The 434414-nt window shown below is 44.3% G+C and overlaps 2 protein-coding genes and 3 pseudogenes across 7 annotated transcripts; 1 reads left to right on the top strand and 4 right to left on the bottom strand.

Moving 5' to 3' along the window:
* The first annotated feature begins 2562 nt into the window (after positions 1 to 2562).
* On the top strand, positions 2563 to 12503 carry Zar1l (zygote arrest 1 like). Its single transcript, XM_021164011.3, has 4 exons — positions 2563 to 3132; positions 3655 to 3747; positions 7913 to 7987; positions 12369 to 12503. The coding sequence occupies exons 1-4, from the start codon at positions 2563 to 2565 to the stop codon at positions 12501 to 12503; spliced, it is 873 nt and encodes a 290-aa protein (XP_021019670.1).
* Positions 12504 to 22341: 9838 nt separating this feature from the next.
* Positions 22342 to 404933, bottom strand: Fry (FRY microtubule binding protein). 6 transcript variants are annotated; one of them, XM_085837475.1, is made up of 63 exons: positions 404795 to 404933; positions 325498 to 325670; positions 204824 to 205023; positions 189112 to 189165; positions 174624 to 174763; positions 169480 to 169570; positions 169193 to 169272; positions 168997 to 169077; positions 161912 to 162080; positions 157518 to 157610; positions 157321 to 157419; positions 155187 to 155288; positions 149248 to 149351; positions 148586 to 148694; positions 146213 to 146299; positions 139935 to 140106; positions 138064 to 138196; positions 137285 to 137392; positions 132854 to 133112; positions 129873 to 130055; positions 128062 to 128148; positions 124483 to 124742; positions 123537 to 123726; positions 122846 to 122970; positions 120539 to 120596; positions 119405 to 119496; positions 118988 to 119160; positions 117734 to 117894; positions 116991 to 117101; positions 115116 to 115270; positions 113690 to 113789; positions 113311 to 113482; positions 105844 to 106100; positions 104622 to 104768; positions 102708 to 102876; positions 100348 to 100438; positions 94031 to 94113; positions 90660 to 90810; positions 89882 to 89985; positions 88763 to 88948; positions 87045 to 87243; positions 85159 to 85280; positions 83251 to 83438; positions 82066 to 82160; positions 79654 to 80288; positions 77492 to 77589; positions 76683 to 76853; positions 73115 to 73255; positions 69588 to 69767; positions 67987 to 68148; positions 64603 to 64677; positions 60903 to 61073; positions 52461 to 52658; positions 51937 to 52098; positions 48942 to 49108; positions 47197 to 47386; positions 42621 to 42770; positions 41824 to 41922; positions 38558 to 38641; positions 30898 to 30915; positions 28731 to 28841; positions 24197 to 24399; positions 22343 to 23924 (listed from the first exon to the last, which is right to left on the bottom strand). In XM_085837475.1, exons 3-63 carry the CDS (start codon positions 204941 to 204943, stop codon positions 23666 to 23668), a joined length of 8934 nt encoding a protein of 2977 aa, XP_085693601.1. In that variant the 5' UTR covers positions 204944 to 205023; positions 325498 to 325670; positions 404795 to 404933; the 3' UTR covers positions 22343 to 23665. The 6 variants fall into 6 exon arrangements, with proteins under 6 accessions (XP_085693595.1, XP_085693601.1, XP_085693598.1 ...); XM_085837469.1 differs by lacking the exon at positions 404795 to 404933 and having other exon boundaries at positions 22342 to 23924; positions 325498 to 325800; XM_085837472.1 differs by lacking the exons at positions 325498 to 325670; positions 404795 to 404933 and adding an exon at positions 255377 to 255798.
* LOC115031240 (small nucleolar RNA U13) lies at positions 31629 to 31724 on the bottom strand (annotated as a pseudogene).
* LOC110294099 (ran guanine nucleotide release factor pseudogene) lies at positions 71809 to 72314 on the bottom strand (annotated as a pseudogene).
* On the bottom strand, positions 271450 to 272000 carry LOC147005417 (large ribosomal subunit protein eL31 pseudogene; annotated as a pseudogene).
* Positions 404934 to 434414: the final 29481 nt, after the last annotated feature.

Raw genomic sequence — 434414 nt, 5'->3', positions numbered from 1 at the left:
CCTTAACACATTTCACCTCCTGAAAGATAGCTCAGTATCAAACCCTCCTGGCCTTTAACAGCTCATGACTACGTTTTGTGTTCTTGGTACAAGGAACCTCCCAACCATGTCTGTCTGCTCTAATAGACTTTGTATGATTTGAGCTCAGCTGCTCAGATTGTTTACTACCAAGCATTATTGAGTTCAATCCATTATCTGTTAAATCTATTATTTTCATAAAAATGTATATGATGTGCACTGCACCTTGATGGTCATATATATTATAAATACTGAATAAAAGTCTTACAGTTAGAATATAGTCATACCCTCACAGAGTTGCCTTCTTTCTATGTCTAGGTGTGTGATGGAGAGTATCAAATCTCTTCTAGCAAATCTGTAGGATGCAATTCAGTATTGTGTGGATGAGAATCTCTAGGGGAAAAAAAAGATGTGTCTACAAAGGTTGTTGATTAAAACTCGGTAACTGTGAAGAGTTTGGAATATTGCTGGTTCAGAGCCTAATTACAATGTATTGCCTGCTGTCATTAGGTCCCTAAAAGTGTTTTTTTTTTTTTTTTTCCCGAGACAGGGTTTCTCTGTGTAGCCTTGGCTGTCCTGGAACTCATTCTGTAGACCAGGCTGGGCTCAAACTCAGTAATCTGCCTGCCTCTGCCTCCCGAGTGTTGGGATTAAAGGAGTGCACCACCATGCCCGGTTCACATTTTTTTTTTAAATGCCTGGATTTATGACTTTCTTTGTTCTGTTACTGTAGATACATCATGAAACATTGTCCACACTGGAACATAGAATTTTGGGTAACCTAAATCTGTGGTTTTAGGGCCATGACTGCTCAAATTTGCCTCTGGGTTTGACCCTGACTCCTTTTGAGGTGAGAGCTGTGTTTTACAACAGTTACTATTTATAGTCATCATCCTGTGCATTAGACTCTGGATTTGCTCCTTTATGCCCTTTGACCACCCTCTACTGGTGACTGCGTATTTGAGTTTCTTAGATTTTGCATATGAGGTCATTTAATAAAATCTTTTTTTCTGTATAGCTTATTGCACTTAACATAATGTCTTCCAGGTTCATCCCAAACAAAAACAGACAAGCAAACAAACAAAACAGGTTCTGGCTGTGTAGCTAGGCTGGTCTCAAACTTGTGAGTCTCCTGGCTTCTGGAATGACAAGGCCTATACCACCACACATGCTTTTTCTTTCTTGTTCAATGACTAATTAAAATTCCCATTTATACAGCAGTTTCTTTACTCATCTGTCATCTGATATGTAGGTTGCTTCCAGAGTTTGACTCTTGGATGAGGATGAGGGCAGAATCTCTTAATTGATTTCACTTTCTTTGCATATGCATACAAATAATGGGATTGCTAGGTCGGTGGTTCTATTTAAAAAAAAAAAAAAAAGGATAGGGCTGGAGGGATGGCTCAGCAGTTAAGAGCACTGGCTGTTCTTCCTAGAGGTCCTGAGTTTGATTCCCAGCAACCACATGGTGGCTCACAACCATCTATAATGAGATCTGGACTCTCTTCTGGGACACAGGTATACATTCAGATATATGTTAAATAAGAAAATGTCTTTTGAAAGATATATTTATCTAGTATTAAAAGGTATGTGTGTGGGCTGGAGAGATGGCTCAGTGGTTAAGAGCACTGACCGCTCTTCCAGAGGTCCTGAGTTCAATTCCCAGCAACCCACATGGTGACTCACAACCATCTGTAATGGGTTCTGATGCCCTCTTCTAGTGTGTCTGAAGACAGCTATAGTACATTTATATAAATAAAAATAAATAAATCTTTAAAAAAAAAAAGTATGTGTGAGCCTGTGAATGTGTGTCTATGTACATGAGTGTAGGTTATATCCAGAAGAGGATGTCAGGTACCAGCTGGAGTTACAGGTGTTTGTGAGCCACCCAGTGACTGGGAATCCAAGTTGCTATGAGCACTTTGCAATATGATGCAATATGAACCACTGAGACATCTCTCCTGCCCTCCTATTTTTAAAATCTTTATTTTAATTATTATTATTATTATTATTATTATTATTATTATTATTATTTTGATGGCAAGTGGTTCAAGACAAGGTTTCTCTGTGTAGCCCTGGCAGTCCTGGAACTCACTCTGTAGACCAGGCTGGCCTCCAACTCAGAGATCCACCTGCCTCTGACTCCCAAGTGCTGGGATTAAAGGCTCCACTACAGCGCAGCCAATTGTTAATTCTTGGGGAAACTCCGTGTTAGTTTCCATAATACCTATACTAATTTATATCCTCACCCACCGATACCAGATCAACAAAGTCGTCACCAAGAGAATAAGTGAGTGAAATTACTAGTTAAAGCCTGTGTGAAGAGGTCAGAAATGAAAAACAACCTTGAGAGAAAAAAAAAAAAAATTAGTGAGCGCTGCAGATTGGAAAGGTAGGGAAAACAATTAGTCATCTCCTAGGTGACTTCAATTAGGGAGCTAACTGGCTGCTCCCGCTCTGGAATAAATGAAGAAACCTGGGTGAACCCGAACCAAATCTACAAAGAGGAAGAGGAGGGTGAGGGAGGAAACTCCCCCCACCCCAATGGAGCGTCTTTTCTGTGTTCCCTGTGGCTATGGGACCACAGACCCTTTGACCTACCCTGGCCCCTGGAGACACTGTCAACAGCAAAACTGGCCACATAATATGGGAGCTCCCATTTTCCTAGCCAGGCTTAGGGTACCAGCAAATGTCTCGCAGTCCTGTATGAACCCTTACAACAGGGCTCAGCTTCAGGCCGTTTCCACTCAGATGGACCCCAACCTGAGTCTATGGCTACACAGGGTCCACACCAAGGAGGTGGGCGTACAGGTGAGTCTTCGAGTGGACAAGTCAGTGCAGTGCTCACAGGGGTCACAGACCCTCCACAGCAGCTCCCTCTCGGACAGAACCAGCTCCAGGAAGCCCACCGAAGCTTGGGAAGTAGGGCGGAGAGCCTTGATCCGGCGACCCCAGGATGGGGAAGACGAGGAAAGCCAGGAGCTCACAGGACCTACAGAGGCCAATCAGCTGCTGCTACCTACATGGAGCCGGGATCGTGAGGAGCAGTTCCCACGGCTGAAGGAATTGGGGGAGGAATATGCCCACAGCCCTCAGGACAGGAAGGGAAAGCAGGTATGTGCACGCGCAGAGCAAATTTGGGAAGCTCCGCTTTTAGCTGGCTTCTTTCTCTCTGCTCAGCCCCCACCAGCAGGGTCCTCCCTCCTTCCATTTCCAGATCGGTAAGTGCTATTTCTACCTTTTCTTGGGCGAGGAAGGTGGAGTTCTGGAAGCATGTACTTTGTTTACATGGTCTGAGTGTTTTTCAAGTTTTGGTAAGATAGGCATAGAGCCTAATTTTAAAAAGTCCTGTCATTATTCCTGGTGAGGATGAGGCCGACAGTAAGCTTCGAGTGTGTTAAAGGTGAACCTAGATTTTTATTTTTGGAGATGTTGCTGTTGGTGTTGCGGGAAATGATCAGGAAACATCCTAGGGCTGCGAGCCTAGAAGCTAAATTAACGGCTCTGTAGAGAATAGCTGAAAGCAAGGTCCAGGAAGTAGATGCTGTTGCGTTAAGCCATCAATTACGAAACAAATATCTAGACTCTTCTCCCGACCCCCGTTAATAAAATACTTCCATTTGAATTTCTTTTCAGTTTTTGGAACTAAAATATGGCTATTTTCACTGTAAAGATTGTAAGAGGAGATGGGAGAGTGCCTATGTGTGGTGTATCTCAGGTACCAACAAGGTAAGCAAGCGTGAGAGGCGGGGCATGCGTGTGGGGGGGGGCACGCATTGGGGGGAGGAGCAAGGAGGCCTGGAAGGTGCAGGCACATCAGTGGGAGATCGCCTTTCCACCTCTTTGGCATAGATGCTGACAGGCATCGAGGATGTTTTCTTGTTTTTCTTCCTGAAACAGGGTTTCTCTCTATAGCCCTGGCTGTCCTGGAACTCACTTTGTAGACCAGGCTGGCCTCGAACTCAGAAATCCTCCTGCCTCTGCCTCCCGAATTGGGATTAAAGGCATGTGCCACCATGCCCGGCTTGAGGATGGGTTTTATATCGACACTTCCATTTGAGTGTGAAAGTCAATGATTAAATGAATAAATTACTACCAGCGGTGGTAGTATATAACTCTGCAACTGCAGCACTTTGGAGGGGAAGGATGGGATTTGACCCTGAACCATGTGGGGAGTGGGGAGAGGAAGGAAGAGAGAGAATCTACTACAGCAGACAAAAGACCAAAGAAACAAAAGGAGCAAAGCGGGGAGTGGGAGAGACGCAGGTTGGGAGAGGGGTAGGAGGCATGGGAGGTAGGGGCACCAAACTGTCTGAATTATTTAGGGAGGAGCCTCTTGGGTATAGGAAGCCCAGACCTGGGCTGGAGAGTTCAGGGTGTGCCAGCCTTACCTTGGTTAACAGTTAGGCACTGAGGGATGCTGTGAGAACCTGGAAGCCAGGTCTGTTTTGTTTTATTAAATAGGCACCTCAGGCACTTGTCCCAAGTTTGAAACGGTCTGTTTTGTTTTATTAAATAGGCACCTCAGGCACTTGTCCCAAGTTTGAAACTTAACATTACACATATCTCAAAAAACGAAGAAGCAGTTGGGAGACGTAAACAGCTACATCTGTGAGTTTCAGGTCTACATAGTGAGTTCAAGACATCGGGAGCCACAGAGTGAGACCCCAGCCATCTCAACACAAACAATGAAAACCTCTGCGGTGTCTAGTAAAACATTTAGTTTAATCATGCAGGTCTATAATTAGGCGACAGTTTGTGCCTTAAATATGGGGATACACTTAATTTCCTACTTACTTCCCCCCCCCATGGGTAAATTTGGGTCTCCTCATCTACGCTAGAGATTTCTCCTATTTTATTTTTTTCTACCTACTTGGGCTGTTCTGAGACTAAATCTTGACATTCTTTCTTGCTGATGTTCCTGTTGAGCTTTTACTTCTTGTATAAGTTAAAAGTATAGATTAGGTTTAATTAAACTCTTCTTTAGACTAAATCTTGACATTCTTTCTTGCTGATGTTCTTGCTGAGCTTTTACTTCTTGTATAAGTTAAAAGTATAGATTAGGTTTAATTAAACTCTTCTTTAGACCAGTTTTTTTTTTTTTTTTAATTTGTCTTGTTTTGCTTTTCTTTTTCCGAGACAGAGTCTCCCTAGGTGGCCCTGGCTGGCTTGGAACCCTCAGATCTCTCTTTGCTTCTTCCTCCCAAGTGCTGGCATTAAAGGAACTTGTCATCATACCTAGATATCCTAAGGTTATTTTAAGGGATTCTGCCATCTCTGCAGATGTCAGGGCTTGCATTTCTGTCAAGACATTAAACTCTTTCATAAAAACAACTGATACTGTCTTTTAAAGTTATTATCAGGCTATTTCTGTATAGATACTATCAACTACTTCCAGTATAGCCATCCCCCTTTGGAAATCTAGCCATTTTCCCTTGTTCTTGTTTTTCTTGAGTTAGGGTCTCATGAACCTCATGTTGGTCCCAAAGTTACTGTATAACTGAGGGTGGTCTTGAACTTTTTTGATGTCTGTTTTTGACATGGGGTCTAAGCATGTAGCTCATGCTGGCCTGGAACTTATTATGTGAACCAGGCTGGCCTTGAACTGGAATAGCTCCTCCTTCCTCTGGTTCCTGAGTGCTGGGACACTGTGTCCATCTTATGTTCTTGGAGAGTAATTTCTCTTCTGGAATACAGGCTCGGCTCCACAAAGCAGGCGAAGTTTGTCTTCCATGCCTGTGCCTGTGGCAGTAGGAGAGCCAGCTCTTCACAGTGTGCAGCTATACCTTAGGCCACAGGGCAAGAGGACATACAGCCTGAGGGTAGAGGAGTTGTCTCTTGGGTTTACTCCTCTGTTTATTGCGTTGTTTCTCGTGTTGTTTGAAGCAGCTTTCAGGCAGCACAAGATGCTCTTGCTCTATGAACCTGAAGCTGGCCTTGAGTGTCTGCTTCTCAGCCTTCTGCTGTGATTCTAGGTGTGTGCCACCACATCTGGTTGGAATTGAAAACTAAGTCAAACTAAAGTCCCAACTCTTCCTTGAAGACAAACAATGGGTTCAGACACCCACAAAAGACTAGGGTACAAAGAAAGAGTCTGAGAAATCTGTTTTTTTGTTTGTTTGTTTGGTTGGTTTTTGTTTGTTTGGTGTTTTTTTTTTTTTTTCGAGACAGGGTTTCTCTGTGTAGCCCTGGCTGTCCTGGCACTCACTTTGTAGACCAGGCTGGCCTCGAACTCAGAAATCCGCCTGCCTCTGCCTCCCGAGTGCTGGGATTAAAGGCGTGTGCCACCACGCCCGGCTGGTTGGTTGGTTTTAAGAGATGTGTGTTCTGGAGGTGGGTGTGATGCACAGGCCTGCAGTCCTTGTACTTGGGAAGTACAGGAAGATGAATCTCCAGTGAAAGGCCTATCCTGGGCAAGGTGAGATCCTATCTCACAAAACAAGGGCTGGCCCCTCCTGCTCAACAGGTGCTCTGTAATAAAACTTCTTTCTCAGAACAACAAACAGTATATTCTGATAGGAGCAGAACAGGAAAAATTCAGTGCGTTCTGGAGCCTGTGACTTGGAAGCAGTGAGAAAATGACACAGAAGAGTGTTTGTGTGTGTGTTTTAACCTGCATGACAGACTGCATCCTGCTGTCCAGATAAGTCTTTCAAGCAGTGGTTCTCAACCTGTGGGTCATAAACACAGATAATTACATTACCACACATAACAACAGCAAAATTGCAGTTATTAAGTAGCAACAAAAATAATTTTCTGGTTGGGGGTCACCACAGTGTGAAGAACTGTATGAAAGGGTCAGAGCATTAGGAAGGTTGAGAACCCCTGCTTTTAGGTAGCAGAAAGGCCAGGCACATGCTTTGAATGCCAGTCCATGGAGGCAGAGGCAAGCCCATCGCTGTAAGTTTGAAGCCAGCTTGGACTACATAGCAAGTTCCAGGTCAACCAGAGCTATGTAGTGGGGAACCTTTCTCAAAACAAGAAAGAGAAACAGAGACATTGCCAAGTAAACCAGGGAGAAAATATCCCCTAGACAAAGCCTAGAAAGCAGAAAGCTCATGAGAAGCCACAAATAAAATGGGAAGTCTAGACATTTCAGGGCAAAAAAAGGAGCTGGCCAATACAGTGGAGAAAAGGAATAATAGCTACTTCCTGTCAAGTACTCCTTTGGGTTTTATGTATGCTGTTGATAAGAAATAGAATAGCATAAGAACTATATGAAAAGTAATGCTATCTTAGTTTACAAGTAAGGGAAATGGAACACAGAGTGAGGGCAAGCGACTGAGGGAGCTCTCAACGCTTAAAGCCTCAAGGTACTGGGCTGGAGAATGGGCCCATAGTTGAAGAGGACTGGGATTGAGTCCCTGCACTCACGAGAGCTCACTACTATCTGTAACTGCTGTACAGAGGGATGCAGCGCCCTCTTCTGGTCTCTGCAGGCAATGTGTGTGCATGGTGCCCAGATATACATGCTGGCAAACAAAGAGGGGAAAAAATGGGGGAAAACATTAAAATCCTTTAAGGGTAGAGGTTACATGTAAGATAACCAAAGTGCAAAGCGAAGGAACACATTGTATCACTTAAGAACTTGGGGCTGGGCTAGAGAGATGGCTCACAGTTATGAGCAATCTCTGCTCTCGCAGAGGTCCCCAGCACCACAGGGCAGTTAACAACCTCTTGTAACTCCAGTTCTAAGAGATACAACCCCTCTTCTGACTTCTGTGGGAACTGCATGCACTACGTGCACATGCTTGCATGCAGACAAACACTCCTACCCAGACTTTTAAGTAAAAAAGAGAGAGAGAGAAAAAAAGCAAATTATTAAAAAAAAAATGGGAACCTAGGAAACATATGCATATATCAGCTTGTATTAAAAAGGCTAATTTCTCTTTAGGTTTATTTCAAACAGCTCTGTAACAAGTGCCAAAAGAGTTTTAACCCTTACCGAGTAGAAGAAATCCAGTGTCAGGTAAGCACACGGAATGCTTTGTTTGTCTTGTTTCCATTTGTGTACCTGAAGCCTCTGTCACGAAGTGTTTGGATCTTATAGATCCTGGATCTTGTCATGGGGATACTAGGTTCTCTCTCTCTCTCTCTCTCTCTCTCTCTCTCTCTCTCTCTCTCTCTCTCTCTCTCTCATTTATGTATATGAATACACTGTTGCTATCTTTAGAAACACCAGAACAGGGCATCAGATTCCATTACAGATGGTTGTGAGCCACCATGTGATTGCTGGGAATTGAACTCAGGACCTCTGGAAGAGCAGTCAGTGCTCTTTAACTGCTGAGCCATCTCTCCAGCCCCATAGGTTTTCTGTATGTATGAAAGCTTGGAATTATTTTAGGAAAGGAATACAGGCATAAATTCCACAAATATTTTTGGAGAGAAAGAGGGAGAAGATCCATTATTTTTCCTTGTGTTAGGCATGAACCATCCTGACTATAATCTTGTGAACCGGGAGAAGCAGCAAGTTCAGAGGTTCAAGGCTGGGCTGGGCTTCCTGTTGCCTTGTCTCAAAAACCAAAACAAAGCAGAAAGCAAGCCACCTTCTTCAGGGTGTCTTCAGAATGTCATTGTCCTTTTGATGGTTAACTGTTACATTTTTGCTATGTGGCGAATGCTGGTGTGTTTTGCACGTTGTTTCCAGAGGGCTGGCTTAGCCTTTGTGAAGATGTTGTTCCGGAGATGCTCAGTTCCAGAAAGATGTGCTCAGCTGCCACAGGTCAGATTTATAGGGTAGAATTTGTTGGATTTCATGGTGTCTTCAATGCTTGGAAAGTCTCTGAGTTAGATGAAGTTTTGACTTTCTATTGATTTTTTTTGTTTGTTTGTTTGGTTTTGAGTTTGGGTGTGGGGCCGTGTGGAGTCTGAAACTGTGGAAAGGAAAACTGTCTTTAAACTCGGCTACAAAGATTAACTTAAATGATTTTTGTAGTCAGGAAGATTTTTGTGGGTTGCGAAGATGGCTCGGTGGTTAAAAAACTCTTTTTGCTCTTCCAGAGAAGCAGAGTTTGTTCCCAGCATCCACATTGGGTGCCTTGCAACTACCTGTTACTCCAGAGTAAGGGGATCCCCCAGTTTCTCCTGGCCTACATAAACCCCCCATGTATGTGTATATATACACACAGATTCTATACATAAATAAATACACAGAAATAAAAATTAAATATTTTTTAAAGATTACTCTGAGGGGAGAATACACTAGGGGTCGAATCCAGGGCCTTGTGCAAACCAAACAAGATCTCCACAGAGAGCTATCTCATCTAAATAACTGTTTTTTTTTTTTAATTAATTTATTTTTAGACTTACAATATGTTCTTTTTTGGAAGACCTTAGGGCTGGAGGTGGGTAGATCATATCCAAGGCAATAGCAGTAGTAGTGATAGTTCTCTCTCTCTTCTTTCTCTCTCACTCACACATGCATACGCACACACACACACACACACACACACACACACACACATACACACTATAGTGAGGCTGGTTACCACATCAAAAGTTTTTAATTTGGGGAAAATGAAATGACCTGGTGACAGAATGGTTCCAAGAAATTGATGAAAAAAAGAATCGTTAACAATATGCAATTGAAAATATTGGAAGAAAAACATTCCCCCCCCCTCTGGTTCTTATATTAAGAAGATGTATGAGGGCTGGTGAGATGGCTCAGCAGGTAAGAGCACCCGACTGCTCTTCCAAAGGTCTGGAGTTCAAATCCCAGCAACCACATGGTGGCTCACAACCATCCATAATGAGATCTGACTCCCTCTTCTGGCGTGTCTGAAGACAGCTACAGTGTACTTACATATAATAAATAAATCTAAAAGAAAAAAAAAAGATGTATGAAAGCTACTGATAATGATGTGCCTGTGTGTGTTTTGGAGCAAGACTCATTGATCTAAGTGATTTTTACTTTTAAGGAGAAGTAGAAGGCTTAGAGATCACTCTATCTTGATGGAATAGGGATTGGTAGCACTGCAGACTAGGCCAGAAGATTCAGACCTATGAGAAGACAGTAGGCTTAAATAGTTAGATACGAAGGGCTGGAGAGGTGGTCCTGTGGTTAAGGGTGCTTGCTGTTCTTGCGGAGGACTCAGGTTCAGTTCCTAGCACTCATATTGAGCAGCTCATAACCATCTGTAACCCCAGTTCCAGAGGATCCCATGCTTCTGGTCTCCTCCACATGTTCCTGCACACACATGGTACATATGAACTCACATAGGCACACATACATACACATAAAATAAATATATATATTAACAATGTGAATATTAGATGTGTAATGATTTTGAAACATTTTTGGGGGGTGGGCAGAGTCACTATAGAATGTTGGCTGTCCAGGAACTCACTATATGGACCAGACTGGCTCGCTTTGAACTCTCAGAGACGCTTCCTCTTTTTTTTTCCCCTCTTCCTTTCTCCCTCTTGCTGGCTCTGGCCCCTGCTTGCTCTGTCTCTGCCCCCTGCCCCCGTTTATTATTATTATTATTATTATTGTTATTATGTATGGTTGTGAGCCACCATGTGGTTGCTGGGATTTGAACTTAGAACATCCGGAAGAGCAGTCAGTGCTTTTAACGGCTCAGCCATTTTACCAGCCAGATACTTCCTTTTTTATTATTTTTATATTGTTTTTCTTCATTTTGTTTTGTTTTGGTTAGGGTTGGTTGGTGATTTGCTTGTTTTTTGTTTGTTTTGTTTTGTTTTGTTTTTGTTTTTTGTTTTCTGTGTAACCCTGGTTATGTTGGAACTCACACATAGATCAGGCTGGCCTTAACCTAGAGATCTGCCTGTCTTTGCCTCCCAAGTGTTAGGATTAAAGGCTTGTTGCCCCCACTACCTAGCCTAAGAATTCTTTTGTTGTTGTTGTTTTTTGTTTTTGTTTTTTTGTTTTGTTTTTTTGAGACAGGGTTTCACTGTGTAGCCCTGGCTGTCCTGGAACTCACTCTGTAGACCAGGCTGGCCTGGAACTCAGAAATCTGCCTGCCTCTGCCTCCCAAGTGCTGAGATTAAAGGCGGGAGCATTGCACATGACAATCCATAGTGATAATTTGTGCCTTAGGGCAGTATCTTCTTTCAGAGAGGATTTAGGCTTGCTTACAACAAGCTGATAGATAGACTCAGCAGCAAGCTCATTTGGTTTGCCTTTTTCTTTCTTAGGAAAGAATGGGGGAAGGGCTGGAGAGATGGCTCAGTGGTTAAGAGCACTGACTGCTCTTCCAGAGGTCCTGAGTTCAAATCCCAGCAACCACATGGTGGCTCACAACCATCTGTAATGGTATCTGATGCCCTCTTCTGGTGTGTCTGAAGATAGAGTACAGCTAACGCACATAAATAAAGTAAAGAAATCTTGAAAGAAAGAAAGAAAGAAAGAAAGAAAGAAAGAAAGAAAGAAAGAAAGAAAGAAAGGAAGGAAGGAAGGAAGGAAGGGGGAAACTCAGTGAGTTAATCTACACAAGGTTCTTGGTAGGTGCCAGGCACATAGGACCCCTTCCTGTAATTTGTAAGGAAGAATGCCCATCACTAGGGAAGAGAGGATGTGACTGTTGTGTGATGTTTAGTATATCGAAGATATATATTTCCTGTTCATAAAATCCAAGTGCTAGCTAGCATTCCACAGTCTTCAGAAAGTAGACCTTGCCTTATTCTGTGGGGGCTCCCAGCCATATGTGGATGAAAGGTTGGCCCTGACCAGGAAGGTGTACCGGGATCTATAGGATGGGCTCTTGACCAAAAGGCATGGCTTTAAATCTGGGGAGAAAACAATTTAGCTTCCTGGACCAGTGTCATAGTCATAGCAGACACAGTGCTTGCTGCCAACCTTGATCTAACTGGAGTACCAGGCCCCACATGACAGAGGAAGAACCTAGCTGTCCTCTGACCTCCACAAGTCACACCACAGACTTCTGCACACTTAACAAATACACTCTTGGCTCAGGTACAATGTTGACCTCAGGAGACTTTTCTCCTTCCTAATTGTGACAACCATCTAAACGGGGTCCAGTCTTTGTGAGTATGACCTCTGGCTGAGACCACAGTTCTCCCGTCATTTAGTAAAATGATCCCAATCCCCACTGGCTACAGATACATAAAATTACACACAAACACACTTTAAGAAACCCCTCCCCCATATTTTACTATTGTCTTGGGTGGCATGCTAATATCCTCTTGACCAGCGTCCGAGATCAATCATTCAGGTGGCATTTGAAGTTGTTTTGTGCAACTTGGATATCAGCTTCTTGCAGAACTTGGAGAAAGGCACAGCTATGGGGAGAGGGAAGGAGTATTTTCAGTTGCTGACCAAGCTTGGAATATCAATTGATCCTTGAATGTTCCACCTTTGCCTCCAAAAGACCTGCTTAAGAGTCTGTTGTTCCTGTTCTCCAAAGAAAAGACACATTGATGTCCGGAGGCCACACCGCCAGGAGCTCTGTGGCCACTGCAAAGACAAGAAATTCCCCTGTAGTGTCTTCTTCAGCTTAAAATAAACCTTGTGACAGTGGGTGCCGTTTCTGGTTTGTTTCATTTGAGGGGGTGAAAGTTGGCACTGAATAAATAAAATACATACATATCAACCAGACCATGAGGAACACATTAGTGGACAACTCCTGGGTAACAACATCACACTAGAAATGGTTGCTGATGAGAGGAACAAGAAAGAGAAAAGTCAGGTGTGGTAACTCAGTCCTTGGGGGTCCCAGGCTCCAGAGATGGATCTCTTTAGGTTCAAGGCCAGCCTGCTCAACATAGTGACACTACCCAGTCTCGGAAAGAGAGAGGCTGAGTGGTGGTGGTGCACACCTTTAATCACAGCACTCAGGAGTCAGGCAAGCCTGGCCTACAGAGTAAATTCCAGGATAGCTAAGGCTACCCACAGAAACCCTGTCTTGACCCCCTCTACTTCCAAAAGAAAGGGGGCGGGGAAGAGGGAGGGGGAAAGAAAGGGAGAATTTAAAATTAATTTTAAAAATTAACAAGGGCTGGAGAGATGGCTCAGTGGTTAAGAGCATCGACTGCTCTTCCAGAGGTCCTGAGTTCAGTTCTCAGCAACCACATGGTGGCTCACAACCATCTGTAATGGGATCCAATGCCATCCTATGGTGTGTCTGAAGACAGCAACAGTGTACTCACATACATTAAATACATAAATATTAAAAAAGAAAGTAAAATTATTAAAAACGTGGCCGATTTTTGTTGGGGGGGACGACAAAATTTCTGTCCTGAGACTTGCTGTATAGACTATATAGTGACTTGGAGGCCAGCTGGAGCAATGCAACGTCTTTGGGGCCAGGTTGGCCTCAAACTTACAGTTGTCTGCCTGCCTCTGCATCCCTCCCTAGTGCTGGGATTAACTATGTGACAAATTTTTACAAGTAGTATTATAGTTAGTAGGAATGTAGGGTTACTGGAGGGGGCAAGGACCTTGGTTCCTACAGTCCATAATTATAGCACAGGTGGGACTAACACCTAGCATGTGTCAGATACTGTTGTAACTTAACCACAGCAGTCATTTAAAAATAAGACCTTGTGTTGCTCCAGATGGCCTCCAATTCGCGACAGAGTTGAGGATGACCTCGAATCCACAACTCCTAGTTTTCACCTGAAAACTGAGATTTCAGTCTGCACTCTCACATCTGGCTCCCAGCAGCCATGTTAAATAGGAAATGTTAGGACCTTTTCCCAGGTGGTGAGGTGGAGCAGAGAGGACATGGAACAGAGCGAAGATTAAACTTAACAGAACATGGGCTAGGTCCCTCGTTCTCAGTCCAGTGTTTACATTTTCTCTCACACTAGGATGGCAATCCATGAAGTAGGAAACATAGGACTAAAGTAGAGAAACTCATTTGAATGACTAGGAAGAGATCAGATGGACACCAGCAGTGGACTGGTGCACAGAGATAGACCGGAAGTGGGATGGTACAGGGAGATCAGAGCTACAGTCAGGGTGGGAATAGAGTTGATCCTTTCTCTACAACTTAGTGTTTTAAAAAACAGAGATGCTCTCACTGGCTTCACAACAGCATTTTTGGGAGCAAGGAAGCATCGTGCTCATTAAATTCATTTATATGAACCTGTCTATGTGTAGGAATTACAGGGGTGAGGTAACATGCCCTGGTCTGATCTTTCTCTTACTCAATTAGAGATGATTGAAAGTTACAGTCTTGGGTTTGGAGAGATCCTTCAGTGGTTAGAGCCCATATTGTCCTTGTAGAGGCCCTCAGTTAAATTCATGGCACCTGTGTTAGAAAGTTACAAAAGGGATATGGTCTGGAGAGATGGCTCAGCAGTTAAGAGTAAAAGACCCTGACAGAATGTAAAAGCCCACAGAAGCCCTGAAATTGGCAAAATAGATTTCATTGTTAGTAGAAGTAGCTTCACTGATTTAGAAAAATAGAGGTGCACAATGCTCTGGCCGCTCCTTGAACCCATGTGTTTGCCAATGATCTAATCGTTCCTTGAACCCAGGTGTGTGCCCACTGCTGCACCTCACTGCCAGGTGTTTGTGATATTGGTTGCTGGGATAGAGTCAGAAAATCTCCCCAGCAACCACAGTCGGGGCCAATCCGGAGTTACTGCACCTTCATTAGACTCTTTCCTTGTTTTCCTCCCGTACCCATTTCTTGAGAAATCAATCATTTTAGAATAGACATTGTTTAGATCTGGAAATCCCCTACTCCCTCCTTCTCCTTTCCCTCTTGAGGACCTATAAAAACTGGGACCCCTTTCCCCTCGGGGTTGACTCCTCTACCCTTGCGTGGGATATGAGTTGTCCCCAGAGCTCTGGCTTTCCCCGAATAAAGCCTCATGTGGTTAGCCTCAAGTTTGGTCTCTCCTGAGTTCTTGGGGGGGGGTCGCTATTATCCCGAGACTTGAGTGAGGGTCTCCCTTCGGAGGTCTCTCAAGAGCACTGGCTGCTCTATCAGAGGACCATGGTTTGATTCTTTGCAGCCACATGGTGTTTACAACCAACTCCATGCAGTGATTCAACCCAATCCTTTCTATATGCAGCATACGCCAGTGGGCTTTTGTTGCTTTATATCTGTTCTGAGGCAAGGTCTCCTTGGGTAGCCCAGGCTGGCCTCACTGGGTAGCCTAGGTTAGTCTCAGATTCCTATTGATCCTTCTGCCTCACTCTTCCAAGTGCTGGGATTGCAGGCGTGTACCACCGTACCCAGCACCCTCATTTATACAGATACCGAATCTCTGATAACCAGACCCTCATGACCAAATTTCAGTACTTAACTACATTTGTTTCAAACAGCTGCTGAATATGTCCAGTATCATTGTGGGTAGCTGGGATGTTCTCACAGAAAAAAAACATCACTCAAAATCTTGCCTGCTTGGTCTGAGCTTGTGGCTCAGTGTTAGTGATTACCTCTTATGCAAATGGCCCTGGGTTCAATCTCAGTAGTTCTAAAAAGTGTCTCCTGTTTAACAGGGAAGGGGATAAAAGAAGAGGTAGGGTGCACAGTGAATGATCTTGAGTAGGGTAGAACATGCTTCTAATGCCAAGTGTCAGCTGACAGACACCTGGATAGTATTGTCATGTTTTATAGACATGGTCTTGCTATGTATGTAGACCTGGCCATCCTGGAACTCCCTATGTAGGCCAAGTGCCCTTGGACTCACAGAGATCTGTCTGTCTCTGCCTTGTCTTATGTGTGCTGGGATTAAAGTGTCTTAGGCCATGTTCCACCTCTTCTTTTCTTTGTAAATATACCTCTGAGGAAATTTACTGCATGGAGAGCAGGTGTGGTGGAAAACTTTTAATCCCTGCATGGGGATCTCTGTGAGTCTGATCCGGGCTGGTCTACTAGTTAAGTTCCAGGCCAATCAGGAATACAGTGTAGACATTGTTTCAAAGAACACAACAAAGAAAGAAAAAGAAAAATAGAGTAACAATGTTAGTATGTGTAAGTGAGTTACTAATTTTCATTCTATGTGGTGGGACAGATTTTCAATAGAGCTGACTATATATAATGCCTGTCCCAATGAGGAACACAATCCTAAGCTTTTTTAACTGCTTTACATGTATTACTTTGACTCTTTGTGGTTTAATGTGTGTGTCACAGTATTTCTGTGGAAGGTAGAGCTTTTGGAAGCTGGCTCTTCTCCTTCTACTACCTGGAACCTTGGGATTGAACTCTGGATTTCAGGCTTGGCAGCAAATGCTTTCCCCTGCCGAGCAACATGACAGTCACAAATCCTCAGGTTTTTGCTTAATGTTTAATTTTTCAATTATTGTTTTTGTTTTTTGAGTTTTTGGGGTTTTTTTGTTTGTTTGTTTTGGTTTGGTTTGGTTTTTTTTTTTTTTTTTTTTTTTAGAGACAGGGTTTCTCTGTATAGTCCTGGCTATCCTGGAACTCACTTTGCAAACCAGGCTGGCCTTGAACTCAGAAATCTGCCTGCCTCTGCCTCCCAAGTGCTGGGATTAAAGTCGTGTACCACCACTGCCCGGCGTTTTTTGTTTTTTGTTTTTTGAGAGAGGGTTTTTCTATGTAGACCTGGCTGTCCTGGAACCCACTCTGGAGATCATGCAGGCTTTGAATTCACAGAGATCTGCCTGCTTTGGCCTGCTGAGTCCTGGGGATTGAAGGCGGGTGTAAGTACTGACTGCCAATTTTTTTTATTTTTTTTAAAGACAGGGTCTCTCTGTCCTGTGGGCTTAAAGGTGTGTGCCACCACAGTCTCACCACACGCCCCAGTTTTTTGTTACTGTTTACAGGATGGATGTGTCTGTCTGCAGAGGGGAAAGCCTTTGGATAATAAGATTCAATTAGGCAGGCAAGGTAAGGTGGGGCCTCTGTTTGCCTGGTGGCTTTATAAGAGAGACAGACACAGACTGACACTTACAGACACAGATTGACACAGACAGAGATCGTACCTTCTATACCAGCTCTTGGATTTCCAGCCTTCAAACCGACAAGAGCTAAGTAGACTCCATTTTGACTTTCTCAAGTAAAATGTTCTTCATTTCACGGCTCCTGGCCAGGTGTCAGACCTTTTGGGACTGGTTAAGAGGGAAAGGAAGGAAGAGTCTGGAGCTGCAGGCTACTGTAAGATCAGCCTCCAGTGCAGGCGAGGGCTGCGAGGGCTGCGAGGGCTCCGAGACCCAGAAGGCCACTGGGAACGCGTCCTCTGAAGATCGTGCAGATGAGGTTTGTGATGGAGAGGAGAATTCTCTAGGGAACTGGAGTAGAAGCCATCCTTGCTTCCCTGTGGCAAGGAGTTTGGCTTCCTTGTGTCCCTGTCCAGAGGCATGTTGGAAGTCTGAACTTCCAAGTGATAATCCAGAGTACCTAGCAGAGGAGATCGACAAACAGCAAACTGCCCAGGCTGCTGCTTGGCTGCTCTTAGTGGCTTATGGTCAGATGAGAGAGCAAAGGGATCGTTTGAAGACAAAGCTTATTAAAAAGAAAATGGAGCGGCATAGGCAGAGGAGGAGCCACCGGGATCGAAAGAGGAAAGACTTTCCAGAAGAAGCCCAGGCCAAGGAGATTAAAGCTGATAAACAGAGATTGCCTGTGTTGAATGCTGGCACTGAGAAGGATTTCTCGAGGGAATCCCAGGAAAGATCTGAAAAGCTGCCTGGGGACCCCAGTTTGCTGGTAAAGATATCCTTGAGTTCAATCATGGTTCCGGGGGCTCCAGATGCAGCCTTTCCAAGCAGCATGGATTTGCAGTGTCACAGCTGTGCCTGGGCTTGTGAAGGCACTGAGAACAAAAGTACAGAGTCCCGGCTTTCACCACGGCTGAAGGGGACACCCAGTAAGTCCAGGAAGAAGACTGCCTTCCGGTTGGAGTATCTGTGGAACGGGTCTGAGATGAGAATGTCGAGCCCAAGAAGAAGAGCCCAGACTGAGAAGACTGAAGCAGGGGAGGCATCCAGCAAAGCCCCACAGGAGAGAAGGTAGCTTTGAGGGCTGGGGTTGTTGTTGGCTCCATTGGCTTGGCTCTGCTTCCCCCTTGAGTTCATTAACAATTAGACCATCCCTTCATCTGTCGAACCCTGTATCTTAGAAGAGTGTAACTTGTTTCCATAACCCAGGGTCACCACTAGAAGAGATTGTTGATAACTATCTCAGATGAGCCTTATGAACCTAGGCTGGGATAAATTAAGACTTTAGGATTATTCAATGAGATTTTTGTTTGTGAGAAGGATATGAGTTTAGGAGCCAGTAAGAACTGGGAGTTGGATGCTGGGATTTGTTCCCTGAACTCAATGCAGGCATTTTTTTTTCCCTCTAATCTGCACTAATGGCAGTAAGTCTCTGGTGTCTAGAAAAGGACCTTTGGGAAATGATTTATTCAGATCTTAGACTAGAGACCTAATGACAGAATCCTAGTAGTATTGCTAGAGGGAGGGAGAAGAGACTCTAGACACAGTAATGTAAGTCTTCCCAACAAGGTTATGCACTGCCCAAACCAATGAACTCTGGATTCCTAGCATCTCAAACTGTCAGCTAAATTTACTTACCGTGTGTATAATGGCCAGCTTCCACTCTCTTGTTACATTGATGTTCTCACGTGTATTTTTAGTGAAGTTTGGTATAAGTACTCAAATGGAATTGTTCACATAGGGCCTATTTTCATTTTTGTGTTTTGAGACAGGGTCTAAACAAAGCCATGACTATCCTGGAACCCACTATGTAGACTAGGCTGACCTTGAACTCTCAGAGAGATCCTGTTTGTTTTTCCAAGTACTGAGATTAAAGGTGTACATGACTGCATCCCTGTTGTGGGCCCTTTGTTAACAGTAAAGGATTTCTTCACTATTTTCTGTATGCCACAGAAAAGTCTGAAGATATGCTTTTTTTATTTATTTATTTTTTTTTTTGGTTTGGTTGGTGTTGTTTATTAAGACAGGGTTTCTTTGTGTAGCCCTGGCTTTCCTGGGATGCTCAGTGGACCAAGCTGGCCTTGAACTCAGAGATCTACCTGCTTCTGCCTTCCAAGTACTGAGGCTAAAGGCATGTACCACCCCTGTCCAGCTTGTGTATTTTGGAGATGCCATATATACATAGCAAGACTGAGCCTGTGTGTGGTAATGCCAGCCCTTAATCCCAGCATCAAGGCAGAGGCAGAAGGCTCTTTGAGTTTTAAACCAGCCTAGTCCACATAGCCAGTTCCAGAAAAGCCAGTGCTACACAGAGACCCTGGCTCAACACATAGTCCCTAGACAAACCTGTGCTGGCCATGAACCCATTACATAGTCAAGGGTGGTCTTAAATTTGGACCCTCCCAATTTCTGAGAAATGGGATTCCAGGCATCTTCCAGTCTTAGGCAGTGCTGTGGATTAAGTCTAGAGGGCTAGGCAAGCACCCTGCCAATGGAGCCCCATCCTTTAATCCCTAGATGATACACTGTTAAGATGAAAAAGGATGAAAAACAATAAGGAAATTTGGAATCAATGCTAAGAAAGACTTCTGGGCAATCAGTGGCAGTACTCAGAAAGTCTACTCAGTCTGAATTTTCCTTTGGAGGGTGTGGCTACACCTTCAATTCCTAAGGAACATCATTCACCTTTCTAATGTGTGTACAGTGGCTACATTGTGATGCCATTGTTCTAACTGTATGTGTGGTTCTAGTCATTTAGCTAAGATCCCCTCAAATTGTCCAATGTTGGTTTCCCATCATGGGTTCAACCACAGTTGAACTTAAATTCAAGCTGGCTGAGAACACCTTCTCTAGCTCTTTGTTCTTACCAACTTGTCACCTACTTGATAGAGATAGCAGCTCTCTCTCTGTAGGGAATCTGTGGCCCTCAAAGGACCAGCCTGCATGTGAGGCTATGTTGAATATGTGATTTTATACTTTCAGACTAGCCTTGCATAATATAATTGCCATTTTCTCAGGGTCATTACTGCCTGTAGTAGCCTGATGATCTTTTTTGTTTTTTATTTCCTTGTTTAGCATCAAGATGACCTGATTTCACCACAAGCCTGGATTGCTGTCTATGCATGTATCTGTGGATCTACACATATGCACCCATAATAAAACTGCATATATTTTTTGCCCTTGGTTTCATTCTTTGTGTATTTGAACTTTGTATTAAAAATGCTTTAGTGTTCATCATATATATATATACATGTATATCTGTGTGTGCATGTGGGCATAAGTGTAGAAGTCTGAAGAAGCTAGAAGAGACTTGCAGCCTGCTCCCCTAGCATAGCTGTGGCCATTTTCTTCCATGTGTGCTAGTCATTTCATATTGTTATTGATGCAGGTAAAATAGCTTAACTCAGAGCAGAGTCTAGCTGACCACATACCCTGTTATGTTCTTCTGTGTGTTCTGAGGTTTTGTTAATCTTTTTTTTTTTTTAAAGATTTATTTATTTCTGTATGTGTGTATACTGTAGCTGTACAGATGATTGTGAGTCTTCATGTGGTTGTTGGGAACTGAATTTTTAGAACCTCTGCTCACTCCGATCAACTCCCCTCTCTCAGGTACACTGTAGCTGTCTTCAGAGGTGCCAGAATAGGGTGTCAGATCTCATTACGGGTGGTTGTGGCCACCATGTGGTTGCTGGGATTTGAACTCAGGACCTTTGGAAGAGCAGTCAATGCTCTTACCCACTGAGTCATCTCACCAGCCCGGTTTTGTTAATCTTAAGATATTCCATAACTATAAGTTCTACTTAGGACTCATGAAATCAGAGGTCAGTTTAAAATGTTCTGTCCTAACTGTCAAAATATTTTGAATCAACAACAACTTAACTTAGTACAACAGCCATTTAAAGTGAAGGCCAGCCAGGTGGTATTGGCACACGCCTTTTTACCCAGCACTCAGGAGGCAGAGGCAGGCGGATTTCTGAGTTCGAGGCCAGCCTGGTCTACAGAGTGAGTTCCAGGACAGCCAGAGTTACGCAGAGAAACCCTATTTCAAAAAAAAAGACAAGGCCTTGCATTGCTCCAGCTGGCTTCCAAGTCAGTATATAGTTGAGGATGACCTTGAACTCACGACTCCTAGTTTTCACCTGAAAACTGCTGAGATTTCAGTCTGCCGTCTCACATTTGGATCACAGCAGCTGTGTAAAGTAGGAAATGTTAGGACCTTTTCTCAGGTGAGAATATGGAACTCGACAGTCAAGAGTGAGAAACCCTGTCTTGAAAAGCCAAAAAACAAAACAAACAAAAAAAAAAACCCAAAACAACAAAACCCCAAAAACAAAAAAACAAAACCAAAAACAGAGAAACTTCTTACTGTTTTAGAAGGGCATTTTCGTGGTCAAGGAAGCATCATGGTCATAAAATTCATTTATATGTTTCTGTTTGTGTGTAATAATTACAGGAATGACAGGTTGATTTTTCTCTTTGATCAATAAGACATGATTGAAAGCTACAGTCTTGGGTTTGAAGAGATCCCTCAGGGGTTAGAACCCATATGGTTCTTTTTTTTTTTTTTTTTTTTTTTTGAGACAGGGTTTCTTTGTGTAGCCCTGGCCGTCCTCGAGCTCACTTTGTAGACCAGGCTGGCCTTGAACTCAGAAATCTGCCTGCCTCTGCCTCCCAAGTGCTGGGATTAAAGGCGTGCGCCACCACTGCCCGGCCATATGGTTCTTGTTGAGGCCCTGAGTTAAAGTCATAGTGGCTGCCTCAAGCAGTTCACAAGTGTCTGAAGTCCGGCTCCAGGAGGAGCAGACTCTTGGTTTGTACTCAAGTGTGCATTCCCATGCACAGACATGCACACAGAATTAAAAATCATAAAATTGGGCTGGAGAGCTGTTTCAGCGATTAAGAGTACTGGCTGCTCTTCCGAAGGTCCTGAGTTCAAATCCCAGCAACCACATGGTGGCTCACAACCATCCATAATGTGGTCTGAGTGTCTAAAGTCAGCTCAGTGTACTTACATATAATAAGTCTTTAAAAAAATAACAAAAGGGATCGGGTCTGGGGAGATGGTTCAGCAGTTAAGAGCACTGGCTCGGGTGCGGGGAGGGTATAGGGGACTTCTGGGATAGCATTTTAAATGTAAATGAAGAAAATACCTAATAAAAAATTGGAAAAAAAAAGAGCACTGGCTCTCTCACAGAGGACCATGGTTTGATTTCCAGCATCCATGTGGTGTCCACAGCCACTTATAACTGCAATGCTTTCTTCTTGCCTCCCCAGGCTACAGCATGAACATGGCACACATCCACACACTCAGGTGTACACACATGTAAAGTGATGAGTTTATCTATAAAGGAACATCACGTCCTTCTTTTGGCACCTAATTCCTAGGAGATTATACTTCTCTCTGGATCCAGGGGCCATACACTGCACAACTCCAGTGTGAGTCATTCACAGAATACAAGCACATAGTCTGCCCAAGGTTGTCATAGTGACACTCACATATAAAAATACAAATATCAAAGGCAAATATTTTAATTTCACTAGAAATAGAATCCATGATCAACATGTCTTTTTTTTCTCTTTTTGTAATCTAAAAGCAATTCTGAACAGAATTATCAACTGAGATCACATCACAAAAACTTTAAATGTATTTACACAGTGAATAAGTTACATAGATCAACTCTGAATATGCTTTGGATGTGCAACAGATCACATGCCCACATCTAACACTCGACAGTGTTGGGTTTGAGGAAGGAACTTTTTAGAAAGACCCTTTGCACATATATTACAAATAAAATATGACATCATTCTTAAGGTGGCAACTCATATCTTCCCTTTATGACTCTACTTCCGGCTATCCAAATGGCTATTAAGGGATGCATGCAGACATTGGAAACGACTTGGGACTTTTGTGGAGAATTTGCTTTCCTACAAAATGGCAAAGGTATGCAAACGGACACTCATTCTTCTATAGTATAAATAATGCTTATTAAAGCAACCTTTTTGTAAAAAGCAGCCATGATCCTTAAAAAGAATCCATCTGGATCTCTCCCGGCACAGAGAGATCAGGGGTTTTCAGAAACAGTAGCCTAGCAACTTCAGAAAGGTACTTTCTAGCAGCCTCGGTTTAGATACAGTGTATACTAAATTGTAACTCATTTACAATTCCCTTTTCAAGCACACAGGCTGTCAGCTTTTGACCATCTCACAGGGTTTCAGTGGCCAGCTTCATTCTGCCTGCCCCCTTTTTGCAACTCACTAAACCAAACAAACACATCCCACAAAAAAAAAAAAGGAGGAAGGATGGAAGGAAGAAAGAGAGAGCGAGAAAGAGAGAAAGAAAGAAAGAAAGAAAGAAAAGAAAAGAAAACTCAAAGGAAGCAAAATAGGTGAAAAAAGGGGAATGAATGTACAAGCTTTAGAATATAAATTTTTTTCATGTGAAGAAAAACATTGCACTTTTGTTAATCTAAAACTGTCTCTAGAAAGGACTAAGTCTTTCAGTGTGGTCAGCTTTGGTAATGCAACGGAAGTCATGTCTCCAGGAGTGGGTTGGCTGCATTTGCTTGGTGAAGGGTAGCCACACATCAGGATGGGTAGAGTCTGTCTGTCTCAGGAGGTCCTAGGCTGCCTCGGTTTGGACAGTATTGCTACACATTGGAAGTTGAGTCATCTTCTTTAGAAAAAGTCCTACAGGTAAGAAGAGGGGAATGGTCTGTCCAAGCCTTGCGAAGGCTGAGAAGACACTGAAGGAGGTCGCCCCAGCATGGCAGCACTGCAAGCTTAGAAGCCATGGGGGACGGGAGGCTCCTGTCAGAGACTAGTGCCGGACACACTGGAGTCTGGGAGGAAGGCTGTGAGGACCCGGTAGTTCTGGGCCCTGCGGATCATGTCTCGGATCTCCATGTTCAGCTCCATGAGCTTGGTGCAGATTTCAGTCAGGCTGTGGTTAGACCCCACCAGGGCATAAGTACCCGTCTGTCCCAGAGTCTGGTGACGGAAATAAATATTCAGGAGTGTCTGGACCTCATCGTCAGAACTGCTTCCAAAGATGTCGTTGGGCCACAGGCTTCTGTGGGGGAAGAAAGAACAGCAAAGATTTAGAGGCATGGAGCTGGGAGGATGAGTCTTGGTTAGTCTAAAAAAAATGTGTGCAGTGCTCATAGCGGCCAGCAGGGGGCACTGGATTCCCTGGAACGGGAATCACAGATTGATGGAAGCTGCCATGTGAGTGTTGGGACCTGAACTTGGATCTTATGGAAGAACAGTGGTCCCTAACCACTAAATGGGCAGGATTAAGTCTGTGTTTCCCACAAGCGCCCCTGGGAGGAACAGTGGAGCCACCTGCACTCTTTGATCTGCCTCAGGGCTTTGCCAAGTTCATTGTTCTTCAGGCACTCCAGCATGGACTGGATGGCAGCCTCCGTGGAGGTGAAGGTTGGTTCTGACCACGCCCCCTCGATGTACAGTGGGTCTGTGGCGATGGCTGCAGTGGCCTCTTTCAGGTTCCTCTTCAGATCACTCAGTTCTCTGGACATGTTCAGCAGCTATTTGAAACAAATGTAATATAGTTGGATACAGAAGTTTGGTCATGAGGGTCTGGTTATCAGAGATTCAGTACCTGTATAAATGAGGGTGCTGGGTATGGTGGTACACGCCTGGAATCCCAGCACTTGGAAGAGTGAAGAGTGAGGCAGTAGGATCAATAGGGTTTGAGGCCAGCCTAGGCTACCCAGTGAGGTTAGCCTGGGCTACCAGTGAGACCTTGCCTCAGAACAGACAAAACAACAACAAAACCCCATTGGCAAGTGTGAAAAATATAAAGGCTTGGGTTATAAATTAAATTATATATATATGTATATATATATATATATATATATATATATATATATATATATACACACACATACATATACATACCACTGTCAGGTATACACTCTCCACACTTCCCCAGTGCACATTACCATCCCTTTGCTTTCAGTCCTAGGAAAACTGGAGCCCGTTTAGAAGCAGTGCACTCGAATGATTTTAATTTTACATTCAGGAGCAAAAGCCTGAAGACATTCTTTCTTACCTCACAATAAGCAAGTGTGAAAGGCTACATGCCAAGGACAAAACCCAGCGGGGTGATGTGTAACATCCAGGGTAACTGCAGGGGTAAGGGGGTTTGCCCTCAAAATGTGGGGCTACCTCACTCTCTCTATCTTAGTTGTGGTCCTGTTCTAGAAAACCATTCAGAGTCGAGAGTAGAAATGTATTTCTTTCTCACTTGTGCTTGAACAAAATAATAATTGTATGTGGGGGGCACCCAAAACCAAAAAACCAAACTGTGGAGTTCTGAGTCAGAATCTCCATGAGATGAAAACAGGTCGGCCATTGCCCGCCAGTGTATGGCCGGTTAGACTGCAGGGGCAGAGGCACAAGCATGGGAAGGTGCTGGTTTAATCTTTTTAAATATTTGCTGCAATAGGTGGCAAACCAACGTGTTGGGTAAGAATCCACTAGAAATTTAAGATTATTAGCCTGAGAGTTAGAGTCTCTCTCTCTCTCTCTCTCTCTCTCTCTCTCTCTCTCTTTCTTTCTTTTTTAAAGTGAGTAGCTGGGTAGCTCTGAGAGGAGTCACATGGACTCAAGTGAGGGGAATTGAAACATAGCAGATTCTGAGGTTCCATGCTGTGAGGAATACTGGCTGCTCTCAGTCAGAGAGCTGTAGAATGGAAGTTGCCTACTTCGTGGGGCAGAGACTGATTGAACTGTGAGCTTATAAAGTTGGAATTATTTGCTTTTAGGATAGATTTATATATGGATTTTGTCTGAATCACGTGGAGAATTTCGCCTGTGGTTCAGAATTAGGATAGAGAAAAATTCGTCACTGACTTCAAGTAGAGAGGGCAGTGAACAGGTATTAATAGAATAAATGTCTGTGGCCCCAGGCAGAGAGCTGAACAAGTCAACTACTCTAGGCAGAGAGCCGAACCATACGATGATATAAAACTGCTTTACTTGTCTTGCAGGATACTCACATTCTGTTTAACATGGGCTCCATGGGAATATTGGATTTTATATCCTCTTGGCAACATAGGAAAGGCCTAAGTATAGGCACATACAGTATTTTAGTTTACTTCATTTGTTTTGGATTGTTTTAATTTTAATTAGGATAGGGAATATTAGTCACTGACTCCAGGGTAGAGAGTGCAGTGATGCCTGCTTTGAACAGGTATTAACTATCTATGTCTGTGGCTCCAGGTAGAGAGTTCAACAGAGATTATACAGGTATTAATAAAATATGTCTGTGGCTCTGGGCAGAGGGCCAAACGGAAAGATGATATAATTTAACCAGCCATAGGAAGTTCATATTCTGCTAACATGGGCTCCACAGGAATCTTGAGTGTCTTTTTGTGCTTGGCAAGATAGGAAAGGCCTAGTATAGGCACATACAGTATCTTAGTTTACTTCATCTGTTTTAGATTGTTTTGATTTTCAAAATGGGTGTGATGTTGAGTTTCATGGTTATATTATTCCTCTGGGAGAGAGGTAAAAATAAAGGTTTGTCTGGTTATGGGCTCAAGGATATGCTGATTTGGGAAAAACATTTTGTCTTTGTGTTTTTGGAAAAGGTGATTAAGGTGTTTACACATTCCAGAGTTATATGGATCAGATTTGATAGAGGGAGATCCCCTGAAGTAGATTCCAGAGAATCAAACAAAAAGGTTATCTTGATGATACTAAAATTTTGCTTTGAGATTTGTATATTATAGAATATATAGCCTTGGTGAGTCTCATCATCAGACATGCTGAACTGACCTGCTTGAACTCCTGATGTCTTGGACTTTCAGCCAGATCCAGTCAGGACACAGGCATCAGAGACTAAATCCATCATTGTTGTGGCCTTCTTAAGGCAAACAAGTCCCCTATTTTCCCTAACCCTCCCCACCAATTCAAAATATCTCAATGCCCATATTCAGCTTGAAGAAGTTATGAAGAGTTGTCACCCCAGTTCCCTGGGCTTTGGGGCTAGAGGTGGTTATTATAGATTGTCTTTCTAGGGAATGTAGAAATGGTCATAATTGGAATAGGAAGGAATAGCTAAAATTGATTGCATAGCCATAATCTCATTTGGTAGAAATCTTTTTAATTGTTACTAAGCTGAAATCATACTTTCTTATTTTGGTATAGAATTTATTTTGATGCAAAATCAAGGTTTTCATTGGTACAAAATATATAGAAGCCTGTGAGTTAAGGTCCAAAAAGCAAATTCATGGCTCTGAGTTTATTGTTAGGGTGTTTTCAGAGACTGTAATTAGAAATAGTTGACAGTAGTTAACGGAGAACAGTCCAGATTACTTTATATTGATAGTTGGTTTTCAAAAACGTCAGAAATCCACAGAATGTGACATTTAGTGTTATTTATTCACTTGCTGTTGAGACTAGTCTGCTCCTGACAGCTTTCCCTGTCTTGGATTCAAAGAAGAAACCGAGCATCTGTGAATTACTCCAGTTGTGGTGAGACAGCAATTATGCAAGAATTGCCTCTTTTCATCTACAGACAAAATACTGTCCAAAGAAAGGACGAAATTACAGTTTAGGACAGCTTGATTCTGAGACAGAGTAGGCTAGTCCTTAATATCCTGTTTCTCTGGGTCTGTCAGATGATCCTGGGCCAGAAGGCTGAAGACATACTCCATCTTCCTGACTTCCTGGGATTGTATAGGTAGGCAGCTGTCTCTACAGTTTGTCTCAGTTCTGGAAGCTGTGTTAGGCTTCCTATATATTTTCAGTTAATGTTGGTCATTCTCAGATTTCTGATGGGGTTTAAAAACCACTTATAGTCTCATAGCCAACCCAGGCTATTTATATTGAGAGAACAGATTTGAGAAGATGGTTTTCAGATGGCATATGATCTAAAGCCAGGAAATGAGTCAGGTGTAGAATGATAAGTCTTTTAATTTAGGATAGATGATAATGCTCCATCTTAATGACAAAGTTGATGGACTGAGTGTTAGGTCTATCTTATGCCTTACAAATTACAAAATGGTAATAGTTGTGCTCTATATTGAGAGAAAGGTTTTGCTTTTTATTAGAACAGAAAGGGGGACGTGTTGTGGGTGGCTCTCTGCTGTTTGCTTTCCCAGGAGAGGCTGTCTGGAATGAGGAATGAGTCATGTACTCAGGTGGCTTTTTGTGAACTAATCCCCTAATGAATAAAGGAGCCAATCACTGAGGGAGTAGGCGGGACTTCTGGGTTGGATGGAGGAAGAGAGGAAGCAGGAGAGAGTTAGGTCCTTTTTGCAATGGGGACAGCAGAGGGGTAAGATGTAGCTGCTGGAGTTTCCCAGTATCATGGCGAATCTACAAGGATTCGCCACTGGAGGAATCAGATTTTAATAAGGCTTATAGGATTAGGTTTTAGTTATTGCTCCCAGAGATTAAGTTACCATTGTTTCTGAACTAAGTTCGTGTGGTGTTTTCCTTCACATGGTGGCTCATCTGGGTTCAAGAGCAAAAGGTACTGCGGCAAAGTGTGGGTCTTCCAGATGTGTACCACAAAGGTCGTGGGGGATCTGAAGCCTGGGATTGGCATGGTAGCAACCTGCCCATGGGTGGGAACTTGGCGAGTTGGGTGGAGAGACTGTGGAGTTCTGAGTCAGAGCCTCTACAAGGTAAAAACAGGTCGGCCATTGCCTGCCAGTGCATGTCTGGCCAGATCGCTGGGGCAGAGGCGCAAGCACGGGAACATGCGGGATTTTTTTTTTTTTTTTAATATTTCCAGCAACACCAAACAAAGAGGGACCTGATTTGTACCATTATGAGTAGGGTGGAGGACAGAAAAAACAAAACCAAACCAATAAGGAAACCACTAAGTGGTTCGGGGACTCACCTCAGGCACGGAGCTCACTTCATGCACCTGGCCGATGAGCTTGCAATAGGATTGATAGAGCAGGAGCAGCTGGAAATGCAGTTTGTACAGCCTCTGACACAGCTCCAGTTGCTACGGGGTGGGGGTGGGGGTGGGGGTGGGGGTGGGGAGGGCACACGGGAAGGAGAAACAGCTGTTAAAGCTCAACCTGCAAAGCTGTGAGGAGTGAACCGGCAGATTGCTTCTTTGTTTCCATTCCAAATAAAACGAACCCAAACCCACTCAGTAGTATCAGCGAGATGGTCACAGTACAATACAGAATGTTGTTTTTTTATATGATACTGAATGACTAATTAGGATGGGTTATAAAAAGGAATGGGGGGGAACCACATTTCAGTTGTATATGCAGTATATATATATATATGTATATACCTATAAATTATCCCTGAGTGTTTGTGTTGATTTTCTTTTTATAAGCTACAAGCTGCTTTTAAACAGCCAAGAATCCTTTTCATTAAAGGAAGAGCCAATGGGCAAAATACTAAACTAGCTCTAGGTGTTACTTGGGAAATGACTGTGTAAGTCTGGAATGCATTGAGGGGGCAGCCACTCCTGAGGTCTGCAGAAGTACAAGCCACACAGTCTGAAATAGATGAGAAAGAAATCCCAAGTCATTCCACTACCAAGGTTCACAGCATTCTATGCAGCCTGCCTTATATCAACAGTGGGCTAGCTCTCAGATCCGATGGGGCATAACAGGGAGAGCCTTTGGCACATTGGAGATCAGGGCTCAGTATTCTCCATTGAGAGGAACATCTGCTATAAATCAGATGTGCCAAGACTCCACTGTTAGGTTTGGAAGAGGTTACGGGAAGCCAGGGTAAATGGGACCTGTGCTCAGGGGCTATAGAGAGCTCAGCTCAGAGCTGAACATAGAGGCAAATTAAAATGATTTCCTGGGCCGGTGAGATGACTCAGCGGGTAAGAGCACTGACTGCACTTCCGAAGGTCCTGAGTTCAAATCCCAGCAACCACATGGTGGCTTACAACCACCCATAATGAGATTTGATGCCTCTTCTGGTGTGTCTGAAGACAGCTACAGTGTACTTACTATAATAATAAACCAATCTTTGGGCCAAAGCAAGCAGGGCTTGCTGGGTTGACCGGGGTGAGCAGAGGTCCTAAAAATTCAATTCCCAGCAACCACATGAAGGCTCACAACCATCTGTACAGCAACAGTGTACTCACATACATAAAATAAATAAATACATCTTAACAAACAAACAAAAACAGTTTCCCCTAAATCTGGTGTCAGAATTTTCAGTTTTATGGAGTATATTCTGTTGCTATCACTGATGTCCTTTGATTTTGATTTTTTGTTTTGGCTTTTGTTTTTGAAGACAGGGTTTCTCTGTGTATCTCTGGCTGTCCTGGGATTCACTCTGCAGACCAGGCTGGCCTCGAACTCACAGAGAACCACGGGCCTCTGCCTCCAGAGTGCTGGGATTAAATGCATGTGCTACCACCGCTTGACTCGATACTGATTTTTAAGTTACTAAAATTGATGCTAACTGTATCTATATATCTATATACATATATAAGACTATGCTGAATGAAGCCTCCCCCTTCCCCCAACTCTTCCCTCCTTCTAAGAGAAAACCAATCCTGTTTAGACTTTTTTGTTCCCCCATTCCCCAAATACTGGCAAATAGCTTTAGAGTGAAGAAGTTGAATCTGGCTAGGTCTTTGGTTTAAATGTAAAATTCCTTATGATAAGTTAATCTCTCTCTCTCTCTCTCTGTAAATGGGAACCTTTTAAAATCTGGTATGGAATGTAACTATCTTGCGAATTAACTTTAAAAAGTGTTAAAAAAATGTTTTTCTTCCAAATTTAGGGTGAAACCTCGCCATGAAAACTCTTGACTTTCCTAAATGCCAAATGGTGGTATTTGTTGTTTAAAAATTTCCATTGAGACAATGAGCATTCATAGCAAGGTAGGTTTCTATTTGGGAGAGAAAACAGTTCAGAAGGCTACAGATAAGCTGCCATGTCTCAATCTACCAAAGAAAAGAAAATTAAACCAAAAAGGGAAACCATGCTGAAAGATACAATGGCTAACAGTAAAAATAAGGCTTGTCATGGGTCCGTGCCTCAGTGGACAAAGAATATGAAAGAAAGTTAACTTACTGCAAGAGATTCCATTTGCTACGCAGCAAGCATGGTGCAGGAGACAAAGGAAAGGAAAGAAAGTATAGGGTCAGTGTGGCATGCAACAGAGAGCACAGCCCTCTTCCAGGAGCAGAGCTGTAGTCAGCAGTGTTAGTTTGGCTGGCCCAGACCTGGCCAGCGCTTGCCAGTGTTGTACCCATTCAGCATGCACAGCGGTCTGGGTAAAAACAAGCGTTAGTGGGCAATGCGGCTCTGAACAAACGCGGCTTTCAGTCCTTGGGATTTCCTGAGTCTGTCTGGGAGACTAGAAGTAACCTTGTTGTTGTTGTTGAAGATTTGAGTGCATTAATGTGAGTGCAACTGAGAAATCTAAAGAACTGCCCCCCTGCCCCCCCCCCCCCCCCCGCCAATTGGATTGCCTTTCATATTGGACATGCAAGTGGGTATGTGCACATGAGTGTTAGTACCCTTGGGGACCAGAGGCATTGGAGTCCCACAAGAGCTGGAGTTACAAGCAGCTGAGTCACCCAACATTCATGCTGGGAACTAAACCCAGGTCTTTAGCAAGATCAGAGCACGCTCCCAATCACTGATATTCCCGTCCTCAGACTGAGAGCGTGCAGTAGGAGACTGCTAGATAGCGCTGTCTCAGAGGAATAAACACCTTTGAGCATGCTACTCCCAAACAAGCACACCGCATGGTAAATATTTCCATGCATTTTATTTTTGATTATTTATGAAGATAGTTTTTTCATATGTAATTGCTAATATTGTAACAAGGTCTATGGGAGGGACATGTCCCACAATGTGTGAATCATCATCACACTTATGAACCAAAAATAAATAAATAAAATTTATAATTATTTTTATCTACTAAATAATTCCTAAAAGCAATCCAGAACTAGGTATTAACTTAAGATATTGAAAATTTACCAAGGATATCATGTTCAGCTACAACTACCATTTCGCTAATGTCACCAAATGACACCGTAAGTATAGAATCAGTTCGTGGAAATTTTTGGTAGATGGGAAGGGGGTACTACAATCTAAAGGAAATGTTCAATTTTTTTTTCAAATCATTTTAGAGCAGGTTTTGTGGAGCACATCTGTGGTTCCAGCACTCTGGAGGCAGACACAGGATGACTGAGAATTTGGGGCCAACCTGGGTTTAGAGTAAGACACCATCTTAGCCCCTGCCCTAGACACCAGCTTCATCAATACCAACTATGAGTCCCTATATCTTGGCTCTGAACTTTCAAAATATTTAAGGACCTATCTTACTCCCTTTGTAGTCCTTGGCACAGAAAATTCTTTAAACAACAGAACCAAAAACCAAAAACAAACCCCAAACTTTTGGGCTATCAGTTAATGTAGTGTATTTAAAGACACTGTCCAGTGACTAGTGAGTGTCAACTCATCCCCAGTGGTTACAGATGCTACTGAAGGTGCACCTAGACCCCCACCTTTGATTCCTGGTCTCCTTCCCCCCACCTATCATAAATACCACATGGCTGTGATAGGTATGCAGTGTCTGAAATTTACTGAGATATTTTTGGTTGTTGTTGATTCTGGTCATGAATCTCTCTAAAAGCTTTAAAAGAGAAATACCTTAACGCCTGTGTTGTGGGCTGGAGAGATGGCTCAGCAGTTAAGAGCACCAACTGCTCTTCCAGAGGTCCTGAGTTCAATTCCCAGCAACCTCATGGTGGTTTACAACATCTTTAATGGGGATCCAATGCCCTCTTCTGGTGTGTCTGAAGACAGCTACAGTGTACTCATATAAATAAATAAATAAGTCTTAAAAAAAAAAAGAAATCCTAAACAACTGAGGCAGGAAGTTCTCAAATCGCAGAACAGAAGCAGGCACAGTGGCACTGTGAGCCCATCACTCTGGGAAGCTGAGGCCAGAGGACTGCTGCAAGTTTGAAGATAGCCTTGGACTTGAGATTTTAGTCCCCCTGCCTCTGGATCCTGAGTGATGAAGTTATAGGCATGCACAGGTATACCTGGCTTACTGTATCTTAGCTAATGGTTGAAAGTCACACGTGTGAGCTAAATGGGATTGTACTGGCTGGTTTTGTGTGTCAACTTGACACAGGCTGGAGTTATCACAGAGAAAGGAGCCTCCCTTGAGGAAATGCCTCCATGAGATCCAGCTGTAAGGCATTTTCTCAATTAGTGATCAAGGGTGGGAGGGCCCATGGTGGGTAGTGCCATCCCTGAACTGGTGGTCCTCAGTTCTATAAGAGAGCAAGCTGAGCAAGCCAGGAGAAGCAAGCCAGTAAGTAACATCCCTTCATGGCCTCTGCATCAGCTCCTGCTTCCTGACCTGCTTGAGTTCCAGTCCTGACTTCCTTTGGTGATGAACAGCAGTGTGGAAGTGTAAGCTGAATAAACCCTTTTCTCCTCAACTTGCTTCTTGGTCATGATGTTTGTGCAGGGATAGAAACCCTGACTAAGACAGGGATAAAGTTTAGATTCTATATAGAAATTAACTTAGGCTACTGATGAATTTCTTTGTTTTGGGCAGTGGTGGTGCATGCCTTTAATCTCAGCCCTTGTGAAGCAGAGGCAGGCAGATTTCTGAGTTCCAGGCCAACCTGGTCTACAGAGTGAGTTCCAGAACAGCCAGGGCTACAAAAAAAAAAAACAAAAACAAAAACAAACAAACAAAAAACAAAAAATAATAATAAAAAGATTTTCTTTGTGTCTTAGCATATGAGTGCATGAAATTTAAGCATGCAGGAGTGTTAGTCACTCACCTCTTAATACTAATTGGGCTTGATACAGTGACAAGTACTGCCTACCGTTCATCCCTCCCTCCCTTCCTTCCCTTTTTCCTGATTTTTGTTATTTTTTAATTTTTTGCAGTGCTGGGGATTGAACCCAAGGTTTTACACATGATAAGCAAGCTCTCTGCCAACAATCTACATCTTCAGTTGACAGCCATTTGGTTTGTCCAAAAGAAAAAAAAAATTGTTGGTTTTTTTTTTTCAGTCTTATTCATGAATATATTTCAAAGTCAAAAACCTCAAAGTCGGGGCTGGTGAGATGGCTCAGTGGGTAAGAGCACCCGACTGCTCTTCCGAAGGTCCGAAGTTCAAATCCCAGCAACCACATGGTGGCTCACAACCACCCGTAATGAGATCTGATGCCCTCTTCTGGTGTGTCTGAAGACAGCTACAGTGTACTTACATATAATAAATACATAAGTAAACAAACAAACAAACAAAAAAACACCTCAAAGTCTGTGATACAGACAATACATCTTGAGGTATTTACTATTTTAAAATCCTAGCAGACATAACTTTAGCCAGGCTGGGAGAGAAGATTTGCTTTTGGAAGACAGATAGGTAGACCGTATCTGAAGGCTGAGGTTTAGAGGGTTTCAATCTGACTGGAGAACAGCCTGGCTCAACATTTAACTTGTTCAGCTTGTATAAGGTCATGGGTGGCAGCCCATATTCCTGTGCTGTATTGAGACAAGAAAAATGGCAGACAGAGTGTTTTTTGCAAGAAGATCCTAACAGCTGGAATGATGACTGAGGACAAGATGTGCTGAGTGTAAATTCTTATGCTTGCACCTAGAGTCAGAAATACAGTTTGCACATGAGTATGCCAACTGACATAGATTCTAACAAGCAAGACCTCTTCAGCTCCCATGGGGACACTTCTGCAGAGACAGAGAGATAAGCAGTGTTTGCTACTTTATAGGGTGGAGGCTGAAAATACTGCCAGGAGAGACCACAGCTGGCCAGAGTCTTAGCCTCCTGACCTAAGTTTACGTGAGCTTCAACCACTAGGGGGAGATACTCTAGAACAGAGGGACCAGTGGGAATCTGTTTTTAATTGTTGAGAAATTGCAAATTGTGAAAGGTTTTTCTGTCTTGACTGGTGAAGGCAGGGGGTGGGGGACGACCCCCAAACACCATAAAGTAGGCTGGTATGTGCACGAGAACAGAAATGATCTTGCGAGACAAAAGCAAACTGTTTGCTTGTTCTCCGTGCTATTTAGCATATACTGCATCTCACCCTAGAAGAAGCCTAAGTCAATAACTGGCCTAAGATTCCAGAATGATTACATACATGAGATTAAAAGCATCTTCCCCAGATAACTGATTGTTGCCCCCCAAGTTCCCTGGTGACCACTGTGTCCTCAAAGCAACAGTATATCTGAAACTGCATGCTAGTGCCAGCTGAGGTAGACCTGGTTGTCTTTACTAGCAGGTTAAAGGCACAGCTGAGGCAGATCTGGTTGACTTTACTAGCAGGTTAAAGGCATCAGACTAGATGCTGCTTTCCCCCCATTTTTCTCTAACTCCATAATCAACCTTTTTCCCCCTCCAATGTGTGTGTTCTGCCTCTAAGAGTAGGCTAGAGACAACTTGGAGAGATGGGATATGGCAAGCTGTGAATGCTACTCAGATTCAGCTCATCTCAAATGCACAAAGAAAAATTCCTAATTGAAAAGGGATGTAGATTTGTTGGATAGGTTTTGTTGTTGTTGTTGTTGTTGTTGTTTTTCAACTTGACACCAACCAGAGTCACCTGGTTGTCAGAGGGAATCCTGAGTTGAGGACATGCCTACAACAGACTGGTGGACAAGTCTGTGGGTTATTTTCTTGACTGACGTGGGATGGCCCAGCCCACTGTGGGTGGTGCCATCCCTAGGCTGGTTGTGTGTTCTATAAGAAGGCAGGCTGTGCAAGCCATGGGGAGCAAACCAGTAAGCAGCATTCTGCCATGTTCTCTGCACTGGCTCCTTCCTCCAGGTTCTTGCCTGCCTTCAGTTCCTGCCTTGTAGTCCCTCAGTGATGAGGCTACATGATGTAAGGTAAGATAAACCCTCTCCTCCCAAGTTGTTTTCAGTCATGGTGTTCATCATAGCAAGAGGAGCAAACTGGGGCAGTCGTAAAGGGGCAAATGAGGTCACATGCACACAGTACCTGAAAGTATTACCCCCTCCCATTTTTATTCTCAATCCTTTACTGTATACCTAGAGCTGCCACATCAAACTGAGTGAAATTTACAAGAGATCAGGAGCAACAAGTACGGTAACAAGTACCAGAAGCCACAGGACCATGGTTCAGCTAAGGGAGGTCAGGTGCACAGTGGCTGTCCCCTAACGAGACATCACTTGCAACATTAGAGCATCCTTAGATTGTGTGTGTGTGTGTGTAAACTATGATGTTTCTACGTGTTTGTGTGCGCATGTGCGTGTGTGTGAAGAGAGAGCTGGAAGTGCTGTGGGGAATAGGAGTACAAAAGGTGAATGGAAACCAAGAAGTAGAAATGAAGACCTATGGAGAGCTCGGAGAAGTAAAATAGCGAAGTGAGTATATTTGAAAGTAGGATGATCTAGCTTTAGTTCCCACTTATTTGTAGGGCTAGCACTCAACAAACAGATCGGAGGTTTGGTTTCAACCTATATTCCTGATATAGGTCTGTAATGTACTAATGTATTCTCCCAACTGAATTGTTACTATTGGGTGTTAACAGGATCTGATAACAGAGTCAATGCTTAGATAACTATTTTTATACACTGAGTACAAGCTGTACTATAAACTGGGCTAGGCTTGTGTTAATTGTAAGGTCTAACCTGGTGACTATTTTCTGACCTGACTTTGGCCAGCACGATGGAGTAAAAGGATAAACAAGCTGGAGCCAGGAGCAGGTCCTCTTAGGTGGCCATAAAATGTGAAACCTAGTAATACTGTATTCTTTTAAAGTATCCAAACGGTGGCACATGACTTTACTCCCAATACACAGGATGCAGAGGCAGGCAGATTTCCATGAGTTTGAGGCCAACTGGTCAACATAGCAAGTTTTAGGACAGTCAGGGCTACATAGGGAATCCTACCTGTCCAAAAAAAAAATGGGGGTGTGCGTGTGTGTGATATATTCAGATCATCCGAATCAGGACATCACAGGTGCACACATCGGGACTGATGGAAACCCTAGAGTGTTTCTGAACCCCACTTTTGAGTAAGCATTGTTTCTGAAGGAGTTATATTAACTGTCTTGAAATGTGCAGGGCGTGGTGGCGCATGCCTTTAGTCCCAGCACTTTGGAGGCAGAGGCAGGCAGATCTCTGTGAGTTTGAGGCCAGCTTGGTCTACAGAGTGGGTTCCAGGATAGCCAGGGCTACACAGAGAAGCTGTGTCTTAAAAACAAAACAAAATAAAAGTCTCAGGAAACTACAGACTGAAATAGAAATGTGTTCTCAAAAAGAGCAGAAACTACCTCTAATAATCTAAGATTTCTCAGCCTTACAGATACCTTTTTGGCATCCTTAGTCACTTATCTCGGGGCTAATAGAGGGGTGGGGGAGGTGGGGAACAGGGTGGTGGCAATTGGCCCTCAGCACTCTAAAGTTGTTTGGTGATAGTGACCAAATTGGTATCGGACTACTGGTGTTAGGTGGAAAATTGTCACCCCAAATCTTACTGAGCTCTTTATACACTGATACAGGCTGCTTCTTACGTGGGCGTGTGTGTGATCTGAGAAGCCTTCTCAGTGGTGATGTGATTCCATCGTGACACCTGCTGCATGTGGACTGGGTTGTGGTCTCCTAGCTTCCCTCGTGGGCTCCCTCGCCCCTTCAGTTTGTCTGTGTGGTATGTGTCTGCTCACTTCCCTGCTGCTCGCATTGTGGATCAGATCAGGGTTAGGGTTAGGGTTTACCGTTGCTGTGCAGGGCCCAGCCCTCACAGCCAGGCTTCTGTGATGCTTGTTGGAACTTCTTAGGCCTTGTCTCTCTGTGCTTGTCAGTCCCATGGCTTCTCTTCAGTTCTTAGACCATCACAATCCCTTCTGCCTCAGGACCTTTACAAAGCCTCTCATCCTTACCCTTTCCTACAGCTACCTACCTCTAGTTCACATCTGAGATCTCTTCTGTCTCACACCCCAACCAGGAAGCCTTCCTTCCCAGGGCTACCTGCTGTCTGATGCCTTTGTTCTGCTGTGTGTGCTAACAGCTTGCTTTCCTTACCACAGGCTATGCCTCCTTGATGTCTGGATTGCCATCTGTCTCCCTGACAACAAGAGGAGGGCAGAGCCTCTGGTGGAACCATAAAACCCAAATAGGGGCTCTTAAAACCTAATTGCAGTATGAATAGTTTAATCTCAGTCTTCTTCCCAGTTTCCTGCATCATATAACATATATGTATGTAATCAGCTGCTGGTATATGGTATGCACTTAGGGCTATTCTAAGTGGGAAAATCTTTTTAGCAGTGTTTGGGGACAAGTCAATAGACAACTTTCCTTTACTTCAATGAACCATTTCATTGAGGGAACTAAGCAGTCCAGCAAGGAATGGTGGAATGTGGCTTCATATTCTGGATTAAGAAAGGCTCATTAGGAAATGATTAGCACAATTTAACAGCATCTGGCAAAAAGGTTAGTCTTATGTTCCTCTTTTTCCAGAGAGGAGAAAACAAAAATCCCTCAGTCCCATCAATACACAACCATGCATGGTATGGATGCACACACAACCATTCATAGTTATAGATGCACACACAACCATTCATGGTATGGATGCATTGTCTTTCCCTTTGGTATCATGTGAATGTGGGAGACAACTCCTTCCTCCTCTTCCCTTCTCAAGCTCCATGCTTCTTATGAGGCTCAAAACCACCACAGAGCCAGACCACAGGAGAGACATACGGCATTTGTTACCTTTTCTTCCGAGTCCCCGGGTTGGCAGGTAATCACTCCATCTCTCGAGCCGCCTGCAAACGTTGCCTTACAGTTGGCAAGCCACTGTTGTCAAGAAAAAGAGAGACGGGACATAGGTAGATCCACAGATGTCCTGAGGACATTTAAATCGTGGGGTTTGTTGGGAAGACTTGATCATGCTTCTAACAAGAGTAAATACAAGTTTGCTGGAATGACTTAGGAAAGGAATCTTGAAAGGGTAAAGATTTGCTGAAATTAAAATACCGGCCGGAGGTTCACAGTTTCTTTTAAGATTTACATATATACATACACACACACACACATATATATGTATATATATACATACACACACACACACACATTACATAACATATTGAATATTTCCTGGGTTCAGAGTTACAGATGCTTGTGAGCCATCATGTGGGTGCTAGGAACCAAACCTGGGTCCTCTACAAGAGCAGCCAGTGCTCTAAACTGCTAAGCCATCTCTCCTGTCATTTAAAATAAAATATCATGACCAGATGTGATGGCACATGTCTTTAATCCTGGCACTTGGGAGGCAGAGGCAGGCCAATCTCTTTGAATTTAAGACCAGCCTAGTCTTGAGTTTTTTTTTTTTTTTTTTTTTTTTTTTTTTTTTTTTTTTAACCAGATCATTCCTGATTTAGGTATGAATGAAAATACTTATATGGTTAGAATAATTTCATACATCTGAGATTAGGAGACAGGACCAATAATTCTCACAGGCGAGAATATTCTGGCCTTGCTGCATACCCACTTCTCCACTGTGATCAGAGGCTGCCACAGGGCAGGCTTCTGCCCCTGGAAGAAAGACCATTATAGTCACAGCTCAGCCATTATGGTGGTGGGGGTGGGTCTACATAAGCATGTGAGTAGTACTAACACAGGTGTGAAATGGTCTCTTCAGGCACAACACAGTGAGTCCTGAAATTCCCACCTCACACCAGCAGGTTAATTTGCTTCACCAGCCAGAGAGAGAGGATTGCTCTGACCAGCTGACAGCTCAGAAGCTGGGGAAGATAAGTAGGTGACGAGCCACAGAAATAAGAGACATGGGAGCTATGGTGCAGTCTCAGAATGTTTGCCCTCAGAAAGTTCATGGGAGGTTAGAATAATAACAGCATCCCGGCAGAGGCAGGCAGATCTCAAGTTCGAGGCTAGCCTGGTTTACAAAGTGAGTTCAAGGACAGCCAGGGCTACACAGAGAAACCCTGTCTCAAAAACAAAACAGGTGAACAGAACAACAGCAGCAGCAACAGGGACAACCTGCAACTCAGTAAGCTGTCAGCCATACAGAATGGACTCATGACATGACGGTTTCTATGACTGTCATAACTTCACAGTAAATTTCCAGTGAGATATTATAATCAGATGACCAATAAGAGATGGTAACTGGGGCTGGTGAGATGGCTCAATGGGTAAGAGCACTGACTGCTCTTCCAAAGGTCCTGAGTTCAAATTCCAGCAACCATATGGTAGTTCACAACCACCCATAATGAGATCTGATGCCCCCTTCTGGTGTGTCTGAAGACGGCGTACTGAAGACAGTACGGCTACAGTGTACTTATTTATAATGATAAATAAATCTTAAAAAAAGAGAGAGAGAGATGGTAACTGAGCTTTGATTTGAACTGAAGTCCATCTGACTTCAAAATCCATCTTCTTTCTTACAGTGTTTGGAGAATTTCATTGGAGGACATAGATATAAGTAGGTGTCATACATACCCCTTGTCATAGATACAATAGGTGTTATATATACACCTTGTCATAGATACAAGTTGGTGTCATACATACACCTTGTCACATTTTTTACAGCTGACTCCCTGAGTCTCTGGGCCTCTCCCTGTCAGAAAGCAGGTGTTTTGCATGGAATGACTTCTAGTTCTATCATGGAGCAGGGATAAAAGAGTAAAGAGTAATAGCTAGGACAAAGCGAAGTCAGGAGGACAGGGAAAGAAAGCTGCTCAGAGCGACCAGGAGCTGGAGGATCTGTGTGAAGCTAACATGAGAAGGAGGTGCTCTGGTTAGTTTTTTGGTCAACTTGACACAAACCTAGACATAGCTTGGAGGAGGGAATCTCAGCTGAGAAATCCACTCCATCAGCTCCATCTGCTGGCAAGTCTATGGGGCATTTTCTTAACTAGTAATTGATATTGGAGAGACCGGTCCACTGTGGGCAGTAGCAGTCCTAGGCAGGTGGTCCTGACTGATGTAAGAAAGCAGGCTGAAGGAGCCATGGAAAGCAAGCAAGTAGCACCCCTCTACGGCTTCTGCTTCAGTTCTTGCTTCCAGGTTCCTACCCTGACTTCCCTTCATGATGATTTCTAAGATCAAACAAGGCCTTCTCTAATCTAACTTACTTCTGGTCATGGTCTTTATCACAGACTAGAGACCTAAATTCAAATCCTGGACAAAGGAAACTAGTTCTTTTTTTTTTTTTTTAAGATTTTATTTATTTATTTTACTTATATGAGTAAACTGTTACTCTCTTCTGACACACCAAAAAAGGGCATCAGATCCCATTACAGATGGTTGTGAGCCACCATGTGGTTGCTGGGAATTGAACTCAGGACCTCTGGAAGAGCAGTCGGTGCTTTTAATCACTGAGCCATCTCTCCAGCCCAGGAAACTAGTTCTAATGCATCTCAAGGGACATACTGAGCAGATACAAATGTACGTGCTGGTTTCTCAGTGGGGACTTTAGTGGGGTAATGTTGAGAGCTGAACATTGATCGCTCTTTTCTTGGTTTGATTTGAGCCTCTTGGCCTTTGGACAAAGGTCACATGCATTCATTCGGCTATAACCAGTATTATATGTAGTTCTGTGACTCTGAAGTAGGAACTGGCAATACACACAGACACACACACATAGCCACACACACAGACTCACATACAGACACACACACATAGCCACACACACAGACACACAGACACACACACAGACACACACACATAGCCACACACACAGACACACACACACACACACACCTACACACACAGACACACACACACACACAGTCACACACACAGTCACACACAGACACAGACACACAGTCACACACACATACACACACACACATAGCCACACACAGACACACACACAGACACAGACACACACACAGACACACATACAGTCACACACACACAGTCACACACACAGACACACACACAGAAACCCACACCCACACCCAAGGCTGTGCTTTTTCAGTTGTAACTGACTGCCATGCATGGAGACACAGGCTTACCGAGAGCGTGGCCTCTTTCCTGTTGTTGTACGTGTCCAGATATTCTTGCAGTTCCAGCACACTGAACTTGAGCTTGTCCAGGAGCCCGCAGGAGAGGAGCTAAAGACAGGAAACAGTTTGCTTTAAAAACAGATGGGAATACCAACGGGAAGGTCTAGTATACAAACAGAAAAGAAGGAGATGGAGAAGTAAGGAACGGATTTGGCTTCACTTTGGCTACTGCCGGAGCTGGAAACTAGTTTACAACCCAAGCCTTCCACTGGAAACCAGTGTTAAGATGTGATACCCATTTTATGCATGACTCTGTTTTCAGGATCAGTAATATTTCCTATTTTGTTATGGAAGACAGACTTCCAGAGAGATCTGTAAACTAATTTTGTATTTAATTTGCATTTAAAATAATTTAAGATGAAATTATTTTTCATATTGCATTCCTTGCTGAGGGACCAATCAGGCTGTGGGCAAGACTGACTCTGCTGCCCCTTATAGCTGACCGCCTCTTATAGCTGACAGCAAGCCTGAGAACTTGGGAGGCTGTGTCTAGAAAAGAAAAATTCAAGTCAGAGTTGCAAAGTTTTCTTCCTACAACCATGACCTGATAGTCAGTTAGAGGCTCCCTGGTGACCTCTGTGAGAGTCATACAATCATATGACCCAGAATAACTCAGAATGGGCTGAGGAGATGGAAAGTACACACACACACACACACACACACACACACACACACATACACACACATGCACACACTATAATAACAAATCCATATATGAACGTGCTGAGCAGGGCAGGGATACTCACAGTCTCTGCATCCACGAACAGCGTAGGGCATTCAGAGCAGGAGGTGAGCATCTGGGAAGAGCTGACAAATTTGGATCCGATTCCCCGGAGGTTATCTCCAAGGTAACTGGCTGCATCACAGGTTAGGAAGCAGAACCTCTTTTGAATATTCTGCAAGGCAGAAGAGGGATCATTCACAAAGGCCAAGCTCAACTTGTATAGTAAAAAATAACACTCTCTCTCTCTCTCTGTGTATGCGTGTGTATGGTACAGAAGTTTCAAATAATTTGGGACATGGTGGTGCAAACCTGTAATCAAAGTCTGGGGAGGCAGAGACAGAGGATCAGGAATTCAGGGCCAGCCCGTGTTACACGAGATGCCTCAAAAACAAAAACAAACAAAAAGTGGGCTTAGAGAGATGGCTCAGCAGCTAAGAGAACATGCATGGGGCTCTTGCAGAGGATGCAAGCTTGAGTTCTAGTACACGGCCCCAGGGGATCCCCAGAGAACACACTGCAACATAATAAAAGCTATATACGACAAACCCACAGGCAACACCATCATCAATGGAGAAAAACTCAAGGTCATGCCATTAACATTAGGAAGGAGACAGGGCCCCCACCTGTCCCCAGTCCTTTCAACACAGTGCTTGAAGCACTAGCCAGAGCAATATAACCAAAGAAGAAAATTAAAGAGATATGAAAAGGAGAAGAAATATTCAAACTACCCCTATTTGCAGATGATCTGGGAAGAAATATAAAAAAGATCCCCAAAACCCTCCCAGAAAACTAGAAATGATAATAGTTGTAGCAAAGAAATACTAAAATCCATATGGAAACAGAGAAGAGCTCAGAGAATCAAGGCAATTCTGAGCAGGCCAATGCATAGGGCTCACTGGTCCAGATTTTGAGCTGTATTACAGAGCTGCATATGCCTAAAGGAAATATCAACAAATCCTGCTAGGAGAATTAGATGTCCTCATGCAGGAGAATGAAATTAAACCCCTCTCTACCACCCCACACACAAAATCAACACCAGATGGACCAACGACATTAATGTGAAACCCAGCATGCAGAAAGTGATAGATAGCTGGGCACATAGGCAGTACCCTAGAAGACTAGATCTTTGAGGAAAGGCCTTTCTGGGTAGGACACGATTTGCTCAGGAGCTAACCATTGGCAAATGGGACCTCACAAAACTAAAAAGCTTCTGCACAGCCAAGGAAACCATCAGCCGAGGGGTAAGCCCCAGTCTGGGGGAGAGTCTTTGCCAGCTATACATCTGATAGAGGATCAATATCAACATACATCTGGAAGAGGAATATACAAAGGACTAAAATCAAACAAACCAATGAATCAAGACAAGAAACGATACGATTAAAAAAGAGCCAGGCAACTGAACAGAGCGCTCTTAAAAGAAGAAACGAAAATGGCTAAGGAATATCATTAAGTGTTTCACAGCCTTTAGAATTAGGGAGATACAAATTAAAACTACTTTGATGGTTTCTTACTCTGGCGAGAGTGGCAAAAATCAAGAAAACAATGGACAACAAATGCTGGGAGGGAAAGGGGAACATGCATTTATCGCTAGTGGAATTGCAAACAGGTACAGCCACTTTGGAAATCAATGTGGAGAGTTTTCAATGAGCTAAAAATAGACCCTGCTATACCACCCTGCAGCATATGCCCAAAGGAAATGACATCCTACTCAAGAAAGACTCACTCAGCTGTGCTCATGGCTGATCTAGTCATAATAGCTGTGTGTCTTAGTTAGGGTGCTAGTGCTGTGAACAGACACCATGACCAAGACAACTCTTACAAAGAAAGACATTTACTTGGGCTGGCTTACAGTTTCAGAGGTTTAGTCTATTATCATCATGGTGGGAAGCATGGCAGCGTCCAGGTAGACGTGGTACTGGAAGAGCCGAGAGTTCTACATACTGATCCACAGGCAGCAGGGACTGTGTGCCACAGTGGGCTAGCTTGAACATAGGAGACCTCAAAGCCCAACCCCACAGTGACACACTTCTACCAACAAGGCCACACTGCTAATAGTGCCCTTCCCTGTGGACCAACCATTTAAACACAAGTCTATGGGGGCCATTCCTATTCAAACCACCCATTGGGAAATGGAGACAACCTAAATATCCTTCAACTGACTAATGGATCATGAAAATATGGTATATATACACTATTTGGAGGTGTATGTGTGTGTCTGCGTGTTATTCGGTTGAAAAGAAAAATGAAACTCTAGGGGCTGGAGAGATGGTTTAGCAGTTAAGAGCACTGACTGCTCTTCCAGAGATCTTGAGTTCAATTCCAACTACCACATGGTGGCTAATAACCATTTGTAATGGCAGCTGATGCCCTCTTTTGGTGTGTCTGAAGACAGCGACAGTGTACTCACAAGCATAAAATAAATACATTTTTTAAAAGGAAATAAAAAGAAATTATAAACGGGTAGAACTAGAAAATGTAATACTGTGTGAAGTAATCCAGAGAAGTGGGTATAAAGAACCTTCTCTGCCCAGCGGAAACCATCACAGAAATCCACAGCTGGTTAGAACGGAGCAAACCAATGACACTGGGTACCCACTCACAGTTGATATGTGTACATCACAGCTGCTACACCTGAGGCCCAGGGGACGTCATGGAAAGGGGGAAGGGGCCACAAGAGCCAGAACACGGGTATGTCTGTTATGAGATAGTATCTTCTAGCTATGTCACAGGGAAGCTGCATGCATGACATTTCAACAATATGTTCACCTAAAAAGACCTGCACAGTAAAAAGTATCTTACAAGGACCCACCCCTTGATGAAGACCTACCAGCAATCAATGGCTACTGAGAAAAGGAAAACAGTCTTTCCCAGGGATGGGCCCTGGGATGGTCAGCCTTAAACTCATATACACATGAGCAATCCTCAACGCATTTAGCGGGTTGCATTCCTATGTGCATACACATGTGTGTGCAGAATTAAAGAAGAGGCCATGACATTGTGAGGGAGTGGGAGCACGGGGGACACTGAAATAAATGCAGTCCTTGTGGTGGTTTGAATAGGAATGGGCCCCTACAGGCTCACAGATTTCAATGCTTGGTCACCAGGGAGTGGCACTACTAGGAAGTATGGCCTTGTTGGAGTAGATGGAGGGTGGGCTTTGAGGTCTCAAAGGCTCAAGCCAGGCCCAGGATCTTGGTCTCTTCTTGCTGCCTGCCAATCCAGATGTAGAACTCTCAGCTCCTTCTCCAGAACCATGTCTGTCTATATGCCACCACGCTTCTTGTCATAACAATAATGGACTAGACCTTGGAAACTGTAAGCCAGTCCCAATTAAATGTTGTCCTTTATAGAGAATTGCCATGGTCATGGTATCTCTTCACAGCAATAGTACTAAACTAGTACTCATGTGTGAAATTAAAAAAAAATAATATAGTAAATATTTAAAAGGAAAAAAATAAATGTCTCTGTAGTCCCAGGATAGCCTGGAACTCACTATGTAGCCCAGGCTATCTCCGGTATTGCAACAAACTGCCTGCCTCTGCCTCCCAAAGGTCGAGATTACAGTCATGAGCTACCTTGCCTGGTACTAAAAAAAAAAAAAAAAAAAAAAAAATTTAAACTATTACAAAAATATCAAGTGTGTGTCCTAAGGGATCAAGCCAGTAATGTTCTTCCATAATCTCTGCTTCAGTTCTTGCCCTGGCTTTCTTCAAGGGAGGGCTGCCAGTTAAAAGCCAATTTAACCATCCCTGTCCACCCCACCCCCCCAAGTTGCTTTTGCCCATGGTATTTTATCATAGTAAAAGACACCCTAACTAAGCTACCATGGTTTCTTACCATTGAGAACATCAACAGAAAATGGAGTGGCAGAGATAAAAGTTTCCCTCACGACAGCTGACTTGAGATCACTTGAGTTCGGTGTCTTCATAAGGGTAAGGCAATAAAGGATGAATAAAAGCTGTAGGTAGAGAAACTAGTCTCTGCCTACATACTCCTAGAGGTAGCTGTTCTCATCCTGTGGGTGGCAGGTGACCCCTTTAGGGATCTCACATCAGATAACCTGCATATCAGTTATTTACATTATGATTCACAGCAGTAGAAAAATGACAGTTAGGAAGTAGCAATGAAATAATTTTATGGCTAGTGAGTGGGTCACCACAACATGAGAAACTCTATTAAAGGGTCTCCATGGGGCTGGAGAGATGGTTCAATGGTTAAGAGTACTGACTGCTCTTCCAAAGGTCCTGAGTTCAAATCCCAGCACAACCATCTGTAATGGGATCTGACGCCCTCTTCTGGTGTGTCTGAAGATAGCTACAGTGTACAGTGTACTTAGATATAATAATAAATAAATCCTTGGGTCGGAGGGCGTAGGGCCGACTGGAGCAAGCAGAGGTCCTGCTCACAATTCCCAGCAACCACGTGAAGGCTCACAACCATCTGTACAGCTACAGTGTTATCATATACATAAAATAAATAAATAAATCTTTAAAAGGAAAAGAAAAAGGTTCTTGGCATTAGGAAAGTGGAGAGAGACAACAGCCCCTTGTGAAGCCCACAGCCATCGGCTGTCCTCAGGATGCTCCAGGAGCCCGTACCTTAAACAGAGAGGAGAACACATGAAATGTGTACACAGCACAGGAGCCGTCTGAGTCACACATGAGCTGGTTAATGTGGCTTCGCCAGGCTTCCTCGGCATCATCGCAGGCGGCGGGCTGAAAGGCAGCAAGGATGGCCGAGAAGAAGGGCGAGGGAGGGGGAGACACACCCCTGTCACCTTCTCCGAAGCTGGAAAACATGGACACCGGGACCATCAAAAGATGGCAGACTCTTGTACATAGCTGTACAAGTTCTACACTTGCCTGTCAGCTTGGCGAGATAGCCCTATGGGCCCTTTATTCCTTTCAAGGCCTTCTAGGGTTTAGTTTTTACTAGAGGTTCCTGAGATCTTTTGGTTCCTAGGAAATCTTTTTTTTTTTTTTTTTTTTTTTTTACTTCTGGCATTTCTATGATCCCTCCTTTTTTGGGTTGGAGGTTTAAAACTGGTCTCACTAGATAGCCTTGGTTGGCCTGAAACTCACTATGTAGACCAGGCTAGCCTTAAAGTCACAGACTCACTTGCCTTTGCCTCCTGAATGCTGGCCTCAAAGGGGTTCACCACCTTTGGAAATGCCTGGCATTTCCAGTTCTTTTGCACAGGCTTAGAACATCTCATAGCCCTCAGCAAGCCCTTGCTCTCCCAGGGGCCTCACAGTAAATGTTTGTTCCCAAGTTCAGCACTACCATCCTTCTACACTTTGCATTCATAAAAAAACAAAACAAAACAAAACCATAAAAACAACTCTATTCTAACTTTGGGCTCTTCAAACTTGTCCCTGATGCAGACAGACATGGAATACATGTGTTCAAACTCTGGGAATACCGAGGTATGGGGAGGGCAGGACAGGAATGAAGAATAACAGTGAACAGAACAGACAGGAAGGAAGACAGGAGGATGTGGAAGGTCCCGCTCTTTCCATGCTATCCCTGCAGCTTTTTCCTCTGATGTCCTCTGTGTAGCCCCGGGCTTTGACTTGCTCTCACTTTTCTCAGTGTTCACAAATACAAGTATAACATCTTGACTCTCTCCTAAAGAAGATCCAAACCACACTGTAATCTGTGACTTACGGTAGATGCTGAATCAATGCAAGGTATGATGTTTTTACCTCTCCGTCTTCCCTTTGTGCTTATGTAAGTCACTGCTGTTAGAGGCACTGGCCACCATGCCACCAGAGACTCAGTTAAAGAGCAGGAGTTTAGCTTGTAAAGAGTCTGTTGCTGGGCTAGAGAGATGGCTCAGTGTTTAAAGAGCACTGTCTGCTCTTCCAGAGGTCCTGAGTTCAATTCCCAGCAACCATATGGTGGCTCACAACCATCTGTAATGGGATCTGATGCCCTCTTCTGGTGTGTCTGAAGACAGCAACAGTGTACTCACATACATGAAATAAAAAAAAAAAAAAAAAAGAAAAAAAAAAGCCTGTTGCTTGTGTCTTTAACTCGGGAAGAATTCATTTTCAAGTTTAGCTCATATCTTAACTTCAAAGATTCAGGGCCCTGGAGCCTTTGTGGGGGAGGGGCTTTTCATGTTGCTCTCTCTAGCTCTATAAATTCTTAGCCCTATGGAAAGCCCTCCATGGGGATGGATGATTGCATCTCAGTAAGGTCCTGCCAGGCTCCATGTTAGGAGGTCTCTGCGGTATGAGGATGTGTAGCTAGTGTGTAGTGTGTAGCTAGAGAGGGGCATGCATGCCACACAGCATGCAGTACATACTCATGCCACCCGGTTCCCCACGGGCTCCCTTGCCTGGCAAGAGTGTACTGGTCCAGACCCCGATTGCCTTTCTCCTCCGCCTCCGTCATATCCAGGCTGAAGCTGTCGCTGCATTCAAATGCTGCTGGGAGCTCATTAATGGAGCTTGAGAGATCATCTTCGTGTACGGTGGTGTCCTCCTCTTCGGGGACTGCCTCAGCCTGCAGTCACACAATTTTAAAGAGTTATTTATTTATTTTATGTATATGAGCACACTGTAGCTGTACAGATGGTTGTGAGCCATCATGTGGTTGCTGGAATTGAACTCAGGACCTCTGCTCACTCTGGTTCCGCTCTCTTTGGCCCTGCTTACTCCTGGCCCAAAGATTTATTTATTATTATATGTAAGTTCACACTAACTTCAATTTTGTCAGAGAGGGGCTGGAGAAATGGCTCAGTGGTTAAGAGCACTGACTGCATTTCCAGAGGACCTGAGTTCAATTCCCAGAAACTACATGGTAGCTCACAACCATCTGTAATGGGATCCGATGACCTCTTCTGGTGTGTCTGAAGACAGCTATAGTGTACTCACATACATGAAATAAATAAATCTTTAAAAGAAATATTGTCAGAGAGACACCTCCTCTATCCTGTCTAGCTTCCAAGTTTACAGATTAGCAACCTCTGCTCTGTGTACAAAGTATTTTCTCAGTGTCAGGTTGGCCATCAGAGTTAGAGCTGGAAGAGAAGCTATTTGCTTTTGCATTCATAAGAACTTGGCACCCCCAGAACAGATGTTATGTATGCTGATGCCTGGACCAGTCCCTGGAGGCCCACCTCACAAGACCACTGTCATTTCAAACACCAGAGAAGGCAGACACAGATAAACTCCGATTTTGCAGCCCATGCCTTTAGAGTCAGGCACATCCAGACCTAATCTCCAATAGGAAATTCCTTTTCCAATAAAGGCAGGATTATAAATGCTTTGGTGCATGGCACAACTGACGCTCAGAGGGGAATCTGTAGTGTGCCTTATACTGTGGTGACAGGCTTTCTTATACAGAAAGCACCCCGCCACCCACCTGCATGCAGGGGCACTGTCCCCTCCTAGGACAGCAGCTAAGGTGAGAGTGTAGCTCTCACCTAACCACAGAGCAATAAGCAGTAACAAGTAACTGCTCTAGAGCAGGAAGATCTTGGGTCAGTGAGAGGAAGGGAAGAGATACACACAGTCCAACAGAAAAGAGGCTGGACTTGAGCTAAGGCGGGGTGAGGCGGGGTGGGGTGGGGGAGTCAACTGGAGAACAGGCTGTTCTGTGAGAGGAAGGAAGGAAGGCAACTGGGCTACACATCAGAAAGGCAGAGGAAGGAAACACGCATACTTGCTTCTGTGAGTCATCTTAAAAATCAAGTCAAGGTGAAATAGAAATGTCTGTGACTTAGACCTTTACCACGGGTTAACATCTGACCATGGTTTATACTATTCTGACTTTAGGGTTAATGAGGAAAAGCGAGCCAGAATGTTAAAGCTGTATCAGAGAGCCAGGATAGCTCATGTCTTTAGTGGTGCCAAGTTCTGACGGATGAATCTATGTCTTCTCTAACACCATAACTATATCAAATGCCATAGAATTTAGGTCATGAGAAAATGGAGGTGTCTTTAAAAGTGAGGGCCAATATTTTATTTATTTATCTATCAATCAATCATCTATCTATCTATCTATCTATCTATCTATCTATCTATCTATCTGCATTTAAAAGAAAAATGGAGAGACTTTACTCATGCCGAGAAATAACATGCTCAGCATGTCACATATATTTTATGATGTTTTCCCAAGAAATTTAACTTAAAATGTTTTGATCTTGGGATTAATGTTCTAGTATCTTTCAATCTAGAACAAGAGTTTGTTCAGGGGGAGGGGGCTTTATTTTTTGGCCAAAAACGAATAGTTCCAATGCCAAGAAATCCCAATTACAGTTCTTATTCTTTCCTTTGAGTTGGGGCAATCATAGAAATAATTCTTTTCAGCTCTAATATTATTGGTTTAAAGCTTTCAGGGGTTTCTTTTTTCTTTCTTTCTTTCTTTCTTTCTTTCTTTCTTTCTTTTTTTTCGTAGGGGTTTCTTGATTTCGGCATATTGTAAAATGATATAGAAAGTGTTATAGCTTTCCTTTATCAGTATTTCTCCCCCTCCCTCCCCCAACTCTCTCTCACACACACACACCTCATATTTTTTTTTCTCTTTCAAAGTTGCAAAACTATAGCCAAAATCAGGATCAGGAATGACTAATTCTATTCTAATGGTAATAAACTATTTTGGTATCTCTAATATAAAGAAATAAAATTCTACACTAAAGGTCATATGTGTGGTTACAACATCCAAATGAATGGTTTTATGGGGCAGGATATTTTCTATGAATTTTGATAAACTAAACCTTAAGTAAAATATCCACAAGATTTTTTTTTTTGTCTTAAAGCCAACCTTTTAAAATAGGGAAATTATATATTAGCTAACTCTTTTTCTCAGGGAGTCCAGCTAGGAGAGTTTTATGCAGATTTGGCATAATTCTGTGTGATTGACATTAAATATTTCTATCGTTTGCCAAAAGGCAAGCACTGAATCAATGAGCAAATTGTATAATTGGTTCCTACTCGAGGAAAAATTCCCCCCCAGTGCTCGCGCACTCCTACGCCTCACTTAGTGAACTGTTTTATAAAAGCCACCACACTCCCAACGCCACCACACTCCCAACGCCACGACAGTCTCTCTCTCCACTACTTGCTTTTGCAGTCAGTCAGTGGTCAAGTATTTCATTTTACAAAGGCCTCAGGCCGAATCTCTCAGCTAAAGGGAAGTCTGCTCAAATTTGTGAGCATAAAACATTTAACTTCAAAGCATAGGACTGGGAAGGAGCTTCAGTCATTTCACTAAAACCAGAGGCGTAAAGCCCCTCCACTTTGAACCTCCCTCTACAAACTCGTAATAGGATTTTTTTTTTTGTCTTTTCCCCCATGCCCTTACAATAGAAATTCCACAAATCTCTTCACCTTTGACCCCTCTGAAATCTGCAGATTATTTATATCAGGCAAAGAAGCCTCGAAGTTTGCCATTCTGGTGTTGAAGGAATGAGGGTCTGCGGGGGTAGAGTCACAGGCGCTGGTCAGCAGCTCCATGGGATTGGCCTCCTCGGAGGGGGAGAGGTTCATGATCTGTTTAGAAGGCAAAGCAAAGAAAATGTAAAGGAAGATCCTGTCGGAAGAACACACATCATCGGTCCCCAGTACTTGGTTGACAGGTATCATTTTCCTAAGCTCTCTATGTCACTGATTGTTATTAGCATATTAACGTAGCCGTGGGCAACCCCGTATGTCCTGGCCTCAGGGCACCAAATGCCTACAGTGACCTACAGAGAAGAAGAGGTCAGCAGCTATAAAGAGTTTATTTGGCTGGAAACCAAACTCCTGAGTTAAATCCAAAAAAAAAAAAAAAAACCAAAAGAAAAACCAAAAAAAAAACCAAACCAAACCCAAGGCTTCCTTCCCAACTCTCCAGTGGGAGAGTCCCTACTTACAAGGTCTGAGTGTTCCAGGATCTGGCTGGCTGTGAGGTCCTCCTCAGATGACTCATCGGAATCCTCATGGCTCATCTTGTTTAGGCTGGGAGTACTTCTGGAGAGCTGGCGCTCCTCCAGGATCTGCATATCACACTTGTCCAGGCTGTCCAGGGAGCGCCTGCGCACTCCCCAGTTGAAGTTGTCCATACTCTCCCCCTGAAATCACACCACAAACGACTTTTCATGCCCCGGGTCCTCCGGCACACACATGCACACGCACACACCTCCACACAGTCAGTCCCAGCTTAGAAACAAACGAGGTCACCATCGACTCTCAAGCCCTCATCTGCTTCAATGCTCAGACTTCCGTTTACCGACAAGGAGACAAAGAAGCCAAGCTTTTCTGGAAATGTGTGTTACTTCCCAAGTAGAAGTGAAGACACACTTCTCTTTGATGTGTTAGTTATACATGTATACATATATGTATATATATATATATATTTTTTTTTGAAACAAGGCCTCTTTGTATAGCCTTAGATGACATGGAACTCACTTTGTAGACCAGGCTGCCCTCCAAGTCACAGAGATCCATCTGTCTCTGTCTCTGTCTATGTCTCTGTCCCTCTCTTTCTCTCTCTCCCAAGTGCTGGGATTAAAGGCATGCACCATCACACCCAGAAGGAAATACATATTTCTTTTTCTTTTTTTTTTTTTCTGAGAGAAATACATATTTCTTAAAGTCGATTTTGGTAAACCCTAGAAAATTTTGTGTTTTCAAAAATCTGTCCAGAGAAAAAAAGAGGGAGATTATTAATATTAAAATAACTTTAAAATTAGGGTACACCTCCCCTCCCCCGCCAGCCTCTGTTTAGTTAGAGTTTTCTGGAGGGGAAGCAAGTATGCTCAGAGCAGATTCCGGAATGCCTTGGCTGTTGTTAAGTAGAAGCGCGTTAGGTAAACACCCTAGACAGTTTTGCCACAATGGATTCCACAGAAAAATGCAGAGTTAAAAGTCTGTGAGAGCTGTGCAAAGTTTGAGGGGCCGTGCACTAATCGGAAGCCACAACTTGGCTTTTGCTTAAGACTCAAGTTTAAATTGCCCAAGCTGGGAGGTGGTTAAATTTCTTTCCTTGGCACTGAAGATTTCCTGTAGACTTGCCCATTCTGACTCAGTGAGAACAGGCGTAGTCAGGCAAGGAAGTTTTAACTCCTGGAGTTGTAGCTCATATCTTCTCTACAAAGCGCCAGGTATTAGATAAAATGAATGTGGGGTTTGGTGTCTCTCGAATCAGGACTAAAGGACAATATCTACACTGTACTGGCTGGTCCTGTGTGTCAACTTGACACAAGCTAGAGTCATCAGAGAGGAAGGAGCCTCAGTTGAGAAAATGCTTCTATGAGATCCAGCTGTATGGCTTTTTCTAAATTAGTGATCAATGATGGGGGGCTCAGCCCATTGTGGGTGGAGCCATCCCTGAGATGGTAGTTCTGGGTTCTGTAAGAAAGCAGGCTGGCCTAGCAAACCATGGGGAGCCAGTAAGCAGCACCCTCCATGGCTTCTGCATCAGCTCCTGCCTCCAGGTTCCTGCCCGGTTTAAGCTCCTGTCCTGATTCCTTCAGTGATGAGCAGCCACGTGGAGGTGTAAGCCAAATAAACCTGTCCTCCTCAGTTTGGGTTTTTGGTCATGGTGTTTCACTGCAGCTATAGAAACCCTAACTAAGGCGCACTCCGATGATAAACAAAAAAGTCATCCAAATGACCATCCATCTCATAGAAACCTAATGGCTCCTGAGGTCAAGTTGTGTTTCTTCCGGGAGGTCAGCAAGCAGCGCACTAGTCCAAGAGCCATGGGTGGGCATCACATGCAGAGAGCAGGAGGCTTAGTTCTCCTCCTCTGGCTCCTGGTTTTAGATAAGGCGGGTTTAGCGAACCAGTCCTCGGTGTCACAGACCTCAACTCTAACAGGTGCCGGCAGCCTGTCCAAGTTTTGTTTTGACCATTTGTGGAAGAAAGCAATAGCAAGACTCCTAAATACATCACTGCAGATATAGAAAGTGTTACCATCATTTGTCCTGTTATGGTATTTTCAGGGATTTATTTATTTTTATTTTATGTGTGTGCCCGTGTGCACGTAGGTACACCGTGTCGCAGTGCCCACAGAAGCCAGTGAAGGGAATCGGATCCCCTGAGATTAAAGTTACAGATGGCTGTGCGCTGCTGGGGCACTGGGAACTGAACCTGGGTCTGTCTTCATGCTATGTGGGTTGGGCTTCCCTACTTTGAAGTGTTCTGAAATCCCAACTGTTCTTGAGGGCCATCATGGAGGTCCCAAGTGGAAAATTCCATGGTACAGGTCACAGTCAAAACCCAGGTCCCCTAAAAATGCTGTATGAAATTACCATCAGGCTAAATGCAGAGGAAATAAAAGTCAATTTAGCATTTAGACTCGAGGCTTATCCCCAAGAAACTGTGTGTATATTATGCATATTCAAATATCCCCAAATAAATAAAACCACTCAAATCCGAAACACGTCTAGTCCCAAGCATTCTGCATAAGGAAACTCCACCTGTACCTGTTTCCCGCAGATGGCTGTAAGAACTTACTACTGAAACCTTCCTAGTGGGGACAGTTAATTCTTTAACGTAACCACTGCAGTAGGAATATGGAAAAAAAAAAGTATAAGACCAAAAGATCCTAAAATTTGTAAAAACAAAACAAAACAACAACAACAAAAGGAGGGGAATGGAAATAAGGAAAATAAGGAATGCGAGAAGTCTGTAAACACAGACTGACAACAACAATTTTTCTTGTGCCAAATGAACAGATGAGTTTGGGAAGGGTCCCACAAGCCGCAGCTCTGGAGGTCTCCTCCCTTGATGGAGCCTGCGGCATCCCAGAGGTATGACAGGTCAGAGGCTGCTATACTGGGCACAGATGCTCTTGTCGCTGTGGGGGAAACTGAACCCAGTGGGCGTGAGAACTGGGAGGCACAGGTAATGTCCATCTCCTTTGCCGGTCGATTCCAGGCAAAGCTGTTGAAATTATTTCCCTTGTGGTAGCTGAGGGGTGTAGCCCCCGGTAAGGACTATGGGTAAAGCTAGAACATGAGATTAGGCATTGTTGTTTGTTTGTTTGTTTGTTTTTTTAAAGTATAGAACAGAGTTTATTCAGGGCACGGGGAGGGGAGTTAAGAGGGCAGTAGAGGCAGAGAGAGGCAGAGGGATGGGGGAGAGAGAGCGTAGAGGCCGGCCATGAGCACGTATATGTGTGTGTGTGTGTGAGAGAGAGAGAGAATGGAGAGAGGTGGGAAGGGAAACAGGGAAAGAACAAGAGAGGAACAAGAGAAGCAAAAGCGTGATCAGCATTGCTAACGGTTCTTGGATTCAGATTCTAGCATACACAATAAAGTCTATAGTGTGTAAAAGTCAGTTTAGCTTTTAAAAAAATTATTCTTGTTTTATGTGTATGAATGTTCCGTCTGCATGTGTGCCTGGGCACCATGTGTGTGCTATCCAGGGGAGGTCAGAAGAGGGTGTAAGATCTCCAGGAACTGGAGCTGCCCTGTAGGTGCTGGGAACTGGAGCTGCCCTGTAGGTGCTCTTGGGTCCCCTGCAAGAGCAGCCACTGAGCTATTTTCCAGCTCCAAGCTCAGCTTTCTCAGCATAGCACCAAATACCCTCGGTTGTAGCCACCCATCCCGCCTCTGCACCAGATGCCCACCATGTGCCTTAGGTCACATACAAGGTAAAAAGCCAAAACCCTGTTGATTCATGATGCCAGATTGTGTGTGTGAAAACACAGAGCAGCTATTTCCAGATGGACTATTTACACATATAGCTGTCAAATTTAAACATAACACCCAGAGTTTATCCCGAGATAGCAGAATATTGACAAATACCCTTGAAGTGTCAAAGATAATATTCTTGAAATTATTTAAAATGAAACTGTGTTTAAAAATGTTATTATTAGAGAGCCAGCAATTGAACCAGGTCTTTGTACATGATAAGAAAACAATCTCCTGAGCCAGGTGTGGTGGCGAATGATTTTAATCCCAGCACTCGGGAGGCAGAGGCAGGTGGATTTCTGAGTTCGAGGCCAGCCTGGTCTACAGTGTGAGTTCCAGGACAGCCAGGGCTACACAGAGAAACCCTGTCTCGAAAAACCAAAAAAAAAAAAAAAAAAGAAAACAATCTTCTATTAAGCTCTACCCCTAGCCAAGATTAAATAAATAAATAAATAATCAAATACATTTTTCCAAATAAAGCTACTTAAGTGAGTCCTAAAGTGACAGGGTCATGGGTCAGCTTGCTTACGATGACATACTGCCATAGGCCTGGGCCCAGATACTGTTATCAGCCATTTTTTTTTTCTTGCAGAGCACCTGGCTTGGATGAAAATTAACTTATCTAGTTGCCAGACACAGAAAGATAGCTTTGGGTTTTTAGAAAAGGAAGTGGTTTTTGTTTTGTTTGTTTTTGATTTTTGTTTTTCCAGTAGTACTGGGGCTGGAACTCAGGGCCTCAATTCCTGCTACCTAGACACTGTACCACTTAGGTACATCCTCAGCCTGATTTCATTCACCATTTACAGAGCAACAAAACCCATTCATAGGAGACAGTACGGTGCTTGCCCATAGACCATAGTCAAAGACTTATCTCCTCTCAAGAGATGCAACCATGCAACTTCCAGAACTAAGGATAAGAAAGCATTTTTACATTTTAGAAGATATTTCAATACTAGAGCAGCCAAGGGGGAGGGGCAGGGCAAAACCAAACCAAACCAAAAAACAATGAACAAACAATCCTCCCCCCCCCCCCGCCCCCCCGGGGAAAAAAAAACCCTCATCTATCAAACACTTAAGAAGAAGTCTACACACAGATAGGCAGACGTGCTGGAGGGAAGGTGAAGCGCTCCGGATGTTATAGGACTACACAAAGATACAATGCACCTGCCTGTGCACCAGAATTAAGTAAGAGTAACATCGTCTTACCTGAAGTTCCTGGGGGAGCAGTTTGAATGGACAGAAAAACAAACAAAAGTTCTATTTAAAATGATATAATGTATAAAACACTCCAGTGCATTTTAGTTTCCACACAACAACAGTGCTAGCAACATATTCTTCAGTAGACACAACTTTTACAAAAGAAGGAAAACATGCCTGAACTCCAAGGGAAAAAAGCATCACTATTCGCCCTCAGAGTTCCTGCTTGTCTTCCTGGCAGAAGATGAGGCTGAAGTGATGTCAGGAGCCCACGTGAGGAAGCAGCTTCCTACTTCAGCAACAACATTGTTCTCCTTAACACCTATTTATTTAGAAGTCCGAACCCTTGTTTGTGAGGAAATGTTTAAATATCATGGGAGAGAAAAGAGGGTCAGAGAGGGGCATCCGTTGGTCCTACTTCCAAAGCTAACAGTGCAGTCATGATCTAGCACCTCGGGGATATAGCCCCTTTAAAAGATCCTGCAAACTCCAAGGGCAAGAGCTGTGATGAAGAGCTTACTCAGATGCCCAAATTAACTTGAGACTTTGCTTGTTTCTTTGTTTTTGTTTTGGCAATCATGTTTTGACGAAGAAGCCAGAGTATGTTTACATCACTGGCTTTGTCATGAGCTATTTGCCACTGGTGGGATTGTCTGATGGCTGGCACAGAGAATGTCAGCTGCATGCGCGACACTGCTCCACATGGCCGGCACAGGGCATCTGACCCTTCATGCTAGGTCCATAGGAAGTTTTTTTTTTTTTTAAAGATGTATTTTTTTTTAAATGTATATGAGCACACTGTGGCTGTCTTCAGACACACCAGAAGAGGGCATCGGATCCCATTACAGATGGTTGTGAGCCACCATGTGGGTGTTGGGAATTGAACTCAGGACCCCTGGAAGAGCAGTCAGTGCTCCTAACCGCTGAGCCATCTCTCCACCCCAAAAGTTTTTAATTATACCCACTGGCCCAAGGGGCAGACCTTGAGTCATGAGGACTCAGGCTCAAATGCTTCCATTTTACTGTGCTCTCGACATCTCTGTGTCTTTTATTTTATTTTAGTCCAGAAACCGCAAAGCTTCCTCAAAGGGTTTTTCTTCTTTATTTCTGCAACAAGGGTCATCTGTGCTGACTAGGCTAATTTTGAACTCCTGGGCTCAGGAGACCCTCCTGCCGTCAAGTACCTGGGATTACAAAAGTGTTTACTTTTTTTCTTTCTTATTTTTTTACTACTTTGTTTAGATTAATTTTTCTTATTTTCTTGAGCTCCTTATACAAATATTAATCTTTGAAAATACTGATTTCATTTTCTGTGTATGGAATGGCCTGCACGGATGTACACTATGTACACTATTCACATGCAGTGCCTGCAGAAGCCACAAGAGGGCGTCGGATCCCCTGGACCTGAGAGTTACAGATGGCTGTGAGCCACGGGGTGGGTGCTGGGAACCGAACCCAGGTCTTGTAGAAGAGCAGCTGGTGCCGGTAACTGCTGAGCCTCCTCTCCAGCTCTCTAACATCCTAACAGATGATAAAGTAACCTACGTGATTTTCAGTTGTCAGTTGCTGTTGCTTAGGACAATAATACAGAGATAATGACAGATACGTTCTGGTATTTATCATTTATTGTCCCTGGAAAGCTTCAGTTTTGTTTGTTTGTTTGTTTTGCTTTTCTTGGGACTGAGATAGTCAGGCAGTCAAGCCTGTTAGACTTGTTAGATAAGTATTCTGCCTCTGAACTAGCCGTTCTGGAATTATGTCTAATTGCCTTCCAGGCCACTCTGTGTAATACCATCCTGGGGCTGAGACAGGAGGATGCCACCTTTGATGTCAGTTGAACTTCTGGAAAGCTGCCCTTGAACTCTAACCTAAGACCAGGGTTAGGCCAGCTGCTCGGTCAACGAGCCCTGACCTCAGCAGAGCTCGAAGCACTGGCTCACAGGCATTTCAGAAGGACTCTAGACTGATGTGTTTTGCGTTATCACTTCAAAACTATCTTCGCTGCATTTAGTGAATTCCTTCTTGGTCACTAGTTATGGTTGGCAGAATCCCCTGCAATCCTCTTAATAGGTTTGAGAACAGTTTAAGATGAAGATTAAGCAGGCATTCATTTGAAGTGTGCCTTGGGGGTCAGTTTTTTTGTTTTTTGTTTTTTGATTTTCCTTTTTCTCTTTCTTTTTCGTTTCTTGAGACAGGGTGTCATTATGTAGCTGGTGTCTGCCTCCTCAGGGCTGAGGTTGAAGGTGGGTACCACAATATCCGGAAGTACTTTTTTCTCTTACTATCTTTTGTGGGGGTGGGGCGGGGAGGTAGCAATGAAGATACAACCCAGGGCCTTGAGTATATAGTAGACAAAAGCTCTACACTGACTAACACTGCCAGCCTTAGCCAGAGCTTTGACACTCTTAGGTCTGGGTTTACTCCGCGTGCTATGCACTTGCATCTCTCCTGCTGGGTCAGACATGAGGCAGACCTGGACCTGGGAGGACAACAGAAGTCAGCACCTGGGGCTCAACTACAGATGAGTGAGTGGGTTTTCCAGAAGTCACATTCTTTCTGTCAGCCACTCAGACTCTCATTTTCCCATTAGGTCACAGTTAAGTTAGGAGGCGCCTACCTACCACAGGCTATAATCAACTTTCACTTTGGGCCTTTAACTGTAAGGGGTGCAGTTGGAACAGAGAGTGCATTTAGTTAAGTCAGAATTGACCAATGCAGCATTAGATGACACAATCTTGAATTTTCATTCCCCGGAGGCAAGACACTGCTTCTCCCAGGGAACGTGCCCTGAGCTGTACAATCGAAGGTGTTTCTTCTCCTCCTCCCAGGCCCCCAGATAGCAGCAATGGATCTTATTATTGCCATTCCAAACAGACAGATCTGCACATGCCTGCCAGGACTTGAATTCAGCTGCCCCAGATGTCTGGAATGCCGACCACCAACCAACCCCGAAGCAGGGCTAAGACAGCGGATCTGTCTCATGCTTCATATTTCATTCTAAGCACTAGTGATTTCATTAAACACAGCACAGGAATAGAGGAGCCTGAGGGCTTCGATCTCTAGGGGTGGCAACAGCAGGCTTTGAAGTGACTGGATCACAGCAACTTTACATTAGAAATGGAATTGTTAGCATATTTTGCCCAGGTCCCAGGCTTAGAAATGATGCATTCCTGTGATTTAAAAACAAAACAAAAAAAATTTCTCCCTCAGACTATACACACAGTCTTTGTGTAGTTATTACGATTCAGATCTTTGCCATTTAAAAATAAGTTGGCAACTCTTGCTTCGGGCCCAGACAGGAAGGGCGGGGTGATTTGTGCAACAGTGAAGCAGCTGTTCTTTGCAGAACTTGATGCAAAACGGAGTTCACAACTTTCTAACTAGAGAACTTGCTATAGAGAGTGGTCAGTAGAGAAAGCAACACTGCTTCGTTAGGCAGTCAGCAAGTGTTTGACTGAGACAGAGAATACACCGTACCTCCCCGTCCTCCAGTTCCACGTCCAGGAAATCGAAGTCCCTGAAGACTCTGAATTGCTGTTCGCTGTTGGTGTCATCCATGTTCTCCTGCTCCCGGGGGCCGTCCTCGGATGACACCAGGCTTGTCTGATGCTCCGGAAGATCCAGGTCCCCACACGAGGAAAAAATCACCTACGAATCAAAAGAAGCCTCTTTTGAGAAACTCACCGCCCTCCAGTTGTTTGTGCAGTGAGCGATGGCCATTGGTTCCCTGGACAACTGTGTCTCCAGTACACACCTAATTCCTTAAGTGGGTATTTTTAGAATGTTCTTTTATTATTTATGTTGGACAGGTGCCTTTGGATTAAACTCGCTGCAAACACTCAACTTCATACAACTACAAAAGCACTCTAGAGTTGAACGGCTATCTCTTAGTGGGGATGGTGGGACACTACGTATATGTGTGTGTGTGTGTGTGTGTGTGTGTAAAACAACTAAGCGTGTGTTCCCAGACAAACTGGAACAGCTAAAATTTTCCACTCTTCTTGAACTGACTGAGGTTAGAAATCATTTATCTTCACACGTCAAATGTATATAAATAATTTTCAAAGGATGATGTCAAGATGTATTATTGTAAAATAAACCATGGGAACAAAGGATTTAACCCTTTGAAAGGTAAACCAGGAATCGGGAAGGATTAATAAAGAGAAGCCAAATTTTTATGTTTTGGTTTTTTTTTTATTTAGACATTTTATTTTTAATTTGTTAATTAACTTTTTGAGACAGGGTCTCACTGTGTGTCCTGGTCAGCCTGGAATGCTTTGTGGAGAAGAGGGAGTCCTTAAATTCAGAGATAGGCTTGCCTCTGCCTCCCAAGTGCTGGGATTAACACAGGCTCAAGACCCAGCAAAATCAGAAAAGCAAGCATAAACACCAAGTGCAGAGGTTAAAATTGTGTGCTCCTACACCCGGCTGCTGAGACATTTTAACAGACCTTTTAAAAATGGTTGATTTGGTCTGCTTTTGTTTTCTGAGATAAGGTCTCATTCTGTCTTGCAGGCTGGTCTGGACTCACTATGTAGCTCAGGCTGCCTTTAGAGGTATAAGCCACCATGTCTGACTTAACAGAACTCCGAAGAACTAATAAACAGCAAAGGTTTTGCTAGCCAGTCTCAACTGAATACAGATATGAAACTAAAAGCTTTCTTTTGTGAATTGAAGTCCCCGGGTGTCAGGGGACATATTAGTGGAAGATATTAGAACAATGAATGACCAATCAGAACCTCATTATTGTGGAGGGTTAGAATGCTGCAGATCCAGAGCTAAAATCATCTTGGACTATTTTTAGTCTTTGTTGTTATTGTTTTTCTTGTTTCTGTTTTTTTTGTTTTTTGTTTGGAAGAGGGTTTCTCTATGTAGCCCTGGTTGTCTTGGGACTTGTTCTATAGACCAGGCTGGTTTCAGACTCAGAGATCTGCCTGCCTCTGCCTCCTGAGTGCTGGGATTAAAGGTGTGCACCACCGCCCGACTATTTTTAGTCTTCTTAATGCCTATTCTTTGTTCACCCCTTTGATTAATAAGTCAAAACTTTGAAATGTATTCTTAGCAGGTCTGCCCAAGGTAAGAATGTTATTGACATCCTGTGGCAGGGATTCCCACCTATGGGGTCACATGCCTGCCTTCAGTCTTCTACAGTGCATTTGATAAATGCCGTAAGTTCTAAACCTTCCATGGTGGAACACATCAGTCAGGTCAACCTGAATCTGTGTTCCCAGGCCATGGCCACTAAAATGTGGCCCAAGAGCTTAGGAAGAAACTGTCTTAATTCTTTTGAGGGGAGAGCTATAGTCTGTGTTGACACTTTACATAACCATTATAATGTTCTCTTGTTCCTTTAAAGTGGGCACGATATTATAAGAACAGAAATATTACAAATATCTTTCCAAGGTAAAAAGAATGAATGGGTATGAACATTTTTCTTTTTCTAGTGTATAAAGATAGCTTTGGGGCTGGAGAGATGGCTCAGTGGTTAAAAGCACTGACTGCTCTTCTGAAGGTCCTAAGTTCAAATCCCTGCAACCACATGGTGGCTTACAACCATCCGTAATGGGATCTGATGCCCTCTTCTGGTATGTCTGAAGACAGCTACACTGTACTTACATATAATGATAAATAGAGCTTAAAAAAAAAAGACTTGTTAAAGAGATAGCCTTGTGTTGTGGACGGTAGATTAAGCATCTCAGATCTGAAAGCCCCAAATCTTAAAATGTTTTAAATCTGAAACTTTCATTATTAATTAATTAACTTACTAAGACAGGGGTTGTCTTGGAAGTCACTCTGCAGACCAGGCTGGTCTTGAACTCACAGAGGTCCACCTGCCTTTGCATCCCAAGTGCTGGAGTTAAAGGCATGTGCCACCACACCTGGATTACAGCTGCAATTTTATTTTTTTTTTCCCCTGAGACAGGATTTCTCCTTGTGTAGCCCCTGGCTGTCCTGGAACTCACAGAATCTGCCTTGCTCTGCCTCCTGAGGATTAAAGGCCTGTGCTGCCACCATCACCACCACCACCTGGCAAGCCTGAAACTTTTAAAGATGAGAGTTCCATGTCTGCAGATTCTGAAGAAGTCTAGATTTTGAGGGATGATCACTGGGTCAGTTCTACCCCAAATTCACCCAAATCTAAAATCCACTGCAGCTGGAAGCACCCATTCCCAGGCACTGCAGATAGGGAACACTTCACCTGTTTTCTCTGTGTGTGTGTGTGTGTGTGTGTGTGTGTGTGTATGCAACACGACACACACACAGGGATCACAAAGAGTGTGTGAGACAATCAAATGGAGAGTTGTGGAGCCATCAGCCTGATGTGATTACCTCCAGGGAGGCACCTTTCCTGGTAAGCGCTGCTTTAATGACTAGGGTCCACTATGGGCAAACACAAACATCGTGGCCAGAGAGTATAAGGGCCAGGGTGGATTTAGCTGCCCCAATGGCAGTGAGAGACAGCCCTGGCCAGCCATTCAGAATGGCAGAAATCAGAATGGCTCTGGTTTCTCTCTGCTGTGGGCCATGGTGCACTGAGCAAAGCCACGGGAGCAGCCCTCAGATACTGAAGTCATAGGACAAAGGTGACTTAAACAGAAACCCAGTTTAGATTTCCCAGCTGAAAGGAGTAGCCAGTCGACACGTTGGCAAGTCTTGATGGGTCTCCAATATTTCACCTGTTCACAGAGTAGATTGAGAAGAATGTTTGGCGATGTGACAGGTTCGTGTGTGTGGCATGTTTACATGTAACAAAGAGCCAGGCAGTGGTGGCACACGCCTTTAATCCCAGCACTTGGGAGGCAGAGGCAGGCAGATTTCTGAGTTTCGAGGCCAGCCTGGTCTACAAAGTGAGTTCCAGGACAACCAGGACTACACAGAGAAACCCTGTTTAAAAAAACAAAACAACAAAAAGCAAAACAAAACAAAACACCAACCAACCAAACAAACAAAAAGAGTAACAAAGACACAGCTGTTTCTACAGGCAAACAGCAGTGAGGTCTTCCCTTGTCTCTGAGATCACAATTCATGGTGTGAGAAGGAAGAAGGTGGGGGCTGAATGCGGATGGCGCCTATCAGACCTGTCAGCCATACTAGAGTCTTCAACACCAATGACAGAGAAGTCCAAAGGCAGAAGCAATACGATGCCACAGTAGCCATGGCGCAGGAGGGAACTTACCGACGGGTTTTTGCTTAGTCCGACTTCCTGGCCGCACAGAGAAAGGACGTGCACCAGCTTCTCTTTCGTTCTTTTCTGGAAGACGGAAAACACAGGGGAGGTTTTCATTCTGGGTCCCACGAGCAAATCTGCCGTCATATTCACAGGTTCTGGCCACAGAGAGTGAATGGCGGTTGCTCTAGCTAGGATTTTTTTATTGCTTTGAGGAAACAGCATGACCAAAAAGCAAGTAGGGGAGGAAAGGGTTTGTCTTACATCTCCAGATCAAAGTCCATCACTGGCCGAAGTCGGGACAGGAACTAAAACCGGGCAGGAACCTGGAGGCAGGAGCTGATGCAGAAGCCATGGAGGGTGCTGCTTACTGGCTCCCCATGGTTTGCTTGGCCAGCCTGCTTTCTTATAGAACCCAGGACCACCATCTCCTAATGGCTCCGCCCACAATGGGCTGGGTCCTCCCCCTCCGATCACTAACGAAGAAAATGGCCTCCAGGTTTGTTTGTAGACTGATCTTCCTGAGGCATTCTCTTGATCAGGTTCCTTCCTCTCTGATGACGTAAAACTATACAGTATAGTTACATAAACCCGTATTTGGGCTGACTAGATGGCTCAGCTGGTAAAGATAATCCCTCAAGTAAATAAAGTTTTAAAAAATGAAAAAAAATTTTTTGTGGTACTGAGGAGTAAATCTAGGGTGCAACGCATGCCAGGCAAATGCTCTTAGCACAGAGGAGGACCCTCTTTTTTATTTATTTATTAAACAATTTTTATTTTGTGGGTAAAAGGGTTTTGTCTGCATGTATGTATGTGCACCACATGTGTGCGATGGTTGAAGAGGCCAGCAGAGGGCGCCAGATGGCTCTGAGCTGCCACATGGGTGCATGGGAATCCAGGGCCCCGGTAGCAACTGGTGCTCTTAACTGCTGAGCCATCTCTTCAGCTCACAATAATAAAATAAATATTATTTGTTTATTTTAAAGTGACTGTTACCTAAAACAAGGCCCCCTCCGTATCTGAACCATATAGGGCAGACCTGTTATTCAGGGAGGGTGTGTGCTCTATGAAAATCAAGTTCTAGACCTTTCCATACCCATCCAAGAGTTCCCTTGAGATCCCTTCCTGTGTGGAAGAGCTTTTGGTTTCAGGAAGGCTTGGCTTTCTGTCCATCAGAAATGAATCTATTTTGCTACAGAGCAAGCATTTCCTGGCTCCAGTGAGAGAACTGTCTGTGCGCTGAAAGCTCTCAGTTACTCATAAAGCATGGTAGAGTTAAAACTGAGTAGACTTAAATCCCTTTGGTTTTCTTCAAAAACTTTCTTTTCCTCTTATGTATGGAGTCTCTCCTAGAATCAAGAGATAATGTGAACCTAGAGTTGTTAATGTACTTAAGAACTGGTCACAAAGCAATCATGTGGATCCCCTTTTATCTGATTTTGCTTTGTTAGATGGAAAGTTCTGGAGGGTGCTTTTCAGCCTAAGATCTTCTTCCTCCTCCTTCCCTCCTCTTTGAGGCAGGGCTGTCCTGGAACTCATTATATAGACCAGGCTGGCCTTGAACTCACAGATCTGCCTGCTTCTGCCTCTAGGATTAAAGGCATCCGCCACTACTCCTGGCTTAAGATTTTTCTTTCTTTATGGAACTTGGCTCAATGCATCTTTCATCCCAACTTACAGAATTAATCACTATGGGGTCATTTCAAAGCCAGGCAGGCAGACATTCCTGCTGAAGGATGGCAGATTTCCCAGATATTTCCCTAGCTCTTAGTCTCATTCTCTAATTCTGAAATCAGTGTAACAAGGCACAGGCCGGAACCCTTCTCTTCTCCTTCCTCACCATGACTGTGGTCATCAGCCACTGTGCTGTGTTGTGTCACTAGGTTCTGTGGCGGGCTGGAGATGACGGTGAGCTGTGTGGTGTGCAGACACAGTATTGGACTTGCCCAGTACCCACATGGCCTACTTCTGATAACCTAGGCTTGCTTTCTATTCTGGGAAGGCCTCTTCGTTGCCACTTTCAAACAATGTGCAAGTTTCTCCTCCTGGGCTGGAGAGACAGCTTAGCAGTTAAGAGCACTTGTTACTCTTGCAGAGGACCTGGGTTCAATTCCCAGCACCCACATGGCAGCTCACAACTATCTGTAAGTTCAATTTCAGGGGGCTCTGACGCCCTCTCCTGGCTTCTGTAGGTAATGCATGCACATGGTGCACAGATACACACATGCAGGCACAGCAACTCATACACACAGAATTAAAAAACAAATCAATCTAACCAAAAGCTCCTCTCCTGGGGCTACTGTGGATGTCAGAAGAGGTTGGGTCCCCAGCATGAAATCATCAGAACCCCAAACCATAAAAGTCTGGAATCATTAGAATTTTCTGCAGCTCCCTAGAAAAAGGGTCTCTCTGAGAATAGAGCTATCAAAGTCTCAGCAGGGGTCATGACCTTGAGAAGGGAAGGAGGTGGGGCAATAAGGAGAGGGAATTCAAGGCTCTGGATCCTAACATCTGGGCACTAGGGCACAGCTGTGCTTACAGCCAAGACAAATGCTTTTGCCATCCTGGTCTTTAGTTTTTATCAAAAGCCCGTGTGCTGAGGCTTAGTCAGTAGCCTGCAGTGCTATTGGGAGATGGTGGCTCCGCAGGAGGTGGAGCCTAGCAGGAGGAAGCTAGGTTATTGGGGGTGGGCTCTTGGAGGGGGCAGCACAACTCATGAGCCAATTCAACATTTATTAACCCAACTCCTCAGGTATTTTGAATCTTTTGCACAATACTAACACGGATGGTGTAATAAATTCCTTTTCCACTTAAAATAACTTTCCAGTAAGTGTCTGGCACATGCCACTAAAATACTTCAGAACAATGCAGGCAAGGCATTTTACCTGACAGCCATGGGGCATCAATACTATAGCAGTTACCCTCAGGATGTACCCAGTCCCAGGCTGTGGTAACTAGACACAGAGAATTCTGGTAGTTCCTTCTGCTGTCTTTGCAAAGTTTGGCACATTCATGTCAACTATGCTTAAAGTTTATGCTCTGAGGAGAACTTCTGGGAGGCTCTTTGAGTGTGTGACCCTGGCTTCTCTTTATCGGACATGGTGTTTGGAGGATAAATTTGGACATGGGTTGGGGGCAAGGGTCAGAAGTGCTTTCCACATCTGAAGGCTGCCATGTGAAAGGAAGGCCAGACCAGATTTTGTTCCCAAGCCATAAGAGAGGTAGAGCCAATGAGAGAAGAGGCAAGAGTCAGAACAGCCCATGGCCTGTCCACAGATAAAAGGATTGATTGTCAATGAGTGAGAACCATTGCTGGAAGGGCCGGGGTCTAGTTGGCAACGTTATTGGTGCAATGGAGAATGGCAGAGATTAGTTTCACACATGGAGTGGTACCTGAGAATACTGGGGTCTTTTCCAGCTCACAGGAACAAGGACATTGGAGTTGGAGCCAGAGGAGGTAGAGGATGCACTCCGGGTGACGGCCATGGCCCTAGGCTTCCCATCCCGTCCAGAGGAATTCTGGAGTTCATCGTACCGTCTCCCAATGATTGGAGTCTGGAGAAAGAATGGTGCAGAGACATTACAATCCCATCTCAACACTTCTACAGGACAAGGAACTGCTCAGCCCAGAAATAACTAAAAACTGATCAGGTGGAAGCTGGGTGAGGTGGCACACCTTTAATTCCAGCTCTTGGGAGGCAGAGACAGGTGCATCTCTGTGAGTTCAAGGGCAGCCTGGTTTATAGAGTGAGTTCCAGGACAGCCAGGGCTACACAGAGAAACCCTTTCTTGAAAAAGAAAACAAAACAAAAATCTGATTAGAACCAGATCAGATACAGAAACTCAGTATTAAATGCTGGCTCACTCTCCTGGTGTACAGTACTTGTTCTGAGCCATTTGCTTAATGAATATCTCCTCACTCTCCTTGTCAGCAAGAAACCAATGCAATGACCTCACTATGCTTTAGACTCTAGCGATGAAGACAGAAGCAAAGTGAAGAAGGCGAAGCCAATTTTCAGATGTTTAAGCTTGAAAGAATCATTCTCTTTCCCTCTCCTCCTGCTCTTTTCGCCACCACCCTGAGTCTGTCTGTCTGCCTGTCTCTCTCCATCTCTTTCTCTGTCTGTCTCTGTCTCTCTGTGTCTCTGTCTCCCCCTCCCTCCCTCCCTCTCCCTCTTTCTCTCCTTCTCTCTGTCTCTCTCTAAGCCCGGTATGCCTGCCTTGAACTTGCTCTCTAGACCACACTGGCTTCGGGTTGAAGCCCCTGTTTCCTGTGTGCCAAAATTACAGCCTTCTCTCACCAGACCAAACTTGCAATAATGTCGTATAGTAATAAAAGATTAAAAATTCATTTTCTTTTCTCCAATCTCTGGTCATCAATATGTACTCCCAGTTATTGACAATTTTATCTAAATTATTTCTACCATTTCAACTATTCAAATGGACAAGGTCGGGGCCAAAGTATTCTTTTTGTTTGTTTGTTTGGTTGGTTTTTTGTTTTTTTGTTTTTTTGTTTTTTGAGACAGGGTTTCTCTGTGTAGCCCTGGATGTCCTGGAACTCACTCTGTAGATCAGACTGGCCTCGAACTCACAGAGATCCGCCTGCCTCTGCCTCCCAAGTGCTGGGATTAAAGGCGTGCAACACTACCGCCCGGCCAAAGTATTCTTAATAATACTTGATAATGCTCACTTTCTGAGGCTCCTACAGTATGTGGTCAGGCGGGAGAACACCTTCTACATTCTGCCTCCAACAAGGTCTCAACTAGAGAACCTTGAAGTGGCAGAAACTGACCAGAACCTCCTGTCCCTAGCTCCTAAGGTCCTACTGGTCTGGAGCAGTTCTGGGTCCCTGGGAGCTGAGGAATTCAGATGAACTGGCTAATACTGTCTCTGTGTTTTTAGATCCAAACAAATTCTTCCTCTCTCTAGGCAACTGTTTTTACCCTTCAGCGTCCTATCCTCAGGCTACAGAAAAAGTCACAGCGGGTCAGGACCTCTGAGATGTCGAAGTGGAAGTCCAGGGTCTTGCCCGGCAGTTCCTTCGAGGCGCTGGTCCACACCCGGTGTAGTTCTATCTTGGAGAGGTCGCTGTGTTGGTAGGAAGGCAATACCAGGCTGGCCGATCGAGAGACGACCAGCTTCAAGATATTCAATGCTTCCCTCCAGTGAATGCTCTGTTGGAAAGACACATCCAAGGGTTAATAGTGAATCCAGTGTTTTCAGATCCAATGCTCACTACCTAACAATCTCATGACCAGTCAGAACTCACTGACTTAAAGACATAAAGAAAGTTTGTAGTAAGGAAATGACTAATGGTATGAGTCTATACATGAAATGAACCACACTGAGGGAGTAAGCAGAAAATACAGACCCGCTGTGTCCATACTGACGTCATTTAAATCAGTGGTTTTCAACCTAACGCTGTGGCTCTTTAGCAGCTCCTCATGTGTGGTGACCCCAAAGCCAGGACATTATTTTGGTTGCTATTTCATAACTGCAATTTTGCTACTGTTACGAGTTGTAATGTCAATATATATTTTCTGATGGCCTTAGGTGGCTCCTGTGAAAGGGTTATTCATGCCCTAACGGGAACCCACAATGTTGGGAACAGCCGACTTAGTTAAAAATTGCAAGGCGTTATTGTTTTTTTAAAAAGATTTACTGATTTATTTTATGTACATTGAGTACACAGTAGCTGTCTTCAGACACACACCAGAAGAAGGCATCCGATCCTATGATGGATGGTTGTGAGTCACCATGTGGTTGCTGGGATTTGAACCCAGGACCTCTGGAGGAGCAGTCAGTGCCCTTACCCACTGAGCCACCTCTCCAGCCTGCAAGCTTATGCTGACAAAAGGAGAAAAGCTTCACTTGCACGGGCGAGCACTGATCATTCACGGGCAGAATCCATCGTCTCTGGGTCCTGTCTTCTTGGTCTAGGTTTTCCTGGGTCTTCCTGCTGCTCTCTCTCTTCTTCACTGGGATTACTGATCTCTCTCCACCTCACAGTACATCCTCCTCATGTATGTATGTATGTATGTATGTATATATGTATGTATGTGCATGTACATGCACTTATATTATTTTGTATGTACCATGTACTTGAACCTTTGAAGGCCAGAAACAGGCACTGGATTCCTCTGCAATGGGGTTACAGGCAGGTGTAAGCCACCATGTGGGGGCTGGAACTTGAACTTGGGTTTTCTGCAGGAGTAGCCAGTGCTCTTAATCCCTGAGCCATCTCTCTCCAAAGTGAGCATCTTAATATCCCAAGGAAACAGGCTATGTGCTCTGAACTGCCCCCTCCTCCTGTGAGTACTAACCTGTGACTGAATGCACACCGAGGACACAATTCCCATTAGCTCTTGAAAAATGAGGTGGAGGGGAAAAAAAAAACTTAGAAATTAAATTTTACATTAAATAATTTCTGAAAAGCATTGTCTAAAATGAACACTATATGGTTTTGTCAATGTGATTAACCAGAAGAAAGATCCAGTGTTTGCCCTTGACATCTGGAATGCACTGAGTACATCTCTTAGAAGGAAGGGTTAAGATGCCACAGGACAGAGAAACAGATGCCTCCACCGCTGGGTGTGGCATGCGCTGACCCCAGGGAGGTGGAATCTGGACCCCCTTCCATCTGTGTGGTTGCACAGAACAGATTAGCTTTCAGGTTGCAGGTCTTCATCTGTTTTTCTGATGTAGTCTCAGGACAGGGCTTTAAAGAGGTGGTCTCTGGGAGTTTGCTGATGCTGACCCAGTGCAAGAAGCCCAGTGCCTCTGAGCCAGGTTCAAAGGACATCTCTATGTCTACTAGCTGACATCTTGGTCCAGACACTGGTTAGTTAGTGTGTGTGTGTGTGTGTGTGTAAATTTCTTTTAAAGATTTATTTATTTTATGTATATGAGTACACCATTGCTCTCTTCAGATGCACCAGAAGAGGGTGTCAGATCTCATTATGGGTGGTTGTGAGCCACCATGTGGTTGCTGGGAACTGAACTCAGGACCTCTGGAAGAGCAGTCAATGCTCTTAACCGCTGAGCCATCTCTCCAGCCCCGTGTGTGTATAAATTTTAATTTTTTTCTTCATAAAGCAAGTTTATTTCTGCAGAGGAGGTGTCTTATGTTTACATCCAGGGAAGAAGCAGAAAGAAACTCCCTTTCTCTGAACTGGGTTCCCGAGTCCTCAGTAGCACGTTGTGTTTCAACCATCTTTACTGGGGACCAAAGAGGTTGGGATCATTGAAGAGTCAAACTAGTTACCAACTGTTCAAAGTTACCCAGGCTCCAAGGCGGGCATGACAGATTTCCAGGGCCAAGAGACCTGCTGTGACACGGACACGGGGGCCGACTGAAGGTGAGCAAAAGATCGGTCTGATGCGGCATCCTTTGCTACCTGCTGCTTGCCAGGAAGGACCCAGGCATCCTGACAGCAGCCTCTCGGGGATAAGTTCTCCAAACAGAGAGGCTGCACAGATAGCACGTGCTCAGCCCTAGCCCCCTGCACCCTGCCAATGTCCTCAAAATGGTATTGCGCAGCCGTTTCGCCCTGCACGTGGGCTGCAGCTCCAGAAGTTCTATGATCAGACTCTGGTCGGTCACAGGATGGCAGAAAACTTCTTGGTTTTCTGGCACCGGTCGGAGGTCACTTACATCAATGGCCTCTGTGGGGAGGATGGTGGAGAAGGCGCCCTCCGAACTGTGGACAGTTTCTGGACATTAGCGAGGTTTTAAAGAAACCTACATGCCTTTAAGGCATCATTTCCCTGGTGTTCCCGGAGTAGCCACCATAAATTTTAATTTTAATTGATTAGTTTATTGAGACAGGTTCTGGCCTGGCCTGGAATTCATTATGTAGATTAAGCTGTCCTCAAACTCACAGAGGTCCCTGTGTCTCTCCTTCCATGTCTGTACTTTTTGCATATATATTATATTTGCTTTCTTTTTTTTAAGACAGGGTTTTTCTGTATAGCCCTGGCTGTCTGGGAATTAACTTTGTAGACCAGGCTAGTCATGAATTCACAGAGAGCCACCTGTCTCTGTCCCCCAAGTACTGAGATTAAAGGTGTGTACTGGCCATTTTTATTAATATTTGAAGGGCTGCTTGTTATAGAAATGCTAACATATATACAGATGCAGAAGCTAGCATAACAAGCTATTACACTCTTATCATTTATTCACACTTTGTTATTCTTCATTTATTTCTCTGATTCATTGGTTGTTTTTTGGAGTATTTTCAGCCTTAAGTTTCTAAATTCCGAAGCAGCAAGAAGGCCTGGAACTGGGCATGTGCACATTGTCTTTCTCGAAGGTCTGTCTTTGAAATAAGACACTAACTTTGAAATAAGACACTAACGGTCGTTTTTTCTGTCTTTCTTCTAAAAATGCCACTCAGGGTGTAGCCAACACGCAGCTTGTCTGTTGGTGGTGTGTCAGGGATATGGAGGAAGGACGTGCGCGGTCTCGTGCTGGAAGGCGTTAGCTCGGACTAATGAGTGGATCGACCCAGTGCTCGCTTACCTGTACGTATTTTTCAATGGTCTTCAGGACTTCCATGTTAAACTGCTTGACAGGAACGACAGAGAGGTCCATGTAGCTGAGTAGACTGTAGATGACCTGCAGGAGCGGCTGCTGCATGCTGGGGAGGCCTTTCTCCAGCAACTGCGGGAGGTAAAGAGCAGCCAGTCAGCTCTAGCAACTGTCCAGAAGTCCCCAGGCTTTCCCACACCCCTATCAATCACCACAGTGTGCTTAGGACCGGAAACAGAACCCCTAGCCATTGGAGAAGTACCCAGGCTTTCCCACAGCCCTATGACCGCAGTGTGCTTAGGACAGGAAACAAACTCCCTAGCCATTTCTGTCTTCTCTTGTTTTGTTTTTTGAAAGCTCTGAAGTACTGGCTGGCCTCTAAATCACAGAGATCCTCCTGCCTCTGCCTTCCAAGTGCTGGGATTAAAGGTGCATGTAACCACTCCAGGCCAAAATCATAGTTATTGAATAAATGATAATGAAGGCAGTTCCAGGGAGGTCTGGAATTATAAACATAGAATTCAAATAGTAGGAAAAAATCAGAAAATAAACCTCAAAGGGAAAACCATGGGGCACTATTGAAATTATAAATTTAAAGATATAATTTGCTGCTCATCAACTTGGCAAAGGTTAGGAATTGAGAATATTCAGAATTGGTTAATGAAATAAAGAAATATTTCATATATCATTAAAGATGTCAATTAGATAATTTAGCATTGGAGACCAAGGAAACTAAAAAGGTCTATATTTCTTGTTTGTTTTTGTTTTGAGATATTGTTTCACTATGTTGTTGAGTTTTAGTCTGTTGCTATGTATTATTGTAAAGCTAAAGTCTGAAGGTCTAGGTGAATTCTCATGATAACAGGCCATTGTGTAACCCTTGTTCCATGACTTAAAACTATTGGTTAAGTAAAAAGGGAAGCTATTTAAGAGAGAGCAGTGCAGGGGGCTGGAGAGATGGCTCAGCAGTTAAAAGTACTGGCTGCTCAGCCGGGTTACAGAATAATCCGAATCTCTATTATCCTAGATCCACTAACGAAATATATGGCCTATCCATTTATTCTATCCCTGTGAGGAATAATTATAACAAGCTCAATCTGCTTACACAAAACAGATTTAAAATCATTAATCGCTTATTCCTCAGCCATATACTCAGAAGGCAGAGGCAAGCGGATTTCTGAGTTCGAGGCCAGCCTGGTCTACAAAGTGAGTTCCAGGACAGCCAGGGCTATACAGAGAAACCCTGTCTCAAAAAAAGTACTGGCTGGTCTTCCAGAGGACCTGGGTTCCTTTCCTTGGACCCACATGGTAGCTCACAACTGTCAATTCTAATCAAGAGCACCTGACGCCCTCTTGTGGCCTGTGAAGGTACTACATGCCCAAGTACCTTTAACACATAAAAATAAGGATACTTTTAAAAAGCTTTATTTTAAAAGTTCACTGTTCAGATTTACTGCAAAGAACTGGCAGAAACCATTCAGATAGACGTTGAAATCGCACATCAGAAGAGGTAACCAAGCAGTCCACACACATGAGAAAGCAGAGAGCTACATTAATCTATTGTGTGGGAAAAATGACTACATTGACTGGAAAGGAGATATAAAAATAAAACAAGAGAACACACAAAGAAAACAGTGCGAAAGCGTAAACAGAACATTATGCAAAAGGACACATAGAATAGCAAAATTCAGTGGGCACTGGGGAAAACAGAAATATTTACAGATCACCTTTAGTGTTGTAGATTGAGAAAGCCTTTGTGAAGACCGAGCCCCCAAATGTATAGAGCTAAGAGCACCCACATAGCCACGCCCTTTGATGGGGTACTTCTACTTTAGGAAATGAGATCATACAATACTATTTCATAAAGTTCTTTTTAATACAAAGCCATGTTTGGACTGGAGAGACAGCCCGGTGGTTAAGAGCATACCCTGCTCTTGCAGAGGTGCAGGGTTTAATGCCTGGAACCCATGTTAGATGGCTCACAGCCCCCTGTAACTCCATGTCCAGGGATCTGATCCCCTGCTCTGGCCTCTGCAGGTACAGAACTCACCTGCCTCCCCTCCCCCCACAATTAAAACGAAATAGTAAATCTTGGTAAAAAGTGAGTGATCACTTGACACATCACCAAGTGTCCCTTGATAATGTGGCAACAGGGCCATCTGTCACAAACAAATCACAAATGTAAGCAACGGGACAGAGAAGTGTTAAGTGGAGTGTCACATTCACGCGTAAGGCCTCAAGCACACAAAGTAAATATCAAGCAGGCAGGTTCAGAGGAAGCCTGGGCACAGCAACACAAGTCTGTGTGTGTGCAAGGGCAAGGCCAGGACCTGAATGAAGGAAAATCAAGTCGACAGACTCCACAGGGCAGGAAGCCAGAGAGGTCGTCATAGCAAGGCTGCTGACAGTTTTGGGCTAATGGCTGAACAGAACAAATTATGCATCTATTAAAATTTTTTTAGATTTATTTCCTACATTTGAGTGTTTTGCATGTATGAATGTATGTATGTGCATACATGTCTGTCGCATGTGAGCTCAGACCCCATGCAAGGAGACATCAGATCCCCTGGAACTGGAGTTATAGATGGTTAGAAGCTGCCATGTGGACTCTGGGATTTGAACCCAGGTCCTCTGCAAGAGCAGTCAGTGCTCTTAATCACTGAACCATCTCTCTGGCTTCAGAATTTTTTTCCTTTTGAAGACAGAATATTATTCTACTGTATGTACACACCGCATCCAATTTGTACTTTTAAAATGTTTATGGTAAACATTCTAGACAAAATCTCCTTCATGGTCATCTTACTCATTACCCTCTCAGGATGGGTGCTGTATGTCCCCTGCTTTGGTAGCAGGGTATATGTGGTGGTTTTCCTCATACTGTCTGGGTGCTGAGAGAAGGGTATGTTTGCTTGCAGGAAAAGGTATGACCGGGGGATTATTGGAAGCAAGAGTGCCGTGTAGGAGGGGTGTTTAAAATGCTGGTCACTTGGAGGTGCTATACATGCCATCGTCTGCCTTGGAAAATGCTACAGACATCTCACATCCATGGTACAGAAGCTTAGAGTAAGAGTTTGTAAGGATTGTGCTAGAAACACACATGCTTCTAGTTGTACAGACAAGCGGCAATGATATTCTCTTTCTAGATTGTAATTTGTTAATTCGTTTAGAACAATCAGTTACTAACATGCCTAGCGACATACTAAGTTCTTGATGAGATCTGACTGCCATTCCCCACTCCCACCTCTTACCTCTGGGATTACAGATGTGTGCTCTCATGCCAAGCTAGGATCAAGTTTATCCCAGCCATGCTGATGGGAAGGGCGGCCGATGGATCTAGGGTCAGTTATCTTGAACTTACAGCTCATCAGTTAACAGAGCCCAGCCTTAGCTTCTTCACAGAATACCCCACTCACTGGTGTGTTGTGAGGATTTAAAATGAATCCGTTAGTATTTGGAGACCTTGGTCTCCCAGCACATGGCAAGACACTTACTGTCAAAGCTCTAATCTCAGGTGAACCATGGATGTTAAATTGATGTTATCCTTAGCGTCAACAATTACCTCTGCCAGGTAGGTGACCATGTTCAAGGTGATGTCAGCATAGGCTTCATGAAGGTAGCGACAGACCACGTTGACCCATGTGGCGCAGTCCCTTGTGTAGCTGTGTGTTTTGTAAAGGGTCATGACGTGAGCCAGGTTGGAAAGTTTAGGGTTTTTTTCTTCCAAGCAAACCTTTGAAGAGAAGCAGACCAACTTAGAGCATTTCCAATGGACAGGAAGGGAAGTTAGCAAACATTCTAAGTCCTGACCGTCTGGAGAAGAGCCCATACGCTTTCGGGTAGCGATGGAGGTGCTTCCTCGAGTCATTCACTAGTACACACTTTCCCTCACAAATCTTTCCACTTGCTTCGTGTTCATTAACTTTGCCTAGATGTGGGTTCCAGGATGGATTCTGGTCGGCAGGCTTGGCAGCAAGCACCTTTACCTGCTGAGCCTTCTCAACAACTACCATCTGCCTCTCTCTGCCTCCCCCCCCCCTTTCCTTCCTTTCTTCCTTCCTTCCTTTTCTTTCGAGGTAGGCCTTCTTTGTGTAGCCCTGGAACTCACTCTATAGACCAGACTGACCCTGAACTTAGAGATGCACCTGTCTCTGCCTCCCGAGTGCTGGGATCAACGGTGTGCACTGTACCACCATCCAGCTCCCACTTGCTTTTCTTAATAATGCAAAAAAAAATTTAAAAAGCCAATTTGTAACAGCCCACAGAGAGATGCCCATTATGAGTGATATCAAGTTTTGAGACAACCACTGCCTCCTTCAAACCAGCCACTTCCACCTGGCTCGGAGACTCTCTGACGGTCCTAAGGCATACCTGAGCGATCCTTTCAGCTATATCCTTACAGAACTGATTGGGATTTTCAAAATGCTGGATCAGTTGAGGCAGGAGACATAAGACATTCAGCGGAAATCCTGGATGAGAGAAGACACAGTGGCAATAGCTGAGTATTATGCTGTGACTGGTTAACAGTGGGAAGGAATATACTGATTTTATTTTGTTCGACGGCGATGTGAAATTGGTCTTGTGGTTGTTAGAGTTGTTTGAGGCACGGTTTCACAGAGGCCAGAATCATCGTTAAGGGTGACCTTGAGGTTCTGACCTGCTTGCCTCCACTTCTAGAATGCTGGGTTTATAGGTGCGTACCTCCATACTTGGTCGTATGTGGTACTGAAAATTGAATCTAAGGCTTTGTATAAGCTAAGCAAGCTCTGTCAGCTAAACCATCATGGTCCAGACAGTTTTGTGGAGGAGGGTAAAGATGATCTGATAAAGAAATCTATGAAAAACACAACCAAAAGACACGGACTACAGGAGACACTGGAGTACACTTGAGATTTCAACACAGCATTGTCACCTGTTTGTGAGCAAGGAGGACTCACACAGATCTTACTGACATACACTGACCTGAGCTGAAGCATCCGTTTTAAGATTCTGTAAAAATAAAAATGTCACCATTGCATACACTAGCAAGATTGTGCTGATAGGACCCTGATATAGCTGTCTCTAGTGAGACTACGCTGGGGCCTAGCAAACATATAAGTGGAAGCTCACAGTCAGCTATTGGATGGATCACAGGGCCCCCAATGGAGGAGCTAGAGAAATTACCCAAGGAGCTAAAGGGATCTGCAACCCTATAGGTGGAACAACAATATGAACGAACCAGTACCCCGGAGCTCTTGACTCTAGCTGCATATGTATCAAAAGATGGCCTAGTTGGCCATCACTGGAAAGAGAGGCCCATTGGACTTGCAAACTTTATATGCCCCAGTACAGGGGAACGCCAGGGCCAAAAAGTGGGAGTGGGTGGATAGGGGGGGTGGGGGGAAGGGTATGGGGGACTTTTGGGATAGCATTGGAAATGTAAATGAGGAAAATACCTAATTTAAAAAAATCAAAAAAGAAAAAGAAAATATCTAATAATAAATAAATTAATTAATTAAAAAAATTTTTTTGAACCTTGAGCAAAAAAAAAAAAAAATGTAAGCTGGATGTGGTAGCATATGCCTTTAATTCTAGCAACTTGGGAGGCAAGGGCAGGCAGATCTCTGTGAGTTCAAGACCAGCCTGGTCTACATAGTGAGTTCCAGGACAACCACAGGTATGTAGTGACCCTGTCTCAAAAAACAAACACAAAAACAAAACACAAAAACAAAACAAAGCAAAGAACCCAGTGTGTCTTAAAACTGGTCATGGTGGCACACATCTCAAGTGCCAGCACTCAGGAGGCTGGGGCAAGCAGAACAGTCAGGTGAGATAAAAAACCAAACTATGCCGGGCATGGTGGTGCACGCCTTTAATCCCAGCACTCGGGAGGCACAGGCAGGCGGATTTCTGAGTTCGAGGCCAGCCTGGTCTACAAAGTGAGTTCCAGGACAGCCAGGGCTATACACAGAAACCCTGTCTTGAAAAAACCAAAACAAAAAACAAAAAACAAAAGACAAACAAAACAAAACCAAAAACCAAAAAAAAAAAAAAAAAAACCCAAAAATATATTTAAGCCTTAGTCATGCAACTGGAAAGACCCTTCAAAAATTATTGCTCAGCATGGCTGTTAAAACCTAATTAGTGAAATGCATTCTTAGTCACTTGCCATGGTATTAAAAAGCTGGTGTGTTGATTTTGCTTAATTCAGAACAATAGAAAGCCAATGCAAATTTTTCAAGAGGACAGAGAAGGGAAGAGAAAAACAAGATTTGGGAATTAGGAAAGAAATGTATAAGAGCAAGGGACTCAGTTGACAATGTTTGCAGTTTGACCTGAAATCATGAACACACATATATGCATACACATGCGAGAGCACACACGTGCATACACACGCACACACACACACACACACACACACACACAAATTGCTGTTCCTGTTACTCGATTGCCAGTATTTAATACTGTAGACACAGACATATGGTATTAGCTTGTTTCTCTAAAGCTGAATGCAGCCACCAACAGGGCTACAGGCAGCGTGGCGCTGGCCTTACCTATAGCTTGGGACGAGTCCACCATGGGAACTTTGGACACTGGTGTCAGCAAGCTGAAAAGCTGCAGGGTCAGGTCTGTGGTGGTGAGAGAGGTGAATCCCTTCAGGAGCAGCTGCTGTAGCCCTGGGAAGTCCGCCCACTTGAGCTGCCCCTGGAGTTTCTCCAGCTTTTCTCGGTTCTCAGCTTTCTCCAGCGGCATATGTGCCAGCAGTCGGTTCAAGAGCCGTAAGGCCATCAGGTATTCGAACTCAAAATCAGACTCCATCAGGGCCACCGTGACCCAGAAGATGGTGGCCAGCAGGTTGGTGGGATGGCTTACGTGGGACGGGTCCGTGAGGCTCTCCTTCAGGGAGGAATTGCTTCTGGTTTTTGAGGAAAGGCCTTGTTGGGTACAAGCTTGAATTCTGTCCAGGGTAGCGCTCCGAGGCGGGTCTGAGGATCGGTCAACGACACCGAACTTCTTGGGCACAGAGAAGCTTCTCTGGTGCCGGCTCCGCTCTGCAGTCGTGGTGTTGCCACTGCCGCCGCCGCCTCCTCCCCCGCCACCAGGAGTACCGGGATTGACGTTTAGCTGTCCCGTGCTTTTCCTGCTCGCTGTCAGTTTACTGCTGGAGCTTAGGTCTGGCGACGAAGAACTAGGTACAAACAGAGGTGAAATCAGCGGAATGCCAGTGGGTACCACTGAAGAGCTGGCACTCTTGTGCTCTGAGAAGCAGCTATGGGGAGAATCCCTAGAGAACACCACCCCAATCGGTACTAAGCAGGGCCAGACCTGGTTAGTACTTGGATGGGGCGGGGGTGGGGCATCCACTTCTACCTAAATGTCGTTTAAGTTAAGGCTATGGGAAATAAACCTTAGCAAGAACAATCTCCAGAAACAGACACCCAATACAAACTTTCAATCATGGAAAATCTTAAAACTCCAGAGATGTTGTGAGCTTTCATTTGCATTCTGTTTGAATTTGGATGGGAAGAATTATAAAGTAAGACAGACCAGCAAACACAAAATTTATCTCCTCTTAGAACAGAATGTTGTCAAGAAGGAAGAGGTAAGTACACACAGCAAAGGAAATATTTTTACACTGAGAAATTTTGATTTTCCTGCCCCCCCCCCCCTGCATCTGAGGCAGGGTCTCACTATGCAATCCTTGACAACTCAGAACTGATTATACTGATCAGACTGGCCTGAACTTCCAGAGATCTTTCTTTTAACTCCACTCATACTGAAAACATCAAACTCTTTATCAGCAGTTTGTTTGGCTTCCTCCCTCCCTCCCTCCCTCCCTCCCTCCCTCCCTCCCTCCCTCCCTCCCTCCCTCCCTCCCTCCCTCCCTCCTTCCCCATCCTCTCTGTGCAGCCCAGGCTAGCCTCAGCCTCAGTGCTAGGATTAGAGGTATCAGGCAAAAGACCCAGCTTTACCTATTAAACTTTTACAGATTTAGAGATACGGGTTCATATAGTATTAGTGATCACACTAAATGTATAAAAATTGTTCAACTTAAAGATAATAAAATATGCTGGCAGTGGTGGGGCACACCTTTAATCCCAGAGCTTGGGAAGCAGAGGCAGGTGGATCTCTGTGAGTTCGAGGGCAGCTTGGTCTATAGAGTGAGTTCCAGGACAGCCAGGGCTACACAGAAAAACCATGTCTTGAAAAAACAAACAAACAAACAAACAAACAAAACAACAAATAAACAAGAAAATAAAATAGCCAGGTGTAGTAGCTCATGCATTTACCACTCACCCCCACACCCCTCCCAGGAGGTAGAGGCATGGAGATCTCTGAGTCAGCCTGCTCTACATAGTAAGTTTCAGGCTAGCCCAGAGAAAGAAAATTTCTTTTTAAAATTATTTTTTATTTTTATATGTATGAGAGTTTTGCTTGCATGTATGCATGTGTATTGCATGTGTTCCTGGTGCCTTCAAAAACTAGATGAGTGCATCAGATAGATGTCCTGGGACTGGAATTAAATATGGTTATGAGCTACCATTTAGGTGTTGGGACCATGTTTTAAGATACACATATAATGAGTATATGTGTGTATCTGTGATAACAACCCCTTTACTTGTTTAAATTTAAGAAAATAACAAAGGGTGGCTCAGGGGTTAAGAGTACTACTGCTCTTGCTGAGGCCCTGGGTTCAATTCCCAGAGCTGCCTTCATGGCTCACACCAACCTGTAACTCCCAGTCACTTGGGTGATGCACATTCATACACTAAAAATCTAAAAAATTTAAATCTAAAATTTAAATTAAAAATTTAAATTTAAATCTAAAATTTTTTTTTCTTAATAAAAGAAAATATCGAGTACACTTTTTAGGCCCTAAGTAGATTTAAAAACCTACACCTGTTCTTTCTCCAACACTCAGTACAGTATATCTGATATGCACACACCAGTCGTCTGATTCTCACCGAGATAACACTGTGAAGAGGTCGCTGTTCTTCAAGCAGTCCGACAAGTTATCCACAGCGGCCTCCAGCGTCAGGAGCGCTTCCATCACATATCCCTGTGGAGCACACAGAGACAGCGTTGGGAGCTGCTAACTTCCTGAGGATGAGCTAACCTAAGGCAAACTCTCTTCCTACCAAGACACGATTTCTGAAAGTCAGGCAGTCATGGCGGCATTCGTTTACAAAGTCTCAGATCGGATTATGAATCTTGCTTGGGGAATTACACTGCATAGGAGGTAGCTAGTAACCATAAGGATTAATTTCCCCAAGTTGGGCAACCTCAAGAGGATTAAAAACACAGCAGGGCAGGGGGTGGGGTGTGTGTGTGTGCAAGCACAGGGTGAGTGGCACCCTGATGAAGGGAAGGGCGAGCCACTGAGGGACAATGTGTGAAAGCTAGAGATTAGGAAGCAAGGTGAGGTCAGGGGATCCGTGTCCCTGTGAAACTGACTGGAACTTCTGATGGCCGGAAGGGAGAGAGAGAGCCAGGTGTGCAGAGGGCTGGCCTTAGCCTCACAGCCACGCAGTACCCTTGGGTCTAACCTGCTCAGCCCCCAAGGCTCTGAGCTCCACCTACAGGGTCTTTAGCATGACTCTCTGTCCCCATCCCGTCTCCAGATCAACTTGGAGATAATCCAGACAGGGAAGGGCAGAGCTTGATGGCAGCGGGGATCCCTGCCCTGACTGGACACACTGTGTAACTGAGTCCTCAGCAGAGGGTGCAAAGACCCAAATGTCACAAAACAACCCCATCCAATACAAACCAACCCCTTGCCATCCACCATAGAAAACCCATCATTCCTGCCACCAGACAACACAAACAAGGAGCCGCTGAAAGGATGCCTTTGTCACAAAATGTGATCACCTATGCTGAGTTTGTAGAAACAGTTCCCTGGGGTGACTTTTGTAAATAATAAGGATTAGCTTCTCCTGCCCTTCTTCTCCCCCCCCCCCCACACCCATCCCTCCTGGCGGTGTTTCTCTGACTGTCCCGGAACCTGTTTGACCAGGCTACTGGCTAACTGCTAAAATATTAATTAATTAATTAATTAATTGTGGTTTTGAGGGTTAAAGCACCTTCTATGGACTCCCGGGGAGTGCTACGACGTCACGGAGGGGCACGTAAGTGGTCACTCACTTCCGTACCTGAATCTCATCACCATGCTCTCCGATCACCTCCACCAATCTGGACAGGAGGTCAGACAGGGCATGCGCTGACAGGGGTTGTTTGAGGGCCCGGAAGATCTGGAAAGACCGGCCTGCATAGTGCCTGGAAGAGCTTGCGAGGGCAGTCTGCAGCGCGACCTCACTCAGATGCTGCTCCAGATGGAAACCTGTGGCCAGAAGAGCGAAGGGCAAGCCCTGGTGCTTCACACTGGTGCACCCAAGTCACGAGGAGACGAGGGGAGTTAGAACAAGCTAGCAGTCTCCCATCCCCCCACCCCGCATTTGACTCTGCCTAAGAAACAAACAGGGTGTAGATCTAGCTCAGTAATAGAGGGCTTGCTTGCCTAGCATGTGCCAGGCCTTAGGCACTGTGAAAGTGCCTATAAGTGCCTAATATAAAGCCCTAGAAAGATGCTCATTGGTTAAGAGCACTTGCTACTCTTTCCAGAGGATCTGGGTTCAGTTCCCACACCCACATGGAGGCTCACAACCACTTGTAATTCCAGTTCCAGGAAATCTGCTGCCCTCTTCTGGTCTCCACAGGCACTGCATGCAAGTGGTGCACATACACATGCAGGCAAAACAGCCAGACACACAAAAAATTTAAAGATGAAGGAAAACAATCTACAAACAAGCAGACAAATGAAATAATAGAACATTAAGCCATTTCAAAATAAAAAGAAATGTATGAATCATGGGAAGTGTAGAAGAGGTAGAATCTTTGAGAAAGAATGGTCCTGGCTCTGAATCAGGGGCTTGTGACTCTGGGAAATACAGGCTTTCTAAGAGCCCACATCCCTCTCTTTGAGTCGTAACAGGCCGTCTCTCTCAGGGAGGTTACAAGAATTAAGCAACACCATGTCAGGCACACAGCTGGCCCACACACGCATTATTCTTTAACACTATCCTTCTATCAGCCGTCTATTGTTCTGCTTTCATATGTGTCTGTATGTTGACATATACATGTATGTACAAGTGACACACTTGGAGCCCACATTTTGATGCCAGGTGTCTTCCTCAGTGGCGCTCTCTCCTTACTTTTGGAGACAGTGTCTCTCACTGAACCTGGAGTTGGCCCATTTCAGCCAGACTGGCGGCCCAGTGAGCTTTGGAGAGCTACCTGCCCTGTTCTCTGAGTGCTGGGGTTGCAGGTGCATTCCTGCCGGACACCCAGCCTGCTGGGCACTTTACCGACTGAGCCGTTTCTTCAGCCCTTTTTCTTTTTTTTTATGTAAGTATATATAGAATAGCGGCCTTCCTCTTTTCCTTCCCTTTTGCTGAGAAAGGATCTTACGCATCGTAGTTCAGGGTGGCCTGGGATTCGCTATGTACATGAAACAGTCCTCTTGCCCCAGACTGCTGGATTACAGGACAAGCTGCCATGCCCGGCTTACTTATTTTTGTAGAGAGGTGTTGTTAGAAATACGTTTTTAAGTAGGAGAAAGATAGAGATGCATCTAACTAATTCTAAAGACATCCAAGACCCTGTGCCAAAGTGTTTGCTCTGCCGATGCACAGATCCGGAAACGCAGACACTTCAGGGAAGGCTGTAAATATTACCTGACCGGTCTTGCCAAAGCAAGATCTCAGGAGTCAGAAAACCCCCTGATGAGGTGGGAAAGAAAAGGCAACCTAAAGACACAATTGTTCGGGGCCACTAAGCTGGTTCTTCTCTCTAAGGAGACAGACAAGAATAGAAGACCCAGTGAAAATAGTAATTTTTTTTTTGGTGGGGTACCGGGGGCCTTTTGACATGTTTGGTTGTCACATGAACATGGACAAAAAGCAATAACTCTTATTGCTGTTAGCTGAAGTTTGGCAGGGTATGATGTGTTGTCATAATGGAGTGAGCTCCATGAGAGAACGCTGGAGGGCAAGATGAGGTACCTGATCTGGAATCCTTAAATACAGAGACAACGTGACGCAGGAAATTAGAGAGTTGCTCAGCACTCTTGGAGTTCTGGTTTTTGGGTGTGATGTCTTCGTGGCACCAAAGTGGCCCGAATGCCCTAAAACAAAACATACTGACGTTAAACACATGGCTGCTGTTGTGTGTTAAAAGGCACACAAGGAGGTTCTAACTCACAAGATAAAAGTGTATTCTATTTAAAATTATATTATTATTTTTAATTATGTTTAGGCATGTGTACCTTTGTGTACATATGTACCATAAATGCAGTGCTCACAGAGGCCAGCAGAGGGCGCCAGGTCTTCTGGGAGATGGAGGCACAGAGAGTTGTGAGCCACCTGATTTTGGTGATGAGAATTGAACTTGAGTCTTCCATAAGAGCAGCAGTGCTTTTAACTGCTGAGCCATTTTTCCAGCCATATATATGTATATGTATATATACACATATATACACCATACATATACATATATAATTTATTAATTATATTCAGATATGTTTTATAATATATTATAACATAATATGTTATAATGGCTAATATAATATATAGTAATATAGTATATATAATATATAGTATAATATATAGTAATATATTATATTCCTAAATAAATATTTATATATATATTTAAACTGTAGTAGCTTAGTAATCAACTAGAAGAAGCATATCAAAACTTCTGTATTTACTCAAAAATAACTGATTTGTGGGGATTTGCTTTTGATTTTTTTCAATTAGTTAGAATTAATTAATTATCATGCACGATGATGATGTGAATCCATGGGCGCGCATGCTGCGGCGGTGCACATGTGGAGGTCTGTATACAACTTTGTGGACTCTGCTCTTTCTTTCTTTCTTTCTTTCTTCCTTTATGGGCACCCTGGGGATTCGAACTCGTGTTGTGAGACTTTCTGGGCAAGTCCCTTTACCTGCTGAGTCATGTCACCGGCCCTACTGCCATAATTTTAAACTTCTTTACAACAATCAAAATCTCTTGTTTCAGGCCAGCAAGAGGGCTCAACAGGTAAGGCGTGTGCTGCCAAGCCTGAGGATCTGAGTTCGATCCCTGGGACCTATATGGTGGGAGAAGGGTATTGATTCTGGGTAGCTGGCCTCTACCTGCACCTTCCCCACTGATCGATCACCAATCAATCAATGAGTAAATGTAAAATCTCCTATAAAAGAGGACGGTGCTTGGCATACTGTAGGTGCTATATTTTGTTTGGGAAATGACATAAAATATCTGAAATGACATAAAATATCTGAATTTGCCAATAAGAAAAGTTTATGTTGGTGTTTGGAATCATTACCAAGGTGTAAGATTCCATGGAACAACAGAAAATGGCTTCTATTATCTAAACTTGTGTTTGAACAGTAAGGATGGGCTGGATCGATGGCTCAGTGGTTAAAAGCACTGGCTGCTCTTTCAGAGGACCCAGGTTCAATTCCCAGGACCTACATGATGGCTCACAAACATCTGTAACTCTAGTTCCAGGAGATCTTGAGGTGACTACCACCATGTGGTACTGCCAGACTCTAAGAGGCAGCCGTGCTGTTGACAGATGTGAGCCTAACGTGTAAGACTGAAGTCCTCAGAAAGGACAGCATGACTTCACATCACAGGGCATTACTGTCTGCTGCACCATCTTATCATTATATGCCAAATCTCCCTGCCGACCCATCATTCCATCGATGGGATAGGAGACACCTCTCGCAGCATCTGCCCTTGACTCTGGCCAGTATCAATCAGGAGGAAGTAGGACTTCTTCCAAACAGCAAGATCGATTTCCCAGCTGTGTGGTTTAAAGGGCTGGCGATTTTTCAACAGCAGCCATCTGGAGCAGCAGCCTGATGCTTAGTGCCCCCATTACCTGGTCGTCAGAAACTCGATGAGCTTGCTGGCCTTCTCGTCCGTTTCAGTGGCTGCTTCGACATCTTCCACCTCTTGGGTCATCTGTGGGAGGTTCCCGCTGCTGCCCCCCAGACTGATGCTGGAGGAGGTGGAACTGGAGTTGAGGCCAGAGTCCGGCACTGGGGATGACTGATCCTCTCTCAGGAAGTCAAAGCCGCCTAGTGGGACGAGAAGGCAAAGGAAGAAAGGGCTAAGGTGCCAGCAAGGTTGCAGGGGCTTGGAGGTAGGTATGAATAAGGTGACATTAAAGAACACTTGAGGGTGCTGGAGTCATGGCTCAGTGGTTAAGAGCACTGGCTGCTCTTCCAGAGGTCCTGAGTTCAAATCCCAGCAACCACATGGTGGCTCACAACCATCTGTAATGGGATCCGATGCCCTCTTCTGGTGCATCTGAAGACAGCTACAGTGTACTCACATACATAAAATAAATAAATAAGTCTTTAAAAACAAAACAAAAACCACTTGATTTGGACTGTGGCTATGAGGTAATGTCGTCATGATCAATAGCCATCATTTTTCTTTTTTGCTTTTTTTCAAGACAGGGTTTCTCTGTGTAGCCCTGGCTGGCCTTGAACTCACAGAGATCCGCCAGCCTCTGACTCCTGAGTGCTGGGATTAAAGGCGTGCACCACCACTGCCTGGCATAAACATTTTTCTTTGCTTATGATAGGCCTCAGAGGCACTGCTGCGCACACCAGTGTGTGTCTGGCACCATGGGGTTTGGCTGGCTGTTGTGGCAAAGGGGTGGTACATGTATGTCTTATACATACACTGGCCTGACCAATAAATAGCCGAGCTACCAAAGGTCAGTCATCAACTATACTGTCAGGAAATTAGTCTCAAGTATTGGACAATTTAAACATTTAAAATGACTTCTTTAAGAAATATTACCCAATGGCTGCTTGTAAGTTATATTTAACGTTTTTGAGTAAATGTGGTTATGAGCTTGATTAAGTGTGTATCTAATATGTGTGTGTGTGTGCACATATGAACATGTGACCATACAATGTGTACATACATGCATATATGTATTTGGTGCTTGGGATTAGACCTATGGCCTCATGTGTGCTAAGTGTATATTCTATCACTGATCTATACCCTAACCTTATATTAGCATATTTTAATGAGCTATATCACATGGTATTCAAAGACCTATAAGAGAATACTGTTCTTTTCATTATATATTTAACACTGAATATCTTTAGTTATACTGTGGTTTTAAAATGTATACATACAACTACCTCCCTTTTCTCTATTTTTAAAATTTGTGTTCTGTCCAGATTTCAGTAAAACATAGACTCCATAAAGCAAAAACCCCTTCAGGGTAATAAGAAGGCACAAGAGAGACACTTGCACGCTTGCCCTGTCCTGCTCAGGCGCGGGGGTGGGGGGGGGAAGAGGAGCACAGTCACCTTATTTTACAACTTCATCTTTCCGTGTCAATACATCAATAGGAACATACTCACAGGGCAGTGGACAAAAGATTTATGAAAAATGCACTTTAAGATACTCAGCCATGAAAAGGGGCTTTGGAGGCATGTTACACGCAACATTTTATCATGCAGAAAGTCGAGCATAACATCATGAACTCCACAGCTTCCTGCACTTGCTACACAGCTTCCTTCACTCGCTCGCTCTCTCATTCCCCCCTGGGGATGTGGTCAATTCTCCTCTTACCGGTGTAGAGATACTCGGGCTGGTAAGCTGGCTGCATGGTTAGTGTCTTCACTTCCCCCATCTCGCGGGTCTGCAGGAGTACAGAGGCAATGGCGTGAAAGTTACTGTTGCAAGAGAGGGCGATGAGGAGGTGAAGCAGCAGCTTTTTGCTGTGCTCGAAGACTTCTGGCCGATAATGGTCCAAACCTGGAACAGAGGGCATGATCTCTTAATACAAACAGCTGCTAAAGCTCACTGAGACTCTGTGGATAGTGAAGACTCTGGGATGCTGGGAGAAATGATTTTAGCTGCCTTTGTTAGTCTTGGGTTATCCACATAAAGAAGTTGGGCTTATGGAAAAATAAGATACTCTGTGACTTAAATGAAGTGCTTGAATAAATGTTGACAGGTGACCTTTTCTTGACCTCTCTGTGGGTTTCTTTTATCTCTCCCCCCGATCTGCTATTAAAATGTTGAATTTTGATTTGTTTAATAGAAACATATCTTTGTGAGCTCTGTCTTGCTGGGAAGTGCAGGCTGTTTTTGAGTTTGAGATCCTCGGTCAGCCATTGAGTGGTGGGATCACAGATACACGTGTGTCACCACGCCAGGCTCTCTAACTTAACAGACGTTCTAGATGGTTCCCCTCCACTTCTTGCCTGACACTTGGACATCTCAAGCTAGCTGCTAAGCCTGCCACATTCCCTGTTATGTCTCTTTTTGCTTTGACAAGGCTTCATGGCTTTCCATCTGTTTCCTCAGCCAAAGACCCCTAAATAAGTCCACACTAGTTGGGGTGTCTCGAAAGATGCACCATTAATACGTTTAGATTATGGATATGCCAGTTTTGCACGATACCTGATGGCCTGGAATGTTACATATGATAGAAATGAACACCGAAAGGAACTGAGGAAGGAAAGGGCTCACTTCGGAGTGTAACCTATGTGTAACGAAACACAAGCCTAGGCGACAGGGCCTCTCTGTGTAACTCACTCTGTAGACCAGGCTGGCCTCGAACTCACAGAGCTCTGCCTGCTCTGCCTCCTGAGTGCTGGGATTAAAAGATGTTCACCAGCACTGCCCAGACCTCTGCATGTTTATCATCCTGTTGGTTAGAATCCCCCTTAGAGCCAGTCTTACCCAAAAAGACAGCATGAAGTAACAATGGAAGATGAAGAGCCCAGTCTTCCCTCACGCTGTGATCCACCACCATCTCAGTCATAAAGATCACGGCAATATTACACCTGCCCAACAAAACAGAAAAATGAGTACGAACGTCTACAGAGGATGAAAATACACCAACAGGTCAAGTCACAATTCAATGCCGCAAAGGATCACTAAAAAATGATAGAAATATTTATACAAGGGAGAGAGACTCTTTAAGATTTATTTAATTTTACTCTGCGTGTAAGATTGTCAAAATGTGAACTTCATGCATGCAGTACTCATTGAGGCCAGAAGAGGGCACTGGGTTCCCCCTGGAACAGGACTTAGCGGCAGCTGCCAGGTGGGTGCTGGCCATGAAATCCAGGTCTTCTGTGAAGCCATCTCTCCAGCTCCCCAGAGACAACACAGAGCCCCACTACAGGAAATATCCATAAATCTTATCACAGAACTGTGAATCTTCTAGCAACAAGAACTTAAGAAAAAGGAGACATAGAGGTTGAGCCCACCCGTGTACATTGCGTGGTGCCGTCTAACAAGCAGCATCGAATTAAGTCTCACGTTGTATAAAGTTAAAATTCGGAGGGTCACAGGCTGAGATTTCGCTAAATTGCTAATATTCTAGAAGCTGGTTGGCGAGGTCACACGGATTCAAGAAGGGCCTCCTTTGTGAGACCTGGCAAAAGTCCCTGTCTCACTGATAGAGAAGTCTGGTCAAAGCTTCCGTCTCCCTTTGCTTATGCATGCCGCTCACCTGTGCAGCGGCCCCCGAGGAGTGATGGTCTCTGGGAGGTAGTCAACCAAGGGGGCCCAGCATCCTCCACTGCACGGCATAGGTAAGGGCTGTGGCTGCTTGGCTTCCGTAATACTTAACAACCAGCCGGTGTAGGGAGAGATGGGATCATCTGCAGGGTGAGGAGGACATGGCTGCTTTACTTTCTGGGGAAAAGACATATGCTTACCATAGTCAGTGCTTTTAGGAAAAATCTTGTAAGTGCATGCTTGGCAAAACATTGGCTCAGTACGTGTGGATTGCACCATCCACTGGGTTAGAATTAGTTGATTATGTAATTACTTGATAAATTATTACTTAATGATTTGTAGTTCTTCATTATAGAGCAAAGAAAAATACATTTTAAAATGTTCAATCATGGGGCTGGAGAGATGTCTCAGTGGTTAAGAGCACTGGCTGCTCTTCCAGAGGTCCTGAGTTCAATTCCCAGCATCTACATGGTGGCTCACAACCATCTGTAATGAGATCTGATACCCTCTTCTGGTGTGCATGAAGACAGAGACAGTGTACTCACATATATAAAATAAATAAATAATAATTTATATATAAAAATGTTCAATTATGATTTCCACTGCAGAGAAATGCAATTCTGTATTTCAAGCTAACATAGAGCAAGAGTCCTAGGGTCATTCTGCAACAACACAAGGGACTGACCCAGACAGGTACCACATCAGGCACTGTCCTGTGTACTTTTTACCTCAAGAGTCTAGTCATGGCTGTCTACTACGAGCACCCCCATTTTATACTGAAGAAACTGACATTTCAACACATTTGGAGAGATCTGCCTGTAAACACACCCCTTGCATCCATCTGACCACGTGTCCGAGCTCTGTCACTTTTCTCTGTGTCTGGTCCACTCTCCTGTTACCATGGTTACTGTTCTCTGTGTCTGGTCCACTCTCCTCTGTTACCATGGTTCCTTACTGCCATCTTGCTTCTACTATACACACACCCCGTGTTCTACAGAGAGCCATCTTTGGAAACACTGGCCATGTGTCTTTCCTTGTCCAGTGTCCAGAGGTTCCCTTAAGGAAGCCTGCAGCCCACACAATGACCTGAGGAGTCAAGGCTACCGAGCTCCTCTTTTATGGCTAACTGCCTCCCACGCCCCCACAGTTCCCTCCACCCCAGGCACGATGTCTACCTTGCTGTTCTGTACGTGGCTAGACAAGACTTGGTCTAGTCTCAGGAACTTCTTTTCTACTGTTCCTCTAACTGGAATGTTCTTCTAGTCTCTCTTTTAACCTCACTCAGTGCTCTGTCACAAGAGCATAGTAGAGAATACTTCATATATTTATTTATTTACTTATTTATTTATGGCTGTTTTGAGAAATCAAAAGAAATGATGTGTGGGTGTTGAGGTTCGTCCTTTTGCTATCTATTGGAACGCTAAGTGTGAGCTCCTGACACCTGGTTGTCCCAGAGATGAGAGAGTCCGCAAGTACACCTTCTCCCCAAGTTATTTCAGAGTGGTAAATCAAGATGCCAACAGCCAATAGAAGAGTCATATGTGGGGTTTAGGTTTCCTGGGCTTGGGGGTCAGAGAGGGACCACAAGGGAGATGAAAGTAAGGGAGGAGGAAGGAGAAGCCACCATGGGGTAGGTGAGCCATAAGAACACGGCCCTGAGGGCTGGCTGACTGGAGCTAAGAGCAGCCCAGATGGACACAGTAAGCAATGATTCGGGGTTATCGATAGGAAAGTAGATTCTAACAGCACGGAGGTAGGCAGCAGTCCAGCTTTTGTACTGTTTAAGGGTTGTTGTAAATATAAAGGTTGAGTGTGTGGTTTTAATCTGGGAACTAAATGGTCAAAGGCGGGGTAGAAACCCCAGGTCGGGATTAAATATTTCTACATCTAAGGGTGCTTTGCTCAAACCCTGAGATGCCACCTGCCCATGAGGTGTCATCATGCTTTGGGACTGGGATCCCTAGGACACCCTGCCTCTGGAAAGATAGCAGCATTTAAACCAGCACTGGGCTCCCTAAGCCAACCTCTGCAAGGCAGGGCAGGATTCAAGTCCATACCCTGCACCCTGAGCATAGGGATACACTTCAGAGCAGCTGGCTGGCTGAGGGCTTTCTCTCCTCACCACAGAGAAGTGGGTGTTGCTCCACCACGTTTGCCGCACGGTGGGGCAGTTGTGGGGCAGTTGTCCGTATACCATTTAACCTCTTCAAGACTGAATTAAATTTATACTTATTTTTATTTGTATGTGTGTGGTATGCCTGCCTGCATGTGTGTCTCTGCACCACATGTGTGCAGTTACCCATAAGAAGCCGGAAGACGTCATCAGATCCCCAGGAAGTGGAGTGACAGAGGGTTACCAGCTGCTATGTGAGGCTGCGGATTGAATCCTGTGCTGCTTTTTAGAGGGTCCAGCTTTGATTAGCGTCCACAGGGCAGTTCACAAGCAACTGCAACTTCAGTCCTCAGAAGAATGATACCCTTCAGGCCTCCATGGGTACCGCACACAGGTGGTATAGGCACACAGTTAGACAAAGCACCCGTAATGTAAACAATTAGAAACATAGCAATTCTTTTTTAAAAAATTATATCAGATGTATTTTATTTTTGTTTTATGCACCAATTCTATTTAAAGTCACTGTCTATATTTTTACTATTTATTTTGTATAATTTTTAAAAACAATTCTTTAAGAAAGTTCCACAACACAGACTCGGGTTGTTGGCGTATCCTTTGTTTTTCCAGTTTCCTTAACTCCTAGACAACTTATATTTATACTGATGGTATCTACAGAAGCTATCTGCCCCCCAACCCCAAAAGCTACAAGTGTATTAACATTTCTAGTTTACTCAACTGACTGTGGCTTCATGAAATTCCCATAGGAATCCATCTCCTAGCTTAGCAAGGGTTTCTGAGACTATGACATGGGGGGTTTCAATAGGAGGTCATATCCCACACTCAGACCCTAGATGCACAAGGCTGAAAACTTACTCACTTCTAGGACAGTTCCAAAACTCAACAATTTTAATATATAAAAAATTTATATATATAATTAAATTTATGTATACCCAAGGTAGGCAGAATAGGGGTTGGACCCCTTGGAGCTGGAGTTGCAGGCAGCTGTGAGGCCCCATGTGGGTGCTGGGAACCAAACCTGGGTCCTCTTTACTGCTGAGCCATCTGCCCAGCCCCCAAATTTTTTTCAGCGAGATAACATCTTACCAGGCGTTCTCCAGCTTAGCACCACCTTGGAAAGCAGCGGGATCACAGACTCCCCAGGACCAGTTAGGCTCTCCCGCCTTTAATAATAAAGAACTTTCCCAGTAGCAGCTCTGTGATGCCGGAACCCCACAGCCTCTGGTACTCACTTTTATCCTCATCATACGAGCCTCCCGAGCTGTTGCTGTATCTTGACTCCAGGCGAGTGTGCGCTCGGATCACATTGCTAAACCTTTAAAAACAAAACACAGCTGTGAAGTGGTGTCCTGTGTGAACACGCTGTTGCCCAGGAGCAGATTTGACAGGTTAGGGGTTGGCTTTTTCCCTTTTTGGGGGCGGGGCAGGGACCACTTAGTTCTAATGATGGTGCTTTCTGTTTTCCTTTTTCCACCCCCTCCTCTTTCTTTAGATGGGAGTCACACTATGTAGCCCTGGATGGTTGGAACTTCCCATGTAGACCAGGTTAGCCTTGACCTCACAGAGATCTACTTGCTTCTGCCTCCCAAGTGCTGGGACTACAGGCCAAAGCCACCTGGGTTGCTATGTTTTTCTTAAAGGACTATGACAGCCATTCTACCTGAAACACTTCTCTTTTCAGTCAGGAGGGTCAGAGGTCCTGTCCTGTTCATAGGGAAAAGTCCAAACCTTGAGAGAATACTAATGCTTTAGGATAACTCTGTGCTCCAGCTGCAAAAGCTAACATCTGTTTGGGAATGAAGGTGAGCAGGATTTTAAATGGCCTGGTTCCCTTATCCGAAGACCGTGGGACAGGCTTGGCGGCCAGTCAGACCTGCTCAGTGACAACAAGCGGAGACAGGAAGAGGCAGAGATACACACGGCGGTTTCATAAGCAACCTTATGGGGCTATGGATAAATTAAACTTTCCCTCAAAATACTCAGAGGATTCTCGGAAATGTGATTGTTGGGAGGTTTTGTCTGCCTCTCTTATTTTTTGATTGATTTTGATTTTGAGTGTTTGTTGCTTGATTATGAGAAAAGAGCTGGGCTGCACCAATGTCAGACGCACAGCCTCATTTAATTAATTTGCCTCTCATTTTTAAAAAAGATTTATTTATTTATTTATTTATTTATTATATGTAAGTACACTATAGCTGTCTTCAGACACCCCAGAAGAGGGTATCAGATCTCATTACAGATGGTTGTGAGCCACCATGTGGTTGCTGGGATTTGAACTCGGGACCTGTGGAAGAGCAGCCAATGCTCTTAACCGCTGAGCCACCTCTCCAGCTCCTTGCCTCTCATTTTTGACGTAAGGATTATTTACTTTACAAATAGGGATACAGAGGCTAAAGGAGGTTAAACAGCTTGTCTGGTGTCAACCTTCGGGAGGTGACAGTACACAGAGATTGTCGGTGCCATGATACCTCTGAGTGGGTAAAACCACAATTTAAGACTGAGGGGACATCTGAGGTGACAGACACCCCATGGGTTCTATTCTGACCTGAAATATCAGAATATTGCCATGTGCCTGGTAAATGTGTGTGACTACTGTGGGTCAGTGTGACTATGCCCTTCTTCGCCAGTTCTATGGCTGTGACCAAGATGTTCATCCTGAGAACCCGAAAAGTGTCCTCTTCTGGAATATCTGAAGACAGCTACAGTGTATTTACATATAATAAATAAATAAATTTAAAAAAAAAAGAAGAAATGGCTCAGGAGGACATGGGGAAAAGTATCACGTGCTAGACAGTATGCTTTGCACCTCACTGATGAGACAGATATACAGGGGTCTTATATGATGGTTATGAAGCCAAAATCAAGCAGAAACAAGTCCTCTTGAGATGGGGGAATGTTGGAACTGTAATGCAATCTTTTTTTTTTTAATTGGGTATTTATTTCATTTACATTTTCAATGCTATCCCAAAAGTCCCCCCCCCACTCCCCCTCCCCCACTCCCACTTCTTGGCCCTGTTGTTCCCCTGTACTGAGGCATATAAAGTTTGTACGACCAATGGGCTTCTCTTTCCACTGATGGCCGACTAGGCCATCTTCTGATTCATATGCAGCTAGAGACACGAGTTCCGGGGGGGGGGTACTGGTTAGTTCATATTGTTGTTCCACCTATAGGGTTGCAGATCCCTTTAGCTCCTTGGTTACTTTCTCTAGCTCCTCCATTGGGGGCCCTGTAATCCATCCAATAGCTGACTGTGAGCATCCACTTCTGTGTTTGCTAGACCTCGGCATAGTCTCACAAGAGACAGCTCTATCTGGGTCTTTTCAGCAAAATCTTGCTAGTGTATGCAATGGTGTCAGCGTTTGGAAGCTGATTATGGGATGAATCCCCGGATATGGCAGCCTCTAGATGGTCTATCCTTTCGTCACAGCTCCAAACTTTGTCTCTGTAACTCCTTCCATGGGTGTTTTGTTCCCAATTCTAAGAAGGGGCAAAGTGTCCACACTTTGGTCTTTGTTCTTCTTGAGTTTCATGTGTTTAGTTGTATCTTATATCTTGGGTATCCTAAGTTTCTGGGCTAATATCCACTTATCAGTTTGTACATATTGTGTGAGTTCCTTCGTGATTGGGTTACTTCACTCAGGATGATGCCTTCCAGGTCCATCCATTTGGCTAGGAATTTCATAAATTCATTCTTTTTAATAGCTGAGTAGTACTCCATTGTGTAAATGTACCACATTTTCTGTATCCATTCCTCTGTTGAGGGGCATCTGGGTTCTTTCCAGTTTCTGGCTATTATAAATAAGGCTGCTATGAACATAGTGGAGCATGTGTCCTTCTTACTGGTTGGAACATCTTCTGGATATATGCCCAGGAGAGGTATTGCGGGATCCTCTGGTAGTACCATGTCCAGTTTTCTAAGGAACCGCTAGACTGATTTCCAGAGTGGTTGTACAAGCTTGCAATCCCACCAACAATGGAGGAGTGTTCCTCTTTCTCCACATCCTCGCCAGCATCTGCTGTCACCTGAATTTTTCATCTTAGCCATTCTGACTGGTGTGAGGTGGGATCTCAGGGTTGTTTTGATTTGCATTTCCCTGATGATTAAGGATGTTGAACATTTTTTCAGGTGCTTCTCAGCCATTCGGTATTCCTCAGGTGAGAATTCTTTGTTCAGCTCTGAGCCCCATTTTTTAATGGGGTTATTTGATTTTCTGGAGTCTACCTTCTTGAGTTCTTTATATATATTGAATATTAGTCCCCTATCTGATTTAGGATAGGTAAATATCCTTTCCCAATCTGTTGGTGGTCTTTTTGTCTTATTGACGGTGTCTTTTGCCTTGCAGAAGCTTTGCAACTTTATGAGGTCCCATTTGTTGATTCTCGATCTTACAGCACAGTCATTGCTGTTCTATTCAGGAGCTATTGTGATAAAAACTGCACGGTACTGGTATAGCGACAGACAAGTAGACCAATGGAATAGAATTGAAGACCCAGAGATGAACCTACACACCTATGGTCACTTGATCTTTGACAAGGGAGCTAAAACCATCCAGTGGAAAAAAGACAGCATTTTCAACAAATGGTGCTGGCACAACTGCCAGTTATCATGTAGAAGAATGCGAATCGATCCATTCCTATCTCCTTGTACTAAGGTCAAATCTAAGTGGATTAAGGAACTCCACATAAAACCAGAGACACTGAAACTTATAGAGGAGAAAGTGGGGAAAAGCCTCAAAGATATGGGCACAGGGGAAAAATTCCTGAATAGAACAGCAATGGCTTGTGCTGTAATGCAATCTTAAGCTCATAGCAATCCCCTGCCTCTACTTCCCGAGACTGCGATTACAAGATATTCCAAGGACAATGTCTCTACAGTGCTACTTCATCTTTATCTTACACGGATAACCCGATTCTCGGTGCCAAGGGACATAACAAAAATCTCCACACAGGACCTCCACAACTCTAATGGTACAAAAAAGACCCTGTAACGAGATGTTAAGATACAGAAACAGAGTGGCTTTCTATCCCAAAGAAAAGGAGGATGGGAAACTCAGTCTACAAGATAAATGACTGAGAAATTACAGAGTCGGGTCAGAGGATGGCTCAGTGGTTAGCAGCACCAGCCACTCCTCCAGAGGACCCCAGTTTGACCTTAGCACCCACAGGCAGCTTACAACCATCTACTACTCCAGTTCCAGGAGAATCTGATGCTCTCTTCTGACCTCTGCAGGCACAGAGATGTAATGCACAGACCTATGTGCAGGCCAAACAACATACACATAGAATGAAAAGAAGTAAAACCAACCAACCAACCAACCAACCAACCAACCAACCAACCAACCAACCAAACAAACAAACCAACCCTGAGTCTGTTTATCCCCTTCTCTCTTCACAGTCATTTGCAACACAGAGTCCTTCAGGGCTCCTATGAAAGAATGGGTTCTTGGTGCCCCAGGAAAAGGGTGTTCTTGGCTAATTAAGATGTGCTACAGCAGCTGGGCAGTGATTGCACGTGCCTTTAATCCCAGCACTTGGGAGGCAGAAGCATTGGGGTATCGAGGCCAGCCTGGTCTACAGAGTGAGTTCCAGGACAGCCAGAGCTACAGAGAAACTCTGTCTTGAACAACCAAAAGGTGGGGGGGAGGGGAGAGAAAAGAATGTGATAAAGTACAAGTCCAGTGAGAGTGGGGATTGCTGTGGGTTGAACTGGCTCTCTCCATGGACTCACATAGGGCTTGACTCTCCCTCCTCATTAAGAGGGTGGAAACTTCATCTCAGTGTGGCATTTACAAGGAAGACGCTTAGGAAAAAAGATGGACCCAGCAGTACATTGCTGGGTGTTTTGTATACAAAGAGACGGCGAGTAAAACGTCCGTTCATCTACGTAACATTTAATGTATACCCTGTTCTCTCTACTCTGAGGCAATCCGGCCTCTAAATTATACACATTTGTGTATGAAAAGAAGGGATGATAGCTAGATTATGTAAGAACTAGGATGGAGACCCTGTCATTCTGGTGGCCTTATACAAAGAGCAAGAGCGAGAGCAAAAGCAGGTGAATGAATGATTAAGCAAGCGAGCGAGCGAGGGGGAGAGGGAGAGGGAGAGGGAGAGGGAGAGGGAGAGGGAGAGGGAGAGGGAGAGGGAGAGGGAGAGGGAGAGGGAGAGGGAGAGGGAGAGGGAGAGGGAGAGGGAGAGGGAGAGGGAGAGGGAGAAAGAGAGCGACTGCGCACAAATGCTCTTGCTATGACCTGATGCAGCCAGCGGAGTCTATGCCAAAGCCTAAACTGTGCTGTTTAGAATACACCTACAACTGTGAGCCAAGTCAATTTCTTTCCTTCCGAGTTAGCCTGTCTCCGGCAGTATTGTTGCCACAGAGAACTTCCTCAAGACATTCTAGAAACCACACAATAATTTGAAAGTATAACATGCTTAATCTCTAGTTACAAACGGTTTGTGCCTACTTGCAAAAAATAATTAAAAAAATGTGGTTTTGTTTTTGTTTGCTTTTTTTTTTTTTTCCTGAGACAGGGTTTCTCTGTGTACCTTGGCTGTCCTGGAACTCACTCTGTAGACCAGGCTGGCCTCAAACTCAGAAATTCACCTGCCTCTGCCTCCCAAGTGCTGGGATTAAAGGCGTGGGCCACCATGCCTGGCCAAAAAAAAAAAAAAAAGTGTCTTTTATTCTGCAAAGATTTATTTATTTTTATTGTACGCAGATGAGTGTTTGCCTGCAGGTATTTGTACCATGTGTGCACAGTGTTGGCATTCCTTCTAGGCTCTGTCCAACAGTTACCTAGCAACAGCCAGGTAGGCTTGGCTTACTATAAAAGAGACTGTTTGGCCTCCCCCTCATCCCCCCCTCACCTCTCCCCCAGCTCTCTGCTCCTCTTCTCTCTCTCACCCCATTTTCCCCTTCCCCCTTCCCCATTCCACATGTTCCTGGCCAGTCTCCTCCCCCTGTACCTGTCTCTGTCCCTATCTCCTCTCTTTCTCTGCCTTTATTCCCTTCTCAACTCTCGTTCCCATGCCCCCAAATAAATAAACTCTATTCTATTACTATGCCCATCCTGTCATATGGCTGGTACCTCTGGGGGAGGGATGTCTCAGCAAGGGCCCACTGAAGTATCTTCTCCTGCCACACCATACTAAGGTCTACAAAACATATCCTGGTCTTTATAAAACACATCACACAGTACTTATGGAGCCAGAAGAGGGCACTGGGTCTCCTGGCACTGGAATTACAGATGGTTGTAAGCTGTCATGTGGGTGCTGGTGACAGAACCTGGGTTCATGATCTTAACCACTGAGCCACCTCTCCAGCCTCCAACCAGTGGTTGTTATGAACCCCAAGTCTAAGTAGGATTCAGGCACCAGAAGAATGCCGTACTCTCTGATTTTGTGAAGAAAGTCAGTCTGTGTTCCCAAGCATTACGATGGGCTTCAGTTCCTATGAATTAGGAAGCCTGACTTACTCTCAGGCAGACGCCTTTGCAGAGACTCCTGCTGAACGTTAGAGCGGACATCAAGCCAAATGCACACACTGACCTGTCATCGGATTCTTTCAGTATCTTGCTCTCCTCAGGGTCTGGGAAACTGTCCTGGCCGGCGACGACAGTGTTACTGCTGGAGGTGGTTCCTGCAGAAGGGATTGGGAGACATCAGAGACAGAGTATGCAGAGGGGGAGGCCTCAGAGCAGAAGCAACCCAGGAAAGGATTTCCTGTAAATTCCCTTGCTTGACAGTTTTTTTACATCATTTACAATCGCAGACATTCTAAACAGCTGTTTCAAAGTCCAGGGCACGGAATTCTAGACATCTGTGTTGGCCAAACCAAATTCCTCCTTCCTCATAAAACGAATTGATAACATTCTTAGAGGCTTCTAGCCTCAGGTCGTGACCTTACATGGGGCAGGTCTGCTGCAGCTGTGAACAGACTCTCTTTTACTGTTGACACTGAGACAGGGTCTTGCCATGTAGCCTGGATGTGGCCTTCAGTTTATGCCCCTCCTCCTCTGCATCCCCAACACTGGCAGTAAAGGCAGGCACTGCCATATCTTGTGCTTTCTATGTTTATGGGTCCAGGGATTATCCAACTAATGATATGAAAGGAATTCCAAGTAGAATTCTGATTCCTAGGCTAGTGTCTCACTGAGAAAAACAAAACAAAACAAAACAAAACAACCCACTTCACTAAGAGGTAGGATAAAGCGAGAGCACACGAGAGTAGGAGAAGACAGGTTTGAAGACAGATTCAATATTAAGTGAAGGGCAGCTTCAAGAAACTTGAGAGAAGGAGTTATGTTTGTCATGAAATGAACAGATACAAATTCGTTGAAAGCATTAAAACTCGGTGAGCATCTGAAATCCAGAGTTCATGGGACCAGGATGTGTCAGACTTTAGCTATTTTGGATTTTGGAATATTTGCACAGGTATGATAGAACTATCTTAGGGGCAAGGCTCAAGTTTAAGCATGAAATTCATTTCTGTTTTATGTATCCCATATACACAATACCTAAAGGTAGTTTTATACATTTCTAACTATGAGCAAAGCCAGGGAAGGAGAAATGGCTCAGCAGTTAAAACTATAGTCCGCTTTTGGGGAGGACCTGGGTTTAGAGCTCTATACTCACAAGGCAGGTCATGACCATATGTAATTCCCATTCCAGGATCTGATGCCCTCTTCTGGCCTCTGAGGGTACTGTATGTACACAGTTCACATACACACATGTAGGCAATACACACACAATAAAAATAAATAAATCTCGTAAGCTGGGCGTGGTGGCGCACGCCTTTAATCCCAGCACTCGGGAGGCAGAGGCAGGCGGATTTCTGAGTTCGAGGCCAGCCTGGTCTACAAAGTGAGCTCCAGGACAGCCAGAGCTATAAAGAGAAACCCTGTCTCGAAAAACCAAAAAAAAAAAAAAAAAAAATCTCGTAAAAATAATGATCAAAGTTTGTTTACATTGAGCTCTCATTGGGTTATTATGCCAGTCCTCAAAAAGTCTCAGATTTTTGAGCATTTTGGATTTCACTGAATATTCAAGTCAATCCTGGGAGAATGTTACCAAGGAGATTCCATTAAGGTATACAGCAGGTTCAGAACTGAAATTCCTAAGAGACTGCAGTGTCTAATGTAAAATAATTCCCTGTGGTGAGGAAACCACTGGGCCACTAATTCATGATTATCCTTACGAAGTCATTTGTTAATCCAATTACAATGTGCTTGGAGACCTATTCTTTTTTTGTTTGTTTTTGTTTTTTTTTTGAGACAGGGTTTCTCTGTATAGCCCTGGCTGCCCTGGAACTAACTCTGTAGACCAGGCTGGCCTCGAACTCAGAAATCTGCCTGCCTCTGCCTCCCAAGTGCTGGGATTAAAGGTGTGTGCCACCACTGTCTGGTAGAGACCTATTCTTTTTTTTTTTCTTTTTTTAAAGATTTATTTATGTATTATATGTAAGTACACTGTAGCTGTCTTCAGGCACACCAGAAGAGGGCATCAGATCTCATTATGGATGATTGTGAGCCACCATGTGGTAGTGGGATTTGAACTCAGTACCATCAGAAGAGCAGACAGTGCTCTTAACTGCTGAGCCATCTCTCCACCCCCTCAGAGAGCTATTCTTTTTTGTTTGTTTGTTTGTTTTTTAAGACAGGGTTTCTCTGTGTAGCCCTGGAACTCACTTTGTTTGGCTGGCCTCGAACTCAGAAATCTGCTTGCCTCTGTCTCCCGAGTGCTGGGATCAAAGGCGTGCGCCACTACCGCCCAGCTCAGAGAGCTATTCTTAAGCAATCTCTTAAATGAATGCATTCCCGGGAAAACGCAGAGTAAGAGCCACTCAAACCTGTTCAGTGCACATCAGTGTGTGGCATGACAGGGTGTGTTCCCAGGTGGCCTGTCCCTACCTGAAGCAGCTGCTGAGGCTTTGCTGCTGGCCGTGAATCGATAGAAAGGTGGGTTGTCACAGTGCTGGACGATGGGGTTCACTGGCTCTGTCTGCTGCAGCTCGAAGAGCAGCTCTTCCATAGTCTGGATGGTGTTATTCCGACACAGGTAGGTTGCCACCTTTTTAATCTTGGGAAAAGAGAATAAAGGGAGGGTATACTTTCTATCAGAGCGTTGGGCTGGAACCCCCTCATCGTGGGGCACACTGCCGTCTGATACTGCTCATCCAACAACTGACCTTTGCTATCCTTGGATAACCCAAGTATTGGGGTTAAAGCTACATTATACAGGCACTGTCTTAAGTGACTTAATTAAACAAACAAACAAACAAACAAACATTACTTTTAGGGTGAACTGAGTGAATTTAAGCCAAAAACATCGTAAGATTTTACTGGTGTCCAGAGGCACAAGGTATTTATATGACAAAAACGATTAATTGTATCCGCTCTGGGAAAATAACTGCTATTTTTATTAACAAGGGAAAACAGTCTCCCCTGCAGTGGCTTGAATGAAATAGCCCCCATTGGCTCACAGGTTTGAAATCTTGGTCCCTAGTTGGTGGAACTGTTTGAGAAGGATCAGGGGGTGTGGCATTGTTGGGGGAAGGATGTCACTATGGGTAGGCTTTAAGGATGTAAAAGCATAGGCCCAAGTCTCTCCCTTTCTTCTTGCTGCTGTCTATATGATGGGATGTAAAGCTCTCAGCTAATGCTCCAGCACCAAGCCTGCCTGTTTCCTGCCACGTTGGCCATGGATTCACCCCCTAAAACTGTCAGTGAGCCCCCAATTAAACGTTTTATATGAGTTGCCTTGGTCACGGTGTCTCTTCACAGCACAGAATAGTAACCAAGACACGTCTTCTCCTCTTTGTCATTAGAAACAAATAAGTTTTAGCCCTCTGTAAAGTGTTAGGTTTTAAAAATGGCAATATCTGACTCTAGCTGCATATGTATCAAAAGATGGCCTAGTCGGCCATCAATGGAAAGAGAGGCCCATTGGGACACGCAAACTTTATATGCCCCAGTACAGGGGAACGCCAGGGCCAAAAAATGGGAATGGGTGGGTAGGGAAGTGGGGAGGGTATGTGGGACTTTTGGGATAGCATTGGAAATGTAATTGAGGAAAATATGTAATAAAAATATTTAATAATAAAAAAATGGCAATATCAATGTGTCACATAACTGCAGGTCCTGATGTCTAACCTGCAGCGTGGCTGAAGCAGCTCGGAATAACAGGAAGTCATAAACTCACAAACCACACAGAGAGGCCAAGTGAGTCTGTTAGGAATGGCTGTTATTCTGCTCATCCACCATCCTCAAGTAAAAACAGAATATACCCTATCAATATCTCTGTTTTGCTTTCTCTCTTAACACATTTGGGGGTTGGAGAGATGGCTCTTTGTTTAAGAGCACTGGTTGTTCTTGCAAAAGATCAGAGTTCAATTCCAGGGTGCTCCACATGACAGCTCAGTATTATAACGCCCCTACCAGGGGATCTGTTGCCCTCTTCTGGCCTCTATGAGTACTGCATGCACATGCTGCACATACATACATGCAGGTAAACAGTCATCTACATAAAATCCCAGGTCTGCTGTATTTAATGTCATATGCAAACCAGAAGCATTTTTGTTAGTCCTGACTTTTACATTTGACCTCTTTCCTACTGGTGCTGCTTATAAAGGAGGCTAGTAACTGTCAGGAAAATGACCCTGAATTCCTAGGTGCCTGTATCCTGTAGTTCAATCCAAGGGGCTGACAGGCGTGCCTGACATGGAGCCTGTGCTGGGTGGGGCAGAAGGAGCTTTTATGTAGTACATGGATGATCCCCTGCGGGAATGAGAGAGCATTCCAGGAGCCAACCTGTGTGGCACTTACGTAGGGCAGGAGGATGGTGTCGCTGCTGACCCCGCACAGGCTGATGAGGAACTGCAGCGTGACCCTCAGGTTGTTACTCCACTTCTCGTTGTTGGCCAGAGCGTTCCAAGCGTTCTCCATTTCTGCTCCTGGGACTTCATCTCCATACTAACTCAGACAAGATTAAAAGCAGCCTTCGTGAGTGTGTGAATAAGTTGTTGTAAGGGTTATAATTGTTCAAAATTATTACCAGGGTGGAAATGACTATTTGATAAAAACAACATTTTGGGGTGGATGGCAACTTACAATACATAGATCAGCTACATAAGTACTCATACAAACATTTTTTAAAAATGTAGGCCATGGTTTTCCCCAAAATATGTGATATCTATATTTGTATGTGTGTGTATGTATGTATGTATATATATGTCTATCTATGTATCTATATATATATCTATGCAGCAATGCATGTATGTATGTATGTATCTATGTATCTATGTACCTATGTATGTACGTATCTAGCTATCTATCTATCTCTCTAAAATTTGCATCATAATCCCCCCATTCTTTAATTGCACTGCGGGGCATTTGAACCCTGGGCTCCCTACATTCAACACAAGAATTCTACCCTAAGATACATCCCAAGTCCTTACGAAAACCACTTTTTAAGTGCACCAAACAATTCTTATTTTCTTATTTTTTACAGCAAACGAGGAAGGCCAGGTTTACCCACTCCTTTGAACATAAGCTTACCTGTTTATACAACTATCGTAACTCACAAAGTTATTAGATCATATGGGAAAACTAGAAATCAGGAATAGAGCTCAGATCCTCTGCTAGAGCAACTAAAACAGGAATATATTGCCATGGATACAATGTTATATTTCTTTACCAAATACTGAGGGAAAAAAGGAAGTTTACCCTGGCAACATCATGAACATCGTTTCCTTTTATTGTTTTTTTCTTTTTTCTTTTTTTTTGAAACAGGGTTTCATGCAGCCCAGGCTGGATCTAAGTTCACTATATAGCTGAGGATGGTTTTGAACTTTAGACTCTCTCTCTAGCATTGTACATATTTTTAAGTACAGAATTCAGTGGCACTAAGTGTTCTGCTGTGCACCCACCACCACCACTCAACATCCTCTGGAACCATTTTATGATAAACACTATTTTCTTGGGTTTGTGGCAAAGGTTTGTGAACCCAGGGCTTCCCTGCTGATGGAGCCATGCTATAATGAGGTACCTTGGCTGTCATGTACATGAGGTTATTCAGGACCAGAGAGGTAGCTTCCGGAGAGCCCCAGCCATTCCCTTTTAGTCCATGAGAGGCAGTCACTTCTCCTTCCCGGTCCTTGACCTCATCCTCAGGACTGCTGGGACTGGACCCCGGGAGGAGTAGTCTGCTGTCCACCAGTTCAATGTTGTGTAGCCATGGCAACAGGTAGGTGAGCATGATCTGCCGTCCATTTGGGTGTGTCGTGGGGAATCTCTGGCTCACCTCTGAAGAGACAGGGCAAAGGACGGTTATACACTATTCTCCAAAGCAAACTAAGGAGGAACACAAGTGTACTGCTCCAAAAGTGGTTTGCATTCAGTAAAAAGATTACTGTATATAATAGCTATCCAGGACAAGAGCAAAGAGCAGGGCTCATCCTTGATCCTCTGTGCAGGAAGGGGGCGGGGCAGGCAGCTAAACACAGACTGATATGAAAGCGTCATGAGTTCAAACACACTGTTAGTGGATAAGGAGTAACAGTGTACCGGGCGTCTGCAGGACATGTGTTGAGTCACAACTTCACCATATCTGGCTGCATGCACAGCTGTGTGGCTCAGCCACTTAAATAACCTCCCTGAGCTCCCATCAACTGATCAGGAAAATGAGAGCAACCCCTACGTGGGGTCTCACACTGCACAACGGCAAAGGATAGTGACACCAGCACACTGTTGATCAGTGCCAGCACAGCACCTGTTTCCTAGCAGGATCCTGAGCAGCGATGGGCAATGCCACTCTTTCCAGCCTTGTGACTTACAAAGTGTCTCCTATGTGAATTGGTTGTTATAAATGGAGATGTGGATTCCCACAGCAATAAACCCACTGGTGGTTTCTCTTTGGCCATAGCCAAGCATGTGGGAGGGCTATCATGTGCTACATTTGACTCGAGGAGCTATGATTCTGAAGCTCACAGCTCTGTCACCCTCTTCTGGCATCTAAGAATACTGCATGCACAAGGTACACATACACACACGCAGACAAACACTCATCCACATAAATAAAAATAAACCAATCTTTTTCTTTTTCTTTTTTTTTTTTTAAAGAAAATCCCACATCTGCTGTGGTTTGGTTTTGTTTCAATAATGTTTGCAAACCAGAAATTTTTTTTTGTTAGTACTGATATGATCTTTTACACCTGGCCTCTTTCATACTGGTGCTGAATTTGAAAACCAGACAGGAGCCAAGAGTGTGAAATTCAAATAGCAGGGGGAACCCCAGCAGCAATGAGCTCAACCCTGTCATGGGTTACTTTCTCAATTGTGTTTCTACACTGTTGCACCGGCAACAATGTGGCAGCGTATACTCTGATTAATGCTTTGCAGTCAGAGCTCAGCTGTACAGAGCTCAGCTGTGCAGTCAGAAGCTCAGCTGTGCAGTGAGAAGCTCAGCTGTACAGCCAGAAACTCAGCTGTACAGCCAGAAGCTCAGCTGTACAGTCAGAAGCTCAGCTGTACAGTCAGAAGCTCAGCTTTATGGATATGCTGTGAGTGTCAGTAGCACCTTTTAGCTCTATAAGAGAATTGGCTTTATCCAAAGAGAAATTAGGAAGTATGGTCCCGTGCCTGCACAACTAGCCAGCATAGGTCATGACCTCACTCACGGTGTTCCTAGCAGCTAATACCAGAACAAGGCAGTATCCAGAAATTACTCGGCACAACCCTTTGGATGCCTCCAGCAGAAACTTTAATTGCCTTAGCCCTTCCCCAAAATTATAGTTACAATAGATGGTGCTATGCTGTTCATTGGGCCTTTACATAGGTGGAAAATTAAAAAAAAAAGTGTAATTTTTCTTATTTTAAACAGTGATATTTCTTCTTATATCTTATTAATATCTAGCTTGTATATTTATATGTATGTATGTGTGTGTGTGTGTGTGTGTATGTATATGTATCACATGCATGCTTGGTGCCTACCAAGATTACCACAGAGGTTAGAAGAGGGCATTGTCTTTGAACCAAGATCCTCTGTAAGAGCAGTCAGTGCTTTTAACCACTGAACCATCTTTCTCTGTGTGTAGGAGTCCATGCCCTGGCACGTACGTGCTTGTTAGATGGTAACTTGGAGACATTGATTCTCTCCTTCTACCACACAGGGCTCAGAGATCAAACTTTGGTTGTCAGACTTGTGGCGTGCACCTTTACCCACTGAGCCATCTGGCTGGTCCCTAGAGTATTTGACTTAGAGTTGACACACTATGATATGACACGTATGCTCTGGCTATGACATCAGACACTTGCATCTTACTGCACCAGAGCATCCATTAATCCTGCTGGGAGAGCATTCATTAGTGCAAGCTCCTATAATGGACAGAATGAAAGCAGCCAGAACCTCTCAGGAATGTGGTCAGCCGTATACAAGGGACATTAAGGAACCCAGGATGGGGTCTATAGTCAATAGTATGTGCATGTATACATTAATATATATGTAGTGAGGTCTCGACATTTATAGGAGTTGAGAGGGGACTTGTAGGGGTTGGATGGAGATTATATAGACATGTTATGAAATTCTCAAAATAATATTTTGAAAAAAAAAAGTTCCTGAGCCTGGAGAAGATCCTAGGTGACAAATTACACTGACAAATAATTCAGGGGCAAGGGAGAAAGTGACAGGTAACAGAAAGCACCAAGCTGAGGATCTTGTCAGAGAATGATTCCCACTTACAAAAATACAATTTTATTATGGAAGAGTTGTTTATGCTCCATAGGAAAGACCATGCTTTAGAAAGAGAGAGAAAAAAATCCAATCCCAGAGAAAGAAACATTAAAAACACCTATTTTTAAACAATGCCAAATTCTAACATGGAACACAAGCTCATTTATTACATTTATTGCAATTTGTGTGCCGGACATGAGGACCACCCATCCCCCCAATCGGGGTGCCGGCTAGAGTTGTCAGAGAAGGGCGGATGAACACCTTGGTTTGTGGAGATGTTTTTGAAGAGGAAGGAAGATGCCACAGATACTCTGGAAGATACATAGAGAAATGAAATAAAATGCGGGTGCTCAGGGTATGCTCCTCAGCTTCTTTGGGGGGGACCCAAACATCTTGTCTGGCTGCTTGTAAGTAATTAGGTCACCTTAAGTTACAGGCAATAAAGCCTCACGGCAGGGCCTGAACAGCGCAGGCAGCTTAGGAATTCACTAGGTCATGTTAATGTTTTCAAGTTCTTTTCAAAGCTTCTTCATAAATCAAGAGGGGGGGGTGGCTTAGAAGAATGTCGAAATGGCTCAATTTCCTTCTTGGGGTTCTGCTGCCTGTCGGCCTGGATTTATCTTCCCTCTCCCTAGCTGTCCGCTGCCCCCCACTTTCCCAGCTCCCTATCTCAGCTAATAAGCTGTTTCCCGTCTTACTCTTGCGTAAATGCTCCTCTTGGGCTTGCAGCCACCCTTGCCCCAGCTCTGTCTGCCTCCTCTCCTTGCAGGCTATTGCAACCTGACCTCTGCCCGCACCTCCCCTTAGAACCCTGACATACTGGGATTGCTCGCCTTGGAGGATGAGCATCACCCCTTCCATCCTAATCTTTTCATTTATCTAGGTTTCCATGAAGAAAACTGCCTCCAGGATGACTCCCTCATGACGCCTCCAACCCTCTTCCATCCCTTCCTCCGTATTCAAAAGGCGCTTGTTGAGGGCTTCTTTCCCTCCATGCTCTGCCACTCCTGACCTCCCGTGCCCCGCCTCCTGCATTCTGGTCTGTCTGTCTATTCTGGAGAGGCCCTACCCTAGCATCCCAGGCTCTCTGTGTCGGCCTTGCCCTACACCCCTGCTCTCCCTGCTCTGGGCTGACTGGGTAGGGGTCACCATCAGTCTTCCAGGCAGCACATCTGTCTGTGAACCTCCTCAGCAGCTCTGGCCCCGCCTCCACTTTCCACTCTAAATGGGCTCTTGGGTCAGGCCCTTTGAGTTACAGCCACCCTTCCCAACCAGTGCCCTCTCTAGACTGCATGCTCCATTGTGACTTCTGCTCTTTCCCAAATGCATGGTGGTGTGTCATTTCCTCAGCCTCTTTTAAACTCAGCAGTCTTTGTTTCTTCCTTTCTTTCTGCCTCTTTTAAACTCAGCAGTCTGTTTGTCCTTCCTTCCCTTTATTCAGTGGTGCCCTGTGATAGAAACTTGACCATTCTGAAGCTTATTTTCCAGTTCTCAAACTGAAAACCCTGAAAAGTTACAGCTTTATGTCTGTCAACCAACGCAGCCTTCGTTCTGTGGCTCTAAGTTTTTTCTTTTCTCTCTTATTATTTAAAACAATTTTTTTTAACTAAAAAAATTTTGAGCATATTCTTCTCCTCTAAGTCATCCCAGATCCTCTCCCCCGCTCTATCTATGCAACTTTAAGTTCTCTCTCAAAAAACTGAAAACCCAATGTGGCAACACCACCCCCAAAACAAGATTACCCCTCCCAGCCCAAAAAACAAAACTCTAAACCGTAAGTAAATAAAAGCCTCCCCCAGCCCCCGAAGAGTCCATTATATGCTGATCAACTGCTCCTGAGCACGAGCCCTGTCCTGGAGTTGTTGATACACCCAGTGTCACTCTGTAGGGGAAAACTGATTTCCCCTTTCCCAGCAGAATAAGTAATAGTTCAGTTGTTAACCTTTAACCTAGTGGCTAGGTTTCCATTCATTCATTTCTTCATTCTTCATTCATTCTTCATTAAAAATATAACCAAATAAAACAATAATAATATTATAAAACAAAATCTATCATATCGAATTTTGACAAGACAAACCAAGAGAAGGAAAAGAGCCCAAGAGAGGGCACAAGAATCAGAGACCCATTTGTTTGCCCACTTGGGAATCCCATAAAAATGTGAAGCTCTTATTACAGTAGAAACTTCCTGAAATGCACACATATTATATGAAGGTGATATAAGTAAAATAGTCAGATAGTGGGAGAGACAGAGTCCCAACTGGCCACCTCTCATCACCAAATGAGGCTTCTAGTACTGAGATTGCATTACATCTAACTGGGTTGATGGCCACAGGAGACCCATAGGAATCCCCAAACAACCGAGGCTGTTGCCAAGACTATAGGGTGCTCGCCACAAAGCAAGGCCCCATTGTGTAAGACAACATCTGCAGAATTCACTGCAGTGTCCACAGAAAGCCTTCATCCCTCCGTCCTGGAATCTGATACAGGGACATACTCAGCATGGTATCAAAATAAAAACATAAACACCAAGCCAGTCAGAAACCCTTCATCTACAATGGTGTCCTGCCAGCAAGGTATGCTGGGGCAGTGGTGCCACAAAGCTTGGGGGTGTATACAACCAATAACTGATCTGATTTTAGGCCCATTCCACGAGATGGAGCCAATGCCCAAAACTGCTTGGGTGACCAAGAACCTGAGACTAGATAGCCCAGAGACCTCTGGTAAAATCAAATACCACAGGTCTAAAAAAAAAAAAAAAAGAAAGAAAGAGAACTTGTAGTGATAAACAACCCCCAATGACATTGTGCTATACTCATAGATCAGCACCTGGTTCGGCCATCATCAGATATCAATCAGAGGGAGAGAGAGACCTTGGGACACTGGGCCCTAAATGAGATGTCTCCATCAAATCCCTTTCTTCTGAGCTCAGGGTAGCCCATAGAAGATGAGCCAGAGTGGACAGAGGCCCAGGAGAGCAAGGGCCTCTAGATGAACATGCTCATATGAATTCAGAGAGACAGCAGAAGCAAGCCCGGGGCCCACACCGGTCTGGGGACCACACTGGTCTACACCAGGTCTTCTGACTATACTATGGCTTCCAGTTTAGCGTTTTATGGACTCGTCAGTGACTTTCAAAGCCCTAGCAGCTTTCTGAGAATGCACTTTCCCCACAGGGCTCTGAAGTGGATCAACGAGCACCCACCCAGGGTCATCTCTGACGTCAGTCACACTGTCCTGTATACAACTTCCCAGTGCACTGTGCTGGTCTATGCCTCTGAATCAGCTGTTCTCAACCCGTGGGTCACAACCCCATTGGGGGATCACAAATCAGACATCCGGAATATCAGATATTTACATTATGATTCACAACAGTAGCAGAATGACAGTTATGAAGCAGCAACAAAGTAGTTTTTATGGTTGGGCGTCACCACAACATCCTCATGTATTAAAGTGGCAGCATTAGGAAGGTTGAGAACTGCTGCTCTAAACCAAGTCATGTGTTGTACCCTTGGGCTGGCGATTCCAGGCACCTGCCTGGCTGCCTGGTAAGTTTCCTCTGTCTATCTGCAGCTCAGCCCGTCTGGGAAGCCTTTCTTGGCCTTTCTGGTTCAAAAATTGCAATTTAAGCAATGCACACGAGGGGCCTAGCAGAGAGTCTTGGACACCCTAGGTACCCGCTAATTGCAAGCCCTTATTATTAGCATTCCTTCAGGGTGGCTGAACAGAGATGTGCAGGTGGGAAGCACTGTACAGATGTGGTTGTACAGATGTGAGTTTGTATACTGAAGAACTGCAGTGCAGAGCACATGACCAAAGGCAGGGAAAGCTGAGGGGGAACAGGGCTGAGGTATTGGGGTGCAGGTGGAGAATGAGGTATATCCTGGGCCATAGACTGTCTCTTGGCAAGGTGCTACATAAACTTAGGCAGGAAAGCACCTTTTGAGACCCGATTCTCACAAGTTACTCATGAAGACTGCAGAGGAGGCAAGTTGTATGTATACTACACTATCACTGTAGTATTATAAAATATAAGAAGACTATATATTGGGATGGAGAGATGGCTCAGCAGATAAGAGCACTGACTGCTCTTCCAGAGGTCCTGAGTTCAAATCCCAGCAGCTGCATAGTGGCTCACAACCATCTGTAATGAGACCTGATGCCCTCTTCTGGGGTGTCTGAAGACAGCTACAGTGTACTTACAGAAAATAAATAAATTAATTAAAAAAAAGAAGACTATTTATTTAACATTACCAAATATATAAACAATTAAGGGTTATTTAAAGTATGTTGTTCATATAATAGACCTTTTTTGTATACACACACACACACACATATATTTCTCATGTATATTGCTTAACTAATCACATGTTTTTCTTTTTAACATTTAAAAATATTCTTGAGGGGCTGGAGGGATGGCTCAGTGGTTATGAGCACTGTCGGGCTTCTACAGGACCTGGGTTTAAGTCCCAGGACCCACATGGTGGCTCACAAGTATTTGTAACTCTAGTTCCAGGGCATCTGGCGCCTCATTCTGGCCTCTATCAGCACTACATTCACAGGTGCATAGCTATGTAAGCAGGCAAAACACCCATACATAGAACAAAAAATTTAAAAATATTCTTGAATTTGCTGTCATATGTAACTAGATTTATCCCGTAGCAACTCTGATACACAGATTTATCACCAGTGTCTGGCACAATTTCACTAAGACTGCAACAGACTTAGGAAAGCTCCTCCAGTTGGGGAGGAGACGATGACAGAGTTGGTATGACAACTGGGTGGTACCTGAGAAGAGGGGAAGAGTGAGCTCGGGGTACATCCGGGCCAGCTCACAGGACAGAAGGGCTAGCGACACACTGTAGAGAGGTGGCAGCGGTCCATGTGTTCCGTATAGAATACTGCCAGGTCTTTGTTCCGCAACCTTTTTGGAGTGCACAAAAAGCTTTGCTTCGAGGATCTACGAGGAGTAAAGGAACAGGCTTTAAAGATTGTCATCTGGACCCCTCAGGAATGCTTGTAACAACACGGCCAGCGCGTTCATCTTCACACTGAATAGGTTAACTGCTCTGTCTGGAGAACACTCTGTGCATGTTTCCTCACAGGAACAGATAACTGCATCCTGAGCTCAAGGATGGAAATTTCCACGCGCGTGGATGATACGTGCCTGCATGAGCTGCATGGAGACTTCATAAATCTCTCTGTTGGTGTCAGAGGCCTTGAAGAGAACAAGGTTCAGCAGCGTCACTATGTCGAAGGGATAGTTCCTGGGGAAACAAAGAAAAATACACAGCATGGTTAGAGGACATCCTGGCTAGTAAGCTGGACACGTCTGGGGTGGCACCTCACCAATGATACTGCCCTGTCTTTATTTATGTATCTATTTTGTTTTTTTGAGACAGGGTTTCTCTGTGTAGCCCTGGCTGTCCTGGAGCTCATTCTGTAGACCAGGCTGGTCTTCTGTCAACTTGACACAAGCTGGAGTTATCACAGCAAAGGAGCCTCCCTTGAGGAAATGCCTCCATGAGATCCAATTGTAAGGCATTTTCTCAATTAGTGATCAAGGTGGGAGGGCCCTTTGTGGGTGGTGCCATCCCTGGGCTGGTAGTCTTGGGTTCTATAAGAAAGCAAGCTGAGCAAGCCAGGGGAAGCAAGCCAGTAAGTAACATCCCTCCATGGCCTCTGCATCAGCTCCTGCTTCCTGACCTGCTTCGGTTCCAGTCCTGACTTCCTTTGGTGATGAACAGCAGTATGGAAGTGTAAGCTGAATAAACCCTTCCCACCCCAACTTGCTTCTTTCTTGGACTAGAAACTCTGACTAAGACAACAATACATGCTATCAACTACTGAGGTGTTGTTCCAGTCCCTCTGTGAAGCTTTTAAAACAAAAACCTCTACTGTGTTCTATTCTCTCCATCGTCCTAATCCATATGCTCTCTCTTAGGAGAAGTTTACGCAACTTGGGGAATTTAAACTAATTATGCCAGTACTACACTTATTAAGTTATAGTGCCAAACAGCTTCATGAACTTGCTTGTTATATGATAAGGTCGGTGGCTTTTGAGGCATAATCTCTGGGCTGGGGTGTGACATGTGGTGGAGAACACTTTTAGCATACATGAGACCCTGGGCTCAGATCAGTACATGTTCAAATGAGTGTAATATTCAGCCTCTGAAGCATCGCGCCTCCTTCCCACATGCTTCTTGAAGTTTTGAGCGGAGGGGATTTTCCTGGGTTTGTGGACAGCTGGCTTACGGGCTCAGAGTTAACATGTGTTGGGACACTTGTCCACATAGATGCTTTAATTCCTTCAAGTGCATTGTTTTTATTATTTTCAAATTTTGCTTCCATGCTCCACTGTGATGGTTTAGGCACTTCGAAGGAAAGAGCATATAAGGAATATCTCCTGATCAAATGGAATTATCAATACCATGGAAACTTAAAGCGGCTAGCTTATCTGTGAGGGATACAGAGGCCATTCTGGGCTGTCATACTCTGAAGATAAAGGCTGAGCATCATCTGCTCCGCTCTCACATCACAGAGAGCAAGTGCCGACACCCTTGCCACGGAACACTGATTACGAAAACCTATACCTGTTTCCGCACACGGTTGCTATGGCTTTGAAGCAGCCTGACGCAAGCTGGTAGGATCCCGTGTAACATCGGTCGATGGCCCAATTGAAAAGGTTTATCTGGTCAGGATTAAGTTCCAGTAGCAACATGACGACCTCACAGCCAAGCTGATGAACCTGAGGATGAGGAACAAATCAGCTATTTCTACTTCATCAGAAAATATTCCAGAGAGATCCATATGATCCAACGTAACTAATACAGGTCAGGTGAACAACCTTAAGTGGGGTTAAGTTTGGCTGGACACTTTATTTGAGCTGATCTTTGTGCCTCTCGATCTTCCTCAAGGGGGTGCAATGCAGCCTTGCCTGCAGGATGCAAGCTCCACTGGACTCTGGGAAGGGAAACTCCATTCCCCTCAGAAGGTAATGTTGCCTGCCGCTTTCCTAAGCCATCTACTCTTTTCTGTAGTTGCAATCAGGCCGAAAAGGAAGGGCCTGGCTTATGGATCTGCTGTGTTAATAGTCTGGGTTTGAAATGCCCCCCTGGCTCGTGTTTGAACGCTTGGTTCCCAGCTCGCAGGCTCAGAAGCTCTCAGGAGGTGGGGCCTGGCTGGCAGTCGCTAGGGGGAGTCTTTGAAAGTCATACCTAACCCTGGTCGGCTAGCTTTCTTTGCCTGCTTCCAGGCCCACGACACGTGAACAAACTTAGTCTTACAATCCCACCAGAGTCACCTCTGACAGCCATGTCTTTCCCACAGTGATGGACCGGAATGATTTTCTTCTCCCTTAAATTTTCTCCATAAAATACAATTTAAAAATTTTTAAATTGTAAATACAATTTTTATAATTTTAAAAACTCCCTTAAAAGGTATTTTGTCACAGGAGTGGAAACGTTAGTAATATAATATTCATTGTTATTAAAAATTTCCCCTAGTTAGTTAATCTCTGTACTTTTTTTTTTTCCAGACTTGGTTAAGTTATTTCTTATAGTACTTCTAGTGGTGAACAGGCTGCAAATACTGGCCTCCTGTCCTCTATCTATCTATCTATCTGTCTATCTGTATCTGTCTATATATCTATCTCTATCTATGTCATCTCATTTATTTTTTAAAGATTGATTTTATATATCTGAGTACACTGTGGCTCTCTTCAGACACACCAGAAGAGGGCATCAGATCCCATTACAGATGGTTGTGAGCCATCATGTGGTTGTTGGGAATTGAACTCAGGACCTCTGGAAGAGCAGTCAGTGCTCTTACCCACTGAGGCATCTCTCCAGCCTGTCACTTCATTTTAAGCACAGCTTTATTTACAAACCACAAATGTAATATTTGATCATGTTCCATATAAAGATACTTTCCAGTTGCCACTGTTATTCACTTCAATTTACTAGCTATTTGGAAGCATATATTGTTTTAAAACTTATTTAATTATGTGTATTTGCACGTTCACAAACATACTGTGTGATTGAGTGAGGCCAGAAGAGGGCACTGGATTCCCTGGAACTGGAGTTAGGGTGGTTGTGAGCCGCCCAGTGCGGGTGCTGGGGACTCAAGTCAGGTCCTCTGCAAGAGCAGCACACACTCTTTGGTGCTGCACATTCTCTCTCCAGCTCCAGGGAAGTACATTTTAATGATATTTTAATTACTCATTCCCAGTTTAATTATACAGAGTATAAAGGTTGCTTTCAAATTATGCGAGCTGTTTTGAGCCTCACTTTGTGATTCAGTTTTCGGTCAATTTGGTTAATCGATGCTGTACTTTTGGGCCTGGTACACCCCACTGCAATGTTCCTAAGTACATATCCAAATTTGTGTGACTATGGAGGGAAGGTGGTATGTGCATCATGCTAACCTCAAAAATGTTGAAAAGCAATGCCTTCCTGACCCATACTTACTCGTAAATCTTGACAAGCCAGAATATTGTCAAGCCACTTATACAGATAGCCATCCGGAGAGAGGCCGACGTTGTCAAATACAGGGCCACAGCACAGCACTGCCGACATTGCCTGAAATCAGAAACCGTGAAACCTGGAGATGGAACCAGAGCAGCAGGTTTCCTGCGTTCTCTGCTTCCTGTGTGGGTGGTGGAGACTGGCAGCTCCCTTTGCACTGCTGTGAACCCCAGCCTTCCGACGCTGTACGCAGAAATAAACTCAGTCCTCTAGCCGCTGCTTTCAGCCATGATACTTCATCCCGGTAATGGAGAAGTAAGCGACACAGAGTCCACACTGCTTCAGATGGGAAGGTTTTCACAGTGTGGATGTCCAGGATAGGATTAGATAAACAGAGTGTGGCTGTTGCTTGACCATTTTTTCTCCTCCTTAGACTGGAAATTAAGTAGCAACATAGTAACTTCAGGGATAAATAGGCAAAATAAGAAACACTGGATAAAGGCAGGAACCTGACACAATTTTACATTGTGTAATTGTGGGCCCAGATGGTGTGCTTATGTGTTTACCCACATCTGCAATTATATATTTGGAATTATTGAATTTATATTTACATGTGCATGCATATATCCATTTGAATTTTTATATCCTTCCCTATATTTTTATTGTATTATACTACTTATTGTAACCTTATTTTTAAGGTATGGTTGTTAGCTTAACAAAGGAGACCGCTGATGCGACTAACCAACCTTTAGAGCACAGTACTGGTATCTCGTTATCTGGTGGTTTCGGTCACTGTACCGATCCAGAGGCGTAAACATGATGCTGAAGGGGCCGGCCCACTGGCTGAACAAGATGAAGAGATGGTGCCGTAGGCTTTGCTGGGGGAAGAGGAATCTTCTGTGATGAACTAGAGAGAATAACACAAAACCAGTGTCTGTTATTAGACTGCTGTTAGTCTATATTAGACTGAATACATACTTGTAGCACTACTGAATATTACCCTCAAATTTTGAGGAAAGAAAGAAAATTTCCTAAAGTTTTTATTTTTAATTATGTGTATATGTGTTTTTCTGTATGTGGGTAAGTGCACATGAGTGCTGGTGCCCACACAGGCCAGAAGAAGGCATTGGATCATGGGAAACTGGAGTTACAGGTAGATGTGAGCTGCCCGACACTGGGAAGTAAACTTGGGTCCTGTGCAAGGGCAGAAGCTGATCTAACCTCTCCGTCCCCAAGAACCAACTTTATTTTTCTAAGTCGAATTTTGCTTGGAGCTGGGAATAGAACATGGGGCTTTGTGCATGTTCAATGCACACTCTCCCAGTGAGCTATACCACCACCATCCCAGTAACTCCCGTTTTCTTTAGCTACAGAATCTTGACTTTTTAAATAAATTTCAATACAATTTTTCTTTCTGGATTCTCAAATTTTCTCACACCGAGACCCTCTAACACAGCTCCTCATGTTGTGGTGAGCCCCCAATGATTAAAATTATTGTGTTGCTACTTTGTAACTGTAATTTTGCTCCTGTTATGAATTATAATGTAGATAACTGACATGTAGGATATCTGACATTTGACCCCTGTGAAAGGGTCATCTGACCCCCAAAAGGGGTCATGGTGACCCACAGGTTCAGAACTGCTGGCCTAATTGATCTTTCCACTTAACTTTCTAGTATACAGAATGAATTTTTGTGACTACTGCTCCCTGTTGTTATAGAGCACACAGTGGAATATAATATATGCTATTTCAAAAACATGTGCCTCATATTACCAAAGAAATCAAGCTTAAATTATAGTTTAAGCCCCTAACAGCTGAGGTGGAGCAGTGTGGTTAATAATGTCAAAATAAGAAAATGGCACACGAAACGAGTTGTTTTTATAATTACTCAGAATTAACAAAGAAACTGCCCTAGAGCTCTATTCAGGCCCCTAGGAATCAGGACGAGCATCGGTGGGGGATGGAACTCTTTACCCAACCCAGAGGAAGGGATGGATTACCTGGAACACACTGGATCAAGTTGGCAACCATGGCGCTAAAATGTGCTCGGATGTCTTTAAGAATTTCGACCTCTTTGTCATTTTCAGCTTCTAAGAGCATGCGGGTCAAGTCCACGTATTCCAAGAACAAAGCTCCAAGCGCTAAGGTGTCTCGTTCTAAAGCTCCATTTGTGCTGGAATGGAAGGGAGAGGATGTTAGAACAGAGGAGCAGGTGCTTAACGAGGACCTCATCGATGGTTGGCGTTCACGTGGCAATTTTGGTTTTTATGCATGTTATACGGGGGTATGAAGAAAGGCAAGGGTGGCTTGCCAGAAATCTTTGTCGAAGTAATATATTTAAAAGAACAAGGAGAAGTAGAAAGAGATGCTTCGGCAAGGGGTGGCTGGGTGGGGGGTGCTCAGTCATTTAACCTCACCTGTCACTTATCACGCCAGCATCTGCCAGAAGTTCGAATATCCGAAGCAGCTGAAGCCTCAGCAAATCTCTCCGTTCTCGGCGCTTCTTGTTCTGCGTGGAAAGCCACTTACAGTTATGGATAATACAATGCGAACTTTACGGCCTAATTTAGTATTTTCAAGTTTTCTAAGCGTAAAAGGGAAGCGCTGTCCTTTCTTCCTAAGAGGTGGGGACAATGCCAGTTATTACAGGCTGTAAGGAAAACATTGTCAGTATTTTCAAGTTTTCTAAGCATAAAAGGGAAGCACTGTCCTTTCTTCCTAAGAGGTGGGGACAATGCAGTTATTACAGGCTGTAAGGAAAACATCGTCAGTAAACCCCTCAGAACACATGAGGCGGAAGTGTTGAGTAGCGTGCCAGGTGCCAAGGCACGGGGGTCGGCTGAAAGGCTGAGCATTAGGGAGCGACTGGAGCGGACTCCAGATGCTGACAATTCCCAGACTGCTCAGGGAGTGCATGCTATTTGATCTCCAGACTGCTAAACTTCTGCTGCTTCTTTTTTATAATATTTATTTTATGCATATGGGTGTTTTGCCTACATGTATGTGTACTTTGTGTGTGCAGTGCTCATGGAAGCCAGAAGAGGGCATCTGAGTCCCTAGAACTGAAGTTGGGGATGCTTCGAGCCACCCAGGGCCCTCTGCAAGAGCAGCCAGTGCTCTCAAGAGCTGAGCTCTCCCCAACCCCAGATTGTTTGCTGTTTCTTGTAACATATTTATGGGAAGTTTCTTTTTTAATCTTATTATTTTTCAATCTTGGTACATTGTAAGAGAATTCTGGTCTCCTTGATCCTGGCTTGTTAATAAAGATGGCAACAAAGCCAAGCAAGCTAAAAACCAAAGTTAGATTTTGACTAGACCTTTTGCAAAACTAAAACCATGTGATTACTTGAGTTGTTTTTGCATTTGTGCATTTAGAAAATTCATTAAGACACAAATTATTTGACCATTGGAAATCTAATGTACTATGACAAGGCTCACTGTTAGGAACAGGTTGAGGTGTTTGTACTCTTTAGGGTATGACAAAGCTGACTTAAGATTCACACCACTGTCTAAATGAGACAGGCCCTCATGATGGAGATTCCAAACCTTACCTCTGGTCTTCTCTCTAGAGCCTCCTTCATTAATGGATGGAGTTCTTCAACCAATTCTCTACAGAGGGAAAAGGTCATATTTGAAATATGTTGTTATTGATATAAGACTTGTCACCAACATATCCATTCCAGCCTAAATAACGTAAACCTCCAGTGACATATGCATGGGTGTTGCCCTACACAGACAGTCTGCATTCTGATGCTGTGCATATGTACTGAGCAGAACACTGCATCTGAACAACGACACAGGATTTCCCAAGTGTTTACCAGATGCAGGGAGCTTCGGGACTGGCTTTCAGAAACTGAAAATAATTATAAATTGAGTCTCTAACCTCAAATAAACCTGTCAGTCCAAACAGAAGGAAGGAGAGGATCAATATTGAACTACCTTAGAGAGATACTCAGGAGACTGACACATACGAGATTTAAAACGTGGAACCTGTGTTTCAGAGTAATTACACTTGTGTTATCCGATAGATGCAAATTATAGCAAGGGACAAAATATCACAATTTTTGTTAAAACCTTTCCTATGTAGCAAAAATGTTTTGATAACTTTAATATATATCGTATTACCTCTCTTTGTGTTATATATTGTGTTGGTTTGAATAAGTATAGCCCCCAAAGACTCATGTGTTTGAATGCTTGGCTCACAGGAAGTGGCACTATGAGGAGGTGTGGCTTTGTTGGAGGAAGTGTGTCACTGTGGGGGTGGGCTTTGAGGTCTTAGATACTCAAGTCAGGCCTAGTGTAGCAGTCTCTTTTGGCTGCTTGTCTGTGGATCCAGATGTAGAACTCTCAGCTTCTCCTCCAGCACCATGTCTGCCTGCATGCTGTCTGGCTTCCTGTCATGATGATAATGAACTAAACCTCTGAACTGTAAGCCAGCCCCAGTTAAATGTTTTCCTTTATAAGAGTTGCCATGGTCAAGGTGTCTCTTCACAAAAATAGAAATCCTAACTAAGACATATCTGTATTTTATATATGCATTATATACATACACCTATATATACTATATATATTTTACATGTGTATTATATCTATATCTATCTACCTATATCTCTTGTGTATATGCACTACACACACACACACACACACACACACACACACACACACGGTTCTCATTTGCCCTCCAAGTCTCCAACTATCATTTATACTTGTTATAAGTGATCTTCTTCGGGAAATAATTTCTGAATCGCATGTTTAAGCAGATGTGAGATCTAACTTGCGGCTAGAAAAGTCTGGAACTTCCACAGTACACCTCTATCACTCTCCAGGGAGCCAGGAAGGCTTATGGGAAGCTACTCTGAACTGATAGAGAAAAATCTGAGGTTTTTGTCTTGATTGCTCTAATAATTTATCAAAAAAATCTCATTTAATAACATATCATGTTAATAGCACTAAAACATCACAATATAGCATAATACCAAAGGACATTATATTAATATAATGATATGATAACACTAATGTGTTATTAATATGTAATTGATTGATTTTAAAACTTTTTAAAAATTACTTGTACTTATATGTGTATGTGTTTTATCTGCATGCACAGCTGCACACAACATACATGCAGTACCCACAGAGGCCAGAGAAGGGCAGTGGGAATCGAACCTGGGTCCTCTGCAACAGCAACCAGTGCTCTTAACCACTGAGTTACTGGTGCAGCTGTGCAACCTGAGGCTTGTGGAGATGTTTTAGACTCCTGCTGTTGGTCAGCTGGATGGATGGCAGCATCTACCTCCAGGATCACAGAGAGAGGGTAAGCTATACACGGGGATTTGCATTCTCTTGGAAAGAACGCTGAATTCAGGAACCGTGAGTTATCTTTTAAAAGCAGATCTAAATAATTAATGAATGGCTAAATGTTGGTTAATTGGTACTCTTGTAATGAGAACTTGTAGTTCTTAGTTATTGTCAGGGTGAGATGTTTGGGGAGTCCCCTTTCCTGACTCTTGTTTAATAAGTGTTGCCTCCATCCTCCTCAGATATGTGACTATAAAACCATTTAGAAGTACAAAATGCTTTCACACGTTACCCTTGTTTTGGTATTGAAGCCTTGCAAAAGTCTGGTTAATTGGGGATGGATAGGGAATTATCTTATGTACAGTTACCCAGGACAAAGCTTGCAAATGCAATAAAATTTGAGGGTTAAAAAGGAAGGCTGTTTACCTGCACATCAAACAAAGGCATAAAGAAAACCACGCACAGCCCACTGGTACCCCAGCACCCCCAAGCTTGAGTTAAGAGAAACAGCTATAATTGCAGCAACATGTATGGTTTCGAAGAATGTACTGGGACAGCCATACCTGAAAACAAGGGAATTTGTTCTTCCAAATCCTAAAACAAGAGACTCTGTGATTTCAATGCTTTCCAGCCTCATCAAAGGCACCAACTGTTTCAGCAGGACACCCACTGATGGTGTGCCAATGGCCTGGAACCAGGAGATGTGAAGTGACAAAGAGGTAACGCGGTAACTAAGCAATAACAGGGTGACTGAGTCACATTCCAAAACACTTCCATCATTTCAGGGAAAAATAAAAACTAAAACAAACAAGCAAACAAACAAACGAACATATATCTAACACGGTACAATTATTTTCTACTGGGGATAGAAGTCCTAAAGAAAACCCTGCCCTTTTCTTTTTTAAACTATTTAAGTCAACAAAACTATCATTGGGTAAAGCTGTGGTTCTGAGATATTCAACTGGTGAAGAGGGAAACTGGGCCCGGAGTGGACAAGCCCAGCCTCGAGGCACTGAACACACTGGTGGCAAGCTTCCTTATCTCTCAGTCTTCCATTCCACACTTGCAGGGGAGGGGCAAAAAACTATTCCCAGAAGATGCTCAATGGAATCTGGAAATGTGGTAGATGAGAAGTCAGACTCCAAGCTACTGCAGATGGCAGGCACAGTGTGATTTGCACTGGGAACGAACGCTACGTGAACAAGCTAAAAACCAACCCTTACAGAATAATTCCCCTGAAGCATGTCATGTCACCTTGTTATCGTAGCTCACTGTACCGTCGGGAGTTGTTGCCATTATCTCTGGAGTGGATGCTCGTAAGTGTCCTGGGCTCATAATACTGGGTTTGGCAACTCCGAAACAGAGAATGAGGTAATTTCTCCACAAGGTAACGTAGTTGTCTCCACTGCTCGCTGTGCTGGTTTTCTTGGCATTGACTGGGCTGCTATAGAAGTGGAGGCAAACAAAGGTAAAACTAAATTCCTGATTTTATGGTTTGATTTTTATTTTTAAGTGTGTATGTGTGTGTGTGTGTGTGTGTGTGTATACAGGAATGCATGTGCCTATGATGACCACAAGAGGGCAGCAGATCCATGTGGAGCTGGAGTTATAAGCAGCTGTGAGCCATTTAACCCACTTAGCCTGGGTGCTGGGAACTGAACTTGGGTCCTCTGTGAGAGCCGTGTGTGCAATTGTCTCTCCAATTCTTGATTTTGAATATGAGTTTTAGGGGTTCTGCTTGAGCTAGGATCTCACTATACAGGCCTTTCTGTACATAGCCTGGCTGCCTTGATCCTGTAGCGATCCTTCTATCTCAGTCTCTTGAGTGTTAGAATTGTAAGTATATATTATTATGCAGGGCTGTAAATATCACTTCTTAAATAAAGATCATTAGGAGGTCTCAAGAAATTAGGCAGCTGCCCATCAAGGAGAGGACGCACAGAAGAATTTTAAAGATCTCGGTATTAAGAGCCAAAGCTTCCTATACTGGTATACTTAGTCATATTGATTATTAAAGCAAAAGCAAAAAAAAAACCGCAACCCTGTTCTAGACAGAATATTTTTATCTCTACTATGTACTAAGAATGCTATAGCAGGAAATTTTTAAAAATTAGAGGAGATTATGGTAGCCTAACCTCTTACGTGGAATGAAAATGTTAGAGAACCAATCACAAGCATTGGAAGCACACGGGCACCTTACTTTGGGTCTACCAGCGGCATCACGGACTGCAGCCGGGTGAAGGCGTAAGGCCAGGCATAGCTGAGGGCCGTGGGGCAATGCTTCGGCAAGTTTTCCTGCCGGAGGAAGCTGAAGAGGCACAGGACCCAGGGGTCTTTGACAGATTGCGCGAAGATCCAGACGTGGGAGGGGCTCTTCACATCGTAATGGCTGTTGACCAGTACCGCGTTCCATTCCACCAACCACTGGAGATCTACATTGTGGGTCGGAGGTAGTGTTGCCTGAGGGCAAGAAACGGGCAGTCAAATGTAACCAGGCTTGGCAGACTTTACCAGGGCTCGACCTGCCGCCCCTGTTTCCACGGTGCCTTTCCGAACCTCAGATGCCAGGGACCAGCTTTGGATCTGGGACACCCATCACATTTAACAAACACCTCTCCGAGTCAGCTGCGCCCCTCTGCCAGCCATAGCAGCAGTAAGTGTGACTTTCAACAATTACAATCATTTTCAATGTTGTTGTTGCTTTTTGAGACAAGGAAGCACAATGTAGCTCTTGCAGACCTGTAACTTGTTATGTAAACTAGGTGGGCCTGGTGCGGGAGAGTAAGAGTGTGAACCACCAGGCCTAGCTATAATCATATTTTTAAGTTTTGAAGTCAGAGGATGGTCACCAAACATTTATGTGACGATATATGATATTAATCAATTTAAATGTGACCACAGATTTATGCTTTTCTAAAATCTGTTTTTATTTTATGGATATGAATGTTAGGCCCGCACATATGCCTATGTGCCTGGTGCCTGTGGAGGCCAGAAGAGGGCAATGAATTTCCAGGAGCTAGAGTTACAGTTGGTGTCTTAGTCAGGGTTTCTATTCCTGCAGCAAACATCATGACCAAGGAGCAAGTTGGGGAGGAAAGGGTTTTTTTTAGCTTACACCTCCAAACTGCTGTTCATCATTAAAGGAGTTCAGGACTGAAACTCAAGCAGGTCAGGAAGCAGGAGCTGATGCAGAGGCCATGGAGGGATGTTACTTACTGGCTTGCTCAGCTTGCTCTCTTACAGAACCCAGGACCACCAGCCCAGGGATGGCCCCACCCACAATAGGCTCCACCCCCCACCCCATCACTAATTGAGAAAATGCCTTACAGCTGGATCTCATGGAGGCATTTCCTCAAGGGAAGCTCCTTTCTCTGCAATAACTCCATCTTGTGTCAAGTTGACACACAAAACCAGCCTGCACAGCCACCATGTGGGTGCTGAGAATTCAAACTCTGAACTTCTGGAAGTAAGTGCTCTTCACCATGGAGCAACCTCCCTAACGGGCAATCCACGTGCGGGATCCAGAGATGTGCCTTTGCTCCTGTGATTTGTTTGTGTGATGTGTGCATGGTGTTTTCTGTCTTTACTTGCACTGAAACACCTTGCCGGGGCTTTAGAAACACCTGAACACTTACTTTCCCTTGTATGAAGGGATCCGACCGATGATTTTCAAGAGGAGATACCTAATCTGCCCCTATGATATCAAGCCGATGTACTTCAAAACTTCTTTTTAAATATATATGTATGAATTGATAAGTTCTCTCACTTTGTTGTCTTTTAAGTATCCACATCAATATTTAGGCAATACCAGTTTTCAAGCAGCATATCCATTGTTCCAAAGCAGGGGTGGGCTGGGGGGATGCTTGCCCTTTTGTTAGGTATGTATGTATGTATGTATGTATGTATGTATTTATATTTTTTGAGGCAGGGTTTCTCTGTGTAGCCCTGGCTGTCTTGGAACTCACTCTGTAGACCAGGCTGGCCTCGAATTCAGAGATTCTCCTGCCTCTGACTCCTGAGTGCTGGGATTAAAGACATGTGCCAAGACTGCGAGCCATTAGTTAGGCATTTATTGAGTGTTCTGTTTCACCTGCTAGGGCGATGAACTCCCCTAGGTAAATGTTACAGATCTGTCTGGCCTTCATAAGTCACTGGGCTGGAAGGGGGCAGAACTGGACTTTCAGAGCCAGGGAGATGAGATCCTATCAAGTGGTCTCCCTAAACCTGGGTTCTGGGGAGATCACTGACTCCAGAGACAGACGTCTCCTGCATTCATGACTAAGCAGCTGTAAGTGATCTCTCCTGATATTCTTTGTGAATCAGATGGGGTAATGGGTACTGAAATCCACCGCCTGTGCGTGCTCACCTGCTGAACGGAGTGCAGGATGCTGACCTGCTTAGGATCTGAGTCTAGCAAATACAGAAGAAAATGAGGATATATGAGTCATCTACAGGAAAGGCAGATGTGCATGTGTAAGAACTATAGGAGCCCTTCCACTTCAGGTTCTGACAACTGTAATGTAAGAGAACATATGCGTCTTTATTCTGACTGTGCCTGGCCAATGGCCTTAGTGATTACCATGATTGTGATTGCCAAAAATTAGCATTTTGTGTTCTGTGTCATGAAAGTCTATGGAAAGTTTACAGATTCCACAATGCAGTTATTTGCTTATGTGACAGGCATATGTGCTAGGCACCATCTAAGTGTGTTCTTCAGTGACCCCCCTCCCCGAAGACTTCCCTGCCTGTTTGTGAAGCTGGAATGAATCCAAGTCTGCTCACTGGACTTTTCTGTTCTAAAGGATGGATAGCTAAGCTGGGTAGTGGTGACACGTGCTTTCCCAGCACTGGGGAGGCAGAGGGAGGAGGATGTCTGTGAGCTTATGCAGCTAGAGGCTTACATTTAGCTAGTACTGTGGTAAAAATCTGCCATGTTCTAAATACTTGTCATCTTAGGTTGTAGATCTTTTTCCTTCTTCTTCTTCTTTTTTTTTTTTTTTTTTTTTTTGAGACAAGGCCTCACTATATAGAGCAGGGTGGCCTAGAACTCAGAGATTCACTTGCCTCTGCTTCCCAAGTGCTGAGGTTAAAGGCATTTGTACCACACACCACAGGCTCAAGGTTCCATTCCTGGCTCTAGTTTTAGATTTCTTAAGGGTCCCCGGGGCCTTTGATCCCAGCACGCAGGAGGCAGAGGCAGGGAGATCTCCAAGTTCTAGGCCAGCCTAGTCTACAGAGCAAGTTCCAGGTTAGCTAGGGCTACACAGAGAAACCCATCTTGAAAAACAAAGTGTTGTGCCCTGAGCTAATCTCCAGCTTAATGCTTCTGAGTTTTAATAACTGTGAGGGTCAAAGGTATTAAAAGTAAAACCATCTTGGGAACTATAAAGTAACACATAAGTAGAACTTACGTATCGAGACTGCTGTAATACAAAATATTAAGTACAAAATTAAACAAAGATTATGTATTAAAAATAACAATTTAAGGCTAGTTATTTTCCTTAAGAAATCTGGAGTGATTTTTTTTTTTGAAATTGAAGTTTTCAAAAATATTACCTGTATTTCTAAAGTTCAAATTTTATATGGATTTTTTTTTTCAGACCTGTCCTGTGCTATTTTTTGAAAAGCTAATCTTTCTTTCCTAGGTATCTGGGCCTCAGGTTATTAATCTGCCCTGAGAGGCTTGACACAGAGGGTTTTTATTTGGCTCTGTTTTAAGAGAGAGGCTCAGGACTTATAACTGACATCAGATAGCGTTGGGGACCACACGTCTGCTTACCGAATCTGAAACTGCCACATGAATGAAGCTTTCAAGAATGGAAGAACTCAGCTGATCCATGACATCAATCATTGGCCTGTCGTCGTCCTGTACAAAGGAGGAGCCAGTTACACCCCATGGGAAACGTGTCCTTCCCACCGTCCCCACAACCTTCATCCCAGGACACGAAGCAGAGCAGCCTGCCAGACGGTGATAACAGTTTTCTCACAGAGACAGGAAAGAGAAGGCAGGGACTAAAACAACCCTTTGGTCCCGAGGATAGACAGACTTTTGATTTCCAGCGTAAGATAATTAAAGCTCCAGTTTCATATACTTGCTCGCACTCCAGAATCTAAATGCCAGCACTGTATATTAGTCTCAGAGATGCTCACACCTCTGGGATAAGCTTAAGGGGCAGGAGCCCTGCCTGCAGGAACAAACCTCGCTGGGACACTAAAATGAGCTTATTTGCGGTCACTGGCTCACCGGGATAACTGACAACGTGGCCTGTGATTGAATTTTAGTCCAAAGAAAACACACAGTAGACAAGCCCCGTGCCCCATGCTTCCAGTGTGCAGCGCAGCCTTGCCTCTTATCTTGGGAGGCCACATTTTCTTCTGCCACCATCGAAACCAAGGTGTTTGTTTTGGCGTCGTGATGTTTTAAAGAGGATGTATTACGTTTTCTAGTTTATTCTCTACACGTAGCAGCTTCTTAATTAGATGTATGTCAGATGCTGAGAGGAATGACCCACAATCAAATTAATCTTAAAATTCTTGGTAAAGTGCGGTCATTTAGGAACTCAGAAGTGGTCTCTTCTGTCACTGTCAGAATATAGGATTTGCCTCTACTAGATTAAAGATGCCACTGTGCCGATAAATCTCAACAATATGGTTACACAGTGGCAATACCAGCTGACAGTCCAGTGTGGCTGGGGGAGTCCCACAAGGCCCTACCCCTGGTGGAGAGAGCTACAGGCAGTTAATGGCTGTTGAGAAAGATAATTAGTCTTCTCTATACACAAATCTCCCATAGGTTATCTGATCCTAAGCGGTCAGCCCTAAGCACGTGCATATTAGCAATACTAAATGGACTCAGCAGGCTGGACTTTCACACTATATATATTATATGTGTGTGTGTATCATATGTATGTTTATGTGTGTGTGTATATATATATATATGTGTGTGTGTGTGTGTGTGTGTGTGTGTTTAAAAAGAGGAGATAGTGAAATTGGTGGGGTATGGATCGGAGCCAAGAGAGTGTTGTATGGAAATACAGTATGAAATTTGGAAATAAAGTTAAAAAAAAAAAAAGAAGCAGCAGAAAGGACCCAAAGATCAGTTCCCAGCACCCACACCGCAGCTCACGACTGCCTGCAACTCCAGTGCCAGCAGATTTAACTACTACTTCTGGCTTGCAAGGACCCTGAATGTACATGGTACACGTGCTTGGGTGGAAAATACTGTGCACAGAAAATAACAAGAAATGCAATCTTAAAAGGTGGTTTACTTAAGATTTTAAAAAGAATTCTGTTATAGCCTGGGGATGCATGTCTTTAATCCCAGAATTTAGGAAGCTGAGCCAGACAGAACTCTGTGAGTTCAAGGCCTGCTGGGTCTACAGGCTCCAGACCCTGTCCTCAAAACAAAATAAAGCAAAAACAGATAAACAAACCAAATGAAACAATAGCCACTATCTAATTAAAAACCCAACAATGTATCAACAACAAAGTCCTTGCCCTACACATATTAGGTACCCCCAATAGTGCTGTGTTATTTCTAGTATTTGATCCATAGCTGTTGAAGGGAGACTCCTGGAGAACACCCCGTACCTCAGGCTGACCCAGGGCCAGGAAGAGAGCTCGGATCTCCTTGAGTATCAGCACCGACAGCTTGCGTGTGGCCACCTGGAAGCTGCAGAGCAAGACGAGAGCGAAGCCTTCCACAGCATGGAGGACACTGCAGTGCGGGCCTCGTTCTGACTGCATCCGGTGGCTGGAGCCGTTGGGAATGAGCTGTCATGCAAGAAGAACATTCCAGGGTCAGCAAGATAACAAGGGAGAAATACAGGCTTTCTGCACATTTAGTTTCATAAAATTAAATTGAAACAGCTTAGAGAACAGAGTGTGTGAAATGATTATTATTCATGAGATCTCCGGATTCCCTCTTTGCCTTTCGGATCGATCAATGGGTGCTTTGTGATAAAGCCAGCCGTCTGTTACCTCTGATAGGAAATGACTGTTTAAGGGCTGTTCTTAGAGAGGAGATGGATCTTGCCTCTCCGTCCACACCATTTGGGATTATGCAACAGCTGAGATCAAAGTGGTTTAATTTATTTTCACTGAAGTTTCTACAGACAAAAGACACTATTAAGTTAGATTTTTCAAAATTTTTACTTTCTAATGGATACTAGTGTATGTATGTATGTATGTATGTACTATGAATGTATGTACATTCACATATATTTGGTGGTACTGGTATATATGTGTGTTTGGATTCAGACTCTGGGAAAAGGGACTGAGGTGCATATTTTACATATCAAAGCAGACCTGGCCTTCAGGTCCTCCCAGCATTCCCCAGTCCCTACCTGGCATACCCCACCTCCAGCCCTGAACCTTCTGGCCCAGGGGCTGGGCTGCCCTTCCCCCAGAGGTTTTTCCCTACATGTAATTCAGACATTTTTGCCTTTTCCTTTCTCCCCTTCTCTCTCCTCCTTTCTCTGTGAGTACACCCTTTTTCTTTTTCTCTTCCCTCTCCCCCACCTCCCCATGGTGACTTCCCTGGCCTTGGTCCTTGGGGCCAGTGGACTCGCCCGAGAGCAGCTTCTTAACAAATCTGCATTTAATATACTCTAATCTGGCTTGAATTGGCTCATTCCACCAGGAGAGAAATAACCTATCAATGTGTACTGAGAATATTGAACCTAGGGCATCCTATATGTTAGGCAAGTTCTCTACCCTCCTGTGCCAGCTCAAGCACAAAGCTGGAGTTTTTTTCCCAAGAGAATTTAGTTTTTGTTTTTTAAGGCCAGGAGAGGTCACTGTTGTTAATTTGTATTTTTTAAAAACAACTTTAAAAAGGCTTCTATTAGTTTTTAGTAACTGGCTTGCACCTGCCTCTGCATGTGTGCGCATGAGTGGAGCAAGAGGCCAGAAGAAGGCATCAGTGCCTGTGGAACTGGAGTTAGAGAAAGAGTGAGCTACCTGATCGGGGAACCTTTGGGAGAGTGGCTGGCACACTCAACTGCTGAGCTAGCCCTCAGCCAGCCCCTCTTTCTATATGTTTTTGGGGGCAGGGTCTCACTATGCAGCTCAGACTAACCTAGAATTCCTGATCTTCCTCCCCCTGCCTCCAAGTGCTGGGATTATAAGGATAAGCCAACACTAACTTACATTTTCTCAGGTAGAATCTATTCTAAGTTTTGCATGTTTACATACATGATGGGTTCTGGAAGTTTCCAAACCACAATCACATGACCCTCAAGCAAAGGCAACTGAGAGGCTAGGCAGGTGCCACCTCCGTTCCCTTCTTCAAAGCATTTGGGCTTCCTTTTTTCAGTCAGTTGGTCTTTTGTTCATGTAGCACACAGGAACCTGAACAACACCCTCACTTTTCACTGGGTGCTGCTGTGCTGCCCAGAGTCTCCGCAGGTCTCTGAGCCTCCGATGATACTGTCCCTCCGGAACCAGAGGTCCGCATGGCCACTGCCAGCTCACCATGTGTCTCTGAGACCCTGGTCCCCTTCCATGCACGCTTCAGACTGCTAGCAATCATTTTACCATTCACTAGTGACCAAGAAACTCGAAGACTGCATTGTCATCTGTGCAGATACAGTGTGAAGCAATAAATGTTAACTTGGAAAAAATACTCCGGTGGATAGCTAACTGCTGGATCTCTCCCCGTCTGTCTCCATGACACAATTTCCACCCCTTACATGGCCTTCTTGGAGTTAACAAGTCCAACCTTATGGAATACTGCATCTAGTGTTTCTTGGTCACAACATGGCTGGTGGAAGAACTAAGGATCAGCATCACAGGTAGGCCCGAGGCATCGGGAAGGAAAAACTCTAAAGGTTCCCTAGGCTGCCTCGATATGTGTGTGTGTGTGTGTGTTTGTGTATGTGTGTGTATATGTATATATATATATATATATATATATATATATATATATATATATGTGCATGTGTATATGCATGTATTTGTGTGTATGTTTGTGTGTATTTGTGTGAATATGTGTATGTGTTTGTGAGTATGTGGGTATATGTGTGTATATATATATATGTGTGTGTGTATGTGTATATATGTGTTTGTGTATATTGTGTATATGTATGTTTGTGTATGTATGTGTATATATGTGTGTGTTTATGTGTGTATGTGTTTATGTATATATGTGTTTATGTGTATGTGTGTGTATATGTATATATGTGTGTGTGTGTGTATGCATGTATTTGTGTGTGTGTTTGTGTGAATATGTGTATGTGTTTGTGTGTGAGTATGTGGGTATATGTGTGTATATATATGTGTGTGTATGTGTATATATGTGTTTGTGTATATTGTGTATATGTGTGTGTGTTTATGTATGTGTGTATGTTTGTGTGTATGTGTTTATGTATATATGTGTTTATGTGTATGTGTATATGTGTGTATACATTTGTGTGTGTTTGTATGCATTTGTATATCTGTGTATGTATGTGTGTATATATATGTGTGTGTGTTTATATATGTGTATGTGTGTATATGTTTACGTGTGTATGTTTGTGTGTACATGAGTGTATGTGTGTGTGTGTATTACATAAAAAGGTGCACATAATCACCTCTGAGTTTCTGATCTTGTTGGCTTGTTCGTAGGCTCTTCCCTGTGTCTGTATGACCAGTTTCCACTGGGTGAGCAACTGCAGAAGCAACTTTAGGGAGGAGTCCAGGAGGGTGTGATGCATGTCATTTACTTCCCGGAGCAGGAAGTTCGTGAAGCCGAACAGGACGTCTTCCCTCCAGTCAGAGAAGTCAACCAGCAGTCCCTGAAGAGAGTTCTGTGCAATGTGGCGCAGTTCGTCATCCATATGAATAGAGAGCCTGGGAAAAGAAAGGCACGAGATCGCTGACTTGGTTACATTTTCTTCTAGGTGGAAGAAAGGATATGCCTTGCCCGTGGAGGGTCCTTTTCGGTACCCACAAGGCAAACCAGGCAGGCTCCAGCACTCAGACATGAATGCAGAACTGCTTAGGGATTGACCACGATGCTAAGGCAATCTATCTCCACAGCCCCCAGGAAGCCCGCTGGGTAAGTAAGCCCTCTCAGACTCCGCCATTAGCAATTGGCTGAACAATACATATCAAAGCACACATATAGTAGCTGGCCAGCCTCCTTCCACACTCCACTATCTGTCTGCAGTTTGTGTGTCTGATGTATTTAGCTAATACCAGAAGTGTTGGTGTGGCAGGCCGGCAGCAGCTATGTGGAGACATGTCCTTGAAACCCTTACTGAGGTCTCAGCCAGTAAGGAATGGGAGCCTGAAGCAACACTGGTCTTGCTTTTCAAATTATGAAGAACCCAAGTTTTCTGGTAAAATGCACTATGAAGTAACTGTGAAGTGTGTATCTCCCTCCTCTGGCCAGGCTGTGGATACTGCATTGAGTCAGCTTACCACCTCTTCACTGGACTTTGGGGTGCGGGGTGATGCATTTCCTATTGGAAACTCAATGCCACATTTCATGTACGTGGCTCCCTACCTTCATGTCCTGACCCTCTGGGGGGTGGGGCATCCGAAGAGGCTCATTTTCTCAGGACCCAAAGGACCCAGCATACAGGTCGCAGGCTCCTTACCTCCCTCTGAGACACCCTCTGACTCCCCTTTGAAGTTTATAAAATAGCATTTTTCATGAGCTTCCGATAAAGCCTGGCCATTTTTCTTGAGCTTTCAAGAATATTTATTTGTTCTTTTCCCTTCTCAAAAAGTGCTCCCGGCTTTGGGCTTTGTAAGAATGTACACAATAATAAACAGGATGCTATAAATAGCTCAGACATTCCAAGTATGTCTAACGATTCCCTCCCTGCATGTCTGGCACCAAGGCCTGCAGACTCCAGCATCCTCGGATTAGGCTGTCAAGGTGGTTTCAGAGGTTAAAAGCCTTCTATGCAGACCCACAGCAAAGCAGCATTAGACACTCTCCCAGAATGCTCCCCGTTATCTACAAAGTCTGGCATTTCAAGAGCTTTGGTGTAGGCAATCAGTGGCTAGATCTCAGAGTAAAGCCAACGTCCCTCCCACCCTACACTGATAACTGCCTCTTTCCCACGGACCTTCCTCTGACTAACCAGGGTGTAGATGCCACAGTGCTATTTGGTCCTCAGAGATAGGTGGCACCCTTCCAAGATTGCCAAATTTTTACCAAGGGAGGAAAGGTATGCTGGGGGTTTAAATAATTTGTCTAGATCACAAAGGCAGTAAAATAGCAAGCCGAGATACCAAGGTCAAACTTTCTAGAAAATTCTGCCATCTTTCCCATACCGCTTCCTGTCTCTCAGGCAGCAGCACTGTATCCTCTGGTGGTCACGGTCACATCCTCATCTCCCCATGCCCTGCTTCTCGTTGTCAGCCTGTCTACTGCTGCCCACAGCAACAGTACCTCCTTTGTATTTCAGGGCCATTCTGGAATTTGCCCAGAGATTTCCCCTTATTCTCAGCCTCTGCTCTCGTCCCAGGAGAGTGTTTGAGTGGCTGACCCTCAAGGGATCCCAAACTCTTCCTTCCTTCCACACCGGCTTCTCCTGTAGATCAGTGTGTTCTGTTATTTGCCCTTTGTTCCTTCGTGGGTCTCCTTGGAATTGGACACTCACCTCAATTCAGGTCCATTACCCCTCCCCACCCCCACTCTGCCTCACATTGTCTAAAACTTATACAGTTTTGGAGGGGCTGGGGATTAAACCCGGAGCCTCAAGTTGCTGAGGCAAACTCTTCAGGCTGTGTTCTGTCCCTAGCCCGTGTCCTTCCTTAAGTGTGCTCTGATCATGGACTAGAGGGAAGGATCCATGGACTGAAGGTTGACTGTGAGAGCAGCAGGTAGGTAATGGCTAACATGACGAAGGCTAACAAGTAACAAGTGAGGAGGGAAGGCTTGCTCAGATGACACCAAGACTGAGAAGCATGGTTCTGAAGGTGACAGATTGTCAGCAGCCTTCACAGTCAGAACCATCCCATGCCTGATCTGTGGGAAGAGGGTCAGGATGGTTTTAGGCAATAAATGTCACTGTTCAAAGGCCAGAGAGTGTGCTCTCTGTAGCAGGCTGCTCGTTTGAGACCATCTGTTGATTCCCCTCTGGCTGTCATGCAGTAGATAGCTAAGAAAAAGATGCATGGCCCATAGCCTAGGCTGATCCCCTCGCTAGCCTGTGGGCCTTGTCCCATCGGAAGCTAAATAAATAAACTGAAGCTTGCTGCCATCGGACAGAGCCTCCTCAGGCTTCAGGTATCCCTAGGGGGTTAGGCACTAATATCTTTCTCTCTTCTCTGGGCGTTCTTTTTGTGCCATTGTCATCAGATTAAAACTTACATTTTTGGGGGATGAAACATCTCAGTGGATATGAGTATTAATTTTTTTCCCAGAGAATCTGAGTTTGATTCTGAGCATCCACATGATTGTATATGTATGTATGTTTTGCCTACATGCATGATCATGTGCCATGTGTGAGTGCCTGGGGTGTTCAGATAAGGGTTATCAGATCCCCTGGAATTGGAGTTACAGACGTCGGTGAGCCACCATGTGGGTGCTGGGAACTGAACTGAAGTCCTCTATAAAATAGTACTCTGGTCAGTACTCTCAACCACAGAGCTTAACTCTCCAAGCTAAATAAAATACTATTTAAAATTACGTTTATTGTGTGTGCATGCATGTGTGTTTGGGTGGATACTAATACTATATGGTGTGTATGCTGAGGTCAGAGGTTAGAGGTCAGGAGTCAGTTCTCTTCTTCTACCATGTAGATCCGAGGATTGAATTTAGGTTGTCAGGCACCTTTATACCCCCTGAGGCCATCTCACTAGCCCCTAAAGTGGCTCATTAATGGCATGGCCTGAAGCTAAAATCCTTTCTCTCTCTGGGTGAGTGTCTAAGTCCCCTCTTTGTTGGCTTTGTTAACTCTTTGTTCTCAGTTCCCTCTCCCTCCCATTCCTTATGCCTCCCATCTGATGATTTTGCCTTCTGGGGTTTCTCTTCTGAGTGTTACTGAAAGAGGTGTTGTCGTTGGTTGGAGTTTCAGATTACAGGAGATGAGGAAGTATCTAAACTACAAGAAGAGACTTTCCCTCGGAGGTTACAGTTGGGCTGTGCAGTCATGCGGGTGATGGGAAAATGATAAATGGGATTTTGTTGGTAGCTCTCAGGAGTACTATGGATAGATTTAAGATTGCTGTCTCTTTTGTCCTTATTAGAGAGTTTAGGGACCTCAAACCGAGGGTCATGACCTCTCATAGCTAGGCCATGCACTTCTCTTTACCTTTCTGAACTTGATCCTTCCTTTCCAAGGGCCTCTCCAAATGTACCATTTATTTGCTGGTTTCCATGGTCCACAGCTGACCCCTCCATCCACTGAACTCAAGCATAAAGCTGGTCAGCTGTGCCGATGCATCCTGGGGTTGCTAGGAACCTCGTGGACTTCTGTATATTTATTTTGCAGGGAGTTTTGTTGTGCTTTTGTTTGTTTTCTTTTCTTTTTTTTTTTTTTTTGAGACAGGGTATCTCTGTATAGCCCTGGCATAACCATGCACGTGGAACCCATTCTGTAGACCAGGCTAGCCTTGAGCTCACAGAGTTCTGTCTGCCTTTGGGATTAAAGGTGAGTGCCACCACTGCCTGTTTCTTTTGTAACTATTGTAAACTGGATTTTAAACCCTTGAAGATGGAAGGGCCTGTAATCCCAGTTACTCGAAAAGCTGAGGCAGGCGGGTCATACTTTGAGATCAGCTGGGGACTTAGTGAGACCTTGTCTCAAAATGAGTAAACAGAAGGCTGGCAATAAATCTCTGTGGCAGAGAGCTTACCTGCCTAGCACATGGGGGTTCCTAGGCTCAAGGCCCACAACTAAAAAACCAAAAACCAAAGTTCCTTTTGCCAGTTCACACATAAGACTTAGAATAACACCTTATGAAGTAAATCTCTGTCAGTAGAAAATAATCATATTATTCTGGTTTTCCTAAAGATTAAAACCGATTTTGATGGAGTAACATTTGAGATTGTTCCCACCCACCTGGCTAGCAAGTCAATAAGTTCGAGTTTGGACATCCCATCAGGCAACAGGCGAGGAATCGCGGCAACACAGGTCCTGAAGAGATCTATCTTGGGCTTTCTCTCGCCCCTAGAGTTTGAAGACAAAGTTTAAGCAAGTCAAAAGATTATGAGAAACCATTTAGACTTATGTGTTTATGTATTAGATGTATCTAGGCACAGGCCTTCTAAGTACAGCCTGGTGCTGGCCCCTAGCATTAGCAAATGTTTATCTCCTCAGAGCTTCACTAATGTCAATGGACTTTTAAAAGTCTAGATGCAGGGGCTGGAGAGGTGGCACAGATGTTTACAGCGGGGTGTGCTCTTACAGAGGACCCAGGTTCGATTCCCAGCATCCCCAGGGAGGCTCACAACCATAACCCTAGTTCCAGGGGATCTAATTTCACCTTCTAATATTTACAGGGACAACTGTGCATGTGGTACACACATATACATACATATACATACAATTCACACACAAAATAAAATGAATTATTCTAGTTTTAAAAAGTCAAATAGTGGCATACACGTCTAATTCCAGCATTCAGGAGGCAGAGACAGGTGGATCTCTGTGAGTTTGAGGCTAGCCTGGTCTACAAAGCATGTTCCTGAAAGGTCAGGATACAAAGAGAAACCTTGTCATGAAAAACTAAAAAAAAAAAAAAAGTGGAAGTCAAATCTCATCAACACATCTGTTTAACCACCCTCTGAGACTCTGGCTTGACCCCCTCCAGCACATCCTGCCTTCTTGGCCGCACTCACGTGATCATATCTTCCGGCTCTTTGTTTAGCATCTGGACGTTGGTCAGCATCATGCACCGCCCCACTTCTTTATCAAGGTGTCTTAAGATATTGCCTACGGCCTTCCGGACTTGAGAGTAATATAAGGACATTCCTGGAAAATATGTGTTAGCCATATGGTCAACTAAATACGTCAAAGAGTCATAACCTGGTTTACACAGGGTCTACAGTATTCCTCTGCGTCTGTGCCTGGGATTTCCCTGAGTGCAGAGCTGAGGGTAGTTCCGTCTCTGTTTGCCTGTCTCCTAGTGCACCACCCCACACTTTGGAGATGTTTGCCAAATAATCATTGGGACTTACTTAAGAAGAGCTGTAATACTTTTGAAATGGTTTGATTGGTTGGTTTGTTTGGTTTTTAAAGATTTATTTACTATTATATCCAAGTACGCTGCAACTATCTTCAGACACACCAGAAGAGGGCGTTGGATCTCATTACAGATGGTTGTGAGCCACCTGTGGCTGCTGGGATTTGAACTCAGGACCTTCGGAAGAGCAGTCTTAACCACTGAGCCATCTCTCCAGCCCTTGATTGGTTTTTATTTTATGTATGTGAGTGCTTTGTGTGCACACATGTATGGTGCACCACAGGTGTGCAATACCCTCAGAGGCCAGAAGAGGGTGTTGTGTCCTATGGACTATATTTACAGATAGTTGTGAGCTGCCATTGTGGGTGCTGGGAAAGTACTCGGGGTCCTCTGTGAGAGCAATCAATGCTGTTAACCACCGAGGCAACTCTCCTGCTCCCTATTTCTAAAATCCCAATGAGAAAGACTTCATGAAAGTTAAGTAATTAATTTTGCTGTAGAAATATTATGTTTCTGAAGAACAAGAAAACCTACCAGCATTAGCAATTATATTATAAATAATAATTCTTATTTAGGGCTGTTTAATAGCTGTAGAGTGTACACTGAAATGTGTGTGCAGAGTCTTAGCAAAATAAACTACTGACTTCACTTATAAACTGTAAAATGCTGGAAATGTACTGCTACCATTGCATGTGCTATAAATATCCTTACAGTTAGAAGACAGCAACACACACATACTCACTCACACACACACACACACTCACACATACACACACACACACTCACATACACACACATACACATACTCTCACACACATTCACACACATACTCACACATACACACACAAATCAAACAAGAATTGGTACATATCATATTGTAGCAAAACGAGTGCCAAGAGTCATGCCTTACACATGAAAAGTCTTGAACTCCTGAGCCTAAGGAGACCAATGTTAAAGTGAAGAGTTCTGCATGTGTTCTCTCATATCTCTGGAATTTAGGGACTGTTTATAATAGTTTCTCAATCTGAGTACTTAATGTTTGTTTGAACAAACAAGCATTAAAAAGAATCACCTCTTTGGACTCAGGAAGATATATCAGAAAGAGAAAAATTCTCCTGCAGTGTTTGTGGGACTTGGCATGCTTACAAAAGAAGGGAAGGAATTTTCTTTGAAATATGAATTAATGAAAAATTATAAATAAGATTGTTTGCCAAAATACACAGATACTGTGGAAACTTACTGTACAATGTAGATAACCAATAATGAATATTAGATGTTTACCTGGACCCAGATGAAGGCCAACATCTAAATGGCAAAATATTTACCTGGAAGTGCTAAAGAGTTTGAAGGGCTCTAAGATTGGAACCCACTGGGAATCAGTCAATAGCTGTGCAGGAATGTCTCACCAGAGACTTGCTCATTTCTCTCTTTCTCTTTCTCTGTCTCTGTCTCTCTCTCTTTCATTTTTTTGAATGCAGCTCACTTACAGTAAGGACCTGCTAATGATTTTCAGGGGTTCGTACCCACCTATCATTTTGGCTTCCTCCTCAGTGAGTGTCTTACTCAAGTATGTCTTCTTCACTCTCAGGGTGTTTCCTGAGGGAAGCACAGCTCCCGTCACTGGCATGGGCGGCTCGCCATCCTTTTGTTGTAAGCTATCAGCAATCACCAGGAACGCCCGCAAACCGATGTTCATTCTCTGGAAGAGATGCAAGGAAAGGCTCAGTCATCTAGAAGAATCCGTCAGGGTTTAACTCGAGGATAAACAGGCAGGGAGATGCTCGCCAAACCTAGAGGGGATGTTTGAAATGGGCACACATCTGTTAAAGGGATGCATGTGTGTGTGTTACTTATTTATTTTGAGATAAATAAATCACTGTGTAGCTCTGGCTGTCTTGGAATTCATTATGTAGGTCAGGCTGGCCTCAACTCACAGCGATCAATTTGCCAAACACTAGATGGAGCTCGGGGAGTTTTATGGAAGAGTTGGGGGAAGGTCTGAGGCACCTGAAGAGGACAGGGACTCCACAGGAAATCCAACAGAGTCAACTAACCTGGACCTCCGAGGGCTCCCAGAATCTGAACCACTAGCCAGAGGGTGAGCATGAGTTACACCTAGGTCCCCCACCCTTCACCACACACATGCAGCAGATGTACAGTTTGGTCTTCATGCAGGTCTCTCAACAACTGAAGCAGAGCTGTCCTTGAATCTATTGCCTGACTACTGTGGATCCCATTCCCCTATCTGGGCTGCCTTGTCTGGCCTCAGTGGGAGAGGATGTGTCTAGTCCTGCAATGAGTTGATATCCTGGGGCGAAGGGGGAAGCTACCTATAGCAGGGCTTCCCTTTCTCGGAGGAGAAGGAGGGGGGCTGGGGGAGGGTCTGCATGAGGGGGTTCTGGGAGGAGAGGGGGGCTGATATTGGGATATAAAATAAATAAATAGAAATTTAAAAAGGTGTGCCCCACCATGCCCTGCCAACATTCATTATTGATCTCTGATTATATAATTTTTATTTTTTAATCTATTTTTTAAAGATTTACTTATTTATTATATGTAAGTACACTGTAGCTATCTTCAGACACACCAGAAGGAGGGCATCAGATCTCATTATGGATGGTTGTGAGCCACCATGTGGTTGCTGGGAATTGAACTCAGGACCTCCAGAAGAGCAGTCAGTACTCTTAACTTCTGAGCCATCTCTTCAGCCTTGATCTCTGATTATAAAGGCCAGGAAGTTTGAGAATAAATTTTAAAAACTGGATGTTCTGAAACCCATGAAAACACATGTTCCAGGAGGAGACACACCATTCCTAAGGGCATCAGCTACAGATGCAAATGAGGGCTCAGCACGGCACTTGCTCTCTGAATCACAGTCTCGGGGAATGAAGAAAGATCATAATCTCCAGACCCCACCCTGGTACACCCCACACTCCGTTCTACCTTACATTTCTCCAGGGACCAATGACACCAACCATCTCTTCCTAGGCTTACTGACTGCCTCTAGCTTTTCTTTGACAAAGAGGCTATTGCTTCTGCTCACCTGTCTCGAAAAACCAAAAAAAAAAAAAAAAAAAAAAGTGTGTTGTTTATTTCCTTATTATTGATTATAAGAGTTCTTCATATATTCTGGAAGGAAGTACTTTGTTGGAGGTAGTCAAAAATATTTTGTCCCATGCTATGACTCTCTTTTAAATATCTTGGCAACATGCAAACTTTAAAGCATATATTCAATCTATTAACCTTCTGTGATTTATGATTTTTGTGTTCTAGAAAGTTTGCCCACTCAAGGGCCATAAAGGTTTTTATGTTATTTGTTTTCTGGAAGACATATAGTGTTGGGTTTATATTTAGGTTGCATGACCCAATTTGAGCTTGTCTTTGCTTACAGTAAAAGTCATGACCTGGAAATCATGATTTTACAAGGTGGGTATCCAACTGTTCAGTACCCCCGAGAGCAAAGATTTCTCTGTGCTGGATAAATTCTCATTGTTGAAATCAACGAAGCATTCAAGTGGGTCTATCTCTAGAGTCTCCATCCTCGTGGGACCCTCTTTATGTCCCCCCACCTCTATACTGATTTGGTGATCATATGATTTTTTATAGTCCAACTTTATTCCCCTATTTCTAAGATATGTTGGATATTTTAGTACTTTGATGTTCCATATAAAAATTTAAGAATAGCTCTTTGATTTTTAGTTTAAAAGAAGCTATAGGGACTCTGTCTGATTATTAAGATGATAATTTTATTAAGATAATCTTATTAAGATAAAAACATATGAGCTGGAGAGATGGCTCAGTGGTTAAGAGCACTCCTGCTCTACCAGAGGACCTGAGTTCAATTCCCAGAAACCACACGGTCGCTCACAACCATCTGTAATGTGGTCTAACGTTCTCTTCTAGTATACATGAAGATAGGGCACTCATATACATTAGATAAATACATAAATCTTTTGTAAAAGGTGATAACATTTAAGTTAGTTTGGGGACAACAAAACTCAACAATAGCAAGGCCTTTGAGTACTTATCTCTACTTACTTGGGTCTTTGTCTTCTTTCAAAATTTTTTAATTTTTGCAATAAAAAAGTAGTGTGCATATTTTTTATTGACAGGTATTTTGCTTTTCATCAATACCGTAAATTGTTTAATTTGATTATTCATTATTAGATTATAGAAATATTTATTTTGTATCGTATAAACTTCCTAAAGTCATGCATCAGCTCCAAATCAATTGGTCTTTTTTCTTTCCCTTCCTTTTCCTTTTCCTTTTCCTTTTTTAAATAGTGATATCTTTGTTCTCGCTAACGTTGTTTTCGATGTTACAGGGTCTCACGTTGCTGAGGTTGGCCTTGAACTCCCTATATAATCAAGGATAACCACGGACTCCTGATCCTCCTGCCTCCGTCTCTCAAATGCTGCAGGATTATAAGTGTGTCCCACCAAGCACGGATTTTTTTTGCAGTTTTCTACCATATTTGCTCATGGATAAAAACAGCTTTATCCTTTCATTTCCAATCTGTCAGCACACAGGGTTCTTCCTTTCTTGCCTCTAGCACTGAGTAGGGCCTCTAATTCCATGTTCTTTTAGATCAGGGCAAAAGAGAGAGAAACTGACGGCCTAGAAGTTCATGTCACAGATATGTCACGACTCATGACGATGGACAAGTATGCAGTACATATTCCAGGCCCCAATTCAGTAAGACAGTTATCAAGACACTCCCCAACTGCTGAGTTCATGCTCAACACAGTTGGTGTTAGGATAACCCTTTAGGTCTCTGAGCCTTGCTACACAAACTATTCCAAAAACATTATTTAAGAACCATTATGGAGTCAGGGATGATGACGTTAGCCTATAGTTTCTTTACTTCAGAGGCTGGGACAGGTCATGCTCAGCGATATAGCAAGTTCAAGAACAGTGTGAGACCCTATGGAATCACACAATCAACAGATAAGCAAACCCCGATAGGCCAATCTCTAAGAAACTGTACCTAATAGCAGCATTTTTCATCACTGTTAGGAAACACTAACTTCTGTTTTCTGACTGCTGAATGCCTGTGTCTGAATGGGATCTGTATAGGGAAGTGAGAAACCCAAAGTTATATCCATAGTGAATGTGTGTGTGTGTGTGTGTGTGTGTGTGCGGACATAAGCTGGCCATTTCAAAGACCCCAGAGTCTCAGATCCATGGAGGAATGCAAAACCTTTTCCCCTGGAGTGAGGATCAGAGGGAAATGGCAAAGACTTCCTCAGTGGGCCAAGTGTGAGTACTGCCAGTGTGCACAGAATATGTCTGCTATATATAGTTTTCTCCCCATTGGACGTTTATGGCCTGAAGGCTGCTCCCCTACGGAGGCTGCTCCTACTGAGAGCTAAACCTCTCCCCTTGATCTGGCTACCTCCTTGTTTATCCGTAAGTTAACAACCCTGCTTCCTTTGTCCAGCTGTATGCTATAACTCTGCCTCGCTGTTCAGCTCTGTAATAAACATGCTGAGCTTCCAGAATGTTGTGGCTTCTTCATTAAGAGCCCAGACCACCCAGATCCCAGATTTCTATCCTGGATTCCTCTGTGTCTGTCTTTTCTTCATTACCTCTCTGCCCCACTCAGGCCTTTCCCCGGAGCCAAGCTGGCTGTGTGTAGTCTGATGGCTTCTAACTGTCAGCTGCTAATAGGCAAATGCTTCTATTCCCCCTACAAGAGGAAGAGACATGGAAGGGAGCTGGCAAGCTGATTCAGTGGGCAAAGATGCTTACCGCCAAACCTGGTGATTTAAGTTTGAGCTTCCTGCCCCACGTGGTAGAAGGAGAGAACTGACTTCCCAAGTTGTCCTTTGACCTCCACACTCCACCATGATGCAAGCATGTGTGCGCGGACACCCAATGAATAAATTACACTAGGTGACGTTAATAAAGATAAAGAGATGTAAAAGACCCAAATCTTTTTTTTTTTTTTTCCTACTGGATTCTCCCTTTAAACCACAATTTCGGCTGCTCTTCACAGATGGATCAGCCAACAAGCCATTGACGGGGCGAAGAGTTCACAGACAGACCCAAGGATAAACGTTAGAGGTGGTGGTGACCGTGAGTGCTCTGCTTGTTTGGGACGGGTCTTGCTCTGCAGGCCAGTCTGGGCTTAGACTCACCATCCTGCTGCCTCAGTCTCCAAAGGACTGAGATGACAGGTAAGTGTGACTATACTCAGCATATGGAAGCAGCATCAGAGATGTTCGCTTCAGACAAGTGTGCTGGCTAGTTCTATGTCAACTTAACACAAGCCGGGGGGACTGGAGAGGAGGGAGAGTCAATTAAGAAAATGCCTTCATAGGATCGGTCTGTAGGTATTTTTTTAAATTAGTGATTGATGTGGGAGGGCCTAGCCTGTTGTAGGTGGGGCCACCCTGGGCAGGTGGTCCTGGGTTCTATAAGAAAGCAGGCTGAGCAAGCCATGAAGAGCCAGTATAAAGCACCCTCCATGGCCTCTGCATCAGCTCCTGCATCAGGTTTCTGCGCAGTTTGATCTCCGGTTCTGACTTCCCTCAGTGATGGATTATGATGTGGAGTGTAAGCCAAATAAACCCTTTCCTCCCCAACTTGCTTTTGGTCATGACGTTCCGTCACAGCAACAGTAATCCTGACTGGGACAACAATAATTTGGAGTATTACCGAGTAACCCAGTAATTCTGAGAACTATTAAAATGGTAGATTTATGACTACTGAGAAATGAAAAAGATGTTGAGAATGTCGCCGGCAAGAGAAATCTGCCACTGTCCAGCTCAGGGCCTCCATCTGGCCCTGGATTTGACCTCCTCTTGACCTGCTGACTGTGACAGCAACAACTCACAGAGGCCTGCGAGGTCATCAGCCACCAGACAATACAGGGTATGGTGGGAAGGGGGAGGGGATGCAGGGATGGTTTGGGGGCAGCTAACAAGCTATGCTGGGCCTCGGTCCTTTGGACCAATTTCCTTGGAATGAAGGAGTCAGGATATTACAGATGACAGAGATACGTGTTCAGAGATATGTTCTCTGGCACAGGATATTTTTCTTCCCCTTTGCTTCACTTTCTTTATCCTCCTCCCCATCATGCCCTTTTTGGCCTGCAATGCTTTAGTCCAGACCCACTCTTCTGTGAAGGAACCCAGGAAAGTACTCTGTCCATTTTACCAATGGAATAGCTGAGAGTCAGAAGTAAATGTCACACACCTAGAAAAGGCAGTGGCGCCCCACCACAAGTGGTAGACTTGGTTTCCGGGCTTTGGACCCAGCATTCTTTGAAGTCATTGCACAGAATAAGGGCTGCAGGGAGGCAGCCGGGCTGGCGGGGTTCTATTGGCTGAGGGTGGTTTCTTTTAAGTGTAAGACTGGATTGCCACTCATTTGCAGAGCCAAGGATTCCCTGTGTGTAGGGAACTGGGATATGGTCACAGCACTTGTGTCCTGTTCCCTAATCCCATTGTGTTGAAGCAACCTCGCCACTACCACATTTACTTATCTGTTTCAACACAGTCTTTGAAGTGAGAATGATTCCATTTAAAAGGAGAAAAGCCCCATAGCACACGGGTCCTGGGTCCACCTCAATCAGCTCTCCTCAAATTTTACCTCTGAAAAACTGACCCTCAAATCTGGACACGAGCAGGAACAGACAGAAAAATCTTCAGAGGTGTTCCCCTGCCCTGCCCCCACTGGAGCCCCGCCCCCATCGGAGCCCTGCCACATTGGGCCCCCCCCCCCCCCACACACACACTTTCAGAGCAAAGGTATGGGCTCTATGAACGTGTGCTCTGTTCCCATGGAAAGTTATTCATACCTCTGGGTTGAGACTGAAAGCTTTGGCTGGTTTTCCCACACAGAGAAAGTCAAAAATAATTTCCTTCATTGCAAAGTCCAGACGTTCCTGGAGGGGGTTGGGGGTAGGGGAGAAAAATAGAATAAAATAAAAACATGGGACGCCAAGAATAACAAAAAATGCAAATTAACACCACATGCAGCAAACAGGTGGCTTCTGGAAGGGCTACTGCCTAGTGTTATGGGTCACGGAGAGCTCCCGAAGGAAGATCAGGGCCACCAGAACTGTCCAGGGAGCCACCATGATGCAGCGACACACAGAATTGAGCACAGTAAGGCTGGAGGTACAGATACCAAGTCAACAGGACACCTGGGCATCTGAACCGGAAACAGCCTAGGTTCTTCCAGCTTGTATGATATATGTTGATAGTTTTTTGAAACTCAGCTGAGAAATATATTCTTAATGGCTGTACTGGCTTGTTTTGTGTGTCAACTTGACACAAGCTGGAGTTATCACAGAGAAAGGAGCCTCCCTTGAGGAAATGCCTCTATGAGATACAGCTGTAAAGCATTTTCTCAATTAGTGATCAAGGGGGGAAAGGCCCATTGTGGGTGGTGCCATCCCTGGGCTGTTAGTCCTGGGTTCTATAAGAAATCAGGCTGAGCAAGGCAGGGGAAGCAAGCCAGTAAGGAACATCCCTCCATGGCCTCTGCATCAGCTCCTGCTTCATGACTTGCTTGAGTTCCAGTCCTGACTTCCTTTGGTGATGAACAGAAATGTGGAAGTGTAAGCTGAATAAACCCTTTCCTCCCCAAATTGCGTCTTGGTCATGATGTTTGTGCAGGAATAGAAACCCTGACTAAGACAATGGTATCACTACAAAATGACTGTTTTCCTCTATCCTTTAACATTGAAAAAAAAATCCTCTGGCTTCTTTATAAAAATCAAACTCAAAGGGGAAGAAGAATTAACACTTGAGATAGAACATTTAAGGTGGATCCTGGTCATACACATTATTGACTGCTATTATATGACATGCTCATTTTATACACACTATTCCACAATAGGCAAACCACATATACTTGAGGCTACATTTGAAAATTCATATGAAATTTTCCACTGGCAGAATGAGGAGTGCACTTTCTCTAGGGATACGTATTAAAGAGTTCTCTCATTGGCCACAATAGAGAGATGCTACTTTCCAGTCTCTGCTCTGAACCACTTATCTGTATATTAATATCAATTGCACTTCAGCAGCATTTGCATGCCTATAATTTCCTTCAGCCATATACTATTCTGAGGCATAAATGGGCAAAAACTTCTACCCTTGCTTTACAGATAAAGAAACTGTGACAGAAGATATTTTTTAATTTGAGGTTTGCTTTGTGACAGAGGCCCGGCAAGTGCAGGAGATCCCCAGTGCCTCCATAAGTCACAGAGGTCAAAGTGGGGGTAAAAAATTTACTCACCAAGTATTTGAAAAAGAAAGACATAAGTTCAGTATGGTGGTGCTTGCCTCTGAGCCCAGCATGTGGGAGGCAGAGATAGGTGAGTTAAAGTCATCCTGGTGTACAGAGCTAGTTATAGGCCAGCCAGGGTTAAATAATGAGACATTGTTTCAAATCAGTAAATAAGTAAACACACACACCAGTGAATAAATGAAACAGTAGCCTTGGGGAGCAATTCAGCAGTAGAGTATACCCCTGGTATGAGCAGGGGTCTTGGGCTTAGTCCACCAACCCCTCCCCCACATAAATGATCTAAGTAAAAATCTTAAGTTTGAATAATAGATCCCTGCCAAGCCAGCTTTAATATTACTGGGGTCTGTTTAAAAGTAAATTAATTCATGTGTAAAGTGCTCAGAACAGTTTTGAACAAAGGAATGAAGTGGGTAAATGATAATTTCCCCATGAAATTATTTTCTCCCCATAGAGAAACATTAGAAAATTGCTATTTACTCCTCAACTGCACTACATCATCTTTTCAAATTAGATTAAAAAGTTCCGTCAAATATCAGAGCTTTTGACTCCTCTTTACTTGCGGAATACAGAGCAGAGATCTGTGGAAAGTGGGAAGGGGAGACTTGAGAGAGTCAAAAGAGTTTCCTCTGTTCTGTTGTGATTGGGGCTGATCCAGGCAGGACCTTATCTGTGCTACGGAGGTTTTACCGCTGGGCTTTGTGGCCTTGGAGGAATCAGTTAAACTTCATCTCTCAGTTTACTTCCTAGAGGCCAAAGGCATTCAACATAGCCACAGACTGTTGTTGAAGCAAAAGAATAGGCCGTGTGGAGAAGCAATCCCTTTCTAAGAGGTCAGGGCGTTATGAAGGATCGTTGCGGCCTGTTTACGCGATTACTACGCCTGAGGGGGCCGCTGCAGACAGACGGGCGTTACCTGGGCGATGAACTGGATAATCTTCACAAAGATGTTCAGAGGCATATCCCTGGGCACCACGCCGCGGGACCCTTTGGGGAAAAGCGTGGTGGTGATGGTTATGAGTCGGCTGCAAGATAAGGGTAGGCGAAAAAGAGAAAACAAGCAAGGTTGGCTGAGATCTAGTTGTCAGGGGATGATGCAAATTTCATCTTAGTATCAGAGGATAAAGAACAAACAAACAAACAGAAAACAAACAAAACAACCCCCCCTCCTCAAAAAAAAAAACCCAAACCAAACCAAAATAGAAACCAAACCAACTCAGCCCTTTCCATTGGCACAATTACTCTAGGAAGAGGTTTTCTTTTTTCTTTTGGAAAACCCAGGGCAGCTAGAAAAATAATAGACAGCTATTTCTTTCCTTAAAGTGCTGCGTGCCGCATAGAAGCAGACCCTGTCCCAGAGGAGTCTGATGCTTCGGCAAAGACCTACTGCTAAGGCAGTGGTGAAGTTCTGGCTCTGAGCAGGTTTTAGCCAGGCCAGGTTGAGAAGCCATAAAAGAGAACCCTGGGCGTGGTGTGGTGACTGAGCACGCCTGACTCTAGCGCCCTACAAGGGCGCCCCGCTCACCTTGCGTGCGCCCAGCTCACCCGGCATGCTCACTCACGCCCACCCAGCCTTACCTTTGAGTGGCTGTGTTGCTTTCACATTTGATTCGAATCATGTAAACCCACAGTAATCTGTAGAGAGATTCCAAGGCAACGCGAGCCATTTTGGGGTCTTTATTCTGTAACAGAATGCAAACTGTAAGGTTACTAGTTGAATGTACATGTGGTCTGGGTAGGAGGGTCTTTCCTAAGCGTGGGGAAGGCCAACCGGGTTGGAGGCAGGCACATACAAGGCATATGTCACCATCTGGGTCACCCGAACCATCTGCCTCCTGGTGTTCACTGGATAAATAATCCATGGTTATGATCATGATAGTGAGACAGGGGAATGACACAGGAAGCCCTCGCTCTGTCTTTTGCCAAAATGGAAATTCAGGAGATGCTAGGCAACCAGTATAATCCCATAGCATTTACAGAAGAGTTGGATGGTCTTCCCATGACCATCCAAGTCTTTCATGCAGTTATTGTTCTGATTTTTCTATTCCCCACTGCATCTGAATTACTCTTGAATACTTAGTAAGACTAAGATATACTACATACTATACTAAAACCTAGACACGGAGAAAAAAAATTTTAAGTTTTTTTTTTTTTAATTTAATGTATGAGTATCTTCGAGTACACTTGTGTGCCAGAAGGGGGCCCAAGATCTCATTACAGATGGTTGTGAGCCACCACATGGTTTCTAGGAATTGAACTCAGGACCTCTGGAAGAACAGCCAGTGCTCTTAACCACATGAGCTATCTCTCTAGCCCTAACTCCTGTTTCTTAAGGTAGGATAGGAGAGTATTTGTATCTTTATCTTTTCCCAGTTTGTTTCATTACTAATAACTACGTTATACTATACACTATTGTAATATATAATAAATACAGCAAATATTAATCACAAAATTAACTAATACTGATATGGTAATATCAATTATTGCATATTATTATTTATTACTATGTATTTGTATCTGCTCCTAGCTTATTTTATTTATTTATTCATTGTTCTATTTGTCCACCCAAATGTGAATAGCATATTAATTTAATTAATATAATCATAATACATTTTAATAACTGGCACATCTACTTTCCACTGTCCATGACTTTTTAAGTACTTCCACCATCAGACCCAGCTGTAGAACGCCCAGCTGTAGTATGCCTGTACATTTACGCAGACTCCACACCCTGGTTGACTTAGGCCATAGGACTGGACCTGGTCATATCACAGAGAAGAATGCACATCGATGGTCCCTGCAGCATCCAGCAATGGGAAATAGATAGAGAAAATGCCATAAATAATAGGATTTCTTCTCAGCCATAAAGAGGTGCAAAGCTAAGTTAACTGTAGGCAAATAGGAGCAATTGGAGATAACCAAATTGAGAGGATTAAGCCAGTCCCAGAAAGGCAAATGTTACATGTTCTTGCTCATATTTGTGATCATATGTTTTATGCAGTCACATAAAGCTTGTGAATATTAAAAGTAGAAGTGAAATTACCTGGGAGACAGAGGGGATTGATAAGGAATAAGGGGAAAGGGAAAGGTGGGTAGGGGGAATAGGGTGTGCATGGGAAGTATAACTCAAAATACAATATATACCTGTAAGAAAATTTAAAGAAAAAAAGAAATTGCACAATAGGGGCTATGGGTGTAGCTTGTGGATTAAATGCCAGCCCATAGTGCTCAACGCTTAAATCTAGTACCCAGCACCAGATTTTAAAAAACAATAAACGATATGACTTTATTCTGCTTGGAATTCATCAAGCAATTTTTGAATATCCTTTTCCATTGGGGCATTGGCTTCTAGCAGTTTACCATCCATATAGATAACCTAGCATTTATGTATGAATTTAGAAGCAGGGTCTTGTTATGTATCACAGGCTGGCTTAAAGATATATATATAGCTCAGGCTGTGATATAGAACAAGACCCTGTTATTAAATGAAGTAACAGGGTCTTTTACTTTTATTCATTTTATAAATGAAAGAAGTCAAGATGAGAAGGTGGGAAGCAAGGAGGCTGGGAAGATGGCAATTCTCTTGCTTCAGGCTTCCTAATTCTGGGATCACAGGTGCCCATTCTCATACCTGGATTTCATTACATTTTAAAGATTCATACTTTAAGTGTGTATGTGTGAGCATGGGTGCAGGTGCCCATGCAGGCCAGAAGAGGGTGTCAGATCTCATGAGCTGCAGTTACAGGTGGTTATGGGCTACTCACTGAGCTGTCTCACCAGCCCAATCCTTGCCCTTATCTTGGCTAACAAATTGCTCTTCCATGTTTCCTGGGATACAAGACTGCTACAAAATTCAATCCAGAGCTCTTCACAGATGAAGTCTGTCCAGGGCTCACATTTGACACAGGGTTCTTCCCCTGTGCATCCCACTCCATGACAGCAACAGTGGGCATGGTGCACACCCTGGAGATTGGAACTGGAGTTTGGAACGTGTTCCAGTCTGTGTAGCACTGATCCCACAGGCTCATCCTGATCTTACAGCTTCTAGTTTTAGAACCTTCTAGCATGAAATGCCTGTGTAGGGAAACATTGTCTGAGCCTACACTTGTGTCCTTCCAGGGACAGCTTATAACCCTTTACTTGTTATTTTCTGCCAAGCTTTGACAGGAGCACTAAAGAATATTCTAATTTTGAAATCATTAATTTTCAGAGTAAGCTGCCCTGCTCTGTTTCAAAAGCGACTTGGGTCAACCCCAAAATGGCTCTTTGGGCCACAGCAATAAATCATCGTACAAAATATTTTAATGTTTAACTCCAGATGTATTCAATATATCCAGAGAGCTGTGTTATAAGCATTCTTAATCATCAAACATTATTCTATCCTAGTTGCTTCCCGTTGCATGTGATAGAACATGGACTAAAAGCAACTTGGGGAAAGAAAAGGTTTGGGGCCTATAACTTACAGTCAGTCCATCATTTGGCCAAGGTAGGAACCTGTGGGGTCATGAAAGGCAGCCTATTTTGGTTGAATGAGGCTTGCTCTGGCGACCCAGTAGAAAACTCTACAAGGGACAGAACAGCGAGCCATGTTCCCAGAGACAGGTGCCTGACATCTCAGAGCCCCCAACTCCATAATTCTGTGACTATAAGTCATGCAGACAATGTCCCAAGCTTCTGGCATTCTGGCTAGACTCCACCCCCACAGTTACCTGACTATAGCCAGGTATGCTTCTCCCCACAGTTCCCTGGCAAGAGCAAGATAGCCCAGCCCACTAGAAAAGGGGCTGCTTGGCCCCTCCTCTCCTCTTCTCTCTCCCTTCCCCCTTCTCTCCACGTGGCCATGACTGGTGGTCTCCCTCTCTCTACCTTTTCTACCTTCTCTCCTTTTCCCTGCCTTTCTACAATAAAGCTGTAAAACCACAGACTGCGTAAAACCATAGACTGCCTTTGCTCATCAAGGCCTGCTGTGCTTGAACGATGGGATAGGCTTTCCCCTAATGAGCCACGTCTAACCTCCCGCTGGAAGGCCTTCCTGCTCTCCAGCCACAGACAGGACCAAGGACTCTCAGCGCATGGGAACCACCCATCACCCCCTCTCTCCCTGCGGCCCCAGGGATGACCGAGCGGTGTTTAGCGGTATCTGGGATGCCTGAGACTGAGAACCTAGGGCTGCCCCTTGTGCACCCTCTACTGAGCTGGGGTCCAGTGGCTTCCCCCAGCCACCCACCCGGGGCTGCGTGGAAAGCACGCGTCAGTCCTCCGGCATCTTCCCACCCACAGCACAGGAACTCTGGCGGGAGGCGGGTTTTCTTCTACTCCCTTTATTCCCCCACACCCATTGCCCAAGAGGAACCAGAGGCAGGGAGCAATGCAGTCTGCAGAGGGGTGATGCTTACTGGTTCACTCCCCGAGGCTTGCTCCGCGTGCTTTCTTACATTTTTGGTTGTGAGTCTAACCTTTAGTGCCTGAGCCATTTCTCAGCCCTCAGCCTACTTTCTTATAGGACCTAGGGCCATCTGCCCAGGGGTGGCACTGCCCACCATGGGCTCACCCTCCCCAATCCGTCATTAATCAAGACGATTCCACAGACTTGCCCATAGGCCAACCTGATGAGGTCAATTCCTTAGCTGAAGTTCGCTCTTCCTACACCACTCTCACTTATGTCCTGATGACAAAAGCTAACTATTCTGTGTTAGTTTTGAACAAAATGGCCACTTTACATCTTAAAAGATACACTGTAAATATTAGAATTAGTAACTGAATATACTGGCTGGTTTTGTGTTGAATTGACACAGCTGGAGTTATCACAGAGAAAGGAGCCTCCCTTGAGGAAATGCCTCCATGAGATCCAGCTGTAAAGCATTTTCTCAATTAGTGATCAAGAGGGGAAGGGTCCATTGTGGGTGGTGCCATCCCTGGGCTGGTAGTCCTGGGTTCTATAAGAGAGCAGGCTGAGCAAGCCAGGGCAAGCAAGCCAGTAAGTAACATCCCTCCATGGCTTCTGCATCAGCTCCTGCTTCCTGACCTGCTTGAGTTCTAGTCCTGACTTCCTTTAGTGATGAACAATAATGTGGAGGTGTAAGCTGAATAAACCCTTTCCTCCCTAACTTGCTTTTGGTCATGATGTTTGTGCAGGAATAGAAACCCTGACTGAGACACTGAGTTTCCTCAAATAGGGAAAGTAGTACAGAGGCCTTTAGCTGATGCAGCCCATGCCGGGGAGTGGACACTGTGTAACCACCGCTGACCCTGAAAGGCATTTCAGTTTGCCCGTCCCTGAGAGTGTCATTCTCTACCAGCAACTATTAGATTTCACTGCCAACTTGAAGGAAATGAATGATTGTAATCTTGGATTTCATAATCAGCTCTTAGAGCCAGGACATAGCGCTGAGATCAGGCCCATGTACATTATTATATAATTACAGTAAATAACAAAATAACATAATTAATCTGAACTACTTCTCTAAATTAAAATGTCTTGGGGGGAAACATACATATACACAAAATGAGGCAACATGTATAAGCATATGCAAGAAATTTTAGTTATTATTATTTTTTAATTAAAAGTATCAAACATTGAGCCAGTGATAGAAGCTGAGCCACAGCTTTGGAATTTGTGACAAATTCTCTTGATTTGCACTTTTCTGCTTTATTTTTAAAAATAATTTATAAAGATTCACTTATTTAGATTCACTTATTTTAGTTTATGTGCCTAAGTATCTTGCCTCCATGTGCATCTATGCACCACCTATGTGTCAGGCATCCACAGAGGCCAGAAGAGGGCATCAGATCTCCTGAACCTAGAGTTGTCACAACTGTGACAGACATTTGTGAGTCACCATGGGGATGCTGGGAATTGAACCTGGATCCTAAGAAGAACAGCTAACACTCTCAACTACTGAGCCATCTTTCCAGCCCCTGGTTTCCTTTTTTTGAAAATAAAAAAGGTCTTGCTATCTAGTTCAGTTTAGCCTCAACTTTGTGATCCCCCTGCCTCAGCTTCTCCAGGGTTTGGATTATTGGCAAGCATCAACACACCAGGAGAATCTGTTCTCATGTTATAGAGGGTTCTCATCTAGCTGTCCTGTGTAGTCACTAAAATTGAAAGAATGTTCCTATTTGATTCAAAGTCAATTTCAAAGCCAATTATTATAACTATTTATTATAGCTCCTTGGTCCTAGGGGCTGTGGCTTTACGCATCTTATCTCCCAACACCTGTGCTCTCCACCTGAAGAGCAGTAAGTGTTTAGTACACAGATCACAAGCAAGAATGGCAGGAGGCAATGCCCTCTGCCAGAGCAATTCTTCCACAGAACAGAGCTTCTGTTTCCAAAATATCTACCTCGACCAAAAGGGACAGAGGTGTCACAGGGTATCTGAGATAATTTCACATGTCCAGATCAGCTAAGTAAAATGATCATTTCATTTCCTATCACTTAGGTGCACGAGACGACAATTATATACCAAGATACATACATAAATACGGTGGTTTTAATTCGAGTTGACAAATACTGACCTTAAGGTTGGACAAGCAGTTGTTGAGGAAAACATGCCACCTGTTGAGGAACAGCTGCTTCTGACTGACACAGAGGAGACAGGTCACCAGTGGGTATAAGGCCTGAGGAGACAGGAGCGGAGGCTGCAGGGTGACTGGCAGCTCAACAGACCAGGAAACACACATTCACTGCGCCCAAAGCTTCAGCACGTCCTCTGTGGCCACGTGGCCTCACATAAATGCAATGCACGCTGTACAAACACAAGAACTCATGGGCCCTTCCTGATGATGACTGCATAGAATCATCTAGAACTCTGGCTAGTATTATACATACAGTAAGATGTCTGTTTCAGGTCCAATGATACAGAAAGCTGATTGACTAACTTCGTTTTCACTTACAAACTCTCAAAGCAAACTTAGAAGTTTAGATTATGCTCTCAACCACCACAGAAATAAAACCACTATTATGCCAGTTTTTTTTTTTTCCTGTCAATTTAACACAAACTAGAGTCACTTGGGAAGAGGAAGCTAACCGAGGAACTGCCTCCATCAGACTGGTCTGTGGGTGTGTTCATGGGACATTGTCTTGATCATTAATTAACACAGCCCACTGTGGGCGATGCCATCCCTAGACAGATGGGTCCTGGGCTATATAAAAAAAGCAGTTGCGTGAGCAAGCTCGGGGGAGCAAGTCAGTAAGCAGCATTCCTCCATGGTCTCTGCCTCAGTTAATGCCTCCAGAGCCTGCCTTGACTTCTCTCCATAATGGATTATAACTTGTAAGCTAAATAAATGGTTCTTTCTCCTCTTCTGCTCTTGGTGAGTGTTTTACCACAGGAACAGAGAAGCTAGGACAGCCATGAGGGCACACTCAGTTTGAAAATGTTATTGGCCTTCTCACTCAAAAATACCTAGTAGTCTGTCTTTGTCTTAGCAGCAGGTGTGTGTGTGTGTGTGTGTGTGTGTGTGTACATTTATATGCAGAAGAAAGTAAATATATTTATATATATTTACCTTTTCCTGAAATCTTCCTGTAATTAAGGGGGATTCCAGAAAGAGCGCTTATGGTCCTGCTATAAACACTACCAAGACAAATGTAAGCGCGGCAGGAATTTGTTCATGACAGAATAAACAGAGGTGCTACTGTGCTTTTCCTGTCTAACTAGGCCCCTCTGCCACAGCAACTGGAAAGACGGCAAAGATAGCAACAGGCAGCCATCCAAAGAACACGAACACACAGCTCACCATCATTTTCCTTAGCCAGGTAGCACACACCTCGAGGGCTAGGGGAGATTTAAAGGGAAACACACCTATTCCCTTGAACTAGAAAAAAACAATGACTGATGGATGAGCTCCTGTGGTCCACACTTCAAATTCAGCATCGTTCTTGACATGAACTTAGTCTTAGAGGATTCTGAAGTACTCTGCCCACTCACGGCATCTCTGATGCTAGCCAATAAATGCAAGCGATTTGATCATAGGGTATAGGCAAATGAGCAAAGTTGGCACTACTACCAGCTGAACAACCGGGTGCTGGCTCAGACCCTGACAGGAATGCTCAGGCCTTGGAGACTAACATAGGCCAGGTCTGTAGCTGGCTACTGAACTATCGACTCCATTACATTCTCATGACTATAGCTGGCACACTACTGCCAATTTATCAACCAGATGTTCATTCACCAAGCAGCAACTTGAAAGACTTTAGATTGCCTTCTCAAGAATTAAATACCAGCCTCCAGAGACTCCTGCCTGTGGGTCATCTCTTGCTCCTTCTGAGCTCAGTTTTGATTCTGAGCATCAAGATAGGAATTAGCCAGCACAGGCTCATTCCTGGGACAGAGTCGAGAAACCGTTATTATAAACTTTAGCCTTTAGATTTGAAAAACTTCTCAGAAATTCAAACAGAAACTCAGTTTAGCCAATCTCTAAATAAACAGCTGAATCCACTAGAGTAGAAAATTCCTCTGAGGGGGTGTGGGATAATCTCCATTTATCACAGTTATTCATGGGCCTGTGCTAAACACAAGCTCTGAGGTAGGTGAGGCTGAGACAATTCTCCCATGTGTGGATACTTCTCATTCTCAAGTCGGCTTCTCCCGAGGTGCTCCAGGCTCTCCACTTAGGACAGCAATCAGCTTCTCCCACAGTTACTAACCAAGGAATGCTTTTTCCGAGAGGAGAGTTCCAACGTCGTGTCATACAGGCTCTCCACAAAGTTCCTGAGGCAGGGGACGTTGACTTCATTTTTGACAGCCTACAGTAGAGAGAGACTTGTGAGAATATTCCAGTCAGGAAACTGTTGGGTGTGCCGTCCAGGTTGAAGAAGTTGTTAGAAACAAAAATACAACTCACAGCAGCCACCGGGACAAGGATTTCTACAAAGAGCCCAGCCAAGGCGTGCTTGATGTCTTTGTCTTTGACCTCCAGAAAGTAATGCGCACATTCCTAGAAAGCAGAACGAGAGAGCTCAGGGAGGAAACAGACATTGAAATACATGTGAGCATGCACTTAAATAAACCCAATTATACTGTACACAGACACAGCACATTCTGAGATCTATTAAAAGCCACGATCTTCAAGGATTCATGTGGGGGGGGTCTAACTGCTTGAGAGAATCAGAGGCCCTTTCCAAGACTTGTTTGCTTTTTGTCCTGAAATGACTAACAGTCATACCCAGGTTCAAGTCATGTGTTGGTTGGTTCAGTCATTCATACATTCATTCATTCATTCTGATCACATTTCTATGGCTTCCTTCACCCTCTGTGGGGTCCTGGGCCACTGATCGGGCCAATCAGAAATCCCTAAAGACAGCAGTAAACTCCTGTCAGGTCTAACTTCAGGACAGCCTTTTTCCCACAGAAGTGTTTATGCTCAGAGCCTGACATTCTAGGTGTGTTTATTTCACCCATCATTCCTTAAGCAAGTCTGGAAGGCTTCCCTTCAGGTAAGGAGGCCTCTGGAACACTTAACCACTCTCTCTGCCTACAAAGCTACTGCCTGCTCGAAAGTGTCGTTTTGGTTGCCTGGAGACTAGTTCTGGAGAAAGGTTGGCCTTACATTAGTGACTTCCAGGTGCTGTCTTCAATTATGCTGTTTATGTCTACATCAACTCTTACCCTTCCATTTTCAAGCACTATTAGCAATACTAGCAAAAAGAAAAAAAAATTCCTAAGGTCTTCAGTGTATCATTGTACCAAATCTCATCCTAGGCTGAATGACCCGAGCCTATGAAGTCCCTGAGACCAACTGGCTATAGAATGGAGCCTCTGGCTCTCAGGATCCTGGCCCCCTTTCCTGCGTTATTCTGCACAGGTAGGTAAGTCATTTCCCAAGTGGACATTCACACACATAGATATGTGTATTATTTTTGGATTTGATTTTTTTCCTCCCCCAAGACAGGTTTAGCCCTGGCTGTCCTGGAACTTGCTCTGGAGACCAGGCTGAACTCAGAGGTTCATCCACCTCTGCCTCCCAAGTGCTGGGCCTAAGAGTGTGCACCTGCAGCCTGGTGGATACGTGCATTGTTAACTCAGAGTGGAGTAAGATAATAGTTGACAGGCACCTGAGAGCTGCTCCCTAAGGCTAGTGACATCACCATTTACAGTCAAGGCAACAGAGGCTGGAGTCAGGGAGGTGCTAAAGGAATTCAACCCCAGAAAGATTGAGGCACCACCCCCGCCCCCCGCCCCATGGATCAGCTTTACTGAGATTTGTTTCACGCACCCATGCAACTCCCTTCTTTAAAGTGTTTACTTCCTAGTCTTATTCTATGGTTACAGTTGCGCTCCCATTCTATGACCAACCTCCAGCTTTTTAGTGACACATCTCACTCCTCCTCCCCCGCCCTGGGAACTCTGACAGTTTGGCAGTCTCTCTCAATCTCAGTATCCACTCTGGTCCTCAACCTAGGCAACAGGGTTACTCTAGGATACATTCTTTTTTTTTTTTCGAGACAGGGTTTCTCTGTGTAGCCCTGGCTGTCCTGGCACTCACTTTGTAGACCAGGCTGGCCTCGAACTCAGAAATCCGCCTGCCTCTGCCTCCCGAGTGCTGGGATTAAAGGCGTGTGCCACCACGCCCGGCCTCTAGGATACATTCTGTTGCAGATTTGCTCACTGTGAACACTACATGAAAGGGATTCGGATCTCTTGGCAGCCTTTTGTCTCTAGTGATGAACCAGCCGGTCTCTTTCTTGGCCATGAATGGCTTCTTACATAATGACATGGGTTCATCCTACTTATGATTAAATCTGTTTCTCAAGGATTGGGCTATATCCACCTGTAACCTTAACTACAAACGGTCTGCACTGCCTGTTTGAGGAAACAGTAACCATATCTTTGTTTCAAAAGGTTACTATAACCATCTTGCAACCCTATCTTTGTTATGACTACCTGTGGCAACCACCTTGCCATCATGTCTTCCTTTCAGGAGAGCCTTACAGCTAACTTGTTTTGCTCCTGTAGCCCTTGCCCATCAAATCCCCCATTTGGAAGACCCTTAACCCTGAGCTATAAAAATCTTGTCTTCCTCATGTTCAATGCCGACCTCTTGAATCCCACCTCAGGGCAAGGCAGCCTGGGTACACAAAAGGCTTGCTTTAAGTAATTGCTTGTTTTAATTAATGTGGCCACAATGATTTGGGTCAGCGGTTTTCCCCTCCCATCTTTAGGATTAACACTAGCTTCTTTTATTTGGCATGATGTTTTAAGAGTTATCTATTTTGCAACAGATAGCTGGAACTCATTAAGTGAAATTACTACCATGTTGCATGGAAATACCATTTTTTAAAATCCATTTACAAGTTGAGAGATATTTAAACTTCTTTCAACTTTCGGCTACTATTAAAAATACTTCAAGCCTTTGTGTGGACTGTATTTTCACTTGCTTTGGTGTAAGAAGAGGAGTGGGTCTACTAGAACAATTGGTAATTTCAGGTTTAGCCATTGGAGTGTAATAAATATTCTCTTTTCTATTCTACACTATGAAACTCGTGTTTGCAACAAATTAACATCTCCATCTTGTATGCAAATGCTTCAATACCCACCCCCTCCCCCCATAAACCTTTGTTTACCCACAGGTCCTGCCATACTCTCAGAATGTAAAGGATTGAAGCGGCTGCCCTCTTCCCTCTTCATTTCCTTTGCTGAGTCTTTTAAAACTGTCTAAAAAGACTGTGATGTCAGACCCCAGCCACTGGAGAAAAGACCGAACCACCGTCTGTGTTAGAATAAAAGCCCAGTGCACTTCCTGTCAGTGTGCTTGCTCTTTGGAGCACACCCTCTTGATCAAGTTCTGGACGTGTCTACTGAAGTGGTGGTCTCTTGCAACCCTGAACTTATTTCTGACAGGAAGGCCGGCTGTACTGTGTTCCAACACACTACTTGCTACCCACACTGGCAGTGCGGAAGTCCAGCTTCTCCCTGTCCTCACCCACAGCTGTAGTCCCTTTCTGACTGTGGCCATTGGAATTACGAAGCCATACAGCCTGTATTCCTAGTTCATACTTCTCAACTCTTGAGTAGGATCAAGACCAACCTCAGTTACAGCAGCATTAGAGAAATCCCTTCAGACAGCAATTTCCCTTCAACTCAGTGGAGGCTGAGATCTCAGAGGTCGGTGATGTTAAAACGCCCTTCCATAGTACAGAGCAGACAGATATCTCCCTTTATGGAAGTTCTTATGCTTGTGAATGCCACAATGGCCCACCCTGAGCTGCTGCTGCCTCAATGGCCACTATCAGCTAAGATTTAATCACAAAGTGATATGTGTGTGTGTGTGTGTGCGTATCCATGTGTATGTATATGTATAGTTAAGTTGCAGACACTCTTTGACTTAATGGCCCCAATAAATTCAATCTAAGTAGAAAGTGTCACAAAGGGAACTCTCATTTATGACCCCCAACTTTCCACAACGGCAGGGCACGGAAGAGTCCCTGGTCTCCTTGCTGGCTGTATGGCTGGCCCGGAAGTTACCATTACTGACATGGCCCAGTATCTTAAGCAGCTTAGACTACATCATGCCGGCACAAGACTCAAATACAAAATGTGAGCTGGGGGTCTCACACAGGAGGGTTGCAAGTTTGAGACAAACTTGGTCAACCACGAGAGATGCAGTTACACAATAAAAACTTTATAAAAAGTGTTGGAGCCGGGCGTGGTGGCGTACACCTTTAATCCTAGCACTCGGGAGGCAGAGGCAGACAGATTTCTGAGTTCGAGGCCAGCCTGGTCTACAAAGTGAGTTCCAGGACAGCCAGGGCTATACAGAGAAACCCTGTCTCGAAAAAAACCAAAAAAAAAAAAAAAAAAGTGTTGGGGTGGGGCTGGAGAGATGGCTCAGTGGTTAAGAGCACTGACTGCTCTTCCAGAGGTCCTGAGTTCAGTTCCCAGCAACCCCATGGTAGCTCACAACCATTTGTAATGGGATCCGATGCCCTCTTCTGGTGTGTCTTAAGACAGCTACAGTGTACTAAATCTTTTTTTTTTTTAAGTGTTGGTAGAGTTTTTTTTTTTAGTGTGAACGAGGCTCTAGATCCAACCCTTGGTACTGTGAACATCTTCTATAATGTGAAATAAGCTTTCTATTGAGTGTGTGTTGTGCCACAGCTTTGAAAAGTCTGAGCGCTGGCTGCTGACCCTTCCCATGTTGGGCACTGCCTGTGTGGGTTTTCTACATTCTAGCTGCAGTCTTCTGCTGGAAGGAATGTCATGAGAGAAACATGTGTGACTCCCATGCGGGTGCTTCACCTGCATGAACTGAAGGGATGCCTCGAAGTCCTCCACGGGGTACATCTTAATTCGGAAGAATTTCATCCCCATTATCAAGCTGATGATGCTTTGTACCACATAGGGGCTCTGCTCTTTGTGCCGTAGCTCCTTCAGCTCTGCCATGAACTTCTTCTTGACAGCAGGGAACCTGAGAAAACATAAAAGACTTACTGAGTAAAAACAGGTAAGAAAGTCACTATCATGAGGGTGTTCAGCATCTAAAGGTGGCTGGGCACAGTGACGGTGAAATACAATGGCTGTTGGATCACGAGGACTCAACCCCCGGCTTCTGATGGAGTCCAGCTGGCCCCTTTCCCTCCTTTGTTTAATGGGATGCTCACTATCTTTTTCAGACTGAGCTACGTTTCTGTTTAGATCCTCTCATGATGGTTTAGATCTTAACCTGAGCATGCCAAACAGACAAACACACACCCGTCCATTTTCTCAGGCCACCAAAATACTTGCAGGTCCCTAGGGCCCAGAGTGTCTGACAGCGAGCATCTGGGTGCAGCTCATGGGGTCAGCTATTTCTGACAGTGACCACAAATAATTTTTGGATCTGTATCTCAAATAATGACTAAAATACCCTAATTTCCATTGCTGAAGTTTTCTGTTGTTCTTGTATAATTTTAGGTTAATGATTATGGAAAAATATATATTTTTAAGTGGAAGGAAAAGTCCAGTAATGGGAAAATTGAAATTATATCTGAGAGAAGAAGGTGAAGGGCTGGCACATGCCTGAGACGGCAGAGGGAGAGGGAGAGGCAGAGGCAGAGGCAGAGGGAGAGGAGGCAGAGGCAGAGGGAGAGGAGGCAGAGGCAGAGGCAGAGGCAGAGGCAGAGGCAGAGGAGAGGGACCATTAGCTTGAGTCTAGCTTGGGCTACATATAAAACTAGTTCAAAGAAGAAGCTACTGGGGATGCAACTCAGTCAAACAGCACTGGCTCAGCATGGCAAAGTCCGGCTCCCTGGTACCACAGCAACAACAACAATAATAAATAAATAAATAAGAACGACCTATCTACTATGTGTAGTACGGGCGTCTAGAGTTTGAACTGGTGATTGAACACAGATACAAAAGCTACAGTGCCTACTTTCAACTTCTCTGTATTGTTGAAAAAGCAGACTAATACCAACTACACCTGTAACATCATTTTTTGAAATTTCAATCAAGGATATAAAGCTAATTGCTTGGGCCAGGTATGGTTGTACATGATTTTAATTCCAGCACTTGGGAGGCAGAGGCAGGTTGATGGCTAGTCTGGTCTACATAGTGACTCCTGGGCAGCTGGGGCTACACAGAGAGTCTCTGTCTCAAACAAACATACAAACAAAAAAGCCCTAAAGCTAATTGCTTTTCTAGTTCTAACTCTGTCGTAGATTTTCAGGTTTTGGTGGTAAATAAGTGCAGAAAACATATCTGGAAATATAAGATCCAATGCAAAGTTCCGTAGGGCCACATCGTAAGGAGTTTATTGAGATGCAAAGACTCTGAGTATGGTTAATGTTGGCCCATGGAGTTTTTTATTTGGGGGTTCTTTATAATAAGGTTTTAGTAAATAATAATAAATGATTCAATCTCAAGGCTGGGAGTGTAAAGAGTTGGCTTGATGCTGCTTGTATCCTAATGCTAACGTTGGGCCCCAAGACTGGTGCCCCAGAGATAAGAGAGTCCGCACAGTAAGACACTAAGTGGCCCTGACCCCAAGTTATTTCTGATTGGTAAATAAAGATGCCAACAGCTAATAGCCGGGCAGAAGAGACATAGGTGGGGTTTAGGTTTCATGGGCTTGGGGGCCAGAGAGGGAACACGAGGAAGAAGAAGGTGCAGGAGAAGGAGAATCCACCATGGGTTAGGAATAAAGAAAACATGGTGCTGAGGGCTGGCCAATTGGAGTTAAGAGCAGCCCAGATGAAACATAGTGAGTAATGACTTGGGGTTATCGATAGGGCAGTAGAGTCTAACAGCATGGAGGTAGGTATCAGGCCAGCTCTTGTGCTGCTTAAGGATTATTGTAACTATAAAGGCTGTGTGTGGTTTTTATCCAGGGACTAAATGATCAAAAGCGGGGTAGGAACCCTGGGTCGGAACTAACAATTTCCATAATATAGGAGGCGAGGGAATATAGCAAACTGAACTTAGGAAGGGCAACTGTGATCATGAAAGCTGAATGGGAACTACCCAGATCTGAGGAGTCCAGAGCAACTGTTGCCCTTGAGGTAGAAATCACAGGACAAGTGACAGGACACAGAGGAGGGTGCAGGGACACTCTGCTTGCAGACATAGGATGGGCCTGTACCCCTAGTCACGGCTTACTAAACCTTACATTTTATAGGGTTTCTGATGTGTGCTGCATTCTTTTTAGAAAGACAGCTGAGCAGAGGTGTTAATGTGCGCACGGAAATGTAAATGCATTTGGGTGAGGTATTCTCCAGCGGGCTGGTGACTCGCTAAGGGCTCACTCCTGATTGCAGTGGCATTTCCCACTTCCTGGACAACATTTCAAACTGGCCCATCTTTCTGTCTCTAACATTTCCTGAATACTTGGGAAATAAGGGAGGAAATATTGGTTGTATATCATTTTATATAAATTAACACAGGGATTGTAAAGTTGTGGTTTTGCCTTTCAGATGAAGATACTCGTAAAGATTAAAATGTAAATTGTATTACATTTAGAAAGCTCAATTTGGTGTCAGGTAACGCTCATTTGAGTGGAAACTGAGAATTGTACTCCTGAACGTTTTAAAATTAAATCCTAAATTCCAATGATACCATTCTTTTCTATTTCATATGTGTGCAGTACACTACATATAAATATATATACCACACACACACATATATGTTAAGATGGCAAAGATGACCATAGAGACAACAGATATCTAGGAGGCACTTCAACCACACACAGTAGCTCTTTAATCCTCAGGGCAGTCCCATGAAGGGGCATCCTTCTCAAACATCAAGGCTTCAAAACCTAATAAAACCGGACAGCTGATCAATGATGGAGCTGATGTCTGAAGGCCATGGCTGACTCAGACTTTCATCCTCTTAATCCTATGAGACACACTAAGGCTGAATCCAGGATTGTTTAAATATGTTTGTTCCCTATGTGGGCAAGGTCTGAAAACTCACTGAAAAGATATCTTCTAGCCCCTGCCTAGATTTACTATTTGGGTTGCTAATGCCTCTCCCTCGTACCCCCGAGACATACACAGAGTGAATGTGACTATTCTAGGAAATGGCCCTTGAAGAAGTATGGGAAGACGGGTTGTCTGGCATGGGCCCTCACTCAATATGCCTGGGGATGTTTTAAAGACAAGATAATTGGAACACAGCACAGACAGGTAAAGCTACAATGAAGGGCTACTTCTCCACAGGGGAATCAGCCCTGCTAGCACCTTGAACTTGATGCCTGGACCTCTGAAGAAATAAATGTCTGTCAGTAAAGCTTTCTCAGGTCTGTTGCCTTTGTTACAGCATCCTGACCTATCAAGTGGGCAACTGCCTCACCAGCTAATGCCTACAGCTTGAAAGGGAACTGACCCGACAGACCAAGTCACTTTCCTCAACGACTAAAACAAACATCACGTGGATGAACATACAGTTATCTGTGTGGCATCCTGGCCTGTGGTACAGGTCATTAAGCCCCAGCGACTCGGGAAACTGAGGCAGAATTGGGAGGTTTAAGGCTTGCAGTCTGCCAGGGATACCGAGAGTTCCAGGCCAGCCTGGGAAACCTAGAGTGATCCTGTGTCAAAAGAAATAGCCTGTAAGGAAACATAACAAGAAGATGGATGGGATATGCATCTGCAAAACAGTGTTTCTCAGCATGCTTAAGGACCTAGGTCCAAAGGTGGTCACTGGTCTAACATATGAAAGATCCTGGGGTCAATTTCCACTCCCAAAGGAAAAGAAGCAAGGAAGCAAGCAAGGAAGGAAACAAGGAAGGAAGCAAGCAAAGGAGGTAGGAAAGAGAAAGAGGAAGAGAAACAGGGGCTAGGGAGGGCAGGCAGAAAGATTCTTAACTTGAATGTGTTACAGTTCTCTCCTTTAATGCTTATTGTCTGACACCTCTGAGCTAGGTGCAGGCTCCACAAGAGCAGGCACACAGTAGGTACTCAGTAGCGATGCTGAGCACATTAATTGCTTAGGAGTGGGAAGTCCTGATGTGGAGGTGGTTACGCAGAAGCCCCACACACCCTTGTGCACCCACTCGGAGGACAGCACTGAGAAGCGTCTCAGAGTGAACACGGTCAGAATGTGTAATTAATATCAATTCATTTCTCCCGTTGAATACAGGCACTTCTCATAGAAAAGGCCTGCAGTTAAACATCTATTCTTTTACTCTTAATGCACAGCTAACAAGGAGAGGTAGAAAAAGGTAGGCTGCTTATGTAACTCAGTACGTCAATACAATGAGGCAGTGGCTAAAATTTTACTTTTTCATTTAAAAATAGATGCAACTATTTTTTTTAACTGTGAAAAGTTCCACATGACACAAACATGTTATTTTAGGATACAACCAACCTGCAGATCTATTTCCAGTTAAAGTCTAATTTCTTTTATAATGGTCTCCTTTTTTGTTTTTTTTTTTTTTTAGAGAAAGAAGATTATCTATGGCTTTTCCTCTAATATTTCATTTGGTGCTATATTTAGCATATACAATAATTAAACAATGACTGAATTTGTGGTATTCTATGAAACTCACATAAAGGGGCCTGCAGAAATTACTTAGTGGTTAGGAGCACCGGCTGTTCTTACAGAGAACCTGGGTTCAATTCCTAGCACCCACAGCCACCTGTAACTTCAGTTTTAGGGGATTTGGCACCCTCTTCTGGCCTCCTCATGTACTGCACACACATGGAGCACACACACACACACGAGGGCAAAACATCCATACACATTAGGAAAAAAAGAAAGAAAAGAAAAACATGAATAAAGATGAGAAACCAACCAATCAACAACCAACCAACAGCCTAACCTTGAATGATAGCAATTAAGGAATTTGCTAATGAAATGAACGTCTTATAATTTGAGGTATTTCTTTTTTTTAAAAAAGATTTATTTATTTATCTTATATATATGAATACATTCCAGATACAGCAGAAGAGGGCATCAGATCCCATTACAAATGGCTGTGAGCCACCATGTGGTTGCTGGGAATTGAACTCAGGACCTCTGAAGAGCAGCTAGTGCTCTTAACCTCTGAGCCATCCCTCCAGCCCAAGAGGTATTGCTTTTCTTTTCTTTTCTTTTCTTTTCTTTTCTTTTCTTTCCTTTTTTCTCTTCTCTCTTTTTATTTTCTTCTCTTCTCTCTCTCTCTCTCTCTCTCTCTCTCTCTCTCTCCCTCCCTCCCTCCCTTCGTGACTCCCTCCCTCCTTTTCTTTTGGCTTTTTGAGACAGGGTTTCTCTGTGTCAGGCAGCAATCCTTCTGCTCCAGTAACCTGAGATTTGGGGTGATGGCTTGAGCTAACACACTTGGCATGACATTGTTTCTCAACTTGTTTGGAGCCTGCCTAGCTAAGGACCGCCATTTGACAATATGCAGTAGTATGCATTATTCATAAAAACTAAGAGAAGTACAAACATTTATTTTTTGTTATTTTAACATACCAAACTTTCCATGTGATAACATGAGAGAACTTTACTAGTATAATTACAAATATACTGAGATTTCTCATAGTCTGATGAGTCAGCAAATATACATATTGATCTCTTCTTTTCAAGATCATTTCTAAGTATGCATGAACTAAGGACCAGATAATTGCAGCTTTATTCAGTTTAATGCAAAAATATTCACTACTCAATTAAATGAAACTATTTCTAAAATACATCATTCCTCCTTTCCCTAGTGACTCAGGAACCACAAGATCATAATAGATTTTTTTTTTTTTTAAGTATATTTGAGACCCAAGCACAATGGCCTGCAGTGCCTGAGGTAGCCAGGAGAGGGCGTAAGATCCCCTGGAACTGGAGTTACAAGTGGTTGTGAGCTACCTTGTGCTGGGAACTGAACTCAGCTTCTCTGTACCTCTGACCAGCTCTCCAGCCCCTGTCATTTAGTGTAGCCTTCATCTGGTGCTCCTCTGTGACTTTCTGTCATTCACCTTGATATTTCTCCCTGATGTCAGTACCTTGCCCTCCAGACAGTCCCACTTCCATTTTCTAATGTTGAGGTTTTCCTGTGTGAGAAAGCAGACAACTCCTTTGCTGAAAAGATGGATCAGAGAGAAGGAAAACTCAACGCAAGCCATGTTGGGGGGTGACTCTACTTTCTATGGTCTTATGGTTTTACCTGGCTTAGGTGAAGTTGCTGTATTAGGAAAACGCTCCCTCTTCCTCTCCCTCCCACCCCCACCCCCCGACTGCACTTCACAGGGACTGGGGCATCATTCGCCATAAGCTGTTTCCTTGGCCTGAATTCCCACCATGTCCTTAGTTCCTTGTACCTGATCTAGCCATTCAGGCTCTTGACTGGATTGCCTTTGGGTTGAATGGAATGAAGCCTGGCAGGTAGGGTGTGACCCTGTCTGGAATGAGTTTATCAGTGCTCACAGTCTAACATGGCACTGTTCTAGCCTGCTAAGTATCACAGGGCCAGATAAATTTAGCAAGGAGAATTTCCCCCCTGACTTGTTTCCATGACAATGTCTGGGACATTTTTAGCTCAGTTGAATTAAGCAAGGTCTGTAGTGAAAGGGACATTGTAGAATGGAATTTTCCCACTTACGAGTGAGAGCCTGTAAGTAACTATCTGGTCCTGGCGGATTGAAAAACAAAACAAAACTAAACTAAAAGATGTCTTTGGAATATTTGAGAAGAGAGAAAGTAATTTGGTCACACACATTTTCTTTTTTCTTTCTTAGAAACAGTGGCCTGAAATGAAGGGATATGGTAGGATCTGGCCCAACTGCCAAGATGGAAGAGGCAGTTTGGACCTGTTTTGAGGGAGGTTCTAGTTGGCTTCACACTCTGCACATGCACACACTCTAACATATAAGTTAGAGGCTTCTGTAAGTTAGAGGCTTCTGTAAGTTAGAGGCTCAAGGGCGCCGGCGCTCACTCACTTGGCTTGGGCCAGCACTCCGATGACCTCAGCATACAGATCAGCCACAATGTGCATATTGCCAGTGTTGGGACCCAGGTACCTGAGTGGGACAGAAGCAGACAAGTTAGGGGTCTGGTGCCCGGAAAAGATCAATGAACTAAACTAGAAGTTAGCGTTCAATGTTGTCAATATTCTAAGGAGGAAAATCGCCTTACCCTTCTTTGTATTTAAAGTGCTTGAAAGCCAAGTTAATAATATCGTGTATTAAGCTGTCAATTACAGGATGAAGGGGTATCTGGAAAAAAAAAGATGACATTGAATTTGGAGGAGATTATTAAACAGCCTGTCTATAACAGTCACTCCAACAATGACACATGACCTATTGTAATCAATAAACAGGGTCCACATTGCCCAGTAATTCATAAGCCATACATTCAGACTTTTAAAACGTAGTCAGTCTTACAAAGTGTAAATAGAAAGTGATAGTAAATGAATCACTCACCTGTTTCAAGACTTCTATTAACACTAAAGAAAAGATGAAATCAATGGCAAGGTCCCGTCTCTCCATTAAATAGTCTCGCTGCTGTTCATCACTGTGAAGGTTAAAACAAAGGTACTTTTAGGGTGAAGTGGACCATCTCATCAGAAGACTGCTCCCAGCCCCCACCCTGGACCACCCTGCTCTGACAAGATCATGTGTTACCCTGGACCACCGTGCCATGACCAGATCATGTGTTACCGCACAGGAAGGTTGCTGCTTTCATTATGGCTCAATGGGCAAATACTGCCAGAATATTTGACTTTTAAAAAATGCCAACCATATAGCCATCTGTGGGTGCAGAACCTCATTCTGTGAACTTTCCTATAGTCCCCCTGCAGCCCAGGAATGCGACTGTTGATAAAATAAGATTCATATGTGAGACAGAGCTTCCAGGGTGGGGGTGTGTGTTCAAAGGGTCTTGGGACTTAAGGTAGCGATGTAATTAACAGATTTCACAAGGGATCCTGGGTAACGAGAAGGTGGAAGCATCGACAGAGGAAGTGATATGACAGGAATGGAAGGAAGGAAGGAAGGAAGGAAGGAAGGAAGGAAGGAAGGAAGGAAGGAAGGAAGGGTAAAGTGGAGTAAAGGCATGCCAAAGGAAATGTGCATCTCCATGCCTGCTTTCTGCTGGGTACTGACCTTGACCCTCAGTGGGTGCGATGGCCGTGGTGTGGAAATGTCCTGACTTAAATTATGCCTCTTCTACCTTTCCTAATGATGAGAGCGAAATGCTAATGATACAGATTGAGTGTCTCTTCTCTGAAATGCTGGGGGCCAGCGTGCCGGATGTCTTTTCACTTTGGAGTATTTGTGCACGTAACATCTTGGGGATGAGATCCAAATCTAAGCACGAAATTCCTTATGTCTCGTGAATACTTTCTGATGGTGATTAGCATGGGTCGAGCATACTGCTCGCTGTGTCACCTGCATCTGTGGTGTGAGATCAGCCGTGGGGTCATCTACTTTTGACCTTCCTGTCACATCAGACGTTGATTTATTTATTTATTTTGGAGCATTTCAGTTTGGGGATTTTTTTTTTCAAGAGAGATGGTCAACTTTATTTGAATGAAGGTTTGAAGTGGTCAGGCATCTATAGTACTTAGTGTAATCTCCTAAACATATAGAGGGTCCATACTTGTTGAGACTAACAGGATACACACTCTCTTGGAAGGTATTTTCAGAATAAGCCAAAGGAATTTAAAGCATGAAATGCTTTTGTTTTGTGTCTAGGAATGAGGAGTAAGAGGAAAACAAGATGGGATTTCAGACACGTACACGTACATGTACACAGATATACACATGCATACATACACATGCACACACACACACACACACACACACACACACACACACACACCAAGGCACAGCCCATGCACGCACACACGAACTTCTGGAAGTCCCTGTTATTGTATGAAGTCACATCCGGTAGGTTGGTGAGGTTAAGAAGGGAAGCTTTGGTTTTGCTTTTCCAAGGGAAATCATGTCAGATCATTTCTGAGCAGCAAGGCAGGAGGAAGAGTGTAAACAAATCCATCCAAGGTCATTTGAGACCCACCTGAGCTCGGTGCTAGAAAATGAACAAATCTGTATTCAAAAAGAGAGCCTTCCCAGTCGAGACTCCAGCACGCACCTCACGAGACAGAAAAAGGAGGTTTGAAGCAAGAGCATGAAGGCTCTCAAGACAGCAGCAGTAGCGCCGCTTGGTAAAGGTCCTTTAAAGCAGCCAGAGAAGGCGACACCCCAAGCTCCATTCCTGGAACCCGAGGTGGAGGTGACTCCCCAAAGCTGACCTGTGGCCTCTGAGTAAGACAGTTTACACATACACGCATGCTGGACCACCTCCCTCGCCCCCTCGCCTCTACCCAGTGATGATGATGATGATAATAATAATAATAATAATAATAATAATAAAACTTAGAACTGTTTCCCAAAGTGCCCAGAGAACCGTGAGAAAGGGGTAATTTCTGGCTGGGAAAAATCAAAAAATAAAATTAAACATTTTAAACCCTAATTTTATTTAATATGGCAAATTATAACTTCAGATAAAAGATACATACTTGCCGGGCATGGTGGCGCATGCCTTCAATCTCAGTACTTGGGAGGCAGAGGCAGGCGGATTTCTGAGGTCAGCTTGGTCTACAGAGTGAGTTCCAGGACAGCCAGGGCTACACAGAGAAACCCTGTCTCAAAACAACAACAACAAAAAGGTACATACTTTTCCAATAGTGATTCAATTTGACTGCCTAGTGGAGGTCCAAGTGACAGGAGCCAGAGGCATCTGACAAATACTTTTGACAGGGAAGATGCTGCTACTGTGATCCATGACCCGGGGACAATTCCTCCACTCGACAGTTTTCCCTCGCTTAGGCCTCTCCCTCAAGTTACCATTTCAGTCACAGCCTAGCTATGCCATACTCTTGGGACTCTTCAGACATAGATATTCATATTCTCATTCTCTCTCTCAGGGTTTCTCTGTGTAACCCTGGCTGTCAAGGAACTTGCTCTGTAGATCAGGCTGCCCCCCCCCCCCCCCACCAAGTGCTGAGATTAAAGGCGTGCACCAAAGGTGCCTGGCTACATACTCTTATTTTAAATGTTGACATATAGCTAAAACACTACTGAGATAAATTCTACTGCTCTAATTCTGTGGACATTTGACCTCAAAACTGACCTGCAAAGGACCAACAGTGATTAAAAACCAAACTCAGAAACAAATAAACAAATCCAAATAAAAAACAATAACAAAACAGGAACAACAACAACAACAACCACCACAAACCAACAACAAACCTTGCATTTTCAATTCATCAAGAATCTAGTTTTAGTAACTGAATTCTGACAGGGCAAAGAAAAAAAAAAAGACCAAACTCATTTGGTTCAATTCTTACAAATGGCGGCTGGGTCCCTGTGGAGAGTTATTCCCAGGGGAGTCTCTTCTCCCACTCACGAGCCAATGTGTCTGATGGGAGGAAGTGATTGCACGAATTTACTGCAAACCATTTTCAGACATCCAGTGGAAAAAAATCTGCTGTCAAATTTGAATATATTAAAAAGTTATTCTTGAAGAGAGACTGCTAAAGGGGCTGGAGAGATAGCTCAGCAGTTAGGAGCACTGGCTGCTCTCGCAGAGGACCTGGGTTCCCAGCATCCACATGGTGGCTCACCACCACCTGTAAGTTCAGGTTCAGGGGATCTGTCGCCCTCTTCTGGCCTCCATGGGCACTGCATGCATGTGGTGCACATCCATACATTGCAGGCAAATACATACTTATATATACAAAGTAAAAATTAAAAAAAAAAAAAAAACTAAACAAAGGAAAAGATTAAAGGCAGACTGGTAATGGGAACGGGCTCTCTTTTTGGAGTCAAAAAACAACGGACTTAGGTAGTGGTGACTCTGTACAGCGTTGGGACTCTACTAAGATCAATGAACACATTGTTCAAAGCGACGTCTGTTATAGCATGTATACTGTGTCATCAGGTGTTTCCTGCAAGCCCACGTCTGTAATCCCAATACTTAGGAAGCAGGAAAAGGTCTACCAGGCACACCAGGCTACCCCGGCTAGAGAGTGAGGCTCTGGGTTTTTTGTTTGTTTGTTTGTTTGTTTTTGTTTTTGTTTCTAATTCCTTCAACTACAACGTACTCAGTGTGAAAAAGTTATCTATCACCTTCTCAAACAAAGTGATCGATATGATCGACTGTCGCAGAAACTCAAGCGTTTTAGAAAACTTACACACCCTAAAGAAATGTATTTGATAAAATTACAGGACTTAAATTTCAAAAAGAAAACTTTAAACATAGTATCAGGATTATCAAGAAAAACAAAGGCTAGGCCCCTGGAGAGCAGTGGCAGGTGTCTGATTTTTAGTAGCAAATTTCAGGTTACTCTGCTTAAAGGCATTTAGACAAAAAGTACAATCAATTCCTGTGGAGAAATAGAACTAGTTTCAAGGCAGCCTCTTTTTTTTTTCTTTTTCAAGATTGATCTTATATTTAATTACATGTATGTATGTATGTATTTATGTGTGTGCATCTGAGTGCAGGGACTCAAAGAGGTAAAGCGAAATCTGATACCCAAAGAGCCGGGACATAGGTGGCTATGAGATGCCTGATGTGGGTCTGGGGATGGAGCCCAGGTCCTCTGCAAGAGCAGTATTTAATTTCAAAGCTCAGCCATCCTTCCGGCGTTTCATTTTTTTAAAAGTCATATTAAGCCTTCTTCATATCCATAAGTTGTTTCTTTCTCTGCCTAGCTAGGTACCATACCTTCATTTCAAACTTCCGGACTTCAATGTTTTCCTAATATCTGGGGTCATGCACTAACTTGATCCCGTAAGAATGTAGTCAGCTGCCAAACGGCTCCTGCGGTAGTAAATTCCACTTCTCAAACCCACAGGGAAGACGGACCACAGAGTGCACATCTGGCAGCAGAAGTCACAGACATGAATTTAACCTCTACGTTTGAACCCTCTCTCTGAAATACAGAGAGATAGCCAGCCGCAAGACTCCCTGCCTGCAGCTGAGTGCCCTTCTACCATGGTTTGCTAAGCACTCCAGGTTACCTGGGTAACAGGCTAATATTAAAATATCTGATGGAGTTACTGGGCCTGCAGTGACCTGATCTTGAGTATAGACCTAGGGAGGGGAGACTATAGAGGAAAGAAGAAGCAATATGGTGACCTGGGGCCAGTATAGTCTGTGTTGACAGATATATAAATAAGGCCCCTTGTGTTTCCAAGAGGAGCCAGTCGCCAGGGACAGACAGGATGCTGCAAATGCCCTCTCTGCTGCAGACCAGGGAGCTCCATGGCATTTGCTGGGGCTCTTCCAGGAATGTCAGAGAGCCCAGGGTCTCACACAATTCTCATTTTGATGCATGAGGAAAGACAGGGGTAAGAGTGTAACAGGCATGAGAGAGAAAGAGAGGGAAAGAGAGAGAGAGAGAGGGAGAGAGAGAGAGTGGGAGAGGGAGAGAGAAAGAGAAAGAGAGGGAGAGGGGAAGAGAGAGAGAGAAAGAGAGAGAGAGAGAGAGAGAGAGAGAGAGAGAGAGAGAGAGAGAGAGAGAGAGAGAGAGAGAGAGAGAGAGAAAGAGAGTGAGTACCTTTTGGACTTATTGCTCGTTCGTGGCCTGTATTCATGTGACTCGTCCTCAATGCCGTTTTGCCTTTTGTACCAGTCGAAGAGTGTTCGCAGAATGGAGGGCAGGCAGTACTCAGAGAGGGAGCTCATAGAGCTGATGACCTTAGGGAAAGAGAGACGCAGGCCATCAGAAGGCTTGCTGGCAAGGCCAGTCAGTCCCTCAGACACTGGCTGTTGCATATATTATCAGCCATGCACAATAGGCACCACCGAGTTTTCTACACATGCCCAGACATCTCTTTAGTAAATTAGTGTGCCACATCACTTAGAATGGCAGACACTTTTCACATAATAATATCCTGCAGCTCAAGACACAGCTGACCCCCGACCGCCATTCACTGTAGCAATCTGATGGTCACTGCACCTGAGTTCTTCATGAAACCAGCACCGTCATTGTATCATTGTCTACCATAATAACACTGTGCTATTTCGATCTTCAAAAGTCCTTAGAGAAAATAAAAAGAACTCAAGCATATTAACCATTCAAGTGAAACAGGTAAACCAGCTTCCCAAGTGAATATCCTTCATGACAACAATCATTATACTCTCCCAATAAGCAATCATTGGAACTAATGCCCCCAACCAGGATCCAGGTGCCAATGAGTATAAATAGTTTACTTTTATTGCTTAAATGTTTTGCTATTTTTTAAAAACATATTTGGCGTAGCCTCCTCTTTTTTTTTTTTTTTTTTTTAAAGATTTATTTATTTATTATATGTAAGTACACTGTAGCTGTCTTCAGACACTCCAGAAGAGGGCGCCAGATCTCATTACGGATGGTTGTGAGCCACCATGTGGTTGCTGGGATTTGAACTCTGGACCTTCGGAAGAGCAGTCGGGTGCTCTTACCCACTGAGCCATCTCGCCAGCCCGTAGCCTCCTCTTAAAGTGAAGCGGTCTTGTGAGCAGACCCTCCCACCATCACTTCTAAAACCTTTGGAGCGAGCAAGCAGGACTTTCCCCTCAGAGTGTATTACTCAACACCTTAATCTCTCTCTCCCTCCCATGACAATAGTTGTAAGCACACGCACACGCACACACACACACACACACACATAGCTGTACGTTATCTTTAGCCATGGGTTGGTAGAAGTGAAAAAATAAACAGGATGTTGTATTTGGACCATTCTGTGAATCTGGTTATCAACCTTTCCAAATCGAAATCAATCTGTTCTTCCAACATAAGACAGAATATTTTGGGTCTGGAGAGATGGCTCAGTGGTTTAGAGCACTGGCTGCTCTTGCAGAGGGCCTGGGTTTAGTTCCCAGCACCCACAGGGTAGCTCACAACTATCTGTATATAACTTCAGTTCCAGGGGCTCTGATGCCCTCTTCTGGACCCCATGGGCTCTGCACACATGTGGTGTACATACTCACATGCAAGTAAACACTCATACACAACCTTTTTAAAGTAAGGAAAATTTAGCCAGGCACAGTGGTTACACAGGTACATTCCTTTAACCCCAGAACAAAGGCAGGGGGCAGGGGGCAGGGGGTAGGGGGCAACAGATCTCTGAATTCAAGACCAGCATGGTCTACACAGTGAGTTCCTAAACAGCCAGGACTACGCAGAGAAACTATGTATCAACAAAACAAAAACATACACACACACAAACAAACAAAATAAAAATCTACCCCCCAAAAAGAAAGAAAAGATATATATATAAATAGATGGACATATAATTTAGTGAAAATTTAAAAACAATGATAAGTCAAGATAATCTTGTATGGGATACTACGGTCTGTGCAAACTTGTAAAGGAGATAGACTTACACCTGATCCCTGAACATCTCTGGGCGGAACCTACTGTACTCATATGCTTTATTTAGGGATAACCTGTGCTAGATAGGTTTTTTTTTTAACTGTATGCATTCACTATTATTATTGTTTTTGTTAACTTGACCCAGCAATGGTCATTTGGGATGATGCAACTTCAACTGAGAAACTGCCTCCATTAGATTGGCCCGTGGCTGGTTTGTGAGGCATTTTCTTGACTGGTGATTGGTGTAGGAGGCTCCAGCCCACTGTGGGTGGAGTACCCCCTGGGCTGGTGGTCCTGGGTTTTATAAGAGACCAGGTTGAACAAGCCACAGGGAGAAACCAGTGAGCAGTGTTTCCTCATGGTCTCCGCAAACGTTTCTGCCTCTGAGCTCCTGCCTTGGCTTGCCTCAGTAATGAACTACGGTCTAGAACTGTAAGCCAAACAAGCTTTTCCTCCTTAAGTCGCTTTGATCATGGTCATTATCATAGCAACAAAGAGGCAAGCATTCCACAAATTGCCTATAAAAATTAAGAGAAAATTTCTCTGCTTGTTAAAAAAAAAAAATGACCACGAAGCCTGTCTCACCCGTAGGCACTTTCGTTAGCACAGGTGCTGACAGTACCTCAGAGGGAATGACAGACAGACAGACAGGTCAGCGGGGGTGGGGTTGGGGGTGCGGGAGATATGTGCCTCTTCCATCTCTCTCCCTGCCCTGCAGAAGCCAGGCTTTCGGGGAGGAAGGGCGGGGTCTGCAGAGCCCTGGCCCTCAAAGCCCAGGAAGGGAGGAAGGTCTTGCTGTCTTGGCTTCTGGACTCCTCCCTTTATGGGAACTGAAGCCAAATGGCCACATGAATTCCAGCTCTGTGCTGCTGCTGAAAGCGGGCAGGCCCGGCACAAAGATGGCCTTGTTGCCTTTAAATAATGATGCCCTTCTACCATGGATGGGCAGAGACGGGGCAGCAGGTGGGGATGGAGTATATGGAATCCCAGGCTCATTTCAAAGGGTGTTTTCTTTTGGGGGGTGCATATAACAGTACTAAATGTACTCTGCAAATGTTCTAATATTTGCTTTGGCTTTCTGTGTGTGAGTAGGCTATCAGACACTGCCCGTTAACGCTCCGGCGAAGAGGGTGGCTTTTCTGAACCCTTTCGTTATCCTTGCTGAATACAAAGAGGGAAACTTCACACATAGATATTTGAATACTTACTTCATAAGGTCACGCCATATTTTATAGTCATAAGACAGATTTGTCATGGCACTGAATGGACAATTTAAAATCACCCCAGCGATGGCTAAGGGAGTCAGGGTACCATTGTGTAAATTCTGAAAATACTGACATTGTAACTCTGCACTCATGTTTAAGTGGTAACAGCCTTAAACACTTAATTTGATTTTTTTTTCCTAGAAGATTAGCAACCATTTTGTTGTTGTTTTAACACCTTGGTTTTTAAGGCACGTACCACTCTACTAGAGAATCATTTCAGAAATGCTGAATAACACTAATAATGTATAAATCCAACATTGCTTATTTTTTTTATCCTTAATTTCTTATTCATTTTCACTTAGGCTTTTTTTTTTTGGTTTTTCGAGACAGGGTTTCTCTTTATAGCCCTGGCTGTCCTGGAACTCACTTTGTAGACCAGGCTGGCCTCGAACTCAGAAATCCGCCTGCCTCTGCCTCCCGAGTGCTGGGATTAAAGGCGTGCGCCACCACGCCGGCTCACTTAGGCATTTTTAAAGACTTAGTAATTTTCTTATTTTATGTGTTTGCCTCCATGTATGTATGTACACCATGTGCATACAGTGCCCACAGGGGCCAGAAGAGGGTGTGAGAACTACTGGACTTGGAGTACCAGACAGCTATGAACCACCATGTGGGTGCTGGGAACTGAACCCAGGTCCTCTGTAAGACCCAGTGCTCTAACCACTGAACAACCTATCCAGCCCCACTTAGCCACTTTAAACAGGTGTTCACTGCATTGTGACACTACAGTGACTGCTGAAACACCAGGGGCTATGGTTCCTTTTTGAGACAGTTATAAGTGTTCACGATGCTGTCTCAACTCTAGTACATGGATGTATTTTACCATGAGTTTTCTGCTAACAGGAGGTATTCTTTTTTTTTTTTTTTTAAACATATTAACAACCAAAACAGGCAGCACCTATGAGAAAACCAAAGAAGCTACTCAGGATGTTTGCGTACACTGTGTGGGAATTACAGCAACACCACAGGCAATGAATGCAAGCAATACTCTGAACACACGCTTGCAAGTGACTGTCCTCAGAGCCCAGCATGAGATGCCCGAGCCTTCACCCGGCTTGTTTCCATAACTCCCCAAGGGCACTGAGAAGCTCAGAAGGTCTTGGCTTCACGTTTCAGCTTGACGGGCCTGGCACTGCACCGTCTCTCTGAAGCACTGAGTCGTAAAGTGAGACAGGGAATACTTAAATCTCACTGGGTTTTAAACCGAGGACAAAATGAGACACTGTAAAATTCAGGGCACATAACAACCCTTCTGGTCTCATTCTTCCGCTTCTAAATATTGAAATGAAAATTCAGACATAAAACACATCTGATTTCTGCGCAGCAAAAGAGGGTGGAGAACGGTTGTTAACTACCCTCAGACAAGGGGTTAAGTGTCCAGATTACATTAAGAGCTGTGAAAATTCAACACTCCAAACCCAAAACTTCTGATCAGTAAATAAGCCAACGAATTCGGTTGATAGTTCATGTGAGAAGAAAAAGCAAGTGGCTAATAAATATTTGTAAAAGTGCTCACCTCACAGCAAGAGTGGTTACTGCACTTGGTTCTGTGCCTGCCAACACTGTCATGCGGGGGGAGGGGATGAAGCCACACACCTCCCTGAAGGCTAATGACTGCCGGAGGAGGGGTCCTATTCCTGGGAAGTGTAGTTGCCCTTGCAGGAGTAAATGACACCCCAATCAAGTTCACACATGCAACTCGAAGTAAATGCAGTGGGGCATAGGCAGACAGACAGACAGACAGACAGACAGACCGAGTCAGACATAAACCCTGGAAGGGGACTTGGTGGGAACGGGCTGATAACAGAGACTACAATCAAAATGGATCACATATGTGCATGAAATTGTGAGAGAATTTTTAAAAAAAGTGTTCAACATCCTTGAACACTTGAGGAAACCACCTAGAGCCACCACCGCACTCCAGTGAGGACAGGCGCCATCAGGAAAACTAAGGAGGTGTGTGTGTGGGGGGGAAGAAGAACACCTAGACGTGGCACTGATGTGTGCCTGTGGAAACCAGATGGAGGCTTCTGCTGTGGAAGGGGGGCGATCTCAGAGGCAGAGGAGAAACAGTTTTCTTCAGTGGTCTAACCTTCGGTAAGGTGTCCCTGCTCCTGTAAATACCTCCCCTCCAACACTCCACACTTGTGTAAAAAAACCCTAATGAAAATTCTGACCTTCCTCTCCCTTCTTCTCCTCCTCCTCCATCTTCTCTTCTTCCTCCCTGTTTTCCTCCTTACTTTCTTCCTCGTCTTTCCTCTCCTTCCTCTTTGTCTTCCTCCTCTCCTCCTTTCTTCTCTCCAACCTCTTCTTCCTCTTCCCCCTTCCACCATCCTCTTCTTTTTCTCCCTATCTCTCTCAGACACACACATACACACACACACACACACACACACACACACACACTCTCAATCAAACTTAACACACTCACACACGCTCACATACCTACATGCATACACACACATACTCACGAATATGCTCACACACACACTTTTTAAAAAAAGGATTTATTTAATTATTATATGTAAGTACACTGTAGCTGTCTTCAGACACCCCAGAAGAGGGCATCAGATCTCATTATAGATGGTTGTGAGCCACCATGTGGTTGCTGGGATTTGAACTCAGGGCCTTCGGAAGAGCAGTCGGTCCTCTTAACCGCTGAGTCATCTTTCCAGTCCCACACACTTTCACATACACAACACACACATACACTCGCACACAGACACAAACCTAGACAGTGGTTAGTTGGGAAGAGACAGAGGATTAACAAGTGAGGGAGAGGGACAAGAGGGTGGCTAAATGTGATCAAGATGCACTATGTACATGTATGAGAAGGTTGTTATGAGGGTGATTATTTTATGACACTAATTAAGAAAACATTTTCAGGAACTGAAAATAGGCCCAGCTATACCTCTTTTGGGCATATACCTAATAAGCTCTCTGTCCCACCCCAGAGATACACGTTCATGTCTCGTCACAATAACAAAGACGTGGAAGCAGCTTAGATTCCATCAAAGGATGAATGAATAGATAATGAATACTTGTGGTACATATTGTGGTGGCTTGAATAAGCTTGGCTCATGGGAAATGACACTATTATCAGGTGTGGCCTTATTGGAGGAAGTGTGTCACTGGGTAGGTTGGGTAGGTCTGATGCTCAGGCTCCACTCAGTGAGGAAGAGACCCTTTTCCTAGTGGCCCCTCAGATCAAGATGCAGACCTCTCAGCTCCTCCAGCCCCATTTCTGCCTGCACGCTGCCATGCTTCCTGCCATGATGATAATGGACTGAATCTCTGAACCTGTAAACCACCCCCAATTAAATGTTGTCCTTTATAAGAGTTGCCTTGGTCATGGTGTCTGTTCACAGCAATGGAAATTCTAAGACACATTTAGACGATGGAATTTTATTCATCCATGAACGGGTAAATGGATAGAACTGGAAGATATTATGTTGACTGGGGCAATACAGACTTGGAAAGATCCAGACTGCATGCTCTCTCTCAGATGTGGACCCAGATTTACATTTTTACATTTTTTTAAAAGATTTATTTATTTATCATATATAAGTACACTGTAGTTGTCTTCAGACACACCAGAAGAGGGCATCAGATCCTATTACAGATGGTTGTGAGCTACTATGGGGTTGCTGGGAATTGAACTCAGGACTTCTCTGGAAGAGCAGTCAGTGCTCTCTCAACAGCTGAGCCATCTCTCCAGCCTAGATTTACCTTTTTATCTGTGTGCATTTATGTGCAAGTGAAGGCTGAGAAACTAGAAAGGGCTCCATTAGCCGGCAGTGGGTGTGGACTCTAAGGGGGGGAAGGCTTTGGTATGAGAGGGAACAGGGAACACTGTAGGGGGTTAGTGTAAGTGGTAATGGAAGCCAGGGAGGGAGCAAAGGGTCAATCAATCAAAAATATGCACGTATGAAACTGCTGTAAAAGAGCCTGTTGCTTTATATGCTCATTAATACCATTCAGACGACTCTGACGAGATCATTGGCTGAGTGACCAAAGCCAATAATAGAATTTTATCTACCAGAGCCAGACAAATGCATTTTAAGGGCAACGGCAGTGGGGATAGCCTTAACCACTCCCTCTCCCAGTGCTGACTCTCAGGGCCTCTTCGGGAATTCATGGGGGCTTAGCTTAAGTACCATGCTTCTGTCTGCAGCACAAAGGCACACTTTCAAACACTGGCCAGCTTCCCGAGGCTTGTTACAGAGGAGGCTGATCGAGGTGTGCTTGTCCGTCATTAGACTCTGAGTGAGGGAGGTGGTGAACGACTAATCCCCAAGTTTGCTTTGGGCTATGACTCACTCTTAAGCCAACAAGAAATGACCCTGAGGAACATAGCTGGAGCCGTCCTAGATTCAGAATCTGTCCCTGGATGAAGCCTGCTATTACAGTGCCCATCTTACCCACAAGTCCCAGTTACCTCCATGACAGCAAGTGAAAAATGAACACTGACATTGGTTAGTCACGCACTCAGTCTCGGTGGGTCTGTGAGAATGCGCAGGCCTCACCTGACTCTGCTCTCCTCTGTTCACCCACCCCAACATCTTTGTCCTTTCTTCAAGTATTCTCAGTCTCTCACACATCAGAAACGCCTCCTCTCCCTGCCTCACTTTCTGCTCTCTCCTTAGTCCTCAAAATCCCATGTCTAGTGTGGCCACACTCTGCGGCTTCTTATCTGACCTATCAGCAGGTGCAGAACTCAGAAGCTAAGTGGAAGCCTTGTCTATAGTCTTATCTGTTGAGGATCCTCCCTGAAGGGCTTTCCTCTCTAAGGTTCCATGCCAATGCCCTGACCCAGTTTGGTTCCAGCACGTTCTCTTTAGCTCCTGTGTTTGTCCTTATGCAATGGCCAAAGCACAGTGAGACAATTTACCTCGGACAATTGTTCTGACCTTTGGACTTTCATCTGATATTCCAGCCATAGCTCCTTTGGGGAACAATAAGACAGAGAAAGGAAGTGACCTCCACTCCCCAGCAGGGGCTGGTCCAAAACACTAAGTTTGGGGTGAGAGTGGGAGTGGTCCAGCCAGTGAAACAGGGAGAACACAATATCTGAATTATAAAGTAAATAACTCTAAAGCTCCCAAATCTGAAAATTTAAGGTGCATTTACACCTCAGATGAAAAACTGTACAAATCTGTATCACTAATCTATAAAATTATTTTTAAAAATTTTGCATCAAATCCCCTTTAGGCTACATGTAGAAAGTGCTTAAGCCACAACACCAGTCTCACACTTAGACCTAGGTGCATCCTTCTATATATTTGTAAAAACCAGAATTCTAAACCCATTCTGGCTTTAAGTATTTTATGTGAGGGCCACTTAGCCTGCATTTCAGTCCTGTTTGCCCACTATCAGACAGCACATAGGCTACAGTCTAAAAACTAAGGTCAGAGAATGCATATGTGCACAGCCGGAATGCACATGCGTATGTAAACATCCGGAAGGCTCGTGCAAGGATATTTAGTGCTGACTCGGCAGCTGTCTCTTCTGCGCATGTGTATAGTGTCCATCGTGAATCCACCCTCTGAAAAGAAAGCATCACCATCTTCCCCAGTAAAGGGGCATTTCTGAACATTAGCATGTATTTCTCCTTATCTGCATTTGGCCACTATGTGCCCAGGTCCAGCCTTGACACGTCAGCTGCTGTTTGATTGGAGAGCTAGCTCAGCTGCCACGAGCATGGGCTGCCTTCTAGAAGACCTGAGTTTGGCACACAATGCCCACATCCTGTGGCTCACAGCCACATGCAACTCCAGTTCCATGCCCTCTTCTGGAGTCCCTGGGCACACATAGGGGGTACTCATGTATATACTCGGGCATACACACACACACATAAAATGATTTTTAAAAATCTTTAACAACAAACAAGAAAAAGGATGTCTGTTAAATTTGATAATAGAAAAGAGGTGCTTGAAGGTAAAATAGCTACACTACATCTCATAGCACATTCTCTATGTTCTCTCACGAAAAACCACCCCATCATGGGTACCATGGTCCTGCTCTGGCACGCTGCTCTTTAAGTGTTGTCAGTCATGGAGAGTGACAAAAACTTAGGTGTGAAAGTGACCTTAACATGGATTTATCAGCCATGAAAAACGTATTCAACAGCTGTACACACCTGGAACCCCAGCACTGGGGAGAAAGAGGTGAGCGTTCAGGGGAAGAATCAGAGGTGAGCCAAGGCTTCATAGGAAGACCTGATCTCAAGAATCTAACTTCAATATTCTAACAAATAGCCCTGCAGACAAGAGTTCTGTCACATAAATTCCCTGGAGCTGTTGAGTCCAGTCTACCCCTTTGCCTTTTCTGTTGTGGTCATGTCCCTTACCTGTGCCCTGGACAGCTGCATCTTCCTAGGGTTCTTCCAGATTCTGGCACACTTTGCTCCGGTGGGTTTTTCCTTGAAAGGATTTGCTCTCTAGGACCTTATGATGCTGCCCCACTCCAGTCAGCTCCCGGCACTGTTACCTGAACCCTTTCATGCTTTCCTATAATATTCTTCTATATCTGTTGGTTCTCCCTTTCAGATCTGTTTGTTGAGTGACCCTATAAGTGGATGGTCCTCTCCTATTCCCCCACCTAAAACTAACCCATAGCCTTCCCCATTGTCTGCTGCATAAGCACAGCTTTCCTCTGCTTGATAATCCTAATCTATAGAACACAGTTGGAGCCCTCTGGGGCGGCTCCTGTGACCCACTGAAATGGAACATCCTCCCAACTTCCCACTGCCATGCCTGCCACGATACTCTTCTTGCCTTCAACACCTTTGTCCATGGGCTAGCCTTGGCTCATCTTGTCTATCTGGATGACGAGGTCACTACTCTTCGATGACTCTCCGTGATGCTCATGAGCTGCTCTCATCTCTAAACTTCTTTGTAACCCGATATGTACCTCTAGCTTTCCCATGGTGGAATTCTCAGCATGCCTTCTGGTGCTGAGAATTTCTTGAGGATAGGACCTCTATCGTATCTGTACCCTTACACAGTGCCCCAGGTAGGCTTCTCTTGCTGTCATAAAACACTGACTTAAACCGAGTTGTGGAGGAAAAGGTTTGGTTTATAGCTTACAGCCCATCAATACAGAATGCAAAGGCAGGTGCTCAAGGCACAAACGTGGCAGCACGGACTGATGGAGAGTCCATGGAGCAATGTTACTACTGGCTTGCAATCTTTCTCATTACAGCCCACCTGCCCAGGGGTGGTACCACCCAAAGTGGGCTGGGCTCTCCTGCATCAATTAAGACAAAGCCTCACAGATGTGCCAACATGCCAGTCTGATAGAAGAGACTCTTCATGAGGGTTTCTCTTCCCCAGTGTGTCAAGCTGACCCAGGATTAGCCACCACACACAGCTATTCCAGACACTCTTCGTTGAACTAAGTGGAAATGACCTGAAAAGTCGGTCTGCATTGGGTTTCCTTGTTTCTACTTCTTTCACTAATATTCATTATTCTTAAATAATATTAATACTAACTATCCTTTGTAATGAGTCTCCTTGCCGCTGCTTTATTTAATGTCAAATCTTCATCAGTTCCAGCACCCCCCCCCCCATATTTCTATTCTTCAAAGGACTCCCACGGCCCCTTCATGAGCACAGTCTCCCAGGGTTAACATGAGACTGTCACTTAGGCCACTTTGATACTGGGAGGTGTATGATGAAGTGGCATCCCACTGACAGTGGGGACTTCCACCAGTGCAGGCTGAGTTCTTTGTAAACACACACAGACTGCAGGAAACTTGAAGCATTCCCTTTAAAGGAATTCATAAAACTCTAAATCCAGGAACCTTCCTCAACCTTTTAGGTATCTTTTTTGTTTTGTTTTTGTTTTTGTTTTTTTTGGTTTTCTCGAGACAGGGTTTCTCTGTGTAGCCCTGGCTGTCCTGGAACTCACTTTGTAGACCAGGCTGGCCTCGAACTCAGAAATCCGCCTGCCTCTGCCTCCCGAGTGCTGGGATTAAAGGTGTGCACCACCACGCCCGGCTCCTTTTAGGAGCTGAAGGACCCTTGTGCACAGATGTGAAGAAACTGACCAGAAAAGGTTCAGTTGATGATTGTCTGCTACAAAGAGTCCAGTGTTGCTTTGGGATACAGCTAGATCAGACAGCAACACTGTGTCTTACCGTTTGCTCCCACCAAAGCATCTTTACAGACAGTGATGGTACAGAATGGGCCGTCTCAAGCTTTCAGTGAATGTGTGTAGGGAGCAGAAAGCTATAAGGGCCAGCTTATGCTTAGACAATATGGTGCTGCTATGGATATCTTCTACGAGTTAGCTAAAACATGGCTGACACTAAACATGGTGTGTGTGTGTGTGTGTGTGTGTGTGTGTGTGTGTGTTGGGTTTGGGTTAGCACAAAATGGCAGACACCAGATGTCTGGGGACCCAAATGAACAGTGATGTATCTATTATACAACTACTTTTAGCAAGGGCCACTTTTGTATGGGTTTTATATGAACATGGCCTTGAGGGCAGAGTAGCAGCCAGCCTGCTTGTGTGTGTGTGTGTGTTTCTGTAGCCTCATGTGCCCACTACCATGCAGCCCATGTGTGCCAGCATGTGTCTGGGTGCCTGCTGGTGACTGCCTGGTCAGCAGCCTTCTTCTGGAGTGAAAGAGATATGTCTCATGAGTCTACAACTGAAGAGGTAAAAATCTCTTTAACCTCCCAGCCTTTCGTTAGCCCTCCTCAGATCACGGACCTCACAACATGGGGTTGTGGTTTGGTTGCAGCTCTGGACTGCCAGGTGACGTTCACAACACAAGCCCACGGGTTACGCTAGGTGTCGCAAGGTTAAAAATAACCTAGTGAATTCAGTGCATAAGCTGACATTTAAGCCTAGGTCTGTCTAGCTCCAAACGGTAGTGTGTTTCTACAATGTTGAATGAAAAGCTAAATGCAAGAACAAAGTGTATTTAAGCTGGATGATGTGGGATAAGTACTCCTCACTGCTGTGTTACAAGCTCAATGATGTGGGATAAGAACTCCTCACAGTGCTAATTTAGACAAATTGAGAGAATAAAGAAGGAGATATATTTAGCTAGAGAAACTTGGTTTTCCAAGAAAGGGTAGCCGACAGTAGGATAAAGAGACCAAGAATATGAAATTTAATGAAACATCACGCAAAGTGAATGCTTAATGACAAAGGGAGCAGAAAGAGCCCACACCTGCCACTGACACCAAACACCACGGATACCTCCTCCAAGGTTCTCTCTCTGACCAACTGAGCAATGGTCACAACCACAACTGACAACATAGGGTTGAGGGGTGGGGGTCCACCCTCGCTCTATCACAATCGCCACAGCTGCCAGCCCCAGGGGAAGGCCAGGGCCACAGCAGTTCAGGAAGCAGGGCTGAGCACCACCTCGTGACTGTACGGGAGCACCACAGAACACAAGGAACAGCATCTCTGTGGTGGACGTGGTTGTAACACTCCGGATCCCTGAGACCTGAGGTGTCTCCCTGTGTTTAAACATGAACTACAGCTTCCTTCTGTAGGGTTCCCAGACCATAAAGCCCGAGAGTTCATTAGGCCGTAGGGCACTGAGCAGTACTGGGGCCTCAGACACAGGCATCCACTAAAAGGTTTTGAAGACACACTGTCCAGCTTCCTCAAATGTTCTGCTACACATCATCCCTAGAGTCCCCGAAGCCCCTCTGGAGTGACAGGACCAGGCTCTGTCCCATCCAGTGTCCCATGCTCAGTGCTCCTGGATGTCCTCTCCTAGGCTTGGCTGTCACTGGATGCTTGGCTGTCTTTACTTTTTTTTCTTCTATTTTTTTTTAATTTATTATTTTCTCCATTGGAGCTTAAGGTTCCATGTTTTCAGAATGATTATTTAGGCCATTTTTCTCCTTCAGATTTGTCAATTCAACACTTGTCAATTATATTCTGTCTCTCCTTCTCTCCCTCGCCTCTCTCTCTCCCCCTTCCTCCCAATATTTTTCCATTATTACAAATTAAAACTAAAACATTCTAGGCAAGCATTCTACCACTGACTGTATCAGTATCTCTCTTTCTGTTCTGATGGCATGGTTTTCCTCTGTAGCTCAGGCTTGCCCCCACCATGCAAGGGCTGGGGTTACAGGTGTGGGCCACGAAGCCTGGTGGCCTGGAAGTAAGTGGATGAAACTAAAACCAAGCCCTGGAGTAGAGACCCGGTCATCATAGACTATAACTAATTTAGAGGAAGTTGATTTTTCAGAAGGATTCTGTTGTGGGCTTGGTCTAATGCTACTTGTATTATGTTAATTTGACAGCCCTCCCCCCCCAATTACACAGGAATCTGTACTTCTGCACGTAAGATGCTGAGGGCCGGCAGCCAATGGCTGGGCAGGGAGAAGAGGTGAGGGGGGAGGACGCAAGGGGGGTGGACAGGACTTATAGGATTCCCTGGCAAGGGACCGAGGGAAGAGGAAGGATAGCTGCCAAGCCAGGAAAGGAGTGGCTGCCAAACCTGAGAAGTGCAGGTCAGAGAGACAGCCAACATGGAAGGGCAGCTTCCATCACGGCCCAGGAGGACGGCAGGCAAGATGGAATAGAGGTTTTAGTAAGTGGTGAATTGGGATTATCGGAAAGTCAGCTACATGGAGGTTGGGAAGTGGCCCAGCCATTGAGCTGTTTAATGGATATTAAAATATAAGGCTGCGAGGGTGCAAGGGTGCGTGCATGCGTGTGTGCATATGTGTGTGTCTTTCATTTGGGAACCCAGAATATTGGGGCAAGTAATGAGAAACACATTCTGCAGCCACCGCCAGGGTGATTTTGAGTAGACATTAATCGGCTACTACAACACCTGTAATTTTGTAATCACCTTTTCTTGGTCTCTAATTTTGGCATACAAAGATCAAGGAAAAAATAAAACAAAATCCCGACGGTCTACTTATATTCTTCTTTGGCTTTCCAGTTCTCTCTAGCTCAAACCATAGGGCATCCCCTGAATGTCTCTAATACCCAGCTACAGATGCCGAGGGGGCAATGTTTTTTGAAAGATTTATTTTGCTTTTATTTTATGTGTATGTTTTGCTTGATGCATGTGTGTGCACCATGTGCATACTGTGACTGACAAGGCCAGAAAACATGGTTGGCTCCCCTGGAACTGGTAAGTGCTGGAAACCAGGCATGGGTCCCCTCTTAACCTCTGAACTATCTCTCCTGCCCCAAGGGCGTAACATTAAAACCACACACCTATGGCTTTGAGGGAGCCTCATAGTGGCCATTCCTGCCTCCCTGTCTGTATCTGACATTCCACGTAGCTCCTCCTCACCACCCTAAGCCATGCCAAACACCAGGGCCTTGCTCACACGAGGCAAGCCCTCTGCCACTGTATTACAACCCCAGCTCCTGTTCTGTCTATTTTGATATAAATAGAAAAACACACAACATGCACAGCAACAGCCTCATACCTGATCGAACTGGGGGTCTTCTCCACGCTGCAGAGACTTTGTCAATGGCTTTTCCTACAGGAAAAAAAAATATGAAAGTAATTATGTAGGCTTGAAACACTGTAAGAGAAACATCATTACTATTATAATTTTCTCATTCATTTTTTTCCTACACACAATGAGGGGGTGCTGGTTTTTAACAAAGTTAAAAAGTATTCCTTTGCTGGTCTGACCTTAACCTTTCTTTGAGATCTCCCCTGGGAGACTTAGGAATTAAAGGCCCCCTCTCTTTTGAGGACTATTCTGTGTTCTTATTGGCTAGTGAGCCTTTCTGCAGTTCTTTGTAAACCCAGCTAAAATGCAAACACTAACATCAATCATTTGAAATGAGGTGGCTGTCAGGTCCCACAGACATCCTTGGAGCAACTGTGGGTGAGTATTACTGATTGCAATTTTCTCTCTTCATCCAGGAGTGAGGGCTCACTTTGTGCCCAACCTACAGGCTGGGTGGAGGGCTGGGCACCACGTGGTTCTTGTCACTTGGGGAGAAATTCGGTCAGTGGTCCCCTCTGCGTTATCACTGCCCACAGCTCTGCCATCACTCCCCAGGGAGATCTCTGGAGCCAGCCTCCAACACCAGCTCTGTGTCCCAGCTTCCAAGCCTGCACAACCCCATTATTCTTCCTTTTCACAGCACATCCCATGGTGCAAAGCCACTTTACACTGAGGTGTGTGCATGAATGAATGAAGCTCCTACTTGTCAGAGGTTCCAGACGGGCAGCAACCTCTATCTGTTTCAATAATGAAGTTTCTGGAGTAGAGCAGGACTTGGTGCAGTGTTAGACATGAGACCCTCCACTCTGTGTGTGCAATGTGTGAGCTAAAAATTAAAATGTATGTATTAATATTAATATATGTAGTAGTTTGAATATGCTTGGCCTAGGGGGTGGCAGTATTTGGAGGTGTGGCCTTGTTGGAAGAAGTGTGTTACTGTAGGTTTGGGCTTTAAGATGAGATCTCTTCCTAGCTGCCTGGAAGTCAGTCTAGCTGTCTTCAGAATAATTGATGGAACTCTCAGCTCCTCCAGCACTATGTCTGCCTGGATGCTGCTGTGCTCCTGCCTTGATGATAATGGACTGAACCTCTGAACCTGTAAGCCAGCCCCAATTAAATGTTGTCCTATACGAGTTGCCTTGGTCATGGTGTCTGTTCACAGCAGTATAACCCTAAGACCATATATATACATGTGTATGTATATGTGTGTGTGTATACTTACATACACACATATATATTTACATACATGTATATATGGTCTTAGTATATGTATATACATGTATATATACATGTATATACATGCCTTTGCCAGGTGTGGCAGAGGCAGGCAGATCTCTGTGAGTTTCCAACCAGTCTGGTTTATATTCAAATTCCAGACTGGCCAGGGCTACACACTGAGAGCCCATCTCAATAGGTCAACCCAAAGCAAATGATGTTACATGTCACAGGCCACACCTACAGTGGGATTCCCTTCTCACTCCTCCTCAAAAGAGGATTCAGCTGCTGTGTGTGTGTGTGTGTGTGTGTCCCTAGGCCAAAGTAAATTTTTACTACAAATGTCAGGGAACTCTCTCTCTCTCTCTCTCTCTCACACACACACACACACACAAAGGTGCTCCAAGCTGACACATTTGCATACACACAGGAGGGAGGCAACATTTTGCAAACAGCTCAAGCTGATAAAGTTATTGTCACATACAATAGTCAGGTCTATGAGCTAAGAATGTGGGCTTGAAGCCTCAGAAATTAACATACTGAGTTTCCTTCCTTATCTATATTTACTCAAATATGCTATCTTAATCATTTTCTTTGAAGACTTGGATTAAATATCACTTTCCAAATTATAGTCCCCATCCCCCCTTTTCCCTGTCTGTTGCTGTGATGGCTAACGTTGTGCTTAAGAGATCTTTAAAACAAAAGTATCTCTAACTTGTAAGCTGCTGCTTGTGTGAGGTAACATGCTTCATGATCACACGCCTGTAAACAAGCCTGGCTGCCCCAACTTCACAGGATGCACTTGAGCACATGTAGGTGGGAGGTATATAGGCAGGAAGTATGTCAGGATGTAAGCTTGTCTCTGATTGGATGAAGGTGGGAAGCACATAGCCTTGTGGCTTTTGCCTTTATAAGCCTCTGATTAATGTAATTTGGAGCCATACTCTGGAATCCTAGGTAGGCGGGATTAACATTACCTGTTCTTTCATACAAAGCATTTTGTTGGCACCTGCTTTGGTCAGCAGACCCTCCCTTTCATCACATGTCTGACTTCCCCACCCCTGACACACAGAATTCACTACTGAGGGTGGGGTGCTACAGGAGTGACTATGTCCCTGTGCACCTGGGAGATGGCTTTGGGAAGAGAAATCTACTTGACATTTCAACATTATAGATAGTATCTTTTACGTCAGTATGGATCTATCAGTATCCTGGGGTCCTGGAAGCAGAGGGCATGAAGATGTGTCAAGGGTCTAAGGCATGAGGGCGGATGTGTTTGGGGTTCTTGTAGAATGGAAGGGTGAGTGTTGAGGGGCTTGCGGAATGAGTGGTGGATATGTTTGTTGAGGGGTGGGCCTTGGGGAAATGGAAAGGGATGTGATGGGGGCCTGGGAGAAGTGGAAAGTTGAAACAGGTATGATTAAGATATGTTATACATATATAAATATTAAAGGAAAAAGAGAAATATTCTAAAAAGGAGCAAGAGCCCAAGGCCAAACTGGGTTATGTAGTAGAAGCCTGTCACCAAACAAAATAATAAAAAGTATATGGAAGATCGTGCATCTCCTGTGCCAAAACTACATCATTTACACAAGGGCCTTGGGTATCTGTGGAGTTGGTATTTGCAGGTTTAAAAGGCTCCTGGAGCAAATCTCTGTGAACCTAAGTTCAGAGAGTTGCATCTAAACAGTCGTGTGTGTTTAAAAATGACCATGTGGCCAGAGATGATACCCTGTTCTCATAATGTATGCTTGAATTCTTCATAATTAAACAAACAACTAAAATACAGCGATGACATGACCACTTCTTCTTTTGTTTAATTTAAATCATACACTGCTTCACTTTGGATGGTATCAGCCATTCTCTAAACCCACTTCAGCAGCTGGCCTTCTGATGGAGCTGTTGTAGACCTGCCCAACTCCTGGTTCCTTCCACTAACAGTAGGGTATTGAGGACACTCCCTGCCTGGCGTGCCCTTCCTTATGCACCTTATTAGCTATGTTATGGAATTTTCATCTCCCCCCACCCACCCATTACCCCAGCTTAAACAAAACACACCTATAAAAGCTCAGTGTCCGAAGCTATCTAATAGGGCAGAGTGAAGCCACAGATGTCCATCCTAATTTCAAATAATTTCAGTGTGTTCTGGCTACAACCGTCTTTTCACACCAAGTGCTCTGTAACGCCTAAGAAGGGTGAAGCCGGGCGGTGGTGGTGCACACCTTTAATCCCAGCACTTGGGAGGCAGAGGCAGTCGGATTTCTGAGTTCGAGGCCAGCCTGGTCTACAAAGTGAGTTCCAGGACAGCCAGGGCTATACAGAGAAACCCTGTCTCAAAAAAAAAAAAAAAAAAAAAAAAAACAAGAAGAAGAAGGAGGAGGAGGAGGAGGAGGAGGAGGAGAGGAGGAGGAGGAGGAGGAGAAGGAGGAGGAGAAGGAGACAAACAGGCCAGGTCAAGAGGCCAGATCACAGCTACAAGTCTCTAGAGGCCTATGGCTCAGAGGCAAGCTTATCCTAGGAACTCAAGAAGCACATTAAATACATCACTTCCCACTTTTAGCTTCTTAGTGGGTCCCCCAAATTCCAACTGGGGCCCACACAGGCTAGACTTCAGAAGCTAGAAGACTCAAGTTATAACAATGCCTGTGGAGTCATACCCATCGACATCTTTAAGCCAGCAGAGGCATGGGGCTCATAGGATAGATACTCAGACTGTTGAATGTATCATTCCCCCTGGCTCAGGACCATCCTAGTAGGCCTTGGGTATGACAGTAGTAGATGGAACAATGTGTGAGGACACAGGATGGGGACCCCCAGCCTTCTGGATAGCCTGGGAGCCTCTTATCCTCACTAAAATATGGTTACTATGGAGAGGGAAAGAAATCCAGCCACAGCATTGGGAAGATGCGTGGTGTAGAGCATTGAGTATCATCCTCTTAGTGGCCTGTGAGCGTGGCTGTCACAGTCTTTCAGAAATTTCTTAGGGCTAGAGAGATGGATCAGCGGTTAAGAACACTGACTGCTCTTCCAGAGGCCCTGAGTTCAATTCCCAGCAACCACATGGTGGCTCACAACCATCTGTAATGGAATCTGACGCCCTCTTCTGGTGTGTCTGAAGACAGCTACAGTGCACTCATAAATAAAATAAATAAATAATTTTTAAAGAGAATTTTCTTTAGAGACGTTAGTATTTAAATTATGTTAAGATGGACCCGTGTCCTCCTGGATAATGTCCAGGAGCTAAAACCAAATCCCACATGCTCTCTTGGGATCATACACACTCCTACAGATATTAAGATTTTTAACTTCAACTTCCTATGTTCTATATATGTTCTATATGTAACCAGAAAGTTCTACTATAAAAAAATAGTGTGGAGGTGTATTATAAAGTATAAATGTTTCTTAAGAAAAACAAAAAGCCCACATTACTAGAAAAACTTTAATATTTTTAATATAGATTTACTCATTTTTTACTTTATTAGTGTGAATGTTCGCCTGTGTGTATGTGTGTGCCATGGGGCTGTGTACCATGTGTGTGCAATACCGGTGGAAGCCTGAAGAGGATATTGAATTCCCTGGAACTGGAGTTACAGACAGCTTTGAGCACCATATGGATGCTGAGAACTGAACCCAGGTCCTCTGAACAGCAGAGTGCTTCCTAAATGTGAGCCGTCTCCAGCCCCAAGACATTAATCTTGATGGTTAATTTAGATGAAGCTTTTGGGGATGATTATTAAAACAACCGAAGTAACACTTCAACTAACCGCCAGACTTTGTAAGTCTCAAGACTTGAACGATTGCTTATAAGAACATGTTTTGTGGAAAATTCACATTATATAAACTTATATCACACATTATATGTGAGTTGGCAAAAATGTCAGAGTTCAGATCGGCTTCCCCCCATCTTCACTAGACAGAGGAGGATTGTGAGTGGTGTGATATCCCATCACCATGGCCACAGTATCTTTCAGAGTGGAGGTCTGGGGACCCAATTGTTTGTCAACCTCTGAAGCGTTTAGCCCAGATCATGGGGTTCCCGCAGCAGCAGGAAAGCTCTCTCAGCCTGAACTGAAGAAAGGCGGGCACAAGATAGTTTTCTCTTCCCATCTTACTAGTGGTAGCTCAGACTTGACTTTAAAAACATGCTCTGAATAACAATAACATTTCACCCCAAGCAACTCCTCCTGTGTGTGGGAGGTTGGGGGGGGGGCAGACACCTGACTCTAGGAACTGTCCTGATGAGGCATTGGTGTACAGACTGGCTACTACACAGATCAGCTGCATGCCTGTTTGTCCACGGGTGACAGTGTTGTTCTGGGACACCCTGAGCACGTCCTAGTAGTGACTACCCAGAACTAGTTAGAATCCTCAGATTTATAGGGACTGTGCTTGCAGAGGTGGACGCATCTGAGTTTCTGTAAGTAAAACATACACTGATTTTTACCCAAAGCATTGGGAAAAATAATTCAAGATCAAGACAATGATACTGGCTGTCCCAAAGAAGTCAAAGATACAGGCAGGCAGGTTTCTATCTGGTGGTGGTGGTGGTGGTAGTGGTGGTGGTGGGGTGTGTATGTGCATGTGCACGCACCATGAGACATGATGGGAGACTCAAAGCCCTTAGGTCTATTTGGGTACTCATTTTTTGAAAATGAAACCTCTTGAGGCGATCTGTTCTATTTGTGGCTGGCTCTGCTCATGTCAGCAGAGCCTATTTCTCTGTCAAATTTAACAGTTCCAAGACCAAATCCATTATCTGAACAGTGGGGGGGAGACTTCAATTAAATTTGGCTACAAAGTTAATCTTTGCTTTAATTGAAGAAGAAAATGGCTCCCAGACGCCTTTCTCCTTCTACAATATCCACCTCGAAACGTGAGCTACGACCTTCACTCATTTACTTCTGAATTATAATCTCTTTTGTTGGTGACTGCTACTTTTATTGCTCCAAAACTTACTGCTCTACCACCTCGCTTCGTTTAAGAACCAGGCTTTCAGTTCATCTGGCTGGATCTCTGTGTCTCCCTTCAGGTCCTTGCTCCACACAGCAGCTCTTCACAGCCTCTAGGGTCATCTCCCCAACTTGCCCCGTCCTGACCGGCCGACCAGCACCATACTTGCTCTCTTTCTGGTCACCTCTGCCGCTCTTCTGTTTCCCAGCGAATGGCCTGCACTTCTGTCTTCTCTTCTCTGCTCCCCTGCCTTCTATCTTTGGTTTGATCCAGTGTTTCTCTTTGTATAGCCCTGACTATCTCTTTGTAAACCAGACTGGCCTCAAATTCCCAGAGATCTGCCTGCCTCTGCCTCTGCCCCTCTGCCCCTCTGCCCCTCTGCCTCTGCCTTCCAAGTACTGGCACTAAAGGCATACGCCACCACTGGCAGGCATGTGATCTGGATTTTCTCTTATCACAGAAAAATATCATCCTCAGAGGCCCCGGGAATCTCCAAAATGGTGGCCATTATTTTCAGTACTCTTTCTCTTGACCTCCAGTTTCACTGAGATGTCCTTGTGTTTCTTTCCACGCGAATCACCTCCCACCCCAGCCAGCTCTCATTTTTCTCCATGGACTTCATAGGATAATCTGCTCTAAACTATTCATACTCTGTAGTACTGAAGCATCTTGGGAAAATCTCCTGGCATATCCATGCTTACCTCTATTTGACCTAGGACTTGAGTAGAAAGAAATCCCCAAAGGTATCAGGGACATCATTGAGGAGAGAATAGTGTGGCAAGAGATGTACGTATGAATAGATACCAATAAGATATCTAATAGCAAGAGTCGGATAACTGATCGAGTGACTAGTTGATATCAAGATTTGTGTGCATTAAAGTTGCTACTAAGCCATAGCAAACATCTCTACTGCCCAAACTATACTGATGACCTTAGAAATGTGAAAACTTAAAGTGCTCTGTGGAAACACAGCCATGCTACCTCAAAAGGTGGTCACTCAAGACTCCACTAGTATTGTACATTCACTTATTTGTTTATCTGTTTATTTATTTTGCTGCCGAGGCTAAAACCCAGGGTCCTGTGCGTGCAAGGCAAATTCTCTGCCACCCAATGACACCGCTAATCCCTACAACTGAATGATTGTGAATAGTTTTGTATCATATCCCTCCCTGTCATGGCCTGGAATATCCTAGAAGACAGAAAGACTGTAAGAGTCACAGCGAGAGTTAACATGTTGAAATAGTATTGGCTGAATGGACTAGGGCCATTGAACATATGAACTCACAATGACCGAGACTATGTCTACAAAACATGAACAAGATCAAACCAGTCAAAAATCACAACATGTACGGGGGAGGGCTTATGAGCTCCCACCAGAATCTGAGGAGCTATTGGCTGTTGTCAACCCAGGGAGAGGGCTGGTCAGCTTTCTTCAGGGATGCGAACCTGGCAGGCTGCCCATGCTCCAGTAGTTGGGCTCATACACACATGCATATAGACATCATTAAACAGACTCGGTGGGTATTAGATTGAAAAAAACGAGAAAAGGGCCCCTTGAAGTTGGGAGGGAGAAATGGTGGGGAGAATAGGGGAAGAACTGAAGGGAGGGACCAGAAAGTGGATAAGATCCAAATATTCTATGCATGTGTGAATAGTAAGTAAAACATTTAATAAAATATCTTTTATATTTGTGTGTGTGTGTGTGTGTGTGTGCACGATGTGAGCTCACGCCACGACCTTTGAAGGTCAGATGACACGCTGAGAGAGGTGCTTTTCTCCTTCTATCAGATAGAACCTGGAGACTGGATCCAGTTTCCAGACTTGCTGGCAAGCACCTCTACCTGCTGAGCCATCTTGCGGGCCCTTGAATGGATTCATATTAGTACTTTTTTGTCCCTACAAAATACAAAACACTTTCGTATGATCTCTTACTTGTGTTTTTTAAAAAAAAAAAAATGATGTTCCCGTCAGTTCCCAAAAGAAGGTAGAGGCGGCAAAGACCCAATAGAAATGGGAAAAAAAAATCAAATCAAAAGAACATTGAAATTCCATGTCCTCCCTGGCAGCCTGGTTGTCATCAAGAAGAGAACCTTCTGGTCCCGATGCGGTGGGGACGAGGAGCCCCAGTCCACTGGAGAATAGAGCAGCCACAGAGGAAAAACAGTATGGGGGCTCTTTAAAAGGCTAAAAATAGAATTAGCATGCCTGTGATTCATGTATATTGCTCCCAGGTAGATACTTGAAGGAATCTAGGCCACCATACAGCAGAAACTCCTCCACACATGAGCTGATGTGGCCCTGTTTACAGCAGCCAGGGCATGGGCCAGGATTAAGCACATCAACAGAGGACAATAAAGAAAACCTGGCAGATATAGACAGTGGGGTTTTACTGTTTACATTAATTATAAAGATGCAAGGGGATGTGTTACGTGCACAAAAGTAAACAGAGTTGGATAGCATCACTGCGTATGACTTCTTCCATATGTAGAATAGAGATATCATAGGTGTGTGTGTGTGTACACACATACAGACACACAGATACACGCTCATTTGATGCTTTCTTGGCACAGGGTCAACTGTTTTCTTTGGGAGGAGTGGCCACTGGTAATTGACACAGACACCCATGTGTGTATGCGCAATACTAGTTCAACCCAGTGGATTAGAAAAAAGGATATGAAGTTTGGAGGGGGTAGGGGGTCCTGGTGGAAGCTGGAGAGAGGGGGTGGATATGATAAACATATACTGTACACATGTATGAAAATTTCAAGAAATCAATAAGAATGTTAAAATAAATTATAGCCCCACCCATGCATGAACTGAATACTACTAAATTGGAACACAAAGCCCTTTGATCTTTTTTTTTTCAAGATACTTTTCACATGGTTTATTTGCTATAAGTTTCAATTGGGCCATGGTGGGGGGCATTCCATTCCATTTCACAGATGAGAAGCCTTACTTAGGAGCCACAGAAGAGATGGTTTTCACCTGCTTGATTCCAAGCATGAAAACGCACTTCAGGGTTAGCCACACGCAGAGAAAAGCAACTTTGCGCACTCAGCTGGGAAAGTGTCTCAATCTCAATCTCGGGGCTTCCTCAACTGTAGTCTCTACTGTTAGCCACTGCCAATTCTGTGGTTCTGAGCTATGGCGCGCTACAGAAGTGGTTCTCAATCTTCCTAATGCTGCGGTCTTTTAACACTGATTCTTCAGGTTGTGCGGACCCTCCAACTATAAAATTATTTTCGTTGTTACTTCATAACTGTAAGTTTTGCTACTGTTATGAATCATGGTGTAAATGCCTGATATACAGGACCCCTGATATGAGACACACACACCCTCCCCCAGCATCCCAGCGGCATCACAACTCCACAGGTTGAGAACTGCTGGTTTCCTGGGAATGGCTTGTGAGATTAAGGAAGGCAGTGCCAGCCAAAGCTGCCTCACTACCAAGCAGGTAGTTCAGAAATGACTGGTTTAACTATACCTGAAAAATAAGCCAATTCCTTGTCAAGCATGACGTAAGTATTCCCTGCATATGACTAGCCATCCATCCTCCAGTCTCTTTTCTGAACAGTATGACTCCTGTCTTCATCCCAGCCCTTGGCAGGAAGCTCAATCTATGTTATTCTCTGTGAACTTTTATCAGACACATTAAAGCAGCAGCAGCCTCAGATTAAAGAGGGTTTTGGTCAAAAGGAAGGGAAGTAGATTTGAAAGCACTGTGCAGAGATCTGAAGGCTCCATCTCGCTGTTTACACATCCCCAGCCAACAAACACAAAACGCTTTCCTAGCACAGAAGGATGGCCAGGTACAATGGTACAAGAGAATCGCCCTCCTTCAGCCTTGCCTATCTTGACACCTACCAGGGTCATGAAGCTTTGAATAAAACAGACTGCATTAGGATCTGGCATGTAAAAATCCTGTCCCTCAGGCTGGAGAGATGGCTCAGCAGTTAAGAGCACTGGCTGCTCTTCCTGAGACCCCGAGTTCAATTCCCAGCAACCACACAGTAGCTCACAACCATCTGTAATGGAATCTGGTTTGTCATAAACCCTTCTTCCAGCACCTGGAACTTTAGCAGGCTATAGTGCCATCATTAGCTAACTGCTTGGCCTACAATAAGCCAGCTGGTCGGGACCATAGTTCATACAGGTTTGGTCTTACAGCACGGCATCCTTCGTTGTACACACTGGCTGTTGCAATAGTTTGGCATGCTGGATTCTTCCATGATCTCCTACTTTAAGAAAGCAGTCTGTGTTACTACTAGTTTATGTTCAGTCCTGTTTGTTTCTTTGGAGGTTAGCAAACCAGCTAGGTCTCACTGTGTTTTGTTTTGTTTTGTTTTTTTTAAGCCTCTAATCCAGCTTTATGGTAACACAGTTAACATTTTAATGAATGATTACAGCTCCCACCAGCCCATACCTGAGCTTCCAACTGGGCACAGGACCAGTATCTGAAAGACCCTGCCCAGGTCTGAGCCAGTGTGTATCATGTGGCTCGGGCAAACCCCACCTCCACAAGATCTTTTATCCTGAAATACTTGCAACTTGGCTCTCTCCCTCCATCTTGGTCTTTGCTAAAGGGCAAGATGAAAACTACATGGGCCAGCTGCTTTTGAAATCATGTGGATATTTGCCTTTTCAGAGACTCCAAAGTCTCCAAAAACCAAAACTCAAATTCTTCTGTCAAGTGAGTTGAGATTTCTCCTTCCTGTTGGATGTTCTAGGCTCAGGCATTTGTCTAAGCCCCAAGTCATTCGTTGCACATATTAGGATTATGACTGTGCTTAATAGGACTGTTCTGACCTTACAGTAGACAATGCTGGGATCTGATTACCTGAAGCATGGATCACCTACAGTTTTGTAATAGAAAAGTAAGTTTCTTGAACCTAAGCCAGACTATAGGAGAGGGGTCAGACAAAAGAACCATCCTGGGAAGACAGAAACATTTTTTGAAATTCTGAATGACCCATTCTTTCCCATGGTGGGCTGCCTGGCTTCTCAGTATGGCATGGCAGTATGCTGTTTCTTGCTGTCTCTGCTAGCCTCAGGTCTTTATGACAATTTGTCTCTGAAAACCATCACTGTTGGACTTCGTATCCTGGTTACACTGCCGTGGTCCTCAACATTTGCCTATGCGGTGGTTCAAATGAGAACCGTTCTCCACAGGGTTGTGGGTTTGAACACTTGGTGCCCAGTAGGTGGTGTTGTTTTAGAAGGTTATGAAACCTTTAGGAGTTGCAGCCTTGCTGGAGGAAGTGGGTGGGCTTTGGCAGTTTATAGCCCCGCCCCACCTCCAGTTCACTCCCTCTCAGTTTTATGTTTGTGGTTGATGAGATATGGCCTGCTACCATGCTCTCTCTAGATCCACAAGCCTGAATAGACTCTTTTTTTTTGACAGGATGTTCTCTTACAAACAGAAAGCATCCATGGTAACCTAAGTACTTGTTGGAAACACAGTGAGAGGGTAGCCTGGTCTTCTGTTGTGAACTTTTATTTGTTAACCTCAGTCTTTGTTGGGGTTTCACTACTTTGAAGAGACACCATGACCAAGGCAACTTTTATAAAGGCAACTCTTATGAAGGTTTATAATTGTCGTGGCCCAAAGCATGGCATTGAGCAGAAAGACATGGTATGGAAGTAAGTTCCTGCAGCCAAAAGTCAACCCCCATGAAAATACAGTTCATACTAAGGTCTGATATGAACATACAGAAACAAAAGCCACACAAAACAACTTCCACTCTTAAAAAACTATAATATTCTCTAATCTACTCCACTGAATTATTCTATTTCAGTGAGGACAATATCTTGTCTGAGAGGATAAGATGGTAGTTCTAATAAAGTATATACATGGTGTGTGTGTGTGTGTGTGTGTGTGTGTGTGTGTGCGAGAGAGAGAGAGAGAGAGAGAGAGAGAGAGAGAGAGAGGTGGAGCGAGAAAAAAGAAGAGCAAGAGTGAGAGACAGCTAGAGTCAGTGATGGATGGGCAGGAAGAGAAGCAAAGAATTACATGAGGCAGAACATTCATCACTGCACGTGGCCAGCAAGAAATGGGTTTACACAGGTGCATGGTACAGATAAGATAGATTGTGGCCAAATCAAGAGATAGAAGAATATGAAATGAGGGTTTCAAACAAGATGAAAGAGACAAAGGTACACCTAGGAAGATTCATCAGACAGGATGGGAGGAAAGAGAGAGATATTGTCCCTGTCTCTCTCCACTATGTCCAATTGGGGACATGCCATCCTGCTCTAGGCACCCCTGTTTGTACATGCAGGCATTTACTCTGACTTTCATCAGCCTGGGGAGCAAACTGAAAATTCCACAGATGCCAAAGGCAGAAAACTGGACGAAAAGGACCACAGAGCTCCCGTGCAACATCTGGAAAGGCTGAGTGGAACACATGGATTTCTAAACCTCAGAGCTGATCTGAGGAGACACACAAAGGGCAAGGGATGAGATGGCATCTGGCTGCCTGTGGGAGGGCTCTTTGTTTCAAGATCCTGGCAGCATTTCTGCTGTCTCCAGAAAGATAACAAAGGAAGCCTTGAGCCCCCAGTGGTGGGACACTGGAAAGACAAGACCTTATATAAACTCACCTCCAAAACAGTGAGGACAATTCCTTATTGGCAAAAGTTACCAGGCATAACAAACACAAACACGGTCCTTTGAAAGTTGGTATTACAGCACACTCACTTATAGGAGGACAGAAAACATTCAATTAAGGTGAGTGAATGCATAAAAGAAACCTGGGACTGTAAGGAACAAAATACAGCAAAGCCCCCAGAAACCTTTAAATAGATATTAAAGGAGAAATAAACAGAGCTTCTAAGGATTAAAAATGCAATTGCTGAAATCAAAATTCTGCTTAGGAGGATTAAGTAACATATCAGATAAAGCCCAAGTTCTCTTGAACACTAGTGAACTAAAGTGTAGGTCTGAGGATATTACTCAGTAAGCATTCGAGATGAAGGGTTAGCAATGGAAGAAGAACAGGAAAAGGATGAGTGATATAACACACAGAGACAGTAAAAACATGTGTATAAGGAGCTGGGCAGCGGTGGCACACACCTTTAATCCCAGCACTTGGGAGGCAGAGGCAGGCAGATCTCTAAGGTTGAGGCCAGCCTGTTCTACAGAGTAAGTTTCAGGACAGTCAGGGCTATACAGAGAAACACTGTCTCAAAAAAATTAACTAACTAATTAATTAATTAGTACTGTGAATGAGTAAAAAGGATAAAAGGTGATATTCAGATACTGAATAGTCAAGTATTTTCCAGAGTTGGTGAATGAATGAATGATATAAGTCTGACTTAAAAAGAGTCTCAAACACAAAAATAAAAATAAGTTCACATGCAAATGCAGAGTAATAAAAGCAGAGTTCCAAAGCCAAAGAGAAAACCATAAAAGCAAACAGAGAAAAAGTAAATTTTCTACAAAGGAATAAAACAAGAGAATTTTCAAGAGAAACCAGAGAGGCAACTGGGTGAAACAGAGCTCCAAAGATCTATAGTCTCAAGATCTATAGGACAAATGAGTTACACCCAGAATTCTATACCCAGCTGAACTATCACCAGAGACTGAGTGGGGACACTGAGCCTTCCCTTTGACTTTTATGCTATAAGATAAAAATATAAAAATGACAAAGATGACCTCACTTAGCTTGCTTAGCCCACAAGAAAGACAAACCAACATAACAATGAATAAGAACATAGGCAATTAAATGTCCCCATGAAGCATTAGAAAATAGAATAAAATTATTGACTTTTCCATCCAATATTAATGACTCTGACTTGAGCATCTTTTGGGTACAAATAGAAATACTGCTGAACAACTGAAAGATGTTTATAAAGATATTGATGAAAACTGAAATCTGATTTTTGTAGGACATTCTTACAGTTCATCATATTTCCTCCACTAAGGATAGATCTCTGGGTACTGAAAAGTCATCTATAGAATTTTAAACTTTAATGTGCCATGGTGCAGGTTCTATTGTTCACCATCTATTGAACAGTTACAGTAGCAGCCACACTCTCCCTTGGGTATCATCAGAATTGCTTTTTCCTCCTTCTGTTTCTCCTTCTGCAAGGTTCTCTTCTCTCCCTAAGGCTTTAGATAGGATTATATCCCCTGCCTTTTATCCATCAATCTATATGTGAAATAGAAATAACACCACATTGACCAAGGTATTAAACAGAGCAGGGCATGATGATGCATCATAATGCCAGTACGTGAGCAGAGATGGAGACATGAGTTTAAGGCAGGCTTGCTACAAATCCAGTCTGAGACTCTGTCTCAAAACAACAACAAAACCCAAAGAGAGTGTTAAAGAAAAAAAAAGAAAAAAGAAATCAATGTCAACTGCTAAATAACCTTTATTCAGATTTTAGAACTACAGTGCCTAATGATTTTTAGGACATGAAAGAACTTTCCTTAGTCTTTGGCTCTACACATCAATGAACGGAAGCATGTATGTTTCTGTGAGGGTTAGCCTGAAAGAAAATAATATTCCTGTTTGGGAAAAAAAACCAAACAAACAAGAAATAGCCCCAGGAGGTCAAGTCTGTGACATTCTAACTACAGAAGAAAGTAAAAACAAAACACATGCCCCAGAAGACCCTGCTCAGTGTGTAGCCATATTACCCACAGTGCTTTGCTTTCCATGTCACTAGCTCTTGGCTCTCCTGAGTTTCTCCAGATGTAGCTTTGAGGATACCAGCCCCTTCATTACCTAAAGATATTTGCTTTTGAACAAACATGGGTCCTTCCCACCAACTCTCTTCTGACCTTAAGGGAAGCACCCTGGGTCTTGGTCTCATAAAAGAATGCCACATAGTCTCATTTTTAACAATAAGACCCTCAAATAGAGGGTCACAGTACTCCAAGCAATGAATATTTATCTATGTCTATATCTGTCTATCTATCTTTCTGTCTGTCTGTCTACTGTCTGTCTGTCTGTATATCTACCTACCTACCTACCTACCTATCTAAATGTCTACAGTATGTACATGACTTATACCTATATTTGAAAGCAGGCTGAACAATAAGTATCAATCCTCCATGTCCTCTGCTTCAGTTCCTGTCTCTGTGTTCCTGCTTTTAAGTCCAGTTATAACTTCAACCAACGATGGACTGAGCTGTAAGATGAAATAAATCCTTGCCTTCCCAAGTTGCCTTTGGTCATAGTGTCTATCACAATGGGAAACCAAACCAAGATAACATTGTTTGCATATCATTTATGTATATCCTTCTGAGTAATTTAAAATCATTGCTAGGTGCCTTATAACAACCACTACAGTGTAAATACTGAGGGTTAGTTGCTATGATACCATATTTTTTCGGGACTCACATCCTGTTCAGTATATGCAGTACATCCCCCCGCTACCCCTGCTCTCCATGTTTTGATCTGAGCTTGGTTGGGTGAACAGACCTGGGACCCATGGACCTAGAGTACCAGTCATTTTCGGATCAGAGATGGATTTAAGAGGAGGTCCTTTCATGGTCTGTACTCACCAAAGGCTCTGCCATGATGATTCGAATCTTACGCTCAGCCTGAGTGGTGAAGTTCACAAACAAACTCTTGAGGACATACTCTCCTGGCTTGCTGTCTGGGTCCACATTGATCGGCAACATGGCCGGTGGTCCTTTCTCCCTATGCGTGCCTGAAGCAGGTGGGACTGGAGGCTTGATGTAACCGTTGCCAACTGGAGAAGCTGAAAAACAGAGTGGATTTTAATGGCAGAAAAAAAAAAGTCATAAATATTCAGACGGTATATGTTAGTAAATCATCAATGTAAGACTGAATCATAAAAAGGTCGTGCTTCAAATCATAGCCTGCTCATATTCTCTAGAAATGCTGTTAGAATTTAAATATTTTGATCATGTGGTGTTTTTATTACAATCAAATACACCATTCCAAAAGTCTTTATCACATGGATATAGCAGATTAATTGTATAACATTTAAGATGTTTGGGGCTTCTTTTTAAATAATCTAGGCAAGTAGATTAAGAAGTGTCAGAAAAGTGATTTCTTGTCTAGTTTTTAATGGCAGGCTCCCTGTTTTCTGGTTCATAAGTCAAGAAACTCTTGGCTTGTTACTTCCACAAATCTCTAAGAGCCAATTTAAAAAAACTCAGCTGGTTGCTGCTCTCAAACGGATGTACTGCTAGAAAGAAAGGTCTCAGCAGCCCATGCTTGCAGTCCTGGCTCTGGGAGACTGAGGCGGGAGAATCTCTGTGAGTACAAGACCAGCCTGGGTAATACAGGTGAGTTCAAGGCCAGCTTGGCCTTCAGTAAGAGCAAGAGAAGGAGGTCCTGCCTGTCTTTCTATGCCCCTCTCTGCATACACTTGCCAGAGCCATGCAGCACTCAGCACTCTCCTGGTTGCCTTCAGATCAACATGTAGAACTCTCAGCTCTTCCAGCACCATGTTTGCCTGGATGTTGCCATGCTTCCCACCATGATGATAATGGGCTGAACCTCTGAATCTATAAGCCAGCCCCAATTAATTATTTTCCTTTAGAAGAGTTGCCTTGGTCATGGTGTCTCTTCACAGCAATAAAACCCTAACTAAGACACCGTAGATGGTAGTTAACACAGAGACTCACAACTGGCCATGAGACTACAGAATGCTCAGCTGTAAAGGGACTACCCACCTCCCCACCAAGGCTCAGGGACCGGAGTGTAAGAGCCAGAGGCAGTGCATAGCTACAGGAAAGCAGTGTTTTCTGAAGGCAGCTGGCCATTTTCACGAATAATTCACGGTGGCTCTAACAGCATGCAAGCACAAGACCTGTGCAAGCCCACACTAGACCAAACCCCACTGCGGCGAAGGGGCTCTGGAAAAGAAAAGATCCTGTTTCCTTGAAGAGCACAACCTCTGGCAAGTCAGCCATGCTCCAGTCTAGACCACACATCAAAGAACATTTTGGGCAGCACAAGTTGGTCTTAAAGAGTTTTATTTTGTTTTGGAGGACGAGATACAGAGTTGAGTGGATGGGAAGGAGGGCAATCTGGGAAGAGATGGAAGAGTGAACACGTTCAGGACACACTGCGAGACACTTGGAGTTCTCAAAGAAACCATATCAAAGAGGGAGAGAGGCTGTATGGATGACATCCAAGGTGTGGATTGAATTTTTGATCCTCACCACCACTGAGCCAAGTTACAGTTCCTGTTTTGAGTTTTACAAAATGTAGAGTCATATTTGTACTGATTCCCAGCATGGGTAGCCATCAAGGCTCCTGGAATTGGGGGGCGGGGGGTGGGTAGTCTCCACACAGAACCCAATTTAATGGAAAGGTATTTTAATCAGATAGTTGCCGAAAATAATTTCATATATGAATGCAAATGTATCTGTTTTTAATGGAATTTTGCCATGTAGAATTCTGAGTATAGAATATTTCAGTGTGGTGGTATAATTCTATAGCTCCAGATACTGGCCAGGCAGGAGGCTCATTTGAGTCTAGAGTTCAAGGCCAGCCAGGCCAACAAGATGAGCGCCTATTTCTTTTTGTTTTGCTTTGCTTTACCTCTTTCAAAAAGAGCCTCATTCTATAGACTTGGCCTCTATAGTTTGAGTCTGGCCTCAAACTCAGAGCCAATCCTCCTGTCTTTGCCTCTCTAAAAGCTGGGATTACAGCAATCTGTCACCATGACCGGGTAAGAGAACTGTGATTTTCTAAGAGGAAAAAAAAATTCTAGCATCTACCAGCCAAGTACTAATCAGGTGTCAATTATCCTGTGAAGAAACTAAGATCAGGTGAGCTTAGGACAGGGGTAAAATGTGGACTGAAAGCCCAGCTTATCGAGAGTGCTTATTCTACAGCAAATAATCCAAGTCGGCTGATGGAGGTCACTGTTGCTCATGCCTGCCTGGCCTCCAGTGCTCACAGACATCTTGTGGAAGTAGGGCACTGTCCCAGCTCAGAGGGACATCGTATCTGCACTATCTTCCTCCTGTATCAAGGTCACCACACTTCAGAGCCAGAGAACTGAATGTCAACCTAAAACCTTCCTTGGGAAACAATGTTTTATTATCCTGGTGTCTCGCAGGGCTGAATGCATTTCTAGAGACCAGCGGTAGCTGTGATGACATAAGATCCCGAGATCACAAGATCCTGAGACTGAACCCATAATGATAGTGAGGAGCTGTTCAGGACAATGACCCTTGGCACACCCCTGGCAAGGTCACAGATGGCTGTGATCCAGGCACCAGAATACCTGCCCGCTTTACCAGACTCTCCATTGATAAGCCCAAAGTACCCATCCACAGCTGTCTTTAAAAAGAGCATCCGCCTGTACTTACAATCTGATGTCTCTGTGTGGAGAGTCCACCCACGTATCAAGCTAAGTACCCCTGAGTAGAAGCAGAGAGTGAAGGGGAAGCAGCCTCTGCTTCAACGATGGCTCTGGGTTTGCATAGTCCAGCCTAGAGAGATGGTGGCACAGTAAAGGTCATGGGTGAGGGCCTTTGAGCTGGATCTGTTCCTTGGTTTCAGAAAGCCTTCTTTATCTCACCATCGTCAATTTCCAACAAGTACCAGCCTCGTCGCTATCATTCTCAGGAAGAATCGCCACAAGGCTTTTAGTGAAGCCTTCCCCACAGGGAAGCCACGCATTTGAGGATCAGGAAGTTTGCACAGCTTGGTCATCAAAATCGATGCCAGCTCCTCCCTCATGTGAGCCTGGTGGTACACAACTGTAATCCCAACACTTAGGAAGGGGAAGCAGGAAGAGAAAAAGTTTGAGGCTAGCCCAGGCTATAGAACATCCTATCTCAGACAACAACAAATAAACCGAAACCAAAACACCCTCAAGAATAACAACAGAAAGACCGCCCTTTATCTAATCATACCATAGAAAAAAATCATCAGCCCTTCCTTCCCCTGGGCATTTGCTTGCTTTAAATCCACACATCACTAATTTCATCTGTCCAAAAAGAAAGAAGAAAAGGGAAGTGAAAGAAAAGCTCTGTTGTTGAGTTTCTAACTTCGCTACAATCTTCTCTTGTGCCCTGCCCTGCTCTCCTCTCCTCTCCTCTCCTCTCCTCTCCTCTCCTCTCCTCTCCTCTCCTCTCCTCTCCTCTCCTCTCCTCTCCTCTCCTCTCCTCTCCTCTCCTCTCCTCTCCTCTCCTCGGCTTTTCTAGGCACCATGTGTAGCCCAGGATAGCCTCAAGTTCTCCCTGTAGCTGAGGATGACTTTGGATCTATCTTCCTGCTTGCTTTGCCAGCATTCCTAGGACCAATGCAAGCAACCCTCTACAATCGATCAGTAACTCAGCTACAGCTATGACGATGCTGGGAAGAAGGGAAAGGCAGCCTCGCTGTCCTCCTGTGTGACCTCAAGAAGCTGAGAGCACAGAGGAATGGCGGGCAAACGGCCCAGTCCTTGGTCAGATTTTTCCATAAGTAATTCTGTTTCTCACCTGACACAAGCACTTACTCCTCACTCAATCCTGGACAGTAGGTGCTCAGTGGGCATCCAGGCTTCAGGCTTTGGCCAGACACACAGATACACAAACATACACAGACACACACACACAAAATCAGATCTAGGTACTGGGAACTGCTGGTGAAGAGGGCCACTGTTTCTTCCTTGTTGTACTGCCTACTTTTTGACAAAACAGATTAATCACACACACACAGACAAACAGATACACGAACATACACACAAGCACACACAGAAACACAAACACACACATAGGCACAGATACACACACAGTGACACACACAAACACAGATACACATAAATATACACAGACATACACAAACACAGATATACAGACACACACACAGTCAAACACACACACATACAGACACATACACACTCACAGAAACATAGACCTACACGTAGACACACGTACACACACAGAAACACAGACACACAGCCAGACACACAGGTACACAAACATACACACACACACACACACACACACAAAATCAGATGACAACAAGTTCAAAATAGAAAGAGAAACTGAAGAGAAGCCCCTGTGGCCAGAAGCCTCTTTCTAGGCTTGACAAGAGGCAGCCTGAGATGCTGAGACAGGGGTGGAAGCCAGGCATGTTTGTATGTGTGCCTAAGAAAGTCCAGACACACTTGGCCATCAGGATCTGCTCTTCCATTCCATCCCTGTGCACTGCCCTGAATCTGTGCACCCACTTCAGGGGAAACAGGGCCTGTAGCAGCCTGTGAAGGATAGAAGTTGAATGGCCAACAAGTACAGGGTGCCTCTTCCTTGAGTCACAAAGTAGATGACTCTGAAAAGAGGGCCAGTCCCCCTGGTTTTCCATCCTGTTGCAAGGATGGACAGAACACACGGACAGAGTACACCGCTGCTTTCTTCAGACACACATCAGAAGAGGGAAATCAGATCCCATTACAGATGGTTGTGAGCCACCATGTGGTGGCTCAGAATTGAACTCAGGACCTCTGGAAGAACAGTCAGTGCTCTTAACTATTGAGCCATCTTTCCAGCCCCAAATGTCTTCTTTCTGTTGGTTCTCAGCGCCTTGCTCACTTTCAGGTGCCAGAGATTGTTCCTCAGAACGAAGACTCCCTTCAACCCCAAGTCTTGTTGTTCCCTAAGGCTCACTTTGTTTACTAGCATTGCAGGAACATCACATAAAATACAAGTGGAGAATGTGCCACACGAACGGTGTGAGGGCACTAGTAAGTGGTCCACTGTTGTACTCATGAGGGAGCTTTGGAAACAGACAGTTGAAAGGTACTGCAACTTCTCCAAAGGAGCAGAAGCTTGGGGAGTCAGGTAGAGTAAGAACACTGGCAGTTAGTTCCTGCAGAGGACCCAGGCTTGGTTCCAAGACTTACGGAATCAATACTTTCCTCTACTCTTAGTTTCCCAGCCCTCTAAATACTGTTCCTGCATGCTTAGGGGTCCACAAGAGACCCCTTGGATGCCAGAAATGCTTACTCCTTACTGTGATCCTAGAAGGCAACAGTCTCCTTAGTGCAAATAAGATCAGAAAGGTCCAGAGAGGGAAGTGGACTCGGCTAAGGTCACAGAGCAGAGCCCTCGGGAGCTCTCGGGAGCTGCATGAACATTCTAGAAGCTTCCACATCACTTAACAATTTTCATTCTAGTGTAGTAAGAACACTTAATATAACTTTTGTTTTCTCCTCTTCTCGAAACAATTTCATGTTTATTTTTATGTGTTGCTATGTGTGTGCAGGTGCAGGTGGAAGTCAGAAGAGGACATCGGAGCCCCTAAAACTGAAGTCACAGACAGTTGGGAGCCACCATGTAGGGGGCTGAGAAACTGGAGCCTAGTCTCTGCAAGAGCAGCCCGTGCCCTTAGCTTCTGAGGCATCTCTCCGGCCCCCACAGTGGCCTTATCTGGTCACCAGTCTCAGTCTCTAGCGTAATAGTATTTATTACGTATATGATTAGCAGACAGGATTCTCATCTTGTCTTTTAAAATCAACCCGTATTTATCAGACCAAACCCTAAATTTAGAGATAGCTGGTTGCGTTCTCAGCTATGCCAATTGCTTGCAAAAGCTGAAGTCCAAAGTTGGGTCTGATGATGCATGGCTAGAGTGCTAGCACTTGAGATACTGAGGCAGGAGGATCACAAGCCTACTCTTAGTAATCTTCCTCCTCTTCTTCCCCCTCCTTCACCACACACACATACACAGAGACAGACAGACACACACACCTAGCATACGCAGATATATCAAAATCTATATTTTAATTAATAACCATACACTTCCACCTGCTGACCATCACATTATTATTTTAACTTCCAGGCGGCAGTGTGTTGGGGGAACCTCTAGTCTGGCTCAATCTAATCCAGAATCCATGCTGATGCTCCAGAGGACCTGGGCTCATCATATTCACAACGTATGATTAAGTGTGCCTGTAGACGCTATATATAACAGAGCAACCATTCCTGTGTTAAGGGACATAAGAGGTGGTCCTGGTAAAAACCCAACCCCAGACCAACAGGACCCTCCATAACTTCAGTAACATCTGCTGCTTGTGATGAAAGTGAACACGGCAAGTTTGCTAACATGGGGTCTGCTCTGGCATGAGCAGGGTTGGGACTTCAAAAGATGATAAAATTAAAAAAGAAAAAAAAAGTGATTTGGGGGATGAGGTTTCTTACTGACTTAGGGTGTAAGGCAGTTTCTATAGACAGCCTCATTTGTCTTCTGGCTATGGGGACCGCTTTGCCAGGCTGCATGCCCTCTTGGGCCACTATGCACTGAGAAATAGGTATGCAAGAATCTAGGGGCATCGAAAGTCTGACTAATGGCACACCTCAGAATGTGACAGCAGACATGACACTCCCGAGATACCCTGAGGACACGCAGCTCCTTCCACCCATGTCCTTATAAAACCGCTCCTGCCATCGGTCACTCCGAGAACAAGGGAGAAAGGCAGGGAGTTCAATCCAGGAAAGTCAGCACCAAGCCTCTGCCCCAGTCTCCTCTCTCTGCCGTCCCTCCAGGATCTTATCTGAGGAAAATGACCACAACACCTCTGTGGCTTCTCTTCTAGCTGTCTGTCACCTGCTAAGATGCAATTACACAGACTTCTCCCTGATTTTCAAAGTAGGCACTGTCACCAGAACCTGAAGGAATGTCTGCCAAGACCTGCCAGCAAAGGAAGCTGAGGTTACAGTGACATTTCAAGGTCCCTTCTTGCCCTAAGGAGATCAAATAACCTGTAAGAGGCAGGATAATCCTGATTTTCAACTTCCCCCTTCTCTCCAGGAGAACCGACAAAAGGCTCTTTCAGGTGTTCTTTCCCAATTTGTTCTTGCCGCCCCCTCCCCCCACCACCACATAAGTCACATATAGTCCAGGCTAGCCTCATAGCCCTGGCTGGCCTTGAACCCCTGATTCTCTTGCCTCCACTTCAGATGCTAGGGTTACAGGTGTCTGTCCCTATGCCTGGCTTTTACCTGGGCCAGACTCTGCTGGAAAGGCTGGGGTGGAGAGGCGGCTCATCATTAATAAGACAGCTGATCTTCTAGAAGACTGGGGTTCAATTCCCAGCAAACACATGGCAACTCACAACCATCTGTAATTCCAGTTCCAGGGGATCCAATGCTACCTGCCTGGTCTCCAAGGGCAGGCACACACATGGTACATATTTACACTATATATATATATATATCCAAATATATTATATTAAAGTGGAGTCACTTTTTAAAACTTCCATAATAAAAACTTAGTAATTAACACTCACCTTCTCTTGAACTAACGAGTTAATAAAGATCTCTATCCTATCCTTTCTACAGAGGAAACCTTCACCCAATACCTCAACCTTCCCAGGTACAACTCCGCTCCCTTAAAGTGCCTACAGCCACAGGAGGAAGTCTGGTATTCTTGGCTGTGACCTCAAGACTCATTTTAACATTCAACACTGAAAAAATGCATATCATATGTTAGTGTCTGCGTCTCCCAAACCTTGTGCCAGCATAGTCTCTGCTCTGGGTTACCAGAGGGCAGATGGTGCAGACAGTGGGTGTGTGGCCCAGGTCAGAGGAGACACAGATGGATGGGAAAGGCCCCTCAGGCTGAGAGAACAGCACTAAGGCATGTGTAGGATCTGCAGAGCATCTTCCCTCACCACATCTCCTCACCATCTTCCCACTATCCATCCCTGCATATGCGCAGGCTTTGCCATCACCCAGTGGCCAGAGTGTCCTAACACAGGTCTGTCTTGTCTTCTTTGTTTGTTTATATGTTTGCTTTGTTTTTGTTTTTGTTGTTTTCAAGACAGGGTTTCTCCGTTTAGCCTTGGCTGTCCTGGATCTCACTCTGTAGACCAGGCTGGCCTCTAACTCAGAAATCTGCCTGCCTCTGCCTCCTGAGCAATGGGATAACGGATCCCATGTACCATCTCGTTGTCATTATAAGCGCTCGGCAATGTCCCTCACACCATCAGCTGAAAATTTGTGGTTATTTTCTATTTGTCAATGTGAGGTCATCCAATGTCACAACAAAGGATCTGAGTGGATGAGATCATCAGAGTGTACTGATCAATTTGAACTCTTAAGTTGGTTGCATACAATGGAGGTTTTACATTTTCCCCATTCGAGTTAGGTTTTGCGTGGCAAGCCAACGAATGTAGTCTTGACATACAGGGTGAATGGGAGCCAGTGGGATACAGAGCAAAACCTGATCTGGCGTTGCTGTGTCGAACAGGGCACAAAAGAACTATTTATCTGCTAGGATCTGTATCTGTATCTTAGACTGAAATTCTGCTGTGTTGACTTTGCTTCAAAAAGAGAATCTACGAGTTATATTTTCCTGGCACAGTGACATCGTGATTAAGGTGCTTAAGAAGTCTATTTAGATTACTGTCTCACAGTACTTCCTTAGCACTCTCTACCTTGCCAGGATGCTGGTTAGAATTCTTGTACCCAAACACTGACAACTGCTGGCTCTGTAACCTGGGGAGGACACTCGAGTCTTCAGTTTCTCAGTCAAAGAACAGGCCTGACTCCAACATTACAGCACTGGGGGAACTGTGGATTCGTCAAGACTAGAGATAGTATCCATACACCAGGAGTAACAGGAAGCAGGCACAAGCTCGATGTCATCACAAGAAAGCAAAGAGATCCTACAGAATTAGGGTCATTCTATATGTGTGTGCCAGTCTCTCTAAGTCAACGAATCAAGAAACACAGGAGGGTCACAGGGCACTCAAGGTGTGTAACCAAACGGAAGTGGATTTGATCTAAATTCCTGACTCAACCAAACTAGCTGTGGGAAAATACACACTTCAATGGTAAGGAAAACATGAATATGAAATGCGTTAGGTGACAGCAAAGCATTGTGGGTAACCTCGCTAGATACAATCCTAGCAATATGGGAAGCTAAGAAAATATCTGTGTTTTCTAGAATGGATACTTAAAAGGGCTTCAGCGAAATGATGCTTACATTGGATTCAAAATACTTTAGTAAAGAAAAACAGGTCCTAAATAAACCTATATGACTAAATCTTGATAACTGTCAGACTGGGGTATGACAATATATAGTATATTATATAATCATTTCTCTTTTAAGTTTGTTTAGACATTTCATAATAAGATGGTTTAAAAAACACAACAAATGAAACAAGCAAACAAACCAGAGGAACAGAAGGACATAAGGTGAATTCATGTGATGACAGCATTCAACAGGCTGAGGCAGGAGGATTACAAGTCTGGTATGAGCCATAACTACCGTCAGTCCCAGGCTAGTCTGGGCTACACTGTGAGTCCCACAGCCTCCTGAGCTACACAGCAATAACCTGTTTCAAAAATAAACCCAAAACCAAAATGATAACGAAAATCAAAACAAAATAAAAGCCTGCCAGTGGTGGCGCACGCCTTTAATCCCAGCGCTCGGGAGGCAGAGGCAGGCGTATTTCTGACTTCAAAGGCCAGCCTGGTCTACACAGTGAGTTCCAGGACAGCCAAGGTTACACAGAGAAACTGTTTCAAAAAAACAAAATATAAATAAATAAATAAAATATGACTTTTTAAAAAAAATCTGTCCTGTGTTTTATAATAACAATAACTGAAGGATTCTATGTTAAAGCCAACAAACTGTTAAATAAAAAAAACCTGGACTCTAGAATTCAGATCAGCTCACATTGGCTCACTAAGGGTTCATCTCCTCTAGTGTGGTGCATAACCCAAACTGCACTGCGTAGTGTGGTCTGGGAGCATTTATACAGAAAGACATGTACACGCAAAAAAGGGCAGGGTGTCACTCAGCCATTCTTTGGTCTCCACACTCACGCTCTAAAATGGTTTCCTTATGGAAATATTCTTTGTTTTGGAATACTAGTAAAGTGGTCAATTAACAAATTCATTAGATGACAAACACATTGTCATTAAGGCCCTGGTGTGCACAAGATACTCTGGGAATTTCTATAGAGACTACAAAGGTAAATTTTAAAAGACAGATTCAAAGATGTAAGAATTTATACCTACAAGCATGTGATGCCACAGGACCGCACAGTCGGAACCATCTCTGCAAGAGCACCAGACTTTAGGATCCATTCACTCAAGCGTCCATTCATTCAGTCATCAAATGTTTCCTGAACACCCACTCTACTCCACACGTCACCCTATCCACTGAGGAGCGAGCCATAGCCCAAAGCATGCTGGGAGACAGGCAGTCTACATAAATGCACATAGACATATGGCTACATAGAGCTAAATGCTGGCCAGGCAGCTGTAATGGACTTAATGGGGACAGACACACATCTGTGACCAGGAGTTGTGAGCACCGGCTTCCCTGGACTGGAGACACTGATACTAAGAACCAGGAATAACTGGTGATCAATACCATGAAGGGTGCTTCTGGGTCATAGGAATTATCAGTGTGGCAGGACAGGTTCTGGCGGTTCACTGGTCCTCTGCTGGGCTCACAAAGAGCTGTTCTGGCCAATCGCTCCTTGGTATTCCTTCCTGCCAACTCTGTGTCACCTTTATTGCTGCCACCTGACACAGTAAGCATATTTTTTTTTTCTGTCCTCCTAACTATGCCATGGGGTGAGGAATTTATTTTATTCCCTTCGTGTTGCCACTCCATGGCACAGTCTAAGGCTTTAATGCTCAGCATCCATGGAGATTTGGTGCATTAAGTGCCAAGGAAGCATTAATAGGTACAAGGTCATGAATTACTCCAGCTGGACAGCCTACATTCAACCTTGCAAGGCTCCCCTCAGGACTACGAGGAGAGCTATTTCTGCAGCCGCACGATACTCTTTACACATCAAACATCAGGGTACTCCAGAGTAAAATAACGCATGCACATAATGTACAGCCTGTAATTGCAGCTGAGAGTGAAATTTGTGGTGCATTGGGAATGCCTGACTTACGGAATTCTTGAAGCCATGTTTGTCAAGGTGCAGTCTGTGGCCCATTAACTAGGAACAGGGCCACAGAGACACCTATAGCTCATCTTAACTTTGATGAAATAGAACGGAAAGTTTAAGAGTGACAGATGGTGTTCTGCTTGCTGCTGGTCTTGGCTGTGTCTATAGGCAGGCACGTGTGTGTTCTAGGTCTGTGTAGAATGTGTTTATGCTGCAGGTACTAGTCTAAAAGGCTGCAGATGCTGAGTGACCAGAGCTGTTCACAGACAGTTATCTGAGGGCTGCCAGAATGACCAAGTCGCTTTTGGAGGTATCTACTAGGCACGTAAGTCATCAAGCTTCAAGGGCAAGAGATGAATCATTGGTGGTCCATTATATAAACACACCAAGACTGTGCACATGCTGTCTGTGGATCTACTCTGAATATGTCAGCAGCTGCCACGTTTTGGCAAACAAAGGCTGTAAATCAAAGAGACAGTACTGGCTATATTAATAGAATATGTACTCTGTAAGTATATAACTGTATACAGGTACATCACACATTACAATATGCACTATAGTATATGTTATATAAACACACCTAGGTGTGCAATATGTGTTGGAGAAAGCTATGTTACACGAACATTGTATAATACACAGGATCACAAAATCTACATTCCAAATGTCTATAGCATATGATGTGTTTCCACTGCACTGGATAAAATAGAAGTTCAACAAATTGGGCCGGGGAGATGGCTCAGTGGTTAGTTAGGAGTACTGGCTGCTCTTACAGAGGACCTGGGTTTGTTTCTCAGCATCCGTATGATGGCTTACAACACCTGTAACTCCAGTTCCAGGGGATCCATTACCCATCATTATAGGTTGGTTAGTGTTTTATTTTTATCAACACCGAAATATTTAAGAAATATCTGGTTCATAGGTTTTTTTTTTTTTTTTTCTCTCTGGGTACTGCACACATGCGGTATACACTTATACATGCAGGCAAGACATTCATATATCTATATAAATAAAAATAAGTAATTTTAGGCTCTATTAATTATACATTACTTTTTAAATGTTTCAATGACTGTCAGATTCACTTAATATAGACTAATAGGTGTTTATAATCTAAGATGGACCTAAATCTATCAAGGCACCTAAGTGGATTTGTTGATACTGAGCCCTTCTAAAAGTAGATTTTATGTATTATGACAAGAAAGACAACTGAGCTTGGCATGGTGACACATACATTAAGTCCAGCAATCCAAAAGCTGAGGCAGGAGTTGGAGAGTTTGAGGCCAAGATGAGTTACATAGTGAGATTCTGCTTCCACCAAAAAACCCCAAAATGTTGGGCATGGTACTTCAAGATTGCCATCTTTGAGCTGGGGACACTGAGGCAGGAGGATTGCTACAAGTTTGAATTCGGTTTGGGCTACAGAGTGAGTTCCGGGCTAGCATGGGCTACAGTGTGAAACCTTTATCTCAACAAACCAGGACTACAACCAAAACCACCACCACCACCACCACCACCAACAACAACAACAAAAGGAAGAAAGAAAGAAAGAAAGAAAGAAAGAAAGAAAGAAAGAAAGAATAGAAGGAAGGAAGACAAACAAACAGAAGGAAAGACAGACAGACAGGCATGGCAAGACAAGGAGTGATGAGTAAAGAAGGCAGAAGTCAGGGAGACCATGAAGAAAAGGACTGCCCTGTTAGGAGAGTCTGCAATATGACCAGGAAGTCATACCATAGAAATCTCAAGCATTTCACATGAGCCCTGTCAAGATGTAGGGTTTTAGAGGTTTTTTTTTTTATGTTTAATTAACATACCCCAAATTTTAAGTTTATCCCTTAACTTATGTGCCTATCATATATTGACAAAATTATCAAAGGAGAAACTTCCCAAATCCATACTCCAGAGACCACAAAAATGAAGAGGCCAAGTAATGCCTAGAGGAGACTTTATTCCTAGAAATAGACACACTATCATCACATCCAGGTATCTAAAATTATCAGTAAAGACGGCATTACGGAATAACTACATTCAGTCTCCTGATCTTTCATAAGTCATTTTTAATAAACAAACCATTTCTCCTCTGTTAGAGCAATGTGCTCTAAATGTGTCCCACTTACAAATTAAGCTTTTCCTACCACCATGAGAGAGTTGAACAGGCACCATCCAGGATGCATGGAATTAACATTGTCATGGGAGTTTCATCTCATTAATCTTTTGGAACGGTTATGTGATATTTAAATTTTCAGTCCAGGGAGACTAGGAGATGGCTTATCTTATAAAAGTGCCTGACATCAAGCCTGATGATCTGAGTTCAACTCCTGGGATCCACATCATAGAAGAAAAGAATTATCCCCACATACTGTCCTCTGGCATCTACATAATGAGCACACATGTATGCGCATGTTCTCTCTCTCTCTCTCTCTCTCTCTCTCTCTCACACACACACACACAGACAAATAAAGCAATAAATGTATTTTTTTAAAAAAGGCTCTTAGTGTTGGAGAGATGGCTCGGTGGTTAAGAGTGCTGGCTGCTTTTTCAGAGGACCCAGGTTCAGTTCACAGTACCCTGTGGTGGCTCACAACCCTCTGTAACTCCAGTTCCAGGGGATCTGATGCCGTCTTCTGATCTCCCCAAGTACCAAGCACATGGTGTGGTGCACATATATATTTGTAGAGTAACACTCATAGAAATGTATAAAAAAAGATAAACTTTTAAGATCCAGTCTAGAGAGAACATATCCGACAAAGGGATGGTTGGCAGGCAGTCTGGACCTATTTAATGTTGACCAACACAAACCATGACTTTAAATTCATTAACAAAAAAGAAAAAAGAAAAGTATTTTATGTTTTAAATGCTGGAGAAGGCTAAGTCAGAAAGCACAGGAAACAGGATAAATTTAGGGTGCTTTCCACATTTAGAACAAACCGGGGGGATTTACACAAGTATTTAGAATATATCAAGCTTATACTGAAATAACAAATTCTGTAGCATCAACGATTTTCCAAATGCTTCCAGTGTGTTCCCTTGGGGTCAGCCATTTTCCAGCACAGCCATGTAAAACTCTTTAGTGTCGTTTGTGTGTACAGAAAAATTCCTATCTCATCCCAGCTGCTTGTCCATGGAGCCATATGAAAGTAGAACTCTTACTCCTAAGATGTTACAGACCCAAACAGAAGGCCTGAGAGGCCTTGGATCCTGTCTGAACGGCCATGTTCTAAGTCAGTCCCTGTGCCTGGAGGAAGAGGCTCCCCTCCCCCACTCCTGCTCCCCCCACCCGGCCCCACCCCCACCCCCCCCCCCCCCCCGCAAGACGAAGAGGGGAAGTCTCCTGCTCTCAGTGTGAAAGTTCTCCACCACCCCACAGAATAGCCCTTCAAACCTACCCAGACCTTTGATGAGGCTGATCACACAGGATCTTCTCCAACAAGCCGTTGTAATCTCCATGGGCCTGAAATGAAATCCAACCGGCCCAGACGAGCAACCCGGACTACGTTTCACAGCCAAAAAGCCTAATGATGGGTCCCATGGTCCTGCTGCTCACAGCTATCATAAGGTCCAACGTGTATTTTTTGTCAGATGAGGGAAAACCTACAGTAGAAAAAAACTAAAACAAGCCTTCCCTCCAGGACGGGCTGTTCATACCAGCTGCACAGTGAGCTATAACTCAGAGTGCCCCGTCTGTCTATATTTATCCACGAGAACATACTATACTGACAGATTAGCGAAGCCGCTCGGGCACTCCAGGAACATGAGCCTGACCCACAGTCCACGCAAACCAGATACACGTGCCGCCCCGCAGAGCCTACTGGCACGGCTTGTGTCTCCCCATGCTGGAGAAACCTCCTCAGGGCAGAGATAAGACAGTGTGGATGAGAAGCTGTTGCTCTGGGAACCAGGGCCTCTGGGCTACAAGTACAAACAGCTTTAAACAGCTTGCATTCGTCCAGACAAAACTCAAAGTGGAGAATTCCTGCAGGAAGCCAAGAGTCAGCGAGAAACCACATGCCCTGGAGGGAAAACAGACACCTGTTGATGCAACTTGTAAATTTCAAAGGTGATTGGTTTCAAATATGATGATGATGATAATAATAATAATAATAAAGAAGCTAGTATTTACTAATATTAAGTGTGTGCCTCAAAAGAAACCAGCAACAGGCTAATGAACCAAGGCGTAAAGGAAGCAATTGTTTTTGAGACAGGGTTTCCCTACATAGCACAGGCTGTCGTGGAACTCAATATGTAGACTAGGCTGGCCTCGAACCCACAGAGCCTGTCTGCCTGAGCCTCTTGAATGCTTGGGATTAAAGGCACAAACCACAACACCCCCGGCTGTACAAGTTGATCTTTCAATAGCATTATTCTCAGAAGAATTCTATGAGGTCAATGAAAATCTTCCCCAACACAGACACAGCTGTGAAGAGCCGGAATCCCAAGTCACTTTCTATTCTTGACTGGGACTAATTGAATGTTTTTCTTCAGTAATGGAGGCTGGAATTACAAAGCAGCATGGAAGAAGAGGGGCTGGAGGAAGTGGACACATTCCCCGGGGAGGGGAAGAATGTCCCATTACCAAAACGGACACTTAGAGCAATCTCCAAGAGGCCAATGCCAGCAGAGATGCCCCCATGTCCCCCTGAAGCCTGCACACTTGGGACTCAGAGTTTATTTTTACAGAGCTGACTGTGACGGCAGTGTGGCATCGGTGACACCTGATTAAAGAATCCAAAATAATTCGAAGACAACACTGTGTCTGTGGAGGTGTCCGTGTTTGCCGGTCTGAAGTTTGGGGTTGTTCTTTCAGTTCCTAACTTGAAAATACATTTTCTTTTTTGTTTTTTTAAGTGTTGTTTGTAAGCCTCGAGGCTCTTGTGTTAATAGCCTTACAAGTGATAAGATCTGTAATTCAATTCACAGAACGCTGCTTAAAACAGTGGACATAGAGGAAAAATGACTTGTTTATTAGTTTGCTTGTTAAGGCGGCTCCTGTAGCCACAGATGCCTAGTTGGCCTTGGGCTCATTGTACAGCCTCAGATGGCTTTGAATTGAGGATTCGCCTGAATTTCCTTTTCAAGGGCCAGCTTTTGTTTTTTTGTTTGTTTTGAGACAAAGTATGTAGCTGAGGTTAGGCTTGAACTCTTGATCTTCCTGCCTCCGCTTTCCAAACACTCAAGATTACAGCCATGCACAGACAAGCCTAGATTTTTGTTTTTTGAGACTATCTCACGTTATGTAGGCTGATCTCAAAACCCTGATCCCCTGCTTCTGTCTCCTAAGTGCTGGGTTTACAGGGTGGTACACAATTCTTGGCTTATCTTTCACTCCTTGTACAGATGCCAATTACCCAACAAAATAAACCAAAGAGAGTAGAAAAACAGACTAACCCCCACAATGTGTGTGTGTGTGTGTGTGTATGTGAGTGTGTGCATGTGTAATTTCACACATGCATGTATGCATGTATGAGCTTGAGTGTAGAGACCAGAGTCTACATGAGCTGTCTTCTTTCCTTTTTGAGATAAGATATCCCACTGAACCCGGAGTTCACTGATTAGCTAGTCTGGATGGCTACTGAGCTCCTAGGATGTGACTGTTCCCCCACCCCTCACTCTCTCACGTCACCAGCACAGAAACTCTTGTCTCCATGTCCAGCTTTTTCATTGAGTGCTAGAAATCTGAACTCAGTTTGCTCACCCACCAAGCCCTTTACTGACAGGGTGGAATCCCCTCAGCCAATAGGAAGGAGCTACCTTTTACGGTGAAATTGAACTTGATTCGGACCTCTATGCTTCCCATATAGTAAATGGAAGTCTTTGCTGTTACCTTAAAAGACAGGCAACTGCCACTCCAGAGGGAGCTGATGGGAAAGACTAAAACACCACTGCCTGTGGTCATGATTCAGATTAGCTCGAGTGTCACTACATTCGTTGATTTTTCTATTCTATCACCTTGCTTTCTTCATATGAATTACAACTGCTAAACAACAGCCATCTCAGAGTCCTGCTCTAAACAACAGTCATCTCAGAGGTCCTACTTAAGAATCTGTCTCTAAGAAGTTTTCATTTTTTTAAAGGCAGAAATGTCCCCAAAATGAAACCCAGCCGGCTGACATCCAGAGAGTGACTCCACGTACTTTTTTGAGAGAAGTCTCATTATACAACCCAGACTACCCTTGAACTCGCAATCTTCCTGCCTCAGTTTCAAGAGGGATGGTAGCACAGGTATGTGCTATCATGTCCAGCAAGAACAATCTTTGATGATGTCCTCCGTACCCGACCTATTCCAACTTACCTAACCTCTCCCTCCCTCCCTCCCTCCCTCCCTCCCTCCTTTCCTTACTTCCTTTCTCCTCCAGCACCCCACCCACCCTCCCACCCATCAGCCTCCACCTCACTGTGTAGCTGAGGGTGGATCTTGGGTCTGGGATGTTCCCGCCTGCATGTCTAAGCACTGAGGTCATAGGTGTGACTACCCAGTCTGACTACTGCTGTGGATTGAACCCAGGACTTCATGCAACCCAGACAAGCAGTCTACTACCTGAGCCACATCCAGTGCTCCATATGGCCATTTTCGCCTCTACAGACAGTATTAAGAAGCCCGTCCTCCGGCTGCAGTGTATGTTGAACTAAACAACAAATTACAGGGGAGGGGTGGAGGGAGAAGGTCGCTGACAGGGTGAGGAGACAGCTGTTCGACTGTCAGCAGATGGCCAGCATTGATAATAAAATCAGAAGACAGCATTAAAAAAAAAAGCAGATTTATAGCCCATGAAGAATAGCAACCTAAGTACATTTTAATCATAAGAAAGGCAGACCTTGCCAGTTCAAAAACCCTGGAAATAACAATGCATTAAAAAAATCTTTAATAAAAAATATGTCTAAGACGGGCGTGGTGGCGCACGCCTTTAATCCCAGCACTCGGGAGGCAGAGGCAGGCGGATTTCTGAGTTCGAGGCCAGCCTGGTCTACAAAGTGAGCTCCAGGACAGCCAGAGCTATAAAGAGAAACCCTGTCTCGAAAAACCAAAAAAAAAAAAAAAAAAAAAAAAAATATGTCTAATGTTCCGAATTGTTTGGGTGTAGATGGTTTTCTCTACTACGAATGCATGGGGGAAACAGTGAAGCAATGTAGAAAGAACTCCATTTTAAATCATTATTATACATTGAAATGATTTGACATTTGCTAAGGATATACGTCAGGAGGAGAAGAAACTGGGGTTGGAGAGATGGCTCAGTGGTTAAAAGCACTGGTTGTTCTTGCAAAAGACCTGTGTTTGAATCCCAGCACCCACGTGGTTGCTCACAACCATCTGTAACTCCAGTTCAAAGGAATCCAGCCCCCTCCTCTGCTCCCCGCGAGCACTGAATATCTGTAATGTACACATGGGCAAACGACCATATACATAAAATGAAAATGAACCCATTTTTAAGGCCTAGAGAAATGGCTCAGTGGCTAACAGTCCCTGCAGCTCTCCCAGAGGACCCCAGTTCCATTCCCAACACTCATTCCACAGTTGTCCTCACATATTGGGATGAATGGCTTTAAAGGTTTTTTTTTCTTTAATCCTTAATCTAATTTCATAAAATTTTTCCTTTCCAGTGGCAACACACGCTGGTAATCCTGGCATTAAGGTGATTGAGGCAGAGGAAAGTGAGTTCCAGGCCAGCCTGGGAGGTAAGACCCCCATCTCTAAACACAAACAAAACAAAAGCCAGATAGCAACACGGCAAATACTATTCAGTTTAAAATCAAAGGCCACGCCCCCCAGGACAGGAAGTTCGCACGCCTACAGGAAGGAGTGTGGCCAACAGAGACATTTAGAAGCCCGGAGCCCAAGGAAGCTTATACTGTCGATTCTTGGGTAATTACTTCCACTCCCCTGCTTGCTATAGTTTCCCTGCCCTATTATGTTATGAGAGGCAACAAAAGTAGTTAGACACCAGCCTAAGTACTGCTGGAAGAAATCATATTTAAGAACCACTGAACAATTGGGAGCCTGTGGGTTGGTTCCCTTCTCCCTTGAGGCACTGGGTAGGAGTTAGGCACCAGTAGATGTGAGGTCAAACATGGTTGATACCAATGATAGGATAATACGGTTTTTATTGCTTATTGTTAGCACTCCTGGTATTTATTAACTGATAAATATGCAGAACATTGACTTCCTAATTGATAGCTGTTCACCCTTTCCTGGCGCCCTGGGCTGTCTTAAGTAGAGGCCTGTCACTCAGCCAGCCAGCCAGGCTGCCCTCATGCTGGCACCTGCTGCTTTACAGCCCTGAGGAAGCCATGTTATGTGAAGGCTTCAGTACAAACCCCATTCTCAAAGACCCAGCCCAGGCCAAGATTGGTCAAATAATTTGTAACATACTCACCAGCCTTTCTGCTAAGGAGAAGCCTCACTGAACTCTAGATGACCCGACAGGCTTTTCTGCCCAGCCCCCACCCCTTTGAGAGGGTGACTATAGGGGGAGGGGCGATAGGGGACACCACACTTTGCCTCCTTGCCTTGGGACAGAATACAGTAACTCCTACAAATGGGACAGTGCGGTGACAGTCTACCCCTGAAGGGTATGCATCCTCCCCCTCCAGTCTACATCAACCAGCTGTTCTGGTCACCTCCTGAGAAGGCTAGGCGAACACTCTTTTGGGCTGACTTTTCTGATATTGCAAAATCAGGCCCAATAAAAAAGGCTTATAATCCCAGCACTCAGGAAACTCCTAAGTATGAGGCTAGCCTAGGCTACATAGTAAGTTCCAGGCCAACCATTATATAATGAAACCCTGTCTGAAAAAAAACCCAAAAAACAAAAAGGGTCTTTTCCCAAGTGGTTTTTCTTCTCTCCTCCTTCCCCCACTCTCTCTCCTCTCCCTCTTTCTCTATCTTTCATTTCCTTTCCTTTCCTTTTCTTTTCTTTCCCTCCCTCTCTCTCTCTCTCTCTCTCTCTCTCTCTCTCTCTCTCTCTTTTCTTCTCTCCTCCTTCCCCCACTCTCTCTCCTCTCCCTCTTTCTCTATCTTTCATTTCCTTTCCTTTCCTTTTCTTTTCTTTCCCTCCCTCTCTCTCTCTCTCTCTCTCTCTCTCTCTCTCTCTCTCTCTCTCTCTCTCTTTCTTTCTTTCTTTCTGAACCAGGGTCTCCTCTGTACTTCAAGCTTGTCTTGAGTCCACTTAGCAGGCCGGGCTAGCCTCTTCAGTGTCAGAAGAGCAGGTATGAGTCACCACACCAGGTTTCCCAATGGTCTTTATTTTGCACACAGTAGGCCAAGCTAGTAAAAGCAGAGGAGGCAGGGCCAGGACAGCAGTGGCAGAGGAGACGCAGTAGTGGCTGCTCAGCTGTGGCAGCTGCATGGACAATGTCAGTAAGGACCACAGGTCACAGCATCCTAGGCCCTAGTGCTCCATTGCCAACTGCTACCAAAGGTCAAAGGTCGAGGAATCCCGATCTCCCAGGTCTACACAAAAGGTTGTGAGCATAGGATGCTGAGAGAGCTAGATGTGGGGGTGGATGTTTGTGAGATCTATGCCAATAGAGGGCACCACCTGCCACTGCTTCTGTGCATGGCTACTACCATCTGGTTATCAATAGCGGGGTATGGGGGGGCACAAGCTGCCAAGGGTCTGGCAAGGCGGCTCAGTGGGTAGAGGTGTTGCAGTACAAGCCTGAGCTCCTGAGCTTGATCGTGGTGTAAGGGTAAAGACGACAGCGAGAAGAGGCTCTGTAAAATTGACCTGTGACCTCCAACGCGCAGGCCACAGCATGGGCATGTGCGTCCCCACACCAATAACTTAAAAAACTGCCTCAGACTAACACCTAAGCTTCTCTTCTACCCTGATTTCTACTGAGAAAAGGTGACAGACCGCTGGCCAGTTGTTGGTGCCACAATCCAAATCCTTAAAGTGAGAAGAACGGCAATCAATGGATCTGTCATGGACGCATTCCTCACTGGCCTTAGAAACCCAACGCGTCTCCAAAGTAAGGCTTCGCAGTATAACCTAGGCTGCATTGTAAATGACTCTCCCCTCCTCAACAGCTTCTTTGTGCAGCAGACAGAGACCATTACAGAAAGTCACTGTTCATGGAAATGCAGAAACAGCTAACCAGGGGGCTCCCCGCTCCCCGTGATGCATCTACAGTCCAATCCCTAAACCTAAGCCTCGGGGAACATCTGGAAGATAGGGTGAAAGAGTACAAGAACCCAAGAAGCAGGATGTCTGATTCGAGATAGAGTCTTCTAGACATCACAGGGAACCACAGCCATGAAATCTCAACAATATGGCTGCCTATGGCAGCTCTACACACCCAGGCCAGTTAACAGGCCAGCATTTGAGAATGAGGCAGATCTCCTAAGGCCTCATTCCTAGATGAAGAGCTACAGGCAATTGATGGCTTCTAGACGAGGGCGAATCAGTCTCTGCCTGGAATAAGACCTCTGAATGGTTATCCATTCCCAAGTGGTCATATAGTTATGTATATGTGGTTATGAGCAACACTAAAGGGACTCCGTAGGTTATATTCATTAAAACACACACACACACACACAAACCCAAATATTTTAAAGGTAAAGTTTTAGAACCAATCTTAACCATTAAATAATTACATTTAATTTGTCCAATGATGTATATGTCAGTCTTTCTAAAAATTTAGTAGATACACGTATTAAGATATAGATATAAGGGCCAGGCAGTGGTGGCTCATGCCTTTAATCCCAGCATTTGGGAGGCAGAGGCAGGTGGATTCCTGAGTTCGAGGCCAACCTGGTCTACAGAGTGAGTTCCAGGACAGCCAGGGCTACACAGAGAAACCCTGTTTTGAAAAACCAAAAAAAAAAAAAAAAAAAAAAAAAAAAAAAAAAAATCTGGCAGTTCTTAAGAGATGCCAGTGTTAAGAAGATTGTATCTCTCCATTATTCTTCCGTGACATAGCCTAGTAGAGAATACATTCATTCAGTCAAGGTTTCAGGGCCAAGAGACCTCTGAGGCACGTTAACAAGGCCTTGGAAGACCATTTGAGCAAACATCACCTGCAGCCTTGCCTCAGCCCTGCCTAAACGGCAGCAAGGGCAAGCAACCCTGGGGAAGACAATGTATCATTCATTGTGCCTGGGAAGCGAGTCTTTCAACAGACTGCCAGCCTTGGTCTAAAGACACACTCGGAGAACAAAGGCAAGGAAGAACAGTCAACCAGAAGAGCCTCGTGCAAACACTGGCATGTGTTGTCACAAGGTGTGTGCCCCTGAACCCTAGCCACCAGGAAGGCAGTGTTCTTCCGACCAGGTGCACCTCCCCCACTCACTCATTCACTCAAAATTCTCTGTGGTCTTCCAAGGATCAACCCTTCTCTGGGAAATGACCAGGTCCACCAGCCTCACCTTGGTGAGGAGACTCGGGTGGGAATCTCTGTTAGCAAGAAGGAAAGGGAAATGGGAGCAGAAGCTCCTTTAAAACAAATGTAAAGTATTTTATGCATATGGGTGTCTCGGGGGCACGTACGTCTGTACGCCACAGGCACGCAGCACCCTTGGAGGCCAGAAGAGACTGTTAAATCTCCTGGAACTAGAGTTACAAACAGTTGTGAGCCTCCTCATGAGTGCCTGAGATTGAACCCAGGTTCTCTCTGCAAGAGCAGCCAGTGCTTTTAAGTACTGAGCCGTCTTGCCGGCCCCTGGAAATTGTTTTGCTGAAAGCACTGACTCCTTAAGTGCCCTTCAAGGGTTAAACGGTGACTCTGAGTCATCTGGGAATCCAGGAATAGCAAACCTTCACAGGGCAAAGAGGACAGCTGACCATGAGCTTGAGATGCTCTCTAAAGCAGAAGCACCCATCTCCTAACAGCCACCTTGACCCTCAAGCAATGAGGACTCACAGGACCCCAGCAGAAACAGTACTGGACAGAGTTCCACCTTCATCTGCATCCCTTCACTAAGCATGACCTTGCCCTGTGCCACAATTCTTCCTCCATGGAAGCCTATAGTTCAAGTCATCACCCTAAAGATGGCCTTGGGGCTTGGCGGGAGAGCATCATAGAAGATGGAGCAGGAAGACTGTGAGAGTCGGAGGAAGCAGATGTCTATAGAGCATTTGCCAGACACGGCTTCGGTGCAGCTGGACACAGGAACTCAGAGCTGTTCGGATTTCATGCATAAGACCTGCATGAGATGGAGGCACCTAAACCCCCAGTGTGGGAGGATGGGGGAGAGATGCATGGACTCCCACACCTGAGGAGATACTGGCCACAGATGGCTGCTGGGGAGGAAAACTAAGGTTTCTTTAGAGACGTGGCCTCTGAACCACATCTGTCCCATACCCATGCACATATGGGCAGCACTGAATGGACTTGGTGTATGTGTGCATGTGTGTGCACATGTGCATGTATGTGTGTCCACATGTGTGTGCGTGTGTCTGTCTGTGTGTGTGTACATGTGCACATGTACATGTGTGTGCACATGTGCATTTGTGTGCATGTGTGTACACATGTGCATGTGCAGACTCAGTGTGTGTGCATAGTATGTGTGTCCACATATGCATGTGTGTGTGTGTTCATATTTGTCTGTATGAGTGTGTATGTGTGCACATGTGCATGAGTGTGTGGAGAGAGAGAGAGAGAGAGAGAGAGAGAGAGAGAGAGAGAGAGAGAGAACAAGAGAGAAGAGAATACAGACTCAGTTGGGAGGGATAGGAAATGAATTGGAGAGGAGGGAATGGGGACGTTATTGGATCCAAATCATTATACACATGTATGAATATTAGACATCTTTAAAAGGGGTCACTAGGCTCCTTTATCCCTTCCAAATGTCACCACATTGAACAAATTTCCCTCTCCCTTTTATGATTATCTGTCTGATTAATTTGTCTGTTAGGATGGGAGGCCACACCTGGCTTGTTAGGATTGCTGGAGCCTAGGTTTGTTTTGTTTTGTTTTGTTTTTTACCCTAAAAAAATTCTGTTACAAAATACCACAGTGTTTTTTCTCTCAAACATTTTCTCTGGTGGTTTTCATTCTTTAGCTCACAGATCTCTGTGAGTTCCATGGTGTCTGTGTGACTCCTGATGTGACCTTTCCCGTGCTCCTGTCTTAGGGTCACTATTTTAGCATGACTCTTGCCCTGATTCTTAACTGCTGAGCCATCTCCCTCCAGCTCCAGATGCACCATTTCTAAAGGTTCTGTTAGTGATTATAAGGGGACCCAGGTCTGAAAAGTAGCCCATGGTCACCAAAAATGGTTAATCGAGTTACTAGGTGATTGTCTCCCATTGCCAAGGAATGTGTAAAACAGTCCCCCTTTGAACAGAGCTGTCTACCTGCCAAGTTCTAACACACACACACACACACACACACACACACACACTAAAGAGAAGAACAACAACAAAACCCCGTGAGGTTTGCTCAGACATCCCCTGTTTGGTTCTTCCCTTCAACAAGCCTTGCAGAGTTTGTACCACAAACTGTCACAAAATCCAGGTGCTATACAAAAATATATGTACTATGCATGCATGCATAGATTAAAACATACACTAAGGTAAAGTATCATGGCAGGTATGCCAAACAAGTTTATTTGTTAAACCCTCAGCAAACTGGATACACCAAGTCCAAAGAATAGTTAATCAAGCCCACTGGACAGAAGGCACTCACACACAGATAACAAAAGTCAGCAGTACTGTTGAGTTTAGACGATACTTCCCAGTGTCTCTTAACAGCTAAGGACAGCTCTCAAACAGCAGCAAAAAACATGTGTTCAAAGGACATCCTGCTAATAGTAAAGGGTAAATACATAAAGGTTTCATTTAAAATCTCTAAATACATAAACACTTGACAATGGACAACCAGCCCTGGATGGCCGTTCACTGTCCAGGTCAGCACAGTTAGGGAGAGAACAAATCAACAGCTGACAAATCACCATTTGAACCAGAATTTGCAAATCTAAAATTCTGGCTATAATATTTAACCTTTTTTTAAAGTATAAATTCGGATGAAGTGGTTTTTCTTTGCTGTCAACTTGACACAATCTAGGGTTACCTGGGAAGAGAGTCTTAGTAAGAAATCATTTATATCTAGGTAGCCTGTGGACATGTCTATAGGAAGTTTGTCTTGACTAATTGATGTGGGAAGGCCCAGCCCACTGTGGGCAGCACCATTCCCTAGACAGGGGGGCCTTAACTGTAAAGAAAACAAATACAGTTAGAAAGTAGGCAGGCAGCAAAGGACCCTGCTCACACCATCCAGGATCTTGTGTTACCCACCAGCCTGGCTAAGCGTATTCCTTCCAGTCTGCCCTGGTACACAATGGTGCCTAGATACCCCGAGAGCAGAAGCAGACCCTGGTGAGCACTGAATCTTGTTAACTGTGTTGGTTTGAAATAGAATGGCTCCCACAGGCTTGTACATCTGAATGCTTAGTCCCAGTTGATGGAAGTATTTGGGAAGGATCAGGAGGTGAGGCCTTGTTAGATATGGCATGTCACTGAGAGAAAGCTTTGCGGGAGGGCCCAGGACAGGACCAGTTAGCCCTCTAGAGACTGTTCCTCACCCCTCTATGCCTCTTTCTGCCTCTTGGTTGCTGTCTTACACTCTCAGCTGCTGCTCCAGTACCATGGGCCTGCTTGCTGCCAGGCTTCTCTCTTGAAGGTCACAACTCAATTAACTGGAAGGCCCTCAATAAACTCTTGTTGTATAAGTTGACTTAGTCCTGGTGTCTCTTAACAGCAATAGAAAAAGGATCAAGATGGGAACCACTCATTCCTACGAAGGGTTGTATTCAGTGAGGCTGTAGGTGAAATCTAGGAAACTATAGAACCTCATATGTACCACACTCTTCGTACTCATACATAGGCTAAAATTTAACTTATCTATTAGGCTCACTATAAAGTTAATAACAAGGAATAATGATATAGAATAAAAGCTGTCTGAAGGGGGACTTGATCTCAGTTGTAGTATATACAGTAGGAGCCTGCTAGAAAGGGTGGGTCATGTGATGGAATTTCATCATACTGTTCTGCACAGCAACTTATGGAATTGTGTGTCTATATTTATATTTCCAAACAGCAGCCAACTGGTGACTGGAGCCGGGCGTGGTGGTGCACGCCTTTAATCCCAGCACTTGGAAGGCAGAGGCAGGTGGATTTCTGAGTTTGAGGCCAGCCTGGTCTACAAAGTGAGTTCCAGGACAGCCAGAGCTACAGAGAAACCCTGTCTCGGAAAAAAACAAAAACAAAAACAAAAACAAAAAAAAAAACTCAAAAGCTGGTGACTGGAACTGCAGTATATGAAAGTGTAGCTAGGAACGTTTGCCACGTCTCGCACCATTGAACCCTGCCGCTTACCAGTCTCTTTGTTGGTTTGCTTTAGAAGCAAATCTAAGTGAGAAGTTTACATAGAGAAATGGACTGAGTAAAAAAGAAATCAATATTGTCTCTAACAATATCAGATATCAATTTTTCTGTTAAGTTACATTTTGTCTTTTTGTTTTTCAAGACATCGTCTCATGTGGTTCAGGTTGGTCTTGAATTCCCTATGCAGCCACAGGTTGGCCTGGACTTCCCATCTTCTTATAAGTGTGCCACTATACCTGGCCTTTAAGTCTGTTTTTATTATTTTTCATTATGTATATGTGTGTATGAGTGTGTGTGTGAGTGTGAGTCTGTGTGTGTTTGTATGTATGTATGTGTGTATGTATATGTGTGTGAGTACAAGTGTGTATGAGTGTGTGTGTTTGCATGTATAATTATGTATAAGAGTGTGTATGAATATGAGTGTGTATGAATGAATATGTGTGTTTGCATGTGTGAGTGTGTATAAGGGAGTGTGTGAACATGAGTATGTCTGAGTGTGTGCAAATGTTTACATTGTGAGTATGTGTTAATTGTGAGTATATGTTTGTGTGTGTGTGCTTTTATGTATTTGTGTGCTTGGATGTGTGTGTGTGTGCTTGCATGTGTATGTGTGCTTGGATGTGTGTGCATGCATGTATATGTGTGTCTGCATGTATGTGTGTTTGTTTGCATGTAGATAAATGAATGTGAGTGTATGTCCTGCAGAGGCCAGAGGCGTGTGGGACTTTAGAGCTGAAGTTACAGACTGCTATGAGCCACCACCTGACATGGATACTTGGACCCAGACTTGGGTCCTCTGGCATAGCAGCAATGCCCTTACCCACTGAGCCAGCTCTTCAGCTTCAAGCCTCAGCTTTGTGATTTTGCCTATGAAGACCTAGTAAAAGAACCAGGTATGGTGGCTTGGATTCGTGCATTTGGCCAAAGCAGGAAAAATGCCTCAAGATCAAGGCCAGCCTGGGGTACATAATAAGTACTAGGCCAGCCTAGGCTACATGTAAAAGACCCTATCTCTAACAAAGTCAAACTGCAAAATACATTCAGGAGGGCGAAAAGACACAGAAGCTCACAGCTTTTCATTGCTCTGTGAGCATCCCTCACTCACTATCGCTGTGGCAGTTGATCATGATGGTCCATTTAACAGGATTGAGAATCACCATTAAAAAAAAAAAAACCCACCTCTGGGCATGCTGTGGTAAGGGAGTCTCTCCAAGTTTTAACTAACAAATTATCCATTTTAATTTAATAATCAAATAATCATTAATTTTAACGCTTAATACTAAAATAGTATTAACTGAAATAAGAAGACGCACCCTAATACAGGTGGCACTATTCCTTGTGATCCTGGATGAATTAAAAGGGGGAGGAGAACCAACATCTGCTCTCAGCTTCTGGAATGGAACCCCTGCAGCAGGGTCCCGCAGTCCTGCCTTCCCTGCCTGCGGGCTAAACCTGACCCTTCATCAGTTTGTCAGGTTTTTTTTTTTTTTTTTTTTTTCACAGAGACTACACAAGTAACTAATCCTCAGCCCCACTGAAATATTGGTTCCTTTTCTGTTGCTGGGATAAAAAAAGGTGACCATGGCAACTCGCGGAAGGAAGTTCACTGGGGCTTCCCGGTCCAGAGGGGAATGGCGCCCATCATGGCAGCAAGGCATAGACACAAGCGGCAGGCATCCTTACAGGAACAAGAAGCTGAGAGCTCATGGAAGTACAAGCACCAGAGTGACCTGAAAGTAGGTGGGGCTTTTTACTCTAGAAAGCATCCCCAGGTCTGTACATCTACCAGCAAGGCCAAACCAAAACCTCCCCAAACAGCGCCACCAACTGGGGACTGAAAATTCAAATATCCGAGCCTATGGGAGACATGTCTCATTTAAGCATCTCCCCTGCCCTGCTCTCAAAGGAGGACTGTGTGAATAGATCAGTCTGCTTGCCTTTCCCCCAACTCCACTGTCACAGTTAGTTTTTGTCAACGTGACACGCCTGGGAAGAGAGAGTCTCAACTGAGGAATCGCCTGCATAACACTGGCACCTGGGCATGACTGTGGGGTATTTCATGATTTCGGAGTGCTGAAGGAGGACCCAGTTCACCGTGGGCACTGTCATCCCTGGGCAAGAGGTCCTGAGCTGTTTTGTTTTGTTTTTGTTTTAAAAGCAGGCTGAGCAAGGCAGAGGTGGCAAGCCACTGACCACATTTTTCTGTGATCTCTGCTTCAGTTTCTTCCCTCAGTGATGGACTGTATGTAGCCTATGAGCTAAATAAGCCCCCTCCTTCCCAAGTTACTTTTGGTTTGTTGTGCTTTATCAAAACAACAAAAAGCACACTGGGAAATCCACCTTGTATTTGGGGTTTGCTGATGTATTTTTTAGAACTCAAACAAACAAACAAACAAACAAACCCAAAACCACACCCAGTTTGCAAAAGGGTTCTTCTGGTAAGGCTCCAACTAACAAAAGCAGAATATCAGGAATTCAATTGTACCCAATAAGCAAATTGTGGACCCCACATTGGCATGGTCTTATAAATCCATGGTCAAAGGTAATTTTTGTCACTAATTAGCCACAGGACTCTGAAAACAGCCTAAGACCAGTACTGTTCATGTGCAGAATATGGAAACCAGAAATTGTTCAGCATCATTTAGAAGTAAGAATATACAACTTCAGCTAAAGTAGAAAGCTTTACTCAAAGGAGATCTTGTAAGGTCTAGACAGAGATGCCTTAGCAGTTAAGAGCACTAGCTGCTCTTGCAGAGAACACAGGTTTAATTTCCAGCACTCACATGGCAGCTTACAACCATCTGTAACTCCAGTTCTATGGAATATGGTGCCCTCTTCTGGCCCCCACATGCACTGCATGCACATGGTACACATACCCCATGCAGGCAAACACTCATACACATAATTTTAATTTTTTTTAAATGAGAAAAAGGGAAGTTTTGTAAGAGTCTGGTGGGCAGAATGACGGCTAGAGCATCAGTCATTGGTAAGCATGATCAGGAAAAACCAAGCCCCAAATGAAATCTAGACTATGAAGGTCAGTATCATTAGGAAATGACTCTAATCTCTAAAAGTCTAGAAACTACTTAAAACAACTAGTTGAAAAATCCACCTGCCTGTGGTTCCTCATCACACAACACTTGAAATGTGGCTGGTGAGAGGGAGGAACAGCTCTGTCATAATTAATGTAAATCCTAATTTAAAATTCATATTTGGTTCAGTTATGTAAAAAGCTCAGAACAATTTGCATACATGTTTCAATTGCAAATTCTATGAACTTTAATATAAATGTTTTAGATTCCCTTAAATTTGGCTGTGCTGATAAGAGTAAAATAAGTCTGAAATTCTTTTCATGTTGTTGTTTTGTTTTGGAATTTTGTTTTTGTTTTTGTTTTTTGAGACAGGGTTTCTGCTTGTGTATCCCTGGCTATCCCAGAACTCACTTTGTAAACCAGGCAGGCCTCAAACTCACAGAGATCTGCCTGCTTCTGCCTTCCAAATACTGGGATTAAAAGTGTGTGCCAACCATGTCCAGAAAGTCTGACATTCTTATACGTAAGAAAAAAAATGCAAAATACTTCCTATTCTGATATTATATATGACATGATAATATTTTAGATATTTAATTTCTGTTGGGTAAGATCACTGGAAAGCTTTAACAAGCAGGAAAGGATTTCTGTGGGTGTAGCCGCGAGGCTTTTGTGGGAAAGGTGCTGCATCGTGTATTTACCAGTCAGTATACAGATGGTCATTAGTCCACAAGTGCGTGATTAAAATATTTTTGTACCTTTTCACTTACATGTAAAACATATATGTAAGATGCATATAAGACATAGATATCCATCTCACCTTCTCTGTGTATGCTAGCTGCACATTCTGCCACTCCATCATGGCTTCTACTGCAGTGCTTTATACACAGTGTATCAATGAGGTTCTGTTGGTTTACTTAGAGATTATTTTAAAAAAATAATTTTGATTAGATATAGGTGTGTGTGTGTGTGTGTGTACATGAAGATCACATGTGCATGCATGTGAGTACAGGTACCCATGGAAGCAAGAGGCACTGGCTCCCTGGGAGCTGGGGTTAGATGGTTATGAGCTGCCTGACCAGGGGATGCTAGGAACTGAACCTGGGTCCTCTGCAAGAGCAGCAAGTGCTTGCTCTTCACTGCTGAGCCACCTCTCCTAGTTGATTTGATTAACTCTGTCGACTTTGTTGAGGTTGGGGACTGAGCCATGGCCTTGTACTAAGGACATGGTGTGTGACTCACCTATACCCCTAGTCACTGTCATCTTTAAAATTCACATCTACGTAGGAAGAGGAGCTGGAAAAATTGTACAAACTTTCATTAGCAAAGCAAGTGGTCATGTATGTTGACCACCTCTACGGCAGAATCGCTCACTGTATCGATTATTGGTATCAGAGCAGTGTGAGCGACGAGGGAAACAGGCTTGACATTCAGGGACAAAGCCAAGCTGGAAGGTGCCCATGTGGTTTCCTGTTGGGTCCCTTGTCCCTCCAGCAGCCAGTCCTTTAATTCCCTTCCACCAGCTCTTGCCAGCTACTCTCCTGCACCCTCAGCTGCCTTTGCTCTCGGCTACACAGTCTTGCTTGACACGGCTTTTCCCTCTACCCTGCAAAGCATCTTTCCCTTCAGAGACCATTTAAAACTCTCACACTACAATGAAGCTGCCCCTTCCCAAATGAAAGGCTAACAGTAATTTTCCCCATCTGACCATATCCTGGGATGAAAGAATTTGGGACTCCCAAGTAGAAGGGAGTATGCATCGTTAAATACGGATTTACAGGAGGGGGCTGTAATATTGCCCACCTCACCCCCCACTGCATTCTTCTGCCCTCACCTGGATTGCTCCAAGTCTGTCTACTTGAATGATCCTAATTAAGAAGTGTTCTGAGAGTAGATAGAAAGCTGTAGTGTAAAGTCACGTGGACACAGTGTCCTGAAAGGCTACCATCGATGAACACCTACTTAAAAAGTGAGCCTCTCCAGTTTGCCACGTTCACTCTGATGACTGAGACTATTTGTTCATCACAGCACAGATACAAAGTCTCCAGTCTAGTGCTTACTTTTGGTATCAGCTGCATCTAGGCCTTCCTTCCTCTGTGGTAACTGATCAAGGGCCATTACTTGGTGCCTGTGACCAGAGCACTCTGTGGCCATCTGACATTGACAAGGTTAGGCCTGGCAGACCAAGTTGCTACAGCTTCTAAAGCTTCCTCAAATAAAGGAACAGAGGAGGCCCCAGAAACCTGGCCCGGCAGGATGGCATGTGACCTGCATGAAAAGACAAACAGGCTTTCTGACATTTCCCCAGGAATAACTCCAGCAAGTCCACCTGGCTCTAGGAAGCACAATGCTGCCCATAGAGGGGAAAACACAGTGGAATATGCCCAACTGGGGGACCAAACTGCATCACCCATGAATATAATAATTCATGGTATATACATACATATATATGTATGTATATATATATATATATATATATATATATATATAATTATAGCAGCTGATATTGAGAGTGGTGTCTTAGAGGTCCTTCCTGATGCTGCGCATGCATGCATGGATGCGTGTGTGCGTGTGTGTTGTGTGTGTGTGTCGCACCATACTTCATTTTCCTGGGAGGCTGTCCTAAAGTTATTTGGCCAAGATACATAGATGTCCTCAAATTCTCTTAAGGTAAACCAGAAGGCTAAACAGCATCATTAAATGCTTACTTGACATTTAAACAGTCCAAGGTTCTCTGTCATATACATTTTATGTTACTGAATAACAAAACAAACAAACAAAACCTTTTGTCACTACACATCCTGGAAATAGCCACACATAGTTTAGACATGAGATACTTCTCACTACCCCTGCCCCCAGGCACATGTGTTTGAGTACTTGGTCCTTAGAACCTTTTACCCAGGAGCCCTAGCTAGAAGGAGGAGGCCACTAGGGGCAAGCCTTGAATGTGACACCCCTTTTGGGTCTGAGCTTTCTGCCGTGTGGTTGGTGGTATGTCTGTGGCTGCCAGTGGCTGACCCACTCCATGTCCCTGCCTCCCCCCCCCCCACCCCCGTCCCCCCATCAGTCATCATGTCTTCCTGATGTAGGCTATTCCTTCTCTATGGTAAACTCTCATAAGTAGCTTCTACTAGGTGTATGGTATAATGCAGGAGGTGAGAGAGTTGGGACTGGACACCGCTGATACAAGGTGCATGTTGTTTTAGTTCAGTAATTCAACCTATTATTACCAAGAAATAACACCACTATCATCTTTTTTTCTTCTTTTTTTTTTTTTTTTTTTGAGGCAGAGTCTCTATGTAACTCAAGTCACCCTCAACCTTGTCATCCTCCTGCCTCTGCTTCCTGTGTACTGAGATTACAGGCATATGCCATCATATCCAACTACTCATAGTTTGGTTTTTTTTTGTTTTTGTTTTTTTGGGGGGGAGGGTTTGTTTGTTTGTTTGTTTGTTTTGTTTTTCGAAACAGGGTTTCTCTGTGTAGTCCTGGCTATCCTGGAACTCACTCTGTAGACCATGCTGGCCTCGAATTCAGAAATCCGCCTGTCTCTGCCTCCCAAGTGCTGGGATTAAAGGCATGTGCCACCACGCCCAGCTTGTTTTTTGTTTTTTGTTTTTTTTTTAAATAAGATTGAGCTACTCGGCTTTTTAATTATACTCTTTAATGTGTGTGGTGTGTATGCATGTTTATGTATGTGTGTGTGTGTATGTGTGCATGTGAGTGTATATGGAGACCTAAGGTTGACATTGAATGTCTTCCTCTCCCTCTACCTCATGTGTGAGCCAAGGTCTCTCAGTGAACCCGGAACACACCGTTGCATCTAGTATGTCAAGCCAGTCTTTTACACACTGGGACCATGGGTGGATCACCATATTAAGCGAGCTTTTCCCATGGGTCTGGCCACAAGCATACATTAAAAACAAACAAACAAAAAATCATGTTAATATAAAATATAGGCTGGGCCCAGGGAAAATATAGGCTGCTGCCTCAAACAAGAACCTTGAATCTGCTCTCTTCCCTCCTCTCCCACCATTACCCTGTCTGAGTCCCTGTCATCCTTCTCCTGAGGCATCCTGGCCATCGATTCTCCCCCTCTGTTCTTAGCCAAGACTCAGAAATGGAGTTGGAGTGAGGCCAAGCTGATCTGTGTTTTAAAACCACATGGACTGCCCATGACTACAGGGTGGACTGAATAAAGCAAGACCCTTCGGCAGGATCACGTATGTCCTTGTTACCAGACTGAGCATCACTCCCTCAGGGACTCCCTGTATCAGGTGGCTTCTCCACTCCAATGCCTGGTCATACTCCCACTTGTCACAGCTTTTGTTAAATGTTCCTCAGCCCCCCTCCCTCTTGAGATGATGAGTCACATCTTCCTCTGAACACTCTTCAGGCCAGTGACTCTGGGTCCCAGCAAAAGCCTAACACAGGGAGGATATTTCATTAAGCAGATTATTTTTTCTCTCTACAAATTCCCCATAACTCCTCTTTTATTTATCAAAGCCGCCTGATTGTGAAGCCTACAGAAGGAAGGGAGCTGGGCCTGCTCGCTTATTGCGGATCACAAGTATAAGTGCCAAATGATGGGAAAAGAACGATCACACAGACATGTCCGGCTTACATGGATGCTTGGGACATGTGCACCTTAACCACTGATAAAATCTCTGGGTTCAGAATTTATTTGGTTTTCCTAGGAAGGCAATCAGTTTCTCCAAGCAAAGAGAGCAGACAGCATCCTCCTCACGGGAAAGAGACTTTGATCAGTCAGTAAAGAATTAGATTAGTTCAGTGAGAGCTCTCTCCAAGCCTGGTTTTCTTCCAATTTGGCCAAAGTGGTTGAAAGGTTTGGGAGTAAATTAAATCCGTGGATTATAAATGACATGTAGGAAAAGTTAATATTTTTACAGAGAACAGTTCTTGGTGGTGCCAACTCATTGGAAAACAAACAGAAAGACTGATCCCAGAAACTCTTTCACGTTGGGTGATCGTGAGACGCATAAAGGATTCGCTCCAAGTTCTCGTTGAGTTTCATAGACACACAAAACCAGGATTCTATGAACACAATGGTAAGGTTTAGCTTGTTGAATCCATGCAGAGAAATCAGGTGAGGAGAGACTCCACACCTGAGTTTAGAGGTTGAGTTTCTGCTTAGAGCACGAGACTGAAAGAACCACAGGGATAAAGCCAGGGGTGATGTCATCCAGGGGTGACGTCATCCAGGGGTGACAAGAATGCTAGCTAGCTACATGTCACTATACACCTCTCACACTCATTCACAGGATTGTTCTTCTTTAGCAGACTACTAAGAAGAACAGCCCAAGCTGAGATGTGCTACGGAGCAGAGAAATGATGGTTGTGCTTTGGTGCAGACAAACTTGGGCAAAGCATGATTAAAATCCAGCCACACCACTGTTGCTATAATGGAGGTACATAGAAAAGGTTCATATAAGGGCTAGGGAAGGCAAGAACCTGGAGGTGACATTTGAATTCATGTTTGAGAGAACGGCACGGGCCAGGTCCCAAATGTTCATGTTCCAGGTCTATTGTGCAAGCTCTGGAATCACAGCCCATACTGATGACAGGCTAGATTACCTGTCCTAGCCAAATGGGTGACTTTCGCTGGGGTTGGCAGCACATACCTGTAAATGTAGCACTTGGGAACGTCAGGAGTTTGAGTTCACCTTGGGCTACACGGTGTGGGGCTATCTCAAAACAACAAGGACACAACAACAACAATGGCACCAAAAACAATAACAATGACAACAACAATGACAGTAATAATGGTGACAACAACAGTAACAATAACAACAATGGAGCAACAATGACAATGACAGCAACAACAATGACAACAACATGACAGCAACAGCAATGGAGACAACAACAATGGCAACAACAATAACAATGACAAAAAACAATGGCAGCAACAATAACAACAGCAATGGAGACAACAATGAGACAATAACAATGACTACAAGGACAACAACAATAACAACAACAATGGAGACAATAATAACAATGACAACAACAAGGACAACAACAATAACAATGACAACAATGGAGACAACAACAACAACAGAGCCCCAAACAAACCAGTAAAAAGTCACACCTAAACAACAACCGCATTGAGTTGGAATTTCAAAGACAGGTATGGCTTACTTCCTGAGGTTCTAGAAACATCTCTCTAGAAAAATGTCCTCAATGGAAAGACTATATTTACTTGCTAACAGGTCATGAATTTACTGGGAGGTTAGTGTTAATCCCTGTAAACTAGTATTGATCTAGTAACTAATAATAACAGCTACTGTTCAGCAGTTATAACAAAGACTACCAAACACTTCGTAAACATTGACTCATTTAATTATTATGGCTTATTTTATGTCTAGTTTTTATAATTGTATCAAACATATCAGATGTAAATATCACATATTTATAAGAACATAGGATGCACATTATTATACTTTTTACATTATCGTATTAAATTCTAAAAAAGAGGGCTGGAGAGATGACTCAGTAGTTAAGAGCACTGACTGCTCTTCCAGAGGTCCTGAGTTCAATTCCCAGCAACCACATGGTGACTCACAACAATCTGTAATGGGATCTGATGCCCTCTTCTGTCTGAAGACAGCTATAGTGTAGTCACATACATAAAATAAGTAAATGATTTTTAAAAAATTCTAAAAGATTTAGTTTTATTTTATGTATATGAGGATTTGCCTGTGTTTGTGTGTGTGTGTGTGTGTGTATGTGTGTACATACAATGTGCAGGCAGTGCCATCAGAGTCCAGAAGGAGGCGTCTGATCCCCTGGAACTAAGGTTACAGATAATTGTGAGCTACCATGTAGGTGCTGGGACTCAAACCCTGATCCTCTGGAAGAGCAGCTTGTGCTCTTAGCTGCTGAGCCATCTCTCTAGCCCTTTATATTATTACCTTTCGTCAGAACGAGAACTTTCTTAGAGTCACATGTGGCCGGGGCAAAGCAAATATTTCTAAGTGTTCCAAATCATGCAACAGAATTCTTGTTTAGCCAAAAAAAAAAAAAAAAAAAAAAAAAAGTTAATCTAACAAGCCTAGTAAGTTCTTTCCACGTTTTATATTACAATAAAAATAAATGGCTATAGCTGGGGAGTAGAAGGTTTGCCTGACATGGGTAAAGCCTTGGGTTTGGTCAAAAAGAACAGTCCAGTCGCCAAACATCATAAACACGAGAAGAATGTCAGAAGGAAGGTGGCACGCATAACTTGCCCTTCTAGAGGAAGATAAAAGACTCAGAAGCAGAATGTTGGTGTGGAGATTGAGAGCTCAAAATTGTCCATCCCTGACAGGAAGACAAGCCAGGCCTCTGAGTGGCCCCCAATGTGTTGGATCTCCTCACACCAGAACGCAATGCAAAACCCAGCTTGTGTATCTGGCCTTTCCTGTTCTCACCATGTGACTCCCCTCTGCAGCAGGGCTCCGGGAAGACCCTGATTCACCTCTGTTATTGGCAAGAAAGAGTAAGAGTGAATATCACAAACGGAATGACAGTCCTGGCTGAGACCTCTGCTTACTTGGGGAAGATGGAGGCTCTGCCTCCAGCTTGGCCCTCACAGCAGATCCAGACATGGGGTTGATCTTTTGGCATCGATTGAAGATTGTCCATAAAGAACATTCCTCTCTTCTCTCCCTTGTGTGGACCCACAGCAGAAACCCCAGGAAATGATGAAGCTGGTTGGATTAGCTGGGTGGTCATCTCTTGATATAAAACACAGTCCAATCACAGACTCACGTGGGTGGGCAGGGACATCGAGGAACAAGGTCAGCAGTTCACTGGTCTTGCTCGGACCTATGGGACATTTTTATTCTCCCGTCCCAAGGAGTGACAGTCTCTTAGTTACTCCCTATAGCAAAAGCCTTGTCTGGCAGGACAATATGACATGAGTGAGTTCAGTGGGCCGGTTTGAGGGCTGCTGTTCTGTGTCTGAGGGACGCCTGAGAATGGTTGATTGTGTCCTCCATTGTTAGAGGACACACACTTCCTGAGTTGTTCTCTCTTTGCCCGAGATCATTTGTTAATCAGAATGTCACATCTAGCTTCTCGACTTTGCACACTCACATTCACAGGTGCACACGCATGGCCCACGGATGGAGGTCCAGGACAATCTGTCGAAATATTATTTTTTCTTTTCGTAGGTACTTGGGATCAAACTCAGGTTGTCTGGCAAGATGGCTCTGTTGTTTGACCCACAGCACCATCTTGTCATGATTTCCTTGCAAGTGTGATCATCTTTTCAAAGAAAAAAAAAGAAGCCAGACACAGAAACACGGGTTATCATACTCCCTCTCATCTCTGCCGTCTGCAATTAACATGTGTTAACGTATATCACAGATATGTCTGATGTGGCATGACATGATATGACAAAAGGTAGAAAAAGAACTACTTTGAAATGGGAGGGGATCAGGGGAAGAGGACAGGGAAGGGCAATGGGGGTGACTCTCATTATATACATATGCATATGCATATACATACTCGTAATACTGACCAAAACAACCTGGGGAGGAAAAGGTTTATTTCGTCTCATGCTTCCAGGTTACACTCCATCACCGAGGGAAGCCAGGGCAGGAACCTGGAGGCAGGAACTGCAGCAGAGACCAGGGAGGAACCAGTACTACCTACTGGGCTTTCCTCTACCACCTGCTCAACCTGCTTTCTTATATACCCCAAGAAGACCTACTGCCAAGATAGCACCACCCACAGTGGGCTGGGCCTCGCATATCAATCAGCAACCAAGAAAATGGCCACCAGCCAATCCGATGGAGGCAATTATTTGACTGGGGGTCTTTCTTCTCGAATACGGTCTCGTATTATGTGAGAGTGACAAACACTAACCAGCATGGGGGGTAGGTTGGGGGGGGTAATGCCCATGTACATAATCTACCTAAATGAAAATGCTGTGCAACGAGTATACCGTAATCAGAAAGACTAAATAAGGACCCGATGTGTGTCGTGAGTGCACATTCGTATGCATGTTCACAGCGAGAACAGCCCCGGGGGCCACTGAGCCCACCATGAGGTCAGTAAACCCATACCCTCAGTGTGTGGCTGCTAAAGATGCAGGAAGCTCATTAAAAAAAAATAGCAGGTTAATTTTAGAGGTTCTGAAATAGAAAGGTACTCTGGGTAAGACCATACTGACATTCAGTTTCTAGGCTTCATTCTCAGGGGAGATTTATTTTTAAAAATCTGATCTTCAGAAAATATAATCTGAAAAGTAAACTTGTTACAACACACACACATACACACATATGCATGCGTGTACTTGGCCTCCTATTAGAGGTCCATAGCTGCCTCCAATCCAGGGATCATAGGCTCTATTCACTCAGAACACCCTTTTCTCATTTCCATTGTTTTGAATACTTGCCGTTGGTGTAAAGCATACAGTGCTTCACCCTTTTAACACTCATACACTCATCCCTCTTGCCTTCTGGATACTGACCATGGTTTATGAAACTGAATGGTGACCAAATGCTGGGCCGCACGGTGTATATCTCAAAGTCTCTAGAATTCCAGCAATTTTCTTACTCACCATATTTCAAGTCATTGGGAAGAGAAGGAAAAAAACCCACATCTTCAGACCAAGAAACCAAGGCTGCTGCCACCTCAAGGAGGAGACAACCCATTCAGATTTACTGTTAGGCAATAGTCACTTCATTGTTTATAGAAATATACATAGCATCTATTTACATAGACACATATTATTTCATATGCACATATATACACGGAATATTAATACACATATGTATATAAACAAAATAATCTGATAGCCTGTGCAGAGTGAGTTTTTCTCTTATTCCAGTTACAGAAGAGCCGGCCTTGCCAGGAAGCTGTGCAGGTCCGAGATTCCATCTCCTTTTGATCAGTAAAGTTCAACACCCACACCACTAAACCTCTTGCAGCTTAGCATTCACAGAATTGCAGGAATAGCTGATAAATGCAAGGTGCACCACACAGTGCCATTTTTCAGTGGGAATATTAAAACCACTTCATATTCAAAAGCAGGAGACAAAAGGGCCAGGTTTGCTGTCTTCATAAGGAAGTAAGAAGAAACAGCCACATGGGATCTCTCTCTCTCTCTCTCTCTCTCTCTCTCTCTCTCACACACACACACACACACACACACACACACGCTACACACCATAAATACAAACCACACACACACACACACACAAGAGAAAGACAGACAGACAGACAGAGTTCAAAGACTAGAACTTATCCAGAAATAGAATCATTTGATTGATTTATCTCCTAACCAGCAAACCATTTTATTGATGACCAAGCCCCACCTACATAAATACAATGTTCAAATGGAATTTTACTAAAGTGTCATGCTAGTTAATCTAATACCCTATCCTTCCACCGGCTGCCAAAATACATATTTACCTGTCTGGAACTAAACTCCAAGAGGTCAGGCTAGTGTGTCTGATGCTTCAGCAAGAAGTCTCTCTCAGATGTGGATTTGATCGTGTATTTCCATACTCTCACTGGCTCTTGTGGAGGTGGCTGAGAAATCCTGGGCTTCCAAACTGTGCTAAACTACTTCACACTCTGTCATTGATTAAGAACGACAGAAGCCTTCCGAGTTGTTTATCAAATTAAGGTTGGTCAACAGCACTCGTGAAGCTCTGGACGCCTTCCTGAAAAAGATCTCAGCTCCCTTAAATTGACACGTCAACAAACTCTCACGGCCTCTCGAAAAGCATTCGCCAAAATGGTATGGGTTTGGCTTAAACTTCCATCCTCGGCTCAGCAAATGACGGCACAGTAGAAAGGAATTAAGCCAAATCAGACTCATTACAGAGTTGTGCTGGTAGAATATAAACTTCCCCTGCTTAGCATCTGGAGTTATGGGTGACTAACATTGTAAATGCTTGTGCTAGTGTACTCTGAGAAAGAGAGAGAGGGCGTGATTGTAAGATTATAGGTGAGTGGTGGGATATGAACGTTAACTTACAGAAATATGTAATTTACTTTGTCTCCCGGTGATGAGTGTGCATGTGCACATTGCCCTTTAAGTCCCAAGACACCCCGAGGAGACGCAGAGCCACTCAAAACAAAAAGGTAACTAACTGCCTTTGAATTTGTCCTGTGGGCAAACATTTTCTGAAGCATGGCGGCAGGCTGTGTGTAACCCATGATCCCAGATCTGGGAGAAAGAACTGTGGGACCTGAGAGGACAAGACCAGCTTTGGGGGTGGGGACGAGGGATGGGACACAGAAGCTTGGAACCAACTGGACTCAGAATGCCACCACCCACACAGAGTAAGAAACATGGATGTGGAACTTGATGGTTTCAGGAATCAGAAAGCAGAGGCAGGAGGATTGCCACTAGTTCATGGTCAGCATTGTCTATGTAGTGAGTTGTAAGCCAGTCGGTGAGGTCTATATAGCAACACCCTGATGAAATGAAACAAAGGAAGACAAATGAAAAGAAGGGGGTAGGAACCACAAACGCACAATAAAAAAGGAAGCCAACATGTCTCTTCCCATTGCTGTAGTGTAAAGAGTGCCTATCTGAAGGCTACTTTACCTAGGAAAATCTATGCAAGCGTTCCTTCATGGTCTAAGGCAAAAAAATTAAAAAATTAAAAGAAAATAAAAAAAAAATTAAAAGCCGAGCGTGGTGGCGCATGCCTTTAATCCCAGTACTCAGGAGGCAGAGGCAGGCGGATTTCTGAGTTCGAGGCCAGCCTGGTCTACAAAGTGAGTTCCAGGACAGCCAGGGCTATACAGAGAAACCCTGTCTCGAAAAAAAACAAAAAAACAAAAATAATAATAATAAAAAAATAAATAAATAAAAGAAAAAACCAACGCGTACATTTCTTCTCCTTTAGCTATCCTGCTAGGAGAAGTATTTCAAAATGTTCTTACAAAGCCAGCCCCATAAACACCAGGCTTCCTTCCAAATGTCCTTTGAAGAGAAGAATGTAAAAATATACAAAGCTAGCACCAACAGGCTATCAAACACATTCTCCAAAATGATGTTCCCCAAGGCCTGCATGCCACACTGTCTTTGGGTCATAGGGCGCCTCTCCCTGGGGTTCTGAAAGCCAAAGGGACTTCTGTATGAATATACCTAAATCCACGTGTACCGCATCCATGATGTTCCAGAAATAATGCATGTCTGTACACAGTAGATGATTAATAAAGAGGAATTGAATAGTGTTTGCCATGAATGTCTCACACTATGAGACAGCAAGACACATCAGTGGGGTAGTACCTGTCTTAGTGTTTCCATTGCTGTGAAGAGACACCACGACCGAGGCAACTCTTAAAAAGGACAACATTTAATTGGGGGTGGCTTAAACACAGATTCAGTCTAATACCATCATGGTGGGAAGCATGGCAGTGTCCAGCCAGGCATGGTGCTGGAGGAGCTGAGAGTTCTACATCTTGTTTTGAAGACAAACAGGAGAGACTGTCACCAGGAGGAAGGACTCAAAGCCCACCCCCACAGTGACACACTCCCTCTAACAAGGCCACACCTCCTAATAGAGCCACTCCCTGGGTCAAGCATATTCAAACCACTACAATACCCAAGAAGAACTCATGGTCCAATAGGAAGCATTATGGAACAGTCAAATATGCAAAAGTAGGAAATGGTGTTCCTATAGAAAAGGAGACTCCCATTGTTCTTCCAGTCTTCCTGAGAGATGCAACCTTTCAGCCCAAGTAACGGGGCTTGAGAGGTAGCTCAGTGGTTAAGGCCATGGGCTAGTCTCTCAGCAGACACTGGTGCAATTCTCAGTATCCTCATGGCAGCTCACAAGCATCTGTGACTCCAGTTCAGGTGATCTGATGCCCTCTTCTGGCCTCCTCCAGCACTGCATGCATATGGCATAGACACACACACACACACACACACACATGCCAACACTCATATACACAGAATAAAAATAAGCAATTCTAAGAGAGAAAGGAAGGGGGGAGAAAGAGAGAGAGAGAGAGAGAGAGAGAGAGAGAGAGAGAGAGAGAGAGAGACTATCTTATTTATATAGCCCACCACTCCAGGATAAAGTAATATGTCTTGCTTTCTTTCTTTTTTTTTTTAAGATTTGTTTACTTTATGTATGTGAGTTCAGTGTCATTTTCCTCAGACACACCAGAGAAGGTTATCGGATCCTATAATAGATGGTCGTGAGCTACCACATGGTTGCTGGGAATTGAACTCAGGACCCCTGCAAGAACAGCCAGTGCTCTTGACCGCTGAACCATCTCATCTCTCCAGCACAAATAATATGTTTTAAATGAATAAATACATTTAAACTGCTGAATGGAATCTATGAAGAGAAAACTGAAATTAAGGACTGTCTTGTTCCACCAATATCAGCCACATTCCCAAGAAGTTTTAGACTTCAGGAAAGAAAGCTAATAAATTCAGAAAAAAAAAATTATCACATTTATTAAAAGTCAGACTTACCACCTCTGATCTACTTAAGTGACATATACCAACTTACATTGCAGTTTAAATTTTTTTAATTATTTTTTTATTTCCTGTGTAGGAGTGTTTTGCCTACATATATGTCTATGCACCACTTGTGTGCCCGGAGCCCATAGAGACCAGAAGAGGATGTCAGATCCCCTGTAACAGCAGTTACAGATGTTAAGTCACCAAGAGGTGCTGGGAATGGAACCTGGGTCCGCTGAAAGTGTGGCCAGTTAATTCCCTTAAACACCTAGCCATCTCTCCAGCCCTACACTGCATTTTTAAAGTCTTGGTCAGAGGTAAGTATTTAACTAAGGCTATTATTTATTCATATAAATCTCGCCTGGAATGTTACAAAATGGATCTTCATGATGCCATATCAATATCTCCTAAGAGATATTAACACGGGTAAGGTACCCATAGCTGATGGGCAGGCCACTGGGGGGTTAAGCTGGACAGAGGATAGGACAGAATGGCCCCCACCAAAGCCCCTCACTCCTCAGCAGCTCCAGCTAACACTGAATATTACAGAAGGCTGAAAAATGTAGACACAACTAATATGATGCTTAGGACATAGGTAACCTCTCTGTCATTTAAACTGTGCCCCAAAGTAAATGAATGAGTCTCAGGCGTTCAAATGTCTTGAGACAGAAGTCTCTTCGAGGGTATTTCTTATCATCCGAAGTATCTAAACCCTGGCAACTTTCGAAAATACTCTGGATTGATCCCAACGTGGGAGATTATTCAGGTCACATCTCTTTATTGTCTATTGCTGTTTGCCTGTCAGAAAGGCATTCCGATTCCTTTTTATTTTTTTTTTTAAAGATTTACATATTTTATTTGTATGAGTATTTTTCCCAAATGTATAACTGTGAATTATGTGGGCCCAGTGCCCAGGGCTAGTAGTGGGAACATCCCCTCCTCTAAATTCTAAGGACAATTAGGAGCTTGCTACTAGTTCTAAACAGAAATACAACCTAGCAGGAAAACATCAGTAATGTGGGCCAACAACCATTCTAAAAGAAGTTAAAAGCACACATACATTTACACTTAATCCATTTAATTCAATTTACTTTAACTGGAGATGTATGCATGTATGTATGTATGTTTGTATGTATGTATCTATCTAACTATCATCTAACTATCTATCTACAAACATATCAGTATCAATGCTGAAGCTCAAATCTAGGGTCTCATGAATGCCAGACAAGCATGGTACTGCTGAGCTACACTGCCAGCCCTGGAGCCAGCCAAGTGACATACTTGCATACACCTTTCAGAGTAGGAACAAATCAACACAAAAGAAGTAATCTTGTTAGTTACCCGTGTGCATGTGTTTGGTGTGAAGATGAGAATATGAAAAACACATGGAGAATATTTGTAGATTTCTAGCTTAAGCCCCTCAAAGAGGCTCATCCTAAAGAGAAGGTCCTCTGCAGCAGGAACAGAAAAAATGTGTGTGTGCGAGTGTGTGTGCGTGCATGCATGAAGGAGGGAAGAAGGGAGGGAGGGAGGGAGAGAGAGAGAGAGAGAGAGAGAGAGAGAGAGAGAGAGAGAGAGAGAGAGAGAGAGAGAGAGAGAGATTGTATATACTTAAGCACACAGGGAGGAAAGCAGGGTGTGCCAGAGGCTAAGAACTGGCAGAAAGTATTAAGCAATAAAAATTTAAATAGCTATAAAACACCAAGTTCCCAGCAGTGCCCTTGATCCTTTGGTCCTTTTGGCAAATATGAAAACAGTGCAGGGGCTGGAGAGACCACAAGGCTGCTCTTCCAGAGCTCCAGGCTTGGATTCCCAGCACCCACAGGGCAGTTCCACAATCTTCCTGAGCCCCAGGGGCTTCACCAGCTTCTGCTCTCCACAGGGACCAGGCACAGAAGTAATGCACAGACATTTATGTAGGCAAAACACTCATACAAATTTTTTAAACAAACAAAACACTGTGATCAGCCTTGGGGAATGAGTGAACAGCATCTACTGACCTCCTGGTTTCAACCAACAAATCACTTTCTCCAGTTTCTATGTTTTTTCCAAGTTTACAAAGTCTGGATACTATATATCCCACAGGGTTGTGGGGAGGAACAAAGAAACAATCATTTGGCCTCTTTTGCCCAAGGTAGTCTCAGAAGACAGCATCCCTGCGTCACCATTAACTTTCACTCTCAAAGGTGTCCCAGTTTGGATGAATAATTATGTGACTGCCCTATATATAAGTCACTGAGCATGGCATTCGACACAAAACGGTTGTGTCTGATACTCTAGGGCTGCTCAGGCAATGGCCTGCCTAGATTTTAATGATGTGTGCCTTACATTCAAAACAAGTAACAATAACTTGGTACAAACTAAAGGGCCTCCTCACCAGTGAGAGCATGACTGCTACAAAGTATCATTGAGGGGAAGGATTTTATGGTAAACTCGAGGGAGAGCATGGCCTCTGTACGTGCCCAGAGCAAGGAGAGAAAGTAGGAGACTGATTGTGGCCAGCAGTGTGGAGAAAGCACAGGGAAAGGAAACCAATAAAGAGGAGCAAGTTGGGGGTGTGGGAGTGTGGGGGAAGGGGGCAAGAGATCACACAGCTATAAGGAAGTGAGAAGCTGGGGGGAGATTAGCCTATGGGCTGGAAAGAATTAGGGTGGGGCATGGTAAGAAGAACTGGGAAGAGCCAGGATGCCAGCATGGACTCTGTAGCAGGTATATGTGTATCTGAGAGGGCCTGGAGGCCAGCATGCACTTGGGTACACTAGCAAGCATGACAAGTAGCCATTTGTCCCAAGTTTCTTTTGGACCTGACAACTACCACCTCCACTCCGCCTCAACAACAAAGCCAGCAATGGATCCCTTGCTGCTGGAGAACAGGGATGCTGGCATAGGGTACTGTTCTCATTAGGCTTATTAACCGCTTCAGCAGAAGTGACCCTGTGGCCTCCGAGGGTATGCCACTGCCAAATAGTGATGAGCTACAGGGACGTGCAGCCTCTCCCATGCCCAATAAAGACAACAGTCCTTCGTCATTCCTCCACCAAAAGGACCAAATGTTGGCATGTAGCTTAGTGGTAGAACATATGTTCCACTTGTATGAGTCCCTAAGTTCTAACCTCAGCACACACACACACACACCACAGACACCCCCAAAATTTTTCTGTACTTGAACTGTACCTATTGATAGGTTCAGGCAACTCTATTAATATTAATTTTCCACATCTTTACTCTGATTCTATAAAAGGTCTTTCTCTTGGAGCCTTTGAGGCTCACCTGCCATATATTTACACACCAACACTAAGTACAGCTCATTGTACTGCCCATGATTTCTTTGGCCCAGCAACTAATGTCATCAAGCCAGCATTTCTGTGCTGAATAGATTTTCTCTCTCCCCTGTCCCCTGCCCCTGCCTCTGTCAGTGAAAGGGTCTCACACAGATGAGGGTAACCTTGAACTCCCTATCTATCTGCCTCTACCTCTGAAGTGCTGGGATTACAATCATGAGCCACCAAGCTCAGTGGATATCGTCCTTATCCACAGAACTAACTCACTACTACACCTGGGAATCCTGACTCCGGTTCTGCTGACGCACACAAGTTTCCTTAGAACAACCTTAGCCATGTTGGGGCACACACCAATCTCTACGCAAAGAGGTCATTCAGTTCTTCCAGAGCTGTTCACTGTGTGGGGAGTTCTAAGGCCCTGGAAGATTGAGTGAACATAAAGATGTCCTCAGTGGGCAGCAAAGGCTGGCTAGGTTCCAGGGGAAGGGTGCACATCGCCCTGGAAGGAGCCAGGTGATTCTGAATATGCGCCATGCAGCTCATTGGGCCAGTGTTCCCTGGGCGCCATAGCGCGGTTAGCAGCACAAGGAAGCCATTTAGGCTTTTCAGACTGACGACCAGTGAACCCCACACACTCACTCTCTGTCTATGTAAACTTCCCTCCCCTGCGAGGGAGCTTGAAGCTAGCCATTCCAAACTTCGTCTGGAGTGATGCTAAAGGCCAGAGCAACTTCCTGCCACAGAGACACTCCCAAGCCAGCTCCACAGAGCTCCACATTTAAGGAAGGGGGGGGGGAGGAGTTGATAGTGGTTGAGATAAAAAGGGGGGGGTGAAGGGAGGGGGGCTAAGTTTAAAAGTAAATCCGAATTGCCATCTCTCCTTAGACTTTTCTTGCCCAGGGGTGAAGTAAGTGTTGACTATTCATAAAATAATCCACCGAGGATGCCAAGGCGCACGGAAGAAGACAATCTAGGCCACATTTTAAGTTTAGGTTCAGAAGGCAAAGGAGTGCCAGAACACATCTGTGTTATTTTAGCATTTATCAGACATTCTCGCAGTGTACTAGATGTTGTCCTAAGTGCTGTGCCTGAACACCCCATGCCTATGAGGCACCCACTACTTCTGCTTGCTTTTCACAGACGAGGAAACAGAGTCATTGGCTAATTGATGGCCACCCAAGCACAGGCCCTAGAAGACTGGCGGCAAGCCCCTCTGGCTCTGTGACTCGTGGTGAGGGACTGCCAGATTATGGGGTGGAGATGGGAACAGCCAGGGAAGTGGGAATAAGTCCCCGAACTGCAGAAGACAGAGAGGAAAAGAAGAGAGAAGACAGGAGTGCAGGGGGTAGGGTGGAAGTGGGGGGGGGGGAAGGAAGGAAGATTAGGAGATGATATTAAGAAGACCAAAGAATATTCTCAGTAGGGCTGAGAAGACCGTGGCTGTGGCCACAGACACCAAGGACAGCTAATGGTCAGCCCTGGAAGGAACACCGGGACAGTTGTCCAAGAAAGTTAGGGAAAAAGCTACACGGTGAGTCTGTATAAGAGGAAGTGACATTTCCAGACATCAGGCTACTGCAAGTCCTTGCTTCATTCAAACCGAACGAAGGGAAAGCCTGACAGGATGGGTGTGGTGTGTGTGGTGCCACAGGGGAAAAAAAAAGTGTCTGAAGCCACCAAGTAGAAACTAATTCATCTCACCAGGCAGAGACCAGTTTGCTTAATTAGCTTGTTAATTCTACTGATGAGACAAAGATGTAAGTATATAGTGACATTTTGCCCCACAACGTGCCCTTTCTCTATCAAATGGAAACATTAACCCATCAAAGTTTATGACGTCATCTTTCCCTTTACTACTGCCCAGCAGAAGTAGTCAGCCGTAGCTGCAGAGTTTGTTTCATTGCTTTTTAATTGCCGCGCTTGTGTAAATAAGCACCACCACATAATTAGGGGGCTGGTTCTCCATTCAGGTATGTGGGCGGGCACCCTCGGCTTTCCAACCTGGCAAGCTGGGCATGCGCAAGCACGCGGTGAGCTGCTTGCCCCTTGGTACATCCTTTCAGCCAAGGTTACACTCATAGGCGAAGCCCCGAGGCTCCTGTTTTCCACTTTGGGTTTTGTACAGGCAAATTCCTCTCTCTGTTCGCTACTGGAAAGGTGTAAAACTTAAGAGATGAGAACTGTGCCAACCAGGCTGGGGCGCAGGTAAGAGTTACAACAAGCTCAAAAGGGGATAGGCCGCTAGTGCGACTCCCTTTCCTCTTTTAAGAAAGGGGTATAAACCATCCAGACCTGCCCCACCTCCAAGAACATTTGGATAATTACCACCTTCAGTCTCTCGAAATAAAGGAATTAAGACACCTGCTCGGGGCTCTGTCGTAATTGTCTCTTCCACATACCCCACAGCCTGGCATGTAGCAGGGTATTCAGTAAATCTTTCCTGAATGAACTGGGGGGATTTGAAATTATGTCACAGATACTCTCGAAGTTGAGATGGACAATAATTTTGAATCATTTCTTGGTGTGGGGATGCTGGGAGAAAGTAAGGAGTTTAAAGAAGGTGAAGCAATTACCTGTCCTGTCACTGGGAGACAGACAAGAAGAGAAGATTTTAGAGAAATCCCTCTAGGTATTGTACAACATAAAGCATAATTTCCCATCCCGAGGCACGGCAAAACCGGATAGAAAGAAGCGGGCTGTGGACTAGTCAAACAAGCTTAAAATCCATATCCTGATGTCACACTTGTAAGCGGGGTATTTTGTTGTTTGGTTGTTTGTTTTTCCATTGAGATAAACTGCTCTCTAGAGTGTCCAGTCTGTCAAATTATTTTCATTAATCAGAGGGTCGCCAGACAAAGGAAGATTCGTCTGTGAGTACGGAGTATCCGGAAAATGAACCCAAGTTAAAAGATTTATGGCTTCAACAAAGCAGCAGCACTACTCCCAAATGGCCTCCCGCTTGTACAGAAACACTCCAGACAAGCCCCCTACTGCACAGTGGGGCTCCCTGAGCTGGGGAAAATGGCTTCTGTGGAGATCATCCACAGATGCAACCCCCAAATATCTTTGGGCAGGCGCTTCAGCTTTCTCAAAACAATCTAGCCCAAGTTCTCTTGCCTACGTTTGTTTACATAAAAAGGATTTTGGGCTACAGGTCATTCGGCACCCCTCAGGATTCCAGGCAGGTTAATTAGTATATACCCAATAAAATATAGAAAATAATTTTTAGAAACAAAATTTTAATGCAAAACAGTCGAGAGTGTCTAAAAGAACTGTCAGTCTTTTGGCACAAAATCAGCTCAAAAGCAGATGCATCAATAAGACTCTGTTTTTAAAGTGTGCAGGAAAATGCAAGGTATCCCTGAACATCTGAAAGGCCTCATTCTGATTTCTAACCCAGACCCAGGATGGCTTAGAGGTTGCCTTTTTGAAATAGTGAATTGCTAACAATTTTTATATAGGTCCGAAATGCAACTTCAGAACCATATTTTTATAGCCTTAAGGAACCATCTGGGTCAGAACCATACTTGTTTACATTTCAGAAGCACGCTTGTACTAGAGCAACTGAGATCTCTAGAAGCTGGAATGGATAAACAGCCTTCTGAACACCATCCACAGGTACCAGGGATAGACCAAATGGATCTGCAGACCAGTCTATGCCTAACAAAGATGAGTCTTAGGTTTTGGACTTCCAAGTAGTTTTCCCTCTTCAGACAATACCCTAATAAGACAATTACAAAGTACTCTCTACCTTGCCACACCCCTTCGGTTAAGCTGCACTTCACAAAATATTTAGATGAGGCCTGAACACAGCAAATAAACACCAGGCAGGCAATGCAGCCTGGCATGCCGAACCTGCCCTCCCCAGAGTCGGAGGGGCCGTATCTCTGGAAATTCTAAGGAAAAAAAAAAATCTATAATTCTATTGCAGCCTTCAAAGTTAAGCAGGGATAGTTCAGACACTGACGTTTTTGATTTTCACAGCAGATGGAGAGAGAGAGAGAGAGAGAGAGAGAGAGAGAGAGAGAGAGAAAGTTCCTCAGCTCACAAACGTATGTGTCCAGTTGAGATATGATTTCTCCAACCTTAGCAGCATCCAGAAAACAAAACCAAAAAAAAAAAAAAAAAAGCATATTTTCTATCACTCACCGTTACTCCAGGATTTCAGTAAATATTTGATACTGATTTCAAAGAAGCCGGAATCCTGCTGGCTGGCCATGTCTGCCTCATACAAAGAAGCCCCTAGGACTGGAAGCTGCAGTTGGAGGAGCAGGTACCGGGCGTGGAGATGTGCCTGTCACAGGTTAGTGATGTAAGCGAGGGTCAGAAGCAAACGGCCACGCTCCTCATTTAAAGGACACCGGGAGAGGGATGCTCAACCTCTTCTCCTCTTCCTCCTCCTCCGGGGCCAGGGCTGGCTTCTTATTTGCTGGGTGCTGATCTCCCTTGCAAGCCTTCAGAGGCAGAGGCCTCAGCCGCTTTCATTTCAGAGCTGACATAAGCAGCAATGCCTGCCTACTGCCTGTGGCCGCCCACATGCTCAACCACAGCCAGGTATGGTGGCAGAGTCCCCACCCGCACTGTGAGCTGCTGCTGCACCGGGGTGGACGGATGTCTGGGCCTCCTGGCTGCCCACCCTGCAGCCCCCCGCTGAGGGATGGACTGAAGCCCCGCCCCCCAGCCCCTTCCTTTCTCAACCTGAGCTCCCACCCAGCCTCCACCTCCCAGCTCGCTAGGGGAGGGACGAGGAGGAATTTGCCAGCTGCCTGAGGCTCCTCGGTGCAGAAAGGTTGGCAGGCGGCAGCCCCGGGTGTGCTCGGCTGCGATTTCCCCTTGTGTCTGTCCCTGAAAACACTCAACTGCGGCACTCTGCGGTAAGCCAGCTGCACCCTTGCATTTGGAAGCAGCGGCGTTTGGGGAGGGGTGTGTGAGTGTGTGTGGGTATGGGGGGTGGGGGGGGATCTGTCATCGCTGCAACCGAGAAGCCAGACGCCTGCCTGGCCTTTCCTTCCTTCTCTGGGATGTGCAGACGGGGATCCGCATTTTGTGCAATACAGGCTTTTTGCGGGGCACCCTAGCCCCAAAGCCTGAAGGGAAGGAACACATGCTTAGTCGGCTTGCCTAGCAAACGCCCGAATTCCACCATGGACCCGTTTCTTCATGTTGTCATTTCTAAGACTCACACAGACCAACACACCTTATTTCATAATCATGAAGGAGCTAGGATGCAAAGGCATTAGGCGCCTGCCTTCTCCTTAATTCTTGGTATCATGTGTCCTGATTTCAGTCAGCTTTGTTTCTCACAACTAATAGGCTTAGTGGAGGGATTAAATAAGGGAATTGTATTTTGACAACGATGGGCAGCCTTCTGTCAGGTGAGGTTTGGCCAGCCATTTCGAAAGCCACTGGGCCCTCTTTTCCTCAGCATATTTATGACTGGAAGTTTCCAATAGAATGAATTATAATGTAGTAATTATTTAACGCCCCCCCCCCCCGGCACACAAACATACAAATTCCATCCTCCAGCCAACACATAAACAAGACTTCCTAGTTCCTCTCCTAATTCATTCGAGAAATGAAAGGACAGTATACTTTTTATTTTTTTTCTAGCAAAGAACTTTAAAAACCAACTAAATGCCACTTCTAGAAATGTCCTGGTTTACCTGCAAATGTGGATACACTACAGGATACACTCCTACACTCAGGAAGGGTTTCAGCTTCCTGAAATCCTTCATCAGGCTGAGGTCTCCCTAATTCACTTGCATACTTCAGTGATGAGTTCATTTTTTTTTTTTTATCAGCTGTACTGAGAATGTATGAGCTCTATGTAAAAGATAATTGGAAAGCTTTCCTTCAAAAAATATCCATTAATAACTGGGTTGGCACTCTCCTATCTTACACAGCACTGAAAGAACAGGCCACAGGGGTACTGAGAAAAATGCTACCATTGGCTCTCCCGGGGGCCCCAGTCTCACCTGGCACCAGCTAGCTTCACTTGCACTGAAGCCTAAGGAAAATTATTAACTTTGCTAAACCTTGGACCCTCATTTTTACAGTGGGCATACTCAATGCACCCATTTATACAGTGGGCATAATCAAGGCACCATTTCCTTGCACACAGCACTGTCATATTCCATTACTTACTGAACCAATAGTAATAGTAATTAGTGGGGGAGAGCAGGTTGTGATAAGCCAACAAGCTACTCTATATCGCCACTATAAATATTTATGGTTCCTTTGTTTTTGAGACAGGGTCTCTCTTTGTCTCCCTGGCTGTCCTGGAAATGACTATGTAGACCGCCTGACTCTACCACCTAAGTGCTGAGGTTACCGGTGTGCACCACCACACCCAGCCTTAAATACATAAACTTTTTACATCTTAATTTGGGATTTGAGAAGGGGCTCTGATGTTCTTGAGGAGGACAGTATCCAGCATCCCCAACCATCAGTAACTCTGGTTGGGGGGGTGCAGCGCCTTCTTCTGGCCTCCACAGGTTCTGCATGCATGGTGCACAGATACACATGCGGGCAAAACACTTGTATACATAAAGTAGAAATGAATAAATCCTTTAGAAAACTCCCAACACGGGCTTTTAAAAAAGTTTTCGTTGGTGCTCTGAACCTACTTCCTGGTCACTCCATGCGTTTCAAAGGAAACGATGATAAAGGCTTAAAGCTAGTTAGGAGAAAAAAAATGGCATTTAGTTTTCCCTGTGAAGAGTGAATTGGCTGTTCTGTATCAGGCCCCACGCTTTTATTTTAGTAAGTGGACATACATCCTAAATAAACAGAAGAGGCCTTCTGCTCTGCGCAAAGTCTGGCCCATCAAAGGGAACGAAACCTGCTGCAAGCTGGGACAAGACCAGCTTCCTTTGTCCAGTTTTCTTGGGGAGGGGCACATTAAAAAAAAATACAAAAACAAACTGAAGGCACCTAAACTACTTTGAAGTAGAACAATAAAATCAGAATGTGTCCCTGGCTTGCTCCCTGACTTCCACTGTCATGTAAGACAGCCTATAGCTATCTCAGTTCTCACGTCCCTAAAAGTCCTGAGCCGTCTCTCTGGAGACAGCGAACAGGTGCTGGGGGCTGAACAAAAGATAAGAGGGGGAATGATGGAGAGCAGCCAGAAATGAATGGTTTCAAAGAGTAGTGTGTGTGTGTATGTGTGTGTGTGTGTGTGTGTGTGTGTGTGTGTGTGAGACAGAGACAGACAGACAGAGACAGACAGACAGACAGACAGATAAAAAAAAGTCAGAGGAGAGAGAGACAGAGGCAGAGACAGAGGAGAGAAAGAGGGAGAAAGAGAGACAAAAAGAAAGGCAGAGACAGAGGCACAGAAGAAACAGAGGAGAGAGAGAGAGAGAAAGAAAGATGGAAATAGACAAAGACAGAGGAGGGAGAGAGAGAAAGAGAGACAGAGACAGAAAGTAGCCTGAGACAGGGGCTAGCAACTGATGAGAGCATCTATGTTTATAGAATATAAATTCCTTGCTAAAATGCACATTTTAAAACCATATTTAATCCTCACTTCAAACCTGCAAGATGGGGAGGGACTAAGATTAGATGAGAAAATTGAGGTTTTAAAGAAATATAAGATGAAAGTCACCTAGCTAATAAAATGTATGTCTAGCTCATTTAGTCACTCATTGTTGATAAATCATCGTCACCATCATCTCCACCACCACCACCACCATCATCATCATCACCACCATACTTCCATTATCACCACCACCACCACCACCTCCACCACCACCACCATCATCATCATCATCACCATCACTTTTAATTGTAAACCAGATTGAGGGGCAACTTCCTTAGAGAATGTTCAGGGAAGAGACACCTAGAATCCATGATAGTTGACAGCCTATTCACTGCCCACTTCCCTGTTTTTTCCTGGTTGAAGAATTGTTCCCTGGAGCTTTGCAGTACCCCAAGGAGCCTAGAGAGAGATGCCACTATTCCTCAGAGTAATCTGATCCACTGTACAGGTTGTGTCTCTCCAGGGACCCCTGACCCACAGTGGAGGTTGGACGGCTGTTGAGAAAATTCCAGCCAGACGCTGCTCTCCATGTGAAGGGTGGAAGGCTCTTCCTACCCTGCTGTGGGATGGAGCCAGCTGAGGACGCAGTCCAGGGGCAGCACATGTATTTTATAACCAAGACACGGGTCTGGACAGGTGGGTGTGCTGGGTGGCACGGAAAGAACAAGTTTTCCGAGAAGGGGGTGATCAACATGACCCCAGAATCCCCACTTATGAGGTAACAGTGCAGGATAAGGCTGGTAAAGGGTGCTCAGACTGAGTCTCAGAACTGATGCCACCCTCCCCAATCCCCTGTCACAACTGTCTGCTTCTCTCATCTCCCCCCTCCTATTCATGCCTACTGAGGGTTATCTGCTCGGTATCAGAAGCACAATTGGGGGCCACCAAGATGGCTCTGCTGAAAAAGGTGACTGCCACCAAGCCCGGTGAGTTTGATCCCTGGGACCCACGTGGTGGAAGGGAGAACCAAGTCCCACAAGCTGTCTTCTGACTTTCATATATGTGCCATAGCATACATTTGCACATGGACACACAGACAGACAGACAAATAAATGTGACAAAAGTGCAGCGTGAAGCCGGGCATGGTGGCGCACGCCTTTAATCCCAGCACTCGGGAGGCAGAGGCAGGCGGATTTCTGAGTTCGAGGCCAGCCTGGTCTACAAAGTGAGTTCCAGGACAGCCAGAGCTATACAGAGAAACCCTGTCTCGAAAAACCAAAAAAAAAAAAAAAAAAGTGCAGCGTGTTTACATTTTAATTCATAATTTATTTATGTTTTCCTAGCATTTTTTGAACAATTTCTTGAGGCTAAAATGGTGGTCTTCAGAAGTAAACTAGGACGCCAAAGCTAGGCCGTCTGGATGCTTGCCTACCTCTGAAGCTGTTACTCAGTGGTTTCCAAGCTTGAGATGACAGGGCTGGAGTGGAGTATGCCCCCTTTCCCTGTGGACGGGTGTAGGTGAGGACCATGAGCTGTCACCATCACCGAGTGTACGCTCACATAACAAACGTTAGGCAGAGGAACCCAAAGAGACCAAACCACAAAGGCTACATCAGCAAACCTGAAGCCACCGAGAGCATGGTATAGTCCCATGATGACACATGATCTAAGAGCTGTTTGGAGGGGCCAGTATGGTGGCTTGCCACTAACCCCTCTAACTCAGGATGCAACCCCAGAACCCACAGGGACAGAGGAAAGAACCAACTTGTATAGGTTGACGCCTAACCACCAAATGTGCTATATAGTGTGTACATGTCCACACAGACCAACAAATAAATGCATTAAAAACAAAAAACAAAAAACAAAAACAAAAACAGGGGCTGGAGAGATGGTTCAGTGGTTAAGAGCACTGACTGCTCTTCCAGAGGTCCTGAGTTCAATTCCCAGCAACCACATGGTGGCTCACAACCATTTGTAATGAATCTGACGCCCTCTTCTGGTGTGTCTGAAGACAGCTACAGTGTACTCATAGAAAGAAAGAAAGAAAGAAAGAAAGAAAGAAAGAAAGAAAGAAAGAAAGAAAGAAAGAAAGCAAAATAAATAAACACCGAGGAAAATTAAGTACCTCCTAGACTGAGTTAAAACATTGTGAGCTGATCTTAGTGATGACAATTTCAGGTTTCATTTTGCTGAGCTGGGGAATCAAACTCAGGGCCTCAGAAGTACCAGGCACGAGGTTCCCCAACTGAGACATAGGCCCAAGTCATCATTCTTCTTCACAGAGTGGGATGAAAAAGAAATCTCACCAAGAGAAACCCTAAGAGTCAAGTGTTACAATAAACAATACAATTTTCTCTGACCCATTTTAAACGCAGCGTTTGCTGATCTCTCTCAGACCTTGACTGGGAGGACCCCTGCGAAAACATCCACCAGAGGAACCTGTTCCTTAAGTCCCCACCCCTCAGACACAGAACCGCTGGGAACCCCCACCCCTCAGACACAGATGCGCTGAGAACCCCCACCCCTCAGGCACAGATCCGCTGAGAACCCCCCCACCCCTCAGGCACAGAGCCGCTCAGAACCCCCACCTCTCAAGCACAGAGCCGCTCAGAACCCAATTTGTGAGTGTGGAAAACACTGACCTCATTCCGCTCCACAGCGAATAATTTTCTCCCCCCAGTGGATTGAAATACATTTAACTTTTTTGAATGCAACAGAATTTCATTAAGGCAGAGTTAGTTGTTGAATGGATTCAGACACAAACAAGGAAAAATCATGTTTCCTAAAACAGCTTTCATTTAAAAGATAGCAGTTTTAAATCCCTTTTTACCCAGCTCCTCTGCAAAGGCATTTTAGAAGGAACCAGGCACCGGGACAGATGAACTAGATATGGGTCCCGCACACAGGGAAATCTTCCTAAGCAGAAAGCAACAAGGGACCCTTAGAAATGCCAGCAGAAAACAAGGGAGCGCGAACCACCTCATCCCCTGCTCAGCACAGGGACCAGCCCTCCAGATGCCATTGCCACCCAAGGTGACAGGGGGACAGTTACTGTGCACTTAACAGCATCAGGCCACATCATGTCACAGAAACAAAGCTGAATCAAAGACGCGGCTCCTAGCACCTTAGACTGGCCTGGGACTAGCATTAGAACACACTGGAGTTGTGGTACCAGCTACCTCAGGCTTCTACTCTTAGAAAGGAGAAGCAGGCCTCTCCATAGACTCTGCTCAGATACTGAGCTGTGAGTTTAAGAAAAGATACCCGGGGCTGGTGAGATGGCTCAGTGGGTAAGAGCACCTGACTGCTCTTCCAAAGGTCCGGAGTTCAAATCCCAGCAACCACATGGTGGCTCACAACCATCCTTAACGAGATCTGGTGCCCTCTTCTGGAGTGTCTGAAGACAGCTACAGTGTACTTACATATAATAAATAAATAAATCTTTTTTAAAAAAAAGAAAAGATACCCATAATCTATGAGTTAGAAAGAGGGAGTGAGGCGCCATATGCCAGAGCCAAGTCCGTGCTGTGTACACACAGCAAAGTCCTTACTTATTTCCTCGCCTATTTTCTTGTCTGTCAACAACGTGGATCGCACAGACCTGCCAGCCAGTGAGCATTTAGATAAATGACAAGTTTCAGGTACAAAATGTCCCTGTAAGCCCAGAGTCAGAGAAAGAAAAGCAAGAGGAAGGGGTGCTGCCTGCTGCAGAGGGAGGGGCCCCTGACATGTTCCCCTACCCCGCCACGCCCCCCTGCTGGCTACCAAGGTAACTTTCATGGACCAATCTACACCTGTGTATCTGCAGCTTGTTATTTATTTAAAATTTTATCTCGTATGTATAGGTATTTTACCTGCATATACGGGTGCATGTTCACTATGTATATCCAGGGTCTAAGGAGTCCCGGAGAGGTCACTGGATCCTCTGGAACTATGGCTACAGATTGTTGTGAGCCACCATGCCAGTGCTGGAAACTGAACCTGGATCCTTGGCAAATGCAGCCACTCTTTCCAGCTCAGGTATTTGAACATGTAGTTCAGGTTGGTGGTGCTGTTTAGGATGGTTATGGAATCTTCAGAAGGCACAGCCTTGCTGGAGGAAGTACGTCACTGGAGGCAGGCTTTGCGAGCTTGTAGTTCCGCCCACTTCCGTTTCCTTCTGTTTCCTGTTGTGGTCTCAGATGTGACCAGCTTCCTGCTCCGACGGGTGGTCCCGCCATCATAGTCTCTAACCCTCTGGAACCATAGTGTTATTCTAAATAAGCTTTCTTCCTTAAGATGCTTCCGGTTGTTGGGCGTGGTGGCACACGCCTTTAATCCCAGCACTTGGGAGGCAGAGGCAGGTGGATTTCTGAGTTCGAGGCCAGCCTGGTCTACAAAGTGAGTTCCAGGACAGCCAAGGTTACACAGAGAAACCCTGTCTCGAAAAAACAAAACAAAACAAAACAAAACAAAAAAAATGCTTCCGCTGTCGCATTTTATTATGGCAGCAGAAAAGAAAGCAATACATGCTCACATTACACATACCCAGTGATGCTTTTTTTTCTGCATGTAATCACGCGTTTACAGTGACCTACCAACAAAGGCTGAAAAACCAGGGATTGGGAAGCTTCGCTCTGCTTCTGATTTGGTCCTGGTGCTACACGATCCTGGGCAAATTATTTCTTCAAAATCATCTACCAGTTTCTGTATTTGGGCTGACATTTGATTTTTTTCATATTTGGAGGGAGGAGCCAGAGTTAGAGGAAAACAGAGTAGTGTGTGATGAATGGCATCAACCCACCTTCTCGATGCCTTCCGGATAAGGCAAGTGTTAGAGGTATCTGTGAAGGTTACACACACCGGCGGGAAACGCAAAGCTGGGGGTCGGTGGGGGCGGGGCGCGAGAAAGATAAATCAATATTGAAGCAGGCAGGTGGTTTACCCGCCTTGTGATCAGCTTGGAGGAAGCGATAGAACTAGACACCACGGAACTCCTATTAACCCACTGTAGAGAGAAATAGCTAAAGCCGGGCTATTCTTACTGAGCTTAAGGAGACTGAAAGTGAAGCAGACAGTGTCATTCACCTGGAACCCACACTCTAAAAAGAAGAGCTATGGCCACCTCTCGAACCACTGACTCTACCTTCAGAGTCAGTGACTCTACCTTCAGAGCCTCCCAGTACATAAATGAAGCTTCCTGGTGCTGAACCCCACTTCCCGTCTTTTAGACCGTGATGTTGAGCCTTAGGACAGTGGGTAATAGAAATGCTAGGCAGGGTTTGGACACACTGGGGAGCATATGTTACTGACAGGCCAGCTCTGGAGGACAGAAAGTCTTAGACACATGTTTTTAGAAAGGGTGGGACATCCCCAACCTATGTGAGCAGACAGGCAAGGCTTTGTGTGGGAGGGTGGGGCTGTCAGAAGCTGGACCAGGGAAGGCTGCTGCTCCTGAGAGAGGTTCCAACTGCCAAGCTCAGTGGCAACAGAGTCAGAGGGGGAGAGAGAGAAATGGGCTTTGCAGACAGGCAGGCTGGGTGAGGTCACCCAGAGAGGCCCAAGGAAATGCCAGGGTAGGGCCATGATTCGGTCCCTCAGAGGCATTAGCCAGAAGAAAACACACATTCAGGGGCAGACCTTACCCCCTCAAGCCACGACTATCTACCTACACCTTTGACCTACTCTTTCTCATCCATGAAATGCTCAAAACGCTCTCATTTACGTGAAGCCATTTCATCATCTCAAAGGAGAGTTTGTGGGTGGGAAGGCTTGCACTCCCAGGGTGCTCAGTGCTCCATCAGGAAAAGAACCAGACTTGTAAGAGAGCAGGGGTCAGCAGGACTGCGGTGGTGCGCACTTTTAATCCCAGCCCTTGGGAGGCAGAGGCAGATAGATGTCTGAGTTCAAGACCAACCTGAGTGACAGAATAAGTTCCAGGACAGCCAGGACTACACAGAGAAAACCCCTGTCTCAAAAAACCAGAGAGAGAGAGAGAGAGAGAGAGAGAGAGAGAGAGAGAGAGAGAGAGACCTTCTCTTTGACACCTGGTCACAGGACTTTCAGTGTTCAGTTTAGGGACAGGCTTTGAGTGCCCTGCTCTGTAAATGGCTATCCATCAACTCCAGGAATGTATTAGTGGTTTGCCTGAGTTTTATCCAAATGTCATTCCCACCCCTGGATAAATACAGGATGGGCGGCGACTACAGCCGGAGAAATACTCCACCCTGCTTCAAGACCTATTTTCCACCTTCTTTTTTCTCCAATTAGCTTTTTTCCCCCCCCTGCTTTGAAATTCTGTTTAGATACCAGCCTTGTCTACGAACCCTTCCCTCTGCAGAGCACTTTTTGCATACAGTTTTCATTGTGTTGATTAAGACAGCCAGTAGCTAAAGACTAAGGAAAGGTCAGAGATGTGGCCTCTGATTAGAATTCTCAGGAGGAAGAGCCTATGGCAAGCCTTTCTCATAATGAGGATTTTATTAATTATAAGGTGAGTTTGCAACAAACTCATCAGTCCTCCCTCCGATGTCTTTTAATCTAGTGTTAGTGGTGAGGAAACCAGCATCAAACTTAAGCGGAAATGACTGCCTTCGCTGCCTTGAATACTATTCAAATCAGCCCTCAGCCTTGATGTGACCAGTGATACCCAACATAGCAGCAACTGCCACTCTAAAATCTGAATAATTAGCTAAGCATAAGTGGGAAATTGATTTCGATACCATGTTTTCTTTAACCCAGTATGCTACATTACCACTCCAGTACGCACTAGGTATAAAACTTATTGGCGTGACATTTGATTTCTCTTAGCATTAAATATTTAAATATGCCGTGTGTTTTACAGCACTTCTAAACCACATTCCAAGGGCACGTGTACCAGTGGCTAATGGCTCCCTTCTTTGACAGACCAGTTCTGGAAGGCTCTCAAGTACTTTTGTGCTGCAAATCTCTGTGTGTGTGTGTGTGTGTGTGTGTGTGTGTGTATGACGTGGGTGAGGGTTAGGTGCTCTATGGATGTGTTTGTGTGGTTTCATGCATACATGTGTGTGCACGTGTACAGAGGCATGAGGTTGACCTCAGGTATCTTCCTCTATGGTTCTCCAATTTATTTTCTGAGTGAGGCAGGGTCTGTCATCAAACATGGAGCTCACTGTTGGCTGGCCAGTGATCTCCAGGGATCTGCTGGTCTCTGCTTCTGGAGTGTTGAGGACCCTGGAGTCAGGAGCTGAGGCAGAGACCACAGAAGATCGGTGTTTACTGGTTTGCTTCCTCTGGCTTGCTCAAGTTCCTTCCTTATACAGCCAGGCCTACCTACCCAGAGATACAGTGCTCACAGGGGCTGTTCCACATCAATCAGCAATTAAGAAAATGTCCCATTGACATGCCTACAAGCCAGAGTGACCGAGGTGAGCCCCTCTCTTCCCGAGTACGTCTGGGTTCACACCATGTTGACAAAAACTAACCAGCACAGTCACAGATCTTATAAACTCATTTATAAGAAATAGCTGGGGCTGGAGAGATGGCTCAGCAGTTAAGAGCACTGGCTGCTCTTCCAGAGGTCCTGAGTTCAATTCCCAGCAACCACATGGTGACTCACAGCCATCTGTAATGGTACCTAACGACCTCTTCTGGTGTGTCTTAAGATAGCAACAGTGTTCCCACATACATAAAATAAATACATAATTATTAAAAAAAAAAAAAAAAAGAAAGCCGGGCGTGGTGGCACACGCCTTTAATCCCAGCACTCGGGAGGCAGAGGCAGGCGGATTTCTGAGTTTGAGGCCAGCCTGGTCTACAAAGTGAGTTCCAGGACAGCCAGGGCTATACAGAAAAACCCTGTCTTGAAAAACCAAAAAAAAAAAAAAAAAAAAAAAAAAAAAAGAAATATACAGAGAACCAGGGAAGGATGTAGGGAATCTGGTTTGTAGGTATGGGGGTTTCTTCCCAGAATGATGGAAATGATGGAAATATTTGGGAGCATAGAAAAGTGGCAGTTGTATGGGGTCAGGAACACATAATGAGTGGCTGGCATACCACTTTGACAGGGACAACTGGGCCACTTCACCTCACTAAGGTACTCTCTCTGGGGAAGGCTAGTCACCAGGTGCCTTACCATTTGCATCCTGCCCTGAGGAGCTGCCCTATCTCCACCTAGTGGCAAAAACACCTTGTGCCAGGTTCCAAGACACTGCCTGCCTGCCACACCTGGGAGGAGAACCATTATATAAAGTAGTGGTTCTCACTCAATCTGTGGGCCATGACTCTTTGGGGGGGGGGGTAGGAGGTTGCATATTGCATATCCTGCATATCAAATAGTTACAACACAATTCATAACAGTAGCAAAGTTACAGTTATAAAGTAGCAATGAAAATAATTTTATGCTGGGGGGGGTGTCACTAGAACACAAGGGACCATATTAAAGGGTCACAGCATTAGGGATGGTGAAAACCACTGCTCTAAAGTCAAGCCAAAGCCGACACTGTCAGTGGGATGCCTGTCTCCTAAGAGTCTAGATACTGAATAATGACAGCCAGTGGCTGCTCTGGCAGGACAGAAGTGTGGCATCAGCTGACCTGGCAGGACGGAAGGGCGGCTTCCAGTGCTGCTGCTCACACAGACTCAACCCTCATAGGGGTCTTCTGGGATTGATTTAGCTGCCTGTGCAATGAGCACAAGCTTCCCCATCATGGCACTACCACAAGGCTAATAAAGGACAGACCAAGAATCACAGCTGGAGAGATGGCTGGAGAGATGGCTCAGTAGATAAGAGCACCGACTGCTCTTCCAGAGGTCTGAGTTCAACTCCCATTCCAGCAACCATATGGTGGCTCACAACCATCTGTAATGGGATCTGATGCCCTCTTCTGGTGTGTCTGTGTCTGAAGAGAGGGGCAATGTATTCACATAAAATAAACCTTTAAAAAAAAAAAAAAGAAAGAAAGAAAGCCAGGTGGCCGTGGCGCACGCCTTTAATCCCAGCACTTGGGAGGCAGAGGCAGGTGGATTTCTGAGTTCCAGGACAACCAGGGCTACACACAGAAACTCTGTCTCGAACCCCCCAACCCCCAAAAAGACAAAAAAAGATGGTTTGTTCCTCCAAAAGGGCTCCTCTTGTGCCAGACTGTCGGATAGATGACAAAGATGCTGGGTACTTGAGCAAAGCGGCAGGAGTTCAGGGTTATCATGGGAAGCAGTGGAGGACGGAAGCATCAGGCATGGGGCAGAACTCAGCTTCCATCTCCCCGGTGAACTGTGTGCTGCTCCTCACAAGAGAGCAGAATGCTGCTCCTCGTTTCTGAATTACCACCATCTGGGGTGATACCTGGCACATAATGGATTCTACAACAAGATAGCTGAATAAGTAATCAATATGTAATTATATGATGTAGTCTACACGTGAGCCCCAAAGTAGCAGTTACCGCAGCTACTCTCTCAGGACTCTAAGTGCATAGATTATATCTGTTCTGGGGAACATCTTTCAGATGACCTTCCCAGAGACCTACAGAAACAACAGAAAGGTGAATTGTTTCCTATAAGCCAAGTGCTTAAAATAATTGCACAACAGGAAGGGATGTCTTATCATTAAAATATCGATCCAATGGATACAGGTTTCCAAAGTTAGCTTTAAAATTTAAACTCACCTTAAATGACACATATTTAATGCTTGGAAGTAAGGAGCCCCCAGCATGTTCTCGCAACACTTGTCAGCCCAGGCTTACTGGAACAAATCATTTAGCTGGGCTTTGGTAAAGGAGACGTCTTAAAGGGATGCTTCCCTTTCCGATAATCAGGCAGCTAATTAATACATCACAATGACTTGCATAGATGGAGAATCTGAGGTAGTTAAATAGGATGGCCAGCCACTGTGTGTGTAGTACCCACAGAGGCCAAAAGAGAGCATCAGGTTCCCCCAGAACTGAAATCCCACATGAATCCTGAGAACCAAAAGAGGCTCCCTGTAAGAGCAGCCAGCTGTCTTGACCACTGAGTCATCACGCCAGTCCCTGAATGCTGACTATTTTTTTTAACTACAAGTCTCTGGTGTCCTTTGTGCTGCCTGGCAGGGTGGTGGACAACCTGTGCCATGCTGGGCTGCTACAGGTCAAGCCTATACCCTTTGCTTCCTCTCATCACCCGGTTCCTACCTTGGGATAGCTCCTGAGGAGGGAAATGCAGGTGTGGAGAAATCTGCAAGAGCCCCTACCATGCATGCCGACCCTTATCCACAGTCTATGCTCGCCTTGAGGTAAACAACAGCCCCAGCATCCTCATAACAAGCTGTGCGATAGACTGGGAAGAGAGGGTTGAGCCAAGTGGTCCCAAGCTCTTACACTAAAATATTTGTCTAAATTCCTCTTTGGATTTCATAAAATAAGCCTTGTATACACATGCACACTTGGACAGACACAGAGACGCACACACACACAGAGAAAGAGAGAGACAGAGACACAAAGAATAAGAGGGGACAGACCCAGCCAAGAGACTTTTTTTTTCTCATAAGCTTTTAATTGATGAAAATTTGTTGTCTAGTGAAGAACGATCGGATTTCACAGGGCGACTTCCTGAGCCTCCAGTGCTGATGGGTGGGTGAGCGCTGGCCTCAGGTACTGTAGTTTTCTTGCTTTCCTTAAAGAAGCTGAGCCCAAGAGCTCTAGAGTTATAGGTAGTTGTGAGCCACCAGATATGGGTAAAGATAATGGTTGTTCCTCTGGAATACTATCGCATTAGTATGCAAATTTGTTGTATCCTTTAAAACTGGTAATGTTGTATGTTTATCAAAACACTAGTTTCAAATAAATTCCTTCATGATCTCTTGTCAGCCAACGTTTGACTTATATACAGCTATTTTTATATACCTATACGCCTGAAGTTGTTTAAAAGTGTCTTAGGTGTAAAGGAGCTTTGGGTGGACAAAATTTAAGAAATCCAAGCCAATAATACTAAAAGAAAGGTCAAATTGGACAGTCTCCAAGAGCATTTTGTATCTTCCATGTCTCTCCTGATGTGGCGTCTGCCTGTGACAAGGCTGATGTGACAGTCACGTGATCCATTTACATCCAAGGTTTCTGAATTGGAGGAAACTCCCTTTCTGTGGATTAGAAAGATCGTTTTGTGTGCACACAGTCAGAGATCTGAGGTGCCTTTTGCAAAACACTGGGTAACTAGAAAATGGGTGCGGGTCTGTTTCTGCAGGGCAGACTGAGAGAGGCTGGTGAGTGGAGACTGGTCACTAAAGCAGAGCAGAGGGTAGGGTACCCAAGGTTAGACCAGGTCTATCATTGCAGCCCGGGACCACAAAGAAGGAGCTGCTGGCCCCCCTGGGAACCTTGGCAGTGTGAAAATTGTATGTGTTCTGTTTTGCAAATAGAATTCTATCTGGTTAAGCCTGAAAAGGACTTCCTTTTCCAACCTGATGAAAGAAACACTTGAAACATGTCTGACCTTTTAAGAGTGCAGCAGATGCCCGGAAAGGCTTTTGTAAGAAATGAAGCAGCCAGAGGAGAACTGAGTTCAAAATGTAGTGAGAGACACAGGAAACAGCCATGGGCAGCTTTACTCTGATGATATTTCTAATGAGGGTCCCTTTACACAGGGAGACTAATCCCTTGGCTGTGAGCATGGGAGATATATGAATGCTAGTTTGGCAATAGCGGTGGTGCTGTTCCGACCTGTTATATGTTCCGACGGATAAATTGGATGAAGGCAGAGGTTTCACATCTGTCACAGCTGGGAATGAGGCAAGGGGTAGAAGGCACTAAAAATAGCAAATAACCTTTGGCCTCTCTAATAGACAATTGAATTCTAGAGAAACATAAAGTTAAATTAAAAAAAAAGTTATTTCAGAAGAAATGGGAAACTGTATTTTGGCCATGCCTCCTTGCTTAAAAAACAATGGAGAACCAACAAAACAAAACAAAAACAACCCCAAACCCACACCACTCAAGGTAATTTACCTCTTATATTACTGATAGCAAAGAGAATTGTGTATCTGCTGTTTGCTTGCTTACTGACAGCTTTCATCCATCCATCCATCCATTCATTTATTTATTTTAGTTTTTATTAAAACTTTATTATAAAGGACTTTCAAATAAGAACTATTATGCGGCAAGATTAGTCAGACTTAAAGTCTGTACACCTTAATAAATTTTGGTACAGTTAGAATAGCTGTGGAGGGAATCTGTTATGCACTGTGTGGAAGTTTCACCTGTCAGTAAAAGGCTGTTGGCCAATGGGCTTAGGGAGTAAACTGGGAGGTGGAAATTCTGGTATAGAGAGAGGATTTCTGGGATAGAGTAGTAGGCGGTGCGAGGGAGATTCGTGGCAGACACAGAGGAAGATGGTCTGATGAAACCGAGGACCAGCCAAACAACCATGTGGCATTCACAGAATAAAATATACGTGACATTAAGTTTCAAGAGGCCCAAGGAGTTACTCATATATAAGTCTCAGACTCGTTATTTCGGGAATTTGTGTGTGAGTGGAAAGCTCAAGGTTACAAACAGCTATTCTGAAGCTGGGGACAGTCTTCACACCGGATTCTTCTTCTTCCTCCTCTTCCTCCTCTTCCTCCTCTTCCTCCTCTTCCTCCTCTTCCTCCTCTTCCTCCTCTTCCTCCTCTTCCTCCTTTTCCTCCTCCTCCTCCTCCTCCTCCTCCTCTTCTTCTTCTTCTTCTTCTTCTTCTTCTTCTTCTTCTTCTTCTTCTTCTTCTTCTTCTTCTTCTTCCTCTTCAGTTCTGCAGCTTTATTTGATATTCAGCGGGTTAGTTCTCATCCACATTGACCATCTGTAGACTTTTGAATGTGGTAACAGGCATGTAAGTTACCAGTGCAGAGCTTGTTTGGTGAATTCTCATCCTCATTACGTTTTCTGGACAAATGTACTTGGATGCGATATGGAACATTCCTTATTCCCTTGGCCCAGGCGGCTTTATTGAGCCTGGTGTCAATGCGCACAAACTGGAGTCCCCATTTCCTTCATGGCAAACTTCCGAATTTCTTTGAGTGCTTGAGGAGCACATTTCTTGAAACCCATTCCATGGATGCACTTGTGAATTTTGATGGTGCAGTCTCATGTCACCACCTCGATGGCAGAACACCCCTTCTTCTCACCACCTGTCTTTGTAGGAGCCATTCTGCCGGGCCCAAGTTGGAAATTAAGGGCGCAAGGGATTGTGGGATGGAAAGTTGCCTAGCAACACTTCCCCTTCACACTGGATTTTACACTTTCACTATCAACTCCACTTTTAAGTACTTATCACACACACACACATGAACACATGCAGGCATACATGCACAAATACATGCACATACACATAAGTACGCGCACACACACATACACACACATACTCACATGCACACATGGCACAAATGCACGCACACTCGCTCGCATGCATGCACGCACGTACACGCACAAAATGAAAAATCAGCAACAGTGTTAAAACTAGAAAATAAGCTAGCTTTGTATCATCTTTCATGACTTGTATTTGTGCAACCTGAGAAAGAAAACAGCATGCTCTCCCTCATAAGCAAACTGTAGCCTATAATAGATCTTGTATGCATGTAAGCAAGTGTGCATGTGTGTGTACAGTGTATCAGGTGCAAAGGCAAGCCAGAAAGCATCATCAGTGTTAGCTGATGATGAAGGATGAAGTCCAGGCATCAAACTCCGATTGATTTTAAGCTCCAAGGGAGGCGGGGACAGGCTGGTCCCCTTGCTGAGACCCAATTTGTGCCTGGCAGGAAGCAGATTTCTGGCCACACTTACTGAATGCATGAAACACATAAAGAGAGGGGAAACAGCATTGAGGAACAGAGTGCTTAGAGATTCACGTTTCTCTCTGACTGCAGACTCATGTCAGTCATCGGGGCTGCGCTTCTAAAAGGTAACGTGGCCAGAACACGGGGTTGGGACCATCCCTGCCTGGCTCCTCCCATGATTCCATGTGCTTAAGCGTAGACACTTGTGCTTCCTCCCTGGATTCATATTCTGGCCAAGGTCATAAACTCCATCCTCAGAACGTGACTAGACTGGAGGACAGGGTCTTTAAAGAGCAATTTACGTTAAAAGGGGAAGGAAACTTTTTGACTGAGACAGCTGAAAGCCAGTTGTGCTTATTCAGTGAATTTATTGTTTATTGTCTGGCACCTCAGGCTGGGGGGGGGGGGCAAGATCAAGCACACAGTAGGTCTTTAGTACCTATGCTGACTGGATTAATTTCCTCAGGATAATGAGTCTCTCATCACAAAGGTATTTAAGCTAATGGAGATGCCATTAAGGAATGTTTTACTTCTCAGTAGGCAGTGCTTACTTCAAGGCTGGTCTGTCTCTGTCTGTCTGTCTCTCCCTCACTCTCTCCCCACCCCCATGTCTCTCTGTCTCTCATTGTCTCTCCCTCTCCCTCTCTCTCTTTCTCTATATCTTCTCCCCACCCCACCCCCTCAAGACAGGGTTTCCCTGTGTAGCCTTGGCTGTCCTGGAACTCACTCTGTAGAATAGGCTGGACTTGAACTCAGAAATCCATCCGTCTCTGCCTCCCAAATGCTGGGATTAAAGATGTGTACCACCACCACCTGGCTCAAGGACCTTTTCAAAGTTGAAATGTTTATTAATTGTATTTTACTTTGATGATGAACAACACAGCTATTCCTCATAGGAAAGGTCTGTATTGAAATATTGCTCTTGAAAAAAAAAATCTGTTCTTTTTGAGGATCTGTTTTTGCATTTCCCCAACTGGAAAATCCATTCATTGTATCAAGAGCAAAATTGAATTTTAAGTTATGTCCAATGTTAATTGTTTTCTTTTAAAAAATCACGTATTTAATGTGTGTGTGTGCGGGGTTGCCTGTGGAGGCCAGAAAAAAGACATCAGATTCCCTGGAACTGTAGTTCCAGGCTAATATAAACTTCCATGTGGGTTCTGAGTGCTAGGAATTGAATGGGGCCCTCCAGGAGAGCAGCCAGTGCTGCTGAGCCATTGCTCCAGTCCTGTAAGTTGTTTTCCTAAAAGCCTGTCCTCTCCATTCTTTCATAAGAAGGAGCTCTCCATTCTCTCTGGCTCCAGTGTGGTCTCTGACGTCTGCGGCATGAGCTCTGTCGGAGCGTGGAAGAACACTGTGGAGTGTTAAAAAATGCCTGATGATGAATAATTAATAATATTAGAAATTACCATCACCCCCTTATCCTCGCTCCCAAGAGCAGTGGCAGATGGTGAGACTTGGCTGTGCCTGTGGCTGCCCATAGATCTTAAAAGAAGCCAGCCTTCACGGAACAGCGACTCACAAGAGTCTCATGCATTTTTATGGTTGTTATTTCAAAGGTTCTTTTTGGCACAGACTTCGATGGCAGATGAGCTTGTATCCTTTCTCACAGGAATTTACTTCTAAAACAACAAACAACTACAAAAATCCAACCAAACCAGACAACATTACAAGCCCATCCTTGAATCCAAAGGAAAGGGACTGGGCAGAGCTCCCTCCTATTTCCACTCCTCATAAATGTGATCTCCAGTGTGAATGCATGACTATAACCTCAGGCTAGAAAGATAGCTTGGTTGTTAGGAGCACTAGGGCTACCCAGAGGACCCAGGTTCAATTCCCAGCACCTACATAGTAGTTTACAACCATCTGTAAATCCAGATCTCGGGATCTGATGCCCTCTTCTGGCCTCCACAGGTACTGCATACATGTGGTACACAGATATACATGCAGACAAATACTCATATACATAAAATAAAAACTGATATTAATTTTAAAAGTAAAAATTGCAACATTAAAAGCATAGTCACAAGAAAAGCACCGGGGCAGCTGGGGCGCAGGGTCGGCTGACACTCGCCAGCTACCCACAACACCCGCCACAGGATCTTAAGACTTCTGGTGAGTGGAGCACAGCTTCTGCTCCAATCCAATTGCACGCGGGACAAGAGACTGCATTAGTTAGGGAAGCAGAAAACCGGCCTGAGTAGGGCCACAGGCCTCATCCAGCCGGATCAGCGCCGGGGTAGCTGGAGCGCAGGGTTGCCTGACACCCGCCAGCTACCCACGACCCCCGCCGCAGGATTTTGAGACTGCTGGTGAGTGGAACACAGCTTCTGCTCCAGTCCAATCACGCGGGACCTGAGACTGCTCTGGTTGGGGTGAGAGAAATCCGGTCTACATAGGGCCACAAGCCTCTTCCGGTCAGAAAAGCACCGGGGCAACTGGGGCGCAGGGTCGGCTGACACTCGCCAGCTACCCACAACACCCGCCACAGGATCTTAAGACTTCTGGTGAGTGGAGCACAGCTTCTGCTCCAATCCAATTGCACTCGGGACAAGAGACTGCATTAGTTAGGGAAGCAGAAAACCGGCCTGAGTAGGACCACAGGCCTCTTCCGGCTGGACCAGCACCGGGGTACCGTCAGCTACCCACGACCCCCGCCGCAGGATTTTGAGACTGCTGGTGAGTGGAACACAGCTTCTGCTTCAATCTTTAAACAGTGACAACGATAACAACTAACCCCAGAGATTACCAGATGGCGAAAGGTAAACGTAATAATCTTACTAACAGAAACCAAGACCACTCACCATCATCAGAACCCAGCACCCCCACTTCGCCCAGTCCAGGGCACCCCAACACACCGGAAAAGCTAGACACGGATCTAAAAGCATATCTCCTGATGATGGTAGAGGACTTCAAGAAGGACTTTAATAACACACTTAAAGAAATACAGGAGAACAATGCTAAACAGGCAGAAGACACTAAAGAGGAAGCACAAAAATCCCTTAAAGAATTGCAGGAGAACACTGCTAAAGAGTTACAAATCCTTAAAGAAAAACAGGATAACATAATCAAACAGGTAGAAGTCCTTACAGAAAAACAGGAAAACACATCCAAACAGATGATGGAAATGAACAAAACCATACTAGACCTAAAAAGGGAAGTAGACACAATAAAGAAAACCCAAAATGAGGCAACACTGGAGATAGAAACCCTAGGAAAGAAATCTGGAACCATAGATATGAGCATCAGCAACAGAATACAAGAGATGGAAGAGAGAATCTCAGGTGCAGAAGATTCCATAGAGAACATCGGCACAACAATCAAGGAAAATGTAAAATGCAAAAAGATCCTAACTCAAAACATCCAAGAAATACAGGACACAATGAGAAGACCAAACCTACGGATAATAGGAGTGGATGAGAATGAAGATTTTCAACTCAAAGGACCAGCAAACATCTTCAACAAAATTATAGAAGAAAACTTCCCAAATCTAAAGAAAGAGATGCCCATGAACATACAAGAAGCCTACAGAACTCCAAATAGACTGGACCAGAAAAGAAATACCTCCCGACACATAATAATCAGAACAACAAATGCTCTAAATAAAGATAGAATACTAAAAGCAGTAAGAGAAAAAGGCCAAGTAACATATAAAGGCAAGCCTATCAGAATTACACCAGATTTTTCACCAGAGACTATGAAAGCCAGAAGATCCTGGACGGATGTTATACAGACACTAAAAGAACACAAATTCCAGCCCAGGCTACTATACCCAGCCAAACTCTCAATTAACATAGATGGAGAAACCAAAGTATTCCACGACAAAACCAAATTCACACATTATCTCTCCACGAATCCAGCCCTTCAAAGGATAATAACAGAAAAAAACCAATACAAGGACAGGAACCACGCCCTAGAAACAACAAGAAGGTAATCCCTCAACAAACCTAAAAGAAGACAGCCACAAGAACAAAATGCCAACTTTAACAACAAAAATAACAGGAAACAACAATTACTTTTCCTTAATATCTCTTAATATCAATGGACTCAACTCCCCGATAAAAAGACATAGACTAACAAACTGGCTACACAAACAAGACCCAACATTTTGCTGCTTACAGGAAACTCATCTCAGAGAAAAGGATAGACACTACCTCAGAATGAAAGGCTGGAAAACAATTTTCCAAGCAAATGGCATGAAGAAACAAGCTGGAGTAGCCATTCTAATATCTGATAAGATTGACTTCCAACCCAAAGTCATTAAAAAAGACAGGGAGGGACACTTCATACTCATCAAAGGTAAAATCCTCCAAGAGGAACTATCAATCCTGAATATCTATGCTCCAAATACAAAGGCAGCCACATTCATTAAAGAAACTTTAGTAAATCTCAAAACACACATTGCACCTCATACAATAATAGTGGGAGACTTCAACACACCACTTTCACCAATGGACAGATCATGGAAACAGAAACTAAACAGGGACACAGAGAAACTAAGAGAAATTATGAATCAAATGGATCTGGCAGATATCTACAGAACATTCTATCCTAAAACAAAAGGATATACCTTCTTCTCAGCACCTCATGGTACCTTCTCCAAAATTGACCACATAATTGGTCACAAAACAGGCCTCAACAGATACAAAAATATTGAAATTGTCCCATGCATCCTATCAGATCACCATGGACTAAGGCTGATCTTCCATAACAAAATAAATAATAGAAAGCCAACCTTCACGTGGAAACTGAACAACACTCTTCTCAATGATACCTTGGTCAAGGAAGGAATAAAGAAAGAAATTAAGGACTTTTTAGAGTTCAATGAAAATGAAGCCACAACATACCCAAACTTATGGGACGCAATGAAAGCATTTCTAAGAGGAAAACTCATAGCTCTGAGTGCCTCCAAAAGGAAACTAGAGAGAGCACACATTAGCAGCTTGACAACACACCTAAAAGCACTAGAACAAAAGGAAGCAAATTCACCCAAGAGGAGTAGACGGCAGGAAATAATCAAACTCAGGGGTGAAATCAACCAAGTGGAAACAAGAAAAACTATTCAAAGAATCAACCAATCAAGGAGCTGGTTCTTTGAGAAAATCAACAAGATAGATAAACCCTTAGCCAGACTCACTAGAGGGCACAGGGAAAGCATCCTAATTAACAAAATCAGAAATGAAAAAGGAGACATAACAACAGATCCTGAAGACATCCAAAACACCATCAGATCCTTCTACCAAAGGCTATACTCAACAAAACTGGAGAACCTGGATGAAATGGAGAAGTTCCTAGACAGATACCAGGTACCAAAGTTGAATCAAGATCAGGTTAATGATCTAAACAGCCCTATATCCCCCAAAGAAATAGAAGCAGTCATTAATAGTCTCCCAACTAAAAAAAGCCCAGGACCAGATGGGTTTAGTGCAGAGTTCTATCAGACCTTCAAAGAAGATCTAATCCCAGTTCTTCACAAACTATTCCACAAAATAGAAACAGAAGGTACTCTACCCAACTCATTCTATGAAGCCACAATTACTCTGATACCTAAACCACAAAAAGACCCAACAAAGATAGAAAACTTCAGACCAATATCCCTTATGAATATTGATGCAAAAATCCTCAATAAAGTTCTTGCTAACCGAATCCAAGAACACATCAAAACAATCATCCATCCTGACCAAGTAGGTTTCATCCCAGGGATGCAGGGATGGTTCAATATACGGAAATCCATCAACGTAATCCAGTATATAAACAAACTCAAAGACAAAAACCACATGGTCATCTCGTTAGATGCAGAAAAAGCATTTGACAAGATCCAACACCCATTCATGATAAAAGTCTTGGAAAGATCAGGAATTCAAGGCCCATACCTAAACACGATAAAAACAATCTACAGCAAACCAGTAGCCAACATCAAAGTAAATGGTGAGAAGCTTGAAGCAATCCCTCTAAAATCAGGGACTAGACAAGGCTGTCCACTTTCTCCATACCTATTCAACATTGTACTTGAAGTCCTAGCCAGAGCAATTCGACAACAAAAGGAGATCAAAGGGATACAAATTGGAAAAGATGAAATCAAAATATCACTTTTTGCAGATGATATGATAGTATATATAAGTGACCCTAAAAATTCCACCAGAGAACTCCTAAGCCTGATAAACAGCTTCGGTGAAGTAGCTGGATATAAAATTAACTCAAACAAATCAATGGCCTTTCTCTACACAAAGAATAAACAGGCTGAGAAAGAAATTAGGGAAACAACACCCTTCTCAATAGTCACAAATAATATAAAATATCTTGGCGTGACTCTAACTAAGGAAGTGAAAGATCTGTATAATAAAAACTTCAAGTCTCTGAAGAAAGAAATTATAGATGATCTCAGAAGATGGAAAGATCTCCCATGCTCATGGATTGGCAGGATCAACATTGTAAAAATGGCTATCTTGCCAAAAGCAATCTACAGATTCAATGCAATCCCCATCAAAATTCCAAATCAATTCTTCAACGAATTAGAAAGTGCAATCTGCAAATTCATCTGGAATAACAAAAAACCTAGGATAGCAAAAACTCTTCTCAAGGATAAAAGAACCTCTGGTGGAATCACCATGCCGGACCTAAAGCTCTACTACAGAGCAATTGTGATAAAAACTGCATGGTACTGGTATAGTGACAGACAAATAGACCAATGGAATAGAATTGAAGACCCAGAAATGAACCCACACACCTATGGTCACTTGATCTTCGACAAGGGAGCTAAAAACATCCAGTGGAAGAAAGACAGCATTTTCAACAAATGGTGCTGGCACAACTAGTTGTTAACATGTAGAAGAATGCGAATCGATCCATTCCTATCTCCTTGTACTAAGGTCAAGTCTAAGTGGATCAAGGAACTTCACATAAAACCAGAGACACTGAAACTTATAGAGGAGAAAGTGGGGAAAAGCCTTGAAGATATGGGCACAGGAGAAAAATTCCTGAATAGAACAGTAATGGCTTGTGCTGTAAGATCGAGAATTGACAAGTGGGACCTCATGAAACTACAAAGCTTCTGCAAGGCTAAAGACACCATCAATAAGACAAAAAAACCACCAACAGATTGGGAAAGGATCTTCACCTATCCTAAATCAGATAAGGGACTAATATCCAATATATATAAAGAACTCAAGAAGGTGGACTCCAGAAAGTCAAATAACCCCATTAGAAAATGGGGCTCAGAACTGAACAAAGAATTCTCACCTGAATGGCAGAGAAACACCTGAAAAAATGTTCAACATCCTTAATCATCAGGGAAATGCAAATCAAAACAACCCTGAGATTCCACCTCACACCAGTCAGAATGGCTAAGATCAAAAATTCAGGTGACAGCAGATGCTGGCGAGGATGTGGAGAAAGAGGAACACTCCTCCATTGTTGGTGGGATTGCAAGCTTGTACAACCACTCTGGAAATCAGTCTGGCGGTTCCTCAGAAAATTGGACATAGTACTACCGGAGGATCCAGCAATACCTCTCCTGGGCATATATCCAGAAGATGTCCCAACCGGTAAAAAGGACACATGCTCCACTATGTTCATAGCAGCCCTATTTATAATAGCCAGAAGCTGGAAAGAACCCAGATGTCCCTCAACAGAGGAATGGATACAGAAATTATGGTACATTTACACAATGGAGTACTACTCAGCTATTAAAAAGAATGAATTTATGAAATTCCTAGCCAAATGGATGGACCTGGAGGGCATCATCTTGAGTGAAATAACACAATCACAAAAGAACTCACACAATATGTACTCACTGATAAGTGGATATTAGCCCAAAACTTAGGATACCCAAGATATAAGATACAATTTGATAAACGCATGAAACTCAAGAAGAATGAAGACCAAAGTGTGGACACTGTGCACCTTCTTAGAATTGGGAACAAAACACCCAGGGAAGGAGTTACAGAGACAAAGTTCGTAGCTGTGATGAAAGGATGGACCATTTAGAGACTGCCGTATCCAGGGATCCATCCCATAATCAGCTTCTAAACGCTGACACCATTGCATACACTAGCAAGATTTTGCTGAAAGGACCCAAATATAGCTGTCTCTTGTGAGACGATGCCGGGGCCTAGCAAACACAGGAGTGGATGTTCACAGTCAGCTATTGGATGTATCACAGGGCTCCCAATGGAGAAGCTAGAGAAAGTACCCAAGGAGCTAAAGGGATCTGCAACCCTATTGTTGGAACAACATGATGTACTAACCAGAACCCCGGAGCTCTTGTCTCTAGCTGCATATGTATCGAAAGATGGCTTAGTCGGCCATCAATGGAAAGAGAGGCCCATTGGACTTGCAAACTTTATATGCCCCAATATAGGGGAATGCCAGGGCCAAAAGAATGGGAATGGGTGGGTAGGGAAGTGGGGGGCACTATGGGGGACTTTTGGGATAGCATTGGAAATGTAATTGAGGAAAATATGTAATAAAAATCAAAAAAAAAAAGCATAGTCACGTGTAGGTAATTACACAGCATGGACATTCTCTCTCTTGCTCTCTCTCTCTATATATATATATATATACACACACACATATTCATATATATCATATACTATCTTATATAATATATATTGCCATCATATGTATTATATCTATATATAATATATATTGTCATCATATATATTTATATATAACATATATTGTCATCATATATATCTATGTATGATATAGATTACCATCACATATATAGTATATCTATATATAATAGAGACTGTCATCATATATACACACACACACACACACACACACACATATATATATATATAATATCTACATGTAATATATATTGTCATTATACATGTCTTAGTCAGGGTTTGTATTCCTGAACAAAACATCATGACCAAGAAAGCAAGTTGGGGAGGAAAGGGTTTATTCAGCTTACACTCCCATGTTGCTGTTCATCACCAAAGGAAGTCAGGACTGGAACTCAAGCAGGTCAGGAAGCAGGAACTGATACAGAGGCCATGGACAGATGTTACTTACTGGCTTGCTTTCCCTGGCTTGCTCAGCTTGCTTTCTTATAGAACCCAGGGCTACTAGCCCAGGGATGGTCCCACCCACAGGGGCCTTTCCCCCTTGATCACTAATTGAGAAACTGCCTTACAGCTGTATCTCACGGAGGCATTTCCTCAAGGGAGGCTCCTTTCTCTGTGATGACTGCAGTTTGTGTCAAGTTGACACACAAAACCAGCCAGTACAATATGTATAGTATATCTATATGTAATACAGATGTATATATTGCTCCATCATTCACTTTGGCAGATGTTGAACATGTATCTGCTCCCATAAACTTTTGCTTCTACTTGCTAAAAGTCTGCCACTAGCCAAGAGTAACACTGCACACAGCTTTGACAACCAACATATGCATAGGTTTGTATACAGTACCTTGGATTTCCTTATAGCTGTCTCTACAAAATATGTATCTCCAGGGAGGGCTGTTGACATTCATGGTGGAACCAGAGAGCCTATTAATACTGGGCAGCAGCCAGATTAAAAAGATGGCCCAGAAAAATATATGGTGATGAATCAAACACAGCTATCATTCCAGGAAACACTGAACAGAACTCTTGGGCAGGTTATGTTAAATAAATGCTGTCACGTTCCCACCCAACCCCCACATTTCCGGGTGGGCATGAAGGGATTGGGACACATGTTCGCAGACAGTGGCTCTGCTCTGAGCGTTCAATTCATCATCAAACAGTAAACACCAGGAGGACCAGTATGAAATGCTGTTTCCAAATGGTTGTGCGACTCATTTCATGAAGCAACGTTTGAAAGAAAGGAGTGTCGAGGCGCACTGCAAAGGCCAACCTCTATGCGGTGGAAACCATATCTGATTGGGATTCTGATCCAATCTCATCAACTAACCAGTTGGAAACCTTGAGCCCTGGAGCAAGTGGGTTCCACATGCCTGTATGGCAGGCAGCCCCTGCCTGTGTGAAAATGGAGTGTGAACCACTTCAGACTGAGGCTGAGATGGACACGTGTGGACTTCCACTTCCTCTTCACGTGATCTTGGCACGTTGTCCTTATTATACAGATGGTGCGGGTGAGGTTTGGAATTCTAGGTCACTCGCAATGCATGCTTGCCGGGTGAGGTGCATTTTTTATAAGTGCAATGGTTCCATGACTAAATGTCTTTTTTGAACCCAATTTAAAAAAATGTACCTTTATGTTTTTCTCCATGGTTTCCAGGCTGCCTCTGTCCTTTGCAACAGGCCAAGATAGCCCCTCCCTTTGTCCCTGACATAACGATTCTCAAACAGTTTGGAAACTAGTGAGTATTACCATAAACAGACAAACAAATAAATAAACAAGTGTCATGGTTTGAATATGCCTGGCCCAGGGAGCAGCCCTAGTAAGAGGTGTGACCTTGTTAGAGTAGGCATGTCACTGTGGACATGGGCTTTAAGACTCTTATCCTAGCTGCCTGAAGCCAGTCTTTTCCTAGCAGCCTTCAGATGAAGATGTAGAACTCTCAGCTCCTCCTGCACCATGCCTGCCCAGATGCTGCCATGCTCCTGCCTTGATGATAATGGACTGAATCTCTGAACCTGTAAGCCGGCCCCAATTAAATGTTGTTCTTATAAGAGTTGCCTTGGTTATGGTGTCTGTTCACAGCAGTAAAACCCTAACTAAGACAAGCAAACAAAACCATCAAATAAATCACTTGGGAATTACAGCCTCAATACTCAGCTGCCTGATCAACGGAGCAGATATGTATTAAAGACCATTCATATGCAGCACTGTGGGCATTTACATCTGAGGCTAAGCTCAGGCGACAGACTTGTGTGTCTGTGTTTATGAATAAAGCACTCTGCCCATTTTAAAGATGAGAGAATTTAGCTTCATCAGTCGGGTCACTAATGAAGGCGGCGTGGCTCTTTGTGTGTGATTTATTATTCCAATCCCAATTTGGCTCAGCACCCAGCCTTCCTCTTTGTGTCCTTGTTGGTTCTAGCACATGAACGAAGGCGACAAAAATCACAGTCAGAAACACACGGGCATTTAAAAATAATTTTAAAGTAACATCTTAATAAAAAATTTTAAATTTTGTAAGAGTAGAATGATAGAATAAATATCAAAAGATCATATATTCTCTTACTCAAAACATAATACGTTCTCTTTGAACCCTTTGCTTAAAATAAGTACTTGCTGATAAAAATATATTTAAAACACACAACCTCTGAATAGAATATTTCTTTTAGATGTGGTTATACAACTGACATCTCATCTTGTAAAGTAATTCTGACCAGTTACTTTTCTCCTTTATGCTTATTAAAATTCTCCCCATCAAGTGTTAAAATTCCACAGGCCTTCTGGCTCTCTTGGTGACTTACCATTGCCTCCCAAGTCTCCCTACTGTGTTTAACGACATCATTACTCCAAACAGTACTCGGGGATAGCAGTAACTGCTGAGCTGAAGGATGTGATCACTCCACATGGAACAGAAGTCAGCAATGACTGCTCTTAATGACGTCATCACTCCATGTGGTGCTTGGGGTTAACAATGACTGCTCTAGATGCAGGTCCCATTTCTCCCAGTGGTAACAGCAGCCTTAGAGATGGCAATCCTCTTTATTGATTTTATTTGTGCATAGCTGCACCCAAGATCCCAATAGTGTTATGATATTGGAGGAGAATTTTTAAAGATTTCTTTTTACTTAAGGTGATGGGTGTGCCTGTATGGATGTATACCAAGCATGTGTGGGTGCCCACAGAAGCCAGATGAGAGTATAGGACCCCCTGGAGATGGAGTCATGGGAGTTTGTGAGCTGCCTGGTCTGGATGCTGGGAATCAGACTCAAGTCCTCTGGAACAACCGAACCAGGCGCTCCTAATCACTGAGCCACCAGTCCAGTCCCTGAAGAATTTTTTTTTTTTTAATGAGGAAAATGCCACAGAGTGTAAAATATTGCTGGCATCCTCTTTCTTACATTGAATTAATAATAATAATAATAATAAATAGTGTCAACAAAGAACTGGTTCCAAGTAGACACAAATCATTAGGGTGTTTTGTTTGGTTGGTTTTGGTTTGTACAACTCAGCAACGAATAGTTTGTTATCAACATCTTACCAATGAGGTCTATTAGACATTGCCGTGTGTTATTAATGAAAGTGTTAGCCATTCTTTTGAAAATAAGGTAGGCGTCTAGAAGACTTTTTTTTTTTCACCCAACACACCAGCTTAACTGCCTGACTGTGTGAAACCTTGTGGATCTTGGAGGATGTAGTCTTGGCTTCAGAAGCACATCATCTAGGAGCAAGCTAAATAGTCACTACCAGCATAGCGTACTTACCACGTAGACTCGCGCTCCTTATAAGGCAGAGTCAGGTCTATTAGCACCCTCAATGCACATTCTCACTGGGTGAGCTTCTTCAGATTTAGGTTTGGTCATTCAATGTCGGGCAAGAGCCATGCTGCTGTTTCATAGACAGGTGGCGGAGTTACTTGAGACTCTGCAGGTGTGGAGTTTCCCTGAAACTGGTTTTTGCATAACACTACTATTCCCTACATCTCCTCAGGAAGGCTGGGGCTTGTTTTATTTGGAGTGTTAGCAGGAGTTGGTCCACGATTCAGAAAATTATAATGTTGAGAGCGACGCCCTATCTTCCTGACACTTGGTCTGTACCTGGGTCAGTGTGCACAGTCAAGGCTGCTTGGCAAAGGAGGCCACATCTACTTGTCAGATTGACTTCCTAGGTACAGGGGGGAGAGCAGGAGCAATGCTAGCATTCTGAATATTCACTAGGGATGGCTGTTCTTATCTGTCAGGGGCTGCAGAGATGGATCAGCAGTGAAGAGCACTGGATGCTCTTGCAGAAGACCTGGGTCCAGGTCCCAGTATCCACATGGCCTCTCACAACCATCTGTAACTCCAGTGCAGGAGAATCTACTGCCCTCTTGTGGCTTCTGCTGGTACTAACGCATATGGTGCATAGGCACACACACACACACACACACACACACACACACACATGATGATCACACAAACAAACATTTCAAGATCCTCATTATATAAAATATGAAAGAAGAAACTTTTCTCTTAAGTGAGTATTCTACACATAGATTCTTTCGTGGTGTATAATTTTAGGCTTTAGGGTATACACAGGGAGGATTCGGTAGGAGCTGAGTCACATGGGCATCCATGGAATTTTAAGAAGGTCATGTAAGAACATGATGGCTGGGCGTACAGTTAGAAAAGTTATCTGAATAAAACTTGCAGCTAAAAACAACTTTTATTGGGAAGAAAAGGACAGTGCAAGTCCCCAAACATATGAGCAGCTAAAATAATTTTAACTCTCCTTTCTTTGTCTTCTTAACCCTATCTCTGAAGTAGGAAACACATTGCTTTTGAGAAGCAAATACAATTTTAGGTTTTTTTTTCCCTTAATAGAAAACAAAAAAATTTCACAGGGTTTAAGAAAGACAAGCTGTTCTCATTGGTGGCCCTTTTGAAGACTCAGTGCATGTGAGTTTGGCAGCTCTGAAATGGACAAGATCCTGGCCCGATGTTCGTTTCTGAAGCGACACCTGATCGTCCCTGTGGCTACCAGGTGGAGACACTCAGCAGGCTCTTGCATGTAACTGGGTCACTCTGTCACAGAGCTACTGCCGCTTTTCCTGAGATGTGATATACGGTGTTTTCAAGCCCAACTGTGTAAGCCACATTCTCAGAGGGAAAAGGGAGTCTACAAGGGGATACAGAAATAAAGCAGAATTAAGACCAAGAAGCAAATTTTCCCCTGGACCCTGCTCTGCAAATAATTTATTTTAAAGGATGAAGATTATATCTCAAGGGGCTGGGGAGATAGCTTCACAGTTAAGGGCACTGGCTACTCTTGCAGAAGACCCAGGTTCAATTCCCAGCACCCACATGGCACAGAGTCTACCAATCCCGGGGCAATTTGAGAGAAGCAAAGCAAGGGCCTGTGGAATGGCCTGATGATGGACTGCCCCTCCCCCTCCACAGGAACCAGAACTCAGAAACCTTTTGCCAGGGAGCGAAACACAACAATGTTTCTTTCTTTCTTTTTATTTTTTCTTTTTATTTTTTGGGACAGAGTTTCTCTGTGTAGCTCTGGGTGTCCTGGAACTCACTCTGTAGACCAGGCTGGCCTCGAACTCAGAAATCCGTCTGCCTCTGCCTCCCAAGTGCTGGGATTAAAGGCGTGCACCACCACTGCCCGGCAACATTTCTTTATTAGCGTATTCTTTTTTTTTTTTTTTTAAAGATTTATTTATTTATTATATGTAAGGACACTGTAGCTATATTTCAGACACACCAGAAGAGGGCGCCAGATCTTGTTACGGATGGTTGTGAGCCACCATGTGGTTGCTGGGATTTGAACTCTGGACCTTCGGAAGAGCAGTCGGGTGCTCTTACCCACTGAGCCATCTCACCAGCCCCCGGCAACATTTCTTAAGATTGATCCTTTATCAGAATATGCCTTGGGAACTTGAAGGATAAATAGTGTTTAGGCTTTGTTGATACAGTAAGGAACAAATTTAATTCCATATATATTTATAGACGTAATTATTTCCGTAACAGCATCTGCTAGGGCAGTGGTCCTCCACCTGTGGGTCTCAACCTCTCTGGGATCATATGTCAGACATCCTGCATATCAGATATTTACATTACAATCCATGACAGTAGCAAAGTTACAGTTCTGAAATAGTAAGGAAAATAATTTTCTGGTTGGGGAATCATCACTGTTGACATTCAGACTTGGGAAGAACAGCTGAGGTGCATATTTACGTACCAAAGGGGACCTGGCCTTCAGGTTCTCCCAGTGTCCCTCAGTCCCTACCTGCTTGTTACAGGATATGCTGGCATACTCCACCCTCTGCCCTGAACTTTACAGCCCAGGGGCTGGGCTTCTCCCCACTCCTCAGAGACATTTTGGTGGCTGCCTCTCTCTTCTCCATCTGTGAGCACGCTTTCTCTCTTTCTCTTTTCCTTCCCCTGTCTCCCTCTGCATGGCTTCACTCAGCCCCTCCTGTGTGGTCAGTGAACTTGCCTGAGAGGTGCCCCAAATAAACCTGCCTTTATACTTTAGTCTGGCTTGAATTGGCTCACTTATCAACCACAACAGGAGGAACTGAATTATGGGGTTGCAGCCTTGGAAATGTCGAGAACTGTGCTAGGGCCTGGTACTCAGTGGGTAGGACTACACACGATCTTATCCCTTGTCCACAATATCATGATGGAGCTGCAAACAGGGGTGGGGGGAAGGGACAGGTCCATCGACTAGTTATGAATGCAGAACTTGGAAAAACCAATACTACCTCTGAAATAGGCAGTTGAAAGAAGACTCAGGTAAAAATCACTGACATAAGTGAAGGCTCAGTCGCTTCTCTGAAAGACACCACATCTCACTATGATGTCTTGGCAAACCCTGGCTAGTGCGCTCATCATAAGTCACATTGCCACCATAAAAATATTCTGAGTCTGATGTAATCCACATGAGCCTGACACACAACTGAGTTGGGATAACCAGATTATAAGACAAATACACACACACACACACACACACATATATATATATATTCCTATATAATTATGGGTATATATATATATATTTCTATACATAATTATGGGTATATATATTCTCTTGCATAATAATGGACACACACACATATATATATATATATATATATATACACACACACACACATACATACATACATATGAATTAAAGAGATTATATTTCCCTTCTGTTAGGGAAGAGAATGTACACACCTTTGAATACTTCAGGAGTTTGTGTTCTGGACAGAGTGGAAACTCCCCAGCAGAGAAACAGGTGTTTGCCCGGGACATAGGTCCCTACCAGGGAGTGGTCGGCCAGGCGGGGCTGTGCCGGGCTTCGCGGACACTGCACAGGGCCCAGGCAGTGTTCATCATCCCCTTTCGATTTGCTTTCCTTACTGCAGTATTTGCCCGGGCAGAGTACCGACAAACAGCAAAGGGGTTGCTCTCCTGCTATTTCCTCTTACTTGACTTCCCTTTCTGAGGCTGAAGAACAGTTGGAGGGCGGACCCTTGGTCCTCCATCCCAGTCTCCAGAAGTCCTCTGCCCCACGGGTTGCCAGTTGTATCTACAGTTGTGTAATGAATACAGCCAGGGTCTGAAAGCCAAGTTAACAGTGAGGCCAATAAGCCCCTTCCCCAGGCGACTGCACTGTCTATCTGTGGAGGAGGTCCGCCTTTCTCCTGTGGTCATTCTTAGACTTCTGAGTTCCCCAATGGATGAGGAGCCGAAGGGGAGCCGCTCATTCTGGAAGGGGAGCTGCTCACCTCTCCTTCAAATCATACTCATAGTCTCTGCAGCTGCATATGGTGACACCTAGTGGCGGCAATTAGCACAGAAGGAGAGAGATGCTTGAAGCCATTGACCCACCTAACAGCACCAGCCTGTCTTATTGGATCTTAGTCCACCTTCCCTACGACAGACATCGTCCTCAAAAGGCTGAATGACTACTGTGGGGTTTCTTACTGCCTCTTACATCTGATAACCATTCTGTGATACGGCTGCACAATAAAATTAGATCTTCAAAGAAATCTCCTTGAGTTTAACTTTTTCATTACAAGGGAAGATGCAGTACTCAGAAATCACAGAAATGTCTTCCAAAGATGCCCCACCGCAGCCTCCTAACCTCTGGGAAGCATCACCCCTGGCTGACATCAGTCATCAGAAGTGAACTTCAACCTGGAACCATCCGGGTGGGCAGGAAGTAATCACATGAGCCTCCAAAGACGGACAGTGCCCTCTGCCGGGGAAGGTCATGCAAGGCCCCGGGGCAGCGGGGAGGGGAGGGGAGGGGCGGCGGAGTGGCGGATTTGGTATGCTTCTGTGCTGTCATGGTGAAGGTGCCATGAGAGAAGGAAGAAATGCCTCTCAGATACCAAAACAGTACTTTCTCAAACTAGTTTGTATTGAAGGGGCAACCCCCAGAGTGGTGGTGTTTTGAGATGGGGCCTGTGGCGGGTCATTAGGATTAGATGGCGTCATGGGGTGGAGCCCGGATCTCAGAATTACTGCCCTCAGAAAGAAGAGCCTGCAGGAATCTTCTTCTACATGTTTCTCTCTCTCTCTGTTACCTGACTAGACAGTGACACAGTCGTCATCTACCTTGATAATACCTAACTAGGCTGGCACACTTCAGAGTGGCCAGAAAATAATTGTTTATTGTGTAAGCCACGTAGCCCGCAGTTGATACTTGGTTACAACATCCAAAGTGATAGCTAATAACAGGAACCACCTCTTGTAAGTACTGGCAGTCAGTACTTGGTGTGAGCCAGGAAACAGCCTTCCCAGAGCCTCTAGGGAAGAGTTCAGATTGGTCAAGGCCTTGGTTCTGACCTTGAGCAAAGGGTCAGGCTTCCCACTGTGTGAGTACACAATGTTGCCCAACGGTAGAAAAGCAGTACAGGTGGTTATCAAATTACACACACACACACACACACACACACACACACACACACACACCCCACCTGGTGCTAACCTCAGCTCTCTGTTGCATCCTCTCCTTCCTAGTTATTCCAGGGCCTGCCCACTCACCCACCTCGAGCCTTCCCTGCCTTTCATCTGGACTTCATTCAGTCTCCTCAGTGAAGCCCTGTCCTTTTCTCTAAACATAGGCAATTCTGCCAGACCTTCTCCACACCATAGAAGACAGAGTTCTGTACTCTAGAAAGATATTCCTAGCAAGGACATGCTCACTAGCCCGGGGTACTAGGCATTTTTTTTGTTTGTGTGTTTGTTTAGGTTTTTTTTTTCGTTTTGTTTTATTTATCTTTCTCCATCCTAGCTATATTATTTGAGGAAATTTTATCCTGCTATTTTTGGGTAAGACGCTCTTTCCTCTGTGATACGGCATTTATGGCCAGAGTGGTTGGCAGCACAGATGTCACAACGCATCTCCACTTGCATCTCCATTGCAATATTGACTTACATTACCCTTGTATCAGGAAGAACAACTTACTCATCTATTGGAATCTGAGATTGTCTGAGTGACTTGTTATTGCAGGGCATGGGGACTGTGCCACCAGCGGAACTGGCATGGAACACGTGAGGTTGGGCATGTCCAAACCCCGGAAATCTCCAAAGCTGAGATTAGAATCTCACCCTGAGACCAGCAGGAGTGTGGTAGCTCCCTCCCTGTTCCATGTTTGCCTTGGAGCAAGGAACCAGGCAAGCCTCAACCAGGTGATCACAAGTAATCAGTCAAATCGCGCAGTGCCTGAACTCTTCCACATGCAAATGAGGCATCTCAGTACCCATAGCCTTCAGCCAATGACCTTCTCAGTAGCTGCAGCCTTCAGCCAATGACCTTGTTCCTCCCCGGATAGTCTCACACCTTTCTCCAAACTATATAACCCTTGGTTCACCCTGAATGGAGCATATGTGTTCAAACCTACCCCCATAAAGAAATATGAGCAAGCTAAGACTGTCTTAGAGAGCTGCTTCATTAAAGATCGTCAGAGAAGGCCTTCTCTTTCCTCTCACAGAGAGATGACTTTAGCACCGGGAAGAAGCGATGTGTCCTGGGCACTCATTCCCAACCAGACTGGGATCCTGCTCAACCTAGACTGCCTCCCCTACCAGCCTAGCTGAGAGTGGCATCTGACTTGCTAGAGGCAGAGGGGGACTGCAGACCCCACCCCTTGGGACTTATACAAGCGGCACCATAGCCATAACTAATGGGACGTTAGGGCAGAACAACTTTTTCTCTTGCTTCTGGCAAACTTGGCCACTCCATGGACAAACCAGTTTGGCACCATGAGGTTAGATACCTATGGAGACAGCCCTGCTGCCTTCATTGCATACTGAGGGTCCAAGAATGTGAAAAACAGCTTTATGTCCAAGCCAAGGTCACGGGCGCGCGCGCACACACACACACACACACACTCATACACAATACACACCTACTCAAACACCTACATAACACACACTCATACACATACACAACACACACATTCTCACACACACACACACACACACTCATACAATACACAGACATGCAAGCACTCACATACACAGACACATTCATGCACACATATTTACTCATACACCTATACACAACACGCACTCTTACACAAACAACACACATACACGTACAAACACACACACACACACACACACTCACATACACACACAAGTCTGGGATCGTGGTACTGTGGAGACAGAAGCAATTACTGCCGAGACCTGGGATTCACAAGTCAGACTGCATTTGAACCTGGAGTTCATTTTCACACCACTTAGTCCAAAATACATCAGGCCTTAGATTTGGTTTTGAGTGACTCTTGACTGAGAAGGTCCTCAGGTAGTGTCCTGATAGAGGGACACTGCTTTGTTTTGGCTGCAAAGAATCCCCATAAAAAAATTCTAAAGAATATATTTGATGAAAAAAGTTGAATCTACCCCTAAGGAGTTAACAAGCTAAATATTCAAGGAAATGCAGGATATAAAGAGTAACTTTTAGAGGTGCTAGAAAAGTGATGAAAACTTCATGTTTTGATTTTTGTTTTTCTTTTGTTTTGGTTTGTTTTGGTTTGGTTTTTGAGACAAGGTTTCTCTATGTAGTCCTGACTGTCCTGGAACTCATTCTGTAGACCAAGCTGGCCTTAAACTCACAGAGTTTCTCCTGCCTCTGCCTCCCAGGTCCTGGGATTAAAGGTGTTCTTACAGAGCACCTGTGTTACCCAGCACCCGTGTGACAGCTCACTGAAACTCTAGTTCCAGGAAATCTGCTGCCCTCTTCTGGCCTCCACAGGTACTGCGCACAGGTAATACACATACATACATGAGGGCAAGCAATTTTTAAAACTATAATATGGAGCTGGAGAGATGACTCAGTGATTAATAGCACTGACTGTTCTTCCAGACATCCTGAGTTCAATTCCCAGCAACTAGATGGTGGCTCATAACCATCAGTAATAATATCTGGGTCTCCACTGGTGTGCAGGCATACATGCAGATAAAGCACTCATACATTAAATAAATAAATCTTTTTTTTAAGTATAATATGTAGAAAAAATAGAGCAGAAATAGACTTTCCTCCAAAGGTACTCAATGACAGAATTAAGAAATAGAGACTAGCCGGGCATGGTGGCGCATGCCTTTAATCCCAGCACTCGGGAGGCAGAGGCAGGCGGATTTCTGAGTTCGAGGCCAGCCTGGTCTACAAAGTGAGTTCCAGGACAGCCAGGGCTATACAGAGAAACCCTGTCTCGAAAAACCAAAAAAAATAAAAAATAAAAAATAAAATAAAAGAAAGAAATAGAGACTATAAAATAACCATAACTAGAAGACATGTTTTAAAGGGTATGGCCCAAACCAAAAATATTAGGAATATACAACTACATTAAAGAAAAAGAGAGATAAAAGTTTTATGTAAGGAAAATCTAGTCTTTGAAATCAGAAATAAACAGATGGACTGAAAGGCAAATTCAACAGATCTCAAAGAAAGGATTGGTTGAGCTGAAAGATACTATCTGAAGAAATGACCCTGAATCTAACCTAGAGAGAAGAGAGAAAGAAGTGACCTTGCTAAGAGACAAGGCAGCTAGACCCAGGAAATTCTGACACATCGACTAATTATGGTTCTGGGAGAGCTGGAATGACATTTGAGTTGTTACTTGCGAATTCTCCCAACTGTGCCCATCAATTAAAGTGGATCATGAGCAGAGGAAATCCTTGCTGAGAAAGAAATAGAAAAAGAGACAGATGCGCTGTGTGAGAGCAGGTAAAGGCTTGTTGCTAAGAGAAGATCCAAAGAGACAGTGTTTGAGGGGGACCTGGGCCCTTTTTATTATCTTTTTTTTTTTCTTGGATAAAGAATATTAATGGCCGGAACTAATAAGAGAAAAGACAGAAGAGCTGGGCACAGCAAATGATCTACAGCCTGCTGGCTAAAACCACAGAGATCACTAAGATCTTAAATTTGCTTCAGGAATACAATGGAGCAGGGACCCGACTCAGGTGTGATCCCATGGGATCCAGACTGTTCAAGGAGCAGCTGTCCTATGTGCATGCCCCTAGGACTTGTGTTCTTGTTCAGCTTGTAAACCCCGTCTCAGTCTGAGGTAGGGCTCACAGTCCTGGGGATGGTCCGTTCAAAGTACAGTGGGAGCCCAGGAAGCATGTGAGCGGGTGGGCCCTGGAATAATCAGGAAGGAGAGAATGGGACAGAGAGCTGAGTTTAGCACCAGGAAAAAGTAGCATGTGCGTGCGTGTGTGAGTGTGCGTGCGTGCGTGCGTGCGTGCGTGCGTGCGTGCGTGTGTGTGTGTGTGTGTGTGTGTGTGTGTGTGTGTAATTTGATAACTGCCTGTACTGCTTTTCTACTGTTGGGCAACACTGTGTACAGCTTGGGAAGCCTGACCCTTTGCTCAAGGTCAGAAACGAGGTCTTGACCAACCTGAACTCTTCTTCTCTAGACTGTGTCTCTGGGTTAAGGAGGTTTCCGACTGCCACAGCACCTGCGCCCATACACACTACGGGAACAAAGCTTACACTTCCCCAAACGGAGGAAGAGCACTCAGCATCTGGGTCCTGCCCGGACACGCGGTGGCATTCTGGGGCAGAACCAAGTGTAGAATCCTGGTTTTCTCTGTTCCCCAGTGGATGTCGGAACTCTTCAAAGGGGAGGCACAGTAGCAACTGGAGCTCAACAGGAGACTGGAGCCCCGCCTTTCACACAGGCTCACGCGCTGATTCACTTCCTGAAACCTTCCAGAATCCCCCACCGGGACCATCTTTCAACAGAGCCTTCCTTTCCCAACAGAATCCGTTTCTCTAAGCTTGTTTTCTTCATCTAAGTGGTGTACTGCAAAGTGGCTGTTTTTTTGTTTTTTGTTTTCCAATGAGGAAATAGAAAGTCTCCAGGAAGATTTTAAAATACAGTGTCTCAAGCAGGGGCTGGACAAATGGCTTAGGGACTAAGAGCACTTGTTACTTGGGCAGAGGACCTGGGTTTGGGTCTCAGAACCCACAGGGTGGCTCACAACTGTCTTTAACTCCAGCTGTAGAGGACCCTGTGCCCTCTTCTGACCTCCATACTCTATACATACACAGGACACAGACATACAAGCAGGCAAAAACATTCAATAATATAAAAGAGATAAATCTTTAAAACCAAATCAATTAATTGATTAAGTAAAGAGACTCAGTCATCACTTGAAGTTGCCAGGAATTGGGTCAATGGATGCTTGGTACAGCCAACAGGCTAGGAAGCTCCCCTTATCACTCTCAGAGTAGCAGATCCCAGCCATTTCGCCATTACATCTGTGTGTGTGTGTGTGTGTGTGTGTGTGTGTGTGTGTGTGTGTGTGTGTGATTAGAGTATCAGAGCTTAAGGATATCCAAACTTCATAATGCACACTTAATCAGAAATAATTTTATTCATTTTTATTCTGCATTTTGACTAAAATTCACTCTCCATCTATTGTTATTGTTGTTTTGGTTTCTCTGTGTCGCCCTGGCTGTCTTGGAACTCCCTCTATAGGCCAGACTCATAGAGATCTGCCTGCCTCTTCCTGTACTGGGATTAAAGGTTGATGCCACAGCCACCACCACCAATCAGTTGCTATTGTACATCTTGAGGTTCCTGGCATCGAGGCAAACCAGATTATGTTGTAGCAAACAAGAGGGACACAGGAAAACACAAGTGTTTAACATAGCCCAGGGTACAGAGTCTTGCCTCTGCCTTTAGATTTTTCTAAAAGGCAAAATGATGAAGTGAAGACAGAGGGTTGGGTTGAAGACAGTCAGTACTAACAACCAGAGACTGAGGAGTGACCTCCAGTGACCTTGAGTGACCTCCAGTGACCAGGCAAAAGGCAAATGCTTTCATAAGAAAGAAACACAAAACACCCACTGTAAAGGGAAAGAATATAAATTTGCTAAAATCCACATGTTCCTGTGTCAAGCAAATACTTTGCTTAATGAACATGCGTGTCCTTGTTTCCCGACGTTAGAAAATGTGTAAGTTCAATAAAGCCTCAAAACTTAAAAAGATTTTTTTTTAAGCAAAAGAAGCAAGGAAAGGTATTTCCGTTATAAAATCACTATAAAATATTTTATGCAGTTTAGTTGGTACTATGGTAAAAATCTGCCATGTTCTATTGGTTTTTCCTTTTGTTTGTTTTTTTGAAACAAGGTCTCACTATATAGACTAGGGTGGCCTAGAACTCACAGAGATTCACTCGCCTCTGATTCCTGAGTGCTGTGGTTAAAGGTACTTGCACCACACACCACAGGCTCAGGCTGCCATACCTGGCTCTAGTCTTAGGTTTCTTTTCTTTTTTTTCTTTTTTTCTTTTACCCCAGTGGTTAAGAGCTCTTGTTGCTCTTTTTTATTTATTTATTTATTTATTTATTTATTTATTTATTTATTTATTTATTTATTTGCATACGCTGTAGCTGTACAGATGCTTAGCCTTCGGGTGGTTGTTGGGAACTGAATTTTTAGGACCTCAGCTCTCTCCACTCAACCCTGCTTGCTCCGGTCAACTCCGCTCTCTCAGTCCCCACTTGCTCCAGCCCAAGGATTTATTTATTATTATACATCAGTACACTGTAGCTGAAAAGGGCATCAGATCTCATTACGGATGGTTGTGAGCCACCATGTGGTTGCTAGGTTTTGGATTCAGGACCTTTGGAAGAGCAGTCAACGCTCTTACCCACTGAGCCATCTTGCCAGCCCCCCCCCTTTGTTTTGTTTTATTTTGTTTTCAAGACAGGGTTTCTCTGTGTAGCCCTGGCTGTCCTGTAACTCACTCTGTAGACCAGGCTGGCCTTGAACTCAGAAATCCACCTGCCTCTGCCTCCCAAGTGCTAGGATTAAAGGCGTGTGCCACCACTGCCCCGCTTTAGGTTTCTTAAGAGTCACCAGTGCCTTTGATTCAGTTCTCAGGAGGCAGAGGCAGGCAGATCTCTGAGCTTGAGGCCAGCCTGGTCTATGGAGTGAGTTCCAGGTTAGCTAGGACTACACAAAGAAACCCTTTCTTGAAGAGGAAAAAAAAAAAAGAATGAAAAAGAGTCACCAATATTCTAATATCTGACAGTGTTGTGTTGAAGTATGTAATGAATATATACAGGCCACTATATACACTATTCCTAGAACAAAGGACACATAGGATCCCTGTTAAACTATACTCTCTATTTTGTGTCAGATTAATTTTCAAAAAAAAAAAAAAAAAGGAAAGAAAGAAAGAAAAAAAATTTCCAGAAAGTGCTTTGAACTCATGAGAGACTCTCACATCAAATTTCAGGATCTAGCTGACCTCACTCAGGTAGATTTTAAGATATTAAGATTTGAAGATATTAATGTGGATTTTTCTTTCTAGCTCCATACATTCACCTGCAAATGTCATGGTTTCATTTTTTTTCCCTACAGCTAAATAAAATCCCACTGTGTATATGAACCATATCTTCCTTGCCCATTCATCAGCTGATGGACATTGTCTTAGGTAGGGTTTTACTGCTGTGAACAGGCACCATAACCAAGGCAACTCTTATAAGGACAACATTTAACTGGGACTGGCTGTCAGGTTCAGAGGTTCAGTCCATTATCATCAAGGGCAGGAGCATGGCAGCATCCAGGCAGGCGTGGTGCAGGAGGAGCTGAGAGTTCTACATCTTCACCTGAAGGCTGCTAGCAGAATACTGGCTTCTAGGCAGCTAGGATAAGAGTCTTATAGTCCACATCCACAGTGACACACCTACTCCAACAAGACCACACCTCCAAATAATGAAACATACAGCCGTTACTGTAGTCTAGGCAGTTTCTGTATCTCAGCTATTTATGAATGATCATGGATGCCCATGTGCCTCTGTAGCAGGAAACAGAGTCCTTTGGCTATATGCCCAAGGGTACCATAGTAGGGTAGGTCTCTTCCTAATTCTTTTTTTTTCTCCCCCACCCCAACCCTGCCCTTGAGGAACAAGATCACACCCGTCACACTCTAGCTTGGCACAGGAAGGGACTCATGAGTCCCCACCCACTACATCAGGTGCTATGGACAGACAGTTGATGGCTTCTGGGGAAAGAAGAGGTAGTTAGTTTCCTTTACGGGTGTGTGTGGCTCCTGGTGGGTCAGCTATACTCAGTGGATGGTCCCACACCCAGGAGTATATGGGCCGATGGATAACTGAATGAAAATAGATAAATAGAGGGTAATTCAGAGGGTAGGAAGATGGGAATGCATTTGGAGGAGCTAAGAAGGGATGAATATGATTAAAATGCATTGTGTGAAATATTGCGAAAACTAATTTAAAATACTTAGAGAAGAAATGAAGGCTTACTATGTAGTGTGCTGGCTAGTTTTCAGTGTCAACTTGACACAGGCTAGAGCCACCCAGGAACAAGAACTCTTAATTAGGTAAATGCTCCCACTAGACTTGCCTGTCAGCAGATCTGTGGAGCATTTTCTTGACTAATAATTGATGGGGGAGAACCAAGTCTACTGTGGGCAGGGCCCTCTCTGGGCGGATGGCCTGGGTTCTACAAGAAAGCAGGCTGAGCAAGCCCATTAGCAGCACCCCTCCATGGTGTCTGCATCAGCTCCTGTCTCCAGGTTCCTGCCCTTACTTCCTCCAGTGATAGACTATTACCTGGAAGTGTAAGCTGAAATAATAATAATAAATTTTTATAACTATATATTACAATTTATATAACATATAGAATAGTTATATTATTTTATATATACAAATATATACTTTAGATATATGTATATTATATAATAAATATAAAATAATATATAATTATATATTTGTATACTTACAATTATATATTAAATATATAATTATATGTATTTTGTTATATAATATATAATATATAACACATAACATACAACATATAACAAAATATATAATATTTTATATAATATATACTCATCACAGCAATAAAAACTGCAACTAAGACACTCAGAAAATGCACATACTCTAAAAAAAGGACAGGATCTACTGAAAAACAAAGTGATAATGCAAAATATCAATGTTATAAATGGTTTTTATTCATTAAAAAACTTTATATTCATTAAAAACAAACAAACAAACAAATGAACTAGGAGCCCTAAAAGGAGACAAGAAAGACAAAAACATGTCAGGCCTCCCAGGAAAGAGTGTAGACATTTGCTCTTTCTGCGTCTACAGGCTCCTGCCTCCATTCTGCCCCATGCTTCCAGCTGTTCTCTTTCTCCTGGGTATGGCTACATTCCCAGAACTTTCTCTGATCGTCTTAGCTACTTTATCTCTTACCCCAAAGCCATTCTGCCACAAGCAAACTGATTTCCCTCAAGTCACCGGCCCTCACTGATCTTCACATGTCTGATCGATGTGTAGGTCAAGTAGCTCACCCTGCCCCCTCTCAGTCTAGGATCTCTGCATGGAGTTAGGACTTGTCCTGGAACAGCCAGTCAGCGGGTGATAGATCTAAGTTTCAAAGCCACTTGCCTTTGTTTCTAATGTACCATTCATCTAACAAATGCTAGAAACCTACCACATGGCAAGTGCGGGGCTAAGCATGCCTTATATGGTGCTGAACACAAAACAGAAACAGTCCTTTGTCTCCTCTGTGACACTAGCCGGGGATTTCCAGAGTAAAGTCCCCCAGCACACAACACAATGCAATAGGTCCACACAAACTTGGCCCAACACATAATACCAGATCAACAACTGACTTCTATTTGTGGCCATGTCGGGTATTGGTTCTCACCTGATTTTACCCTGTGTTTGTGCTCTGGGTTGGTGGATCAGGGGCACGCCCCCCCCCCCCCCCAGGATGCCTTACTCAGCTAATAAGGGCCACCCGAAGGACTCTATCATAAGAAGTCTTTTCTCCTACATACAGTGAATGCCTCTGGAACAGTGAGCTGGCCCTGGGACCTTTTGGTTGGTTGATTGGAGGTTTCTCTGTGTAGCCCTGGCTGTAGACCAGGCTGATCTCCAACTCACAGAGATCCTCCTGCCTCCCGAGTGCTGGGACTAAAGGTGTGTGCCACTACCACCCAACTGGCGTTTTGTTTTGTTTCGGTTTGGTTTGGTTTTGGTCCTGAGCCTTTTAATATTAAACCATTCATAGAGCTTTCACTCAGAAGTCCTTCTGAGAAGCTAAGAAAAAGTGATTGAGCGACATAACTCAGTGGGTAAGAGCATTTACTACTGCGGCAGAGGATCTGGATTAGATTCCTAGAATCCACAGAGCAGCTCACAACCATCTGTAACTCTAGGTTAGGGATTCTACACCTTCTTCTGGCTTCCATGACATCGTGCACACTCAGTGCACAGACACGCAGGTAGGCAAAACACACATACATACATACATACACACACAGACACATACACAGACACACACACAGACACACACACATAGACACACACAGACAGACACACACACAGACACACACACACACAGACACACACACAGACACACACACACAGACACACACACAGACACACACACTCACCAGATTCCCTGTACACAAATACATTCATGATAGCATCATCAAAGAATCAGAAACGGCTCCTAGGTATAGGTAATTGGCCAAGTATATCAATTCACAAGGAACAGTCCACTGTCAGCTACAGTGGCTATCATGTTAAATGTCTTTTCCTTTTCAGCATAAATATAATAAAAGGAAGGCGCATATCTACCCTTTCATCATTAAGCATGCTAATATACTCAGGAATCAGCAGCCGTTACAGCTTGGATATAAAGGTCTCGACAAGTCTAAGGTGGAAACCGGATTGGATGGTATAATCCTAGCCATATTTGCCGTTCGGGGCTGTTAGTAGGATCACCAGACCTGGTGCATGGAGGGAGGTTGATAAGAGTCAATTATAATTCCTGTATGGGCATGTCTGTGCCCCATTTACAGACATGATTCAATTATTCATTCACGTCTTTCCTTGTTCATTAACATGTTTATTAGATCCAGTCTGGGTGCCAGGCACGATCTTAAATGGTTTTGGGGGTACATGTGGGGGGCGGGGAGGTTGAGACAGGGTCTCTCAATATAGCCCTTGGTTGTTCTGGAACTCACTATGTAGAACAAGTTGACCTCGGCCACAGAAATCTGCTTGCCTGCGTCTCCCAAGTGCTGGGATTAAAGGCATATGTCACTGTGCCTAGTTTACATGTTGTTAAAAAGGTGGCAAATTAGTAATTTCTCATCCGGCAAAGAAGACAGGGAAGTGGCTAGCAGGTTTAAATCAAAGTCTGTGGAGGCCGCTAGGCCGTGTTTGTTAAAGGATCCAATGCAGCCTGGATGGCAACATGGCTTTCCTGAAGGGCTCACCCGCACAAGGAGTCCTCAAAGAGCCTTGACTTTAGTTCAGACAAGGAGGGCGATGGAGCAGGGAGGGACTAGGTCTATTCCAGCCAATCAGACTGGCGCAGAGGTGAGGAAAGGCACCTGAATGGCTCAGGTGGTTTAAAAAAAAAAAAAACAAAAACATGGTGCCTGCCAAGATTTCAGAATTCCTGAATCCCTCTGTGCTGAGTCCGGGGCCTTTTGAAAAATGGGTCCTCACCAGGTATAATGGTTACCTTTGTCTGCAAATCCACACGTCACTGCTTACAAACGCAACTCTCTGCTGCCCATGAGTCAGGACGTTCAGCAATATGACGTCACACGTCTCCCCAGCCGTCAACACTTTGCCAAACAAAAATATTTTTCTGTACGTAAGACCGAGTTATAATAAGAATTCCATCTGAGTTTCATCCGCTGTTGTGACCAAAAAAAAAAAAAAAAAAAAGTGGATCCTGGTTCTCTGTGGGAGGTGACATTTTGTTGACATATGAGGCAATTTTGTGAGATAAGACATGCAAGATGGGACAAATCACAGCACTGGGGAGGAAGAAATTAGATGCTGCTCCTTCACAGTTCCATAGCTTTTGTTTTTCTTGAAAAGAATTAGACAAATATAACATGGTCAATTCCAGTTATTGGTGGCACAGACCGCGGGGTGTGATTAGAGGAAGGAGCCCAGGGTACACTCTCATCCACCCTTGTTAGAAGCCTGCGCCATTCTAACTTCTGAGATTTCACGTTTTCTAAGGAACTTCCTAACAGATCAGAGCTCTCCACCCACAACACCTTTTAAAGTCTGATACACACATACATCCCGATTGCTAGTTGTCAAGGATGAAGCAAATTATCCTGATATTTTTTGAAACCTTGGGAGAAGAGGATTTTTTTTAAAAGCGATTTCTCATTCTTTGCAAACAACTGCATTAGGATTTGTTCAGCTGGCCACGTCTTCTACAGAAGACAACAGTCACTGAGAAGCCTGCATCCTATTCTACAGACGACGGCGTTTGCATCTTAGCCTGTGGAAACATAATGGCATACAAAGGGTGGGGTCTTAAGGGGTTTGGAGGGAAGGGGATGCTGAAACCCCCTTCTCAATTTTCCTTTCATAAGCACCACACCTAACATTTAAAATCTTGCCACAAAGGCACACGCATTGACAACATGGCTGTAATCTGTACATCAGAGCTGTTCGTAGAAGTTCTTCACAGAATGTTTAAAAGGACTCTTGCTAATGAGCATCAGCTCAAGAGAGGGAAATGACACTTACTTATCATTTCGCTCAGAATGTACTGAATAACTGGAGTCCACCAGCGAGCTGAAAACGGACTGTTACCTTGCTTAATTTAACAAGATCACTGTGCGAAGCTGATGGTAACTTTAAGATACTTAAAACAGTTTGTTTTAGAAAGACATGCAAGAACGACAATAGCTCCTGAGACAGAATTTTCCCAGTATCTATTACTACCAAAATAAAGAAGACAAGCTGATAAGACCCCAGTCTATCTCCGCAGCTCCCCCACTGGCTGCACAGCTGAATATTCCCTAGTCCATCTCAGGGGCGCCCCCAGTGGCTGGATGCAGAGCTGCAGTCAGCCCTGCCTGAGGTAGTTTCAGGAATTAGAACAAGTTAGCTTGCATATCAGGTTGTAGGCTGCTGGAGTTAGAGGCAGGGGCTGTGGGTTGTGAGAGCTGCAGAGAAGTTGTTCCTGTGAGCTCTGAGAACAGACGTTATAGGCAGGGGAATATATCTGTGGTCCTGAAGCAAGACCCGAAAGGAAATTTATGCATTTAAAAACATCTCCACATATAGGGCATTGAGTTAAAATTACAGACATAGACCCAAGGGAGACACATTCCAAGAAAATGTCTGAGAACACCCAATGGCATCATGATGACTGACTGCTTTGCAAGGCCTTGTCCTGAACACGGCCAGGCCTGGGAGGGAGGTCTGTCTTCCCTTCCCCTCACCCTCTTTTTTATGCCTACTTGTGTTGAACCCAGGACGTCACATATCATAGGCAAATGCTTTGCCATTTAGCTGAAGCCCCTAGGTGGGATGGTCCTCTAGAGGGTCTCTCTAAAATGCTCTGGCTGACCTTGAACTTGGAATCCTCCTGACTCAGCCTTCTCAGTAGCTGAGGCTACAGGCAGGCATCGCCACATCCTATCATCAGCAATGAACTCAAGACAAAAACAAACAACCGACTTTAAGAAATAAAAAGGTGAGCCTATTCACAGAAGGAAATCAGTCTTACATCCTGGACTTGGATTTGGCAGGAGTTTCAAGCACTGATTTAAATCTGTTCATCAGGCTGACCAGCTGGCCTAGAAGGCAAAGGCATTTGCTACCCAGTCTGACAACCATGAGTCGTCCGATCCTGAAACCAACGTGGTGGAAGGAAAGAACAGGCTCTCACGAGCCACCCTATGACCTTCACCTGTGTCGCAACAGACATGTGCCTCACATGAAGAAAATAAATGTAGAAAGAAAAACCACTCTGCTCAGCAGGCTGAAGAAAAACAAAGGCAATGACGTAAGTACAATCAAGAAAACGAACATATAGACAAAGAAGTAAGTTATTAAAACGGAGCCAATAGGAAATGACGGAGCTGAAAAACACAGTAGCCGAGTTAAAATGTTTATGACAGCGTCCAGCAGTACACTGAAGCATGAGGAGAAAGAATCAATAAACTTGAAGACAAAGTCATTTGCTATTGTTGAACTGAATGCAAAGAATGAAAATAAATAAATAAAGGAAAAGTGAATAGAATCTAAGAGATTTATAGAGTCCTATCGAGGGGTCTAACTTATTCCACAAGAAAAACTTCTCAATGTTGAGAAGAGACACAAACAGACAAATAAAGGGATTCTAAACAGCTCCCCCCGTCCATTAAACACACACACACACACGCACACATGCACACACACACACACACACACGCACACACACACACACAAACTTCAGAAGGACAAAGAGATTCTAAAAAGCAAGAAAGGAAAATTTGCTTTTTTATATACAAGATGACTGAGGTATCTCAGCAGAAACCATGCAGGCCGAATAGAAGCAGGGATGGGGCACTTAGTGTGATGAAGGAAAATATATGTCAGTAGAGTCTGATATATCCAACAAAAGCCTGCTTCAAAAATAATAGGGTGGGGACTGGAGAGATGGCTCAGTGGTTAAATTCATTGCTTAACTGGCTGCCATTGCAGAAAACCTGAGTTTGATTCCCAGCACCCACATGGTGGCTCACAACCATCTGTAACTTCACTTCCAGAGCATCTGATGCCCTCTTCTGGCCTCTGCAGGCACTGAGGACATGTAGTAACAGACATGCATGCAGGCAAAACACTCATACATATAAAATAAAAAATTGAGAGGGGGAGGTGGGGGTCTGGGCTTGCTGGCATGTGCAGTGATCCCAGTACTTGGGAGGTAGAGACAAAATGCCTTGTGGCTCACTGGTCAGCCAGACCCAAGAGATGGGGACTAAAGAACCACACTTTAAGTTGACGTCTGTTCTCCCCATGCAGACACTAACATCTTAGAATGCTAGCGCAGCTGTTGTGTGCTCGGCCATAGGTAATACATTTATCTCACCCCTACAAAACTCAAGGAACATCACCCGAGAGGGCACAGACAGAATGTAGGAGTCAGAGGAAGAAGAGGAGTCTCGTGGGGGCAGAGTCTTCCAGACATGACATGGCTTTTGCACTTACGAGCTGCAGCTGCTCTGACATCAGACTTGCATCAGACCCAGGCAGGGCTAGGCCCATCTCAAGCGTTCACGGATACAAGATAGACTCACCACACCTCACATCTCCCTGGGGTTAATGGTTGCAGTCAATGGTTGCTGGGGTGAGGTACCTTTAATTCAGGGCTGTAGCCTCTGGTACGTTACTATAAATAACCCCTTACCCATGTGCATTGACTTTGAGTAGCTCTACTCAAAGTCAATGGGTCACCCTCCCCCCCCCCCAAAAAATATCAGTCAATTATTAAATGAAATAAAGGGAACTAACTAGATAGAAAGAAGGTGACAATCATACAGGGTGAGGGGAACAAGAGACAAATGGGGGACTATGATTAAAAAAACTACGCGCGTGTATGACATTTTTGAAATGTCAGAAAATACATAGGAGAAAGTGTAAGGTATTCCAAGATTAAAAACAAAACAAAACAAAACAAAACAACCCAAAACCCCAAAGAACCTGCCCCAAAACATGCTATAGAAAAGGATAAACAAAATGACGTCAGAAATTAACCTGCATGAAAATAGAAAGATCTTTGATAAAGATAAATACATGGTCAAGCTCAAGACTGTACTATTGCTATTTTTGTTTATAATGTCACTATTCTTTTATATGATTTATAAAAGAGTATTATTATTACTGTGGATTCATGTTAATGGGCATACAATATTTAAAGGTATAAAAATTTTAAGTTTTTTTAAAAATGCATTTTATGTGTGTGGGCATTTTGTCGACATGTTTGTATGTGCATCACATGCAAGCAATGCCCACAGAGACCAGAAGAGGGCATTGGGTCCCCCGCAACTGGAGTTACAGATGGTTGCGAGCCACCAAGTGGGTGCTGGGAATTGTATGTAGGTTCGGAGCAAGAGCAGCCAGTGCTCTTAACTGCTGAGCCATCTCTCCCATCAATATCACAAACTGGGTAGGGCAGAGATGTGAAGACTACACCTTTTTCTGTGAGTGCACAGTCAGCTTTAAGTAAATGATTATAACCTGGAGTGTATTACATAATCCCCATGGTAACCATGAGGAAACAGTACACACACAAAAAGAAGCAAGCAAGGAACCCTAACTTGTCACAGTTAAAAACAATAAAACAAACAAACAAACAAGCAAAACCAACAGAAACCCCAAAAAACCCTAAACAGATCAGAGAGCAGGAAGAGAAACAACCTTAAGACTTACAAAAACAAAAACGGCAATAGGAACCCTTTTCCTCGGCAATTGCTTTACATGTAAATGGCTTAAACTCCCCATTCAAAAGACACAGACTGGCCTAATGGATTTTTAAAAACGTACAGGATGCAACTGTATCCTAGAAAAAAAGGAACTCTGTAGACAGGTTGAAAGTGAAAGAATGGAAAAAGATATTTTATGCAAGTAGTTTCTAAGAGGGGAAAGCTACATACAAGCAGACAAAGCCCACTGAATGTTGGGAAAAAAAATCACAATATAAATGTAAAAGGTTCGTCTCACCTAGAAAATGTAACAACGACAAACCAATTCTTGGAGTTCTTAAAAATAAGAGGCAAACTGTTGAAAGGAGGGAGAGACAGAAAGTTCCAGAACAGTAAAGCAGATATCAGTAGTTCTGAGCAAGTTCTAGGCCCCTGCGTGACACTCAGTCGGCACTCAAAAAAGCATTTGCAAATACATACATGAACGATGTAGCATGCATGCATTTGTGAATCATGATCATGGAAAGTGATGTATGATTCACGAGCTCCTTGGTAGATCCATGCCCGCTATACTGCATCAATGATTTAAATGTGGGGTAACACAGTGAGGTACCACTGTGATGGGAAGCACCGCGCTGTGGCGCTGTGGATGGTTTCCATGAAGATATAGTGCGCGCCTCGATTTCAGTGTCCTCAAAGAAAAAGGGAACCAGGCTTCATGCTGAGCGTTGCCTAACTCCAAAGACAACGTGGCAACGGGGAGAAATGATGTCTATGCTGGCCTGGGCCATAGGATCTTCCCAGTTCCCCTGAGTCACCCTTGGAAACCCCAGCATGCATAAACAAACGTTCACAACACTGGGAGCGCCAAGCTAAGGAAGAAGGACTAGTAAAGCAAGACTCCCACAGCCTTTGCAACGGGCCTAAAGACTTCACTGTTCGTAGATAAACCTGGGCCCTGGGAAGAGGCTGTCCACAGAGGAAAAAGGGTAGATTAAATCCTTTCATGGACCCACTAATGTTGCTGTAACAAGAAGTATTTGGGGTTTTTTTTTGCATGTGTTAAAGTAGGAGACTCCGAACACGGGACACAGGACTCTGGCAAAAATCACCAGTGAGGATGGGAGTGGGAACAGATGGGAGGAAGGCAGTGAGAATCCACAGCACCAGGCTGCACCAGTGTCTTTACACAAGGAACTTCCCAAGCCCAGGCCTCATAACCACAGCAAACCTTTATGCCTCTATGTATTTATCTCCTTTCTTGTTCTTCGGCAAACAGAAAGATAAGGTTTTCATTCTAGTGATAAAGAAACCAAGGGACAGAGTTCATGTGGTCAGTAGACTTCTGTCTCTCAGATGCAAGAGATTTTATCCGATTTTAAATCTTGTTGATTTTTCTCACAGTTAAACATGTTTTACTAAATTTATTTTGTCATGTTATATGCATGGGCTGTTCTGATTGTCCTTCCTCTTCCTCCCCCCTCCTCCCCTCCCCCTCCTCAAGTTCATGGCCTCTTTTCCTTTCATTATTACATACCCACTTACGAATGCATTCATAACTACAACCTGCTGAGTCCATTAAATGTTACTCACATGTATATATGGTTTTCAGAGCTGACCACTTGGAACTGGATAATCAATTAGGGGGTTCATGCCCGGGGAACACTAACTCTCCCTTTCTTGACAGTCATTAATTGCCCATAGCTCATAATCTGGAACTGGGGTCCCCATCCACATTGTCTGGTCAACAGGTATCACTAACACTCTGTTCTCATTTACACTCCTGTTGATGTCAAGTGCACAGAATTAAATAACGAGGTCATTCTTTATGTGTGCATTTCGGAATTTCCATGGCATGCCACAACTACTGCCATCCATATGGTGAGCACTGGGTCAATTCCCCTGGAAGAAAAGAGTAAGGTAGCAAATTAAACAGTAGTGTGGCACACATTGTAGTCAAACAGTAGTGTGGCACACATTGTAGTCATCCAAAAAAAAAAAAAAAAAAACTAACAAAGGAACACACTCTGCTGTTCTGAATCCATAAACACAGATATCGCATCTTGGAATGGGCAGTGAGCTAGAGGACTGGGATGAGGCCCGAAGGACTGGTTCAGAGATTAGCAAACTGATTTTCAGGGAGTTAAAGTGAAACACTCATGCTCAGACTACTAGTTATGGACCTTGGATGACAAAGCCAGGTCCTAGAGTCACTTCCCAAACTGTGGCTTGCTTTGAAGGGACATATGTAAAAATGAAAGTATCAGAAAATTACTTTTATCTCTTTTCATGTATGTGAGTATTTTGCCTATGTGCATGTTTGTGCACCACCTGTACAGAAGTCAGAAGAGGGTGTCAGATCCCTTGGAACTGGAATTATAAACAGTTGTGGGCTCCCATGTGGGTCATGGGAACCCAACCCGGGTCCTCTGGGTCACTAGGTAAACAATCCACATTCTACCTCAACAAGTATTCCTAATTGCGGAGCCATCTCTCCAGACCAAGATTTTTTAAAAAGAAAAAAGACCAGTGTGTAATATTTGTTGCTAATTACATACAATCTCATCACCCCCCAGCAGATCCCAGACATACAGAAAATGGTGTGTCCTCACTTGAGCTTAAAAATTACACCACACCTCAAATGATTAATGTACAAATACAGATTTGATGGTAGACATGAAAAATCAGGAAGGTTAGCCTTGCCAGGAACCAGTGTGGGAGGAAGTGTTATTAAATATTTAACAGCACTGATGCACAATAGGTGTGCTTGTGCCAAACATACAAAGTCCTTGCCCCCAAGGAGTTGTGTCAGCTCTAAGGCTGGTTCATCTGGAAATGCGTGTTACGGCGCTTTGTGAGGTAAACAGTCTGTGCCGTACCTCAACAAGTTATTGTTTGCATAAGCTTTCTTAGGACAAAGATGGTACACCTAAATATTTGTGCAAGAGTTTTGTGTACTGCGGCCATATTAACCATTTTCAAAAAGTTTCACTTTTTCTTCTCTCTCCCATCGTTAAGCCTCTTCTGTCTTTCTGCTTTAATTGTCTATCCGACCACACAGCACAGTCCCACAGGGGCGGCACTCATAAGGATGCAAACAGGGAGGTGGCACCCCATCCGGAAAGCTTTGGTTTTGTGATTCTGTAGAATAAAGTGTCAGATGATTTGAGGCAGTCTTGTACCTAGGCACCAGATGAATTAGTGAGGCACACATGTCAAGACCATTAGGTAATTTGATTCAACATGTGATAAGCTGATAGCAGTTCTATACAGGGTGTGGTAGGAGGAGACAGGAAAAACATGAGGCTGCCTTTGATGGAAAAATATTTTACTTAGCTCAGAGGTCCTGAGAAGGATATTACATTTATCACTTACATAAATCTGCCTGGGGCTTGAATTGCCAATGGAAGGTGCTATTCAGCAGAGACACACTAAAACAGTAGCAAAGTGACAAAGGTGAGTTATTATAATAAAAAACAAATGCAAAATTAGTCATTAACATCTCTGTGGACATTGTCAATGAATGGAGACCATTACAGAAAGGCATGACTAGTCAAAAGCAGAGAACATCTGACCGGGGGCGCCTAGCCCCAGCTGATAGATACATCGATTACACATCCCTACACCTAAGCCTCATGGATCATCATGGAAAAGGGGGTAGAAAGAGTTTGAGAGCCAGGGAACCAGGAAGTCTGCAGGAAGACAGTGTCTTCTAGTTACAACAGAAAAGCCACACCCATCAGATCTCAACAATATGGCCACCAAAAGGAGACCAGAGTAATGGCAGTACCTATAACGTGAAATCTCACAAAGCCCTACTCCTAGATGAAGAAATACAGGAAATTAAAAGCCAGTCTTCTCCAGGGAAAAGCCTCTGATGGGGTTATCCAATCCCTACAGGTCAATCCTAAGGATATGGATATACCAGTGATATTAGGTAAGTTCAATAGCTCGCTCGCTCTCTCTCTCTCTCTCTCTCTCTCTGCCCCCCCCCCCCGTGTGTGTGTGTGTGTGTGTAACTAATGATTATAGAATAAGGTTACAAATTTTAGAGAGAATGAGACGTCATGGAAGGAGTTAGAGGAGGAGAGGAAGGTATGAAAATGATGTAAATAAAATACTCTTTTGAAATTCTCAAAAAACTTATTTAAAATTCAATATAAAAGGCCACAGGCAAAACACTCATTCATGCATGCATTCATTCATTCGTGTGATGTATAGATTCTGTGCTCAGAGGCTTGGAATAAAAAATGGCCACACCGACGCATAGGTGCAGAACTGAACGACAGATTTCAAAGCTCGGTGTGTGGAGACCTGTGAGGTAACAGTGGCAATAAACTATCTGGCAGTGTGAGCATGAAGGACAGTGAGCAGCAACAACTTGATATTTGAGATTGGCCTTGACACTGAACATGAACCAGAGGGAACCATGGTGGACAGATGAGGACGTAGTCTTCGTGAAGACAGGACATCAGGGCGGGAGCCGCTGGGACTCAATGGCGCTTGACCAGCCCAGCATTCAAAGAAGGAGCAGGTGTAGGAGCCTTTCCTCTGTGCATGGCCCCACCTGCAAAGGCTCATTTGGGCCTTACTCTGAAAGCAACAGTGAGCACAAGAGAGCTACACTCCACAGAAATCCACCTCAGGCTTCCAAGATATAATCTACAAGCAGCAGATTAGCCGGAGGGGGGGGGGGGGCCGGGGGCGGTCCTTAGTAAAATTCAGGCTTGTGATTGGCTCCTGGGAGGAAGCACTTAAGGCAATGTTTCTCAATCTAAGTGGGTGGAAAGGCCTTTGGGGGTTGAATGACCCTTCCACGGGGTTTGCATATCAGATATCCTGCATATCAGATATTTACATCACTACTCCTAACAGTAGCGAAATTACAGTAGCAACAGCAATCATTTTATGGTTAGGGGTCATCACAGCTCGAGGGATTGTATTAAAGGGCTGCAGTGTTGGGAAGGTTGAGAATCACTGCCTTAAGGAGTGGGAGCAAAAGACTGGCCTCTGTTAACACGCGTGTAGAAAGAGGAGAGAACAGTGCAGCTCTTAGGGGGAAGCATTCCCGAGCACACTGAGAGAAACCTGCAGGGACAGAGATTAAACAATAACTAGTCAGAACAGCTAATGGGCTGGAGAGACGGCTCAGAGCTTAGGAGCATGGACTGCTTTCCAGAGGACCCAGGTTTAATTCCCATCTCCCAGATCAAGCAGCTAACATCCACCTGTAATTGTAGGTTCAGGGGAATCCTCTGCCCTCTGCATTCGTGTGGACATAGCACCCCTGAAATAAACACCATTTAAAATAATAATAAAAAAAAATTTTTAAAAGCTAATACTTAAGGCAGGGAGATAACAAACATAAGCAAAAATTACTAGAAACAATATGTACATATGCATATTTCTTTACATGGTGGAGTTGGTAGGTACACTCTTGAAAATTGCAAGTCATTTTTTAAATAAAATATTTTATTTATACAAGATTTACAAGAGGGTAATACCAACAACCATATACTTAGTAACACCTTTCTAATCAGTTTCTGACTTTTTGGTGATTAAATTTTCCTTCAATAGGAATATAGACATAAATTGAGTTGGATTTTAAGGGTGCGGTCACTACGGCACACTGCCCGTCCTCATATCTCAACTGCTCTGAATCTTGAAAATATGGAACAATATGAAAACCTGCTGGCTCAGGACATTCCACTGGCCTCTAAGACTGTTCTTGGTACAGGTAGCAGGGAGATCACCATTGAAGCTCACTGGCTTTCCCAGAACAAACTTGGTCTCTCGTATGCCCCAGCTCAAAGGGTCACTGAAAAGCCTGTAACAAGAGAATCCTCCTGAGAATGGAGGACTCTGAGTCTCCTCCCTCAGGAAGGAGTGTGCTGAACAGCTTCACTGACAGGGCTTCTAATGTGATGTGACCCCTGTAAGGAGGTCTGGGTGACAGGGATGATGATGGGGCTAGCCTGATCTCCAATTGTGAGGTCATCCTTCCAAGGTTTTGTAGACAGTCAGTTTGTTGTATGTGTAAAGGGAGTTAAATAGTGTTTACATTATACAGGAAAAGTCTCCCCAGACTAGAGTTTCTCTATAGCAGGCTAATCTGAAGTCCCACTCTACTAGAATCAGATTAAACTGTCTATCTATCTATCATCTATTATCTGAAGATCCATTTATATCACCAGTGCACAGGATTTATTCAAATATATATGTATATATAAGTATACATATATGTATATATATATAAGTGTATATATCTATATACATGGATATATAAGTATACATTCACATATGTAAATGTTTTATGTGTGTTTCTCAGCAGCCACAAGCTCCAGTTTCTCATGAATGCTCAGGGTGACCACAGGCCTGATTGATGAGCCTTTGGATTGGCTTTGCGAGATCAGTGACAGGTCTGATAAAAAGAACATGGACAGGCTGGAGAGATGGCTCAGTGGTTAAGAACACTGATTGCTCTTCCAGAGGTCCTGAGTTCAATTCCCAGCAACCACATGGTAGCTCACAACCATCTGTCATGGGATCCAATGCCCTCTTCTAGTGTGTCTGAAGCCAGCAACAGTGTACTCAGAGTGTGATGCAAGCTGTCTGGGCAGCTCTGTGCTTCTTCGTCTGATAAACTGGTGCCTCCAATCCGACCTTCTGTAAGGTTATTTTCATAATTCATTAATTTTTTGACTCTCTGTTATGTTTCCTGCCAAGGGAGTTATTTTCTTGCCAATGTTCTTCAACCCCAAAAACCATCACCCACCTTTTGCAATTAAAGCCATAAGAGGAGAGCAAATCCTGAAGACTCGAAGTCACACTTGTAAGAATAATAAGTAGGAAGACTCAGGGCCCAGAAGCATCATGGGAAAGGTGAACTGAGGCCAGAGGACCTGGGCACATGCTGTGACATAGCATCTTAGACAGACAGGGAAGCTGTACCCAACAGATATGAACGATACGGTCACTAAACCAAGACTCACACAATGTCTGTCTTAGTTAGGGTTTTTCTGCTGTGCACACACACCATGAGTGCTAAGGCAAGTCTTATACGGACAATATTTAAATGGGGCTGGCTTATAGGTTCAAAGGTTCAGTCCATTATCATCAAGGCAGGGAGCATGGCAGCATCTGGGCAGCCATGGTGCAGGAGGAGCTGAGAGTTCTATACCTTGTTCTGAAGGCAAGCAGGAAAAGACTAGGCTTCCAGGAAGCTAGGATGAGGGTCTTAAAGCCCATGCCCGTGGTGACACACTTCCTCCAACAAAGCCACACCTCCTAATAGTGCCACTTCCTGGGCCAAGCACAGCCAAGCCACTTCAGTGCTGACAGCAGCCAACATAAAAACACAGCTGGGGGTGGGGGGGCATGTATCTATTTTCACCAGGGGTGAGTCTTCTGATAGGTCATCTAATCCCAAGTGGTCAGCCTAAACACAGGTACGTATGAGCAAGGTACTAAACGGGATCAGTAGGTTGTATATGTGTGTGATAATAATAAACAGAAAAGGGTCATATATGTGAGAGGGAGTGGAGGGGCATGGGAGGAGTGGAGGAAAGAGTGGGAGGAGTGGAGGGAAGAGTGGGAGGAATGGAGGGAAGAGTGGGAGGAGTGGAGGGAAGAGAGGGAGGAGTGGAGGGAAGAGTGGGAGGAGTGGAGGGAAGAGGGAGGGATAGAAATGATGTAAAGATGGTACCACTGTAGGAGAGCCTCAAAAGGTACATTTAGATAAGAAAATAATGCCTCTCAGAGAGATGCCACAAGTCCCACTGACTTCGAAAACTGACCATGACAAATGGCTAAAACAGCGGTTGGTTTTCCGACTTGGCAAACATCCCAGGTTAAAGATCCCAAGGAGCTTAAAAAAAAAGGTATATCAAATTCTAATAATTTAGAAGTAGAGTATTTCTATAGTTTGTATGTTCATTCCAAAACCCTTGTTGAACTTTAATTTTGAGAGGTGTGGTAATAAAAGAGGGGGCCTTAGCTAACTCCATGGCACCTGCCTGCCATGCCATCCTTTGGAACTGAGTCTGAGGCCACACAGCAAATCCTGTCTCAATAAAAAAAGCAAAATACACAGACAGATAAAGGTTGGCAGAAATAGTGGCCCTGGGAGTGGATTAATGCTATTGTTTTGGAATGGGTCAGTAATAGAGGCTGCTAATAAAAGAGTAAGTCTCTCTCCTCTCCTCTCCCCTCCTTTTCCCTCCTCTCCTCTCCTCCCTTGCCCTCCCTCCCTTACTCCCTCCCTCTCTCTTCTTCCTCCTCCTCCTCTTCCTCCCCCCCCCCCACACACACACACGTTAAGGCAACTACTACTTAATCACATTGCTTAAACACTAACAAGAGAAACAATGTCACTCTGGATAAAATTTATGACATTTCACGTTTATAATTTTATTTAAAACCCCATGATACGTTCCAGCCCTATTACGAAGCATTTAAACAGATGTTACGCACCAGCCCATTCAGCAATGAGTACATGCCTCAGTGTGGTCCTCTGCGATTATAATTACAGTGTAGAGGAGATTAAGGGCTTATAAACATTGTGGTTCAGGGAAGGGACAGAATTCCAGTCGACTGACTAAATGTGGATTTTTGTGTAGCCCTTTTGCACTTTAATGCATTTCATGGTGTTTTAAATCCTGAACTTCCACACCGAAAAAACCAGCTCTAAGCTCCTAAACATGGAACTCAACTTGTGCAGCAGACACAGAAGAGAAGTTGGATTTACGAACACTTTCCCTAGCCCTCGATGCGCTCATTTTCAAAGGCGATGAAAGCAACCTGCGCTTGTAAGCTGCATATGTTAGGGATGCTATAGGGAGATGGGATAAGCAGTAAGGTGCAGATCACACAGGGGCAAAGAGAAGCGCACCAAGGCACCGGCTTGGCTCACAGAACTGTTTAGATCTCTCAGCAACCCTCCCCCACAGACTCACAGTCCCACAGACTCAGGATCCTATGATCCCACAGGGTTTTTTTTTTTTTTTGTTAACCTAGCGCATCTGCAGATTATCTTGTTATGTCAACAAACTTTTCACAGTAAAACACTTCACCTGTACCCTGCTGGGGGGAAGGGGGCAACTGTGAATGTGTCTGGGACAGCCACTTTATCTTATTTCTTCTCTTAAAAACAAACCAACCAAACCAAACCATGTCTCTCCCCCACCTTCAATTCTTCCATGGCTCCCTTGGCCTCCCACCCCCACCCCCGATCCCCCCTGAAATTGCTTTTGACCATTTTCTTTCCTCTCACACACCTGTGTTTGTGTGGTGTGTGGAATAGTCTGGTTTTTGAATCAGGAAGTGATCTATTGCCAATAAAGAGGCTTCTGTCATCACTACAAATATTAACTTAAGCACAAGGATTCTGTCACCTCCTCTGACTGAAGAACTGTTCAGCTATACTCCTAGCAGCAAGGCAATTTCTAATTTAGCAGAAATTAAGCAATGTGTACCCCTGAAACGCTTACATCCTCCAAAACCTTATTTAACTAATCATGTAGACTGCAGCTTCTTTCTTTTTTTCTTTTTGTAATGGAAGCTTTCTATTTAAAGGTTTATTTATTTTTATTTTATGTGTATAAGGTTTACCTGCATGTCAACCGTGTGTGCAGTACCTGTGGAGGCCAGAAGAGGGCGTCAGATGGGTGTGAACTGCATGTGGACGCTGGGAACTAAATGTGGGTTTGTTGGAAGAGCAGCCAGCGCTCATAAACACTGAACCGTTTCTTCAGCCTGAAGAACTGTTCTGAAAAGTAACAGTGCTGGGCAGTGGTGGCGCACGCCTTTGATCACAGCACTTGGGAGGCAGAGGCAGGCAGATTTCTGAGTTCAAGGCCAGTCTGGTCTACAGAATGAATTCCAGGACAGCCAGGGCTACACAGAGAAACTCTGTCTGGAAAAAACAAAAAAAAGAAGAAGAAGAAAAGTAACAACATTCCAGCAACATTTCTTTTGAGAAGTCACAGAGAGCAGTTCATTTGGGATGGATAAGATGAATATGAAAGAGAATATGTCCACTTATTCTTTACTGCATTCCTGAACAATGTGTCATGTGCAGTCCCCCCCACCCCCACCCCCCAGCATCAAGAGCACAGTCCACTAACTTCTGGTCACTGGACCCTTGGTATCTCACTTGTATTGTTAGCTTTTATTTCTAAGGACTTAAGCTTCCACCCACCCAGGTCCATTCGCTGTCTCTGGCAGGATAGAATTCTATCCCTTGAAAAATAAAAACAGGTCTAGAGAGATGGCTCAGTAGTTAAGAGCACTGACTGTTCTTCCAGAGGTCCTGAGTTCAATTCCCAGCAACCACATGGTGGCTCACAACCATCTGTAATGGGATCCGATGCCCTCTTCTGGTGTGTCTAAGGACAGTGTACTCATACATAAAATAAATAGCTAAATCTTTTTTAAAAGATTGGAAGAAGAAAAAAAAAAAAAAGAAAAGCAAAACTGGAAGCTGGAAAAAAAGATGGCTCAGCAGTTAAGAGCACTGGGTGCTTCTGCATAAGACCTGGGCTCAGTTCCCAGCACCCACAATGTGGCTGTCATTCCAGTTCCAGGGAACTGGATGCCTTCATCTGGCCCCTTCACACAGCATGAACATGATGCACAGCCCCCCACCTCCACCTCACACACACACACACACACACACACACACACAAGCAAAACACTCATAGACAAAATAAAACAATGTAAAAGAATTTCAAAACTGTTTATAAACAGTTGTAGAACTCTGTTTTTAGGTATGGAACCTTGCAAAGAGGAGGTGGGGTGTTCCTTTCTCCTCCAGCTCTGACAGAACACTGTAAGTTTGTAAGTGATGGCTCTCAAACCAAGGAATTATTAGGAAACAAACAAACAACAACAAACCAAAAAGACCCCATGAGTCAGTTTCCGTTCTGTCAGAGACGATACTAGGCTTTTTTGGGGAGCAATTCTTGACCAGGAGACTGGACAAGCATCAGGCACAAGTGGAAAGCCATTAACAATGCAGGAGGAAGCTTAGCTCTAGACTAGACTTATAGACTCCAGTCTCCCAGCCCAGGGTCCAGAATTCTGGAAAAGGTCCTCCCAGAATTGTTATTTGAAACATTCACCTTGACAAGTGAATATTCTTTTAGCTTTGTAAGGGTGCAGAGACGTCAAAAGGCAGGAGACCTTTCCGAGGCCCTGCGGGGAGGGACACTAACTTATGACACTTTCCCTGTGACTAGTTTATTGAGACACAGATTGCAAGGAGAATCCTAGCAAAGTACTGATGAGGACTTGTGACCAGTCCTGGGGCTGTCCCATAGGAAAACACTCCCTGGCCAGTTTCAGATTCTGTTCCAGATGACATGATGTCTGTACAGCTATTGGGGGACCCACAGAAACACAGGTTCCAGAGAAATTTGAGCTCCCAAATTCATAATTCCACTCACCTTTGTCCCAGAGCCACAGGGCATCACAATCATATCTTAGACCTAATAAAATGTTTTCTGTAAGATATTCAGGTTTTAGCCAAGCAGTGGTGGAACACGCCTTTGATCCCAGCATTTGGGAAGCAGAGGCAGGCAGATTTCTGAGTTCAAGGCCAGCCTGGTCTACAGCGTGAGTTCCAGGACAGCCAGGGCTACACAGAGAAATCCTGTCTCAAAAAACCAAAAAAAAAAAAAAAAAAAAGAGAGAGAGAGAGAGAAAAGAAAGAAAGAAAGAAAAAGATATTCAGGTTTTATTGAACTGAGCCCCCTCCCTCCTATATCCTTCTATTCACTTTTGAGCATACATTTTTGATACATGAAATCTAAAAATAGTGCTTCAGGAGCTGGAGAAATGGCTCAGTGGCCAAGAGCACTGGTTGTTCTTCCAGAGGACCCTTGATCTGTTCCCAGCACCCACACAGTGGCTCATGATCATCTCTGACACCCTCAGATGGGATCCATGGACCCTGCACGCATGTGTTGCACAGGCGTAGGTGCCAGTACTTATACACACACATAAAATAAAATAAATAAATCTTGGGGGAGAAAGTGTGCATATCTCAAATCTGTAACCACATATATATCTGCAAAGGAACACATGGAATAAGCAGTGTGTAGATCAGACCCAGGTAAGTCAGTGAATGCAGAACACTGAATACAGATTTATGCGGATGTATTTCCAGAGGGCTACATTATGTAGTACAGCTAAGCGTGCATGCACACACATGCGAGCGTGCGCGCGCACACACACACATGCACCACAAGGAAAGAAGCTTCAAGGTGAGCCATGAAGTGGAGGCTTTCTGCTTGTTCTAGTTCCCAGTCAGTGTCTTCACAAGTGTAAAAATATTTCCCTTTGCTTATATGCAAATGAGTGATAAGCAAACAAACCATATTATCGGCAATTTGTTTTTCTTCAAAGAACCGGGTAGAAGAGTATCACTATATATATATATATATATCACTATATATCTGGAGCGACCCATGGTGCCGGCCACACATGTGGCAGAGGATGGGTGTGTTGGACATCAGTGGGAGGAGCAGCCCTTGGGCCTGAGAGTGTTCAATGTCCCAGTGTAGGGGAATGCCAGGGCGGGAGTGGGTGGGTGGGGGCGCACCCTCACAGAGGCGGGGATGGGGGGCGGGATAGGGAGTTTCTGAAGGGGAGACCTAGAAAGGGGAAAACATTTGAAATACAAATAAAGAAAATATTCAATCCAAAATAAATAAATAAATAAATAAATAAATAAAGTAAAAGCACAATACATTAAAAAAATTAAAAATAACAGTAAAAGTCTATATATACACATAAGTAGTTTTCTCACTTAAAAAAATACTTTATTTTTGGGCATAAGAATGACCTTTCATTACTGAATAAGAGAGATATCATGGCAAAACATAAATAAATGAAAATATAAAATAAAGCCAAACCTTTATTCCTTTAAAACTTTGACAATAAACATGTTTATTATTTAAGTAAAGTGGCTTTCTAAGGAAGCCATTGAATCAGACAGGCGGGGTGTGGCTGATGGAGAGGTGGTGGCATGGCATGTGACGCAAGTCACCTGTAGGTTTTTTACCTCGCCTGACAACTCTTACAGCTTGTAGACATATCCATAGGCAAAACTGTGGTGGGCACAGAACAGTGGAGGAGTCATGGCTGCTGTCATCACTGTGTGACCACCGAGCCTCAGATGACAGAGCACAAGCCCAAGAAACACTTTTGTAACAATGCGTGTTTATAGACATGCCAAGCTCTCCGTTGTCCCCACAGATGCCACTGAATGTCACCCAGAGCACCAGTCCATGGGGTTCTGAGATGACAGAAATACAACGGAGAACAAAGCTCAGGCGTTCAAGCACCAACATCGGAAATGGGACAGGAAGTGTTTGAGATGGCACCGTATATGTTTGTATAAACACATTTATGACTCGAATGTACCTTCTCTACAAAGATAGAGGTAAATGTATATAATGTTTTTAGTGTGCCTGCAGTAGGACTTAGGTCATGACTATTACATGAGGCATGTATAGAACTCCCCGTGTGCTGGGTAACTTTAACCACTCAAGACTACTTCACATTCAGCAACATTTCAGATCTGAAGTGTTATACTGAAGATGTTCAACTTGGAGCTGGGTGTGGCAGTGCACACCTTTAATCCTAGGACTTGAGAGGTAGAGGCAGGCAGATCTCTATTAGGTTGAGGCTGGTCTGGTCTACACAGTGAGTTGCAGATGAGCCGGGGCCACATAGTAAGACTCTGGCTAAAAAACAAACCAAACAAAACAGCATTCAGCTCTCCTATCCCCCACAGTGCCCTGAGCAGAGGCTTTGAGGAGAGCCCAGTGGGAATGCCCACCCCTCACAGTCCAGGTTGGGGAGGCGGGAGGGATGTTCACCATAAGAGTGTTCAGAGAGCGTCTCATTGTTCACTTCCCACACCTCTTGTTTCTTTTTTTTTTTTTTTTTTTTTTTTTTTTTTGGTTTTTCGAGACAGGGTTTCTCTGTGTAGCCCTGGCTGTCCTGGCACTCACTTTGTAGACCAGGCTGGCCTCGAACTCAGAAATCCGCCTGCCTCTGCCTCCCGAGTGCTGGGATTAAAGGCGTGCGCCACCACGCCCGGCTTCTCTTGTTTCTTAATACAAATTTCACACAGCAAGAGAAGGAATAAGCAGTTTTACATAAGAAATGCTAAAAAGATATTTGCTTATAACTCTGTGTGTGTGTGTGTGTATGTGTGTGTGTTTTGAATTGTGGATTTGAAGAAAAATAACTTGCTTTGGAACATTTTTTTTTTTTTTTTGAAAACAGGATCCTGTTACATAGTCCAGGCTAGGCTCAAACTTGCAACCCTGCCTCTGCATCTCAAGTCCTGGGATTATAGGCAAGGACTACCACATCTGGAATTGATTTATGACTTTAAAATGGCAAGTGGTATCAGTCAACACGGTGGCTTCCTCGTCCTCCTGTGAGCCATTATGACTTCATCATCACTGGGAAGTCTGGGGCTGACTTGCCCAGGCAGATGCTCTGTGCTTTCAGAACATGCGATTGTAAAATTGGTAGGAGATTTTAACACAGAGCCGATTAACACACAACTCCTTTGATTAAAATTCCTGAATGAGCAGCCCATCACAGTGGCGCTATAGCTGCACCATCTCCAAGGTGGAGGCTTTGAGGTTCATTTTCACCCAAAAGACCTGTGGGCTGGAGTGTTCAGATCAGCCCCCTCCTTCTGTCTTTGATGGAGACATGGTCCCTAGATGCTTTCCTTGCATTCTGTGACCCAAATGCCTGACCGAACATCCTAAAGGGGGGTTAGGTAATCCCTTTCGGCCCACGGTTTCAGAGAATCAGTCCACAGTTGTTGATTGCCACCAAATGTTGAAGGGATGCCTACTGTGTGCAATTATCTCCTCTGTCAAGCCACTGAAGGACATGTGATATAGAACCTGTTTAAGGACATACACAAATCTCTCTCTTAAGTATAGTCTGTTTGCTAAGAGTTTACACACAGACACTAAGTTAACAGTATTGCAGCCAAGGAGGAGACTGGCATCAAGGAAGGGAATGGTGTAAGGGAAGGGGCTCACATAAAGGGGGGGGGGACTGGCGAAAAGGAGGTGAAAAGGTATCAGAGGAAGATTCTAGGTGGTTATGGAAGATGGATGTGTGGACTTGGACCTTCTAGCCCATAAAAAACAAAACAACAACAACAACAACAAAAAAAACCCAAAAAACAAAAAACAAAAACAAAACAGAAGAGTGGGCAAAAGGCCTCTCTCTGTCTGTCTCTCTCTGTGTGTCTCTGTCTCTGTCCCTGTCTGTCTGTCTGTCTCTGTGTGTGTGTGTGTGAAGAGAGAGAGAGAGAGAGAGAGAGAGAGAGAGAGAGAGAGAGAGAGAGAGAGAGAGGAGGAGGAGAGACATCAACAAAAGCAGTCTTATGGATGTCGGTGGGGCAGAGGAAGGATGGCAGGAAGGTTACATAAGTGAGCTACATATCCGGTGCAGGCATGCTATGTGCCAGTCACTGTGACAGATAACTGGTATCCAACAGTCAACAACCCGTGAATCACCAGCTAGTGGAAGACTGACAAGTAAAAGAGACCATTACAACACAGCAAGATAAATGCTATGAGACGAGCAGTCCAAAGACTGGGCCCACCCAGCAGAGGGCTCAGAAGGGAGGCACAGCTGCTCACGCAGGTACTGGTGAGGTAGGGCAGTGCCTATGCTAACCCTGCTAAAGCAAGCTCGGAGGGCTGACGTCTGAAACTGACAAAGCCTGGAAAGACAAGGAGGAGGAAAGGCAAGGAAGGGGCTGGGGACGGGCAAGGCTGGGGTCAGTAGACAGATTTGCTATTTCTTCTACTTCTTGTTGAGTTTGGACTTTATCTAAAGAATGCGTACCTAAGATTGCCCAATGAATCATTAGGAAATAAAAGAAACAGATTTACCTTTTAGATAGGTAATTACCTGCAGGCAAGATGACAGAGAACAAGAAAAGGTAAACTGGAGTTAGACCCTTGAAAGCACGTTTGCCATTCTGATATGAGTTAAATGAAGAGTTTGTGAGTGAACGTATGAATGACTGAATTGGACCAAATTCACCATGAAGCACATATGGAAGACAGAAGACTTTAGGTGGAGGCACAAGTTGTCTTTGAGCACATGGGGAAGAGCAGGAGCACTGACTAGAACACGTGTCCTCAAGTCTTGTTTCTCATAGTACAGATGGCCTCAGCAGTGGGGCATAGTGGTAAAGACTGTAATGCCCCAGTCCAAAGTGCTCAGCCCCAGCCCCAAGTGTGCCGTTTATTAACCATGGAAGACACCTTTGCACTCCAAACCCCATGCCCCTGCCCCTTTATTAAGTCTGTTGTTCCTGTGTATGTGTATAGCAGCAAACACTGGGAACAGATGTCACAACCAGTATGTTCGTCTGTTTGTAGGAACCATGTCAGGACGGACAGCCAACCGTACTTCACAGTCATGCCCTGTGGGGAGCAGTTGGTGCAAGCCACAGGACAGTGGAGCCATAGGTGAACTGAGAGGAGGTAGAACTCCAATAGCCAGGGTTACTCAGACTGTGAGCAGGGTAACTCTAACTTGCCCAGGTAGCAGGGGTGGGCACAGTCCGTCTCCTGCTGCTGTACTCATCGACAGAACTATGGGCAGAAATAGGAAGAACCAAGCTGGGTCCAGTGTCATAGACCTGTCATCCCCACTGCTTGGAAGGCTGAGACAGGAGGATTACAGATTTAAGACTGTCCTGGTTGATAGTGAGATCAAGACCAGAATGAGCAACTTAGTGGACCTTGTCTCAAAATATAACGCAAGAAGGAGGCTAAGGGATGGATCAGCAGTTCAGATTGTCCAGAGGATCCAAATTCAGTCCCTAGCACCTATGTCAGGGGCTTACAACCACCTGTAACCGCAGCTCTAGAGAATATAACACCTTCCTTCCCTCCCTCTCTCCCTCCCTCTCCTCCCTCCCCTTCTCTTGTACATATATGCAGAAGTGCACATTTACTTGCACATGCACAAATACAAACAAATAAAAAATAAAAATCTTTGTTAAAAAGTAAAGAGTTCTGGGGATACTGCCCAGTGGTAGAGCCTTGCCCAGACCACAAGTGAGACCCTAGGTTCAAACCTTAGTACTGAAAACACTTCCAACCCAAAGCACCCAAAACAGACACGCACAGCGTCAGAAACGAAGAATATAGTTGGCCCCAGCAGCCTGTGAGGAGGCTGGGCACACACAGGCAGTCACTCTCAGACACTGGACCCAGCTCCTCAGACTTCAATGTGTCACCCTTCACCTTGCCAAATCAGATCTGTCAACTCAATGTTAGAAAGAAAGATTTCCTTAAAGTCTAGGATAAGAGGCTGTGCCCAGCAGGAGCAAGTGACTGTACAGCAAGGTGGGGAGCATGGCTCAGGACCAAGGTGCTCCAAGCCTTGGGGAAATGGGAGGAGAGGCTATGCTGGAGACAGTGGGAGACATATGTAAATCCAGGTCTGACACAAACCAACAAAAGCAGACAGGAAGAATGTAGATGATTGTAGAAGAAATGAGTGAGGGAACACCCTACACACACACACTCACTCACACATACATACAAACACACATACATGGACATACTCACTCACACACACTCTTAAACACACACAGGCACACACTCACAGACTCATACACACACATATGCAAACACACACATACACAAATACATACATATACATACACATCTACACACACATACACACTCACACACTCATGCACACATGCACATACTCACCCCCCCACACACACACTCATATACATGCACACACACGCATGCCCACAGACACACAACCCATCTGAAAGTGATGAAAATGATTCCTGCCAGCTGTGGGTTTCAGGAAAAAAAAGGCAAGTTTGTGTGTTTGGTACCCATCTTAATCACTATTCTATTGCTGTGAACAGACACCATGATCACAGAACTCTTACAGGGGAAATCACTTGCCTGGGGCTGCCTTGCAGTTTCAAAGGTTTAGTCCATCATCATCATGGCGGCACACAGGCAGACATGGTGCTGGAGAAGTAGCTGAGAGCTTTGCATCTGGATCCAAAGGCAGGAGGAGAGAAGAGCCACTGGGCTGGGCTTGCGTTCTTGAAACCTCAGAGCTCACTCCCAGTGACACCCTTCCTTCCACCAAGTTATGCTTCCCAATGCTTTCAAATAGGGCCACTCCCTAAGGATTCAAATACATGGGCCTATAGGGCCATTCCTATCCAAACCACCGCATTACCAATGGTGCTCTTGGAGATTCCAGGTCCAAAGATGGCTTTACCTTAGACATCCAAAAGCTACCTCGCCCAGTAGCTGCCATCCCACCCCCTCTCTCCTTTCCCAACATATTCAAAGCTCCCATCCTCTGGCCGATTCTAACCCTGGTCTTCTCACCCCCTCCCCACTAAAAGAGCACAAGAACAGAGAAATAACAAGAAACTCAATACAGCAACAGCTCCACAAAAAAAAATGTATCTCTTTGGTGTGTGTGTGTGTGTGTGTGTGTGTGTGTGGCGGGGGAGGGAGGCTTAGTGGTTAAGGGCACTTGTTCCTTTGGAAGATTTGGATTTGATTCCCAGCACCTACACGGTGTCTCACAACTATGTGTAACTCCAGTCCCAGGGCATCTGCTCCCCTCTTCTGTTCTCCATGGTCATCAAGCTTGAAAGCACATACACAACGATAAAACACCCATACGTATAAAATAAAAATAAAAGAACTGTAACTTTAGCTTGTGACCTGGTGCCCCTAGGTCCCCAAATTATTTTCTTCTTAATTCCCTAAAGGAGTATAAGGAGTCAGCGAATGGGGAACTTAATGTAATTTTTATGAAATAATATTGGCGTTATTGTCTCATTTTCTAATACAGCAGAGCCAGCTCTCAGCATTGTCACAAATCTATTCTACATTTTAAAGAACTGCCATAAAGCAGCAAACCACAACCAACTGATATGTTGCCATATCCAGTGTTTCCTAGAAATTCCAAAGCAAATGGTACTGAAATCAAGTCATTTAAATAATTCAAACGGCAGAGGTCACTGGGCACAGTTGGATGAACAGTTAGGGTTCCCGTGGCAGGTGTCTTCTGTTCTCTAACTGTATCCATAATAAACTCCCCAAAGAATGTCGAAGGCTGATGTCACAGATGTCATGGACCCTTCTCAAGAGAGAGATTCATGTTTCTCCAGTCATTTAGTACACACCCATCACCACCCCACCCCCACACCCGGACCACATTGTTGATTTGAGCCCGCGACTACAAATGGTCTCAGGCTCTGATGCAGTGTTGGAATTTGAAGCATGCACCAGAGAACTTACTGCTGTTGATTTCTGGCGCACATAAAAAAAAAAAAACTGTCAGCTTCACTCAACAATCCAACCTTGGGCATGCACAGAATTCTCAGGCTTGCAAGCGAAGCAGTTCCACAAACCCCTGGATGCTAACAATCCACAGCTGCCTATCAACAACAGAGCCTGAAAGGACTCGCAGCCAATCAGATAAAAGGAAAAAGACACAAGGCGCTTTAAAATGCACAGACAGTTCTAACTCTTCAAGGACATATTTGAGAGATGGTTCTAACTCCTTAAGGTCACGCTTACAGTCGCAGTTCCAGCCTTCAAAAAGTACCCGCGTTATTTACAATTTGACTGTATACGTTGCTTTTATTGTTTGATTGTTTCATTTTAACAGGAAAGTACGAATTCAAACAATTCCTACCTGGGAATATGGACGGTCTCTTTTTGGGACGCCTCAGGTGAAAAGGTTCCAGGTTTTTGATGTTTCTTTGAAGTTTTCCTTTAACGTGATTTCCGATGGGAAGTTCAAGTGGCAGGCTGCTCCGTCTCAATGATTTAAATTCATTTTGAGATGAATTTAACTTGTTCTTTGTTCTGGAATATAAATTGCTGTCATCAACGGCCATTGTAACAGATTCATTGGCGACTCTGAACAAAACTCGTCAAAGCCAATCCCAGTGGCGACCAGAAACACCTCCTGCCCCAGCTCCAGAGACTGAAAGTTCTCATGCTTGGTCTAACACTTGTTTGGGAAGCTTAACAAGTTGGTGGGCGGGGACTTGAACAGGTGTAGAATTACTAAGTTAGCTCCTCCCTCTGCTGTTATTAGCACAGGGGTGGGGTTGGGGGGCGGTGTCCAGAATAAATCGTTAGGGGCTGGAGAAGAGGGGAGATAAGACACACAGGCCTTTGCGAATGACAGTAAAAGTGGTATCAAGTGTGAAATTTCTGTTTTATTGGTGTCCATCTGTAAAACAAACACAAGCCGTGTAAGATTGAAAGCCGATGCGAACTGCGAGTCTAATTTCCCAGGATTTCCCACAACCCTTAGAGATTTTTTTTTAAACCCAGTTTGGGGGAAGTATTTTTACACTTTTATCTTTGTGACTCGAGCTGCACATTCGTACACATCCTTCTGGATTCATATTTGGCTGGCGGCCAACTTGAAATTGGCTAGAAGGGACATGAGCGATCACCAGCCGCGACCAGGAAGGAACCGGTTGTGGGCGTGTGCGGTAAGGCAGCAGTGCCGGGAAGCCTGGATCGCCCAGACCCACCCTTCCATCCTGCGCTCCACCTGGCAGATGGCTTCTCCAGAAATTCAGGAAGCCCGGCTGGAGAGCCAGAGGTCTAGAAAACAAGTTTCAACCCCAGCAGCGACGGCGTCCGCCATTCCGCAGATCACAGATAAATGTTGTGTTTGTCGGGCGCTGCCTTGCTTCCCGCTAAAATGGTCACAGGGTTTGGTGGTCTGAGAAAAACCAGCTTCCTGCTTGCCCTGGTCACAGCTTTTTTTTTTTTTTTTTTTTTTTCCTTCTGCTTCTAGATTTTCACACTTTTTGTCCTCTGTTCCTTTTTCCTATTTATGTTGTAAAGTCCTGCATTCTTTTCTTGGTGCAGAAATCAGTCACCAAGTCTTTAATATCCTCCTTAGCCAAGCCCTAGGGCCTTGTCCATCAGCAATCTGTGTGCATGCATGCCTGTTTATGCAAGCACAGACACACAGTCAAACACACACACACACAACCTTTCTACCTCTCATACTTAATACAGTATGAGTCAAAAGATAAGTAATTGATCTGTGTGTGTCTGTGTGTATAGATATGTATAATGTATATGTACATATATGTATATGTCTGTTTCTCTGTATGTGTGTTCCTGTCTCTGTCTGTCTGTCCATCTGTCTGCCCATCGGTCTGTCTGTCTGTCTGTCTCTCTCTCTGTCTGTGTGTGTCCTTTTAAACTGGGCCAGGGATCAGTATACACAAACATCACAGAGGATCTGATGGTTCAGCAATCCCACTTGCTCTGGTTGCTTGGATGCCTAGTAGGTTATGTTGCTAGTTAGAAGCTAGTGAGATGTTTGCTACTCTTCTTTACCTAACCCAGGATGCCCACTACCACTCTGACAGGCCTTCTCTTCCTTTTCCTCCAGTCTCCTTATACCCTTTTTGGAAACAGGTCTTCAAACTCTGGACAGGTTTTCTGAAGAGAAAGACATGTTTCCCCCCCCAAGTCTGTCCAGATTAGAGTTATCATTTTGATCCAGCTACTGGATTTGTGAAATCATTATTTTGCTAACCCAATTCTGAAAATCGCCTGCATGGCATCCTGGATACCCAGGACTCAGAACTATGTTATCAAACTGAAGGACAGAGTACTTGCCTGGCATACTGGAGTCCTAGGCTTGATCACCAGCACTGCTGGGGGAGGGGAGGGAGAGGGGAGCATCTTCAAAGCGTGATGTAATCATTCGATAGGAGAAAACGAAGATCCCACACCCCAAACACCAAGAACAAGGTTTCACTTCTAAATACGCAGTGGAGTCTTAGGGCACAAAAGTGTTGAATATTAACAGAGAAACGTGGTGACAAACAGGCTCGGTATGTAGTGACCGTTCCTTTGCAATTCACAGTATTACTGTGAGGCGAAATGTGAACAGACAGATAAAACCAAGGAATCTAAAGAAAAAGATCTAAAGAGTCTATTGCTTCCGGGCAGTGGTGGCGCACGCCTTTAATCGCAGCACTTGGGAGGCAGAGACAGAGTTGTGAGTTCGAGGCCAGCCTGGTCTACAGAGTGAGTTCCAGGACAGCCGGGGCTATACAGAGAAACCCTGTCTCCAAAAACAAACAAGCAAAAAAAGAATCTATTGCATGAGTATCAGGCAAGGCTGCATGTGCGTATATATAACTTGCTTTTGTCTTTAAGATGAGGATGGTGGGGATACAGGCATTTGAACGACATTATAAGAGCCTCTGTGTGCTCAGTTCTTAACTCTAGCCATGCCCTGTACTAAACCTGTGGCATGCACCGGCATCTCACTAATTCCTCCCAGTACTTGTTTTATAGATGCACATCTTGAGACAGTGTCTAACATCCCAGAGCTACAGGGAGAAATGTAGATATCAACATATCAACTATGCTCACACAGCACTGAATGCTTTCCACAGTTTCCTAGGACAACCCTTGGTTCACAGCTGCAACTGCACATCTGGGGCAGGACTTTCTCAGGTCACTAAGTTGCTCCCTCTTACAGGCTCTCAGAGGCGCTGAAGCCAAGTGAAAGAACCAAGGTGGAATTCAGATTTTTTTACCGGTATTTGTTGGGAAATATTTTCCACAATAGCAAGTTCTGGGAAAAGGCTTCTCCCATTAAAATGCATTTTAAAGTAGAATTAGATGTCTCCCCAAGACTGATATTATTACACACAATAATAATTGAAAAATAAATTAATTGCTGAGAGATGGCTCAACAGAGGCAGGATGGAGAGATGGCTCTGTGGTTAAGAGCACTTGTTGAGGTCCCAGCAGCCACATAGAAGCTCACAACTCCTGTTCCAAAGGCTCTGATGCCATCTTCTGAACTCCATGGGCACTAGAAGAGCAACTGTGCACACACTGATATGCAGGCAAAACACACACACACATAAAAGAAAATAAATAAATCTAATAAAAGAAAAAGCAGCCATGTTTTGGGGAGGGGGCATGGGGAAGGTTGGAGGGAAGAGAAGAAGGGGGAAATGATATAAATATAGTACATATATAAAATTTAAAAATGAGTTTAACAAAAAAAGAAATGATTAAAGTGGGGCTGGAGAGATGGCTCAGTGGTTAAGAGCACTGACTGCTCTTCCAGAGGTCCTGAGTTTAAATCCCAGCAACCACATGGTGGCACACAACCATCCATAATGAGATCTGACGCCCTCTTCTGGTGTGTGTGAAGACAGCTACAGTGTACTAAATAAATCTTTGGGCTGGAGGGAGCGGGGCCAATCAGAGTGAGTGGGGTTGACTGGAGCGAGCAGAGTTCCGAAATTCAGTTCCCAGCAACCACATGAAGGCTCATGACCATATGTACTTATATACACAAAATAAAATAAAATAAGAAATGATTAACGAACCATCAGCAGTGCTATCCTATTCCTGAAGTATCTCAGATGTCTTGGTTCTTTAAACATTAAAGGATGCAAGAGAGGGATACAGGGATTCATAATATACCACATATAATTTCCTTCCTGCCCAAGTCATTTCCCCTCAAAGGGAAAGCAGACAGACAGAAATCTCACTCAATCAGTACATTTTCTTAAGGAGGAAGAGACAACATCTTGAATTTGCTATCATTAAATGTTTAGGGTGTAGTGAACAAAAAATATTTTTATTTCTTCAAAATTGAAATTAAATCACACACATATACGCTGAGTGAACTATCCTTTTGAAATATTTAAATTGGTTGCTATGAATGGCAGTCAGCCAAAGAAAATTTAATTCAGTTTATTTAAACAAGAATCGTCGCCGGGCGTGGTGGCGCACGCCTTTAATGCCAGCACTCGGGAGGCAGAGGCAGGCGGATTTCTGAGTTCGAGGCCAGCCTGGTCTACAAAGTGAGTTCCAGGACATCCAGGGCTACACAGAGAAACCCTGTCTCAAAAAACCAAAAAAAAAAAAAAAAAAAAAAAGAATCGTCTCCAGTTCTGATGTTAAGTCTGACTTTTCTCTTTATACCAAGAGGTAAAAATTAAATTTTACCCTTTTTAATTTTTTTATTTTATTTTTTGTAATTGTATTTCCTAGTGATGGAGACAGAACCTGGTACCTTGTGCTTGCTAGGCAAGCTCTCTACCACTGTGCATAAATTAAACCATCTATTTATTTATTTATCTATTTATTTATTTTCTCAGGCAGCTAACAGAATGAGGATGTTAGGTTCTGGGTTGAAGGAAACCCAAAGTAATTATAAATCATTAGTTGTGATTATAAGTAATTATAAATGAATAATTATAAATCCATAATTGGATATTTTTATTATAATGACCATTGTATCTCAAGCATCTCCATAATTTGATAAATCTAATCAACTGGCTGATATTTTTTGCATGATCCTAATTCCAATCTATGAAGATGCAGTGCATTTTGCATATTAAATGACCGGACCATTCCGATGGACAGTGCACTCATCCTAGCTTCGCTCCCCTTAGAAAGTTCAGACGGCACATAGACGCTTCTTCAGCTCGAAGTCATGAATTCCTCCGGAGCTCTGGCAGCTTTAAAATAGCATCCCCGATTTGTTTTGCTAGGCACGAGAAAGCTGTAGCTACTGAAAATGATACTTCACAATGGTAGCCTCCTTCCCACAGCCCCTTCTAGAACGATCTGTCACAGACCCTAAAGGCCTTTCCCAGTTTGTTTCTGAATCTTGCTAGCCCAGCACTATCACACATCTGCAAACATTTCTTATTCTTTAGTGCTTGGCTGAATATTTTTAAACAGAGAGGGTAACAAATACCAGAATAATGAAAACCACCTAGTCACCTGACTCCTCTGACTTCTTTCTCCGAACATCACCAAACACTGTTAGAGACTGGCACACAAACAATTCTGCCCAAGGTATTATCTGTAGTTATGGCTGAGGATGTCTTTCCTCAGTTCCTAAAAATGCAGTGATGATGGGGCTGGAGAGATGGCTCAAAGCGCTTGCTGCCCTTGCAGAGGACCTGGGTTCAGTAAGCATGTCAGAAAACTCAGAGCCACCACCAGGAACTCCAGTTTTAAGGGATCCAATGTCTCTGGCCTCCACGGGTCCCTGCACTAACGTGCACATAACCCCATTCCCACATACACATAATGTAAAAAAAATGAAGATGTTCAGTAGATAGCTTGCGGCTCTCATAACAATTAGCAAAGATGCCTGGATTAATGCTAAAATTCTCTACTCTTTTGGGTTGCTTTTACTCTACCATCTGCTCATTCCTACTTCAGTTCCCTTCTGGCTAAATTCTTCAGGGACTCTTAAAAGTCTGTTTTCCAGGACTATGGATGTAATTGCATCACAGAATGTGTGCTTAGCATGTACGAGGTTCTGGGTTTGATCCCAGTATTGCTACAACAAAAAATATGCTTCACTTGCTTTCCCTCTCAGGCATGCCTGTTCATAAAGCACCTACTATGTGTCTGGTGCCAGGCAAAGTCCAAGTTCTTTACTCCCAAGAATAAAGGATAATTATGAAGGGAAGAGATGTGAAACACAGGTTGGAGGCAGGGGTCACTGAGGCTTGAGGCAGCCAGCCTAGCTCTAGGTTCTGTTAGAAACCCTGTCTCAAAGGAGTAAGGTGGAGAGAGGCAGAACAGGAGGCATGATATCTTCCTCCAGCCTCTGAATTTACACATGAATGTGCACTCTTGCATACACATGTGCACATACCACATACAAGGACACATGTGCATATACCACACACAAGGACACATGTGCACACACCACACACAAGGACACATGTGCACATTACACCACACACAAGGACACATGTGCACATACCACACACAAGGACACATGTGCATACACCACACACAAGGACACATATGCACACACCACACACAAGAACACATGTGCACACACCACACACAAGGATACATGTGCACACACCACACACAAGGACACATGTGTACACACCACACACAAGGATACATGTGCATACACACAAACACATCCTGTGCTTGCAGTAGCACAGAATACATATGAATAACATGCTGTCCTTGTCTTCACTAAACACAACACTATTTTTTACACAGCACCTGTGCTGCGTGAAGTGGCACAGATCATCTGGAGATGGCATAAAGCCTATGGGAGGGCGTACTTAGACTAATCTAAATATTACGCTGTTTTCTGTAAGGGACCTGAGCATCTTTGAGTTTGGAAGCTAATTTCCTGAGGGATAACGGTGTGGCAGGTCCCACAAATACCATGAAGCCTTGCATTAAGAAAAATCTAGAGCCAGGCGTGGTGGCGCACGCCTTTAATCCCAGCACTCGGGAGGCAGAGGCAGGTGGATTTCTGAGTTCGAGGCCAGCCTGGTCTACAAAGTGAGTGCCAGGACAGCCGGGGCTACACAGAGAAACCCTGTCTCGAAAAACCAAAAAAAAAAAAAAAAGAAAAATCTAGACATTGGCAAATGAGGTATTGAATGATTTCAAAGAGCAGGGGGCTGGCAGAAAAATAACCATGTCGCTCTATGAGTTATATACATACTATATTGTGTGTGTATGTGTGTATTAAATTAAATATATATTAAGCACTTTATTTATGTCTGTATAAAATTATATACTAAACACTTTATATGTCAGTATAAAGTGACATATATATTAAACTTTATTTAATGTCTCTATGTGTGTGCATCATGTGTATGAGTGACCACAGAAGCTAAAAGAGGGTGCTGGATCTCCTGAAACTGCTGTTACAGGTGGATGTGTGTCACTTATATGGGGGCTGGGAACCCAACTGGGGTCCTCTGGAGGAGCAACAAGTGCTCCTAACCACCAAGATACCTCTCAGCCCCTATGGTACATGTTTTAAATACATGTACTTTGGACATGTAGAAAATAGCTTTTTGTTGTTTTGTTTTTCAATACTGAGTTTCTTTGTATAGCCTCATCTGCTGTAGAATTCCCTCTATAAACCAGACTGGCCTTCAACTCACAGAGATCCACCTGCCTCTGCCTCTCTGCCTCTCTGCCTCTCTGCCTCTCTGCCTCTCCTCTGCCTCTGCTTTTGCTTTTGCCTCCCCAGTGCTGGGTTTAAAGACATTTGCCACTACTGCTCAGCTCATAAATAAATACTTTTTAAAAATTCCATTTTAAAAAAGCTGGCTCTGGCCTCTTAAAACAAGTTGGTAATTCATAACAAAATGTAAAAAAGATTTTAAAATTTTTAAAAAAGTTTTTTGTTTATCTGAACAGCTGCAGGTTTTATAAAACTGAGAAGCTGAGGTTTATAATGTCATGCACTCAGAACCTTTACAGAAGGCCCCGGAACCGGTTCTTACTGGACTGCAACCCATCTTACTTGCTCTAAAGTTTTATTTTTCCTCATTTAATTTTGGAAGTCTCAGCATAATGCCAAAAACTGCCTGGCCGACTCTCAAGCTACGGTAAGACCTACTAAGACATTTTTGGGAGGCTTGTGGAGACTCCTTTAAAAATCAGGCACACCGGGGCTGAAGAGTTGGCTCAGAGGTTAAGAGCACTGACTGTTCTCCCAAAGGTCCTGAGTTCAATTCCAACAACCACATGGTGGCTCACAACCATCTGTAATGAGATCTGATGCCCTCTTCTGTTGTGTCTGAAGACAGCTACAGTGCACTCATATAAATAAAATAAATAAATCTTTTTTAAAAAAAAAATCAGGAACAGCATGAACAAACCTTTCTTAAGCCCTGATTCACTCATATGAACCCAGCCAGGAAAAGTCTGATAGTTTATGTCTTATTTTTCTACTGAATAGATATAAGTGAGAGTTATACTCCGAACATAACTAAAGATTTTGAGGTATTTCAACCCCAGTGAAATTTTTAGTCCTGGGAAAGGTGGTTTACAAAACTAGGTCAGTGAGTGACTACTGTCACTGGGCTGGCTGGAGCATTAGTGTGGCCTGTCGTCATAGTTAGTGTCACTGAAGATTTCAGCTTTCACCTGTGTGCCCATGGTGGCTAAACCTAAGCCCTCCCTGGCTGCCTGCATAGAGTTCAACATCTCTGCGTTCTAGTGCATTCTACCCATTTCTGGGTTGAAGGTCAGTATGTTCTTGAGTGCCACTTCCAGACTGCAGTGCCTGAGTTTCTAGATTTCTGACTGAAATATATCATTGTGTGCCAAGTGGCAAAAAAAAAACAAAAAACAAAAAACAAAAAAAACCCAAAAAGCTGAGACCTTGGAACTCCTCTCAACAAATAAGGCCGTATTTACTTCTTAATTATCTTTTGGCATCTTAAACACCCTCCTCCCTTTCTGGGGCTACCAGTGACTCCTCACAGGTCTGGCCTCTTTGCCTGGAGTCCCTTACACATTCCATCTTTGACATGGCTTCTTGACCTGTCAGACTTTGGTAAACCACCCCTGCGAGCTTCCTTCCTGCTTAAGAACACATCTCAGCATTGGGCAGGCCACCCTTGCTGTGCAGATGACTGTGCTAGCCAGGCCAGAGAGTCAAAGGCTGAAACACACAGCTTGTGCATCTTCACAGGACATAACCATAGTTTTATTGAAGCTCTCCATCTCTTGTGCATTTATGGGTTGACCCAAACTTCAACACCTACCTTGTTACGAGGACCCTGTCAATCCTGGACTTAGGCAAAAGACTCTGCACTGTTTTAGGGATGTCTTTTATAGTACTCCCATCTGAATTAATTTTCTGTATATTTAAATCATTTTTATTCAGATGTAAAAAAAAATCTAAACTTCTATGTTTTGGCTCTGGATGGTCACATAGATTGTTGTTTACTGAGCCCAAGTCATCAAGGGTCTGGTGTCTTGCTTTTATGGTCCTGAGCTTAGAAGCAACCTTGTTTCTCTCATCAATGCCTTGCTTCCTACAGCAATGTAAAGGATGGCTGGAATGTTTAAATGAGAGGTGTCACTGGCACATAAAACAGATAATAACAGCATGGACATACACACAAGTGCTAGGTGGCTGTGTCTGGCAACTTAAATGGTACCTTTCTCATGACTGGATACATTTTATCTGATTAGATGTTGGTGTTCCCAATCAAGGCACCCAAGAAGGGACCCTCCCCAGTCTGATGACAGGACACTGTGGAAAACATGCAGATGCTGCCCAGCTGAAGGTGACTTGAGAAAGGGACCATGCCCAAACCTGTATCAGAAATCATTAATAATGGCAGGCAAAGTCTAAAAAAGGACCACTTCCCACCTTTTACCCTTGGGTTTCCAATCACTTCTAGAACCTCTCTCTGCTTCTGCCTCCGATCTTCCTGGTCCCTAATCATTGCACGCAGAATATTCCCTTAGCCCCTACCTCTGTTTGATGAGGAGAAACAACAGAAGCACATGAGGACTTTCATTAGATGTCCTTGTAGAATGGATAATTTCTTGCCAAGTGTTGAAAAAAAGCACCATCAAGTTGGGCAGTGGTAACATACATCTTTAATCCCAGCACCCAGGAGGCAGAGGCAAGCGGATCTCAGAGTTCGAGGCCAGTCAGAGTGACACAGAGAAACCCTGCCTTGCAAACAGACAGACAGCTCCATTATTTTACTTTTGCCTCTGACCAGAATGAAGTTCCATATTAGATGCTGAACACGCCATGTGTTCATCACAAGATGGTGGTGTGCGATCTGTGTCTCTGCCCATTCCAGAATCCTAGCTTCACACGAGATCAAAACTGAGAACCCTCCTACCAAGGAGAGCTTGGAGAAATATTCAACTTCAGTTGTCTCAGAACCCTTATCTCTGGTGAGCGTACCTAGCCATCTGTCCTTTTTTTCATTCTCTAGACAGAAATAGAGTTTATTTTACATCATATCTTAGAAGGCAGGAGAGGTGTAAACCAAACCAGTGTTCTCTTCTCCTGTAAAGTACAAGTATAAACGCATATTACACGTTTACAACGACTGAGGTAAGAACTTAAAGTGACTCTAGGCAAAGGCATTGGTGGTTCTTGTACCCTAGTCATGGTATTTGTACCCCATTAATATCTTGTACTACGAGTTATAGTTGGGTCACAGTGTGAAGAGTCATACTTTCATGGTAGCTAGACTGAAAACATCCGTGGTTATCATTTAGCCTTCTTAACATTCATCTTCCTTTGATTTTTAAAAGAACACACACATTTTGGTTTCTAACCAGATTGTTTGGAAAGCACAACAAAGTAAGGAAAAAGAAGAGGAAAAAAAGAAATCTCACAGCCTCACTAACAAAGGCAAGCACTGTTGCCTGGGACCTGTGCCCAGTGTTCTGTTACCCACCCAAGTCCAACTCCGGAGCCTGTCCTCAGCCCAGGGAGGTGACACATCCCCACAAAGCATCTCACATGGTTGGGTGGAGCCGATGGATGGATGGTGGAGTCAGCCACGGAGTGAGATCAGTAATAGAGGCTGTGAAGGTGTAAAAAATGAAGACAGGGAGAGCCATGGCTCAGGGGTGGAGCACTACCTGGTAGGCATGGGGCCCTAGGCCTGACCCCACCAACACCACAAATGAATAAAATATTAATAAAAGTTAAGTTAGATGTTAATTATTCTAACTCAGAAGGAAGAGGAGGAGAAGGAGGAGAAAGAGGAAGAAGAGGGGAAGGAGAAGGAAGAGGAAGAGGAGGAGGGGGAGGAAGAGGAGGAGGAGGAGGAGGCAGCGGCAAAGGCAATTAGACAGTGGAAGACGCTAAAAGATTTGGAGTAGATATCTTTCCCACAAAGTCACAATGGATCCGGAGGCTCCATTGTGAGAATCGTGACTCGGAAGGAATGAGGCCCATACATTTATCGCATTTTGACCTTGTCTCTCCTTCTCACTAACAGTCGCCACTACCCTTTAGCTCAGTGGTTCTCAGCCTTCCTAATGCTGTGACCCTTTAATTCAGTTCCTCAGGCTGTGGTGACCCCACCCCCAATCATAGAATTATTTTGCTGCTACTTCATGACTATAATTTTGCAGCTGTTATGAATCATAAATATCTGATATGCAACCCCCTAAAGGGGCCAGGACCCACAGGCTGAAAGCTGCTACTCTGGCTTTGCTGCAAATCCAACCATTTGTAAACAGTATCATTTTCATTTTCCCATGGCCCACTTGAGCATTGCTAGGGAACTAGCAGTTGGCCTTAAGGTGTGCCTTAAATTCTTACATTCTGCTATCTGGGTCCCCCACTCCCTCCCTACAGGTCACCTCATGCATAATCAACCACCCTTGCACATGGTCAGGTAGATATTGGGAAATAACCTCCCACAGCCTGGACAGGCTCAGTAGCCCCACATAACCCAGAGAACTGGCTTTGTAAGGTACACCAGTGGATCAAGAAATTATTTTTTTTTCTCCATGTGCCCGGCATCCATTACTGCAGGTAGGCAAATGAAGTCAAGGCACAATGCAAGTTTTTCTAGAAACCGTCCTCCAAGCAGGCAGATGCCTGAAAATCAACCTTAAGGTTCTCATTAAGCCGGTAATCACTCTGCTCTATGCAAACCTGTATTTTTCTTGTTGTTGAACAAGTTTGTCCACAAAGGATCAACTCTTGCACCACCTCTAGGAAATGTTATCCTATTAGGAAGGCCAGTTTTTTTCCACCCATGAGTGCTGTGGCTTTACTATAGCCTTTGTAAGGACACAGGGGTTGATGTGTAATTTCCTAAACACTATCTTGTGGTTCCCATTTGTACCCAGTAATTCTTCTCAAAATACCTGGCCTTGGATTTTCATATATTTCTGTCAGGTTTTTTATGTACTATTAGAATTAATTGGCCTTTTCTAAACTGAGAGATAATTCTTCACAAGTTTATGGTAGTGGGACAATTTAGAAATTCTTAAAAATCGAAGAATTTCGGGCTGGAGAACTGGCTCAGAGATTAAGGCTGTCCTTCCGGGGGTCCTGAGTTCAATTCCCAGCAACCATATGGTGGCTTACAATCATCTGTAAATGGGCTTTAATGCCCTCTTCTGGCATGTCCGAGGACAGCTAAAATGTATTCATATATGTAAAATAAACAAATAATTCTTTTTAAAGATATTGAAGTATTTTGAAAAATCTTGTGTGCTGGAGAGATGACTCAGTGGTTAAGAGCCCAGACTGTTTGTTCAAAGGACCTGGGTTCAATTCCCAGCACCCTGTAACTCTGTCTCTAAGAGACCTGATGACTTGCTCTGTTCTACCCTCTGCAGACACCTGCACTCACATATAAGTATCTACACATACACTAACACACTAACACACATACTCACACAGAAACTCACAAACATACTCACACAGGCACTGACACACATACCCACATATGCTCACACACATATCTACACACACACACACACACACACACACAATTAAAAATAAATCCTTATAAACATTTTTAAAAAGAATCAAATTGAGTTTTCATAATGTATTTTTTTTGTAAAGGAAACTGAAATACCATATTTGTCAAGTACCCAAGATATTTATTCTTCAGGAACTGGAGATATGGACCATTAACATATATGAGACCCTACTTTCACTTCTCAGCAATGCACTAAATAAATGAGTTAACTAATTAATTTAGAGTAATAGTTACCAAGAACTTTAACTGAGTCACAGAAATGCTTAAACTTTGGCAATTCCAGGGGAAGCAGATGAGAAATACAATTCACTAAATCATTTTGGAAGTTCTTTGGGTTATCTGTGGCTGTAGGTGTATGTTAGGCATGTTTAATATAAAAGTCCCTTGCCAGTTTGGAAGGCAATACACCCCACAATATATGGAGAGGCACACTAAGCTACTTTTCCTACAAAATGTCTATAATTTAATTTCTTCTTTAAAACTTTAAAGTTAACCTTAATGATGTGCACATTTAAAAGAAAGGACGTAGCAATTTTATGCTTAAGCAGAGGCAAGGCAACAGGGCAAGGCAAACAAATTAGATACATGTTGCTAGGGCTTCTTAGGGCTTAGATACATACTGCTAGGGCTTCTTATGGTTTAGATACACATTGCTAGAGCTTCTTATGGTTTAGATACACGTTGCTAGGGCTTCTTGCAGGTTAATGTGACTGCATTCAATACCAGAAGATACAAGAGAGCTCTGGATACCCATAAACTGGCTCTCTTCTTTCCCCCCAAACCAAACAGACCAGTCACTTAAGTCTTCTCTCCATATCTTGTCATTGTCAAAAGTCTTCCTTAGGCTGGAGAGATGGTGCAGTAGGAAAGAGCACTGGCTGCTCTTGGAGAGGACTCAGGTTCAGTTCCCAGCACTCCCATGGCAGCTCATAGCCATCTGTAACTCCAGTTTCAGGGAAGCCAATGCCCTCTTCTGGTCTCTGTAAGTATTACACACATGTGGTACACATACATCCATGCAGGCAAAATACCATACAGATTAAAAAAAAAAAAAAGTCTTGATATGGACCCAAGGCTATATTTTTCTCTTTTTAAAGAGCAAATGTTTTATGATTTTGCTTTATGTTATTTTTGTCTACATTATTTGCAGTAACCCTCCATTCTGAACATGCTCCTACAGCCAGGGCAGAGCTAGACTCATTAGGCCCACACTGGCCTCAAACTCATAGCAGCCCTTCTGCCTCAGCCTCTCAAGTACAGGGATTATGATTCTCCATGGCTCACACAAACACTTTTTTGAAAAAAGAAGAAGATTTAGTTTTATTATTTTAAAACACAGAACTGATATGTGTCTGGGAGATGGGGCACAGGCATGTGGATGTAGTGCCCACAGAGGCCAGAAGAGGGCATCAGATCCCCTGGATCTGGAGTTGCAGTGAGTTGGGAGCTAGGAACTGAATGCAGGACCCCTGGAAGAGCCCTCAGTGCTGTTAAGCCCTGATCCATCTTTCTGGCCCCACAAATACATCTCCTGGTGCAAATTGTCATACAATATTTCATACTACTCATTAATAAGGTAAGTCAGCACACACATACACCCATACACCCCCACATCCCCCTCACCCCCCCAACATACATACACACACAGACACACACACAGACACACACAGACACACACACATCATAGCTATATATCTGTTTTTGTCTATATTTATACACCTTTGGATTTAAAAAAAAATAGATATTATTAATTAGTGCCTAAAAGTCAATTGACACCTATATTATCATTCTCAAATTTGAAACAGACAATTTTCAAGTTCACGTTAGTGCCCAAGCTGGGTGGTGCATGCAGCTACCCAGCAGAGTAGCTAGGCATTCCAGACCCCCACGTTTATCCACTCCACACTGGGATCCTCCTGACCTCTGAATTGCTGGCATTTTCTTAATCATCTGTGTCTTGTATTTGGGAACTCACCTAACATCCGCTTCCACCCCCCATGCCACATATCCACAGCCATATTCCAGCAATTACCACTCTGAGAATTCATAATCTCCTAGGTCTGTCTTCCCAACAAGAGGCTCCTTTAACCTCTGTCTGGATCTGTTAACCCTTTTTGCTCCATTCTGCTTTTCAGGCATGTCCCCAATGTAGGTGTCAAATGGCAACTTCTTCTTTCCTTCTTTCCTTCCCTCCTTCCTTCCTTCCTTCCTTCCTGTCTGTCTGTCTGTCTGTCTGTCTGTCTGTCTTTTTTAAACAATCAATCAATCAATCAATCAAACAAACAAAACAATCAAGCCTAACAATGGCCTTATTTAAAGATTTATTATATATATATACATACATATTATATACATACACACACACACACACACACACACACACACACACATTGTACCTGTCTTGAGACACACCAGAAGAGGACATCAGCTCTCATTATAGATGGTTGTGAGCCACCACGTGGTTGCTAAGATTTGAACTCAGGACCTCTAGAAGAGCAGTCAGTGCTCTTAACTGCTGAGCCATCTCTCTAGCCCTTTTTTGTTTGTTTGTTTGTTTGTTTTTCAAGACAGGGTTTCTCTGTGTAGCCCTGGCTGTCCTGGAACTCACTCTGTAGACCAGGCTGGCCTCGAACTCAGAAATCCACCTGCCTCTGCCTCCCCAGTGCTGGGATTAAAGGCATGCGCCACCACTGCCTGGCTGGTCAGCAATTTCTAAAAGGCACTAGGAGACCGTTCTGTGCTTGTGGAGTTTAGCGGCTGTCTATAGGCTGCTGCAGGGCCAGCTCCATCCATCACCTCCCCTCTCAGTGAACTGGACCCTCAAGAGTTCCTTCCAGTCTGCGTTACTCTTAGGTTTGGCCTGACTTCCCACCCCATCCCTTCCTGGAGTCCAGCTCACTCCTTCATCTCTAGCCCCCTGCTTTGTTGGGCCCTACCACCCCACTTCCTAGCTCCCACAAAAAAGTATTTCTGGCTCCCTGAGGCTCCTCTATGCCCCTGCACCACTCTGTACCACTGTGTGCTGTGAATCTGTTTTCCCTGGACCATTTTATAATCTTCTGCTTACCACTCTCTCTGGCTGGGATGTGACTCATTTCTTATTGGTTCTCGTGTCCCCAGAGCCTGGCCTAGCTCCTGGCACTCAGTAATGTATCTGCTGGATATGCTGGAGGCATGTCCTTCTGACCAGTGAGTGCACAGGGAATATAAAGGTAGGCACACGAGAACAGTGTTTTCAGAGTTCTGGCAAATTCTAGAAACAGGCTTAGACTTTAGGAGTTGTCTTCATATATTTAAACAAACATAAGCACCTAGCTAGTACTTCATCAGAAGACAGGCAGTTTTTCCTCTAAAGAAAGGAGGAAGAACAGGAGGGGGGGAGGGGGAGGAGGGGGAGGAGGGGGAGGAGGGGGAGGGGCAGGAGGGGGAGGAGGAGGGGGGAGGGGGAGGAAGAGGAAGAGGAAGAAGAAGAAGAAGAAGAAGAAGAAGAAGAAGAAGAAGGAAGAAGAAGAAATGTTCAAGGCCAACTGAAATATGTAGGTCAAAGGCTGGTAAGCAATGAGATGCCAGGACACGTCGCTCTAACCTCGTGAGGTTGATTTTCTTGATTCACAAAAGGCTCAAAGGTGAATTCCGACAACAAATTTGGACATATTTCAAACTGAGTTCAAAATGCTTTTTCTTTTTTTTTCCTACTTCAGAGGAAAAATAAAAGAGGAAAAACAACAGGAAGTGGGGTCAGTAATGTTTCGTTTAATGGACCTTTCTAGGCTCTGAATAATGACAATGGCTTTAGACTGGGACAGCAGCAAGGGAAAGGCAAGGCCTTCAGCAGCAGCAGGAAGGGACAGCAGGTGGGATGTGATAGCTGCAGCCATGCTTTGCTGACTGCCACAGTAAAGGCTGGCTCCCCTGTGACCTCCACAGCCCTTCTGGAACCCTGACTGCCACAGGAGTCTGGAGCTTGTATTTAGAGCAGCAGTTCTCAACCTGTGGGTCCTAACCCTTTTGGGAGTCGAACAACCCTTACATAGGGGTCATTGAAGAGCATCAGAAAACATATTTGCACTATGATTCATACAGAGTAGCAAATTTGCAGTTCTGAAGTAGCAATGGGAATAATTTTGTGGTTAAGTGTCACCACAACATGAGGAACTGTATTAAAGGGTAGCAGCATTAGGAAGGTTGAGGACCACTGTTGAAGAAGTAGGAACAGGCCATCCCCACGAAGGGTTGACAGCACTGTCATTCCATCCTTCTCCCGTGTTGCAAGTGCTGGAGTTCTTCTGTGTCCTGGTCAAGGTTGGGAAGTAGGGTCAAGGAAAGAGGCAGCGTTCCCAACCTTGGGGCATTCACAGAATAATGAATGAAGGAGCGAGTGCTGTAAGACCAGACTAAGTGGCTGATTACATAAAGGGCAGTGGAGGAGAACCTTCCATAAGAAAGGAGCGTGGAGGGAGAGATCAAATGTCCATCATATATGGGCAGTGACAAGTTAGGTGAGGAATGGGACACCAAGATAAAACTGACAAGGATAACCTTTGCCAACATGTCCAAGGCTTGTCGCTGAATGTCACCAGCGCAGCAGATCCAGTCCACTGCTCACCAGGCCAAAGGGTTATATCTTTGTCATCCTGCCTACGGAGTACTGTGCAATAAACATCTCAGAGGCTAATTAAGACCACTGAGTTAAAAGCGTAGAACAACTCATGTTGGTTTCAGGGTTTCTATTCCTGCACAAACATCATGATCAAGAGGCAAGTTGGGTGGGGGGTAGAGGGTTGTGGTGAAGGATTTATTCAGCTTACACTTCCACATTGCTGTTCATCACCAAAAGAAGTCAGGACTGGAACCCAAGCAGGTCAGGAAGCAGGAGCTGATGCAGAGACCACAGAGGGATGTTCCTTACTGGCTTGCTTCTCCTGACTTGCTCAGCTTGCTTTCGTATAGAACCCAAGACTACCAACCCAGGGATGGCACCACCCACAAGGGGCCCTCCCCTCTTGATCACTAATTGAGAAAATGCCTTGCAGCTGGATCTCGTGGAGGCATTTCCTCAAGGGAGGCTCCTTTCTCTGTGATAACTCCAGCCTGTGTCAAGTTGACACACAAAACCAGCCAGTACAACTTATGTTTATGCTATAAAACTTAAAATTTAAAAGCCACAAAACTAATCAAACTGTAAGAAGTACCAAGGTTTCAAGAGGAAAACAGTACAATTTCCTTTTTAAACACTTCCTGGGTATAGTTTTGCTTCTGCTACAAAGTTTTCTCTTTGCTTTGCTATCTGAGACATCTTGTTAACAATGTTGCCCTGTTCCTTTAAACAATGTTCTCGACACTCTAAAATAAAAGTGTGCCCCTCCCTGGGCCCTGGAAGACAGCTTGGTGAGGTGGGCTTCTATGCCCAAAGGTAGGAATCCCACAGTAGGTCAGTTGCAGGCCTCAGAGCTAGATGAAATGAGATAGCCTCCTGCAATTCAGCTTGTGTGACCTGGGGCATTGCTAAACTAAGGCCATTTCATGTTTCCTCTTCGTTCAAACTTGCTGTCAGGTGGAGAGAACAACCTCAGAACAGAAGCTCATAAATGCAGGGTGGTGTCAGAAGAAATGGTGGCTTTATTTGACCTCTCTGAGAACCCTTAGGCAACACTGATAAAAATGAAAAATTGCCAATTTATAAGCAGCAATGTAAAGAGTCTTCCTGGAGACCAGAGATAACAGACAGGCAAACCAAAGACCAACCCAGTGTCCCAGACTTTAAAGACTCTACCACCCCGCATCAGGCTCCATCATACCACAGGTGGGCATTGAAAGTCTAGGGAACTTGAAATTGGAAAGTTGGGGTTTGGTGCTGTGTGATAGGGAGTGAGCACTTTAACCTCACCAGGATTCTGTTTTCATCCTTAAAGGGGAAGTGATAACATCTATATACAGGAAGTAGGGCAGTGAGGGGAGGTGGTGGGGTGGGGTAAACAAAAGGATTCTGGTGAAAGTCCCTGGATCCAGGGCTTGGCACAGAAGCAATGCAATTCAACAAAGAGCTGTAGGGAATTTTACAGGTAACTCTAGGAAATAAAAGGAAAATAAACAGCCAAACAGGAAGGAAGGAAGGAAGGAAAGAAAGGAAGGGAAGGAGGGAGGAAGGGAGGGAGGAGGAGAGGGGGGAGGAGAAGGAGGAGGAGGAGTTAGAGAGAAAGAACCTCCAGAAAAGAATTCTTGAAAACAAAATTTAAACAAAAACAAGGCTGGTGAAATGCCAAGGTGTTTGTCACCAGGCTGACTGCCTGAATTTTATCACAGGCAGCCTCATGCTGTTAGGAGAGATTCCACTTCCAGAAGCTAAACTCTGATCTCCACATGTACACTGTGGTCTGCCCATGTCACACACAAATACATGAATGTAAAAAAAAAAAAAGTATGCAAAAACATGCAACATACTTAGTGTTATTCTTTCTATGTTGGGTGAGAAGCAGGGAGCCTAGATAAGACACGCAAGAAGAAAGAGAATAAAACCATCCTCACTTAACATAAAGGAGAAAGGGCTGGCGAGACGGCTCAGTGGATAAGAGCACTGACTACTCTTCAGAAGGTCCTGAGTTAAAATTCCAGCAACCACATGGAAATCTGACACCCTCTTCTGGTGCTGTCTGAAGACAGCTACAGTGTACTTATTTATAATAATAAATAAATCTTTGGGCCAGAACGAGCGGGGTTGGCAGGATTGAGCAGGGGTCCTAAATTCAATTCCCAACAACTATATGAAGGCTCACAACCATCTGTATAGCTACAGTGTGCTCATATACATAAAAAAATAAATCTTTTAAAAACATAAAGGAGAAAGATAATAATAATAATACAGTCCTGCCTTGACACCAAGGGGGTCTATAGAGCTCCTTTGCACTCCACGCTTTCCTGATGTTGAAGGTGTGTGTGTGTGTGTGTGTGTGATGTACACATTTTTATTTACACACACACACACACACACACACATATACATGTATGCATATGTATAGGCATATATACATGTTTATCTATATGCTCTCATTTATGTTTATGTATTTACACACCCATCTTAGTATAATTCTAGGATTCAAGGGGTCACTGGCTTCCACAAACATCCAATATAGTTGTCCTCAATCTGTAGCTCTCAACTTCGTTGAGGGCTGGAATGACCCTTTCACAGGGTTTGCCTAAGACCATCAGAAAACACAGATATTTACATTATAATTTGTAACAGTAGCAAAATTACAGCTATGAAGTAGCAATGAAAATGATTTTATGGTGTGTGTGGGGGTGTCCCCACAGCCTGGGGAACTGTATTAAAGGGTCACGGCATTAGGAAGGTTGAGAACCACCACTCTAATGTTAAAGGAAAGACTCACTGGAGAAAGGAAACCTCACTAGCACATCCCGGTCTGCGCTCAGCCTCTGTTTCCTGCTGGCCCCACTGCACACTTTCCCAGACAGGAAAGGGGAAGGAAGCTACCGGTGGGCTGTCTGCTAAGGAAGTCACCCTGGTGCTTGCACTTGCTCCAAATGGCAAGCTCTTGGACCTTGCTCTAAAGTGAGAAAAAAAAAAGTGACTGTCCCTTCCCGCTGTCGTCCTGGGGGAAAGTGTAGGGATACTGTGCAGGAACCATGGTGCCCAGTGGTAAGTGTGGTCATCTGTGATTCCCAGTGAGCCAAAGGAACACACGGGGCTTATGCCACTTCACCAGGCGCTCTGGCTCAGAGCTGAAGGATTGTGCCAGGGCTGCACCAAGACAGGTGCCCTGAACCCTGACTCAACCGAAACTGTATTTACCCCCTCTTGTGTCAACACCGTTAACCTCTGTCTCGGAGGAAGGAAGAGAGAGGTGCACAGGATGGCATTTAGCTGGCCACTTTATGTCATGGCTGTCAGAGAGGATCTCCCAGCCAGAATGGCAGAGATGGGTCCCATCCCTCCAGAACTGGTCACCTTAACTTCGTGTTCCTGTGTCTCTGGCTAAGAAGGCAGGTGGAGTGGAAAAGAGGGGATTGGGAGATTACTTAAAACTCATTTTGGTTCTCCAAATGGCAAGCTGGGGAATTTTGAATCTTTTTGCCTCCAGATTCTGCATAGCAAAAAGGATGAAATGTGAAATCCTAACAATGAGCATGCCAAAAAAAAAAAAAAAAAAAAAACCCAAAAACCAACCAAACAAACAAAAAACCCAAAAACAAAATCTGAGATATCAGTTATTAAACAGGAACACAGTAAAATAAGTAAACTAGATAAAGGCTTTAGGATGGTAAAGAGATGGGAGATCCAAAGGCGCCAGGGAAAGATTTAAAGGACAAAATAAATTAAGAAGTAAATAATTCAAAGAAGCATGAGAGCCAGCTTAGCTTGCTTTAATTATGAGTGTGCATGGGTATATGCACTTATTTGTATGTGTGCATGTGTGTGTGAGCACATGTGTATGTGTGTGAGGGCATGTATAATGTGTGTGTGTTTATGTGAGCATGTACGAGTGTACTTGTATGTGTGTGTAAATATGAAAGGCTAACATAAACTCCATTTGCCTCCACTTAAGGACCAGGCGTGATTTTGAAAACAGTCTGTAAGGCACCAGCTCCAGCGATAAACCATAAAATTCTGAACAAGATCATAAAACCCCTTCCCAAAGAACAGCCAGAGGGGACAACCACAAAAATGGGGAACTACCTTATCTCAGAATGGGCCATCTGCGCTGGGCAGCCATATCTCATCCTATGGTTAAGAGATCAAGGCATAGGAATGTGACCACTGACCACCTGTGACCCCCTAGCACGCACCAGTGAAATTTTAGATTATCTAATCCTTCTAGAAGAGTTCCACTGGTTCTCTATAAGAAGGCCTGCGTATCTCTGTCTGGAGTCGCCGTATCAGAGAATGCTTGATGGTTGTTTCTGTAGAATAGACGCTCTCTGTCCTTGCATACTCTAGTCTTCCTGACTTATACTTTCTATAATTTTGTAACAAGGCTCTCTACATTTGAATCATACCTTTCTTTCAAATATTCAAGGATGGCATTATGCAAAGGACACCATGCAGGACACACATGACATTCTATTTGAATTCCAGATTCCTCTCTGCTTGTTTCTGGGGGGCAATGGCCACTCAAGCCCCAAACTACCATCTCAAGCTCTAGTCTAAAAGCCAGCAGGGACACCTGTGTGATGTCAGCCCCAAATTTTATAATTTTGAGACAAGTCTCACCTTCAGGAAAAGACTTTCTAGAGTCAACAAGTATTTATGGCATGACTGTCTTGTACCAGACAATGTATTTTATATAGACTTTGAGATACTTAAAAACAGTTCTATCCTTAGGAATCTAAAGCTATACTGAAAGATAAATGCAAAAGCCTCAATATACATAGGGCTGGCTGGAGAGATGGCTCAGTGGTTAAGAATACCTTCTGTGCTTCCAGCAGCTCAGTCCTGTAGCTCCAGTCCTAGGAGATCTGATGCCCTCTTCTGGCCAACACAGGCACTGCATGCATATGGTACACATAAACACATGCAGACAAACACTCATACTAACAGCACTCTAGATGACAGAAAAGCTCTTAGCTCACTTCAAAGTGAATCACAGGCTGCAGGTGCTTTGTGAAACTGAAAGATGACTACTTTGTTTCTGAAATACTGATTAAAAAGAATGAACAACTGGGCATCAAAGAATAGAGAGGTCTCACACTGGGAAACATGAAGAGCATGTTTTGAAAGAATCAGTAATGGAAGATGAGGCACAGAGATAAGAAACATCTCAGTGGCTTCAAACCATCTATTACCTGCTTTTGCTACTTAGCACCTGTTTACTTTCTTTTTAATTAAAATTATGTCTATGAATTATGTCTATGAGTGTGTGCTTGCATGTGTGTATGTGTACCATGTGCAGGCAGTACCTGCAGAGGCCAGAAGAGGGCGTTAGATCTCATGGGACTGAGGTATACATGGTTGAGTGCTACCATGTGGGTGCTGAGAATTGAACTCAGTCCTCTGCCTATGCTCTTAACTCCTGAGCCATCTCTCCAACAACCCCATCCCTGCATACCTCTTTTTAATAGCAATAAATAAAATAATATGTATTTAGTTATCAAAGGACTTGAAAGTTTTGCTTTTTTGTTTAATTTTGTGAGGTGTGTGTGTGTGTGTGTGTGTGTGTGTGTGTGTGTGTTAGGGTCTCTCTGTGTAGTTCTAACTGTCCTGGAACTCATTCTGCAGACCAGAGTAGCCTCAAACTCACAAAGATTCACCTGCCTTTGCCTCTTGATTGCTGGTATTAAAGCTGGCTAGCATATATATATATATATATATATATATATATATATATATATATAAAACATCCAGATATGTAAAATTCACAAGACCGCTGGCTGCTATTACAATGACTCTCACTGCAGCCACTGGTTGCTTAGTCTAAGAAACATGCATATCTAGGTCAAAGACTGACTTGGCACATGCTTCTTTGTAATATCTGCTCAGAAGTTCCTTTCTACTCTCCCTCCAAGAGATGTGGTAATTAATGGCCCAGTAGCAGTACAGGTCCGCTCTGGTTTTGTGGAAGGAAGCCAGGTCAGCTGCAATCAACAGGCCAGAGCTTTGCATACGCAAAGGCCAGGGATTTCTAGACTCACCTGCCACTCAAGTTCCCATGGGTGCATAAAGCAATGGCTATGTGATGTGTGAAAGATGTAGAGGCTTTCGAATCTAGCATGAGTGAGCGGGGGGAGGGGGTCGAGTAAATAAGGATCTTGCTAATTGAACTATTTACCAAGTCTCTCCTTCACAGTGGCAAGGGTAATCCAGGAGGACGGGGATCTCCACCCACATTGTGCACATATGGACCCCGCACTTCGGAAGAGTGTAAGGAGCACTGAGTCACCAGACTGGGGAAGCAGACTGCATCATCTCCAAACACTCACACTAAGTCGGGTGAGGATCCCAACCCTGACCCCCAGAGGGCCTCTTAAAGCTGAGAAAGGCCTGCAGCACGCACAAGGGTGGCCCAAGGCTCACACTGGGTCACTTTGGAGTCACCACCTTCCTCTGTGGGCTCTGCTTGCCATGGGCCCTGAGACTTTAATAGCATTGAAGGGGTGTAGGTTCCAGGCCACCCCACCCCACCCCAGCATTCTAGATTTCTAAGGTCTTCTCCAGTCTGCCAATCAGAGTACTCCTTGGGTTGTTCATGTGTGGGGCATCCCTGGACCACAGGGCCTCTCTCATTTACATTCTGTTTCCTGCACAAGTCTGTGTGATTTGTGTTTTAAGAACTGAATTCTACATTACCCTAGTAAGTGATTTTTCTATGGTTACAGAGTTGAGAGAGGTAGACGTTTGCACTCTCTCTCTGTTTAATAAGTATGTACATATATATTATGTGTAACACCTATAGACTTCACTATAGGAAACCAACCACATGCTTCAGTACCACAGCTGATGTCAGCCATTCCCTCTCTTTATCTGTCTCTTTATCTGTGACACTGATAACAGGTGTCAGGCACAGGAAAGGACTCTACACTCTCTACTCTGTTTGGTCTTTGTTTCTAGGCCTGCATTTAAAAAAAAAAAACAATAATCAGGATAGATTTTAAATACATTCGCTAGAACTGGAAAGTTGGCAAAACAGCTAAGAGCACTGGGATTGTTTGCAGATGGCCAGGGTTCAGTTCCCAGCACCCACACCCAGCTCATCACCATCCATAACTCAGACTCTAGGGAGGGGGAATCTGACACTTTTTCTACAGTCCTCAGGCTCTGCACACACGTAGAGCATATACATGCATGGAAGTGAAACACACACAAGCACACACACACACACACACACTAAAAATAAATAAGATCTTAAAAAATGCAGTTTGGTATCTGAGAGGATAACAGTCCCCACTCAGGTCTTTGAACATGCTCTATGTAATTTTTTATCTACATAGTTTTTATTTACAAAAACAGTCCTGTGTTTTGGGTGCTTCTTGTAAGAATTTTAGGAGCAGCTTACAGAAGTCTGCACTCTCACATGGGCACTGGCTTGAGCTTTCTCAAGCTTTAAAATCACTGTAGTAAAACCTGACTGTCTCGAAAAACCAAACCAAATCAAATCAAACCAAAAAAAAAAAAAAAAACCCAAAAAACAAAACAAAACAAAAACCAACAACGACAAACTTGACCGTGGTCTCCAACCTCCCGTCCAAGAATCCAGCCCTAGCCTTGTTTTGTGAGCACCTCGGTATGTGCTTCCAGCAAGACTTTCTTGTTCTTCACATGTCTGGACTATTTCTGAGATTGACTCCTAGATACTTCTTACCTTTGTTACTTGTGGGTGGCATCTTTGTGTTCCCCAGTAGCAACCACTGTTTAGTTATTGAGAGGCTTGGATGGTAATGTTGACCCAGGATCTGGCACCTGTAGTGCACAGCATCCCAGGACTCTCACATTTTAGTGTCTTTGGGCACATGAATGGGGTGTCTGGTGAAATCCATCCCAGCTGATCGATCCTTCAGGTTTACCCTGGCTGTACTTTTCCTCTGCTGAGACCTGGGAGTGGGGCTCCCAGAAGGGAAGGGCACTGATCCATTTTAGGTGGTCCTGTCGCACCGTGATAAGATGGGATGCATTTGGCCCTGTTTTCAGACAGAAAATGAAAGGGACAAAGTGCTTTTCCTGAAGTTTTAAGGATGCTGCCTCCATCCCACCAGGGTGGTAGCAGCAGTTCACCTCCACAGCGCCTAGCTGCCTAGCTGCCTGGCCATGGGTAGCTCCCTACAGGCAGCTCGCATCCCTCTATAGAGCACTTCTCTGTACCTCAGTGTTCTCGGCCCTGCGGATAGCCTCCTGTCTTCCCCTCTCCCGCCCCTGCCGAGACTTACTGTACTTTGTGTGATCTTCTGTTACAAAAATCCGATCTTATCTCTGCTATGCTTGAAACACTCTGTCACCTCCCACTAAAATGCCAATAAAGCCACCTTCTTTCCATGGCCTGTCTGGCTCTGGAACCAATTCTTGCCTCACCCCTGATATTGCTTACCCCTGGAAAGAGCCCACACAAAAACCACCCTATAGGTATCGAGCGGTGAATATTATTGTTATCGTTGTTCTGAGGCAGGACTTTGCTATTTAGCTCATGCTGGCCTCAAACGAATGATCCTCCTGCTTCAGCTTCTTAAGTACTGGGGTTACATACCTGAAAGTTACCACAATCTGTTTTAATTTTTCCCCTACATAAAAATCTACCCCAAACAGTGATCTGTCCCTCTTGACTTTTCTTTACCTCAGAGCTTCACAGAATGTCTACATGATGGGAGAACTGAGTCTTTTTTTTTTTTAAAGCTAATTTTAAAATTTAAAATATGTAGTGGACTTTTACCACTTATAGCACTACATCTTTACAGAGTTATTTTATGTTTAAATTGTGTGTGTGTGTGTGTGTGTGTAATTGCAAGGTCTATAGAGGCCAGAAGAGGGTATCTGATCCCGGAGCTTAAGTTACAGGAAATGATAATACACCCAACACAGACACTGAGAACTGAACTTGGGTCCTCTGGAAGTAAATGATTCAAAGAAGCATTCACCCTTTCTGAGGGTGAAATTTGGGGGATGGAGGCATAGATCATAGACAGTGAGGCTTTATGGGTTATGGACAAGGACAGTGGTTTGGTTGCAGCTTTCATAGCTTCTGAACTGGGTGGGGTGGTGGGTAGGACATACAAGGTCAGTGCAGGGGTCGGGCCTTTACCCACACGTGCAAAGTGCTTTTTCTTCTGCTCAGCCTATCACATATGAATCAGTGTCATTTCTCTTTCTTTCTACCTCCTTTCTCTGGCTCTTCTGATTCGATCTAGAATACCCTCAGAGTACTTTTCACTCATCGGTGGATACTGAGTTTCAGTCTGGAAATGTGGAAAGACAGCTGGAGATAGAGGATGGTGATGGCTATCAAATAATGGGAATCTATTTGGTTTCACTGGCCTGGGGGCTCAAGAGGTGCTTCTGTGTTAAAAAAAAAAAGTGAACTGCTGGCTGTCGAGATGGCTCAGTGGTTAAGAGTACTGACTACTCTTCCGAAGGTACTAAGTTCAAATCCCAGCAACCACAGGGTGGCTCACAACCATCTGTAATTGAGATCTGACGCCCTCTTCTGGTGTGTCTGAAGTCACCTACATTGTACTTATTGTATAATAATAAGTAAATTAAAAAAAATGTTTAATAAAAAAAAAAGAAAGTGAACTGCTCTTCCAGCAAAAGTTACTCATGAAACTGGGGGAACTACATCATTTAAAGGGAGAAAGACATTGGAAAAAAAAATAACAAAACCCTCCAAAACAACAATAAAAACACTCCTTATGCCTATTCTTTCCTTACAGTGTCCAAACAATTAAAGATTTAGGTCAGTTATTCCAATATATATTGGGATGGAATTATACATGTTGGGCAGAGTTATCTGATTTTAGTTTAATCAGTAGTATTAACAAAGACTCTGTCAGCCTCGTTCAAAGAATTCAGGGATAAGCTGCGCAGTGGTGGCACGCGGCTTTGATCCCAGCACTTGGGAGGCAGAGGCAGGCGGATCTCTGAGTTCGAGGCCAGCCTGGTCTACAGAGTGAGTTCCAGGATAGCCAGGGCTACACAGAGAAACCTTGTCTCGAAAAAATGGAAAAAAAAAAAAAAAGAATTCAGGGATAAAATGGGACAATGGGTCCATATAAGCCAGAGGAGGGACCCAAGTCATATGACCAGACATTCAGACTGACTCTTTTAAGGCCTGTGACTGCATCTGGGTTGGTGGTAGGGAAGAAACAAGAAGGGAGAGTAAGTGGAAGGACTCAACAGTTGTTTCAATTCAGTTCATTTTCTTTTTAATTCTTTAGATTTACTGATTTTATGTTTATGATTTTTCTTGCATGTGTCCATGCACCACGTGCGTGTAGTATCTACAGATTCCAGAAGAGGGTGTCGGATCTCCTGGAATCAGAGTGACAGCTGGTTGTGAGCTGTCAATTGGGTGCCGGGAATTGAACCTGGGTTCTCTGCTAGAGCAGCCAGCGCTTTTAATTACTGAGCAATCTCTCCAGGCTCAGTTCATCTTATGAAATTTTCATTTTGAGGTTTTAAGATCACAGCATTTGTAATAAGAAAGTTTCTTCTATCAGTATTGAGCCTGGATTTTAATTTTTGTATTAACACACATACACACACACACACACACACACATAAACAAATCTGTGTTGCTATTTACACAGATTTATTGACTTCACCTTATGATGCAGATCACCTGATGATATTTATTTACAGGATCATAATGAGAAATTACATGTATAAGGCTGGTTTGTTTGCATATGATGCTCAGACTCCCTAAATGATGCTTAAGATTCAAACTTGAGTCATTTACATTCAAACGTTTGCTAAAAAACCAAATTCCAGATGCTGGAAAAGTTGGTCACATTATAATGGTGTATTCTATCCCTTCAAAGAAAATCTGCTCAGGACTAGGTGGCATTTTTATTTTTAAAGAAATACTGCTTTAAAATGTTCCTTTTATTTTTTGAGATTATAATATGACCACACCACTTCCATCTTCCCTTTTTCGTTCCAAATCCTCTCATAAACCCCACCCCCACCCCCTTGCTCTTTTTTCAATTTCATGGCATCTTTTTTCATTAAGGGCGCTGTGTGGATGCAGACAACTGCGTTCCTCTAGCTCCCTCTGGTGTTCGCTTCGTATCTTTACAGTCATTACCGACTGCATCTATAGCCATTTGGAAATGTGCCTTGTGAGAAACCACTAATCTGTCTAAAGAAGAATGTCTCAAACAACCAGCCTGGATGCTAACCATGCCCACACGTGGAACTGGATCCGGTGTCATGTGGAGTGGCAAATACTTGGGCTCAAAAAGGAAATCTCTGGAATTCTATGTAGTGCTTATTTTGTGGGAAACTTCCATGAGGAGCTACTGGTGATTCACAAGAGCTTATGTTTAAGGAAAGCACACAATTATTAAACTTACCATTAAAAAGGTTGAATAGCTGGGCATGCGCGGGCGGGCGCGCGCGGGCGGGCGGGCGCGGGCGGGCGCACACACACACACACACACACACACACACAACTGTAATTCCTGAGGAAGGCTGAGACCCTATCTCTAAATAAAGAAAAGTGCCATTAGCCTGGATTCACGCCTCAGGAATGAAAAGTTGCTCCTTTAATTGGCATGGATTTAGAACTGACTTTAGAGTTCCTATGTAGGAGTCAAACAAACTGGAAGTATTAAAATGCTAACTGGAATTCAGCAAATATTCTAAAACACAGAATCGAACGTATCAAGAAAATAAGACTCAGATGAGTTCTGTGGAAGGGAAGGGAGAATGATTCTGAGCAATGTGTGTGTGTGTGGGGGGGAAACAAATGCACACAAAATACATTGTAGGCTGGGCTGGAGAGATGGCTCAGTGGTTAAGAGCACTGGCTGCTCTTCCAGAGGACCCAGGTTCAAATCCCAGCACCCACAAGGCAGCTCACAACTATCTATAACTCCAGTTCCAGGGGAATCTTCTGGTCTCCATGGGCACTGTGCACACACAATACACATACCTATATGCAGACCTATATGTTTTCATTTATATGCATTTTGTTTTATTTTTAAAATGAAAACCTTTAAATAATACACTGTATGAAATTCTCAGAGAGATAATAAAAATTAACAGAAAAAAGACACACTAATTTGCCTCCATATAAGGCAGAATTACATTCTGTAATTTATCTCTTATTTTTATCTTTTTGTTGTTGTTGTTCTTTTGGTCATGAGAGAGAATTTCTCTTATAATAAGAAAAAACAAACAAACCAAACTTTAAGAAATAAACATTGGTGAAGGAGAATGGCCTCACCCTGTGCACGTTTGTTAAATATATGAAAAGGAAGCCAGGTCAAACCATTCTGTTTTGTTTTCAAATCCTTTTGATCAGTCAGTTTTTAAACCTCTAGCCTCATTCCTGGAAACCTTGCTAGCTGCCTTTTGATTCTTGCAGGTCCTAGCCCCAGCACTCGAAAGAGCTTCTCCAAAAAAAAAAAAAAAAAAAAAATCTACATTTTATGTAATCTGGTCCATCTGCCTAGCAACAGGAGAGTGTTTCCAAAAAAAAAAAAAAACCAAAGAAACCACCCAGTAGCCTCTGGGGATGCTCAAGGAGGAGGGGGGAGGGGACAGGCCACCAAGATAAGACTGCTCTCAATACAAAATCCCAGATGGAGAAAGTAAGACAAGGAATGTTATAGATTTTTCTCAAACGAAACTCTGTAATTACAGTCTCAAGAGTGTCACATGGTTAAGATGCCATAAATAGTCCTTCAAGGACAAATAAACAAAAAAATTCTTTACTCCCGGTCAATGGGTTTGGCCTTACCCACACCCTTAGGGAAGGGGGTGTAGCTTGGCTTAGGAGTCAGAGGGGTTGTAGTCACATGGGTTAACTCAGACTGGATCCCACCACTGGGCCTGCTTCCTATTTCACTGGCATCAGTCAAAAGTAGAGAAGACTCAAAAAACAAAAACAAAACAAAACAAAAAGTAGAGAGGAAGGAGGCAGGCTGGGGCAGAGACCAGAAAAGCATCCATGCCTTTTGTTTCTGTTAACACCTACTTGGAGTTTATGCCTGCCACACAACCCCATGAGTAAGGACGATGAAGCCAGGGAGTCCTATCATATCACCAGCCATAGTCCAGCCCTCTTCACGGATGCAGACCACAAACACAGAACTCTGAAAAACTCTATCAGGGGCTAGAGAGATGGCTCAGCGGTTAAAAGCGCTGACTGCTCTTCCAAAAGTCCTGAGTTCAAATCCTAGCAACCACATAGTGGCTCACAACCACACCTAATGAGACCTGATGCCCCCTTCTGGTGTATCTGAAGACAGCTACAGTGTACTTAGAAATAAATCTTTAGGGCCGACCCAGAAGAGCTCAAGGACGTGGTAGCAAGCAACTACTTCAGGACAGGTATCAGAGAGGCAGCCCCAAGGAGTGAATTATATAGAGAAGGGCTACAGCTTCCCAGAGAAGACAGCCACGGGAAGCCTGAAGGTTAGCTTAGAACAAGTGATATCAATTAGCACCCTTGTGGTCTTATCCCGAGCTGTGGAGAGAAGGGTGACCAGAGCATTGAACTGAAGAGAAAATCTGCAACAGCATATCTAGCAGGCTGCAACAGCCTATTGTGAGCCCAGCAAGTTTTGCTGCTAGCCTGGACTACACTTCTCAAAATCACATAGAATAAAGACTGCCCTAAACCGCCCAGGTTCCAGTCAAGCACGGCTGAATGGTCACGGAATGGTCACGGTACCTCGTTTCACTTTCCCAAGTCCTATGAAGTTTATTTATTACTCTTCTGGTTTAGTGTTTGTTGCTGAGAGAAAATATCATCCAAAATCAACTCAGGGAGGAAAGGGAGAGATGCCAGGGAAGGCGAGGACTTAAGCAAAGACCATGGAGGAACGCTGCTTACTGACTTATTTCCTCTGATTTGTTTAGCTACCCAGGACCACCTGCCTAGGGATAGGACCGCCCACAGTGGGCTGGACCCTCACACATCAGTCATAAATCAAGAAAATGCCCCATAGACAGGCCCACATGTCCATCTGATGGAGGCAATTCTTCAGTTGATGTCCCCTCTTCTTGATAGGATAAATGGAGATACAAGATCAGCCAACCCAATTTCTCTAGCCAAATTCACTAGATACATACTGGCATATTTCTAGCTTTATAAACACACATCGCAATATCCACATTAGAAGTTGGTTTAGCCACACTCCTTGCCTTCCATTTTTCTTCTCTGCTACTTATTCAATGTCAAGGGTGTCGAGGTCCAGAAAAGAGGTCAAAGTAGGATCAACAATTGGCTGTCCCTTTTACTGAAAACAATGTTCCCTAAATGGAAGCCATTCACCAGCGTAAAGTTGAGCGGTGTTACTGAGTGTCAACAATCCTGATAACACCCGTTTTTCTATTACCATAGGAACGTTATACCTTAGGAGTCATTACCACAGGAGAGTTAGCCTGGGTTTTGCCTGGCACACAATCTTACTGATGTCTGTTGAGGATGGTGCTTGTGTCTGAGCCAGGAATGCCTGTACTTCCTGCATTTATTCACACAATTATCTTCTGAGGCTGCACAACCTTCGAGGCTCCAGCCCTGGAACGTTCCTTTTGTAGAGCCAAAAGCAGAATTGCTAGAGGTGACTCCTTTTCTTACCTCTGAACTCAGGAAGGTGTTCCTTCTGAGCCGGCTAGTCATGAATCACCACTGTTACATCCCCTGGTCCCCCGCACACCATCCCCACCACAGGCCACCTTCCCAATCACAAGCTAATACATCTCCTGCGCCTACGCTCAGAGGAGAGAGGGGGAAATATTCTCCTTGGCTTTAGCTGACAGTCACACTCAGCTGCCAAGCTTGAGCGGAGACATAATGAAGAATTCAGAATTCATCTCTGAGATGGGGAAAGACATGTGATCTAAGAGACGTGTTCATGGAGGAGAAGAAAAGAAAGAGAAAAGGGGCTGCTTGTCTAGAACACTTATCAGATTTCCTAATATGTTTCTAGTTGGAAAGCCCTCTATAAAAGTGTGCTGCGTTGTTTCCTTACGAAGCTCCCTTTAAAAACAGCCTTTGAGCCAGGCGGTGGTTGTACAGGCCTTTAATCCCAGCACAAGAGACAGAGGTGGGTCAACCTCATGAGTTCAAGGCCAGCCTGGTCTACAGGATGAGTACAATACAGAGAACCCCTGTCTCAAAAAACCAAACCAAACCAAACCAAACCAAACTAAACCAAACCAACCAACCAACAAACAAACAAACAAAAACAAAAAAACAAAACAGTATTTGGGAATGGCAAAGGTGGCTCAGTAGTTAAGACAATACATTGCTCCTGGGAGAACCCTACTTTAGTTTCCAATACCCATTTTGGGAGGCTCACAATAGCCTGTAACTGCAGCTTCATGGGGCCCAACACCCCTTGTCTCCACAGGCACCTACGCTTTTCACTTGTACCTACCTTTCCCACACATCATTAAACATAAAATAATATACTAAGAACATTAAAACAGCCTTGGTGCTCAGTAAAATTGTGTTTTAGATTTCCTTTTATGTGTATGAGTGTTTTGCATGTATGTATGTGCACCTCGTGTGTGTATGTGTGTGTGTTGCATGAGGTCAGAAACAGGTGTCGGTTGGATCCCCTGGAACTGGAGTTACAGATGGTTGGAAGGGACTGTGTGGGTTCTGGGAGCTGAACCTGGGTCCCCTGCAAGAGGAGTCAGTGTTCTTCACCACTGAGCAATTTTTCCAGCCCCCTTTTAAAGACTAGCACAGGCTAGCCTCTCCTGCTTCGGTCAGCTGAGTTCTGGGATTGCCTGTGTGTGACATCAGGCCAAACTTTCTTTTCCTTTTTATGTTTTCAAACCTTAGTATGTATCAAGTAGGTGAAATGTACCTTCCATTTTCTCAGCTGACATCGCAGAACAAAATTCCATATAATGGTGATGTTCCCATAGGACCCCGCAACAAAACTAGCAACAATGCCTCACATTCTCATGGAGTCTGACATATGTTTACACACACTGTTGGATACTGGGAGGCACACAGTGAGGTGGTTGTTGCCCCTCCCATCATGTACTTGTGATGCTGAGGCCCGGAGAAGCTGACAGCATGTCTGAAGCCACACAGCAACTGAGAGAGTGCTGGGTTTCAGAACTTCCACACTACGACCTCCGTTGTACACACCCGACACTGTGCTATTAACCAAATGAATGACACACATAAAAGTCTGGGCTTGTTTTTTTTTTTTTTTTTTTTTTTTTTGGTTTTTTTCGAGACAGGGTTTCTCTGTATAGCCCTGGCTGTCCTGGAACTCACTTTGTAGCCCAGGCTGGCCTCGAACTCAGAAATCCACCTGCCTCTGCCTCCCAAGTGCTGGGATTAAAGGCGTGCGCCACCACGCCCGGCGTGGGCTTGTTTTATAGATGTCAGGCCACTTCTCTGTTGGTTGAATGTGACCCTGGGAGTTAGTGAGCTTGGGTGTCCTCATCTCAGAACAGGCAATCCAAAACACTGCAGCTCACCCATGCACGCATGCACACATGCTGTCAGAAGCTGTATCGATCAGACTCATGCTGATCTCGGACTGCATCTGTCCAGTTGTCTGTGTGTTTTTGTGTCTGGATCAATTCGGTCACCCTGAGTGATGCAATCTACTGCAGCTTTAGAGTCACTGAATTATATAGTAATCTGATACAAAGACACAGTTAAAGTTTGATTCACGAGGAGTTCATATAAACATATTTGAAATGGAAATTTAAGGGTTCTTTGGAGAGTCAGTTGTGCGGGATAGTGTTTTGCTGTGTGTCTGTGCGCATGCATGTGTGCAGGTATGTATACGTGTATGTGTTTGAGTATATGTGTGCCTGCCTTATGTACGTATGTGTTTGTATGCATTTGTGCTTGGTCGTAGGGGGGTATGTGTATGTGTCATCAGTTGAAATTTGACTATAGCAAGCACAGCTCAAGCACAGTGCACACACAGTAGGTCTTCTCCTGGAGCAGATATACTTTCTTTAATTCTCCGTCAAACCTGGTCATTTTTCCTGTAGCTTGGGGGCTGTGTATTTGGTGATTAGGGCAGAAGCTGAAGAACTATTAATACTCTACATTAGACAGGGTGTGGCAATACTTTAAAAAGAGTCTAACTATCGCTGTCACTTTGTGAACTTTTAAGAGCATGTTTGATTTGAAAAGTTATGGAATTCTCCAAGAGGCATAGTGTAAGGTAAACAATTTATTCTGCAGGTGAAGTTTTTCTAGGTTTCTCATATCCATTAAGATGAAGGAATTACTTATCAGATAAGGTTTGAGACTGCAAATGCAGAAAAGTAAGGGAAGAGTTGAAGGCTGGGGAAAAGGCTCCTGCAAGAACAGGTGCCTGTCAGGCTTCAGTGGGGAGTTATGGAGGAATCTGATCACAGTGAATACAGAGGACGGCTACTAAATCAATCCAGAACACAGAGCTCTGAAGTGCCTCTTGTTCAAGCTTGGTTTTCCTTAAACAAACATATCTATTATTTATTTAACCATAAATATGAATTCCAGTGCCATGTGATGAGGACTTTTTAATAAATCATAAAAAAAACATAAGAAATCAAAAAAGATGTAATAAAATCTGTATTCTCAGACCTATTTTTTCATGAAAAAAAATTGTTTTCCTGCCAGAACACATGAGGTTGGGAGTAAATATAATTTTTATGAAGTCAGTAGGATCCAGAATTTCAACTGAGTGTAATGACACACATCGGTAAACCTGGGAGATTGGGGCAGGAAGACCATAAGTTTGAGGTTAGCTGGCGTACATAGTGAGAGTCTATCTCAAAAACCACTGCTCCTCGCTGGGTGTGGTAGCACATGGATTTAATCCCAGTACTCAGAGACACAGAGGCAGATGGAACTCTGTGAGTTTAAGGTCTGGCTGGCTTACACAGTGAATTCCAGAGCAGTCAAGGGGTACACAGTGAGACCCTGCCTCTAAATTTAATTAATTAATTAATTAGCTAACCACTCCCAACTCCAAATTGTTAAAAAAAAAAATCTTGGCAATGCCATTATATCAGGTCAGGTTAATAAATATCTGTTCAAATATTAACAACATCTCAAACTACTACCTCAAGATAATTAAAATGATGTAGAATAATTAAACTATTTACTCATTTATTTAAATTTGTAGTTCACACAAACAAGGTCTCATGTAGCCCAAGCTGGTCTTACACTTTTTATGTAGCTGAGGTGCTATTTCTGTATTTCTCTGATCTCAGGGCCAGCATTCACCTGGCCTTGAACTCCAGTTCTGTGGTTAACTATCCTGTGAGCTGCAATTACAGACCCTTCCTATGTTACCGTCTATGCATTGGTAACAAACAAACACACATCAGGGCTTTTCTGAGAACTATGTGAACTCATGCAGGCAACACTCCCATAGATGTTTTTTATTATTATAAGAATTTTCCTTTTTTATTAAAATGTATTTTATGTATGTATTGTACCAGGTGCATGCCTGATGACACCCACAGAGGCCAGAAGGTGGCGTAACATCCCCTGGAACGGGAGCTACTGATGGTTGTGAGCTGCAGTGTAGGTTCCGGAAACCAAACCTGACATTTCTCCAGCTCCGGAAGAATTTTCTTTAAAAATTCTTACAAATGAGCATTCATGCTTTTGGTAGGCCAATGGCTGGCAGTGTGAAGGCTTCAGCCTGAAGCTGTTTGCAGTTTATGTCAATTTTATTCTTTAAAAGAATGGGATCAGTCTATCATAGTTCTGAGTATTAAATGCTCCAATTTTATGTAAAGAGCTAATACTTATGTCTATTACATTAGTAAATACTTCATGAATTTGGGTTTTAATTAGGCCCTGACAGGCCTCCACTATATGCCAGTGAACCTATGACGTGGGGGTGGGTTTCCCACTGTGCACTTTGAGAAGCAGCCTTGGGAAACTTGATTCTTTCCACAGAGGTAAGGATGGAGAAAGGCCAGTGCTCACAGCCTGGCACAAGCCCTTTCAGTGATAAGCGAGACTCCAGTGGCATCCACAGAGCTGCAGTGGGCTTCTGTGCCCATGATCATTAGGCCACTCCCAATTCCTAGCCTCCAAGGTCACCAGGTGCCTGTCCTAAAATTCCAGCCTTAATACCCAGGAGAGTCAAACTGTTACAGTGTGCTCTCCCATCTGCCTCAACACAGAGTCTTCACATACAAAGCACTTCAGATGTTGTCAGTGTGTGTCAATTACCCAGCAACCCCTTGACAGGACAGGACCTTTTCTGCAGCAATGGTGGTATCTGCTCCCTCAGCCTCTGACTGCAGTTATCTGTTGAGAACGTTCTCCCCGGAGTCTGCAACACTGAGTTTCTCAGGAAACCACAAAGGGAAGCCAGAGAACTTTTTTGCCCTTCCTAGGATAGGACTTGGGAAGCTGCAAGATCAGGCTGTTGTTTGGAGTGAGGTCTAACAACCAGTTAAAATGTGAATAGAAGGCAAAGGCACTGCGGAGCCAGAGGAAATGAGTCGGTACAACTAGAGTTTGTGCGGTGCTCATGGAGGTCTCTATTAGGTTGTGGGCCCTCAGAAGCAGTGAGCAATGTCAAACCAGCAGAATAATGAATGAAGAGGGACCAGGGAGATGGCCCAACTGGTAAAGGTACTCGCTGTTAAGCCTGACGACCTGAGTTCTAGTCCCAGGACTCACATATATCTTTGTCACATAAACATATGCTATATATATATATATATATATGTATACATATGCTACATATACCTATACTACAGAATTCTGTACAATGACCCATTGACCTTACAAAGCCTCCCTCTGCTGTAGTTTACTTTTTCCCCTCACCGTGTGATGTCAGTCTAGGTTGTTGACTCGACACATTCCAAGGCTTTAACATCCTAATCCCCCAAACATGGGAACATATTATTTTATGTGGCGGAAAGCATTCTTCAGAGGTTAAGTTAAGGTTATTTACAATGGAGAGATTGCCCAGGATTATTTGGGGTGTTGGGGAGGGTTGGAGGCAGAGGGGACTGAAGAGCTAGGCAAGCAGAGGCCGGAGCAGAAGCCACTGTGGGCCCAGAAACACAGGCTGCCACACTAGGGCAAGGGCTTTTGCTTAGGGCGTTTAGAGGGAAGCCAATCAGGCAGGCCCAGTTTGACCTCCCAAACTTAAAAGGAATTAATTACTCTGTTGTTTTGCATCATTTGTCACAGCAATGAACGCCCCCAGGGTAGTTATAAAAGGCATCGAGTGCTATTTGTACAAAGCCAAATGTAATTACAGTGGGTTTCAAAAAGGCACCAAATATTTAGCAGTTCTTAACCCACGGAGCGTCACAAATTAAAGCATCATCGAACTTAAGATCTGACCTCCCCACTATAAACTGCTAAGGAATTAGAATCCGGCCACTCTTAGAAGACACATGGTTTAAATCCTATCACTTTCCTCTTTGTTCTGTGAGTTGATTCCTCTTAGTTTTTCTTTATTTACATCATTCTTCTATTTACTAGATCAAAGTTTGAGGTCTACAAGTTATTTCTTGTAGAGTCATGCCAGGTCGGGAGAAAGTTCGCCTGTGGCATTCAGCTCCCAGACGCCTGACTCCTGGGACTAAGTGGCCCTGAAGGCTGCAGGATTGCAGGGCGGAGTCTGACTGACTCTGGGTGATCACAAACATTCTTGCTCCCAAGGCTATAGACAGCCTGGCTTCCTTCCGGGTCTGAGTGCTCAAGATTCAGTGAGAACTGCAGTCATACGGTAGCATTCATAGGCCCTTCAGGGGCACAGACAAGGTCCAGGGTGTGGGCCTGCCTGCCTCAGTGTATGGAGGCTGTCATTTCACTCCTGAGGGAAGAGAGCTTTAGAGCCACAACAAAGGTCTCTTCTTCCAATAGTCCCTCCCCTCGCCTCCTTTCTTTTTATTCATTTTTCCTAAATATTATATGTAGAGTATTTACCTTCTATGTATGTATGTGCACCATGTGCATGCTCTGGAACTGGAGTTCCATGGGCCGCCATGTGGGTGCTGGAACTGAATCCAGGTCCTCTGCAAGAGCACCAAGTGCCTTAACCACCGAGCCATCTCTCCGGCCCCTAGAGTGTGTCTCTTCGTGTTATTTTAACAAACTTTTAGAATGTTCCTTTCCTTCCTTGTGAGAAATCACCTACTATTTAATTTTCATGTAGATGTAAACCCAGAACTTGGAAGGCAGAGGCAGGAGGACTATTGCTCAGCGTGAGGTCAGGAATCAGCCACAGGGCAGATCTTCTTTAAAAATCTTCTTTAAAAAAAACTCAATACACATTGTAGGTTGAGAATGAACACACACACACACACACACACACACACTTAACATCACAGCTACAGGCTCTGTTATTCTTCTGAGCTGGCTCCACTCTGACTAGGAACCATCTGATCTTTGATATGAGACAGTAGAGGATACAGCCAGGAGAGCCATCAACACCACGTGGTGCCTGCCTCAGGTGGTTCTCGGCCACGACTTTTTTTTTTTTTTTTTTTAAAGAAAAAATTCCAAGTAGGATTCATTCTTCATGTTCACGTTATGTTTTCCTGACACTGTGGACGTACAGTCAACCAGTCTTTATGTATAGGACCTTCAGATATACCATCCTTGACATAATTTTCTCCTTACACAAGAAAAAGAATGTAACAAAGTAAGATGGATACCTTTGAATTGAGTTTACTTAGAATAATGGACACGTTTTATTCCCTCCCATCCACCCCTGCAAGCAACACGGTGTTAAATAGAAATGCAGTCAGAAGTTGTTTACATGCTACACTCTTTCTCCCAAACATGAAGTGACCAATACATCAGAAATAGTCTCATTACCAGTACTGGGGAGTCGGAGATAAAAGCCTGCTAGAAGAACTAATAACTTACAAGCTGTTCCTAAGCTCTAGGGGGAAGAAAGTCTGAACAAGCAAAGGGGGGGGGGGGTAATCCCATGGTTTTATGCTGTCAACTGTAGAGAACCGGGAAGTTCCGGGAAGCCACTAGGGAGAGCAGTCTTTGGTTTGTGTGGGTTGCATGCTCTTCACTTGGCCACAAGGAGGCAGTGGTGGGTGCTCAGGGTCCTGGACAAGCCCCCTTGTGCCTCTCACTGGCTCCTTTGAGTTGCTTTGCAAGCTGGAATTGTGTCTCAGACAGGACAGTGGCTGGGCTCAAGGTGCCCACAGCCTTCCCTATAAGACTCCTCTGATGGCACTTTGATAGGAGAACCTATCATGCCAGTCCTTACTTTTAGATAAATTATTCTTTTTTTTTAAGCCTTGAAAATTTTATTTTTAAAATTGTGTCTGCGTATATGATTATCGGTGAGTGGGTATGTGTATGAGAGTGTGTGTGTGTGTGTGTGTGTGTGTGTGTGCATGCTTGTGTGTGTGAGTGCATATGTGTCTGTGCATGTGTGCACGCGTGTGTACATGTGTCTGTGCATCAGTATGTGTGCGTGTATGTCTGTGTGTGTGAGTGCATGTGTGTCTCTGCATGAGTGTTTGTGTGTGTGTGTACATCTGTGTGCATGGGTTTATGTGTTTGTGAGCGCGTGTATGTTTGTATGTGTTAGTGTATGTGTGTTTGTGTGTGGTATGTGTGTATATATGTTAGTGCATGCTTGTACATGTGTTTGTGTGTGTCTGTATAAGGGAGAGGGAAGGAAGGAAAGGGAATAAGGGGGAGGGAAGTAGGGAGGGAGGGCAAGGGGGAGAGGGAAGGGGGAGAGGGCGCATATGAGTACTGGTGCCTGCTGAAGCCACAAGGCGTTGGATCCCCTAGATCTGGAGTCAGCGTTCCAGGCAGTTATGAGTTGCCCTTTGTTTAATTCAATAAGCAACGGTACGCAACACATCCTTAAAAGTATGTTCTCTTACTTTTATATTTTATGTAGATTAGGAGACTTGGCAAGAAATCCAGGTCAAGGCAGACCCATCCTCACCTGCTGATACCTTTTGCTGTATACCGATCTGTCACCCTCTCGTCAGGACAGGGAAACATGATGACCAACAAATGCCATCAAGTGGAGAATTAGCAATATACACCCAGCCCGAAGCCTGCCCCTACCGCGAAGGATCAGGAAACGAGGTCCGCTGCCTTATGCCAAGTATCTATTAATATTTAAGTCTGATAAGGGCTGGAAAGCTGGCTCTGTTTCGTTCCTTTCATTTCACCTCCTTTCAACTCTTGAGTCTGTCTTAAGGAAAGGAGTTGCTATGTCTGATAGTAACTTAACAGCCAGGCGCGAAACTGAGGGCTGGCATCTACGAAGACTGGCATCGTAGCCTTTCATTTCCACACACCGCCAGCAGCTCAGTGTGTGTGCTTCAGTGTCTGACGCACAGTAGGCATTTAGCTGTCTGCCAGTCTTACACACATTCAGGGCGTTTTTTCACAGACACCACTGAACTGCACGTTCCCAATGGGCTCCTGTATTAGCTACACCATAACCAAACAAAACTTATGGAACAAGGGTGGATATTGGCTTACAGTTCCAGAAACAGGGAGGGAGGAAGGGGAGTGAAGAGGGGGAGCGGGAGGGAGAAGGAGAGAATAATGATGGGGACAGCATGGTAAGGTGGCAGAAATAGGAAGCTAGCAGACAGCATCTTTGCACAGGAAGCAAAGAGGCGAAATTGGAAGTGGGGCGGGGTTATACACCTTCAAAGCCCACCCCCAGTGACGTACTTCCTCCAGCAAGGCCACACCCCTTAAAGGTTTCATAAGCTTCCTAAACAGAACCAGGGACTGTGGACCAAGTGTTTAAATACCCACATTTACTGATGACATTTCTCATCGAACTAGCACAGCTCCGAAAGAGAAATGCAGTAGTGAGGACAGCTGTTCTGCAACATGACCCAGCATTACTGTTATTGGCCTATCTCAAGTAACTCAAAGGCAGACAGATATTTGCAAATCTTCATCAGGGTTCTATACCACAGCACCAGCCTGCCTTACACGCAGTTACAGGCATACACTCAGTCGGGGTTCCATACCTTATACACGGTTACAGGCATGCAAGCAGGCGGCAGAATACCACATTAAATTGAGCAACACTTAAAAATAGCAGCAAGGCACCATTTGTATGCAAGTGGAAACCAGGAATGTCATTTATCTAGTGTTTGCCTATCACTATTTCTGAAAACTCCCCTCCAAAAACAAGGGCTCAACAAGATGGCACAACCGGTCAGGAATGCATGTCTTGGCTCTGAGGGGAGGAAAAATGGTTTGAAAGTTCAGCTGGAGAAAGGGAAGTGGTATCCAAAGTGGCCAGAGGAAGTAGTTACAGAGGTTGCTGGTCCGAGGCCGAGGGGCCCCTGAGAGGCAGCTCTCAGCCTTTGCTCGACTGAGGCTCAGGGCGAGCTGTGGTTTAGACACAAAGCCCCAGTACCTGTGGGATGCGCACAAATGAGCATGCGTAAGTGAACACACGCATGCGCACACACAGAGAGCATGCACACAGCTTCACGAAGCTACACTTAGCTTTGGAAACATAAAGCACGCATGTTTTCCTCTTCTTTTCTGCTCCATTCCACCTTTCATTAAAAGTGATGACGAGGCTCTAACTCTGTGTCGCCATACAAACGGGTGACACTATGGTCGGTCACATCATGGTCTCTCTGTATGGGATTAACTGTACTAGCCAAATTGCAGATTATATCTCTTCACCTTTTCTCTATAAGTTACTTCTGTATGGAAAGTGAGAAGGCATTTTTCTCCAAATATTTACTTATGAGCAATGTATCATCAGTGACAAACAATTTACCAAACATAAACAGTTAAGTGACTTGGGAGAAACTCAGAGGACAGAATGAGATTCCTCCCCTCACTTACAAGTTTCTCAGTCTGCACAATTGGACTGACCCAAACCTAGGCACAGGCTACATAGGGGAGATGAGGGATACTATCTCATGTCCCTCATGTACTGACATTTGGAACATAATGACCCAGCCTGAGTGTAATGGGCTCAAAACTGTACCCAATAGCCTTTTTTGAAAGCAGGAAGTCCTTTTGGGAGACAAAAGTTGACCAAGACCAGATGGAAGACAGGGCAGAGGGGCCTGATAAGTGGGGTGCCCGGATACGGGCAGGAGGCTGGACCAGAGGAAGTCCCTCCATTCCCAGGGACTATGCACTTAAGGGATGTTGCCCTCAGTATTTAAAGTGGCTTCTAGACCCTCTTCCACAGCAGGTAGGTGGCAGATGGTAGGAAGACACTCAAAGACCATGTGGGCAGCATCAGATGGCCATGCTACAGAAGCTGAAGTGGTGGGGTATGATACTGAGGGTAGCAGCAGCTTCATGCCGCCCTCTGAGGGGCCAGTGCATCCTGGGAGTCAGGGAGGCTTTGCTTGGCAGTGGGCGGCATGATGTGGAGACGCAGGACCACTTCTCTGTGGCCTTTCTGTATTTCGGCAAGAGACTCGAGCACATCTGTCCTTGGCAGAGGCCATAGAGCATCAGGCCCAGCAGGATATGCTAGGGACGGTGTCAGTATGTCCTTTCCACACGGGTCCAGGGAAATCCACCTCCTTAGGCTGCGGTAGGCAGACAATGGGTCGAGGCAGTCTGACTTTGGTACTTTTTTTCGAGGAAGTATATTATAGAAAACCTATGATTTCCCTATGGAGGGCAACAGTCTGTGGCTTTCCGAAGCAGGACACAAGGGCAATCTTGCAGACTTGCTAAGATCTTTGCTGTGAGAGAGGGTGGAGACAGTGACATCTGAGCCATCTGCTGACCTCAAACACGCTTATTCTGCCTATGACTGTCTAATGGTAGCACAGGCACTCAAATTAGATGTCCTGTGTAGGGCTGTATGGTGAATAGGGGTAAATAATTTTATTTACAAATTGGGTGCCCTAGCTTCTTCCTCTTGGCCCCTGCCCATTACTAACTTATTGGCATTTTATTTTGGTAGAAAGATTTTCGAAACATTGTGCCAATAGAGCTCAGACCCAGTGGTTAGGAAACGGTTAAAGAGAAAAATATAAAGTTCTTGAGCAACACACCCAGAAATGTGTTTAAGGGTGGCACACAGGGAGAAATGACAGCAATGGGTTTGTTCTTTCTCAAGGCAAGTCTCTTCTGCCCCAAACTGGATCAGGATGTGTTCAGGATGTGTTCTTGGTCATGGCCTGAGAGGCGAGGAAGAGGTCATATCTCAGAATGGGCCATCTGCGCTGGGCAGCCCTATCTCATCCTACGGTTGAATGTTCATGACATGGGAGTGCAGACCACTGACCACCTGTGACCCCCTAGCACCCATCAATGAAATTTTAGATTACCTAATCCTACAGAGTTCCTCTGGTTCCCTATATGAAAGCCTGCCTGTGCGCCTTTGTCTATGATCGCCATTTTAGAGAATGGTTGATCTCCCTCCCCCGCATGTTGGATATTTCTGCAGAATGAACACTCTTTGATTTTGAATACTATCTGAGTCTGGGGTCTTCGTTCATCAAGATTTCAAACCCTTACAGAGACAGACAGAGGGATTTGACAGACAGAAGGACCGGGGAGTGGGCATTCCTGGCAGGATTAACAGCCGAGGAGAGCATTTCACACAGCGTTTTGAAGTCCGTGTGGCGTGTCAGTCTGTGTCATTCAAGAACAGCTGACATCAAGATGATCTTTCGGTGTGACTGTGGAGGGAAATGAGGCAGAGGCAGCCCTGCCATCTGCCGTCAAGGATCTGTGGAAGCTTCAACTCTGCCAACAGGAAACAGATTGAACAAGAATTCTGAGAAAAGGGTGACACTCACAACTCCTGAGCAGCAGAGGTCCGGGGAGGTTGAGGCGCAGGCGTGTGGGGTGGGGAGTGGACAGATGCGCAGGACTGCACAGGGATCTGCTCGAATTTAACAAACCCAGGAACCCATCGTTCTCAGCTCTGACCGTCAGCAAATGTGTACTCCAGAACATCTCTGATTCCCAACAGCTCTTGTCAGAGGCACCTCCTGCTTCTTGTCTGCAGATGGCAGCCCTCACAATGGCACCATGGGAGACACAGTGCCAAGGAGCAAAAAAAAAAAAAAAAACCAAAACTCTGCTTGCATGCCCCGTGTTGTATAAATGATGATAATACACTGTTAAAACTGGCAAGTCTCGCCGAAGACAGTCAGCTCAAACACTGTGGGAATTGGGGAGAATTTGGCAGGAGGACTGAGCACAGGGAGGATGTGGAAGCCAGGGTTCTGTGGCCAAGAAAGCCGAGGACAAAGGCAAAAAGTCTGAGCTAGAGGGTGGTAAGAGGACTTGGACCTGAGCCTCGGCTCCTTTATTGGGACTGTGAGCTCAGGCCATTCACGCTTTTCTGAGTCTTGGCCTCAGCAAGTAGAAGAGGAGACAGGGGCAGCACATCACTTGAGGGTGCTATGTGCTCATCTCCCAAGGACGCTGAGAACAGCACCGGAGCAGCACAGCTAACCTCAGCCCTTGTACAAAGTGCGTTTCTGAGACTAGTCTCTGGAGCTGAGGTTTATGGGATAGGGGTAAGGTTACAGCAGGAAAAGCTATGAAGTCTCCTGGGTAGGAAAGGAGGAGCGGTTGTGTGTCCATCTCTCCCTCCCTTCCATTCTCACGCTCTGTTTAAACAAATGCCATGCTATGGATGGAATGAGAAGGGCCGAGTGTCCTCGCAGGACCTCCTTGCACCTCCCACAGTGTGAGCAAGGGGGAGGGGTGAGCGATGGCGAGGGCTTACTCTGCACAGACATGCAAGCCTTCAGTGGCCTTTCTATTCAGTGGCCTGCAGCTTGCCCACCACATCACATCACACACAATTGTGCGTGCTCACCCGGCTTACCAGTTTATCGTTGGGCCCACCCTTGTCCGTTTGTCTGGCATCCCCTTCAAACGTGTTCATTATGACTGTCGAATAGGAATCCAAGTATTCACATCCTCTCCTCCCTCAAAGCTTCAGGCGTAGAAAAAGTGACATTTTTAAAAAAAAAAAAAATCTCCGAGTCTCTCACATTCAAGAACAAGTTCTTGGAGCCTCTCAGCTAAGTCACAGTTTTGAAGAGTTGGGAGGTTCAACAAGGCAACCACCATAAGCGCTCCCCACCTGAAGACACCCCGAGTCTGCGAGGTAGGGGACTAGCAGTCTGTGAATCCAGCTCGAAGACACCCCGCATCAGTGAGGGAGGGACCAAGTGTGTGAATTCAACCAACACAGATCAGTAATGTTTTGGAAGGGCTTTGGGATAGTCTGACATGTGCAGTCTTTCTTTCTCTCTGTGTTCTCTCAAGCATAGGTCTGGACAATTATCAAAGCAAGTAGGAGTATTTCATCAGACTCTGGAAGCTTCTAGTTCACTGGACTTTATTCCCCTCATGCGCATTCTTCACTTAATGGAGCCTACCACGGGCTCCGACTTTACATGCATGACAGTGTGTGGAAACAGGACAGCCAAGCACATGAATTCATAACACACGGTACGAAGGTGCTTCGAGTGGAGGCTGATAACTACTATGTGACTCGGGGAAATCATTTAATTAATAATTCTGAGCCTCAGTTTCTTGCAAAGATAACACTGTCTTTCCCCAGGAGGCTGTGCATTGGTGTGTGCAGGGCACCCAGGACGTTAGTTATTAATTACTGTTATTCTAGCTATAAGACGATGCCACTTTGACATGTCATCAGCGCACACAAAGCGGTGATGCAGCTCTCCTGATCTCCCTCAGCAGTCAGCCATGTTCCTGCCAAGCCAGACTACCACAGTGCTCTTCTGTCCTTGCCCCAAAGCAACATGACTGAGGAGACCAGCACAGCTGGGTCTCAGTCCTACAACCAGCTAATGTATCGCTTACTAAAAGATCTTTGTCTCCTTTATATGATTTGGATTGTTTGTTTATTTGTTTGTTTTGAGACAGGGTTTCTGGAAAGCCAGAGTTCCTGGCTGTCCTGGAACTCACTCTGTAGACCAGACTGGCCTCGAACTCAAGAGATCTGCCTGCCTCTGCCTTCTGAGTGCTGGGATTAAAGGTGTGAGCTACCACTGCACAGCTATAATTTGGATTCTAAACGTCAGCACAAAACCAATGTATTAGACAGCTGATATCCAGGGAGGTGATATTTGGAAATGGCAGAAGCTCTAATAGGTGGGTACCAGTCACAGGTCTTCAATCACTGGTTACATGGGACCCTGTTTCTGTCCTTAACTGCTCTCTGGCTTCCTGGGCCTGGGAAGAACAACACCTTTAGGAAGTTAGGAAGCCAGCCAATCACACCCCTACACTTGCATCAAAGCAAACTTTTTCTTTGTAAGTTGACTACCTCAAGATATTTGTTACTGTGACAGAAAAGTGACTAACATACTATGTAAGTGGACAGTGAACCACTCCACCCCCAGGAAACACTTCTAATAATTGGTCTCTATACCCTACAGTACATATGGGATTTGCTCAGTAAATGTCTGTTGGGTGAGCAAAAAGAGGAATGATGGAGCCTGCCGGTGGAATGACCATCTCAGAAATGGGAGAACACTGGATAAGTCTGGCTGGTGAAACAGAATGTGTGAACTGAGAAGCAAGCATTGAGCATGGTGGACACCAGGCTGGGCAAGCGGTGTCCGAGTATGAAGTGTGCATATGATCCATGAAGGCAAGAGAGCTCGACACATCCCCTAGCTGACGTAACAGGCGATTGTGAGCAATCCCATGTGGGTGCTGTCAACCCAACTTGGGTCCTCGGCAAGAGCTGTGTGAGCGCGTCAACCTAACTTGAGTCCTCTGCAAGAGCAAGTTTTGCTTTTCACATGTATTATCTTACTGATCTTTACGGCTGTGTCTTCTACCTCAACACTGGCAATCTGTCTTGGATCACTTGAGTGCACCACACGTCAGAGTTATCAGAGAACAGAGCTACCTGTTCACAGCAGCTTGCAAACGTCGCTCTGTGTCCATCTCTAAAACTGGAGCGTGGATAAACTGGGCCATGTATTCAGAACTGGGAGAGAGGCGTGTTTGCATTCTGGTGCAAGATAACGTATTCCTGGACAATTATAACTCACCATGGCACGTGACAGAAACTGCGAGCTTCACTTTCTCACTAAAGCAGTTCTCTGAGGATTAGACAAACAGCCACACCCCTTTCTCTGATTGTCGAAATCTGGTCACTTTGAATAACAGACATTCACAGAACTGAGAGCCGGGACAGGCCTCTGGGGGCAGCTGATGATGCTGCAGATGATATGTCTGTTGCACATGGGATTGTCTTTCCACCCCACTCTGCTCTGACTGGAAGAGAATTCAGTACCAGGGATACTTCAGCACACAGAAAAGATGAATAAATAAAGTCATTATCAAGATAAATAAAGACGACAAAAAGAGAAAATGGGGAATAATGGGGAGAGAGGGTTAAATGGGGAGGGGTGGGGAGGGAAGGGGAGCAGAGAAAAGGGTGGGCAGAGGGGTAGCTGGCAGTAAAGACATTTGACAAAGTCATACTGAAACTTATTATTTTATAAGCTTCCATGTATACACACATGTACATACAAACAGATATATAATCTAATATTATATAATAATATAACATGATATATAATATGTGAATATATAATTATATATAATAATGTAACATATAATACTATATTGTATATAATATATAGTATAATAGAATATATTGTATGAACACATTATATATTCACATATATAATGTATATATTACATATTTATATATAATATGAATCTAATTAGAGTTATCTTATACGCAGGATAGTGCTCTTCCTGGACTGCATAGATTTTCTAAATAAAAATTCCACCCTAGATGTAAAACACCCTCCTATACTGGCTGATTTTTATGTAGACTTAACACCAGCTAAGGCCATCGAGGAAGAGGGAACCTCAATAAAAAAAAAAAAAAATGCCTCGATAAGATTAGCCTGTAGGCAAGTCTTTAGGGCATTTTCTTGATTGGTAATTGATATGAGAGGGTCTGCTTTGCTGTGGTTGGTGCCACCCCTAGACTGGTAGTCCTGCTATAGAAAGGCAGATTGAATAAGCCACGGGGAGCAAGCCAGTATGACACATTGCTCCATGAGTTCCCACCTCCAGGTTCCTGCCTTGATTTTCCTGAAGTGATTTCCTCCCTAAGTTGCTTTTGGTCATGGTCATTTTATCACAGCCATAGAAACCCTAACTAAGGTAGTCCCTTGGGTAGTCTAGAGATCCACTAAACAATATAGGCTCTTGTCGTTGCTTTTGGTTGTTGTGCTGGGTTTTCGCCAGCTTGACACAAGCTAGGTTTGGGAAGAGGGAACTTGAACTGAGAAAACACTTCCATCAGATTGTCACATGAGCAGATCTGTGGGGGCATTTTCCTGATTAGCAATTGATGGATTGATGGAGAAGAGCTCAGCCCACTGTGGATGGTGGCCCCTGGGCTGTTGGTCCTGGGTGCTGTGAGAAAGCTGGCTGAGGGGCTGAAGAGGTGGCTCAGTGGTTAAGGGCACCGACTGCTTTCCCAGAGGCCCTGAGTTCAATTCCCAGCAACCACATGGTGGCTCACAACCATCTGTAATGGGATCTGATGCCCTCTTCTGCTGTGTCTGAAGGTGTCTACAGTGTACTCGTATACATAAAATAAATAAATAAGTCTAAACAAAAACAAAAACAAAAACGGCTGAACCATCTGTTAGGAGTAAGCCAGTAAACAAACCCCTCTGTGCTCCCTGCATTAAGCAAGTGCTTCCTGCATTAGCTCCTGGCTCTAGGTTCCTGCCCTGACTTCCCTCAGTGATGGATTGTTATTACGTGAAAATATCAGATGACACAAACCCTTCCTTCTCCAGGTTGAATTTGGTCATGGTGTTTATCACAGCAATAGAAACCCAAATTAACACAACTGCCCACCAGAAATACTGTCATACAATATTTGGCGACAGGACATGGAGAAATCAAGCTAGTACCGACTGGGAAGCTTGCTCCCTTGGCAACTAGCTTTCATAGTACCAGAAAGTGCAGGCAGAGGAGCCATCCATATTCCTACACAGCTGTAACCATGAGAGCTCTAAAGATTATAGATTATTGGCTATATTATAGATCTATAGATTAGTGCAGATCTCTGGCCTCATCAGAGACGTTTCTTTGTGCAGTGAAAGACAGTTAATACAGAAACTCACAACAGATCAGAGAGCAGAGAATAAGAAACTATGGAGTTCTCAGTCATAATGGGGCCTCTACATCACACACTCTCCAAGGCCCAGGGACTATCGAGGAAGAAGGGGTGGGAAGATTTTAAGAGCCCAGTGTTGGAGAAGATCAGCTCCTGGTAAAAGAGTGACTTATGGACACTACAGGACCACTGTGCTCATGAGCTCACAGCAGCTGTGGTTGCCTGTACATGTCCATAAAATTAAGCTAGTCAACATTGCTGGATAGAGGGTATGATGGTTTGTATATGCTTGGCCCAGGGAGTGGCCTTGTTGGAGGAAGTATGTCACTGTGGGTGTGGGCTTTAAGACCTTCATCCTAGCTGCCTGGAAGCCAGTCTTCTAGTGGCCTTCAGATGAAGATGTAGAACTCTCAGCTCATCCTGCACCATGCCTGCCTGGATGCTGCCCTGCTCCTACCTTGATGATAATGGACTGGACCTCTGAACCTGTAAGCCAGCCCCAATTAAATGTTGTCCTTTATAAGAGTTGCCTTGGTCATGGTGTCTCTTCACAACAGTAAAACCCTAAGTCAGAGGGGCTTGGAAGCCTCCCAATTGACAGTTGAGGAGCTATTGACAGTCAATGGCTTCTGGGAGGAAGTCAGATTGCTTTAAGGGTTGGCCTTTGCTGGTCTCACCCAGCATGGGCAGACACAAGTTGGACTTGGTAGTTTATAAAAGAGAAGAAGAAGAAGGAGGAGGAGGAGGAGAAAGAGGAGGAGGAAGAGGAGAAGAAGAAGAAGAAGAAGAAGAAGAAGAAGAAGAAGAAGAAGAAGAAGAAGAAGAAGAAGAAGAAGAAGAAGAAGAAGAAGAAGAAGACGACGACATGGGATTGGGAGGGGCTGGGGTGAATCAAGGAGGCACTCTGGGAGGTATGTGTGATTATGATCAAAACATATTACATGCATGTATGAAACTTTCAAATAGTTAATAAAATACCATATTTAAAATGTATGCATGTGAAAGACAATAAGAAACTACTGTTCAATTAACGCAAACTTTTATATTCAGTTCAAAATTTATTATATGCATGTATGAAAACTTAATTAATAAAAATATCATATTTAAATTGTGTGCATATGAAAGATAGCAAGAAACTGCTGTTCAATGACGCACAAACTTCTACATTCAGTCATTTTAACTGAACAAGTTCTTGCATGTTTGCTCCCTTATCAGAGTGTTTTAAAATCACAACTAACACATTATTTTCCCAAGACACAGTAAGTCTAGTCCGGCTTAATCTAGTAACTGTACTTTTACCAAGCCTATTTCACATCACCTTCTTGGCCTTACTGTCCAGTCAGCCTCAGGGAGACAACCCAGGACGGTGGCAGATCTGCAGTTCATCTGGAATGGTGTGGTTCTGCATTCTGGACTCTACTTTTCTTTTAGTGTGGTATGGTTTTGATTAATACTATGCAGAGCCTGGAACCAGTTCAAAAAGCTACAGATCACAATACTGTAACCTTGGGTAAGGCCACTCGCTCTTCTTACATCTTTAAGAGCATCCAGTGCTAAGTATAGGTTCAGTGATATTGACTACAGCCATACTGCATCACCATCTAACCACAGAACCTATCTTTCAAACCCGAAACTCTGCCCATCAACTAAGCCCCCAGGACCTCATCATCTGCACCCTGGGTGGCTGCCCACTGGCTTTCCATCTCTATGAACCCCACTGCCCTAGGAACTTCCAGTGAATGGAGTCATGTGCACTTGCTCTCTGCGACAGCTTATTTCACTTACATAAAACAGTGCGGAGAGGTGGTTCAGTGGTTAGGAGCACATTACTGCTCTTCCAGAGGACCTGGGTTTGGCTTTCCAACAGCCATATCAATTGGCTCACGACTTGTAGCTCCAGGTGACCTTGTGGAAGCACAAACTCACAAGCACACGTGCACAGAGAGACAGCTGTCCATATACATCATATAAAATAAAAATTCTCATGATGTAACAGATTCTACTTCCTTTAAGGTGAATCCAGATTCCATGGCAGGTGTGTACCATGTAGTACTGACCATCTTTCTTGGGCAATGTGTGTATTGTTGCCACCTTCTGGGTGTGAACAGTGCTACCGAAAATGTAGGCGTTTAACAATCTCTCCACATGCCTGCTTCTGGCTTCTCTCGTTTCAATTATAGAACCCGGAATAGAATAGCTAGTTCTTGAGGTAGTTCTATTTTTAATTTTTTTGAGGAACTGTCAGACAGGTTTCCATAGCATTTGAGATTCCTAAGAGCAGTGCACAGGATTCTAGTTTTTCTACTTCCTCACCAAACACATCCTTCTTGGATTTTAAGTTGTTTGGTTTGTTAGGTCTCTATTCTCTCGGTGCATGACGTGATACAGTGGACGACAATACAGATTCTGCCCTCAAGAAGCCTGCAGTCCATGTGGAACAGGGACAGAGAGTGATAGGTTAAGGGGAGCAGGGATGATCAAAAGGGGTGGGAAGCTGAAAGCCAGAGTGGTAAGTGGCTGTGTCTCAGAGCTCTCCCTACAGTCTGTGTGTTCTGTAGCCACATGGAGGCAGCAAGGGAAACCACTGGGTGGACTTTGATGTGTAACATAGTTCACAAGTTTAAAAATACATTTAGGGGTTGGAGAAACGACTTGGTGGTTAGAAGCATTTTCTGCTCTTGCAGAGGACAGGATTTGGTTCCCAGCACCCACCTGATGACCTATAACCCTCTCTAACTACAGTCCCAGGGGATCTGGCACCCTCCTCTGGTCTCTGCAGGAACTGAATGCACATGGAGCCATACAACATTCCCAAATATATCTTTATTTTTGAGAAATGGGCTCTCCGCTGTCCTTGGCCAAACATGATGTAACATGTTGGATGGGTGAAGGCCATCACATGGACTAATACATGAATGCCTGGGAATAGAGGACTAACTGGCAGCCAGTGGGCCAGCCCAGTGTGATGTTTTAAAAGTTTAGTTAGTTTGATTGCTGAGCTGCAAGTAGTGCTGGCTTGAGAGCTATACAGTGTAATGCAATGGCCACCAGCCATGTACAACTAACACACAAGAAACCTGGCTGCTCTGAACTGAGTTCTCACTACATACAGAGACTTAGTTGTCTTAGAACTTAGGACTGTTCTCAGATTGGAGATCACCTATCTCTGCCCCCTGAGTGCTAGGATGAAAGGTGTACACCACTATGCCCAGCTTGGACATACATTTTTATTTACTGTCATAAGTAATTTACATCCAGGCTTGTGGCCCAGGCCTATAATTCCAGCACTTGGGAGACCGAGGCAAGAGAATCTTGAATTCCAGCCCCATCTATACTGCGTAATGTGGTGAGACTGTCAGAAATGAAAATAGTGGAGTTGCTTTTTTTGCCTTATAATACACCTCCAGGAAGATGTAAGATGACTTACGAGGCTTAACGAGGCTTAATACACTGATTCAGCTGGGAAATGCCTCTCCAAGCTCCCACCAGCATACCACATTTGACACTTTCCTCACACATGCCCCATGCCATTTATAAACACTTAACTTTTGTGTTATACAGGAATGCACTTGAAAAACAGAGCAAGCAGGCTGGGTGTGGCAGCACATACCTGTAATCCCAACATTTGGGAGGTGGAGGCAGGGGGATTGGCAACTCTAGATCATTCTCAGTTACACAGAAGGTCAGTCTGGGCTTCATAAGGTCTTGTCTCAATAGTACATACATTCATACATACATGCAATAAGACACAGATGAACAATTTGATAATAATTTTCAGCAACTGGGACTTATTTTCTATGTTTTAAAAATCTAAACACACACACACACACACACACACACAGATATCCATAGGTACACACCTATCTATAAATAAAACTCACAGACAGGCACATATGCTCTGTGCAAACATTCATACTACTCATGGCCTGTGATCCATTTAGCTCTTAGAGAGTAAGAAAGAATCCTATTAGCACAGAGATACTCAAACGCTATGCTCACCCATGGTGAGGACTCATCACGGGATGGGGAGGGGGCATTAAGTTTCAGGGCTCGATATCGCGCAGAGATCCCAGATTCCTCTCCTGCTCTGGTGGAGCTGCAGGGTAAGGCTAGTTCTCATTATCTAACTTAGCTTCAGGTTTCTGCCGCATCTCAATTCCATTTGTTACTTAATCTGCAGTCAATTAAACCACACTTAAGCTAAAGACGCGGCTATATTTGTAAATATGCGCAGCTGTCAATTCTGGCCATGATTAGAGACATGGTTCTCTGCAAACAGCATCTTCCCCAGATCGACACTGTATTTAGCACAGATAAAGACACCAACAGGCATTACCACAGGGATTCTAGAGGCCTCTCTAAAACACCTGAAATACAAGAGAAAGCGTTTACCACCACTTAAGATAAAAGGCTAGTGCTCTGCAAAAGTGGTCTGAGCCGCTGTAAAACACCAGAGGATTTTAAACCCGGAATTTGAGCAGAGTTTGTTGACATTTCACTTACGGCTAGGATTTTTGTTTACTCCTCAAAGCAGTAGAGCGGAGATTCATGCCTCTGATTCAGAAATGGCTGAAAACTATTTAAAAATAGTCAGGGCTGCTTCCTAAAATAGATTTTTTTTCCATCTGACTGGAAACAGAGGGTCCCTGTAGATTTGTCCGTACTAGCAAGGGAAAATAAAAAATGAGTCTATCTCAGAGTTAAAAATTCAAATGAGCCTTCATTTTGCTAGCATGCAGAATTTCATGCAGGATTAACAGACAAAAATGTTAAACTCACTCACTCAACAATGTATTTGTGGACGAAGAGGAGGGGAGACTTAGAGTCCCATTTTAAACGCAGTGACTGGGACAGAGTCAGCCTAGGGACATCAGCCTGGGGACTTAAGGACACTAAGCATGCATCCTGCCACTGAGCATCCAATCCCATCACAGATGGTGTGATGCCACCATGTAGTTTCTGGGAATCGAACTCAGGACCTCTGGAAGAGCAGCCGGTGCTCCTAATCCCTGAGCCATCTCTCCAGCCCCACACCAAGACCTTTTAATGTGTTGTTTTGTTTTGTTTTTGCTTTGTGAGACAGGCTTTCTATGTGCAATAGAGCCTTAGCTGTCCTGGACTTTACTCTGTAGACCAGGCTGGCCTCGAACTCAGAGATCCACCTACCTCTGCCTCCCGAGTGCTGGGGATATCACTTGAGTCTTATCAATGAGAGCTACTCAGGAGTTAAGAATCTCCCAGGTGATTTAGATGCCTCAAGCTTTTCTTTATTCTATGAAATAATGCAGTGACTCTCCTCTATCTATCATCTGTCTGTCTGTCTGTCTATCTGTCACCTATTTCATGCTTATGGTATGCAACTGGAAAGAACTGATGTTGCAAATTCTTTGATGACATCAGTCAGAGGATGGCTCATAATTAAATAAAAAGGATAGAGTGAAGACAATATTGTACAACTCTCTGAAGCATCAATTAGGAATGTCAGTATCTCAAACTAATTGTCATTTTTAAAACAAACAAACAAACAAACAAACAAACAAAACAAAGACCCCTTTTGGCTCCCATGGTTATCCTCGCCCCACTTCCAAGACCTGAGATATTTTCTGTGCTCACTGCCATTTCCTGCCATTTTCTTCCTTGCATTTTACTGAATTTTCAAGGGAGAGCTTCCCCCGCTCTCTATTTGTTAGCATTTGGCTCTTGGCAAACAGTTTTACTTTCATTCCCACTAAACAAGGGGTGAGGGTTTTCAAGATATTAAGGTATCTAACCTGGAACTGTTCTAAAAGGCAAGGCCTAACCTGGGTTTTCCCAGACATCCCTAGCTGTATGCTATAGGCAAGCTTTTTGCATAGTAATGCCACCCGAGGGCTCATATTCCAGAACCCAAAGCAGTCCAGCTGCCCTCCGGTGGGTTACCAGGACAGAGCATCAACAGACAGACTCTCCTACCTGGAATGCAGACGGAGCATGCGTTTCAAAAATTTCTTGGGTAACTCCAGATTGCAGGATTGCTGTGAGCGCCAAAAGATATCCTGGACCCTCCGACTTCGCTTGCAAGGTTGTTGCAGACATAGCCTTCAAGACTACTTTTCCTGCTGGTATCACTGTTTGAAAAATACTGGATCCCACTATTGGCCGACGACAATCTGCCTTCTTCGCGATCAGCTCTAGTTAAGTTCTCCAGCCCGCCCAAGGTGCCCACCGGCCCTGTCTCTTCATCCGGTGGAATCTGCCTCCTTGGTCTCTGAGTTCTCTATTCAGAGTAGCTCATCAGCAATTCAAATGTAACCTGACCAAGATTGTTGTCTAAGACTCACCCGGACTTTCCTGGGAGGCTGCTCGGGCCCTGTCACCTGACTCCTACCCACTCTCTTAGATTTGCCCTTCTGGCCACGGAGCCTCAATCTCACTGAAGGAATTTCTACTGAACGCTCAATGGTGCTCTTAAATAAGTCACCATTCTTCTGGAGGCCATATAAGAAGAGCAGTTCCAGGTTTCTGATTCCTTATCTCTGCCCTAGAACCATGGGGACACAGAGGCAGCGCAGGTAGTCTCACAGTTAAGAGGTGGAAGTGACCCCTCCCTCACTTCACTTTCCGGCTCAGCTGCCATGTAGTTACTCAATAAGAATAAGAGCATTCGATTGGGCTTTACCTTTGACAGTGTATGAATATAGCCAAGTCTGGGCTTTATGGCTTGCTCCTATTATCCCAGCTTGGGAGGCTGAGGCAGGGGGATGGCTATGAGTTTGAGGCTAGTCTGGGTCATTCCTAGCCACCCTGAACTACAGACTGTCAAAAGGAAAATTAAATAAATACAACCAATACTATGGAATATGACCTACTGCACAATATTTAAATGTTAGGTGAATAGGTTCTTTTAAAAAGTGATGGCCCCAGAGGCTCCCAGTGTCTCATGAGATTGAGATTGCTCTGACAGGCTTAAAGAGAGCACAATCGGTACAAGAATCTACACAGGATGACCTGAATGCCTGGATGTACCTCTTGTGTGTCACACATATGAGAGAGTTCTGTAGGAGGGTCCGGGGAAGAGGGGAAGGAGGCTTGCTGTTTGCAAACCTAGGTCAGAAGTGACTTGATGCAGCTGACACTAAATGAGAGGAGACAGCTGGATCCTTATTTCCTATGGGCAACTCCACTTCGAACCCACCTTTAGAGCCAAGGTGGGTTTACTTTTATTTTATTTTTTTGTGTGTGCCTCTATTCTTTATGTCCTTACAGGGATTTTTAAAATTATAGCAAGGCTCATAGGCTTCGTGGATTCCAGTGCCTTTGTCTCACAGGTAAGAACACAGACGCACGTCACCTGGCCAGTCTCTCACCAAGAGCAGAGCCAGGCAGGAGCTACAAGCTCTGAGTCCAGAGGTCAGCTGCACCTCCCAGACTTTCCTGTTATTGAAAAGTTGTCCTGTTCTGAGAAGTTCCTCATCTCAACAGACATTTTCACCCTCTCTTGTTCAAATTGGCAAGGCCCTCCTCTTTTTTTTTTTTTTTTTTGCATTCTTGATTTATTTTTTTATTTTTATTTTGTGTCTGCATGGATATACGTTCACTTATGCGTTTTATGTGTGCAATGCCCAGTGTGGTCTGAAGAATAGTGCAGATTCCCGGGACCTGGAGTTACAGACAGTTGTCAGCTGCCATGTGGGTGCTGGGAACTGACTCTGCATTCTCTGTAAGTCCAGTAGCAGCAAGCAAGTCCTCTAGTAGCCAGCGAACTATCTCTCTAGCCCAGTAGCCTTTAGTACCATGTTTCATGTCACACCCCCCCCACACACACACACACCAACACCCCGAATGAGCCAGGCACACACCTTCTGTACTCTGCACACCTCCTACCCTGTGGATATGCAAATTCCACACAGGGTGGAGTTTAAGAAGGTGGGTGGGCCTTACATTTGAGAAAGCCGGTTGCTCAGTTCCTCCTGTTTTATATACAGTGTTCTGGGGTGATTCAGTCAGCTTAGTTTCTTTAGTTCAACCTGGAACTGTCACTTCTGTGCATAATTAAATGGCTCTGGTTTCCCTTCAACACGATCTGGCTGGACTGGTTTCCTGCTTCCCCAGAATCTTTCCCTCTGGGCTCACTTCTCTTCTGACTCAATGTCATTCCCAAAGTTTCTCTCTCAAATCTCTCTACTGTTCCCATTGTGTGGCTCACAGTCTTTGCTTCACAGGGTACTTTAGCCATTTGGATAGTGGTCCATCCTGCACTTGCTTGCTTCGACACATTCTATGGAGGAAGAGAACAATCTCAGCTGGACATGGGAGCGTACACCTGCAGTCTCAGCATTAAGAATTCAGAAGCAGGAAGATAACCGTCTGAGGCTAGCCTGGGCTACGTGGTAAGACCATCTGAAAATGCAAAAGGCTGGCAGTGTAGGTCAGTGGTAGGTGGCTTGCATGACATGCTCAGGTCCCTGGTTTCCATCTCTAGCACAGAAGAGAATAAAAAAAAAAAAAAAAAAAAAGGCTGAAAACTGGGAAATACTCTCAAACTCAGAACACATAGATATCTAAGACCTACACCTCTCCACAGAACAGAAATCATGTCACTGTAGGTACTGATAGCTGGGACATGGCCTCAGTTCAGGTAGGCGCTGAACAAGAAGGAGCTAGACTTCAGCTTCCTGGTCTAGTTTCCTGCCAGTCCACCTCAGTGGATGACACAGTCCCAGATGCTGCAGCTCACTTCATGGCAGATCCTCCCATCTAATGGAAATCTTTCACCCTATCTTCTCACCTTGTGGAGGTCTGAATAGGGATGGCATATTTGATTGTTTACCCCATAGGGAGTGCCACTATTAGGAGGTGTGGCCTTGTTGGAGTAGGTGAGGCCTTGTTGGAGGAAGTATGTCACTATGTGGGGATGGGCTTTGAGATCTTCTATGTTCAAGCTACACCCAGAGTAGTATGCAGTCTCCTTCTGCTGCCTGTGGATCAAGCTGTAGAACTCTCAGCTCCTTCTCCAGCACCATGTCTGCCTGGACACTGCCATGCTCCCACCATGATGACAATGGACTAAACCTCTGAAACTCTTGAACCAGCCCCATTAAATGTTTTCCTTTGTAAGAGTTGCCATGGCCATGGTGTCTCTTCACAGCAGTAAAGCCCTAACTAAGACACACACCAAGTGTTCCCCTGACCACTTATTCAGAGAGACAACTGAGATTCTGCCTGACATTTGGAACCAACATATTTCTACAGTTTCTTGAGTGGTTCTCCCTCAGCATGGGGCTCACCAAGTAATTGAAAAATGAGGATTGCACCACTCCCCTGAAAGGGCTCCTTGAATCCCATCAGTTGGCCTCAATGAGTGTCCCCCATATTTAAATATTACCTTTATTAATAAACACACAGCACAGCAAATGATTGGGAAATCAAAATGGCCTAGGAATTTCATGTTCTCAGGCAAGGTGATTTCAGATCATTTGCACCATGTATCCAGTGTGTTCGGAAACCTCCCAAAGCACCGTATTAAATACTGAGGAGAAGAGCAAAGAGGACACCTGCCAAGTAAAGCAGGAACCCTTTGTTCTGTCTCTAACTGTCAGACTTAGTAACTGTGGGTACAAGACTGACAGGCACATAGCATACATCAGTCCTGAGAGCTACACCTGCCACTGGAGGCTTGTGTCATCAGCTATACCTCTGTTATACTGGCCCTCCCAGGACTCCATTAAAGCTGCAGCAAGAAATGAATGTTGTGACATGTGTCACTTATATCTAAAATGTAGTTGGAGAAATATTAGTATCATTATTACCAGGCTTCAAAAAATAGCAAAGCAACCGTGGCAAGATTTCTATTTTCTCTGTGTGCATGTAGACATGTATGCATGTTAATGGGGGGGAGGAAGGCTGAAGGAGGGGCGAGAGAGAACACAAGTGAGCATGGTACGTATATATTTGTGGAGTAACCTAGGCTGGCTGGCCACTAAGCTCCAGAAATCTTTCTGTGTCTGACTCTCCAGCACTTGGGCTACAGCACAAGCCACCATGCCTACTTCAAGTGACTTCTGGGAATCGAATTGACAGCCTCATGCATTTTTTTTTTTTTTTGAACAAGATTCACAGTGAAGAACAACTCCAGTTATTAGAACCCACACCCACACAGGCATCGTCTATGCGCATAAAAGGATACTTTTAAATTAATTTTTTATGTTGGCATACAAAGTAATGGGTTTCATTAAGCCATTCTGTACACAGGAACATTTGTTTTTGCAAACTATCTCACTGACTCAGTGAACACTTTTTCTACTCCAGTCTACTTCATTGTTTTAACTACCCTTGACTTACAGAACTAATTTTCTGATCTTTCAGTGAGTTAACTCTGTAGCTTCTCATGAATGAAGTTTGGGGCTGGAGGGGTGGCTCAGTGGTTAGGAGCACTGGTAGCTTTCCCAGGGGACCTGGGTTCTTTCTGTTCAGTACCCATATGGTGGCTCACAAACGGCTCTAATGCCAGTCCTAAGGATCTGCGCACTCTTCTGGCCTTTATGGGCACTGCACACATGTGGTGTGCAGACATGCCTGCAGGCAAAACACTCACATAGATGGATGGATGGATGGGTGGGTGGGTGGATAGATAGACAGACAGGCATAATAAAATTTTAAAAAGGATGAAATTTGAACTTTAGAGCACACACCTTTTTTAATTCTGGAAGTGGCGAGTAATTCAGAGACATTTACTAGACTTGAAGAGTATCGGCCCCTGAGCAGCTGGGGCCTCTGGCAGCCAGAAGAGGAACCACAGCAGTGTGGGCTACACTTCACCCATCTTTCTAGGAACAATGGCCTCCTGATTAATGGCACTGCAAGCTACTCATTGAAACTTGGCTTTTCAAAGTCTGCCCTTGTTCTGGTTATTGCCGTCGGATTTCCTGTTTATACTAGACTCGGTGCGCTAGCTTATTGTCCCCACTGAAAGAAATACTTCGGAAAAGAGAAAATAGGTGAATTGAAGCACAAACCCAGACTCTCAGCATCAGTTAAAAGTACACTCCAGCAAAGACACCAGACGTGGTGACGGCAAGTGAAGAAAGACAGCCTCCTGCATTTTACAGCCAGTTGCTGAGAGTAAATCACGAGGAAATTAATTTTAAAATAATCCTTTGGTATACAAAGAACTTTATCATGTTTTAAAAAGTGAAAGTGTATTTGCACACTACCTAGCTGGATTTGCTTGTACGTCTAACGTAATATAATTATATCAAAGTCATATCAATCTGATATTTACAGGCTGGTTGACAAATATATATAAATTTAAAAGTCTCTGCCTTCAGTAATGAAACCACTGTTCCTATAAGGGCAGAGATCTTCGCCCATGCAGTAAAAACAGGTGATTAATAACACACAGCAGCCTTAAATCCAAGCTGGGGTGTTTCAGGCATTGTCTCTGGGCACTGCATGTCATGATGCCACAGCCAGTGCCCTGCGTTCTGAACCAAGGCTGTGATGAAGTCACCAGAAGCAACACCAGCCATCTCTGTCCAAAACACCAGACTCACTCTGCATTTGGTTTGGAATTAAAATTTGGCCATTGTATATTCAGAAATCTTTTACTGTTGGACAATCTTTTGCAACCTGCACATTCGTTTCTGTGACACTGGCCCCTGTACCCTTGTGGAGATTGTGACCCGCAGGGTGAGAAGCTTGTATTAGCAGAGAAGTGAATGGGCCTGTGGTCAGAGCATAGTTGAAGAGTGAAATCCTTGAGGACCAAAGAAACTCACGTTCTCCTAGAATTACCAATCAGCATGCAGGTTATCTTTGAAGGCAGTTGTCCACAATATTGGGATATTATGACAAACCCACGGTCTGTTTGTAGGAACAAAACCAATATAGATTATTTGGAAAAGGGGCTGACGGGGGCTGGAGAGATGGCTCAGTGGTTAAGAGCACTGCCTGCTCTTCTAGAGGTCTTCATTTCAATTCCCAGCAACCACATGATGGCTCAGAGCCATCTGTAATGGGATCCAATGCCCTCTTCTGGTGTGTCTGAAGACACTACAGTGTACTTATATAAATAAAATGAATAAATACATCTTTCAAAAAAAGAAACGGGGCTGTCAAAATGGCCCGGTGGTGCAGAGTGCATGTTGCTCTTCCGGAGGACCCACAGAACCCGGAACCCACTCACGTCAGGAGATTTACAATCACCTGTAATTCTTCCTCCTGGATGCCTGATGGCCTCCGCGCTTGTTCTGAATTCCCTCCCCGCAAAATAAAGAGAAATCTTAAATAATCAGTCAGTCAAACAACAACAACAACAAGTCAAACAGGTTATTTAAAAGTGAAATGACTAAGCTATGGGCTTTACAAGTCAGTTTTTGTAAACAATAGGTGTTTTTCAGGCGACAGTTTTAAGTTCCTTCAGATGCGCAAAGCTGGTTATGGTTAACCTAACAGGCAGCTTCAGCTTTTTGAGCCAAGAGTTTATGGCGCCCTGGGGCACATCCTCGGTGCCCAGGGAATCCCATTGCCATCCTCTCGGGCACTCACAGGAGAGATACTTAATAACAAACTCTTATGGACTAGAATGCTATTACGGAAATACCACAAAATATTCCTTCTGTGTTTTCTGTTCCCAAACATAACAACTAGGGTAAAAGTCCCAAGCGATGAGCTCTGTGAGTCATTCCGTTTCTTTTTCTAACATACATATTTAATAAATTTTCTACATCAAGCAAAAAGATAACAAACCAAATAAATATAGTTCATGTGGGGGAGAGGGCAGAAAATGAGCCTGATGTTTTTCCTAGCTTCTGGATGTGAATATTATATTTCTAATTATGGAGCCACAACGGAGCCATTCTGATCTGAGGCTGAAATGTAAAATGAGCGAGGAGACGTTGTTTCCTGTTTGAAGCCGCGTTGGACCATTTCCTGAAGGGAAGTATTGCTGGCTTTTCTTTCGTTCCCTATCAAGATACAAAACATGATGCCTTTCCTCTTAATGATTTGGGTTTCCAGGTAGTCACATTAGAAATGCAGAAACACAATACATGGCCCAGTGCCGATAAGTCAGCATAGCCTGGCTGATTAGAGAGTCTTCCTGGGGTAATTGCCAGAGTCATTAAGATGTCACTGACACACTCTCGAGCACCTCTAAACATCTTTCTGAGTCTGACTTGTCTTCCCCACTGGTCTCATTGAGACATTATAATTAAAACTTGCGTGCAGTGATAGAGATGAACTCAGCGGACAAGTGGCATAGTCTATGTAGATTCATGTTCCTGACTGTCAAGAATGACACCCGGAGCCAGGTGGTGGTGGCACACGCCTTTTAATCCCAGCACTTGGGAGGCAGAGGCAGGTGGATTTCTGATTTTGAGGCCAGACTGGTCTACAAAGTGAGTTCCAGGACAGCCAGGGCTATACAGAGAAACCCTGTCTGGGGGTGGGGGTGGGGGAAAGGCACCGGAAGATGCGCACAACTCTTGCTCAGGCCTTGGTCTTTGCTGGCCTAGGCTTTTCACTCCACCTAGGCTCACCCACCCAGGGCACTGCCCACAGACTCTCATTTGCTCCTTACAACAAACCTATGAAGGAGACACTATAATCTCTATTTTTTAAAGGACCAAACAAAACCCATTACATGTGCCAGGTTTGGGTGAAGGAGCTGGGGGTGATATTAGTCATTGAGTAGAGGTGAACAGACTTAGCATGGTCTGTTTAGGTTCTATTATTGGCCAATGTGACTCTTCTGTGCTGGCCTCTTCATTCCACAGACCAAGGGCCACACTTGTCCTGGTCAGTTTTCTTGTCAATGTCATACAAGCCGGAGTCATCTGGGATGAGGGGACCTCAGTTAAGAAAATGCCTCCAGCCTATCAGCATGTAGGCAGGTCTGTGGGGGCATTTTCTTGATTAGTGATTGATGTGAGAGGGCCCACATGTGAGTGGAGCCACTCCTGGGCAAGTGGGTGGTGTAAGAAAGTAAAACTGGGCAAGCTGAGAAGAGCAGGCCAGTAGGCAGCTCTCCTCCATTGCCTCTGCATCAGCTCCTGCCTCTAGGATCCTGCCCTGACTTCCCTCATTGACAGATTGTTATCACGACCTGTAAGCTGAGATGAACCATTTCTTTCCCAAGTTGCTCTGGGTCATGGTGTTTCCTCATAACTACAGAAACAGAACTGACACTGAACCCTGGAGAAGAGTGGGTGGCCGGGAACGCATCTCAGTTTGTCTGCAATAACACTTGCACTGGTGACCATGACAGAGGGGGCTGCCTCCCCTCACCGCTCTCAGAGTCGAGTCCCACTGGGGAGAGATTTCTATACTGTAAATCCCAGGGCAGCTTCACTGAGACATTTGGCAAATCGCAAGAAAATCAAAGTCACCGATGGTCACATTTGCTTCAGATGGGACAGAATAGACTGAGCTGAATAGGAACATAAAACTCTGTACTGTAAACAAACCTAAGAAGGGAAAGAAATGGCTTGTCATTATCCTGAGCACATGTGTGAGTCAGAAAGAAAAGCACCTACAGCCCCCGGTTCAGAACATTTCAGGGACCTAAATTACTTGGTTTGAGTTTGCCAATCAATAAGATTCATTCATTCATTCATTCATTTATTCATTCATTTATTTATTTATTTAATGTATGTGAATATACTGCAGCTGTCTTCAGACACACACCAGAAGAGGGTATCGGATCCCATTACAGGTGGTTGTGAGCCACCATGTGGTTGCTGGGGATTGAACTCAGGACCTCTGGAAGAGCAGTCAGTGCTCTTAACCGCTGAGCCATCTCTCCAGCCCCAGCAATCTGTTTTATAAAACAACAGTCCAGACTCTGGGTGACTGGCAGGCACAGTGGAAGAAAGAAAAACGAAGACTGAGCGACTCTAGTCTAGAACTGAGCCGTGGTGTAAAATTTCAATGCCACCCAAGGACCAGAGCGAAAGCTGCTATCACAAACACGCCTGCCTCCTCATGTGGCCGAAAGGGTTTTCACAGAACAGCATCTCAGTATGCGCCCCAAGCCACTGCTGCAGGACTGTATAGGAATGTTAACCGAGCGAGCCACGGATGTCTAATGTCTTACATTCTAAACTACGTCTGCTCATAATACTGAAAAAGCATGAGACAAAATAAGCAATTTAAGAGGCATAAGAAAAATATGGACAGACTGCTCCTATTCCATCAAAGTATTAATCAACTGGAAAGAAATAAAGATGACTCATTCCATTGTCAACTATGTACTGGGATAGGCAAGAGTTCTTTGGGGATGTATGCACACACCAAGCCTCAAGTAGTTTAATTCATGGCCAGGACCTTATATCTGAGAGACACACAACTCTACATAGACCCAACATTCCCTCTGCTCATGAGAATTGCCCAATTGTCCTAATGATGATGGGAGCTCCCCAGCTCTGCTGATTACCTGCTGCATGGGCTCAGTTCCCACCTTTGGTTCTTGCTTTGCCTTCCTGTTAGCTAACCCATAAGCTAAAATAAACCTTCCCCACCCTGCAATCTGCTTTTGGTCGGCGTCGTTTCACGGTAACAGAATCAAAGGAAGAGAGAGGGTGTGTGTTTGAGCCAAATGGAGGTCCCTTCTCACAGAGCCTTTGCAAAAACCCAGAAACCTCACTCAAGTTCCCAGATAAGATGCACGAGCAGATCCAAGAGTTCAAAAACTCTGCAGAAATCAGCCAACTAACACCAAAGGGAAACCAAGTCTCCAAGGATTTCCCTCTAAAAGATAAGAGTCTTAGCTACAGCAGTGACATTGGATGAATAGAATAGTCTCCAAACTGAGTGTTGCTTGATTTTATTTCCCTTTCCTGGAACATGATACCGGCTCAGGTCTTCATTGGCAGGTGTGTGATCCAATAAAAAACAATACCCAGGCTCTCGCTCGAGGTCTGATTGGATGGGAAATGGGCGTGTTCATGACTTCACTTGGTTTTGATACACACTATTTCAGACAAAGTCACTTAAAAAAATCCATTGCTTTATTTTTATGTAGATGTATGGGCTTATGTGTCTGTGCCCTGTGTGTGTGTGTGTGTGTGTGTGTGTGTGTGTGTGTGTGTGTGTGTGTGCTGGTGGCCTTGGAGGCCAGAGGAGGGCATCACATACCCCTGGAGCTAGAGTTACAGGCAACTGTGAGCCACCTGGAACTCAACCCCCATCCAGACCCCTGAGCCATCTCTCTAGTCCCCAGACTCAACATTTCCTAAATGGAGGCTCCATTGTATTCGTTTGTTTGTGCCATTCAATGTCATCTAACATCAATGCTCATATGGAGCTCAGAGCCCAAATAAACATGAAATAAATGTGATCAGGTCTCACCTAGGATCCAGAAGAAAACATGCTTCGAGAGAACTGTACCTGCAAGGTGTGCTTTAGAGTTCTAGAACTCTGAGGTGTACCTTGACTAACGATCCAGAGTCATAGCTAACGTTGTGGGGATGTGTGTTCTCTGGAGCCACAGCAATAGAGCTGACACAAAGGTGGGTAGCAGCTAGTTAGGCCATTCATAAGCAGCTCAGTATCTTCCCCAACCTTAAGCCCATGTTGGGAATAGAGCCTGAGCCTCCCTGGAATCCATGATGTCTTGGGTTCACTCTATGTTAGGAAGTTAATGGATGCGATTTAAAAACCCTTTCTTTTGTCCCCTCCCCACTGCAGAACTTAGGGGCATAGGAGGCCACTTCAAACTTCTTCTCTTCCAGAATTTGAGTAAAGTTTGATCAGAGTCAATGAAAGAGACCAAAGAGGAGGAGGAGGAAGAGGAGGAGAAAAGAGAAGGAGGAGGGGGAGGAGGAGGAGGAGGAGGAAGAGGAGGAAGAGGAGGAGAAAAGAGAAGGAGGAGGGGGAGGAGGAGGAGGAGGAGGAGGAGGAGGAGGAGGAGGAGGAGAAGGAGAAGAAGAAGAAGAAGAAGAAGAAGAAGAAGAAGAAGAAGAAGAAGAAGAAGAAGAAGAAGAAGAAGAAGAAGAAAGAAGAAAGCAGCAGCAGCAGCAGAGTTGTAGTTCTTACATTTTAGAGTTCTTTGAACCCTTAGTCAGGATACTGGACAGGGAGGGATTCCAGCTGGTACTGGCCACCACTCTGAACTGTTTGGGCCTGAGGCGCTGTGCTGGTGTGAGGTGGGAGTGGGCTTCAGATGGGGCTCTTGTTCTGGCTGCTTCCTGATCTACAGTCTTGATCTCATAGCCCCAGCTGGAAGCCCAGAAGGCTGTGCCAGCCCCGACCATATTAAACACACATATAATATTTCTTCAACACAGCTAGTACTCATTTGTGGACTGAAGGGCATAATGCAATGAAGAATGAAGTTCTTCATTTCAGTTAAAAAGTCCAAGGAAAAGCACATTATCATAACACATTTGTGTGTCATTGGCATCCCTGATAAATGCCCGGTTTAACAAACACTCGGGAGAAGCTAAAACATGAGGGAGGTGCTCATCCAGTTTGCAGTTGCTGGTAAGTGGTGGCAAGCATCAGTCTTGGAAAGCTTCTAAGGTTATTGATAGCTTATTGGAAGACTCCGGGGCTCATAACCACTTCTGCTGATGAATCAGGCACTTAAAAGCCAACATGGGGAAGCCATGTCGGTAGATAAGTGTTTTGCGGTACCTAAACCGTAATGGCCTGGATCAGCATCCGTGATGTAAGAGGGCAGTGACCCTTCTTTATGGCTTCCATCCAATTAGCAACAAAGATCCTCGCCTGGTGAATGGCTGATGACATCCTTCAAGGAAAAGTCCTTTCACATTAGTTACACAATCTCAGGGGACCTTAACAGTTGTGACGGCCACAGGAAACATGGTGAACCTTGTTCTTGGAGAAGCATTCATGTCTTTGCTGAGAGGAAAAAAAAGAAAAGTGCAGGATATGAAAACTTTCAGAGACAAGAGGCTGACAAGTAGAATTGGTGGTCTAGGCTTCACTTTGGAGGAGGTGTGGCAGAGAGAGTCGTGTTGGCCAGGAGACAGGGATGCGTGAAGGTGAGTGAATTCATGGCTGCTCAGTTGAAGGTGCTCGGCCAAAGGACAACTAAGAAAGCAGAGCTATTTGTAGCTACAGAAGGATGAGTCTCATTCATTTAAAAATGTGTGCAGCTGTATATTATATTGATAGTGTATACATATACACACGTTACATTTATGTCTTTTGTTTTGATTTGTTTGTGGTTTTGGCAGGAGTTTTGGAGGCAAGGTGGAGACAGACTCAAATAAAACAGTCACGGCCATCAAAAAACAAAAGAATACCAATTAGTTAGAACATGGTTTTAGAGCTATGATCTGCTTTTGTGTGTTTGTTCCCGGGCACCCTATCTAGTGAGAAGCACCCGTCACACACTCAGCTGGCTCAGAGGGGCGTCAGTGAGGACACGCAGCTTCTGCTTGTCTCTTCGGCAACCGAAGTTTGCCTACCCGGTTGCTTATTAGACTCTGAATCCAGGGGAAGTCGATGGAGGAGAAGCTGGAAGCCGTCCATTTGTGAGCAGCTACCAAGACTGAAGGAGGGTATGTGTGTGTGTGTGTGTGTGTGTGTGTGTGTGTGTGTGTGTGTGTGCGTGCACTATTTAAATGGCCATGCAGCTTGGGTAGCACCCGTGGGCTTCAATTACCTTTGGTAGCTTTGCTCCCAAGAGAATCAAATCCTTGAGAGCCAGCTGTAGAAATGTTAATTATAAGATGGGGGTGGAGGTGGGGGAGGTTTCTTAATGGCACAGTTTTTATGGGCAGATGGACTTGGTTTAAAGAGGCAGTGAATGGGGCTGTGTGTCTCATAACATTCATCCATCACTGATACTAGGCAGGAAAAGCCCATCAAAGCCACCAGGAACTCTGGGACCCCATGTAGTCCATACAAACAGTGGCAGACTAATGGCTGGGGTAGAGGGAGCCCCCAATGCAGAGGTCTCACTTACTCATTTTTAAATAACTTTTATTATTATTGTATTGTGTGTGTGTGTGTGTGTGTGTGTCTGGGGGCAGTTCCTGAGTGGATGTATGTGCCCCCATGTTCAGGAGCCCACATAGGTTAGAAGAGGAGTGACAAAGGATTGTGAGCTACCATGTGAGTGCTGGGTAATGAACCCGGGTCCTCTGGAAGAGAAGCAAGCATATTTAACCACGGGGCCATCTTGTTAGCTCCAAGATGTGATTATTATAGCATTTTAGACACAGGAATGGCAGCCTGATGGCTTCAGTCTGCCCAAAATAATTTATGTAATTTTGCTGTTGTGGAGAGATATCTGGGATAATTTTTTTTCCTGGGAAAAATCAGCGTATAAGATAGCATATTGAATGGGTCTATTTTTGTAAATACTACATGAAAACTTGGAAAAACTGTCTGGAAAGAAATAAAAATTCAAATATCAGTTATGTTTGTGTGTGGGGGGGTAGGTTTACGGGCGGTTTCTACTTTCTCCTGGTTTTTTTTAACCTAAGGACTCAAATGGTTACTCACTGAGCGCTTATTCCTTACATATGAGAATATTCTACAAGTGTTTTGGCACTGACAGCTGGAGGGACAGCTCTGTGGATAAAGCGCTTAGTAGGCAAGAATGGTGACCAGAGTTTGGATCTTCTGAACCCACGTTAAAACTGGATGGATGTTGTAGCCAGGTATTCCAGCCCTTGGAGGGTAGAGATGAGATCCCAGAGCAAGTCGATGAGCTAAGTTAACCACATTAGCAAACTGTGAGCCCAACTGAGACATCCCGCCTCAATGAATAAATAAGGTAGAGAGTGACTGAAGAATGTTCCTGACTCCACCCCTGGGCCTCTACGTGCATGCAAGCACACACACACACACACACACACACACACACACACACGTGCACACACATGTGCACATACACATGCATGAACACATACATGTATGGACACACACACACACACACACACTTGGGGCACTGTGATGACCTTGCTGGCTCCAGTATATTTGCAAGAATGTTTAAGATCCGCTAGCTACCTGGACCTGTGGACGCTGTGGTTAGAGATACACTGGTTAGTCAGTGCTTAGACAGACGCTGCAAGGTGCCTATGGTCTGAAGAAGAAAACAAATCTAGAATTGAAAAGCCAGCAAGTAAAGATGACAGCTCCTAATCTCGGCACACACGCCTTGAATGGAAACATTCTTCTCGTTCTACTTTTGGGGGATTTAATTCTACGGCTGTATGAGCGGGGGAAGCCTCCTGGGGGGGGGGATACAGAACATTCTGCTCTGCTTCATTTTAAAGTGCCTCGTTTCCCATCTGCCTCCCACATTCATCTGATTGTTCATGTGAGAGGACGTGAGTTTCTGCGGAAGTTGGACTTGAAGAGATCGGTAAGGGAGTCATGTATGTGTGTGATGGTGAAGGGTGAGGCTGAGTCTTGTCCTGACTGTGGGCATGGCTGGGCTGAATCTGAAAGAGGAAATGCCTATAACATTCACAAGACCCTCACACAAGAGTGAGTGCCCCAAATCAGCAGTAGCAACAGAAGGATCCATGCACTGGATACCCGATGCAAATGACCCTACAGACTTAGAACCAACCAGCCAGAAAGAGACCCATAGCCCCACATAATGGACAAGGATGCCCATATGCAGGAGCCTAGTGCTGAAATGACAGTTCTTAGGTCATGCCAGGCTCTTGCTCCAAATCTATCATTGGTTGTCTGGGTGACTTTGGGAAGAGACCTAACCTGCTCACTCTACAGCTCCCAGCATCAGTAACTGGCTGTGCCACACAGGGTGATTAAATGATCTGAACAGAAAATATAAAGCCCTTAGGACAATGCCAACCACACAGTGTTCAACAGACATTGATTGCTTCTGGTGCACGAAGGGACAGATAGTCCAGATCTGTTTGAGTCACAGCCCTTTCTATGCCCCAAACATTCAATATCATTGCTCTCCATATTTGTGGGGAACTGGACCCTCGAGGATACCAAAATCCACAGAAGCTTAAGCCTCTTAAATAAAATAGTGCAGGTTGTACAGACTTACATACCTTGCGCCATGTATAGCTAGAGATTTACAGTACCCAATACGACGTAAACACTAGTAAATACATATCAGTAGCTGCTATATATCACTGTTCAGGTCCCAGTTTCTTAAACTGCGAGTCACAAAAGAGTTGACAACAGTGAAAAGGCTCCTGAACACACAATGAGCAAACCAGAGGTAACAAATTGGAGGTTTTTCTAGCAGCGTTAGCCTGTATTGCACGACGTGATTCCACTGTGGTGTTGGTAGTGAGCACACAACACACGCCAAGGGACAAAGCCTGAAACTTGGCTCCGATTGCAGACCACACCACAACTGTTGTGCTCTTACTGTAATGCAAAGCCTCTTTGTTTGTTTTGAAATATAACAGTTTAATTATAGAAATCAGAGACTTAATATTTCCCTACCGTTATCCCCCCACCAGCAGCTATTCCGTTAGTGCGCCTTCGGACGGCGTCCTTAGAATGACTGAGTTTAAGCACTGCAGCTTGTGTTGCTGACGTGAATTTCATACAAGAAAGAAATCCTTAAAGAATTTTGGGTCAGGATTAAAACTAGAATTTCCAACCATTTTTTGAAAATGGTTGTAAACACATGTCTACCATATTATAATACTGTGTTATTTATAGGAGCAGTATTGTCAGTATTGGTCGGTCAAAATATTGACCAACTCTGAAAAACACTGAGGCTGTGTGATGCCCTGGAGTATCTAATATTTAGTCATAATTTCTTTGTGTCAAAACAAACAAGCAGATCCATTTCATTAGTATGCACATTTGCTGTAGTCTTTAATAAACAGCAAAATTATGTGTACACCAAAGAGCTGTTTTAAAATAAATTTATTTATTAGTAGCAAATGCTTGATTTTCATACCTATTTCCTCTTTTACCTACCTAATGTGGGGCTTTGAGTAAGAATGGCCCCCATTAGGCTCATGAGTTTGAATGCTTAGATGCCAGGCAGTGGCACTATTAAGAGGTTTGACCTTTCTGGAGTAAGTATGACCTTGTTGGAAGAAGTGTGTGTGTGTGTGTGTGTGTGTGTGTGTGTGTGCGCGCGCGCGCGCGCACACGTGTGGACGCACATGCACGCATGTGTGTGCCTGTAGGTGGAGTGAGATTTTAAAACCCCATGCTAGGCCCAGGCGTGCACTCTCTGCCTGCCTGCCTGTCTGTCTGTCTGTCTGTCTCTCCCCTCCCTTCCTTTCTCTATCAGCCTGCACATGAGCTCTCAGCTCCTGTGCTATGCATGCCACCGTGTTCCCTGCCACAGTAATGGACCAAACCTCAGAAACCACAAACAAGCCCTCAGTTGCTTAGAAAGACGTGCCTGGGCCATGGCTGTCTCTTCACTGCAATAGAACTAAGACATCTGCATACCCAGGATCAAGTAAACGTTTCTTGGCTGACTAGAGGCTACAAGTGGAAAGTGCTTACATATTCCATATTCACACAGGGGAGGGGTCATCCGCTGGATCCACAGGCAACCTTCCAGGGACTACAACCCCCAGGAAAAATGACTCTGTCTCTGCAACCAAATCTCCATGCTAGAATTCCGAGAGTCTTGATCTTCCACAGATCTTGTATAGGAAACCACAACAGCTGTGAGCAGAGGTTCGTCAGTGTCTAATCAACTTATGTGGTATGTCCTTTTCATTATGGTGGCTCACCCAAGGGGAGCTTTACTATGCAATACAGGCTTTCTGGCTTTCTCAGGATCAACACCACATACCTGACTACTGTGGCCATTAAGGACGGAGTGCAGCGTGGCTGGGCCATCTGGCACGATGACTCAGACATAATTAATGTTTACTGGATAAGTACCTCCATTAGACCCCAAAGTAGGCGTTTCTGCTCCTTTTATAGAACATTCTATGTATCTATGGGACTAATTCATTAGTTAACCATCAAAATACTTCCTGCCCCGCCTCCACGTATTAACTACAAGTTTTAGTCTCTGTATCATGATATTCTGACATCTCAGGGTCTTGCTAACCAATCAGAGCCTACCCTACCTCTTTCAATAACAAATATTGTGGACCGTTCTAGCCACAGGGGCCGGTACTGACCCATCAGGGACCTCTCCAGACTGCCTGCTCCTATCCTGCCTCTCCTGCCCACACTACCCCTCATCTCTTCTCCCTCCTGGCCTAGCATTTGTGCATGTGGAAATTCTGGTAACTATGCCAAACTAGCCTTCTAGGAGAACGTGGGTATATAAAATAAAAACATCTTGCTTAATGACAATCATTTCTGTTTCTTATTACACCAGATTAAACCAGGTATCAGAACATCCTCCGCACTGTGCAATTAGTTTTCTGTCATCCCAATCTCTGCACCCAGCAAGCACGTATTAAACTTTTTTTCTTGTAATTTCCATTACTTTGCCTCATGTTAACAATACTTAACAGAAGCAATTATGTTTAAGTTTTATCGGTGTATATAGCTAAAAATTTTCAATTAAAATTATTTCCTAATAGATAAAAGACCCAGCCTTGGTCGGCTATCACAGTGCTACAGTTGAACAGTAACACCTCTAGCCAGCCATGCTCCATGGTAACCTTCAGCCCACACCACTTAGTCCCCTCTCAGTGGTAGCCTAAATAGCGGTAGTGGTAGCTTAGAACCGCACAAGCGAGCTGTGTGTTCAGACCCCACTGTCACTGTGAAGGAAGCAGGTGTATCTTTGCAGGATCAGCTGTGACAAACACAGACTGGGGTTCTCTGGGGGATGTGCATTTGTTACAGGTCTCTGGGACTGCTTCTGAGCTATGGCAGAGCTCGTGTGCTCACAGCGCTTCCTGTTGAAGTAACTGTCCATCTTCCTTTTGACGTAATTGTCCACCTTCCCTCGATTGGTTTATAAGTGCATTCTGCTTGAGCAGGCAGGAGTGAGGAGGCTAAGCCACGGACAGATGAGGGTCTACACAGTGCTGCAAGGCCGGCCTTCCCTCTCTTTCCTTCCTTCTCTTTCCTTCCACTCCATGCCTTCATCCCTTTCTTTTCTACTTTCCTTCTTTCGTCTTCTTCCTCCTTTTTCTCTGCCAAGTGTCAAACTTTATACATAGCTCTTTCTGGCATTAAAACTCAAGGTGGGTGCAGGTTCTCAGTGTTGTATATCCAGGGAAGGCCGCAGCTCTGACTCGGGCTTCAGTGGCCGAACTGGAGAAAGGAGACATTTTCCTGTTCATTACACAACACGCTGACTGCATAAGAAGAAACACGGAGTTCCATCCAATAGCTGACTGTGAGCATCCACTTTTGTGTTTGCTAGGCACCGGCATAGCCTCACAAAAGACAGCTATATCAGGGTCCTTTCAGCAAAATCTTGCTGGTGTATGCAATGGTGCCTGTGTTTGGAGGCTGATTATGGGATGGATCCCCGGGTGCGGCAGTCTCTAGATGGTCCAACGTTTTGTCTCAAGGAGCTAAAGGGGTCTGCAACCGTATAGGTGGAACAACAATATGAACTAACCAGTAACCCCAGAACTCGTGTCTCTAGCTGCATATGTAGCAGAAGATGGCCTAGTGGGCTATTATTGGGAAGAGAGGCCCCTTGGTCTTGCAAACTTTATATGCCCCAGTACAGGGGAACACCAGGGCCAAGAAGTGGGAGTGGGTAGGTAGGGGAGTGGGGATGGGGGGGAGGGTATGGGAGACTTTCAGGATAGCATTTGAAATGGAAATGAAGAAAATACCTAATAAAAATTGGAAAAAAAAAAAAAGAAGAAAACACTGAGATAGAGTTCAAGGGAGCAGTGAGTTTAGGTCATATAAAAGGGACCGGGTATGAAACATAAATTCCTTCTATGAGAAATAATAAAAGCCCTGAAATTTAATCTACCATTAACTAGCTTTGTAATGCCATCAAATATTTTTAAAGAGGGCCTCTAGATCAGAGGCTGGATTCACTGCTGACGAGCTCTTGGCATTTTTATAGACATCAAAATTTGAAGACACCTTGAAGTGTTTTCATGCCTTCTGTGGAGGGTCATCAAACTCATTCTAGACATGATTATCATGTGTCACTGTCCCAAGTGGTTGCCCCCTCCTGCGGAACAGGACACAGATGGTCTGTGCCTTCCCAGAGCCTACAGTCCAATAAGCAGACCAGCACAAGCCATTGCTGTTTTATCCACATCTAAACAGCCAGGGAAGCAGTGTGTTTAAGACTGATGACCTATTGACATTGGTGGCAATTTGACAACAGTGGGGGCACTGTTATAGCTCATTAGCTATAAGCCATAGATGTCTGTTTTCTTCTCACTTTTACAGAGCCTGCATGTCATGGGAGTCCATCCTCTGGGCATAACATGCCAGGGCTATCTTGAAATGAGAGCATCTGTTATTACCCACAGTAGACCAGCACAAGATTGAACCCAAGAGCATTCCCTTCCAGAGGGTGGGGTCTATACCACGGCAGCATGAGACCCACCCCTCATAAGCAGATAGCTGCTGGGGGTGGATAGTCCTTCTCAATGAAGGAGGCGCTTATAAATTACACTCCTGCAAGTGACCCCAGTTGAACCCAATGGTTCATCCAAGCTGGGCTTGGACTGAATGGCTTCTTGGGTTTGCCCTTAGTGCCCTATCTGGGGGGAGCAACCATTTGTTCACATTTCCCCCAGGGAAAGTTAATGCAACAATGTACCATTTAAGTTGTTTTAACAAAGAACATGTATGACTTGGCACTGCAAGATGTATCTACTTCAGCACCAAGGCAGGAGAGAGAGCAGTGGGGCATAAAGAGCAGATTACTAAAGAAAATGTTTCTCTTTGGTGGACATCTCCACAGAACTTTGCAAAGCAAGATGCAAATGCTTCACCAGACAGAAGACAGCCACTCAGGGATGAAGCTACCCTATAGTCTGTTGCTAGGTTCATGCACACACATTGCCTTTCCATCACTGGCCAGGGAAAGCTGAGAAGAGGGAACCTCACCTCCCTTCAGGAAGAGCCTTTGCCACAATGGCCTGTGGGCATGTCTGTGGGTGCATTTTCTCAATTGCTAATTGGTACAGAAGGGTCCACCCACTGTGGGAAGTACCAATCCTGGGCTTGTGGAACTGGGTTTTGTAAGAAAGCTGGCTGAGCAGGAGGCAGAGGCAGCAAGCCAGCAAGCAATGTTCTGTGTAGTCTTTGCTTCAATTCCTGCCTCCAGATGCACGCCTAGGCTTTTTCCCCCAATCACAGAGCATAACCTGTGTCCTAGTTTGGTTTCTGTTGCTCAGATAACTAAACATCATAACCAAAAGCAACTTGGAGAGAATAGGGCTTGTTTACAGTCCACCATCAGGCGCTCAAGGCTGGAACCTGGCAGCAGGAACTAATGCAGAGAGCTGCGGAAGAATGCCTCTTATTGGCTTGCTCTCCATAGATGCTTTCCTATGACCACCCAGGGCCTGCCTGGGGGTAGCACGGCAGACAAGGAGCTGGGTCCTCCCACATCAATCAGCATCAATCATTAGCGGAGAAAATACTCCCACAGATGTGCTCATGGGCCAATCTGATGGAGACACTTCCTCAATTCCCGTTTCCCTCTTTCCAGCTGACTCTAGCTTGGGTCTAGTTGACAAAAAAACTAGCACACCCCAATAAACCAAATAAACTGTTTCTTTCTTAAGTTACTATTAGTCAGAATGGTCTATCACAGCAATAGGAAAGCAAGCTAGGGCACTAGGGAAGGGAACTCCAAACCACACAGAGTAAACTGGTGTGACTATACACGCAGTGTTCCAAGTGACAAGCTCTAAAACTAACTGTCTAGGTTCTCACTTTCCTTTATGACATTAAAAAAAAAAAAAAAAAACAAACCCACACGCACATCTTCTAGCTGAGACGTTTTAGAGTTAGCGAAATAAGACTTAAAAAAGCAAGATGGGTTGTTGTTTCATGATAAGTGTTAGGAACACAGCGGAAGACTTGGTGTGGATGGTTGTAAGTTCATGGTATCTTTGCACGAGATGCTTTTGTGATATGTTTAGGAAACTGGAAAATGTCACTAATTCCACATAGTTTCCCAGATCACGGCCCTTTAAAGAAGTCTAGGGACCCTTAGTCCAAACATGTGTTTGGTTCACCTTCCATTCTGGGGCAAGAACGCAACAACCACCAAATGTCAGGTTCTACTTCCCCTGGCATTTGGCCCAGTAGTTTAGAAGCAAGAGATGGAGAATAACAGAGCTAAGCTGTCTCAGACACACAAACCTTACTGCTGTTGGAGAGGATGGAGTGAAACCATTGCACAGGAGGCTTTATTTGAAACTCCAAAGTATACACACAGACTCCGAGGCTGCACCCACTTAGGGTAATAGCAGCCAAATGCCAGGAATAGGGATTTATTTTCAGGTAGCAGGTCATAGCCCCAAACATATTTGTTTCCTTTTAAGCTTAGCACTGTGAAATCATCCTGAACCAAAGAGAGTTGAAAACCATACCAAGCAAACACACACACACACACACACACACACACACACACACACACACACACCATCGGGAAAAGAAAATCTGTAGCAATGGCTGTAAATTATAACAGAATTAATTTTCTTAGGGACAGCTTCAAAACTTACTGGGTTACAATTTCAATATGACTTTTAATGCTGTCCAGTCAAACAAGTTCTTCAGTCAAAGATCAAATGAGAAACAGGTGTGCTACCATGTCCATCAGTAGGCCACCAGGCCACCACAGCAATGAGGCATTTCCCAGTGTGAAGAAGGCTTGCTTCCCATCCCTAGAACATTGAATTCACTCCTTTTGGTTAGTACTAGGGAATTTGGGGGATTCCCGGATTAATATCTCTTTCCCCATCCCCGAAATTCATTTTAGTCTTTCCTTTAAAGTAGGCCGGCCTCTGTCAGGAATTCTCTGACAGTTGGGATGGAAGGACACGTGAGTCACCGTGAACACTGCAGGGAATGTGTTGTTGCCAATCAGCAAGGTGTGCTCCTGTGCAGAGCTAAAATAGCTCAGATGACACAGAGAGTAGATCACTCCCAAAGCACCAAGTGGGGGATGCGGGAGCTTGAAAGGTCCAGGGCTTCACAGACCTAAGCATCCAAACTCAGACCTATGGGATGGAGCACCGGGGAGACTTGGGGTTGCCTCTCCATACACAGGGCACACAGTGGCCTGGAGAGAAGAAATATTCTATGAATAAGTCTGATATGTCAGGCCACAAGATGACATACATTTCAAATCCCTATTGTATTACAGCAGGGCAATGCTCAAAAACCTTGGAGATGCCACAGAGCAGTGTCCCGGGAGTCAAGCGGACTCAGGTTCAAGCCCTACCTTAACCACTCACTTCCCGTGTGGTCTTTAAGAAATTATCTAAAATAAAGTCAAGTCAGCTTGATATGGTGACTTGTGCTTGTAATTCCAACCCTTGGGGGGGGGGAGGACACCACCCTTTCAAGGGCCACTGGAACTATGCGGGAAGTCAGACAACTCAGGAAAGGCAATAATGCTACTTTAGAGTGATAATAAACAAGTCTAAATCTCGCCTAGAGAGTTCCTGACGCATAGTCAACGCTGCACACGCAGGAAATTTTCTTAAATGAGTTTTTGTAAGACATAATATGGTGTGTATGTGTGTGTGTGTGTATGTGTAGGTAAATTACAAGGACCTGAACAATATGTCCCTGGATAAGGAGACTGTAAAGTTGTTTTACAGTATGAAGGTGTGAATATAGGGAGAGTCTAAATGTGAAAATCTATGTGTGATCAGGAAAGTATTAGAATTGGATAGAATTCAACATATTTGTTAAAATCTGCCAATTGCGAGATTAAGCAGTAGCTCAATGTTACTACTGCTACCAAGATATCTAATCGTAGACCTATTTCTACATTCTTGGCTAAGCCAAGGTTTTTTTTTTTTTTAAGTACTTTTTAAAAAAACAGATCTGTTTATTTTTATTTTATGCATATGGACGTTTTTGCCTACATACATATGTACCACGTACATGCAGTACTTGCGGAGGTCAGAAGAGGGTGTTGGATCTCCTGGAACGGGAGCTACAGATGTTTGTGAGCTCTGTGTGCTGAGAATCAAACCCAGGTCCTCTCCAAGAGCAGCCGGTAGTGCTTTTAACCACCAAGCCATCTCTCCATCTCTCTTAACCAGCATGGGGTTGAGTCTAATTGTAATAATTAGTCTATACTTCAGAAAGTCTTGTAAGTCGTGCTTGCTCATCCAATCCGTCTTACTTTGATAGCTGAAACTTTTGGCTATGTTCTGCATTCTTTTCCCCTTTCTCACTCTGAGAAGTGGGTCAAAACTTCACCAATCTCCCCCATTTCCCCGCTTCACAGCATCTGCCCCAGTATTAAAGGCAAGCCAATACGAACCACAAAGCAATAAGATATTAAACTCAATACACGTAGCTGGCCCGTTGTGCGCAGTGTATCTGAGATCTTTGGTTAGAAGGTAAGGTAGGCTTAAAATGTGAATAAAGCACATCTCTTGATGGACTGACTATTCTACAGTACACTACTAGTTAAACCAGGTTTATCCTGGGCACTGTGGCCAAGCAAAAGCCACCAAGTTGAGGTGTAGATACGACTGCAGAAAGCCTCCTTCCCCTGGGAGAGTCCCACAGAGCAATTTCCTCTTGCAGCGTTCCAAGAGCGCAGAGCTGCTCCTGTGGGAAAGTGCACGAGTCCGCTGCGCTCCAGTTCAGCACAAAGTGTAGGTGTGCAGGACAGTGTGCCACCGGTCCTTCTATGGCCTCGGGGACCAGGGATCCATCAAACTCTCCGCGCCTAACTTTGTCCCGGAACAAACCCCCTTTGAAAACACAGCGGGATTGGAGGAGCACGTAGCGTGGGGATGCCGTCAGCTGCTGCCGAGACGGTCCTCCTCCCCCACCTCTTCCCAGGAGGGAAGCGACCCGACGGCGCGGCCCCGCCCAGCCCCACCCACCGGTTCCACAAAGCCACTGCCCAGGCGCGCGGGTCTCCCGGGGCGAAGGAGGGGTGAGCAGAGCTGGTACCTTAGGAAGAGGGCGCGATGCCAGAGCCCGGAGACACCCGCAGCATCGCACCGCTGCCGCCAGCTGTTTCACCCAGGGCTGCTGAATTGCGCCCTCCCTGTTGCCCGCGCCGCGCCGCGCTGCGCTCCGCCGCTGTGCCCGCTCGGCTGCCCGGCGACCGCCACTGTCAAGTGCAGCCCCGCCCCCGGCGCCGGCCCCAGCCGCTCGCTCATTGGCTGCTGGAGTGTCTGGCTCCGCCCCTCGGGGCAGGCCCTCTCCAGGGGCGCGCTAGAGGGTGGGGACCCAAGCTGGGCGAGGCTTCCTGTGGGCACCCAGAGCTTCTGCTTTGCCAACCCAGAAATAGACAGCTCCAAAGAAAGGCAAGAGAGGAAGCGTCTTCTTCAGGGCGAGGGCCGTGGCTCGGCGGGACGGGTTCCCTAGGGTGGAATATTGAAATCATAGCTAGAGGGCTGGGGGTTGGGTGGTTTGTTGGCTTGCTTAAGAAAAGAAAAAAACTTGAAATTGCTCTTACACAGCTCAACTTCATCATATGGAGAAGCTAAACCAATTTCAACAACCTGCCTGTCCAAGGTCACCGAGCTGGTACGCAGCTGTTTGAGTTTTACACTTAGGCTCACGGAGAGATTGTTCTAATGTATTGTGTATGTACTGTCTAACAAGCACTTAATTGAAAGTCCGCAGCGATCAGGTAAATCAGAGGTTGCAGGGGGTGAGTGGAGCGGCACAGGACTGGGAGTGCTTGCTAGCGAATTGGCTTCATTGCAGGAGATATGAGCTCACTGCACTTTTTTCGGTGACGCTGGACACCTGACTCTTGACTATGTTATAAGCCCCTGGACTGTATATTTTTAAGTAGTGAACTTTATGATAGGTGAGTTATCTCTCATAAAAACAGTTATAAAGTGTACTGAGTAGATAGCGTTCAATAAAAACCATATGGGTCCATAGAGCGTGCATCTTGGTCCATCATGAGCAGAAATCGGGAACTGTTGGCATTCACCCAAGCATCAGTAACTCACGGCCATCTTCACCAACCTACCTCAACAGGGCAAAGATTCAAATGTGTCCCACTCTCCAGAGTGCCCAGTCCCGGGGGTGGGGGGTGTCCTTAATGAAAGGTGACAGTTACTGTAAAGAAGCTAAGTGCTAGAGAACCAAAGCCAAAGAAAGGCGTTGGGTCCCGTCATGACGGGCCTGGAATACCCTCATTGTTAAGCAGTGTCTGTAGCCAAGCATGAGGGCAACTGAGGGAACCCCAGCAGAACAGCCATTGGACAGAGCAGAGATGGCCCGGAGCTCAGCTCAATACAGGTAGCGTATGAAGGAGTACACTTGCCGTTCCTTCTCGGTTTCCCTAGCCCTGTACAGTATGTGATGTTGGTAATAGGCCTCATTTAAATCCATTTCATCACCTATTATCAGATCAAAGGAAGCACTTGCCAACCTGGGTTCCAAACCTCATGGAATATCGGCTTAGGATTCTGAATTGGAGCAGAGTGGACAGATCTCAAGGCCTTAACTTCTGAGTGCTGGGGCTGGAGGCCTGTGTCTCCTGACCACGTGTCCCTGTTCTCCAGTTTGTCATCCTATAGAGTCGTGAAGCTTCCTCAGATGTGTAATGCACTCGATCTGAGGAAGCATTCAGTGTAATGACCTGGGTTCAGTTCCCAGCACCTACGTGGCTACTCACAACCATCTGTGACTCCAGGTCCAGGGGATATGGCGCCCTCTTCTGGCCTCTTCAGGCATTGCATGCATGTGATTCACAGACATTCAGGCATGAAATAAGGTGCGCGCCCACATCAACTCCCTTTGCTTCCACATCTCCTTTCATCCCTCGTGAGAGTCTACCCACCCCCCTTTAAAAGCAGGCCCTGTGCCGTGTTTTGATAATCTCATTTGTCTCCCTCTGCTTGTCATTCCGTCCTGTTCTCTATCCTCTTTGGGGGTTAGGGTGAGCGGCCAGTTCAGTTTTATCATAAGACAGGAAGCCCATTTCTCCACACTGACAGACTACAGTGCTGACATGCATTAAGAAATTTAGAAACTAATTGGCCCATATCGCATGCCTGCTCCCGTGCTTTGGGACAACTGCAAAGACACGAGAGAATTACATCAACACTCTCTGTGCCTTAACAAGCTGTGGACTGAATACTAAGTCTAAATGCCTGAAATCTAATGGAGTCTTGGTCTAAGAAGTCACAATGTTAATGTGTTAGCCATAGATAATCTAAATATTTGAGAGAGAAAATTTTGATATATAAATGTGCGATCTTTGATCTCTGAGATTAAATTCCCACTTGATAATTTACTATCTTTAAAGACTTTTGAAATGCCTTGAAATTTGTTCTTGTTTACTTTCTTTTTCGGGGCATCATAGATATTAGGCAAGCACTCTACATTGAGCCACACCCCCAAACTACGTCTCAATACCTCTTCTTAGGCATACACACACACACACACACGAGAATTCCTTTCACAAGAATCTTACATCTAACACAACAGCTTTACAATGGTCTGTAGCTTAGTTTCTGTGCAAAAATCTGGGATTCCAAAAGAATGGAGGTGTATTAGTCTCCCCGGAGTCCAAAGCCCAGGAAAAACAAGGGGGAAGCTGCAGTAATTTCTCTTTCAGGAGCAGATGCTGTCTCACCCCAGGGAGTTATGGGTTGGAAGAAATGAGACAATAAAACTATACACGCTACTTTGAACTGTATCAGAGCCAGCCGCGTAGATCTGTAAATGAATACATAGTTTCATTCCTAGAACCAAGGGCAAACGAGAGCACTAACTACAGTTTTCTGTCTCATGGGAGGGAAATACTCTGAGCAAGAACACTGACCTAACTAAGGCCCACATGGTAGCCTGTGGGAACTAGAAAGCGTGCTGCTGGGTTGGCTCAGCTGGCTGTCAGCTGTCAGCTCTGCCCCACAGCCACGCTGTGCAGCCCTCTCCAGCAGCCTTGTCCCTCCCCGTCCTCCCCGCCCCCAATCCAAGGTCATAGCCCAGAGTTATGGGCACGAGCATCTGTTGCCCCTTGCTCTGCTCATGGGATTTGTGTCTGTAGATGAAAAGCCGAGAACGACAGGACCTACAGAGTAACTAAACCACTTGCTTCCCTCAGCCCTCTAGCTGGGCTTCCTTATCGTTCTAGGAAAACCAGTCCACCTTGCAGACAGGAATCACACCAAGACATAGGGGTGATCTGATGGAAAAGCATGTGCTCGGATGTGTAAACTTGAACCTATGAAGTTTTAAAATTAAAAATACCAGCAACAGCACACACTCTCTGTACACAGTGAGTGGTAGACGACTCTCTCCTAGCTGAAACAGGAACAAATGGTTCTGTCAGGGTCACTCGGAGAGCACCCTGATGTAGGGGCATACAGAGCTGACCAAGAAACATGGAGGAGTGCAAAAGGCTGAGAAACCGAGAAGAACGGTCCGTGCTGAATAAAGGGTACCAGAAAAGTCCCAGTGTGTAAAGATGCACACGGGCCTCAGGAAACAGCAGAGTCGAAGAGGGATTGTGCCTGAAACACACGCTTCTGTCAACCTAAACTGCTTATCTCTGCTTTTTAAATATTTCCAGATTTGCCCCTTGGGAAACTGGATACAGACTTAAGAGAGAACAGGCAGGGGCTTGAAATACCCCAGCAGTTACCATAGAGAAAAAGGAAAATTAACAATTTTCATATTATGTGGAGGGAAAGAAGCATAGTGTATAATTACTCAGACTCTCCAATAAAGAGCCTCTTCTGTGAACAAAAGGAAGAGATATCCCAAAGGCAGCTACTGTTGTGACATTTAACTGGGAATGCAGCCAAAAACATAGGCTAGGATCACAGCCCTTGCCTTTCTTGTGGAAAACTTTGGGGGCAACTAACTCACCCAAACGGATGGCTGTAGTTCTGACTACCTTAGATCAGTGGTTCTCAACCCGTGGGTCGCGACCCCCCACGGGGCGTTGTCTATCAGGTATTTACCTTATGATTCACAGCAGTAGCAAATGTACAGTTCTAAAATAGTAGTGAAATAGTTTTATGGTTGGGGGCACCATGTCACGAGGGACAGTATTAAAGGGTCGCAGCATTAGGAAGGTTGAGAACCACTAGACCAGAGGCTGAGAAAAGACACCCATAAATGTGTATTGATAAAGGTTAGCGCGATGCCATCTTTCAGATGAATGGTTTGAAGGTGTTTCTTGTTGTATCTAAATATCTCTCAAAAAAGAATTTTAGCTATCTTTTGTATCCGCTCCTTCTGCTTACTTACATGACTAATGCATGTCAGTTTTTGTCAAACTGACAAATATTTGGGAAGAAAGGATCACAACTGGGGAATCGCCTCCATCAGACTGGCCTGTGGATACCTGTGTGGTGTTTTCTTGGTTGCTGATCAAATATAGGAGGGCCCAGCCCACTGTGGGTGACGACCAATCCAACTCTGGGAAGGTGGACTGTACAAGAAAGGGAGCAGGGGGAGTTAAGGGGCTGACTCAGAGGTTAAGAGCACCGTTTGATCGTTCAGAAGACCCAAGTTTAATTCTCAGACGGTGCATGGGGGCTCACAATATCTGTAACTCCAACATCAAGGGATCTGATGCCCTCTTCTGGACTCCAGAGGTACTGCACATACGTGGCACACAGGCATACTTGCAGACACAACCACTAACACATCACCTAGAAATAAATAAAATCTCAAAAGTTTGTTTGGACATAAAAAATATATATATAAGTAAAGGTGGCTGAGAAAGCTAGGGAAAGCAAGCCAGTAAGCCACCTTCCCCCATGGTACCTGCTCCAGCTTTCCGGAAGATGGACTGTAATTGAATCGTGTAAGCCAAATAAACCCTTTCCTTCCCAAGTCGCTTTTGATCATGGTGTCTTTGACAGCAAGAAAAAGCCAACTAGACCAACCAGCTAAAATGATTTTTTTCTCTCTCTTAGTCTGAATGAATTCTATTTCACTGCGCTAGAAGTTCCTGGGAAGGAAACCACCGGCACATTAATCTCTGAGGCGCGGATGATCTCGGGAGATGGTCAAAGGATAAGATTAAAATCCATTTTTTCCAAAGGAAACTAAGGGTTGTTACTGTAACGCTGACCCTAGTGATGATCCAGGCCAGTCGCTCTGAGTCTACACACAAGTTTTTACACACATAGGGGTCTCCAGATTCAAGCAGAGATTGCAGAAAAGCAAGTGTCCCACCATTCCTCGGCCTTCCCCCAAGTAGGACCGGGACGGATCAGAAATATATCAGCGTAGTGGGGACGTGGTAGACATCGCTGATTGCTTCCTAACAAATATCCCCATCAACTTCTTTCCATTACAGGTTTTAGCTGAATGTCAAGTGGTTGAGGTGAGAACCTGCTCCCTAGACTCCACTGTGGCTAGGTGTGTCTATTATGCCCAGGCCTAGATTCTGGATGCTGGGAAATCTCAGGGTATGACTTTACTGGCTCCTTGTGTCTATTATGCCCAGGCCTAGATTCTGGATGCTGGGAAATCTCAGGGTATGACTTTACTGGCTCCTTGTTTCCGGGATGCCTTGTCACTTCTTCCTGACTTAGTGGAGGGACAAAAAAAAAAAAAAAAAAAAAAGGCAATGGAGGAGGGGGGAGGAGGACAGGAAGGAGGGGGGGAGGAGAGGGGGAGAGAGGGGGAGGGAGGGAGAGAGGGAGGTGAGGGAGGAGAGGGTGAGCTGAGGAAGCCACCCCCTCATGCTTTGTGGAAGCGGAAGCACACTGGTGAAAATGGTCTTGCTCCCTTAGGACGGGACTGATTCGTTCTAAGGGGCCTTTAGATTCCACCTCTCAATTCTGTGACACTAGGAATTCTCATTGTCAACATTTGAATATGTAAAGCCATCCTCCCCCTCCACCCCACTCCCCTACAGAAGGCCCGCCTTTGGGGGTGTATGTCTCTGTCCCCTACCTGTCTCCTCTGGTATGGGGTGAGATGAAATGCTCTCCTCTGCCCTACACTTCCACTGCCAAGACATTCTGATCAAATACGGGGAGCAGAAAAACCTGAAAGCAGAACCCCAAATAAATCCTCCCTCTGGTCAGTTGTTTCTGTCGGGGGAGGGGGGTTGCCCATGCAAGACACCTGCATTCCCTTTTAGCAGGCCCATCTCCTGCAGGCAGTCATACAGAGGCATGTGTTCCCCTCAACAGGTTGTTCCTTCATCTTCAGGGCTTGATGTATGGAAATGAGAATGAGCCAGAGTGGCTCTCAGCCATGAGTTGCAGTAGCAAACGCACATTACTGTTACTTCCTGTGCGTCGGCCCCTGGCATCTGATGCTCAATGCTCGCCCAGACTCAGGTTTAGATTCTAGGAAAAGCACTGCTGTATTCCATCGTTGGGAAGGATGTGCTAACTGCTCGCTCCTCTCTGTGTACTTAGTACCAGGTCTATCAACTCATGAAGGCTTGCGACGAGTTCACATTCTATTTCTGCCCTTGACTTCTGCCCTTTCGGCTTCACTTTCTTCTATGAATTACATGTAAATTGGTACACTGACTCTAACCCAGTATTTTCTTTCCTGGTCATATGGCTTATATAGTTAAGGCAAAATAAATATACCTATATCTCCCTTTATTTACCAGTCACAAAGATAGTTACTGTCCTAATTATTCCAGGAAGCCTACACAGGGTTACCACTTTCATTAACAGCGCCCTGTATCCTGAACCTAAAGGTAATGAAGAGTTCAGGGTTAGGAAGGCTCCTTCACAGTGAACGTACAACACGAAAGGCTTCCATGCCATCCTAATTTCTGACTACAATTTCCAAATCTTGGGAGTCCCCAAATGATCCTCATGATTTCCAGACAACTTGCTGGAAAGATCCACACAACTGAATGAAACCTGGTATACTGATGCTGACATCTTTTTTTGTTTGTTTTTGTTTTTCTGAGTCAGAGTTTCTCTGTGTAGCCCTGGCTGTCCTGGAACTCACTCTGTAGACCAGGCTGGCCTTGAACTCGGAAATCCACTTGTGTTTGCCTCCCAAGTGCTGGGGATTAAAGGCATGTGCCACCACTGCCCGGCTTGATGGCTACATCTTAAGGCAGTGGTGATCTAGCTAGCCCCTGCCTACTTTCCGGGAGCCCTGCTCCCAGGCATTGCTATTTCTGTTTCTGTGTTAAAATATACATTTTATTAGAACACAAACATTCCATTCACTACACAAACTTCAAAGACAGGAAACGCGATTATCAAGCCCCCCCCCCCAAGAAATCCGACTTGAAAATTTATATGCATGTATTCGTTTTCCTAGCCCTGAGTTTTACTCTCATTAAAATTCAAAAGGGATCAGTGACCCAAATTTTTAGAACCACTGTCACAAACCCTGGGCTCCTCCAGAAACAGCAAGAGTCTTGTTTCCCCTTTTGATATGTAAAAAAGATGTGGGTGGGGTGGGGACCGAATGTTTTCTGTTCTTGGTAAATATGAGAACGAAGGTGACTTCGAAAAGACTTGGGCTTTCTTTCCCCTTCTCTCTTTTTTGTTCGATTTTCATGGGAATTTGAACTTGAGAAACAACTCTGGATATGTTTGTGATGTGACTGTTGGGCCACTTACAGACATAGGAGTCTGATGGGAGCAAGGAGTGGTCGCAGAAATAGTACTTTGCCAAATGGAAATCTTGCATCAAGACAGGACAGATATGCCTGCCATGTTCCCATCTTTAGTCTCTCTAGTGGGTGCTGGAGAAAAGGCTCAGGGTTTAAGGGCATTTGTCACTTGCATCTCTCCCAGAGGACCCGAGTTAGGTCCCCAGCATCTTCAACAGGATGGTCACATCTATCTATAACTCCAGCTCCAAGGGAATCTGATGCCTCTGGTCTCTGTGGGTACTTACACAGACACACATACATGCACACACACACACACTCTCACACACACACACGGTGGGGAACATTTTCTTAAAGTCCCTAATAGCCATAAAGTTTTAGACTATCTAATATATTAACAATTTCTTTTAAAAGTTGTCATTCCAGGGATATAAAAGAGGTAGATGCCCCAATACAATTAACCCGATGGGTGACAGATTGACCCAGGACAGGTGTGCAACTGGTGAAGTAGTCCTGACTGCCTCTCATCTTGTTAGCCAGCTTTGAAGGTGCAGTTTTCATTACTATCTCTCACTCTCCAGCTCACACACAGAGACTGCTGGAAGACAGACCCGTGCTTTTCCACATTCTTGAAAGCAACCACAGCATTTTTAGGTCTAGGATGTTTTTGAAGCATCGAGCACTCACACCTCTCCTCACAAAGCAGAGCTTGGCTTTACGGAGCAGCAAGATGCATAGGAAATTAATCCCTAGGAACATTAGAAACAGGCCGGCCAACCTCTGGAATTCCGCTGATAATGAAAAATTACAGTTGTATTTATTGACCAACATGCCTACTGACCACTGCAGAGAGACACATGTGGGCGGTGGGTAGCCCTTTCTATGCATGTCTACATACTGTGGGAAGCTCTAGCACCTTGATTATCAACACGCAATCAGGCTAGGCTAAATCCAGTCTCTTTGAAGACAGAACCACGTACTGCTCCTTATATGCTCAGAGAGAGAATTTCCAACCTGGTTAGGCTTTAGGAGTTGGAACTGTATAGAGTCCAGGTCTTTACAAATATCACTGGGCAGAATTGTTTCTGGCTTTTCTCTTGCACACAGCCCCTCTTTGCCACCCAGTGGTCTAGGAATGGTCTTTGGTTAGCTTTATGAGCCTCAAAGGTTACTCCAAGGAAGTAGCGCCTATGATTGAGTTGACCTTCATCTATAGGATCTTATGTATTTCTTGAGATATCATCAATTTCCCCCCTTTATGGACTCTGTAGTTCTATTTCTGTGGTTCTATTTTCAAAACATTCTCAAACCTCCAGCCTCATCTTTCCCCTCCACTGCCCAATCACAGGCTCTAGCCTTTATTGACTAGTTAAAATGGGGAGAAGGTTCACATTAGATCATCTGAGTACTGGTGGACTGAGCAACCACTCTTGAGGAAGCAGAGTTAAGGCCAGAATACAAACAGCACTAGGCCAACCCACAACACATTGTAATGCTAAGGTCAAAAATCTCCTGTCTCAAGTTTGCAGGAACAATTCTTACCATTTGTTCTCTGCCTTGACAATAGAAGCTGGTCCCGGTGGCTGAGCAGGAGAGAGAATAAATAGGTCAGGACTTCTACCAGCCAGGGGAGGAGGAGATTCAGATCAGCCTTGAGGAGGAGAGGATACAAGAAGGCACCATGGGAAGATACATCGGAAGCCCAAAGAGCCAGATTAATAATAATATGCAAGCATCATGGGATCATGGGTGGGAAGCAGCCAGATTAGCACAGGGTGTTAAGATAGATCATTTAACTGCCCAGATACTGCAGAGCAGCTTGAAATAAACCTTGGTTTCTCTGTGTGGTTATTGGGGACTAGTGAAGGTAAACAAATACAGTGGGTGGATTAATCTACTGATTACACTTATATTAAAATAATTAATTTTATACCCCACCTTCTACTTGCAGATCACGATGTGAGCTCATAGCTTCTGCTTCAGCGCCATGCCCGCCTGCCTGCTGCCATGTGCCCCACCATGATGGTCATGGACTCTAACCCCCCGGGGAATGTAAGCCCCCATTAAATGTTTACTTTTATAAACTCTCTTGGTCATCGTGTTTTATCATAGCAAAACTAGGCCATGCAGTTTCTGATTTGAGGTCGTGGCTTAAAAACCCTCTTAGCCTGGTCTACAAAGTGAGTTCCAGGAGAGCCAGGGCTATACAGAGAAACCCTGTCTCGAAAAACAAAAACAAAACAAAACAAAAAAACCCAACCTCTTAGCCACACGATAATTTTAAATGTGAAATGCACAAGAACATGCTGAAAATATACCCAAATTACCAGTTTTCAGTGTGTTACAGAATCAACTAATGAATTTTGATGAATTAGAAGATGTTGCTGAATGAGTTGTTAGAATAAATAAAGGGACAAAGGGCCAGGGATATGGCTCAGTGGTGGACCACATGTCTAGCACGCATGGGGACCTAGGATCAATTTCCAGCACTACCATAAAGAAATAAATAGAGGGCTGGAGAGATGGCTCAGCGGTAAAGAGCACCGACTGCTCTTCCAGAGGTCCAGAGTTCAAATCCCAGCAACCACATGGTGGATTACAATCAATTGTCTGTAATGGGATCCAATGCTCTTTTCTGGTGTGTTTGAAGACAGCTACAGTGTGCTCATATAAATAAAATAAATAAATCTTAAAAAAAAAAGTCCCAGTATCTTCTCTTGGGGAAAAAAAGACAATTTAGGTTCAACCATAGTTCAGAGAAAAGGTGATCATGTATTAGACGGTGTCCTGATTGTCATGGGACACATTAGCATAGTAATGAGGTCAGTTATAATCTAGCATAGTAACGAGGTCAAATATAATCAATTTATACATCAGAGCGTGACGTTAAAATCTCAGAACAACATTCCATTTCCAATAAGGGAGTTCTAATTCCTCTAAAAATAAGGAAGCAAAAATTGAAATATTGCACACGTCATCTAAAACAACAGTCATCCACTTAAGGGCTGTGACCCCTTCAGGGGGTTGAATGCCGCTTTCACAGAGCTCACAGATCAGTTATTCTGCATATTAGATACTTACATTATGATCATAGAAGTAGCAAAATTACAGCTGTACAGTAGCAATGAAGAAATTTTATGGCTGGGGAGTCACACAACAGGAGGAACTGTATTAAAGGGTCTCACGGCAGCATCAAGAAGGTTGAGAGCCACTGATATAAATGATATAAATGTGCTCCTTCAGTATTCTAAGAATCCAAGGAGGATCTGGGTGAAGTGGTACATACCTTTAATCCTAGTATTCAGGAGTCAGAGTAATCAGCTGTTTGTGAGTTCAAGGCCAGCCTGGTCTATAGAGAGAGGCCCTGTCTCAAAAAATTATTTTTCAGGAGACTTTGAAAGTATATTTTTATTTGTTATAGTTTTTCATCATTTATGATTTCTTCTTTATAATTTTTTTGGTTTTGCCTTTTAAATGATTATTTAATATTTATAGCTGTATATATGTGTTTGGGTCTAGTCCATCTCATATTCTTTCTTTTCCAACTCTTCCTCTATTCCTCCACCGTTACCTCCAATTCCATGTGCTCTCATGTGAGTCAAGAGATGCACTAATCTCCAGGTATAAGAATGAGAGCTCACAGAGCAGTTATTACTATACATTTATCAGGATGAGCATATTAGAGTCTCCCCAGGGCCGTTGACCTAGCCAGCCGCCGTGGCACTGTGAGCCAGTTATCAGCACCAGACACAGTTTTTGTAATATGGAGCAGGCTTTAAATCTAGTCAGACACCAAGTGATTACTCCCATAACCCGAGTCATTCTTGTGCCAATGGGTGCATCTTACCAGGCTTATTGTTTGTTTTAAAAAAAGATTTATTTCATTTATGAATACACTGTAGCTGTCTTCAGACACACCAGAAGAGGGCATCGGATGCCATTACAGATGGTTGTGAGCCACCATGTGGTTGCTGGGAATTGAACTCAGGACCTCTGGAAGACCAGCCAGTGCTTTTAACTGCTGAGCCATCTCTCCAGCCCCCCAGGTCTATTGTTATTGTTATTGTGACTCAAGGGAGTCATATCTGGGTAATATCAATGGTTACTTTTTGTTTGATAGTCTTGGGGTTAGTCTGTTGTTTCAGTTCTAAGAATTTCTGAAAGTAGATGCCCTGTGTTTGGTGTATAAATGCTTAGGACTTTAATACCTTTATGGTGAAATGTTCGTTTAATGAATATGAAATGATACTCTTTATCTATTTCTTCAGACTGGTTTTGGTTTGAAGTCTATTTTGCCAAGTATTCAGATAGCCCTGCCTACTTCTTTCTTGGTTCCAGTTGTTTGGCATATCTCTTTCCTTCCTTTTACCTTTGATAGTAAACTGTGTTTCCTGGAGACAGCACCAAGATGGATCCCATGTTCCATCTAATTTGCTAGTCTGTGTCTCTTTTTTTTTTTTTCCTTTTTTTTCGAGACAGGGTTTCTCTGTGTAGCCCTGGCTGTCCTGGAACTCACTCTGTAGACCAGGCTGGCCTCGAACTCAGAAATCCGCCTGCCTCTGCCTCCTGAGTGCTGGGATTAAAGGCGTGTGCCACCACGCCTGGCTAGTCTGTGTCTCTTTACTAGGGGACTGAGACTGTTATCATTAAGAGTTACTGATGGGTGGTGCTCCTGTCTTTTTGTTGTTTTGGTGGTGTTCTCTCAGACCTATTTGATTAACCATTCTGGGATTATTTTATTCCTTGTGACCTCCTGAGTTATTTATCATTGCCTTCAGACTGCAGTATTCGTTCTATTATCTCCCGTAGCACTGGTTTAGTGGCTGTAAATTCCTTCAGCCTGTTTTTCTCCTGGAATATCTTTCTCTTTCAGTTTTGATCGTTAAGTTTCCCTGGGTAAAACAGTCTGGGTGGACATTTGTGGTCATTCAGAACTTGTAACACACATCTTTCCAGGTCATTGTAGTTTAAGAGTTTCTGTCAGACAATCAGGTGTTTTTCTGATGGACCTGGCTGTGTAAGTGACTGGAGCTTTCTGTCTTAGGGCTTTTAATCCCTTTCTTTACTCTTGCTCTCTGTATTTTAACTATACTATGTCATGGGGAGAGTCTCGCTTGGAGTTCTGTTACTTATACCTGGATGAGCATCTCTTTCCCTAGGCTTGGGCGTCTTATTGAAACACTCTCCGTGCCTTCGCTATCACATGCTCCTTCCTGTTCTGTATCCATATTCCGAAAGGTAGGTCTTTTCTCGGAATCTGAGAATCTCTCACTTTGGGCTCCTATGTCTTTTAAAATCTATTGTTGACCTTTACTGAGCGATTTGATTCCTCTTCATTGTTTTGCATGTCCCATTCTTGGTTTTTAAAAACATGAACCAGTCTTTCTGTAGGGATTTACACTGAAGTTTTCAGTTTGGCTTGCTGAGTTTTACATTTCCAGTATAACTTGTTTGAGTTTTCTTCAGCAAGTCTATTTCTACTTTTCGTATATACTTATTTTGAATTCTTTGCCTGTAGCCCTTCTAAGTTATTTCCATAAGGGGCCATTGTCATAGAATTGGCGATTTGTGGAGAATCACGTTGTCTTGGTCCTCCTAGTATGGTTGAGGAGTCACTTATCTAGTGCTCAGGGCCAGAGGCTATCTCAAATCTTCCTCTGAGGGTCAGGTGCTAATGTCAAATAGAGTCTCTTGCCTGCTTTAACTGTGTGTTACAGACCTCCCCACAAGCTTGTGGTCCTTATCCTGGGTCAGATCTGGTTCTTGCTTTGGGTCTACAGGTTTCCCTGGAGCTCATGAGAGATATGGAACTTACAAAATGACCTGGACCTAATCTTGTGCCCCAGCTCCTACATTTATCCACACAATATTATCATTGACTTTAAGGAGTTATGTGAAGGCATGTGTGTGTGGGGGTGGTCCATGAAAATGAGTGCGGGTGCCCTCTGGAGCTGAAGTTGCCAGTGCCTGTGAGCCTCCCAGGGTGGGTCCTGGGGAGGGAGCTTAGGTCTGATGCCAGCACAGTACACGACATTAACCACTGGGCCATCTCTCCAACCCCCATTAACACCTTTTAGTAATGAGATTTTTGTTTTTGAGGGGAGGAGGTGGTTTCCTTCAAAACTTTCTCAGAAGAATTAAATTTACACAACAAGGACTAATAAAGATGCAAGGCATAATGGTAAGAATAAGAATGGAACTCAGAAGGAATTGTTAATCATGTGGAAATAAGCAGAGATGATCCAGCATGACAGCTTCAGGGGTGTGACTAACGGGAAGAGGAAATCCATCTTGGAAGTACACGTGAAGAGCAATTCTTAACGAACCTAATCAGAAACTGAAAGCTTCTCCAAAGCTGTCAGATGCTGAGCCAATCAATTGCAACTCTTTAGGATTTCAACACAGCACAGAAAACACCAGCTTGGATCTGATTATAAGGAAAATTTACCCTGAATGTGGTTTTTCCTCACTCATGAGTCCTGTTCTCTTCCCCTGGTGTCTCCACCCCCCAACCCCCCTGTCTCCCAGGCATACGTATTAAAGAGATAGTAGGCGAGACCCACAAATGAGAAAGGACATGTGGTGTTTGCTTTTCTGAGTCTAGAACATCGTCTCATTGTCCCTAGAAAATGAATTTACTATATTGTCATTGGATAATGATACTCAGCTCATTTCTAAAAGCTCCTTCTGTTTTCGTCCCAATGACATCAAGTAAAGGAAATACCATTAACCTCTGTTTTACGTCCATATCAGGCAATATTCCCAGCAGCTACCTATGAAGACACTGACCTGTAGCTATGCAGAATCCACAGGCAAGCCACTCAATTTAATATTCTTTCTTAAAGGAATTGCTTTTTATTTTTATTTTCTGTGTATGAGCGTTTACTTGCATGTATGTATGGCTGCTCACAGAGTTGGGTGGCATATCTTGGAATATCTTAGTAGCTGCTGCAGATGATTAAGAGTCTTGGAAGAGAGGGAGAGGTGGGGAGAGGGAGGGAGGCAGAGACAGAGATGGAGAACGGGAGGAGGTGTTTATGAAGTATCAGAAAAGATACCTTTACAATTAACACAAGTCCACCTTCAAGACCGTGACTCCCGAATCTATCACCTGTATCCCAGGGCTTTGGGGAGGGGCCCAGGATCTTGATTTTCATGAGGCTCGCTTAGTCAGTACTGACATTGCTGACTCTTCTGATCTGAGTTTGAAGAGTAAAGCATCCCAGGTTCAGCACCCCAGCTTGGTCTCCTTTGACTTAGTGTCTTGATTGTGTCTCCTTTTTCCAACCCAGGGTGAAAAATTTATTCTCCCAAAGTGATAGGAGCCGCAAGTCTGAAGTCTTGGTGTTGGCAGTCTGTGCTCCTTCTCAAGAGCTTGGAAAGAAGGCTCATTTGATTTTGTAGTAGCTGCATGCATTCACTGGCTTGTAGCAGCACCACTATAGTCACTGCCGTCGTCTTTGCAGGCCAAATTCCGCCCGTAGCCATGTCTGTCCGTGTTCCCTCGCCATGTGTTCATCTGCCATAGTGGCCAACCTAATGTTCTTATATCATTTTGATTACTTGTGCAAGGGCATTATTTCCAATAAGGTTACAATTGCAGGTGCCAGGGGTTGCGGCTGAAGCAGGTATCTTTGTGGGAAACACCATCAAGGCATGTATGTTCGTGGTTTGGAAAGATGAAAGGTACCATTAAAATGGGTGGAAGTCGGAGGCTGCAGAGATGGCTCAGCAGTGAAGAGCACTGGCTGCTTTTGTAGAGAAGCAGAGTTTGGTTCCGAGCACCCATATGACTGCTCCCAAATGTGTGTAACTCCAGCTTCAGGGATTCCCACACACTCTTGTGGCCTCCACAAAACCAGGCATGCATGTGACACACATGTGATCAAGCCACTCACACACATAAAATAAAATAAAATTTAAAAAAAATTTTTGGAGTAATAGCAGTAGGTCAAATCTACAATTATCTAGTTTCGCTTTTCTACACGAGGATTCTGGTTTCCTCAGCACCATTTGTTGAAGAGGTTGTGTTTTAATTTTCCTCTGGCGTATTTTTTGAAGGCATCCTTGTCCAAAAAACAAAAATAGGAAACTGTCATGCGGTCTATTTCAGTTATAGACTGCCCGTTGGCAATCCTGGCTTGCGAAAAGGACAGATGTCACTGAGTCACCCACAAGGCACGTGTACAAGGGTTCTGCATTTCCCATGGGTTGCAGCAACCCTTCCACGGGCTCCCGGTGCGCTTCCACAAGACGCTTCTTAACTGCTGGCAAGCTTAGACCGTATCCTAACTTAATGTTAAATGCTGTGTTCACAGGCACTTGCAGATGTAACCCGACAGTTGCGTTTTGGGGAATGGAGCCCAGCTTTCTGGGAATTCTTTGCTCTCTGGCTGGATGTGTTTAGCAGTTCTATCCTAACTAATCCTATCCTAGATCACTGCAGGGTCTCACCAGGACGACTCTGGAGCCAACTGGGTGCTTGGAAAGCCACAGACGTAGGCTTGCTTTCTTTTCATTTTCTGACATGATTATTATTGCACAAACTAAATTACAGCACTTTTGAAAGGAATTTAAACAAGGAAATAAAACATCCGTAAGCCCACTACTTAAATACAATAACTACTGATGTGATTTTTTTTTGGACCTTAATATGTACACACACACACTCACACACATATATTCATGCACACACACATATACACTCTCACATACACATACGCACACATGCACACATGTGCAGACACTCTCTCAGACATACATGCATACACACATACACATACTTGCTCACACACATGCATATACACACACACATGCACACGTGTGCATACACTCTCTGTCACATACACGCACACACACACACACATATACACTCTCACATACACATACGCACACATGCACACATGTGCAGACACTCAGACATACATGCATACACACATACACATACTTGTTCACACACACATGCATACACACACACATGCACACGTGTGCATACACTCTCTGTCACATACACGCACACACACATGCACACACACATATTCATGCACACACACATATACACTCTCACATATACATACGCACACATGCACATACACGCACACATACATGCACACACACACACGCACGCACACATCGTATCCTCCATTATGATCTCCATACATAGCAATCGTATTATGCTATTCCTTCCTGCATGGATGTCTGTTTTTACAGTGTTACACAATTTCCTCATATTTCTAGACACAGAAATATACTTTTCTTCTGGAATATTGGTTTTATTTGACTTAGCCACCACTATGAGCCATTCCATTCTTCCCCTTCAGAGAGTGTGGATGGAAGTGTTCTTTCTGGCCTAAGTGTGATGGATCTAACACAAGGAAGAAATGGAAAGTTCAGGGGAAGGAAACCTTTACTCCAAGGAACCAAAGCACGGCTGCGGGAGTGCAGAGAGAGGCTCAGAGGTCAGATGGTGAGGATGAGGAGAGAAGGCAGAAGTTAGTTAGACTTATGGAGACATTCGGTTAAGCATGGACATCTTGCACCTTTTAAATTCATAAAACCCCTCTCACTCATGCTGGGTGTGGGGTGGCACGCTCCTATTCTGGACTGATCTGGGTGGTCTCATTCTGGATGTTTCAGTGTGAACGAGAGCATCTTCTCCAGTGCCTCCCTGGTAGCCCCTCTGTTAGTCATTATCTTGTCAGGGATTTGATCCAACACATGTGAGTGATCCACAGCCCACATGCCCTGCTGTGGGGTGTGTGCAGCTCTGTATGTAAACAGTTGTTTCTTTGAGTCAGGGTTTTGCTAGCAGCCCATGTTAGTTGTGAGCTTGTAATTCTCCTGCCTCAGCTGCCCCAAGTCTAGAATTATAACTATGAGCTACCATACCTAGCTATAAGAATGGAGGGCTTTTGGGGGGGGGGGAGGAGAGGAAAGGGTTTACTCAGCTTACACTTTCCACATTGCTGTTCATCACCACAGGAAGTCAGGACTGGAACTCAGGCGGGTCAGGAAGCAGGAGCTGATGCAGAGGCCATGAAGGGATGTTACTTACTGGCTTGCTTTCCCTGGCTTGCTCAGCTTGCTCTCTTATAGAATCCAAGACTACCAGGCCAGGGATGGCACCGCCCACAATGGGCCCTCCCACCTTGATCACTAATTGAGAAAATGCCTTACAGCTGGATCTCATAGAGGCATTTCCTCAAGGGAGGAAGAATGGAGCTCTAAGGTTCCAGTTCTTACGCTTTTAGAATTACACTCTCCAAACATGGAGCCCCGGAGCTGAGTAACAACTTTATGATCTGCCCTCTGTGGGCTCTGGGAACAAAACCCAGGTCCTCTGGAAAAGCAGCCAGTGCTCTTACCTGCTGATGAGCCATCTCAGACCCGATAGAGAAACTCACTTTCTTAAAAACATTATTACGCTACAATCAAAACTTTTGTCCAACTTTTTTTATCTTATTGGCTGACAAAGAGCACATTTGTAGGAGTTATAGAAACAGCTCACTGTTTGAGAGAGCTTCCTGCTCTCCTCGAGGGATCACGTTCAGTTCCCAGCACCCACACTGGGCCCACAGCTGGCTGTCGGGATCCAAGGCCCTCTTCTGGCTGCATGGGCACCTGCACCCATGTGCAATACACCCACGTAGAAACTCATACATAAGCATTAAAAAAAAATTTTTTTTCAAGGAGACCTAGAAAGGGGAAAACAGTTGAAATGTAAATAAAGAAAATATCAAATAAAAAAAGGAAAAGAATCTTTTCAAAATTTCTAAGAAACAAAGAGCCACTCACTTTAAGGAAGACTACAACTTGCAGAGGGATGGGAGGCAGGTGGGAAGAATTCCCGCCTCAAAGGCAACAGAATATAACATTTGTCTCTAAGGCTTGTAACGAAGAAAAACCAAAACAAACAAACAAACAAACAAAAAGCTGGGTCAACCAGCACCAATCAATGTCTCAGTCTGTAAATACTCCTTCAACCGCTCAGTGGGATCTTCTAAACTCCCAATGAGCATCATGCTTCCTGTCATTGCTCCCGTTCGCGTGTTTTACTTATAAATTTTTAATTTTTAAAAATTTCAGGCAGGACCTTGCTATGCAACCCAGGCTAACTTATTTATTTATTTATTTAGTTTTTCGAGACAGGGTTTCTCTGTACATAGCCCTGGCTGTCCAGGAACTCACTTTGTAGACCAGGCTGATCTCGAACTCAGAAATCTGCCTGCCTCTGCCTCCCAAGTGCTGGGATTAAAGGTGTGCACCACCACGCCCCGCTCAGGTTAACCTTGTAACTAACCTACACTATGCAGTTCTGACTGTCATGAAGTCAACCTGTACTTCAGGCTGACCTCAAATTCGTGTCCCCCCTTCTCCGGCCTCTCCAGCGCTGGAATCACAGAGGGTACAAACACATCCAGCTAAAAAAGGAGCTGGGTGGGTCTGTTTGCTTGTTGTGGCTGGATGTGGAACCCAGAGCTTCGCACATGCGCAGCAGGTACTTTACCGCAGAGCCCACAACTTCCGTGCATACCTCTTACTTTTGCTGTATTTGAGACAGGTTCTCACTCTGAAGCCCAGCCTGGCAGGAATAGTCTGTGTAGCCCAACATGAGCATCAAATTCCCAGCAATCCCTCCTACCTTAGTTCTCAGGTCCAGAAATACATGCATGAGCCATACACTCGACAAGAACTCATACTTTAAATGGTCATATTTGAATATTCTGATTCGGTACTGAGAACAATAAGGGAAAAATGTACTTATGTTGTCGTCTTGAGATTAAGACAAGGGGATTGAAAAAAAACTTTGTTTTTATTCTTTGAGTCAGGATTGGATCACGGTGTTTTTATACATGTGTCTGCACACCGCCTTCTAACCTGTCCCTCTCCCCACTACCTTTCCCAGACTCTCTTGCTGGCTGCCCACTCCTGATAGTCTCCTATCTGCTTTGATGTCATATGTGCCCAATCTCCCTCTCTTTCTCTCTCCTCCTCCCTTAAGATGTCTCTTTAGAGTGTCATGGTCCCTTTTATAGTTTCATGTCCTGCACACTCAAGAACACACGCAAACATTATGTATGTTTATACATGTACACGCACATATAAATCACACATATAAACAGAATAAGTATTTTCCAATAATTAAAAGATTTTTAAAAACCCTGAAAAATTAGTAATAACTAGCAAGGAACATGTGGGGTGGGGGACGACACAGGAGAACAGAATCAAAAAGAAATGAGGAGGAAAAATGCTTTATCCAGTAATGAATAGATGAGTAAATAGAATTAGAAGAAAGTATGCAGGGGAAAAAGAAAAATCATTTAAAAATCTAAACCACGATATAGTATAAACTTTGCTGAAATTGCAGTAGACAGAGTAGAAGTGTGGTCCCAAAGAGGACAACAGAAAAGCCCAAGGCAGCTCCGTCCTGGGGTCTGGCTAGTCAGAGCCTGCGCAGAGCACGGGGAGAGTCAGCTGAATTTGTGAGCTAGTCTTTCTATGGTTATTCTCTTGAGCAGTCGCTAAGGAACTGAAGCCTGAGTTGTCACCTGGGCTACTTTTCTCCTCAGCCCGCTAGAGGCCTCTGCTGGCCACACATAACATTGCAGTCTCTGTGTTAGGTTGGTTTCCGCAGACCCACCTGAGACTTTCAAGGTATTCCCTGGTTGACTCATGTTTTAGCCTTCAGACAGGCTGTACACTCCATGTGCAGTGTAAACAAGGGAAGCAACCACAATACTGGGAGGTGGAGGACCTGTCTTTGTGCTTTCAGGACCCTCTCACCAACCAGTATCGATCACCATGTTGGAGGGAGGCAATTGCGGGTATTAACACACGGCTGGGGCTTCAGAAGTTTCCGCGTGGATGCTGAGGCTGACCCATCTGACAGCCTCAGCTCAGAGATAGCAAATTCCAGGGTCACTCTTAGTTGTCACTGATAGACAAGGGGTGGGAGGGGCGGGGGAGAAGGAGAAGGGGGAAAGGGAGAGGGGAGATGGGGGATAAAGGGGGAAGCGTTTCTTCCTTCCCCGCGTGCTTCCCAGTGGAGCCTCCTCCTCTGCAGGATCTGGCTCCTCAGCAATCTGCTCTTCTGTTCTCAGCTGACTCCAAGGGCATCCCTCACCCTGGGCCCATGACCGGCCAGGCTAAGCCTCCCTCACTTGCAGTTCTTTGAGCGGGAATTTATACATCTTCATCTACATCTTCATCTTCATCACTGGTCTCCAGCCTGGGACTTTCATTTAAAATTAAGAGTTTTCTATTCTGTTAAAAATAGTTACATGGGTCTTAAACCAGGTGATTAAATATGTAACAGTGTATTACTTTTTTTTTTTTTGAGACAAGCTTCCCAAGTTCTGGGGTTGTACACATGAGCCATCACACACAGTCGTTAATGTAGCCGATTCTCTGTGGGCAGAATGGAACTGTACATGAAACACTGGTGTAATCGTCAATGAGATTCATAAAGGACAATGATCCCCACCAAGAACACAAAAGATAGACAGGATCTTATAAATTTCCCAGGCTGGCCTGGAACTCACGATCCACCTGCCTCTGCTTCCCAAGTAGCTGTGACCTCAGGGCTTGTGTGGTTGTGCCACACATGGCGTAATTTTTCCTGAAGAGTGTGTAATAGATCAGGAAGTTAATAATTGGAATTATTTTTGTACTTGAATCTCAATACTTGGAAAGTCTGAATGTGTTTGTATAAACTTTAGTTTTATTTTATGTGTATGGTGTTTGATTGAATATATATACATTCACCATGTGCATGCCTGGTACCCACGGAGGCCAGAAGAGTATGTCAGATCCCTTGGAACTATAATTACAGATGGTTATGAGCTACCATGTGGGTGCTGGGAACCAAACTCTGGTCCTTGTAAGAGCAGCTGGCGTTTTTAACTGCTGAGCCATCTCCCCAGCCCCTTAGTGTGTGGTTCTATCTAAATACACACAATAGGTCTCAACAGGGAGAGACTGGGATATGTTTATCTAATCCAGTTTCAAGGAAACTCAGTTACCACAAAGGGAAGCATAGGTTAAGCCAGAGCTCCCTTTTCTTCTGACTCTGGATTTCATTGTCACAATTGGGCTCTGCTTGTAGCAGGAGAGGGTTTTGATTCCCATTGCAGTGGCACATGAGTCATGAACCATTGCGATAGCACCTCAAGTGCAAAGAATCAATAAGCCATAAGTGTTCCTGGATGGGGCTGGAGAGATGGCTCAGTGGCTAAGGTCACATATTATTCTTCCAGAGGACTTTGAGTTTGATTCCTATCACTCTAATCAAGTGGCTCACAATCACATGTAAGTCTAACTCTGGGGCATCTGACACCTTTGAGGTTCATAGGCACCCACATACACCTAAAAAGAAAAGAATGTTATTGGTTCTTTGCTTGTGAGTATTACAAGACCTTGGTATTTTGAAAAAGACTTGTAAATACTGGAAGCAGTTACCAGGCTTTAAGCAGGAGCAAGGTGTAGTGGACTTGATGATTGCTGGTGTAGCAGCTTTGATTATATTAATTAGCACCACTGCTTCTGTAATTGCTTTGACACAAGAAGTTAAGACAGCTACTTTTGTTAATTATTTAGCAAAACGTGTTATTAGTGCTCTGAGTATTCAAGAAGATTCAGATAGATATCTAGAACAACAAACTGACATTCTTATTGATACTATTCAAACTACTGGAGAGGAAGTTCAGAGTTTAAGAATAAGAGGTCATCTCAAGTGTCACATTAAAGACACTTGCAGGGTGTTTGCCATAATTCTAACACCTCTCTGGATAGCTTAACTTTGTGTAAGGAGAACATGAATTTAAGGAATACAAAGCTTGAAGTAAACTCTGCCCAGGAGTGCATGGCTTTCCTTTTATCTTGGTCATCCTGATTCATGGCTTAAGAGGTCAGTATTTCCATCTTTGTCAAGTTTCAAGAATGGCTTATATAGCTTGATCATGTTAGCCCTCCTTAGCCTGGGAATAATTTTATTCCTGCCCTTGTGATGAAACTTGCCTTTAACAACATCAACATGTTGACGGCCAAAATACATGGCTTGAAACTAAAAATGGACCCCCCCAGACAGGCTTACTAATCTAACAGGCTGGTGGCCCAAGATGGGTAATTTTCTGTACAGTGCCTTACCAACCTAAGACAGAATTACATTGTTTTTGAAAATGTAAATTCAAAGATGGGTAAGGAAGGCATCCTTGTCAGAATCACCTAACACAGGCATAGCCTGGTTTATGAAATCAAAAAGGGGGAGATGTTGAGGGCTTTTGGTGCCACTTCTAGAAATTTGGCACTTGCCACTGGGTTTGGACAAGGAAGAAGGCTCAGATAAGAATATTAGAAAGAGTGACCACGGGACTTGTTTATTACTTTACTTATTGCCTTGTGTGATCCTTTTGCTCGCTATTTTACTTAATTACTATCTTGTGTGACCTTCCTGTTTACTACTTCGCTTGATGACTTTGCTTTTGATCTAGAACTGACCATGTGTTTTGGATGCACCTAGAATGATATCAAAGCAGGCTGGAGAGACATAAACCTGCTTCAGCCTCAGTACGGGCTGGAGTCATGTTATAATTCTGTCTGTTTTTCTTTTTCAATCTTCACTCCCTCGCTTGAGATCCTGTTGATTGACTGAGATGGCTTGGTCACTGGTGGTCTAGATGTAGTTCCTGTCATGACTGGTTGGTCTTAGGTAGTGTCACTGTGGGTTGGAGTGATCTGTGGAGGTTTTAGGGGACTTTAGTTTCAAGCTCTGCACTTCCACGATGTGTCCTAATTGTCCTGTTTCTTCCCTTGTAACCCATCCATCCTGTCCATGATTTATGGGGAAATATCCTGGAGACACTTACAGCAATGTGTCACGAGTAGACAAGTTTCAACCAGTTTACAGGATGTAGGAAGCATTTCTCTGGAACTTGGGGGCTTTCTCCCCAAATCACTGATAAGAATAGCCTCGGTTTGATCATGCAGGTAAGGACAGTAGACATTCTTGTATCTGTCACAGGAGGTGAGGCTCAGACGTGGAGAAAGAGGCCTTTTAAAGCCTCATCCCACAGAGGCCAGGCTTGGCAAGCCCAATGCAAGCCAGGCATGTTGGTTTGGACTGGAGGATGAGTTAAAGAGAAAACAACCTAGAAATAAAAAACTCAGCTACTGTGCCCACAACCCTGGTCTTCTAACCCCAGAGGCAGAAAGAGTCCAAGAGCCAACAGGGATGGAGAAGATGAAGGGCACACGGCCTTGTAAACATAGCAGGACTGGTGCACGTATGAACTCACAGAGCCTGTGGTGGCATGCACAGAGCCTGCACAGGTATGGGCCTGATGGAGTTCCATAGCTGAGAGTCGAAGTGGACACAGGCCCACGTTGTAACACAGAGGCTATCTCCGAGCGATATTTCCACTGCAAAGGAAGCATTTGTTTTCCTCAGCAGAGTTGGTGTGCGAACGACTCTTAAGGCCAGACCATATTCCTAGCATTAGACAGACAACACAAGACAAACTTAATAATATTTTTGGAGTTTTTATTATTGTTGTTGTTTGTTTTGTTTTGTTTTTGTCTCATAATGGTTTGTCTGGGGATTTATTTTTTTACCCCTACATGTCTTTTGTTTATCTGTTATGGCTTCCATTTTTTTTCCTATGGGATGTCTGTGTGTGCCAATATGTCTGTCTCTACTTCTGTACGCATTTCTTGTGTCTCTCCCCTTCCCCCCCCCGGGCTTTTTGTTTTTCTGTTTATTTTTAATCTTATTTTATTATTATTTTTCCTTCTCTTTCAGATGACTTTTTTTTAATGAGAAAAAGCAAGAAAATCTGTGGGTTTGGGTGGGTGGGGAAGATCTGGGAGGAATTGGGGTAGGGGGAACCATAATCAGAATATAGCATATGAAAAACGTCTATTTTCAATAACAAATAAAATAAAGCCAGATTCAAAGTTAAAATAGATAAATTAAAAAAATAAAAGAATAACTTCATTTTGTGGCTTAGAAATAAACATCATCAGTATTAAATGTGCATATCTTGCCTTGCACCAACAGATCATCTGACAATAGACCTATCTTGCAGAAACATACGAACAGCTAAATATAATGGGAGAGCTTCGTGGTGACCTCCTTATTCTCTAGAGTAAAAGAGTAGGAAAGTGGGAACTCCTTTAATGTTTTTTCTTTCTTCTCTCCTCCTTCATCTCTTCTTTCCCCTTTGACATTCCTTCATTCCTCCCTCCTTTCTCTCTCTCTTTCTCTCTCTCTCTCTTTCCTTCTTTCCTTCCTTCCTTCAGACCAATAGCTTTCCAATAGCTCAGACTGATCTTCAATTTGTAATACTCCTGCCTCCATCTCCAAAGATCTGTCTTCGTTACTCTTCAATTGCCATGGAAAAACATCATGATCAAAGTAACTTACACATTAAAAAAACAAAAGTGTTACATTTGGAAGCTCCCAGTTCTGGAGGGTTAGTCTGTGATCATCATGACAGGCAGCAGGAAGACAGGTGGGCAGACATGGTGCCGGAGCAATAGCTGAGAGCTCCCATCTGATCCTAAGGCAGGAGAAATGAGGACTAACTAACTGGGAATGGCTTGGGCTTTTGAACTCTCAAAGCCTGCCCCCAGCGAGGCCACACCTCCTAATCCTTCCCAAACAGTTCCACCAACTGGAAAACAAGCAAATGAACCTCTGGGGGCCATTCTTATCCAAACCACTACAGGTCACTCCTGGTAAAATGATATGTCCATTTATCCTGTGCTAAAAGCCCTTTACACAGCATAGCTCCACATCTCACATGCATTCCTGGTTTGATCTTGAAGCTGAGATTCTAGGTTATGCGTAATTATTCAAAGTCTCCCATTTCTCACTTTCTGTAGTGTGTATTCTGTAGCTCTCTGCACTGCTTATTAAATAGAGGCTGATACAAGAGGGTAAAGAATCAGTAAGTATGAATTCAATCTGGCCCCAGAGTACCCTTTAGAGTACTCTCAATTTCTTTAAGAGAGTGAAGCTGTGTGGCTTACTTATGCTAGGGGTCCTTATGAAAGGAGCTGAGGTAGGGCATAAAAAGAAGTAAGAAATGTGTCAGCTACCACTGACTGCATGCCAAGCTCAAATCTGTTTGATTTCTTTAAAACTTGAGTCCCTGTTTGTCTTGTGTTGCTGTGATAAACACCATGACCAAAAGCAACCTGGGGAGGAGAGGGTTAATTTGGCTTCCAAGTTACATCATTCTTTATGTAGGGAAACTCATGGCAGTAACGGAAGCAGAGACCACCAGAGGATGATGCATACTGCTTTGCTCATCTCCTACCTCCTAGGCTACATTTTTGTATAGTCCAGACCTGCCTGCCTAGGGATGGTACCGCCCAGAGTGGACTGGGCCCTCTTGCATCGATTAGCAGTGCCACAAAGATGAGCTCATAGGCCAATCTGATGGAGGAAGTGTTTCAGTTGAGAGTCTCTTCTGCCGTTTTTTTGCTTGGTGTTTCAGACTAGGCTTGCGTCAAGTGGACAAAACCTAACCAGATAGCCTGTGACCAAAAAGAAGGCATTTTTAGAAATTGGGGTGGATATAAACAATTCTATTAGTAAAAATAATTTAGACTTAAGAATGAAATAAAAATTACATAAAGAGGGGGCTGGTGAGATGGCTCAGTGGGTAAGAGCACCGGACTGCTCTTCCGAAGGTCCAGAGTTCAAGTCCCAGCAACCACATGGTGGTTCACAACCATCTGTAACAAGATCTGGCGCCCTCTTCTGGAGTGTCTGAAGACATCTACAGTGTACTTACATATAATAAATAAATAAATCTAAAAAAAAAAATTACATAAAGAACCATAGTTTTTCTAGACTTCTGTCTGAAGGTCCTGTGGATCTTTGAGGGTGTGCTCTTCTCTTCAAGAGAAGATGCCCTTCACAACATGCAATGTAAGAACGTGGACTGTATGGCTCACCCTGATCCTCCCACTCAGAGCTGGCCCAGGCTACAACCTCTCTCAGATGCTGAGGTGATATCTACTGATGTTTAGATTGCATAATAAATAAATAAATATCCTGAATTGACATCGTATTTACATAGCCACATAGAAATCTGGGTTTAGAAAACAGATTTGCACTAACAAAAGGTCTCATTCAACTGAGCAGAAAGGGTATTCTTTTTCTAATTCTTCTTCTTTCTTCTTCTCTTCTTTCTTCTTCTTCTTCTTCTTCTTCTTCTTCTTCTTCTTCTTCTTCTTCTCCTTCTCCTTCTCCTTCTCCTTCTCCTCCTTCTTTTCTTCTTCTTCTTCTTCTTCTTCTTCTTCTTCTTCTTCTTCTTCTTCTTCTTCTTCTTCTTCTTCTTCTCCTTCTTCCTCCTCCTCCTCGTCCTCCTCCTTCTCCTCCATTCTGACACAGGGTTTCTTTGCATAGCCTTGGCTATTCTAGAACTTCCTCTGTAGACCAGCCTGGCCTCTAATTCACACAGATCTGTGTGCTTGCCTCTCCCTCTGCCTCTCTGCTTCTCTGCCTGCCTCTCTGCCTCTCTGCCTCTCTGCCCCTCTCTCTCTGCCTCTCTCTCTGCCTCCTCTCTGCCTCTGCCTGCAGGTTGCTGGGATAAAAGATGTGTGCCACCACCATCCAATGGGAAATCTTATCTAAAAGCAGACATACTTGTAATGGTTTTTCTATCCCCGTGACAGTGTAGGGTAAGATTGTAAATATCTAGGCTATCAGACTTAAGTGCATGCTATAATATCAGATCGGTGACTCCTATATGGCTTTTAGTTTCCCATAAAACTGCCAACTTTCCAGAAGCTTCTATAATTTGTGCCTTGAGCCCCCCATTCAAGAACAACATGGATATTGGTGACCAACAGCTCTCAGGTAGATAACTGGGTAGTCTTGTTTATTTCCCTGTTTCTCATATAAACCACTGACAAATACCACTGAGGGTGGGTAGGGAGGAGTTGATTTCCTTTTACACTTCAGGTCACACTCTATCAAGGATGGAAACCAGGGTAGGAACTCACAGGGCAGAGACCATGGAGGAATGCTTCTTACCACTTGCTCTCTATGGCTTGCTCAGCAGTCTTTCTTATATAGAGCAAGCCCATTTGTCTAGACCTGGCACTGATGTGTTTATAAAAAGATAAAGAGAGGGGGGAATATGTTATATGAATATTTTATATGGAGGTGTGGTGAGGTATGGGGGAAAGGAATATCTCAGCGGGCCCATGCCGAGGTATCCCTTCCATTGAGGGACCAGGCACAGTACGGTATAGTATAGAACAGAGTTTATTCAGGACACGGGGAGGGGAGTTAAGAGAGTAGTAGAGGCAGAGAAAAGGAAAGAGAGAGAGGGAGAGAGAGAGGGAGAGGGAGGAGAGAGAGAGAGAGAGAGAGAGAGAGAGAGAGAGAGAGAGAGAGAGAAGAAGAAGAAGAAGGAGGAGGAGGAGGAGGAGGAGGAGGAGGAGGAGGAGGAGGAGGAGAGAAGGGAAGGGAAGGGAAGGGAAGGGAGAGAGGAGTAGAGGCCGGTCATGAACATGTGGAGAGAGAGGGGGAAGGGAATGGGGGGGGAAGCAGAGAAAGATCAAGAGACAAACAAGAGAGGGCAAGAGAGCTAGGCAGGGCAAACAGCTCCTTTTATAGTGGGTCAGGCCTACCTGGCTTTTGCCAGGTAACTGTGGGGCAGAGCTTAGACAGAACGCTAATAGACACTGTTACATACTGGGCTCCCACATTATCAATCAAGAAAATGCCCCACCAACATGCCCAGGAGCCAATCTATTGAAAGAACCTGCTTGATTGAATTTCCTTTGATCAGGTGTATCAAGTTTGTGTCAAATCGACAAAACTAACCACACGTAGTCATGGGCCACAAACAAGGGTTTTAGAGTCAAAACTGCAATGTTCTAGACCGAGGACCTAGTCTGTCTGTATTAAGTTCTTTGTTTGGATTGTGGATTTGGAAAAGGCCATGCAGCGGCTGTGTCCGTCAGGTTCCCATCTCGGATGAGTATCTGAGCCGAGCGTTTAGGGAAACAGTGATTTGGCAAAGGCTGCTGGAGGTGTCAGTGGAGCTTGGCCTGTGTTGCCTCAGTCCATAGGAGGAGAAAGCTCATCTCCCTCTCAGCAGCTTGGCAACAAAGGAAGGGCGGGGCCAAGATGCCAAGATTCTTTGAAGGCCCCCCCCCCCCCGTGACTTAACTTTCATTATATAGGTCTCACTTCTTCCATAAACTCGCAACAGTGCCAGCACCCAGAGATGAAGCCCCCAGGAACCATTAGAAGACATTTAAGATCCAAATCGTAAGAGTGGCTAAGGATTTTAACAAGAAGTCAGCAGCGACTCTTCATAACCGGTGAAGGAAGAAACAGAAAGGGAAACAGCCTCAGGGAGGAAGGCAACCTGGTCACAGGTAGTGGACGGCCATTTCGTAGAACCCAAATGCGAATCGCTCACTGAGAGAAGAATCACACTCTTGGTTAAATGGAGGGACTTGTTTTATGACTTTATTCAGTGTTAGGATAACTGACAACTTCAAGGTTTTTGTTCATTTGTTTTGTTTTCTGGATGCATCCATTCACTCTGTAGAAAAAGGTGACATGGTGTGCTTAGATAGATGCTTGCATTTGTCTCTTCCAAGGAACCCAGAAAGAAGGGAAAGGAAGTGACGAAATTCACGCACTGTTTCATGCTTTGGCAACAGAACAGAAGTGTCAGCTGTGTCTGATGAGACATGGTGTGTACCCTAGCAATGGCGCGAGACGCAGTCAGCCGTCAGCAAACCTACCCACATTGTTTGTCAAGCTAAAATAACACAGACAGATGCAAAATATAAATTTATTCATAGTATTTTCCTCCCACAATTTTAAACTTTCAGGATAAAAGTGTCCAAGTCTTCATAAACATTTTTCACTTAAAAAAAAAAAAGAAGCCAAATTTTCTGGCGTTTTTGTGTGGGGATGGGGGGATCTGTGCAACTAAACAAATGGCCCCAGATCAGACCCGCTGTCCTGAGTTACATTTTAACTCTCCTTTTAACTCTTTGTGT

The sequence above is a fragment of the Mus caroli genome, unplaced genomic scaffold, assembly GCF_978045245.1.
Source record: "Mus caroli unplaced genomic scaffold, Mus_caroli_1 scaffold_4, whole genome shotgun sequence".
Lineage (NCBI taxonomy): Eukaryota > Metazoa > Chordata > Mammalia > Rodentia > Muridae > Mus > Mus caroli.
This window is presented reverse-complemented; position numbering and strand designations above follow the sequence as displayed.

Bases quoted from the DNA above. Each gene is read 5' to 3' on its own strand.
- Zar1l (XM_021164011.3), top strand. From the start codon at position 2,563: ATGGAGCGTCTTTTCTGTGTTCCCTGTGGCTATGGGACCACAGACCCT. The intron at 3,748-7,912 runs GTAAGCAAGCGT...ATTTCTCTTTAG, and splicing joins GTATCTCAGGTACCAACAAG to GTTTATTTCAAACAGCTCTG. The intron at 7,988-12,368 runs GTAAGCACACGG...TGCCTCCAAAAG, and splicing joins TAGAAGAAATCCAGTGTCAG to ACCTGCTTAAGAGTCTGTTG.
- Fry (XM_085837469.1), bottom strand. From the start codon at position 325,702: ATGGCCGTTGATGACAGCAATTTATATTCCAGAACAAAGAACAAGTTA. The intron at 162,081-168,996 runs GTGAGTGAGCGC...ATGTTTTCTCAG, and splicing joins GGAGTGCTGGCCCAAGCCAA to GTTCCCTGCTGTCAAGAAGA. The intron at 49,109-51,936 runs GTGAAGAGATTT...GTGTGACTGCAG, and splicing joins AGATTTCAGAGGGGTCAAAG to GCTGAGGCAGTCCCCGAAGA.